This window comes from Camelus ferus, chromosome 2 (genome assembly GCF_009834535.1).
Source record: "Camelus ferus isolate YT-003-E chromosome 2, BCGSAC_Cfer_1.0, whole genome shotgun sequence".
Lineage (NCBI taxonomy): Eukaryota > Metazoa > Chordata > Mammalia > Artiodactyla > Camelidae > Camelus > Camelus ferus.
The window spans coordinates 10,930,483-11,507,198 of record NC_045697.1 but is presented as its reverse complement, the minus strand read 5'-3'; the positions used below and the strand labels follow the sequence as shown (position 1 = coordinate 11,507,198).

General features: G+C 41.7%; 1 protein-coding gene, 1 long non-coding RNA gene and 1 other non-coding gene across 12 annotated transcripts; 2 read left to right on the top strand and 1 right to left on the bottom strand.

Annotated features, from left to right (window-relative positions):
* The first annotated feature begins 152,358 nt into the window (after positions 1–152,358).
* LDB2 (LIM domain binding 2) lies at positions 152,359–502,355 on the top strand. 10 transcript variants are annotated; one of them, XM_032494475.1, is made up of 9 exons: positions 152,359–152,749; positions 277,939–278,041; positions 428,014–428,186; positions 435,606–435,728; positions 438,433–438,516; positions 492,292–492,415; positions 495,341–495,489; positions 497,986–498,128; positions 501,013–501,145. In XM_032494475.1, exons 1-8 carry the CDS (start codon positions 152,618–152,620, stop codon positions 498,088–498,090), a joined length of 993 nt encoding a protein of 330 aa, XP_032350366.1. In that variant the 5' UTR covers positions 152,359–152,617; the 3' UTR covers positions 498,091–498,128; positions 501,013–501,145. The 10 variants fall into 10 exon arrangements, with proteins under 10 accessions (XP_032350366.1, XP_032350360.1, XP_032350372.1 ...); XM_032494469.1 differs by lacking the exon at positions 501,013–501,145 and adding an exon at positions 500,754–501,006 and having other exon boundaries at positions 152,364–152,749; positions 495,338–495,489; XM_032494481.1 differs by having other exon boundaries at positions 152,365–152,749; positions 495,338–495,483.
* Positions 251,188–257,280, top strand: LOC116668059. Its single transcript, XR_004325132.1, has 2 exons — positions 251,188–251,914; positions 252,345–257,280. It is a non-coding gene; the product is annotated as an uncharacterized LOC116668059 (long non-coding RNA).
* Positions 400,299–400,372, bottom strand: TRNAS-AGA. Its single transcript has one exon. It is a non-coding gene; the product is annotated as a tRNA-Ser (tRNA).
* Positions 502,356–576,716: the final 74,361 nt, after the last annotated feature.

The window sequence follows — 576,716 nt, the reverse complement described above, 5'->3', positions numbered from 1 at the left end:
TATACACAAAGGGAAATAAACTACATCTGAAGTTCTATGAGGTGGCGCCATGGGCCATTCATTTCAAATCTAAAGCATGCAAACTGCCTTACGATCTTAAATATATAGCTCCAGAAAAACTTTTAAAATAACAATTATTATCGTGAATTAGAGTTACCGTTATTGAGTCAAAGAAGCCAAAGTTCAATACTGGGACTTTGTGATGGAAGCCAATATAAGTAGATCTCCCATTTCCTGGGCCTTCCTGCAACAAGGCTGAGTAGAACTCTCTCCAGGGCCAGAACACACAGCTTTTTATAGGCCACAGCTAGGAAGTTCATTACTAAATATGTATTAAAGAAGTAAATGGACAGCAACAGGCTTTGAATGTCTGTCTCATCACTTTTAAGTATGGTATGGAAATCTATGAGGCTGATTATAATTCTTAAATCACACTTTATGGTATTGAAACAAATGCAGAAAAATGGAAATATACTGAATTCATCATTTATAGAACTTTAAATAGTTGCCTTCATTGATTTTGTTGCTAGAAGAATAGTTCATATACTGTGTATTAAACAACAAACAACAAAAATTGATGGAAAAAAACCAAATAGATAAAAGTCACAAATTTGATTGGGATTTCCCTATGTGATAAGAACTATTGTCTGTGCAATCCATCAAAGTTTCAAAATGGCTCTCCCTCTTGTTCATTCACTTGATCCCCACGATAACCTGTGGGGCACATAAGACAGGAATCATTAGCTTCAGTGAAGCAAGCAAGTCTCAGAAGGTGCACATTCCCAAGGAAACGTTATGGGCAAGTGATGATGCTGCTAGAGCATACAGGTAACTAGATATGAACAGAGAAAGGGAGACATGGGACAAATGGCAGAAAACCATACATCTTGTGAGCAACGGGGGTCCTTGGACAGACCAAGAGAAACAGGATCTTCCAGACTGATTAAAAAGACCATACAAAAAGTTGACAAGTGTCCTGGAGTCAGAAGGGTGGGACAAGACAGGAATCCCCACATTCCAGATGTAACCTTTCGATCATTATGACCTCCTTCCAAATGTAACCTTTTATTTATGATACCTCCATACAAATGTTAACTTTTTGCTCATTATGACCTTATCCAACTTATTGATCAAGACTAAATAAGGACAAAAAAAATCGGGGGGAAGGTGTAACTCAGGAGGTAGAGTGCATGCTCAGCATGCACAAGGACCTGGGTTCAATCCCCAGGGCCTCCCCTAAAAATAAATAAACCTAATTACCTCCCCCTCAACACACACACACACACACACACACACACACACACACAAACAAAGAAAAAAAAAAAAAAAAGGACAAAAAAATCCCTCCTCCCCACCTGGGAAGAAGATTGGGAAAGATGACCCTAAACCCCTCCCTGCCAATGAATATTCTGCCCATTCATTTTTACACCGATATAACCAGCTTGCCAAGGAAACTCAAAGCAGCTCCCCACCTGGGTCTGCCTAGGTTTTTCCTCAAGAGCATACTATCTATCCCTCAATAAATCCTTGCTTTGCTTTCTTGACCTCCATGTCTTGTTTCTGAATTGTTTCTGCAGCAGAATCTCTCATCCACAAAAACACCAGGATTAAAGCGAGATTATTTCTTGCCAATTTCAGTGTTTTTTTTTTTTTTTTTCCCAATCACAGAACAGGACGTAGGAAATATGGCTATTCAGTAACAAATGCCAGGGTCATCCGTCTTTCCATTTCCTAGGTGTGGTTGAGAAATTAATCAGTTTGATAAGAGAAAATGCATTCCAGCATGAAATAATTAAATCATCTTCCCTCTTTCAAGGGAAAAAGGAAACCAGCAGTTTAGCTACTCAAAGAAACCAACGGAGATGTGGAGGAAAATGAAAGCCAAGGAGCCTGTTGAAGAAGCCCTAAAGAGTAACACTGGTATCAAAATAGATACACATCAGAGAAAAGAGTGCAAGATTCCTGCCAGGCTCTACTTTTGTAAAGTATGCAGCTACATGTGGGTCTTTTGGTTGCAGGATAAATGGAGTCAGATGGAGCAGGTTTGGAATGGGGTGAAGGAGGGAGTGCAAACTATTTGAGTAAAGACTTATAATTGGATGGGTCAGAGGAGCTATGTAGGGGAGTGATGAGTGATTAACTTTAATACAGAAAATAAAGGCCTTGAAAGTCAGGAGGAGGAACCTTATTGAAATAGATTTGTTAGGAAATTGGAGTTAAAAATGGACAATTAAAAAATACTGCTACTGAATATGCAACTTTGTTAACCCAAATCAGTTGATATTATTGGAAAGGTTCACTTTTGGTTTGGATCCAGATTACAGAAGGAATATCAGTGGGAAAGAAACCAAAGTGCTTCAGGTGTCAAACTATTTGGAGATCTGGTGACCAGTTCAGTTGCTTTAATTTCTGAGATTCTGGGAATTCCATTGCCCCAGTACATTTCCTCTATGTAAGATTAAAAAAAAAATTGATATCAAAACATAAGAATGGAGATCAGCCAAGATGGTGGAGTAGAAGGAAGAATGATGATACCTTCAAGGAAATAAGACCCATTAATTTTATACCTAGCTCAGATACAAAAAAAATCAGAAAAACATTTTTGAACATGTAGTTCCTATGAGCCCTTCTTGAAGAAATTACTGGAGTCTGATTTTTAGCCAAGCAGAGACATTAGTCCATAGCAAAGAAATCCATAAAACGAAACTATAGTCGGATAAAGACTAAATAAATACGAGTACAGAGTATTGAGTATAAATGCTATTAATATTAACAATGTAGAAACTATGCAAATTACAATATCTGGGAGAGAGGATGAGAAAAAATGAAGTAAGTGTGACTGTGCCTATGTCCTTATTTTTTATAACCAGGAGTAAAAATATGTCATTTAAAGATGATTAAGTCACATAATCATATAATCATATAATCAACTAAATCATGTAATCAACTAAAATTAGAGAATGGAAAGATGTGGACATGTATCAATTTTGTCACTCTTATAGAAATTCAATTGATGCTATCTAAGGAAAAATAGGCTTGAATCTATTATGTTGTTGTGATTATAAAGAAATTATATACAGAAATATGTAAACCTTCCAAATGATCAAAGGAACACAACACATACTATAGAATGAAAGATTTTTAAAAAGTGAAGAAAATCTATGCAAAGAGAAAGCATGCCATAGTGCCATGATTAAAACTAAACACATCTAACATGTCTATAACTGCAATTGGGACAAATACTATAATTTAAAAAACAAAAAATTGAATTACAAAGCAAAAGCCAATTACATGCTGATAAAACAGACACTTAAAACAAAGAATGGGTGAAAATAAAAGAATTAGAAAAGGCATACTAGGCAAAAAAACAGTAAACAAAAATAAGAGCAGAAAGTAATTAAAAACAATTGGTGAACTAACAAAGTAAAGCTGAGTTTTTAAGGGAGGGGCACAATAAATAGATAAACCACTGGGTAACATAATCAGAAAAAAGAAACACAAATTAAATCATGATGTAAGTTATTACAGACATAAATATTATGAATGTTTGCTAAATAATGTGCAAATAAGTGGAAAAGTTGAATAAAATGAATATAATGAATGATTATCTAGAAAAACATAGATCACTAAAACTGACCCCAGAAGAAATAGAAAATCAAAAAGACAAAATACCATTAGATGTAGATGGACATGTTTACATACACAAACCCACACTCATTAGAACAGAAGTGGATTCTGGTTTTTTAGATCTCAATGCTTAAACAATTTTGTCACCTACTTTATAAAAAAGATACAAGTTCCTGGAACAAACCAAAAATAGCAAAGTGAATGTTTATTTGAAATGAAAAAAAGAAAAAAGGAAAAGTTACAAACACTAAACTCAAATGCAAATAGTATAAAACTCAGGTAAACAATATACTATTTTAATTAATTTATCTATAATACATTTTCTTCTAAAGTTCTTGGCTATGTACTTTGTGATCTCTTCATATAACAATGCTTTTTGAACATCATTCTCTACAGAAGGCAAGGAACCAATTTGTTATTTCCTCTAGCAATCTTTTCCAAAATTTGTTTTTTAGCACTGTCTCTTTCAGTGTCTTTCAGCTTCACAGCTCATTACTGATAATATTAAAACATTTTAGGATTTTTGGCAAATTTGGAAAAACCACTATTAAGTTTCTTTCATACATGATCTTGTGGTAGCTCACAGTGATAAAGAATGCAACAATGAATATATGTATGTTCATGTATGACTGATAAATTGTGCTCTACACTGGAAATTGACACAACATTGTAAACTGACTATAACTCAATTAAAAAAAGTTAAAAAAGTTTCTTTCATATATGAGATATGTATTTGCAGGTATTTTAAATTTTCCTGTGTAATGTTTAATCTTAAATTTTGTTTGAATTAATGTTACTCATTACCTAGAGCAATGTAAGGAATCTCCTTACATCCAAGATAGTCCCTGAAGAAGATGGCAGCTGGAGACTATCTTCTGACTACATTCCCTTCAGTTGAGATTTGAGTCCCCACATGAAGGATGGATTTGAGTGGCACATCTCCAAGGCTACCATGTTGCCCTTAGCTAGATTCCCAAAAAGTTTCTGCAGATGCTCCAACATCACCTGACAAAACCAGAAGAGTGGCATAGAAATTAGCATGGAAAGAGACAGTTGCCTTAGCCAATTATGATTAAAGACATCTTACTTTGCAGATTTCAGAAAAACATATGACCATGTGGACCAATTTCTAGGGCCTTCCTAGGGACTTGTTTGGGTCCCATGCATGAGGACTTAAAAAGGCTTAAGTCTCATTAGCATACATTAAGCATGTGAATGTAGTCAAAGTGTTACATCCCCTAAAAGCAATCTTCTCAGATGATTTCACAGAGTAATTCCACCAAACCTGTAAGAAAGAGGTTAATCCAGTCCAACCTAAACTATTCCAGAACACAGAAGTATACAGCAGTTTTTGAAGTTCTCTTTTTAGGAGCTTAGCATAATATTGAAACCTAAATCTTATAGAAAAAGAGAAAAGTAACTTGCAGAACAAACTAATTTACATATATTAATAATTACCATGAACTGAATTATATCTCCCCCAAATTCATATGTTGACATCTTAGCCCCTGAAGTGGTGGTATTTAGAGGTGGGGCCTTTGGGAGGTGATTAGGTTCAGATGAGGTCATGAGGATGGGGCCTTTGGATGGGATTAGTGCCCTGTAAGAAGAGAAACTAGAAAGAGACTCTCTGTCTCTCTCTCCACCATGTGATGACACAGCAAGAAGGCAGCTGCCTACAAGTCAGGAAGAGGACTGTCCCCAGGAACTGACTCAGCCAGCATGTTGATCTCTTTGGACTTTACAGTCTCCAGAATTGTGAGAAATAAAGTCTGCTGTTTAAGCCACCCAGTCTTTGGAGTTTTGTTACAGCTGCCAAGCTGACTAAGACAATAATGAACAGAATCCAGAAGCACTTGAAAGAATAATGCACTAGAAGTAAGTGGCACTTACTTCCAGAGTGTTGACGGGTTTGGAAATCCATCCATGCAATTCGCCACAGAAACAGGCCAAAAGAGAACCATTGTATGATCGTCTCTAAAGATGCTAAAAAGGCACTGGATAAAATTTAGAAGCTCATCTTAATAAAAACGTTAATAAACAGAAAAGATGAATATTTCTTTACATGGTATATAGCTATATGAATACATATTTTAAATATACTTTACCCTTAAAATCAACACCATGTTTAATGAAGAAGCAATAGAGAAATTCTCATTAAATTTAATTCCAACAGGATTTTTGGTGGAATCCAGATAAATTGAGTATAAAGTTAATACAGAAATTAAACAAACAAGTAAAGTCAAGAAAGTGCTGGAAAAGAGTAACAAGGGGAAATCTAGATTTTCCAAGTATTCCAACATATTATACATCTACACTATTTAAAACAATATGGTACTGCTACATTGCTATTTATAGACAGAATAGTGACATATATCAGGAATCCCAGAATATAAGCCCATATACATATGAGAACTTAAAATATTGAAAAAGAGATTAAAATGTTGTTCAAAAATGGAGTTGGGAAAATTGGGTAGCCATCTGAAAAGAAATAAATAGCTGGCTATCGACCACAACTTATACATAAAAATGAGCTCTGTATTTTTAAAAGATGCAATACAAATTGAAACCATAAAGCACTAGAAGAAAATATGGAAGAATTCTTAAAAATAATCTTGTGTAGAGAAAGCCATTTTTTTTTACCATAACACAAAACCAATACAAAAAACTTACAAATTTGACCACACAAATGTAAAAGTAGAATTGCACAAAGAAAAAAATAAAATCAAAAGACAAACCACAAAGTAGGAGCAAATATTTGCAACTCATATTGCAAATGTAGGGATTCTCTCTTTTTTGGAGAACCTCTACAAATCAATAAGAAAATGACAAAAACCTTAAAAAAAATGGCAGAAGATTTTAATAGACAGTTCACAAAAATCAGAAATACAAATGTAAAAAAGTGTTCAGACGAACAATAAAAGAAACACAAATTAAATCTGCAAGGTACCATTTTCTACCTATCACACTGATAAAGTTAGGAACATTTAGTAACTTTCTGTGCTGGCAGGGAGGAAAGAGGAATAGGAATTCTCTCACACTGGGAGCACAATCGTGCATTCTCCTTGGAGGGCAGTTTGGCAATACTGATTCATTTTACAAATGTCCATTTCCTTTAATCCAGGAATTTCATGCCTAGAAATTTATCCTTTTAAAGCAAATCAGGTTGAATCAAATGACACTGTTGTTCAGGTAGACCAAAAATGGTTCACTATCTGCAGTTTTACCTGTTCCAATTCAAAACCTGAAAATCATCAAAGTAATGAATATGCAAAGAAAACATACAATAGAAACATATCTATCAATAGGGGACTCATTAAGTCAGTTATGGTACATCCTTTCATTGTAAGACCAAGTAAATATTTTTTAAACGAAAAAGTATTTTCATTCATCCTGATATGGAATAATTCCATGTTATATTGTTCAGTTAGCAAAATACTATGCACAATAAGCCAACATTTGTGTAAAATTATAAGACACATATATTCATGTATATGTTCCCATGTATGCAAAAAATGTCCCTCATATGCTACATAAGAAAATCATTATATTGTTTGCTTTTGGAGAGGAAAGCTCCATGAGTCGGGGCAGGGATGCAGGAGTATTGCAGTAACTTTTGCAAAAAAAAAAAATTGCAAAGAAGAAACAACCTAAGATATGAACTTTAGTAACACAGAAATTTATTTATTTTATTAAGTAGGTATTTATCAAGTAGTTACACTCTATGCTAGGCATAGTTTAAATTGTCAAGTGGTAGCCATAAATAAAAAAGACAAATTCCCTGCTTTTCTGGTGATGACCTTCTGGTACAGGGAGAAAAATAGTAAGCAAATAAGCATATATACTTTATAAGCATATACAGAGGTGATAAGCACCATTAAGTAAAATAAAGCAAAGTCGGGAAATAGGACAGTCTGTCTAGTAATGCAACATGTGTGCAAAAGAAGCTGTGAAAATCTAAGGGGCAGATATTTCCAGACAGAAGCAAAAGTGAATACAAAAGCCCTGAGGCATGAGTCGCCTGGTGTATTTGAAGAAGGAGACCAGTGAGGCTGGAAGTGGGAGGTCTGGGGAGGGAGCGAGAGCTGCTGAGGGCAGAACATTGGGGGCAAATCACGTCGGCCTTTAGAACTGACATTGAATCTGGCAGTCACTCACTGCAGCTCCAGCCCTCAATAAGGAAGAGAGTTTGAAGGACAGCAAGATGTAGAGATAAGCCCAGACAGGAGGAGGATGGGGAGTCCCCGGACCGAAGGAAAGGCAGACAGGGAGAGTGGCCGGAGTGCGGTGGGCCTCAGGCTGTCTTTCAGAGACTGATTGAAGCAGCTGAAGGGGTCCGTCTGGCAGAGAGAGCCTGAGGCCCGGACTCAACGCCAGTGCTTACGAGCTGGTCAGGGGAACACACGGGGAATTGCACCTACTTGTTTTCATGTGGAAACCAGTCCCCACATAAACACGAGGTTTCATGTCTTTGTTTTTTAGAAGTTCAATCTTCATCTAACAAAGAGACCCTTGCTGTTCACCTCCTCTGGATATTTACTGTGATTCTGTACAGATCTTGAGCATCTTAGTTGCACAAATGCTGTAAATGCTTCTGTAGATGTTCAGTGTTTTACTGGATAGATTGTGATCTTCTCAAATATGCCATCAGCCTCCTTACAAGTTGCCTTTTTGAAGCTTGCTGACTTAAAAGCTCCAAGTCTCTGCCTTGCTGGGCATTGAAATGTCTCATCTCCCTCACTTTGTGACTTGAGGCTTCTCTTCCCCTACACAAAACAGATGAACATGGGAGAGTTCTTGTATTAAACTCAGGTATGAAAGAAAATTTGTAAAATTTTGCATTAGGGAATCATGCTGCGGAGAGCCTGATCCAAGGGACCACTGGATTCCTTTCTCCTGTGATGTAGTTCTTATAAACAGCAAAGTCTTCTGATTTTAAGCTGGTAGAGTTCATAAGAGGATAGAGGGACTTTTCAGGGCAATGAAAGATGAAACTTTCTAACAAAAGTGTTCAACATTGACACATGGTGCTTTAACAAGTAGAGAGTATCCAAAAAGGATCTAAGTGACCCTTCCCAGACAGGCTGAAAAGAACTCATGAGTAGGTAGAACTTTGTGTTAAATATCTTGAGGGTTCTTTTCCAACTCTGACATGCTATGAAAGCATGCTATGAATGTGTCATTCTAAAATCCTACTTTTGCTTTTGTATTTAATATTTCATTAGATCCATCTGGATCCTACTCATGGGACCAGAACTAAGTAAAAATTTCCCCCCTCACAGACAAAGGAGGATGTAAAGGGTGTCCTAGGCTGAGTTTGCCAGAAATCAAGCCCTGAGATAAGGAAGCATTTCTAGAAGATACTAGCAAGGCAGTGGAGAAGCAGGGAAGGAAGTGGCATGAAATCAAGCAAGGATACTATTCCAGGCATAGTCCCAGCCTCAGTCCGATCCTATGGGGAACTTTGGAGTATAAATTACTTTTAAGAATTTGCCCCAACTTAAGGCACAGGAGCTGGACTTTCCAATTCCCATACCAGCTAGTCATTGGCTAAGATGCATGGGGGAGGATATAAACTCTTTGGCTTTCTGTGCTTGTGGAGAAAGGAGCTTCAGTAACTCAAGGGAGGACCTCTGAAGAGAGTCACAGATCTAGATCATTGGAAGTAAAATCACACAAAATCCGGGGGAAGGACAAATAGCAAAGTTAAAAGGATCCAAGTGGGTATATCTACACACATATACATATGTATATGTACACACACATATATAACATACATATTACATGTATATATATGTACAATATTACACATATATCTATGTATTATGTATATATACATATATAGATATAGATATAGATATTTATTTTAAGGAATTGGCTTCAATGATTGTTGGGGCTGACAAGTCCAAGATTTATAGGGCAGGCTGGCTGGCTGGAAACACAGGCAGGGGCTGATGTTGGTCTTGAGGCAGCATTTCCTCTCCTCTGGAAAACCTTAGTTTTTCTCTTAAGGCCTTCAATCAGTTGGATAAGGCCTACCCACATTATCAAGGGTATCTCCTTTACTTTAGGTCACTCGATTATAGATGTTAACTATCTTTACGAAGTACCTTCGTGGCAAACATCTAGATCAGTGTTTGGTTAAACCACTGGGCACTAGCCTGGCCACGCTGACACAGACAACTGACTATCCTAGGGAGTATTTTGACCATCACTAAGGGTCTTTGCAAAAGTTAAAGGCATTTTGTGAATTTTAGCAATGCATGCTAGAAAATACAGAGAATGAGTATTCTAACCAACTTTTTTAGGTTGCTAGCTACTCATATTCTTGTGCAGAACCAGGATCCAAACTTAGCCATCTGCTAACCCACACTTGGATTAAGAATCTCACCATTGAGCTTGGTTTCGAGAATGGCATCTAATGAACACCTGATGCTATATTTACGTTAAGGAATCAAGAACAAATTCATTACTGAAAGCCCAGCTTATAGTTTTTTGGGGAATGAATAATCATCTATTGGCTAAAGGAAGACTGTGTCTACCTGGGAGTTTTCATGGTGTGAAAGCATTGACTGAGTGAATCTGCTGCCAAACAAGTGAAATCATGGGAACTTCGTGAGCACTGTCATTCTTTTCCTTAATGTCTGGCAGGTATGACTGTAATAATACACAGGAGTCATCCATTTCCAACAAATGATGGTTATATCTGATGAGAGAAACTTAGCCCTGACTTTATCTAGGTTGATGGTTCTCAATTTTTCCCCCTCAACGTACCAGAAGGATATAACTTTCTCTCATTAGCAGGAGAGGCTCTTTACAGAGTTCACAAGGGAACAGTCGCCCAAAGCATCTCAGTGTAGAGGGCAGAGGGAAGTTACATAGCATGGTTCTGCTGCATCTCCCCAGTGTGTATTCCCGTGGAGAATTACTCCTCCAAATAACAAAGTTGTGCTTAGCAAGTTGTCCTACATACAGTAGATATTCAATATATGTACTTTGTGTTAAAGAAACAATTATTCTAACACTTCTTAAAATGGTAGTGCAGACTGCATTCAGGACTATTGTGATAAGTATGGGGACTGCTTCAGCGGGATTTTGCAATAGGGGCAAGAGAGCAGGTTAAATTCCAAATAAAGTAAGAAAATATGGGGATTTATAGCCAAGGAGCAGGATAAAGGTGGGTGGATGGAAAATTACTAAGATAAAACATCAGACATAGGGAGATTCTTGCTAAACCAACTTAAGAGGATTCTTGCTGAAGGCAGGCCAAGGGACTCAGACATCACCTGCAGAATGGTGGGAAATTTGATCAGCTGTTGAGGGTGGAGGATTCTCTCTAAACTGAGTTAGCAGGATTCTTGCTCAAACTGGACTCTACAAGGACAGAGACAGAAGCCCAAGTTCAGGCCTAGGTTAGCAGAGAGCTCAGAGGACCTTGACTAAAGATTGGCTAAAGAGAAAATCTTTGTCACTTGAGTAGAATTGAAAGTGCTGGAACGTCTACTGAAGTTTGAATAAGCAAGCTGGATAAGCTTTAAGATTTCTTCTCTTGACCCTTTCCACGGGCCCTGAGACCTGAACTGCAAATGGTGCTTTCATTAACGAATCTGTTCTTAGAAATCTAGAGTGAAGCAGCAGTTTCTTCAAGGTGCTATATAATTATTCCACAGCCACAATAATGCTGCAAGATGAACAGCCACAAATCCTCTGTGACAAACAGCAATCACTGTATATGTGTGTTGTGAGTCTCCAAGGTTCAGCTGATTCAGATTGGGGTCTGCTGACTTTGGCTGGGTTTGCTCCCATGTCTGCAGTTGTTGCAAGTCAGCTAGGTGGCGGGGCTGGCTTCAAGTCTGAGGGCTGGCTGGCTATTGACTGATCTTGGATGGCTTCATCTGATGACACGAATGCAGCACAGCTCTACTTGGCATGTCTCGTTCTCTAGGGAGCTGGCCCACGCAGGTCCTCACTGCAGTTCATGAGTGCAAGGACAGGCAGAAATGGCCAAAGCCCCCATGGCCCAAGCTCTGAATTGGATTGTAGTCACTTCTACTGCTTTCTATTGGCCTTAGCAAGTCACAAGGCCAACCCACGTTCTATTATGAGGAAATAGACTTCACCTCTTTAGTGAAAAGAACTGCAAAGTCACATGTAAAGGGACTGGGTACATTGAGGATTGAAAAGCAGGCCATTATTACAATTAAACCTACCATGGGCTCCAAATTACTACCATGAGATCAAACTCTGTTTTCTGGTCCACCCACATCAACTGACTATCATCCCCAGTAATAAACTGGGAACAAAGTAGCAGGAACTATTGTCCTTTATCTCTAAGTGAAAGCTCTGACAGTTCAAGGGGCATTGTGTTAGCCGGTGTTGGTCCAAATTCAGGTGACCTTCTGGGGCATTGGGAACAAGGCTGAAATACCCCAACTCCTGCCTTCCCCTCCCCTATATCCTTCAAGTCTAAGTCATTGGTTGTCTTGCCAAGTGTACTATTTTATTCCTTATGTCTTGTTAACATCATACTTTAATTAGCAGGAGACTCTCCAAGCTTTGAAATTGCCCGTCACTCTGTAAGTGCTCAATAAATGGTAGCTATTATCATTACAGTGAAGATATTCAGAATAAGGTGCTCTATTTTGGAACAAATCCAAAGTTCCTCAGTTAGTAAAGCACAAAAAAGGCCTTTTTATAAGCCCGCCTGACCCATCATGAGTGGTCCCCCAGGACTGCCATGTAAGATGCTGGGAGAGGCGCTCCATTGCGAAAGCTGTCTCTTAGGAACATCATCCAGCTTTTAGTTGTGAGAACTATACTCAGACATTTGTGACTGCTCATTTTATTCAACTTTCACACCTCCACAAACTTAATTCAATGTCATTTTCTTATGGGACTCTTGTAAAAGAGGGAAGAGGGTGCATTAAACAAACAAAACTCTTAATTTTTTCCAGCCATTAGGAGTTAATTTATCAGTGCTTTCATACGTAATTAATGGTCTCACACAGTTTGTGACAGCTGGTTTGTTACAGCCAAAACCAAGCCTTACTAAGTTAAGATTTGGAGCTTTGCCACAAGAGGCTAGTTAAACCTGTCAGTAACTCCTCATTTAATATTTTAATAGGCTTTTTTGGCACGGGAGCCATTCGCCTGGACTCACTTTCCTCTCAGTGCAAAAAGGCATAAGCTGAGCTTCATCACGCTGCATATCCTCATCTTGTCACAAACGCTCAGAGAATGGGGGTTTGAAAGGTCAAATCAACAGAGAAGAGAAGTTTATGTAAAATCTCAAATAAAAACATGATGAAAGTACAGATATAGCGTTCAGCACTGGCAGCTCATAAAACAAAAAAACCATGTTAACTTGTCCAAATATCAACAAGTCTTTTTCCCCAAACATACCAAAATAAAAAAGCTTTAGAAATAATGGATAAGTGCACAGTTGTTTGTACGGATGGCAGTGTTAATTTGGTCTCCTTTGAGAAGAGAATTCCAATATATTGAGCCCCTACCATGTTATATATTGTGTCCCTGTCAATGATCTTATTTGTTCCTGGCAAAGGTTTGCCTGCTCTGCAAACTTGTAATTTCTGTCTCCAAAGAAGAAGGAGAAACTGAGGCTCAAGAGGGAAGGTGATTGGCTGGTCTCATGGCTGCTCAAGACAGAGCCAGACTGAACTCAAGTGCCTAATTCCAAGGCATGTGGGGCAGGTCTTCTCCACTTTGTAAGGGTGGATAATTCACTCTACATAAGGAACTTAGAATCCAAGACGTTCTTTATATTTTTGTTGATGGCGACAATTCTGATGCTAGCAGCAATTCCGATGTGTGGGTTTCTTCCCCACATCAGACAATTCCCTGCCACCAGCTACACTGTGCTGTCCTACAGTTCAGCTCAATTTGGGCACTGTTTCACTGGAGATAGCATCAGATTCCACAGGTTAAGGGCTCAGTCCCATAAGACTGCAACCACTTCACATGCCAGTTACAAGTTCAAATTGTTACTTGTGCTTCTGAGCAATTGAATACAAATCAGAGGTATCTCTGACCCCTTCATTGGGTTTGATTAATTCGCTAGGGCAGCTTACAGAACTCAGGAAAACCAGTTATATGAATCAACAGCTGGGTAAAGAGATTCTTAGGGTGAGGTCCCAAAGGTCCCAAATACAGGAATTTCTGTCTCCATGGAGTTTGGGGCCCAGGATGGTGGCACTGGATGTGTTCTGGTTCACTAACCTGGAGGTCTTTGAATTATGTCCTTTTGGGGTTTTTAAGGGGTCTTCATTACTTAGGCATGATTGATTAAGTCATTGGCCATTGGTAATGGAACTCAAGCCTCCAGCCCCTCCTTTCTCCTTGGGGATCTGAAGTTGGGACTGAAAGTTCCAACCCTCTAATCACATGATTGGTACCCCTGGCAACTAGACTGCATTGTTACCTAGGAGCTTTCCATAAGTCACCTTGTTAACTTAACAAAAGACACCTTTATCTCTTTCCTTCCTTTGGAAATTCCAAGGATTTGAAGAGCTCTGTGCCAGGAATGGGATGAAGACCAAATATATATATTCCTTATTACAGATTAGAATATCACAATGGCCAATGATGCTTTAACCACATACAACTGTGTTATTCCTTTATAAGCTAGTGCTGGATGGAAGAGGTCACCAGTGAATTCTCTCTAGTGTCACCTCTCCTGCCACCTGAAAGAAAGCTCTTTTTGGATACGGAAAAAAGCTAAGCAGAGATCATCCTTCCAGTTCCTCCAGGAACATTATTTAATTACTTAATATTTGCCAGGAACTATACTAGGCACTCTTTATAGGGGATCCTACTCTCACCTTTACAACACATTGGTATTTACTGGCACCCTCAAGATTGCGTATTTTGAAATGAAGACTTAGAGATGTGAAATAGCTTGCTCAAGGACACAGAGCTAGTAAGTGGCTATTCTAGCACTGAACTCAATTCTGTTCAACCTCCAAACACATGCTGTTCTGATTTTACTATTTTTTCCACTGATTTCTCAGGCAACTATGATGAAGGTCTTGATCTTCCTATTTGTCTGATAAGAAGACACCTAGAACCAACACCAGAGAGTGAGATTCTTTTATCAGGAGCAAAATTCCTGACATTTGGGATTAGCTGGAAAGGGGTCAGATTTCCTGGATGGGGCTGCAGACATACGGTTTGAGTTCGAGGTGGGGTGAGGAGGAAGCTTTATGAAGATGATCCTGGGAAGCCTCAGGTTCTATGAAGAATTACTGTCTGACTCTTAGCTTCCTAGGGACTGGCTCTATTTCAGGTTTCCAAACTCAGGAAGAGGGAGACAAAGTAAGGCGATAGTTGGTATATTCACATGTATCGCACCCTACTCCCCCATCAACCCAATGATCTCAGATTATTAATATCTGATGGAAAGTTCCATTCCTTCAACTGTATCTAGCTTCCTTGAGCCAGGGGACTAATTCATATATGTATCACTCATTATTAAGCCGATCCTACAGCAAAAGCATGTTGGAACCTCCTAAAATGACATAAGTGCTTCAAGAGGTTAGTAGAGACCATATGAACATAGGTAGGTTTGTGATTTGGGGTGATTAGTCTATTCAGAGCAGGTCAACCAGGAGTCAGGGGACTAGATTAATACCCATGGAAATTTGGAATGGAGGGTCCTGATTGACAAGAAAGGGTAAAACAGGCTGTGGAGATCCTAGTGTCAACTGGACAGCATCCTGGCCAGGGCTTTGGTCTCAACGGGATTTTGAATTTGGGTTGGATCTCAGCCTTTGTGTGAATTAGGAAAAAGGCAACTTTCCTGGGTGGATGAATAGCAAGACATGCTTCTTTTTCTAGGTGGATGTCAGCTTGAGCCAGGTCTCACAGTGATCAATGGGGGATTTTGGTCCTGATTCATTCGTTATCACAGGCATATTTGGGTGATACAAAAACTGAATCACTGTTCATGTCAAACCAGCCTGGAAAGGGATAGAAAATAGAATCAAAATCTTTTTATATTATGGAGACTGTAATAATAATAATAATAATAATAACAACAACAACAACAACAACAACATTTTATGAGGATCAAAAGAGATTGATATAATAAAATATAAATAATATAATATAATAATATGATATATAATGCTAAGCACATACTAAGGACTAGATCAGAATTTGCTAACAAAATAAATCCCAAACTGGGTCAATTTGGCAACTTCCTTCCTTATAGTGCTTATAGGACCACTAAAGATATTTTTCTATTTTTAAGTCTGAAACTACTCAGAGTTCACTCTTGAGAGTTCAAAAGATTTTCTATGTAGTTTAAAAGTTCATCCACTGCAGTAAACTTTTCTTTATTATTTATTGGTCCATCGTCTAATTGTTTTTTTCTTTCTAATGGTCTTATAATTTTATAAATCTGTGGCCATTTAGATTCAAATGTCCATATGCAACACCCATTTAACGAGAGTCTCTTTTTAAGCTTCTCTCTCAGGAGATAAGAAAAGAATATCTCATGGTGTGATGTTGCTAGAAAAGCATTTACCTTTTTGAATGCCTTATGTCTAACTATCTAAGTACCGTTTATCATCACAAGCTGTTAGCAATGATCTTCTTATTCATTGTGTCACCAGCCTCCTAAGTGGTCCTGGCTCCACTTCATGCCAGTAATCTTCATGTATTTTGCACTTTCTACCTCTGCATCTAGGAAGTCTTATCAAATCTTTTCCCTACACTACATCTTCCTTGGTTCTCACCTAAACCATTCGAATGGCCTCCTAAAAGATCTTCTGCCACCAAATTATATTTCTCTAATCCATTTTTCTAACTGCCAGAAGGAGATTTCTTAAATTAAAATCTTATAAAATTATTCCTTGTCTTCCCATTGCCTTAGGGGGAAACAAAACACTCTTTACTTAATAAGGTACTTGAAAGCCTCTGCATGGTCTAGCCCCAGTTTAACTCACAACCTCATCACTAGCTGCTTCCCCCTAGAGAGTCTACACTAAGCCTGGTGAACTATATACAGTTTTCTATACTGTTTCAGACCTCTGTGTCTTTGCTGATGCAAAAAAATTATTGATTCTTCTCTTACCCAAAAGATGATGTATTCATCCTTCAAGGTAAGTGCAAGTGTTTCTCTCCTAGTGATGATTTATTAGTCCTTCCACTGCACTTAATTTCTCCCTCTCTCTCTCTATGAAAGATTATATTCATCCCCTGGGTTGCATTTATGCATTTACATGATTTTTTTGTCCTGTTATACTAAGAGTCTGTGGAGAGCAGAAGAGTGCAGAATACTTCCCATTTATCCCTCCAGATCTACTCTCCCTACTTTTCCACCTTGATCTCCAGGAATGTGTATGGACTGCATCCATGAGATAGATCTCTTGTCCTAGGTATCCAGGTAGTTTCAGCCCATGGGAGACAATGGTGGAAAATCTGAGGGAGGAAGGAGAGTGAGACTGGGGTGTTTTCCCCATAGCTCTTCAACTTCCTCAAGCAGGTTGTACATTGGCTGCATCTGCATATCCCTACCAGAGACCACAGCTCCTGTCCAATAGCTGTATCTCCTGTCTCTGGGATTCAGTGATTACTGGCTCCCCATGTCTGTTGAGGCCTGGGGGAGGTAATAGCTCCCCATTGTTGCTAGCACCAGGGTACTGTACCGTCCCATGTTATTGCTTACACTTTTTAAAATGATTTCTTTGTAAAAACCTCCTTAACTAACAAGTATGTGTGGGCCATCTGTTTCCTACTAGGCCTTTTCATCACCAGAGTGGTAGCTGGTAGCTGCACTATACAGCGTTTAAGAACTCAGACTCCGAGGTCAAGCAGAACTAGTGCTAATTCCAGCTCCACTATTATCTAGTAGTAGGCCAATTACTCTATGCCTTTGTTTCCTCCTTAAGTGATGGGAATAATAATAATAATTACAGATTTATAAGGATTAAATAAGAGAATGAATACAAAATGTACATCACAAGGCCGTGTATAACAAAGACTTTGGCCTTACCCAAAGGGAGGTCTGGTCTTTGTCCTTGGCTCTTGAGACATAACCTCTAAGCCCCTGGAATTTCCTGAGTGATGGGAGTGGCACTTTGTAATGCTAATGAAGTAAATAATGACGGGCCCCTCAAGCCATGTGATATCAGCCCAACCTCCATGGTGGGGGCGGTGGCTAGAGACTGAGTTCAATCATATGAGTACTCAATCAGTCATGTCTGAGAAATGTGGTCCCAATAGAAGTTCTGGACACTAAACCTTGGGTAAGTTTCCCAGGTGGACAAAAAGAATGTGCCTTGTCACACTTTAGTGGTGGAGGGTAATGAATCCTGCAGAAAAAAGGAAGCCTCTTCCCTTGAACCTTCCCAGACTGTACTCTATGAGTCTTTTCTTTTCCCTGTAACAAACTGTAACTATGAGTATAACAGCTTTCAGTGAGTTCTGAGTACTTCTAGCAAATTACAGGCATACCTCGTGTTATGGTTCTTCACTTTATTGTGTTACACAGATACTGCGTTTTTTTACAAACTGATGATTTATGGCAAGCCTCCTTCAAACATGTCTATAGATGCCATTTTTCCAAGTGCATTTACTCACTTCATGTCTCTGTGTCACATTTTGGTAATTTTCACAATACTTCAAACTTTTCATTATTATTATATTTGTTATGGTGATCTGAGTGAGATCAGTGATCTTTGATGCTATTATTGCAAAAAAGATTATGACTTGCTGAAGAATCAAAGTTTAGCATTATTTAGCAATAAAACAATAATTATAGAATTAAGGTAGGTTTTTTGTAGTCATAATGCTATTACACCCTTAATAGACTACAGTATAGTGTAAATATAACTTTTTTTGTATATGTATACTTTTATTGAAGTATAGTCAGTACACAATGATGTGTCAATAAACATAAGTTTTATATGCACTGGGAAACAACCATTTATTATAAAAACTCTTACCAAAGTGGGTATAGAGGAAGCATATCTCAACATAATAAAAGCTATTTATGGCAAACACACAACAAACATAATATTCAATGCTGAAAAGTTGAAAGCCTTCCTGCTAAAATCTGGAAGCAAGACAAGAATGCCTACTCTCATCACTTCTGTTAAACACAATATTGGAAGTCCTAGCCACAGTAATCAGACAAGAAAAAGAAATAAAAGTTTCCCAAATTAGAAAGAAAGAGGAAAAACTGTCACTATATGCTGATGATATGACACTATACACAGAAAATTGTAAGGACTCCACACAAAACTACTAGAATTGATAAACAAATTCAATAAGGTAGCAAAATACAAGATTAACATACAAAAATCTGCTGCATTTCTTTACACTAATAATGAAATATCAGAAAAGGAAAGTAAAAACATTTCTTTTTACAATCACATCAAAAAAACAGAAACAAAACAAACAAACAAAAAAAACAAAATCAAAAACAAAAAAACAACTTAGGAATAAACCTAACCAAGGAGGTGAAAGACTTATATACTGAAAACAATAAAACTCTAATAAAAGAAATTGAAGATGATTAAAGAAATAGGAAGATATCCCACACTCTTAGATTGGAAGAATTAATATTGTTAAAATGGTCATACTATCCAAAGCAATCTACAGATTTAATGTGATCCCTATCAAATTACCCAGGACATTTTTCAGAGAACTAGAATGAATAATCCTAAAATTTATATGGAATCAGAAAAGACCCAGAATTGCCAAAGCAGTACTGAAGAAAAAGAATGAAGCTAAAGGCATAACTCTTCCAGACTTCAAACAATATTACAAAACTACAGTAATCAAAACAGCATGGTATTGACACAAAACCAAACACATGTATCATGGAACCAAACACAGTACCCAGAAATAAACTTACATTCCTATGAAGTCAATTAATCTTCAATAACGGAGGCAAGAATATACAATGGAGAAAGGACAGTCTCTTCAGCAAGTGGTGTTGGGAAAGCTGGACAGCCACACATAAATCAGTGAAGTTAGAACACTTCCCCATACCATACACCGAAATAAACCCCAAATGGCTTAAAGACTTAGGTGTAAGACAGGACACCATAAACCTCCTAAAAAGGAATATAGGCAAAGCATTCTCTGACATAAATCTTAGCAATGGTTCTCCTAGAGCAGTCTACTAAGGTCATAGAAATAAAAGCAAAAATAAACAAATGGGACCTAATCAAACTTACAAGCTTTTGCACAACAGAGGAAAGCATAAACAAAATGAAAAGATAGCCTCCAGACAGGGAGAAAATGTTTGCAAAATGATGCAACTGACAAGAGCTTAATTTCCAAAATATATAAACAGCTTATATAACTTAATAACAAAAGAAAAAGAAACAACCCAATCAAAAAATGGGCAGAAGACCTAAACAGACATTTCTCCAAAGAAGATACACAGATAGTCAACGAGCACATGAAAAGATGCTCAGTATTGCTAATTATCAGAAAAATGCAAGTCAAAACTATAATGAAGTATCTTCTAACACTGGTCAGAATGGCCATCATTAAAAAGTCCACAAATGATAAATGCTAGAGAGGATGTGGAGAGAAGAGAACCCTCTTACACTGTTGGTTGGAATGTAAATTGGTGCAGCCACTATGGAAAACAGTACAGAGGTTCTTTAAAAAATTAAAAATAGAGTTATCATATGATCCAACAATCCCACTCCTGCGCATATATCTGGAGAAAACTCTAGTTTGAAATGATACATACACACCAATGTTCATAGCAGTACTATTTACAGTAACCAAGACATAGAAGCAACCTAAATGTCCATCGACAGATGACTGGATAAAAATGATGTGATATGTTTATACAATGGAATACTACTCAGTCATAAAAAAGAGTGAAATAATGCCAGTTGTAGCAGCATGGATGGACCTGGAGATTTTCATTTTAAAAGAAGTAAGCTAGAAAGAGAAAGAAAAATACCATATGATATCACTTATATGTGGAATCTAAAAATATGAGACAAATGAACTTATTTACAAAACAGAAAGAGACTCATAGACATAGAAAACAAACTTATAGTTACCAGCAGGGAAAGGGGGTGGAGGAGGGATAAATTAGGAGTTTGGGAATAGCAGATACAAACTACTGTATATAAAATAGATAAACAACAGGATCCTATACACACACACACACACACACACACACACACACACACACACACACACATGTATAAAATAGGAAAATATACTCAATAGCTTGTAATAACCTATAAAAAAAAAAGAAGACTTAGGTGGACTTATCCTCCTTCAAATCTCACGGTTTGGCTAACCCTGGTAGCTTAATATGTGGTGATTACCCAATAAATTTTCCTGCTAAATGTTGGTTTAAGGCATGAATGAAAGAATGATAATGGCCATCAGCACACACACAACTTTTCACAGTCTGCAGGACCTTGACTGTGCCTGTGGGTCCCTTATACCATAAATCTGCTTTCAGCCTTTATTAAATTTATCAACCCATTTCCTTTTGAGCCAGAATATCATATTTGATTTGTACCGAAGTGTAGTATTTTGGTCATGAGCTTAGAAAGTTGAAACAGAATAAAAATTTAAAAGATTAAAACTTCCAAATTGCTAGGTCAGAGAGACTTTTGATTTCAGAATATTTCTTTTAATCATTGTTTTAATAGAAATCAGTCAAATCTCCCCCTGCCAATGAATGGTTCTTGAGACAGATAAGCTCTCTGATGTTAGAAAGATTCTGGCAGGCAACTTGACCCTATAAGGGATCCTTAAATATGTGGGTTCTTGATCCTTATTATGTGTGCAGTCATGCCTCAGCCACACCTCCTCAGCAGAAATTCCTGTCTTGGGACCACAGAGGGTGACCAACTGTCGCAGGTTGCCTGGGACTGAGGGGGTTCCCAGGATATGGGACATTTCATTCTAATACCATGGCTGAAGGTTTTCCTGGGATGCAGGACTTTTGATGCCCAAATCAGGAAAGTTACAGGCAAACTATGATGAGTTGGTTAGCATGAGACCGTGTGACTCTAGTCCCCTGGCCCCAGTATTTTGGATTGGGCAGTGATCTCAAGTGTAGACAATCTCTAGGCTAGAGAGTGGCTTGTCAGATGGTTTGGACTGAAAGCTGGGTCCAACAGACTACAATCGCTAATGGGGCTAATCACATTTCTCTCTAGAGCAGTTAGAACTTGAGACAGAGAGAGTCGGCCAACTGGCAGCAAGATAATGTCCAAAGACATTCAGAGAGAAGAGACCAAGAAGGTAAACCAAGTTATAATAATCCATGAGATCTAAGGGGTGAACAGTGAACTCTGCTGACCAGGCATGTTGGAGCCAAAGCATCTTTGGATTCAGAGCAGATACTCATTTTTCCAAACTGTGTTCCTGTGTCCATGAAGCCTTCTGACTTCTCATGGTGCCAGGTTAAGCAGTCAAGGTTCCTGTTTTGTTTTGTTTGTTTTTTAAATCTCTACATGTACCCTTTTATATGCCTTTCTTTTCTCAAGTTGAGCTGAGCAAAACTCTGTCCTTCTAAACCAAAAGGCTAAGTGGAACATCTACACTGGATATTATGGTAAATGGGGGTGGCGGTGGTGGAACTGATTAGGGGAGATGATGGAAAAAGTGGACCTAAAATTGACACCATATGTAAGTCAAACCATTACGCTGTACACTTAGACAGTGCTACATGTCCATTATATGTCAATAAAAAAGAAGAGAGAAAAAAAAAAGAAAAAAAAAGAGTTGACACCAAGTGTGGCATTGTGTTTTTTGAGTGATTTTCTTTGGCCCAGTTGCTTGTGGAACCAAGAACAAGGGGCTTAATATTTATTTAGTGCCTGCTATATGTTGGACACTTTAAATAGTTTATTGCATTTAATTTGGTGTTCTTTTAATTTTTTTCTTTGAGTTTTATTGAGATATAATTGACATACAGCACTGGATAGGTTTAAAATGTACAGCATAATGGTTTGACTTACATACATCATGAAAAGATTAGTATAACAAGTTTAGTAAATAGCCATCATCTTATATGGATACCAAATTAAAGAAATAGAAAAAGTTTGTTTTTGTGATGAGAAGTCAAGATTCACTCTCTTAACAACTTTCATATATGGCACACGGCAGTGTTAATTATATTCATCACATTGTACATTACATCCCTAGTGCTTATTTATCTTATTTATACCCGGAAATTTGTACCTTTTGACTGCCTTCATCTAATTCCTCCTCCTTCCACCCCTGGCCTCTGGTAACCACAAATCTGATCATTTAGTCTTAACAACATTGCCAGGTGAGTGTATCATCTCATACATATGGGGAAACTTCTCAGAGGTTAAGTAACTTGACATTGGCTCTCCATGGTTGGGGTTTCACCTCCAGTTTGCCTGATTGCAAAGGCACTAGACCTTCTCATAGCATTTGAGAATTAATTGAAGTGACTCCGGAGAGTCAGAAGGGTCTGGGGCAATGGCTGAGAGGTCTTTTTGGACCTTTGGAAACGGTTAGTAGACAGAGGATTCCATGGTCCTTCTTCCCGCCGCCAGAGACATTTAGCCTCCAGCCTTCTCAGCCTCTCTCCATACGTTATTGACCCTGGTCCCACTTGCCATGGGGTTACTCTCTTTATGTTTTCCAGAATACTTTTACAAATAGGGTGATTGTTGATCCTTCCACAGTAGGCAAGGAAGTGTAGGCATGGACAAAGAAACAACTTGCCCAAAGTCACACAGCCAGATTCTGCTGGACTCATAACAAGAACACCAGGAAATGGAGGGGCGGGGGGAAGAGAGGTACCCAGAAAAACAAAGAGCTTAACAGACTTGGGAAAGGGTAGGGACACCTCAGCCCACTTGCCCATTAGCTGGCCTTGTGACCATGGGCTGGCCACAGGCTCTCTCTAGGCCCCCGGGGCCCCATCCACCCCCGCGGAACTTGTTTCAGTTAACAAGCCCTTCATGCTGTCCTCACCGTGGGCTTTGTCCTCACTGTGGGCTTTGTCCTCACTGTGATCTGAAGATATAGCTCTCCTTTCTCCACTCCTCCACACCATCCTGCATCTGGCTCGGTCTAACTCATGATTCTGGTGTAATTTGGAAGTCACTTCCACTAGGAAGACTTCCCAATTAATAAATGTTCAATAAATTACTTAATAAAAAACTATGGAGCCCTAAGTAGTGGCCCATATCGAGAGGCTCAGGAGCCAAACAAAGGAATGCTCACAGTGGGCATTGTTTAATAAGTGGCCCATGGGCACCTGCATTCCTTTACATCGTCTATTTTATTTCATTCCCATGATGGTTCTGGGAGGTGAGCATTATCATCCCATTTGAGAGGCTGAAAGTCGGGGAAGTTATATTACCTGCGCAAATCATGCAGCATGAGAGCTGGGATTCAGACTTATTTCTCTGATTGCAAACTCACTCTTAAGATCCAGAAATAGGATAGGGAACCAGAGTAGGACAGAAGTCAGAGGACCCAAAACCCTCCCTGGGAGCAGAGCAGCACACTGGTCGACGAGGCTGGAGCAAGTGGATGCCTAGTTTATCAAAGAGCCACACTGGGGAAGTTGCTGGGGGCAGGGCTGGCTTTTCGTGAGGGCTCCTCCAGCCCACTGCAGAAAACAGATCCCTGAAGCTCGATTTTGTTTGTCAGCATTTCTCATTCTGCCCACGCAACGTTTCTGTAGAGTCTGGAGTGAAACCAGCACTGCTTTCCACAATCGAGTTTCTCCCATTACCCGGGAATAGCCGACCCGACTGGGGTGGTTTCCTCTGGTGTGCTCCCCCCTCGGTGGGCCCCTTTCCCCCTCTGTAAGGTTGAATTCCCTGATGGTAATCATAATCATAAGCACATGTTGTTGCTCTCCGCTGCCATCGGACTTGCAAGCTTTAGTTTTAAAGGCGAAAAATAGAAAGTCATTTTCAGAATGCGTTTTCTGTCAAGGGGCAGTTTCTGTGGACAGAAAAGTGATTGTCAAATGCGTTCTTGGAGCGGATTTGCATACTAAGCACGAGTTCGAACCAGGTAGCCATGTCAGGCAATTACCGCGTCAGCAGAACAACGGTTTATAGCTTCATGTGCTGGTCCCAGGATTTGAAGCTCGGAGACTTGTTGGCTTACAAAATGCTAATGGGGAATTGAAAACTCCAACAAGCCTCCCTACAGTCGTTGCAGATCAGGCCAGGAATTATTTAAAATGTCAGGCATTTTGGTAAACAATGTTGATTTGTTTAACTCATTGAACTCCACTCCCCCCCCCTTTTTTTTTTCAGATTCTCCTCTGCCATCGAGAAACACATGTTCAGAGGCAAGCTGTCCTCTGAACAGAGTTGTGGTTTGCTTGACTCCCAGCATCTGTGCAGGGATGGAGCAGAAGGAAGTGGGTGGAAGATGGGATGGTATCTGGGTCTTTTTAGTGTGTGTGTGTGTTGGATTGTGGTCCCTTCTGAGGTCCCCATCGCATCACAGAGGAGAAGCAGAGACTACATATCCCCAAACCCCTTCCCCCAGTTTGCCAGTGAGAGGCACTTGCAAGTCTGGAGAGAGATTTGGAAAGTTGAAGAGCAGGAGCCAGGACGTTCTGAGGGCAGTTGCAGTAGATGTGCGCCCGGAGGTGAAACTCACAGAGGCTTCCAGACACATTCTTGAGAACCACCTGCTTCAGCGGTTCAGGCCAAAGACTTCAACACTGGCTTCAGAGGTGGCTGCTCTGGGTTTTACTTCCCAGCTCCTCCACTGGTTGTATAACCCCTTAATTCCAATGCCTGGAATACATAGACTAGCCACTGGTTTCCTGAGTGAACCTCGGTTAATCCAGCGTGTTTTTCAGAAAAGCGTAACACTTCATGAGGCAGCAACTTTCTAGTAATTTCTTTTAACAGAGTCCAAAAGAATCCTAGCTCACTGAAGCTGGAAGAGATCTTTGAGATCATGGAGGCTGGGTTTCTCAAAATTTGGATTTCATTGACAAATAAAATCTTTTAAGTTTGTGGAGCTGACATGGAACTTGCTTTTTTTTTTTTTTGCTATGAATACTTTGATGTTTTTCAACTTAACGATCACAACTATTTTTAAAAGAAGAGGTATTATATTGTATAGCACAGAGAACTATACTCAATATCTTGTAATAACCTATAATGGAAAAGAATCTGAAAAAGAATAGATAAAAAATATAAAATAAAAGAAGGGGTATTTATCATCCTTCTCCAACAAAGCAGTCTCAGTAAAAGGAACCAAATTTCAAAGCGAATACATGGAGTTTTATGAAAAGTTTGCTACAACTTTTTTTTTCCACTTTGTTGCAGGCACATCTAAGCCGAAGTTTTCATTTTAGAGATAAGAAAACCGAAGCCCAGATAAGTTAAGGGCCTATTTATCACAGAGCTTATTCAAAGCAAAGACCGGGACCCAGATCTCCTCATCTCTGGTCTAGAGTTTCTCGACCTCAGCGCTATTGACATTTGGGGCTGAATAATTCTTTGCAGAGTGTGTAGGGCGGAGGCTGTCCTGGGATGTAGGGTGCTTAGAAGCATCCTTGGCCTCAACCTACTAGATGCGTAACACCCTCCAGTAGTGACAACCAGCATCTCCAGGCCCAGCGGGATGTCCCCTGGTTAAGAACTGCTGCTCTGATCTAAGACACCGTCTATGCTACTTGTTAATTTATTTTCACTTTTATCACCAATGGCCAAGTGGTTAAAGAAGTCATTTCCGAAAATAGCAATTATTTTGTAACTGACGATAAACAAGGAGAAGACTTTCGGGGGCACATGATGCAGGAAGGTGCATGTAGAACTTCTGGGACTATGGGGGGTCCCTGTACCATACCAATGGCTAGGTATCACTTTGCAATAATCGCCCCTCTTTGTCGAACAGGTAGAGCTATGCACCTTGCAGACACGATCGTATTTCTCCTACTCGACAATTCTGCAAGGTGGGTACTTTGAACCTCCATCTTGTGGTGGTAGAAGCAGGCTCAGCGAGGTCGAAGCCGCCTACCTGGGGCACTGCGAGCGCACCAGATCTGTCCAGCCCTTTCCGCTCAGCTGCCTCACCAGGTGAGCCCAGTGTCCAAGCTCTGGCAGCAGAGGGGTGCCTGCCCCCGGCCTGCTGCCCCGGGGAGCTCAGTGTCGGTCAGTGTGCAGGTTGCCACGTAGGCATGAGATTCCAGGAAGGCTAAGGAGGTTGGGGGCCCACTGATGCCACAGTGTTTAAATCCCAAAGAGGCTACTGGAGTTCCAAATGCCTTTCCAGTCTTTCCTTCCACTTTTCTCCTATTGGGGCCTCTTTTTGGCTGGGCAGTTTTCCCCTGATGCCCCTAGAATCTCTCATAATTTTCTCCCTTTCCGTTTTATTCACCTCATTCCTTCCTCGTAGATGCTCGTCCTTTCACCCACCCCGTCAAACACATGAATCCTATTCTTTGGGATCGAATTCATGTCCCATCTCATCTGTGAGATCCTCCTGGGCCAGACTAGCCTTTCTGAAAAATCCTTTAGGATCACGCTGATCCTATACATCTAAGTACACATTCCATTCATTGTTACTGATCTCTTGATGGAAATAAACATTTATTATACTTTTTCAACTAGAAATACACTCCTAGAGATAAGAACATAGGATGTTTGGTTCCCATCTTGATTCTGTCACTTACTACGCACATGATCATGACTACGTCATTGAGCTTCCAGAAGTCCAGTTTCCTCACATGCAGTATGAGGACAATGGTATTTCCCTCGTTGGTTGTTGTAAGAATCAAATCAGAGGGTGAGTCAAAGTCCTTTATAAATTGCAAAGTTCATCACAAATGTGTTTTTAATAACGATTATTACAATTTTAAAAAATTTACACTGCTAGTATGTAGTATATTGTCAATAAATATTTGCAGATTTATGAACTGGAAGCCTCATCAGTGAATGTGCTGTACAAGGCAGGATTAGATCAGGACCTCTGAGGTCAGGCGATGCCCTCACCAGAGAGCCCTGCACCAGAGTGGTGCTTGGCTGCTAAGGAGTCAGGGGATTCCATGTGGAAGAGGTCATAGGCTGCTGGTGGAGATCACAGGATTCTAAGTTGACACCCAATGAGTCATGCTTTTGTACAGTCCCCTCTCCTTGAGTCTGAGTGGAATCTGTGACTTGCTTCTAGTCAGTAGAATATGGCAAAGGTGATAAGATGTCACTTCCCTGCGCTACATTATAGAAGACTCCATCTTAGTAGACTAGAGCGAGAGATTCTCTTGCTGATTTTGAAGATGTGCCCTGTTGCAAGAGGGCCTGTGGGAGAGTCATGAGTGCATCACTCTGTGTTTGCAAGTCATCGTCTTGGAAAGAACCCACCTTTGGAAGGACCCAGGCTCAGCGTCTTTCTGCTGCTTGGATACAGGGAGTACCCCATCCCCGCTCACTACCCAGTACAGCTGTTGGAAGAATCATATTGGAAATTGGTGTGTGGCTGTGTTCCTCCTCCCAGCATTTCTTCCCACCCACACCTGAGACAGGGGGCCTCTCCAACCCTGTTCTCTTGCTCTTTGTCTTGGCTAGTCACTTCTTGCCTCCAGAGCATTAGGGGAGTGTCTCATCTCAGGAGCTGTGGAGAAAGTGGCTTGGTGGGAACATTGAACAGATGAAGAAACCGAAGCTCAGAGAAGTGAAGAGACTGGCTGAGGGTTGTGCTCAGGGCGTCAGCAGCCAAGTGGGATCCCAGACTTCTTGTGCAGCCTTGTCCTGTTGAGACCTCTCCTCATGGCCAGTCTGCAGAGTGTGTTGGGGACTGACTGATGGTCGACACCCAGCTGGGCTCATTTGGTTTGTTGGTGTCTGTACACAAAGAATAATACTGTAAATATTGTTATCGCCTCACCCAGCTTAGGGTTGGTAATAGGTCTTGATTCAGCATTGAAAGGGGGCTGGGAGAAATACAAAATGATGTTCAAAGACAGTTGTTGGTTCCAGTATGAAAAGCAGATGGTGAAAAATAGCTACAAAGCTGTTTAAAATGTGTATCTGGTCAGAGTGCCTGCTAAAGTCTCAGTGCACAGCTGCAGAGAGAAGACGGACGGAAGCAAGGGGAGGTTCCACACCCCCAAGAGGATGAGAGTCCCATTTTTCTGGGGTTGTGTTGGGAGGTTGGGGGAGTCAGCAAGAGCCCTTTCATTTCAGTTTGCTTGGGGCTAGTAGACAGCAGCTGTGAACAGGCTGATGGGAAATGAATTTAGGAAGAGCAAAATTCTTGCAAAAAAAAAAAAAAAAGAAAAGAGCCGATTACTCCTGAGAACTCTGGGAATGTCTAGGAAACGTGGGAAGGCCTCTCATGAAGGATGCTGCTGACAGCGGCGCGTGGCCTCCAGTTGCCACAGCAGTTTCAACGTCACCAGGCAGACGCCTGAACAGACTGCAGCCCTGTCAGCATGTGGTTCTTATTCTCCCCTTATGGCCTGAAGAGAACACAGGCCCATCCAGCCAAGGGTGTAGGTTTGGAGTTGAGTGAAAACATTTGAAAGCTGCAGAATCATGCAGAAGATCTTAAGAAAGCAGGACTTATTTCCGAGAGGGATGAGATGTCAGGGTTGGAAGAGACTTCGGACGTCATGGAATTCAGGGTCTGCTAACAGGTTGAATCTTGAGTGGGGGTCCTGATGATTTCTGAGAGTATGGTCTTGAAGGTGGGCTTGGGCTCAGTGAGAGACGGTGCTGTGATGGATTAGTTATGTCTGGGGGGCAGGAGTAGGAAATGACTGCACAGAATATGTAGACCATTTGTCCTTTCTAATGGTTCCACCAACACATTTTACAACTGAATGAAATAAGACCTAAGAAGAGAAGTGATAGTTCCAAGGGACAGATCTGAGAGACAGTGGTAGAACAAGTCTTACATTTTGATTAGTTTGCTACTGTCATCCTGGGCTCATTCATTCATTTAACACATATTGTTTGAGCATCTACTTTGTGACAGGTGTTCTTATGTTTCAGAACTTGGCCTTTAATGCAAATGTAGCCTTAGCTCCTCATCTTTTGCAAAGCATCAATGTCCTTGGTTAAGTGCTGAGACAGTGGCATTGGATGCTTGCCATGCAGCAAGAACTTTCTTAAATGCTTGGTGGATAGGAAATAATATAACATACTGGGCAACATCATGGACTCTGGAACCAAACTTCCTTGGCCCTAATCTTGTGTCTGACTTACTCAGATACAAGCTAATCATTGAAGCCCACTTCAATGAAGTGCCTCCATTTTCTCATCTCTAAAGTGAGGATAACAATAATGGTACTTAGCTCATCATATTGTTGCAAGGATTAAATGAGTTAATCCATGCAAAACACTTAAAACAGTGTCTGGCATATAATAAGTGCTTCACAAATATCAATTATTATCATTTTAAAATGTCATCTTCACAAAAACCCTCTAAGGTAAATATGATTAGTGTTTCCACTTTATGGAACACATTGGATTTGGATAGTGCCTCTGCCACTAATTGGCTATGTGATCTTGGGCCTCAGCTTCCCAACCATAAAATAGATTATTAATAAAACATATATTATTATTATAATAATTAAGTAGAATACTGTACCAAAGTGCTTAAAACAGAGTAATTGTCAATGAGTGTTACCTATCACCATTACACCACCAACACCTTCATCAACACCATCACCATCATCATCAAAATCAACATCACCATCAACATCAACAACCACCATCACTGTAATCATCAACTCACTGTCACCATAATCATTATCACCATCATTGTCACCATCATATATAAGGGCTAAGAATGATTTAGAGTGGCTCACAATCTTAAAATTTAAAGAAATTTGCTTGAATCTGTACAGCTAATGGATACTCCTCTCTTATAGCCATACATCCAACCACTTGTTCAACCTCAGCTGATACGTCTCAAACCACTTCATTTTCAATATTATCATAACAAAAATTCTGATTTGTATCCTCTCCTCTTCCTGGCTGAAATCTGTTCCTTCCTGAGGGAGCTTTATTTCAGGGAATGGTACCACCCCAAGGAATGCCATAGCATGATGATTACAAGCCAGGCCCTCTGACATCTCACCCTGGAGGTCTGATTCCTCCCCAAATCTGATCAAGTTTATTTCCTTTTCCTTGAATCCCCCCCACCCCCCCACCATTTCACTGCATTGCCTCCTCTCTAGTCCAAGTCAGCATCACCTCTTGCTGGACAATTGCAGTAGATTTCTAAAGAGCCTCCACATCGCCACTTTTATACTTCTCCCAAAACTCTCTCCACACGTCAGCCAAGGACATGTATGTAAGATGCAAATTTGATTATTTCACACCCCTTTTTTTCTGCTTACCCCATCCTAAACAGATACTTAAAGCCTAAACAATTGAAGCCATTCCAGGGTTGTTATGGGAATGGCCGCATACCTTAACACGCCCTATAGAAGGGAAGGCTCTGTAGTTGCAACCTCCCATTTCCCTCTCCAGTCTTACCCTGAGGCACACTGGCCTTTCCACTAATGTCATGCTCTTTCTCATTCCCTGGGTCTTGACATATGATGCTTTCTTCCAAGAACAGCCCTACCAACCTGACTAATTTACTAAGTTAACTTCCATTCACACTTCAGCTCTCAATAGAGCAGATATGTATCTTATTCAACTATAACACCTGGTATAAAAAATGGCACATGATTTATTAAAAAAAAATAAGATTTTGAGTCCCAGCTCACCAGGGAGACAAGAAATTCCATTTCCATTCTTTAAAAAAATTTTTGGTCAACAGGGCTTAGGCAGTGTCTAGGGCTTCTGGTCTTCATAACATCAAAGTCACTGCTACGATGCTCGTTGTCCAAGCTCAGAAAGTCTTCTCCTCTATGCTATGTTTTACATGAGGATCAGTGCTGAGGCCAGGAGACTTCATGCCTGATGCCAGCCCCTGGGCACACCCCTAAGCTCTTTATCCATGGTTGTCATGGTTGTCAGGTCCCAGCACCTCCTCAGTACTTCCAAGGGAGAGTGCTGCTACCTCTTACGGGCAGCAACCACCCCCACCTCCTGCTTTTCCTAATACTGGAGCATCTCTCCCACTCCCAGGTGAGTTATTTCTGTTTCTGCCTCTCCAAGCCCTTCCTCTGGGCCCCAGCTCTTCTGCAGTGACTCTTATGTGGACCTTTGAAACACAGTGAAGACCCGAGGGATAGTAGTAGGGAAAGGAGATGATGACATTAATTTTTCTTGGTAACTCCCACCATTAACATCACTTAAAAAATGTTCTTAACAATTTTTGTGCCAAAGATCTCTTTAGCAGTCTGATAAAGTCTGTATACCCTCTTCTTAGGACACTGTTTTAACATCCATAAAATATATAGGAATGTACTTCTATTGAAATAGTTTTCAAAATATTTTTAAAAAATTGTTATGTCATAAGATATATATATATATATATATACATATATATATATATATATGCACATACACACACATACACATATGTGTGTGTGTGTCTTTATTAATTCATCAAGTGTCATGAACTTGTGGCAGGTATAATAACTATAATAATTTCAAAGTAGGGGTGAATGTAAACACTATTTCAAGATCTCCACAACTACTGTCATGCTACTATATTTGATGGCCAAAGTTATAAATGGAAGGAAATGCCAAATTTCAGTTAGAAGGCAGTGAGAATAAAAGTGTAATTTTTCCCTGAGTTCAAGACTCCTCCAAATTAAGCCCAGATGGAGGAGCCCTTCCTCCTGACAGTTTTCTCCATCCTCTGGCTCATCTGTCACTGAGAACCCTGTGCTTTTCTGCATTCACCTTTTCAGAGTTTGCAGTTATACCTTGATTTGTATGATTATTTGCTTATACAGTAGACTATAAACTCACTCAGAGCAGAGAACATTTGTTTTACTTGCAATTATATTCCTGTATCAAGCACAGTTCCTGGTACTTAATAAATAGAAGTTTAATAAATATTTGGTGAACAAATGAAAAATGAACATTGAATCATTTCAACATTACATGAATTGGAGAATAAATTGTGGCATTTACTGATCCAAACTCTGCAGTTTTTCCCAGATGTCTGGCAGCTCCCTCAGGAAGGAAGCTGGTTGTCTGGGTTCATGGAGGAGGGGGAGGGATCTGGGGAGAACTATGGAGCTAGAGCCAGAGGGAAAAGAATAAAACGGCGTGAGAGGGCTGTGGAAATGCAAAAGGTCCAGGCAGAGAAGCTCATCCAAATGTGTTGGAGTGAGTTTTGAGCTAGGTCACTTAGGATGCTTTTGGCTGCAAGTAACAGGATATTGAGCAAAATATGGCTACAAGAGCAAGGGCAGTTGCTTACCTGTGTCCAGAGCTAAGGAGCTCTAGAGGCAGTTTAGCAGCTCAGCAATGTCACTAGAGTACATGCTTTTGTCACCGTTCCAGTTGGCCAGCTGAGGTTGGCAGTGCTTATGGAGACATGCAAGATGGCTGTAGCAGCTTCACACACCAAAATCTCCAAACAGGAAGGAGGAGAAAGTTCTCTTTATGTTGCACCAAGGAACTGGGTCACATAGTGATTTTGAAATCAGTCTTTTGGAGAGAGAGTACACTGATTTAGACCAATCATAAGTCATCCCTTGGAATAGATTGTCAACGAGTATCTGAAGTGATGGGAGTTCTCAGAGCAAGGAAGAACGAGGTAGTGGCTGCAGGTAGATAGATAATCAATTGTGTTGACAGGTAGAGAGTCAGCATGGCAGGGATAGGGGAGGGGGACCCAAAGAGCCAGAACTAGTTGAATACCCTTTACCAATGAAGTAGCTCACTTTTTAACTGCTTCCAGCAGGACGTTTGTATTGAAGGGGCAAATCACAGAGCAAAAAACCCAGAGTTGTTATCACCATCGCTTTTAAAATCTGAAGAGTTGTAAGGACTCATCATTTTAATTTTACTTTTTTCCTAATTTTTAAAATGAAGTATTTGTCCTGAAGTCTTCTGTAAATACCTGTGTTTGCACCTAAATCTTCTAGAAACATATACAATGGTTAACAGTAGTCGCCTCTGGGGAGAGCAACTGGGAGATGGAGGCAAGATAGAGGCTCCCTGTTCACGCAAGCCCTTTGGTTTCTTTTCAGCTTTTAGCATATGCATGAAATATTGTTTCAATTAAAAAAGAGATTTACTTTCAAAATATTCAAGTGATTATCTACAATTATACAATTTCCACTAGCCAGACATACTTAACATCAAAAATTTAGATGATATTTTTAAAGTAGCTTTAATTTAATTAGTACCTACTATGTGCTGAATAATTGGTGTTCATTTGTTATTTCCTTTAATCCTCACAGCAACCCTGCTTATAACCCTGTTAGTGTTATTTCTATTTTACAGATCATAAAATTGAAGCCCAGTGTGATGAATGATCTTGCCCCCAAATCACACATATTTAATCTGGATTAAAGTCCAGTTTTGTTTAATTCTGAAGTCCATGTTTTTTCAACAATACTAAGATGCCTCTCAGTATATGGCAATGGAAAGAGAAGGAGGGGAGAGATAAAGTCAATTCTCCTTTGCCATTGTTATGTTCTAAAGTCGCTGTTAACACAGAATTAGTGAATACTGAGCCACTGCTCCTGCGGGAAGCATAGAGTTAGCTTCCTGTAAGCCTCATGCTGTACTGTTTGTTAACTAATCAACGTATAACTTTGTTTTATCTGCATTTTTGTTTAAAGACACCTTGTTTAATGTATATTGTTGATTCTCCAACACCGAACTCAGCCACCAGCAAACGAATGAAGCTTATTCTAACACAGGTATTTTCCCCATAAAGCACATCACAGCCAGCTGAACTTAAGAACACTAAATTAACACCATACTTCAGGAGCCATTTTGAACAACAAATCACCGAGGAAAAGCACAAAAATGCAGAAAACATGGCACTAAGTAGCCTTTAAAAATGACATTTGTTTACAATATGAAAGCTGAAACAAGAAGGCAGAGCACTACCTCCTTGGACCTTAGCTGGAAACGTGCACTCCAGATGACTCAGAATTCTCCACACTCTGCAAAAATCCATGAATTACCAAAAGTAGGCAAATTCACATGTACACTTAGGTCAATTATCTTCCAATATTTTTGAAGTCAAAAACATAACTGAGACTCTTTTGTAACCACTTACATAAAGTACAGTCTCTCCACTTCTTGGAGACCAATGGAATATGGCTTTTAGCCATTTCTTCCCATGATGAATTTTTTTACACAGCACTTTCCACCCTGATCCATTATTTGTATAATGGTCTGTCTCTTCCACTAGAATATAATCTCCATGAAGACCTTATTTTGTTCAAGTCTCTTATTCTCATGGTCTCTGAGATTGCTTGTCTCATAATGGACTCTCAGTAAATATTGTGTTTAATGAGTGATAAACGAATGAGTATTATTTGCTTGACATTTGAATGTAATGAAGCACCATTGCCTTACTGCAAGCACCCAAACATGAGTGATATCTTAAAGGCAGTTGGATGGCGCTGCCAGACTTCTTGGCTTATAACTGTGTGTCTAAAACATTCCCACCCACCGCCGTGAGGAAAATCCAACACAGGCTGTGTTTCTGAAACTCTGGTGAAAATACGTAAAGGTTAAGCTCAGTGCTAAAACCATTGACATTTGAACAGCCTCAATGAGAAAGCAAAGTGGTTGTGAGAAACATTCATTTGAGGTTTTATGATGGAAGTGTGAGCGCCCACGGTAATGACTCTTAAAGAACCATATAGACTTGCTGGGGATTGATATGAAGGTTGGTGGTGGAAATACTCTTCATTAAAATAACAGCACACATATGCTGGGTCCTTTAACTGAAGGTCAGTGAAGCATGGCAAATGGAGGGTCAAGTTTAATTACCAATGTGCCATAAACAATGTTCTTTGTTGGGTAAACTCTCTTTGCACTGACATTCAGTTATAGCTGCTTGTCTTTACTTGGCTTCAAGAACAAACTCAAACCGTACTATTCTACAAGGAGACTTCTCAGACTCCCAGAAACTTTTCCTCCCCATAAGCTGCTGGTGTTACACACGCCGCCCATAGCATGACCATCACTCATCACATCTGCTTGTGCAGGGGCTGCTACCCTGACTACATCATAAGTTTCTACCTACTTTCCAACAACACCTTCCTCTCCAGTATCCCCAGGTTCAGCTTTGCCCCTTTCTAATCCACCTTCTAAGGTCAAAGTGATCTTCATTGAAAAACAAATTTGACCATGCTATTTCTGTGTTTAAAAACTCATCTGGTGCTCCCTGTTGTCCTTTCGGGATAAGTTCCAGCTCCTCACTCTTTGCTCCCCACTCCCGGGTCCACAGAGCAAAACACACTGGACAAGAGATGATGGTATTTAATGTGGTTGATGGGTAGTTGGAAGTTCATTACAGTATTCTTCCTACCTTACCATCTGTTCAAAATTTTCCAAAAGAAAAAGAAAAAAAAAAATGCTTCCAGGAGGGAGATGGATCCTAGCTGAGACATGAGTTTGAATTCCCTGAGTCAGAGGTTGGGAGGAGGTGATAGGGCCTGAGGGGAACAACATTTTCAAATTCCTAAAGGTTACACGGAAACTTTGGACACACTCATACACTTGATGGAGCACTAATCTGAAAGGCACTTTATGGTTCCCCTGCCAGACCTAGCTGTACCAGTGTGTACCATTAATGCCTTCTCAAATTCATCAACTTGATTATCCCAATGTATCAGATTCAGAGGATATCAACATTATATTTTGATACATATTACAGAGACTGAACATTCTACTGAGAGATACCAGTCTGTTGGGGACCATAGATGGTCAGGGTGGCTGGTAATTTTGACATGGTTTGACATGGTAATTCCTGGAGCTAAGTGTAGAGAAGGAAGGGGCGGGGAGGTCCACAACAGTGAGCATTTGATGACTGAGCAAATGAGTATAATGGGTGGGATAAGAAACGCATGAGTTGAAAAGTTACAAGCACCCCAATGGTGATAGCAGCACCTTTTACAATAGCCAAGACATGGAAACAAACTAAATATCCATCAACAGATGAATGGATAAAGAAAAATGTGGTATATATACATAATGGAATACTACTCAGCCATAAAAAATAAATAATGTCATTTGCAGCCACATGGATGGACCTAGAGATTATCACACTAAGCCAAGCAAGTCAGTCAGAGAAAGACAAATATCATATGATATTGCTTATATGTGGAACCTAAAAAAAAAACACAAATGAAATTATTTATGAAACAGATGCACAGACATAGAAAACAAACTTATGGTTACCAGCGGGGAGGAGAGAGAGAGAGAAATTGAGAGTTTTGGATTGGCAGATACAAACTATTATGTACAGAACAGGTAAACAACAAGATCCTACTGTATAGCACAGGGAACTGTATTCAATGGCTTATAGTAACCTGTAATGAAAAAGAATATGTATGTGTATATAAAAATGTGTATATATATATATATATATATATATATATATATAAAAAACTGAATCACCATGCTGTACACCAGAAACTAATACATTGTAAATCAACTATACTTTAATAAAAAAAATGAGGAACAAGAGAAATGCATGAGACACTGAGAGGCTTGAAATAAGAGTTCAGTGAGGTAGAAGATGCTCAAACAGTTAGAAATGGCGATTAGAGTTTATTTGGTGGGAGAGATAAGGACAGTAGTGTTGGGAAAGGTTCACATTTGCTGGTGTCCTATGATGGGCTGGGTACCATCTGGGTCCTTGACTTAAGTCTGTCCTCTCAATTTTAAGCTTTAAAGGGAAGTGCTCAGTAGGTGTCTGCTTAGTAAATAACACATCACGGAGCTTCTGGGAACTCAGATGGTCTTAAAGCACCGACTTGAATGAAAGAACGAATAGGGACAGGCTGTGGAAACACCTGGTCTTCGTTCTCTGATTTGTTTAACACTAACTCAACTGTCTTAAACTGAGTTCCCTCGGCATGTGTGAACTGTCAAGTTGGGGGGATGATTCCTGTTGCTCTGGTAGATCTGTGGATGACTTTTTCAGTTGAAATGTCTGAGGAAGAATTAGATTCCATGGTAAAACATAAATCCAGGGCAGATAAAATTTTCCAGAAGTTTAAAACTTAAGTAGCCCTTGAATCAGAACAGGTAAAATAGAACTCACAGAGCTCCTCATTGTGTTCTTTTCGGGTCAAGTTTTACGAATATAATCCCTGAGAAGAAACTCTATAATAAAGCTATTCTCGTCCTTAGGAGCCCATAAAAGCAGGTTTTTGTTCTCTTATTACAGGAATTCTTCACACAGATGGTCCATACAGAAAACTGTTTTTGCAGTGCTGATCTAGTGAATAGTTATTTAAAAGTTAAAGGTTATACTGTTTATCATGTAAGATTTGTTTTCCAAAGAAAGCATTCGAGGTGGGAGATAAAGATGTTGCCTGCGAGCCATTGAGTTTAGAAACCAATATCAAGAAAGGACGGAAGGAAGAAAGGGAGGGAGGGAGGCAGGGAAGAAGGGAGGGAAAAAGGAAGGAAGAAAAAGCAGAAAATTTAACTGTTTTCCAATAAGAACCTTTGGCTTGTGAGACCACATGACATGTGCACACAGGACACTGGTTTGGTGAAAAGAAGATGGGCTTTGGCATTGAAAAGACCTCGGTTTGCATTCTGGCTCTGTGACTTTTGTCATAAGCCTTGGATGTGTGTGAAGAAAAATAGAGGACAGTTGTGAAGATTAAATGAGATTATAGGCACATAGTATGTGTTCAGCAAATGCTCTCCTTCCACGTATTCTGTCTTCTATTAACAAGACTAACTTCCCTTAACAAAACATATAAATCACTAAAGAAAATTCAGCTGAATTCCTGTCAAATAGTCACTGAATCAAAGAAATATCCCAGGGCTTATAGGAAGAATGGATCTAAGTCCAAAACACTAGAAAGGAGTTTTTAGCAATGCGTATGCTTTTAACGAAATATAGGGAAACCATTCAGTTGTTACCCGGAGCTTCTTAGCATGGAATTTCCCTATGTTTGTAGTATTTATCTAAACATCATGTTTCACTTGATAGTTGTCTTAAAATTTTTCAGCTAACGTTCCTCATATCTGTAGGAAGGTCAGCACTGACTGGTTGTGTTTTAGAAACAGAACATGTTATTGGGGATGCTCTGTGTCCCAAGGACTGAACCCTACCTCCCAGGGCCCTGTGCCCTCTGACCTCTGGTTGGCTTTGGCCAATGGAGGCACTGGGTAGAGGTGGGAGACTGCTGGAGAAAGAGTTGGGGGCATGGATCCCCCATCTCCCTCCCCGCTGCAGTGCCTGAGTTCCAGTCATGGCTGGATTCCTTTACAATATCTCCCGGTGGGTGACCATCCTTGTGGTCTAGGGTTCTCTATTTTCTTCCCTGGCTCCTCCAGGCCTGGGAGTGGTACTGGCTTTGTCTGCCTCTTAGCTCTTGGATTCCTTGACCAGCTCTGTGAGTGGACCCTTCCATCTGCTCCTGCCAGGACCCTGTTGGATGCACTGCATCCCGAATGTCAAGGCCCTGCACATCTTTCTCTAATTATCCCATGATGCTCTCTCCTCCCTCGCCAGAATGCTCTTTGCTCCAGGCTTTGGAAACTACTTGTGGCTGCAAGGCAATCCCATGCCGTCTCTTGCTCTAAGTGAAGTAGCTTTCTCTCCATACGTGACCCCTCCCAGGTCCCTGGTGACTTGTCTGGTCCCTCTTGTCTCAACTCAGGCTGTCCTGTCCTCCAGCACATCTTCTGTGGCATCCGCAGGTGGGGCCAGGTGTCCTCCCTCTCACCCCCACAGCATCTGTCACTCCCGCCTCCCACTGTAACTGTGGCAACCTCTCAGCAGGAGCAAGAACGCTACGTGTCTGCATCCCCAGTGCCGACCATTGGGGCTGGTAATGCCAGGGGTTTAAAACAGGGGTCTCTGTCAAAACAAAATTAATTGTGTTGACCATCTTTTCATTTAATGAGCCCCTTCTAGGCACATCAGGAAAGACAGAAAGAGAAGCCAATTAGAAGGCTTTGATGAATAAACAAACACATCATTCTCTGCCTAAAAGTCTTTGGGCAGAGTCACATTTTCTAGCCATAAAGAACAAGGGCTTGGAGGGCAGTCTTTGCCTCAATCTGAAAAGAGGCAGGTGTCAGCCTCTACTGGCAAATTTCAGCTCTGGTCTTTCTTTAAAGAGATCATAATTAGAAAAGAAAAGTAAAATTCATCCATTACCTTTCTTCACCTATTCTCCTTCTTGCCTTTCAGTGAAAGCAATCTGCCCGTGCAGTATTTTTGCCAGGGAACCTGAAGCCATCCGGATCCATTCGATTGAAAAATATCCGTGTGTGTTTAGGGCGCATGCCCCCTGGGAACCCCCAACACTGCAAAGTGAGTGTTGAAAGAGTGGTGACTATTTGGCAAAAACCAAAATGCAACAACAACAAATGGCTTTAGAATTAATTCTACCCAGAGAGAACAGCCAGAGCTCTTTGTTATAATTTTTGATGGCAAAAAAGAACAAAAAAGAGGCACTTACTGATGTGCTTATATGAAATACAGATTTTTTTCCCGCCGTCCTTTATTTGAACTTAAATTTCATTTTTCCTCTCTTTCTGTTATGACAATGGGGCAGGGGAGCCAGTTAGCCTGATCTGTACCTGGCCAGATGTGGCCCATGCCAAACGCATCAGAAGCGCTGGCCCTCTGGACCCTCCGGCAGTAAAACAGGAAGCATTAGTCTGGACCATTTTCCTGGGATACTGAGGTCATAGGAGATTTTCAAGTCTTTCTCCTAAGGGCTTGTATACAGATGACATAAAGGCTTAGATAAAAAATACTTAAGTTACCTTCCCTTTCTCCGAGAAGTGAGAGAAGCCCATTCCCCAAGCTGACATAAATACCCTCAAGACAACGCTCTCCATACTCCAGGTTAAAGAATTCCATCCCAATGGGTTAAAAATAGAAGCCTCCAACATCTTTAGCCTTCGCAGCTATTTCTTTCTTTGGTTCTAACCTGACCTTCCCTGTGAAGCTTTCTCTGAGCTTGGACCAGTCTCTCCCTCCTCTGCATCCCTTACTGCTTTCCCCTGTAGCCATCGTTTGGTCATTAATCAGCTATTCATCTCCTGGCTGAGGTATAAATCACTGTTTAGATCTGGGCTATCCTTTCCTTTTTAAATTTTTTTTGGCTATTTCTTGGCTATATATGTCCAAGCAATGCAGTCACATCTACCCGAGACACTCTTCTCTCTTCCTCTCTCTGTGAACTTCAGCTCAACCTCCAAAACCTATCCTAAATCTCACCTCTTCCACTGAGCCTTCACCATCTTCCTATCTATAGGGTGACACTGCTCCTGACTTTAGATTAGAAACATTGAGATGTCAGCTCTTTACCCTCTGACCTTATTTACCACAACAGAAATTATAAACCCTATGAGACTAGTGAAAAGGAAGTCTGGAAATGGATGAGGTCTTAGAACTCTAGCCCTCATTAAATTGCACTGAAAGGACTTCACCTCCTCCCTGTGTGTGGTGCACACTGTCACTGTTACTTTGTGTCTCTCTGGACAGAAACTCCTTAAGAGGAAGCATTCTATTTCATCATTTTATTCCCAGAGCATATTATAGTAGCAGGCACATAACAGATGTTCAATAAACGAGAGATTGCTGAGTGAAAGAATGAATGGCTGTGGTTCTGTCTCAGAGAGAATGGTGCTATAGTCCTTTGCAGTTCTTGCATTTTCCTTAAACATAAGTGGAGGATATTTATAGGAGTCAAAAGAAAAGAGAGTAATGAATAATAGATCCTAAAGAACCAGCCAACCATTAGAGGTCTTTTCCTCTATAAGCCTGAGGAGCTGAGCATACACTCCAGTGGATATAAAGCAGGGAGAGGGACCACCCCAAGGATTTATCAGGTAAAGTCATGGTAGTTGCTACCATGAAGAATTAACAAAATCCCTAATGTTGATGGCTTTACCTAGTAGAGGTATTATTTCTTCCTCATTATTTCTTGCTCACATAAATCCCTAAACAAAAGCTCCAGATGTGGACAGACTTCCTTCAATGTGGAATCTTACAGTGACAGGAGCCGACCGGCAGTGGCCGGGAATTAGGGTTGGGAGGAGGGTGTGACGATGAAGGAGGAGCCTGAGGAAGTTTCTTCATGGTGATGGTACAGTTTTGTATGCTGGTCAAAGTTATTACTACATGAATCTGTGTGATAATATTTCATAGAACTCTGCACACATACACAGACACACGAGTACATGCAAAAACTGGTAAAATACACATAGAGATCTGTAGTTAACAGTACAGAACCACCGTCGGTTCTCTGGTTTTGATGATGCACTATATTTATATAAGATGTTGTCACTTGGGGAAGCGGGGCAAAGGATATATAGGATCTCTCAGTACTAGTTTTGCAATTTCCTGACACTCTGACACCATCTCAAAATTAAGAGCTTTGGTTTTTGTGTGTTATATCTACTGACACTTACTATATGAGAAATTGATTCTGAGAATTCTTTACATGTTTATTTATTAATTCATTTTAAAACCATAGTAAACTCATTATATGATGACAGACAAAAGATTTTTGTGAAAGATAACTATATTTTGGAAAACAAAATGATCGTAGGGAGAGTGGCATTATTTTACATTTTGAACATCTCTCTAATGCCTGACTTAACAGAAGACAGCTGGAGCGTTCTAGCTACTTCTGCAATCTGTTGTGACTTTACACGTCATGTTGGCTCTGGAAAACTCTACTGTACACTCATGAGAGAATGAGGGTGAAAACGGCAAATACCACGTTAGTTTCATTATAAGAGTGCTTCGATCTCCTAGACCCACTGAAAGGGTCTTGGGAAGACCCAGGGGTCCCTCACCATACACTGAGAATTGGTGATCTAGGTTAAGGCACATCCCATGATATTTTAGCTATTCGTTTTTGTATCTTTGTCCCCTGTATGGCTGTGAGCTCCAGCAGGGCCAGAACTCTGTCTAATTCACTTTCTTTCCCCAGAGGCTAACACCACGTCAAGTACAGAGTGAGAACTCGATGCATATGGCAAAAAGAACAAAGAAGAAGCAAAGGAAACCATTTGTTTTTCTGGTTTTTTTCTTCTGTCTTTAAAAGTCTGTAGGTGATTACAGTTTTTGAAATTTGAAGAGAAACTTTGAATCTCAAGAGATGTGCTGTCTGTAGGAAGAAATTCAGTTGGTCCTGGGAGCGGTGGACAGTGGTTGGGAGACCCAAGGAGACAAGCCAAGCGATTTGCATTCATACTGTTTTGTTTGACTTCCCCTCCCCTTGTCTCCTGCCATTTCTGATTTTTATGTTCCTTGTCAGGACACAGGAGTACATACAGGATATATAGCATATGTTACAAGGTCCATGAGGGCTTCTTTGTAGGACCAGGCACAGCCAGGATCAATTAAATAACATGGAAGGGAGAAAATAGAGCTGCAGCTGGAACAAATCAGTTAGCCAGGCACACGAGTTGCAACCCATAAAAGATTAGCAGGCAACTGGCCTGAGTAACTATGAGTGAAGGTTTTGGCTCCTCAGAGCTAGAAGGAGCCAGGCGATTGGCCATCCAATCAGGTGATGAAGGTGGTGGATGGTGAAGACATTGCAAACGATGGGTCAGATTGTGCCCCAGGTACGTTTCTCATCTGGCTTCTTCTCAATCGATTTCTCCCCTGCCCCTCCAGCCCCATGTGAGTTATTTTACCTAAGCGATAGGTTGTTTTATGGCTTGGAGGCAGGCCTCCACTACTAAATTTCAATGAGTGAGAGGAGCTGGACTTGTGTATAATTAGGAGACTTCTTGGGAAGAGGGGCAGAGTAGTGTGATGCCTCAAAAAAAAAAAAAAAAAAGGCAAAATCTTACACTTCATCTTACTGCACATACGTTATATCTAGAGATCAGATTTCAGGTTAATTTCCAACAATGGATAACTTGTTGGCAAACTGATTAAGTATCTGCCTTGTTATTCCAGTAATAAGAGATCGTTATTTCTTAGCTTGACTCAGTTCCCCACCCTGTTTTTTTCAGAATAATTAATCCACATACATACATATATTTATACATTTTTGTTGTTGTTGCAAGGCAAAAGTCTAAACAGATGTGTGGGAATGTTTTACAGAGTACTCTGACAAAATTACGCTCACTCTTCCATTTGGATCAGAGCTCAGAACACAGGGAAGGAGACCCCAATTCAAATGCAGGATTTTAACTGAAGAAAAGAGCCGTAAATATGATCCTAATGACCACATGTGCTAAAAGTTCATCCTTTTGTTGAATAAATAATTAGTGAACTGCACAGTGCTAGACTCAGAGAACACAGAAATGAATAAGGAGCCTATGGGTTAGATAGGGTCATTTCAGTGCTGCTTGCTTGGGAAGTAAGATCATGCAGAGTAGGACCACAGGGGAAGGTTGTCACCTCCACCAGGCGACTTCATGGAAGATGGAGTCTTAGAGGAGGCCATTGGCTTACAATTTACTTTCACACACAGTGTGTAATTTTTAGAATCTTAAATACCTTTGAGTTATTATTATCATCTTGATTAGACTCAAAAGATTATAACCTGTGTTCAAGTTAAGTAAGCTAGTAAGAGGTAAATGTGGGGCTCAGATTCAGATCTTTTGATTGCAGAACTTTTCCTAGACTACTACTGAGATGAGAATTTAATGAAATCATACATGCGAAAGCACTTTGGAAAGTTATGTATAAAGATCAGATATTGTCATCATTAAAACATTTTCTGTAAAATCATTGTAATGAAGACTGAAAGAATATAATTCCTCACCTTTTTCTCACTTTCCAGCAACTTTATGCTTAAATTCATTCCCTCTAATTCAGTATTTATGGAATTGGTTCTCATGTGCCCTTCTTTGCGTCCCTGGAGGATTTAGGAAGAGAGGACATAATAAATGATCCCACTTCATTTGTGTTGAGACTGAGCAGAGCATCCACGGTGAAAGAGGAAGACTTTGGAAAAAAAATCTCATAAGGAAGCAAGTAGGCAAGGAAGGGGAATTGATTTCTGAGAGAAGCTGGTTGGTTCCCTTTGGGACATAGGGAATTGGAGGTGCCAGGGTATCCTTTGAAAGGAAACACTCAGGACATGGTTACTGAGAGGGCATTGGAGCTGGGGCAGAGTTTCCACTGGAAGATAAGGGAGGAAGTGTCACCCTTCAAATGAAAGAACAATTCTCTGAATTTGACACAGCACTGGGCAGGTGGACATGTGTGTTCTCAAGAAGGAGGAATGCCAAACATGTTCCACAACACATGACTGAATTTGCTGGGCTATGGAGTCTCCTCTCTGAATGTTTTTTGCTGAAGGAAAGGATGCTTTGTAGGTGGTATGCTACTGAGGCTTCTGTCTACTCCACGTGAGGCTTAATGTTCAGCAAAATAACCAAAAACCTAGAACCAAAGCAATGGCAGCTCTGGCTTAGAAATGAAGGGCAGGAATGCAGGTGAGAGAAGGAGACAGAAAGTAAAGAAGGAAGCCAAAGTTCTGTGATGATCATGGACTGAGCATCCACGTAGTAAAAGAGCGATCTTGCTCTTCACCCGGAAAAGGTTTGACGACAAAAGAACTTGGAAACATTTCAACCTGAGATAAGGAGGTCTTTTCTATCATAATTATTTGGGGTATAAATATGACCCGCCCTAGCGGAAATGCCCACCAGTTTGTAGAAGGATACTTTGTGGAGTCATACATATGAGGCTCAGATAAAGGGCTGAGTTTTATGCTTATGTACCTAGGGTGGAAAAAAGAGTTTTGTTGTTGTGTATGTAAAACTGGGAGCAGATGCACCAGTGAGAAATCCTGCTCTCCCCTGCCTGCCTTTTTCAGAGGAGGCTGAAGAGAAGAAAAGAGCCCCAGTTAGTTCAGGAATGAAGAGGTGGGCTGGAAAGACAGTGTGAGTCAGTGTTGAGTCACTGTTCTTATAAAACAAAGCTCATGCACACCAGGAATGAAGGGAGGGGAGAAAATCAAAGCCTGCTAAAGACAAAAACTTTCTTTAGGCGAGAGTAAGTTATCCAATGGCCTGGGTGTGACCTTGGGTAGTCAGCTGTCCAAGGAGACCATGTGCACCTGTGGATCCAGGAGGTCCAGGGAGGGGGGCACCAAACAGTGGTCACACCATGTCACCTGGGAGTGCATTAAAACTGGTTTCCACCTCAGACCTGCAGAAATCCACTCCCCCATCAGGGGATTCAGGAAGATATTTATTTTGACAAGATCCCCAAGAAGCTTCCATCTACCCAGACATCAGTGGTTACCCAGCAGCCCTCAGGAGCAAGGGACTGTCTTAATTCTTCTTTGAAAAATGCCAAACCTTGGGTCTCTAGTTGGTTCTCACTGAGTGTCGGAACGGATGCACTGAGCAGACAGACTTGGGGTGGTCATGTGGCAGGGACTGTTCTCAATGTGAGAGTCATGGCTGGGGACAGTGTGGGCATCGAGTTGACAGAGAGATTCTAGAGCAGCAGAGACATAGGGGCACCTTCCCTGGGAGAGGGAGGGAGAGAGGGTGCACCCAGGACGAGCTTCCAGGGCTCTATGTTTCTGCAAGGACTGAGGAAGTTGCTTTCTGGAGCTGAGAGGTCAGAGCAACATGGAGGAGAGGCTGTGCGGTGCTGGAAACAGCTGTAAAGGACCCTAGGGTGCTTGTCCGGCTGCCTTGGATCCTGGCTCTGCTGTGTGGGGCTTGAGACATTGGGTCAATGTCACCACCCTCTTCCCCGCACCCCCTCCCCCCACCCCCTGTCCTGGCCTCAGTTCCTCTTCTGCTTGAGGCTGGACACAAGATGGACCACAGCTCCCGGAAACCCTCCTGGTTGACTGCGCCAACATGGGCATGTAGCCACAAGTCCTGAGGCATTCCTGTGGTTCAGGGAAACAGCCCTTGGAAATTGGCCATGCAGGAAGAGGAAGTGGCTGCTCTACCACTTCTCCACAGAAGCTGTGTGATGTTGGATGAAAGGCAGCTGTGCCCCACGAGTGTAAATTTTCCCCTGACTGATCAGGGGGGCCTTGCAAGATGGCTGTTTTAGCCTCAACAGGCTGGATGGGGAAAGATGTCAAAGCAGAGGTGGAGGGGCACTCCCTCCGATGTCCTGCAGACGTGGTCCTGCTTTGTGAGACCTGGTTAATCCTCTCTCGATAGTAAGTTCTTCACTCCAGTCGGTTTTAGTTAGAAAGACAGCAGAGAACATGTGCTAAGCGCATTTGGGGCCAACTACTGAGCCCCACTGTACCTGAATGTCAGCTCTTGCTATTAAACGAGGCGATCACAGCACCCAGCTGAAAGGCAGCAGGTGAGGGGCAGCATTTAAAATAGCAAAAGTGCTTAGAATAGTGCCTGCCAGAACAAGTGCTTATAATCATGAGCTACAACTATTACAAATACAATTTTGTCCAAAGTAATAGACAAAAAGTAGAATTAGGTATTTGGATCACGTGAGCAGTTCTTGTGATGATGCCATAAAATCCTTCCAGAACTTAGTTTCTTTGTGTGCTCTTTCCCTGCCTGTACCACCAGGTGTGAAACAGAACCCCTGGGTGCCCCATTCAAGACAGAGGAGCATCTGAAGATGATTCTCGGCTACTGACCGCCCAGGCCCAGCCTTTCTGTCAGAGAATTTTCAGACTGGAAAATATCTTTAGAGGCGTGGGTATAGCTCAGTGGTAGAGTGCATGCTTAGCGTGTACGAGGTTCTGGGTTCAATCCCCAGTACCTACATTAAAAGAAAGTTAAAAAAAATAAAATGAAAAGATGTTAGCTTAGGCCATTTGACCCCATCATTTTGCAGGTGGTCAGGTTTACCTGACTCCAAACTACAAGAGCTGGAATGACCCATCCTGAGCCCATGAGCCCTTCGCTGTGTCTCAACCAACAGAATCAGCCACGAAGCACGCTAACATTTACCTTCTGGCTTGCTGGCTTTCTAGACTTTAGGGCATATTCACTTCGATACGTTGTACAAATTAATTTTGTTTCTAAAATAGGAGTGGTAAATAAGAATGACTAGGGGCATCCGTGCTTTTAATGTGCTCGACATTTATGGAAGTATGTACAGTCAAGAGTGGCAGGGTTGGGGGGGGGGACATCGTGAGGCGGGGGAGAGTGGATTTGCCATGGCAACCGCAGCCAGCGTGGGACCTGCTTCCTTCTGCTTCTGAGTTACTGGAGCTCTTCATCCAGTGGCTTCTCAGAAGTTGGAGGTGGGTCCCAGCACTTGCAAATCGGGCTCTTTCCTCTCCTCCACATCTTCCACCTTCGGTCTGTGGAGTCGTTTCCCTGTTCCCCACCTCTGCACAGTGGGTCCCTGCACAGTGGAGAGCTCTCTCCTTTGCTTATGTGCCCAAAGCTGCTGGGGCACGCACAGCGCTGGGGTGTGAGTGTCCTGGGCTGTGTAACAAAGTACCACACACAAAGTGGCCTAAACAATGGAAGTTCCATCGCCTCAGAGTTCTGGAGACCAGAAGCTGAAATGAAGGTGTGGGTAGGGCCACGCTCCCTCCCGGGGCTCTGGCAGAAGATGCTTCCCCACCAGTTCTAGCTTCTGCTCGTTGCTGGTGGTCCTCGGCCTTCCTTCCCTTGCAGACCTTTCATCCAGTCTCTCTCTTCATCATCATGTGACCTTCCCTGTGCATCTCTGTACAGCTTTTCCTCTTCTTGTAAAGATACCAGTCCTATCGGGTTTGGGGTGAACCCTTGTCCATCTTCACTGAGCTAATTGCATCTGCAAAGACCGTATTTTCAAACAAGGCCACTTTCTCAGGTTCTGGGTAGACAAGACTTTTAGTGGGGCGCCATTCAACCCAGCACAGCTGGGATTTCAATAATGCTTTGGAGCAGATTCTACAGGCAGGCATCTAGCCCCCCAGGATTAGTGGGGTTTAGCCTCAAAGTCTCCCCAGGTTCTGTTCTTATCCATCACCTCTAAGTCCAGGCGATTTGTGCACTGTGGCAGAGACTGCTGGTCATCCCCCAGCAACTGTTCTCCCCTTCTTCCTTAATATGAGAGCTCCCAACTTTGAGCTGAGCTCATCATTGCCATGACTAAAGAGCTACCCATGCAGCTAGGTGGGGTCCTGTGAGCGAGTTCTGGCAATGGGATGTAAGCAGAAGTGATAGGTACCAATTCTCGGAAGTGTCCTCAAAGGGAAGGAGTGCACCTTCTTCTGCTCCTCCTTATAGCTGCCTGGACTTCAGACGTGACGGCTGAGCTCAAGCAACCATTTTTAGACTATGAGGAAGGAACCAGTGCTCAAGATCATTGTGGAGCTACCATAATGGGCTTGGACTCTTGCTTCTGGGACTCATTTATGTGAGGGGAAAAGCAAGTTCTCTCTTATGGAAGCTCTTTCTGGGGGCAGTTTTCTAAGTCTCACAGCTAAGCTGGGATGACCAGCGTCTCAGCTAGGAGCAAGCCTCCTTGTCTGACTGGTTTTTCTGTGTCTCTCCTGGGGGCTCCTGGTAGGTGATGGTGGAAGGACAGCATCCAAGGACTTGCACTTCCAGGTTCCTGCTGAAAAAGGAAAACTTTTCACTTACCTTTCAGTAATGCCATGCCAGGTCCTGAGTGGATCTAACTCAGCATTTCTCAACCTTTCTCACTACTGACTCTTTAAAGACCTTTTTAAGATATGTGTTTCTTAATCAACTCTTCCCGTGACATTTTAATAGCATAGATATGCTGTATATTTGTTTATGTACTATACATGTATTTATGCTTTACACAAAAAGAATGTAAATTTTTGGTGCCCCCTAATAGGACCAATTTTTGTTTTCTTTTGGGCACTCTCCCACTGTTGAGGATGCCTGACCTAACTACAGACCTTTTGCCAACAAAGGAACAAGGAGAATTGTTCTAAACTAACCCATACAGACCTACAGACTCCTTACATTTGTCTTAGTCTCTTGAGTTCCTATGACAAAATGCCACAGACTGGGTGGCTTAAACGGCAGGAATTTATTTTCTTTTGGTTCTGGAGGCTTGAAGTCCATGGTCAAGGTGCCAGCAGTGCTGGGTTGCAGTGAGGAATCTCTTCTGGGCTCGCAGGTGGCAGCTTTCTCACTGTGTCCTCATGGGGCAGAGAGAGGGAGCTCTGCTCTCTCTCTTTTTTTTTTGTTTTTGATGATTATAAATCTTTTATATTAAACTTTTCATTTTAGATAATTTCAAACATATACCAAAGTAGAGACAATAGCTTATGTAAATTGCTATATTACCTTTCACCCACCTTCATCAATTATCGACTCCTGGTGACTTTTTTTGTTCTTTTATTACATTAGTTTCAGGTTTAGAACATAATGATTCTATTATATGGATATATTATGAAATGATCACCGCCATAAATCTAGTTAATGGTATCTCTTCTTATAAGGGCGCTAACCCATTTGTGAGCGCTCTGACCTCATGCTCCGTCACCTCCCAAAGGCCCCGCCTCCAAATACCATCACGTTGGGGATTAGGTTTCAACGTATGAATTTGGGAGGGAGGGACACACAATCAGTCTCCATCATCCCTCCAAGGTTTTCCCACTTCCAAGCTCTTGCCTTTGCTGTTCCTTCTGCCTGGAACATCTTCCCCCAGATCTTCAGATCGTTTGCTGCTTTCCAGCTTTCAGGACTTAGCACACTGTCACCTTTTAGAGACGCCCTGTTCACACTTCAGGAAAAAAGCCAGTCCCTTGCTCTGCCCTCTCTATCAGGTCACCCCGCTTTATTTTATTCTTGCTACCATTTTCTGAAGGTCTCGTGTTTACACGATTGTTTCCTATGCTGTTTGTCTCCACTTGGTTGAATGTAAAGTTCCATGAAAGGCCTTCTCTGGCTAGTTCACTGCTGTGTCTCAAGTACCTAAAATATAACCTGGCACGTAATAAGCACTCAATGAATGTAGAATAGACAAAGAAACAACCCCCTTTCCCATCAGACGCTGGGCATAAGGAGCAAGCCCCAGGCATTTTCTTACCTTGATCATGCATGGAAGGTCTTATTAATCCCTCACAAGGAGGCACTGCTCTAGAGTTTACAAAAGACTTTCCTGCCCATCTTGTCATTGAAGGCACTCAGCCTTCCAGGAAGGGCAGGTATTATTGGCCCCGTTTTGTCAGGAAGACCTTCTCGGAGTCACATATCTGGCCGATGGAACTGCGGCCTCCTGACCCAAGGCCGGCCTCCCTCCATCAACTTCCCTCCCTGTCCATTACAGAGGCTCCACTTTGTAGCTTTGGACATGCAGAAATGACTCAATGTCTCGGCCAACCAGGCTCCAGGTCAGATATTGATTCAATTGATGGCCACTAAACCTTAAGCTGCACTTAAGAGCAGCTGGAAAGATCTTATCCCTTTCCTCTCTCTTAGCTTTTCCCCAGCCGGCCCCTGGCCTGGGCCCAGCCTCATTCCGGGCTTTGGAAGCTCTCTGCTTCCATTGCACTTGAAAGAATGGTCCAGGCAGCGGCTTGGACAGAGGGAGCTATTCCCACCGATCCTACAGTCAGAAGCAGTTCCGGTGAGAAGCATCAGGGGCACAGGTGATGGCTGTCATGCCACTGGTCATCTGCAACTGTGTCATTTCCACACCGCCTTTGGAAGATCCCCTCCTTAGATTGTTCAGGGGGATGTCTCACAAGGAAACCATCCAAAAATACACAGCAATGCAGAATTTGGTTTTGAAGACCTAGACAGCCTAACTGTCCAACAAGATGGGAATAAAGAGAAGGACAATAGATTCATGGGCTGTTACCCAAGCTCAGGTGTTACATAACTGCTATGAATGTTGGGTAGAAATGTCTAATAATGACCTAGGAAAACACTAACTACCAGCAAAAATATCAAATAATAGCAGAAAATATCCTGGCAAAAACAAGATACAAAGTTCTGTACACACTCTAACAGCGACAACAGTTGCTAGAGAAAGGCAACAAAGAAAACTACCCAGCCGTGCGACATGAGAGTGATGGTACGACAGGGACATGAGTATGAAAGGAGCCTTTCCTCTGGTTTGTCTAATTTTTCACTAATGCAATATTTACTCTTCCTTAAAAAGCTTTAAATGTTATCTTTTAAATTCATGATAATTAATTTAAAAAATAATCATAAAGGAAAACATTTAAAAAGTACTGATATTCCTGCTACTGATAACATATTGAGGGATCGTGTCCCCATAACCTCTACATGCATATAAATCTATATTTTTATAAGCAAAAGTAAAATCAGACCGTACCTGTCATTTACACTCTATGTTTTCTCAATGATATTTTATGAACTACTGAACATGTTTCTGTTCTTCCACAATATTGTTTTGAATTCTGCTTCGTTCGTGTTGTATGGGTGTCTCACTATCTAATTTATCTCCTGGTGTTGGATGTTTAGATTACTTCCAGTTCTTTGATGTTATAAGTTACAACTATGGATGCTTTTTCTAATCAATTTGCGTCACATATTCTTGAGCATTCACGTAAGGTAAAATTTTTAAAGTGGAATATTTGAGTGCTAAGGTATACACATTTTTAAGTCTCTCTCTCTCTATATATATAGTGTGTATGTGTGTATATATACACACACATATATATACAAATATACATATAGATATGCCAGTTGATATTTATGTAAGTTGCGTAGGAGAGATCCTGCCTCCCACACTCTTGCCAAATTTTGATTGTTATTATTTTTACACCTTTGCTCACTTAGTAGCCATGAAGGGATATGCTAGCTAAGTGTCTTCCCTCTGCAGTTTTAAGAACCCAACTCAAATAGCTTTAGAACAAGAAGGCAAAGGGTAGAGAGGGAGACTGATAGCTCCAGGAAATGCAAAGTACCCGGACTAGCGTTACCGCCTCAGTAAGGCTTGATTAAAGTTCAAAAGCACCGCTAGGCCTCATTTCTGGACTTGGCTTCTTTTGCTCTCCGTGTGGTGTCACCTCAACATCAGTGACAGAGGAAGGGAGAGTCCAAGAAAGATGGTGGCCTGGTGAAACCTGAGAGTCCAGTCTTGCTGGAGCTGGCTGGGCCTCCAGAGGACACGTAGGGAAGAGCCAGGGGCGGGGCCTGGACCCTGGCACGGGCGCCTTCCCTTCTGGGCTGTAAAGAGAGAACGAGAGGCAGCTTCCTCAAAGCCAGACCGGGGTGTGGCCACCAGCAGGAGGAGGAAGTGGATGTTTAGTATCAAGCGGATTCATCGTTTGAGGAGGTAACATCAGACCCACATCAAAGGTGGAGGGCATAGCTCAGTGGTAGAGTGCGTGCCTAGCATGCACGAGGTCCTGGGTTCAATCACCAGCACCTCCATTTAAATAAATGAACATAACTACCTCTCCCACCCAACCCCCACCCCCAAGACTTTAAGGAAAAAAGATTACATCTGTATGTTTTTAAACCACATTTACTCTTTCAAATTGTTCATGGGATAAAATCTTTAAAGAGGACTACCCCTCCTCGCCTCCACCCATTCTTTTTTTTTTCAGCCTCACCTGAACAATACTGTTCTTTGATCTGGGACAGGCCTTCCTCTCTCTGGGTGTCAATTCTCTCATCTGTAAAATGGGGTTATGAATCCCTACGTTAATCTGACAGAATAGCAGTAAGCCGTCCTAAGTAAGCCCGTGTGTGATAAAACCTTGAACATCTCACGTCCTAACAGATGTTTCCTACCAACTTCGGGGAGTGGACTCATAGCAGAAGCACTTGCCTGTGATTTTTTGAAATTTTAAAGAAATTTACTGTGTGCCCTTAGGAAAGGAGTCTAGTTATTTGATAACTGTTTTCCCTTTCTCTATTAAAAAATTAAGCTAGAACTCCTGCCCTCAAATGCATAATTTCAATGTAAAGTTTAAAGCCCTGGATGAGCAAAAGGGTAGAGGAAGCCATGCAGGAAATGAGGTCCTCCTGTGTGTGGATGGTCTTGGTGATATTTTATGTCCTTTTTGTAGTGGCTACTGTTCCCCAAGCCCAGGCCTGAACCATGAGGGACACTTCCTTAAGGGTCTCACCAAGTGCTGACCATTGAGGACGAGGTGGCAAAAATGTGTAAACTCCCTTGTATCTGCGGCCCCCGAGGGCTTGATGCGCTCTCACCAGCCTCCATTTGTGGACTGTTCCTCCTGGTGTCCTGCTGCATCTGTCCCAGGCAAGCATCTGTCCCAGGCAAGCAAGTGCTTGTGTTCTGCCTCTCTTTGCAGGTGACTGTCTCGTCTTAGATTTTAGGGTGGTCCTTTCCCCGGGGATCTCAGGTCTTTGGTCAATGAGAAAACTTTCACGGGATTGCAGTTTGCTCTGCTCCTTTGTTGTAAGATCAGGAACAATGCTCTTTCTAACACTCTGCATGTCTGAACAGAAACTGGATGTTCTGTTCCAAGTTTTAACTCGAACCTTTGTGCTGATTAGAGGAGGCTGGCACTATTTTATAAATGAGAGGCTGGCTCAGGGTTAACTTCAAGGTCGCGCACAGCTTGGAAAGAGCAGAGCTGGATCCTGAACCCAAAGCTTTGTAACCCACTATGCAAGCCTACTTCCTAAACCTGTCTTTCAGGAATGGCATTTTCTCTAATGTGTCTAGACTGTAGTTCATGTGCAGAGGAGGCTGAACAGAAAATTTGGGGCTACCCTCATAGAAGGCCAGGTGAGCAAGTGTGAACTTTAGGCTGTAGTTAGTCGAAGATTTCAGACCACAGTGTGACTTAGCACTTAGGAAAAATGATACTTGTCCTTTGGAAAGAATAATCTGGCATCGGTGTGGAGAAGGTACTAGAATGTCTGAGACAACAGGAACTTGAATGGAGGCAGTGGAGATGAAATTTTTGAACCATCTGGAACGGGGGAATCACCAGTACTTGATGTAAGCTAGAGATCAAGTGTGGAGAATCTGATTTATGGTTTTGAGAAGAGGAAAGTGACATGAAATGAATTTATTCAGAATCAAGAGGAGAACCTGGTTTGGTAGGGAAGGTGGATAATGGGCTTGGTTTTAGACAGACTAAGCAGCAGGTGTCCAGCCCACGGAGGGAGGTCTGGCAGGCCTCTGGGAACGGGAGTCCGGAACACTGGAAGCGGGTGATGGTGATGGGCTATCCCAGTGGGCGTCTTTAAGGCATTGCCTCTCTCAACCATGCACCTACACATCTCCAAGCAGCAGTGCCAGCAGTTGGAAAACTTCAGTAAAATCAACAACCCAAATGGGAATTTTCTGGAGTTTTCATGTCACTTGCATGAAAAGCAAGCAGTTTTCTCTTTCTCTCTCAGGCTGGAGCTCATCAGGCTGTGACAATTTGAAATTTATCAGTCAGACAGTTAACATGTTTCAAGGAGAACATCATCATTTGAACACCTGGTAGAGAAAAATGTGTCTGTACTAAGAAGCAACGCTATCTTCCTTATGTAAAGAGACCCCAGTCGTTTACATTTTCACTTTTGCTTCCCATCGTGTGTTAAATAATTCTGACATTTTCTTCAAATACAAATTATATTTCTGAAAATTTCTCAAATGTGAGGTTTTATTTTTCCTAAAAGAAAAAAAAGGTAGGGAGAAAGATAGAAAGAGAGAGAGGGTTCATGTGTTCATGTGACAACTCTGGCCATCTCCTGGGTCTCTAATTCCTACCCGGTTTTGTTTGAAAAAAAAGAAGTACTAATTTCATTTAGTTTTTCTGCCTGGCAATGAAATTTCTATAAGAAAATAGCTCCTTGAATCTTAAGTGGCTGAGGAGCTAGCTGTTCAGATAAACACTCAAAGTATTCAATTTTAACATATGAAACCTTAACCTTGGGGTTGGGAGGACCTTCAAGGTCACCAGATGATAGATACTCCCCTCCATCTTTGAATTTCTATGAAACCTCTCCACACATTGGGTATTCAGCCAGGGCTTACGTGTCTCCAAAAGTATCCTTAAATTAGGATAATCAAATTATATTTCATTTGTATGCAAAAGCTTCCCCCGTTGGCCCTAGTTACCGCTGTGGCCTTATCCTAGGTAAGAGTGAGAGTGAGAGCGTGTCAGGGCTTTGCAGACAGACTTTAGGGTTCAGATCCTTCATCTGATACATGAGTCATATTTTGAGCACCAACTGGATCACCTGGGAAGTTGTCAGAAATGCGGACTATTGGGCTCCACCTCAAGCTTACTGAATCATAATCTCTAGCCTAATAAGATCCCCAGGTGATTCCTACACACATTAAAGTTTGAGAAGTGTAGCTAGAAGAACTCAGTTAATTACCCACATGCTCAGTTTCTTGTCTGAAAGCTGACATGGTTGGACTTGATAAGCTCAAAAAGTTCCCTTCACCTATAAAACATTAAAATAGTAAATACAGAATTCACAAAAATCTATGGGCAGAATATTTTTTAGTAAGGGAAAACTGTTAACAACCTAGATATAAAACATAGGGAAATTTTAAAGTAAACTATTATTTAGCCATGATTTAAAAATGACAGCCAAATAGAAAATTCTGAAGACGATGTCAAGAAAAGATCAGGGTATAAAATTTAATGATTATATTTAATAAACAGGAAAAAAATTAGAAAAATAGCAAAATGTCTACAGTATTTATACCTAGGTGATGTGAGTAGAAATGGTTATTTCCCTGTCATTTAGTTTCCTCCCCATTCCACATTTACTAAGGATATGTAATTTTAATAGTAAGGGGAAAAAAAAATCCAAGCATCTTTATTTTTTGATCAACAACGATCAGATAGAAGACATGAAAATTTCAAGTTTTATAGACAACCACAGAATTCATTTTATAATGAATGTACCAAATTCCTTCTTCATCCCACAGAGTATGTCCTTCAGCTATTGTCTTTCAAGGCTCCACTCAAGTCCCACTTCTCCAAGCCAACTTCTTACATTCTCTGAGGTCAGGGATCTTGTTTGAATCAACTCTGCAACCTCTTTTGACAAAGAAACAAACGCTGATTAGGTACCAAGGAAATGTGAAATGAAGGAAGGAAATGGGGGAGGGAGGGAGGGAGAGAGAAGGAGGGGAAGGGCAGAAGAACAAAAGAATGAAACACACACAAGCCTCACTGCTGATTGAACTCCAGCCCCTTTGGAATCCTGCACAATATTTCTGGCTATTAATAAACGGCCTTGCATTGTTCACTGCAGTGTCATGGTCTTGATTCTCCAAAGAGATTTCAAGTACCATAAAAAGAGGAAAACATCTGCTTAAAAAATATGTGTTTGGATTATTCTTTTCTGAAGCAATTTAGTTTGGGAGACATACTGCTTATTCCTGGTCATGTAGGAGTGGGGATGAGACCTCAGGACTGTCAACAGTGTGTGAGGGTGTGGGGTGGGGCCATGTGATGCTCAACTGGGCTTTTAAAACTTAAAACATACCAGAGCATCTTGAGTGTATGTGCATAATGGCAGTGCATCAAATACATGAGGCAAACACGGATAAACTGCAGGATGAACTAGACAAATCCACAGATAGATTAGGAGATTTCAATACTCCTCTTTTAATAGTTGATAGAGCAACTAGACAAAAAATTAAGACATATAGGAAATTTAAACCACAGTCATGGTTACTTGGCCTAATTGATCTTTATAGAACACTCCACCCACTAATGGCAGAATTAACATTCTTTTCAAGTGCACATGCTATTTATCAGAATAGACCATATTCTGGGTCAAAAAAAGTCTCAATAATTTGTAATAAATTCATAGAAATTATAATCTCTGGATATATTGGTTTTAGGTAAGAAATCAATGATAGAAATAGATCTAAAAAATCCCTAAATAATTGGATACTAAGTAACACATTCAAGGGTCAGAGGGGAAATCAAAAGGGAAATCAGATTGTATTTTGAACTAAACGAAAATGCAAACACCACATATCAAAATTTGTGGGATGCAGCTACATCAGTAATAAGTGAAAATTTATAGCACTAGACACAGATGTTAGAAAACAAGATAGCTTCAAATCCTGCTACCTTAAGAAACTAAAAAGAGAAGAGCAAATGAAACTCAAGGTATAAAGAAAGGAAATAGTAAAGAATTGAAGTGAAAATCAATGAAACAGGAAAACAATTGAAAAATCAATGCATTCAAAGCTTTTCTTCTCTTTCTAGAAGAGAGGTGACTGATCAGAAAAAAAGAAAGAAGCAATCAATTACCAATATTAAGAATGTGAAATATGACACAGACAGATTCTATAGATATTAACATGATAATAAGGAAACAGTATGAAAACTTTATTCCAATTAATCCAATAACATCATTGATAAATTATTTGAAAGACAAACTACCAAAGCTGACTCAAGGAAAAAAAGACAAGATAAATATTTGCTAATGAAACTGAATTTATAGTTAAAAATCTTCCCACAAAAAAAATCCCAGGCCCAGATGGCTTCCCTAATGAATTCTACCAAATATTTCAGGGAGAAGTAATACCAATTCTAATCAATCTCTTTCCAAAAATTGGAAACGTGATCAAATATGTAGAAAATCCAAAAAAATCTATAGAAAAGAACCTAAACTAATAAGTTAGCTTAGGAAGGTTGCAGGATACAAGATCAGTATACAAAAATCAATTGCATTTCTAAATACTAGCAATGACAAGTGGAAATTGAAATTTAAAAATTGGCATCAATAAATATGAAATATTTGGACAGGGCTGGAATGAGGGTAAACTACATGAAGCACTCACCTCAGTCCTAGAACTAAGGGGGGCACCAAAAACTTACTAATCAAGACAAATGGTATTATAGCATAATCTTTAAAAATATCAAAAATTAATGCAAAAAAATCTGTGATGAGTAAAATATCAATTTTTTTTAAAAAAAAGACAGGATGTTTGGTTTGTGATTCTGCAAGAGGAATAATTTTTCTCAATCAGTTGGTGGTTGCAAGATCTGTATCCTGAGAATTACAAAACTGAGAGAAATGAAAAACATCTAAACAAAAATTGGAGAGACATACTGTGTTTATGGAGGACTCTGCATTATTGGAAGTTGATTTTAAAATTCAAATGGAAAGGCAAAAGACATAAGGTAAGAAAAATAATTTTGAAAAAGAAGAACAAAATTGGAGGACTTGTAATACCTGGCTTCAAGATTTCTTGTAAGTCCACCACAGTAATAAAGGCAGTGTAGTACTGACATCAAGAGAGACAAATAGATTAATAAAACAGCATAGGGAATCCAGAAATCAACCTACATGCATGTGATCAATTAATTTTCAACAAAGGTCCAAGACAGCTCAGTGGAGAGAGAATTTTTTTTTTAATAAATAATTAGATACACACACACACACACACACACACACACACATGCATAAACACATGCACAGTTTTTAATTTTGATCATTTCCCAGTAGTTCTCAATAGTTTTGAGTAACATTCCAAACAGTAAAACTCATAGAAGAAAGTCTTATGATCTTGGGTAAGGCAAGGATTTCTTACACATAATATCTAAAATGTAATACATAAAATAAAAATTAAAAATGAGCTTTTATAATATTAAAAACTTTGCTCTGTAAAAGATTCTGTTAAGAAAATGAAAAGCCACAGAATGGGAGAAAATATTAGCAAATCATGTATCTGATTAAAAGCTTGTATCCTAGAATGTATAAAGAACTCTCAAAACTGAATAATAAGAAAACAAATCCTTCTCCCAGACAAGACTAATATTTGAAATAGTCACTTCATCAAAAAAGAGATACATACAATAAATAAACAAATTAAAAGGGGTTCAATATCATCAGTTATCAGAGAAAGGCAAATTAAAATCACAAGGAAATATCACTACACATATATTAAAATTAAAAAGAATAAGCATTTTAAGTTTTGGCGAGGATATGGAGCAACTGGAATTTTCATACACTGCTGGTGGGGATGTAAAATAGTACAACCAATTTGGAAAACAGTTTAGCCATTTCTATGAAAGGCTAACATACACCGATTTTATGTCTAATCACTAACTCATAGAAATTTGTATAAGAACACTTGTTCAAAAACTGACAAGTTGTAAGCCAAGATGCTACACACTCTGCTATGTAACATAAAAGCAGCTGCAGACAAGAAGCAAATAAATACATGCAAGAGTGTGGCTGAGTCTGTGGAAAGTAGAAAATAAGTCATCTTCTCTGGACCTCTGCAGATGTCCACATAAAGACTTAGACAAGAATGCTCTGAGCAGCTGTATTCATGATGGCTCCAAACTGGAAACCACCCAGACTTCTACCAGCAGATGAATGGATAAACCTGCAGTGATCTAGCCATACAATAGAATAATACTCAGGAATGAAAAATATTTAATTAAATTTGTGTCCCTCCAGAGTTGCCAAAAATGAATTATTGATACACACAACATGATAAATCTTCAAATAATTATGTTGTATGAAAGAAGCTAGACCCTCCTTACCCCCAAAAAGAGTACATATAGTATGATTCCATTTGTATGTGAGACTCCAGAAAATGCTAAACAATCTACAGACTAAAAGCAGATCAGGATGACTGGCAGAGGGGAGTGAAAGGGACACTGGAGAGAAGCATTGTAAACGTGCACAAGGAAGCTTTTGATACTGATGGTATGTTCATTATCTGGATTGTGGTGTTGGTTTAATGGATGTACAAATACGTCAAAACTTGTCAAATTGTACACTTTAAATATGTTCAGTTTGTTGTGTGTCAATTATACCTCAACAAAGGTGGTAAAAAAACAAAACGTACAGCTGGTGTAGAGGGCCAGAGAGCAACTGGCCTCAGAGAGCACGGAAGCTGAGGCCCTGGTGCCATCAGGATTTACTTTCTCTCACTTTGACTTCTCTTTACAGATCAGCTTCTCTCTGTGTGGAGGCACAGCGTCTTGCTCTGCTTTCTGGAACAACACAGAGCAAGCCTCTGAGGGTGGCCAAGTGATGTCCTGGGAAAGACATCGGCATAGGAGACAGGCAGATCTACATGAATATAAGATCTGCTACTTACTTGCTTTGTGATTCTGGGGAAGATCAAAACCTCAGTTTTCTAATCAGAAAAATGGGGAAATTGCTTACTTTGCAAGGCTGTTGTAAGGATTAGAGATGAGTGGGAAATCATAAGGCGTGCTTGGCACACCCACAAAACATTAGTTCTCTTTCTTGTTTCTCCTTCGTACACCAACCTTATTAGTCAGGGTTCTCCAGAGAAACAGAGCCAATCAGGTATATATTTGTAGGGGTTTATCTTCAGAAACTGGCTCATGGAGGACAGTAATTCTGAAATCTACAGGGGAGGCCATGGGCTGAACACCCAGGGAATGGTTGATGTTGCAGCCTTGAGTCTGAAGGCTGTCTACTGACAGAATTCCTTTTTCCTCAGAGGAATTCAGTCTTGTCTCTTAAGGACTTCAACTGTTTGGGCGAGGCCCACCCACATTATGATGTGTAATCTGCTTTACTCAGTCTCCCGATTTAAACGGTGATCACATCTACAACATACCTCACAGCAGCATCTAGACTGGTATTTGATCAAATAACTGGGTACCATCCCCCAGCCAAGTTGACACATAAAATTAACACTCACCCCAACACTTCAACTATCTGAAGAGGACAATTTTGATGGTTGGCACACTTCTCCCTCAAAGCTAAATATTTTTAGATTCTCTTTCCCATTCTGTGGCTAGTGACTCTTTTTTTGCTTTCAATACTGAGTTCTCTCATTTCTTTCTTTCCAGAGACAGAAATTCCACACCCCCTTCTCCTGCCCAGTGATATTAGATTCAAACTCCCACATTTATGGACTTCATTTCCTTTGCATCTTGAAGTGGCCTTGCTCTCAGAGTTCAACCGACTGCCCTGTTTAAAGAACTTGAGTTTGTAACAAAGTACCTCCATTTTTTTTTTTTTAAGACGCAGAACTCTTTCCTTCCATTAGGGCTCAACAATTTTATGAGAGGTCGGAAAACACAGGATGAGCCCTTGGGCTTCAGCTCTGGGCCAGATGCCGTAAGCCAGACTGCATCAGAGCAAAAGAATTTTAACTCCTGCACAATAAGGTTTAGTCTTCACTTGTAAGGCTGTGTCTGGGCTGGGAATTTCAATGTGTAAGAAGAGGCAAACAGGTTGCAATTTCACTGCTTCTAAACATGCGACTGCCTCAGGGGCTTCTGATTTATTTATTTTTTTAATGGAGTGCGAGGCCATAAACCCTTCCTGCTGGTAGGCTGGCAGGCTGTGCACATTTTTAGAGGGGCAGGCACCACGTTGCAGCAGAGTGGTCTCGGGAAGTGGAGGGAGGCCCCCATAATTAAAACCACCCTCAGCAAATGTTTCTGATTCCAGGGGTCACATCTGATTTCATCTAAAACATTCTTCTTGGTCCCCTCTTAACCCAGTCTTGACTTTTGAGCATTCACATCATTACCAGAGTTGGGGGAGGGGAGGAAATTGGGGGGTGGTAGAGGGAGGATTGTAAGTTATATATTGAGGGTTCAGAACTGTTTTTTTTTTTTTTTTTTTTTTTTTTGGTGATTTGATTCCAATCGGACATTTGCAATACAGTATTGGTAAGTGGTTACTGTGCTGTGTCTCTATCTCACTAAACCTTTTTTGTTGTTATTTTTTTCTGGGTAAAATGAGCTACTTAATACGGATGGGTACTCCTTATCATTCAAATCACATCTTTAACGTGTACCTTTTTCTAATGGCAAACATATATTTTCATCCTTATTCACTTTAGCCAACACACATTTCCAAATGTCAGCAGATTTTTTTTTTTCAACTCGCAGGTATCATCTGTTGAAATTGGACTTGGCCTTTACCTAAATATTTGTCTGTACAGTTTCACTTCGGATTAATGTTTTGTTTAGCACCGGAGAAATCTGTGTCTTAAATGACATCTTTTACTGTTGAAAATGGGGAGCCTTAGTCCAAAATGGCCTTGCAGGTCTGGGCCACACTTGGGAGATCTGGAAGGGATCATGTCAAGTATCTAATTTGATTAGAAACAAAGGGTACTCAAAGCTTTGCTAGAGAAGAATATGTTAGCAATTTATTTTCTCTGTAACACCCAGTGTTACGTTTTCCAGGGTTTGGTACATATTTCTGCAACTGCATTTTCGTTTAGAAGAACTGCATTACCTTGTACACTTTCATGCACGTTTTATCAACAACTTAGGGTGGAGGCGGATAGAAATCTGAGTGTCCCCATTTTAGCTAGTTATTCAGTATTCATTGAGCACTTACAGCATGCCGAATGGTGTGCTGGCTTATGAAAGACTGAGAATAAACAGCCTTCCTCTCCCGGCCTCAGTTTCCACCTGGAAAATGAGGTCCAGCCATTGCTGTGCTGATGCCCCAGCTCTCCAAAAGGGTTCAGGAAGAAGCCCTGATTGTGGTGTTTGCTCTCTTTAGGGTGGAAAGGACCTCACAGCGGCCAACTTCAAACTAAGAACAAAACAAGACAACATGAAGCTGGAAAGAGAGTTGCACGTTCCCCTGGCAGCAGTCTGAGCCATCTCCAGGGCCCCAGCTCAGTGCTGCCTTCTCTCCAGGGCCATCTCTGAGCCTCGCCTACTTTCTCCCCTCTTCCCCGACATACATCAGAGTGTCTGCCACCCCTAGGGCAACGCATGTCTTTTTGTGGAATAAGTGAATAGTAAGTAGGAAAGAACACCCTGAATTTTGAACATTAGCTCAAGGCTATTTGCAAACACACCCTTATCCCTAAACTCATGGGCTCTGCTATAAAGAGAGTAGCCACTCCCCCTCTTTTCTGGGTCATGTGCTTCAGAAGAAATGGCAGCTCCATGATTGTGTTCTCCTCCGGGAGTTCTCCTCCGGGAGTTCTCCTGGCAATCCACCCACACTTTGCCACTGGTGGAAACATGGCCTGTTGCTTTAAGCCTTGCCTTGTGGTTTCCCTAACTTAAAACCTTAAACCAAGCTCTTGAAAGAAGCTACATGGAAAGTAATGATCCTCAAAAATGAATGCATTGTAAGTGCAAAGAAGACGTTTAATTAGCCACCATAATAGCATCATTTAGGCTTCTTTTTCCTTTTCTTTCTTTTAAAAATAAGTGCAGTGACTAGAAATTGTGGGCACCACTGCCTTAGTCCTTTGAACTCAATGCCTGGGACAGAGTCGGGGTGGGGATGGTGGGGAGTGAAATGAATCTGTTCTCTAAATTCTAATTTTACAAATAGGCTCAACTGATTTATTTTAATGGTAATGATAATAATAATTTTTAAAAAATTCTTCCTCCAGCAGAGAGGGGAGGGTTGTGAAAACATAGTGAAATACTGCAGACCTACAGGAGTTTGGGCCTCAATAACTATATGGGCTACCTATAGCCTACGTTTTAGTACATTTGTCATAGTTTCCACTCTGTGTATAGGGACTTTCAGAGCCATAGCGGGAAGGGGCAGGGGCGTCTGGCCAGTGGTGATGAAGGATTTCCATATTTGAGAGACTCAGAAGTGGTGAAAGGGAGATGTGACCAAGGGTTGCATCTTTTCACTGGAGCTTGAGATTTAGGGTGGTTTGGCGAGGGGATGACGGACATGGATGGAGGTAACCCAGACCCTCAGCACTCCCAGAAGCTGCCATTTTGATCGGCCGCTGTCTGCTTCCGCAGCCCCCTCAGAATTCCCTGCTGTGACCCCTGTTCCCTTTGAGCCCCGTCTGTGATAGGCAGTGTTGCTGACCGGTGTCTGTGAACACACGGTTATTAGCAGTTGTAACCTTGGGTAAGTTTTCTAACCTAATTGGGACCCAGACTCCTTCTCCATTAAGTGAGGGCAAAGTAGTCTTGACCGCAGAGGTTGTTTGGATTATTAAAGGAGATGATGACCGTGACGTGCTTAGCATGGAGGTGGACTCACTCTTGTGGTTCTTCATGGAGAAATAACAAGAAAAGCTGCAGGTAGAAGTTCGGGGCAGGACAGTGAACTCAGCAGGACACTGAGGATCCTATCTGAAGAGTTTACATAAGCAGGTGTGGAGGCGAACATGGGGATCTGGCGAGCAAATGAGAATAGGGAACATTTGTGGGGGATGCAGTGCTGTGCCCTCTGGTCCCCTTCAGGCCTGAAGGATTCATGCCCTCAGCTGTGGGAAGGTGGTCCCAGCTCCCGATTGTTAGCCTTCAGCAGCAGAGAGGCCTCTCACCCATGGTGGTCCCTCTTCCCTGGGGCACCCATACCCTATGACTGACTGGTGCAGGGATACAGAGGCCCAGCTCCATATCCCTGTTTGGGACGACTCTGAAGGGCCAGCTCAGCCTCAGAATTTCGGCTGGCTTAGCCAAGACCTTGTTTGGTCTCTGCCCTCCTTTCCCTGCTTCCTGACACACAGCTCCTGAAACCCTTGAAATCTCTGAAGTGATAACTGTTCTTCTGTATGCTGATGAGATGACTGGTGGCTAGAGCTCCTGCATAATCTCAGGACGGGTGCTGGTGGCCAGGAGAACCAAGCTTCTGAGTAGACAGTTCACCCCACCCCTTGACCTCTAGAGAGGGAAAAGGGACCAGACGTTGCATGAACCACCAATGGCCAATGATTTAATCAATCATGCCTATGTAATGAAACCTCCATAAAAAATCCTAAATGATTGGGTTTGGAGAGCTTCTGAGTTGGTGAACATGTGGAGATGCTGGGAGGGTGGTGTGTCCAAGAGACAACATTTGAAGCTCTGAGTCCTTTCCCACCTATCTAGCTGTGCGCATCAAACTCTATCTGGCTGCTCTTGAACTGTGTCCTTTTATAACAAACCAGTAATCTAATTAGTAAACTGTTTTCCTAAGTTCTGTGAACTGTTTTAGCAAATTATTGAACTGGAGGAGGACTCACAGCTGGTTGGTTGGGAGCGCAGTTGACAACCTGTACTTGCAGCTGGCACCTGGAGTGGGAGGGACGGTCACAAGTCCTATAAAGGACTGAGTCCTCAACCTTGTGCGGTCTGCGCTAGCTCTGTATAGACAGTGTCAGAAATGAATCAAATTGTAGGACCCCTGCTGGTGTTGGAGAATTGTGTGCCTAAATCTCACACATTTGGTGATCAGAAGTGAAGCAGTGAGTGGTAGAGCAGAAGACCTCTTCCCCTAGGAGTGTGGAGACTACGGAGAGAAGTAAGAGTTCTTCCTTTCAGCACCACAGTCCAACCTTCCCCTCTGCCCACTTCTACCAGAGTTCTCCCCCATCAATTTCCTGCTCACTAATCTCATTTCAGAGACTGCGTCCCAGGAAACCCAGGCTGTGATGGCATTCAAGTCACAGGGAGCAACAAGAACAAGCAAGAACAAGGGCAGGGTGAAAGGAATCAGGCAAGGTTTCTAGTGACGACTGATGGTGTTGGGTGTGAGGAAGAATCTTGTAAGAGGTTGGGTCTGCTCTGAAGCTGTGGCCCCCTGGGGAAGCTGATGTGAAAAACAAATGGTGTCTGGTTCTCTACTGGTTCCTCTCCAGAAGCTAGAATTCCAGAATTCAAACTAAAATAATAATGAAAAGTCTCCCTCTTACTCCAGAACTCCCAAACTCACTGCTCAGAAACAATCACAGTGAACATTCATGCGTTTCTTTCCAAAAATTTTCTATGCACAGTCAAGTGCATTAATATATATGAATTTTTAATATGGGTACTACATCACACATCCTTTTCTTGCTCCTTGCTTTTTTTTCACTTAATTTATAGATCATGTTCCACTGCAAGTAACCAAAAACCAGACTCATATTGTCCTCAGTAATAAACAGGATTTGTGGACTTGGATAACTGGAAGTGCAGAGAAAGAGCTTGGTTCAAAGCTGATTTGACTCAGTGGCTTAATTATGTTATCAGAGGTCTGGTTTCCCTTTCTCTGCTCTGCCGTTCATGTGTAATTGCTAAGGCTGCTTCCCATTTTGGCTGCAATGTGACTTGCTAACATTCCCCAGGACTACATAGTTACATGCTCATATGTAGGCAGAGAGTTATCGTTTCCTAAGTGTATGGGCTATGAGTAGTAGGCATGCCTATCCATGCAGAAATATTAAAATACTGTCAACATTACCAACATTTATGTTATGCACTTCCTTCTGCAACCACATAGCTAGATCTATTTTCTTTTAAAAAATTGAATTGTCAACATAAGTTTCAGTTGTGTGGATGCAATATCACTTATTTAACCAACCCCTGTCAATGAGCATTTAGGTTATTTTCAGCTCTTAACATGAAGCAACACTTTGGCGAATGCTCTGCATGCAATTTTTTTGCACACACATGGCTCATAAGTGTATCCATGGTTAAATTCTCAGATAAAGAGCTCAAGAATATAACCCACCTACATTTAGTGGCAGGACATCAAATCCACTGCAGGAAATAAAGACTCCAGCTAGAACTTTCAGAAATAATTCTCAATATTGCATTGTTGTACTGCTCCACCAAAGGAGCTGTTGCCTAACTGAGAAGTTGCCACATAGTTCTCAGATCCTAGAACCACACCGCTATGGAACCATGATCAAAGCACCATGACCAGGAATCAGTAAGGATCAGGAAACCATTGCTGCTATGACTTCAGAACTGCCCTGCACCAGTAAATGATGCTCAATGGCTTTTGACACCCACAAATTTAAAGACCCCAGATAAAGCAGGAACAAAATGTCTACCTTGTTTTTGCCTATTAAATCCCATACAGTGCTTCAGATTGATGGAATCTACTTTACATTAAAAACCCTACCTGCAAGGGAGTCTGGGCAATGCCTAGCTTTCCAGCCCCTGACGTCAGGAAGGCACACTGGAAGGAGGAAGAAACACACACCAGTCTCTCACATGGAAGGGAGTTTGCACTTTTAATTATCCTAGATCCTGACAAAATGCCCCAAAGGAGAATTCTCTTTGCTGCCTTTGTAAAACTAAGATCTCTGTGGCCACAATGGCCCCTGCCCTCAACGTCACTGTGACTGTGTAGACCAAAAGCAGCCCTTCAGAGCCTTCAGAGGTAAGGAAGAGAGGAGCTGATCTTCACCTGCAGCAGAGGCAAGGCTGAGAGAAACCTTATCTTCCTGATTAGAAACACGAAGACAGCATGAGCTGGAAGATGAGCTCTTAACCTGTTTAGCCTTTGCTGAGTATCTCTGTGGGCCAGTTTCTCCACCAGTTAATCCTCACCCCTCCCCCATGAAGTGGGTGTCATCACCTCTAGGGTGGATGTGTAGGTGGTACACATGATACACCTCCCACCCCACCCTCCCCCAGTGGCTGACTTCTGTTTTAATTGCTGGGTGCCTATATGAACCAGTTGTTAAACATTTTGAGTATCACTTCTGATCATCCCCATTTTATGGATGAGAAAACGGAATCTCTAATAAAACAGCAGGGCATTTCCCCAAGGCCAGAGGGGTGGAAAGCAACCAGGATTTGAGCCCAGTGCTGTATGGCTCCAAAAGCTGTTTTTTTCTACCACACCCACTGGCTTTCTGCTGAATCAAATCCTAATGCTAAAACGCTTACATGGTGTGGTGTAGTTTAATAAAGACTCTGCTTTTCAAATACATTAAGACACATTTCTTAGCATTGGTGACCATACCTTCGGGGAACAAAATTGGGACACTGTGATGGCTGGGCCACAGGGTGCCCAGATATTTGGTTAAACACTATTCTGGGTGTGTCTGTGAGGGTGTTTGTGGCTGAGTGAAATAGGTTGTCCTGCCCAGTGTGGGTGGGCCTCTTCTAATCCTCACCAGGAAGGCCTGAATAGAATAAAAGTGCTGAGAAACAGGAATTCACACTCTGAGTGACTTTCTTTGAGCTGAGACATGGTCAGTCTTTTCCTGCCTTCGGACTCAGATTTGGAGTGTAATTTACACTATTGGCTTTTCTGGCCTTTAGACTTGGACTGGACCAATGCCATCGTTCTCCTGGGCCTCCGGCTTGCCCACTGCAGATCTTGGGGCTTCTCAGCCTCCATAAATGTGTAAGCTGATTCCTTACAATAAATTTCTTTATGAATATAACAATGTAAACATAATATAAACATATATAATATAATTATGTACACATTATAATTATGTATATAATATGTGATTACATTTAGAATATATAATTACATGTATATTATTATAATATTATAATATAAGCCCTATTGGCTCTGTTTCTCTCGACAACCCACAGTAACACAACCACCATTTAATACCATAAGGTCTGGCAGAGATGAATTGGAAACTGACATAAAATTACTGGCTAAGAGGCACTCTTCTTGATCCAATGCCAGCCAACCTCTCCAGAGCCTCACCCCTGCTACCAGCCCCAGGCCCCCCATGTCATGCACTTACTGCCAGTGCTGCAGGTGTTTGTCCTTGCCCAGACTTCTACGTCAAGTGCACTTTTCCTGAAGGTCAGCATGCTTTGAAGCCAGCTCAAGAAGATAGTTCTTCAGGGGAGTCTTTCCCGACATCCTTAGAAAGTGTTTTTCACTCCCTTCTAACTGTATATCTGTCCTAACTCCTAAATAAAGGTATAGACTTTTGCTTTTCTTGTCCCCTGTGAAACTGTGAATTCTTAAAAATTACATCGTCATTATGTTTGGCAACGCTGGTGCCTAGCATACAATACATCACTTTAGAAGGGTGTGTATTTATATATGTGTGTGTGGTTGCTTGTTTGTTTTTCCAAATTGAAGGCTAAAATGGTAAGGTTCGCTGTTTTATCTGTTTCCTCCACTGTAACCAAAACCTTACATTATGAAAACCAATATGTTGTCAACTACTCTAGAATCATAAGCAGTTTCTTTCCATGGAGCAGAGAAAACAGGACAGAGTCGTGGGCTAGAGAACAGGCTTTGGAATGAGAAACCACTGGATTTGAATCTGGCCTCCACCACTTACTACTTTCACAACTCTGAATGACTTAACCTCCTTCAACCCTCACTTCTTCCTTGGTAAAATGGGGGTGCTACGGGTGCTTATCTCACAGGCGATTGTGTGGCGTAATGCACATGAAGCACGTAGCCCAGTGCGTGGCATTCGGTGTCATCTGGCAGTGGTAGCAGAAACAGAAGAAGAGCAGAATTCATAGCATCTCAGTTTTGAACACGGCATTTTCACACTTCTTTCCCAGAAAAAGAAAGTGTTAGGATCGCCTTCAGATTTTCAATTATCTTAAAATACCAGAATTTGAGAATTGTGCTTAATGAGTGAAATGTATCGCTCATATGTTTGGAGTAATCACTAGAACTAACCTTGGCAAGGAGCATGCACCACCTTCCATCTGCACAGAGCCAGGGAGACGTAGGTACCAATGCTTTTCCTTATCTCCGGAGCAGCTTGTTCCTGGGGAAAATCATTCTGGGAGGTTAATATCTTGATCTTTGGATAAAATAAAGACGTAATTCATAAGAAACTGGACCACAAATGAAACTACAGCTGGGTAGGGAACAAGGAAGGAAACTTTGAAAAGTAGAGACAATGTACAAAGTTGGGATTGAAAAGTTTAATGGCACTGTGTAACCTCTGAGTCAGGGACCTGGGATTGTGCCAGTAACCCTCCTAACTCCCTGTGTGACCTTAGAGAAACCATTTTTTCCCTTCCAAGCCCATTTCCCTCATGGTCAGAATGGGCATTAAAATTCCCATGTCTTGCATCTCACAGGGGTTTACAAAGCACCACTCAGATGTGGGGAATCTGATATGAGTGAGGGTGAGGGGCACCAACTAACCCCTCCCTGCCCCTTTCTGGAATCTTGACCTAAGTGTCACCATCCTGGAGGTAGAACCAGACAGATGATATCTCAGCTTCCTGTCCAGGGATAGGAAGTCAGTGATTGAAAATTAAATAGAAAAACTCGTATCTTGTGTTTTCTTCAACCTCTGTCCATTTATTCTGAAGTTTAAAAAAAAATTGGTTTCTAAAATATTCCCTAAACCTCAAATTTAAAAATGAGTATATATTATTGTATATATACTTTTAATTGAAAAGCCTATTTTATTAAATCTTTAGTATTCTTTTTTTAAATTCCTTTTTAAAATATTTTAATGTGTGGTTGTATGTGGGCAGCGGGGCAGGTATACCACTGCAAATTTTTTATGGAACGAGGCAGAATATACTTATATATATTTAAATATCTCATTTTATCGTCACCACAAATTTATTAGATGAGATGTTTTTTATAAATGAATTAACCAAGATGCAAAGAGTTGAGTGAGCTGTCTGACTCTCAAAGCCAGGATTCAAACCCAAATCTGACTCTATGACTCAAATTCAGGAAGGAGAAGGAACTTAACTCAGCACAAGCCTTCTCCTACAATCTCACTGTGCCTCCAGGCTGAGCTAGGACAGGCAAGTGAACTGGACATATTTACCATTTGACCCTTTTAGTTGTGAAAAGAGCAGATAGAGCTGGATATAGTGATTGGATACAGATAACTATCAACCAGGAAGGAAAGTGATGAGTCGAGGGAAGGAATCCAGGATGCTTGACGAGAAATTCTGGAAGGAGACAAGCCCGCTTAACTGGTTATCTCTTATCTTTAAGAATCTTGGACTTGAACTGCTAAATTCCTGCTCTATCTGAAAACAGCTGGACCTCACAATTGGTTAAGGACACCTGGGCCAGCGGAAGGGCAAATTTGCGCATCAGTTGGGGAGAAGTGTGGAAAACCCTTTTATCTTTGGCTTTAATTCATGGAATTTTCTAATTCCTTCCTTTCCCCCCAAAACACCAGGAAGTGGGGACACATTCCTTGGGGCAGGTGTTAGTGACATTGTGTTCAGGGCAAACAAACTCTACCGGCGCTTCTTTGAGTTCTGAGCAGCTGTCAATATCACAGGTCTTTTTGGAAGGAATCTTAGATTTCTGCATTTCAAGGCTGACTATTGAAATGCAAGCTGTTATTTTTGGAGGGCCACTCCTGAGGGGCTTCACTCTTCCTTTTGATCTTTGCTTTCTTCTCTCCCAGCCTCCTTCTCAAAATGTCCACTCTTCTTAGGAAGTGAGGATCCTTTCCAGCCAATTGCCTACAAACTATTTTCCTTCCTCATTTTCAGTAAGTCTGGGAATTAGGTGTTGGGGTGTCAGGGTTTCCTGACATCCTTTGTTTGGCTCTGTTGGGGGTATTTATGGAGGATTTAGTAAACATTGCTGTCAGCACTGCCAAGTTTTCAGAAAAGTCTTCCCTCATCACTACACATCCACTCACTAAGAAGCCAGGCAGAACATTTCCTATTTTCCCAAATGTGAGAATATGCCATTAGATGAGGCTAAGAAGAAGAAAAACAAGTCCCTAAGGTCACTGCAAATGGCTGTGACCAGAAAGCACACTGTTTCACTTAACGATTTTTAAACAAAACGTATTCATAGAACATTTAAAAATATTCTTGATGCTTAATCTGAAAAGGGCAACTGCACTTACGAATTTTGCTTTTAAACCAGTGAAACCAAAGTACTCTTGGCAAAATAAATTATTTCTCTCCAAACTGACATAGGTGATCCTTTTTAAGCTGGCTGCTTCCAAACAATACCTGAAGCAGACGGTCTTAATTTGGGTTTCAGACAGAGCTCTGAAAAATCATGCAAATGTCTGCAGCGTGTGCTGCATGCACTTAACATTTCCCTGGGAACAAGTTCCAAACCTTGCACCTGATTTTTATAAGGGACTATGGATCTAGATGTTTTACATTAAATCACCTAATGCAGCATTGAAAAGAACTTTCTGGAATGAAGTTGGCCTGTGCCTTTCGATGAGACCCGAAGAAGGGGGAGAGCAGAGGAAGGGCCTTATTTGATGCCATCAGTTGGACTCAGTCAGTCAGTCAACAAACATGCAGCCAGGACTTGCTCAGTGAAAGGCAAGAGACGTGATTGTCTCTCTTTTAGGAAGCGCAATCATAAACGCAATTGTTAACCACAAATTGCCAACCCCTTTCAAGTCTTGCTGCAGAATTGAAGCCTAGAGCCTTCCAAATCCCCAGGAGAGACCGCGCGCTGTGCGATGAAATGTTCATTAGTTGATTTGCGTAAAGTGCCTTGAAGACGTGGAGCGCCAAAGTGCTAGAAAGCGTCACCAACCTCCTTTAACTGTCTCTGTGTCTCTTTTACCTAAAGGCAACTGACAGTCCCCAAAATACAGGCCTGGCCCCAAAGTCCTCATTATCAGTAAGTGGTCCGATAAGTGGTCCAACTGAATAGGGGTGTTCCTTTTTTCCTGAAGAGGGGAGGATTTGCCTCCCATAAGAGGCTAGTCCAGAAAGAATGCTTCCCTGTTGAGCACAATGGCAGCTTTACACAAAGATGCTTAAAACAGGTTATAGCCTAGAGGGTTAGTAATAAATTAAATCAGAGGATCTGCAGGCTAGATGCCCCCAGTGCGTTTGGGAGGCCAGCTACCCGCAGCGTGATCTGCACAAAGCCCGGGGAGCCTCCACAGGAGATAAAAGGATCAGAATTTACAATCTAGTTGGGGCGATAAGATAAAGAAGTCCACAGATAACTACAACATAAATCAGGATGCATTCCGAGCTATAGGAGAGACTCAACAAGACGGGGCGGGGGTAGTGGAAATTGGGACTATCATCCTTCATGGATTGAATGGAGAAGCTTCAAGAGGAAAGTAGCTTTGGAAAGAGTAATAAATTACGAACAACGTTTACTGAGTCCTTCCTGTGTGTTCCTTGAGCTAAATCCTTTCCACACATCATCTCATGAATGGACCTTGACTGACAGGCAGGCTGTGCCCAGTAGTGGTCAGGCTGGGGGCAGCACTGCTCAAGGGAGAAACCAAGGTGAGAGTCAGAGCATCTCAAGCACTTCTCTACAAAAGCTTCTGCCTGCCTTTCATCATGCTTCTCTTGATTTCTTGTATACAAATAATGATTTTTTTTTTTGCATTAAGTGAACTTTGACTTATCCTGCTATGTGCCAAGACCACCAAAATTATTATCTCAGTGTTTACCCAGATTTATTTCTTGACTATAAGGATCTCATGGGGTATAATGGCAGCTCTAGAGTGTACATGTAACACGGGGAAGAAGCACCCATCTGTTTACAGGGCTGTTGGGGACTTGTCTAGAAGAGGCATCACATCATATTTAATGTATTTGAATTTGCTGGGCTTAGATCCCTGACCAGAAAAAGGACAGTGACGGAACAATTGGTGAAATGTGAATTAGCGAAGGGGCTTGGATTAATGTTGATGATCTGATTTGAATTATTGTGGTATGGTTATGTAAGACATGAATGTTTGGAGAAACTAAATGAAGAGCATAAGACAACTCAAGACTATTTATTGCAATTTGTTTATGAGTCTGAAATTACTTCAAAGAGAAGAATTAAAAATAACAGTAAATGAAAATATTTATATGGATTCAAAATGACTAGGGTGAGAGTGTGTGTTGGTGACGGAAGGGGAAATTGAGACAGAGCCCCAGTCCCTTGTTTTGGTTTTGTCGCTGCTGGAGTGCATTGGAAGCACAGTCCCAGGCCCCAGAAGCTTCAGGAAAGGGGCCTGGGAATCTGTATTTGGACAGGCTGCTCAACATGGTCCTTCTCAAGAGGTGAGTTTGGGAAACAGCATTATCTCATCTCTTCCTCTAATGTCCCTCGCAAGTGAGAAGCTGTTTTGCAAGTTGTCCGGAGGCAGTGAGGCTTGGGGAGGTTACCTTGCCTGAATCACAGGTCTGGCAAGTGGTAAAGTTGGAATTCACAGTTTCTCCCTCTTTCGAACTCTCTAGTAAAGCTCTTTTTAGGACCCGCATCTACCCTCACTCTATTTGTACTCTATTGTATTTTCCAAAACTCCTGGCAGGCCCTCCATCCTCCTCCCCATCTTCCCAGCCCCCAACTCCATCTTAACATCTATGGGTCTGAACTTCATAACCCCACTGGCTTCCAGTTACCAAGAAGTGTTGTTGTTTTTTAAATCTCATTTGTTGTTCTGGATGTGTGTCCCACCTACCAGATACAAACTGAATACCTATTTTTGATCTGGAAAACTCTTGGATTTATATAGCCTTTACATTTTGAATAAGGTTTCTGTTGCTTTCCATTTAATTTGAGGTACATAAAACACACAAGCATTAAACTACTTCATCTAATGTCAAATATTAATGAAAAGGTTAGGAAGACAACTTTGATTAAGTGATTTAGAAGCCAGGGGCAGGCTTTCCTTTACAATTATTTCCAATCCCAGAGCCATTTCTGGGGGTTTTCTCTGTCCGGTTGTAGCAGCCCCAGGACTGATCTCGCGGGTCTCTGGGAAGCAGTCAGGCGCTGTGCTGGCCGCATTATTGAGATGTTTATCACAGGGACGATCAAGCAGGACCTAACATTCTGGGCCTTTAGACCCCCAGGCACTACTGCTTGGTCTCCCCATCTCTCCATAAAAGGAACAGGAGAGGAAGGAGATGCTGTGAGACTCAACTGAAGGGAGCAAGGTGAGAAAGAATCCATTCCATCACTTAAAATTATGCTTTCTAATGAACTACCATTTTTTTTTCTGCCCAAGAGTGCCATGCTATCCTTTCCAAAATATTTCAGAATCTATTCATAGGCATCATTTTGAAGTCTGAGATGCCAAGGAGGTTAAAATGATAAAAGCGTAGGGTTTAGAAACAGACAAGCATGAGTTGAGAGCTAAGCTCCATCACTTACTGGCTGTGGGACGGGAGCAAGTCACATACGATCTGTCTCGTTTCCTCACTTGGAAAGCAGGGTTGAAAGCACTGGACAGGGATCTAACGAGAGTCACCCACCTCCACTTGGCGCAGTCAGCCATAAGGCTCTCCACCACGTCCCATAGTCCTTCTCCTCACCTCCAGCATCTCAACTGCAAACACCCAGCATTCTCCCTGTGTTCTCTGGCTAATTGGGGTAACCTCGTTCCTTCTGTTCGCAGCAGCCCAGGAGATTCTCCTACATCTTTCAGCCCATCACATCAAAATTTACTACTCCCATGTCCCCTTCCCGTGGGACATGACCCTCTGCTCACCCCTAGCTCTAAACAAAGAGTCCTGTGCTACAGCATCCGTGGTTAATGATGACTCAGTGGGTCATCTCTGTGATGAGACTTGTCCAAAGTCATGCAGTAACGTCGTCACAGAGCAAGGGCTAGAGCTCAGGCCTCCTCATTTCTAAAGCCAGGACGGGTAGTAATATACTCTCTTTCCCATTCCATCTGGGGCTTCAGCCCCCGAATTCTGTTGGGGCTGCAGTGGCTGGACCCCAGGACACTATTTACAGTTTTGAATACACTCTGAGTGTGGGTGTCAGCTCAGAGACTTCTGGGGCCAGTAGTGGACTCCATCTGGGGACCTCAGGATTTTTGTTTGTTTTTTACTTTTTAATTTTTCCCTTTCCTTAAACCAGTAAAATGCTTTGAAAGGGACAGCATAGTCAGCAGCAGCCTGGACCTCATACTTTTATTTTCTCTTAGCTAGGCTTTGAGGAATTGGAAAAAATGCCAATTTCTGCACTGCAATGCAACATATTGTGATAGATGCTTCTTCTGAGATCCCATATGCTTCATATTGCCATGGAAAAAGCACTGGCATAGCAAGATTTTTTTTTTTTCTATAAATTTCCCCAGAGATTGAATCGAATTTCTGTTGGTTGCTTTTACAGCAACATTGTCTCAGCAAGGGGAGAGAGAGAGATTGCACATTAACAAATGGAGTGGATTTTATGTACACGGGCTTTAAGACAGCAGCTTGGAGGACATGGCCCCATAATGTTCCTGGTTCTGATTGAGCTAATATTCAAAGAGACTAGTCTAGGAATCATAGAGAAATGGTGAATTTCGGAGAAGGAAGCCACAATTCTTGACTTGGCCACTCATCAGCTCTGGATCTAGGTCAAGTGGATCAATTAGGCTTTGCTGAAATGATTCAGTGATTCAAGCACATTTTTGTATTTCTCACATCCTGGTCGGGGCTGGCTCTGATAAGGCTGGATGGTCTAAGGTGACCTCCTCACTCATGTGTCTGGTGGTTGGAGTGATGTCAGTTGGGGTGACAGGGTGATCTGGGCCATGTGTCACTCATCTTCCAGCAGGCAACCCCAGCTTGCCCCCATGGCAATGGTCATGGTCTTGGCAACATGACTTTCTAAGCTGCCACTTTTGTCATATTTGCTAATACTTGACTTGGACAAAGCAAGTCACACATCTCAGCCCACGTGCAAAGGGTATAGAAATAGACTCCCTCTCTGGATGGAAGTGTCTCAATGTCACATTGCAAGTGAGGAGGCATAGACAATCTACTGCAGCAAGTAAATTATGCTCTAGGAGCCTGAATGTCCTTAAAGTTAACAGAGGTGACCACTACACACGTAACAGCTCACATATGAGCTCTTGATGCGGTGTGCACATCACCCCACTTGCTATCCCCCATTCTTCCCCATCTGTCTGAGCGGCACCATCGTTCACAGGTTAGCTGAAAGCAGAAGCCTGTGAGTCAGCCTTTATTCTTCCTTCCCTTGTCCCTGCTCTCCCTCGCATCTAATCCATTCTCAAGAAAGATCCGTGGACTCTAACTCTGAAAATGATCTTGAACCTGTCCACTCTCTCCCTGCTGCTGCCCTTGCTCCCTCAGCAGGGATGAGACCATTTTCCTGTATATATTCACCTGGTTCCTTCTGGTCTTGGCTCAAGGTCACACTCTGAGTGAGGTCCTCCTGATCACTTGATATCATTGTCAACCCCACTGTTTGCAGATTTCATATTCTCTCTCACCTTATTTTTATCCTGTGTATTTCTCACCACATTATTTATTTATCAATTGTCTGTCTGCCCCACCAGAATTTCAGTGCCATGAGTGAAGGGGGATATCTGATTGTTTGGTTCCCCATTGAATCCCCCGTGCCTATAGCAGCACAGGAAACATGATCAGCTATCAATTTTTTGAATAACTGATAAGGGAAGATTTTAAGAAGTGTGTTTAACTCTGTTGTCTAAATCAGTATATTGACAAGTGGGCTCACCCTGGATTGTAATGGCCCATTTTCTGGTGCAAAGGCCCTGAGGCACCTAACTCAGTCCTAAAGAGTCAGGGAAACTCATCAGAGCAGTAAGATCCAAGACCTAAGTGATAAGTAATTAAAAAAAACCAGGGTAGGTGAGAAACAGAGCACGGTAGTGAAGTGGGCACATGGATGCCCCACTGGGTACAGATAGACCCCCCATTTATGTTTATTCTTTTTAAGAATAAAATAAGATTTACTCAGTTTTAATCCACTGATTAGTACTGAAGTCCTTTTAAGTCCCCAAGTGAGACAGGCAGGGGCTCTGTCACTGACATGTGGAGAGGCGTCCAATGGGGAGATCCAGGGCCCCGCAGCATGCAGAACTTGCCAAGGCCCTCTTTGTTTGTTTGTTTTAACCCTATTACGGCCCACTGAGGGTTTCCTGTGCCTTGTTGTATCATGGCAGTTTTAACTCATTGTGACTATATTAACCTTCACAAAATGGACAAGCCACTTAGAAGGATTCCTACAAAGAAACCAAACTGTATTAAAGATAATACTATCAAAGTGAGCGTAAAAGAAGACCAAGAAGGCAGAGGTGATATTTCCTCTCCTCCTAAAACAATGACCATCTAACCAGATCAGACAAGAAGGTTGAGGGTGCGGATGGTGGAGATAAAATTGCAATTGTTGAGTAAATTTGAGAAATAAATTTTCATCACTTTTTGTTAATTATTCTGAGCAGATTATGCTTAAGCTATTAGCAAACCAGCAATATGAAACACCATGTTGAAGAAGATATACACAATATTATTCATTGAAATGTTAATCTTAGTTTAGCTTCTTTTTATTTGAGGTTTTATTTACAGACAAAAAATTACACAGATCTTAAGTATTTGGTTCAATTAGTTTTGAATAATTTTGTAATATAATTTTGTAAAATCGTAAATAACCACCTCAAACAAAATATGGGATATTTTGATCAATCTGGAAAATTTCCACTTTAACTTAATCCTCCCGCTACAACTCAATGATTTTCTGTCACCATAGATTACTTTTGCCTTCTCGTACTTTGTATAATGTAGGTGTGTGTGTGTGTAGATTTTTTTGCTTAATATAATGTCTATAAATTTCATCTGTGCTGTTTCCATCAGTAGTTTGTCCTTTTTTATTGCTAAATTGTATTTCACTGCATAAGTTTACCACAAATTTAGAATTCATTCTCCTATTGATGGACATTTGAATTGTTTCAAGATCGCAGCAATTATGAATAAAGTTGCTATGAATATTCCTCTGCAAGTTTCAGTGGACATTTGATTTTATTTCTTTTGTATGAACACCTAGAAGAGAAGCTGCTGGATCAACAGGGAGGTGAAGTGTTTACTTTGTAAATGGTGGTGTGGAGTTACTCTTTATCCTCGCCAACATTTCATGTTAGCAACTGTAATTTTGGTCATTCTTGTGTGGTGGTATCTCATTATAATTTTGAGTTTTTTTCCACATGCAGAGTGGTCATTTCTGTATCTTTTTTTAGCCCAGTGTTCATGCCTTTTGCCCATTTAAATTTTTTATCATTGAGTTTATATATTCTGAAAGGACTCATTTATCATATATATGCAAATACTTTCCCACTGAGTCTTGACTGTTTTTTTTACGATGTTTTCTGATGAATAGAAGATTTTAATTTTGACTAAGTCTAATTTATATTTTTTTCTCTTTGATGATTCATGGTTTCTGTATCCTCTCAAACAAATCTTTGCTTATCAAAAGATTATGAAGATTTTCTCTTATAGTTTCTTCTAGGAGATTTACCTTTCTGGCTTTTGTGTTTAGATTTACAATCTATTTCAAATTAATTTTGTGTATACTAATAAGAGGTAAGGATGCAGGCATTTTTCTTCTATATGGATATCTGTTAGCTCCAGTGCCATTTGTTGAATGAACTTTCCTTCTCCATTGAATTGCTTTACATCTTTGACAAAAACCAATTGATTATATAAAAGGATTTATTTCTGAATTTCATTCTGTTCCGTTAATTGATTTGTTTATCCTTAAGCAAATACCATACTCTCCTGATGACTAACACATTACAGTAGAGCTTAAATTACATAGTATAAGTCCTCTGGTTGCATTCTTCTTGAAAGTTGATTTGGTTATTCTAGGTTGTTTACATTTTCATGTAAATTTTAGAGATAGTTTTTAAATTTTTACTTTAAAAACTGCTGTAATTATGATTTGGATTGTGTTGAATTATTAGTGAATTATTGTTAACATCTTAAGAATATTAAGTATTTTAAACTGTAGACAGAGCACATCTTCTCATCTATTTAGGTCATTTAAAATTTCTCTCTGAGAAGAGAGTAATCATTGCTTAAATTTATTCCTGAACGTCTGAAGTATTTAAAATACTATTGTAACTGGACTTAAAAAAAAATTTTTTTTTTTTTTTTTTTGCTTTCCAATTGTTTGCTGATAGTACATAGAAAAAAATAATGGTTGGATGTTGACTTTGCTTGCTGTATTGTGAGACCTTGCCAAACTCACTTATTAGTTGTCATAGTTTTTTTTGAGAGGGATAGAGGTTGATGACTTGTGATTTCCTATATAAAAAATTACATTGCTTGCAGATAAGGAAATGTTACTTCTTAATTTCTTATGCATTTTATTTTTTTCTTGCCTTATTGAATTGGCTAGGGTCTCCAGTACAGTATTAAATGTAAGTGATAAGAATGAGTAACCTGAATTTGCTTTTTAACTTATGGTAAAATCGTTTAATATTTCACTATTAAGTATGAAGTTAGCTCTAGATTTTTCATAGTTGCGTTTTATCATATTGAGAAATTTTCTTCTGATTTTAATTTTCTAAGAGCTATTATTATGAATGAATATAGAATTCTATGCCTTTATTGACTTTACCATATAACTGTTCTTCTTTATTCTGTAAATATGGTGAGTTACTTTGATTGATTTTTAGATGTTAAATCAAACTTGATTAAACCCCACTTAGTCATAATATATTATCCTTTTAATGTATTGCTACATTATATTTTCTAAGTATGTTTCCATCTATGTTCTTGAAGGATATTGGTGTATATATTTTTTTGGTAAAGTTTTTGTGAGGTTTTGATATAAGAATAATGCTTTTATCATAAAATAGGTAGGTAGTGTCCCACCCTCTTCTTTTTGCTTGAAGGAATTTGTGTAGAATTGCTATTATTACTTCTTTAAAGAAGAGCGCTTTATCTTGTTTGATAGAAATAACCTGCCCCTAGATATTTTTATGTCAAAAGTTTTTTTCATAATGAATTCAATTATTTTAATAAATATAAATCTATTCAGATTTTGTAGTTTATCTTTTTTCAGTTTTGTTAAGTTGTATTTTTAAGATATTCATTTCATCTATGTTGCTGCATTTATTAGCATCATTCTATTCAAAATGTTCTCTTATTATCCTTTTCCTGTGTATAGGATTTTCAGTGACATCTTCTCTTTCAGAACATTGGTTGCTTACATTTTTTCTTTGTCATTGATCAGTGTGACAATAAGTCTTCATTTCTATGGGATAAATATCCAGAAATGCAATTGCTGGGTTGTTTGGTGGTTGCATATTTAACTTTTTAAGAAACTGCCATTTTTTATCAGTGACTGTATAGTTTTACATTCACACCAGAAAAATATCAGTAATTCTGTTTCTCTGCATCCTCCCTCATATATGATGTTGTCACTAATTTTTATTTTAACTTGAGAAATTTCACCTTGGTTTTAATTTGCATTCCCTTATTCACACACTTATTTACCATCAGTATATCTCCTTTAATGAGTGTTTCTCCATATATTTTGGCCATTTTAAAATTGGGCTGTATGCCCTTTTTAGTGTTGAATTTTGAGAATCCTGTTTATATTCTAAATGCTAGTCTCTCTGTAGCTGTATGGTTTGTAAATATTTTCTGAAGCTGAACTTTTCATTCTTTAAACAGTCTTTCACACAGCAAAAGTTTTTAATATTGATGAAGTCTAATTAATCAATTTTTGATTAATCAGTCAATTTTCCCTTTTACAGATTGTGCTTTTGGTGTCAAATCTAGCCCTAGATCCCAAAGATTTTCTTTTAATTTTTTTTCTAAAAGTTTTACAGTTTTACAAGTAATTCCATAATCAACTTTGAGTTAATTTTTTGTATAAGGTCTGAAATTTAGGTAAATGTTCATTTTTATGCCTGTACATTTCCAACTGCTCCAGCATCATTTATCAGAAAGGCTCTCTTTCCTTTATTGATTCATTTTTTCCCCTAAAATCCACTGAACATATTTGTGTGGTCTATTTCTGGGCTTTCTATTCTGTCCTAGTTGATCTAGATGTCTATCATCATGTTCATCCTTATCACACAGTCTTGATTACTGTAGCTAGATAGTTAAGTCTTGAAATCAAGTAGGTGGATTTCTTTTATTTTTCAAAATTGTTTTAGTGATTCTAATTCCTTTGCTTTTTTAGGTATATTTTAGAATAATCTATATCTATATCAACAAAGTATCTTGCTTTGATTTTTTATAGGAATTGTATTAAACTTGTATGTGTTTGGGAAGAACTGACATCATTGGTATATTGAGTTTTCCAATCTATATCCCTCCATTTACTTAGTTTTTTTATTTCTTTCATCAGCATGGGGTAATTTGCATCATACAAATTCTACCCATGCTTTGTTAGATTTACATCTAAGTATTTCTTTATTCTTCTATTTAATATAAATGGAATTGCATTTTTTATTTTGGCATCCACATATTCATCGATATTATATAGATATACAATTTTTTTTTGTTTTTTTTCTTTGTTTTTGTTTGTTTCCTGTGATCTGGCTGAAGTCACCTATAGGTTCTAGGAATTTTTTGATAGGTTCCCTTGGGATTTTCTATGTAGAAAATCATGTTATTTTCAAATAGGAACAGTTTTATTGCTTCCTTTATAACGTGTGTGCCTTTTATTTCACTTTCTTTTCTTGTGATACTGGCTAACTTCTAACATTTTGTTGAATAAGGGTAGTGAGAGCAAGCATCTTTGTCTTTCTGATCTTAAGGGGAAGGCATTTTCTTTCACCTTTAAGTATAATGTTAACAGCTTCATTTTTCTAAGATGCTCTTTATTAAGTTGAAGAAGTTCTCATCTATCCTAACTTTCTGAGTGTATTATCATGAAAAGATGTTGTCTAATACTTTTCCTGCATCAATTGATAGGATTGTGTGATTTTTCTTCTTTATCCTCTTAATATAGTAGATTACACTGATTGATTTTCAAATATTGAGACAGCCTTGTATCACTGGAATAAATCCCACTTGTTCATGGTGTGTAATTATTCTTATATATTGCCCAATTCTCTTTGCTAATATTTTGTTAAAATTTTTTGTGTTTGTATTCATGAGGAATATAGATTGTAGTTTTCTGTTTTGCACTTTGGTTTGGTAATACTAGCTTTATAAAATAAATTGAGAATTATTTCTCCCTCTTTTATGTCTGAAAAAAATTGTGTAGAATTGGTATTCATTCTTCTTTAAACACTTAGAAGAATTCTGCAGTAAAACTATCTGGGATTGGTGATCTCTTTTTGGATAGTTTTTAAATTAAAAATTCAATTTTCTTAATAGTTATAGGGATATTCAAATTATTTCATATTGGATGAGTTATGGTAATTTGTATTTTTTCAAGGAATTGGTTCATTTTATCTGTCAAATGTGTATGTGTAGAATTGTCGGTGGTATTCCCTCATTATCCTTGTGATGTATGTGAAGTCTGTAATATCTTGTTTCAGTCCTGATATTACTAATTTGCATCTTCTCTTTTTCTTTGTCAGTCTTTCTGGAGTTTTGTTGATTTTATTAATCTTTTTCAGGGAACTATTTCTTTGTTTTATTGATTTTCTCTATCATTTTTCTGTTTTTAATTTCTGCTCTTATCTGTTTTATTCTTCCCTTTTGCTTGCTTTGGGTTTATTTTGCCCTTCTCTTTCTAGTTTCTTGATGTTGGAGCTTAGATTGTTGCCTTGAGACTTTATCTTTTCTATTGTCTACATTTAGTGCTATAAATTTCCCCCTCAGCTCTGCTTTAGCTGTGTCTCACAAAGTTTGATGTCCTTTCACTTTTATTCAGCTTTGTATATTAAAATAATTTCTGTTAAGACTTCGGATTGACCTATAGATTATTTAGAAGGGTGTTGTTTATCTTCCAACTATTCAGAGTTTTTTCTCTTTTCTTCCTGTTACTGATTTTTAGTTTGATTACATTGTGCTTGGAGGATACAGTGTATGATTTCAATTCTTTTAAGTTTATTGAGGTTTCTTTTATGGCCTAGGATACAGTCTATCTTGGTATATATTCTCTGGGCACCTGAGCAGAATGAATATTCTGCTATTGTCCTATAAATGTTGATTAGGTCTTATTGTTTGATAGCATTGTTTAGTTCTAAATCTTTGCTGATTTTCTGTCTAGTTGTTTTATCAGTTATTGAGAAATGGGTGCTGAAGTCTCCAAATATAACAGTGGATTTGTCTATTTCAAAAATAGTTTCTTTTGCTTCTCTATATTGGAGCCACTCACATAACATCTCATATATTTTACTTTGATTTCTATTTTAGTATATCTCTTATAATAAAACAATGTATTGATATACTAGTATATAGATAGATATACATTAGGAGTGCATGTTCAAAAATATTTTCTGATAAGGATGAATGATCAAAAGTTTGGAAAAACCACCTGAATCTAGAGACAGTGGCAGAGATTATACACTAGGAGCCTTGTTAGTCATGTTAAAGAGTTTATACTTTATCTTGATGGCCCTGGGGAGTATTAGAAGACCTTAGGTAGAATGCTAAAGTGATGACATAGATTATTTAGATAGATTACTTTTGCTACAGAGTGGAAGATTAGAGTCAAGGAGACCATTTGGAGGCTGGTAAAATTCTGATCCCATATGCTTTTTCTCATAAGTTTGTGCTGGTGTAGGTCATATAAGTGTTCACACATGACATATGAAAATTACTCATAGTAAAGCACTTAATTGCTAACTGACTTCTACCATTTCTTTTCTATTATTATTCCTGTCCCATACTGAGTGACTTTACTATCCCCATGAATCATGCTTCTATTGGTCTCTTGGTTTCTCAGATTTCTTACCTCCATGATCTTTTTAGTTCCTCCCACTGTCATAGTCACACCCTAGACCTTGTCATAGCCTTGACTTCAAACACCTATCTTTGTCTGTCTCCTGTCTTTCCAACGTACCTACTTCCATACTCTCAATTTAGCAATTTGATTTCGTTAAGACCCCAAGTCCATTGACTGAATCATTATCTCACTATTAATGACCTCTCTTTCTGCTTCCACCCATCTCCCACATGATTCAGGACATCCTAAGTCAATCATGACAATTTATTTATTTCTTCTGCCAGTGATTTGTTGAGGGGTAGGCATGTGACCCAGAACTGATCCATGAGGCATCATGGAAGTTCTGCACGGCATTTCTTCAGATTTAAAAGAGAGATCTTGGGAAGAAAAAAATGGTTTCTATTTGTCTCTATATATGTGTATATATATGCATACTATATATAATATTGCATATAATGTCTGAATCTGTGGCAGCCAGTTTGAGACCATAAACAGAGTCATTTTGTAGGAAACCTGATGGAAGAGCTGAGTTATGAAAAGAAGTTCACTCTTAGATGGCATTGTTAAGTCACTGCTGAATAAACCACCCTTGATCCCTGTTCCACCTTTGAACTTTGTGTGACAAAGAAAACATTTCCTGCTGTTTAATTCAGTTCAGTCAGAATTTTCTCTCTCTCGCTCACTCTTTTTGTGTGTGTGTGACTGAACATATCCAAACTGACACTCTCCTCTTCTTCATGAAACTTCTGAATGTGCCCATGTGTCCATCACTTATCTACCTTCTTGTATTTATTAGAGCTATTCTCCACCTAACCTTGGAATCCACTCTCTTCTCCCCTTACCCATCTCCCCTGCCTGACTGCCCATGGTTGATTCTACTTTCTAAAGATGATTGCAACAATATTCTTATTCCATATACTCTTCTAAAATCTTGCTACTCTCCCTTCAGTGTATATCTCTTCTTGAAATCTTTTGACTGATTGATGAATAGAGCATGGTGAAAGTAACACTGTGACTTCTACAATTAGGTCATAAAAAACATTCAGCTTCTGTCTTTCTCATTGGAATATTTACTTCCTGAAGACTTCAGTCACCATGGAAGCTGTCCAACTGTCCTGACACTGCCATGCTGTAAGGAAGCCCAAAGTAAGTTTTTCCAGAGATACCACATGAAGAATCCCTGAGACTTTATTAAGAAAGAGAATCCCTGGCCACTTCCTGCTGTTCCAGATTGAGTCAAGACTAACTTCAACTCCATGAGAGACCCTGGCCCAGAACCACTCAGCCAGTACTTTCCTGAATTCCTGACCCAAACAAATCACAAGAGATAATAAAGTTATTGTTGTTTAAACCACTAGATTTTGGGGTGACTTGTTACACAGCCAGTAGATAACCAATAAAACTATTGGTATAGTAATTAAAAACAATGTCATGTGAAAATATAAATTTTCTTTAAATATTTGTACTGCTCTGTAAATGAGTGAAATTAACATTCTATATTTTAGGACAGAATTTGAGTGGAAGGGGAAGGGGAATTTAGATAGGCAGCAATCAAACAGTTGTCTCTTTTGGAAAGCTCTTCTCTATCTCTTTGCCTGGCTAGCTTTCTTTCATGCCTAGGTCACCTCCTCACAGAGAGCTTCCCTAAAGCAGTTAAATAGCCTCTTCATGCTGTTCTTTATCACTACACCTGGACTAATAATTGCCCTCATTGCATTCATCACAGTCTGACAGTCAATCTTTTTCTGCTTTCTTGTTCCTTGCCTCTCTCCTTGCTGTAAATCAAGGAGGGAAGAATGGTGCCATTTTTCTTTACCATCACCTGCCCAACACCTATTCCAAGCACTCAGTCTGTGCTCAAGAAAGATTTCTGAATAAATAAATGAAAGGATTAATGAAACTTGCTTGGGGTCCTTAACCTGGATTCATTCATATACGCCCACTTCCCTGACCCAGTGTGAAAAGGTCTGTAGCTTTTATCAGATTCTAAGAAATAATCCATGGAGCCAAAAATATTATGGTCCACTGATTTGAGGAACAGGGGGTGAGAGGGGATCCAAAAATGGACAGAAAGGAAAATTCTGAGGAAATGAAGATGTGCTATATCTTGATCAGTATAGAGTTACAAGGGTATAGACAGACATTTGTAAAACCCATAAAACTGCACTTAAAAATTGTTATTCTGAGTGAAGTAAGCCAGAAAGAGAAATAAAAATACCATATGATATCTCTCATATGTGGAATCAAAAAAAAAAAAAAAAAAAAAGAAAGAAAGAAAAAAAAGAGGACGCTAATGAATTCATCAACAAAACAGAAACAGACTTGCAGACATAGTAAACAATCTTATGGTTACCAGGGGAAGGGGTTAGGAAGGGATAAATTTGGGAGTTTGAGATTTGCAAATGTTAGTCAACATATATAAAAACAAATTTAAAAATTTTTTCTGTATAGCACAGGAAACTATATTCAATATCTTTAATAATCTTTAAGGAAAAAGAATATGAAAATGAATATATGTATGTATATGCATGACTGGGATATTGTAACTGACTATACTTCAATAAAAAATCTGTGCTTTTTATTAAACTAATATTAATATATGTTATTAATTACAACATACATAATTCTAACAATGTGTTAATATAATATATTAATGTAACATTATAATGTTAATAGGAAAATCCATTGAACTTGCTTCATCCCATTCTTTTTTAAGCTAAAACAAAGAAAAGGGCACTGCGCAAATTATATATTCATTTTAAAAACTGAATCTGCTCTGGTCTTTAGTGTGTAGCATTTAAAGCCAGTTTAAACTCTGAATTCCTTTTAAAGAACTTTCTTATTCTTTTCTTACTCACTTTCTTCCCCCAAATTCTCCTGCCTTTTTTTCCTTTGCACACAGAAGAGAAGCCAGCTTATAACTCTTAGAGTCTTCACGAACACATGGAAAACTAAATAATTTCTGCTATAAAATTATAATTGATGACAGGAAGCAATAAAAAACCAAAAACTGTGGCAAGGAATTGTGGTTTTTGACATCAATTAGGAGTTAGGGCTCTAGTCTTTCTTTCTGTAAAAGGAAGACACGAAGAAACCAATATATATTTCATGAGACTCTTCTTGGATAATTTTACATCATCAAGAGCCTGCAAAGACCTGCCCTGGTGAGGTAAATTGTAAATGCGTCTGGAAATTGAAGACTTCAAATCCAAAGTGCCATGTGAGCTGGTGCCATATAAGAACGACATAGTGTGGGAGAGATTTTTTATAACAGTTATGAGAATGCCACCTTCATTTTCTGAGTTAGTTAGGGCTAGAGCTTTTGATGACATTTATTCATTCATTTTACAAATATTTATAAAGACCTCCTCTGTATAAGAGACCATCTCAAGTCTGTGGGTTCATGAGTGAATATGGGTTGGTACCTGCCATTGAGGACTTTCTAATCAAGTAACGGACAGGGACTTAAAAATGAAAATAGGACATGTTAAGGGCTGCACTGGTGGTGTGTGCTGTATGTAATAGGGGTCTGCAGGTGGAGGACCACGCATGGCTGGAGAAGTCAGGGAAGGTTTTACTTTGGTGGTTAAGTTTCAGCTAGGTTTTCAGAATCAAATTTGATTGACATATAGTCTCTGTTCTAGGCTTTTGTATACATATTCTCTTGGTCATTCCTGTAAGTTAACATCTTAGGAAGTAGTCATGTTCTCCTGAAAGAGAAATCTGAGGTTTGGAAAGGTAGGAAGAACATTTTGTCTAAGTAACACAGGTAGTCGGTGGCAGAACCAGGATTTAAATTCAGGATTTTGATTGCAAATGTAGCCTTTCTTTCTTCTTTTTTAATTGACATATAGTCAGTTTACAATGTTGTGTTAATTTCTGGTGTACAGCACTGTGATTCAGTTTTACAGATAGATAGATAGATAAATAGATAGATAGATAGATAGATAGATAGATAGATAGATAGATAGATAGATAGATAAATCTATCAATATATATCCCTTTTCATATTATTTTTCATTATAGGCTATTACAAATTATTGAATATAGTTCCCTGTGCTATACAGTATTTTTGATTCCTTATTTTTATTACATTTGTGATCTGTGATGTGATATATCACAAATTTGGAAAGAGGGGAAATAAAATTGCCCTCTGAGGGTTCAAATGTGAAATTAACAGCTTAAAAAAAAAAGCACAGCAGAGATGTTTAAAGTCTCTTTAAGAAAAGAGGAGTTCTACATTGTAAGCCATGTCTGTGACTTGAACGAATGGACAGGCAAATGGGACAATTCACGGTGAGGCATGGAGGAGTCCCAGAGTAACCTGGATAGTGCTTGTCTCAGAAGAGTCCAAGGGAGCCCACATTCATTGTTTTCAGATCTTGATGGGAAGATGATCCTTTTGGTATAATGTCTTCACTGGAATCAATCAGTTAGACACTACTATTTTAGCAAACTCATTTTGTTCCAATCCATGCTCACTCAGTGCATTCTATGTGGGGTATGACTCCCTTAGCAGGTTGACCTGCAGCAAAGAGAGCGCTGTGGCCCAATGGACAACATCCTCAATGTGAATGAATACATTAGCGTCTGTATTAGAAATGACCTGGCTTGGGGGGAAGTTTCCTATTGGTCTGAGACCCTGAAACATTACCATGGGATGACTCTTTCTGCCCATAGGTGGGAATTGGGTTTTGCAGGCTCTGACATTGTTAAAAGAAAGTTGGTATTCCCCTTTCCATAAGTAGGCCATGTCAAAATGAAGAGAAATACCACTCCAGAAAAATCTTTTGTCCAAAGCCTCTTTGTTTACTATTTCTGCTCACTTTCTATGCTTCAGTTACAGAAATGCAAGAAACTTGGCCTTCTGTGTTTGGGGAAGTAAAGAGAGTTGGGACTGTATGTCATTACAGGCCCATCCATTGTCAGTTGCTTCTCTAAAGGAGGGCAGAGTGGAGGATCAAAAACGTGGACAAAGATTGCCTACCTGGCCTGGGAGATTTGCTACAAAGCATGGTTCCCCCTTTGCTCATGGGCCCTCAGATCATTAAGGCGTTACCTGTCAGCTCAGGAGGTGGTGTCATTTGCACAATTAAAGAATCCCACTTGGACAGAGGGCTGGAAGCTGGGCCAGTGACATCCCAATTCAGCATGGCATTGCTTTTGTCAGAGAATAAATAATGTACTTAGATAAAGCATAACCTTTTTCGTCCCTTTGTTTGGTTCCTTGTTTCCCCCAAATTTCCATCTCTTTGGGATTTTAAAAAAATAATAAGAGGGAAGAGTGCTCTATAATTTTTGAGGACGCTAAGAGAGTTTTGTGCCTCAGTCATGTGAACTGGGTTAGGAGGAGTTGAGATAAGGAACTATTCTACACTTATCAAAATCAAATTTTTGAACCTAAAGTGCCAACATAAATTCATCAGGACAAAGCCTTCTGGTGAGGCTCTTTGGAAGGGAGTCAAGGTGCCTTTTCAGTCATCACCTTTGATCACACCTTTTTCTTATAGGGAATTATTAAAACTAGTCTGTGCAAGTTAGGGTAGTGAATGTTCTCAACGATAAAGACATGAATGGGTAGGACTAGCCTTCTAAATCCCAAGAAGGATCCAGTGGCCAAAACAGTCTTAAAGACAATTCATTTCCACACAGAACAGAATGATATCAATGCCAAATAGCTGTATGTGCTGGGAGCACTGAGTAAGGGGTAATTCCTTTTGTCTAAGGGGCCAGGACTGCTTCACAGAAGAGGTGGCATTTGAGCTGTAAAAATCTGCTGTGATTGGTGGGCAAAAGTCAAAGTGGTGATGCTGGACACAGAAGAATGCTCATTAGATGTTGACTGGCATCTCCTGCTTCTTGACTGTTCCCTCCCTAAACTCTTGCCACGCATATGGGTCAGCATCACAAAAATGACACTGCTCCGCCGCACACATTTTTGGCTTACTTATTCTTCCCTTAAGGCCCCATATTGTGTGTCCTCGAATCTTTGCAGCTAGTGCAGTGCCTAGTACACATCAGGTATTCCAATGGTCTTGATTCTGTAGTTAGGTTATTTAGAGGTGCATTTGCAACATCTATAATACACCTCTCGGGTACCACTCAATATTTGATGTAGAGTTGCTTCATACAGTTGGCACATAATACATGTTGCTGACTATGCCACTGATGGATTGAGAAAAAGAAACCCACGTTTCTTGAGATTCTGAGGCTGTGTCTCTCTGGGCTAAGGTAATGACACAGATAATTAAGATTGAAAGAAACTTGCTGCTTTCATTTGCACTGAACTACCAGGAGTCTAGGCCTACACGATCAAATTTTCTAGTTGATGATTTAACTCTCTGTCTCCCCAGCTTTTACAGACTCAGCCAGCACACTAAGCCATCCTAGAAAGCCCAAAAAAGCCAGAGTTAAAATAATGGATAAGCAGCAGCTTTAAGAGAGGGAGAGAAAGAGAGAATAGAGATGTCATTTTTATCTTCAGAAAAATGATCAGCCCACTTACTGCATTTTGGTAAATGATGGGTAGATGCCTATTAAGATAATGATCGAAAAGCTGAATGAAATTGCAGAGCGAGGTCAAGAGCAGGCTGTGGGAGACAGGTATTTGGTATTTGGTGAGATAAAAGATGGCGCCTGCTCCCATCTCCCCATCACTTTCCCCATTTATCTCTTAGGATGAGGTCTTTTCCTGTTGTCCTTGTTAGGGAACCCCTATCTACTAGACACTTGGAGGAAAATTGAAACCTGAGAAGGAAATGATGATGCTAGTTTCTGCCAGGCACACCAAAAGGAAAGCCTGCTTCGGGTCCACAAAAGTGTGAGGAACAGAAAATGAGAGATGAGCTGGTGATAAGGCTTCCTGTGGTCCAGGCCTCTCCCTGGAGCTTCTGGTTGGTCCTGAGGAGCCACCACAATGGAAACCTTCTGTCCCCTCCAGGGGCTTCGGCACTGGTCCCACAAAACCACCAAACAGGGCAGGCCCTGGCCTACACTTCTCTTCTCTTCCATCCTCAACTAAAACATCTAGTAAATATTTTTATGACATGTCTACACCTGCATAGTTTAAGTGCATGTGTATATATAAATACTATCCTACTAAATTTTAAATTACAATTGACTTAGTCAAGATTGCATTGAAAAATGTCAAATAACTGCTACAAAATTAGTTATATCATTCTTCCTTAATGCAATTGGTCTTAATATTAATTCACATGTTTAAAATAAGCACCACTGCCAAAAAAAAAAAAAAAACAACCCTCTGCTACTATTACTATTTAATTACTCATGCATTACCAATAAATGCTGCTGAACATAATAGGGGTTATGTTTTTAATCTTGGTTCTTCTCAGATTTATAGGGGAATTATTTTTGCACAGTAAACTACATGCATCTAAAGTGTACAATTCAATGAGTTTTGACAGTGGCGTGTGCCCATGAAACCACCACCACAGTCCTGATTCAGAACCTGTCCATCATCCCAGAAGGACTCTTCAAATCCCATTAGAATTCTTCTTTCCGTCCATCTTTTTGTCATCATGCTTTTATGCTTTTTGTCATAATGTATTTGTTTACATATAAAAGTGGAATCATACATGTATCATCCTCTTTCATGTAGGACAATGCCTTTAAGATTCACTCACATTGTTGTGTGTGTCTGTACTAAGTTCCTTTTTATCCCTGAGCCCTGAGTTCTGTTCCACTGAATGGGTTACACTCTAGCTGGTTTAGCCATTCATCTGTTGATGAACACTTTTTTTTTTTTTTGAGTTTTTGGCTATTGTGAAGGAAGCTGCTATAAATATTTACATATAAGTTATTGTGTGGACATGTGTTTTCGTAATACTTAGGAACAGAATAGCTGTGAGGTCCTTTTGGAAGGTGAGAAAACCATGACTCAGAGAGATTATGTAACCAGCCCATGGTCAAAAATAAGTGACAGGGCTGGGGTTTAAACTCAACTTGATTTAACTCTCAACTCAGGCTCTTCTGGAATTGGATGTGGAATACTGTTACTGATTGAAAGTGCAGGCTTTTTAGAAACCAAGAGAGGGTATAAATCCATGTCAATCAGTTAACTGTTGGCTTTCTCAGTTTAATTTATTTCTAGAAACACTTGGGTTTTAGCCTGTGCTCAGCACTGGGCAGCATGCTGGTGTCCCCACCTGGGGTGGGGCATGGCATTACTCTCCAGTGAGGTCTGTAGACAAAGTACATCTTCCATGTGTCAAGAATGATCAAAGCTCTTATTACTGGGCCCAAGCATTGTACTTCTCACCACACAAGAGGCCAATAAATTGAAGGACGAAGAATAGTGAATGTATTTGGAAAGTCAGCAGACTGAGAAGATGGTAGGACTGGTGTCCCAAAGAACCATCTTGCCTGAGTTAGAATTCATGCTTCTTTTATACTAAAATGGGGAGGGAGTAAAGTCAAACATTTCCTGGTTCCCATCAGCCTCTGGGGGGAATCTATTAATTTCTTCCTTCTCATAGTCATTCACAGGTGGGCCTGGTCAGGATGTTTCCTGTGAGTTAAACAAAGGTATTTTAGGTTAACACTCATTACCTGGGAGGCAGGGTTCCCAGAGATGGTCCATTAATTTAAGCTTATAGGCAACATCCCTTTGGTGATCAACTTGCAGCAAAAGCAATAGAATACAAAGATTAAAGTAAAAGAAACAGATCCAAAATAGAGTCAGGTTTGTTCTTCCCTCTTACACTCAGATTCAGGCTGAAAAAGCACATGGAGGAAACCCAAGCTGTTTAGTGTTGTTCAAAAATGTGAGGCAGGAAGTAGAGAGAATGGAGACTAGGGACAGGTGGGGACTCAAACAGGAGACAAACTCAAACACCTCCAGGAGCCAGCCAGGTAGCTGGAAGGAGGGGTGCAGCAGGGAGAGGTGCAGACTGGGGAGCTCTCCTGCCCCTCCCGGGGTGTGCACGGTGGCTCAGCGCCAACCAGCAAGGGCCACGCCAGCATCTGTAGTCATAACTAAGAATGACATGCACTGGCCATGCACTGTTTCATTTATTTTGTATTATTACTGAGAAAATTTATTTTACTGAGGAAAAAAACTAAGGAATGAGGAGTAACTTCAAACCTTTTCTCAAGAGAAGCTAGAAATTTATGTCTCTAAATTGAAATCCTGAAATTATTAGGGATTATGGGCTGAACAGATTCATCTCCAAGCTGGATTCTGCTGAGCTCACAGTTTGAGATCTTCACCCTGGTTCCTGGACAGGCTTATACACTGAGCAAAGGAATTTGGAGTCCATCCTGGGGCAAAAGGGAGATGCGATGGGGTTTAAGTAGGGGCAGTGATCTAAATTCTGGAAAGATGATTCCAACTACAGAATGGAGAATAGGGTTTAAAGGCAAGAAGCTGTGACAACAAGGCCAGGACTTGAGGAGGCTAGTGAGGCCTCGATGACAAAAATTCAAGGAGGTGCTCACTTTCAGGGTCGTGCAAGCACCAACAGCAAAAGACCTAAACCAGCTACAAGAAAAGATGCAAGAAGCGGGGAGGGTACAGCTCAGTGGTAGAGTGCCTGCTTAGCATGCTTGAGGTCTTAGGTTCAATCCCTAGTACCTCCATCAAAAAAGTAAATAAATAAAAGTAAACCTAATTCTCCACCACCACCAATAGACAATGTTAAATAAATAAATATAAAGATCCAGCAAGAGAGTGGGATCTCAGGGCAGGAGAGGACGGGGGATAATATTCAGAAATGGGGATGCTCCTGGTCTCAGATCACATAGCGACTTCAGCCTGGGGTTTAGAGTGAGTTTCTCCGCAGTTGACATCTGGTCCCTTCACACATCCTCCCAGAGCCCAGGGGCAGGTCTCTTGAGCTCCCTGACCCCCAGGCTCTCCTGTAAGCAAAGACAGAATTTGCTCTGAAGTCAGTGCAGGTATCTAAGGAAACAGAGTCCTGTAACCTGGAGGGAGAGGGTATTTCTACCTCTTCACTGGGGGAGGGCGATACCCCTTCTAGGAAGCCGAATCTGGAGATGCTCAAACCCTGAAAGACCTGGGCTGAGTCAGGATACCAGGTCTTGGCCCAACCCTTGGCCCTGGGGAAGTCACTTTACCTCTCTGGGCTTACTTCCTACTGCAAAACACAATGCCTAGTTTAAATTTATAAGTTCCTTCCAACTTTGAAAGAAAGAAAAAAAAAAAACCTATATCTGAGACTTTCATGAACACAGAGGCAAAAATGGACCTAGACTAGAAGACTGAAACTTAAAAAGAGCCTCCTAGTCTGAGCTTATCGCACTGTATGTGCAAGAGGAGTGTTCCTTGTTGGCCATCGATGTACCCTTGTCTTTGCCAATCTTGATTGTGCTCCACTGTAAGAAGCTGGTCTGGGTCTGGTTTTAAGTCCTGGTTGAGCCCTTCAGCTAAAGGCCTAGGCTAAAGATGTTGCCCCTCATCTTTGCTGTCCATTGTTTCGTGGGAAGGAAGGGTCCCTTGGAAGCCCTAGTAAAATGCAACCTTCCAGCTGAAGTTTTCCCCGGGGCAGGTCCTCCTTTGCCACCTCACCCCGGGGCACTGCCACTGTACCTCACTTCCTCTTTCCCTGTCACCACCCCTGATGCTGGATGGGCTTCTAGATTCAGCCATAACCCAGGCTTCTCTGCATTTCCAGAAGAGGAGGGAGTGATTCAAATCAGATCCTCAAGATGTAAAGGTTTTATCGTTCTTCTGAGAGTTAAAGCTGAAGCCATACCTCACGTAGCAAAGCCAATACGCTTATACCAAAACAATAGCAGTTATAAATATGCTTGTGAAGCAGGGTGGACACAAGGGCTATGAAGAGCTGGCGTTAGGGTTTGTCTTAGGGGAGACTTGATTTATTTAGGAACAGCCTTTGATTAACCTTTGGGGATGAAGCCCTGAGTACATGGATTAGCAGATGAAAATGAAAAAGAATGGTCTGCCTTCAAAAATGGGAGGAGAATTTGGAAGATGGTTAATGGAGAGCAAAATTAATATGGTAGGAGTTTGGGGGCCAAACTCAGGTAGCTGAAAGCCATATTAAACAATTAACAGTAGTGACAGTTGAAGCCCGTATCTCCTGAGACACTGGTTAACAGCCAACTGTCACACCCCATGGAAGCAGAATGCTTTCTGCCTTCACTTGGCTCGTGTTTGAAGACCACGCTCCCCCAGTGGAGGCAGTTACTTTCCTCTGGATTTTGTGATGCCCAGTTTGCTGCTTGCTAGTTCCTTTGTTTGTTTATTGTTCATTCAGAAGAGCTTCTTTTAAGCCCTGCTATTTGCCCTGTGTTATATATTTCACTTTGCACTTTTCTGCCCCCTTGCAGTAGAGAGGCGGTGGCAGAGAAAGGTCTGGACGACAGACAGCGTGGTGCTGGCATCGCCACCATGTCGCACAGTGCAGGTGCTATCCTGCAGTTCATGCTCAAGAGCCCGTTGTCCGGGGTTCAAATGCCAGCTCTCCCCAGATCCTGCTGTGTGACCTTGGGCAAGCCATTTCACCTCCCAGAGACTCAGTTTTTCTGTAAAATGAGGATAACTCAAGTGTTTGCCTTCCCAGACTGCTGCAGCAGCAGGCGCAGGGTTAATGGAGTAGAGGAGCTTAGCTGTATTTTGTTTCTTCCCTGCCTGCCCCCAGGCAGGAAAGCCAGAGGTAACAAAATCATCCCCAGTTCTCAGATGTGGTACCTGAGGCTTCCCGGGCAGCTGCTGATCCCAGTGCAGGGGTCTGGAGCTGTGCGGGTGGAGCAGGGACCCACATCATTCTGACAGCTTTTTTAAGTAGTTCATGCTGTGCTTGTAGGCTTAAATGGTGACTCAAGTTTATGTATCTTTGATGTAAATGAAGATCCGAAATCAGACATTGTATAGAACCAAAAATTCCAGCAGGAGTTATTTTTAGGGGGGAATATCCTCTTTCAGAAAGTTATCCTTTTCCAGTAGGCACCCACAGGGTTAGGGCCTGGGGCAGTGATGATAGGGAATGCAGAGTGAGCTGGATACATTGGCAGGTGCTGTGTAGGAAATGAGCTTGATGCCACGGTGGCCTCAAGGACAATGCCAGGTAGGCTGTCCCAGAGGTCACAGAACGAGGAGGCTAAGAGACCAAATTAAGGTAAGGTAGCCCTTGATTTTCTGAAGTCTGCTTTATGCCACTTGGCTTTTATGAAAGACCTGCGTTAGCGTCTGTTTTCGCTAACCGAAAGGAATCCAAAGAGGATTTCACTTTTTCCATAAAAGGCAAGAAGCAAAAATAGGGTTCAGAGTCTGTTTTGCAGGGAGCCGTTACAGAGGCAGTGCACACCCCCAAGCAGCGAGGGTGGCACCGCCAAGCTCCTTCCCCCGGAACTGCGCTCGGCGTCTCAGCATCAATCCGCCATGGCTTTGAATTGTGTCTGTGAGCGCCTGTGCTCCGTCGCGATGTATTTTGTGCATCCACTAGCAAGGTGTGTCCTAAGGTAATTTCTTCTTTCAGCTTAGGAAAGTTCTCACAGGAACGCTCTGCTTTCAGATAGCGAGGGAAACCTGTGCTTGAATTCATGTATTTGATCAAATTAAAAAATTCAGTGAGATGCAATGGAAAAGAGATGGTATAGGTTAGCACACTTAGGACAGGGTGCATGCACGTGGAGGTAGAAGGGCCACTTCCCCAGATTCTGGGTTAATCAGTTTTCATATTTTCTCCCTTTCCCCACTGACGGTCATTCCACCATTTGTTCCATTCATTTTAGTTGCATTTAATACACATATATTCTACTTACTCTGTCTGTGCATAGTATGTCTCATGAGCTACATGCTTCTACACTTGGTTTCCATTTTTATAACGGAATTGATTTGTTTATTGAAGTATAGTTGATTTAAGACTATGTTAGTTTCAGGTGTACAGCAAAGCGATTTGGTTATACACACACACACACGTATATTCTTTTTTAGATTCTTTTCCATTGTAGTTTATTAAAAGATACTGAATATAGTTCCCTGTGCTAATCAGTAAGTCCTTGTTGTTTATCTATTTTATATATAGTAATACCTGTTAATCCCAAACTCCTAACTTATCTCTCCACTCCCCTTCCCCCTTTGGCAACCATAAATTTGTTTTCTATGTTTATGGGTCTGTTTCTGTTTTGCAGACAAGTTCATTTGTATCACTGTTTTGGATTCCACATATGAGTGATGTCATATGATATTTGTCTTTCTCTGTCTGACTTAGTTCACGTAGTATAATAATCTCTAGGTCCATCCATGTTGCTGCAAGTGGCATTATTTCATTCTTTTTATGGCTGAGTAATAGCCCATTATGTATGTGTATATATATACACACACCCCTCACATCTTCTTTATCCAGTCGTCTGTTGATGGACACTTATGTTGCTTCCATGGCTTGGCTATTGTGAATAGTGCTGCTATGAACATTGGGGTGCATGTATCCTTTTGAAATAGAGTTTCCTTTGGATATATGCCCAGGAGTGGGATTGCTGGATCACATGGTACGTCTATTTTTAGTTTTTTATGGAACCTCCATGTTGTCCTCCATAGTGGCTGCACCATTTACATTCCCACCAACAGTGCAAGAGGGTTCCCTTTTCTCCACAGCCTCTCCAGTATTTATTAATGTAGACTTTTTGATGATGGCCACAAAATTGATTTTTTTTAAGTTAAAAAAAGCAAGAGTACTTTACACTGAGCAAGGCACTTAGGTTTTCTGAATCACAGAACTGAGAGAGGGGCCAGTGAGATAGACCTAAAGTATATGAAGAGGAAAGTGCTGTATAAATACTGATTTTGTAGACATGCAACTCTGGACATGATTTGGGACATCAAAGAAGTCACTAAAACTCTCTGAGCCTCAGTTTCACCACCTGGGAAATGTGGCTTTTCATACCTGTCTTACAGATTGTCGTGAGGATGAAATTAAATAATTTTCAGAAAGTGGCACAGGGGGCTGATTAGTAAATGTGAGTTTCCATCCCCTCCTATTTTCCTTTTTTTGGTCACCTGCAATCAAATCACGGAGTTAAAATCAGACGAAACTTTTTCACCTTTTAAAAGAAGCCAAGTATCCCATCTGACCCTTGGAAATGAGTTAATGTGAATCAACAAATTCACATATATTTATTGAGCACTGCCTGCGTGCCACTTAATAAGCGAGCAGCCTGCCAGGACTCCACGGTGGGTGTGGGATAAGGATGCATATCTATACCCACTCATCTCTGTCTGTCTGCTTCTCTGTCTCTCTCATCTATCTAGATATATCTCAGTTACAATAATGCAAACATTATTCACTGATTTACTCAACAAACACAGCTGAGCAGAGACTGAGTTTGCTAGGGCTGCCATGACAAAGTACCACAGGACAACAGAAATGTATTTCCTCCCAGTTCTGGAGGCTAGAAGTCCAAGTTCAAAGTGTTGGGAGGGCGGCTTCCTTCTGAAGTCTCTCTCCTAGGCTTTCTTCTCCCTGTGTCTTCACGTGGTCTCCCCCTGTGCGTGTCTGTGTCCTAATCTCCTCTTCTTTTGAGAACACCAGTCAGACTGTTTTAAGATCTGTCTTGATGAGATTATTTTTCCTTAATTACCTCTTTTAAAATTCTATCTCCAAATACAGTCACCTTCTGAGATACTAGGGGATTAGAACTTCAACGTGTGAGTTTGGGGCAAGGTTGGGGGAGACACAGTTCAGCCATAACAAGCATCTACTATGTGCCAGGCACTGTTCTAAGTGCTAGAGATATGGCAGTGAAGGAAAAATGGGGGAGAGGTGGTTATTCATATTAATAAGGGAGAGAGAAAACAGGTGGCATTCTCGGGAGTCTCCTTGACTGAGAGGAGAGACTTTCGGCAAGTCATGCCTCTCTGAGCCACGCCATCAGTTCTGTCCTGAAGCTTTCTTATTGCTGCTCCCCCATCCTCTTGATTTCCATCCTCTGTAGCCCTCTCCCCTCTGCTTCCTGACGAACTTCTATCATTGCATCTTCTGCATTGTATTGTAATTTTTTTTTAATATGTCTGACTCTCGTCCATGCTGTGAGTTCTCTGGGAATGGAAATGTTGCCTTATTCACGGCTGGTGCAGAGCCTAGCAAGGTGCCTGGCATATAGAAGATGCTCAATAAATGTTTGATGAATAAATGAATAAAACCAGAGCAGGCTTGGCTCTGCAGGCTTTGCAGTCAGGGACCTGTGGGATCAGGTGATGGGTGAGATAGAATTTTAATCAGCAGCAGAAAATTCAAGAACCTGAGACATCTAAAGGTGGCTCGTCTGACTTTCCTGCCATCAGCTGCAGGGTTTCTGAAAGGCAGAGATGGATAAAAAATTTTGTGGGTTGGTTAAAATAAAATCTGAAGTGTGAACGTTTTATTTTAGTTTTTAATTGTGAGGCTTTCTGTGAGAATTGTGGGAAGATAGCGCTGCTCACCCACAAATGTAAGCCTGAGACTCAGATTTGTCATTTCTTTAATCTTGAATGTGGAAGGCAGGAGGTGCAGGTAAGGGGTGGGGGTTGGTAAGATTGGGATATTAGGGGGAAATATTAAAACTACAATTTACTGAGTTCTTACTTCCATGCCTGGCACGTTGCTCAACTTGTTACGTACATGATCCTGTGTAATCCTCACATCAACAGGCAATGAATGGTTTCATTTCAAACGTGAGAAAACAGTTCGGAGGGCATGAATAACCAGCTCCAGGACACACAGCCTTCAGGTCCCTGAGCCAGCATTCATCCTGGACCCTTATGATTCCTATGGCCTTGCTCTTACCTTCTCTTCTTAGAAACTCTTTCTCCGAAGGTGTCTCAGTTGCCTTCTCCTGTCCCTTGAATTCTTTCCTCCCCATGATTCCGCTCCTGCACAGTGGCACTTGAGCTATGCACTGAGACTCTGCATTTAAACCAAGTTCAGGGCTCACAGGTTCTAAATCAAAAGAAAACTAACCAATCTGGAGACCTGTTGGTGGAGCTTAGAGGTAATTTTCAGTCTTTTGCTTGTTTTCCAGTTTTTAGATTTTCAGAGTTTGGTATGAAGTATCAAACAAAAAACCAAAGCAGTTGACTCTCAAGAAATCATATTACCAGATTTTGCCCAATGAAAGGTCTGTGTATGAATCCTTTTCTGAAGGTGGAGACCCTGTCTCAGTCACCCTGGACTTTTTCCACAAAATGCCATGGCCTGGGTGGCTTAAACAGTAGATGTTCCTTTCTCATAGTTCCGGAGCCTGGAAAGTCCAAGATCAAGGGACCAGCTGACTTGGTTCCTAGTGAGAGGCCTCTTGCCAAAGGCCACCTTTTTGCTGTGTCCTCACATGATGGAAGGAGAGGGCTCTGGTCTCTCTTCCTCTTCTTATAAGGGCACTAATTCAATGATGGGAGCCCCACCTTCATTACCTCATCTAAACCTATTTACCCCCCAGAGGCTCAGCCTCCAAATAGCATCACAGTGAGGGTTAGGATTTCAAAGTGTGAAAATTTGAGGGAGGCATAGACATTCAGCCCATAAGGGTCGCCTTGGCTGATTTTAATAATTTAAACTAGATCTCTGCTCACCACAAGAAGAAATCAAGACTGACTCACCGACAGCAGGAAGCCAGTCCTGGCTGGATCTGTGCCTGGGACCAAATATTATTTTGATGGGTTTGTAATCTGAAAGGATGAAATGCCCAAGAATTTGGTAGCTCAATTTCATTAAAGTTTTCAACCACGAGGTGAATGCCTACTTCTCCTTGAACAGCGTGTCCTGTACTGATGCCACCTCAGAAACATCTTTCTTCTCCTGCATTATTTGTGTTGCAAGGTGAAAAAATAAATATTTGATCAAAGAGACTCATTTACCCAAGTTAGGAGGCTAAAGTGATTTCTCTTCTTGATATGTGTTCTGGCATCTTAGTGGATGTAATCACCTGGAATGTTTATGAAGGTTAGAGCACCTATCTATAAAAATATGCCCGATTCTGTCATCCTCTATTTGAATCGTCTCCTTGTGCAATATTACCAATCAAAGAAAAGCGTATTTAAAATAAGAACATGCGAGGGCAGTTCTGATTTGAAATGCAGGGCTATTTCCTGTGCAAAGATAGAAAAAAAGTGGTTCGTTCATTTGATGATTATTTTTCACTTGTCTTAAAATGATACTTTATTCACAAAGGTTCTCTCCCTAGTTCCAACCTCCCAAGATTGTACATCACTTTCCTTCGACAAGTCAAGTAAGATGCATGTCATGAGAGATAGATAACCTTAGCTGGGAAATCAAAAGAGGGAATTGCAGGTACACAATGGAGCTATGTCCCCTTGTAAGATTTAAATAGCATTGAATTTTTGAGTTGGGTATGGGTCTCTAAGCCCTCAGCCAGGACTTGAAGATCAGAGTAGTCTAGAATTCAGAATCACAGAAATTTTAGAAGATCACTCAGTGTACACATTGGGTATATTACATGACACCTAGAGCAGACGTGATGGGGAGTTACCCAATACCCTGACCTTCCTATTTCTGCAGGAAAATATACTAATGACCACACTAAGTGCAATAAAGACCATCAGGAATGGTTAGATATGCAGCCAAATAAGTTTTGAAGAAAGTTTTCAAATTTCAGAGTACTTTGGATTTCAGAATTCCAAACAAAGAATTGTGAAGCTGTGGGGTATAATTAAAAGAAGGTAGACTCTATAATCTCATTCTCAGACCATCAGCTGCCCTGGAGAAAAATCCTGGGGAGAAAAGAAATCTCTGCAAGGCTTTCTCTCCCCATCATAATACTGCTCAATTAGATGCATTAGGAATTTGTGTGATTTAGATTAAATCTCAGGGAAATCTCTTCCCCATTCCCCACTCTGCATCATGCGTTTCCTTCCTCAATTTGAAATGACAGGAATTTTGGAAGAAGGCAAAAAAAGCTTTTTTGTTGGCTTGGTTTTAATTTTTTTTTAATTTATTGTTCTTTATGCTTCTTTTAAGAAAAGTCATACAAATTCATGGGAAAATCAGATGCAACAACAACAAAAAAAACAAACAAAAAGAGTTTCGAGCTTCTGGCCTCCCAAAGAAAATGTCAGTAATTTGCTATATGTCTTTCTGGAATTTTATTTTTCTAAGTGTTAAAAAAAAATTTTTTTTTAGCAAATGAACAAATGCTACACACGAGTCTGTAAAGGAAGACAGGTAGAAAGAGTTAGATTTTACAAATATGGTATATGGAAATTCACAGGCAGAAATTAAGAAGAAAACCATCTGTAATCTCACCTTCAATATTTTCAAGCCGGTGTTGGGCATCCTTTTTTTGTTTTTCTGGTTTTTTTTTGTTTTTTTTTTTTGGTGGGGGGAGGTAATTAGGTTTATTTATTTAGTTAGTTATTTTAATGGAGGTACTGGGGATTGAACCCAGGACCTCATGGGTGCTAAGCATGTGCTCTAACCACGGAGCTATACTCTCCCCCTAGGTATTCTTTTTAATTCTGCATTTTGCTTGGGATTTGTGTTAACTTCTTGTGCTTGAGAATATGTGTATAAAACCTCTGAGAACCCTACTGCAGACCCTCAGTGTGGCGCTGCTTTCCTCAAAGCGTAACAAGGTCTTCGGCTTCCTCTTTAAAATTTGACTTAAAACTAGAGAAACAGAAACTTTCATAAACTATTTGAGCTGGAAGGAAATGTAGAAGTGAGGTTAAATGGTCAAACGTCTGTCTCATTTCACAGACAGTCGCTGGGCTGGTGGGTGGTCCTTTCCAAGCCAGCAACATTGGTCTCGATGCCTGGATTCAAGTCCCAGCTACTCCCCTGGGCAAAGTATTTAACTTCTCTGAGCCTCAGTTTCCGGGTCGGAAATGGGTTTGAACCAGTACCCTCTTCATCAAGCATCCTAGGAATGAAATGAGCTGAGTCACTTGAGGACCAAGCACTGTTCACAGCTGCTAGTGTTGGTGGCAGAACTGGATGCGGGACGCAGGGCTCTTTCCTCCCAGTGCAGGGCTCTTCCCCCGACATCATCCAGGGAGAACTGGGGCAGCAGGTGACGGATGGGCCTCTGGAATGGTGATGTGGTAGGAGGGGTGAGCAGCCATAGGGACAATCTTCCTTGTAAGTGAAGCTCAAACTGTAAGCAGAAGGTCCTGTTCTGCGATGACCCTTTCAACAGAAGAATGGGGAGGGGCAGGGTTGGGAACGTAAGTCCAAGGGAACGGAGTCCAAATGATTCTGGAAAGGAATCATTGCGGAGGGTTGTGAGAACATCCATGAAGTAGGCACTGGCCCTGAGAAAACATGACTAAACGTGGCTAATTTTTCTGAAATCAAGATAAAATGTAAGAATTGTAGTCATCGTGCTGGGCAGTAATGTATAGCTTCCTCGATAGTTTGTGAACGCTGGAGTTTAATACCAACTTGCTACTTGAAAGATAGAGAAAACACAGTAAAATTTGGCTTAAACCTGACTAGTGAAGAAATAAACATAGAAACAGTAATACGGATGGGTCTGGCTGGAGGCAATATTAACTGCTTTTGGGTGGCTTGAAGCATCCACGCCCACACAAACAACACACCTGTGCACACATACAAATGCACACACACACACACACACACACACACACACTAGCATATTCTCCTAAATTTCCTGGTGATCTGATGGATTAGAGAATTGGTGATGTGTTCTTGATGTATGATTTTCTAACTATATGATCCCTTTTCTTTGCTGAAATTCCTTCATTTGTAAGATCCATCATCTCATTTCTAATATTTTTTTTTAAAGCAGGGCTGTCACAAAGGGAAGCTATGTTTGTAACAATCAGCCCTGTCTTCTAATCATATTTACTATTCGATTTCAGGAAATCTCCAAGGTTCTTTTAATTTGGAGGATTTGAAGCACCCACACCTCTTGGAAGACTGTGATATATAACCTTAATTTACTTAAAAGAACCCCTAATAGGCTCCAATAATTTGTGACCTGATACTAATTTTTATGCAACACTGAGATGGCCATTCATCCTTTTTCCCAGGGGAGTCCTGGCGGGGAGGGAGGTGCCAAGCCCCTCTGAATCACAAACAGAGTAAGTGTACAGGCTGGAGTGGTATTTTTGAAAGAAAAAAACCGTAATTCCACACCATTTCTCTTCATTGCCTTCCTTGTTGTTCAGAGGAGGCTGCTTGATGATCCCTGGGGAACAGAGAAAAGAATTTAGTGTTTAAATATAGTTTGGGATCCATAAAAAGAGGAAAAGGAATCTAAGACGCAACTCCTGTTTATTAAAGAACTGGGGAGAGGCTGAAAACAGAGGGGGAAAGGGAGGGACTAAGCCTGTCTCTTTGAAGAAATGCCATCCACATTTGAACGATTAAACCTATCATCTGCTCTCTGCAAGAATTAATCCATTAGGGTCTTCAGAATTTCCCTTCTTGGGTGTGTTTTCATGACACATTTGAAGGAAGTGGTATTGAAAGTGGAGAACTGAAAAAAAAACACCTCAAAATGGAAAAATTAAAAAAAAAATGCAGCATTAACCATGTTTCAAACTTTCGTGAATCAAATCTGAAATGAATATAGGAAAATATTCTCTTTCCTTTCTGCCAGAATAGACAGGCAGATACACCCAGTTCCTCCTCTACTGGAAGGGAGGGAAGCCCATTACCACCACATTTCAGGTCTCTTCGAAAGAGTGTTGGAAACCCAGCCCTACGCGTGTGTGCTTCTGAGCGGTTGTTTTAAATGCCCCCCGGAGCCCCGACGGCTGGGTTCATGCCTGCCTGTCCGAGCCGTGCGCTCACATCTAATCCCGCAGTACAAAGCTGCCGAGCCGAACCCCCAGGAGGCTCTGAGCTCCTGGCAGAATCTTAGCTTCTCTGAATAAGATGGAAATTTATTAGGAGGAAATCATTCTGGTGTCTTCAGAAATACAACATTCCTGATAAAAATCTTGCTCCTGACAGCAGACTAACAAGATACATTTGTTAGTGGTTTCTGTTCCTGGGGATCCGCGGTGAACGCGCTGCCCTTTTACTGCACCGTTTGAGGGAGATGCATGCAGTGACAAGCATGATTCAAGTTTTTCACTTCGCAAACATTTGAGTTGGATATTGTGTGCCGTGCACTCTCCTGAATGAGCTCTGTGTGCGCTGCGCTCTGCGAAGACCGGGAGCAGTGAGGCACGTTCATCTCAACACCATTTATTGAGCACCTACTATGTGCCATGAGCTGTATCATCCACGGAGAATACAAGGTGGTCTAGTGCCTACAACAAGGTCAGTTCCTTATCAGTTCTGGACACGTCACTCCAGCTCTTGGTCTCAGTTTCCATTTCTGTAAGATGAGAAATAGAATAACTACCTACCGTGTGTGTGTCGGGTGTATGTGTGTGTGTGTGTGTGTGTGTGCACGCGTACAATTAGATTTCTAAACATTTTACACTGCCTAATACATACTAGGTGCACATTAAATAATTACTACTTTAAGATACAACTCTTGCCTTCAGAGAGCTCATAGCCTGGCAAATGGATCATTTCAGATACCGGCAATCAGCCCACTGGACTTTTGCAGAAACAACACATAGATCAATTCAGACAGTGCACTACTGCACTTTTACTCACAAGATAGGATCTTAGAAAGCTGAGCTCCTATTTATTTCGGAAAATATTGTTGCAAGCTTAGTTTTCTGATTTCCTATTTAGTCGCACATTAGAAATAGCAACCCAGAAAAGCTAGAGCTAGCTAAAAGTAGGACAGAAGCTGCAATATGGAGGTATACCAGACATCTCGAGAGCCAGGGAGAAGGCAACATTTGTAATTCTCTGGCCAAAGAATTCAGACACCGTAGAAGTTCTGGGGGATTCTGAAACAGAACTTAAGAGCCCTGTATTACATCTCAATGCCTTAAGGACATTTCAGCACATAGATCCTAGTTTATACAATCCCATCTATGACCCACAGTTACAAACAAAATGAAGACTCAAATCTGTCCAGGGTGGTGTACTGAAGAAGACTGGGAATATATGATTCTTTCAAGGAAAACTTAGAGCAGAACATTGCAATGTTCAACTTTGGGAACTTTAAAAGGAAATTTCCATATCTGGACAATTCACTGGTAAACTTTTCCCATTTTCCACTCTGTCAGGTAAATAAGATCTAATTGTATTGGAGACAGCAGTTGATCACTGCTTCAAGCAGAGTTTAGCACAAGGCATATTTGTAAGAGAGAGAAGGGATGTGGGTTACTTTCTGCTAAATTACAGTTAACAGAACCCTCTGAGTACTCTTTGTAAACATGCAAACATAGCTACTGAATTCTTCAGGAACATGTATTAGATTCCTGTTGCTGCTGTAACAGATTAACACAAACTTAGTGACTTAAAGCAACACAAATTTATTGCCTTAAGTTTGGGAATTCAGAATTCTGAAATTTATTTCACTGGGCAAAAGTCAAGATGTCGGCAGGGCTGGTTCCTTCTAAAGGCTCTGTGGGGAGCATCCGTTTCCTCATCTTTTCCAGCTTCTAGTGGCCACTGCATTCCTTGGTCCCTGGCCTCTTCCCCTGTCCTTAAAGCCAGCAGCACAGCATCCTGAACTCTCACTCCTTTCCCGCTGTTTCCAGTATTTTTTCTCTTCTGAATCAAATCTCCCTCTGCCTCCCTCTTACAAAGACACTTGTGATTACATTTAGAGCACATTTAGGATATTCCAAAACAATCTCCCCGTCTGAAGATCCATTACTTAATCATATCTGAGAAGTCCTTTTTGCCGTATAAGGTAATATTCACAGGTTCCAGGAATTAAGATTTGGATACACTTGGAGACACTTATTCTGCCCCCCAAAGCTCTTAAGTAAGTAATTGTGGGTAGGGGGAACTCTTCTTCCCCACCCGACCTTACCTCCCCATACCACCTTGACCTCACTCTGCTCCCTCGCTCTTTCTAGCCCAGCTGACGGGGGAAAAGTGACTTAATCTGATCAGTAAGTACGAAAAGACAAGGAGGCACTCTTGTCTCAGCTCCTTCCATGCAGTAATCTTAGCCTTAAAGACCAAGGTTAAGGGGTGGGGAAGCCTAGGATATCTGCTATGAGCTCTGTAGTAATGATGATGTCATTTTCAGCCCTATTTTCATGACTGTTTTGTCATATTTCACAACTGGTGTAGGACTCAGTGGAGGAGAGGAGTGTTTTCCAGGACAATCTCCAAAGTATCACATGTTAATTATTTAAACTAAAATAAGATACATTTCATAAAGTAGACTTCATAACCTTTCCCCTTAGAGATAATTACTGTGAATATTTTGAAGTACATAACTGAAATGCTTATGTATATTTAAACAATTATATATATACAATATCTGTATCCTTTTATCACTCAATAATGTATCATGGTTATTGCTTCATGTCAAGATATAGAGATCTACTTCATTCTTTTCAGTAGTGACATCCCATTGTGTAAATACATCTCTTTTTTTTTTTTTTTTTTTTTTTTTGATTAAACTAACCACCTAATCTGTTAGGTTGTGCCCAGGTTTCTGCTGTTATAAAAAAATGGTACAATGAGTTTTCGTTCATAGTCTCCAAGGAAATTTGTTAAATTTCTTAACTTCTTTAAGAAACAGTTTTCTCAACTGTAAAATGGAGATAATAACAGTTATCTATCTCAGATTTTGGGGGAAGTAAAACAGTTAATGAATGGAAATTGGATATCAAAGTGACTGGTAGACAGTTTAATAAGTGTTAGCTACTGTTTCATTACTCTTTTCTCTGTGACTACCAAGCACCTTTCACATAATCCTTATTGATTCTTTTGGACGACTCCTTAGAAGTAAAGCTACTGGATCAAACAGTATGCACATTTAAACAACATGATACATATTGCCAAATCCCTCAGGCATGTGAGATTGTGTTTCCATGCCCCTTTATCAATATGGGGCCATTTTCAATCTTTGAAAATCTGATTTGATAAAAAATACATCTTGTTTTATTTTCTGTTTAGCTGACTAATACTGAAAGGGCATTCTTTTTATGGCCAAGGCCTTTTTTTATTTCTTCATTTATGATTTTCATGCTTTTTAGAAAAAAAATCTTTTTCTTCATATTGACTTATAGAAGCTCTTTGTGTCTTAAAATTTTCTTGTCTTTCTAGTTCATCCATTTTATAAATATTTTCTCACAATTTTCTTTAGTCAGCAAGCCTTATTTATATTGTATTTTCAACACCTCTAAGGCTTCAAAACTTTATAATGACATATTTAGAAATTCTATAGTAATAGCAATAGTCTGAATGATATTTTAACAACCAGTAAGTAATTCAAGTAAATGTTTAATTACTAAACCTACAACATTGAATGAATACAGTCTTTTCTCATTCATAAAGGATAAGAAATAAGTTAGTGGATAGATTTTCTTAATTTTTAGTTATTTTCCTTTAGCTCACTAACTTATTGGCTAGTGAGAACTAGCAAACAACAAAACAAATGAAGAATAAGAAACACATCCCAAAGAGAGAATTCAGAAACCGTCAAGCTTAGTTAGATGGTTATGCATTTTCACGGATATATGTGCTTCTTGGAGTGTTTTTATTTTGGCTGTTTATCTTGGAGTTTGCATATATAGTGTATATATTCTTATAGCTTATATCCTTCTTAATATTCATTTATTAATTTATTCGATTAGTGTTCATTGAACACCTATAATGAACTAGGCTTGTATCTGTAGTATACGTTTTTCACAGTGTAGTAGGTTGAGCTCCAGACTTCTGAATGTTTCCAGTCACGATTAGCAGTGGGGAGAGTGTAGCTCAGTGGTTAGAGTACATGCTTAGCATGCATGAGGTCTTGGGTTCAATCCCCAGTACCTCCATTAAACAAATAAGTAAACCTAATTACCGAACCCCCCCAAAAACAAACAAGCAACGACAAGAAAACCACAATTAGTTTCTTTTCCTCTGTTCTCTCACTATACGTCAGTTTTTCCCTGTATTGCATGATTTTGTTCCCTTCTGCCATGCATCAAAGACACACTCTGAGTACATTGTAAACTTCCCAGGACAGATAAATACCCTATTCATCGAAGTAGCTCCACAAGGCCTAGGACAGGGATTTGCTCTTGCAAAGGGCTTAATGAAAGCATTTTCATTGGGTGAACTAAAGATTTGGTGTCAGTTCTGTCGTTCGCTGTGTGACTCTTCACAAGTCACTTACCTACCTGGTATTTCAGCTTCCTCATCTTCGAACATCCATTACTGACTTCTGTTACAGGAACTCAGAGAGCAGGAACAGCCATGGTTTCCCTCCAGTGGGCTAGAGCAACCCTCAGTTTCTTTCTGGCTAGACAGGTCTACATTTTCATGTGATCTGTTTATTAATCTCTCTTTCCCTTCCCTTGTATTTGACACATACTGAGCATAGAGCATTATTCAAATTTTGAAGTAGCTTTTTTTTTTTTTTTTGTCTCCTTACTATTCTGAAACTCAAAGGGGTTTACAGCCTGTGGAAACTTGCCCATTTAAAGTCAGTGACACCAGATGGTCCCCCAACCAAATATATAATTACTTCTGACTTGAGCTAACAAACCAGGCAGTGAACTCATGAAAAGGTAACTGTGAGACATTTGTGTTTGGATAATTTTGAAAATGACTTTTTTTTTGTAGCAAATAAATAACTGGCATTTTTGTCAATACCATAGAAATACATTTTTATTTTAGATTTTTTAAAAGTACATGCTGTTTAAAAGAATATTGGAAAAAAACACCCATCATTCTACCACTCCAAGATAACTGCTATTAAATGTTCATGCTGCCATTTCAGACTTTTGTTCTATTGTTATATGTCACCTACAAGTAACTGTGTATATTTTAAACGAAACCAGAATCTCAGCATACATAATATTTCATAATCTTTTTTCTCCTAATAGCATATAACAAACATCATTCTATCATTCTATGTCAATAAACATGTATCTGTTAAATTATTTTAAATTTGTAGAATGATACTCCATGGTATGATGTTGGAGCTTTGAGAACACCTGCAGAAGAGCCACCATCTTTCCTACCTGAGTCGTGAGCTATTCAAGCCATAAGTATCACCTTTATTCCTAACGAGGCTGATATTGGACAGGGCAGCCAGCAGCTGAAGATGGGGAGACTTCCTAATATTGAACCCTAGAATAATCCAGCATCTTCTAGCCAACCCCAAGCAGTGCTGGACAGGCAGGTCCTACACCGATGGGGATGGACTCCTGTGGGCATCTCATTCCTAAGAGAGAGGAGAGGGGTACTAGCTAAGCCTGCCCAATTTATTCTTCCCAAACTCACTAGTTAGAGAGGTCACCCCTCCTTTCCTATAGAAGGGTGCAAAGGGGGTCAGAAGGGGTGGAGATTATTCTAGTAGAGCTCTGTCTGCATCAGAGGAGACATTAGGAATAGGGAAGAAGCTCCCAGGTACGAATGGGCCATAATTCATATAACCAGCCTTTGTGGGACAGCTGGCTTTTTTCCAATCATTCCATTATATCACAAATTATTTTATCTGCCCATGATTATTGCCCCCTACAGGTAAAGAAAGGGATGCTCAGTGAGTTTCCACATCTTATCCAGGATCACATGGTTAGTGTTGGACCTGCACTTGGAATTCAAGTTCTCCATAGTCTGAAATCCTACATCTACAGGGCAATTCAGAGGTCTCCCAGGCTGCTGCTTCAGGCAGCTATGCAAAAGTCTAGGTGGCAGAGGTGGGTCTTGCTGGGTCCTAACAACAGAACAATGAGAAAATTACCCAAGTATATGATAGTCTGGTACAGACTAGCAAGCAAACATGGTGGGTGAACAATTGCTGTAGAGTGGAGTTAGGTAGGCAAGGTTCTGTGCTGCCAGCCAGCCTATAAACAGTGATGTCTGTCCTTGAAGCATCTCTGGAAAAGGACTGCCCTGCTTCAATGTAACTGACAGTGACCACACCTCATCTTCACTTCCCGTGAGATGACAAGAGAAATTACAGACATGTGTCTTCAGAGCCCAAGTCCCGGAGGCTTTTTATTGGAGACTTTGTCATAAACTATAAAGTAGGAAAAGCAGCACCCAGGTGTCAGTGATGAGACTCAGATGGCAGGGGTTGGCAGCCCGCCTCATACACCTGCCAGGCTGATCTGAAGATGGATGTTTCATTGACAGCAGGCACTTCTGGGGTGTCACATCCCACATGAATGGATCACTCTCGTTTCCTAGCTTCTGGCCTAATGGTCTGCAGCGTGTAAGTAGTATTTCTCCTCATCTTCATATCTCAAAGCTCTGCTTTTCACTCTCACTTGAGATAGAGACACAATGTTGCTTTTTTGTCAAAAGTATGATATGCTTTATTTAGCTGGGATCTGCTAAAATGCTGGGGATAATTCTTTGCCCAAGCCGAGGCTTGGCTGGATTGTTTTGTAGCAAGTCTTGATTCAATGCTGGTGGTTTGATACAGGGAGAAAAACAAAACTGCCTGATAAAAGATGGAAGCAGATGGTTATGGAAAAGCAGAAGGGAGGTCTGGTTCAGAAGAGACCACAGGAAGACACAAGAGACATGGAGCAGGGCCATAGGAGTGGAAATGCCATAGGACTCGTGTGTTCATTTATTTATTCCTTCTTCTAGCTTGTAGACAATAGGTGCGTAGCATATGGGAGGCTCTGTGTTAAGAGCAGCTTTATGTAATGTGCTTGGATGATACAAAAGGGAACAAAACATATTCCCTGTTCTCAAAGGGCTTAAAAATAAGACATGTATACAGCTATAAAGCGAAACAATGTGTGATCCGCTGAATATAATGGGACAGCTTGTTGAGATGTTAATTTGTATCTTGTTTTCACTCTATTTTCCCCTTCCTCCCAGGGAAGGGTTCTGTGGAGGAGAGGGAAGTAACCTGCTGGCCAACCTCGCCTTAGATCGTATGGGTTCTAGGAGATGAGATTCAACATAGTGAACTCATTAATATAATCAATTCAATGTTCAATTTCAATAATATTTATCGAACCAGGTATTTCATTTCTGTAGCCTCATTATTATTGCAGTAGTTGTCATTAGCGTTGCCCCCATTTCAAGAGACAAGTAAACTGAGGCCCAGAGTTTAAGAAACTTGTCCCAATTCTCATTGCTAAATTAGTGGCAGAGATGGGATTTAAATCTATAGTTGTCTTCATCCCAGCCACTTTCCATGGATTCAGGTTTTGGGTGTTGGGACTGCAAGCAGTTCTTTGCATTGTATCAAGAATCAGTCAAGCTATTGTTCTAAGGATGTGGACTCTACAACCTAAGGATTTGAGTAGCTCATTGAGGGCTCAGAATTGAGCAAAAGGAAGGCCAGGCTGATGTGGTGAAAATAAGGTGGTTGATTGGACTTGAGTTTGATCTCACCTCCGTCTTTAACTGCTCTGTCATTTTGGATCTGGTATTTCCCCTTCTGTGTCTCACTCTTCTCTTTTACAGTGAGGACACTGAACTGACAAACTCTTAGATCTCTGCCCAGTGGAAAGTGCATTGGGAAAAGGGTTCAAATTATATTAAAAAAAATTGCAATTCTTGAATGTGGAATTCAGAAGGATGAGTGAACATAAGACATCAGTGTTAGAAAGGACACATTTCTTTTGGACACATGCTGATATATGCATCTTCAGAAGCCTGGTAAGCAGACCAGTGCCCAGCACAAAGTTATCAATAAATACTTATTGACTGATAGTTTACATTGTAGGAGCTGAAATTTGTCACATTTAAAAAAAAATGTGGATGCTATTAAAGTTATAGATATGAGAAATGAGAATTAGAAATATAGAAATGAGATATTGAAGGAAACTCAGGAATCTCCAAGACTATCGATTCTCAAAATTAGGTGAATGTTCACAAATTTCTGTTTGTGAACAAAATGATTGTTTCCCAAAATATGTTTTACAATATGCATGTCTTCAGGATCTTATGTGATGAAAGGATTTTATGATCAAATAAATTTGTGGATATTCATTCAGCCATAGTTCCTCTTAGAGATTCAGTATATATGTTAATGTATCAAAGGCCCTGAGAAGTTCTGCGTAAGTAAATCTATTTAACTTCATTTACAATTCCTACCATCACCTCCTCTTATCTAAAAATATAATATTTATTTACACATACAGAGTAAACTTTGTGAAGTACTGAATTAAATATAGCTTATCAAGAAAAAAGGGAAATGAATTAAGTAATTCCAAAGTCCTCTTTATTGTTATGATAACGTTTAGGTACTATAAATGTAAATTCACACCCCCTCCTCTTTAAATATTTGGAGATAAATCTGTTACTTTACTTGATTTCTATCTAGTCAATATTTTAAAAACAATATTTGGAATTTCATTTTTAGGTTCAAAATTTTGTTTAGTCTCTTCTGCCGTTACTTTTTTGCTTTCATATAGGACTTTATAATCTAACAATGTCAAGATATTTTTGAATATATATTGTTCCCTTTCTCTGGAAAAATACTATTAAACAATGCTAAAGACAGAAGACATAAATTCACAAATTCTCATAGGCTTCTGCTTTCTAAGGAGGGTGATCCTGGAGCTGAGGAAAAATGGCATATATATGGTCATATTCTACAAACTACAGTATTACCCAAACATTGAGTCCCCATTATATTACTCTAGAAAGTTGGCGATCCTAAATGCATATAAGGTGATCTTCTTTCATGTGTATAATTTCTAAGCACTTGGAATACAAAGCTTATCATTCCAAATTTCATGCTTTTTCAAATCTGCCAAAACATTTCACTTCTTTGTCATCTCAAACTTTGTCGCTTAGTGTTTACTGCTGAAGCTGTACCTTCTAGAAATCCAGTCTTCCCCAAATCTCAAATTCTACTCTGAGAGTTGGCCCTAAAGGGTTTTGAGACTACAGGTGGTATCTCCGGCAGCCTAAAACTGAGCACATCATCTGTCCCTTGAAATTTACTCTTGTCCCAAGTTCCTTTTTACTTGACTTGCACCACTGCTCACCAGGTATTCACTCGTCACCCACTGTTTGCCCTCGTCAGCATTCTGAACCACAGCTTTGATTCCTTGTACTCCTTGCCATCCCCAATGAATCAATACCTGGCCATGTCGCCCAAGTTCAATTTTTTGGTTCCATGCTTTTGTGGATTGAATCTTGTCTCCCATACATATGCATTTAGGTCCTAAACCCCAGTACCTGTGGATGTGACCTTATATAGAAATAGGGCCTCTGCAGATGTAATCAAATTAAAATGAGGTCATATGGGATTAAGGTGGGCCATAATCCAATGACTGGTGTCCTTATAAAAAGAGAGAAATTTGGACCCAGAAACAGAGACATGCAGGAAGAATGCCATGTCACTATGGAGCCAGAGATCAGAGTCTATAAGCCAAGGAACCCCAAGGACGGTGGCCATCCACCAGAAGCTAGGAAGAGATAAAGATTCTCCCCTAGAACATTCAAGGGGAGAATGGCTCTGCCAATCTCTTGATTTTGTACTCCTAGCCTCCAGGACTGTGAGAGAATACATTCCTGTTGTTTTAAGCTAGCCAGTTTGTGATGCTTTGTTACGGCAGGCTAGGGAACCAACATACTTGTCCCCTGCTGTTCTCCTAGTTCAGGCTTCCAACACCTCTTGCCTGGATGGCCAGCTGTAAACGCCGCCTCCGAGATCTACCTGCTCCTGCCTTGCCTCTCTGCTTTCCAGCAACTTCCACTTTGCACATTGCCACCTGAATAATCTAACGAGGATACACATAGATCATGGTCTTTCTCAGACTAAAACTCGTTGCTCTTAAGATAAAGCCTCCACACTTTTTAACATAGCTTCTCGGCTCTCTGCCTCTTTCCTCCAACTCAGCTCACCCTCTGTTCTCAGCACATTCCCAATCTTCTAGTTGAGGGCAGTTATCATCCTTGTGGACTTCCAGAACACTGTTTACCGGCCACACATTCTACACGATATTGGAATTGCCAGTTTGTTTTTCTTCACTAGACAAGAAACAGCATGAAGAGAAGCCCTGGGCCAATCTTCATCACTGCTGTTTCCCTAGGCACAGCACTGTGCTTGGCACCCAGACATGGAAACGCTTGTTATGTTAATTAATGCATTATCCCCTGAGTAGAGATGTGGAGACTGAGGCTCAGTGTTTGCATGAAATCCCAGATGAAATGCTGTGGGATTGCTAACATCATAGCCATTCATAGCCTCAACGTATTTAATGGCATATCTTCACAACTCTGAGACGGGTTCTTTTTATTATCTGCCTTTGAGGATGGAAGAACTAAAGCACAGGAGCTTTCAAGAGATTTGCCTAAGGTGACACCACTGGTTAGCGGTGGAGCAGGAGTTTTGAACCCAGGGAGTCTGACTTCAGACTTCACAGTTTGAGCATAACTCCATTTTCCCAGGATACTTTGGGTTAAACATTCAGATCTGGTTTTGGACCAGGTTATCAGAAGGTCATGCCTTTAATTTTGTTTCCTGAGTAGATAGTCACTATGCGGTGTAAAGAAATGGGCGTTATTCATATACCGTCTGCACAATACTTCACTGAAGCCTAGATAGCAAAGTTCAAGTTCTGACCTCTCTTCATTCAATGTCACTTAATGAGTACCTACTGCGTATGTGCCACGTGCTGCAATAGATGCTGGCCATACAGAGATGATCAAAACCAGGCGCTGACCTCCAGAGCTTGCATTCTGAGAAGACAGCCAAGCCAATAAAAATGCTGTAATTCAAAGTGATTAATACAACCATGGATTCATCTCCAACGTGAAGAGGTGGTTTCTGGGAGGACTGGACTCATTCAATCTGGGAAAAGGGAGACAGGAAAAAAGCTTCTGGCTGTTGAGTTGTGAAAGATAAAAGCGTTTACCAGTAGGGAAGGGCAAGGATTTGTGAAATAATACAGTGTTTTCTCTTTCTTTTGTTATTTAATTCTAAGCAGTTTAGTAATATCAAAACAAAACAAAGAGGGCAGAGAACAGATGGAGGAAAAACCTGGAGCCAGAAAATAATGGGGTATCTGTATCATTCTACGAAACTTGAATTTTGCCATGGCGGTGATACAGTTACTGAAGGATTTAATGAAGAAGAGAGACACAAAGACTTTTGCTTTAAACAGATCACATGGATGGCCTGCTGGCATGATAAAAAGTGTATTGTGTTTATATTACACATATGTATGTCTATTTTTTGTGTGTATGCATTTTCATGTGGGTTATTTATATGTACAGGCTACACAGACACTTCTAATATTATTCAGCTGAACTGTATGATAGTGCCATTTTTATATAAAAGGTCAAAAGTGGTCAAATATCACAATTTCAAATAGTTTGATCTGCAGTTTATAGTGTGGTAGAACTGATTTTGAAGTAAAATATTTAGGTTTGAAGCTCAGTGTCTTAGTCTGAGTTCCCTAGAACCAGACTCTGATACTGGAACTCAAGGTCAAGGAGTTTCCTGAGCAGGTAAAGGACACGCTAGCTGGGGAGGTGACACAGAGAAGGGAAGGCAGCCACTAAAGGGTACATTATCAAGCCAGCCCCTACAGAGGGCAACAAAGGCTTACCTTCACTGAGCAAATGAGAAGGATGAGGGGGCTGGGGTATTTATACACCTATTCCCATCAGTAGTTGTTTGAGGGCTGCTCCTTGGGGTTGCTAATGGGGAAACTCTTGCTGAGAGGCAGGCAAAGTGGCCTTCCAGGCTTCAGAGAAAGCCCCCTGTGGATGAGGATCAGATACGGGCAGTTTGAAGTCAGCCAGCCTGTATTCAAACGGTAAGGCCCAAGGGGCAGGGTCCACCACACCACTTACGAGCTTAATTTTTTGAGGCTTATTTTTCTTATGAGCAGAATAGAACAAATGCCTACTTTACCTGGTTTTATAGGCTGAATTTTGTCCACCCTGCCCCAATTCATGTGTTGAATTCCTACCCATCAGTGCCTCAAAATGTGACTGTATGTAGAGATAAGGTTTAAAGAGCTAAACAAGTCAAAATTAGGTAATATGGGTGGGCTTCAATCCAAGATACATGGTGTCCTTATCAGAGGAGGAGATTAGGGTAAAAATACACACAGAGGGGAGACCACATGAACACCCATGGAGAAGACAGCCATCTACAAGCCAAGCAGAAAGGCCTTGGAAGAAATCAAACCTGCTAACACCTTGATTTTGAAATTCCAGCCACCAGAATTGTGAGAAAATAAATTTCTGTTGTTTAAGCCCCCAGATTGTGGCACCTTGTTATGGCAGCCCTAGCAAACTAATGTATCTGGGGAGGATTCACACACTTTACTGTGCTCTAAACAAATATTACTAATGTACTATATTTCTAGTGCATAAACATCAAAATAAAGAGCCATCCTCAAAATTTTAAGAAACACTCTCACTTTTCATCTTGCCCTTCTTGTCACTAAGCTTTCATTCCTAGCCCCAGAGAAGTCCCACAGGTACGAAATGTGAAGTGAGAATCTTGAACTTATGGGATAAGCTCTTAGAATTGAGAAGTAACATATGCCTACCCACTGTATTCCTTGCAGTCAAATACAGCCCACTTACAGCTAATAATATTTCTTTTCTTCATCCAAGGAGGATGCCAGAGGCAGGGTCACTTGTGTGCCCTGTAGAGAAAGCTAGCTCTGTTTCCATGGTGTCACCCTAGGAATTCTGGATTGTGACTGCGGCAGGAGGAGTTCAGATATCAGGGGTGGCCAGCTGCTCTGCACCGATGCCTAAGCAAAGGGGAACTCAGATTTCCCCTGGGGATCACAGAGTCCTCCACCACAGGTGCACTCCTGGCAGAAAGACCCCAAAAGTGTGTCCTTCCACCGTGAAATACTTCTCTTGCTAATGTCTGAAATTCTGCTACTAGCAACACATTCCTTAGTGGTAGGTAATGTTTTCCCTCTCTTTCTTTACATTGAAGTATAGTTATATAGGGTAAAACATGTAGATTGTAAGTGTAGAATTTGATGAGTTTTGACAGATGTATACACACCTGTGTAACCAATAGCCCACTCAAATTAATAAAACGATTCTGTCACCCTAGAAATTTCCCTCCTACCCTCTTCCCTTCATCTTCCCCTGACAACCATTGTTTTCACTCTGTACCTACAGGTTAATTTTGCCTGATCTTGAAATATTTAACAGAATCATACAATATACATTCTTTTGTGTAGGGCTTCTTTCATTCAACACAGTGTTTTTAAGATTCATTTATGTTGTTGCATATCACAGTGGCTTGTTCTTTTTTAATGCTGAGTAATATTCTACTACATAACATGCCACCATTTCTTTATCTGTTTTCCTGTTGGTGGACATTGAGTTGTTTATCTTATTTTATTTATTTTATTTTATTTTATTTTATTTTATTTTATTTATTTATTTTTTACTGTTGTGAATGAAGCTGCCTTGAATCTTCTTGCACAAGTCCTTTCGTGAACAGTTGCTTCCATTTCCTTTGGGAAAATGCTTTAGAGCGTCACTTTACAAAAGAATATATGCAAATGCCCAGTAAGCACATATAAAGATGTTCAACATCATTAATCATATAAAACAGATGCAAATTAAAATCACTGTGAGATACCACTACATCTTACTAGAATGTCTGTATTTTACGAATATTCTCTTTGAGCAGGCAAATGAATCTGGAAAGAGTGTTTTAAAAACATTTTTTTAATGTTCTTGTTAGGAAAGTTTTGAAATACAAAAAAGTAGAAAGAAAAGTGTAATGAACTCCCATGTACCCATCCCACAAATACAACCATTATCAGCATTTTACCATAATTACCCTGTGTTGTTTTTCAACAACAACCAATTCTTCAACACCAACTGGGTGTCCTACAATTTAATTCAGTTCTGACACTAACTACTGGGAATTAGCACAGACCTCACAAGTCTGGGGCTCGGTCCCATGGGACGGCCCCACTTCAGATGGATCCCCAGTTTACTTGAACTTCTGCCTAGCTGACTGCAGATTCAGGGGTTCCCATGCTTGCCCTGTTTAGGTTTGACAGTCCACTGAAATGCCAAATAGAACTCAGGAAAGTGCCTTACTTACAATTGCCGTTTTATTATAATGAATACAACCCAGTAACAGGTAAATGGAGAGAGATATAGGATAAAGTGTGTGGGAGAGATGGCACAGAGCTCCACCCCTGCCCAGGCGTGCCATCCTCGCAGCACATCAGTGTGTTGACCAAGCTGGAAACTTTCTGAAACCTGATGTTTGGGGTTTTTACATGGGATTTCCTTATTTGAACATGATTGACCAAATCACTGGCCATTGGTAATTGAACTCAATTTCTAATCCTTTCCCATCCCCAAAGATTGAGGATGGGGCTGAAAGTTCTAACACTCTAATGACAGGGTTGATTCCTCGAGTGACTAGCCTCCATCCGGAAGCCATCTAGGGGCACCACCATGAATCACCTCATTAACGTAAACTCAGATGTGGTCAAGAGAGGCTTTTTATGAAAACAAGAAACAGTCCCATCACTTAGGAAATTCCAAGAGTTTAGGAGCTCTGTACCAGGAACAGGGGACAAAGACCAAATACATACTTCTTCTTATACCACAAAACCCAACTATGCCTTGTTTGTATGTTTATTTTGTTGTAGTATTTTAAAGAAAATCTTTTTACATCACATTATTCTACCCTCAATTAAGGACATTTCATACACAACCAAAATACTATTTTCATCCCTAAGAACAGTAATAACATAATGTTATCTAATACGCTCTCCAAACTCAGATTTCCCTAATCATCTCAAAAATAACTTTGTAACAGGTTTACACACTGCATTTGGTTGTAATATATTTTTAAGTCTCTTTTGTCCTACCCTCTCCCTTCTTTCCCATGTCACTGACTTACTAAAGAAACCAGGTCAGTTGCCCAAAGAACCAACAATATCATTGATATCATTTTGCTTGCTTCTCTAGCTCTGTCTTTTCTTTAAACAAGAAGTTCAATCTAAAAGACTAGAGTTCGTGCTCAACATTTTTTAAAGCAAGAACACTTCATAGGTGGTGTCATTTATTTTGAAAAGCTTTTAAAAATTTTTTTATTTATTTAATTTATTTTTTTAGTGTCTACATATTTTCAGTTCTGGGAACCACAAAGGTAAATACCATATGTCATGGTCCTGCCATTAACGATCTTACAGCCTCATAGGAGACAAAGGCATGTGAACCAATCAATGAAACAGTATAAGGGCCACGGAGGATTTGGGTGGGGATATAAATTCTGATGGGGCACCAAGGCTCCACGAGGACGTGAGAAATGAGCTGGCTCTGGAGGCAAGAGCAGGGTCTACCCACCAAAGGAGAGAGAGTGGGGCGGGGCACGCTGAGCTTGGGACCCGCAACTCTAAAGGAGGAGACACAGGGATTCACTGGAGCAGGTTGTGCAGGACCTCAGATGCCAAATCAAGGAATTTGGACTTTATCTTTTGAGCATTGGCAAGTCTGGGAAGGACTTTAATCGAGAGTGATTTTCAGCCTTGTGTGTAGTTCTTAGTATCTTAGTGTGAAAAGATGTTCCAGAAGTTGCCCTCCCAGCCTAAAGTGGACTCCATAAGTCCTGTTTTGACTCCTCAGCATGTGGTCCCAGACAAAAGCTTGACATTTGGCATTTTAGATGTTCCGATGCCATGTTTACTCTGCCCTTTGCCCCATTAAGGGGCCTTCGTAACCATGGCAACAGTTTAGGCTCTCGATCCAGCACAATATAAAGAACAGAGATCTATTGTTCTGTGGACTATGTAGATAATAGTGTCTTCCTTTTCCTGGACTGCTCAGCGATGCTAATCAAGTTGTAGTGGCAGCAGACAACCCCACAGACCCAGCTGCCTATCCTTCAGGCCCTTTTTGCTCATTAATGATCGCAGGAGTAATCGTGCCACAAGCTCAGAGGAACCGATACACAAATGGCAGGCCCCCCCAGCTCAGGAAAACTGTGAAGGTGACTCAAAGAGAGAAACTGATTGACAATGCTGGAGCAGAGACAGGCAGTCATATGCTGCTTCACTCTTCTTGGCTGCACATAGAAGTCAGAGGCCAGGGGCAAGACCTTTACAAGATACAGCTTTCCAGCCCCTACCCATGCACATTTCCATCAAAGTGGGACTTAGGCACTAACTTTTCAAAATTCCCAGGTGACCCTAATGCAACTGAGTTTGCAAATATAGGAGAGGGAAAAACAAACAAACAAACAAACTTTCCTCTACCATATTAGGTTCAGTATCTGAGGTCTGTGAATTAAACTGACAAAGAACAGTGGTGGATTTTTTTTTTTTTTTTTGAGGCTTCAAAGAAAAGAAGTGAAAACCCCAAAGAGATGGTTGGACCCAGGGGCCTATATACCATTTTAACAAAAAGTGATAAAGAGTGAAGAGGAGACTAGACAAAGAAAAGGGGAGTTTGGATCTTCTGGAGAGATGGTGAGTTGTGGGGAGAGGACTAGGCTAAATGAGTTGTTTGGTAAGGCTCGTTATGTGGACTCAAGTCTCTCTGGTGATAAGTTGTCTCTTGAGACTATTTCCTCTTTCAGGACAAGAGAGGAAACTTTTACAAGTGTAAATTTTCTTCACAAAAGGGAATTCTATGCCCTACTTTTAGGCAGAAAGGCCAGAGAACTCCTCCTGTGTTCCCTGTTTCTAATTGACCTTCAGCTCAAGATAATCCCAATGCCAAAGTGGCATGTTCTAGAACAGCATATTCTGATCGCTTTCACAAGCAACTGAGCAGAGGAAAGTCAACTTAGACAGCCATGGAGGGAGGGGACAGGCTAAACGTAAGATCAAGCACTAAACTTCTCAGCAGCCTGAGAAGAGTTGGGAGAGGAGTCCCCTAAGTGGGTTACAGAGATACACCTGTTATGAGAACAAAGAGTTCCTCCAAAGCAAGGGCTGCTGGGAGAGAGTCCGACAGACTTCACGGTTTCGCTAGGCATTGGTCAATAGGCTGCTTCAGGCACAGCACACTGAGCTCCCGCCAGCACCTAGCAGCAGAGGGGCGGCATGGAATCCACCGCTCTGAGCCCCCGGCATCAACAGTCCTGGTGCTCCTTAGTGGAGAGATCTGGCCGTACGTTGAGCTTGTTTGGAACGTTTGGAAGGCAACAGAGAATGTGTGCTCTGGATGAAAGCAACTCATTAAATAACAAAACAACCTGAGCTGCAACCCACCAGGAGTTTAGGGCGCCCTGTGAGAAAAAATGTACCAAGTGTAATATGGGCCTACAGGGTTCTGTTGGACTCCATTGAAACAACAGGGGTGTCGCTTTGCCAAAAGACCGAGGACACCACGTGTTAGTATTATGAACTCCAACTCTGGGTGGTTTTCCCTACAACATAAACTCTTACCGACTCTTAATCACTCAGGGCTCTAGAGAAGGGACTCGAAGTGAAGCTCTTACCATAATAGGAGTTTGGTTTCTTTTGCTCCAAACCCCCATCAACACCCCAATCTCTTTTTCTAAAACTCCTAGCATACATTGGGGTCCATGCTTCTTTGCTTATTGATAAACTGAGTGGGTGTGAGCAGAAACAATCATTTGGGAAGCCTCAGGAGGCGTAGACAACTATTTACAGAGGCCAGTAAAAATAAAAAAAATCAATCAGCAAATATTACTAAACACTTTGTTTATATTTCTCTGCTCTTTAATTTTTCCCCAGGGCACCTTTCACCATCTAATATAATTCATTCGTTTATTAAGCATCTTGTTTAGTGTCTGTCTGCTCTTGCTACAATGTAAGCTCCTTTGTGTCTGTGTTTTGTGATTGTCCCAAGACTTGGCTCAGTGCCTTGCACGCAGTAGGCACTCGGAACTACTTATTAAATGAAATTCATCAATGAAAAGTTAGTGGGTACTTGGTTCCTGGGAATCCGGTCACATTAACAAAATGTGATGCAAGGGCCTGATTTACAAATCCAAGTTGCATTTTATGAATTAATACAGCCTCTTCCGGATTATTAGGAAGCAGCAGAAGTTTGTTGACGCAGGTCCGTTCAGAGGGCAGATCCGCGTGAGCCGTCAGCACGGTGGGCTAGGAAGAGCGCAGAGAGCTCCAGTGTTCTTTAAAGCTGTTTTCATCTAACTGGGTGCTGCAAACAAAATTTTTTCCCACTTTGGGGACTTCTCTGTTTGGATCATTGGAACCTGCTTCACTTCATTTGCAAACTAACTCAGTGAATGTATTATGATCTGTGATGATTGGAATAGCACTTTTAGAAGTGAAGAAACAGTGTTCCTTTAGATTCTAGATTGTTACCTCCCCGAGAGCAGTGACCCAGTTTTTCAGGGCTGGCATACAGAAGGTGCTTTCGTTTATATTTGTATACATATATAAATTTGCAAATTTATATACATATATAACTTAGCAAATATATACATATATTTGCTAAATGGAACCAAATAACTTGTCCCCAGTTCATAGATGTAAAAGTCCAGGTTTGAACTGGATCCATTCTCTTCCCGCTTCCCAGGCTGATGATAGCCATGATTCCTGAAGTCTTCTGAGTGTTGTCTGTGTGCCAGGAACTATTCTAAATACTTTGTGTTTTATAATTCAAACTTGTGGTGAGAAGGAATTTAAGTCCAAGCTGTCTCCTTGCAGGGCATAGCTTGTCTGTGTATTTTCTTGTCCATGAGATGGGCTTTTGTGCATATAAAACACTACTCAGGAGTTGTATTTTGCCTTAAATAATTGTATTCACACAAGATTTTGTATATATTTCCCTGTGCTATACTGTATAATCTTCTTTATCTCTTCTACATTTTGAAATCCAATTTATTAAAGTTATGGATTCACAAAACTTAGTTCTTTTTTAGGCTTTTAGTTTCATCTGATAAATTTATGCTATAAATCTAGCAAATTTTAGCAATTATTGCATTTATTTCTATAAAGTATTGTTGAATTTTTTCTTTTTTGGAAAATTTTAAATATACACAAAAATTGAATAGATAAAATAACAAATTCACAGGTACTCATTACTCAGTTTCAATGATTATCAACTAATGGCCAATTTATTTCATCTATACTTTCACCCAGTTCCTCCTCTCTTCCTGCTGTGAGTCAATCCCCATTGTCATAGCATTTTCTCCATAAATATAGCAATATATATGTTAAACAGGTAAAAACTTAAAAGCACTTAGAATTTGAAATGTATTAAATATTGTAGACATTATGGATAAGAAATCATACATTGTTTTCATTTTTAATCTCTAATTAGTCAAAAATTTAGGCATATTTTCATATGTTTATCCACTGGTAGGTATCCTTTACATTCATAGTTAGTTTATGTCTCTTATTTATATATTGTTATTAATATTTGTATTGATTTTAAAGTTCTTCCTAAGTTTTGTTAATGTTTCAGTTCCTATTGCTCTATAATAAACCATTCTAAATCTCAAAAACAGATAAAAACTCTTTTAAAAACATAACCCCATTTCATTGCTATGCAGAAACACAATAGCAATAAATTATCAATATTAAGTATCCTGTCATTCGAATTTCCAACTGTCTCATAAATGTCATCTTTAAAAAACATTTTGTTTGTCTGAATCAGAATTTAATAAGGTCCATATATTGTGATAATTTGATAAGTATTTTAAGTTTATTTTAATCTATAGATTGTTTTTCTCTTTTTCTTTTTCCTATTATTTATTTTGAAGAAAATGGGTCATTTGTTTCATAGTCCTTTCATCACATTTATGATAAAATTTATAATTCACATGATTACTCAACTGTGTTATTTCTCAAAGCAAATACAACAGCATCAAAAATAACATTGCCATAGTCAATATTATTACTTTTAAAAGTTTACACATATTTGGGGTGGTGGGCTGTTTTTTTTTCCCTTAAAGTTTATTCCACTAGGGATAGAAAGTCAAATTACTATGTCTTACAATCACTTGGAATTCTTTTTCTCTTGCGGATTTGATGCAGACTAAATACACAGTGAAGTTCATCTGTTTCATTTTACTTTCTGTTGTTAATTATAAATTTTTAGAAGTTAAGTTTTGTTTTAAATTGTATAAATTATTTGCATGCTTTGAAAGTCAAGTTCACAAAACCAACCCCTCATAGGTACCCTTTTAAAAATGTTTTATAATTCTCCTTCCATCATTTACTTTTTATTAATAAAAAGAGCTATATACATCTCTCCCTGTACTTAAAAATAGCACACTATTCACACTTTGCTTACTTTTTTTTTTTCATGTAATATATCTTGGGTCTCACTCTATAATGGTATATAGATAGAGCTATTCTTTATTAGTCTATAAAGTTGCATGGTACTGCATTGTATGAATATATCAGAATTTATTCGGACCAATTCCCTATTGATGGACATTTGGATCATTTTTCCTGTAATTGGGTCATTTTGCTGTAATTAATTCTGCAATAAATAACATTGAAATTATAAGGTCTTGACCTTCCTTCCTCTATTTTGTATCCAGTGTTTTTGGTATACATTCCTAGGGGTGTGATTGTTAAGTCAAAGTTTAAATACCCATATAATTTTGTAAGATATTGCCAAATTTCCTTCTGTAAGAATTGTACCACTTTGTCTATTCATAAGCAACATATGAAAGTGCCTATTTGCCTAAAAAGCTTTGGCTATAGGATTTTTACCAAACTCAGAAGAAAGTTTGGATTTGCTGCCTAATATTTAAGAAATGACATCTCAATTTATCTGAAGCAGATTTCTTTTATTATGAGTGAAATCTAGCAAGCATTTATTGATTTAGTCATTTAAATTTATTTTTCAGTGAATCATTTATCTATTCCCTAGTTCATTTTCTATAAAATTGTAAGCTTTTAAAAATATTGAAACTCTGTAGATGTTAGCAATATTTACAAATATTTATTTATTGTTATATAAGGAGCTAAGTTTTCCCAGTTTGACTTTTCCCTCTTTGATTTAGTATCTTTTCTTCATGCAAAAGTTTTTTTTCCTTTTAATAGTTTAATTTATCTTTATAGTTCTTTTGGATTTTGTGGGGATTTTCTTCTAACGCTAAATTCTAGTGGAATCACTCACGCTTTTATCTAGTGCTTGTGTTTTAATTTTTTCACACATAAATCTCTTATTCATTTGGAATCTATCCTGCTGTGTTGTAAGAAATATATACATTTTAATCCTTTTCATATGGCATCATGAGATGTCTTCTCAAATCAGTGAAGACCAGCTTTTTGATAAGTAACATTGGGATAATTGATGAATATTTTATTATGCAATCAATATAAAAATTGCATATACAACTTTAGCAACAAAGTCAGAGACTTTTTCGCTAAAATCAGGGATAAACAGAGTGAAGTCTATGGCTATGTAACATTATGTTGGAAGTGCTGGTCATTGTGAATGTTACAGAGCCATGGGTTTCATGAGCATCTTTGAAAATGATGGACATCACTCTTCCTACAACTAATTTTAGTGAAAAGTCTCTGGCTTTGTTACTAAGGGTATATGTGTCATTTTTATAAATGACAAGGAAATATTAAACAGTTCTTTCTTCCTTCCTTCCTTCCTCTCTTTCTTTCTCTCTTTCTTTCTTTCTTACAGAAGTATGTAAAACTCATAAATGGATTTTGGCAATGGTCTTTCTGCATCTCTGAAAGTAATCATGATCTTTTCCCTTTAAGTGTGTTAATTTGGTGACATATAAATACAACTCTTAATATCAAACCACTTCTACATTCTTTAAAAAATGAACATATGCTTTTAATGAATATTTTTTAGTAGGCTGTCCGCTAATATTTTATTGAATATTTTTAGTGTGAATTGTTTGTAGTGTTCTCTTTTTTTTTTTTTTTTGGTGCAATTTTCACCAACTTTCAGGATCAATGTCATACTCACTTTATAAAATGTATTTGGGACTTTTCCTCATTTTTGTATATTTAAACATTTTAGTTAGCTGAGTTTGCCTATCCATTAAGGAAAGCAGAAACATCCCAGTTAACTGCGTAAGAGGCTTTGGCTATGAATGAAGCTTAAAGCTTCAGACAGCTACATGTCAGACTCTCATAGCTACGCTTTCTCATTTCAGAAGATTGGATACGGGTCAGGGTAAAGCTCAGTGGTAGAGCGCGTGCTTGGCATGCACGAAGTCCTGGGTTCAATTCTCAGTGCCTCTATTAAGGGAAAAAAAAAAAAAAAAAAAAAAAAAGGAAGATTGGAGAGCACAAAGTAAGTGCTCAAAACTGTTAGGTGTTGTGGTAAGATGACCAAAGGAACAAGAGCCTAATGAAAATCATGAATATCAAATCAAAATTAGTACACGCAGTCCAGATGAAGTATTTGAAACTGGGGACATCCTGGGAACTCCTGGGTGGACCGCTATGGCTTTTAGAGACTCTAATGTTTAATTGACTATAACATTTTCCGTATAAGGAGAGAAGAAAAGAAATAAATGGACTAACACTGAGAGTATTTACTAAGCGTGAAGCTCTGTGTTAAGGGCTTTACTTATTTGATATTGTTGAATTCTAACCAAGAACCTTTGGGGTAATTATTATTTACTATCACTATTTTCAGGTGAAGAAGCTAAGGCTTAGAGTAGCTAAGTGACTTTTAAAAAAACTTCATAATTCATAAATCTAGGAAGTGATAGAGAAAGAATTGAAAGAAAACTGAATGCCTGGTGATAGAGCCCACTTTCAACAATTACATATGGGATTTCTTTTCATTTCTGAGATTATTGGGGCATTTTATATTAATAGCAGAAAACTTGGAAAACAAAAAGAAGAAAAAGTAAATGAATGGGGTACAGTATTAACATATACAATCTATGTCATGTATGAAATACATGAATACCATGTATGAAATAGATAAACAAGAAGGATGTACAGTGTAGCACCAGGAATTGTAACCATTATCTTGTAATAACCTGCAAAAGAGTATGATCTGCAAAAATAGTGAATCACCATGCTGTACACCTGAAACTAATATAATATTGTAAATCGACTATACTTCAATTTAAAAAAAGAAATGAAAGCAACCTGAAATGCCACCATTTAAGAAAATTAATTTTGGGTATATCCTTCCAGATCTTTTCCTGTGCAAATTCATTCATATAAATATGCATATATAAATATTCATAAGTATGTAGAAAAGTGTGTATATATAATTTTAACAAAAGTGGGAACATTACACACATAGCATTTGTTAACTTTTATTTTTCTAATTTAATTCATGGAGAATTTTTAAGTCTTTGAGATTCTGCTTTTAAAATTTTAATAACAGAATTTTCCTCCTGGCTCAGATGTGACTGTGTGCAAACTTGGGCACCTTTCCTGTGGACCTTGCTGGCTGGCCTTGATCCTTCTTCCATTGCTCCTCAAGGAGTTGTACATATTTTATAAGTAAGAGCAAAAGGGTAGAGGACTGATGGCTACAGCAGTACCTGGCAAATGTAGGTAGTCGATATGTGTTTTCTAACTGAATTAAAAAATGCATGATGAATTACATTCTTTCAAATGTGGAAGCGATCATTCTGTCCTCTTAGCAAGTTATGAGGGATGCAAGTCCCTGGGATGGGGTCACTGCTAAGAAACAATTGTAATTATATTATTGTTTCAGTACAGCTGGCTCCACTACTGAGAGTGAAAAGATAAAGGAGTTCAATAGTCTTTGTGTGGAGAAGTAAATTTTTGTGCCCTTTCTGTGTTTCTCTGCATCTGTAAATGTTATTCAAACAATCTAATGGTAGAGAGGCAGGCAACGGCCATAAGCTGGCAAGTTCAGAATACAAAAATATAGGTGAGCAACTAACATGAAAAGTATTTAATCTCAGTTGTATTCAATGTAATGTCAATTATTATAAGCATGTGAGTATGAAATTATTGTATAAATGCAGTGTACATTTTCGTAGGTACTGACAAATTACCTTTCAAAGGACAGTGCACGTTTATACTCTTTCCCATGAAAACAGTGGCCATTTCTCCACATCCAGCTTTGGATCTTTTTTGTCTCATTAATTTAACAGGAAAAAAAAATTCTATGGTGATTTTCATTTTCTTGAGTATAAGTAATGTTCAGTGCCTTTTTTCATTGTCATTGGCCCTCTGTACCATGTGAATTATTTGTGACTAATGCTTATTTTCTATATCATTGGTTTCTTTGTCGTATTGATTTGTGGATTTTTTTTTAAATTAAGGTTATTAATTCTTCATCAAATGTTTCACCTTGGTTTACTGTCATACAAATATGTAAAATTTTTATTGCCAGATTTGTCAGTCCTTTCTCTATTGGCTTCTGAGTCTTGTGCTTGATTTTGGAATAGCTTTTTCACTGGAATTTTTTTTCCCATTGCAAGGTTATAAGAACATTCACTTTTAAATATCATCTGTATAGTTCTTTACATGTAGCTCTTTATCTGGATTTACTTTTGCAAGTGGAGTGATCTCAGGCTCTCTAGTAAATTGTCGTCTCGATGCTGCAATATGCATTGGAAAGAATACTACAGTTGATTAACCCTCTGCTGTGGATGTTGGACGGGAGAGTGGCAGGGTTAATAAATGCATACTGAGCCCCTCTCTACTCTGTGCCAGGCACTCCTATAAGTGCTGGGAATGCAGAGCTGAAAAAAACACTGTTCTTGTATGAAGCTTCCATTTAAGTTGCAAAAGAAGTAAACACAAAGATGAAAAAGAAAATCTCAAGCAGCGATGAGTAAGTACCCTGGAGAGCTTAATAAATATGGCCACGTGATGAAGAAAGAGGGTGTCTGCAGATTGGGTCACTGGTTAGGGAAGACTCCTCTGACTGAAGAGGTTGTGTCTAAGCTGAGACCTGAGTGATGAGCAGAAGCTAAGCTTAAAGAGTCTGGGTGAAAGAACCCCAGAGAGAAAAAAGCAACTAGTACAAAGATTCTAAGGGTGGTACTAGTTTGGAATATTTGAAGTCAGGATGAAGGCGGAAGTGTTGAGAGGAAGAAAGAGATGGAAGTGGTCATTGAGGGTGCTCAACGCGGTCCAGACAGAGCTTTGGTCTTGTAGAGCCTGGTAAATAGCTGTATTTTATTCTAAGTGATGGGGAGACAAAGATTTTAAACAAGTCTTGTGTTACGAATTACAATTTACATTTGTGCTCCTGCCATTCCTGAAGCTGCCACTAGAGGGAGGCAGACAGAGCTGGGGCAGTCACACCACAAGCTGCCCTGTTCACAACCTTTCCCATGAAAAATCACCTCCATTTAGGACATAATCTGCTTACAGAGGGGCTAATGTCCAGAAAGGGAACAGACTGTGTCTGATTAAAGAAAGAGCCAGACATGTTGCCTAATTTTAAAAAGGTAGGTCTTAAAAGGATTTTTCATAGATAACTTTCTGAGATTGTTTCCAGTAGCAACTGAAGAAAGTTGTGTCCACAGGACTGGGTGGCCCTGCAAACCTCACAAGGTGGCAGGGACTTTGCAGGCAGGGACTCTGATGACTTCTTCAAGAGCCTGGCTCGTAGCCCAGCAAGTCCGGGCTCTTGGTGCTTTGTCAGTGCTCCCAAGGCGATGCGGTGAGAGAGGCAGACTGCTTCAGCCACTCAGGAGAGACCAGCACCTAATGCCAGGATAGAGAGACCAGATTACAGTCAGAATCCCACCTGCCACGCAGGCTCGCCCTGGCGCATCCTTCTCCTAACAAAACACAACTGGAAGTCAGGTCTTTGCCAGCCACATGCTTGGTGAGCAGCACGTAGGTCAAAGGGAGGTGAGTGAAGAATATAGAAAATGTTTCAGGTGTCAGGCTCTGGTGTTCATGGCTGAGATATCTGCCAGGTCAGTGAATTTAGGGGCCCCGTCCCTGCTGACAGGTCTTGAAAGAGCACAACCAGGGTTTGCCTCAGTGACTCTCTTGACTTCAGGTAGCACTTAGCATGCTGCTTAAGAGAGCAGGTGAGCTCCACCTGCCGCTCAATCACCCACTAACTCCGTGATCTTGGGCAAGTGACTCAACCTGGATTGAGTCTTACATCTCTCAGTCTCTAAAAGGGGCTGATGGGGTGACCATGCCCGCTTCCTAAGACTGTTGTAGGACTAGAGGTGACACAGGCAGTGACTGACACAGCGCCGGGACATGGCGAACACTGTCAGATGGGAGCTTTCATCCTGCGGTTAATGTCCGTTCTTGATCGACAGTCTTTCCTTATATAGGCTCGAAGGATCTGTTGGATTGTGTTTGTTTCTTTTCATCATGTGATTCTAAATGGACCATGATGTTCCAGATATGGGGGCGGGTGGATCACTTTTTGTTTACTACACACCAACCTACAAAGCCATTATCTCCTCCCCCGCCCCCCTTGAGTCATTAGTTCCCAAAGGGAGGACCCCCCATGCCACTACCACCACCACCTTTCCAAACCCCACAACTTTGATCCTGGGTAGTTATTCAACTTCACCATTACCTTAAGCAGAATCCTATAGAGAGCAAAAATGTATGGCTCCAATCCCCTTAGAAGCACCACGCTGGCAAGGAAAAGGTGCAATCAAATTACATTCCAGTAGAGGACAAGCTTATTTTTAAAACTAGTGAAACTGATGCATCAGAATTCTCCTAGAGCAAAATAATTGGGATTATTTCTTAGATTGTAATGTAGCAGAAGCTGAAACAAAGAAGCTGGTTTGAAGACCTTAATGGCAAAAGAGAAATGTCTCCAAGATTTTAGGCTCTGAAGAATACATTCCTCTCAAGGGAATGTGAGCTAAGATCTGGGTCACTGATCAACGTTGACTGCTGAAGCTTGATGCTATGGGGAATTCTAAGACAACAATCCATTGACATGGAGGCTAAAAGGGATGTCGAAATTTTTAGATTGTCTTAGGAAATAACACTGCTGTAATAAATACACCAAAGGCAAAATTAAAGTTACTCGGTGACTGGGAGAGAGGATGGAACCCTATACCCAACCCGGAAGTGGGAAAGTGAGGGACGACTCACATTTTCCTTCTAAGTAAAGCAAAGGCATGAGTGTATTTCTGTGAAACACTGCTAGCCACAAGTGGGTGTACACCTCTACATGTCTAGTGGACCAAGCGGGGTTTGTATTTAAAGCGCTTCAGTCAATATTCCAGCCATTTCACTGCATGTTGAAATCTATTTTGCATTTTCAAGTAGAAGCTTCAAAGTTAACCAGTAGAATGTGTACTAGAATTGTGAGGTAATTATAATTCGACTTGCAAATACCCCACCTACGCTGCCCTTTGGCCTGTCCCCCAAGTGACTGTGGTGAACAAAAGACAAATTGTGAGAGACCCCGCTTATGTCTAGAGCACACAGAGTGACGGTATTAGTCAGGGTCCTCCAGAGAACCAGCGGGAGATACAGATGTAGATGTAGAAATAGATCATGCTCAGGCAGGAAGAGATGATGTTGCAGATGTGGTCCAAAGACAGCAGTCTGCTGGAGAATCCTCTCTTCCCTGGGGGAGGTCAATCTTTTGTTCTTTTGAGGCCTTCAGCTGATTGGAGGGGGCCCACTCACATGACGGAGGGCAATCTGCTTTACCCAAAGTCCACAAATTTAAATGTTAATCTCATCCAAAAACACACAAAAACACTGAGAACTTAAAGTCTAGGCAAGTTGAGACATAAAATTAACCATCACAACAACCTCCTTGTAGAGAGCATCCTTGGGTAAGAACAGAGTCAGCCACATCTTCTCCACAGACTTCAGCACTGGTGCCGAGATGGCTTGGGCACCATGATGAATTCATCAAAGAAAAATGCTCTGTATCTCCTAAATTTAGGGAAGTGGCTGAAGAGAAGAGCAAGAGCCAATGTTCCTTTATTCTGCAGTAGGCAAGCCTGAGTCCATTCACTCGAAAGCATGCAAGTTATTTGACTTCTTGGAATTTATTTCTTCAACTGTAAAAGAAATGTAAGAATCTAGGATCTGTTCTTCATCTATGGGTGTTTGGCAAGATCAGTTAGGGCTCATGATACATCTGAGAGAGCATTTTAGAAGGATGTTCAGCCACCTATAATGAGAGGTAGGTTGGTAACGATAGCATTCAGTTCAACCATTGCAGACATCAGTTACCTTTACACACAGGAGGCCCTCAGATAACCTGGAGTGAATTTCTGATGGTGAGAATTACTTATGCAAAAGCATAGGAACAGGGAAGCAACAGTTTGGAGCAGACGTTTGAGGGCTCCACAGAGCAGTGTCTCTAACAAAAAGATCCACCAGGCATCGGAAGGTAATGGTTCAAATTCTTTTAATGTATTTCTTTCTTTTTAATTTTGAAAAAAAAATTAAGACTTACAGAAAAGTTGCAAAAGTAGTACAGAGAGTTCTCATATACCCTTCACCCAGCTTCCCCAAAGGTTAACGTCTTACATAATCATATTGCAGTGATCTAAACCAGGAAATTAACACTGATATAATACCATCGTCTAATCTATGGGTCTAGTTCAAATTTTGCCAGTTTCCCCACTAATGTATATATTTTTCTGGTTCTGGATCCAACTTAGGATCCCACGTTAATTTAGTTATGTTTCCTGAGTCTCCTCCAATCTGTAATGTTCCCCAGGCTTTGTTTTTCTTTGAAGACTTAGTGGTCACTTACTTTGTAGAATGCCCCTCCGCTTGAGTTTGTCTGATGTTTTCTCAAGGTCTGACTGAGATCATATGTTTTTTGGCAAGAACTTGGCAGAAGTGATGAGCCCTCCCCAGTGCATCGCAGCAGCTGGCCCATGATGCTGTTGTCCTAATTACTGTCAATGCTAACTTTGATCACCTGGCTAAGACGGCACCTGCCAGGTCCACTATAAACTTAACAATTTTTCTTCAGTAATTAAAAAGTTTATGATGGAGAGAGAATTTGAAACTATGTGTATAGCCTGTTCTGATTCTACATTTGCCACTAAATATATATTCTACCACTGGCCCTTTCCTGCAACATATTTGCTGTGGTCTCTGCCTAGTGGTGACTTTCTAATTTTACCCCCAAGTAGAAAAGAAGCTTAAGTTAGGTAATATTTAATTGGATTTACACTGTTGCCTCCATTGGATAAATCAAGGTAAATATATAGAGTTTTAAAATAATAAAACTACTCACTTGGCCAACTCCAAATTTGACGTTATCAAGAATACTATTTAAAATATGAATTTGTATATCCATTATCAATAACCATAAACATCTTCCCAAGTACATATTGCTGATGTGGGCTTTCCCAAAGTAATTTTTCAGTCTTGACAACTATGATAATCAAATATTGAAATAAATTGAACTTGGAACCTGGTTTTCAAGTCCTGTATCTCTGTTAAACTGGGATTCACTAAAATAGTAAAGAATGATCAAACTCCTTATTAATACTAAACGTTTATCTATAATAATTTTAGAAAGATTTCTCCAAAGTTATTAAGAAATAAATAAAATAATATTATTTGGTTTATCTTTAATACTTTCAAACTCCTATTTTGGGAATAGTTAATGTTAAGTATAAATTAAACTCATAAAATAATTTTTGTAGGCACCTACTCAATTTGTTTTCCTAATAAGGACATATAAGCAAAAGATTTTGGAGTTCATTTTTTTTGAATAAGTAGAATTTCAAAAATGTTTCCAAGAGTTGCCAGCTTTTCTTTCTTCCTTAAAAAAAAAAAAACAAAACCAAAAAACCCTGTATCATCTACTCTCCCTCTCATTTACTAAAACGAAGAATGTTGTTCCATACTAAAAGGATAGAAAGATGTAATCTTAGAATAAGGTGCAATACTTTAAATGGAATACATTTAGCTGTACTTAAAACCGACGTGATTATCTTTCTTATCTTGCTGTTCATTGAGGGAACTCTCCACAGTATCCCAATGCTATGTTGAACTGTGTCATCCCTCCCGCCCCTGCCCCCCAAACTGAAATCCTGAACCCCAGTACCTCAGAATGTGAACTTGGAAATATATTATTGCAGATGTAATTAGCTAAATTTAGATGAGGTTTTACTGAAGTAAGGGGGGGGCCCTAATCCAATGTGACCACGTCCTTGTAACAAGGAGCCAGCGGCACAGAGGGAGCTGGTCGTGAGAAGACACAGATAGGAATGAGGCATCTGTAAGCCAGGGACACCTGGGGCCACCAGGGACTAGAGAAAGGCAGGGAACAAAGACTTCCTCAGAGCCCTCGGAAGGAGCCAGCCCTGCCAACAGCTCGATTTTAGACTTCTAGTCTCCAGAACTGTGAGAAAATCAATGTCTGTTGTTTTCACCCACCTAGTTTGTGGCACTTTGTTATGACAACCTGTTTTCTATTCTTTTATGAGACAGGCAGTCAGGTGGGGCCACAAGAGGAGACAGAGGACAGGCTCAGGAAGCAAAGTTCATTGTAAACTCCCAGGTCCTAAAGCCAGGAGGTGGGGCACGCCACGGAAAGACACCAAGGTGGTCCGGAGGCCGACGACAGGAGGGGTGAGAGCTTAGAGCTTAGGTCAGAGCCTTTTGAGGGAAAGACAAGGCAGGGCAGGGTAAGCAATGTAGGACTGGCCGATTCGAGTAATTCTTGGGGGGCTCTGAGCTGTAGGGATGGTCTCCAGTTACCTGGTACGCAACCCGGCCCTGGGGTGGTTCAGGCAGAGGAATACTTTTTCCTGGGTTGTACTGGCCAGAGCGAGGAGGCAGGACTCTACGCTGGTTAGTTCCCATATCAAAGTCGTGCTCCAGGCTGAGTCCTTTGCTCTCTCTAAAAACTGGTTAGCCCAGGGAGGGGCAGTCTTTCCCCAGCCAGAAAGGTTTCTTAATATCAAAATATCATAATATAAAATACACATATATAAATAATTCATATACCTAATTAATTATTATATATCTTAGCTAATAAATATACATAAATCATATATATGTGTGTGTGTGTGTGTGTGTCTGTATATATATCCACACATCCACACGCTACACATCCCTAGGAAACCAATGCATTCAAATCCAATAATTAGCAATGTTTTGGGGAATCTGGGTTAGTACTAGATTGTGAAAATTCTGTACTGAGTTTGTATTTTCACCCCTGGAATACTTCTGAGCAGAGATGTGGTGAGTCAGAACTGAGCCTTAGTAAAATCATTCTGGCGGTGGAGTATGGAAAAGATTATTAAATGGAAGTCCTAGAACAGCAGAAGATGAAGGCAAAGGTTTTGCTAAGAGGCACCAAGAACCCAACCATCAAGGGAGTCTCTGAGAAGGAAAAAATGGTCCTAAAATTAGAGTGACCGTAGAGATCTTTTTTATTCACATTTTTTTTTTGTAATCATAATTGTCAGAATTTTTATCAACTAGGAAAGGAATTTTTAATACTATGCAAAAGGCTTAAAGTTGGGTCTGCCTTTAGAAAGTGGAATCCTAGTGGTGGGACTGTCCCCCATGGTGGTCATGAATATGCTCCTCTCAGGCCTCTGACCCCCGGGAGCAGAAGTGATTGACAGCCCCAGCTGCCACCCTCTGAAATCCACCACTGCTGCCCAGCTGAGGCCACCCCTGCCCTGAGCTGCTCCAGCCAATGGCTGATGCAGCAGAGATACTGAGGCAGGATATTCACGCAAAGAGATGCAGGACTCCTCCTGACGGGCAACTTTGGCTTGAGGAAGCACCATTGAACTTCTGGAATTTTCTTGGAACTGCACTTCAGACTAAGACTCTTCCACTCAAACTTCCTCCCTTCCTCACTCCCCTGCAGGGGTTACACCTGCATCTTTATGGCGCAGCTCTTCCCAGCCTCCCCCAGCTCCCTCATTTTCCCTCAGGCACTTCCCCTAATAAATCTCCTGCATTTCTAATCCTGTCTTGTGCCTGCATCACAGAGGACCTGGCCTGAGGGAAACAATAAGAAATAAGGCGAAAGATTTACAATGATCAGTATTATTCAAAAAGAGCAAAAAATTAGAAATTTCCTAAAAAATCCAATAATAAGGAAATGTTTCAATCAACAATGATACCCCCATAAACTGGAGTAATACAGTTATTTAAAATTATGTTTTGGAACTATATTCAGTATCTCATAGTAGCCTATAATGAAAAAGAATATGAAAACTGATATATGTATGTATATATATGACTGAAACATGATGCTGTACATCAGAAACTGACACATTGTAACTGACTATACTTCAATAAATTAAAAAAAATTAAATGTAAAAAATAAAGTTGTTTTAAGATTAATGATATAAGAAAATGATAACACATACAAAAAGTGAAAAGATATAAAATTGTATGTATATTGTATGCATAAACAATCCCTAGGGAAAAATATGTCAAAATGCTAATGATTATATCTCTGGGTGATAGAATTACTAGTTTTCAATTTCCTCTTTATTATCTTTTAATTTTCTTGATATTTAAAATAGATAAACAACAAAGATTTACTGTATAGCACAGGGAACAATATTCAGTACCTTGTAACACCCTGCAATGGAAAAGAATCTGGAAAAGTATATATATGTATATGTAATATATAACTGAATCACTATATTGTACCCCTGAAACTACCACAACATTGTAAATCAACTATACTTCAATTTAAAAAAAACAAACAGTGTAATAGAAGAGGAGGGTATAGCTCTGTGGTAAAGCCCATGCCTAGCATGCATGAGGTCCTGGGTTCAATTTCTAGTACCGCTAATAAATAAATAAACCTAATTACCTCCCCCCATTAAAAAAATAAAAATAAACAGTATAACACAGAAAAGAATATATAACCTTTAAAAAAGTTCTATAATAATCTTTATTATAATTATAATTGAAAAACTACTATACAACTTAAAAAAAAAGATTGATCCTTCAGCCTTAATTAAATATAATAGAATGCAAGATCTGTCTTTGAGATTTCTGTCTACATTTTCAGCTGATCTGTCACTGGATTCCTTGTTTGCAAGTCTTGACTAGTGCTGGTGCAGGTCTCAAGGAAAGGGACCTGGCGTTTCAGTAGAAGAAACGAGTCACTAGGAGTGTGGTACCGACAGCCCCAGCAGGACGTGACCCAGACAGTCATGCTCACTGCACGCGAAGACATCCAGGGATGAGACGGAGTTACTCTGTACTCCCAACGCCCTCATTCAGCAGTTCGCACTGTGATTCCCGTTACAGGCTCACAGACTCTTGTAAGCTCCTTGACGGCATTCATTTTGTGTCCCTCTCGATACTTACTGCTCCACTCTAACCATCGCGGGCATTCACCTACAGCCCAGACCATTGAACTGACTCATCTATCACCAACAAAGGCAGCCTAAATGTTTTTCTTTTTTTCAATCAATGGGACCAAAAAATTGCATAGAATGTAAAATATTATTTTCATACCATTTCTATTATTTTATGCCAGCAACTATATGTGAATAATCTTGTCTCCTCTGCCTCCTCTGGGTTTTTTGTTTTATTTTGTTTTGGTTTTGGTGTTTTGTTATTTGTTTTTTGTTGTTGCTGTTTGGTTGGATTTTTTGTGTTTTTTCGCTTAGATAATTCTTCAGGCATTTGAAGTTTCTAACTGCAAAATGCTGATTTTTTTCTTCTATGGCTTTGTGTGTGCCATTCTCTCAGGCTTGAGTCTTACTTATGCAATTTTCAACTTTCATTTGATGACAGAACACTGCTGTGCATGCCCAGCTTCATGGCTTGGTGAGTTAGATTAACATCCAGTTGACAATTGGCAGCCCTGATCACATGGTAACTTGGATTCAGTCCCTACTGTGGCCCAGGAGCAGGCCAAGAGCTGTTCCTCAGGAGAGTCGTTACCCACCGAGAATGGCAGGATTTTGCTCCCTAATCCTAAGGTCTAGTGCTGCAGTTCCCCTGTAAAGCTCGTCAAAGACTCCAAACAACATCACTCTCTGGAACTGATGCTTCCAGCACCATTGGATCTGCTGAATTATATGGTCCAAGGGGAAGAGCAGCTTGTTGGATCCATTGTAGAGCCTTCTTTTGTTCTCGGTCTCACTCAAGACTAGCAGTTTTTTGAGTCCCTTGGTACATGGACCAGAATAACACACCCCAAATGAGGAATACGCTGCCTCTAAAATTCAAGACCCCACCAGGCACTGTCTCTTTTTGATCATAGCAGATGCAACAATTTAGTCTTCTCTTCAGAAGGGATCTCCTAGAAATCTCACTGAGATAGAAGACCCCTAAATGTAAGTTGTGTTTATATCTCATCATCTTACATGCAGATATCTTAACAATAAGTCCAGAGTAGTTGCTACACCTTGTTCACTGGAATCAGTCATCATAATGTCACCAGTGTAATGGACCAGTGTAATACCTCAGAGTAGGGAAAGATGATGGATCGCCCTGTGAACTGAATTACGACACAGGGTTGGAGAGTTGATATCTCCTAAGTTAGGACAGTGAAGGTGCATTGCTGACCTTGCCAGCTGGAAGCAAACTGATTCTGGTGGTCTTTATTGACTGGTACAGAGAAAAAAGCATTTGCCAGATCAATAGTGCAAACCAGGTACTAGGGGATGTGTTCATTTGCTCAAGTGATGAAACTATAGCTGGTACAGCAGCTGCAATTGGAGTCACCACCCGATTAATTTTACAATAACCCACTACTATTCTCCAAGATCCATCTCTCTTCTGCACAGGCCAACAAGCAAGTCAAATGGTAATGTGGTGGGAATCACCATCCCTGCATCTTTCTAGACCTTGATGGTGGCACTAATCTCTGCCATCCCTCCAAGAACCCAGTATTTCCTTTGTTTTTACTAGTTTCCTAGGTAAAGACTATTTTAGTGACTTCCACTTGGTCTTTCCCATCACAATAGCCCTCTGATCACAGGTCAGGGAAACAATGTGGGAATTTTGCTGGTACCTAAGTCTATTCCAATTATGCATTCCAGAACTGAGGAAATAACCACAGTATGGGTCCAGCGACCCACTGGCTCCACTATGAGATGGACCTGAGCGAAAATTTCATTGGTCATTTGACTGCGATAAGACTCTACTCAACAGGTGAACCCAAGTGATGTTTTGAGTTCCTTGAAATCAGTAATCCCTGAAAGCTCTGATTATTTCCTGTTCCTCAGTGCAGAGTCACCACGAAAAGAAAAGATCTTTTTGGGGAAGGCTGGGAGAAAGATCAACAATATCAATTTTAGCAGAGTCGTGGGATCCTTCCTTAAAGAGACCCAGCCTCCTCTTCATTCCAGGGGCCTGAGTTTGTAAACTGCTCAAGTCTTGGAACTGATAAAGGGGCCATGACACTCTGTTTTTATGATTCAAGTTAGACTTTTGTTCACTTAACTTAGAACACTTCTGTTTATTCAGGTCAAGTACGAACTTAGTAGGTTTCCTTTCTATTTCACTTCCAGGAATGCCAATGCTGTAAGTCTATGTGAGTTAAACTATATTCTGATTGCTGCTTTGACTCCTCTGCCATTATGGTACCGAGACCCACCTCGCCTTTGGCATTTGAATGCTTCTGTTTGGCCCTTAACTGGGGTCCAGTTACTCCCACTGCACTTAGGTTTCCCAACTCAGTGACCACAGTTCCCATTGTGAGATCTTGGCCTACATAGAAGAGTGATCACAGAGCTCTTTAAGGGTGGTAGGATCCCCTTACAAATTTACTTCTCACAGTAATTGTGAAAAATGTCTCTCTTGCACCCTCCCCATGTGAATGAGTAAGGCTTGAAATGACAAATCTACTCTAATGTGCTAATCTCCCTAAGCCTTTGAATCCCTTCAGCTACATTACACCAAGAAAGGTGCAGCATTTCTAATTTTCATGCTCATGTTGCAACCAACCAACCAAACTCTTGGAGTCCTTCCTAAGTAACTCCCTGAGCTGCAGTGCTAAGTGTAGAATCTCTGCTTAGTGAGCACCCATCACCCCACCCACCACTCTCTGTTTGTAGCCCTGGATCTAGACTCAAGGCCCAGCAGGCCCCTAAAGGTGAGGCACAAAGTGTGACCCACAAGGAGGTGCATTAAACTGCAAAAGAACTACTCGAGTCTTTTAACTTACCTGTGGGATAAGGATGGGTATGGATAGAAGGATGTTGGATAATAATGGAAAGATCAGAAAGTTAGATCAGGCTGAACTTATTGATGTTAGGCTTTCAACTGATTAGATGAGGCCCACCTATGTTGAGGAGGGCAATCTGCTTTTCTCACTCTACCAATTCAAATGTTCATCTCATCCAGAAATAGCCTTACAGACACACCCAGAATGATGTTTGACCAAATATCTAGGCACTCCCTGGCCCAGCTAAGTTGACATGTGAAGTTAACCACCCTGATCCCTAATGCTTGACTAGTACTTAAAGAACTGTGATGCCAAAAAAATATTTGTTCAGTTGAGCTGAGCATTCAGGTCATTGTGGATATAAAATTTCGACTCATTTTGAAATTAGGCTGCAACTGATAACACATCTCACAACATGTTGCATGTTTTGAAAAATTTACTACATATCAGTCAGTCATCAGGCATCAATCATTGCATCTGGACCTAGTTTGTCATTAAGTGCTAAGTACGAGATACCATGTGGGTGGTAGTTTCTATGCAGAGGGCTCAGGGCCTCTTAGTCCAGTTAATGAGTCAAAGAAAAAGTTGAAATAAAGATTGGGGAGTTGAGGAAGGTCCTCTCAGGGAATGATATTTACATCCAGACCTGAAGGATGCTTGCCGGATAACCATTGTTCTGTTTTTTCATAAACGTGAAAAATTAGAAGAGAGTCAGGGATTTGTCAGCCACCTACCTGTACATCCAGGCAGTGGATGGTCCTCTACCAGCATCCAGTTGGGGCATGGCAGCTAGGGGGCTGACATGGGCATGACCTGCTTGGTCCTTCTACAGAGTGTACACAATGGAGAAAATCAAGTGCGTTTCACATTTTTCTTCATACTTTGAAGTACTCTGTGAATTTCCTTCACAAGGATATATCATGTTTACCAACATAAAAACTAAGAAGTAGAAACTGCTGGTGGGACTGCCTCCACCTAACTCATTTATGCAGCAATTTAGTAACATGCAACTAAAGGTTTATACAGTATACACCCTTTGCCTTAAAACGATTTTATTTTTAGAATTTTGTTGTAAATAAGTGTGGGTGTAGAAGAACCTCTGAGATCACCACACCCACAAAACAGTGATAAATGTGTTAATTAACTTGATGTGGGAGTCTTTTCACAAGGTATACACATATCAAGTCCTCACATTGTACACCTTTGAGAGGTACTAGTTTTCTTGGTCAATTACACCTCAATAAAGCTGGGGTGGGGGGGAGAATATTCATGGAAAGATTGTTGCATTAGAGAAAAATGAGAAATAATGCTAATACCAACTCTAGGGAGCCAGTGAGATCATTTAAGGACCATTCATGTAAGGAAATCCTCCATGGCCCTTAAAAACGATATGTGGGGAACTAGGTAATGACCATTCACTTGGGAAACAAAGCAGATAAAAGCAAGAAGTGGGCTGATAAAAGCAGAGGTAAATGGTAAGTCCCTGGCAAGCAGAAGAGACACTAAGTGCCATTTTCAGGAGCAGGGTAGCCTCCCCGAGCTACCTCAGCTATTAACTACTTCAAAGGCGATGGCAAATGACAGGGGGAGACCTGGCCGGTTCTGGAAAATGTACCATTATGTACAGTTATTTTCCGAAATAAATTGTTTGATCTTGGATTAGGGTAGGGCCTTTGTGAAAGAAAAGCACACTCACGCTTCAGATGTCAGTCCCAATAATAGAGGAACTCAGGAGTCAATTCCGAGCAAATTCAGCCATCAGGGGTGCCTTTGTTCGAGAATGATTCTCTAGGCCCAAGTTTGCAGGTAGAAGTTTGTCCTTGGCAGGCTTTGGGGGACGGGGCAGCTGTCTTTCCTTCAGACTTCAGGGTGTCTGTCGGAGTCCTGGTGTCGGCAGCCAACTTGCAAGTCCCTCTCTGAAGCCCGAGAGAGGGAAAGGGAGGCAGGGGGTCCATGGCTGAGACCTGGAGGAGTAAAGGGAGTTCTGGAGGACTGGGGCGGGGATGGAGGCATGCAGTGGGGGGCAGGGAGGCAGCACTAAAAGCAAGGTCTGGGAAAATAGAGGACAAACTTGAGATCATGGATAGCAATTCTTAGTGTGTTAGAAAAGAGTTTGTGTAACAGAGATTTCGCTAGTGCAGACTCATTAGTGCATTTGTGAAATATTCGCCACCCAATTTATTTGTGCAAGCGCAGTTAAGAGGTGTGGCACGGAGTGCGTGCATGCGTGTGTGTGTGTGTGTGTGTATGTGTGTGTATGTATGTGTGTGTATGTATGTGAGACTTGGGAGGAGGGTGTCAAGTAAAACATAAAACCTGCCTTCTTAAATGGTGGGTGGATGGATCTTATCCATCATTTAAGGAGGAGGACCATATTCTGTGTACAGTGCCTCCTTCATGCCTGGAGATAAAGGTACCTCCCTCAGCAGGTGGTGTGAAAGCTATCATGTTATGTAAAGCACCCGGCTTTACATTGCCTGGCAGTTATTAGGCAATTGGTAAATGATGCTATTGTGGTTATTACGACCCTTATTAAAACAAGAAGACCCACGCAGGATGTCCTTTCCTCCCCTCCCAATTCATCGTGTTTAGCTAAGCTAGCCTCTTTGTGGTTGGATGTGGGGGGCTGGCCGCCCTTCTCTGTTAGGTCCTGAGGGCTGCTGTAACCAAGTGCCACAAACTGGGTTGTTTAAACTACAGAAATGTGTTTTCCTGCAGTTCTAGAAGCTCCAAGTCTGAGATCAAGGTATCAGCAGAGCCATGTTCCCTCTGAAGGCTTCAGCAAAGAATCCTTTCTTGGCCCTTTCCAGCTTCTGGCATTTTCTGCATCCTCAGTGTTCCTGGTATGTAACAGCACCACTTCGGTTTCTGTGTGTATGCGTGTGTGTGTGTGTGTCTCTCCTTCGAAGTACACCAGGCATTGGATTTAGGCTCACTCTAATTCAGTAAGACCTCATTTTAACTTGACTACATCCATCTATCTACAAATAAGGTCATATTCACTGCTACTCAGAGTTAGGACTTGAACATATATTTTGGGGGGACCTAGTTCAAGCCACCACACCCACCTTCTGGTAATAGGACCCTGCGATTTCAAGTGAACCTGTGACCCAAGACTGGCTACCCTGTTGGCCATATTGATTGGTTTGGATGTGGACATTTATGTCCAAACCAGGCAGTGAGATTCAATGCCAGCATTTTTCTTTTTTGGAACTTCTGCAGAGGAAATCTCTCTTGCTGCTGGACTAAGTTGGGCAGATATAAGCCCAGCTTCTGACTGTGGTCACCCATGGACAAGCTTGTCTGTGAATGAGGCAAGCCTACAAGAAGCAGCGACAGGGTCCAGGTCCTGATGACGTAATTTAGGCCCCTGGATCCTACTGTACCTGAATTGAGATACTCCTGATGTTTCCAATGACATAAACCAATATATCCACTTCTTTTCTTTTTTGATTCTGACATTTGGAGTTTTTTTTTTCACTTGCAAAAAAGGGTCCCAAATGATACATTGTATTCATCTTCATATTTATGTTTTTCTTCTTTCATGATGAAGTGTGTTACATGTCTATGCCACCATATTCTGGAAAAGGTTTATTCTCTGTTTTCAAGCAGCTCACAACCTAGTGTGCAGATGGACAAAGGCTGTCAACGATACTGGTTGAGAGTATCAACAGAGAAGACCCCAAAGCCTGGGTTCAGCTCCCACCCCACCAATCACCTGGGTAACCCTGGACAGGTTACTCCGCCTCTCTGTGCCTGTGATTCCTCATCAATAAAATAGGAGTAATAATAGCCTGTATCTTATGAGATTGTTGCAAGGATTAAATGAGTTAATATTTATAAAGTACGTGAAACCAGGCCTGATGCTTCGTAACAGCTGCGTAAAGGTTAGTTATTAAGTAGGAAATATTCTTCCTAAATTCCCATAACACTCTTATTTCCACTTAACACATGAAGGCACTAAAGCTAACTTCAGTGCTTCAATAATTGTGTGAAATCTAGTTCACACAGTGAGGAAGCAACAAAACTGAATCCAGAGTGCAGTATCTCTGATACGTGGCCACACGGTCTGGCATGAGTCAGAGGTGGCTTACAGAAGTCTGAACAGCAGCTCTGACAGCTTTTGGATATTGAACAATCCATGATGACAAAGGGCCTTACTGGGTAATGGCTCCTGGAAATGGACTTTCTCGAGTTATCAGATTTGCCCATTTTTGTTTGGGCAAGACCTAGCCTAGTGCCTGACTCATAGTAAGTACCCAATAAATACTTTAAGAGTGAGTAAATGAATGCCTGAATAATAGCTTTTACACAGCCCTATCTAATAGCTTTTTATCTATATATTATGGATAGACTGATCTAGAATTGGGGGATGTAAATTGCTAGGAGAGTGCCTGGAATTTATTCTGTTAAGTTTTTATCCATTTATTTTACAGAAGTATGCCCAGCACCCAAATGTGCCAGGCAGCATGTTAAATTCTGAGTGTACGCGGGTGGATAAAACCAATGCATCACCAGCACTCGTGGAATTTACAAATCTCAGAATGCATTCAAGCAATATACGAGTAAGTGACAGATACAGGTACGATTACAAATAACGACCAGAGACCTACCAAACAGAACTCAGTGACAGAAAGTGATGGAGCCTGGGTGGGGTATTTAGATGTGTAGTTATGGATGGCCGCTCTGAAGAGGTACCATCGTGAGCTGAGACTGAAAGTTCAGGAGGAGCTAGCCAGGCCAGGGGCAAATCGAGGAGGGTTCTAGAATCTAGAGGGAAGAGTCTGGCGTGTCCAGGGAATGAAGCGGGAGGAGTGTCCTGGGAGGAAAGAGGTGCAGATGTGGTTGGAGTGGGTAGAAGGGAGCCAGCTCACTCAGAGTCCGAGGGAGGAGGGTCCTGTGCATGGAGGGCGCTCCATGAACACTTGTGGAATGATTAAGTGAATATTGGATGGTCCATGTTGTGGGGCTGGATTTTGCTGTTGTTACTCAAGAAATGAGGTCTTGTTGGTGGCTGTGGCCTTCTCAGTCATTACAATTAATTATTAGATTTGGTTTAGTTAAGAGGACATTAGACAATGACAGTAAACACCACAAACAATGAAATCCGAGATGCCTCTAAAATCGCAGGGGGAAGACGGGCTGCCACACTCTCTGGACAGGCAGCAGTGCCTTCCTCAGCCGCGAACTAACTCTGTTTGTAAAATTTAAATGCCAGAACCACGACCACTCGTACTGATGAGAAGATGGCCTTTAGGAAATCCACAAAGTCATCAATCATTTTAATTCCAGGTGATAGCCATGAGCAACAAGAGAACTTTTCCAGCCTCTGTTCTGAGTCTTGTTCTGTGTGTTTCAGAGAGAAGTTACTGAGCAATTGAATGCTAGCGACTCCTTGGACTGAATTCAACTTCCCAAAGCATTGTTCACTTCTTGGGTCTGTCTGAGTCCAATCCACCCTCCTTGTATCTGGAAGTCCTCTTGCTCAAACAAAGCACTTACCTTGTCATTTACTGGCTCCCCAGGGCCCATGCAATAAACTACAAATTCCTTAAAATGTTACTTAAGGCCTTCGAGAGTTGGGCTTCAACATGGTTTTACAGCTTCTACTTTTGCAAAGTTTCTTGACTTTGCTTGACATCAAGTGTGTTCATTTCTGCAGTGTCCCCTCTGCTTGGCAAGACCTTCCTCAGAGTCTCATCTTTGTCTCTCTGACAGATCCTTTGAGGATTACACAGCAGTCAACGCCTCTGTGAAGCCTTCCTTGATTTAACTAGTTTGAATAAATTGCTACTTCCTTGAAGGCTCTTTGTAAATTAGCATTTCATTTAAAAGTTTGAAGATGCTTTCCATATTACGCCTGAGATTTTTTCTGCCCTAGCTCTACTAGTAATGCCTACTTTCCATCCTAGCCTGACCTCCACACTTCGCAACGTCATTTTACATTTATTTCTGAGACTGGGTAGGCCTTGCTACTTTTTCTAATAATAACAGTAACAACTATGAACACCTACCAAATGCCAAGCACCGTTCTAGTCAATTTCCGTGCATTCACTTATTTAATTCTCAGATAAACCATAGGATTGCTATTAGCCCCATTTTATAGATTAGAAAACTGAGGCAGGGAGAAGTTACGTGCCCAGGGTCACACAGCTAAATGCGGGATTCAAGCCAAATCAGTGAAGTGCCAAAGCTCATCCTCTAAAGGTTTATCCCAGATTGCCTCTGTACTGTGAAGACCTGGCAGTCGGGGATTATTTCCGTTCCTGGGGCTACACCGCCAGCACCTGGCACAGTGCTTACGACACAGTAAAGGCTCAATATATTCTCATGAATGGAGTAAGCATATTTTTGCATATCTGTCAATCACGAAAACAGAGAGCATGCCCTATATGTCTTTGTTTATCTTTATCCTCCTGCCTCATCTCGGCTGTATCTTGCACACGTATGTTAGCTAAATGCTTATTGAATAAAGAGTCATAAAGAAAAAATATAAGATACAGAAATAGGCAAGGAAGGGGCAGAGAAGGGCAAGCAGAGTGGTAAGAAAACTAGTTATCCGAAGCAAACAAAGCTTGGTGGAAGGGATTGGAGATGCTGCAATTGGATAGATTAAGAAAAGCAACAATGACTTAACTAACACCTAGATGGACCCAGCGGGTAAATGGAATATCAGAGACACTGGCTGGTGAAGGCCATGGCGTGCTGGAAACCCTGGTGGATGGACAAGAACTAACAGGTCTCACTGTACAATGCCATGCAGGCAGGGATGGGGCCGCAGGCAGGGATGGGGCCGAGGGTTGCCAGAGCTTAGGATTTTTCAAGAGAGGATGAATATCTAAATTTTATGTGAAATTCTTTATTTTTTTAAACTGTTGGCAAGTATTTCAAATTAAAGGAAAAATAAACACTCTGTGGGTTAAATCTAGGGTGAATATAGCAAGATGAGGTCCCAAGCTTAAAGGTCAGGCCAGGTTTTAGGGCATTTTGAGTGTTTGTGAGATTTCTTTGGGGCTTATTCAATACTTACCAGGCAAAATTATATGTAAACTAGCATGGTTTGCCCTTTGGGGTAATAGAACTGTTGCATCGGGGTTAGGCTTGTTCACTCCTTTACAGTATAGAAGCTTTGCTTATCGAATTTCCTTATGGTTTCCCAAAGGAGCTGATTTGCAAGCTTAAAATGAGCACTTCATTTCCTCCACTTCTCAGGCTCAGCCCTGGGCCAGAATATGAGTCATAGCTGGTTCCTCAAGAAGCAGGGAAGTGGCAAAACCAACAAGGTAACCTGATGGCGCAAAGGATTAGACATCTACCAGTGCAGCTTTGGGAGTACGGGCTGCAAGATTTTAGACAATGAGAAGAATGGGAGTAGTTTGGTGGGCTTCAGGGAGAATGGGTAGAAGTGGGGTCAGGGTGACAATGGACGTCTGAAATTGAGCAAGACAAAGAGTAAAATGCAGGTGACAAGAAGCACTTCATCCTCTTGTCTTTTCTTCCATTTAATTATGTGCATATGGCTTGGGTACCTACTGTGGACTCAGCACCACGCTGGCCACTGGGAACAAAGAACAGAGATGCCCTAAAGATGAGGATTGGCTTGAGTATCAAACAGCAAAATGCTTAAGATCCAAGCAGACTGCTGTGAATCTTGTTCCTATTGTTAATTAGCTGTTTGACCTTGAACAAATTTCTTAGCATCTCAAAGTCCTAGTCTCCATATCTGTGGAATGGGGAGAGTAGTTCCATCAATGACACAGAGTTATTGTGAGATTAACAAAGAATACTTGTGTAAGCCACTCAGCACCATGCCTGTCACTTAGTAAGGACTTAATAAACAATAGTAGTGATCATATTTACATATAAATTCTCCAGTAGAAGAATATAGAAGATACAATAAGAAGAATATTGACCCAAAGGAGGAAATTATTTTCTATGTCTTCCTTTTATCTCTTCCCTTCATAGCACACACTACAATTTGAAATTATGTTCCAAAAGGCTTATTAGTTCTATGCTATCTGCAACTTCCCTCACCCCCACCCCCACTGCAAGGGGCAGGAAGGCAGAGTCCGTCTGCTATGTTCACCCTGGCCTCCCAATGTTCCCTAGCGCCTAAGCATATGTTAGGTACCTAGTAATAATAACACTTTTTGGGCATTCGATGTGTAGGTTCTAATACATTCTAGTTCATACTCTCATCTAATCCATTGCAGCCATCTTGAGGATTGTTACTCGTATTCTCCCAGTTTAAAACTGAGGTGACTGAGGCACACAGACATCAAGTCACTTGCTCAAGTTCAGGACTGAAATGTGCTCTGGTTGCTGTTAGAGCCGGTGCCCACATCCACCGTGAATGGAGTATCTGTGGAATTGATGTATTAATGAATCTGTAATGGAAAAAGTTTCACAGTGGAGGGGGCAATTTAATTGGCTAGGAGGATGAGTAGGAGTTTGCAGGTAAATAGGGGACAGAAGTACAAAGGTGTGCATGCATGAAATGAGGTGATAACTTCAGGAAGCTCAAGTATAGCAAATAAACAAATGTGTGTGTGTGTGTGTGTGTGTGTGTGTGTTTGATAGAGACAGAGATAGAAAGAAATAGAGAGAACAGGTCTTAATGAGCTTGGACTTTTCCTACTGGTAGCAGGGAGGGCACTAAAGAGAAAACATGGGACGTGATCAGTTCCTTTTCTATAATCAACATTTTGATTATAATAAGGATGAATCACAGTTATAAGAAAAGGAATGAAGAAATTCCTTATGAAAAGGAATATGTGCATGTACATGTATGACTGAAACACTATGCTGTACACCAGAAACTGACACAACATTATAAATTGACTATACTTCAATAAATAAAAAAAAAAAGCTTAGAACTGTGGATCTGTGAGCAGTTTCAGATATTTCTGAATTTGGAATCTTTAGATATTAACAGGAAGAAATATTTCCAATTCTAGTTTGGAATAGTCCACAGGAATTAATGAGAGCCAAATTTAACCTTATTCAGAAAGGGGTTCCCTAAATGGATTTTTGAGCTTTTCCTGTTTTGATCAATACGGAGCTGCATGCCCCCTGCTAAGTATTACTTTGATTCTTGCGCTGAAACGGCCAGGTAAACACAAACTCAGGCCGGCACTAGACTCCTGGAACGTCTTTAGTTTGGGAATTTAAACACAAAGAACGTTTAGATTTTGCAGTGGCCGTCATTTCAAAACATAAATCACGCCAAATTTGTTTGAAATTCTGTCTTTAGAAGGTTGTGTGTTTTGACAAACCTTGCAGCAAATTTGGTCCAGCTTTTGGATTTGTAATGAAACCTGAAACCCAGCATGCTGGCTGGCCTTGGGGTCCTCTCAAGGAAAGAGTTCCAAGCAGCCTTAGTGTAATGCTTCCTCTAATCTCATCCTGGCAAGAGACCTCAGTGTGTTGGGCTGCACTGGAAGTTTGGGGTAGGCTGCAAACATTTCATGCAGTTATGGAAAAGGACTGATCAAGACAGCAATTCGAGGGCATTTCTATGCCTGAGTATTCTTAAGAGTGTAAATTGCAGAATTAGCAGTACGTTATCCCCTGTTGGCTAGTGACTTGGAGATACCCCAAGCCATGATTGGGGCAGAAAGTTAATTAATCTGCTTATTAAAAAAGAAGAAATGTCTCATTTGCATCCATTTACATTCAAGTCTTGCACGCATCATGCTTTTTGGTGGTCTTTGCTGTCTTAACACCAGTGACCTAGCTACACACGTTAGCTCAAAACATTTACATTTTCTGCATCTGGGCTTTGTTTAAGGGGTAGATGTCTGGTTATCATTGGTTCCAGCAGAATTTGATTGTCACATAGATCATTTAATTGCTATAGACAAACTTTCCCCTCCCATGGACTGTTCAGGGTTTCTTCTAATTATCATATACCACGTTTGGGTAAAAATTCCTGTACTTGGCCAATCTTGGAAAATAAAGACCATGTCTCCATTAGAGTTGGACATGTTATTTGGGGAGGAGCCATTCAATTATTTGCAATTTCCCACTCAACTGAATTTTCCATGGTCATTTTTGCAAGAGTTTTCTCTTTCTTGCTTTTCCTGTCTCACTTGGAGATCTGCTTTGGGAGTTGTTTTTGCTTTTTTCTCTACTTGGGAAAGAAGATCATTGCATCATGGGTGTATCTTAGGCATTCCATATTGCAAATGATTGTTTTTTACCTGAAAATGCTTCAGTGACCTGAATCCAGGCCCTCTTAAACCATCTTGAATGAGCTTTGGGAGGGAGGCGGCTGGGAAGAAGGGTGACTGGGGGAGGGCAGGGAGTGAGGAGGGGTTGACATGCAAAGACTAGAACAAGCTCTTGGAACAACCTTAAGTAGAGGGGGAGGAGTGCAGAGGGAAATCTTTGCACGTGAGGCTTGCGGGGAGGGACACGATGCCCCATGTCTCTGTATTTTGTAGTCATCACATTTCTGATCCATTACACCGGTGTGGCTGTCAGGGGTGAGTGGCTCAGGCAGCAGTTAAACCACCTATATGCTAACAAGCTTAGCAATCAGGTTGTGAAGGGTCCTGGCTGGAGAGGGGAAAAAAAAAAAGAAAGAAAGAAAACCAAACCTTAGACCTCTGTCAGACTGTGAGGAGAATTATATTTTTGAACTAGTCTACAGTGTGGACAGGAAGTGACCTCTCCACAAACTGCTTCTTTAAAAACAAGCGTTGGTGCCTAAAGCTATCCAGCGCCTCTCTCCCTCCCTCCCTCCCTCCCTCCTTCCCTCCCTTCCTCCCTACCAGCCTCCCGCCCTCTCTGAAGCTCCCCCCCTCCCTCCTCTCCGGAGCTCTCCCTCCCTCCCACTCCCCCCTCCTCCCTCCCTCCCTCCCTCCAGCTCGCTCTCCCTCTCCTCTCTAGCTATAGAGGGCTCCAACAGCAGTTCCCAGCCAGTGTGTTCAGCCTGCCTGCCTGCCTCTGTGTGTGTGTGTGTGAGCGCGTGTGTGTGAGCGTGTGCGTGCGTCTACTTTGTACCGCGAAGAACACAGCCCATGTGCTCTGCATGGACGTTCCTGATACTCTGTTTAGCTTGATTTTCGACAAGCAGGCAAGATGTCCAGCACACCACATGACCCCTTCTATTCTTCTCCTTTCGGTCCATTTTATAGGAGACATACACCCTACATGGTACAACCAGAGTACCGAATCTATGAGATGAACAAGAGACTGCAGTCGCGCACAGAGGTAAGTACTTCAACCTGGGGTGTGTGTTGGTGGCTTTTTTTTTTTTTTTTTTTTTTTTTTTTTGCAAACTGTGCATGAGCTTTTCCTGGGTGGCTGGCTGAATTCCGGGGGAAGTGTCCCACCAAATACTACCACGTCCGTGGAAATGAGCACCAGAATGGATCCACGAGTTTGAACGCTGGGTTTCTAGGCACAGCAACTCTTGGAGCTGGGGACAGTTTCTGCTGGAATCTTGAAATAGACAACCCATCACTTGATCCGCCTGCCGGCTCTCCAGAAATGCTGCTCTCTCAAAACTCTGGCGTTTGCAGGCTCTGAGTCAGTCCCGTTAGTGTTTCTTGAGATATAATTCCAAGGGATTTGGTGATCTTTTGCATCCAGCAAAATAATTTTTTTAAAAAAACAAATCCCAGAGGAAGTCTGCTTTGACCTGCATTTGCTTGTCAAAGTCATCAAAATAGAGGTGAAGGGGACAGAAGAGTCACCCCGCGGACTTTTCAGAACTAGCCCTGGAGGGACGCATGTTTCTCTATTTCCATGTTAAAGTCAGAACCCAGTTGGGGCGAGGGGTTCTTGACTTTCTCCCATCGAGGACGGGAGTGTCTCGGCTTCCTCAGAGCTCTCCCTTCCACAGGAGCTGGCCGAGGATTCAAGTCATCTTGAGTTTTTGCATATTTGTGATCTTGTGCGGGAGAGAGGAGCCTCACCTCCTCCTCTCCTGCAACTCTGGGAGCAGAGAAGAGACAGGACTTTCAGAACTTTGTAAATGCAAAACTCCAGACCGCCTCCTGCAATTTAAATATTTAATGCCAGTTGACTTTTCCTCTGTGCTGGCTCAGCTGGCAGGACCTGCTGCTGGGCTGTCCCATTGCCTGTAAGTTGGGGCTTTGTGTTGAGGTGTTCTGAGAAGGAGTTTGTTACAGGTACACCAAAGTTACTTTAGGAAGTAGAAATCACTGGGAATTCTGTAGTCTCTGCAAAGTACAAGTATCTGGAGGGTTGATGGCAAAGAGCTTTGAGGGAATAGCTTTGATGAAATTTCAGTTAGAAGATTGACTCTCAGTTCTGGAAAGGGACTCAGTTAAAGACAGAATAAAACATGTTTGCTTGAATTGTCAACAGAGCCATGGAGAAATTCATGACGTTTAATGTATTGAGTATAGCTAACAAAATGTGACCTGCTTTCTGATTGGCTAACTGCTGGACAAGGGCTGATTAAAAAAAAAAACTGAGCTGTCTTTATTACTGCTATTATCTTTATATGTTAATGCATCATAGATGTTAAATATACCTGCTGATGCCATGGCTCTCCCCAGAAGCCAGTAGTTTTTACACAAGTGTAAACTCTGTTTTGCTCAGGATGGTGACTTGTTGGCAGGAAATGATATTTGTGTGGTGTTGTGTGTGTTACAGTTTGTATATTTCATTCAGCTCTTTGCAACTGTGTGCTGGCATCTTACATTCTTGCACAAACTTGGTAGTTGCAGCCTGCTTTCAGAATTAGGAAGACAGAAAGTGTCTTATAGTTCAGGCACACATTAATTGCCACACAGATTTGAGGTAAAAAAAAAAGTCTTAAATAGGATTAGTTTTAAAAAAGAGACTGTGGGTCTTTATGGATCAATTCTTGAACAGCAGCAGGGTGTAAAAATGAGCAGTGTCCATCTTACATTTTAGAAAGTTTTTGAGGAGTTGAAGAAGGAGGTTTTTCTCCCATCCTTCCTGGTTAGGAGAGCAGGCAGATTTCTCTGAGGTCTGAGTCCTCCAGTGCCCCTAAGTTAATCACTCGGTCAGTTCTGGGCTAGGACACTTCTCTGGGAGACTTCTCTACCCTGGTCCTCATAAAAATCAGCAGGATGCAGTAAGGTCCCCACATTTGTTTCACATTTGTGAGAAAACCTTCGAAAGTCCCCCATCATAGTATGTTTCTTAAAAATGGCACATTATCTTTTGTGAGAGCTAAGCTCAGGAATTCCTAACTTTTGGATTGTAGGGTACTACTTTTAAGTAGGGAAAAGAACTGCTTCATAGCTCAAGAAACTGGAGAAGAAAGCTTGCTATGACAAATCTTAAAGGTCCTTTTAAACCTCTCTGACTGACCAAAAAGTGCCGAGAACTGTTTTCTGGTATGTTCTGGGCCAATCCGAACATTTCTTCCCTTAATTAGATCTTTTTAATAATTATCCAAATAATTGTCCTGACACTTCCTTTTTCTTTGCCAAGCAGTAAATGATGTCATAAACCCAAGGCCATAAATTTGTTTTCATTTCATATGAAATAAAGAAGAGAACCCAATCATTGTTCATAAGATATATAAATATTAGCATTAAATATTAAATTTTGATCAAAGTGGGTCATTGAAAAAATACTTAGAAAAAAAATAGCTTGGTGAAAAAGTTATATTGTGCCTTTACCAGTGATGATGATGATGATTTATGACACAGTTGTTCTGAGCCCTAGAGAGGGACTGGGTGGAATGAAGTTCAGTACCCAGCAGAAATGATCAGTATTTACGTACAAAATCAAATAGATTGTTAAGTGATTACTTTTAGAATTTAGCCAACATATCCAACTGTTTTGGACAAGAGAGGTCCTCTTTCTTCTCTCTCTCTTCTGGTTCTTACTCCTATACGTCACGGTATTATTTCATCGACTCCTAATATCACACACACACACACGTGCCTGGGTAATACTCTTGACTCTCCATTCCTTTTTGAACATAGACTTGTCCTTGCCTGGAAAGAAATGGTAGGAAATCAGTTTATAATGAATAAACTGCATTCAAGTTGAAGAACCTCCTTCTTTATGGCAAGGAAAGTAAGACGTAACGAGCATGGTGATTCCCCGGCCCCCTTCCATAGCTGACCCCCAGAACCTTCTCCCCTGCGTATTGATGGCTTTCTTCCTATTAAATCCAACCATAGCCCTTCAGAAGGTGGGTAGTTTTAGTTGAAAGAACACTGCATGGGGAGTTAATCCTGTTTCGAACTTGTTTCTGTCACTTACTAACTAGTTGGCATGGATCTGGGTTCCTCATCAGCAAATTCCCTGCAATAAATTAAATTTAAAAATTCAGATGCTACAAAAGTCTGGGCTTTGGTTTTCTGTTTAGTATGAGAAAGCGTTGGGAACTAAAGAGCCCAGACGTTATTTCTTTGCTCCCTGTATTTAGTTTAAAATCACAAATGGTACTGAAGTAAGAAGGTAATTAATAGTACAGGAAATATTGAAAGGAGAGACCCTGCCAGCCCTGTTTAATGCCGGTGCTGGGAGCAAGCAGTTCCTGGGACAAAGTAGGTACTCAGTAAACATTTGCGAACTAGCGCATCCATGAGTCAGTGGCTGAAGGAGGAGTTTGACAACTCTGTCGTTGAAATTGGCACCTTTCCTGAGAAACCTATTCTAATGCCTTTGGTGGGCCTGGCACCTCCTGATGCTGCGTTGAGGATCTGCTTCCCATTCCCCTAAGAGTGCTGTCCCCCCATTCTCTACATTTATTTCACCACGAGGAAATTTAGACCCCTAATCTTTGTGGCAAAGGAAAGCAAGTGTCTAAGAGGTTATAGGACCTCATCTCCTTTTAAAGGAATCGGACGGCATTACAAAGCAAACAGAAACAACAAAAATCTGTTTTAAATGCTGTTGGCTATTCAGGGAAATAATATTCCTTTGCAACATCAGAATCTCAGTGGAATTCCACAAAGAAATGTATGAGTGTCTCCCCCTCTTTTTAATTGAAATTAAGAGAAACTCTTGGAGCTGTGCGTCACTGTTGGCCACTGTCATTCCAGGCAGTAGGAAGAGGGCTACATTTTCCGTTGTGTATGCTGCTATGAATTGACCCAATGTCTGTCCAAATTCATTTACTGTGTGAATGGTCTTGCTGCTCCAAATGTATTTTGGAAGAAGGCAACTGCACAATTATATAGTTTAACCCTCCACACAGTACAGTCAGATAGGAACACAAAAATATGTTCTAAAGATTTCAGAATTTGTTCTGCAAGAAGCTTCCAGAATAACAAAAACAGTAATTTTTTTTTCATTTCCTGAGGTCTGTGCTATGAGATTAAAAATATGTATAGGTAAGATATGAGATCATCGCAGTGACCTTCATTTTTAGTGAAGGATTTCAATAATGTTGTATTATTATAGAATTTAAGAAAGTTTATCAAGTCATACACATGTCCGTTACTGTAGATAACTTTTCTATACCTGGTTTCCTTATTCAAAAACGTCTCCACTCCAATGAAGATGTTTTTAAGTATATAGATTTTTTTTCATGTTGGCAGTATGCTAATTTTAATACAATATAACAAATACCAGGAAAGTGTGGGTTCCAGGATGTATTGCCTCTGTTTTGCGGGTTTTTTTTTCCTTTTATCAATATTACACATCCCACTCCCAAAGAGAAAACTGTGATTACAATTGGAAGCCACGCACACGAGGATTTTATTAGAATTATGGGTTTTAGTTTTACTGGATTTAATATGAACGTTGAAAATATTTAAAGACCTTGAAATTGAAATCTGCTGCTTTCACCCCGCCTCAGCTCAACTCTCCGACTCCCCGGGGAGGGGGTGGGAGGGGGTGGGAGCGGGCGGAGGGCTCTTGGTCTTTTCTTTCAGCTACATTTTTATATACTTCAGTCACAGGGTTTCATGTTGAAACATCATGTTTATTCATGGGATAGCTTAGTATCTCTGATGTTCAGATGGAGTCTAGTTAAAATGAGATTAGGTATTTTGGATAGGTGGAAAAAAATGAAAACTGCTTGGTGAGAACTCGGATTTTTTTTTTTTTCCTAGAAATTTAGAAAGAAAAATGGTGCTGTTACTCTGAGGCATATGAATGATTTTCGGTGTTAAACACAGAACTCTCCGAGTTGCTCGAAGTGGGTGGGGGAGGATGGGGGGAGGGGGGAATTAGTAGTGGTATGGAAAGCTATTTTGAAAATGTTAAATGAAACCAAAAGTGAAGTTTTAAAAATGAGAACTTCCAAACTCTCTTATTTTTCAAGATCTCTACGTGGCTTCAGAAAACACACTGCAGGACTCTACTGATTTTATTTTCCTAAGGTCTTCCCCTCCCCATTTTCTTACTATGGGAACTGTTTTTAATTAAAAATTGCTGCAAACTAACAATTCGTTAGAGGCCAAGAAGGGGAAAAAAAATCTCTCAACTCACATTCAACACAGATTCTTATCAGCCTGAAATCAATGCACATTTAAACCTCTCCCCTTTTGGTGTGTAAATTATGATATAGGATTCAAACAGTATGCATTTTTTAAGCATTTAGCTTTTTGTTTGGATTTCGGAAAGAAATTAATTTAAATTGTATGGAGACAGGGCTATAAATCTCCTTTTATTACTTTTGTCCACATTAACTCATTTTCATGAGGAACACAGAACACCCCCTTTCTGAGCAAGCAAAGAACACAAAAAACAACCCCCAAGATTGTCAAGAGCAAGATTCATAAAGTTACTTATTTGGATTTGGTCGGTGGGTCTCGGAATATAAGTGATCTGGGAAAACAATCTCTTTTTGAAAGTAGCAGAAATCAGAGCTTTGAAAACGTGTTCAGCTGATGTAGATATTTACATGTACCTTTGTCATTTTCTGACCAAGATATTTTCTTCCACTCTTTTTTCCTTTCTTTTTTCTTTTTCTTCCTTTCTCTCTCTCTTCCTTTCTCTCTTTTTCTTTCTTACTTTCTCTTCCTTTCCTTTTTTCTTTTCTTTCTTTTCTTTTCTTTTCTTTTCTTTTCTTTCTTTTCTTTCTTTCTTTCTTTCTTTCTTTCTTCTTTCTTTCTTTCTTTCTTTCTTCTTTCTTTCTTTCTTCCTTCCTTCCTTCCTTCCTTCCTTCCTTCCTTCCTTCCTTCCTCCCTCCCTTTCTTTCTTTCTTTCTTTCTTTCTTTCTTTCTTTCTTTCTTTCTTTCTTTCTCTCTTTCTTTCTCTGAACTTAAGCTTAGAAGCTTAGATTTTTTTGTATATGTTTAAATGCTGGCTGCTTGCATCTGAACATAAGCAACTATTAATAGTTGAGGCAAACTTCAGCCATTCTTTCAAGAATTTCTGTACTTTAGGCAATGATAATATCAGAGTCTGGAAATACAGAGACGATGGAAGATATGGTCTGTTTAGAAGCTTACAATTTGGTAACAAAGGGAGACATACAAACCAACTCTTACAGTGTGGTGCCGTGTTAGGTTATTACACCGTGCATTTGTGTATTGAAAGATGTACACCTTTCTGAAAGGTAGTCATGATGACAGCAATGAGCATCTATGCAGTGTTCACTGTCTGTAGGGCCAAGGTGCTAAGTGTTTTCTGTAGGTCAACTCATGTAACCCTCATAATCACCTCCTGAGATAGGTACCACTAATATCTACTGTCTTACTGATGAGGAAATAAAGGGTTAAGTAAATTGTCTAAGGTCACACAGATGGTAGTTTTAGAGGTTATGCTGTTGACTGCTTTGCTGTTGCACTTCTCTGAGATAAGAAATATAGCTAGGAGTCTGGTTTCACCTGTGCAAATTTATTAGGTGAATACATTCACTTTTTCCTTGGGTACGTTGACTTTGGCAGTGGCTGGAAAGTTGACCCCATCCACCCAAACTGGTTGGATTATTTGCCTCTGAAATGCCTGACTGATTTATAAAGGGACCACGTGAAATTCCGAAGGATGGAGTTAGAGATGAAAAATATATCTAGTTTTTGAAAAGAACTGAAATCACACTCCCTATTGAAGGATGAATATTTCCAGTATTCACTGAAGTGGCCTTATCTGAAGAGCCACTGGAATTGTTGTGGAATACTATGCATACTTATCTAAGAGTTTAACTTTTTAACTGAAAAATATTTAGATTTCCATTCAGTGCTTGATTCTTCTTAGCCATGCTCTGTGGAAGATGGTGTTTTAGTTATTTTAAACAGTAATGGGGGGAGCATAAAAGCTATCCCATTTTTGGTGGTGCCACCCGCCTCCTCCAAATGTAAGATTAAGAGAGTAAAGCAGAATTAGAATTTGGTATGAGATTAGCTTCCTTTGCAGGTAATCAATTAGGAATCTTAGAGACAATAAAGACAGGGAGGGAAAAGACCTCCCCTCATGTTTTGGCTTCTGATTCTTCTAGTTTGATCCTCTCTTAAGAGCCAATCTCTCCACATTGTGTGTTTCTGCATTTCCTTGTGGAAGATGATATTTCCTTCCTACCTTGGCAGCCAACTTTAGCTACCTGTGAAGCCATGGTCTTTATGGTAAATGCCTGCCAATTCTCAGAGATAAGATAGATCTTTTCATGTGATCCACTCCCAAGCCCAAGATGCATGTGTTCTGGTTTTCCATTAACAGATAAGGAAACTGAGGCTCAGAGAGGTGAAGACCAAGTCCAAAAAGACCAAGACCAAAAATACATTCATCTAAGAAAAATAAGATCTGGAGCGATACCCTGTTAGAATGTGTTTATCAGTTTGGCATAGGTAAGCAGAACATCGGCCAGGCAAGTTTTGACGGGGAGAATGGGCATGCATGACCAGTGGGGGTCCTACATGATCAATGGTCCCCAGGAGCTGGCTCTTCTAACTCCCTCCTTCCATGTTCTCTCCCGAACGTGCTGGCCAAGACCAGCCACTCCGGGCTGGCAACCCTGACGGCTGCACTTTGCCCTCACTTTATACCACTTTTAACTAGCCAACTTTGAAATTCAAGTCTTCCAATTAAAAACAGAAGGCTTAGCATTAAAGATTCGGAGGAACCCTCTAAAGAAGAGGAACCAGTCCTGTTCTGAGGACATCACAAGCCCCCAGCTTTTCTTTCCCCCTAAATGTACTTCCTGCTCCCTCTTTGCACCTTATAATCTGTTTTCCCACAAGCAGCCAAGGGGATATTTCTGAAGCAGAAATCAGATCGTATCACTCTCCAGCCTCCCCTCACATGTAGAACAAATTTCAAGCTCCTTACTCTGGCTTTAAGGTTCTGTTGATCTATTGCTTCCTGATGGTCCAGGCTTACCCCATGTTCAAAAAACTCCAGCCACAAGGGACTCTGTTGGACCCATTCACTTACCAAGCTTGTTCGTATCTCAACACTCTTGTCTTCAGTGATAGAATGGATATATGGATTTCTTCAGAATAACCCATATAAGTACTGGGAGATCTAATTTGAATTAGAATTTGGCATGGTGTTGGCTTTATTTGCAGGTAATTGATTAAATTTCTCAAAGAAAATAACGACCTTGAAGGATAAGAGCCCCAGCACTTAGTACGTCTACTGATCAACCACATGCCCCCTTCACAGAAAGGCCTTCCTTGATCACCTCAATTAAAATGACCACCCACCCCCACCAGCCCCACTCACTTTCTGTCACATGCCCTGATCAGTTTCTTTAGAGGAATTATCGAGGGTGGATATTTTCTTGCTTCTAGTTTATTTCTTAAGTGTCTCCCTGTCCTCAATAGAATATGAGCCGTGTGAGGACAAGGGCCCAGTTGTCGAGTTCCCGGCTTTCTGTCCAAGGCCCCATGGCATACAGTTGATAAGCAACATATATCTGTTGAATAAAGGAAATTAAGTTGTACCAACACAAATCCAGACTGACACTGGAATTTGCCTTGAATCGTCCCAATAATCACCTACAGTTACAGTTGGAAAAGAATCTGTGAGCCTAACAGCCCCGTGAGCGTTCACAGAGAGAATGTTCAGCAGGCCTGCAGGAAAAGGAATGTTGAAAAGGAGAATTTGTTCTGTGATGGACGTGTTGAGCTGAGAACTTCGCCCTCTGGGTGGTGGGAATCTGTTGGGAATCTCCTGACTTCTGATTAAAAATATTTATACTTGTCCCAGTGCTTTTTTCTCATTTGATATTCTCACCACCTCTCTCTTTGGATCTACCTGAGGGCCCAGAGCCCTGAATTATGACATGAATCATGATGATACCTTGCAGTTCCTAGAGTACTTTGTGTCTTGGGAAAGGGCTTTCAGGACCATTAATTAGCTATTTCAAAGTGATTTTGCACACATAGAAGATAAGGGAATTTTTATTAGTATATAATGCTGTGGTTTATAATAGCTTTTTTGCAAATTGTATGATGTGTGCATGTGTATAAAAGAGACAGAGAGACAAATGAGAGAGATATGCTCTCTCCAATCAGATTGTGTTTGTGTATGTGTGAAACTTCTGGTTATGAAAACACACATAGTTTTTTTCTGCCAGTGTTTTTCGCTTGGGAGAGAAAAGAGTGGCATACCTGGAATGATCTGAACTGAAATATGACTTATAACGAGTCAGTTGTGGACCCAAACCCTGCCTCTGCCTCTTGCTTGCTGTGTCATCTTAGGGAAGTCACTTAACTTTTCTAAACATTTGTTTTCTTAACCTGAGTTTTAGGTTGGCAGGTGAATGGCTAATGCATGTAAAATGTCTGGTATATAGTAAGTGCTTAATAAATGGGAACTATGATGATGATGATGGTGGTGATGATGGTGATGATGATGGTGGTGGTGATAGTGATGATGATGGTGGTGGTGATAGTGATGATGATGATGATGGTGGTGATGATGGTGGTGATGATGATGGTGATGATGGTGATGGTGGTGATGCCCTTATTCTCTGTCCTCTCTGCAATTTGCCATGTAAGTCATGCAAAACTTTGCTTGATTTCCTAAAAGTGTCTTTATGTATGTATTTATTTTTTATTGAAGTATAGTTGATTTACAATGTGGTAGTTTCAGATGTACAGCAAATTTATTCAATTATACATATATACATATATATATATATATATACTCTTTTTCAGATTCTTTTCCATTATAAGTTATTACAAGATATTGAATATAGTTCCATGTGCTATACATTAACATTCGTTGCTTATCTATTTTATACATAGTAGTGTGTGTCTGTTAAGCCCATACTCCTAATTTATCCCTCCCTGCCCTTTGGTAACCATGAAAGTATTTTTAAAAATACGTCTTACATGGCTTGCAATAACATATTTCAGCGTAATGAAGGGAACTTGCAGTGACACGTTGTAGGACTTGTGGGTTTGGGGTTCTCATAATATGTGATGGTGCTTTTCGTAACTGTGCCTTACCACGGAGAAAACACCCAAACTGCTGTCACTTTGCATTTCTATTCTTTTTCATTTGCAACCTATTTTTAATAAACTTTGTGTATATAAAAAGGTGTTCCACCATCATAGAGTAGTGATGACATATTACTCCTACTCCTTCTGGGCCATGATCTCCCCAAACTCAGTGGAGACAACAGCACGTTGACGTGTTCCCCTTCACCATTGCCATTGTAGGGCCACCTAAACAGGGGCCTGGGGCAGGCTGGAGAACGCACCGGCTGGCCTTGACTGGCCGTTTTCCTTAAAGAATCACACTTCTCAACATGCAGCCTGGCACAGACTTCTCCAAGGGAGCTGTGTCAGCAGCAGGTGGAGGCATATAGCACCCCCGTGTGTCCGGACTGATAAGAGCCCTGCCAAACTGATCCACTGTGACACCTTGCGGCTTTCTCCTTAACACACTGAACAAGTGCACGGGTGGATGATGTGCTGGCCGGCACCGTGCGGTATCTTTCTGGCCCGAGGGAACAGGTTGATGGGTAATAAAGCTACCTGCCTCTGCGGTCCTTATGGATGCAGCTGGGCGTTACGACGTACTGATCTGTCCCACCAGGTTCAGTGTAGAGCCTCCCTGATTTTTCATATTGAATTTTTGACTTACCCATACCTTCCTACACTTCATTTCACTGACAAGGTCACCTGTGATTTTTATTTAGAGTTCCACATTAGTAATAATTTTTAATCAACCTTTCTAGAGAAATAGTTTGCATAGCCCAAACATTAAATTGTTTCCATACACACACACACACACATACACACACACCACACACACATTTTTTTGAGAGGGTAGTGCTTGCTAAATTTTACTTCCCAGTATGAGTCATTTCTTAGGACTTCTGAGGATTTGATCTTGAAATTGAAAATCTGTGTGGGCAAGCAAAAGTTGCACTAATAAACAAGGCTAACCATTTGGCCATACACACAAAAAAAGTCTTCTTATGCCTTAATGTTAGCCGTGACTACCCTGCAGTTGGCTGAAATTTCTTCCTTGAAGTTGAAATTAAGTAGTTGCTGCATCTCACCTGCCTTTGAAAGGTTCTGATACAGAACATTTGATGGAGTCTGTGACTCCCCAGTTAGCTGAATCCCAGAATTTCAGGGCTGGAATAGCACAAGTGATCATCTGGCCTAAACTTCTTGATTTTGAAAGTGCAGAAACCAGACACGAGTGGCACTCCCCTGGACTACATGCTGCAGATGCAGAAGGGGCCTCAGGTTTTCTAAATCACAACAATAGTTGCCTGGGTAACGACCCGGAAGTGGCCAAATCACTCTTCCCGATCACTCATTTCATCCTTAACCCTACAAAAACTTTTCCGTTTTACACCGTTTCTCCTTCTCCAATTCTCCAGTTTGCCTTAAAATGGTATCGATCTTTAGCATCATGCTATTGATGTTGAAAAACACATCACTAAGCTTTATTGCTTTAGAATTTATGACTGTTTTCCTTGCCAATCTATTTAAAATAAAGTTGCGTATGTTTCAAAATATATGTCTCCTTTTTTTTATTTTAAAAACTTGGTGCAGTATCAATAATAAAATAGTTGTAAAATGCAACAAAGTACAAAGAGGTAAATGCAAATGATTTTTAGTTCTACTGTGCAAAAAATTGCTGTTAACATTTTAGCATATCAATCTAATGCACACAGACATACGCATCTGCCTTTATGTGCGTAAGAACATTCTGTGAACCCTTTTGAATCCAGTTTTTTAACCTAAAGTGATGAGTATTTCACTGTATTCTTAGATCTCCTTAAAATATAATTTTGAGTTGTCTGGATTATTTACACTAGTGTTTAAGTTTTTCAAATTAGCGTGATGTAGGTATTTAAAAAATTATCTGGCTCCTTTGTATCATGATTTGAACTCAAGGGAATAGCATTCTAAGTAATCAGTCTTTTCCCAAGTGAGGCAGAGAGCTGCTGATATAAAGGGTCAGCTATGGTGACTACTGTGATTATTACCATGAGCATTTAATACTAGTCAGAAATCATGCACCCAGGACTCTCTGTCTCCTTTTAAGAAAGCTTTTTCCCTCCCACTTGAGGGCAGATCCTTTCTCCCCCTGTTTTTATTTCTCTTGTATTATTTCGGACTCAAGAGGCAGCCAGCCCACAACCTTGTGAAATGTCGGTAAATCAAAAGATTTTTGCACAATTCCTACTGGAAAGAGGGAGATTGAATCAACGTTAAGAGTTAGTGTTGATCTAGAACCAGTAGGTCGGGACACAGCCAGTTAATTTATGAGGCCACTTGAAGGACATATCTTCAAGTCAAGGAGAAAAGTGGTATTTGGTAAAAAGCGGGCTATGTCATGAGCTGTATGCAATGTTATCTCATTTTCTTCACTGGATCGAAGAGATCCTTGAGGTCAGGTTCTATCTTATTCATGTTTTATCCATCATGACAATCGACATTCTCGGTGGCCAACAGCAGTCTTTTTTAAAAGCCACATTTCGCAGAGGCAGCCATTTTGTGACTAGATTCTAAGTTATCACTGTTTTCGTGTGGGTAATGTGCATCTTATAGATCAGATACACAGATCCACGCACACATACTGTAGGCAGAGCAGTCACGGTATTCAATAAGACTGTTTCCTACTGTAGTGTGAGCATGAAATGATTAATTTCTGCAGACTTGTTCCTCTACTATTTGTGTGACTTTTTTTTTTTTTGATTGAAGTATAGTCAGTTACAATGTGTCAATCTCTGGTGTACAGCATAATGTCCAGTCATACATATACATACATATATTCATGTTTATTTTCTTTTTCATTAAAGGTTATTGTAAGATTTGAATATAGTTCCCTGTGCTATACAGAAAAAATTTGGTTTTTATCTGTTTTCATATATAGTAGTTAATATCTGCAAATCTCAAATTCCCAGTTCATCCCTTCCCACCCCCTTTCCCCTCGGTAACCATAAGATTGTTTACTACGTCTGCGAGTCTATTTCTGTTTTGTAGATGAGTTCATTAGTGCCTTCTTTTTTCTTTTTTTTAGATTCCACATATGAGTGATATCATACAGTATTTTTCTTTCTGTTTCTGGCTTACTTCACTTAGAATGATGATTTCCAGGTCCATTCATGTTGCTGCAAATGACATTATTTTATTCTTTTTTATGGTTGAGTAGTATTCCATTATATAAATATACCACAACTTTAATCCAGTCATCTGTTGATGGACATTTAAGGTGTTTCCATGTCTTGGCTATTGTAAACAGTGCTGCTATGAACACTGGGGTGCATGTATCTTTTTGAATTAAAGTTTCCTCCAGATATATGCCCAGGACTGGGCTTGCTGGATCATATGGTAAGTCTATTTTTAGTTTTTGAGGAATCTCCATACTGTTTTCCATAATGGTTGCACCAAACTATGTGACCTTCAGTGAGTTAATTTATCCCTCTGTGCTCATGGGGAATGTGGGGATGGTGATAGAATCTATGTCTTTGGATTTTTATGAGCATCAGTGAGATAATTCCTGTACAGTGATGAGCATGGGGCCTCCACCCTCTAAGTGGGAATGGCCGTGATCATGCTTCATTGTATTACTGGCCTGGAGATGCAGAGGGCAACATGCCTGACTTGAAAGGGCTCAGGGAGAGTAAGGATTTGCAGGGAAGGAGGACCTTGAGGGATGAACAGGAATTTGCCAATTTGAGAATGGGGCTGGAAAGGATGTTTTTGGCAGAAGGAAAGGCACAGGCAAAGAAACTGAATCTTGAAAAGTGATGCTCTGTTTAAGGAAGGGTGAGGATCTTGGCATGGCTGGGGCTTAGGAACCAGGGTGTACATCAGAGCAAGTATATACATGTGTGGGGTAGATTGGTGAGGGTGGTTGGAGGTAAATCAGGAGAGGACATGGGGGTTGATTGCGAAGGCTTTATGTCCAGTGAGGCTGTGGTCTCTATCCTTGAGAGGCTATCTATTGGCCGTTAGCATGGTATGAACAGGGCCCTGACATGATTATTTAATTTCTCAGTGCCTTGGTTGCCTCATCTGGAAAGAGACACAAGAGAAGCCCTCAGCTCATAGGTTTTGCTTTAGGGAATTTGGTGAGATAAGGCCTATAAGCCTGTAGACCAGCTGGTCCTTGCATGCAGTAGTAAGGATTCCATCAACACTGGCTTCTTCTATCAGGCAAAGAGAACTGATTAAGTTTTGTGTGTTTTTTTGCCTGACAAGTGAAACCACTTGAGGTGCCTTTGAGCAAGATCCCTCTGGTTACTTTACGGAGGGTGGACTGGCGGTCTTTCTCAGAGCATATTTGTCTGCTGAGAGGAAGGAATCAGTGGATGGGGTGATGCACAAAGGAAAAATTACACACACTTACTGGCTGACTGTGCTATTTTTAGCCTAGTATGTCTGAAGCAAAGGAAGGATTTTCATGGCATTTTGTTTAAGATGCAAAATTACCGTAAGCCAAGGTTATGTCACTTGTCTAGGGACACTTTATTTGTCCACCAGTGAGGCCACGGTGTGGGCTGCAGAACTGTTAGCAGCCCTTTTAGAGGGTGGGTCTGCAGGATCACCCACCCAGGCTTTCCCTCCTGCCTGCACAGCATTGGGAACCCGGAAGTGATGTGCTGTGGCTTCTGGGAAGATGCCCTCCTTTGGCAGCCAGCCTGGCACCAAGACCCTGGAGCGAGGTGGCAGTGCGTCAGGTGAAGAGGCTGGGTGTGGAAAGGGAGGAGAGAAGACAGTGAGGCTTGAAATCCTACCCCACCCAGGACAGGTTGCATGAGGCTCTGAACCGCAGCTTCTCTGGTGGCAGGATGGGCAGGACAGGAGATCACAGGAACACCTTGGCCACTCAGTGAGACCCGGAGGGACGTTGCTCAGCCCGGGGGGTGTCGGGGCGTGGCTCTGCCCCTCCCTACCTGGTGCTTCAGGTCATGTTGAAGGCCAAAGATCCTTGTTCATTTCAAGAGAGTTTCCTGAACTCTTCTCATAGCTTCTCTCCTTCCTAACCTGGAGCCTGCAGCCTTAGATAAAGCTTTCCCTTTCCTTAGCCTGTTTCCTCTTCTGACAGCTCTGGACCCGACAAGACAGGTCCCCGGGTCTGATTCCCGTTAGGTGGACGGCGTGCTTCTGTTTTGAATCTCCCACATTAAAAATCAAATCAAGGTAAATAACGTGTTCTTGACGCTCTCCGCTGAGCCTCCCGCCCTTTTCCCCCCACCTCCCTTGCTGAGTCACAGCAAGATTTTTCTTGCTTTTCTGCACACAGGCTGGAGCTGCAGCGCCCCTCCGCCTCCTCACACTCGGGCACCATTGTCTTAAAACCTGCACATGAAAGAGAAGGCCTGGGGTTTGTTTTTTCCGGTCTTTATAAAAGAACCTCAAAATGCAAATGCAGGATGTACTAAAATTACAGAGTTCAGTAAGCGCCCTGTACCGTGAGTTAGTTTTTTTTTTTTTTTTAGAAAGGTTAAAAATCATCTGAACCAAGACTCGAAAATAAGCTTAAGGTGTTAGGTTATTCCAAAAAGACTGTTAATGCCTGTTGGCTGAGTGCATTAAACTGCTTTGAAATGATTACTTGTGTGTACTATTTTAAAAACTGCTTGCTAGGATGGTGATTTAAACCTATTTTTTTCCCAGGCTCAAAACTTCTCATTTGTTGAAAAAAAAATACTGTATTTGAAACAAATAAACATTAAAATATAGTTCTTATGTTTCCAGCTGTTTGTCTGAAAGGAAAAGATGTCAAGACATTTATAGTTAGAAACTGAAAACTCTGCCTTCATTCACTCCATTGTATTTCCAAGGAGCCCAACCATATATAATATTACCGGGTCTCTGGAGGCCTCCTTGAAGAGATACCAGATACTCTTGGTATAAGGTGAGATTGGGGGAGGTGGGGAGAGAATGGACGCGGAATGGTTTCCAGTCCTAATTCTGTATTTCCTGTGATTTTTTTCTAAATGGAGGCAGAGGAAAAAGAGAGAAGAAAGAACTCTGCTGTTACTTTATTATGGCTTTGATTTTAAAACCATTTAAAAAGTAACATTCATGGTGGCACCCTGCGGTGTCTGGGATGGGATTGCCTTCATTCATCCCTCAATAACCTGTTGCGTTTTTTTTATTATGTGCCCAGTGATGGAGAACTACCAGAGAGCCCTGCCCTCAGGATGCTCAGAGCCTAGGCGGGGAAGATGGATAGCTAACATCTATTCATTATGGGCAAGACTGAGCTGTTGAGAGCAGTGAGGATGGAGGTTATCCCAGCAGGGACTAGGGTATTGGGACACACGCACACATGCACCTGCTCACGCTCTAAGTTGTTTCCATCATGTGGTAAAATGTGACCCAAATATTCATATTTTTAATCTAGGGCACTGCTAACTTTTTGATGACACTGCATATCCAGTGATCTTTAGAGGAATTAAGCTGCTTAAACATCCCAAAACAGAGAGATAAAGCCATGCAGCATTAATGCCTTCATGATGGCTACAACCAGGTCCCCAAATTTATTGTAATCTAAACCTTGGGTGAGGAAGGAAGAAAAGGGGAACTCCTCTAAGCCTACTTAAAAAGCCGAGATAGGGCAAAAATAATCCTTTTTTTCTCCCCAAGACCATGAGAAATTATCTGTGTATAGGGTAGAAAATTTCATCCTTACCAAAGAGGATTTTTTTTTTTTGTTTTTTCTTGCAGGGGGTGGGGGATTCAGTTTTTTAATTTATTTATTTTAATGAAGATACCAGGGATTGAACCCAGGACCTCGTGCACAATACCACTGAGTTATACCCTCCCCCTCTTTTTGGGGGGGGTGGGGGTGGGGATGGGATGGGAGTGATTACTTAATTACATTATTTATTTATTTATTTATTTATTTATTTATTCATTCATTCATTCATTCATTCATTCATTCATTCATTCATTCAATGGAAGTACTGGGCATTGAACCCAGGACCTCACTGCATGCTAGGCATGTGCTCCACCACTGAACTATACCCTCCCCTTCCAAAGAGTTAATCATAGTAATTTTTATGAAACTTCCAAGTTTTCACTTGATGAATCTTTAAAAAAAAAAAAAACCCTCCTCCAACTATGGTATATAGCTAGAAAGTATTGAGAGGAGTTTAGGAAGAAAACAGATCATGCAAAGCCTTGAGTAGTTAGGGACCCATAAAACTGAGGGCAGGGGACTGGATGAAAAAAAGAAAGTAGTATCTCAAAAATTCAAGATAAGGAAAGATGAGAATCACACTGTCCACTTAGTGGGTGTTAGCCGCATGTCAGTCTCACAGTTGAATGCTTTATTTTACTGTCTCCATAAGGCTGCAGAGCAGTACAGGAAGTAGGATTATTATGTCCATTTTTCAGATGAGGAAACTGAGGCTGAGAGACGCTTAGTCATTAGCCCTGAGTTTCACAGCAGTGAAGAGTCCCATGATGGCTTCATCCTGGGTGCACCCAAGTCCAGAGCTGATTTTCACCCCTCAATTCTACACATTCTCCAGACAGTGCCCCACTTTACAGATGGAGAAACTGAGGCCCAGGAAAGTTCAAGCAGCCCTTGGATCATAACATGAGGCACAACTGAAGCCCTGTCATTGGTGATGACTTTGGTTCCTAGGTGGGACCCAGTATGTGTACACAGAGCATCCACTGTGAGTTCACGTCACCATGGCCTTCTGGGGTCAGGGACCATGGCTGGCTCATCTTTGTATCCAGCAACACAATTCCCAGGGCTCACTGCAAAAGAGATGCTCCAGACCTTTCTTGGCTGAATAGGGTATGAGAAAAGAAGCAGGCCCCGGGGTTTAAATACACAGACAAGCACAGTGTCTGTCTGTCTTTCTAGGCACAGCGGCCTATAGGACATGCTTCTGTGAATTAGTAAAAGGTGTGCCCTCTGGGTGGGCCTACAGCCTTTTTGTGCAAAGAGAAAGCTTTCTGGTCTTCCTGGCGGACCCTAGCCCCAAAGGGCTTGGCAAAGTGTTTTGGGTTTCAGCTCTCTCCTCCTTATTTCCTCGGCCAACAGCCTTTTTGCAGAGCAGAAACCGCCCAACTGTACAAATAGGACGATTTTTGTTTAATTTAGTCACCCAGGGTTTAACATAGGACCTAGAATCTGATTGATACTCACGATATATCAACTGAACACATGAAGAATTTAAAGGCAGGGCTAAATTGTCCTTAGAATACAATGAATACAGTAGAATGTTTCTGCCATGTGGTATGGAGAAGGTTGGAATTGGATTGGTCCCATTAGGGATTATTATTAGGATTTGTTGAAACAGAAAAAGGGCATCCCAGTAGGAGGGAACAAAGGGTCGAGAGGCTGATCCGGGGCAGGAATAAGATGGGGTTGGCTGACCTCTGCTCGGGGAAGTCTCTACAGGTCTGAAGACAGCTGCATATTTCCTGAAGGAGGCGGTATTCTACCTGCACTGCTTTCCATGCTTGGGTCCCCTGTCCACAGAATATAATCATTTTAATGGTATTTTGAAAACATCACTCAGGCTGCTGAATGGAGAATGATTTGGAAGGCTTTAATAGCAGCAGCAAAAAGACAAGTTAGAGAAGGATATTACAGTTTTCCAGGTAAAAAGTCATAATGAATTGGATCAATGTCCATACTGGGAGGGGGCACAGATGAGTGTGCATGGAGCAGTACTTGATGATGGATTGGCGATGGAGGGCCTTGGGTAAGAGAGGTCTCCAGCCTAACTCTAGGGTTACCGGAATAACAGTAGGGACGCTCTACCCAGATTTCCCCTCTACCCATTCCTGCCAACAGCATGTACTTGTGTCCTCAAGCCCAAAATCAGTGTTCAGTTTAATGATGTTCACTCTACCTGCTTCCCAGAATCCACTTGAAACAGCTGTAACAGCATCCTTCCGGTCCATCAGTTCCATTAAATTCCTTCATAGCCCTCTCTGCCTCCGCCAAGCTGTGCGTTCTGAGCTGTGCATTTCCCAAGCCCCTTCCCTCTGCCTACTTTTGATTAGCTTCTACTTTCACAGCATCTTCAGCGCTCACCAGTTTGTTCAACATTCTTTTTATTTTTTTAAAGCAAAGATTGATTAAGAGTTTATTCTCTTTCCCCGTTTTTGAGTCTCATTATTTCCCTGTTTCTTCTTGGTTATTAGTGGTCGGTTTTCTCTCAAGTGCCTCTTGTCTTTGAAAAGCTCTTGTGATTCTCTTAAGCCCATTTGCCATTTTGCTGGCCTGTCTTCCTCCTCCCGGTAAGCCTGAAGCATGGCATTACAGCTTGCTTTCATCCCTTCTTCCCTTCTCCAGCACAACTCTATACCCTTCACCACTCTAATTTTGCTGAGCAGTGTCCGACTCAACATAGAAGCTCAATAAATGTTGGTTAAATTTGTTCCCTTTGTTGAATGTGCAGACTTTGGTGGAACCACTTAAAGTGCTTTGCCTACATGCTCTCTTTTATATTTATATACATATGGGTACGGCTACCTGAATCCAGGCTCTCCCTGGGGACACTCACAGAATAATTTATTTTGCAGTGACTCTGTGACAGGGAGGTAGATTTTCACCCATGCCGGTGGGAATACCTCAAAAGTATTGGGTGCTCATCATACATGAACGTCAGTTCATTCAATTCCTATAGGTGCACTTACTTTTTGAATTAGTTGCTGGGTGACTTTGGATGTTTTTGCATTGTGATTACAGGTCTCAGTTTCTATATTTGTCAAGTGGCAATACTCAGGGAATAAAAAAAAAAATGTAGGGACATTTAGAGAGCATGCATTTATTCCACGTATGGAAACCATGAGAGATTCCAAAGATGCAAAGATGACTAAGACTGGGAATAAAAAGGAAAATAAGATGGTTTGTCAGCAATGATCCCCTTGAAGATCCAGTTGAAAGTCAAAGGGTTGTTTGCCCTGGATTGGAAACGGTCCCTAAAGTGAGGTCATTTCTTTCTTTAAACCACATCTGGCCTGTCTCTCCTCAGGTTAATGTTAAAGGTAAAATGAGATAATATGGGGAAATGTTTTGAATAAATAAAATGACTTTACAAATTTCACACTGGGAAATTATCACTGAATCAGTGGTGAGAAGACTTATACAATGGATGGGGTGTTTGGTTAGTGAAAGGAGATTTTTGAGGATCGATGGAAATATTTATTTCTGGAAATAGCTTGTTGTTTAATGATTACTCTTAGTTGGCATCAGTTTAACGCCTTTTCCCTTGAGACGTGTGATGGAATGACCTATGCAAATTGAACACTTAAAAAAACCCTCTGCAAACCTGTATGTTATATTTATAAACTTTACATTGTACTAAAGTCAGCAAATGTCACAGAATTAAAATCAGTAAATGCGAAAGTGAAGGTTTCCATAGCAACAGTAACTAACCCATATTGCATGTAAAACGGAATGTACATCAGGATTTACATTTAATCGTCTATTAGTAGAGAAAAATCCTATATAGAGCAGGTGCAATACAGATCCGTTCAGTGACCCTCACAGCTCTTTCTCTTTTAAACTTCAGCTTTAGGTGCTGTAACTCTTTTGTATATACCAAGTTTTGACTCCTTTAAGGAAAATGAGGTAGGAAAAATCAGAGGTGATGTTAGGGCAGAGGTATGCACCCCTAGATTTAAATGTTACAGAACATCATCCTTGCATAAATTATCAATCAACTTGATAGGTGTTTCAGAGAAAGAAATAGATTCAGAATACTAAATGTTTACGAACTTGTTGCATGAAGGATACTTAAGAATTTCTGTCTCCATAGTCAGTTTATCCAAACCTGCAGTGCCTCTAAAACAAGGTGATTTTGTGGTTTTGAATTGGTTGTGGAAAGGCCCATTAGGAGGGTGGTGGGACTGGAGGTAAAGATGTGGGTCAGAGCCCCAGCCCACTACTTCTATGCACCTGGCCTCCCTCCTTGAACTTCATTGTCCTCCTATGATGCATCCCTTACCTGCTACTAAGGGTTTTTGATGTCTCAAATTGGAGTGGGAGGAGGAGGATGTGGGGTTCTTCATGGATGCTAAAGCTCTTTATATGGATTGCTATAGATGAGTTGCTTTCATAAGGAAGCACCCCCCCTCCCCAAATTAGACTCCACTTCGGCTGTCTTCCCTGGAGACGGCCTGTCTTTGGCTGTGGGCTTACATAACAGGATGTCTCCTTGCTCTGAGCCCTTCCCAGCCCTTCTGGTGGAGAGCTCTGAGTCATCACCGAGAAACAGGGAGGCCTCCTCCGTATCGGTATAGATCAGGAGATGGCTCTAGATAGAGACTCTTTTATTGAACAAAATTTTCTTTTATAAAATTGGAAGAGATGTTGGTACTGACTAAATGTATGATTCATTCTAAAATGCAGTTGATTTTGAAAAATAACTTTTGGTGAAATTAATCATAAGTTTTTCCCCCATAAACTTGAACGATCTTTAGTATTCCTTGGCTTTGATCTCCGACTCTTTGATACGGAGGGTCTGGAGGAGGGCATAGGGCTGCTTTTTATCAAGTAACCATGGTAATCTCTCAGAATTTCTTTTGAAATCAGTTAATTTTGTATAGCTGAAGGTGGTAGAATGAGATATTTTGGCTACAACAGAGATCAGAATTTTGCCACCAGCCCAGAAACCCTGTCCTAGTCACAACTCCCTTCCATGGATAGTTATTAATGGACTTTATGGTTAATAACTTTCTGGCATTTTCCCTACCAGTTTCAGCTGCTATTTTCAAACTGGCCTGCCTCACTTTCCAGCAAAAACCTATTGGTTATTTTTGGTTCACGTATTTTTGGGGCCGTCAGATAGCCCATAGCTTCCTTCCGTTGCTTCCTGGATGGACCCTATTAACGTATATCTTGTGGCTCTCGATGGCCTATCCTGCCTGCCTGTGTCTTGAAGTTCATGTCACTTTTTCTTATCACATAGGATTTTTATTATATACTTATTGAAAAAGTTCTTTCAGACTTTGCCTTTTTAAATCCAATCTCACTCTTGTGCATATATCAACAGGAGTACAAATTAAATAAAAATAAAAATAAAAACCATCGTAGGGGAGGGTATACCTCAAGTGGCAGAGCACATGCTTAGCATGCACAAGGTCCTGGGTTCAACCCCCAGTACCTCCTCTAAAAATAAATAAATAAACCTAGTCACCCCCACCTAAAAAAACCACTAAATAAAAATAAATGGAGACATAAAGATTATTAAAAAAAAAAAAACCATCGGTGCTGAGCTCTGAACAGACTTTGCATTACATAGAGCTTGCCGAAGTTTAAATTCGGGTTTCAGGAATGTAGCTAATCTCGTTGGATGCACAGTCTCCTTGACTCTTACCTTGAACCATCCGATTCCGAGAGGTGAGAGAGTGATCCATTTGTTTTTCATTTTCTTCCAAGTCATTCACACCTAATCTGCAAATTATGATGCTTCTGTTTTTAACATTGGCGCATGTGCAATGACAGTGATGGCCTGACAAAGACAGTGAATTAAAGTCCTCTTGTAAAGCATGCATTGAGACTTCCCAGCCACTGATACTGGAAAAGATGTGCACCTTAGAATTATGTAATCATGTATAGATATAAATATTTGGGATTTCACTGCACTTATTATTTTGTAACCTGCTTTCTAACTTTAAAAATATGTTCTAAATATTTTTTCATTAAATACGATATAAAACTGGACTTTGCTGTTTTCCAATCCATGCTTATATATATATATCAATAATGAAAGTGTTTTTGGTCTTGCTACCTAACTTTGTTGTAAATGTTTTCCATGGGTTTTTGGTATTGTGCAACTCTGTCTGGCTTATGTGGGGAGTTGGAGGTATTTAAAAATGTTGCTGTCATTGTTTGTAACAGTCAGAAAAAATAACTCAAACAGAAATAACTCAAATGTCCATTAACTGGTGAATGGATAAACAAAATGTGGCATACCTATGCAATGCAATACTTCGAAGCCATAAAAAAAAAGATAATACATGCTACAGCAAGGATGAACTTCAAAAATATGCTAAATGAAGGAAATCTGCTACAAAGGCTATGTATTATATGACTATGTGGGTGGGATGAGGTAGGAACAGGGGTCCCTACCCTCCAATAGTCAGAAGGGAAATGAGCTGAAAAGGGTTGTGGCGATGACTGTACAACTTGGTAAATGTACTAAAAATGAAAACGTGTGCTTTTTATGGCTTGTAGATTATACCTGAATCAAATCATTTAAAAAAACTTGTTCAACCACCACTGCTGTTTTCCCAGAATATCAAGTTTTAAGACTAAACAGGCTAAACAATATGATATAAAATAATATTAAACTATTATTTTTTAGAAAACATTTTTAGAATTCAAGAAATTTTTGTTTGTTTAGTTTTTTTAAGGAATAAAGCCGAGTGTTGAAAGCATAAAGACAAAGACCTTGTTTTGTCATAAAATCTCCAGTTGAATAGAAACCATTACCACAGCCAAGGTTAACCACAGGCTGGATGTCAGATTCTCTTTTCGGTCCTCCCTCACCCTCCCTCACCCTCCCTCTGTTCTAGTGTCTTCAACACTTGGGCATCCTTTTGATGCAATCCATCCTATTGTCTGAGGTTCGAATTGTTAAAAGGAATATGAAAGATTAAACTTAATTCTTTTAGTCGCTTTCAATCAGAAGTCATTTTCTAAGCTTGTACAGACCAAGTTCATTCTATCTTTTGTCAGCTTGCCCTCCACTCTCCAAATATTGGGAGATAATTAATGCACGCCTCTAGGTCTTCCCATTGTTGGGCTAAATATACCCGAGGGGCTCAGCTGTTCAAGTGCCCCAGAAACACACGTGCCAGTCTCCTTCATGACATTTTTACCAACTGACCTCTTGGCTTATCTGGCTCCCCGTTGGACAGCAAGCATCTCCCTGGCCTGACTGCCTTCCCTGGCCACTGGGTTGTCAACGGAACTCTTAGAATGTGGCCTTTGAAACAGGAAAGTTACCCCACAAGTGATCTGGGCAGTCTTGGTTCAAATTCAATGGGTCTTTTGCCTTCCCTCCCTTTTTATAGAAGTCATAAGAAACATCATTGTAGATCTTGTCATCTTTTGCTGAACAATATTGAAAGTGAAATAATAGTAAGAAGCTAGTTACACAACAGTGATCAGAAGCTATAAGATCTTTTTTCTTTTCTTTCCCTTGTACTGATTTCTAGACTACTTGCAAATGTTCCTCTTGATTGTAACACTAGGAGAGGGGTTTGGAGTGCTGCCTGCATTTATTTACAACAAAAGATGCCATGAATTTACCTAAGAATCTGAGAAGACCTTTTGCACTCATTCATTTTTTCAAAAATATTTCAGTGCTCGCTGTATACCAGGCATCTATTCTCAGCGCAGGGGAAAAGGAGCCATGCCCCCCAGATAAAGTGTGTTCTGTTTTGTTTGCCATTTTAGAACTCACAGTTCAGTACAGGAGCCAGATGACAGATAAACAGACACATATATGATACAGTGATAGATCGTGAGAAAATACTATGACGACAAAGTGGAGTCAAGGGAGGGAGAGCTGCAGTGAACCCCACTAATGTGACTTGTGAAGACTTCTCCAAGGAGATAGAATTTGAGCAAAGACCCAGACAAAGTGTCGGGGTGACACCACTGGGGTGTGGGTAGCTATTTAACAACTGGCTCTCTAAAAATAAAATAAAAACAAATAAATCAGGAACCATGTATATACGTATGTTTGTGATAAATTTAACTGATAGAAAGATTTATAGTTCACAGTTTATGAATAAGAATTAAATATACAATGCTGTTTGTTATAAATTCCACGGAGCCAATTCATTCTCCCAAAATGCTTTCGTTGATTTGTGCTGAACTCTTGTATCCCTAGCCGAACTGTAATTTTAATTGATAGGAGGAGTTCTGCTATGAAAGCTGGCTGATGCTTTCTTTCACATTAATGAGTAAAAAGAAAGTGAAACAGCAGAGATGAATATCTGAATTTTTCTCATTCACCAATGGCATGAGTTACTTCTCTTCTGAATAAGATAGTGGTTTTTAAATATTGGAAGAATATTTCCACCAATGTGCCATTCACAGTGTAATGGTTACCGACAAGACACACTTTTATGCTTAATCTGCCTTATCCGTGTTTTTGTCCATCACTTTTGTGAGCCCAGACAGTCATCAAAACAAAACATCAAGCCCTGATTTGTAGCATTTTCCAGTTTATCGGGTGTGAATACTCCCCCTGTGGCCACCTTCAAGCTGTTAACGAGAAGTCACTGAACGCGGCATCTGGGAAGAGATGCCCACGGCATGGATGGTTCCACCATGGAGGTACCATAGGATAAGTAACCTCAAGAACTCAGGTAACAGTGAAGTGGAGCAAAATAATTTGGAAGTTTTGAGCATTTACTGCCTTTGTTTTTAATATAATGTATTTAACTGTAAATGAACAACTGTCTCACAAAATTCCTGAAAATGTAGCACTAGGTGAGCTGATCGGGGCTGGCTCCAGCGCCCTGCAGAGTGAGACGTGTGGACACTGAAGGACGGCAGAGCCAGAGGGTGTGAGGAGGACCGTCAGGCGGGAAAGCCTGGGGTACAGGGTTGTGGGTCGGGAGTGGACATGAGGAGGGAGGTGGGCAGCGGAGACATTGAGGCCAGATCAGAAAGGGTCTTTGTGCCTGGTAGACGGGTCATTTTTAAGGGGAGGGGGAGTGACTACAGAGAACTATGCCCTCCAGTGAGGCCACCCTCGACCGCACACACCACCCCCAACAAAGATGCCCACCCCAATCAGCTACACGACTTTGGAGGGGCCACTTGTCCCCGGCTGTCTCTTTTCTCATCTAAGATTAGGCAGTTGGACTAATGTGATACTCAGGCTTCCTTCCAATTCTAACCATCTCTGAATCTGGATGAGACTTCACATCTTTTTCTTACAGTGATTGTGGCAGGTCTTGTTGCCTAGTTGACCATCTGTCTGGGGACTCCCAGGCTTTTTCAGCATGTCCGCCATATTGATATGTATGTGGTTAGTTTTCCAAACCCTGTGAACCCACGGCATCTTCTGCACCTCCTACTTGCTTCTGAATTTAGGGTCCTGCAGCCGTCTTGTAAAAAACCCAGTGACTTGCTTTTTCCAGTTAAGCATTTGGGGATAGTAAGGAGCAGCCCCCTTCATTTCCAGGTTTGTTACTGGCTGGCAGTCCATCTTGAACACTGGCTCATATCACCTCATGTCACTGTCACTCTGAATAAACAAGTCCTCAAAGACTGAGATGCCTGGTTGAGAAAAGTTTGCAGGGGGAAACAGACTCAAGGGACGGCCCGAGAACTGCTCTTGAGTCTCCACATTAACCACTGAGACCACTTCCAGGTTTGGAACCAAAAAGCTGGGCACTCCTTAGATTATTAAGATGGAGGATGATGGAAGGTATCCTGGGGAGAGTGAACATCTATGGGTCAGTTATTACCAGCTCCAAACTCAAGGGATGAAGAAGCTGAACTGTTCCCTTGTGACTTAGGAACTTCCTGCTCAATAATAATAAGTTTTAGAAACACTCACAGTGTAGTTGTTACAATTTCAAGCCCTAGGAGCAGACTGTCTGCATTTAAACTCCAGGCCAACCATTCCTTGGCCAAGTTATCCAACTGATTATGAGTCCATGCCCTCACTTTGAAATGCAGGGTGATTGTGATAGTAACTACCTTACCAGGATGTTATTAGACTTAGATGAGTTAATACTGTTATGTAGTGTTCATACAACATTACTGTGTTTTAGAAGCCCCATCATACCTATGAGTTCACTTTCTCTTTAGAACCGCCCCTGTCTTAGTCAGTTTGGGTTTCTATCACAAAAATATAAAAGAGAAGGTGGCTTAAACAACAAATATTCATTTCTCTTGGTTCTGGAGGCTGGGAAGTCCAAGATCAAGGCACTGGCAGACCTGGGGCCTGAGGAGACACACTTCCTGGCTTGTAGAGAGCTGCCTTCTCATTTACCTTCACATAGGTGAGAGAGCAGCCTCTAGTTTAGTGTCTTTCTTCTGGTGAGAACACTAATCCCATCACGGGGGCTCCACCCTCTTGAACTTGTCACCTTCCCAGAGGCTCCATCTCCAAGTACCATCACATTGTGAGATTAAGATTTCAATGGATGAGTTTTGGGGGGACACAAACATGAAGTCCATAGCAGCCTCTCTCTTGGAACAGGGTCGGTTGATAACACCACCTCCATTTGATATATTTCTTTTCAGATTCTTTCCCATTTTAGTTTTTTTTTTTTTTAATTGAAGTATAGTCAGTTTACAATCTTGTATCAATTTCTGGTGTACAGCACAATAATTCAGTCATATAAGAACATACATATATTCATTTTCATATTCTTTTTCACCATAAGTTACTACAAGATATTGAATATAGTTCCCTGTGCTATACAGTATAAACTTGTTGCTTATCTATTATATATATATATTAATTATTATCTGCAAATCTCAAACTTAATTTCTCTCTCCCTACCCTTTCCCCTGATAACCATGGTTTGTTTTCGGTACCTGTAAATTTACCATTATCTTTTATTTATTAGATCTAGTTGATTTATATACTTATGTATTTATTTTATTTATTAAATGTGTTCTAAAGATTCATAAAGTGATATAAAGTAGTGTACAGAATTTTGAAAAGCAAAGGAAAACTATTCCTTATTATTGTATCACCTAAATTTCTTATTTGTTTGTTTTATCCTAATCCTTTCCTGTGTCATTGTCAAGTGTGCTGTTTGGAACCTACGTTTTCATTAACCTTGTATCAAGTGTATTTTCCATATTGATGCCTTTTTGTGTATTGATTGTTTTTAAATGGCACTTAGGAAAAAAAAATTCTGCACAATCACCGTTCCTTTCCTCCAGCTCTTATCACCCAGTCCCCTGGAGATATCCTGTTGGGCTAGAACAACAATTATACTTCCATGTGATGATAAGGCCTTTGAGTGAAAATAAAATGGGACGAGAGGTTGGAGGGTGGCTGGGATGGGGGTGGGCACTTAGAGAGAGGGGTAAAGGGAAGTCTCTCCCAGGGAACAGTGGAGCGGGCACCACCCCGCGAAAGCGGAGACGCTCACCAGGTGAAGGGTTGGGGGAAGTTTGCTTGCACGCAAACAGAGCCACAAGCACAAAGGTGCGCATGCGTTTGGAAATTTCCTGGGACAGCAGTGGGACGGCCAGTGTGGCTGGACTCATGCGCAGAAGATCCCATCCGGGAGCTCTCTCGATGAACGCCCCTGCCCTTCCCGTTTCCAAAGTCCAGTTGGATCATTCCCGGCATGACTGCAGACAGCCACGTGGTGGAATGCTGAGTCTTATATTCTCGGTCACCTGCTCTTTTGGTGTGAGGCTGATTCGGCTGGAAGACAAAGAGGGGAGTTGGAGATGTTTCCCCTCCCTCTGAAGGGTTGGCTTCACGGGCGGGGACACATTTTCCAGATGGAAAATGGCCCTTCCCTTGGAGGCTGCGGCCTCTCCGCCATCCCTGGGGTTGGCTCTGGAGACCCCTTGGGTGCTTCTCCGGCGGGCCTGCAGCCGGGCCAGTCCCGAGTCCCTGGGCGTCACAAACACCCGCCGAGTCGCAGAGAGTTCCTTCCTGTGCAAAATGCAGACTTCCTGCCACAGGGCCGAGGGCAGCAGATTCTGAGTACCGGTCCGTGGGCCGGAGGGGTTCCCAGGATGGCCAAGTGAATCCTCGGCGTGGGCCATTTTTAAAGAGAGGCTTATGGTTCCCCAGTTTCTGTCTTTGTGACAGATTTCTTTGTTTTCTTTGTATTCTTTGTGTGCCCTGAGAGGGCCCTTTAACATTCTATGGATAATTACCTACCCTAACCTTTGCTCTTTTTATTTTGCTAACATTGACTGTATTAATTTGGTACCAACGTGAGTAGAGATCTCAGGCATAATCTTGGATGTGGAAAGAAAGTCCAAGAGGCCTCTTACCTTTTTAGGAGTTTCCGTTCTCCTATCTGAGTGTAGGATTGGATTTTGATGCAGTGAATCACTCTTTGGCTTTCTTCTGGGTTTATTTACCAGTTTTTCCCGTAAAACACTTGCCTTGGATCTTTAGAACGAAGATCTAATAAAATTATAGGATAGAAAAGAATAATGCCTATTCATCGGGTTAGACTAGCTACTGTCAGAAAAACTTCAGAATTTCAATGCCTTCATAAAATAACGTTGGTCTTTCCCCTCTCTCCAGTGTGGGATGCTGCCCCACTTAATCACTACAGGATCTTCTGGAGTAACGGTCATGCTGCCTCCCTTGCCCAGGGCTTCCCTTGGGTCCTTTGCGTCCAAACAGCTGATGATCACAGAGTGTGAGGATGGTCTGAGAGCCAGGCCTGGAAGTGGTGCTTTGATCCCCACTGGACAGAACTCGGTCATGTGGTTCCAGGTCCACACAAACGCAATGGGAGATGTGGTCCAGGAGCAGTTGTCAAGGAAGAGGACGCAACTCAGGCACACGGTGTTTCTCTGAGTGGTTTTCTGCCAACCTGCAACACTGTCACTGGGTGTGGCAGGTGATGAGTAAAAATAAACCTTCTCTGGTCCAAACCACGACCTCACGAGGAAGAATAGCTCAATATGGGGTCCAAGGATCTGCATTTGAATATGCCACCCAGCCTAGGTTTTCAACACCCTGATGTTTAAGATTCTGAGCTAGGAAAGTAGGGGCTGAAGTTATATGGAAGTAAACGTGATAAATGCTCCTCTTGTCCTGCTTTCTCTACCTCTGGCACCCTTTCAAAGAGGAATTAAATTAATAACTTGTTGATTTGTGACTCTTGCCCTTTAAACATGTAAGCTCGCAGCACGCTGGATGTCAGGATCTTTGGTAAGTACCTCAGTACTCTTAAGGAGTCTGTTCAGTTAACAAATAGAGCAAAACCAAGGTTGTTTTTTCCCTCTGTCCTTGGCCGGCTGGAGCTGGTGCCCTCTGTGACTGGAAGCTTGCAGGCTGCCTGGGCAGGGCTGGTGATGGATGGCTCTCTGCGTAGCTGCCTGTGACCCTCGGTATCCTCTTCCCTTTCCTCATCCTCTTCCTTTTCCTGGTGACCAGCCTCTGTGGGGCTTGGCATCCTTATGAGTGTTAGACTTAAAGAACTTCAAGTTTGCTGCACTTCAGGGGTGGGGGACTGTGGCATTGTTCCTGCTTCTCTTGTTATCGTTTGCGTTAATAATTCCAATTTCCTTATATTCCCGTGGGAAACGGGAAGCCTTTAAAAAAAAATACTGTTGGTGGCGAACAGTGTGGGTTGCAGATAGCACTGTTTGGAGAAAACTCACCCAGAGCCAGAGCTGGAGGGCTCTTTGATTCACCCAAGATAGGGCTGTTTCTATAGTTACACTGGTATCAAACTTGTATTCCGGGCTCTAAATATTTAAGGGAAGAATCTAATAGCCAAAAAAGGGGAAATGGAATATTCCTCAAAAGAAAGAGATGAAGGTTTTGAGGTCTATTTCAGTATATTAAACGTGTGAAAATCAGAGAGCCCAGACAGTGAGCACATTCTTGTAAAACAATTTTCATAAATTGGTAAGAACAGCAGAATAAAAGAACTTTTCATTGAGATTTTTGTTACGTGAGAGCCACTTGGTGTCCTTTTTCTTGTAACATCCATGTGAGGAAGGTATCAATGGGCCCATCTTACAGATGAGAAAACAGGTGTCAGGTGATTGAGTAGTTTAATGGAGTCAGGTCCTGGGGCAACTGAGCAAGGAGGCGATTCAATTCAATTGAACTCAACACTAACAGTTCTTCAGCTCCTGTGGTGTGCTCACAGCAGGTGTATGGGTTTGGGAGGATGAGATCATGCAGTCTCTGTCTGGGAGGACAGGAACAGCTTTGCAGGCAGAGGGAACATTATGTGCAAAGGAGGAGTGCCAGTGCATAGTGTGTCTGGGAGAGGTCTGCTGCTACCATGTGGCTGGTGTATCAGGGCTGAAGCTGAAATCATGTCTGGAGGCCACACAAGGCCATCTGCAATTCTGTAGCCAATAAGAAGACTTAAGAGTTTTAAAGCAGGGTTCAGCATGTTAATACCCGTGGTCAGAAGGAGGGCTGGTATTGGAAAGAAAGTCAGATGTGAATGGAGTCATCTGGGCTCAGCTCAACCTCAGCCCTCAGAGAAGCTGAGGAGCCATCACCCACCCGGTATGCTTTGAACAACTGTAGCGCTGGCTTTCACTCGGGGGCAGGTTTGCCCCACAGAGAACATTTGTCAATGTCTAGAGACATTTTTCAGCTGTCACAACTAGACGGGAGAGCTACTGACATCTAATGATGCTGCTAAACATCAGACGAGGCACCAGCCTGTCCCCCACAATGGAATTACCGAGCCCCGGGTATCAGTGGTGCCAAGGTTGAGAAACCCTGACCAACAGTGATTTGGGGTAAAACTGGCTGAGTGTTGACTGAAACTCACAATCCCCACATTTTTTTCTCACTTCTTTTGATCCAACTTAGTGAGTCTGTGCTTGAACTTTCTTATCTGCAAAGTAGACATATGATAATAGAAAGAATCCAGTTGTAGGACAAATAATTTTATGAACTGTGCCATGATTAGTTTGAATATATGTGTTCTTTGTAGTCAAGCAAGGAAGAAACCCTCCTTACCCTAATGGAGTACTGTTTTGCTAGGGGCTGTTCTTTTCAGTTAACTTGTCTATTACATTTAAGCTACAACATTCTTGTTTCAGGACTGGTACCTGCCCTTTTGGCAAATTCTTTTAGATTGATTTTTTTTTGTAGCTGTCGTTATGCCCCTGGGGTATCCAGTTTTTTCACTGGGCAGATGCAGATCCATGTGGTAAAGAACAATGGTCTTGCCAAGGTCAGTATACTGCTCGATATGAAATAAGTTCACCAACTCAGCCCACAAATGTGGATCACGTCCAATATGGCTTCAGCATTATAGAGTCTCTTATTGAATAGGCTGGTCATGAAAGTAGTGCTCTCTGAATGAGATGGTTTTCAGATACTCTGTCAAGGAAACATCAAGCATTTGGATGGAAGGGAGCACTGATTTTGTTCGGTCTACCTGTACTCTTACAAACTAGGGATCAGAGATGTTGAGTGATTTCCTGAGGTCACACAGCTGAGGGGGTGGCAGCCTTGAGGCCCTGTTTATAAGGGCATAGTCATTTAAAAACCACTCACGCCATGCTGGGATTCTGTATTCATAGATGAGCAGGTGTCATTTTCTTCCAGTTTGAACAAGGGTGGATCAGTGAGACTGAGAGTTTGGGGTCTCTGTCTAATAGAGTGGTACTCATTGAACTGGGAAAATTGCATATCTGCTCATGTGAGAGGAATGCTTTGTTTTCTTTGTGCCAGGGGTCTCCTTGTACTTAAAGGATCAACACTTTAAAATGGGCTGGAAAGGCTTTTATGACCCTCTTTAAATAAGTCCCATAAGGATTTAAATGGTATAGGAAAGTTCAGGTAAAGGAAAGTGCCCATGGGGCTGGCGGAAAATGCTTCTTTTCAGACACCCAAACCCCCTCTGTCTTTCGCAGTGTTTGTCTCCGCAGTAGTTAGGAAGATCCTTTCTGGCTAAGTTAAGGCTTTGGAGAGTGTCATGCTGTGTTCATTTCCCCCATGTTTACAGGAAAGCCAGGGCAATGTTGCCAGACAGGCCTGAGTCTTTGAATCTCATCTCTGTGATGGACTGACCTCTCTGAGAGGTTTTTTCATCTGTCAAATGGAGATAGTTATCGTCCTTGTCTCTAAATTGGAGAGGATTAACTTGTTTAAAAAATTTTTCGTTAAGCATTCTGCACAGCGCCTGACAAATTTTAACAGCTCGATATATATGAGCTATTACTATTATTTGTAGTATTGCTATTACTACGTTATTTCATTATAAAATGTGTCTGGCACATAGCAGGTTTTCAACAAAGATTACTTCTCTTTTTCTTTTCGAGTAACTCTTCTGCCATTAAGTGACTGTGTGGCCCCAAAAAAGGCCCCCTCCTCCCTGGGCCTCAGCCTCCTATTTTGCATGAAATGAAGACAGCCCCTCGCAGCTTTGCACGTTCTCCACAATGAGCCTCTCTACCTGCGATTCTGGTCACACCACAGCTCAAGATTCCAAAGTGATGGCAGTAAGGAAGAGGGCTGTGAAGGGGCTGAGGATGCAAAGAGTATTTCCCACCATGCAGATTTGGTTGTGAAGGCTCACTCGTAATGAAATAGAAGTAATCAAGAGGGAAAAGAGAAATGAGGCACTGTTGTCGCTTCAGTGTTGCCACAGAGCTTACGGCTTTCAAAATGCAGTTCGGCATCCAGTTAAGTGACTCTTACTAAGTGGTACCGGGGTGAATCACCCACACCCGTATCAGTCTTGACAGCAATTGCTCTTTGTAGTCAGTCCTCCTGGAACTCCGATGATCTCAAGTTAAAGTGGCAGAATGTTTCAAGGACAAGTCATTTCTCTTACCGATAGCACAGAGATCCCTTCACACCACTTTTCGTAGCTCAGTTTCCTCATCTGTAAAATGGGGACAATTCACAGCCCTGGGGTGAGATAGTACTTTCCTAAGATGATGCACAGGATGATGCCTGACATATTGGAATCTCCAGAAATGCTATTTTGTTGTTATTTTTTTTTTTAAAGTAGTAGTTTAGTGGTTTTGTAAGGCTCTATCTGAGGCCTCTTTTTGTTTAAAAAAATTGTGATTTCAAGTTTGAAGGGTTGGTTGATCCCAGGGCAATTAGCAAGATCTTTTAATGGATTTTTTTTTTAAACGATACCCTTAAGAAACATGGGCAATGATACAGAAAGAATTGTGTATTGACGCAGTTTGTATAGTTCAATAAATATTGTATCCAGTCCAGGATGGAAAAAGGATGTTGCCGAAATCATTGTGATGCGATAGTCTAAAAAAATAAACCCAACAATAGGCCAGTGTGCCGGCCAGCAGGAAGCCCCGACAATACCCCCACCTTTTTCCTGTACCTTACCCGGAGTTCCTTCCAGGCCACGCAGATAACCCAAGGGTGATAAAGTCTCGGACAGGGTTTGTGTCAGCTGAGAGTGGAAGAATTAGTGTCAAATTGTTATCTGATCAGAAAACGGACTTGGCAAATACCCTTCTCAAGCTGTGTTTAAGAAAGTCCCTTGCAGGGGGGGAAAAGTCCTTTTTTCACCTGAGTAGTTCCTCTGAGTCACGGTGACGCACTGAGACTCGGCTCACCCGGCGTAGGGGCACCTCCGTCTCCGGGCTGTTATCGCATCCTGCAGGGAGCCCTCGTTGCGAGCGGTGATGTACATAGTCATTTCTCGCATTAAAGAAGCCCTGTGCTTTCAGCGTGCTTGCCCATCCCTTACTGCGTTTAGCTCCGGAGGCAACTCCAGGCTTTGACTATTCCCTCCATGATTTATGCAGACCTGTGAGCCGGGGAAACGACTCATGCCCTCTGAGCCTCAGTTTCCTCCTCTGCAAAGCGGGAGATGACGATCCTATCAATATCCTTGGGTTGCTGTTGGGATTACGTGAGATAATGCAGGCAGGGTGTTGGGCTGCGTGCTTGGCATCACTTGCTACATTTTAAAAGTGAGAAAAATAGTAATATTATTACTAACAATTCTGAAAGGCACAGTATTATCTCCATTTTAGAAGTGAGAAAACTGACACTCATTCCTTCTGGGTAGGAACCACGTCCCACACACGATTTTAGGTTGGGCTTGGGTGAGGGAGGTTGTAAGTAAGTAAATATATTAATATAAGATATACTGGGTTCTGTTTACGTGATGTGTAAAAGGCAAAGCAGAGGATGGGAGGAGAGGATAAGGGAGCTGGTGGAGGTGGACTCCTTGTTGAGGAAGGACTGTCAGGGATAGTCTCTGATGAGGGGACACTTTAGAGGAGACCTCCATGGGAAAGAGCCTTGCAGCCATCTGGGGGAGGAGCATTCAGGCAGAGGGAACAGCCTGTGCAAAGGCTCTGTGGCAGGAGTTCCTCAGTCTGTCTGGTGGATGGCGAGGACCCCTGGGTGCCCTGAGCAGAGTGAGCCAGGACCTCAGTAGGAGATGAGGTCAGGAGAAGTGAAGTAAGTCAGGCTTTGAAGACCATAGTTAAGATTTGCCATTCTATCCAGTGACAAGCCCCTGAGAGCTTCTGGGCAGAAGTTTTGATCGAATTTAAACTTTGTATAAAGCTCACCCTGGATCCTGTGGAGGGAAGGGATTGCATATAGGTAAGATGGGAGAGGGTACATCAATATGGAGACTTTTTCGGTTTAGACAAGCCAGGATGGTGGCTTGGACAGGAATGGTAGCGGTAGATTTGATGGAGATAGTGATGGATTGTAAGAAATAAAAGGGAGCCTAAGAGCCACTCATTCTTAATCCCTCCAGAACTGCTGGTCTACCAGGGCATAGACACTCTGTTCAAGAAATGTTAAGCTCCATACACTCCAGGGGTAATGTTTTATGGAAATTAAGAACAGGGATTATCATGGGCTGAAGGAGAACATGGGACTTCAAATGTCCCTCAAAAAATTTGAATAGGCCAAGAAATGAAGGCAGAAAACTACTTAATTTTGAGAGATCCATAAAAGGGAAGACACCAGCCAGAACAAACAATGTTTAAAGTCTCTAAATATTTAGGTTATTTCTAGGCAGAATAATAGTGCAATAAACATCCATGTCTTAGCTGTGTGGCCTTAGGTGTTGCTTAACCATGCTGGGTCTCAGTTTCCTCATCTATAAAATGGAGAGACTAACAGTATTCACTGCATAGAACTATTGTGAGAGTTAAACGAGTTAATATATGGAAAGTGATTGGAGTGGTGTCCAGCACATTGGTGTATTTCTTCAGTATAGGTACTTAAGGGCAGAGTTACTGAAACACAGAGTATATACATTTTAAATATAAATAATCCTTTAAACCTAAATAAGGCTTTCTGCCCCTTCTTCTGGTCTTCATAGAAAGTTTGCCAACATCTGTAATTGACACAGTCTGTCTTTCAAAATAACTGTATCAATTTATGACCCCTTAAGCAATCAGAATATGAGAATACCCACTTCCTGTACTCTTACTGAGGCTTAATATTATTAATTTTGACAATTTTAGCTAAGCTGATGAATCAAAAGTGGTATCAAAATTTGACCTTCATTTTCTTGACCAGAGTTTCTCAAAATTTTTGTTCTCAGGACCTCCTGACACTCTTAATTTTTTTTGAAACCCCCTAGGAACTTCCTGTTTCTGTGGGTAACAGCTATCAAGATTTACCATGTTAGAAATTAAAGCTGAGAAATTTAAAAAATTATTATTATTCATTTAAAAATGGCAATAGTGAACTTATTACGTTAGTACAGATGACACTGTTTTGAATAGAAAAATTATGTTTTCTCAAGCAAATTAGAAGTTAAGTGAGAAGATAGGCATTGCTTTGCATGTTTGCAAATCTTTTAAATGTTTGCTTAACAGAAGAGAGATGGATTCTCACATCAGCTTCTGCGTTCAATCGTTGATACGTTGTTTTAGTTGAAGGAAATATGAAAAAAATCAGCGTCACGTAAAACTGTGGTTGGAAAAAGGAGAAATCTCCTAATAGCCTTTTGAAATAATTCTTTGTTCCTAGAGCAAAACTTTGCAAGTGGTAGTTTCTCAAAGGTAGGTTTCAATGTGGGATCTGAAACCGTATCATTGAACTTCTCATGCTGTAATATTAAAATTGATTATCTTGCATTGTGAATGGATCTTTAGCCGTTCATGAATTTGTAATATCGTGCATTGGTCTTTTGGAAAATATTGGTTCACTGAATTTTGCAAATCTTCCAAATTTGACACTTTTCATTATGCAAGAGCAAAAAAAAAAAAATCCCTGTTAATATCACCATCAATCTCATCAGAAAAGTCTTAAAGTATTCGGAAGCTGTCAAGCTCACAGAGGCAGATATAAGTTTACCATAATTTAATTTTTGCTCAAAAGTTCCAAGTTTGTCATTGGTGACAGAAACCGTCAGTTGTTTTCTTTGAAGTCATCGGCCCATTTTGTTAAGTTTTGAGAAAATGTTTGCCAAATTTACCTCTGAATAACTAGAGTTTTCAGTTGTTCTTTCAACTAAAATGGTATTGAATGAAATAAGCCACTAGTTGAGCTTACAACAATCACACAAGTGTTTTTTCTAAAGATAGCATTCACACGTCTCATTTTGTCACACAGAATAATAAAAAGGCAAGTGCTCAATGGTAGAGATATAATACAATCTGTAGTTTTTACTCCTTTGTCAGGAAATGCTTTTTTAGCTCCAAGTACGTAGTGGTGAAGAATACAATTACTCCTGTATAGTTTAGTACCACTGCTTTGATTTTGTGCTAAGGCTCCCAGCTCCCTCCACCATTGCTGTGCACAATCATTGAAAATGTCAACACAAAGAAAAAAGCAAATAAGACAAACTATGATGAAAATAGTTTTGATCTCACGTGTCCCCTGAAATGATCTTGGGGACCCTTTCAGGACTGCCACACTAGATAATACTGACCTCTGCAAACTGGCTATCCATTTCCTTTGCCAATTTGTCTATTAAGTTGTCTTTTTCTTATTGACTTTTAGAAGTCATATGTATATATTAGGAACAGTGATCTTTTATAAATATATTGCAAATATATCTTCGGCAATAGGGCAAAGCCTAAGTAACTATGTGCCTCTGTACATAGTAAAACACAATATTACATAGAATAATATAGAATGTCCTGACAGAAATGTCCTAAAAGATATTGTTTACTGTGGAAAATGGCAAGTTTCAGAAAATGCAGAGTATATTACTTATAAATTACTTTCTCCTACCCAAGATGGTATTTTATAGAAACATATACATATAATTGTATAACAGCTATATACATATTTATATACACAACTGTTATGGATATAAAACATATGTGTAGATGTATGTATTTCAATGTGCAAGAAAACAAACAATATCTTGAATGCTAAATACCCAAATTATATCATAAAATGACAATAATCATTTTAGAGGAAGGCAGAAGACTCACAACAGAAATTCATTTCAGTTGTGACCTTTGATGTATTTGGCCTTTAAATTTTTTCCAAGGAGAATATAGTTATGAATTTATTGACAAAGTGATAATTTTTAAAAAATTGTAGAAATATGGCTTCTTAAACCTTACAGCATGATAGCACACGAGGAAACATTTTTATTCTATACGCAACAGGAAGAAAAACAGTGCACACATAGCTGGAAAATGAGAGAGTTTTCTGGAAGCTAAGGCACTTTCTTTTGGTTGCTCCCTACTGAGAAGTGATGCCTACCTATCTGTGTTACGGATATGCGGGCCAAAGTTTTCACTAAACTTAAAGTGACCTTTTCTTTCTCCATTTTCCAAATTCTGACCAACTAATATAAATAAGACATTCCATATGTATATGAAATCCAGGGTACAATAACCACTGTTCCTTAAAATACTTAGATCAGTTTGTTTGTTTGTTTTAAATATTAGTGACCGACTTTTACACTTTGGTAACTGCCTAAATTTCTTATATTTACCATATGGAAATAAATAAAGTTAAGTTCTCGGCCCCAAAGGGACCATTTAAGGGATTTAAAACAAATATTACTCTTGTATTGAGTTCATATAAGAAATGAGATCATGAAATCCTAAAAATAGCTAATGTCAAATTAAGAAAAGCTGGAGCAACTTAACTTCCTAGGTATTATCTTCTGAAGCTTTACATACTCCATAGCTTCCCATGACTCAGACTGATAAAACATGTAGTTGGTGATGACCACAGATAGTCATGTAACATCTTTGGTCCAGATGATCCTCCAACGTGCTTTATAAATGGATTTCCCTCCATGGGCAGTACCTAGCCCAGCCCATGTGTATAAAAGCTTGCCACTTCCTTGTACTGTAGATGCGTGTGACGGGCAGGAAAGGTCCATCCTGTTTATCCCCTCATGCTCTGGGAGCTGCATGATTTACCCCAGCAGAAGGAACGCTTCCTTCCTCCTCAATCATGGGTAGAGCACAGGATAGCTTTGTAATTTTAGTTTAAATGCCCTAATGCCCTTGTAAGGGATGAAGTAAAGACACTAAATCGTACCCAGGGTCTGTCCTATTCCAGGCACTTTGATTGGTCCTTTATGAGTTTTAGATAATTGCATCTTCGTAAAAACCCAGTGAGGTGAGATTATCTCCATCCTGCAGCTGTGGAAATGAGCCTTGCCTGAGATCACAAATCGAGAATATGATAGAATCAGGATTGCTCCTGAGTGATATCTCTTGTGTTAATTTACTGGACCTTTCTGTTCTGATTGCCACAGTCCCTACTAAGAAACACAAGACCCTTGACTTTCATGGATCTGTTGTCTCAGTTTGTGTTTCTACTTCCCTGATCATTTTATTGTTCAGTCCTTTTTCTCCTCCCACATCTGCCAGGTGTGGCTCAGACTTGCTTGTGAAAGCCAATCGTTAATTTTTCAGGAACTTTGTGAGCCTGTTGGTGTCATATGCGTAGCTTGAAATTGACTATGGTAGAGTATTTACACCATGGAAATTGGCAAATGTTAAAAATCAGCTTTCCTTGAACCCCAAGAGCATTCAACACTCACCAGCACCCCCACTTCTTCTACTCCCACAGAAATGTGGGGACTTCTTAGGGTAGCCATTCTGAACAAGTTTTCTCCTCACCTGACACATTCTCTCTGGATGATATCTCCCTCTCTGTGCACATATGCATGTGTGCGCACAGACACACATGGTTTTAACTCTCACCTGTACCATTACACCTAAGCACCTATCTGCAAACCTGCAGACTCCCTCCAGAGTCTGAGGCTGTATCTCCAACTGCTTCCTAAAAACATGCTCATGAGTGTTGAACAGACACCCTGAGTTCACCAAGTCCCAGTCTGAACTCACCATCTTGCTCTTTTCCTGAATCCCTTACTTCAGTTAACGGCTCCACCATCTTTCTTCTGCTTATTCCAGAAATTTGGTGTGACCTTTATCTCCTCTCTTCAGTCACACGGAGCCCAAGAAGACATTGCTAAAAGGGATTCTCATTCCAGGACCTCGTTCTTCAGGTGTTCACATGAGGGAAATGGTGATTTTGGATGGTGATGTGGTTTTCATTTTGATTCCTAGACTGCTCCACTTTCTGCAGTGTGGGAAATTTGACGTCTGAAATTTCTGTGGTGGAAGCAGCATCCTTCTGTGTGCTCCGGAAAGGGGAGGAACAAGCTCATGTAAATTAAGTATCTACATGATGCCAAGACTTTTAGAAGCTTTTCCATATATACATTCACTTAATCTTCTCAATATTTCTATGATGTAGATATTACCGTAATAGTTTTGCCCAGAGGAGAACTGAAGCTCAGCTAAAATAAATAGCTTGTCCACAGAGCTCTGCTAGTAGGTGGTAGAGCCTTGATTTGGGTGGGCCAATTGGACTTCAAAGTTTGATATCTTTCCATTACCCCATGCAGTGCCTCTTGGTGGGTGTCTTTCTGGGCAGAGAACTGGTCACTGGCAGCTGGAAAGACCTCTTACCCTCACCCCGTGCAGAGCTCCCAAGACCCTCATTCTTTCTAGTGCTGCCTTCATGTTGTCCCTCATCCAGAATCTTTGCCTGCCCTCCCAAGGACCTATGCTGCCTGGCACTTGGAAGGATGGATGCAAAGTTCTTTAATATTTTTTGGAGTATTTAGGCTGAAAAGTCCTCACTTTCTTGGAGAGCATAGTTGAAAGCATGGTTTTCACACTATTTTTTGTCACTCCCCAGTATGCAGATGCCCACTGTGTGACTAGCTTGTGCATTAGGCGGGGTCAAATGTAACAGGGACCAGAGGGGTGGGGGGGGTATAGCTTAGTGATAGAGCCCATGCTTGGTGTGCATAAGGTCCTGTATTCAATCCTCAGTGCCTCTGTTAAGGGGAAAATAATTTTTTAAATAAGTTTTTTTAAATGTAAAGAAAAAAAAAAAGACCACAAAAAATTAAAAAGAAAAAAATGTAACAGGGACCAGATGTGAGGCTAAGAGCTGGCTCCTGCCTTCACGGTGCTGATGCTCCAGTAGGAGACAGGACCTCTACCCATGCAATGGTCAGAGAGTAACAGGAAGGAAAGTAGGGGCCAGTGTCCCCTGCATTCTTGATAGCTATGTTTCAATAGGTACACTTCAAAGAATGTGTTACTTTTGAGAATCAGGAAACAGCCATGTCATCAAGTGTCACTTAAGACTCCGTTAGTGACTGTGTTGTTAAATGGCTCCCAAAGAGTTAATGCAGCCATTGGACCAGAGGGATCTGAAGGAAGTCACACCACTCTCTGACAAGGTTTCTCAGTGAGCCACCAGACCCCTTAGATCGTGTCTCTGTGTTCTCTGGTGTGGGATTTGGTCATGGTAAAGCATATCTGACATTCATTCTGTCTTTATTAATTAAATACCTGCTTATACCAACCATTCGAATGAAGCAGTGAATGAGATTGATAAGGTCCTTCTCTCACAGAGCTTGTATTGACTGAAATTAATGGAAGAAAAATAAGAAAGCAAGTAGTGCTCTAAGGACTAAGAAGAAAGAAAAGAAGGCGATGGGAGAGAATATATTTGCGGCTACTTTAGATGAGGTAGTCAGGGAAATCCTCCCTGAGGAGCTGATCTTGTAAGAAAGATGTGCATGCAAGAGTAAGCCAGCCCTGTGAACACCTAGAGGGGAATATTCTAGATGGGAGCCAATGGCAAATACAGAAGGAGAGGGGAAGAGAGAGAGTGAGCCAGCCAATATGGCTGCAGCAAATGGCCTGAGATTAGGTTGAAGAGATTGCTAGGGGTCAGACTTTATTGGTCCTTGTAGACCAGGGAAGGGAGAGCTTTGGGAAGGAAGTCTCTGGAAGGCTGCAAGTAGGGAAGTGGTATAACCTGCTTTATGCTGTAGATACAGCATTCTGGCAGCAGCACAGAGAGTGAATTTCAGTGGAAAGAGCGTGGACCCCTTCAGCGCTCTGCTGGAAACAAGGTGCTGGCTTGGATTGGAATGGCAGCAGTGGAGTTGGGGAGAAGTGGATGGATTTGAGTGTATTTTGCTGACGGACTGGATGTGATTGGTAAAGGAAAGAGAAGAATATTTATCTTCAGCAGCTCTGTGGACATTGGTGCTATTTACTGGGATGGAGATTGCTTAAATGGAGGAGGGAGAAAGTTTAGGAAGGAAATGATTTCTCCTACATTTGAGCACATGGTCCTGCAGTCTCTGCTGAAATCCTGTCCTAGCTGAGGAGGGTTGGCTGCCCACTCCTTTGTGGGATGACTTTAAAGATGAAAAATTCTTTCACAGGCTAATCTGGACTCTGCCTTCTTGCAACTTCCATCCATGTGTACATTTTTGTCTCTCTGGAAACACATGGAACACATCTGCTCTCTTCTCAGAAAGTTTTGCCAAATATTTGAATACCAAGATTTTTGACATTGTTTTAACATATTAAAATTTCAAATTAGCTGGGTGAAAAAGCCATTAATTCATTCGTAGTGTGTAACATGGGCTTCTCCAAAATGACTGTGTAATCTCCGTTTAGAACTCTGTTCTGTAGCCTTAGTTTTGAATGAAGTGCTAAGCCTTTAGTGATGACTTGTCACTAAGACCCTTTACATAATTCTTTTTTGTTTTTTTCCCCTACTTTTTATAATGCACTTTGTAGCTGGTGTTAATGTCGTGTCTTATTGTAGAGTATCAGAAAAATAAAGACACATACATAGATTTAAAAGAGAAATATCAGCAAGCATCTCACCACTCAGAGAACTTCATAGTTGAGTATCTGTTTTTTTTTTTTTTCCAATATTTTTCTTTCACTTTTTTCACTAGGGATGGTGTTGGTACTATAGATTTATATTTTGCTTTTGTTCATTTGCCGGATAATAAATGCTTAAACTATAACTTTTAGGCGATTTCTCAAAGAATAATATCTCACACTTGCCGAGTATTTGTTTCAGTCAGTAAGATGATTTAATTTATTGCTAGAGTTTTAATAATTGCTGTTGTTTTAATGCCATTACGGTGAGCAGCTTTGGTTAAAAGGATTTTTCCGTAATTTGGATGACAGCCTTAAGAGGGTTGCAGAGTCAGGGAGTGGGGACTCTTCTGAGACTCTTCATACACTGTGACAACAGCGTGTTTCCAATAGGGAGATGCAATCAATATCCTGTCAGTATAGATGTGCTTGGCTATTTGACCACACCCGGACCTCTGCTGAGTATCATTAGAAGGAGCATTTGCTGATTTGATAGATAAAACTTGTTTGGTGTTGATAGTCTTGTTTGCATTCTGTGACTTACTGGTGAGGGTGAATATTTTTCTATATGTTTACTAGTCATTAAATTTTCTTGCTTCCAAATTTTCTGTTTTTGCTTTTGCCCACTTATCAGTTAAATTTCTGTTATTTTGGAGACACTTCCCTGCCCTTCATATCATTATTCTGTCCCTTATCTTGTTAGAAAAACATCTATAAGAGATTTTTCATGAACTGGAGTCCAACTAACTAGAACATTAACTATTCAAATTTGGGGTGACAGGCAAATTGAAAAAAAAAAGGAGAGATATGACACATACTCCACAAGCAGAGAAATTCAAATAGAGCAGTCTTTCTCCAGCTCTCAGAGTAAAAACTCATCAAAGCAAAAACTGTTTTATTTAGACATCTGGGAAATGTACTTCGACAAACATCCGCTTGATGACTGTCAGTGTCATAAAGAGACTTTGATATCAAAAATCCACAGGAACTGCTGAAATAAATGCTATATTTTTATGACAAAGTGCTCTTTGCTGACTCATTTGCATTGTCCATGTGATGTGGCTTTAGCATCTTCACACAAAGGAGGGCTCCATTTTCATGGAAATGACATGAAGAAATTAACAAAGCGCTCTGGGGAGTCTCCCCACTGCAAAAGGAGGGTCGCCTTTTACCTGCGTGGAGCAAAGCTTACACATGGTTGCGCTTCAGTATTTTTAACTTATAAGTGTTTCTTAAATTTACATATTCAGTGCTTTTACAGCTCTAGAAATACTCTCTCAAACTACCACCGAAGGTAACAAAACATCTTTCAAATGTCTGATTCCTATGCATGTAGGTCATCAAAAATAGATCGATAGAATCTTTAGCCCTGCTTCCAATAAGTTAAACCAGTTCTGTTACTGAGTTTGATCTTTTGCTTATCAGTAGCACAAGGAGGCCTTCTATGTATAAAACCTGCAACCGCTGGGCTGTTAGTTATTTGAAATGATTACAACTGATTAGCCATCTTGATGGGTTCACATGTTGCAGGTAGGGTTTCTCATCTCACTAACAACTGCCTGGCAAACCGAGTGTCTTAGGCGGCGGAAGAATGTGAGGGATGGACCAAAGTCTTAAGAGACAGTATAGTGTGTAGAAAAAGTATGAGAGTTGATGTCAGGAAAGACTTGGCCTTAAAATCTAGCCTTGCTACTTAGTACTAGTTCATCTTTTCTTGGGCAAACTATTTGACTTCTCTGGTCCTCAGCTTCCTCCTAAGTGATCTCATAGACTAGAATTAATAATAATTACCTGGCCGGGAAGTCGAGGACTGAAAGAGATCGTATGTGCAAGCCACCTGGCTGAACACCTGGCAGTAGTCGGGGTCCGTAAGTCCTTATGCTGTTAGTACTGGCAAGCTTATTATTACCCCTGACTGTCGCTGTCATCAGGTGTCGCTGGAAGAAGAAACAGAGAATGTGGGATCATAGTTAAGCTTGTATTTTGCAAATAGCCTGTGTGATATCTAGTATTCACAACCATAACAAACATCTCTTGAGCGCCTAACACATGCCATGTCCTTGTGCCCATTAAAAGCAGGTCAGAGAGAAGAGTGACCCCCTACTCCCTGTTGGCTGGGTTCCCCTGATAGGGAAAGCTGCTGCTGAGAAGGTTACACAGCATCGATGCTCAAAGGAAGCAGGTGTGGCCATAGAATCTTCCCGTGATGGAGTTAGAAGAGAGCTCAGGGGCCCCCCGTATGTTGTGGCTGTGGTCACCAGCGCTGCTCTTCAGTGTGGAGGCTCAGCGCACCAATTTGAGAGCTTCAGGAACCACACAACCGAGGCCACTGACCTGGTACGACCCCAACCCCTCAGTGTTAGCGTGGTGAAATTGAGACCCCCCCCCCCCCCCGCAAATCTGAGCACGTCACCTTTAAGATGGGGCTGGGCTAAAACATTCACTCAATATGTCTACTCTGTACAGTCTTTTTTTTTTTTTTTTTAATTGAAGTATAGTCGATTTACAATGTGTTAATTTTTGGTGTGCAGCGTAGTGATTCATTTATACGTATATATATTCCTTTTCATATTCTTTTTCATTATAGGCTATTACAAGGTATTGAATATAGTTCTCTGTGCTGAACAGCAGGACCTTGCTGTTTATCTAGTCTATGTCTAGTAGTTAGTATCTACAAATTCCAAGCTCCCAATTTATCCCTCCTCATCCCCTTTTCCCCCTGGTAACCATATGTTTGTTTTCTATGTCTGTGAGTTTGTCTGTATTCTGTAAATAAGTTCATTTGTGTCTTTTTTTTTTTTTAAAGATTCCACAAAGAAGTGGTATCATATGGTATTTTTCTTTATTTTTCTGGCTTACTTCACTTAGTATGACAATCTCCAGGTACATCCATGTTGCTGCAAATGGCATTATTTTATTCTTTTTTTATGGCTGAGTAGTATTCCATTGTACATATACACCACAACTTCTTTATCCAGTCACCTGTTGATGAACATTTAGGTTGCTTCCATGTCTTAGCAATTGTAAATAGTGCCACTGTGAACATTGGGGTGTACGTATCTTAAAGAGCCAGTGTGGACTTGCCTCCAGTGGTCAATAGATTCCCCTGCATCTGCTTAGGGATGTTTACTCCTAACCTACCATTAACAGTAACGTGACATGATGCAGTTTTCTCCCTTGGACCTTTAAACCACAGACCACATTCCAGTTGCTTTGAACATTTAACACAACATCAAGTCTGAAGTTAAAGGAATACAGGTGGAGAAAACATTAGGCTCACAGGTCAGGTAAAGGAGATGTTTTCAGGGGTTCTGAAGAGTATGCTAACGTCGTGAAGAAACTCAGATCAGGGAAGGAGCACTTTGAACCACTGTCTTAAGAAGTCATTGCCAAAAAGATTCAAGGTGAGGAAAGGCAGGAGGAATATTTTCTTGAATGCAAGGAGTCGATCTGTTTGATTTCTTAAAAATGAAAAACTTCTGTGCCTCGAGGACATATCCCAATTACACCATAAAAAAGCAGAACTAGAAAGAAAATACTTATGAGAAAAGTAAAAGAGAAATTCTTAATATCTTTACTGTAGAAAGAGCCATGTGGGAGCCACAAGAGTTTTGTGAAGTAAACTTTTAAGTCTCTTTCCCAAATGTGGAACTGCAGAAATAGAAATAAAGCTTGAGTAAAAGAATGTCCTTTTGGTGAAAGAATGTCGTTGGCCAAAGAATTGGAAATGAGGCACCCAGGGAAATGGAGGAGTGAGGGATTTAGTTTTAAACTCTACTCCTGTTGCTAGCTGACCCACAATGAATTGCTCCTAATAGGGGAGGCAAACACTTTGGGTTTTGAAGAAATAAAAAAAGTTTTTTTTTTTAATTTTTGGTAGGAAAGTTTATGCTATTTGATAATGCCTTCTATAATGTATAGGATGAGAGTGTCCTATAGTTTTTAGTACTTGGCATTCACTTTTTAACTAGTGATATATATATGTTTAACATATGAGAATCTGTTGAAGGGATCCATTCATTCATTCACTCATTTGTCAACTGTTTCGTGAACCAGACTCTCTGCTAGTCTCTGAGGACTCAACAACAAAGAAGGAAGACATGCTTCCTGCCCTTAAGAAGCATACATATAAAAAATTCATTCTTAGGGAATAATCCAGTGTGTGGAAAATGCTAAATTCAGGAAGATACTTATTACAGCTTTTTTTTTTTTAAATTGATTTTTAATTGAGTTAATTTCTAAATTTAAGTGTAGTCAATTTGCAATGTTGTGTTAGTTTCTCGTGTACGGCATAGTGATTCAAATATACATAGAATATATATTACTTTTCATATTCTTTTTCATCACAGGCCATTACAAGGTATTGAATATAGTTCCTTGTGCTATACAGTAGGACCTTGTTTATCTATTTTATATATAGTAGTTAGTATCTGCAAATCCCAGTCTCCCAATTTATCCCTCCCTGTCCCTTTTTCCCCCGGTAACCATAAGTTTGTTTTCTATGCCTGTGAGTCTCTTTCTATTACAGCATTATTTTTAGTGCTAAAATTGCAAATAACGTTGCTGTTTAAAAACTAAGGAAATGATTACTTATAATAAATTTACTGGCTGTAGATATTGAACATGGTGTTTGTGAGAAAAGTGTTTATGCTATATTAAGTGAACTCTGCAGAGTACAGATTTGTATATACTGAACAGTTGCCAATATGCTAACAATGAGGAAAGGGAAAAGCACAGCAAGGGAAAAAAATAATAATGGTTGTGTGATGAGATGATAGTGGACTTTCTTTTTCGATTTGCAATATTTCCTTTCTGTTGAAGTATGATGATTAACAGTTTCCCTTTGCAATAAGCCTACTCTGCTAGGTCTTCATAAGCTTTCTATACACTCACTCATTTAATCCTCACAATAGCTACATTACTGGTGAGGGAACTGGGGCTCTGAGAGTTGAGAACTTATATTCCAACCCGGGAACTCCAGTTGCAGACCCTGACCTCTTAACTCTATGCCCAGCTGTTCTTTCAGAAAGAGAAACTGGTCGGGCTTTAAAAATAGGAATCCAAGCAGTGGTCTCCGGAGCTCAAGCTCTGTCTACATCTACATTGATAAGATGGAGATCTTAACAATATCTGCTGTCCAAAGGCTGCTGTGGGAAGTATCAAACACGATGATGTTTGTGAACATTTAAAAAATAATTTAATTTCCATTCCAAAGTCTGTTATGGTGCATGTTCAAAATATTTTGGGTGCCTTATTCAGTGTGTGTATTAAATAATTTTAAGCATGCTTTTGTTGAGGGATACCAATGTAAGTCAGCTAGTTTATATATTTTAAATAACATTAGAACATTTTTTTTTAACTGATGAAAAATTGTACTGGATAAGGTCTATTTTGAAAATAAGTTTCTTCTGCTGGGTTGAGCTCCTCTTTGCTCTTTCTCTCGTTCTCTCTCTGATTTTCTTGCTTTCACCCACTGTGTGATTTTCTTGACTTTTTCCCTTCAATGAACAAGTCCCTCCAAGGTCAAGAAACCACTATAATTTGCACTTTGGAGGTATTTGGCAGCCAAAGGTTTAAATTCCCAACCAGCAATTGGGATTCTGGGCTTAGATGGCTTTATTATGCTTTATATCTGTTGACTATGAGTTAAAAATAATACATGGAGTAGAATTACAAAGGTGACTCTTAAAAAGTGTGTGGAAGGATTATAACCTTAAAATGTGTGCACCAAAGTCATGAAAATAGATGAGTTCCCCAAGAAGTACACACCAACACCCCCTTTATAGGCTTCTGGAATGAATAGATGAATTCCATTGGGTCTTGATGGCCTCTTGGAGAAAATGGGGGAAGAGCTTTGTGCTAAGAGTTGATGGTGTTTTAGGTTGCACCGTCATATGCAGCTGACATTTAATTTGAAAGTGGTCCGTTGGAAATGTCATCTGGTTTTCATTTGTCGGGGCCCACTTGAAAGCAGGAGGTTGGACTCTGTGACCTCCCACCTCTGAAGTTTTTGAGGTTGTTTGATTCTGAGATCAATGTAAAGCTGATTTTTCCAACATAACAACAGATATTTGTGTAGGGCTTCAGAGTCAGCACTACATTTTTCACACACTCCAACTTGTCTTCAGGAAGCGTAAAGGGAGAAAAAAAAAAAGCCCTCATTCAATCTAGGGGAGAATACATGATACACAAACTGGCTGGTATTTTTCTAGGTGCTGTTTGCAGTCAGAATGGAAAGTAACATTCTTGCTCAAAGGTAACTCCTTGAGAATTAGAATCTTACTCACAGGCAATGTCTTCTAAAGGATTATCAAACACCTGTTAAGTAGGTGCACACAGGATGCAAAATGCCATTGAAATAGTCATTTTACCAGGTGGGAGAATGTGAGTAAATCATGTCATCATCTAATTTAAATATTTGGTTTACCTGCCTCATATTTCAGGAAAAATACTGATTTTTCTGGGATATTGTGAATCCACTCACATTTCCGACGTTCTAAAATAGACCTCAGTAGGCTGGTTGTGTTAGATGTGCTTTCCCTGGAAATGCAGGCCTGTTCAGAAATGTCAAGACCAGCTATGGTTATGCCTGCCCTGAATTTTAAAAATGTAATAACGGAATCTTTTTCTCTGGGGGCTAAGAAAAAAAAGTGGTATTCTGTAATTTTCCTTAGGGACTTAGGTAGATAAGACCAAGCATATGTAGTGTATCCAATCAAGACACAGTTTCACAGGTTATGAGTTTGCATGACTTGCCATCTATCTCATGGAACCTGGGTTGGAGTGTGCATGCAGACATGGGGGACACTGCTGAGCCCAAGCAAATACCCCTGAGTACTCTTCACTGAGGACTGTATTACTGGCAGTGAGTCCTTCCTTGTCAGGTCTTCTAGGGGTCAGGTTAGGGAGCCGAGAGCTGAAACTGGGGCATCCCCCACTTGCTTCTGGTTGAAGAGAAGGAGACCTCTTGATCCATTCTCAGACAAGAAGAATGGACATATTAAAAGCTCTTATTTTCTTCTGTGTGTGTTCTGTCTGTATCAAGTGCTATAGCACATTTGATAGTCTTTGTGAGCTGGGCATCTTTGCCTGAGACCGAGGTCAGAGTTCATGTTCTAACCACCGTTCTGTCCTCTCACTAACATAATCCCAAACCACCTCCATGCTGTAGGTGTGCTACTAAAGTCCCAGGACAGTTGGGGGCCTTCCCTCTGTGAGTTTTCCTCTCTTATAGTTTCCTAGATGAATATTCAGTGGCTGGGAAAGATGAAATAGAAAGTACATTTTTGCATCAATTTGTAATCAGGCTCCTTCATAAAAGAGTGTGAGGTGTATATATATTTACATAGCTGTGATCATAGTACATATATGAACTTAGGCTACATTTTGTCACTGAAAGTCATTGGACCTAATGGGTATGGTACTTGACTGACTTCACCATTATTGGCTGATGAGTGATGAGCTTGGAGCAAGTACTCAGCTTTTTAAATCCTTAACTCCTCAACTGTGAAGTGATTATAATATTTCTTTTCTGATAGGATTGTTGGAAGGATAAAAAGAGATGATGATTTTGCAAGTGCTTTATAAACTGAAGAGGCTATAGAAACAGAAGATATATTGCAAATACACTACTACTGTATATAAAATAAACAACAAGGTCCTACTATATAGCACAGGAAACTATATTCAATATCTTGTAGTAACCTATAATGAAAAAGAATATGAAAACGAATATATGTATGACTGAAACATTATGCTGTACATCAGAAATTGACACAACATTGTACATTGACTATACTTCAATTAAAAAAAAAAAAGAAAGAAACAGAAAGTATTTAATACACCAGGATTTGGAAGACCATTGAGGTCCCTTTCAACCCAAAGAGTTAGTGAGCTCCATGCAAAGGTTGGCCACTTTCAAAAGTGTGTGTATGTGTGTGTGTGCATCTACTATTAATGGACCTGTTCATATAGAGCTGGATTCAGACAGAGAGTTTTCCTCATCTACAAATCAAGGGTGGTTATTTTCTTCATAGTTTAAGAAAGTGGATGTAAAATTCACAGCACAGAGTCTGGAGCATAGTTAACTATCAAAAATAGTATATTTTTCAGTTCAAAGTTTCTTATAAAGAACGTAGGCTGGATTCATTTCAAAGGGAAAATCACTTAATCTTCTCAGCCTTACTTTCTTTTCATATGTGATGGAGATCATTCCCAACATGTGAAGGTGTAGTTAGGTTCCATGTAAGCGTGTCTATCAAGTGTCTGGAACAGAAGAAGCTCAGGAAAACTTGTGGTTCTCCTCTCCGTCCTTCCACACCCCTTGTTAGTCCAGTGTTTTTGAGCCCTGCCTGCAGGACGCACTTGGGAAAGCTCCTCTATGGTCTTGTGGGTCTTTCTCACTGACACAGTGCAATTCCAACTCCTCACTGATCCCAGGGAAGGAGGCTCAAAACACAAAGGCAAATGGAGCCTTCTGGGACTAAGTCACCGATATGGCCATGCCTGTCAGACAGTTAGGGTAAGTTCTTCCAAAATGCACGAACTACATTTTTGCTTTTTCCTCTTCACTCAGTGCATGGACGACTGAATCATTTCTTGGCATTAATAGCAAACAGATGACTGTCCTCAACACTGGAAGTCACTAGCTTTGCCAGGCAGGGGAAGGGTTGAGGCGAGTTGGTGACCTCAGTGTGTTCTCTAGAGGGTGACAGTCCGCTCTGGGTGTCCTATAAATCCTTGCCCAGAAGCGCGCTAACATCCCAACAGTACTTCCTAAATCATGGTGCAGAGCTCAGAGCTCAGAGCTGTAGGTTTCACAGATGGGTCTCTTGTGTCTTTATAGGCCAAAAGGGAACCACAGAAGTGCTTGTGAAATCAAGTTTAGAAGTTGCTTTTCCAGATGCGGAGCCACAGAAATGTCAATACAGCTGTGGTCACAGGCCAAGGGATTCAAGGCTGTGGTCACAGGCCAAGGGATTCAAGGCAGGGGCTTGGATGAAGGAAAGGCAGCTTAATCTGATTCTCTGTTGCTTGCTGATTTCCATTCCTAATTCCCCCTTGTTAGGGAGGAGGTCACCCTTTTCCAGCACAGGAGCTGGAATGTGCCTTTCAATGAAAAGTTTAATTCCTATATTTTATGTCAGAAAAAGTCCATGTTGTGTGAGAGACTCAAGAAGGTGCCTAGAAACCTGAACTATTTCTATAAACAAGGCTTTGATTTTCCTTAAATGCAAATAGACTCAAGCTTCCTTTACTGCACAAAGTCTTATTTTGTATCTTCTCTGTGTCCAAGCATAAAGTCTCATCTCTGCCTTGAGAGATTGCTCAGTCCCCTGCACAAGTCTTCTGCTTTATAGAATTCACTGAATGTGCATCACATGCCTTCCATGTATGAGCTAGATTGCTATGTGCTGGGAGGTTTGAATGTGAAGGACTCATTCCTGCCTAACACACCATTCCAAAGCTTAGTGGCTTGAAACAACTGCCATTTTATTTGTTCAGAATCCTGTGCCTTGATGACTTGGATTGCACAGAGCTGGGTGGTCCTTTTGCTGTTCTCTCCTGGGATCACTGATGTGACTGCAGTCTTCTGGCAACTCCTCTGGGGCTAGATGGTCACAGGTGGCCTCATGTACACATCTGGCAGTTGGTATTGTGTGTTGGCAGGGCCACATGCTTTCAGCTGGCTAACCCGTGCTTTTTCATAGGGAGGCGGCATTCCAAGAAAGCAATCTCAGTGTCCAATTGATTGTCCAGTCTGTACTCTCATCCTGTTTACTAATGTTCTATGGACCAAAGCATGCCATGGAGTCAAGCCTGGGTTCAACATGGGAGGAGACTATGCAAGACATGGATCCAGGAAGCGTTATTCATTGGGGGCCATCACTTACCAACAAACCACAGGCCCTGACCTCCTGTGTGCTCAGTATAGGGCTTGATGCTTCACATATGCTATTTATCAAACCTGTATGATATTTCTTGGATGTAGATATTATGATTCCAAATTTTCTGAGGTTAGTTACATTACCTAAATTCATGCAGAATTTAAGTGGCCAGATTTTAACACTGAATTGAATAATTCCACAGAACTAGGATTGACACAGGCTTGGACTAGCAATGATTTCAGAAACAAAAGATGGTATGTGTCAGGCAGGTAATGGTTGTTTAGCAGCTTAATGTGTGTAAAAGGTTAATCAACCGTAAGAGCTAATAATTCAGGAATGTCTACAGTGAGTTCTAGAGATTTTAATTGGGACCTTCCTAGAAAATAGAAAGCATCAAACTTTGGTGATGAGCTAAGTTCAGAATCTGATAATCCCATGTCTAGTATGTGATTATTTAAATTTTAGGAGCCTTGGTCATCTTTTTCACAAAATTCTGTTCTAAGGATTAAATGAGCCCATTTATGTAAAATTCTGAGCACAGGATTGGTACCTAGATGGAACACAGTAAATGGGAGGCATGGATGGTTTGAGTGGGAAATGGCAGAGAAGAAAGGAGAGGGTATTGTAGGCAAGGAGAGCCATGCTGGGAGGGGGAGGAGCTCTGATGGCAGGGATGACTTTGGCCTCTGTGTGAGTGATGAGAACTGCCCGTTTCTAGAAGTGAGCAACAGAAAGTAACAGTAGGTAGGTAAGACAGAGCTCAAGTTTGGGGGGGTCTTCATGTCCGGGCAGAGGAGGTAAATTTGCCAAGTTGGGAAACAGGGACCTGTGGATAGCCTGGAGACCTGGGAGTAACTAAGGCATGCATGTGATTTCAAACTCAGCCATGCTCAGAGTTGGAGGGCCCCCTCCTGTACAAGTTCATCCTCCCAGGCAAGCTTTTTAATAAGTTCAGATGAGTTTTTGATTTGAGTCCCATAAACACAATAATTTGAATTTCTTCAGATGTTGAGAGCAAGACCAATAGCAGAAAGAGAATCCATTGCTCTCTTTGTTAATGACCTTGGTTCCCACCATGGGCACAATGATTCATATAGTCACTGTCATTGCAAAACACAGGTTCTTTTCTATTGACTGGGTCTCACTGTGATGCATTGGAACAGACTCACAAGAGCCTACTGTACACATTTCTTCCTTTTCTGTGTTCAGTGTTGTTAGTTCAAATCATCCTTAGTGGGAATATTTACACCACAGAAATTGGCAAATACTACAAGTCAGGGCCCTCTACTCCACCATCCCAAAGTTCTGGTTGTTAAATGTTACCCCCACATCACTATGCACAGCTAATTTAAGCATGAAGTTGAGGAGGACCGATACCTGTAGCTGTGAGGAGAATCCTACCTCTGAAAAATGGGTGTATCTTTGAGTCACCTAGGAACAAACTTACACAGACAGCTGAAATGACGGAGACTGACAGAATCAAATGTTGTTGAGAATGTAGACTAATTAGAACTTTCATATATTGATGATGGGAGTATAAAATGGTACAACCACTTTGGAAAACTCTTTGGCAGCTCCTTATAAAGTGAAACTTACACCAACCCCTGTGATCTGGCAATTTGATTCTTAGGTATTTACCCAAGAGAAATAAAAACTTATATCCACAGAAGGACTTGTACACAGATGTTTATAGCAGCTTTAGAAAAAAATAATGGCCAGAAAGCATGGCAGGAAGAGGGTTGAACAATTTGGGTTTGTCCATATAATGGAACACTACTCAGCAATAAAAAAGAGGGAACCATGATATGTGTAACAGCATTAAAGGATCTTAAAATGTTATGTTATGTGAAAGAAGCCAGAACAAAACTGTATATAGTGATAATCCCATTTATATGAACTTCAAGAATACAGGAGCCTATCTATGGAAATTGACCAGAACACTGGCTACTTTTGGGGTGGGAGTAGGATTGGCTAATAAGGAGTCTAAGGAAATTTTCTAGGGCGATATAAGGGTCCACATTTTGATAAGGATGGTGGTTACATAGGTATCAATAATTTTTAAATCTCAGATTGTAAACTTGAGATCTACATATTTCATGGTATATAAATGTGAGCTTGATTGTGAAAAATCAGGGCCCATGTTCTTGAATGTAGGCGATGCCTGAAATGAACTCTTCCTTCATTGCTTTGGTGGTATGGGAACCAAGCCACCGGAGTGAAGGTTTAAATTCCATCTTCCCTGTGTACCATCTCTGTGGTTTTGGGAGTTACTTAGCCTCTCTGAATTTCAGCTTCCTTTTCTGAAATACAGGGAGGGTATATTTGTTTATTCCTTCAATCAATGATCCCAAGTGCCACTCACCATGTAGATGTTGGGAATAGGCTAGTAGACAAGACAGACCTTTCCTTCCCTCAGGGATCCTACCATCTAAAGCTGGTGCCTGTAGGGGTTAAGACAACAGTGAGCTGATGGAATTCTGTCACCAACTGCAGAACATATGCCCTGTGTAAAGGGAGCAACCCCTGCTCTTCTCTGATTAAACCATGTCATGTCGGCTTGATGGCCCAGTTGTGCCAACTCTGATTTTTCAAGAGAATCTGGAAATCTTGGTTGTGAAAGTTTGCCATTTCATTAACTTTTTCCCAGAATACATTACAGGCTAAACACTTAGGTTGGTGACCTCTTGCAAAGTTTACTCATTCAAGCAAGATTTATTTATAAGTCCCAATGTGGGATTTATAAACCAATTGGGGTTTATCTGATCTGGTCTTTTATCACCTTTTCAGTTTTCTTATCAGGAAAACAGGAATATTCAAATCAAGTTGTGCAGTTGCTCAGTAGATAAGTTTTCCTCACCCCCTCAACTTACAGGATTTTTCTGAACTCCTTCAATGGTCTTGCAATTTTGTTTTCTTGGGATGTGAGCGGTTCTCAACTTCACTCCCACCCAACTCCTATGTCATTTATGTCCCTTTTTGTCAGTAGTGCTGGTGGCACTTACAGAGGTCCCTCATGGATATATCATGAAGATTGAAGTAGGCTGGGTTTCATTTCTGTCCTCCCACACACAACTCATTTGGCACCACACCTGTTGTATGATATTACACATTATCCATTACTTAACGTAAAATAAAATGTCTTGTATAGTATTGAAGAGTAAGTGCAATAATATGAAACAGCCTGTACACTTAAAAAATATTATCACCAAGTTATGTAAATTCACATCTCTATAAACAACCTTTTTAAAGTAATTTTGAAAAAATAAATACTCTGGTTTACTGAAAAAAAAAAAACCAAACCTCAATCTGGGCAATAACTTTTCTGAGAGCATGATAGGTAGATTGTTAAAAATACTGCTCAAAAATTAAAAACCAGCTACTTATTTCTATTTTAATCAATTTCAAGATATAGGGTACATGCTCTTGTTTCACTATGAGTTTTGAGGTTACACAGTAAAAGTAGGGTTAGTGCCAATATGCTTAGCAAAAACCCCAAATCATAAACATTTTCTTTAAAGAAAGTTATAGCTTAAAAACTAGTTTTCAATCTAGTTAAAGGAATGCAACCTGAGTTCCTTTACATTTCAGCGTCAATATAAGATGTCAGAATGCAATGCTGTCGGATAAGAATAACTAAGATATTCTTTTTCCCTATAATTTCATAAGTATTACCCTTCCCCTTTTCCCCTATTAGTCAAATTCCAGCTACCCTGGCTCTCCTAATTATAAGTGATCTCACACAAGTTATTCAACCTCTCACTGTACTAGCTTTCTTTCTGTAAAATGGTGGTAATAGTGATACCTCTGTCTTGGGGTCATGAAGAATTTCCACCTTACCTGGAACACACCAAGCATTTAATAAAGTATTAATAGCTGTCATTATCTTTATTCTCCTTTGATCAGTTAGGATTAGGTCAACTGTGAGTGACAGAATAATACCCCAAATCATAGTGCTTTAAACAAGTTGGAAGTTTAGTTATTGTTCACATGAATGGAGGCAATCCAGGGCTGGTTTAGATGCAGCAGGACCAGTGAGGACAAAGGCTTCTTCCCGAGTGCTGGCAGCCTCAACACGTGGGCCCACTCCATCCAAGATGGCAGCTCTGGTCCTGCCTGTAGGAGCTTGCAGAAAGGAAGGCGAAAGGGAAGGCGTGCCCTCTTCCTCCAATGCCATCTCCTAGTAGTGCGCATGGTAACTTAACTGACATCCCATTGGCTACATGGTCACACTAAGTTGCAGATGAGACTAGAACATATAGAATAATTTTTTTCTCCAGGCAGTCATGTGTTTACTGAAAATCAAGGGTCCAGTTACTAAGAAAGAAGCGACAATTAGCACCTTTGCTCTGTCACGTTCTTTATAGCATAAACCACATTCTTTCGTAAAGTTGTCCTCAGCTACTTGGATTCCTCAGTTGTTTCTTTCATCTTAGAACCTCAGGAATGCACCGTCCTGAATCTGACTTTATCACCATCACCATCACTGTCCCAGGATTCTTGGAGCAGCCACCAGTGGGGCTTCTGCTTCTGCTTCCACTAATTTCCCCACACAATAGCCAGAGTGAGTTTTTTGAAAATGTAGGTCAGATCATGTCTCTTTTCTCTTCAGTAACTTCCAGTGGCTTCTTATAGTACTGAGAAGAAAAATCACAAATCTTCACTGTGCTCTGAGGTCTGTATGACCTGGCGCCCCTCTTTCTCTGACTCTATTTCCCTCCCTCTCACTGTATGCCAGCCACACCAGCCTCCTCCCTGCTCTTTCTACACCAAAGGAAGGTGCAGTCTTTCCTTATGGTTTGTGCGCTCAAAATAGAAAAACAGGCTCAGAGAGGCTAAGCTGCCCAAAGTCATGCAGCTTAGAAGTAATGGAGCCAGGATCCAAAACCAGGTCAGTCTGCCTACAAGTTCTGCGTCTTTTGATTCAACTCCATTGCATAAATGCTTAACGACTGCTTGACTGCTCAGTAATAGATTCCTTGGAGGCCGTCAGTCCACTGAGAAAAGACTGCTCAGCATGGTGGAGAGCCACAGGTCCTTTTGCAGGAGAAAACAAGGTCTTTTAGGATCTATCTCTGCCAGAAATATTAGGAGCCCCTAGTCTAGGGGCTAAAAATGGTAAGCATCGAGCATCACCAGGCCGGAGGTCAGCACAGGCTAACCGGATCAGCCATCTTCCTCTCATGGACCAAATGGGAATATGCCTCCTCGGGTCAGTGGACTCTTCTGTTCTTCATGCAGAATCATTTCCATTTGGCGTAGGCAAAATTAGTACAGTTCTTACCCCATTCACTGAGTTGCCTCCTTTGCAGAGCATCGAAATTGATTTAAAAGAAATGAAAAGGAACATCCTTGCCCTTAAGGACTTCTTCATTTAGATCTGTTATTTAACCTGGGCATGAGGGCAGTTTTTTGAGGCTTTATAAAGTCTGAGATTCCTTTGAAATTATATGTAGACTCTTGTCTGTGTAGATACATGTATTTGTTTTTCTACTGAGAGGATACAGAGCTCTTATCAAGTTCTCTGAGGGGTTTACCACTCCAAAAACGATGAGAAGTACTGGAAATAAAAACTTCTCTAGATGCCTATCATTTATTTAGCATGGAGTATACACACTACGTTATATTGCTCCTTTTAATCCTCAAAACTACCCCATGAGTTAGTGTAATTTAATTACTGTAAAATACCACAGTAATTTCAAAGATGCAAAAACTCAGGTCAGAGAGACTCAGTTCCTTTTTAATACCAAACAGATTTTAAGCATGGGCATCACATCTCAGACCCAAATCTGTTATACTCTCAAGAATGTGCTCTACTTTTATCTTGACGTATATTTTATTAAAGTGGCCCATAGACTCATGGATTTAAAATTAAATGGTACTTTCAAAAAAGTTTTCTTCTGCTTCCTGCATTGTCTCTTTCCTTTGGGTTTTTCCCTCATTTTTGTGGGGGCTCATTTTTCCATTCTGTGTTGGAAACTTTGCTTAAATCTGTGAAATCCTTGGCTACCTTCTGATATTAGTCATGTGCTGCAGAAAAGCTAATTACAAGCTCTGAGCACAGGTACAGCTTTGTGCCTGGTGGGTCTCACTACTGGGGGACTGGGTACCAGCTGGCGTTTTCACTGGAGTGACCCATATGAGTTTCTGGAGTTTGTTTTCTGGACCCTTTATATTTCTCCAGGCAAGAACTTTCCAATTCCCTGCTAGGGTATGTGAGACCTGCTGCTGTTAGGAGGCAGTTAGCAGGTCTGGGGAGGGAGGAGGGTGGGGCAGGGGGCCTGATCCTGTAAATGCTCAGGAAACAGAACCTGCACTTACAACTGTGTGTTTCACTCACCTTCTCCAGGCACACGTCCGACCTCTGAGCCTTTCTGGGTTCTGTAGGATGAACTGGCTCGCTCCTCTTAGGTACCCCTCTTTGCAGGCTGCCATCTTCTAGGTGTCTCCCTTTCAGTGAAGATATTCCTGCATCTCTATTCAACTTCCATCTTCCAAAAATGTATCGAATCATTGCATCCATTTCACCTCTTCCATTTCCTTTGACCCCTGAAGTCACACATTTTCTATTCCTTCTCTGTCTTCCAGATGGCAGTTTTAAAGAATGCATGTGGCCCTGCCACAATTTTAAAATGGAAGTTTCTTTCTACTATCATTATGCCGTCTCTCGATATCTATCAATATCTTGATATCCATCCAAACTCTGAGAGACGCAAGAAAACTTTCGAGGGGTTCTGCCCTTAAACGTCGTAATCCTCCCCTGATGAACTCATGCCCATAGATCATGCACCTCTAACACCAGCACACGAGTGTACATCCAAGAGGGAGTTTACAGATTAAGGGCTGGAAGTCTAGACTTTGCCTACCCAGAGGGATCCAGAAAGGTTCACTCAACAAGATGGAGATATGTGTATCTGAGACTAAAGGAAAACTATGAGCCAAATCCTAAAGGCAGACAAGTTCAGGGGCAGAGAAAAAACAGTGAGTCCATCAGCTTGGCTTCAGGAAAGGAATCCAGGGAAGGAAGTATTGATGCACGGATCCTGACAGATGCCAGGTGGAGGCAGGTCTTAAATGTTTGATTAGAAGTTTGAGTATGATTTTGTCTGAAGATGATGGCTTGTCCCTGACATCCTACAAGCAGATGGTATAGAGTGTCTGTAAGAACTGAGGGGAGGTTTCCTCGAAGGGACGTATTGGGAGCAGAGAGAGAGATGGAAACATTTAGAAACAGAGGAGAAAATTACACATTGGGAAGGGAAGAAAAGGAAATGGTTTGGCAGAAGTAGGGGATGAGCAAGAGAAAGATTCCAGGAAGAGACTGAAAGTTAGAGGAAAGGAGAGAAAACCAAGTATGCCTGTCTGCCATGATGGGAGGAATGTGTCTGTTAGGACCCAAGAGGACAGAAAATCGCTAAAGAGTCTTCAGGTTTGGACTAACCAGGGCATGCCACGTGGGCAGGGTGACGTCCTAGGTGCCAACAACCTTGAGCTTTTCTGTGAGTCTTTGTGATTTTTGCTTAGATTCCTGCTCCCTCCCCCTCCAGTTACCAAAGTGTGGACATATGTGCAACATCTTAGAAAAAGAAAAACAAGATAATGTTGATTTTGTGGTTCCGGCAAAACATGAACTTTGAACTGTATGCAGACATGAGAACTTTCACAATCTATTCACATTCCAGATTACTTTTTTTTTTTTTCCATTTTCAAAAATGAAGACTCTTTCACATTAATCTGCTTAGTAAATCTTAGGAACTAAATTCAAAGCCTTACATACCTATTGCCAAGCGTAGGAGGACTGTAGACTTTTCTTACTCAATGTGCTCATCCCATTTGTTTTTTGTTTTTGTTTTCCTTTCCAAGTAGGGTCAGAAAATTCTGAATATGTTGAAGAGGAAAGAATGAAGGCATCTTTTAGATGCATCTTGGTACTTATTTTCTTACAGTTTTCATAATTCCAAATTCCCTTTGAGAACACCAGCCCGCCCCCAGCCACTGCACATTGTCCCTCGTTCCCAGGCTGGCCGCCAGCTGTCTGGGTAGCGCTGCCCTGGGCGGAGCTGCCTTCTGTGCTCACCAGGAGATTCCAGAAAGCACACTCCTGATCTGGATTCCTGTCTCCTGGTGGCGGTGGGGGCTCTGTTTTTATTTTATGAGCGCTTCTTTTAAGTATGGCAGGATATAAAGATGAATATCACATGAGAATTCTCCAAATGCCTTTTCTGTGAAACTGGGTTGTGCTCTCTTGGGCTCTCCTGGGAATCTTCCTCTATGTCCCATCTCCGAATCACGATCATGATTGAACCACTACACCAATCAAGCCTTGTTCAGTATTTAATCAATCTCGAATTACCCGCCAAGTTGTTGCCGTTCAAATGTCAGTCTCCTGAAGCTCTTTCCATTTGCATTTTACATACCTTTTCTATTCTTTTTTCCCCTTTTCCTCTTTTTTTTTCTTATTGTCATTACTCTTTCCAAAATGTTTACGCTTGTTGAAAACAGCAGATTTTCTCAAGTATTTGCTGTCAAATGAACAAGCTAATAAATCATACATGGGTTTAGAAGGAGGATTTCCCCCCTTCCACGGCGTGCAGGTTAAGCAGTTGTTGAAAACGCTCGTTGAAGAGCTCTGTCTGTCTGTGGAACCCTCTGCAGGAGGAGCCCTGCTCACCAGAGGGAGGCAAAGGGACTTGCTATGCACTGGAGAGGCACTGTCTTTTGCATAACAATTTCATCCATCCATTTGCTGGTGCATAGTCATATTCTAGGGGCAGAATTTCAGCATTTACAAATTTGTGGAAGTAGGAAATGTAGATCAGCTTCGGATAAATGTAATATTTACCTCTTTGTTTTAAATGGCCAGGATCCCCGAAACTGAGGTTCATTTCTATCCTTTTGCTTTTGTTTACACTGAAATTAATCCCAGAAGGTTACAAATACTGAGCTATTGGTAATAGATGTGCTCCGGTAACTCTCGTTTTGTGATAAATGCGGTTTGAAATCAGTCTGCTCAATTATGATCTGATTATTGTTTTTGTCTTAATGTTTAGCTAGCTCCTCCTATCTACTTATCTGTCTGTCTTCTATCTACATATTTCTCAATTAATCCATAATCCACAAATTGATTAAGTAGAGCATTAGAGCTGAACCAGTCTTATAGATGTTACTGGTTTATATACACATAATAATTACAGATAGTGAATATATATATGTGCTTTGTACACATACATACCTAAAATTAGTTTCATGGGTTATTAAGAAATAAACTAAATTTGGGGTGTTTTAATTATATTAAGGCTTTCTAGAGAAAATGAAAAGAAAATTGCTACGGATTAATCTCTGTGGGAAAGAATTTGACTATATATCATCCCACATATTGTTTAATTCTCATAACAACTCCCTGATGCGGATGTGAGAAAAACCAAATCGCAGAAGGTGACGTCCATTGCCCAGAACTGTGGAGCTGGGTTCAGGGCGTTCTTCTATTTCACTAGAGGCCAATCAGCTTCATCTCAGTAAGCCCGCAGTTTGGCTGCTGGAAACATCTTAACCCTGGGCTCAATTGGAAAAAAAAAAGAATACTGATCAATTCATTTACCTACTATGTGCTTAATGTTCTAGGAGCTGGGCAAACACCAGTGAAGAAACAGACAAGTTCCCTGTCCCTAAGAACTTACATTCCAGGGGACAACAACGGATCAGGAAGGGACGTCTGCCGTGGAGATGAGGAGGGGCCAGCCCACTTACAGTGATGAGTTGTGGTGCCTCCATCTCACCACTGGAATAGAATTAGAGCTAAATCATGTGCCATCCTCATCTCCTTTAGGAAGGAACACTTTTCTTCTTTATCTCAAGGACTTGCGTTGGATAACGTTGCATTACCCTCAAGGTCTTGCACTGGTCTTGTTTTGGATATCATGTGGTCACCCAGAGACCTACATGGATCACAGACTGGACACAACCAATAGTTGTCTAAGGTACCATATTTGCCTTGGGGATTGTAAGTCTCAGGAAAGATCAGAATCTTCGAGCTCTCCTCACACTTTGCGTCACTAATCTGGAGAACCCTAGCTCCTGTATCAGAGGTATCATTTTCACTACTTTTTTTTTCTTTTTCTGGCTTATCTCTTCACTCGATTAATGGCCACATCTTGGATTCATATTTCAAAAAAATTACTGGAGCTGTGTACTCCAAGTCCTTAAGTCTCATTATGCCATCGAAACAGGTCTTGTCTTTTTGCCTGGCGTGTCTTTCTTACATCATCTGCCTAGCAAACTAATCATCCTTCAAGGGCTTTCTCTGTAGCCACCTCCTCCAGGAAGCCTGCCTTCTCTGAACTTCCTAGACATAGCTCCTAATGCATTGAAAACACTTCTCTGTCAACTCACATGTATTTACTCAGCACCTACCATGTCAGTTACCATTGAGTCTCCACTAGCCTATACTACTCTGAAGTGAAACACTTTCTTTCCTGTCTCCCTCACATGGCTCTAAGGCTGAGATGCCCACTGTTTTATTCACTTTTATATCCCCAGCACCCAGGTTTATACTGGGACATGGTGCGCATTCAACAACTATGTGTTGAGTTAAGGAAATCTGCCTCGGCCTTGAAAGATGCTCTGGAATGCTTCCGAAATTGGATGGATTAAAGGTGCCAAAACTTTCGCCTGTGAGGTTGTGGGAAGAGTCAAAGGAGGGAGTTAGACTTTGGGGTTCAGGCAAAGTTGAGATCGCACAGGTTTAACTTCACATTCCATGTAGCCTCTTGGACAGAGAAGCGCTTAGCATTCCTCAAGTTTAAAAAAAAAGATGATGACCATACTTTGCACATAAAGTGGGCTCAATAAAACGATACTGTATGGGTTAGCTAAGACAGTTTTTAGAACAGGCACTCATCCCAGCCACCCGTGAGGTGACTTGGTCATGACATGTGAGCGGCTTGTGGCGCCATCAACGTTCTAACTCGTCTTCAATGTCCACAGTCGAGTGGTGATTAACGGGTGCCATTCTGCTTCGTCAGAAAGCACGTGTGCTCACGAGATTAATTCCCATTAATCTTTCATTTATGTCTAAAACCCAAAAGATAGTGGTCAGTCTTTCAAATGGATATCCTACGGCAGCAAATGACAACGTCATACTTTTACATGATGGGCAATACTTTCATTTCTAAGTTGGCCCGCCCCTGTGGAACTCAAGTGCAGTCTCACTTTGCAGAGCCACACAGTGACTGGTGTTGTGATGCGGTGTTTAAATATAGATGTAAATAGTTAACACTCCTTTGAAAAGGAATCAAATCCTCACTTATAGCCTTTATCAACCAGCTGGTTCTTGTAAGCGTCTTCCCGATCTGTGTGCAAACATTACTTTTAAGCGATCAGCTGGCATAATTAGGTAAGATTGTACACTAGAAGCACAATTCAGTTTGCTCTTCATCTCGGCTGGAGGAAGAAGCAAGCATCAGGGCTGATGATACGACGGTAAGTTAGATGGGGGAGATGTTTCCAGCAGCTGCAGTACCTTGCTAATCAGCAGGGCTAGTTATTTATTTATTTGTTTTTCTTTCTTAGTTCAAAGGTGTGGCTTTGCAGAACCTCAGCCAGGGAAGTAATTATGCAGCCCGGTACTAGGGGTGCAGGCATCATTGTTGGCACAGAGAGCGGCTCCGCTGGGTCGAGGTCTCTGTGTTTGATTTTCTATCTGGATGTTTTAGTATCTAATGCCTCTTTACAATTTTTTTTTTCTCTTAAAATTCTTATTGCATCCTAGATTTAAATCAGATTCAGGGACACTGAATTTAAGACCTGGCTGGGGATGGGATTGGGAACGACTTCAGAGGCAAAATGTTGCCAAATAAGTAGGAAGATGTTGAGCAGGGGAATCAGCACAAGTAGCAGCTCGATGACGGAAGTGGCCGCGGAGTGAGAGACCCGCATTCTAATGCCAGCTGTGCCCACTGGGCAGGTCACTAACCCTCCCTTGACCTTATTCTGTGATCCGTAAAAATGGGAGTTTGGAAATCATCCCCAAATGGATTGAGTGCCAGTTATGCATCAGACTCGGGGGTGAGTCTCACCCCGTGGGGCTCAGCTGCCCAGGAAGACAGACAAGCTGGGTGAAGATCAGTGCGAGAAGGGTCCCGATAGGGAGAGTGTGGGGCATTGTGGGTTAGCAGGACCTACCCGGGGCCTGGAGCTAGACCGGCCAGTGTCATAACCATCACTGAGATCACTAGCTGCATGGTCTTGAAGAAAACACCAACACCTAATGCACTGGACTGTCAAGAAATATGTAGAATATCGCCTGACGTATAGTATGTGCCCCAAAAGTCTAGTTGTTAATAAAGGGACATAGAACAGAGCAAAGCACAATTAAGTAGAGGGTATGGGAAGGCCAGACCTCTGAGAGGAAATAGTAAATTGAGACCTGATAAAAAAATCCAGGGGAAGATCTTAAGGCATCTCCCACTTAACAAGCTCCCGAGGTTAGCTGACATCCTCCCCTCTGTAAAACGTATTGTTGAAGACCAAAGCTCGTGGCCAGCTGGCCATGCTGCCTTGGCTTTAACCAACGTTCCGTTAACCTACCAACTCCCAGGTCTTCTTCTACCAGATAAAAGAGCTCCTAATGCCAGAGAATATAGCTAGTATTTTATAACAACTTTAAATGAAGTATAACATTTAAAAGTGGAGAATCACTATGTTGTATACCTGAGACTTCTGCAATATTGTACATTCACTATACCTCAATATAGAAATAGAATTCTTTTTTGAAAAGAGCATCTACTATAAAAATAATTGTTCCTATTCAGGGGGCAGGTCCTGGGCACAAATGACAGCTCAGGTGTGCACGGACAGGTACAGCTCAGGTGTGCATGGACAGGTATACCCAGGTGATCTCATTTAACCTTTTTTTTTTTTTTTGCAATCTTAATAAGTCTTCTTTTTATGCTCATTTGACAAATGAGCCCCTAACATGGTAAGTAGGAGAGCTGTTTTTTGAGTCTAGATCTCTTTGAGGCCAAAGCCACCTCGTCTAAAAGGTCTTTAGAGGTTTGTCAGGTGAAAAAAGTGACTCAGAGCCTTCCAGGGAGAGGGAACAGCATGTCCAAAGCCTCAGAGCAGAGCTGAGTTCGTTCTAGGATTCCTTTCTTCCAGTTCTGATATCGTATTATTTAATAACGGCAGCCTTGTAGAAAACGAGTCTTGGAGAACTCAGGGGATTTGCCCAGTGATTTTTACACATAATACCTTTATCATGCTTGCTTGTTTGTTTGCTTTTATTTGTTTGTTTTTATCATTCTCAGGTGCCAAAAATAAAATTCTTTCAAATATTCCATACGAAAGGGCAGTGGTTTTAAAGACTGGTCTATTTTCAGCATTTTTGAAAAGCAAAATCAAAGCAGTGCTCTTGATATTGAAACACTGCACGAAAGCCCTCAGGACAACTAAATCATTGCCTTCTTAAAGACGGGTCCCGGGAGCCCCTCTCCAGCTGCTTCCAATCCTTTGCTGTCCCTGGTGAGTGGGAGTGGTGACATGGTGACAAAGGAAAAGAAGGTGGGAGGTGCCAAATGGGTAAGATATTTTGGAGAAAATCAACTCCAGCTTTGCACACACTCTGTTGACAAAACTAGTATTTTTTTTTTCTTCTGCAGCTGTGACGCATTTGGTGATTAGTCAACCCATTTTTAAATGATCAAATAATGATTAAGAAGTAAAAAACTGTAAATATTTAGAACATGACAAGACCATTGCTAATGGAAACTTGGCATTTAGAGAAATCAGGCTCAAGGGAAAGAAAAAAACTCCCTTATCCAGTTGAACATTATCAGTCTGATCATTGTCCTTAAGTGACTTTAAAAATCAGATTTGAAACTATCAGGCTGTTTTGAGTAGGTATTGTGCAGAAAAATTTTACTATGTTTTCCCTCAATTCTCTCTTTCCCTCCCTCCCCTGCCAAAATATGCGACAAATAGGGGTTGGAGTTAGAAGGATTCAAAAAGAGATCTTTAAATACAGAATAGCCACGTGGGAAGAAAGTGCTGGATATGTGAGATCTCTGCCTCCCCGTTTCTCCTGGAGAACACACTGGGCCCATTTCCTCCAGAGGAGCTTTGTCCCAGCAAGTTCACTGCCAGGAAAACTCTGCCCTCAGGTTTGCAGGGGGCTGACTTCTTCCTGCCATTCAGCTCTCAGCTCAAATGTCACTTCCTGAGAGGTTCCCTTGACCTGTACGTGTGAAGTCATCACTGATCTTCACAGGCTGTTTTTTTTTTTTTTTTTTCCCCTCATCACACTTATCACTATCTGCAATGATCTGGTTCCTTTATTTGTTTTCTTGTCAACCCTCTCCCCTAAGCTGTAAACTCCAGGGGACCTCGTCTGGTTTGCCACTGCCTAGAGCAATGTCTGGCACAAAGCAGGCATCCATTAAATTTTTTTTTTAGTAAGCGAAAGAAAATAAGTGCCTTTTAAAAAAAGTAAAGTGCCCCATAAATATATTATTACGTGAAAACTGAAATCAGAAAATATTTTTTAATCCAAAATATTTATAATGTCATTTCTAAGTTTTTGGAGCCAACCATATCCTATATTTTACTTTAAAGCCTGTTTTAACTTTACTCCTCATGCACTACTTACCTGAATGCCAATTTCTAGATGTTTAGGAATATAATATTGGAATTCATTTCCAACAATAATAAAGTGACTTTGCATTTAGAGTAAAAATATATCTTGCTTGTTGGCTGAGTATACAGGGAGGAGTCTGCACTGGTTTATATTTGAGAGAAGAAAAATGACAAAGTCCCGTATTCCAGCCAACAGAATCCAACAGATCGGAGAAACAAGGTCATGAACAATTCATGTGGACGCAGTACCTGTCAACATCTGCGGAACAGTTCAATCGTACAATTTCAGCATAAAAGGAAACTTACAGCTCATTCACTTAACCCAGTCCCTAAATTCGACACTTGTATCGCTAAATCACGTGTTTAATTTTGCAGATTGTATCCTCTAAATTAATTTAGCATTGATATGATACTGCTCACATGTGTGTTTTAAAATATTCTCTTGAGGTTTAATTTCTAGACATCATTACATTTAATAGAAATTGAATTGTCCATGCTATGTCCCAAATTGGGAGGGTGGTCCTAAAGCTTTTGAGATAGTAAAATTTGATTAAAAATATTGTTTGAGATGAATACAGGATGTATGAGCTGAGGCTTGGGAACATTTGCTGTCCAGAGACTTTTGTCCTGGATGCAGGAAGATAGGGTGCAGGAATAGTGTTTTTTTTTTTTTTTCTTTTCTTTTACCAAAATTTGACCTAAAGTAGAGTATATTTTTTGAGTTTGAATAATAAGATATGACCTGATAAATATGTCAAGTATATTAGAACAAATAGTCATTTCATTCAGGGTCTTGTTCAAAGTAAATTAGGTACAGCCTCTGTTTTATACAAAATTATGGTTGAAATGATCATTCCCAGAATTCTATCTTTTTGATCTGGAAGGAATCAAAAAAGGTCACCTAGCCCAGTGGCTTTCAGACTTTTCTATTATCTACAGTAAGAAATACATTTTGTGGGCTCCAGCACACACACACACACACGCAAATAGGCAACCACAACTGAAATAAAAGATTCATAAACAGTGCTCCCCCTCCCTGCATAAGATACCCCCTGTTTTTCTATTTTATACCACTTCATTTAAAAAAATGTTGGTTGTGCCTTTATAAATTGATTTGAAGAACACATTAGTGTGGAGGACCCTAATCTGGCCCAAATCCTTCACTTTACAAGTGGGAAGACAGAGATGCAGACGTGGGAAGCTGCCTTCCCGAGTTCACACCAGATTCAAGTAGCCCTGTTGCTATGCTGTGTGTCTTGACATATTGTGTCTTCTCTCTCATTCCAATCAATGAGCCTATAAAACCATAAGAAGAAGCTACAGTTGAGTTAAAAAGAAAGAAATCACACATTTCTTGGGTTTAAGCCCAAGGCCTCAGTGGCAAGCTTCCTAACCTCTCTGAGCCTTGGTGTGCTCGTCTCTTACACGGGGACTTAAACGCTCAAAGTAACGAGCCAACGTAGCTCTGTTGGATGGTTATCAAGACGACATGGATGAAAATGCCTGCTACAGTTCCTAGGTCCTGTTCTTCTACCTTACTTCCCCTGCTCCCGCAAAATAATACTAATTTTTAAAGAAAAAAGCAAAAAAAAAAAAAAAACCCAAACAACAAAATACACAATAATGTATTTTGGTTCAACTGCCTTAAAGTCAACCTTCTCTAAAATACTGGTTGTGCGGCCTAAGATGGCCACACACTTGCTGACGGTCCTCCTATCAAGAGACAGTCTTTCTACCTAATAAAACTGAAAAGGAGGAAAAAAAACAGAGAGAGACACAGTCTATTTCCCCTCTCCTTGAAATCAGGTAGGGCTGCAGAGGTGGGTTCAGTGATGGAGAGTTTTCGCCGCGGTCCCTGAGCGCTGAGCCTGTGGGAAGAGTGACTACCCTGCTAAGGGACCCTGTGGAGATGCCCTGGACCTACAGGAGAAAAACAGGGGCTCAGCAGAGACCAGCCTTCCAGTTGTCCCATCTAGGGGCCAGGGAGGTGATGAAGTTTCAAGGACCCTCTGGAACAGCCTGCTCCCCAGCTAAATATCACCCTGTTTGACGCATTTGATCCTACGTGGAGCACAGAATCACCCAACTTAGCCACTGACCTATAAAATCATGAGATTTAGTAAAATAGTTGTTGTTTTAAGCCACCAAAGTTTGGGGGTAATTTTGTAATTAGGTTTATTTATTTTAATGGAGATACTCGGGACTGAACTCAGGACCTTACGCATGCTAAGCATGTGCTCTACCACTGAGCTATGCCCTCCCTTCTGGGGTAATTTTGTAATGCAACAATGGATAAGCAGAACACCTGTGTTGCTGCAAATAAAGTGAGTAGTTTCCTAGAGACAACAGAGCATGGTACAAATTCTGGAGCAAGACTGCCTCCACTGAATTTCTATGTGCCTCAGTTTCCTCATCTGTAAAATGGATATAATAATTCTACACCCTCATACAATTATTTTAAAGATTAAAAAAATTTAGTACTGTATATATGAAGTTCTCAGAACAGGGCCTTGCACACAGAAAGTGCTATGTAAATATGTGTTAGTATTCTAGAATAAGAACATATACTTTTCAACATTGATTTGGATAAGAACTCAGAGGATCAGTCTTTACTCCTTTTAGACTGTGAACAAGTCTTTGTTCTGGGTCTTTAGGTCTCTTGACATCTGACCCGCAAAAATAATTCAAATTGGGTTTAGCAATGAATATCCCCGTGGGCCCTAAAGGAGATGAAGAATTGTAAACAAGGGGCAGAGAGACATGACATTTGCTGGAGTGGCATTTGGCAACAGGCCCACTGTTGTTATTAGCAATGTGAGCAAGAGGGTGAACAGCACATTAATCGCATCTGTGACATCAAATCATGTAGAAGACCTGAGAAAACAGGGATTACATCACTGCATCAGGAGAGAGCAGGAAGGTGAGCCGGGAGAAAATGAAACAGTAAGATTAAATGCTGTCAAGTTCAAGATTTTGAATGGAATCTGTTGATATGCCAGTCCTTTCCCTCCCAAAACGATATGAAGCATTTCAGTTGAACAAGTATTTACAGACCGTGTGCCAGGTGCTGTGCCCAAAAATGGAAATTCCTAGGTTGATAAGGCCTGTCCCTCCCTGTAAGGAGCTCACAGCAGTGTTGTAGGCAATGCAGATGGAAACCCATAAAAATAATACACAATGATGGGTGCCAGAAAAAAATGGATGTACAGGGTGCAAGTATCATACAGATGAGGAGGTGTCTTTTTCTACTTGGGATGATGTGTACAACAATGGACATGGAAATAAAAGATTTAAAAACTAGATATAGAAATAGGAAATAGAGACTATGTATATAAAGAGAAAGAAAATAGGAACCTACCAGAGTTTCTAAACTTGAGAATCAGCTTTGGCTGTGCCCTTATTTCTGTGAAGGACATAAAAAGAAAACAGGATGGTTACAAGCTATCATCAGAGAGAATGAGAGTTAAAAATCAAGAAATTATTGAAGAAAAGTGATCTTTTAAAAAGACATTTTTGAACTTGGGAAAAATCATTGAGTAAAGGGAAACTGACTTCATTAATATCCACATGTAGAACATCTGCATCGTCTTTGGAAGTGATAGGATTTCAAGACAAATATATTAGAACTCTGTGTTGATTAATCCATTCATTCAGCAAAGCTGACACAGTGAAAACAGCACATAGTCACTGCTCCTCCAAAACCTACATTCCATCTGGGGAGACTCATTAATGAAATAATTATGGCAGTATACAATCATAACTTTGTCACCTTACAAGGGTTGTGAGAGGGGCAACTGGGGTCCAATATTGAGGGGCTGCCTAAAGGGGTTCTTTAAAAGGATGATGCTTGACTTGAGTCTTGAAGAATGGGTTACATAAGTAGGAAGACAAAGGGAGGGTGAGGGCAATTTAGACAGGAACTACAGCCTGTGCAAAGGCCCTGTGGCAAGATCATCTTACAAAACAGGCTTTGGGAAAAATAGAGGATTTTCTGAAAGGGATACTAGGTTTCAATAAATACCATATGACCTTAGATAGGAATGCTTTGGATTTTAAAAATTTAACCTCAACAAAAATTCAGGGCTACTTAAGACCTGAAGGAAATATTTTGGATAATATAAACCCCTTTAATCAAGGAGAAACGTCTAAAGGAGGCTATCCTATGCCTCTTCACCCCGAATAATGTCGCTAGTGTCAGGGATAGTTTCGATGTGATTTTCTAATCTGAAGTATTCATTCCACTTAGGATACTGACCAATATCATCAATTACTATCCCTTTCAGTTGGAAATCTGGTTCTAAATCCAGCAGGGTTTTATACTGTCATCCAGTGATAAATATGATGAATTCAACGAAAAACACAATACTTTGCTCCAGACTTACAATTAAAAATGTTTATTAAAGTTCATGTTTTCCTTCTCCGTGATAATTTTCAGGCTTGATCTGAACAAATGCCAAATAACACATTTGAATGAGCTGAATATATAGAATCATATTTCTCCAAATGCTCTGCTTTCCCATAAATCAGTCATTACTTCTTAGAAAGAAAATGAATTTGGTTTCGAAAGGAGCACCAATGTTTTTTACTTCTTAGCATTAGAAACTCTGCATATTTGAATGGGTTGCCAATCTTGCTTATTTTTCAGGACACAGATGAAGCCCCGTTTTCTACAGGAAGCCTTTATTCTCTCTCTATGTAGCTTGATCTGCATATTTTCTGATGCCCATCACTTTGTAGTCCTGATTGTGACACTGCATCCTATCTTATTTTTTTATGTCTATAACTCTTAGGTGATTGCCAGTTTTTTTCATCCTGATTATATTCCAAACCATAATTCCTTTCATGGCAGCTGGCATTTAATGAATTCTCAATGTGTCTGTTGATGGGCTGGATGAGAGAAAGAAAAGGATGGTAGTGTTGCATTAGTTCAGGCTCTTAAGCTGCAGAAAAATGAATGTGACTCTTGTTAATTTAAGTAAGAAGACAATGTATTGGAGTATTAGAGGGGTTGCTCAGAGGATGGGCAAGGAGGCTAAGAAACCAGGCTTGGGAGAGTTGGGAACCGGTAGACACCGCAGCATATTGGCAGCAGAAATAACTTCACGGTCATTGCTGGTTGCGATCACTGGGTTGAAATCATCCTTTCTTCCATCTTTGCATCTTGTGGTTTAAGATTCAAAGTCATAGGAGAGAGCATCCAACTGTCTGAATCTAGGTTTCCCTACTGACATATGGTGGCACTGGGTCAGGAAGAGAAAAGACTTGGAAGAACAGCCTGCAGGATTCTCTCTGCTTCCATAGGTGGGGTGGTTTACCATCCAAACAGGTCTATGCACACCGAGCGAAAGCTCATTTTCTGGAAGAAAATCAAAGTGCTGTTAGGAAGATCAGTATGGGTAGGAAAAAAAATAAAAACAAAAAGCCCACAGAGATATCTATTGCAGGTTGAAAGAACTCTCCAGTAATGAAATAGGTTTTGAATGTGTCTTGACTCCTAACCGGCTGGTGACCTTGGGTGTGTCATTTATCCTCTCTGAGCCTTTTCTTTCTCACTTACTAAGTGTAATAACCTTGACTTCTCTAGCTCCCTGGGTGGTTGTAAGGGTCACAGAAGATAACATATCTAAAAATGCTTTGCAAATGAAAAGTGCTATATAAATGCAGAATACTCTTTTTATAGGGTTTTGGTGTATTCTGCAGCACTGTTATTCAGAGGGTGCTTGCTGAACAGAATTGAGAGGTTTATCCCCTTCTTCAGTGTGACGGCTCCAGAGGAATTGTGAAGGTGACTTTCTCTTACTTGCATCATGCATTCTTATAGTAATAAGAATATCACATTTACTGAGTGTTCACTGTATGTTGGGATCTCATCTAAGCTCCTTTCTGTGTCCTAACTCATTTAATCCTTACAATATCTCTGTGTGTTAAATACTATGAATATTCTTATCTTACAAATGAGGAAACTGAGGCACATCAAAGCGTCACAAGTATCATGCTGACATCCCCCTCCATGCTCTATGTCTCCTTGGATAAAGTTTGAATACTAATTTTTGCTTCTTAACCATCTTGCAAGATTATAAAGAAGATTAATGAGGAAATGTTGGCATAACATTTTGTGTTCCTTGGAAGAAAGCTTCTGGTGAAGGCAATTATTGTTGTGCATTTTCATAATAATGAAATATGAAATATTGTAGTATTTTTATGCTCCTCTTCTCTTCAATCAATCTTTCCAATTTTAGCTTACCATCAACGTAGCTTCCAAAGCCAAAGACTTCCGAATAGTTACCCTTTCTTAAGTTTTTTTTTCCCCTGGTTTTTATACACACACACACACACACACACACACACACACACACACACAAAATTCACTGGTCTCAGTCTCAGGTTGTTTATCATTTTTGCTCTTGTTTTTCCCTTGAGGGTCAGAATGGTTTTTCCTTGAGTGTCACAGCTGTAGGGCTACAACGGATTAAACCATGGGTCAAAAAAGCCTTGTAGCTCCTCCGGTGGACAGACGAACAGATCTGGATTTGGAAGGGGAGGGTGTAGCTCAGTGGTAGAGTGCATGCCTAGCATGCATTAAGGTCCTGAGTTCAATTCCCAGTACTTCCATTAAATAAATAAACAAATAAACCTAATTACTTCCCCCCATTAAAACACACACACACACAGATTTGGATTTGGAGAGACACGACAAGCAATCCTATGTTAAAACTTTAACTGCTTCTGTAGAGTTAGTGCCCATGCTTCTTCGATCATAATGAGCCCTTCCTGCGTTATGAGAAAAGAGAAAGGAGAGAGGGAGAGAATGTGATCTGGAAAAAATTTCCCCTGATATCTTGTCACTCACCCAGATGGTTGGTGATAATTGGACATGGGAGACATTTGTAAGATCAAACAGGATATCACGTCCTTAAGAAGCCACATCTCTGACAGTGGAGTGTCAGTCATTGTCTCCAGACACAGGGCTCTATGCCTTGCTAATGTCAATGTGCTAAACCTCAATTATCAGAAGATAGGTGAGAAATTATAAAAGATGGGACAGGAGACTTCATCCAGGTGATAAAGTTTAAGACCATTTGTGATAATCCCAATTTCCCCATTAGCAAAATAAAGAAAAAGGCATGCTGCTGGCACAGGGTCAGGGGCCTAGAAGAGAAATAATTGATAAAAATAAATGGAAAAATTTCCATAAGCCTATGAATAAGTTCCTATAATTTTGTTAACTAGAAAAATATAATATTCTTTGTGTTCATTAGTTAGTCTTCCAAGTTTAAAAAAAGCACCTTTACAGATCAAATATACACGTGCATATACAAGCTTTACTCTTTTTCACCTGCTCTCACTATTTGCATTTTTATAGCGTTCTTCCCCAGTGGAGAACAAAATGTTTTACAGCATAGACGCAAGTTGATACACAGGTCTGTATTGTAATATAAATGAAATGTTTACTCTGTTAAATTTGACTTACATGTTAAAGGGGGGACAAGTGTACATTTAGGGACAGATTAACTATATTTAAAATATGATACAACTTTATAGAAACAGCAGATTGGAAGATGATTGTAACAACTATGGTCTGATAAATGCCCTTACTCTAAAAGACTTTTTCAAGTTGAATGACTGTGTAATAGAGGCTTATAATAGAGTCCAGTTTAGTCAATAACAATATTTGAATGCTTGATTAAAAAATAATATAATAGAATGAGCTGAAGTTTGTTCTGTCCAGTGGTAAGGATCCTTATGAACCTATTAAAACATTAATTGAGCAACTATTGTAAGCAAGGGACTCTGCTTGGTTTGGATGGCTCAGCCATGGGATGTAGTCGTGGGGCCACACCTGGCTCCTGACTGCTGTTCAGTTAATGTTTGCAGCATGAAGGAAGAAACAAACTCAGAAACCTTGAACAATACCGAGGGTTTTTTGGAGTCAATACCATGTGCAAAGCATATCCCTTAATCCCTACAACAAACCCGCCCTGTAACTGATTATTCTTGTATTAAGAATGACAGGTTGAGAAACTCTTTGAGGCCAGACATCTGGATGGTAATAGAGCTGGAATCTGAACTGGGGTTTAATTGCATCTGTTTGGGAGGTTCATGGACCTTCTATGAATTCCCTGAAAACCTTTTTCAAATTGGACTGCAAGCTTTTTCAAAGAGACCGTTAGTACCTTTCACCACCTTCTCAATGAGATCCTGTATCTTCCTCCCAAATTTAAAAGCTCATATACAATTGAAAAACAAAGATTTAGTCATAACACAATAGAAAAATTCAACATACATAGTTAAATAAATTTCAACATAGATAATTAATTGTGTGATTAATTGCCTGGGAATGCCATAGGGTTGAAGCGGTAGCAGCCCCATGGGGGTGTGATTGGGGAAGGTTTCTCCCAGGAAAAGGCATTTGAGGTGGGCTTTGGAGGATACTGAGGTGCACGTGTCGTGTAACTGGGTTCCAGCCTTGTGCGCTATGACCAGACTCACCCTCCCTCCTCTCTCCCTTTAGAGGGACACTTGACAGCAAGGCAGAATTAAGTACCACACGTTTCCCTCTGCCTAGAGCCGATTACCTGCAAGGCTGCTCCATGAACATTAGGTTGAGAATAGCAAGGAAAACGCCATTTGGAAATGTTCCACTCAGAGCGGATGTCCAGCTGCTCATTTAGATCATGAACTGTTTGTCAATACTGACAATTAGCGGGCTAAAGATTGCATTGACCACATGACAAGAATCAATGTGTGCAATACTTGTTAGTTATTTACCGCCGAGTGTATTAAAGCCTGTAGATTTCTTATAAATCCTTCAAAGCCATCCTGCTATGATCATCTCGACAATACACGCTGACACATCAATAAATCCTTTTGACAAGGGTGATCTGTGAAAATCAATACTGGTGTATCAGCGATTCCCATGTAGTGGTTTTCTTTTCTATTTTTTTTTTTTTTTTTTTTTCTGACAGGCCAGCAGAGGTTTAAGAGCCTTTCCCAAAGCTGGGGAACTGACCTGGTTTAGGTACAAGGTTTGTTGTCACTGTGCGTGCAGGCACTGACCTTGATTACCGTCCTTGCTCAAAGAATCTTTGTAAATCCCCTATGAGGGAAAAAGATCCGCTCACTGAGGGTGGTGACAGCCACTTTCAGAAGTAGGGAGTTAGAGGTCTCAGTGCAGAGTAATCCGTGCCTGATCAATCTGCAGCTCCTCTCTGTTGCGCAGAAATCCTGAGACCTCCCCAGCACTTCCTCACCCTTATTCTTCGACAGCCTTTGGCACTGAAGCTCAGTATCTGAGCTTGTTCAATTGGTTTGCTTTGCATTTTTTATTATATGAGCTGAATTAAGCCTCTTGCTAAACAAAAATCCTCACAATTCAAGTTCACATGCAATTAGTTAGGGTAAGGATAGCTGCTGTAACAAACCTCAGAATGTCAATATCTGCCCTATACCACATGGTTCAATGTAGCTGTTTCTGGGCAGTGGGTGATTTTCCTCCACATAGTGATTCAGGGACCCGAGCTCCTTTCCTCTGTGGCTCTGCTGTCCTCTGGTATCTGAGTGATCCTAGACTTTTATCCCAAGGAAGCAGAACCAGAAGAGAGAAAAAGAAACCAACCCCTTGAAAAAAAATCCTGATCTGGAAAAGCCAGGTTTCTTGGGCTTATATCCCATTGGTAAAGAACTTAAAACGGGGCCACATAGTGCAAAAAGGGAGTTTTCAATTTAGTCCTAAACCCACCTCCCACAGTGACAATCCCTTTCTGCAAAGATTTTCCGGGGAGAGCTCATCAGAAATGTATACTGGGACCTGCTATGTGCGGTGCCATAATGTTCCTTGGCCACAGATACGGGAAAGGCTCTATTCAGACACTTAGCAAAGTTTACTAGCAAATGGGGCAGATGGTCTCTCTGCCCTAAGCTAGCAGAAATTTTTGAAAAGTTTCCTTCCATCCTTACTAATCTCCATGATCAAACCCTCTCAATGCTGATAACCTGTATTTCTCTGGGCTTCCATGGACCTCTGCTTTTGGTATAAAATTTGTTCCATCAAAACTGTCTCTTAAGTCTGAAAAGTTCTGTTAGCAACAGCAGTTAAGCAGTTTTAAAAGGTACGGAAAGATAAAGAGTTCATAATCATCTCAAGTCCTCTCTCTCTCTCTTTCCCTACCTGCTCCCCGCTCCTCTCTTTCTCCCCTTCCCTCTCTCTCTGGAATATAATCTCAAAAGAGGCAACTGCACTAAACTTTCAGGCTCCCATGTTCCACTGATCGTTAATAAAATCTGCCCCCAGTTCTATTTTTCTCAGGGCTTTACTGCTATCTACCTTCTCTCCGCCTCTTATAAAAGTCTATGCTGAATGGCCACGTCTGTGTCTTGCTGAAACTAACAAAATTATATCCATCACTCTTGGGGAGCCCTATCCAGAGTTACACCGGAGACCCAAAGACAAAGAGAAGTTTCTGCTTGCACTTTGCTGTAAGTAAAGATCTTGGAATTTTCCAGAGGGGTGTATCTGAGCAAAGACTTCAGGATTTTGAGTTTTCCTTTTCTTTTTTCCCTTTTTTCTTTTCTTTCCCCCTCTTCCTCCTCCTTTTCATTTTCCTCAGCTCCTCCTCTTATTCCTCTTAATTTGCCTTTTTAAATGATTACAAACTACATTGAGCCTTTAAAGTTATTTGCTCTCTCACAATGTTTTTAAAGCATACGATGCTCCTTTGACATATGGAATTGGGAGAAGAACAAATGCTTTGGAGAAAACTTACCTTCCTTTTTTGTAGATTAACTTAAATATTTTAAATTCTGGAGGAAAATTCTCCATTGCTAAGGCATATGCTTCCTAAGTAGTCTTTAGTTTTTTTCTCTGTCTTGAAGTCGTTGGCAATTTCCTGTGTGCTGGGGTGACAGGTATATGAATATTGGGAAAGGCACAGGTAAACCAAGATTGGATGTGGGGGAAGAGAGAGCTAATCTTGGTGTCTTATTTTTTAGCCATCGTAGCTTCTCTAAATACAACATTTAGAGAGTACAGCAGTTGGAGAGGGTTGTGTTTCTCTATAGCTCAGTCGTCCATGAGAATCAGAATGAAAGATCTGGTGGGTTTTCTGCAGTGTAGCAAATGAAATAGCTCGTTAGCTGTAAGCAGCCAATGATTTTCCGTGATTCACCCATCACTACTATCCCTCAGGGAAATTTATGCTAGGCAAGGCAGGAATAGTAAGAAAGCAAGGAGAAAGGGACGGGGAAGACAAGGAAAGAATGACTGAAAGCAGGCGTCTCGTCTTTGCAGAAGACACCGTTTTGTTTCTGACATCCTGAGAGATTTTTCACTGTATTTCATCTCAGTTTAGAGGTTATTTTTAGCATCCAGCATTATTCCTGGTTAGCAGGATAACTTTGGATATTATCCATGGTTAATTAAGACCATATGGCTCTTGAAATATTCTACCTGTGAACATAATAAGACCATAACTGTTTACAGTTTTCAAGGCATGGTCATAATAACATTTTAAATTTGTGAGATAGACAGGTGGGAATTTCCCCCTGTTCTACTGATGGGATGATGAGATGACACATATATTTTAGGCTTATATTTCAGGGGTGAAAATTTAAAACAAGGCTACAGCCACATGTAAGAGGAACTCATCAGTGTAGTTCCAAGATGGGACTGATTCAGTTTTTTTCAGATGGGACTGAAAAAAACAGTTTTCTCAGCTCCCAATCCGGGGTTCATTCTATCAATGAGGTTTGAAATAGAAACATACTAATAATAGCTAAGATGTATAGAGCGTTTTGTTAATTGCTTTTTGTATATTAACTCTTTTCATCTTCAAGGCAATGCTATGGGATAGGTTCTGTTATTAGCACTGTTTTATAGATGAGAAACTGAGGACAAGGAGGGAGTGACACAGATTATCCTTAGACACAACTGGCAGGGGTAGGAGTTGGGAATCTAAGCCAGGATGTTTGTCTGCAGACCCCGTGTTCTTAACTTCCATGCAACACCTCTTCTTCAATACCAAACAGCTGTAAGTTTCAACATGTTTGCAAGATTCTTGAAGGCATCTGATGTCTTTGAGGATCAAGAGTTCAGATTCAAGACTTATCATTCTCCTAATGTACACCTGCAGAAAGAGGTTTCGTATAATTGGAAACAAAATTGCCCATAAAGTAGTTCCTCTGATACAGTCCCCTCCCTTTAAGGACAGATTGCCAGTGTCTTGTTGTCTTCCTTGGTGCACAGAACTCAGACCAGCCTGATGGGCGTTATTCATACCTTTATCTGCCGTGTACTGATTGCCCACCGCGGGCACGAAGACGGAGAAGCCCTGGTCCTGGTCCCCAAGGAGATCACAATCTCAAGGGGAGAGAGAGATGTGGAATCAGGTAATTATCATTTGCAGTAAGTGTTACAGCAGAGGTAGGAGCAAGTTTCTCCTTGAGCCAGAGAGGGGAGGGACCAATTTGGGCTAAAAAAATAGGGGTCAAGGCAGTAGGGATTAACTTGCTGCTCAGGGACTGAAGTCAGAAAGCTCTGGGTTCAAGTCATGGCTAAGTCCATTTGTACCTGGGAAATGTTAGGAACATGTTTCTATGCTGTGACTCAGTTTCTTATCCTGACATCAAGATGAGAATCCCGCCTCCGTCCTGGGTTACAGTTCCCACGCCAGAAATCAGCGTGTGCGAAGCCACAGAATGATTTCTCCCCATAGTCCAGTCCTAAGGGGACTGCCGGGCACAAGGCTCTACCTGCCTCTTCTCTCCGCAGGCTTTCCTGTCCTAGCTGATTCTATACGTAGTCGGGGGAATCATCGTCCGTTGCTGTAATTGCTAGCAGAGCAGTTTCCCTCCTGAGAACTAGGCTGTGGTTCCCCATTGCCTCTTGAATCAGCTTAAATCAAAGCGATCACAGGCTTCCAGCCCTCCCTCACACCATCCCTCGTCTCATCTCTTGCCTCATCCTGGATTTTCTCTCCGCTCCAATCAAGGAAGCCGGCTGGTCATGAGTCATTTTCCATCCCACCCTCCCCAGGAGAGGGCGGACTCCCTGCACATCCAATTGACAGAATTTCTAAAGTAAGTGTGTGTGTGTGTGTGTGTGTGTGTGTGTGTGTGTGTGTGTGTGTTGTGATTCTAAAGTGATAAAACACGGGGAAGCTTGATCAGTAGAATTTACCTGGTCATAAACCAGTGGCTTTGAGCCAGATAAGCACTTGCTGATGTCGAGTGAATTTTGTTGGCCTACCCAGCATTTTAAAATATTTAAATACAATGTTATGAACTAAATGTGTCTCCCCCTTCCCCAGATTGGTATGTTGAAGCCTTAACCCCAGAGTAGTGGTATTCAGGGATGGGGCCAAGAAGATGGGTCCTGCATTATGGGATTAGTGTTCTTACAGAAGGGACACCAGGGGACTCACCTCCTCTCTCCACCATGTGAAGGCACTGTGAGCAGGCAGCCACCTACAAGCCAGGAGGAGAACCCTCACCAGAACTGGACCGTGCTGGCACCGTGATCTGGGGCTTCCAGCCTCCAGAATTATGACAAAATTAATTTCTCTTAAGCTACTCCATCTAGGGTATTTTTGATACAGTAGCCTGAGCTGTCTGATACATCCAGTTTTATAGCTTCTCACAAAGGGAAAAAAGAATAAACTATGTAAACAACAAATAAACAAAACAAAATAAAACCAACAAAAAGACTCAGCGAAGATCTGGCTCTTCTCCCACATGGCAACAATGGCCTGGAGCTGACTGGGAGCTGCCCTCCTCCCACTGCGACCTCCAGTCTGCCCCGGTCCTCTGTAACTCCTCGTACCTCCCTCTGCTGTCCTTGGTGGGCTGCGCCTGTACGTACCTGCAAAACAAGTGTCGTCATTTGAGCTTTCTAGTCCTGCTTTAGAATCACCCTTTCTTTGCTGGGAACACACCTCATTGAAGACCAACCACTGCTTTTATTGCATAAAGGGGACAATCAGGTAGCATGTGTGTATCCGTAATCAACCTCAATCAATCCATGTCAGCAGGGAGGTGCAGAGGGCAACTTGGGGAACTCAGTTCTTCTGTACTTGTTATTTTGCATCCTGTTCACCCCTGGGTGGGCCTTTCCAAATGTCTGTTCATCTCTGTCTCTTTCCCTTTGATTCACCCTCTCCTTCTGTGTGTCTTTGTTTACGTACACATACATATCTACATGTATGTATTGATGTAGGTATATTATACAATATGTAACATACATAAAATCTAATTGGGTAAAAATATGCATCCATGTATCTTCTCAATTTACATATTTATATGGATCAGTTAAAACATTGTCAATTTTCTCCAAAATGCAATTTATATTATATTCTAAATGTACTGAATCAAGTGATGAGATCAATTCAGTCTTTGGGAATCTGTTCCAGTCCCCGCGGTATCCTCAATGATTCTTAAAGGTAGAAGACTGTCGATTCTTTATTCCCAACACCTGACTAATTTGGAAACTTGCAGACCCATCTTAATAAGAAAAATCAAACCAACAGCAAATGTTGTTACTTAACAACTAAATGTACTTAAGTGATTACCCTGTGCTCAGCCCTGTGCTAAATTAACTGCCCTCTTCATCTCATTTAGTACGTGGACAAACCGAAAATAAGCAGGATTATTTCCGTTTTACAGATGAGGGAGTCACAATGCAGCCATATTAAGCAACAGTGAGACATAAGCATAAAGGCGTAACCCAGATTTTCTTACTTCAGCCTAATTCTTCCATTTTTGCCCAATTGCACATGATTATGTGGTTGAAAAATTATTGGTTATATGTGAGAGCTTCATAACCATTACAATTTGGTAGGTTCACACATCTAACAAAGTGTGTGCTGCTTTCATTTAATTTTAAAATAAGAAGGAACTTTGCCCTGAGGTCAAACCGTCCTTTGTAATTTGAACTCTGAAACACTTTTTCTTAAATGATACAAATTTACAGTTGCTCTCACTCCCAAACAAATACGCTTTTCTTGGGAAGTCAGTATTCTTCTAAGTTATTAAGAACAGTGATGTTTTTTCTCTCTGATTCCCAAGAAATTGATAAATTTAGTGATTTGAGTCAATGACTTGATGTGGATCTGGGGACTTTTAAACTGAAAAGGGGATCGGAGATGAGTAATGAGTGAAAGGGACCCACAGACTGGGGTCAGTGGTTTTTGAATTAAGACTAGGTGATACGTCTCAGTGCACAGAAACTTTTGTACTCCCTGGTGTGTCCCAACAGGGAGGGTCCTTATAGTGGGACAGAGCTGCTTCAAACCATCTCCCTAGGAAGCCAGCTCTGTCCAGTCTTTCCTTTAAGCAACAAAATGCAAAATGTATTTGTTTCCAGAGCCAGTGGTGGAGGGGACCTCTGAATCCAATGACTTCCCCCTGAATGTCCTATGACTCAGCTCCAATCTCAGGAAAGCGTACAATGATCAGTTCTATTTCAGGCTCCTTCAGCTCAAAGGATTTTTCCCTTAAAACCCTGGCCTGAGATAAATGCTCCTGGTGCTCAGGAGCTAATGTCAGCACGCTGAGCCTCTTGTGTGAATTTGGAGTTCCTGTCCCCTCGTCCCCGGCCATGCCCACTGCACTCCCATTGGCAGCTGGCCAAGAGCAAATCCCTCTTCAAAGCTGCCCCATCATATTCTAAGCCTGTGGCCTGGGACAAGTTCCTTACATCCCTTTGGCTTTGCGAGGGAATCATATATGTCAGAGTATATGGGGAGATAAATGAGACGGCAGAAATAAAAACCCTAGCACCGTATGTCCAAATAGCACATCCCATTGTTAGGCGTTTGGGTCTGTCATTTGATTTGATTGAATACTGTTGCTGCCACCATCTTGTTATAAGACCTCGGGGAGGCTTCAAAACCTCTTCGAGTCATTTTCTTCATTTTTCAAATAAGAATAGAAATAGTTACTGCCACATAAGCCTGGCGAGGAAGAGATAAGAGGATGCACTTAGTGTGGTGCTTGGCATGCGGCAGACCCTCAGTATATTTTAGCTCTTGTTCATTTCTAGAATTCTTTTTATACCTGTGTGTCTCTCAGACAGATCTCAATTTTTTTCTAAAGGGTGGACATTAGAGTCACAATGGGATGCAGCTCTCTGGGGAGAAGCATCAGCGGGCACACGCACCCAGCCCCATCCTCGGCACACACCCTCTGCCTCAGGCTGTCCTGCAGCAGGGCACCATTCAGACGTCTCCCTCAAGAAGGGCCAAACCCACAGCCTGACTCCTGCCTGGCAGTTGCCTATTTTGGGGGGATTTCTTTTGCCAAGAGGATTTGTTCGTTTCCATGAGGAGCCGGAAGTAGTAGCTATTGAATGACTAACGAATAGGCATTCAGTAGTGGCTGCTGTCCCTCTGAGGTTGGCTAGGACTTGTCAAAGGAGAAATACAGGCAGGATGGAGGCAGGATGGAGTCAGGTCTCAGCTCAGTTGCTCCAGAGGAGGGAATCAGCTTGTACCCGCGGTGAAGACAGAACGGTTGGCGTTGGGGGCCAGTGAGAGGCAGGGAAGCCCCACCCTTAATGCTTGCTGAGACTCAGATCTCTGCAGTGAACACCATTGAGCTAATTCACCTGTGTGAGGCCATAAAGGGAAGGATTTTCACAAATGGAAACCACAGCTCCCAGAGTGGGTGTACTTTGGAAAGAGAGGGCTGGCAATCAGGTTGTCTCTGAGGAATTGCGAGGCGTTACAGGATCCTGAAGTTCTGTGGGAGCTTCTAGCTGGTAATTGAAGGTAGAGATGGGACCACACATTAGAAAGGATTTGGGAATTTGCACTCTTCCTGGAAGCACCTTTTCTAAATGGATTGGCTTTTTTCCAGATCGTGGCTGGTTGAGATGCGAAAAGATATTTTTTTTCTTTCTTCCTCTTAAATAGGGAACTTCTTTTTTTTCCTTTTTTTAAGAAAGACTGTAAAACACTGAGATTTTAGGTGGACCTGTCCAATTTTATAATTCAATTTCTTATGAAGAGTCATAAAACTTATTATGCTGCGATCTTGAATAATGTAATAATTAGTTCTGTGTCATTAGATGGAAGGAAATCATTGCATGAGGATGAATCAGTGCCTGGGGGAGGCAGGTGACTGAGTGCCTTGTCCCCCAAAGTGTTTTTCTAAGAAAAATCTGGCCAGCGTGAGGCTGCTTGTCTCCCTCCTGCATTTCCCTTTCCCTTAGCTTCCCTCTCCGATGTGTGTAAGTGATCCCAGTATGCATCCAGGTCCAGTTATTCATTCAACTTTTTTTTTGAGTCTCACTGTGAGCCAGCCCCTCCGCTTGCAACTGGGAATGCACACGTAAACAAACCAAAGTGGTTCTGGTTCCTGCCCTCACAGGGTGCAATCTAATGCAGGCCACAGACAATTAAGCAGTAATTGCTACGCGATGAGAAAAGCGCAATGGCCGTGAAGCCCGAGGGGCTCCTGGGGGCTCACAGGATGGGCATGCATCTAAACTAGACTGAGAGTGGGCAGGGCAGCTGGAGGGAGCCCCATGAAGTGGGGTGGGAGGGTGTCCTGCAACGCGCAAAGCCTGAGGGGAGGGGGGGACCGGAGCACCGCCCCCAAGGTGGGGAGTTTTGACTTCATCCTCAGGGTCGCGTCTCCGAAGTCAGGAGAGGGTTTTCCATGGGGAATACCACGATCAGATTTACAGTTTAGACACATGTCCTCCTCTGTTCCTCTTTATCTAGTCCGTTGCATCTCACAACCGTCTAGTAGCCCTGCCGTCGCTTAGTCCCAGCCTCCTTTCAGACTTCCTTCCAGGCTCGCTGTCCAGAGAAAAATGACACATGGCCAAAGGATAATTTTTTATAAAAGGTAAAATGATGAATCTTATAAATATGAAATACTTACGTCCAGTATTAATGTCAAAGATTAATTTAACTCATTAGTTAATGAGGGAACCAGTAAGACGTTGCAACCAGTTCAAAGGAGAATTCAAAGAACCATATGTTTATATGCCCTAAAGGAATGCTGAAATAAGTTTATAAATAGCTGCAGAAACAGGTCTGTCCATAGCAGGATAATGAACCTCACACAACTAACACACATTTATGGGTAAAAATACTTTACATGCTTATCAGTTCTCCATGACTTACAGAGCTGTAGATAGCTCAAAGGTGGAGATAACCCAACTGGACAGGCAACTCATGAATCTTTTTAGCCCATTTCAAAGTTTTTCGTAATTTTTCCTGACACTAAACTCCACAAACATATGTCTTGGGTTCTGGAAGCCTGCATTTATTTCTGAGCTCTGTCATTCCAGTTTGAACCCTGAAGAGCCCAGCTCTTTCCCCTTCTGGACCTCAGTCTCCCCATTTTAATTGCTTCATATACTAAGCATCTGTGTATGATACCACCCGAACAAAGCAAACTACTGAAATAATAATTTGTACTATATGCGGGGTTGCCAGATTTCACAAATAAAAACACAGGATGCCCCGTTAAAATTGAATTTCACATAAACATCAAAGACTTTTTAGTAAATGCATGTCTCAAGCATTGCATGGGATATACTTATACTAAAAAAATAGTCTTTTTGCCTGAAATTCCAGTTTACCTCAGCATCCCGTGTTTTATCTGATAGTCCTATGGATATGTTGAGCATGAAGCGAAGGGTGTAGACTGCAGTCTTAAAGGATGTAGACTTAAAAGTGTAGATTTAAAAGTGTAGTGTTTAAGGGTGCAGATTGTAATCTTCCACAAGAGAAGATGGTCAATTCAAAAAGACTTGGAAAGTCTGAGACTCCATTTCCTAAGTTATTAATTTTCTTTTGTTTTTTCGTTTGTCTTGTCTTGTTTAATCACGCATCCTTGGTAGATGTAAGCAGAGAGATCACATTCAGTACCAAACTGGGGTATCGGCTACAGGCTGGCAGGAACTTGCATTTCTGAAGGAAAGAGAGGAGGAAGCAGCCAGTGGAGAGGATGTTTCCCTTCCATTCTCTCCCTCCCATCCTTCGGGTTCTGACAGGTATTTGTCATGGGACAGGAAACTGGGCACGCGAGTCACGTCACAAGGGTGGCTCTCGGCTGGCCTTAGAGAAGAACTCCATCCCTAATTAGCACCCAGCTCACCTCGGGACCTTAGTTACAACGTGTCTGCACGAGACTAGCAGGTGCGTCAGGCACAGTGTCGAGTGTTTGGGGAGGCACAGAACACAAGTGAGTTGGGGAGACACATTTCTGGTCTTCCAGATTTTAGAGGATTTTATCATTCCCATTGGATAGTGGTGCATTTTCTTTTTTTCCTAATTGTGCAGTTGGCTGAAGGATGGAAACTCCAATCTTAGGATGAGTAAGGTTGGAAATGGACCATATCAGCCTCGCTCGCTGTTCAGTCTCATTGCCTGGCCCTTGTCCATGGTGCTCAGTATTCTGCAGATGAGTAAGTGAATACATGAATGTATGAGGCGTCCTGGAAGGCTTCTAGGAGCAGGTGATGCTTGAGTTAAATTGAGAGAAGAAAAGATGAGTTTTCGGTAAGGCTAAGAATCTTGATAGTTAAGTTAAATATTTAGTAATAGGTTCAACCATATGCAATTATAATTTCTCCAAAAGTCAGAAATGGTTGAATACTCAGAAGGGTCAACCTAATCATAGCTAACACTGTTGAACATTTAGTATGTGTTTTAAGCTCTTTGCATGTATTGACCCATTATTGATGTTGTTAACCCTATTAGGTAAATACTCCTATTATTTACATTTGACCAAAGAAGCAACTGAGAAGTTAAGTAGCAGACCCAAGGTCACACAGCCCAGTAGGAAATCTAGGGCTCTCCCAGGATGTCTGTGGCAGGACCCTGAATGCTTAGCAAATATCTTGAAAGCAAAGAGGGTGAGGCATGTGGAGGGGCATACAGAGGGTATAAGATGGGATGTGCACTTCCCATAAAATAGGAAATCTGTTGGGTAGATTGAAGATAAAGTGTCAGCTTAGGAGGAGCTACAGCTACCCTGAGATGGTCATCCAGAACTTAGCAGTTTCTTTTCACCTCTTCCTTTAACCAGGGCACGTCCTGGCCCCCTCTTTCTGCCAACCCAGGTGCCTTCGGCAGTACAGACTCCAGCCTGGCATTTCAAGGGGTTTAAAGCTAAACCATGTCAGCTCTGCCCAGGGTGTCAGCTCCCCCCGCCTAACCCACTGGACACCACATACCTGTGTGGCTTGCCAAGGGCTTTAAGGTTTTCAGTGGGTTCCAAAAGGGCCCTTTTTCTGGCAAGAGAGAGAAGGGCTTGTCCCTTTTGCTATGGCCCTTCCCCTGGACATTTGCCAACAGATTCTGGGTATGGTCAGATTTAATAGAGGCAGCTGTGTTCATGGTCTTTGGCTGTTCCATCTAAGACTTTGTTAATTTTATTTAGTGAGAGTAAGGAAAGGAGACTTAGGTCCCAGACAAGTGCTTTCATTGCTCTAATGATCCTATGTAGCTTTCAAAGGCCTCAGTGAGCTTCCACGTCTGTAAAATGGGAACATGGTCTGCCTGCTCCACTGAGTTTCGGCTCCTCGGAATCCCCAGTCCACAGGACGATGCTCACCACACTGGTTCAGATCTGTACTCCACACAGCCTGGCTCCGAACACATGGTGCATCCTGTCTGCCTCAGCAGAGTGACTGGGACAGCAAAGAGAGGCTACAACTAGGAACCATCACAAATCCCTTTGTAATAATCGGTGAATTATTTACATGAAGGATTTAGATTTATTTAGGTGTTTTTATTTCCGTGAACAAAACTCTGCTTTTTGTGTATATGAATGACTGCTTACAAGACAAAAATCCCTTTAACTTGCGTAAAAACACATCTTGGGTAAAGACCCAAGTGATTAGAAATAAGAAGCTTGCAATGACAAGCTGATGGCTTGATGGCTTGGGCTTGAAATAGAATTCCACCAACCGAAACTTTAAGTATAATTAAGAGCAAAACACGACCTGAAAGAACATTGAGGATTTGATGTAAACCCACAGAAGCCCAAAGACTCAGAGTTGAAGCTCTGAAGTCACCAGGCTCTCTGCTGCCCTGGGTAGAGGGCACTCTGATAGCTGTTTTTGCTCCTGGGGGCAGGAGCTGCATGTCATCTCCTGAACTGTGAGGACCAGGAAAAGGGGCACAAAAGCTTGAGTTAAAGGCAACATGTATGTCAATTTCCAGCTGCTTCCGTTTTTCAGCTGAAGGAAACTTACACATTCTATCGAGCACATTAAAAATGAAGTTTCCTGGTTTGGAAAATCAAATGCTTGACCTGTGCAAAGAAAAAAGCCACCTCCACCCTCTACTTAGATAACCTGAACTCCTGTTACAATGGACTTCAACCAAGGGGACGCTGTTCCTTTGGGGCCCATCTCCTTCCCTTTGGGGTGAGCAAGGTTTGTCATCCAAGACCTCTCGGACTGGTGCTTCCCTCCTGCACTTGTGGGAAATATTTTCCTCCCTTGCAGATATGAAAAAAAAAAAAATGTTAGCACCCTTCAGAGGCAGCAAAATGGGACAGAATGGGTGTCCTGGTTAGGAAAATCAGCCCAGCCTGGCAAATCTGTAAAATAATAACTGTATATCCCTCCTAGGACTTGGGGGTAGGGAGGGTCTTTCTTCTTTTTAAACATTCTCCTGTTATTTATTATGTGGCATTTACTGCAACAGGTTGCCCCAGAAAGACAAAATAGGTTGATATACATGGAAGGAGGAGGAAGTGGGGACGACCCGATATTTATGAAGTGACTGTAGTGGACCATCATACTTATATTGTATCATATAATTTAACTTTACCTCATTTTCATAAAAATCTATAAAGTCGATTTTCTATAGGTAAGGCGACAGCTCAGAGGAGTTAAGTAACTTGCTCCAAGTCACACAGCAAGTATGAGGCAGAGCTGAGATTTAAGCCCCCAAAGCCCTGTTTATTTCTACCATGGTATGTGGAAAATACTTTCAAAATGCAGTCATAGAATATGCCATAACTTTCTCTCTTTCCTCCTATTAAAGCTTCTAGCAAGAATTTTCATAAATCTTGCCCACAAGTCCTGAGAGCTGTTTCATTGCAGAGACGACAAGAGTAAAGGGAAGGGAAGAGGGACAGGAGAACAAGGAGAGATGCCAGGTTTCCCTATTTCTCTGCCCAGACTGGCAGGGCGATGTCTGGGGGCTCGGTGCTTTCACCGTAATCATGATGCATCTTTTGAAAGGAAATGAGAAGTTGCTCAGAAAGAGTAATTAGATAATTGGTTCCCAGGAAGGGGACTTGCTGGATCAGGAGCAGTTTTCAACTCCATGACGCTTTTCATCTGCTTCAGAATGTGAAATATGTCTGAAAAATTCATCCTGTGGGAGGCAGTGAATATTTCTTTCCTACAGGATAGAGAGAAATAGAATCTCATGGCAGGGACTCAAGTCAGGTCTGATCTAAAGAAAAAAAAATAAGGGGGCATATCAGTACCTATCTCATAGGGCTATTATGAGGATTAAACATTTATAAAGCACTTAGACCACAGCCCGGCACATGGTAGGCATATAAGTACTTGCTAAGTAAAAGCCAGTGAATTGCCCTGTTGTCCTTACTGGGACATGAGTTCCAAGGGTAGCACATGTCCCCGTCATAGTGTAAACGCTCAAAAAAAGTTTAGTGGATGAAAAACACAAGGTGACTATAGTGACCTCAAAGTATATGACATTCTCAAATTCACGCCCATCTTGTTTCTCACTGAGAGTGTATGTGTTTCTCATTAAGTGTGCATATGGGAGTGTAAGTAATTGCAAAATCAAGACAGAGATTATTCAAATCCTCTTCTCCAAAATTGGGAATTCCTCTACAACGGTTTCTTAAAAAATTAGTAAGTTTCAGAGAGAATTATTGCACGTGAAAAATGTTTGGCGCTTCAAGTTTTAACCAGGCCAGTGTGTGCCATTCCACGTGTCTCCCTGAAATGCTCAGGTTGGTAGGTGAAATGGATGCATAGAAGTTATTACAGGTAAGCATGTCCCGATACCTGAAGGGTCCGCTTGTGATCTTCAATAAAGTCTCGGCACATTTGTACGCAGCTCCCAGCCCCCTTCGCAACAGCAAGAACGAGAGAGGTGCTACAGCAAATTACTTGATTAGCTATCTTTCAAAATTAAATTGGTTCTGATCTGGATGCTGTCAAAAAAAAAAAAAAAATCTAAGGCCTGGGGAAGATTACAGTGTTTATAAATCAAAAGCAGATGCTTCTATTTGTAATGGCATTTTGTTAAAAAAAAAAAAATCTTGATTTGACAATCCTTCCAGGTTTGAGTTCACTACAAAAGTGAAAAACAGGCAAGATGTGAAAGCACAAAGAACAGGATTTATCACGGAAATTCTAAAATGCCCTTAACTGTTGCCGTGGTGTGAGATACCGGCTTGAGTATCCGTCAGAGGAGGCTAACCCAGCCGCTGACAGTGACAGGTGGTTATGCAAATAGATTTCAGGAGCCAGGCAGCTGGGCTTCTGTAAAGGCTAGAAGCCCACTGAGTGGAAAGGAGGCTACGAAAAGGCTGATGTGAAGGTGTACCCAGCGCTCACCTACACGTGGTGCTGGGTCCTGGGTTGCCTGTTTATGTCTCCGCTGAAGACGCCACAATTTAACGAGAGGTCCTTTCATAGCTGCCACGTTGCTTTGGGTTCTAGGCATGTTTCTGCTTCTGGTTCATTCACCGAAGTAACTGTGCCAGAGTGCTGAGCTTCGCTCCGGGTGAGCTGGGACAACTAGACAGCTCAGAGGCCCAACATTTCCCGCATTCCTCTCCCAGGGAGCCTGTGGACGGTGACTCCAGGCCGTTCTCACATCTGAAACTTCCCTCCTGGTTATCAAGGAAAACAATTTCTGTTCCATCAGATTGCTTTGTATTATGTGCTGGGGCAGCCCTAAAATTGCAGGGTCACCCAGACCTGAGTCTGAATCCTGCCTTCACCCCTTCCTAGCACCTGCTTGCTTCCTAGCCAGCACAAGGGTTAAGCTAATCCCACTCTCCGAGTCTCAGTTTGGAGAATGTGACCAGTAAGTGCTGACACGAAAGACGTGTGGCAAGGATTGTGTGTCTGCTTTACTCATTTCTGTTATTGACCGTAGACCTTTGAAAAGGACATAAGGCGACAGCGTTGCATTTGAGGTCACCTGCTGTGTGTCCTTGAGCAGATAACTAAAACTCTCTGAGCCTTGGTTTCCTCATCTGTAGAATGGATAACTATATCCATCTCATTGAGTTTTGTGGAAATTAAATGAAATGTTTGGTGAGTCTCTAGAATCCATGTCCTAAGTACATGAATTAATGGTGGTTGTGTTAACTTTGTTATTGCTGTTTGAGGCCACTACTACAGATAAGAACGAAATAATAAACTTCCTTATCACTTTACCCTGTCACATTGATTTCACAGCATCAGAACGTTTTGCTTAACTCTTTGCTTGCTTCTTGTCTCACTCCCCTTCTGGAATGTAAGTTTATGAGGTCAGGGAGGCTTTATCTTCCGGGTTCACTGCAGTGTCCTCCACCTCCTAGGTCAATGTCTGATTCATTGTGGGCACTCAATAAATATCTGTAGTGTGAATGAATGAAGGAAGGAATGTGCAGAAGCTGCAGGCAGAGCACCACTTCACTTCCTCCATCCCTTTGGGAGCCCTGAGCTGCTGTGCAGTGACTCTGTCTGCCTGATGCCTGACTGACTGTTCTGCTTTGTGCATCCTCCGCTGAGAAGATCCTCTCCACCTCTTGGCATCTTCTCCGGCCACCTCCTTCCCCTGCCTGCTGCCCCACCCCCAACCAGTGTGTGCTCAGGGAATGCAAACTAATTTAACCAAAGCCAAACATAATTAGGAGAGTAAATCTCTGCTACTGCTGTGGCTGCTGCCGCTGGAGCAGCAGCAAAAAAAAAAAAAAAAAAAAAAAAAAAAGTCATAGACCGCATTCCAAAATGAAATCTGGTCCAGTGGCTTTCTGGACCCCCTGCTGTTGGTGTAATGGCTGTGCCTGTGCGGGCTGCCCCCTGCCTCCCCAGCCTGGGAGGGGAAGAGTTAATTGCACAGGGGCGCCCCTTTACTGTCAGCGGCGTCAAGAGAAAGTCCGCCCAACACATGTGCTAGTGCATAAAGCTTCCCTGCTAATGCCATTTGACGCCAGATCCTGCTTCTTTCCTTTGTCCATTTGCTCCTTAGTTTCTTTGTTCATTCTTTCATTCATTTATTCACTCGTTCATCCATCTACCAATGCTTGCCCAGCTCTGCTGGCGTGCCAGGCACTGTGCAGGGTGTTTGAATTACCGCAGAGAGCAGAAGTGTGGGTGTGAGATGACTTGGGGGTTCTGCAATTTGGGGAGGACTAGTTTAGGATCTAAGGTGCCCCCTGGGTTCTCCTGTTTCTGATGAGACACTCGGATACAGCCCGTCCCAGGACAGGAAGGCTCAGCCTGTGAAGAGCTGGCACGGCAAGCACTTTCCTCTGACTTTAGTTTTACATTCACTCAGGTTGCTGGAGGTGGGTGAATCTGGTGTAGATTACACAGAGCACCCCCTTCCCATAACCACCCCCGAAGTCCCTCGTCAGCCATCCTTTGGCATCTCCTCCCCACGGAGATCATAGTCTCGTGTTAATAGATACCCAGCTCCTTGGGCGCTCTTGCCATAGAGGAAAGGCTATGGAAAAAGCTCTTGGGACCCTCTTGAAGCCAGATATCACACATCTGCCTGGGTCTTGATGCCTGACTCCTATCCCAGTGCCTAAACTTCAATACTGTACGGCGAACGCCATCAGCAGCAGAGGAGGGAAGCCCCCTGCAGCCAGGAAAGGGGGTGATGGAACATAGCCGAACTTAGTGACATTCAAACCTAAGTGGTGGGAAGCAATCTGAATTCAGTCCTTTTCCAGACAATACTCACAGAGCAGGGAGTGCCGGCAGTGCCCACGGAGATGTGCTGACGCTACGGCAGTCCTGCAAGGCGGTAAAAGGAGTCCCTCTTTGAGTAACAAAATCCAGGCTCAACCCACAAGAGGTGACCTGCCAGTGCCACGTGCCTGCTAAGTGGTAGAAATAGGGTTTTGATGAAGGTTTGCCCTTCTGTTGCTTCTGCGGTATCCTATACTTTCCTTGTAAGAAATTGTGTCCCACCCTGTCTTTATTACCTGTTGATTATTGGGCGATCTTTCTGTTTGGCTGTCTGCTTGGGCTGCGTTTTTAGATTCCCTCTACGTCCCCAGCCCTGAGCACAATCCCTGATGTGGCGTAGCTCTTTGGTACATATTTATGGACTAAAAGGAAACAAATGAATAAATGCCTCTTCAGTACCTGGTACTTCTTCTGTCCTCCATAGCAGCCTTAAAAAAAAAATTGGAGCTTTCTTGCAGAGAAGATGTTCCCTTTTGTTTTCTGATTTGCTTTATTTAAATATCAACAATGGGCCCCTCCCCTTCAGGGCCTGTGAGACAACTGTGCTTCTGGGGCAAGACAGATGAGAGAAGGAGGGTGGGCTGGGTCATCACTCTGCTGGTGCCAGGGATGCGGGAGGAGATCCTGCAGGACTCGGGGTGCAGGTTGGTGTGGGGTGGAGAGGCAGGAGTCTTTTCCAAGGACGGGAAGGCTCGGCCATTTGGGGAGCTCCCAGTTGTTCTAAGTCTTGTATCAATACGGAGAGGGAGGGGAGGGGGCAGCTGGAGAACGTAGATCCTGATCGTGCGGCTCTTTGCCTTGTCTTAGCCCTTAACGTCCCCGCCATGTCCCCGCCATGGACCTTAGAACATGCTCCTTGATTTCTCTGTTTGCCAGGATGCTCTTGTGCGTGTGTCGCCAGCCAGCAGGGAGACTAAAAATGCACTCGTGGCGGTAAGACCTGTTTGCATCTCCAGGCTCAGCTTCTCTGCACATGAGAGAGTCACAGTGTAGGCGAGGCATCAGTCATTTTCCTCTCCCACTCTCTTAGGTTGTCTGGCTGGGGCCCTGCAAATTAGACTGATTCACAAGAGATTTACATGAGAAACACAAACAGGAGTTTATTAGCACACACATACGAGTGGGAGCATTCCGTGATGAGTGACTCACCGAGGCGGTTAGAACTTGGGCTTACATAGCTTCTCAACGTAAGACCGATACATCTGTAGAGAAGTGACAAGACAAAGGAAAAGGACTTTGAGTTACTGTGAGAAGGCAACGATGTGGGGAAGTCACAGAAGACAAGGGCTAGTTGATAAAGTTTGTTATGTAGGTTCCTCTGGTGTTAAAAAGGGTCTAGAGTTGTCTCTGGTGGTTAACGTCTGTCCCTGGTAGAGATGGGGGGGTGGGTATCTTGACAAATTCATGTCCAGCTTTTAAGCAAATACAGGGGAAGGCAGAGGTCTTCCTTGTATCTGCTTTCTCTCAGTTGCCTTCAGTGCTAAATAATCCTTATGCCAAAGTGGTGAATTTTGAGGTGGCGTATTCTGGTCCCCAGTAGTCAGCTGATGTGCACTGGGCACCCACAAGTGCCAGCAGCTCAGGGCTGCAGCAGGGCGCGCACAGTGGACAAAACTCTCTGCTTTACTGAGCTCACATTCTCATTGGGGTAAGACAGGCAATAAACAAATAAACATACAGGAGAGCAGATGCTCAAAACTTTTGTGGTGGCTAATGATGCCGGCCGCAGCGTTCGCCAGCTCCGCTAATGAGTCTCCCTGGAAACCTGAGTGGTTGATAAGGGTACTAAGAACCTAGAAAAGTCCTACTAGCAGATTGGCTGGCTTATGAGTTAAGGAGCCTGTGGCTCATGATGGATGCAGGATTCCATCAATTATGTTCTGGCCAGGAAGAAATTCAATTAAAATGTATATGTTTAAACTTTCTTCTCAAGGTATTTGTTCCAGAAATCAGAGCTCCGTTTTAGCAGTTGTTAATATCAGGAAATGAATATCTGATTACATTTTTCGAAGGCGAGTCCCTTAGCAGCAGGTGGACTCGCATCTTATCATATCTTCTGCATAATTCATTTTGGGGGAAGTCCCCTGAGTTTTGCTTTCAAAAGTTGAGGAGAAAAATGAAGCTGGTTTGGGGGTCATAAGGGTTTTTAACCTTTCAGGATAAGCAAAAACACTGCATGTGATTCCAGGAACAGACCCTGAAATGTGGAGAAATGACAGAGGAGCCAGGTCATTCTCTCTTGTCTGGGGTGAGTGCGGAGAGCAAGGTGGAGGGAGTGTCAGCCTGCAGAAAGCCAGCGAGCAAGGCACTCTCCATGCTGCCTTGTTTATCCATCATGCATTTCTCAGGAGCCACTTTGCTTACTTGGCTAGAAATTATTCTCATCCCAGGAACATTCCAGAACATTGTTTTCTCTGCTTTTGCTTTTTGCCTGGTGCAGCAGCTGTCCTGCCATAGAAGCTACAATAAGCGATGCTTGCATGTTGCATTTTGGGCTGTTTGTTGAGCTAGAAATGGGTACCTGCCACTGTGCGTGACACATCCGTCCTCTGCACAGAGCCCTTCTGTGTCTTAGCCAAGCACAAGGGATTCTCCTGTGAGCTGGCCCTGTCCTCTTCTGTACTGGAACTAAGACCCAGGAAAAGACTAGGTGATGGTTGGAACTGGTTTGAACTTTCTTTGGTCCCGGCTGTTTCTGAGGACCCGGGTAACTGTGGCCTGGCCTGGGGTCATCGGGACTCTTGGATGGGGCCATGTTTTCATGCCAACATTTTCTTCATGTCCCCTTTAATTGAACCACCCAGAGAATTTCTTCCAGGCTTTTAAAAAATAAATACATTTGTGCAAAATTGAGGTTATGAAATATACATCTACATGTATATGTATAGCTTTGCATAGTGCTTACTTCATTCAGTATTGATGTATGCTCTTCCTGTGATAGTAGCAATTGGAAAATAACTCTTTTCCTCAATTATAAACAACACCCATTGCCTTAGTCCACTTGGGCAGCTGGAACAAAATACCATAAGCTGAGTTGCTTAAAAACAATGGAAATGTACTTTTCACTGTTCTGGAGGCTGGACGTCCACGATCAGGGTGCCAGTGTGGTCAGGTCCTGGTGAGGGTTCTTGTCCAGTTTCAGAGAGCTATCTTCTCATTCTAACCCCATGTAGCAGAAGGAAGGAAGCGGCTAGGGAGCTCTGTGGGTCCTCTTGTAAAAGGGCATTAATCTGGTATATGAGGGCTCCACCCTCATGCCCTAGGCACCTCCCAAAGGCCCCATCATCTAATTCCATCACACTGGGCATAAGTTTTAACATATGAATTTGAGGGCACAAACATTCAAACCCATTTATTGGAGGAAATTAGACAGGGTGGGGGATTGGAAGGCACTGAAGGGAGGCAGAGCCAAGGGGTGTGGCCATCTACACCCAGGGTACCAAGGCTTCCACACTCCTCCAGTAATGAAGTAAACAAAGTCTTGTAGTGAAGAAAAAAAAATGGATGTTTCCGTCACTACTTTAGGGAGACTAAAAACAAGTGCAGAAGCACACGGGGTATATGACAGGCTGAGGATGGAGTGGATGGGAGAAATCAGAAGGAAGAGGTAGATGAGTTACCATGGCAGGTTGGGACGAGACCTCGGAGATCCTCAAACGGTGTACTGAGGAACTGAAACTTTATTTTCTGAGTAGGGCATTTTGTTCAAGGCTTTGACCAGTGGAGAGAAGGACCAGGTGTGGGCTTCAGGAGGTACATAGCGTTCCTGTTGCACACAGCCTGTGGCCACCTCTGCCTCTGTGGTGGTTGCCGGGTCCTGAGCCTCTCCTCATGACAGAAAGGAAGAAGGAAAGGATCTGAGGTTGTGGCTGGAGACCTGAAGGCTTGGGACCAGCATCTGACACCCTAGAAAGAGATGTGCATCTTATCTTTCCCTGGAGACCAGGCACCGGCCTGGAGGTCTGGAATGCCGTCATCATGTGCTCCTTTGGAGATCACTTCAGCTAGTGCATAACCCCAGATTCGGCAGGTCCAAACCCTGAGATCCAGGGAGTGGAGCAAATTAGAGAGACATGGCAATGGTCGTCAGAGCACATCTCTGTGGGTGAGCTAGTTGCTTGTCTCTTCAATCCTCAGTGTCTTCATCTGTAAAATGGGACAATAGACTATGAACCACACAATGTTGCAGATGGGGTTAAATGACCCAAAGCACATAAAATATTTAGGACTGGTGCTCAGCACGGCAAACAGCAACAGTAACTACAATCCCTGTCCTCCTCCCCCTCAGTGTTATTATTCCTGGGGTGGAGGTGGTAGAGTATCAGCGGCATAGATGAAAATGAATGTCCAGTGGCCAGTAAAAGGCAGATCTGAAATCATCACTGCCATGAGCACTGGCCCAGGAACAGGGGCTTAAGAATATCTCCTTGCCTGCTGACCACTTGCCTAATGTAACATTTTTAATCACAATGAAGACACATTTTTAAAAAATAATTCAGTTTCTTACCGATGAGAGTGAGGACCATGGACATTCCGGGATTGGGTTCTGATGGAGTATTTGTTCCCACCCCGACCTCTTTGGTCTTGTACTGGATTTAACGTATTGATTTCTTTCATCCAGGTAGAGACACCTAGGACGCTCTTTGCCTGTGGCCGTGTCTCAAGTGGAATTGGGACGTGGGTGTGTTTAGAGGCTTCATGTCCTGCTCTGACTCTGAGCAGATCAGTAACTTCCCCTGTCCTCCTAGCTGGTCATCACTGGGGTGAGAACGCTTCCCGTGCAGCAGTTACCTGTAAGCCAGGCCCCGGGGCCCTGTATTTCCAGGAACCTGGCCCTCCCCATGAGCCCTTCTGGGTCTGTGATTTACACACAATAGCCCAGGTGCAAGGCTCTCCCTCACGTCCTGCCTGGATCAGAGGGGACGGAAGGGGCAGACACTGGGCCAGGGGAGGAAAGAGAAATGAGATCCAACACAGTCAGTGATGTGCCCTGTCCTTTACAGACGTTCACTCATTCACCGTGAGGCTGGGTTCTCGATACGGGTTGGGGGTAGGGGGTGGGTTTAAGCCTTGCAGGAAGGGCCTTCAGGTCTCCACGCCACGTGTTTATGGGACAGCACTGCGGGTCCCCCAGGGCTGGGCTCCTTCCTCTCTGGCCAGGCCTGCCCACTTGGCCTCTGTGTGCAGGAAAGGACATGTGCCTGATGGACAAGGAGAAGACACAGGGTCCCTTTATGAAACTCAGGCCCAGAGAGCCACTATACAAACGTGTGTCCCTGGAGACCTCATGGTTTAGGGGCTTTGGAATCTGAATCCGTGCTGTTAACCTTGCGAATAGATTCAGGGGGACGTGGGGAGCGGGAAGACTTCTGCATCCAGCCAGGTCTGATCTGAGTCCCAGATGCGCTTTAATGTTCTCCACCTCAGTTCCCTTATCTGGAAAACGGGACAACTGATCCTTCATCTTGAAACTTGGCGAGGACTGGATGTGAGCTGCGCAGAGTGCCGGGACCTGTTATCAGCTCGGCAGACTGGCAGCTCATAACTATTCAAGACATTGCATTTGTTTTCTTTCTTTCTTGTCTACGTGGGGGGCTTAAGTTCTGTGAGTTTGGTGATGTCATTACCTCCAGTCTACAGAGGAGGAAGTTAAAACACAGACGTTAAGTCGCTTGCCAATTTCACACACTAAGTAAGCAGCAGAGCCGGGATTCAGACCCGGAGGTTGGACCCCAGAGCCCATGTTCCTAATCGTCATGCGATGCTGCCTTTTACAGGAAGGCTGCCAGTTCAGAGGTACTGAGATGGCCTGTAATTCATGTGTTCAAGACATAATGAGGTCTGGCTGGAGCAGAGAGCAGGAGGGAGCAGAAGGAGGTGAGGACATAGACGTGAAGGCAGCCAGCTGATTGCTGCTGGCCTGGGAGCTGTTCTAAATACTGCCCTTTCTTCTGCGTTGATTGGGAAACTGTAGGGGGTGTTTCATCAGAGACAAGACATGACCTGTGTTTTGAGCCCCTATATTTTAACTTCCCTCTCTTCCTCTTAATAATCTCTGGCATTTATTGACTGTTTACTGCATGCATTATTATGCTAAGGGCTTTATGTGCACTTAATTATTTAAATCTTATGCCAAATTTGCAAGGTTGGAATTACCAGACCCAATCTACAGATGTGGAAACTGAGGCTTAGAATTTCAGTAACTGGTCAAGGTCCTGTAGCTTGTAAGTGGTCTCATCAAGTTTGGATTAAAACAAGGTCTGTTTGGCTCTGAAGTCAGTGCTCTTTTTCTCTCTCACCTCCGAAGGGTTTCTTATCTGCTGTGCCATCCTGACCCACAGACGTAGTTCCAAACGGTCTACGTCTCATTTAAGCAGAGGCCCCCGGACCTGAGGAAGTGTCCCATTGCACGCTCATCAACACCGAGGCGGCGAGGGGATTTCTCTTACGGCAACTGCCATTCTGTCTCACCAAGCGCCCTTGTGGTACAGGCGAGGAAGGCGGGATGGGGATGTAGCACTTGTGAAAATGAAGAATCTCTGAGCTGGTTGACTTGAATTTTCGTATCAGATCTACAAGCAACGAAATGTGGGATCTTAAGTACCAGCGCTTAGCCAGCTGTAATCAAGAGTGTCTGTGAATTTGTGTTTTAATGTCTGTCTTCCCAGAAGGCTTCAGGAGGGTAAGATCAGTGTTTGTCTCATCTCTTGCCACACCCTCATTGCTTGGAGCAGTGTCTGACATGTAGCAGAGGCCAATTGCTATTTGAATGAAAAATAATCATAGCCAGCTATTACGGAGTGCTTTCTCCCCACGGGGCACGCTACGTACATTTTTCCTGTGTAATCTAATCATGACAGCTATTTACGGATGGATAATATTCTCCTCATCTCCATTTCACAGATTGGGAAACTGAGGCCAGCGAGTCTTGGCAACTCATTCGAGATCACATCAATAAATACATAATGAAGGTGGCCTAAATTTCAATGACCTTGGATAGAAAATTAGAGACTTGAATTAGCTTGTGTCTGAGGGTCCTTCCAGTTCTAAAATTAGACATAAAGAACCTGATTCCCAGGCTAATACGTTTTCATCCCAGTCTCATTGTCTCCCTATAACTCAGAGGAGGGAAGTTTTAGGACTAATGCGTGGTTTTCGCAAAGCTCATTTTATATCTTTCTTTGTGCTCCCCCTTTCAGGGAAATGCAACAGGACAAATGAGTTAGCCCTGGCCATCTAGCTGTAGGGGGTTGTGAGCTGGAGAGGAGTCTCTTTACAGAACTTGGCTTAGGTGGCCCAGGGATTTGAACTTGCGCCCCTGCTGGCAGGACTTCTCACCGCTGCTCAGATGAGCCACGGTTATGCAATTTGCTTTCCCTCCCAAAGTGCACCACGGGATGCCTGGTCTTCTTGAAATCGCTCTCATTTAAGAATCTGTCTTTTTTGAAGCAAATGTGTCATCTCAAACCTTTTATGGCTTTATGGAAATCTAAATGCACTTTCTAAGCAAGGATGGCCCGGGTTTATCTGCCTGTCTTTTTCACTCGCACTGTTACCCGCATAGAAAGGTGACTGGGGGGCAAGTTAAATATCTCTTTGACTTTCCCCTCGCCACCTTGGATGATGAGAGGACATGAAAACTTGTCCTTTGAGAAAGAGTTAAAAGATCCAGGGATGATTCGCCTGAAGAAGGGGAGGGCCGTGGGGGCCATGGCTGTGTCCTCAAATGTTTGAAGGCCATTTAAAAAAAGAGAGACTAATATTGAGGGCCTTCAGGTGGTGAACCAGCCCGAATGCTGAATAGCCAAGGAAAACGGGTGAATGGGGTAAACTGATTTCCCCTTCAGCCCCTGTCTTTCCTTCAGTTCAGTGGACTGGACATAACAGACAGCAATGTCCAAGAATTTCAGGCATCAATTGGCTGCTTATTCTAGATTATATACAAAGTTCCTACCATTCCTAACTTGCTATAATGATCCAGCTAGTAGAAATTAAATGTGAAATTATTTTAACTTCTTTCACTTACTTCTTCCAATTGTGCAATCCCCTTCCATTTTAAAAAAATGATGAAAATATGGCAGCATCTCCATTTGGGGTACAGAGCTTATTTTTCACTCGTCATTCTTTTGACAAGTTTTACTGAAGACATTGCCCTATGCCAGGCCCTGGGATTAGAGAAGGATAAACTTAGATAAAATCAGTACCCTCACGCAGCCCAGAGAGCGAGAGGCAGACAATCAACACATGAACATAAAACAAACAAAAATATCATTATTTGTGTAAGGGTTATGAAGAAAATGGACTGAGACTAAATAAGGAGAAATGTTCCCTTTTAGATCAAGCTGGTTTGACAAGGCCTCCCGAAGGAGGTGACATTGAGGTTACCTGAAGAACCAGGAGGTACAAGCTATGGAGGAAAAACTGTATTTGCACATCAATGAAAATATAGGTATTTCTTTCCAGGCCTCAATTCAGTGCATTTTCTCTTTCTCTTGTAACTTTGTTAGCTCTGTGTCAGGTATTTCAATTTTCTTAGTGCAATTCCAAAACCAGTTAGTAAGTGTATCCCATGTGTCTTGAACTGCGCCGTATGTGTTATTATTTTTGACAATTAATGTATGTTTCACCCTAGATGGTGGGAATTGACATCTGTGAGGCCATGGTGGCTGAGAGGGTTGAGCTATTGATCCACACAGAGATGCCTAATAAAGATCAGAGCTTAGATGTGGGCTCTGGGCTGTTTGACTCCCATGTTTGCCACCTCTCCACTGATCCCCACTTTGGGGGTGTTTCTGGGCATATCTGGGGTCTAGGTGGACTGGAGGGGCTGAGATCCTCTCCGGGGAGGGGAACCAGGTAGCTGTCTCCATACTCCGGCCCTCTCTTTGGGTGTCAAGGACCTCAATTTCCATCATGGAGTAGAGCTAAGATTATGACTCGGAAGGCAAATGGAACAGGAAGAAGGAAGCTACAGCTCAGGAGCCAGGCTAAATTTAGAACCAGAACGGACAGCGGAGAGGCAAGGCTGGGATTTCACGGGCTACACAGAGGAGCTATGATTTGTGGATTTGTGGCCCTGTCTTGTCTTCCCTGAGCACTGCAGAAGGAATCTTCCTAGAGCGTCTTCAAGATGGAGCTCATCACTGGGCTTGTGCCCCCCCGTTGGTTGAACACAGACCAGACTGTGGAGTTGGAGGTAAGGCAGAAGCAGAGGAGATGGAGCCCCCAGCTGAGTTTGGCGGGAAGGAAAAAGGCAGGGCAGTGAGGAGTCGCCTGGCAGCCCTGACCTACTTCGCTCCTCTTCCCCTCTGGTAGCCGGAATACATCAGGGGGAGAAGAGGTGTGTGGGTCACTTTGGCATACCCATGTGTTCAGTAGAGAATAAAATTCTGTCATGCTGAATCCATCAGACAACTGGTGCTCGTGAAAGTAAATCTGTTTTCCAGAATCAAAGACAATGGCATGACCAACTGTACTGGGTTGGAGAGTATATCCCCCTCGCAAACTCCCTCCCCACCCAGATCCTGGAATCTCAGAATGTGGCCTTATTTGGAAATAGGGTCTCTGAAGGTGCACCTACTTAACATAAAGTCATACTGGATTAGGGTGGGTTCAAATCCAATGTGCAGTGTCCTTATGAAAGACACAGACACAGAGACAGACACAGAGACAGACACGGTAGAGAGAAGAACATATGAAGATGGAGGCAGAGGCTGAGGGATGCAGCCACAAGCCAAGGGATGCCAAGGACCTCCAGCCACTCCCAGAATCGAGGAGAGAAGCATGAAACAGATTCTTCCTGCTAGCCCTCAGAAGGAACCAAGTCTTCTGGCACCTTGATTTAAGACTTCTAGACTCCAGAACTGTGAAAGCATGCATTTCTATGGTTTTAAGTCACCCACATGTGGCCATTACAGCAGTGACAAGAAATTAATACACCCACTGACTTAACAATAAGGACCTCTATAGCTCCTCTTCTTTCTCTCCATCCCCATTTCAAACTCCTTGTAAGCAAAGACCCAGATTTAACTCCTAGCTGTCTCCCCAGCTCCTGGAACATCCTTGGTACTCAACAGGTTTTGAAAGAATGAACAAATAATATAGATACTTCTTGGCCAAAGCAGTCTTTCCAAAAATTCAGAAACATCAAGCAGCTCACCATGTTTTGTGTTCATTCTCTTGATGTTATTAAGTGCCTATCGTGTGCCAGGAACTTTGCTCGGAGTGGGGTACAGGGTGGAAAACAAATAAAAGCTTTCTCATGGCTTATTATTAGGAGAGGATGGGCGAGGGGGCAGGTTAAACCAGCAAATACACAGATGTATTAACAATGCAGGTAGTTTTGGACGGTGATAAGTGCTCAAAAAAGAAAAAAGAAAAATCAAAAGTGATAACGGATAGAGTGACTGGAGTTTCCTCAGTTCAGCAGTGCCACGGAAGGTCTCTCTCTGGCATTTGAGCTGAGATCTAAATCATAAGGAGGAATCAAGCCTTTGAAGATCTGGAGGACAAGCGCTACAGGCAGAGGAACAGCAAGTGCCAAGACCTGGAAGCGGAAGTCGGCCTGCAGTGTGCGGAACACAGAGGAAGAGCTGGCGAGCCAGGTCCAGGGGTCCCGGGGTAGGGGATGATGTCAGTAAGACAAATTTGTCTCCATTTTCATCATCTGAATCCAGAAAATTTCCGATTCACAGGAGAGTGACTTACGTATGTTTCTATGGTGAGGAATGTTGCTTAAAATCAAACTCCCTTGGGATGTTTGTGGCTGGCCAAGGGGAGCTCCAGGGATGATGGAATCTGCCTAAGGAATGGGGTTAGGTTTTCACCAGGGCCAAAGAGAGGACAAGCCAGACCTCGTATGCATTTTCTTCTCCTGAGATCACTGGTCTGATCGGCCACCCGGGGAGGCCTGGAGCGGTGAAGCCTGGTCTTTGTTTTGTTTAAAGCGCTGTTTTCTTTGTGTTCCAGCAAAAGGCAAGGCAGGCTGGACTTTGGGGATCATGCCTCTGGCTGATGTGAGCCGTGTATCAATGGTACAAGCTTTTCAGCTGTTCTGTGTCCTGCAGTTTGGTGGCAGGGATTTGAGAAGTGGCCTCTTGTTACAAAGTTGTTTTGTTTGTCCTTGGTTTTTGCATTTTCATTAAACCATAGATGTCTTTAATTGCTTCCATGTGGCCAAAATGCTCCTTGATTGGAATTCTATGGAAAATAGAGTTTGCTTTATTAAATAGTGTTTCTTGAGGGATTTGAGTGGTCTTTGGTTTCCTTCCTCTCCCTCCCCCCGTTTTTCTTTGAGTTTTTAATTTGTTTCAATGTCTAATCGCTTGCTTCTGTGCTGGAATTGCTCTCCAAGCGTCTACAGCAGAGTATTATAATTCCCTTTATTACTGCAGAATCATTTTTAGCCTTCAGTTAAGATGACTGGACAAGAATCAGATTAAATGGAATTAGTATCTATTTTTCATGGTGCATTGCTCCTGAAGCCGGCAGTCCCCCTTGCTGGCAAACTTTCTTGTGGTTTTGGAAACAATGAAATTAGAAATAATCAATACCTGACCTCATTTAAGCCTCGCGGCACCCAGGGGGACACAGGTGTAAGTCATCCACACTGTACCTCCTCAGAGAGGTACTATGACTTGTCCAAGGTCACCCTTGCAGACTGTATGAGAGCTATAATGCCAGCCAGGCTCCTGCAAGTCCAAAGCCATCTCTCAGATCCCTTCTAGGGAACGATTCCCTAAAATACAAGCGAGCGGGGGAAAAAAGCTGCTCCTGAGATGTTGGAACAAAACAAATTACATCTAGTGAAATGTTTTGTTGCATACTTGCTGCATACTATTGATAATTAATGCTTCTTCTCCACCTGGAATAAGAGGAATTCTATTTTTACTTAATACACAGAATGGAAGCACACTAGGGCGGGTACCACTGTGTTAGGGTTCTCCAGGGGAACAGAACCACGAGGATGTGTGTGTGTGTGTATATATGTGTGTGTGTGTGTATAAAGAGATTTATTACAAAGAATTGGCTCATGTGGTTAGGGAGGCTGACAAGCCCCAAGACCCGAGTGGTGAGTTGGTGAGCTGAAGACACAGGGCAGCTGCGAGTCAAGAGACCCGGCAATTTAAATCAGAACCCAAGGGCAGGAGAGGACTGATGGTCTGGCTCAGGCGGGTGGGGATTGCTCTTAGCCTTTCTGTTCTGCTCAGGTCTTCAACTGATTGGAGGGGACCCACCCATGGGGAGGGCAGTCTGCTGTCCTCAGTCTCCTCCAGAAACACCCTGAATAAAGTTGGCCTAAACATCTGGGAACCTGGTGTCCCAGCCAAACTGACACAGAAAATTAACCATCACAACTGCCTGGATTCGAATTTTGCTTTTGTCATTTGCTAGTTAAGTGACCTTGGTCAAAAGGCTTACTTTCTTCATTTGTAAATTGGAAACAGTAACTATCTATCTCATAGGAATGTGGCAGGAATTTAGTGAGAGAGTTTTGTAAAGCGCTTAGCAGGGGGCCTGGCCCCCAGAAAATATGCAATAATTGTGAGTTATTTATCTTGACACTGGTATGCTTTATGGTTGATACCAATTCCAGGGGACAGACAGGCAAAGCCATTGTGTGCATATTTAGGTTGCATATTTTGAATCTAAACTCTTTTTTTTTTTTAGGTTTTGGCAAATGGCAATTTTCTACATAGAAATTTAACCACTAGAAGTTAGAAGATTCGTAGGTAGCTTCTGACTTCAGTATTTGCTTCCTGGGAAACCGTGAGCAAACTGTCCAGCCTCTCTGACCCTTGGCTTGCTCATATACAAAACACTTGTGCTGCTAATCTCAAGCTCTTGGTATAAGGATCATATCAGACTCAGTATGTGACGTCCCCAAGCATGCATCCATCCCCCACAGGACCCTGACTGGGGTGGAGACGGGGCGCTGCTTAGCGTCAGGCCCTGCCCAGGGGCTGGCATCCCAAGTTAAGCGGGATGGAATTACTCCTAAAGAAGGTGGGGGAAGGGGTCAGGTGCGGCAGCAAGGGCTGGGAAGGGCAGCTCCTGCAGGTGTTGACTGGCAGAAATTCTCTGGACCATGAGTTGGAGAGAAAAGGCTTTACAGGTAGAAGAATCATGTAGGCATTATGTGGCTTATAAGAAAGTAGTATATTGTCATTAGGTGGGGGGGGTGGTTAATGACTCTTCAAGGTGACAGTTGATTGTTTCAGAACCAATTCTCAGGACAGGACTGGGAGCTATACAAACACGGGGGCTCACAGTGTTTAAGAAAGAAGGAGCCTCTTCGACATTCACTTTCAAGTGGACATATTTGCCTGCAGTGAGGACTATGGATAGAAAACATACAGTCAGGTGTGCAGAGAAGCTGACAAGCAGGTGGTGTAACAGACGCAGAAGAGCAGGGCCCCGGGAGCAGGGGCACGAGCTGGACTAGGGGCGCGATGGGTGCCCGGCCAGGGCAGGACGAGGAGGGCGGATATAAAGGTGAAACCTGCGATACCTTCCCCTGGGCATTGGTGAGCTTCCAAGGGACAGGGAAGCAAAGAAGATGGACATGAGTTTAAGCAGAGTGCGATTCATCAAGCCTGAGAGTCACAGCTGAGTGCGCTCTGGGTTCCAACACAGTTCTGAATGCTTCGCACATTTGATAACGCCTCATAACAAACCCACAAAGCAAGAGAAAACCGAGGCCTGGTGTAGTGAAGGAATTCGGCCAGGGCCACACAGCTATTCAGGGGTAGAGGTGGTCTTGTCATAGAAGGTCCTTGGAACCTAAATTGATCCCAGCACTTCCCTGCTTAAAACCCTTCTAGGAGGTCCCATTGATTGGAGGAGGAGATCCCGTGTCCCAATCCGGCTCATCTGCACCTCGCTCCTGGCTCCCAATACTTGGCTCCAACGCCCTCCCCACTCCTTAAATGCATAGTGATCTCTTGACCTCCACGCTGGGGCGCCATCTGTTTCCTCACCTCTGCTAACCAAACCGTCTCTTAAAGACAAATGTACTGAGTGGGGAGGGTAGAGCTCAGCGGTAGAGCGTGTGCTTAGCATGCACAAGGTCCTGGGTTCAATCCCCAGTACCTCTGTGTTTTTTTTTTTTAACATACATAAACAAATAAATAAAACCTAATTACCTCTCCTCCATCCCCCCAAAACCCTCCAAAGAATGAATATACTTGAGAAAATGTTTATTTGATGTAAGTTGGCTGTGACGGGGAGAGTCAGGAGATTGGGGCCAACCTCATTCACCCCTCTACTGCCAGTGTCTGCCCAAGATCCTTCTGCATCTCTGGGTGGCTCCTCCTCTCTCTTCAGTTTGTTACTCTAAACCAGTGGTGTTTAACCTGCAGGACATCTAGCAATGTCTAGAGACATTTTTGGTTGTCACAATGGGGGGAAGTGCTACTCACAAGTTTTGAGTAGAGGCCAGGGATGCTTTCAAACATCCTACCCTGCACAGGACAGCCTCCTCCCACAACAAAGAGTGATCCAGCCCCAATGTCAGTGACGCTGAGGTTGAGAAACCTGCTCTAAAGAGACCTTCCAGCAAGGCCGTGGCCCATGGTCACCCTGTCTAAAACCTCCCTTCTCCTTCCTCAGCCCCGATACTTTATGTCCCCATTTCCTGCTTTATTGTTTTTCTCCTGTACACCAGTCACTCTCTAATGAATGATATATTTCACTCACTTATTCTGTTTATTTTTGTCATCCACTATTGTATATGCTCTACAAGGACAACCTGTGTCCTTTTTGTTCACTGCTTTATCCTTCATGCCAAGAATATTGTCCAGCACATAGTAAGTGCTCAATAAATATTTGGTGCATGAATGAATTCAGAGTCCTAGTTAAATTACCAGTTTGTCAGAGAGGCCACTTGGGTTCAAATCCATTTACCTTCTCTATGATCCTGTTCTTGGACTCTGGAAGGTGATGGAAATCTTCCTTTTTACATCCTTTTATGGTGATGTTGCCTTACTTTAGCCCTGACCAGGATCCCCCAAAAACATTTTCCCTGAACGCAAGAATAGGGAAGGGGGGCAGGTTCCTTTAGGAACAATAAATTCCTGAAGAAGCAAGTGTTCTGGCAGGATGCCTTTGGAAGGACCCTTAGAATCGTCCTTCTACTTGACAAACGAAGAAACTGAGGCCCAAGCACATCCTCTAAGAACATTTTGAACACTTTGGATTCTTTGATATGTATTGCTTAAGGTCGCCCTGCAAAGAATGACCAGGATCAGAATTGGAACCCAGTTTTCTGCCTTCCATGGAGATGGAAGGAGGAAGTGAAAAATCCTGCAGGACCAAATATGGGTGCTGGCAGGCAAGCCACAATTCTCAAGAGCGCTCTTTGCCGTGCAAGATGTGATATCTAGCTGACAAGGAAGCAAACTGACTAGCTGAATGCAGAGCTTTCTGAGATGCTGAGATGCAAATTAGCCCAAACCACATGCAACTGTGGATTTGAGGCTGGCGTGCAAAACAGAGGCCTGGCTTCTTTCAGGCTGCATTGAAAACTCACTTCGATGGATGGAGTACCCTCGTTCTTTCCAGGGCAGGCACTATGCAAGGCACAGGGGAGACAGTGAAAAACAGAACCCTGATCCCGCCCTTAGGGAGTTTGCAGTCTCCAAAGGGAGACGGAGCAAGGAGGGCATCCTTGTTCGTACCCACTGTCAGTGGCAACACTGGGAAAACAGGCTAATTGGATTATATGTCTTCTAAGGATAGAGATCTCTGTCTTGTCTTTAATGCCACCTAACACTGATACCCGGATCAATAATGATGGGTAGAAATTAACAAGGGCTTCTTGTGTGCCAGGCATTGTGCTAAGCACTTTAATGTATCTGTTCATTTAATCCTCGCAACAGTCCTACGAGCTACCCTCGTGGCTCCCATTTTCCCAGCAAAGGCAACTCAGATGGAATAACTTGCCCAGAATCACAGAGCAAAGAAGTGATTCACGGGCATCCAGCCCCAGGCCATCGGGTTGTAAAGTGTGGGGGCTGTCCTATAAGAGGCATTACTGATATGTATTATTTAATATCCATGGCAACTCTGGCCTTCGGACTTTCTCCACCACTTAATAATCATGCCTTTTACTGGGTATTCACTCTGTCCCAGTCTCTGGTCCATGTATTACGTAGTGTCATCTTCACAATGAAAGGTGAAGATTTTGCACTTGATGAAACAGAGGCACAGAGAGCTTATGTAATTTGCCTGAGATCACACAGCTAGTAAAGTGGTCAAGCCAGGATCAGGCTATTTCATATAAATGGAGTCAAACAATATGTGGCATTTTGTGTACAGCTTCTTTCGCTTAGCGCCATGTTTTTGAGGAACATGTGAAAGCGTTTGTCAGTATTTCGCCCCTTCCATTGCTAACTGTATTCCATTATATGGAGGTACCACTTTGTGTATCCGCTCATCAGTTGATGGACATTTGGATTATTTCCATTTCTTGCCTATTGTGAATAATGAAGCAAGTCTTCTACGAACGCACCAGTCTTATATGTGACCTCTTATTACCAATGTTTTCTCTCTCATGTCAATTAAAAGGGATGAGTTCTGGAGCCAGGACATGGCCTTGAACACTGATTCCAGCAGGTACCAGCTGTGTGACTGGAAAAATTAAGCAACCTTTCTGTGGTTTGGGTTTTTTCTTCATTTGTAAAATGAGGATAATAACAATAATGCTCGAAAGGCTGAAATAGAAAATGCACAGTGTCTGGTTCATAAGTAAACACAGTAAATGTGTGCCAGGTAAGCCATGGGAAGCAAAGACCAGCCCAAAGAATATGGTGTCTTGACCCATGGGGTTTAGAGTTGTTGAGACATGAAAATGTAATAACGAGACACAATGTAAAATTAAATTAAATTAAATATAGTACTACAGGAGTCGTCAGCATGAGGCTCATAGTAATTGAAAAAATTTTTTAAAGGTTTCTCAGTCTAGATAATGGAGGCTTTTCTGTAGTTTGGAAGTCCTGGGAGGCTTCGGGATGGAGGCAAGACTTGGGTGGAGGTCTTGAATAAGCAAACGATATTTGGGAAACAGTGGAAGACTGGGGGGGGGGGAGAATATTGCAAGTGAATAATTATTAGAGAAATGCAAATCAAAACTACAGTGAAGTATCCCCTCACACCAGTCAGAATCCCCATCATTAAAAAGTCTACAAACAATAAATGCTGGAGAGGGTATGGAGAAGAAGGAACCCTCCTACACTGTTGGTGGGAATGCAAATTGGTGCAGCCACTATGGAGGGAAGTATGGAGATTCCTTAAAAAACTAAAAATAGATGTATCATATGATCTAGCAGTCTCACTCCTGGGCATATATCCGGAGAAAAATATAATTCAAAAAAGACACACACACCACCCCCAATGTTCATAGCAGCACTATTTACAATAGCCAAGACATGGAAACAACATAAATGTCCACTGACAGATGACTAGATAAAGAAGTTGTAGTGTATATATACAGTGGAATACTACTCAGCCATAAAAAGAATAAAATAATGCCATTTGCAGCAACATGGACGGACCTGGAGATTGTCAGTCTACATGAAGTAAATCAGAAAGAGAAAGAAAAATACCATTTTATCACTTATATGTGGAATCTAAAAAGGGTACAAATGAACTTATCTACAAAACAGAAAGAGACTCACAGGCATAGAGAACAAACTTATGGTTACCAGGGGGTAAAGGAGGTGGGAAGGGATAAAGTGGGAATTCAAAACTTGCACCTCTTGAGGGGTGATGGAAATGTTAGCTGTCTTAATTGTGGTGGTGGTTTCATAGGTGTACACATCTACCAAAATTCATCAAATTGTACATCTGAAATATGTTTAGTTTACAGTACAAGAACCATACCATCTGTGTTTATAATAATAAACAATAAAAGTGTTTAAAAAATTAAAAATTAAAAAAAGAAGAATATTGCAAATGAAGGGGTGGAGAGGATAGAGGGAAAGTCCATCAGGCTGCGATGACGTCCAGGACAGTGGTCGGCGCTGAGTGGGAGGGTGGGCTGGCATCCGCCCACTCTGGGCTCCGGGGCTTTCAGACTATGAGGAGAAGTCACCATGATGTACGTGAGCTCCCATTTCCTCAGCTCTCCACAGCACGTGGTATCATTCAATTTTTTTGATTTTTCACATGGATGTTCAAGGGCTTAGATTTAATTTACCTTTTCTTGACTACAACTGAAATAGAACATCTTTTCATTGCTTTATTGACCACTTTCTGGGAATGATACTTTCACATTTTTCGCTCTTTAATACTTTTATTGATTTTTGATTTGTAACAGTTTGTTATACATTCTAGTTACTAATCCTCTCCCAGCTTGTCACTTATATTGTAACATGTTTATAATGTCTTTTGTCATAAGAAATATTTACCTCTTGATGGATTCAAACAGATCACTTATTTCTCATACAATTTGTCCTTGTAGTGTTTGTTTACAAATGTTTCCCCTGTTCTGAGGTCATCTAAAATATTCTATATTTTCTTCTAATAGTTTGAAAATTTTGCTTTTCTTCATGTATCTAGTTAATCCATCTGGAATTTATCTTTGGTTATGTGAGGCAGAATCAAATGTTATTTTTCCCACGTGAAAAGCCAGTGGTCCCAGCACTACTTGTCCAGTAGTCCACCTTCTCCCCACTCCCCAGCAAGGCCACCTCTTTCATAGACTCAGGTCCCGTGCATGCTCCTGTCTGTTTCTCAGCCCCCCCATCTGGGCTGCTGCTCTGTTTGCCACCTCACTTTCTTCATTTTACACTATAACTTAAGCTTGCTTTGGTTATTGTAGACTACGGGTAAACATCATGTTTAAAGATTCCTATTTTTTTTCTAGTGGACAGATCATAGTTTCTGGAATTTTTCCTCCCTTGTAGGGCAGCATATTGTTCCTAGGGTTTTTTTTTTTTTTTTTTTTTTTTTTTTTTTGCTATTATGAACTCTCCTGTGGTGGATATTTTGCATATAAAGCATTTACATATTTTTGGATTATGTCCTTTGGATGGATTCCCAGAAATAGAATTACTGAGTCAAAGGGCATGAATATTTTTAATGCTTTTAATTCATGGCATATATTTATTTTAAAAATTAAAGGGAATAAAGATTCGATAAGTTCCTGGTACTTTATTATGTAGTTGTGGCCAATCAGGCTGTGACAAGCCTGGGTCTGGGGAATGCTGCCCTGTGGAAGTTCAAGAGAGAGATTAAGCTGGTCTCCTGAATAGATTTCTCTTCTTTTTCTCTTGTTTGATACAGTTTTGGTACACTCATTTATTTAAGCAGTCACTTATTAAGCACCTACTGTGTACCAGTTTCCACAGCAAAGCAGGCAGCAGGCTCCTGTGCTCGTAGCAAGCTTCTGTTTTCTGGTAGGTCAGAAGACAGGAAACACATCACATAGACAAAATCAGGTGCTAAGTGCATCCCAAAGGAAAAACATTGACTGATTTGGTAGAAAACTTGGCTCCTGTAGATTGAGTGGTGACCAGTGACACAGAATTTGAGGTCTGAATGACAAGGAAGAGAGAGCCCTGCCAAGTAGAGGAAAGGCATCTGCTCACGGATGGGACAGCATGTGTGAAGGACTTGTGGTGGAGCAGAGTGGCCCTGGGCAGAAAGAAGGTGTTTGTAGCAAGAGCCCAGGCCCGCGAGCTACACTGAGCGAGGTGAACTGAGGTGAACCAAGAAGAAGGACCAAGTCCCAGCCATGTAGGGCAGTGGGCTCCATGGCGATGAGCACCGAGGGGGATCCATGGGAGGGTTTCAACAGGGAGTGATGCAGTCCAGTGGGCGCTGTTAAAAGATCAGGTGGGCTTTTCTGCAGAGCACAAGTGCAGGAGAATGGGTTGCGGGCAGAGAGAAGGATTAGGAAGCAGCCAGTGTTGTCCAGGGTGGAATTACTGGAGGCCCAGACAAAGAGGGTGGCAGCGGGAGAGAAACATTGGTGGGCTCCATTATAGGTGGGAAGTAGATGCCGGGCCATGGCTGATAGATGGGAGGTGTGGGCTTAGGAAAAGAGGGAAATCAGGAATATGTCCTGAAAGTTTGGGCTAAGAGACTGAGAACCTGGAATTACATTATTGAGATGGAAAAGAGTGGAGAGATCTCCTGGCCATTTGCCCAGAGAAAACTAATTTAAAAAGACACATGCACCCCGATATTCATAACAGCACCATTTACAATAGCCAAGACATGAAAACAACCTAAATGTCCACTGACAGATGACTGGATAAAGAAGTTGTGGTTTATATGTACAATGGAATATTACTCAGCCATAAAAAAGAATAAATAATGCCATTTGCAGCAACATGGATGGATTTAGAGATTATCATACTAAGTGAAGTAAATAAAACAGAGTAAGACAAAATATCATATGGTATCACTTCTACGTGGAATATTAAAAAAGTGATACAGGTGAACTTATTTATAAAACAGAAAGAGACTCACAGACATAAAAAACAAACCTGTGGGAGGAAAGGGGGTGGGGAGGGATAAATTAGGAGTTTGAAATTAGCAGATACAAACTGCTATATATAAAACAGATAAACAACAAGGTCCTACTATATAGCAAAGGGAACTATATTCAATACCTTGTAATAACCCATAGTGAAAAAGAATATGAAAAAGAGTATATCTATGTGTGTAACTGAATCACTATGCTGTACACTAGAAACTAACACTACGTTGTAAATTAACTACAATTTATTTGAAAAAATAGAAAAGAGTCCTGAGAATAGGCTCAGGGTGTGGTGAAAATAGGGGTGGGTCTGGCTTTGGCCGTGTGCTGTCTGCGAGGCCTCTTCGGTTCACAGGTGGGGAAGTCGGTGAGGCAGCAGGAGCTCCCGAAGAGAAGCTGGGAACTGTCACAGAGGCCTCGGTGCCACTGGCATCTTAGAATCTTAAGTCCCCAGTGAACAGTTGTGTAAAATGAGAAGAGCATGGAGTCCTTCAACCACCGTCAACAGAAACCTACTATTTTCCTTCTGAGTTTTGAGCATATGCTGGGTTTCTTATGTTTATCTTTTGTGAACAAAAATCTTTTCCCTTTTCCCAAGTAAAAAGAAGGGAAAATTCAGCCCTGCTACCGTCTTCCCGAGTTTTAGTGGTGACTCTAAGAATTACTCCTGTCATTTGATGCAGATGCAGTTAGGCAGGTCACAAACCCGAGCTTTTGCATCTTGCGAGCTTTTCCAGAAATGTTGTCTCGTCTGAGGTGTTTATGTTGCAACAGAAAATTTGTGCCTGATTTGATGGTGAGCTCCTCTCAAGATATACGAGTTGCTACCCTCATCACATTAGCCCGCCTCTCAGGACCTCTCCCACTCAGAGGCTGTGATGTAACATGAGGTATGGCGCTCGCCGCCCAGAACTGTCACCCGCGAGCCCAGTGCTGCCAGAGTAATGTCCTGCCACGTCATTTTCAAAGTGGGTCTGCGCAGGATCCCTACTCTATTATTCTTGATACGTCAGAGTGCATGTCTCCAGGATGGAGTAGAAAAGCGAACATTTAATTATGAAGAAACTACTACTCCTCTTTCACATCAGAATAATCTAGACGAGAACAGGCAGTGACACGTTGTAGAAACAGACGTTCAGAAACCAGAATCTTCAGGAGTCAAATCCCCCTGTTGCCTCGTATTTGGTCTGTGACCTTGGGTCTAATCTTGACCTCCTGGGGCCTCAGTTTCCCCATTTAAATTGGGATAATAAAGGCACCAGCATGATAGGAATGCTGTGAGGACTAGAAAGCGATTCACTGTGAAACTCTTACGTGCTTTCTCTCCAGTCGTTCAGGAAGTATTTAACACCCCAGCCTAGCAGACAGGTGGACAGGAAAGAGAGCAGAAGTGTCCAACCATCATGAAAACAAAACGGTTGTTTTTCTTCAGGGGTTTGTCCCTATGCTTGTTTTAATTAAACAAGTATTTATTTGCTCAATTCAGTAATTTAAATAATCAAGTAATCGAGGACTTACTTGTTGCGAACCTGCCAGGTGTTTGGTTTCGGCTGAGAGAGCGGGCAGGCACCGGCAGAGATTCCGCCTTCATAAAGCTGATAGAGATTTAAACTTTTAGACAACTGTCATTTTAGGACAGTTGTGCTAAGTCCAGTGGTGAAATGCTCAGTTTTGGGCACCTCAACCTGTATCCATTTTAGTCGTTGTTTTCAGATGATCGTTGGTAGCATTTCTCTTTGGAATCCTCACAATTAAGAGATGATTTCAAAAGGCAAGAATGGAGACTGAAATACACAGATGGCCCAGGTGTTTGGGGGAAAAGGCCCTGATGTATCCATGGCTGCAGAGCTGTAACTGGAAGATGCCACGTCCTGCTTTCTGCCTCTTTTAATACGTGTCTGTCCCAAGGCAGCAGCACAAGGGAGTGAAATGTAGGAGGCACTTTCTAAAAGGGAAGCCTTGAACTGTGAGTGCAACCCTGAGATGTTCTATCAAGACACATAATTTACTCTCCTAGTAACATGCCATTTGAGATTTCCCTGTTAGAAAGTTAACTAACGTTTACTGTTAAATGAAACGCACCTTAGTTGAGGATAAACGCCATGAGAGAAAAGAAAAAAAAAAAACTACAACCCCTAGGACGTGATTTTTTTTTAAATGGCATAACATTCAAGAAAAAGGGGGCATGTAAAATTCTCTCCCTGTGTCCTTACAAGCTCGTGCAATTACCAGCTGGTGACAGCGGATGATCCAACCTAATGACTTTTATTTCTGTGTCTCGAAGTAGAATACCTTCCGTAGACGTGGTGGAAAGCCTTGCTGTGGGCTGTCTGTTCAGGAGAGGGAGCCCCAACCATTCAGTGCGCTTGGCATTAATTGGATGTTGAAACAACTAAGAAGACCGTAGGTGTTTCGAAGAACGTTGTTCTGGACAAAGTAACAGATATGACCCCAGACTCAAGAGCCAGAGTCCCTGTGTTTAAATTCTCTCTGCTACTTGTTAGCTTTGTAATCTTAAGTACATATTTAACTTCTCTGTGCCTCAGTTTTCTCACCTATAAAATGGCATAAATCATGGAACTTCTATATTCAATATCTCGTAGTAACTTACAATGAAAAGGAATATATGTATGTGCACGTACAACTGAAGCATTGTGCTGTACACCAGAAATTGACACAACATTGTACACCGATTATACTTCAGTAACATTAAAAAAAATTTAAAAAAAGAAATAAAAAGAACTAGAACAACATTGGCATTTAAAAACAATAACAATCATAGAACTTATTCCCTAGGGTCATTGTGAGGTTTCCAGGGGTTTATATTATTCAGCGAGTTCAGATTGGTGGCCAACACATAGTAAGTGCCAGGTAACTGTTGACTATTATTATTAAATGCGGCTAATTTGGACTAGACATGGTATGATACGAGACTCCCAGGTTTGGAGAAATGAAGGAAGCGAAAAGACTTTTGTAGTTAGGGAAAATAAGGGGTCTGTATCGCCTTGAGTGCGAGGGGGCTTCTATGAAGGGACAAGTATGAGATTTGGGGGTTTTACTGCTTCCGTCTTAACCTGTGGATATGACAGGCAAAGAAATTTAGGGAAAGCAAGTATGGCCAAGTGTGCGTCGGCCTCAGTCGTGGGGACACTTCTATTCCGTCTTCAGTGTCTTCTGAGAGAGGTTGGCTGACATATGTGAAATGGGAGTGACCGAAATGCAAAGACACAGGCGAACAGAGTGCTATCCACGTGGGCGGGTGTACAGGAAGGTGGGGTTGTAGGACGCGATGTCATTATTTTCCAGAACCTCAAGGTGCTGAAGAAAGTCAATGCCCTTCTCATCATCCTGTTTCCACGTCCCTTCATATACCCCACTTTGACCTGTTTGAGTTTATTTTCATTAAAAAACCACATTTTTCAAGGAATAGATGCTTTATGTATGGTTCATTCTTTGGAGGGGGTGTATGTGGGCCACGTGACAAGTGGTTGCCATGGTAATTTCTCATTATTGTTGAATTGAAAAATAATTACTCTGGCAAAAATCCCACATAACCTGTCAATGCTTAAGTTAAAGATGCCGGGGGGCAGCCCTGGCACCAGGATCCCGTTTTTGGTGGAGAGGGACAGAGATGGGGACAGAAGAGAATCTGGGATGGAAGCAAAATGCTTCTGTGGATGTTTAAATATAATTAAGACTTTCTGCTGCTATTTGACCGAGTGCATCTCTCATCCCAATATCTGATTTGGCTGCCAGGGCAACTTGGGCTCACCTGTGAGATGGGACAAAAGGACCAAGGGTTTTCGTTGCAGAAATGCATAGAGGGGCTTATTTAGAGTGGAGAAGCTTTCATGGTATTTTTAGTTAATTAAAATATACAGGAATTGTCCTCACCGCTCCCCCCACCGCCTGTGTTCAGGCTGAGTTAATTTCATCTTTATTTACCTGGAGGTGGCTCTCTGCTGTTGTTACTTTGCAGCTTTGGGAAAAGAATCCACTTTTGACTTATTAATATTCACTAAACACTAAATAGGCACTGTTCAGATACTAAACAACAGGAAGGATTGAAAGGAAAAAGCAGGCATGACCTCCCCAAGGAGACTGGTGGCAGGGGATACGGAGTTGGATGCCCCCGCCTCCCCTCCTCTGCGCCCACACACTGGGCCGTTTTGTAACCCACCATTCTGTCCCGTGAGCCATTCTGGAGGACCAGGAATCACCTCTGCTTTCTTTCTTTTGTCAGTCTCAAGAAAGAATCCTCCTTTTGGTAAATGAAGCCCCTAAGATATACTCTGCCTTTAAGAGAATGATAGACAAACTTTATAAGTAGTGGTCTTCTGTCATTTCATCTTCTCTGGACTTTCCCATGATCATCCTTCTCTGGAAGAGCTGGACTCTGCTTTGTAATTATGTAGACTCTGTCATTAGAACTCACTTGGAAATATATCACTTACAAATGCCTTCTGTTTCACCTCTACCCGTGCATGTTCAGACCAGAAGTCTTCAGTCTGGAAGCACAGCGACCCTCTAATGGAAGAACCAAAAATACAGACAAGCACACGCTCGATGCCTAGGCGTGCCTCCTTCAGATAGATGCCCCAAAGAAATTCTTACATGTTCGCACAGAGGGACACCGCAAAGATACTTACTGCAGCATTGTGATAATGACAAAAAATCAGAAACTGTTTAGCGATCATTAGTAGCAAAATGCTTACATAAAATATATTACATTCATTCAACGTACTACCAGGTGGCAGGTATAAGGAAAGAAGAAGACCTAGTATATAAAACGGCTCCAAAACACAATGTTGAATAATAATAATTAAAAAAAAGCAAATTTAAAGAAGGGAACATAGTGTAAATCACTTTAATAAAATAGTAAAAACTTAAACCAGAACTGCATATGAGTAGAGTCATGTATGTAATAAATATAAAAGATGGGTTAGGAAGAGCCATGCGATTCCCATGAGACGGTTGTTTCTGGGAGCCTGGAGGGAGGGAGAGAAAAACAGAGCCGGATAGGGAGACCCAGGACACTTATTTTTATTTATAATTTTTAATTCCTTTTAAAAAGGAAAAATGAGATATTTTAATAATTGTCGATTCTGGATAATGGGCCCACGGGTCTACATCATATTATCTTTTATTCTCTATTTTTAAAAATTAATAAAGGAAAACCTCCCTAATTTCAGTTACAGTCAGTGAAGTATAGTCACTTAACCAACATTTCACTGTAAAGAACAAGAAAGTACCCCACGGTGGTTCAACTGATGGCAAGGTAGGTGGGAAGTAGTTTCTGCATCAATATGAACGTGCCACATGGGTGGCTTGTGCAGCCACTGATGGAAAGTGAGGCACCAGTGATGTGACAGAGAGAAGACTTGCTTGTTCACTGTCCTGACCCCTTGACCACTGGGTTTAGACTTGCGATTCCAGTAACCTTTGAGGAAGACTCTTACTGTATGAGTACAACCTCTCCATCTGGTCTACTCCTTGTTGGGTAGCTAATAGGTGGGAGATCTGTTGAGGACAGAGAGATGCCTGCCACCCAGTCCCATCCTTGAGCCTCTCACAGTCTACTACAGCAGTCAGAGGTTTAGATAAATGCAGTGTTTCAATTGTAATTTGACCCACACTCTAACCAGGGTAGAGTTGTCAAGCTTTCCTAGCACAGGTGACAGGGAAAGAAGAAATCCAAACAATGGGACTTGGTATTTGCTGGGAGTGCCAGGCCAGCAGAACAACTGTATGCAAAGACCAGGAGGCAGGAAATGGTTAACCAGGGACCCGTGGTACATTGTTGGATCCTTTGGCTCCACACAGACAAACTCCTGACTATGCTGGTCCTCAGTGTGGTAAGGATGGCTTTTCCCTGGATGGAATGTCTTTCACCATGTATACACCGAATGCTGTGTCTGTTCTGTCTGGCAGTAGCCGGTGTGCACAGCCACCCCACACACCTGGGAATGAGGCCTCAGGCTCTTGGTTTTTTGTTAAGGGCATTTATTGTAACCTTTACCTCGGAGTCCTGAAAGGTCGATCTTGACCTACAGGTCGGTCTCAAGGCCCTTCCTGGTTCATATCCTTGTTGCTTCGACCTGAGGGTGTTGTCTGCATGGAGAGTGGTCAGCAGCATCCTACTCACCCCTCACACCTTAGGGGAAATCAGACTTAGCTTCTCTTCGGAATCTTTGCTGCAAAACAGCCTTGGAAACTTTGCCCATGCTGCCTCCTAATGGTCAGTTTGCCGGCCTTGACCATGCAGCCCACTCCCCAGGGAATCTCCTGGTTCTTCCATTTTTCCAGTGAGGGAAACACCAAGCTTGCAATCAGAAAGCAGAAGAGCTAGCCTGTAGACAGGACTGCACAACTGTGACCAGTCATTTTCTGTTCTATTTCCTTGGGCTCTTTCTCTTCCTCACATGTTACCACCACAGAGCGCACGTGCCTTTGTCTGCAACGCTCAGACCATTCTAGGTGACCGACATCTAGAAGATGAATGATGGAGGCACTGAGTTTCATCGTTGTCCACAATGCGTGAGGTTGTTAGCTTGGCTGTGTGGCTGAGAACCGAGCTCCTCCCAGTCCCCTCGTTAGACCTTCTGCCGTGGGTTCCGTATCTGGTTCGGCCCAGGTATTTTTAGCTGCGCTGCCGCCACTGCCTGGACGCCTGGCCTCGTTATTTCACAAATTTCTCCCCTAAAATGGCCTAACTGATCCCAGGAACTAGATCAGACTGTGATCTAGTTTTTTTTTCCACTGCAAAGTGGAAAGAAGAGGTGTTCAAAGAGGAGCTTTATTTTCAGAAAAACCACATGTAAGTGGGGAAAGGGGGCAAAATCTGGAGGAACTGGAGGAGGAGATCCGCTGCTTTTGTGAATCGTTTTCACCCCGAGGTGAAAAATCATTTTTCAAGCAGGATTATTTGGTAAAAACATGGGCTGGTCAGTTAGTTCATCAACTGTAACAAACCTCCTGCTGAGGTGAGGGATACCGATCACGGGGGAGGCAACGCACGTGTGTGGCCGGGGGTGTGTGGGAACCTTCTGTACTTGCCTTTCAATTTTGTCATGAACCTAAAACTGCTCTAAAAAAATTAAATCTATTTTTGAAAATGGACTGGAACTAGGCAGACTTCTATGTGAATTTTAGCTTCGCCACTTTCTAGCTGTCTGAGCTTTACTGAGGCGTTTAGTTTTATTGAAATTCGGAGTCTCCATTTATAATCTTGGGGCAAAGGAGACCATAATAAATAATTAACAGCTGCCCTTTATTGAGCAGCTATTATGCGCTGCGCAGTTAATCCTTGGTCCTCACCATCTACTGAAATGATTGTTTTCACTTTGCCAATGAGCAAATCGATGTAAAGTTAGAGGGCTTGACCAAGGTCGTCCAGCATACAAGAGGCAGAACTCAGGTGTTGAAGTTGGTGTAACACAGAGATGAAGGGTATAATTTCTCTCTGAGGCAGCCTGCTTTGCCCCTCGGCAGCAATGAGGGCAGTTGTGAATATCAGATGGTTCAATTCATGGGAAAAACTTAAAAAATACTGAGTTATAGGTACTGCTATTAACCCAGGCCCCCAAACATGTGTTTTTTCCATGATCTGCTTCCTTCAGAAAAAAGCCAATTGAGACTGGCCTGTACTTGGCATTTAGTCATTTTTTTTTCTTAAAACACTACTTTTTTTTGGTGGTTGTTGAAGTGTCAGTTTACAATATTGTGTAAATTCTGGTGTACAAAATAGTGTCTCAGTCATCCATACACATACATACATTCATTTTCAGAATCTTTTTCATTATAGGTTACTACAAGATACTGAATATAGTTCCCTGTGCTGTACAGTAGAAACTTGTTGTTTATTTTATATATATTAGTATCTGCAAATCTCGAACTCCTTTTTAATTCCCTTTTGCCATCATCATTTTTCTCTCATCATTAAAGACTAATTCAAAGGCTTTATATATGTGTTTAGGGGTCAGTTGACAATGATAGCTTGAAAATATATCCCCCCAATTTTTATGTCAGTTTAAAAATATTGGCCAACAGACAAAGTGGGGTCAACCATCTAGGTCTCACAAAAACTTTGTGCAGTGATTTTCTTGAGTTGGGTTTTTGATGGAACAAAAAGGAATTTCTCTCATTCATTCATTCTTTCATTCATTCATTCTATCAGACAAAACACAGAGATAACTATTTTATGTACCTATGATGCGTCTGACACAGTGAAAGCACATAGTCGATTTTTATTTTTGGAATGTCCTAAGATTTGTGGCCAAAGCCAATTGATTTTATGTGTATGTGTATAGTTACCTAATGTGACCTTCTCCTATCACACCTGTCCTGACATTTCCTGAGATGCTGACTCATCTCATGTTCCATTACAGTTAGTTTGAATCAAATGATATTCCTCTTCTTGGATCATTACTCCTCCCCTGACTTCTGCCAACACTCATTTGTCTGGCCCCATGGAACCATCTGGCTACTCATGGACAATTCTTTCACCTCTTTGGTAGCCTGAATCCTTTCTCTTCTCCTAGTGACCAGATCAGCGTGGGTTCTTGCGGGACTTTTATCTTCCACTGGTCCATTTTCTAGCAGAAGTGCTAAAAACCACGAGTTAATTACAGGAAAATGGAGGTAGAGGAACTGATCTAGTCACTGGGCCTCTGAATGATTAGCAGGGCAAAAGAGAGTTGATACATTTCCATCCAGAGTTGTACCGGTGTGATAGACAGGTGTGTCACTGCCAAGTACACAGGTTACAAACAGCTGAAGTGATTTGGAAACATGCGTGATTTATGAACATTTTTGATGTAGCATTCCTTAGAACATGGAATGTTTCATCCCTTAGAAATGATACTAAAGATGGTGGGTAAAGGCAGGAAAAGGGCATTGGCTTGGTCTCCACTGTGTTCCAGGCACTCTGCTGGGCACCGCTCTGCCCACTAACTTACTGAATTGTCACAGCTACCTTGCAGGATAGTTATTAATATTACTATTGTTGCATCTACTGCACAAGATATTTGTTACTGTTGTTATTATCATTATCTTTATCCTTCATTTCCAAGACAGAAAACAGGCTCAGGGAGGTAAAATAATTTGTCCAAGTGCACAGAGCTGGAAAGAGCTAGTGTTAGGGTCAGGATGAGTGGGCTCTGAGGACTGCCCACAGGACAAGTTCCACCAGCAATGTAAGATGACCTGCCATACTACACGGTGCCGGTGTCCTTCTGGGCATGAGTCCTGGCAACCAGGCAGTGCATAGAGCAAGTAATTGGCAGGCAAACCCAACCTGAGACTCAATATGCCCTTTTCCCTCTCCCTTCCTTCTCTCTGAATCCCAGTCCTTGCCTTCCCAAAGACGCCAGAGAGGTGAGTTGAACAGAGGCTGGGGCAGGTCTTAGATGTCTGATGATCCAGGTTGAAACCCCAGCCACCCTATTTAATGGCTGCGTGTACTGGGGCAAGTTACTTTCACCATCTGATCTGATTCTGCAGTTGTAAAGCTGGGATACTGATGTGAGCAGTGTGATCCACTCACCAAATGGCTTTGGTTGGATTGTACCATGGGCCCAGTGCCATTCTAGGGACTGGGAGAGGGAGCAGCAGGCAAAATAGAGCCCCTACTTACAAGAAACTTATACTGCACTGAAGAGGGAAGAAAGCCAAGAATCAGGGTGGTAGTGAGGAGTGAGAGAGTGTCCAGAAAGTACTTGGAACAGTGCGTGGCGTGTGGTAAGCGCTCGGTGAATGTTAACTATTATTCTTTTTCCATCTGAATAGTGATTTGAAATACAATAAACCCATGTATCCAAGCTCCCAAACAGGGTTTCTTGCTCCAGCTACGTCTCCACTCCTAAACCCACAGATTTTTCTAGAAGCTCTGACAGTTTCCACAGCAGCCAGGCCTTGTGCCACGGTCTCAGGTGTGGAGCAAGGCTGCCTGTTAGGTGACACTTGACTGTCTCTTGCCAGTGGTTTTGAGCCCTGGGACGTTGCGGACCAATCTTGCACCCTTCCTTGTATTCCCAGGTCCTGCACATAACAGGTGCTCGATAAATATTTGTTTGTGAAAGGAGGTGAGGGCAGGAGTAGTTTGTATACAGAGCCACGAAATACCCCTGCATGATTTTGTATTTACTGTGTTTTACTAAGAAACGAGCTGGCTTTTGTTGTGGTGTTTGGGAAGAGGCCAGCGGAAAAGAGACAAAAATATTCATTCGTCTGAGCTTCTTATCTGAAAAGAGGAACAGTGTCCATGTTCAGTGGCCCCCAAATTATTCCTGCCAGAACTGAACGCTTGCTCCTGAGGCCTGCCAGTGAGGACAATTTAATGTTGTCATAAGCAGAACAATTTAATGGGAAGAAGAGAGGCTGGTGAGATCTTGGCCAGGGCCCCAGGGTGGGGGCAGTTGAGTAGGGAGCAGCGGGCCTCTTCTGTCTGCCTCCCCACTTCCATCCAACAGGCATCTGTGAACCACCTCGTCCTGAAACCTGGAGAAAGATTATGCTTAAGATTTTGGGGATAAATTGAGCATAACACAGAGAATGAGGCCTGGGATGATTCCCCTTTTAAATATAACCCTTTGCATAACCTTCCTCGTGCATTGTTAGCAGAGACCCTTCCCTTCCCTTCAAGGTTAGCGATGATTTGAACTGCCCTCAACTGGGCCAGTTTCAAAGTGTTTTCTGGATGAGCAGGGGAAACATTCAACCTGAAACAAACAAACAGAGTTCCTGGGATGGTTTGCATTCCACCGAACTGCTCTATTTTTTAATATCTGTTTTAATAACAAGCTGGTGATTGCCTGTAATCTAAAACCAGTTCTCAAGAACAAGCAACGTGTGTGTGATGGTTGGGTGTACACAAACTCATCCATCTACGTGTATCCACACAGCGATACTTGTATCTTTCAAGGGGATATTTGCATAGAGTAATTACAAGCCACATAACTTATTTTTTTGAATAAATTATCTTAAAAAAATGTACTCTCCTTAACCTGGTGGTAATATTGTGGTTTCTGTTTGTACAATCGGACTCTTCAAAGAGCAAAGAGAAAGAGAGAGAAAAAAAGCTGAATGCATTTTACATTAAATGTAAACCCTTTTCTTAAAAAAAGTCACATTGTGTTCCAGAATATGTTTATTAAATCTCCCCAAATATGTCCTCGAGAATTAATTTTCATTCGCTTTGCATTAACTCATTTATTGAATTGGAATTCGGTCCCCATTTGAGGCAATTAATTTGAAGAGTGGCCACATGCCTGCCTACACCCTTTCTAGAACACCCACGCACATATGCTAAGTACCCAGCCAGCAGTGACTTGGGTTTTTCTGCCTTTTTTCTTTTTCTTTTCCACTTTGGGATATTTTCTGTGCTTGCCTGTTAAATGAATGATCTGTCTCTTTGCAGGACAGCGACAACCTCTGGTGGGACGCATTTGCCACTGAGTTTTTTGAAGATGATGCCACATTAACCCTTTCGTTTTGTTTGGAAGATGGACCAAAGCGATACAGTAAGAAAGAAGTTTATTTTCTCTAATAGTCTCTCTCTCTCTCTCTTTTTTTTTTTTTTTTTTTTTTTTTGCGCCTGTAAGAAAACCACAGAGTCTTCAGAGAATAGCTCAGTGCTGACAGGCTGACAATAATCCCTGTGCTCTTGCCTCCAATCAAGCCACTGTCACCGGGTGGCAGCCTGACTCGGCTGTGGGAGATTTCCTTCGAGGCTGAGAATGTTTGGGCACTTGCCTGGTTAGTGAGCGAGGCAAATATGAACCAAGTCACCCAGCGATAAGCGGGAGCTGAGTTGTACAGACTTGCTATCCATTTCTTCCCTGAGATCCTTCTTTATCCTTGACAACTCACACTTCTCACCCAATGTTCTGCTTCTGAAGTTCCCTTAAAAAAAATAATCCTCCCAGTCACTGTATCAGCTGCATCCTTCTAATTCCCTCTTATCAATTATCTCAGGTATTTATTTGACAAGTGCTATCTTTTCTTGGGGGTGGGGGAGCCCACAGCTGCTTGGAACACACAGTTTTGGATTAGTGTTGACAGAATTTATAGTTCCTTGTCTTTCTGGCGAGTGATAACTCTGTAAAGATCGTCAAATTACAGCCTGTGGCACCTTGGGTAACAGCTGATCTGTCCTGATTAGGTTCAGCCAACTTGTCAGAGATCAGATTTGCTAGTTGTGCTGTAAGACCAAGAGGCATAGATACATCAGCACAAAAGCAATTAATGTCCAGTTAGATCAGAGAGAGATGCGTTTTCAGAAATCAGCCTTGTGCGTAGGAAAGGATCTGTCTATTGTAAAACAGCCCAAATGTCACAAGCACGGAGCTGATGATGGAACCAGCCACAGTATGTATGAACAGGTTGGTCCAGAGCATTGGGTAAATGATAGGTAATCGGGCCTTGATAAACACAATTAAAAGATCTGATTGTTGCTGAATGTATTTCAAAGCCCCTAGAGTATAACAAGTGTTTGGGCTTTTTTTTCCCCTTAATTTTACAGGACTTTAGACTACTTAGTATATTTGGATCTATTGCATGATGAGTTGATTAATTATGCTAATACATACATGGTAATTTTGCAAAAGTGGCAAACTGGGGAGAGCAGGACCACTTGGATTTGCTGCCGGATTGAAACTCATTGCAAGGAGTCTCTCTTTAGATTTGTATATTGTGGGCTTTTGGAGGCTGGGGCATTTTCAATAAATATTTGGGTTGAGAGGGGCAGCCAGCATGCCAGGCCAGGGGCTGTTCTAGGAGATCTTTACATTCAGTGAAATGACGCCTGTTGCAAGCATCGGCCAGCCCCCCTCATCCAGATCCTGATGAGTCCGCTCGCTTTTCTGTCTGTGGGCGCCCCCAGGCAGCCTCACACCCTAGAGAGTGGGAGAGTCGGGCGCAGAAGCTACCGTTTCAGAATTCCCTGTGAGATAAATGAACTCGGCAATCCAACAATTACTCTGTCCCCAAAAGCCAGCCTGATCAATGGTGAATAATTTCGAACCAAGCAGTCATCCATCCTCCCATCCTCCCAGCCTTCTGATTTTTTTTCTGAGGCATAAGCTCAGATAACTTCACGTTATCGTTGTTTTATGTTCCCGTGCTTTTTTTTTGGTGGGGGGGTGAGGAAAGAGGGGTTGTGAATCCAGCAGGGTCTGCTCAGGGAACCAGAAGTACAGTTTGAAAGCCTGTACTATGAAAACAGATTCTCCATCTCCCCTCTGTCCACCCCAGACCCCGACATCATTTGGAGGTGAGGCGTGATCAGTGCTTGTTTAAGATCTTACATTCACGTACAGGAGTAAATGCCTGACTACGAGCCATTGTTGCCCAGGTTTCTTTGTTTCTCTGAGCCAAAATATTTCCCGAGCGTAGAAGAGAAACAAAGATGATTGACAGCCTGGAGCCGAGACTCATCAGCTGCCTTGCTGACAGCCTGGTGATGTGCACACACTGCTGATGTGCAGGCAAGTGACAGCTGATTGACAGCCTAGGGCCGGGAGATAGGGAAGATGAAAGATGCTTAGAACGCCTGACGCGCTGTTTATGCAACGCTGCGAGCTTCGGCTTGGCCACCTTAACCCATTCGCGGTCTGGGCACACTGTGCCGGGCAGAGAAAACACCCAACTGGCCCTGGGCTGGGGGCTGCAGCTCTTCCTTGAGACCTCACAGGTGGCTGAGAGCTTTGTATTTCCAAGGAAGAAAGCAGGACTTGGCTATTACATTTATATATGTAAAACATTTCCCCCAATTCCTTTCATTCTAGGTACAATGAAACATTCCAGGTTTATTTAGCCCTTACCAGAAAAAACTTTTCCTTCTTCCTTCCCCCAAGTTTTCAGAGGGTCCCTCTGGCTCTCAGGTATCTTATCTCTAAGCTACTATCAATCCCTAAATATGTGTTTCCTTGTTTATTTGCTGTCTGTCATCCTCTATTAGAATAGCTCCTTCGTGTGCACAGGGGCTTTGTTTTATTTATTGCTGAAATTCTCAGATTAAGACAGAAATTTGCACATGATAGGTGCTCAGTAAATATTGATTGAATGAATGATTGAATGGATGAATGGACATTTGGTGAAAAATTTATAGCCCGAAACAGAATGTGGGCAAAACAATCCCTTTACTGAGATCTTTGGACTTTTTTAAACAGGAAGAACTTAATCCACCATGATTTGCTGGTGTTTTCCAATAAGCTCTAGGATACGGTTGTATTTATTTTAAGTTGGAGGGGGGCACCCAGCAGTATAATAATTCAGGAAATAGTTATGTTTGGGGAGACATTCTTCCTTTCGGAAAGCAGCTCTGTATTGGTCCTGTTGTCCCACCCACCCAGTCCCTACTCTCCTGATGGGAGTGGGACCCCATCCCCAGGTGAGGTATGATCTGGACGGCCGGATGGAGACACTGATGTCTCTCTAGACGACAGGGGTGGGGTTGATGTGCAGAGGGGCCCAACGGACAAGGTCACTGGACCGTGTTAGCAGCTGGACTGTGCGTCTGTGAGGCCACATGCCTGCCCTTGCCTTACGGAGCATCAGGAAGGTGTTTCCCCAGCAGCTGGAGAGCCGGGCAGCTCCAGGGAGGCGGTTTCTCTGGGGGTGAGCTGCAACCTCAAGTGAGGAAGAGGGGCAGGGGCAAGAGACTCCCTCTTCCTCAGCAGGTCCGTGGCTAAAGACCTTTAGAGCTGAAAAGTGTCTTTTCTGAAAAATAGACCCTTGGCCCCCAGAGCCCCAGCTGGGAAGTCATTAGGCCTCAAGTCAGCCAACCCCAAAGTCAGAGTCAGGGCGTTCACCTCCCTCCCTCCCATCCTATCCCGACACCTCCCATAGCCAAGGGGAAAGCAGCGGAGTTGTCAGTTCACACATTTCCAGGAACAAAAGTCACAAATAATTACGGCGTCTTATTTGACAGAGAAGACCAGGCAAGCAGAGGAATGGGGTTCTCAGAGCCCTCTGTGCACTTATTTTACAAGTTCAGCGAGGTATATGATTTTCATCTTGGACAGAAGCAACTGTCATAGGTCGCTTGCTCACTGCTAACTTTGAGCAAGAACTGATTTTCCTCTACCCCCTTTTTGAGCATGGACCAGCACAGACACCCTGGGGTAAAGATCCCGGTAACCCCCTAGGAGACCTAGGCCGTGTCCAGGGCCACACTGGTCATTTGTCTTCATCTCTAGGAAGTATCTGGTCCCCAATTCGTTCAGGAAACATTTCTCTGCTGGAAGAGATGCATAGAGAAAATTCTCCTGAGTCCCATGTCATTGGAGAGGCTGGGAGGCTGCGTGGTGTGGTAGAAAGGGCACAAGTGTTCAAGGTGAACACTCTTGGGTCTTGCTCTGTGATTGGGTTGGTAAACAGAGCCTCCATTTCCTTATCTGTTAAGTGGGCACAATACGACCATCGCCGGCTTGCAGTGAAAATTTAATGAGATAATATAATCAAGGCACCTCAGAGGACTTACAGACTACGGCAGTCAGCACTGACCAGTATTGTGGACACCGATGCACACCTTGGCATCTCCGTAGCTTGTGTGCGTTGGACACCCTTGATATTGGCAGGTGCTTATGAGGTATGCACAGCTTTCTGCACAGGCTTGCTGGGCAGCAGGGAGCCTACAGACCCCTCTGAAGGGCAGCTCCTGCTGAAATGCGGCATTGAAGACATTACCTCCTCCTGGGGTTTTGGCTGAGAAGCCCACTGGTCATCGCAGGTAAGTGATGTGTGGGAGGAAGAGGAGTGTGACTGAGTACTTGCCGGCTCTGCGCTTTGAGAGCTAAAGACTCCAAACACTAAACTATGTCTAGGTTGGCCCTGCTTTGGAGGTTAGGGGAGCAGGGATGCTACAAATACTAACACGCCATCTTGTTTTGGAGCGCTTCCTGTTGGCTTGCGTTTTAGGGAAAGGTGTGTGGTTCAGGCAGGGGTTCCGGGTCTGACACCTGGGTTCAAGCCCAGCTTTGTCTCCCACTACCTTTGTGACTTGGCAGAGGTCACTTTCTAAGCATCAGGGGATGCATCGCCAAAGTGAAGGTTGATGAGATGACACATGTAAATTTCTCAGCGGAGTTTCCAGTGCCTGGAAGATGCTCCATAAAGAGCTGTTCTTACTGCACTGAATTCCAGTGAGCACACTTCAACATCTAGACTGAGATCCAGGACATTGTAGCTTGAGGGTTGATGGGTCCCAGCAATTTTCTGTCCTGCACTGTTATTTCATCTTGACTTCCACATTTGTTCTGGAGGGAGGATTTCTGGCAGGACTGCACACCTTCCTAGTCACCCGAGCCAAAGACAATTCCTGTTGACTCTGTAGCTGCCGGGGGTTCATTTCACTCTCCAAAAGCAGAGAGTTATTTTGGGGACATGTCATCGTTCTCCATGCCTTTCTCTTCTGTTTTCCTCAGTCATCAGGTCCCATGAGACACCTGCACGTCGGCCCCTCTGTGGAGTCATTTCGGCACACGCTGCTTCTCTTTTACATTTTCTTCCCTACCTCCCTTTTCCCTGAAAGCTCTGACAGTACTGCAGTGTTGATGAAGTTCTTCCACTTTGTCTTCTGGTATCTGTGAATTTGGATGTGTCCTCCTAAGGCAGAGAAATTCTACAAAGCCCAAGTAGCTTGGCTATCTCTGGTTACATTTTACCCCCTGTTTTTTATTGGTCCACCTTGTCCAGCTGGGTTTTTATTGCACTTGCTGTATAAGAATTCTGCAAGCATTTCCCCCCACTTTCTCTTTCTCTCTAATATCATATTCCATGATTAAAAAATATATTTCTGGGAAAAATCATCCCTTGAATATGCACCTAGGTGTTCTGGCACCACGTTTAATAACTACAGGGGCATGAATGTGGGTATTTTAAGAAGTTACACATGAAGAGCGTGCATGCAGCACACAGGGAGGAGGGATTTACAAGACCAGAATCTGTGCCTGGATCTTTTCTATAAATAACACCTCTAAAGAGTCCACCTGAGTTCTGGAAAAGTACAGGTTCAGTGCGGCCAGTGCCTAAAGATCCTTAGCTTCCTCAAGAGACACGTGCCAAGCAGTCCAGGCGCTCTTCCTCTGAAAAGTAACTTTGTTCCTCTGAAAATTCTTCATTCTTTTCTTTCTTTTTTAATTTATGGAGATAGAGATCAAAAGCACTGGACTCTGGATTATTTTGAGTCTTGGCCGCACCATAGTTGGGTGATGTTGGGCAGGTGACGGGACGCTGGGCCCACTGCCTGAATGATCTTGACTTCAGTTTCTTCATGATCTTCATACGTCATATCAGGTGACAATAATGCCAACATCATAAGATACTTGTGAAGATTAAATAAGATGAAGTAATATGAAACCTTAGCTTAGTGCTGCCCTTGAAAAATATACAATAAATACTTATTACAGGAATAAATGAATGGATGAATAAATGAGTAAGAGAATGAATTAAGCCTTTGATATGCCAGTCACTTGGAATTAAACGAGAGGATAGTTCCCTTTATTCATTCTGTCATTTAGTACAGAGCCGGAAAATCTCTGGCTCTGGGCAAAGCCAGATCAGACTTGTCTTCTTTCTATATGAGAACCTTAAGAATTTAATGACCTACTGGGAGAAAAGCTAATATTAAAGGAAGATGGTGACTTAAATAAACAAGTCCCAAACTACTACAACTATGACACCTGTCCAACAGAGGGCAAAGTTTCCATCTTCTATTTTGCCCAGAGAACTAGGAGCTGTTGGACACTTACTGAGTGCCAGCCCCTGTGCTAGGCTCCTTCAGGCTCTATGACTTGTTTACTGAGGACCAGATAAAGGGAAATGAACTGTGACTGCATTCAAAAATTAATCTAAGAGAAACGAGTAGCCCTTCAGAGTAGCCCTTGATGGTGAGTCACTGGATGATTGTGGCGTTTTTGTTACATGATGACTGAGGTGTCTTTGTCTCAGATGACTCTGGAAAATGCTTTCCTTTGCTTAGAGCTGCACTAAATGGTTTCTGGAAAGCTCTAGTCCTTGAAATTGTAATTTTAGTGAGTGGTCTTTTTCAACAGAAGTTTTCATTAGGCTGGTAAGATTTGGAGTAAATTAAGTTCGGACTAAAGCAGATGTTCATCTGAAATTCATTTGTCCCTTCACTCATTCATTGATTCATTCATTCAGAATGCCCTGAATTCTTGCTTTTTGCCAGACATTGTTGTTGTGGGGTAGACAGATCTTGAGAAGTGGCAGTTCATCACAAATTTCTTCATTTACTTTTGACTTCAGTGTATTAAAAACTCTTACCTTCAATTTACATAATCAACTCAGTAGCTCAAAAAGAAAATAGTCTTGTAATAGTCATGCAAAATCTGGGACTAGTTATAAGAGAGACTGGAGAGAAAGCCTCTGACTGATAGATGAACTAACAGACTTCTGAAGGGAAAGAGGAGACTGAACCTCTTCCCATTTGTGGTTTCAAATTGATGATATCAAGAATTGTAAATTGGTCATAACAAGAGATTGAGCAGACATCCCATTCTCTCATCTGCTGATAAATACCACACCGATGATCCCAAGAGAAAATGGACAGAAGAGTGCTTTGAATAAATTTAAAGTGCTATACAGGTTGAAGGTATAATTATCATCATATTTATAATTGAGCTTTAAGATTTGGTGACTTTTTATTTTGCATTTAAAAGTCAAGCTGTTAAGAAATCTGGGAGGATTCTTGGCTCTTTTCTCACGGGGGTAAAATTCATTGCAAAGATACAGGCTTGAGCAAGTCAGACATATGACTGCTCCCAAGAGCTTGGCTAGGAGGTCTGAATGAGGTGCTGGTCAGGAAATGGACATTATGCTTCATTTTTGAGACTCTGTGACTATGATATCCATGGGGTCCCGGCATGTGCATTTCCTGACTCTTGGCTTTGTGGAGTATATTCCTACTCGTATTAGCCTCCCTATGGTTCTCAAACCAAGATGGCACCACCTCATGGTGGGTAACAGGATAAATGTGGCCAGCTTCTCATTATCATAATGATGGGTGGTGCTACTGGCATTTATTGTCTGGGGGCTGGAGAAGGTAAATGTTCTGCTCAACAAAAAAATTATTGAGAAACAGCTTACCTGGTCCTCTTTGCATCCAATTTACTCATCATCTTGAAGGTAGGGTTCTTAGATAAAATGTAAGTATACAAATGCAATACTGGGGACATACTTATACTACAAAATTATTTGTCCTTTATCTAAAATTCAAAGTTAACAGGACGTGCTGGTTTTTCTTTCTTAAAGCTGGCAGTTCTACTTGAAGGACCCCAGTTATGCTCAGTTATGAAATCTTGGCAATTCCAGAGCAGTTACGATGGAGTGTGAACATGATACATTATATGGAAAAAATTATAAGAGATTCACCTGGTCCCGTTTTGCGCAGGAGTCTTGCCTCTGCTTATGTTCGACAACTGTACTCATGACTCCCCCACTAAGGAATAAAACACATCACCAGAGAGTGGGAGTTGGGATGGAGGCTAAAACCTGCCTGAATTTAAATCCAAAGTCCATATTGCAGGCCCTCCAGTTGACTATGCTGCATTTGGGCAGGTGCTGAGCACTCATGAGTGTGTAATATCACCTGCCTTAAAGGAGCATACAGTTTCACAAGGGAGATAGACATAATTAACTCGAACGCAGTAGCATCCACAGTGGAAGAGCAGGGCAAACCAAGCACTGTAGAGCACTCAGAAGCAGGTGATCAAATCCGCTTCCAGTGGGAAAAGGCTCAGGCTGGCAAAGACTTTTCTAATCGTCTAAAACCCTTTGGTTCCTAAAGCCATGACAGAAAAGGCTCTACCACGATACCTTGTAAATACAAGGTTTTCAATAAATATTTGTGAACTGAACGAATGATGTAGCACTGGTAAATAGTATAAATATGACCCAAGGGGACTGACTATTTAGCTCACAGGCACATTATTACACACATGGTTTTTCCCACATTTTAATAAGTTTCCATCATCACAGTCTCCAGTTGTAGCAGCTTATTTTGTGTTAGAAAGTAACAGAAACGTCACAGAGCAATTTAGAAATTAGTCCACAAATAGATCCAAGACTTGAGACTTAGATTTTTAAAGACCAAATTAAAACCACATCTACCCAACCTAAAATACTAGAACTGATTTTTTTTTTCTTTAATGCTTTGAGCCACAGGTTAGTAGAGTATTTCACTACATAGTCTGCTAACCTTCCTGGTTAGTCCAATTGTGTCATCAAATGTCATAGAATAAGTAGTCCTCAACAACCATACACACATCTTCTTATTGAACAGATCTTATTGGGCATAATTTCAGTTGAAATGCCTATTTATTTATGTAACCTTCCTCAAGGACGTTCCATGTCATCTTTCTGTGCCCTGGTGATAAGAAGATGAATGAGCAAAATCTCTTGCCTTTGAGGAGCTAAAGGTCTAGTGAGCTCTTGTTTCTAGGACTTGACTATTAGCAGGTTGTAGCCAGATCTTTTATTGATGCTCTGTTTATAAACCTGTTCTTAATAATGCTCACCACATTTTTAGACAATATATCCAAATGTAACATTAATATCATTTTTTAACATAAAACATTTTGAAAAATCAGTGTTAAGCTGAGATATAGGCAATATTCCCTTTGCATAATACTGGTTTGTGAAGTTCTTGTTTAGTGCTGTGAACTGATTTGAAGCAACCTCCCCAAAAGCCCCTGTATAGTTTAATCTTCACTTTGTGTCATGTTTTTTGGCTGTGAATGCACCTTATTTATGCAAATGGGATAAAATAAAGCATTTGTTGAAGTCAGGTTAAGTTAACATTCTTCTACAACTATATTAAACAAGGTTCATGTGGATTTCATTAAGAATATAGAGGCTCTGTGACAAAATCACCCATTAGGGTGTGTTTCATTATTTACTGTTTAATCAAGGTAGTCGTGTTGGAGTATTTGAATTCCAGAGCTTACAGAACTTGGTGCTTTCATGTATTTGGCTTTTATTATTCATTCCAGGAGAATCAGCTTCATACAGCCATTATAATACGCTTATTTATTTTTATGAAGTTGGTCCTTTCCCAAGTGGTGCTACCTTTAATATATTCTTTGATGAGAACTTCCCTGATGCAACATTATCTTTGGCTTTTCAATAAGTCAGGAGGACTTGAAATTGACAACAATTGACACTAATAATCATTTTGAAGATCTGTAGAAGGAGGAAGTAAGGTCACCTGGGAGCATAGTAATAAAGCCACTCCCTTTGTACAAGACAAATTCTCCATATTGTCTGGAGCAAACAGAGCATTACATTATCTTTACAGGCTTTTCTAAAAATACATGTGTCTTACTTAGTCCTGCCTTTGAATAATCTGATTTGCCGTTTGATTATTTATTTGTTTGTTTTTCACTTTGAAAAATACCTCATTTGCTCTGCCAGAATGGGCTAGTCACACTGAGAACAATGAAAAAACAAAAGTTCTCCCATAATCTAATTATGAGGTAAGCATCATCAGTAATGCTTGGAGGGCATTTCCTCACAGACACTCATGGTGTCTCCGTATTACTCTCATATTCCAGGTAAAAATCAACCACTTGGGATGGCTCTCAGTAGAAGGCTGACTATTTGTGTGTTGTTTCAGAATCAGTGCAAGCTTTGAATATATTCCAAAAATTGAAGTTAGTTACCCAAGGGAGGTATTTGTCCAGGTAAAATCTCCCCTGGATATGTGTGTCATGTCAAATATATGAAGCAGTGCTAGCATTTGATTAAGTCAACTACGCTTTATTCAGATTTCAACAGAGGCATTTAGTACAATTCAACTTTCAATATTAAAAAAAAAATTAATGATAACTTTTTCAGGGTTGCCTGCATAAAATAACTTGATGTTCCCATGCTGATTTGTTTCTTTTCAATAGGACCATAACAGAAATGATAAACAGTGTTTGACTGATTACGTAAATAAACTGCTAATTGTATCCTTAGTAGTTCTCCGCACTTCTAGACATGGTACCTGAACGTATTTCCTATGAAATGCTTTAGTACTTAAAGGTCTATTTTTTTTTTAAAGATGGGCCCAAAATCAGCAATTATGAGCATTATTATTCAGGTTCACGGCAGTGCGGTAGCTATTTTTCACTTGATAATTACTATATTAAACTAATGTCAGACCAGCGCCATGCCTTATTTAAGAAAATGATCCACCAGCTTCATGCAAGCAGGCCCAGCTGTGGAAATATTAAAAGACTGATTCAATCCAGGTTTCTCTTCGGCACATTGCCTCATTGACATTAGCTACAGAAGTTCTAAGAACTTGTGTATTTCTCATTAGATGTTCGTAATATCTTTCCTGAGGTCCCATTGCATCTCTTGGCAGGTGGTGTTTCTAGTGTGTTCTTCCCATTCTCAGCTCTGGGCTTTGTAGCCAACCAGGGCATTGTTTAATTGGCACCATCTCCATTCAGAGCCTTCAGGAAGCAAATTGTAGATGACCAATCCCTAAGGGAAGGAAAAATGTATATGAGATAATTTTTCTTCCCATTTTCCCTGGTTCTGAGTCCCAGTTTTACCTATTACTTCTTTCCCTTTGGAAAGGAAAAAAAAAAAAAAATTCAAGGCCCTCCAATATTAGCAGTGGTTTTGCCTAAAAAGAGACACAGTTACAGATTCCAATTTTTAGACCAAAAGAAGTCATCCTTGCTATGATATTCTAATTTGCGAGAAAAAAAAAATAGTCAGATACTCATTGGATTCTTGTCTTGGTATTTTTCAAATGTGTCCAACAGTAACCTCCTGGATTGGTGAATGAGTTAAAATGACAAGCATTCTGACAATGCTTTGCAGTTGATAAAATCCTTTCATAAATCAGAACCATCTGGAAACTCATGGAGGGAGAGGATTGTGCCTTATTCTTTTCTGGAGCCTTGGTGCCTGTGCTGGAAGGGACAGCTAGGAGACCTGTGGCTCACATTCGCTAGGTGGGATTGGATGGCAGTATCTCATTTCATTTTTGCCGCAAGCCCAGAACTAGATATATCGACCATTTGTAAGTAGAGATGAAGGAAGAGAGGCCCGCAGAGACTCAGAGCCCAACTCTTCCGCGGTAGATGCCCCTTTTGTGGTCCAACCATTCACCATCCCAGTTTCCGGCATCTTTTTCAAACAGTAGAGAATCTTTGAATCTTACCTGTTTGGTTTAAAAAAATAACTCTACTCTCTTGCTCTGAACTCTGGAGACTTCTCCCCTCCTCTCCTCATCGACTCCTCCAGGAAACAGCACAGGTTAAGAATAATTAGTTCTTAATGGCAAATGTGAACCCCCGGCATCTTTTTCTCATTGGAGTTAAGTGTGGATTGCTTTAAATCATTCCAACGTTGCAGCTACAAAGCTGACATTTATAAATTTTCTTTTTCAGTGCAGTATGGGATCCTCCAAATGTCTTCCACAATAACTATCTATGTTTTCAGGGAATCTAAAGATTTATTTCCTTCCAAGTCCTTGTTGCTGGCATTTTCTCCAAGCCTTCCAAACTGCCAAGAGATGAACTTCAATTTAGAGGAACTGTTACATTTGTCATTGTGAATTTGCTAAACTTTGGATAAATGTGAAGATTTATGCTTATTCCCAAACGGGCCCTGAGAATATCTCTGAAGCTCAGAAAGTTCACGCCTGACTTCCTTTCCGCTGTTCCAAGTAAACAAGTTCTTAAATCTGTGCAGCTCCGTGCCTGGGCTGTGGGTCTCCGTCGTCGTCTAAACCTGGATCCATTTGTACCGCCAGGAACTCAGATGTGACTCACTTCGGAGGTGCGGGGAGGAGTCTTCCCCTGGCCTTGTGCTGCGGAAATCACACACTCCAGTCTGTGTCTCTGGGGTGATCCAATTAGAGAGGACCCTGCAGTAACCCCTCACTTTAACAGCGCAGGCCCACGAGACAGACAACCTTCAAACTATGACCTCGTCCTGCAGTCACTGCATGACCTTGGTTATTATACTCTATCTCTCTAAGCCTCACTATTATCATCTGTAAAATGAGCATGATGTCTGTCTGGCTGTGGGAGAAGGGTATTTGTAGGTAATATATATGCAGTCTCTGATACATGAGAGTTTATCAACAAGTACTAGCTATTTTAGTAATGAACTTGTAGATAACATACCAAGAAATTGCCTTGACATTGACTTGTTCAAGGCCATCAGCAAGTTCGTGATAGAGCCAGGATCGAATTCATGTCTCTCGACTCTTTATAAAACACAGGATTCCACTTAGGAACCAGCTAACAGTTCTATACTCCTTTTTTATGGGATAGAGTCTAGAAGTAACATGGTTTAAAGGGACCATATATTAGTTTTGTTCTTTGGATCATCTTCAAAATCCTTTAGAGCCAGGAGCAATAGGAAATGTCACTAAATTCTTTGAATTCAGTGTTGTGCAAAAAATTGGAGATGATCTATTTAGTAGGTGTTTTAGTTTTCTGTTGCAGCATATCAAATTACCACACTTAGTAGCTTAAAACAACACACATTTACTATTTCACATTTTTTGTGGGTCAGGAATCGAGGCAATGGCTAACCTGACTTCTGCCTGGGGTCTCACAGGGCTGAAATTGACATTCATTGAGGACTGTGACCCCATCTGAGACTCGGAGCTGTTGGCAGAATTCCGTTTCTTGCAGATGTAGGACTGAAGTTTCCACTTTCTTGCTTACAATTAACTAGACTGTTTGCAGGACTCAGAGGCCTCCTGCTGTTTCCTGGCATGTGGTCCTCTGCACAACATGGAAGCTTGATCTTTCTAGATCAGCAGGAGAATCTCTCCCTTAATGTCTCTCTGACATTAAGGACTCACCTGATTAGGTCAGACCCACCCAGGATAATCTCGCTCTTGACGAACTTGATCTGTTTAAGGACTGCATTTACATCTGCACAATCCCTCTGCCCTCTTACGTGACATCATCATGCAGTAATAGCCCATCACAGTCACAAGTACTCACACACAAGGGGAGGGGATAGTGCAGGCTGCATAAACCCGGGGGGAGGGTGAGAATCTTGGTGGACATTCTAGAATTCTGCTTACTAGGGACACGAGACAAGTATATTATGATGCAGGACTTCCTGGCAGATGTCATCGAGTGAGGGTTAAATGCCCCATGAAGCCCAAGAAGGGGAGGTGATTTTCTGCTGGGGGGCTTGAGAGAGATGGCAGGGACGATGAATGGAGTTCAGGTAGGCAGACGTCAAGTGAGTGGGGACAGTGAGAAAGGAATAGAGTGGAAGAAGCACATCCCAAGGGAGGAAAAGAAGTTATTTAGGGAAAACGATTAATTGTTTGGTGGCTGGAGCTTGGCTTTAAGGAACTGCTCTGTGGTTTTTAAGACATTATTGGGTTTTCAGGCACATGATGAGGGCTGTCTGATTCCATGAGTGTCCTTTGCTTCTTAATGTACTGACTAGCCTAGAAGGAAAGATCTGGGTCTGGCCACATGTCCTTTATTTGCGGGGCTCTGAATCCTCCCTCTCTGGTGACCCTTCAGGACCTTAGAAAAGTGGTTTTTCCATCACCCTTTCTGACCAGGAAATCCAAGTCTAGGGGCTTCTGTGGTTTATAAAATGCTTTTCCTGGCCTTCCTTTCCCCTACATCTAGAAGTAGAGTGGACTAGTCTGGAAACATGGGTTCAATCCTGTAAGCTATAGGTTAAACCAGCTGGAGCTCTTTGTAGCTAAAAGGACCCAAAACCATGAGGTGTAATGCCTTTGTTCACTCATGTGTTTGTTCAACAAACGTGTGCCCTTTACTCTGCTTTTGCTCTGGGGATGCAGTAATGAGACAGCCTTGGCTCTTGTCCTCATGAGGTTCAGAATGGACTCTAGACGCTGGGTGATTCTAGCTAATTTAGGCTTTAGATTCTTGAGGGATAGAGAGCTAATAAAGACACACTCATTGTGAATTAATTTCAGTTGTAATAAGTTTGATGCACAAAACACATGGGATGCCAGAAGAGCAATCCCAGACTTAACCAATCTCTACAGCAGTGCTGTGGAGGTGGCAGGGGTGGGGGAGTCAAGCTCAACCTCTCTGAGGAAGTTATAAAGGGTAAAAACATCTCGGAAAATAAATGTACCTGGGAGAAAAGACAAATTAAAGTGAACACAGAGTTGTCATGTATCTGTCGGGCAAACAGGGTAAAGACGTTTTAGATTTGGGATAGGGTGAATCATCGTGGATGCTTTTTTTGTCTTTTCTACCTGGTACTCATTCTTCATAGCTCACCTCTCTCCCTAGTTCTCTCAGGAGGTTGGATGGTGCCCTTCTCCATGTGCCCGTGACACGTACCACAATGCTGTGGTTCTTATAGTTCACGGTTGTCTGTTTACATGATGCTCAGCTGGAACCTCACTGCAGATGTCCTCAGTCACTGATTCTAGCCTCTTCATCTTTTTCGTCTCCGATACCAAATACTTCACCTTGCGCCACAGTTGGCATAGGTATAAACCAGAACTAGTTGGACGCAATGAAAGTAACGTGTTGGTAGCGTGCCATGCTTCAAAAGGAAGAGCTTTCAAAAAATCAGTTCTCCAAAGTGAAAGGGTCTGCCTCAGAATGAGACGCAGAGCTCACCGTCACTGGAGGCTTCAAAATCCCCATAATTCTGTGGCTTTGAATCAGACCTAAAATAGAATTTGAAAACTTGATTATAACTACTATCAATTATCAAATTATGTTTTTGATCCTGATTACTTGAGGAAGTTAATGCATTTTTTAAAGGGCTTGATTTAGGTCCACAAGTAGTGTTTCTGATTGAGAGAGTCTTTCCAAGCCGTGTATTTCTGAGATGTGCTGTGCATTTTAGACTCGTTACTTGAAATGCTATACTTATGATATGGAGGCTAAGATTGTTTTTCAAGTATAAATAAGGTACATAGATTACATTAAAGAGATATTCCAAGTAGTCATTAGGACTGAAAAGCCTGCTGAACTATGAATAAAAATGTGCCTTAGGACGGACAGACAGAGTAATCTGCATAGGAGAAAAATGTGCATTTGCTCACAAGTCCGCCAGAATGCAGTTTTCCAATGGCAGAGGCAAAGCCTCGGGAGTGGGTACGCCCCAGAAGGCCGTGAGTTACATTAGACAAGTACCACATTAGCATGAGGCAAAAATCAAACTGATGCAAAAGTTCATGAGTTAGAACCTGGCATGCTGATTTTAGCAGCAGGAAGGGCAAGCGATATGGAAGGACAATCAAAAGAACAGCTCACACGATTGAAGGCCTGGTGGGACTGATCCACAGGCAAAGAACAAAAGACTCGCAATGTAGCTAAGCAACTGATGGCATCGGGAGAGACACCTACAATCCTCCAAGGCTCACAAGTGGCCTGCGTAGGGCCATGTGAGTGGGAATAGAACCAAACGCAACAAGATGAAAGAAGAATTTAAACAGTTGGGTGTCTGCCAGGAGAAGAAATGATGAAAACTCTCTTTCAGAGACTCAAAAACAAAGCTGATTTCTTTCAAATGGGAGATGGTCTAGTTTAGTGCTCATACAACAAAACCAAGAAATATTTACTGAGGTCTCGCCATGACATCTCTAGTAGCTCTTTCCCATCTCCGAGTCCAAATTTAAAACTTTTCATTTTTTGTTTCTCCTGATTCATACGTGTTAAACCACGTTATCCCATGACTCCTTTATTTCATGTTCAAGGAGCCTCCCTCATTTAACCCAACAAATGAACACATCCTATTATAGTGCCTTTTAATTTCAATTTTTAAAAATATGAAAATTTGAATTCAGATGTAAAATGCAATCTACCTCATTAAAAAAATAAGTTGCTTCTGTTTGTTTGTTTTTATTGAAGAATAGTTGGCATACACTATTATGTTAGTTTCAGGTGTACAACTTAGTGACTTGACATTTACATACTTTACCAGTTGATCACCACAGTAAGTATAGTAACCATCTGCCATCATACAAAGTTATAACAAGATTATTAACCATATTCTTTGTGCTGTATATTACATCCCCAAGACTTATTTATTTTATAACTGGAAGTTGGTGCTTCTTAATCCCCTTCACCTATTTCACCCAACCACCTATTTCCCTCTCTGCTGGCGACCACCAGCTTGTTCTCTGTAACCAGGAGTCTGTTTCGGTTTTGTTGGGTCATTTGTTTTGGTTTTTAGAAGCCACACATAAGTGATATCATACAGTATTTGTCGTTCTCTGTCTGAGTTATTTCACCTAGCATAATACCCTCTATGTGCACCCATGTTGCCACAATTGGCAAGATGGAAATGTGCCATTTTTTGTGGCTGAATAATATTCCTCTGTGTGTGTGTGTGTGTGTGTGTGTGTGTGTGTACACTACATTTTGCTTATTTGTTCATCCACTAATAGACACTTAGGTGGCTTGCATATCTTGGCTATTGTGTGTTTTAAAACGATAACAACTTAACCCTTCTTTCATTTCTGCTGTGTACTTGTTCTTCATGCCTTCTTCAAATAATTGTCTGCAAAAGAAAATTTAAAATATTTATACCATCAAAGGAGTTTCAGAAACTGATAGAGGGGTCAAGATCCAATATTCTGAAGGAAGATTATTTTGGTGGTGCCTTAGATTAATTTCATTAAAGAGACCCCATTTGAAAGTTTCCCCATTTGAAAAACTGGAAGGCCCCCTTTCTTTCAATCTCTCTCTATTTCTATCTTGTTCTATCTCGCTCTCCTCTCTATTTCTATCTTGTTCTATCTCGCTCTCTTTTTTAAAATTAAATTTAATTTCTTCTAACACAAAATTTTGGGACAGATATTCCAAAATGATAGAGATTTTCTAATTTATAAAAATCCAGTCCAGAATATTTAACTGCCCCCTTCATCAAAGAACCCCAAATTACTAGAACTATCCCAGCATGCACTGAGAAGATTTGCATATTCTATGGGTAAACAATCCATGGTAAGAATGTATTCAATATGGGACCGCAAATGTTATTTCATCTATTCGCATATTCATTCATTCTACACTTAACACTCCTAACATTTGTTCATTAATTTGCCAAATGTTCTGTGTCTCCTTATACTTAATACACACAAACCAGATTTTCACTTTCCTCTGACACCTCCTTAAAAGTCTCCATAGACAGTGTGAAAACGGAGTGTATCTTTCCGTTTGACATGAGTCAATGTGGATTTTGTATAGCAAAATACAAGTTAATTTCATGTCCTGTAGAAATAAACATCAAAGGTCATAAAGGCTGGATGAGAGCTTCTGGTCTTGGGCAATGTAGCATATGAAGGCCGAAAAAAAAAGATTTCCAGTGTTCACAGCTCCTCATGTGTCTTATTCTTAAGTGCTACCCCCTCACCTCTCCTTCCTCCTCTTTCTCCTCCTCTTATTCCTCTTCTTTCTCCCTCTTCTTCATTATAAAAATCATAATAATTGCCACTATTTTGGTCTCAGGATGAGGAAAGTTGTACATTCCTTCTTGATGGTGGGAAGACAGGTTAGGGGCAGTGGTGTATCCAACGACAGAGCTTGTGAAATCCCTAAACTTTGTTTTCCTGATGCTTTGAGTGACAGGTCTCGTCTATAGACCCCTCCCAAACAGTTCACTGCATTGGGTATTGCTACCCCCCATTGGGGATTCTAAAGGGAGCCCCTGAATCCTATGCTTTTGACTTCATATCTCTCACCTTGACTATTAAACTCAACTACCTTAACTATTAAACTGAATTGAGTGTGATCTGGGGTTAAAACAAACTCATTTAAATGACTACAGGAACTAGCTATCTATAAGTGCTATGGACTCACCATAAAAGGTATATTCTTAGTCTAAAACCTCTTCCTTGAGTAGTATAAATTGTTTAAAAAAATCACAAGCAATAAATGCTCATTGAAGACAATTTTTTAAGTACAGAAAAGAAAAAAGAAGAAAAAGTAAAAATAGAAATTATCTATAGTTCAGAGACAAATCACTTAGTATTAGTTTATGTATTTCCAATCTTTGTTTTCTATGTTTAAATGTTCTTTCTTTACAAAATTAGAGCTATATAATCTGCACTTTTCCTAAGTTGTTCTTTCCTTCACTCAATATATAATCAGCATCTTCTTCACATAAAGTTGTCTTCTATGATATCCTTTTTAATGCCTGTGTAATATTCTATTTTATAAATGAGATTCATATAATTAACTGATCTCCTGCCACCGAATATTTAGTGCGTTTCAATTTTTTAATTAAAATTGTTCTTTTAATCTTTGTTGTTCATTGTGTCATAATGTACAATCTCATCACTAAATCTTTGTGAATAAACCTAGTTTATTCCTTAGAATAAATTCACAAAAGAAAACTGCTGGATAGAAGTGATCTAGACTTTATAAATATATTTCTATTTAGAGTCTTTTAATAGATATGGCCAAATTTTGATACTTAAAATTTGTACCAATTTAAACTCCTATTAGCAAAAGATAAAGAAGAAGTCCATTTCCCTGTACTCCTAGCAGCACTGGTCATTATTACAAAAAACACATTTTAAATTTCTATTTTCACTCACTTTCTTTACATATATAAAAATACCTATATTACCAATATTTATATTTAAAACTAAATCCAAGCATAAATTGGTTAACATAAATATTTTTCATTATTCTGGTTTTAGGGGATTAAATTGAAATTAAGACCCCAAAGAAACACCCCACAATTTTTGTGTTTTTGGTTTAGGTTTTAAAAAATTTAAATATCTGACAACAAATCTTTTTGTGTAAATGTCTCTGCTGATACGAGTTTTGCCACATTTTATGTTACTTCCTAAAGAGAAAAGGCTACAAATTCTAGACTTCTTTTTTTTCAGTAAACTGAAGAACAGATTGTCAACACTTCAGAATTGGAGGGTATGATATAGATTAAGTTCCTAAACCTTCAGCTGGATACCTTGCCTCCAGGAAGATTCTGGGTCTTGTCTAGGCTCCCCTATACTTACTTCAATACATTTCTTTTGTTTGTTTGTTTTCTGCTAAAGTATTAACCTCCTCTCCTGTTCAGTGCCCTATTTTTTTTTTTGATTCAGTGCTACAGAAATATTACATGAGATGAGATGTAGATAAAAGAGTAAATCAAAGCTGAGGGTAGAGAGAGCCTTTAAAAAATGTAGGCAAATAGACAGTGTAAAGATTAGATGCACTTAGGAATACTGTATGGGGAGAACTAATTTTTCTATTTGGAAGAATTTTATTCCATCACCTTTGTTTTTCATAGTCCTCTGAGAGGGACGGAAGATTGGAGAACAATGTGTGCAGGTGAATGAGGCTGTGAGTTGGCGTCTGTGAAATGTGTGTGCCTGAGAGCCAAGGGGGCAGGCGGGTGGAGGGGATCACTCCTGCTCAGAGCCGAGGCTCAGGGAGGAGAGTGGGAGGGGGACACGGGAGGGGGGGGCTGGCCTCCCACTGCACAGGCCGCTGTTGCTGGCCATACTGGCTGCTGCCCAGAGGCTCTGGAACTGTGCCTGCACCCGCCTACCCGTCAGCTCCGTGGACAATTGCTCTTCTCTTAGAGTGAAGATAGATAGATACAGGGGAGGGAAGGGCAGCCACTTCCCCTGGTGAGTCGGTTTGAGATTATCTTCTTGCAGATCCTCCAGGACCCCTGAGACCTCCCGCTCCCCATCTCCCGCCATGTCAGGGGAGACGAGGGTGACCTGGAATGCAAATGCAGGAGGCTTAGATGTGAAGAGGCATCATAGTTTGACATCCCGTCTAGGCACACGATCAACCCAAATTTGAGGGATGATGACTTTTCTCTTTGTTTTGTACCCAGTTTACAGACTTTCACTTCATAGCTGAGTCCATAGAAGATGGGGACCAGTTCTCCCTCGTCTTCGATGCAAAATGAGAAGTCGGGGCATCCCACATGTGGGCAACAGCTGGAAGGGAGGCATGGAGTGGAGGGGGGAGATGTGGTGGCAGAGGGAGGGAAGGGGGTGGTCAGGGGAGGGCTGGACGTGGATGAACATTTCCATGCAGGATGAGGTGAGGGCAAAAGCCCAGGACGTGGTGCCCATCAGTGCAAAAATGTTCACTTGGGAATGTCTTAAAATAAGTTGTTTCATTCCCTACCACAAATTCTGAGCACTAGACCCTGATTTAGGGACTGGAGTTTCAACTTCTGAAATTGTTAGTGATTAGTAATCTTGGTATGTTCCTTAAAGCATCTTCTTTCTTGCATTCATTCATCCATTCTCTCGTTCACTCATTTACTTAATCAACCTGATTAACTCTATCATTGCTGGATGAGTCATCTCAGTGCATGAGTTTTCAAACATCTTACTCCAAAGACCTGACTGAACTAGGCATTTTTATTAGCCATCATCATCCTCATCATTACAGCCACTTAAAGAGAACCCATGGGCCATGAACTAGGTTAAGAATCTCATAAAACATCTCATCTCTCCAATCCATCCAATGAGTCTAAACAGGTCAGCAGCATCATTTATCAGGTGAGAAAACAAAGGCCAAATCCAAATTTTAACTCAGATTGTATGTTCGTTTGTTTCTCCTGAATCCAAATCCTGTTCTCTCTTCTCCGTGCCAGGCTGCCTCCCTAACATAATCTATTGTCTTCTACCTCTTTGTCTCTCCCAAGCATCAAGGTTTTATTTGTTTTATCTGTTACCATGAATAACAATATTTTTTAAAATATTGCCAATATGTGACAAGAGTGTGAAAAGTAAACATGGTAATTAGGCAACATCAAAATGGAGTTAATTATTGCCTTGATGACGAGGGTGGTTTGTGTACAACAGTTAGACAGCGGAACGCGTCGTATCAGAAGGCAGTGCTTGTATGTGCCTCTCAAACCACGAGGCAACGTTCGTCCTGTTAGCAGATCATTGGAAAATGAGCAAATCCTGGATTCACTGGAGCCACACAAATAACTTTTACCCAGCGCTGCTCTTTCCACGGGGCTTTCTTTTCCGTTAGATCATTATAGCCCATCGCTTCCCTTCGAGGCAGATATATTAAACCTCGAGTTGTCAATGTTTGGTTTTATAGCTCAGATTCTTTGCCAGATCCGTCACAGACAGATTCCTGATTCCAAGAACAATTCCCAGCTGGCATATGGGCACCCTGTATTTGTCACAGGCTTCCAGAGTGCTCAGGAATCAGGTGCCAAGTATTCCTGTACAATAATCAGGATATTTGTTAAAGTTCATCTGAATTAGGCTGCTCACAGCATCTTCTCCAGGTTTAAGTTTAAACTAAATCCCCACTCCAATGCATCCTATAAGCAGGAGTGACTAGATTAGACCCCCTTTTCTTCCTACCTTGTGTTATTATTAAATGTAGGGAAATGTGATGTCTCAAGGTAACAAGTGGCCTCATTGAATTTTGGACCATCTCTTGTTGTGCTGTTACATTTCATCTGAACGCTCCATCTAAGAAAGGGCCTGAGTTTGATGCCTGTCCTGATTCACAGTGTCATTCTTTTTGTTCTGGTGGATTTTAAAAATGTGTGTCCGGTTCCAGTCAAGGCTACTTTCCCTGACTATGATTTGTGTAACCTCAGCAGCTAACCCAGAGCATTACGAACATCCCCGCTGCCTTTCCCCCCAACCTGAAAAAGTCTGCCATTGCAGAGAAACCAGGTAGAAAGGGATGGATTTGCATAATTCAGTTTCCTAAGTGCAGAGTGTTCATGTCCAACTTGCATTGGTTTTGCTTTGTTGCCAAACTCCTTTGCAGGGAATAATGCATCCCACTTTCCCCCGCCCCCGTCCTGGTCTCTAACAGCTGATACTTCAGATGTACGTATTTGTTTATACAGACAGATGAGAAACCATCCCAGCTTTCTCCTATCAAAATATGCCTTTCTGTATTAGGCAGTGTCTCACATTTTCCAATTTGACTTCTGTATAGAACTGTAGCTGGAGATGCTAATGAGTTTGCCAAAGCAGTTTCAGGCTTCTGTACTGTATAAATCCCATTCTGTCCATGCACAATAATTAAGGTTATTAATGAGGGCCTGAATTAGTAGAAAAACAGTATACTGAGCCACTGTGATTTGCTTGATGTCGGTTAATAATCATACATTATGTAGCATTTGCAGCCTCCTTGGGTTCTAGAATAGACGTGATGGTGGCAAAGAGCATTGTGATCAAATCGCGCTAATGAAGTAACATTTGGAGCTCGGCGGGGGGTAAAAAGAAAGGCATTGTTATTGTGAGTGCCATAGTATTGTCCTTTACCATTTTAGGATGTATTGAAATGCATAAGTAATAATTGTATTTGCATTTATATGAGAAAGCTCCGACCAAGTCCCGGGCGTCTTTGAAAAGGCAAGACTGGGAGGTGAAAATCATAAATCCGGGTGTCTTGAAACAGCATTCTTTGAGGAAGGAGACTTTTTTTCTCTGTGCAGCAGGTTCGAATCTATAATGAGACAGATTAGAATCTGAGCAGCTCCAGATTGATAGGCTAAATTGTTTATACTAAATTGCCTTGAAGAAACAGATCTGCCGTTCAAGGCAAGGCCTCTGAATTCCTGTTGGGACATTCTCAAAATCTTCCTCACAGTCTGAAAGGCCGACTGGGTGAGTTTTAAAAAAGGAGTCTGGATTTGCCTCAGATAGCTTTGGATTTGTATCGGTTTGCTTTCCTAAAGTGACTGCTTTAGAATGGAGGCGGGCAGACCCAGATGGCCAAAAGAAAAATTCTCCAAGAATGTTACAAGCTGAAGACAGCCTCAGCCAGAACAAGGGGTTTGGAATTTGAAGCAGGCAGAGGAGGCCCCCAAAGACTTTAAGGAAAGTCTGAGTATATTAGGCAACTTGGGCTGCCCTAACTAAATACTCTGGACTGGGTGCCTTGGGTAGCAGGAATTAATTTTCTCATGCTTCTGGAGGCTGAAAAGTTCAAGATCAAGGTTCTGGCTGATTTGATTCCTGGTGAGAGCTCTCTTCCTGGCTGCTGTCTTGCTGGGTGCTCACATGACCCCTTCTTTGTGAGCACACAGTAGGAGAGGCGGAGCCTTCCAGCACCTCTTCTTATAAAGGCACTAATCCCATTATAAGGACCTCATCCTCATAACCTCTTCTAATCCTAAGTACCTCCCAAAGGTCCCAGCCTCAAATATCGTCACACTGATGATGATGCAGCCCTGGTGAGGAGTTCAGCATATGAATTTGGGGAGTTCGGGGACACAATTAAGTTCATAGCAATGAGTAAACCTAGATGCCAGTGGTTGCAATAAGTCTGTGCCAAATGCAAAGCTGGCCACGTGTTTTAATTCTGTTTCAACCCAGTCTGTTCCATTTCATTCTATTTCAACCCATCCTATTCCACTCCCATCCACTCTGTTCCATTCCTCTGCACTCTACTTCAACAAAGGCCTCCCTGAAGCCCACCTATGAGCCCAGAACACTGTTTTATTTGACTCTCTCTTTTTTCCTTTTTCTTCTGTCCTTTCCCTTCCTACTGATTCCTTTCGGTGACCAAGAGCAATGTGCTTATTTGTTTTCTCCCTTCCTTCCCTCTGTCTCTCCAATTCCAACTCCTTTGGGGAAGCACTGGGAAAGCTTTGTCCAGCAAACAGGAATTTAAACTAAACTCTGCTTCTTACATTCCATAAGGCTTCCAAGAAGTCACTTGAACTCCAAGTTGCCGTGTTCCTGACAATCAGTGGGGACAGAAACAATGATAATACTCAACAGAACAGGGTTGTAGTATGTATTAGGAATGTCTCAGAATGAGGAGCTTAGTACCTGGTGTCAGGCATTGCAATGATGAATGAGACATGACCGTCTTATCCTGGGGATTTCTTGGCCCCGCATGGGTAGCAGCGATGAGAGAAGATGAGTGTACTGGGTCAGCCCTGGTGCTCTGAAGTCAGCCTGTGTGAATTTAAATGCCAATTCTATCCCATGCTTTCATATCTGGGCAAATGACTTAGCCCCTCTAAGCCTCCATTTCTCATCTGAAAAATAAGCTGATATTCATAGCCACCTTATAGAGTTTGAGGGAGGAATAAATGAGATTAATGTAGGTGAAGTGCTTGGTTTGGAGTACCTACTCTGTAAATATTAGCTAATACTATTATTAGGAAAAAAAACCTATAATGTGGTAAGTGGTACAGTTATTGTGTTTTCATCACGCCCAGTTCACTAGGCTGGGCGTAAAATATTCAGAGATGAATAACAGTCTCTGCTCTCCTGGAATCCAGTGTCACAGAGGAGACAGGCATTAATCAAAGATTAGACAATGTACACTTGTCACTGTGATAACGGCTGAAGCAGAGATTTCTGGCACTCTGGGGCTGTGTAGAGGGGGCCTTGAGATTTGGGTGGGAGGCCCCAGAATTAAAGCAGAGTTACAAAAGACATGGACTCTGGACATCTTAGGATCCTCCCTATAATGCCAGTAATCAGGGGAAAGCTAGGGCCAAAAAAAAAAAAACCCAAGAAGGAACTGTCTCTTTCTGAGGTTGCCGGCCAGAATCTAGAATTCATTATCAACAAAACAAAAAGTAGAACAAAATGAGACAGCATAGACTTCAAGTACCTGGTTGATCACTTGCCAGCATTGTTTTCAGCCCAAGAAGAATGTGTTTCTTCAGGAAAAAACTCCGTCATGAGTGCAAATATTAGGAGGTGGTCTTGGTGATGCCCTGATATTAAACAGTTGCGTTACCACTGTTAGCTTCCCTCCCAAGGTGTTAAAAATCGATGCTAATGATGAAACACTTTGTGCCGTAGTGATTTTAGAATATCCCTATTGAAAACAAATGCAGGGGCGAAGTGTGCTCAGTGCCAGAGTCGTGTGTGCTCCTAAGAAAGATGATCTATTCCCCGCAGAGAAAGGAAAGAATTAGAAATGATAACCACTTTTTAAATACATCAGCTTGCTCATGTGTTGGTAGTAGTGTATTTTTTTTTTATCAGCTTTTCAGCCAAAGCTTCATTTGATTTGTGCAGGGAGGTGTATAATAGGGGAAGCCAGTGAGCTGATTTTTATGAAGTCCGTTTGTAGCTTAAACAAAGATGGGGGATTTGGAGGATAAAGGTGGCCCGAAATATAGCAGATTATGCAGCTTTATTTTTCAGAGACTTGCGAATTCCCCTCCTCCTCCTCCTGCTCTCTGGCTGAGCTAGTGGTTTTGTATTTTTTCTTTCAGTTGCCATTCAAAGAGAAAATGATAAGTTTTAAACTTGAATTTGGGGCTGAATTTCATGTAATCCAGCACCGTTACCTTGACCGATCCTCTGTAAACAAATATATGTTACCTTTCAACAGTGTTGCCTTATGATAAATAATAAGACACATCAAGGCTGAACTTACAAGGCCTCTTTTATTACGAGAAACAGAATTCGCAGCACGAGAAGAGAGGGCTAGCAGGTTTGTGTTTGTGTTTTTAACGTGAAAGATGATGCTTGCTTTGAAATCTGAAATCATTTGAAATACAATAAGAAAGGAGAAGCACTTGAATTTTCTGGGAGGCAAAGACTCTGGCTTTTTCCGTGTTAATTCCAGGGCTTTTCTGTATTTTTAGGATCTGGTTAATGATGACTGGACCAGTTTTCACATATTAGCAGACCATAGATCGATATCCAAGTCCTCCCAATAAAAAAAAATCTCATTTGATTTTTAAATGTGGCTTTAATTTCTTGATGGGGTTTAGCACTTTATTTGCAAGCAGTCTGCTGGGGCAAAAAGTCTTGAGGAGCCTTGAGGATGCTTATCCCCTCCTTTACTTGTCATCGATCGTCACTGTCTCTCATTTAACAAATATTTGTTGTGCTCTCATCTTGCACAAAGCCTTGGCTGTACCTGTTAAGGGACACAGGGATGCATATGATCATGTGATGCGACCCTGTCCTCAAAAGGAAACCATTCTAGTGGTAACCTTCGGAGACTGACAGACCGGGATATTTTTACATTGCATCAGCCAAAAATTACATCAGTATGAAGGACAGACATATTATATTGGTTATTGTGCTGTGTGATCATGATATTTGCATTGTAAATACATCATTGACTATTAATCATATAGTCAATGGATATATAGTCTGTGTATAGACTATATATATATATATATATAATTGACAGTCATGAGGTATCCATTTAAACAAAAAAAAATTATACTTTTTCCCTTTTTGACTTGCAGGTTTTTGAACGCTTTCCTTTTTTTTTTTGTTGAAGCATAGTCAGTTTACAATATTGCATCAATTTCTGGTGTACAGGAACATACATACAGGAACATACATATATTCGTTTTCATATTCTTTTTCACCGTAAGTTACTATAAGATGTTGAATATAGTTTCCTGTGCTATACAGTGTAAACTTGTTATCTATTTTATATATATTAGTATCTGCAGATCTCTAATTCCCAATTTATCCTTTCCCACCCTCTTCCCCACCAGTAACCATAAGTTTGTTTTCTATGTCTGTGAGTCTGTTTCTGTTTTGTAAATAGGTTCATTTGTCTTTTTTTTTTTTTTTTTTGGATTCCATATATAAGTGGTATCATATGGTATTTTTCATTCTCTTTCTGGCTTACTTCACTTAGATGGAAAATCCAGGTCCAACTATGTTGCTGCAAATGGCATTATTTTATTCTTTTTTATGGCTGAGTAGTATTCCATTGCATAAATATACCACAACTTCTTTATCCAGTCATCTGTCAATGGACATTTAGGCTGTTTCCATGTCTTGGCCATTGTAAATAGTGCTGCTATGAACATTGGAATGCATGTATCTTTCTGAATTAAAGTTCCCTCTGGATATATGCCCAGGAATGGGATTGCTGGATCATATGGTAAGTCTATTTTTAGTATTTTGAGGAATCTCCATACTGTTTTCCATAATGGCTGCACCAAACTACATCCCCACCAAGAGTGTTGGAGGGTTCCCTTTTCTCCACAGCCTCTCCATCATTTATTGTTTATGGACCTCTGAATGATGGCCATTCTGACTGGTGTGAGGTGATACCTCATTGTAATTTTGATTTGCATTTCTCTGATAATTAGCAATATTGAATATTTTTGCATGTGCCCATTTGCCATTTGTATTTCTTCACTGGAGAATTGCTTGTTTAGGTCTTCTGCCCATTTTTTGGATTGGCTTGTTTGCTTTTATTCTTATTAAGTTTTATGAGCTGTTTGTATATTCTGGAAATCAAGCCCTTGTCAGTCTCACCTTTTACAAATATTTTCTCCCATTCTGCAGGATGTCTTTTTGTTTTGCTTATGGTTTCCCTGACTGTGCAAAAGTTTATAAATTTAATTAGGCCCCATTTGTTTAGTTTTGCTTCTATTTCTATTGCTTGGGTAGAGTGCTGTAGGTGAACATTGCTGAGATTTATGTTGGATAACGTTTTGCCTATGTTTTCTTCTAAGACATTTATAGTGTCTTGTTTTATATTTAAGTCTTTAAACCATTTTGAGTTTATTTTTGTGTATGGTGTGAGGGAGTATTCTAACTTCATTGATTTTAGTTTTTGAGTGGTTAAACATATTTCGTGTTGATATTACGCTTTGCCTAATACTGTACTGAATTGTTTAATTCTCTCTCTTTTTGTATACTAAAAGGCAAGTTTCTGGGTGAGCTGATTTCTTTAAGCCTCTTGAGGGAAGACTCTATTTCTCACATGTCTTCCTGCACGAAGAATTTGCCCTGCCTCAGCTGCCAAGTTTTCCCGTGCTTTTCTATTCAGTTTTCATGTTCATTCCTTTCCCCTCCACATTATGCCCATATTATGCTTCTTTTCCTCTCCCCAACACCCATCCCATTTCCTTATTCTTTTAATTAAGCCCTTTCATCCTCATGTGCAAAATTAAGCAACAAACACAACTTGCAGAAATCTGGAGAGCACTGGATCCCCGGGGAAAATCTTTGCTTGCTCTCCAGCAGACGTAGTTAAGAGGAGGACAGTCCATCAGTGGCCGATCTTATGGCCTTGGGAATATTTATAAGTAAACCTTCCTGAGTTTCCATTTACCTGTAAAACTTGGGCTGGATAATATCTGGGGCTCCTTGTCACATTAACGTTCTATTATTACATGTCCATCTATTTTACTAAAGAGGATCTGCCTCCACTTTGAAAAGCAAAACAAAGAAATGAAAAGCGAAGACTTACCCAAACTTGGGAAATTAGGGTGTTTAATGTTAGGGTAGGAAGAGTGAGCTATTAGATTAAAATTAGCTTGAGGGAGATATAAGGAAAGAGACTCTGGGAATTAGTAGGGCAAAATAAGTATTTCATAGATGCTGAAAGGTCTCTCTCTTTAAAAGCAAAATGTTGTCTGTTGTGTTTGAAGAATAATTCAGAATGCAAGAAGGGTAAAGCTCAGTGAGGAGTGCCTTGGACAAAGGGATTCTGAGCCACGTTTCCACTGCTTTTCCCACACCCTGGTCTTCCCAGTTCACAAAGAGTGATGTAAATTGTACCTCGACCTGCAGGCAGGCTCCATGGACAGAGACATCTGGCCTGGCTTTTCATCACCCCAATACACCAACTTTTTCATTTGGAAATTGCCAAGGTGGTTTCTTTCTCTGTGCAGAAACTCCACTGTGCCTCCCCTGGGGGCATCATCTGGGTAACATTGCCCTTTTCGTTCCAGTTTCTTTTGGCTGCATTCTGCATCCTCTTAGAGTCAGGGAATTAGGAATCTGTTCCTCTGGGAGCATCTACCTGACTTACTGGTTCTGCTTCTATGTTACACCAAGAGGAAACAGCACCTTTGCCCATCATTTCAGCGTGTTTCAGTGGATGTATCAGTCTATACGGTTACTTATGAAATAACCTGCCATCAAACCACCATAATTATGCCAATTTTCTAAAGCAACCTGACCCACATTATTGTGAACATTGTTAAAAAATAATTATACACATACACCTAGAATGTACATATACAATTTCCGTGTTCCAGATTTCTTACTGTTAGGGGCTATTTAAAGCTTTTGAAAGAGATCCAGTCTTTTCTGGAAAATGTGCAAAGATGGATTCGGGATGGTTTTGTCATCTGCTGAAGATTTTTCTCTTTCTTTGCTTTAATTCTGACCATCATCCAAAGACACCCTAAACAGCCATTGGACACACATTATTGGTAAAGACTGTCAGGTTGTAAACAACTGCAGGCTGGTCTTCCTTCCCCTTAAAGCCTTCCTTGTAGATAAGATCTTGTGATTCCGCTAAGGTGGTGTAAATAGCTTTTCACTGTCAGCACTTTACTTAATTCAAATGAACATTTCCTGCCTGTTGTGCAGTTGACCAATGATAGACTCTAGATACTAATTTGGATTTGAACAAACTCAAGGAACTTCATTCTGGTGCTGCAGTTTTTCACCATCCTTCCTGCCTCCTGTTATTTTGCATTTGTCAAAATATAAATGTATTCGTTGAGCACCTGCCTGTACCTGGTACATTCATAGGTACCAGTGAGTGTCATCTTCACCATAACTCTCCTAGTTTGGAATTACAGGTATTCATCAAGTGAGGACCCAAGACTCAGAAGTTAGATCACTTGCCCTGGGACACTGAGTGAGTGGTAAAACTGAGTTCGAACCCAAGTTTTTTTATTCCTAAGTTCAGTCTTTGCTTCACTAAGCCACCCACACAAATACTGATAGTATGTGACATGTTTTCATGTGGTAACTGAATGAATAGATTGAATTTAACAGATATTTAGTTTAATGTATATTAGAAAATGACTAGTGTATCACTCTTTAAGATAGAAGTGTGAAAATTTATTTTTAAATAAAATTTTAAAAATTTTCTAAAGAATATATTTAAAGAAAATATTAAATGAACAATAATTCATTGGTTAAATGGGATATACAACCATATATATAAAATATATGTGTATACAGATTGGATATATATATCTATAAATATATATACCAACACCAACCAAATAAGGAAAGTAAAGGTTGTTTATTCAGAGCCTACTCCAGTGAGAAAGTCAGCCACCATCACTTCGTTTTGGCAGGACTGGGAAAGCTTTTAGTGGGAACCAGGAAGGTTTCAGATGTGCCCTGATTAGAGGCTCTTGCCACGGGGAAGCGGGAGGAGGGCTAACTAGATGTGGGGCATCCCATGTAACGGATTAGGGGTGCAAATTTGGCTTTCTCTGGTTGGCCTTAAGTTGGAATTGGGGACAAAACCTAAGGAATAATCAAGTAATCAGTTATTAATCAAGTTCTGGCCAATTAAACTGATTGTTACAGAAGTTGTTGTCTAGCTTTTTGGGTTGTCGCTAGAGAGAGTGATCAGGCTTCCTGCAAGTCTGGTTCCAGCAGGCTGGCTTCCTGGGCCATTTGTTGTAGGTAAGTGTTGGGTCCCTGGGCAGGTTGGGGCAGGCTGTGGGTCAAAGTTCTATTTTTATATGTAGTCTGGCCATTGTCTTTTTGTATATTTTTTCTCTCCCTCCCTCTGTCTTTCCCTCCCCGCTTCTCTGCCTACCTTCCATCCAGATAGATAGACATTTAAATATTTTATGTAGCAATTTCTTGCCATTACTAGTAACTCAAGTGTATGCCTGTGAATAGGTGTCGGTAGCCTTGAATTCTCCAAGAAGCTGTTCTGCTTCTCCTGTGGACATGCAGTAGCAAAAGACAGAACCAGACAACTCCTTATTAAAATCGAACTTTTTTATTTCTCTGGCCGAGTAAACAGACCTCAGACTATGATTCCACCAATGATGGGCGGTGTCACTATCTGCAAATCATTTTATATCTCTGGATTTCCCTTCCTATGTCTCTAAAATAAAGATTTGAATACCTCTCAGTGAACTAGGTGACAAGAACAATACATACAGACATTGGTCAGTACCTCCTAAGTGCTCACCCACCTCTTGGGAAAGATTCTCTATGAATTCTTTAATTTTTCATTATGCAACATTTTTGAGTCTCAAAGGCCAAATCTGAGGAGGAAATGGACTCAGATTTGTATACAGTCTCTCCCTCCCTGTAATTTGGGTTTGCTTTATGCTGGGCTGGGAGTATCTAAAAAGTCTTGACATGGCTCAGAAGGTACAGATTGTAAACGCAGTTCTGGGAGGGGCGTCTCCCGGGGGGCTGACTTGGATTTCTTACTTTGCTGTGGCCCAGGTGAGGGAGCATCGCAGGCAGAAGAAACTTGAAATGGGACTAGAAAGAAGCTTCTGAATGTAGTGCTGGCTTCATTCACTCAGCAAGCAGACAAAGTGCTCCTTCAGCCTGTCTGGCCCCATCACTGCAGGCTCAGGTGAATGAGACAGGATTCATGACTTTGAGAGAAACCCCGAGAGGCAAGCCTTCAATCACACAACTACCCAGCTGCCAGCACGAGGGGAATTTCCCTTCCACCCGTGTGCCCACAATTTCCCCTGCATCCAATGAACCCCTATTGCTCAGACCACTTCTTCTTAGTGTTGGAGCATAGGTACCAAATGTCATGGCAAAAAAAAAAAAAAAAAAACTTCACATCCTATTGGTAGTTTTCTTCACATTTAAAGAACATTCATGTTTAGAACAAGCCATAGGCCAGAAAACCGACCAGAGGTGGACTTTGGATTATCAACCTACAGTTGCACATAAATTTATCGCTATTATAACAAGCCCCTTAAAAAAGATGTTTAATATTTGTATGATGAGAAGTATTGTATCCGTCCATTTATTTACCTACAGTCTTTGACTACAATGCGCGAGGCACCACTGTAGGCACTGAGGATACATGACAGGTTCTAACTTTGTGGCTCCTTCATCTGAGTGGAGGAAAAGCAGGCTACCTCAGAATATGCTGTGCGCCTTTCAGGTCAGAGAAAATGCCATGCACAGGAAGAGGTAGCCAGCGGGGAGGGCGCTGGGAGTGACGGCATTGCTCCCGGCTGGAGGTGGTCCGTGAAGGACTCTCACTGACATCTTAGCAGAGATAGACAGTGAGTCATGAGGACCTGAGTAAAGGCTCTTTCAAGCAAGAGAACAGGAAATTCAAGGTCCTGAGGTTAGGGCCAAAGAAGTCAGTCTGATGGTGTAAGAGGAGGTGACTTCATGGGTGGCGGGGAAACGGGGCCAGGTTCCTATAATGCCTTATTCTCAAATATCCTTTCTGCCCCAAATTTTGTCACCATCAGGAAGTGTCAACACTTGTACAGCTTATATGCTATTAAATAAGTACCTATGGATAAATACAGTATTTATTGAGCACCTATTATGTTACAGCTTCTCAGGTCACACAAAAATGAACAAGTAAGTCATGGTCTAAACCTAGAAGAGTTAGCCACCAAGTAGGTAAAGAAGGCAAGTGAATGACAGTACCATATGTTGTGATGAGGGCCAAAGCCAGGACTGAAAACACTGCCCATCTCACGCAGGAGACACAGGCTCACCTGCATATATACAGACACAGGGCATATATGCATATGTATATACATATACATTCATATACATTATACAGGGTATAGAGGGGACAACATTTGATCTGGGTCTTGAAGGATAAATACTTCTTGAAATGGGCATCCCTTCTGAGGCTTTAAAATTGTTTATTTAACAGATATTTTGCGATATTGTAGAATCGCAGAATAAGCACTAAAGGATGCTGAGAGAACGTATCATTCAACCCTCACACTTCCTAGCAGTGAGTCAGTATAGTGTGATGACTGAGAGTGTGAGTTGGAATCTTATTTGCCTCCACTCTAGACCCTGCTTTGGCACATTGCTTTCAATGCCTTACTTTTGTCATCTGTAAAATGGAGTTGCTAATTATACCTAGTTTATTAGGTTGTTGAGAGGATCCTGTGAGATAAATTGCAAAAGTGCTTGAAGAGAAGTAACCAAGACATAGTAAGAAAGCTTTCAACGAGTAGTAGCTGTTGCTAGGATACGGAAACTGAGAAACAGAGATGTTAAATAATTTGCCTACCGCCTCATAGGTAATTGTTGACAGACTCGGATTAGAACCCAAGTCTTGTACTTTTCTAGTCCAGAGGTCTCTCCCAGACATGGCATTTTGTTCTGTCTTGAATTAGTTTTGTTGTTTTAATTTTTTATTTAAACAAAATAGAAATGAAGTTAAGCTTTTTCTTACTCTGCTGAGCCCTGGTTCATGATTTAAGAAATTCATACTTTATCTCCAGTTCCCTAAAATTCTTTGAAGCTACCTCCAAAGGGCACTGTCCCTTCCCTCTCTAGCCTTTTGGCTTATACCATCTAGAATCTGTCCTGCAGCCCAACCCTATCAAGAGAGCAAATGCAGAGCTTCAGGAATGAGATACGGCAAGGAGCCTCCCCGTGTCGGGAGGTGTGATGCGAGCTGTCTTTATGACGCAAAGCACTCTTGTCTATGAAAAGGTAATGAGCTTCACAATTTAGGTTTGCTAACCCATATACTATGGCAGCTTTTGTGTGCAATAATTTTGCCCTTTTCTGCCTCAGATTTTCATTTAGATGGTCTGAACTTCAGCGAGTCCAGAGGAAAATTAAAAATATATATTGATGCTAATTCCTATTAATAGTTTAATCGATTCTAATTAATTTAATATAGAGATTTTTTTTTAAATAGGAGAACCAGAATTCTGTCAAGGAAGTGGATATTTTTTTCAGCAAAAGTCACCTCTTAATCATGGAGCAAGCGGAGCACAAGATTTAACGGCCACATGTGAACATTTTTGGCCCTTACCTGCTGTTTTGGATGATCTGTCCATTTGCTCCAGCTATCAGTGTGGGTAATTGAGAACTGACTCCGATTTAACTTGCATTTTTTATGAGCCTGTTTATGGATCTTTGTAGTCACCCTTGAGGAAGGAGGCCACAAAAGAAAAGGCTCATTGATTTACTTCTAATTTTGCAAAAAGTCCAAGCCTGCATGTACTCAGTCATTTGAGGACAGTTTTATCAGCAGTTTAAAAATGATATTATGCAGACTAAGTATGTAAACGGCCAGAATACAGAGTTTTGGAATAAGGGAGCTTAGAGTTTGTCATCTTTAACCACCATTCACTGCCAAAGTACCCACTGCCCCTAACTTCCCTGCAAAATGCCTTGAATTTGGGCTGCCAGGCCCTGACAGAGGGAGTGCTTCCCATCTCTTGAATCAGCCCGGGTGACCTTTAGATTGCTTTTATGCTTAAGAAATTCTTCCCTGTATTGAGAAGAATCCTGCCTCTTTATAATTTATGCCCATTGGATAAGGTTATTAATTCAAAGATGTTGTTCCTTTGCTGGAATGTGGTAATTCCTTAGTAAATGCTTGTTACTATTAGCATGACTATTTTTGTCTTACAGCTAGTACATGAAAGGTAGTGTTACGTAAATTAAAGAACATTTGTATTGTTTATTCCTGGTGGATATGGTTAAAGCTGCTTGACTAAGTCCATGGGGATCCGATAAAGGCAAGACCTATTTAACCTCAATGAGTTGAGTTTTGATGGTTACCATGATGCTAGCCGTTCAGAGCTGAACTCTGTGTCTGGACACAGAGAGTTTATTTATTATATTTATATATATGTATATATATTTAAAGTATACTTTTTTTGCATCAATCTATTTCCTTTTTCAAACCACTTCATTGAAGAACAGTTAACATACAAAAAGCTGTACACAATTGCTGTATATGACTTGATGAGTTTGGAGAAAAGGATACATCCATGAAACCATCACCGCAATCTAGGCCATAAACATACCTGCTGTCTCCAAAAGTTTCCTCCCGCCCTCTTTATTTTTTATTATTGTTATTCATTTCAGGGGCTAAGAGCACTTAACATAAGATCTACCTTCCTAGCAAACTTGTAAGTGTACCATTTGTTACCAGTAACTGCAGGCCCTGTGCAGTACAGTAGATCTCTAGGACTTTCTTATGTTGAATGGCTGAAACCTAGTACCCCCTGAGAAGGAGGGTTATTTTTAAGTGATTTTTTTATGCTGCAAAAGAGCAAAGGGCGAAAGGGATACCCATCCTCTGCAGAACTAACACACTGGAAATAAAATTATTTTGACTCACCTTACTGATCTTATGAATATACTCTGTCAAGCTGAGGACCTCCCCATGGCTCTCTGTAGGCATTTTCTCTGTCACTGAAAACATGACCATGTCTTCTGCTTTCTCTGAAGGAGTAATCCCCAACTTGAAGCTAACAAAGTGATCATGTAAGAATTGGCTAAAACAATTGAATCATGTGTATGTCAAGAAGAAAAAAAAAAAAAAAGAAAAACCAAGCAGTTCCTAAAGGGTATTTAACAACAGGATTGGCTGCTCTGTATAAAATCGTTTTTTTTTCTCTTACATTTTACTCATAACCTTTCATCTCACAGGTTGTTCCGTCTTACATACCTACTTATTTTGAATTTCAATTTGCACAGTTTTCTTCACTATGTAAACATCAGGTTCTGGAAATGTGCCCAGCAGGGTATAGCAGTTTAATCCCTGTAAAGTGTCACTCGGGTCAACAGCACAAGTGGTCTATGGATATTCTTTTAAAAGCGGTACATATATATTTGTTGTCTATTACTGCAGTATTTCCAGGAGAATGTTGTAGGGAACACTGATTCCAAAGGGTGCCAATAAATAGGTGCTACGCAAAAAAAAATTCTATCCATGATCAAGTAAGTTTGGGAAAGACTGGTTTTCATACTATACTAGGTTCTTTGATGCAATACCTCAGCTAGCTTTTCATACGAGAAGGTGTGTCATGAATCTCTAAGATGGAGAGAAGGTATTCAGTTAAGTTGATCACGGCCCCTTCCCCCCTCTTTTTTTTTTTTTTCCCCCTCCAGGGATGATTATCTGCAGGATATTTTCGGAGAAATGATAGAGCAGCCATTAGATCAGTGACGACATGCATCCCGATTGGCTGCCTGGAATATGCAGATCTCGAGTTTTGCCCATGTGTCTTACATCTAAAGATAGCAGTGAGAGTAAAATTGTCAGAATAGCATTTGGTTTCAAGCCATTTAAAACTCGTAGACTCAATTTTATCTTGAAAATTCTTTTAAACACTCTTCATTTTTCCTTTTCATTGCATTAGACTCAGCTTATGAAATCAATTGACGAATATCCACACCGACATGCATATATGTGAATTCATACCTGTTACATAAATAATTACTTATTGAAACACTTTTCCCTTCTAGACTGGCAACTCCTTGAAGACAGGATCCATGTCTATGTTCCTCCATTTCTTCTAATTTTCCTGGTAGCTGATATAACTCTCAGCACCCAAAAGAAGCTGAATAAATGATTCTCCAGTGGGTATATGAATAGTTACCAGTATCAACCCTCCCCCCTCAATAAAACCCACCTTTATCAGTTTTTTTCAGAGGGAAAATGCATCTTATTTATTCGCATTTTTAAGCTTACATGGGTATCTTTATTAATTCCCTACCCTAGGTTTTCACATTTTAGAAGATTTTTGTCTACAAACTGCATTTATGACATGACAATGAACTTGTTTTCCCTTTGTTTGCTGTTGAAAGATAGAGCTTCTGATTATAGGAGATAAGCACTGTTATCATACAGAGTTTCTAAATTCCTGCTTAAAGCAAAGAAACTTGATATTTTAGTTAATCTTGGCAGCCATATTTTGAGGGAAAATATGTGTTTTATATGCTTTGAGCCTTGGGAGGCCCCCATTACCACTTTCAGGAATACTTAAAGGGGACAAATGTACATGGGGCATCACTGACGTGATAATTTGGGCAAAATACTAAGTAACATAATCATTCATTAACGGGTGGTGGGGTGGAGTGTTTATCAAATAAGACGTTTGGATATAATAGAAACATCATAGTGAATGAATGTAAGATGATCATATGGATTCACAGTTCACTTGCAGGGCTATGGAGTAGCTAAACGCCCAGGCATTGAGAAATACAGAAGGCTTTTTGATATGATTATTAAGATTCTTAAAGTATGAGTTTTAATCATAGTTTGGGATCATTTTTCTTCCCCTGGGAAAACTTCTCTGCCAGAGTAAGCAAGTCAATGAATAATGACTCAATATGCAGCTATTTGCATTACCCACAACAGCTCCAGAATGCATCTAATGTGCACAGGGGGGTCAGAGTTTGCTTTGTATTCAAGATAACAATCCAGTTTTCTCCAGCAACACCCAATTAGCCAGGCATGCATTTTCTGGCTTGTAGAATAACCAGAGCTCTTGTTTCTCGTGCTGAGTCATTGCCGGCTCCCCTAATCCTGGTCCCAGCAGAAAGGGACTGGGACAGGGAGAGCAGTGCATTTAATCATCGTCACTATTGTCCTCACTATTGTTTACCACCAGCTTTGTCAAAAAATGAAGAAACTAAAGTTATTAACTCTGCTTTGGTCTTATGTTTAGCCTTTCATTTCTCCACACTTAGCTAACCATCCATTATTTTGAATAATTTGAATAATTAAGAAACATTTAGTATATAGTTTTAGGCACATGGGGAAGGGCAGAGAACTGTGCTTAGGTCTGCTTCTTCTCACTTGCCTTCAGCTTGAAATAGTCCTTATGTGTAAGTGGCAGATTTTGGGGTGGCATATTCTATTACCCTTCAAATGTAACTTCTAAGGAATTAAAAGGACCCAGCCATTAACTCTGTCTTCCATGAATCAAGGGAGTTATAACTAGATGTCATACTGATACAGGAAAAATGGGGTGAGAGAGGATAGCCATGTCCCAGGTCCCAGACGAGTCCCGGTGATGCACCCCAAGTGAGGGTCCATAGGTAAGAATTCATGAACAAGCCATAGCTGAGCAAAGGCAGATTTATTCAGAGAGATGCATGCTCCATAGACCAAGTGTAGGCCGTCTCAGAAGGCCGAAAGGCCATGAGGCGCGGGAGTGGGTGTTTAGCTTACCGTAAAAGTAGATACACATTGCAAAGACAGGGTGCGGTCCATCTCCAAAGGCAAGGGAGCAGGAGGCTGCAAGGTGCTTTGTTACTAGTTTTTATGGGCTTGGCAACTTCATATGCTAACAAGTATTGGGAAGAGGATTGGGAAGAGGCTGGGATTCCTAGGAACTGGGCCACTGCTCACTTTTTGACCTTTCAAGGTCAGCCTCAGAACTGTCATGGTGCCTGTGGGAGTGCCATTTGGCATGCTAATATATTACAATGAACGTATAATGAAGCTCAAGATCTACTGGAAGTCAAATCTCCTACCATCTTGGGCCTCAGGATCTACTGGGAATTGACTTCCACCATCTTGGTGCTAATTGCTGTGTCATTCCTATAATGGCTGTGCCCTGTCCCCTTCCCTCCTGTCTTAATACCCACAAGAAGTTGCCAACAGGTCTAAAACAACCCCCACCCCATTGCCATGCCCCTATGTTCTTTGTGGAGACTCCTGCTTGTGAAACTTGGTCATTGCTGCCATCCCACAAAGAAAATAAAGTTGAGGACATCCTCCTAATATGAGAGAGAAAGAAAGCAAAAGACTGTGAATAAAAGAAAGAGAGAGAGACTTCACAAACCTGTGGGTTAAGAAGCAACAGTCAGATGATGTTTTTTGATACTGACTTCATTTTATTAAGAGAAGGAAGAATGGGCAGGAGAACACCCTCTGTCTGGCCACACATCTCTGGCTCTTAAAATCTTGAATTTTTGCCTTATTGCTAGTTTTAATCCAACTCCAAATTAGGCCTAGATAGGAAAGAGCCATTACTTTTTTTTTTCTCTTTTTTAATTTAATTTTTATTGAAGTTTAATTGCTGTACAATATTATATGTTACAGGTGTACAATATAGAGAGTCACAATTTTTAAAGGTAATACTCCATTTATGGTTATTATAAAATATTGGCTGTATTCCTCTTGTTGTGCAATACATCCCTGTAGCTTATTTTATACCTAAATATTTATGCCTCCTACTCCTCTACCCCTATATTGCTTCTGTCCCCTTCCCTCTCCCCACTGGTGACCACAGTTTGTTTTCTATCTCTGTGAGTTTGCTTCTTTTTTGTTATACTAACTAGTTTGTTGTATTTTTTAGATTCCACATACAAGTATATCTATCATACAGTATTTGTCTTTATCTGACGTATTTCAAATTTAGCATAATGCACTACACATCCATCCATGTTGCTGCAAATGGCAAGATTTCATTCTTTTTTTACGGCTGGAGAACTGGTTTTGGCCAGGTCTTATTACAATCTTGTTGATATCTGTACCCCAGGGTCCATTACAAAGCCTGTGGAATTGCAGGCATTTATTTAATCAGTAACTTTGTTTTGAGTGCCTACTGTGTCATTTGTGAGTGAAGGAATGAATGAATGAGTGAAACCTGTTGTCACCCATAATCTGCATGAAGTTGGCACTTTGACTGGTATTGCCTATATGGGAGGCACTATGGTGTCCTTGTACAAACGTGCTCTCTAGAAACATTCTGCCTGCCTGGCTTCCTAGCTGATGTAGATGAGGAAAACTTTTTCTTTCTATCCTTCTAGGTTCTTTGGCTGGTCTAATAACTCAATTGACTTAAGGCAATTTAACAGGAGAAAAATTAATTTAATTTGTTACGTACAGGAGTCCCACAAAGACATGAGCGGCTCCCAGCAGTTAGGAGATTGAGGCTTATATATCATACTGAGCTAAGGAGAGGCGGGTAGGAGTCTGGGGACTCAGGAGTACTAGGGAAGAGAAATCACAGGAAGATGAGAAGAGGTGTTTGCTTAACCAGTGGTTTCCATGTCATGCAGATAAATCTTTCTGATATAAAAATTTATCTTTGGTATTAGCTCTCTTCCTGGTACAGGCCCTCTGTCTTAATTCTTTTAGGCAGTTAAGGCAGCAGTTAAAAAAAAAATTTTTTTTCCTGAGTCTGTGAGGTGTTAATTCCCTCTAGGTCAAAACAGTCCACATGCCGAAGTGGCACATTTTGGGGTGGTGTATTCTGCTCCCCCTCACTGAGTAACATGGGCCCATTAGTCAATCTATTGGTTTTCCTCATAAGATGTGTACGAGTTTTTACCACATAGTTTTGTTGCATGAGTTAAATATGATAATACATCTGAAGCTCTTAGAGACACACAACGTAGATATTAAATCTCACTAAATGTTAGCAGGTGGATTCTGTCCCCCCAAAAGATATACCCAAGTCCTAACCCCTAGAACTCTACATGTGATTTTATTTGGAAACAAGGTCTTTGCTGATGTCATTAAATTAAAGATCTCAAGAAGGACTCCTTCTGGATTTAGGATGGGTCCTAAATCCAATGACTGATGTTCCTCTAAGAGAAAGGAGAAGGAAATTTGAGGCAGAGTGGAAGACTATGGGAAAACCACGTGAAGACAGAGGTAGAGGTTCAAGTGATGTGTTTATAAGCCAAGGAGCACCAAGGATTGCCAGCAGCCTCCAGAAGCTAGGAGAAAGGCATGGAATGGATTTGCTCCCGGAGTCTCCAGAAGGAACCAACACTGACAAAGTCATGGTTTTGGATTTCTGGCCTCTACAACTGTGAGTGAATAAATTCATTTTGTTTCAAATCACCCAGTTGGTGGTAGTATGTTACAGCATCCACAGAAACCAATACGCTATTCTAATGATAAGGGGAAATTTTATTAATTTTTAAATTTACGTTAATTTTTGCCTTCTCTACAGCACGTAGTAGACTCCCCAGTTAATAGGCTGGATGGTTTCACAGGACTAAAATAGGGAAAGAGCTTTCAAGCTGGGAGAGACCTTGCTGCCCATCCACTCCAGTCTTCTCATGTTCTGCCCGGGGAGGTGGTAGGGCTCGCCCAAAGGCACACAGCAAGATGACCCGGCAGTAGAAGGGCCCAAAGGGGATAGAAGGCCTCTGGGGAGTCAGCTGGTCTCTTCTGGGTGCTGCCCACAGCACGCCGCTCTCGCTGGGAGAGGTGCGCCCGGTCAGCATAGCAGAGCCCGGCTGCGGGCCTGTCTCACACCTGCCTGTGGTGAGCAGGGGTGCAGCGCTCACTTATTTGTCCCTTGAACAAGGAAAATTCCTGCTGAAGAAACACGTGTTTATTCCTTTCCAATGTCATCTTCCAACAGCACAGGACCCAAGTTTGAATAGTGATCAAAGAAACCAGTTTCTCAAGACGAAACTTCTTCGCATGAAACAGATATTAGACGGCTTTCTGATTCCTGCCCACAGGAAGCAGTTTTCCACCCTGTGACTTTTCTGTGGTTATTTCTCACTGCTTGTCAGAAGGAAGCTGTTAATTGCCTGCTAAATATCTTCTCACTAGTGAGTGAGCCCTAACTGCTCTTAATTTCTCTCTGGCTATTGCCCTTGACCTACCGTTGGGCATTTCTGATGATCTCAGACAGAAGTCATCAGTCTATAAATAGACATCCCTACAGAAGGCAATGGCAAAGCTGGGATCAGCTGGCTGTGACCAGAATCTACAGCTAGAGAAGAAGAGATGTGGCTGTTCTCTGCCACGTGGCTCAAGATCACTGTGTGGATGTCAGGAAGCAGAGGACCATCGAACATTATAATGAATTCCCAGGGCAGCCCGTGAAACTGACCCCTCCTCTTGTCCTGTTAGTTCCACAAATAGCTTCTCCAGATCACCACTTACTAACTGTGTGGCCTGCAGAAAATTTCTTAGCCTCTCTGTTCCTTGGCAGGGTTTTCTCATATATAAAACATGGATGATAAAATCCCAACCTAGTAAGGTTTCTCTGAAAACCTTACAGTGATTCACATTAGACACATAACAGTGTCTGGCACATAATAGTTGTTTAGTTAAAATTAGCCGTTGGTATCATCCTTGTTTTTAATCCTAGAAATTTTTTTGCCACCCACTCTCATATCCTTTTGGTTCCCAAGTTCAAGTTCTGCTGATGCTATTATTTTTTATTGTTGGTTCGCAGTACATCCTTCCACACCTTATCTGTGTTTTTTAAGTGGCTTTACTATTTATTTTATGTGTACCATAAAATTCACCTATCGTAAGTATACAATTCAATATTTTAAAAATTATGCTTACAGAGTTGTGTAGCGAGCATCACAATCCAGTGTTAGAACATTTTCATCACCCCAGGTAAGACCGCTAATGCCCATTGGTACGCTCCGCTTTGCTGTCTCGAGCCCCAGGCAACCACTAATCTACTTTCTGTCTTTATGGATTTATTTTTTTCTGGACATTTCCCATGAATGGAATCATACAATATGTGGTCTTTTGTGTCTGGCTTCTTAGCATAATATTTTTTGAGGTTCATTCACCTTGTAGATTCTGTCAGTACTTCACTCCTTTCTGTTCCCTGGTATGAGTCTATTGTTTGGCTATACCATCATTTGTTTATTCATTTACCAGTTACGGACATTTGGATCATTTCTGCTTTTTGACTATTATAACTAATGCTGTTCTGACAATTTGTGTATAAGTCTTTATGTAAAAATATTTTTCTTTAATAAGCTGCTTAAGAGTAGAATTGCTGGGTCATATGGTAATTTCATATTTAACATTTTGGGAAACTGCCCAACTGTTATCCAAAGTGACTGCACCATTTTTTATTTCCACTAGCAAAATGTAAGGGTTCGCATTTCTCCATATTCTTTTCAACATTTGTTTCTTTTTGACTACTGTCACCCTGGTGGGTATGATTTGTATTTCCCTGGTGACTAATGATGTTGAGCATTATTTTTCATGTGCTTATTGGCTAGTCACATATCTTCTTTGGAGAAGTGTGTACCCAAACTTGTGACTATTTTCAAATTGTGTTACTTACTCTTTTTATTGTTGAGTTGTAAGAGTTATTTATATATTCGGACTACACGTCCTTTATTGGACATATGATTTTAAAACATTTTCTTTGTGTCTGTGGGTTGCCTTTTCACATTTTCAATGCTGTCTTTTGAAGCCCCCAAATTTTTAATCTTGATGAGCTGTAAATTATTGATAACTTTTTCTTTTATGGACTGTCATATCTAAGAAATCTTTACTTAACCCACAGTCTGTGTTACCTTCTAAAAGTTTCATTATTTTAGCCTTTATATTTAGGTCTATGATTCATTTTGAGTTCATTGTTGTGTTTGGTCTGATATAAGTGTTCAAATTCATTATTGTGTGTGTGGATATCCAGTTTCCCCAGCACCATTTGTTGAAAAGACTTTCTTTTCCTATTGAATTGTCTTGAAATCTTCATTTAAAATCTATTGACAGTAAATGTAAAGACATTTCAATTTTAGTCCATTGATCTATATGTCTATGCTTATGTTGAAACCATACTGTCTTTTAAAAAAAGTTTTTGTTTGTTTTTTTGGTGGGGGAGGTCATTAGGTTTATTTTATTTATTTGTTTGTTTTATTTTAAAGGAGGTACTGGGGACTGAACCCAGGACCTCGTGCATGCTAAGCATGTGCTCCACCATTGAGCTACATCCTCCCCTGAAACCATACTGTTTTTGTTACTGTAGCTTTGTATTAATTTTTGAAATCAGGTCCTTTTCTGTTCTTACCTGAATACTAGGCTATTCTCTTGATTGGTCTCCTACCCCCACTCTTTGCCTTTTGCAGTCTATTCTCTGTACAACACTCAGAGAGTTCTTTCTAAAAGCCAGATCTGGCTTGACATCTCTGTGTATAGTATTTCATTTGCCCCACCCTTAATAAAAAGTTATTTATTAAGGCAATGTTCCCCCTGCCTCTGTTCATCTTCGTCTCCTCCCACCCTCACGCACACTTCTTCATTTCAGCATGACTGGGCTCTTTAAATTACCCAGGGAAACCATTTGTTTTTAACACCTTCAAGCACCGGAGGCCAGCACACTGGCGAGCACAGTGCCTGGCAAAATAGATACCCATTATATGAAACGAACAAGCAGGAATACTGGTGGTCATTGCCTGGGCACCATTTTGCCTTTCTTATTTAACTCATTAACTATTACCAGGAGTTTTTCCCTGACCAGATCTTCCCCTGTTGCCATGTACTTTAGGTGCCCTAGAAGTACTTCTACCATAACCTTTATCATATTACTCTGTAATTATTGACTTCCATGTATATACCTCCTTCTAGACTGTCAGATCTTCAGTATTGGTCTTTATGGTGCCTGATACCAAATAACACTGTCGAAGGAATGCATGGGTAAACGTATATACTGAAGTTTTATTCTTTTTAAAGCTTTTCAGAAAAAGCCTACTTAGCCAAGGATACGTCATAAGAGTCCTGGAGTCTGGAAAGTTTGCAGTGAAATTGTTTTCCAGCCTTAGGCAATACGGGCAGAGCCAGAAGCCTTTGGCCCTTTCTTGAGCCCATCACTCTCCACCCTCAACATTGCATCTTTCCTTGTTGACTCAACATAATATTTTGAGATGGCTCTGGGCCAATAAACAGTGGATGAGAAATGAGAAGAGGGAAAACATTAAACAAGAACAATTTGTGGCATAATGATAAAGTTCAGTTTGAATATTGCTTAAGGATAGGTTGCTGAGTCTTACGTCCCAGTACAAATCCAATATATATCCTTGGAGACACGTTTTTCCCCATATTTTCTTAAATAGAGTCCTCAGGAAAACCCTCCTGTCAGCTACCAGGGAATAGCTTTCTAAGCTTGATTTCTCCTTTTGGTGTCTATTTTATTCCATCTGGATAGCTGTTATTTATCTTCCATGTCACCTTCTAGGGTTCTACCCATACGTAAATGACTCGAGACATCTCAGGAAGCCTAGATTCTCCATAGACTCTCAATAATTTTCACTTCATTATGTTACTGACAAGGCTGACCCGAGGAAGGATGATTTGACTGTCAGACGCCAGACTTTGAGTGAAACCACTGCACTTTTTAAAGGTGTCAGTTGATCTTACTGTCAAACAAGGCACTCTTCTAGCGTTTTCTAGGCTGTGTGGGGCTGTGGTCATCCCTTTCTCTCTCCCAGGCCAACAGAGAGCATGTGGAGAGCAAGTTAAACAACCTCACCCTGTTGTTTTCAGCTCATTTGGCTGGTTTGGGTGTATTTTGGGTTTTATTTGTAAAGGCAGAAATATTTTTTAAAGTGGTTTTTCTTCCCATCCCACCACTCTTCACTTAAAATACCCTGTTTAAAAAATAGGCAAAAGATTTAAACTACAAATTATTAAGAATTTAAGAGAGCCTTAGGGCCCTCAAATCTCATATAATCTCTCTTGCTTCTCCCTTAACATGCTTGATTAGATCAGGGTCACAAAACCAAATACACTGGGGTGTATGGGTGCATGAAACCAGCCAGGTGGGGACTGTGCTGAGATGAAGAGTTGACACCCCATCCAAACAAGAGAGCCCACCAAAGCTCTAAATGAATTCCTGCTGGCCTTATTCCCATTTACATTATTTCTAGATCCTCAACTATTTCCAAAAAATATGAAGGTCAAATTTAAAATGTCAAATGTTTTCACATTAAAATTCTTTATGTTGGTAAACAATTCAAAATTTAGAAAAACAAAAGTGCAGATCAAACAAAACACTTCTGCAGACCACTAACTTTAACATGAAAATGTCTTAGGAGTCAAAAGTTTATTTTAGCTTATTTATTTAATGTGTTCAACAAATATTATGAGCACCTTTTTTGTGCTAAACTGTGTGCTAAGTAATAGAGACTCAGTATTGGATAGGATAGACCCCCATATGCTCAGGGAACTGGCTTTTTAACTCAGGTGTTTGGAATTTGAGGCTCCTTTGTGATGGTTAGTTGATTCACAACTGATAGACTGAGGCCTTGAAACAGACTGATGATAATTTTGAACTTCTTTATGTTGTTATACACTGCAAAATAATTTTGTGTGGCCACAACTTTCTACTCAAACATTATCCACCATATTGGAATATATCATAATTTTAGGAAGAGTTTATTAATTGAACACATGTTTATTCATTGAACTTATTCAAGAAATATTTACTGGGCATCTATTATGAATGAGGCACTGGGAAAATAAATGAGAATTCAGTGATGGATTGAATAGATAGCTTAATTATCATGGAAAGCCTTTCATACCAGGGCCTGGACCCTAAGGGTACGGGACCAGAAAGAGCTGCAGTTGAATCCAAACCCATAGCTTAGGAGCGAAGAAGGAATTGGTCAGCTCTTACCTCCAAGGTGTTCCAGGCACCAGGGCAGGAGGAGGTGGCTTGCAGAGTGAGGATCTGGAAAGTGAGCAGCACATTGTTGGTGTTGCTTTTTGCCTTCCCATGGAGACCAAGATAATGCCTGTCTCGCCCTCCCGTACAGGAGAAAAGCAGGTGTGGCAAACAGAGGTAGCTTCCAGAGAGAACACAGGAAACTTGAGGATGGAGAAGAGGTCCTCCCCTATTCTTACAGGTCCCTGTACTCTCGCAGATGTAGGAAGTCTATGGCTTTGTTGTAATTACTGTCTTTTCTGTTGACTCTAATCTTTGTGAGGCAAAGATCATTTCTACCTGGTCCAAGAATGGATCCATCCATCCCCAGCACCAGGCCCAAAGTCAGGCACATAATAGGTACACAATAAGTGCTGCTGACTGAGAAAAGAGAGAGTTTCTCTAGGGTCACATTTACAGAGAAAAAAAAATGGTAGGTAGTTAACGGTAGGTGAATTCCCACAAGAGGGAGATAGTGAGGAAGAAGAGCAGGTGGGTCTGTGATAGGAAGCGTGGGCGGGGTGATGTAAGTGGAGAGGGGGCTGAGTAGTGTGGTCCTGGAAGGCCATAAGGTTGGTAGGAAGTAGGTCTTGGGGTGGGCTGACCATCCTGAGACTTTAAAGCGGAGTGTAAGTCCAGGGGTCCTGTGCTGAGTTTCTCAGTGAAAGATGTTACCACCAATGATGCAAGGTTAAAGGAACTGAGTTTCTAAATTAGATAAAACTCACTTTGGTAAGCACAAATGTCCTCGCAGCTGTCCAAGGTCACTGTGTGTCAGTCTGACCACGGGAAATCGCTCATTTGAGGCGCACACTTGAATCTTTCTCATTCTGCATTGGCTAAGTTCGCATGTCGAGTTCCTTGCTTTCCAGCCGTGAGTCATGTGGGCCTTGGTGAAGGTCAGTGTATAATGATACAACATCTTGCATGATGACATTTTTCACGATGTGTTTTTCTACCCAAGATTTCTGAAAATCAATCACTCAGTTTTTAAGCTTTTTTTTTGAGCTGAAGCTGAGCAGCTAGATGTTGGAATTTGCCATCCAACCATTCACCCATCCCTAACCTTTAAATGTTTGGAGAGGAAAATGAAAAAAGACTGGTGTAAAATAATTCAGTAACCCACAGAATTCATTTAGTTTAATTTATGCTAATTACGGCATATTGGTGTACTGGCAGATAAAAATAAAGCTGGTGGAGAAGATTGCATTGAATAAACTGAGACAATTAACCCTCGAAATTATCACGTGAAATGATTTGATCTTGCTACTGAAAATAACAAGCCCAACCAATTGTCTTAACTAGTGATGATTAAAAAGCTTATTAAATTCCGAGATTTATTTTACATTACCCCGTGTCCACTGGTCATTTTGTATAATATTTTAATTATAGGGGTTTTTCCTTTCTCTAAATGGTTAGTGCACAAAATTAGAATTTTATTTTATTATTATGTTCAGTTACTTAGCAAAATATATGTAATAGAAAGATAGCAGTCGTGTTATATGTCACAAATGTTAAGGTGAAATTCTCAGTGACATAAAGTGACCCAAAACATTGTCCTTTGAGTTGTGAGATAATTTGAATTATCAGATTTTATCTCGTCAAATTAGCTCCTAGACTTCCATTTGCAGCTACTGTCCCCTATATTAGGTACAAAAGGATTATTATTAATTTTATTATGGAGGTCAAATAAATGGCAATTGTGAATATTTTATCTAAAAGTATTGCAGACTTTGCTTCATCCTGGATTATTTGCCAAAGTAAAAAAAAATAATCATTTCCCCAGAGGACTGGGGGATATGGAAAAGACAGAATCGTGACCAGTAAAGGCAGGCGGAACAAACACTGAGCCCCAGCAGTGAACTTTCCAGGAACAAGCTGCTTCCTAATGGAGCGATCCTTGTTACCCCATCAGCCACGATGTCTCTGAGAAGAGTTGCTGTAGATTTTATTTTATTTTTTTCAATTGAATTATTCACCTAACTATCTCCTCATCATTTTAAATACAGCCAGATCTACCTGCTTAAAGAGGTCTCCCCTGATTTTTCCCACGTCTGAGTTAGGTACTTCTTTTAAGCTCCTATAGAAGACCCCTCCTTCTATCTATTCAAACATAAACTTCTGATGTCCATGGAATTGCGTCTCCCACTACAGCTTAAGTGACTTAAGGCCAAGAACCACAAGCTTGTTCTTTCTACCTTAAAGATCTAATACGGGGCTTAATACAGAGTAAGTTCTCCATCAAAAGGCTTGTTGCATGAATAAAGGAATCCACAAATTCAGAATGATTTTTACTGGCATTGTTGGAGCCGCTACCATTCAAGAAAAAACCAGTGAATATTTTCTCCAACAGTTTTTAAAGTGACATCTGAGCTGTTGTCCACAAGATATGCCTGTTTATTTTGTTCATTTAAAAAGCAAATTGATTTTGCAGTTAGTAGAATAAGTGAAAGATAATCCCATATGTCTTTTATGACTGTCATTTTTAAAGTAGGATTGCTGATTTCTCTTTAACTCACATCTGATTGGCGAGAGGGGACTAAACTAATCAAAGAAGCTCATGCAACAGACTTATAGACCATTAACTATTATGTGTTACAAACTGTCCTACAGAGTCAGGGAAACAGCAATGGGCCAGATCGACACTGACACTGACTTTGCAGAATTTACAATCGTTCAAGGAACCATATAGTGTATGGTGAGGGCTAACACATTGCTCAGCTATCATCACAATATTGTTGCATAGCACCAAACTGAGTGTCTTAAAACAGCAACCATTTATTTTTGCTTCATGGGTCTATGCTAGGCTTGGGCAGCTCGGTGTCAGGCTCAGGTTGGCCAGGCTTGGCTCAGGCCATGAGTGGGTTCAATGAGCTTCATTCTCCTTAGAAGAGCCACTTTCATCGTCTTGTTCTCATTTTTCTCAATTGCCAGAGGAGAAGGAGAGAGAGGAGATGCGCTCTGCCTCCTGAGACTTCAGCCCACTTTCCTTTGGTCAAGGATGTCACATGGTCATGCCCAACCTCCAAGTGTGGAAAAAATACACCCCACCCACTCCATCAGATCTGACAGAGTCAGATCCCACACGGCTGAACGTGTGATTCTAATACAGGGAGGGCATGAACAAGTGTGGACACAGATTCAATCTACCGTGGCGGGGTTGGTGGGGGCGGGGCAGGGAAGGCTCCAGACTGGCTCTAGTCTTTACAACTTTGTAAATTATACCTGATGGTGTTTAAATAAACTGTGAAAGGAGCTTATGCAATTATTTCACAACTAGCAACAGCATTCATGATACTTTTATTATATAGGTGGGAAACTTGAGTAAGTTAAAGATTATCATGTAGGTAGGTAAAATTTCCTCTTAAACCAATGATCCTTATGCACACACACATACACAAATAAAAGTCAATAAAATCGTAGGTAGAATCACAGCGTCCCAGACCTAGAGGAACACATGAGACCCCTCTAGGTCCTCTGGAATGTTACCTCTTCATCTTTATCTTCCATCTGCCTGTCTTAGTGTTTCATTAGAGTCATTGTTAAGAGGGCTGTCTGTGGCTTCCCCGTGTAGGGGAGATTTGAATCTACGTCCTTGTCCTCCCCACAAAGTGCCCAGCCTTGCAGGCATCATTTTCTACTCATATTTGATCAAAGGTATTCTTTATGGGACTGCATCTCTGACCTTGAGACTAGACATTAAACCAGAGGCCCAATCCATCATTTGAAAACTTTCCTTTACTTTGAACTTCAGCCAAGATTTAGCCTTTAACTACAAATCATACAAGCTATGTGAACAGATGTGTATAAAGAGCAGGTGGGGACATAGGGGTGAAGACAAGCAGAGACGTGTGCAGCGTGCTTTTGATTTTATTATCTACTCCCCAGTTAGGCAGGGCATTTGTGGGTAGCTTAGTTCATCAAAAATAATCATAAACAATAATAATGTTAGTTAAACCCCCTTTTCTAACAATCACAATAACAACAATCGTCATCATCATCATCATACGGCTATAGAGATGGATGATAATTTGGAGTTGCAAGCAAAAGAAAATAGCCCTGCTTAATTTAAACAAACGGCAATGTATCAGAAGACTATAAGGAAACTCTGGAATTGATAGAAAAAGAACAGACCTTACCGGAGACTGGAGGAAGCAGAAGTCACAGCGATGCTCTCACACAGGAAGACTTGCTTACGCGCCATTGCTGGAATGAACGAATGCCATGTTTTTCCGTCTTGTTGACTATGCTCATGATTCAGATTTCAGGGAAGAGGTATCTGCTTGGCTTTGTGTGGGGCACTTGGCTGGGGAGATAAAGGGCACCCAATTAACAGTCCCACCAAATACATCCAACTGGAAGAAGTCCCCCCCTCAAGGAAATAATGATTCTAGTAGATGGAGAAACGTTTGCTGGGAAAACACAAACTAAGGACTGTCCACTACACTAACACGGTAAATTCCTACTATGTTTTGGGTGCTGTACGTAATTTGTATTTCTTTTTCAAAAGATCTGCGAATTGCTGGTATTATTCCTTCCACACAAATGAGTGACAGCAGCAAGGATAATGTGCACAATATATTGACTGTATCCTGAATGTCAGGCTTATGTGGGTGACAAACTTGGCATAGAAGACAAAGGAGTGTCAGATGAGTTAAACATTTTGCTACCCCACTCTCAAAATAGCAGCAGTCTGACAAACTCTAAGGTCTACTTTTAATCATGTGCTGAGGAAGCTGAGGATCAGAGGAGTTGAGTAACTTGCCCAAGGCTGCACAGCCAGTAAGTGGTAGCGATGACTATCTTGTTCTAAACCTCTTCTCATATGTCCAAGTGCTCAATGTCCATCAAATGACAGTGAATGTAAACTGGCCGTGACAATGGTTTTACTGACACACCAACAGACCACTAGTACTGCCCCCCAGGGAGCTCCCTGTCCCTCCCACACACCACACCCATTCCGGCCCCAGCATGTGTACATAGCTCCTTCCCCCTGGAATATTCTATTCCAGATCCTTCTATGGTTGATTTCTCAGCCTCCAAGATTCTGCTTAAATATTAGCTCCCCCTTTAGAAGGCTCATCTCCGGTTTCCCAATTTCATGCAGCCTCCTGCACTTACTCTTGACCACAGCATCCTCCTGTAGCTGATGCTGCCCTCATTCCTCCCTAAAATGACCCTTCCTCCATTGCTTAGAGCAGGGCTCAGCACATAAGAAGATGCTGAATAAATGCGGGTTAGCTGACACTCGGAATAGAGGGACACATAGGCAGGACAAGGAGCCCAGGCTCTGTGATCTGGAATGACTGCCTGGAAGATGCCACGTTTACACCTCACCATTCAGAATGAGTAGAAGGAAGGAGGTGGGGAAGGGAGTTTTCCATACAGAAGAACTGTTTGCATCAGACATGAATGAAGGGAGAGAGAGCACAGTGGGCATTCAAGGACTCGGAGCAATTCAACATGGGAGAGTGGGAGTGACAGGGCGCGACAGGTCAAGAGCAGTCATTAGTAGCCTCTTAAGTCACAGTAAGGAGCGAGGCGCTGGCCAAGTTACCAGTGTCCGTGTGTGGACGTGTGTCCGTGCAAACTCTGCCAGCACGTGGCCTCCATCAGTCCCCACACAGTCCAAGAAGGCACCTGACCTCAGCAGCCATCATTTCCTCTCCTGATGAATGAAGTAGACACGAGGAGTAGGATGCTAACCCACCCACAGGCTGTGCGGGGGGAGAGGCACTTGACCAGGAGAATAAAGTCCAGCAAAGCCTAGAACACAATAGAAGCTTCTTTCATCTTCATTTTGTCCTTATTTACCTCTTAAAACTACCCTGGGAGAGAGAAGACATTGAATAAGAGGGGCAGGTGGAAACTTTAGTGTTGCCTTTTGAAACACTGCCCGTGGGCACGTTCAGGTGATTGAGGCGGAGGGCGAGCAGAGTTGAGGGGACGGCAGGGGATGGGAGCATTCAGGGCATTTTCAGTTTGGATTCCTTTATTGCGTGGATCCTTCTTAAGAAATACATTGATAACCAAGGAGAGAACTTTCCAAGTTCACGCCAAGTTTGGGACTTGAATATCGCAAACCAAATGGGAATAAAATATTTGAAACTCAAAGGGTTGGATATTTCAGATCTTTTCTCCTTTTGATCTTTTCCCAGCAGCCCTCCATAAAGACTTCTTTCTCTTGAAGAAACTTTGGTCTTTGTTTTCTTTTTTCCCTTCTCACTTCCAGATTTCTAGAATTTCAAGAATTACAGACCTTCTGAGCTGTCAATTCTTCCTTTTATAAGACAGAGACAGGATGCTGAAATAGGAGAGGCACAAATAGCAGTGGTGAGAACAATAGTAATAACGATGGTAATAATAATAGTACTAGTAATCGCAATGGTAACAGTAACAGAAATAGCAATAACAACAGCATTAATAACAGCAATAGTAATGGCAATGGTAGTAGTAATGGTAATAGTAACAGTAATTGCAGCAGTAATAGCCAGGTTGTGTTGATGACTATATTCTAGGCAATTTACATATATTATCTTCTGTAGTTGTCACTGAAAGTCTGCAATTTCCCCTGGCTTATAGATGAAGTAAACAAGACACAGAAATGTTAAATAACGTATCACACAGCCAGAAATAAGTGTAAGACCAGGACCAGCTCCCTGGCGGCATGAGCACCACAACCGTGCAGCCCACAGGCTATAGCTGCTTCCGGGAAGTGAGGCAGGCATGAGGAACTCCTGGCTCTGCCCCTTGTTGGATGTGTGACTTCTGGAAGGTGACTTTGTTCCTCTGTGATGCAATCACCTCATCTACAAAGTGGGGGCAGCCATGGGAGTTAGGAGCCCAGCCTTCTAGGTGCCGTACACTTGGAGGAGGGACTCACTCTAGGCTGGCTGCCACGACCACCTTATCGTTTTCTGTTCTGATGAGGAAACCACGACAGGGGTGAGCCCATGACTGGTCCAAAGTCCCGGGGCTGCCAGGCAGGTCTCAGGCATTCAGTCCACTCTACTGTTTCGTCACCCACTTTGCTTCACTTCTGGGAGCAGAATGGGTGACGGGGCTGTCCATAGACAGTTGTGATGCTTGTCAGTGGAAAGGGGGTCTGCTGGGTATTTAGGTATGTGTTGTGGAGGCTGTGGCTGCCCAGTGTGGATTCTGGTAGAATCAGTATAAACCCTCTGGAGAGGCCATTCAATTTGCTCCACATGGTTATTGAGAAGATTTTATTTTGCTTTTTGCTTACCAGCTAATCTGAGGAAAAAGTAGGCATTGTGGAAAGGAAACATTGTACTCCCTGCCTTGGTTCAAATTCCATCTTGGCGACTTCCTAGTGGTGTAACCTTGGGTCATTCATTAGCTCCCCTGCGAGTCAGGCTTCTCAGCAGTAAAATGGAACTAATAAGAGTTCCTCCCTCACAGGACTGTTCTGAGTAACAAATGAGTTAATATATATAAAACACACTTAACGCAAAATGAGAGCTGTTTATATTCGTCGTGCTCGATATTGGCTGAGATTTGCTCTCTCATTTGTCCCTTTACTTGTGGAAGCTGATGAGGACATTTATTCTTATCTATTCAGCAGGGGGCTTTAACTTTCTTTATGAAGGCATTACCTAGACTGTTTTTGTATTCAGACCGGTCCAGAAGATGTCAGAAGTGATTACTTTCACTTATGAGCCAATGAGATATTGTTTTCCCCTCAAGTCCTCCCACTTTGTGTATTTATACAAGACCCTGGGAAGAAAGCGTGTCTCCTTCCAGTTCAAGACCATCTTTGCAGGTATGACGTGATCGAATATGAACTGCCATTTGAAATGGAACAAACACCATGATCTTTTTTAACTCGCTGGGAGTTTCCAGTGGGAAAGCATGTAGTAGTTGTTCCTCAGGTCAGAGTATGTTTAGGGGCAGATGAGATGTGTGGTTGGGTTTTTCCCTAAGATGTTAGGAACATCTCAGGATGAGGATGGCTTCTGACATGGCAACCAAGAGTTTTTAACACATAGTAGAAGGAGCTCGTACGTTTGGGGTTACCCCAAGTGTCATCTTCATGGAATTTAACATTTCCAGAGGGACAATAAGAAGTTGACCATTCATTAGTGTTGCCAGACAGAAATCAAGGCACCGATGCAATATTTGAGACATATTTACACTAAAATTAATCATTGTTTACCTGAAATTCTAATTTAGCTGAGTGTTCTGCATTTTTTCTTCTTTTTGTGAAATCTGGCAACCCTACCATTCATGTGTCCTCAGTGGAGGCAGCATCAGCCATCTTGGGAACAGAGAGCATCATGGGAATTCTAGTCTCCCAGGTACTTCTCTTGATTTTCCCCCCAGAGAAGAGAGAAGTGAGCAATAAAATTCTGCAGCTTTTCTTTGGAGTAATGATCATTTCAAGCTATAAATCTCTCTCTGGCCTTTTCCTCCCTTGCTCCTCTTCTCTGTAGTTTTTATTTCTGAAGGTTGGAATTATTGCCTTATTTCTCACACGGTTCTTAGTGCAGTGCCTTTCTGTTTCTAGGTGTTCTATAAACCACTCCATCTCCAACACCTTCCATGGGAACATAGCTCTATTTGCATAACGGATGTTGGTACAAGACCATCATATACCTAATTACATAATAAAAGTCAGTGGGAAATTGCATTGATATACAGAACTTGTCTTACAGGCAAACTCACAGAAGTACATCCTATGAACTGGAAGGAAATACTTATTACTTGATAACATCACCAGAGAATAAAATCTGTGCCAGAATTTACTATACAATTAGTTAGTGATGATCCTTATCATGAAGTGTTGGTTTGATTTTGGATCGAAAAGATTGGCAGAATCTCTTATTTCAAATGTGCTCACTTTATTACCAAGTCACGAGGAAACACCAGGAGACAGTGTTTGGCTCTGTATTAGGAGGAACTAACTCACACTAAAGATGAAGAGTGTGCAGACCTGGAAGGCGCCATCATTTCTGGCCCTTGACCCCTGTGCATGCTGTACCCACAGTTCCTTTTGAATAGATGAATAAAAAGTTGTTTAGCAATATAAAAGATTGCCTCTTCAAAGTAGGAACCTCAACTCCTGTGGAGGCTGAGGGAGAATCTGGCTGATCTTCTGTCAGAGATATCAATGAAGAGATTCTGTCATTCACTGGAAAGTTTTCCTTGACTTTCTATAAGGGCCCTCTTAATGCCAAGATTCTAGGAATTTTGACTTTCACTTGACTACTATAGACTGAATGTTTATGCCCCTCCAAATTCACATGTGAAAAGCTAATCCCCAGTGCCATGGTATTAGGAGGTGGGAAGCCTGTGGGAGGTGATTAGGTCATGAGGGTGGAGCCCTCCTGAATTGGATTAGTGCCTTTATAAAGGGGATAAAAGAGAGCTCCCTTACCCCTTCCACCAAGTGAGGACACAGAAAGCTTCTGTCTGTGAATTAGGAAGAGGGCCCTCACCAGACACTGAATCTGCTGGTGCCTTGATCTTGGACTTCCCAGCTTCCAGAACTGGCAGAAATAAATCTCTGTTTAAAGCCACCCAGTCTGTGGCATTTTGTTTTAGCAGTCCAAATGGACTAAGGCAATAACTTTGTTCATGATGAGAACACTAAGATGTTTATTATATGAAAAATAAATCATTGCCTAGGAACCACAAAAAGAAAATAATACATTTGCATTTATACAACTCAAAAACCTCTGTATAGCAGATAAAAATACACTAATAAATAAATGTAAAATAAATAAGTGAAAAAAAATGACAAACCAGGAAGAAATATTTGCAATGTGAATCATAAAGCAAATTTCCTTAATTTACAAAGAACCCATGGAGAAGAATAAGAAAAAAGATGAATAACTCAAGAGAATAAAGGGCAAAGGATGTGAAAAGACAGTTCAGAAAGGAATGCAAATAGCCAATAAACATAAGAAAAGATGCGCCACATCATTCATAGTTAAAGAAATGCAAATCAAACAGAACAAGGAGAAATCTATCAGATTGACAAACTAAAAGTCTGGTAATACAGGGGACCTATGAGGTATAATGGAAAAAGCATTATTATTATTACCCACTGGGAGCATAAAGGAGTTCAAATGGCAGCATCGTTTTTGAGGATAATTTGGCAACATCTATCAAAATTATATTGCTTGTATTATTTTATTTTATTTTTTTAACATTTTTATTGATTTATAATCATTTTACAATGTTGTGTCAAATTCCAGTGTTCAGCACAATTTTTCAGTTATTCATGGGCATATACACACTCATTGTCACATTTTTTTCTCTGTGAGTTATCATAACATTTTGTGTATATTTCCCTGTGCTATACAGTGTAGTCTATTCTACAATTTTGAAATCCCAGTCTATCCCTTCCCACCCTCCACCCCTCAGTAACCACAAGTCTGTATTCTCTGTCTGTGAGTCTATTTCTGTCCTTTATTTACACTTTGTTTTTGTTTGTTTGTTTGTTTTTGTTTTTGTTTTTTAGATTCCACATATGAGCGATCTCATATGGTATTTTTCTTTCTCTTTCTGGCTTACTTCACTTAGAATGACATTCTCCAGGAGCATCCATGTTGCTGCAAATGGCATTATGTTGTCGGTTTTTATGGCTGAGTAGTATTCCATTGTATAAATATACCACCTCTTCTTTATCCAGTCACCTGTTGATGGACATTTAGGCTGTTTCCATGTTTTGGCTATTGTAAATAGTGCTGCTATGAACATTGGGGTGCAGGTGTCATCCTGAAGTAGATTTCCTTCTGGATACAAGCCCAGGAGTGGGATTCCTGGGTCATATGGTAAGTCTATTCCTAGTCTTTTGAGGAATCTCCACACTGTTTTCCATAGTGGCTGCACCAAACTGCATTCCCACCAGCAGTGTAGGAGGGTTCCCCTTTCTCCACAGCCTCTCCAGCATTTGTCATTTGTGGATTTTTGAATGACGGCCATTCTGACTGGTGTGAGGTGATACCTCATTGTAGTTTTGATTTGCATTTCTCTGATAATTAGTGATATTGAGCATTTTTTCATGTGCTTTTTGATCATTTGTATGTCTTCCTTGGAGAATTGCTTGTTTAGGTCTTCTGCCCATTTTTGGATTGGGTTGTTTATTTTTTTCTTATTGAGTCGTATGAGCTGCTTATATATTCTGGAGATCGAGCCTTTGTCAGGTTTCACTTGCAAAAATTTTCTCCCATTCTGTAGGTTTTCTTCTTGTTTTATTTCTGGTTTCCTTTGCTGTGCAGAAGCTTGTAAGTTTCATTAGGTCCCATTTGTTTATTCTTGCTTTTATTTCTTCTAGGAGAAAATTTTTGACATGTATGTCAGATAATGTTTTGCCTATGTTTTCCTCTAGAAGGTTTATTGTATCTTGTCTTATGTTTAAGTCTTTAATCCATTTTGAGTTGATTTTTGTATATGGTGTAAGGGAGTGTTCTAGCTTCATTGTTTTACATGCTGCTGTCCAGTTTTCCCAACACCATTTGCTGAAGAGACTGTCTTTATTCCAATATATATTCTTGCCTCCTTTGTCGAAGATGAGTTGACCAAAAGTTTGTGGGTTCATTTCTGGGCTCTCTATTCTGTTCCATTGGTCTATATGTCTGTTTTGGTACTAATACCATGCTGTCTTGATGACTGTAGCTCTATAGTATTGTCTGAAGTCTGGGAGAGTTATTCCTCCAGCCTCTTTCTTTCTCTTCAGTAATGCTTTGGCAATTCTAGGTCTTTGATGGTTCCATATGAATTTTATTATGATTTTTTCTAGTTCTGTGAAATATGTCCTGGGTAATTGGATAGGGATTGCATTAAATCTGTAGATTGCCTTGGGCAGTGTGACCATTTTAACAATATTGATTCTTCCAATCCAAGAGCATGGAATATCTTTCCATTTTTTAAAGTCTTCTTTAATTTCCTTCATCAATGGTTTATAGTTTTCTGTGTATAATTCTTTCACCTCCTTGGTTAGATTTATTCCCAGATATTTTATTACTTTGGGTACTATTTTAAAGGGGATTGTTTCTTTACTTTCTTCTTCTGTTGATTTATCGTTAGTGTAAAGAAATGTAACTGATTTTTGAACGTTAATTTTGTAACCTGCTACCTTGCTGAATTCTTCAATCAGCTCTAGTAGCTTTTGTGTGGACCTTTTAGGGTTTTCTATATATAGTAACATGTCATCTGCATGTAGTGACACTTTTACCTCTTCTTTTCCAATTTGGATCCCTTTTATTTCTTTCTCTTGCCTGACTGCTGTGGCTAGGACTTCCAGGACTATGTTGAATAGGAGTGGTGATAGTGGGCATCCTTGTCTTGTCCCAGATTTTAGTGGGAAGCTTTTGAGTTTTTCACCGTTGAGTACTATGCTGGCTGTAGGTTTGTCATATATAGCTTTTATTATGTTGAGATATGTTCCCTCTATACCCACTTTGGCGAGAGTTTTTATCATAAATGGGTGTTGAATTTTATCAAATGCTTTTTCTGCATCGATTGAGATGATCATGTGGTTTTTGTCCTTTCTCTTGTTGATGTGATGTATTACAGTGATTGATTTGCGTATGTTGAACCAGCCTTGTGTCCCTGGGATGAACCCCACTTGGTCATGATGTATAATCTTTTTTATGTGTTGTTGGATTCTATTTGCTAAAATTTTGGTGAGGATTTTGGCAGTCTATGTTCATCAGTGATATTGGCCTATAATTCTCTTTTTTTGTAGTGTCTTTGCCTGGTTTTGGTATCAGGGTGATGGTGGCTTCATAGAATGAGTTTGGGAGTATTCCCTCCTTTTCAATCGTCTGGAAGAGTTTGAGAAGGACTGGTATGAGTTCTTCTTTGTATGTTTGGTAGAATTCCCCGGTGAAGCCATCCGGTCCTGGACTTTTATTTGTAGGGAGGTTTTTAATTGCTATTTCTATTTCCTTTCTAGTGATCGGACTGTTCAAGTGTTCAGATTCTTCTTGATTCAGTTTTGGTGGACAGTATGTTTCCAGAAACTTGTCCATCTCCTCTAGGTTATCCAGTTTGGTTCCATATAGTTTTTCATAATATTCTCATATGATATTCTGTATTTCTATTTTGTTTGTTGTAATTTCTCCATTTTCCTTTCTTATTTTGCTAATTTGTGCTCTCTCTTTTTTCTTCTTTGTGAGTTTGGCCAGAGGTTTGTCGATTTTATTTACTTTTTCAAAAAACCAGCTTTTGGTTTGGTTGATTTTTTCTATGGTCTTGTTAATCTCTATTGTATTTAATTCTTCTCTGATCTTTATTATTTCCTTCCTTCTGCTGCTTTTTGGGGCTTTTTGTTCTTCTTTTTCTAATTCATTCAGGTGGTGGGTTAAATTGTTTATTTGAGATTGTTCTTCTTTTTTAAGGAAGGCCTGTATCGCTATAAACTTCCCTCTTAGCACTGCCTTTGCTGTGTTCCATAGGTTTTGAGTGGTTGTGCTTTCATTATCATTTGTCTCAAGGTATTTTTAATTTCAGCTTTGATTTCCTCATTGATCCATTGTTTTTTCAATAACATATTGTTTAATCTCCATGCTTTCCTTTTTTTCTCCTTTGTTTCTCTGTTGTTGATTTCCAGTTTCATGGCATTGTGGTCAGTAAAGATGCTTGAGATAATTTCTATCTTCTTAAAATTGTTGAGGTTTCTTTTGTGCCCAAGTACATGATTGATCCTGGAAAATGTTCCATGTGCACTTGAAAAGAATGTATATCCTATTTTTGGGGGTGTAATGCTCTGAAAATATCCACCAAATCTAGTTTTTCTATTGTAGTATTTAATTTCTCTGTTGCCTTGTTTATTTTCTGTCTGGAAGATCTGTCTAGTGATGTTAATGCAGTGTTAAAATCTCCAACTATGATTGTAGTCCCATCAATATCCCCCTTTATCTCTGTTAGTAATTCTTGTATGTACTTAGGTGCTCCTATATTGGGTGCATATATATTAACGAGTGTAATATCCTCATCTTTTATCACTCCTTTAATCATTATAAAATGTCCTTCTTTATCTTTCTTTATGGCCTTTGTTTTAAAGTCTATTTTGTCTGAAATCAGTACTGCAACACCTGCTTTTTTGGCTTTTCCATTTGCATGGAATATCCTTTTCCATCCTTTCACTCTCAATCTATATGTGTCCTTCTCCCTAAAGTGGGTCTCTTGTATGCAGCATATTGAAGGTTCTTGCTTTATTATCCAGTCTGCCACTCTGTGTCTTTTGACTGGAGTATTTAGTCCATTAACATTTACAGTAATTAATGATAGATGTGTGTTTATTGCCATTTTGAACTTATCTTTGCAGTTGATTTGGTATTTCCTCTTTGTTCCTTTCTTCTTCCTTTTGTGGTTTGGTAATTTTCCTTTGTATTATCATGGATTTTATTTAATTTTTGTGACTCCTTTGTAAATTTTTGGCTTGTGGTTACCCTTTTTTGTAAATCTATCAACCCATTACTATAACTGTTTTTATTAAACTGATAGTAACATGATCTCAAACCCATCCTACTGTTAAAAAAATTTAAAAAAGAAAGAAAAAAATATTCTATATTTCCCTGCCTCCCTCTCCCACTCTCAGTGATTTGTATGTCTTCTTTTATAATTTCATGTTTACTTTATTTGTAATTCATGAGTTATCACCTTTCCAGTTGTGTGTTTCTCATTTCTGTAGCATCCTGCTGCTTTTCTATTTAGAATAGCCCTTTCAATATTTCTTTTAGCATGGGTTTAGTGTTGCTAAACTCCTGCAGCTTTTTTTGTCTGTGAAACTCTTTATTTCTCCTTCTATCCTCAAGGATAGCCTTGCTGGATAAAGGATCCTAGGCTGCATCTTTTTTTCATTCAGGGCTTTGAATATATCTTGCCACTCCCTTCTGGCCTGTAGTGTTTGTGTAGAGAAATCAGCTGAGAGCCTTATGGGGGTTCCCTTGTAACTTACTCTTTGCTTTTCTCTTGCTGCCTTTAGAATCATTTCTTTATCCTTGACTCTGGCCATCTTGATTACGATATGTCTTGGTGTGGGTCTATTTGGGTTCTTCCTGTTTGGGACCCTCTGAGCTTCCTGTAGTTGGATATCTGATTCCTTCTTTAAGTTTGGGAAGTTTTCAGTCATGATTTCTTCAAAAACCTTTTCAATCCCCTTTGATCTTTCTTCTCCTTCTGGGACCCCTATTATGCGATGATTGGGACGCTTTATATTATCCCATAGGTCCCTTATGCTATTTTCATTATTTTTTTATTTGCTTCTCTTGTAGTTCTTCTGAATGGGTGCTTTCTATTGCCCTGTCTTCTAGATCACTAATTCGTTCCTCTGCATTATCTAGTCGGCTTTGCACAGTTATTAGATCATTCCTCATCTCTGTCAATGAGTTTACCCAGTCTACTTGGCTCTTCTTTATAGCTTCAATTTCATTTTTGACATATTTTATATCTCTAAACACTATCTCTTTTAATTCCTTCAGCAATTTGATCACTCCTTTTTTGAAATCTTGATCTAGTAGGCTATCGATGTCTATTTCGTTGATCTTTCTTTCAGGGGATTTCTCTTGTTCTTTTAATTGGGAAAGGTTTTTCTGCTTCTTCATCTTGCTCATACCTCTTTGGCACTGTGGTTTATGGAGTATCAGTTGTTTATTTTGGTCCTTAAGGATTTTATCTATCTGATGCCTATTTAGGAATAGAACTTAGGAAAAAAAGAAAAAAAAAATAAGAGAGAGAGAGAAAGAATTTTAAAAGAAGGGAGAAAGAGGGTTTGAAAACAGTGTATAATGAATAATAGAACAGTGAGTTGAAGCAGAGTATTAATCGGGTTGAGACGTCCTTTTAAAACCTTTACAAAAAAAGGGGGGAGATGAATAGATGTATTTGAAACCTGTGTCTAATCAATAGCAGGACATCAAAACCCAAGAGAAATAGAAATGAATTAAGAAGTAAAGATTAAGAGAGTAATAGAAAATAGAACAGGTAAAAACAGATTTAAAAAAAAAAGGGGGGGGGGTTGTCGGTGTTCTCCTGGAGTCTGTGTGCTTTTAATGTGAAGTCTTTCTGTCTTCGTCCTGTTTTGGAAGCTCAGCTTGCTGTTTTCAGAGGCCCTCGGTTGGCGCCCTCTTCTGTGCTGCTCCCAGCACCTGTTGGCAAGCAGATCGCACCTCCTCCCAACACTGGGTCAGGTGCAGCTCTCCTCTGCTGTGGGCGGGCGGGTCGCTGCCCCTCCGGATGCCTGTCAGATGTTGCAGACTGGCTGGGTAGGAGGGCGGGTCATGCCCCCTCCCAGCACCTGGATCAGGGGCTGTGTTCCTGCCCGAAAGGCGGGGGGCCGCTCTCGCTCTACCTGCGCCGCCGGTAGTTCCGCTCTCTGTGCGGCTGCGCGCTCCGCCCTGGTCGGCGCTCAGCGGGTGGGCTCAGGGAAGACCGAGGGACAGCCCTGTCCCTGCTCTGAGCCAAAACCCAGCTCCTTGTTTGTCTTTGTGGAGCAAGTTCTCTGAGGGACCAGGATGGAAGGATCCTATCTGCCCCGGGCTGCAGGCCAGTCTCAGTCTGGCCTTTGAGGCTGCTAAGCCCTTCGGTGCGGATGCAGGTTTCGCCCGCGCCCCCACCTGGGTGCTCAGAGCGGAGGATATGGCGGCTGTGCCTGAGCCCCGCCTCTCTTCCCCCGAAAACTTTCCGCGGGTTTTCAGAGATGGGGGTGTGCACCCTTCCCCCGAGAGCACATCAACCTTGCTGTTTTATGGAGGGCCCAGGTTGTTCTGCCCTGTGCACCCACAGCCACGGCGCGCAGCCCCTTGCGTTCCCCCGGGGCTGCCTCCGTGCAGCCACTTCCGTCCTCCGCCCGGCTTGTGCAGCCTGGCCCTGCCCACCGCTGCCGGCCCGCGTCTCAGGCTGGGTGTCGGGGGGACGCTCTGTGCCCGTTTAACTTAGTTCTGTTAGTCAAGGGCTGCTCTGTACAGATCCGAGCCTCGGAGGCTCCCCCTCCGTCCCGCTGGCCTCTCAGTTGGAGAGGGGAGACCCAGCGAGCGCCAGTCCTCCTTTGCCGCTCCCTCCCCGCAGGGACCCGTCCCACGCTGCTTTGCCTTTTGTTCCTTCTTTTCTCCTTTTCTCCTACCAGATTTTTGGCGTCTTTATCTTTTGAAGAGGGCGATGTTCTGTCGGAGTTCCACAGGTGCTCTGGTTGGCTGAGTGGGTCTGTAGATGGGGGTCTTGGTGTATTTGTGGGAAAGGGTGACCTGTGAGCGTCCTTCTACTCCGCCATCTTGGAGACTATCTCTGCTTGTATTATTTTAATCCAATCACTTCATCCCCAGGAATTTTCTTCACTAATATGGTGCCCAGTGTATCAAGATACATATTTATGATGTTCGGTATAGTGATGTTTCGAATTACTGAAAAATAAAGAAAAACAAAACAAAAATGATCTGTCACCAGGAAACTGGGTAAATAAAAGTAAACTCTGTGCAATTCAATTGGATGAAAACAATAAATAACAGGGTAGGTCTGCATGTGCTTATGTGAAAAACTATCCAAGATATATTAACAGAAAAATGTAGAACATAGGACAGTACATAAATTATGATCCATTTTGTTTTAATATGAAAAAAGAATGTGCATACGCAAAAGGGAACTCATTTTTTAACTACTATTTACTCAATGCCAACAGCATTCCAAGTGCTGTTGTAGGTGCCAGCACTGTGATGGGGAACAAATTTCTATCACATCATTTTGTTTTATTTTCTTTACATTACTTACCACTGCTTGAGTCAACCTTATTAATGTAGATCTGGCTTTCTGTCTGCTCCTAATAGAATGTCAAATTGAGAGCAGGGACTTTATCTTGCCCGCCAGTCTATCCCCAACACTGTGCTGAGGGCTCAAGGAAGCCTCCCTGTGGAGGGAGGTAGGGGTGGGGACAGGAATGGAAACAGTGCCCACCGTGTGCTCAGGGAAATGAGGGTTCAGGCGGAGGGAGGCAAGCACAAAACCCCTAAGGCAGGAGCGCGGCTGGTAGATTTGAGAAGAGCAAGGAGGCCAGTGAGGGTGGAGGAGGAGAAGGGAAGGAGACACAGGTGGCGTCAGACAGGTGACCAGAGGCCAGGTCCCATCTGGGGAGTCTCAGAGGCCATGGCGGGGAGTTGGCTACACCTTTCAAGTTTCATAGGGAGTCATAGGAAAGTTTTAAGTGGAGGAGTGACTTGATTTGATTTATATTTTTCAAAAGTCCTTCCACTGCTGTGTGAAGGATGCAAAAGGGGGCCAGAGGGGCAGCAAAGAGAGCAGTCAGGGGTGACTGCTGTGGTCCAGGGGAGAAACTCTGGCAGGCCAGGGAGAGCCTCCCAGAGCACGCAGTAGTTTGGCTGATTTGGAGAGAGAGATAGTGGTTAGTTATTTGCAGGTGGAGGAAGAGGTAATCAATCCAAGCAGACGGAGCTGCATGTCTCTAGCCTTGAGGCGAAAAGCATCCCGGCGATGTAATAAGGAGCTTTGGCTTGGCAGCGTGAGATTACGCATGTGGAGAAAAGCACCTGCCGCAGGCAGAGGCCACAGGTAGCTGTCAGTTGTGCGTATAGTTTGTGCTCAACAAATGTTTTCTGATGGTTGAATTGAAAGTGATGTATTTGGGGGAAAAAAAAGTGAATAACTGAATGTATTGGGGGAGGGTATAGTTCTACTGGGGCAGACACAGGGTGTGGTGTAAAGCCGAAATTGTGTAAAAACTTGTAATTCTATGTTACTCAGGATGGAAATAGAATGCTTGGCAGTCCCCGAGGCTCACGCCGAGCTTGGCCACAGCGATTTCTGTGGAGACTGTCAGCGACCGTTTCCACACTCCTTCACTGCTGTGAAGACTGGCCTGGCTGGTTAACTAGAGAAGTGAGCTCAAACCCGACTAATATTAGAATGACCTGGGTGACTTTTTTTTTTTTTTCCAAATACACATCCATTGACTGAATCAGAAACAGTCTGGGTGGACCTTAAGAATCTGTATTTTTTTTTTAAAGCTCTGCATGTGAGTCTAATACAGTTGTCTGGGCCGAGGGGAGCACCTGATGGCAGCATAGTGGCCAAGGTCATGTAGACCCATCCTGGAAGGGGCTTGACAGCTTCTCTTAAAAGGACTTTTTCACAACCAGAGATGGCACAAAATGACACCCTGATTGGCTGACACAGGTAATGGACCGCTTCCACGACCAAGCTACAATAGATAAAGGCCTTTGACGAATGGGTCTGTGGTCATGCTGGGGGATTCCAGTGCCTTCGGCCACTCCCCCTTCATCAGCTCTGCCTCACCCTGGAATCATAGCCCTGGTTCCTACAGGGCCAAAACCAGGCTGTGGAGAGACAACCCAACCTGATTCTTGGAGCAGACTTTATTTTTTCATCTATAGTAATGCCTTCAAAGAAAAATGTCTTAACGTAAATGGTGACTTGGATTGTTTTTGTTTCATTTTGTCAGAGTAACATTAGTTCATTACTGAAATGTCAGCCTCTTGCAGGGTTTGAGCTGCCCCAGTGAAAAGGACAGCGGAGAAACCAGCTTCTAGGCTCCACAACATCCCACCGTGTGCGGCAAAAAATGTTTGCTTTCTGCCTCGGGGCCTGTGAAGGTTCACAAACACCGTCAAGTGCCCTCAGCCACGCAGAAGGGCTGAGAAGGCCGTCTGTCCTATGGCTGGGCCTGCTGTCCTTTCCATCCCTTCTCTCCCCAAGGGCTTTGTTTCCCAGAGTCACCCTATAACTGCCTGAGAGTCACGTCAGGGGTCCCATTGCTCAGATGTCACCATATTAGTGACCCAATCCAGGGAGGACCAACTACAGCCCTGGGCCCTTCAGACCCACCCTGTCTTTGTGAATGGCTGTCAAGCTAAGAATGGTTTTTACATTTTTAGATGCTTGGGGGGAAAAATTAAAAGAAGAATACGATTTGACAGCACATGAAAGTTACATGAAACGGGAACTTCAGCGTCCATACATGGAGTCCTACTGGCCCACAGCCGGGCCCAGGCCTGTGCACGCCATCTCTGGCTGCTTTCCCGCCGCTAGGGCGGACTGGAGAGACCTCCCGGGCCGCCACGCCTGAGATGCTTCTGCTTGGCCCTTGATAGGAAACATTTGCCAGCCTCTGGTTTAGCTGATTCTGATTAGGTGGTGCACAGGCTTCAGCTATCCAGCTGTATTTTAAAGCATTATGATTTTTCCTATAATTTCTTTTTGCAACATTTTGTAAGGCTTTCCATTCTTTTAAAAGCTTCATTAACTTTTTCTTGCTAAAGATGTCGCCTTTTGTGATGTGTCTCTGGTTCTATGATGATCCCGCATCAGCATAGAGAGGCTGGGGATGGACACTGGCGATGCTGAGGCTGAGGGCCACTGTCTGGGTGCACGTCCCCGTGGAGTGTGAATGCAGCACTTCCCACGCACACGTACTGGCTTGCTTTCTGCTGAGGTGCACGTGCCCGCACTGACACGAACCAGGGCAAGGTACCTGGTTAGCGGCCTGATACACCAGTCTTTTCAGATCTTCTTCCCAAGGGGCAGCCTGGGATGCAAATCTGTGGGGATAACCTGCAGCCCACTTCAGTACTTGCACAGGATGAATCATTCGGACTTTGAATAGTTTAAGTTGCCTCGTGGCTGGTCACATCATGCCACTGAGTCAGAGCTAAAGCCGAAAACCACAGCTCCATGGACCACTTCCAGGGCTGCCAGTCCAACCTGTGATGGGTTTTATTTTGTTCGACCCAAAGCTGCGGAGCTTAGCTAAATGCCCACACTGTGAGGAAGCTTCTTTGGCCAGGATTTGGTCTGCACGTTTGGGAACAGTTACCGGAAAGATTTTAATTGATTCCTGACCCCGGTAGTTGCTTGTGAATTGGCATTTTACAAACATGTCACCATATATACTTGTGCATTCACACTTTCCTCCAATTTTCAGAAGAAATGCCGAAGAGGCTTTCTCTACAGCCTTCGCCCCCTTCTTTCCACCCTTCCTTCCTCTCTGTTTTAAGAACACTGATCCATCACAGCTGGTATGTGACTGACAGAATCCTCACTGCATACAAGAGGAGTATCATCATAGTTCATTGGTCATTTTAATGAAGGGTGTTTCTGTGCAAGAAGCAAAACACTCCATTAGGCATTCGAGCTGTTCACATCTGGGTTTGATCTACCACGTTGGCTTATACACCACCTCCCGCAAGGCGTTTCCCCCTCTAGCCTTCCTAAATCTTTGCAGGGCATACCCGGATTGAAACTTGAGTTGGGATGTGTGTTGCAGGCTCTGGTGTGAGGACAAAATCTGGCATGAACACCAGTTGCGCCTTATTCATCCTGGAGGCTCTAGCATCATATGGCTGAGATTCATAGCTTTATTCCCTCTGGCCCACGGTGTGCTCATCCGTTCATGTGCACAAAGTACCTGCCTTCCAGAGCTGTGCAGATTTAAAGTCCTGATACAGCTAACGCTTAGGACAATGGCAGGCAAGTGATCATCATTTAACAAACTCCAGAGAGTTATGATCATAACTCTTATTTTTTATCAGTGCAAGAAGTTAATGGCTTTTTGGTACCACTTTGGATAGGGGAACAAAAACTCCTTGTTCAGGAATCTCTGTACTTCCCTTTCTTTCTAGTCATCTTCCTTTTCCCAACTCCTTATTATTGTTATTATTATTACTATTATTATTATTACTACTGTTATTATTATTATTTTACAAGTTGTGGCTAGTAGTGCACTTTGATTATTTCGTAGGTTCCTCTAGCATGGATCCATAACTCAGGGTCCAAGGGGCCCCAAGAGCGGGCTTCCGGGCCTGTCAGTGCCCTGAAAACATAATACAAATGTTTGAATATTTGTATGTCTGTGAATTCTTCCAGCAACAGGGACTATAGACTTTTGTCACAGTGTCAAACGGATGCAGGCTACAGAAAGTGTAAAAGTCATCCCCGGGGGGAGTAAGTGCCCCGTTGTGCCAGGGCGCAATCATGCCAGAAGTTTCTTGGGCCAGACAGGTGCCTGTTCTCTCTAAAGTCTCTTAGGTCCCCAAATGGGTGAGACTCAAGTTAAATCTGGAATCATAAATAGACAGATGTTTGATTCTCTTTCTCTGGGACTCACTCCCTGCCTGCCCTGTGATGTGGTGTCCTCACTACCTGTCTCCTCCACTAAGCCCAGCCAAGGCCCCCAAAACTTGTTTTATTTGCTCTCTTTCTTCTAGAATTACAGGGGTCCTGGCCCAGAGAATTACCTAATTCTCAAGTCTAAAAATAAGTGGGGCTTGGAGGTGGGGGGAGGAAATTTGGGGAGCAATACTTTTATACTCATTTCTACCCCCAAGGGAGACAGGAATTAAAGCAAATGTTCACAGCAAGGGGCAAACCGCCTTGGGTTTCCAGAGCAGACAGCCATCTCACGCTTTCTGTGTCTGCATAGGAGCCACTCTGCGTATCCAGAGAGAATGCAGAAGTGAATCAGGCATAATCACCCACTTAACACAGGTTAACCATCAGCCTTGAGGACCCTGAAGCATTTCTGAAATTCACCAGGACAAATCATCATTCCTGCATTCCTTTCTGGCTCTGTGTCTCCCGCTATGTTTGCCCAACTAGACTGATGGAGGCAGTGGAAAATTCCAAATGGAAGAGGTTCTCTTTTTTTCTTTCCCTCTGCAGTGCTGAGCTTTATCAAAAGCAGAGGAAAAAAAAAAAAAAAAAAGAAGTAGTCTTTCTTTCCCCAGCAAAGAAGAAAAAATTAAAGTTGTATGACTGTGATAAATATTACATGCTCAGGGCACCAGGGCCCATATATATCCACGTTCCGAGTCTCAGGTTGGAAGTAACCTCCTTCCTGCTGCTGTTGGATTTTAGACTTGATATTTCCCTAAGGACGAGATTGCACCTAACTTTTTATTTGTTTGTATATCAGCGAGAGACTTGATAGGAAGACATCAACTGTGCTTAATTTGAAGGTCTCCGCAATTAATGGAAGATTGTTTTCTGCTCTATATCCTCCAGGCATGAGTCATATATTTACATTTAACTTCCAGTTGATCAAATTAGGATGTGTAACCACACAAGTTTATATGCGGCTACATATTTTGATGTTTTGATACTCCTAGGATGCTGCTTTTCCTGTAGGATTTCTCCCTCCAGATACACATTTTTGCCTCTCATGATGAAGCCAGAGGCACCGTGGTCACACAATATTTATACTACTTCAATCCTGTGCTTTTCAGGATGTCTCCAAGGCCACAAAGAAGTTGTTGGAATATCAAAAAGGAAAGGTCAGGAACTCAACTCTGTAACCATAAGCAGTGTTGGCAATTAGCAGGTAGAGAAAGGATGTAAATCAAGTTCAGGACCAGAAGAAGCTTCTCAAAGGATCGTTCATGTAAGCAGAGCGGGGGTCCCTAACAGAAGGAATGGAAACCTGAATTTTTCAGACACCCAAACTCTTTCTGATGATCATCACCCCAGGAAGAAAGTGGGCTAATTTCTCCCTTTTATTCTAGAATGAGAATGGGAGAATAAGAGTATAGAAGATGTGAACTGTCTGTTTCCCAAAGAAAGCCTGAAACAAAAGCTGACAACTGACTGGCCAAGCTAAGACTGAGCTCCGATGTGAGAACCACGGTGTTCGTTCTTATACTTCTGATTCTGATACAGGCAAAAGGGGCACAAGAAGACGGCCGTATCCTGGGTCTTGGACGAGTCCCTGGGACTCGCCCCTTGAAGTGAGGGTCCTTGGCTTTGTGCGGAAAAGAATTCGAGAGTGAGCCATAACTGAGTAAAAGTAGATTTATTCAGAGGTGCACTCTCCATAGACAACCAAGTGTAGGCCGTCTCAGAAGGCCGGAGAGGCCATGAGGTGTTGGGGTGGGTGTTTAGTTTACAGTAGAAGCAGATACACATTCCATAGGCAGAGTGTGATCTATCTCACTCAGAGGGGAGAGTGACCACAAGGTCTTGGGGGTTGTTGGTTTTATGGGTTCGGTAGCTTCATATGCTAACAAGTGGGAGGATTATTCCAAGGGGCTGGGATTCCCAGGAATTGGGCTACCAACCTTTTTTTTGACCTTTCAAGGTCAGCCTCAGAACCGTCATGGCACCTGGGGGAGTGCCATTTATCATGCTAATATATTACAATGAGCATATAATGAAGCTCAAGGTCCATTGGAAGCCAAATCTCCTGCCATCTAGGGCCTCAAGGTCTACTGGGAGTTGACTTTTCCACTGTCTTGGTGCTAATTGCTGTGTTATTCCTTTAATGTCTGTGCCCTGCCTCCTTCCTTCCTGTCTCAATTCCATCTCCTTCATTCTATCCTGTGGTTAATAAGTCTCCTCTGCTACCTAATGGGTAGCATCACATAAATGCCTGTAATGGCACATGCAGTCCTTGTTTACAGAATAGCCTGTTTCCTTTCAGGACGGAGAAACTTCGAGTTACTGTGAATATTCTGCGTTTGCAAAGCTGCTCGGTATCGTGCTTATTCTTGCAGTTTCTGAGGCTAGTACAGTTCCAGGTACACAGTTAGCCTTCATTGACTATTTTTTTAATGAATAAATGAATGAGTAATAGTTTCTCACAGAAGAGACAGAGTGGTCTAGCGGAAAGAAGAAAGACCTTACAGCCTTAGAGGCGAGCAGCCCTGGATTGGAATCACACTTCTGTTCCCTTGACCTAGGGTGCCCCACCTGACTTCTCTCATCTTGGTTTTCTCATCTCTAAGATTTAGGTAAATCTAATGATGCATGCCTTGCAGGCGTGCAGCGAGACTTAGAAATCCTCAGTGGAAATGATTTGCCTGGTATATAACAGATGATTAATAAACAGTGGTGGAGAGGCTTATTTTTCAGGGGCATGGGAGGAAATCTGAGATGGCTTCTTTGCAACCTGGGCGAAACTGTCCATCTCCAACTTGCTCCTTTCTGATCAATTACACAGTGGTTTTAAACTATATTTAAAACATTTCTAGAATCCTATTATTTAAAGCTTTAGGAAGTTTACTCCAATATAACTTAAGTTACTGAAGTCTAACTCTCTCTCTCTCCCTTGTAAGTTTCTCCTGTGTCAACTCTCAAGTTCAAGTTTCGAATCAGACTTAGTTGACAGTATTTATAATTGTTTGCCTTCTTTCCCCAGAGCCTAGCAGCAGTCCCTCACTTAAAAGGACCGATCCCAGCTCCCAAGAGGATATCATAGCAGGTGTTAAAAACCATAGATCTTCCAAGTACGAGTTGGTACTTGACCAGGACGTCTTGGCAGTAGCTGGTGTGGTGTTGTTTATAGCACACATCCTTGTGATAAATTTCCCCATGAGTTAGAGAGTGGGGACAGTGTGTTCTCTTTTTAAGAGCACTTGGCCAGTGGAGATTAGCCCAACATCTTTGTTTATTTGATCGGATAGCTGAGGTTGATAAAGTGCACGTGGGATTCACCCAATTTGGGCTGACCCTTTGTGCAGCCTCCTTCTGAAGCTGCTTTCATTGTGATTTTCTCCTTAGAGATGGCGCTAAGGAAGGTGGAGCTCTGCAAAGAGATGCTCATATTTACAACTGCAAGGCCTCACTGTTCTTAGAACTTTCCAACCAGATACAGTCAATTCCATTAGGTCGCACTGTATACAGTAAGTGATTTAGAGAGATGAACAAATAGAAGCCATTAGCTCTCCAACTGCATCGTAACTCATTGGCAACCCAGGCAAGACGGCAGGACAATAGGAAGCTACTCATTTCCTGAGCTCAGGCGGGCTTAGGTCATGTTTCAATTTTTCATTTCATCTTCCAGAATGAGAGTCAGAAGTCTTGTAAGTGGAAGAACCAGGATTTGAACCCAGGTCGATCAGACTTGTATCTGTTACATCTAAGGCCTGGGAAACCACCAAGACTCCTCGCTGGCGCTGTCCTTTGGGGCGCTCACAGGCTGTTCTATGTATGAACCCATGTCTGGCCAATGTGGAGGCTGTCTCCAGCAGAGGCTGAATGTCCTCCATGATCCAGCTCTTCTGGGACAGCCCTTCCCTCCACATCCCAGCTCCTGAGTGGTTCCAGCTCTCACCAAGTGGTCTTGGATCCTAAACTCCTGTCTCCAGCGCCGGCTGTCCGGCTCATGGGCGCTTCCTGCTGTGGGTCGTTTCTAGATCGCTCACTGTCCCCAGTTTGTGGTTGCAGCTCCTCCACCCTCTGTGAAAACAATGCCCTGTGTTACAGTCCCTCTGCTTGTAATATCTAAAGTGGTTTTTGCTTCTTCGACTGAACCTTATCTTACGTAGAATCCAAAACTAGAAATCTGATATATTGTTCTATATTTTTAAAAACCATATTGAAAATAACATATCAAGACCTGAACATATATATTAAGAGAGGAGGATTTCCAGGGGCAAGAACAGAAGGCAGAGACGGAATTTAGGCTCTGAGATGCTCTTTGTTCTAACGCTGAGCCTACGGACTGGGAGTGGGAAAATCTACGTAGTGCGACTACCTCATTGAAATGCAGCCCATTCTCTGTTTTGAACGCAACTGAATTGAAAAAGCCCCGAACTACGTCTCCTGGACAAATCATTCAAGATGCTGAGAGAAGGGAAGCTACGTTATAATTTTTAAAAATTATTATCAGATCCCATATTATAATCGAATGCTGTAACAGTAATTATAGCCGCAGAGCAAAGTGCTGTTCTGTGCTTTTTTAAGAAAATGGAATAAAAGGAAAAGCAAGAACCTGTAATTTCATATCCGTCCAGTGTGTGGGCAGTGGCGGCAGCTCCTGGGGCCTCTGTCACTCTCTGGGTTTAAGCCTTAAACTCTCATGTGTCCCTTTCAGTCTGAGCAGGGTCTCCTCACTGGCACCCATGTTATGACTCCTTCCCAGCCTCCCTGCTGGTGACGGGGAGGCACCTCTTCACCCCTGCTCAGAAGGGAGGAGAATTTCCTTGATTTCTTCTTTTGGACCTGAAGACAGGGTTTCTCCTTTCTTCCTAACTTCCTCAGAAGCTCCTAACCTGTCATCCTTACATTGCCTCCATCCTCTGTCTGCCTCTTCTCCTCTTACCAAAAAAAAAACACCCACACATCAGGATAATCCAGACTCCGGTCGATGAAGTCGATAGTGAGTGACCTGTGCAGTTTGGAAAAGGCCCCACGTGGACTCAATTGTGCCCCCATCAAACAAGCCAGTGGGCTGTTCATGCTTGCTTTTCCTGGCCGTGGTAAACATGCCCGCACCTGCTGGCTGGTCCGCCCCAGCTCACGCATCACGTCCATCTCCTTATCAACGTCTGAATGGGTTCTTCCACCTTAGAACTTTATAGACACAAAAAGACTGGAAAAGAGGGATCGTATCTATATCTCAGTGCAGTGCGTGTGTGTGTGTGTGAGCAGTATATAGAGAAAGTCACAATAATATTCCACAAAAGTAGCCTGTGCATTAACTCTAATCCTTTCCTACAAATTCTGGTGGTACCTCTTCTGGTTCTGTCTGGACCATCTGTGGCACCTGCCTTTTCTGTTCTCTGTGGGTTCTGTTCTGCACCCTATCCCAGCTCACTTCCCACAGCAAGTCCTTCTCCTTGAACTCTCACATATCACTTGCGAGCATCTGGGCTGATGTGTGAATTGCATGGAGTTAACAGGTTTCAGTATACATAACTATTTGATGAATGGAGAGATTAAAGATTCAGAGCACAGATTTTGGTAGGAGGCAAAGCCAGGTTCGAATCCTAGTTCTGCTATCAACTAGATTGTGGGCCTTGAAAAGCAAACTCGTAAGCAACCGTTTCCTCATGATTAACAATAAATTCAAAAATGAGAATAGTAGCACCTCCTCCCAAGGGTTAGGCAGGTGAAATGAAACCAAGGATGCAAAGTGCTTAGCAAAGCTCACCAAGACTGGTCCGTGGTAAACACTTAGTAAGTGGGAGCTGCTGCTACTAATATGCAGGGATGGCAGGCGGTGTGCTAACCCTTGGGCCAGTTGCGTGATTCCTCGCTGCGCCAGGATCCCGCGAGCACCGCAGTGATGCAGGACTTCTCAGTGTCGCAGGAAGACTCAGGCAGCTGTGGTGCAGAGGTGGGGTGCCCCAACCTGGTGGGATGAGGGATCTCTAAGCCAACACCCACTTTATTCACAAGACATTTGTATGATGGCCATTTCCTTTGTCCTCTTACCGAGTTCCCGCATCCAGCTACTGGCAAACTGCTCTTTTCCTGCTGGGTGGTGGCCACGCATGTATGCAGTGTGGTTGCAGAAGCCAGGGGGCTTCAGGGTCCAACAGACTGGAGTTCAAATCCCTGTTCTTGCATTTCCACACCTTGTAACTTGGAATAGTTCACTTAAGTCTTTATGACTCATTTTTAAAAACCTGACTCAGAAAGTAGATCTGAGGCTAAAATTTAACATAAAAAACTCTAGCCCAACGCCTGACACTTACTAGATGCTGCACAAGCATGGTACTATTTCCCAGCAACGCGTGTTGAATTGGAGAAGGGCCCCTGTCAACCAGTTATCCCCACATTTTTGTTTACAATGAACAAAATCAATTCCATGCTCAGCTTCCCGATTCTGAAAAACTCCTGAGTCACATATTCTCACACTGACTTTTTCCCTCGGCTCCCTTTTAATCCAGGTCTAGCACAGCACCCTGCATAGAAGAAATACTGGGGAAAAAATTCCTTGGATGAATAAATGCACGTTAGCTGGTATGGGTAGATATATTTCCCAGTAGGGTCTGGTATTGTTTGGTTTCTAAAGAAATCCAGGCTTAGTTTATGGATTTCTTAAATCACCCTCTTCCTGATTATTATTATTCCCATGATTGAAAATAGGATGCTTAACAAGAAGCATGTGGTGTTAACATGAATGAACTCAAATGAGTGCTTTTTTTTTTAGTTTATAGAGTCAAGTCATATGATCTCAATGTATATAAAAACAAAAAGTCCTCCCTCTCACCCCATATTCTACTGGTGAAAAAAAGGAGAAAAAGTAATTTGTTCTGAAAGCATTTGGAATGAAGATGGAGAGCAGGAGGCAGAACAAGGGAAGAGGAGTTTGAGGCCAAAGAAAATAGGAGATCAGGCTTCCAGAGGGTGAGAGTTGGATGAACAAAGACAAAAAAAAAATGTGATTTGTAGCAAGAGCTAGGACATGCACTAAAAACAAAAACAAAAAAGTCAGAAGACTAATAATTGTATCCATGCCTCAGTAGGGTACTGGCAACCTAAATATAAACCAATCCTTCACTGATTCATTCATTCATTCAAAAACATGTTGAGTTCGCCTGCAACGTGCAAGGCTCTATTCCAATGTCAAGAACAATCCGGTACTCCTGACTTAGATTCTGACGGTCTCCCCATCTGAGAACCCTGTGGTTTGGGGGAGCAGTCTCTGATTTTCAGGTTCACCAGGAAGTTTGATTTCCGATTCCCTGCCTCAGCTTGTCACATCCCCCCAAAGATTCTTATCTTCTCTTGAGATTCATGCTCAAGCGTGAGAGCACCACCCGTGGAATTAAACAGTCCTCCCTGCATGTTTTGTTTTTGGTAAGTTATTTAAGCCCGTGGCGCCTCAGCCTCCACATCCGTGAGGAGGAGAATTGCAATGCTAACTGCAGAGCAAGGCTGTAAAGTTACCGCAAGAGGAAATGTCCTCAGATGCCAGCACGATAGCTGGAATGTTGGAGGTGATAACCTTCCATCCTCATTGTGACTTCTGCAGCCCTCTCTTAGAATGTGGGTTATTAGCTTAGGCTGCGATAAAGGAACAGCCACCAGGAAGGGAAGAGTTGGACTATGAGCATCAGTGAAGGGGTAGGGGGAATCCCCATTCATGGTCACTCCTTGGATAGAACTTTCTGCTCCTGGGAACTACATCCTTGAGACCTTGTGATTAGCCTTGATCTGCCACATTTATGTTTTTTGATTTACTTTTACTTGGCTTTGATGATCACTTGCTAGAGACTGCTTCCTGATTCTGAGATGATAGGGGCAACTCTGATGGTAGTGGTATTAACTGAAGTGAAGAAAGATTCCTTAAGTTAGTCATGGAATCCACAATTGGATTTGACTCACAGGAGAACATCAGATCTGCTTGTGGCCCCTGCCACTTACTTTCACAAGCATTATTTCACTTAATCCCGCCAGGTAGGGCGTGGTAGGTTCATTGAACAGTTAAGGAAATTGATGCTTAGAGAGTTTAACTCATTCAAAATGGCATACTTAGCATGTTCCCTCTGGATCCAAGTCTAAAGTTTTCTCCAGCACAGTTAGCTTTCTAGACTCAAAAGAACTTGAGGGATGTAAAGGATATTTGAGGTAATCTCACCCAACTCCCTCATTTCAGGCAAGCAGAAACAAAGGCCTGTTGAAGTTAAATGAGGCAAGAGAGATCACACCCTCCGTACTGACAGAACCAAATTAGAACTTGATCTCCTGGGTCTCAAACTTTGTTCATTAGCAGCTGGTAAATATCATTCCCCTTCATCACCTTTTTACTATAGAAACATTATCTACTATTTTATTTTTTAATTAACGTATAGTTGCTGTACAATATTATATGTTACATATATACAATATAGTGATTCACAATTTTTAAAGGTTATACTCTGTTTATAGTTATTATAAAATATTCACTATATTCCCTTTTTGTACATTTTATTTTATACATAAAAGCTTATATCTCTTACTCTTCTATCCTATGTTGCCCCTCCCCCCTCCCCTCTTCCCACTGGTAACCACTAGTTTGTTTTCTATATCTGTGAGTCTACTTCTTTTGTGTTATAATCACTGGTTTGTTGTATTTTTTAGGTTCCACATATAAGTGTTATCATACAGTATTTGTCTTTCTCTGTTTCACTCATTTCACTTAGCATAATGTCTTCCAAGTTCATCCATGTTGCTGCAAATGGCAAATTTTCATTCTTTTTCATAACTGAGTAATATTCCAGTGTGTGTGTGTGTGTGTGTGTGTGTGTGTGTGTGTGTGTGTGTGTGTAAAATCATATCTTTATCCATTCATCTGTTGTTGGACAAGCATCTATTTTATACAGGAAGTTCCAAACAAACCTGGAAGATCTAACTCCAAAATGGAAGAGGAAAACTGAGGCCCTATCCTAACTTCGGGCAAGGAAGTTTTCCATTTTATGTTTTCTGCCATCTTGTGTCTAGTTTAGGGATCAGTAAACTATAGCCTGGAGGTCAGATCCAGTTTGCCATCCAGTTTTTGTAAATAAAGTTTTATTGGAACACAGTTGTGTCCATTTATTTATATAACTATGGCTGGTTTCTGCTTTCCTGCTATAAAGGCAAAGTTGAGGAGTTGGGACAGAAACTACATGGCCCATAAAACCTAAAATATTTACTGCTTGGTCCTTTATAGAAAAAGTTTCCCAACCTTTGCTAGAGTTAATACACATTGTTGGCCTACAGGTCAGAAATTATATTTTTAATAAGCTTTTTTCCTATGATAGATGATAATGTGTGGTGGAGATGTTACCAAATCCAAAACCCAAAGGTCCAAATGTTTCTCCTGAGTGCAAGCCTGCATTTACTCAGTTTACACTTTTCTTTGCCTTAGAAAGCAAATTTAAAACAAGGTTCAGCTACCTCAGATAATAACATGACAGTTTTTCAAAGTGCTGTTTTTTTCCCCATAAAATAAGAAATATAACGCTGTCAGCAGCTCAATAAGCCAAAATATGATGAATGGGCAATCAAGGAATATATACATATTTTGTAGAACATTCTTGATGAGTTGAATTCTACCTGGATCCAGCCATTCTTCATGTGTCATTCTTATTACAGTTGCACAGAAATAACTACAGTCATGTTTTCTCTTCTTAGTCATCTGGCTTGGATTTCTGCTTGCATGCATTGAAAACAAAAAGGTACACAGAGCAATTTCATCACTAAATTTCAGCTGAGTTTAGCTTGATTTTAGTCCTGAATAGTGCTGTTTTATTTGGCACACTTGTGTCACATAATTAAAGCCAGATAAAGCAAAAATCATTTGCTAATGGGGAGGTTGCCATAGAAAATACAAGATTTATGTCTGTGAAGAGCACATCACATTAACTGTGAAAGGTGGGGCAATTGTTCTCCAAAGATTGATTCTCATTTCCCATAGAAGAATGTTATTGCTGCTAAGAGGATGCCCCTCCAAGAACTCACAGCTTCCTTGTTCTTTCATATCTAGGCAAGGTCTTATGATGACCCATTACTGCCGATAGAATGTGAGAGATGTCGAGTTGAGTGGTTAAGAAGCTAGTGTGCTTTCTTCACTCTTTTGGTATGGGGTGTAAGTGAAGGACTAGTGGCCCTGAGGGTGATGGGGCCACAGGACTGGAGCTGGGGTCCTCAAGTCCCTGCTGAACCTGCCCATCAGAAAGTCAGTGAACAAGAAACAAATTTCTGTTGAGCTAGACCACTGAAATTTGGGGGTTTTATCTATTACAGCAGCTAACATGGACTAATACGCTCATCCATAACCCGACTCTTTTCTACCACGGCACATCCCCAACGTGAACAATTTCTGATAGTAGTGATTCTCCCCTTCTTCGGGAGGGATACTTCTCACCTTTCTGATTAATTCTACCCCTGTGTTCTTTGTTAACGGGCCCTTAGAAGGACACGATTTTAGAGCTGGAAGGAATTTTGGAGATTATAGTCCAAACAACTCCTTTTGCAGATTAGTTAACTGAAGTTTGTAACGACATCAAGCCATTCATTTAGGGTCCCACTGCTCATCAGTAGCAGAACCAGGTCTAGTGCTCGTGTCACAGTTCCCAACAAATTCAGCTTGAGTTTTTTTGTTTGTCTGTTTGTTTTTAACATCACCATGGTATACCATTTTAGTCCATGTTAGTTTATACTTGAAACTGTATTAGCTCTTGGGGATGGGGAAAACATAATATTAGTATTAAGGCAGGAAGTAGGCCTATGTGACATCTTCCAGCTGTACAGTTATCTCCAAGTGGAATTTTCCAAAGCAGAAATATATTTGGAGATAAATATGTTGTTGGTTTTGTAATGGATTATTTAAAGTGACATATTATTATCTTCTGAACCCTGTAAACATTTATTTAAGTTTCCTTCTCATTCATCTCTGGGATAGAGAGCTTCCAGGTTGGGTGAGCTTGTCAGGCAGGAAAAAAAAAAAACTGCTTAATGTAATTTATTAGAGAGATTTGTAAATAAGAAGGGGCATCCACTAAAGGATATGGCCTAGAATCACAGGGTCTGCATTTAGTCGCTCAGTCATGTACCTCAAAATAAAACAGAGATGAGTTATAATGTTGGGGAGATGTTTTGGGAGTTCAGAATAGAAATCCCAGTAACAAGTACCCCATTTCCCATCTTGGTTCCAAACAAGTGGAGAAATAAAATAGAGCATTTAGGATTAGGATGAAATATCACCTTTCCAGTTGAGACAACAGATTGGAGAACTTAGCATGCAGTTATGTTTTCCCAGCAAGCTCCTCATTCTGAGCCCCAGAGCTGGGTGCAGCAAAGCCAGATTTCCGCAAGCCTCCTCCTACAGAAGCTGAGTGGGCAGCTGACATCTTGAAGGAGGAAGGGAGGAGGTAAACTGAGCATGCCCAAGGGTTTCATTGAGTTGCTGTGGCAGGAAAGAAACATCAGGAGTGGGGAAGTAGCACCTCCAGTTGGTTCACTGGTGGGTAGTTTGGAGGGGAAAGAATGCACACTTATTGAATAACTACTAATAGTCATCATTATTCTAAGTGATTTACAAAATGACACGGGTTGTCCTGAGCACCTGCCATCTTGGGATGAGGCTCAGTGGTCAGTGAGGAGGCAGAGCTTCGATTGGTCAGTGAAGAAGGAGCCAGCTGGCAGAGCTCCGTCCTTCCCCTCTTATTTCTGCAGACATTGTTGTACTCAGTTCCCCATCTCTTATTCCCATCCTCAGAGAGATGAAATAGCCTGCTTTTCAGGGCTGGCAGAATCTCAACTGGGATTTTTCATTTGTCTAGTTAACTTTTTGATTTATTTCTAAGGCTTTTCCTTTTCCCTGAGAGATTAAAAACATTACAATGTGAGAACATACAATTTTTACCTATTTTAGACTAAAATCCCATCAACTATCTTACACATTTGTCTTCTCTCCTTCTCTATAAAATAAACATGTTGATGAGCAATGTTCAAAATGACATTGAAACTTTTTTTAAAAGATAACATGCTGGCTTGGAAAACCAGTCAGTCTGCATATGACTGTAAATCTTCATTTATAAATAGGCATCTGTCTACTGTCTCTGGATCATGAACCTTATTTCCACTAAAAGTAGAATAAATTTCCCCAGTTCTCAAGTCTGCAGATCTGGGATGTATGCCTTTTATTAAGATGAAGAGTAGAGTCCATTTCAATAATTCACATTATTACAGTGAAATTTTTAATATTTGTTTTTGTTGCTGTGTAACAAATTACAACAAACAACGGGTTAATATAACACTCACAGATCGTGTCTTGGTTTCATGAGTCAGACATCCAGATGGGCTCAGCTTAGGGTTGCACGAGGCCTGAGTCAAGGTATCAGCTGGGTTGGGCTCCAAGCTCTTTCACGTTGTTAGAAGAATTCGGTTTCTTGTAGTTTGAGGACTAAGATCTCCGTTTTCTTGCTCACTGCTGGCCAAGAACAGCTCTCAGCTTCTCCCTCTCCCATGAGCAGCCAGAGAAGATTTTCTGCTTCTAAAGGGCTCATGTGATTGGGTCAAGCCCACCTGGACATTCTCCATATCTTAGGCTGATTAATTGGAAACTTCATCCTTTTATCTGCAAAATTTCTTTGCAGCAGCACCTAGATTAGGATTATATCGAATAACCAGGGGCCAGCATCTGAGAATTCTGCTCACCCGAGTTCTGTGTTCTTGTGACTTTTCATCTTAATGGTAAGTTCCCAAGTTTACCATTTAGTTGAATTGTGTGAGGATGTTTCTGCTCTTTGTTGGTTGTGTAATAGTCAGGGACCATTGACGAGTAAGACAGGAGATTGCAGACCTGTTGGATTATATGAGGGTCTTTGTTTTTGTTTTCACTTGTTTTGTCTTGTGTTTGTTTTCATGTGCAATTCTGTATCTTCTGCCACTTGTTGAAAAAGTGGAGAAAGGTTAAGTGTTCAACAGCATGGCTTTGGAGAAGGAGAGACCAGGATTCAAATCCACGCTTCTAAGCTTACTTGCTGTGTGGCACGGGGCATGCTACGTAGCCTTTCTGAGCCTTGTTTCCTACCTTTAAACTAGAGACGGTGCTTCCCCAGGTGATCTTTGTATGCAGCACATGAGATACATCCTGGGTGCAATTCCCTGAATGTTGTACGGATCCTGTAAATCATGATTATTTTAATTGCTTACACAGTAACGTTTTAAGAAGGCAAGTAATAGTATTCACTCCCAGAGATGACTTTTAAGTGCAGTTGGTCAAAAAAAAGAAGCCAGGAGCATGTTTCCCTGCTTCCCTTTCACCAAGCCTAGAGGAAGATGAAAGTTAAAATTAGCTTTGATTGAGGAAAAGGGACAAGAAAGAAAAAGACATTCCAAGTAGAAAAGGGATGGTCTGTATCCTCTGTCCCTGCACAGAACTTCCACTCTGGGCAGGCTGGTTGGCGGGCGTCCCAGGGAAGGTTCTATGGCTGCCCCACCTCTGGCCCTTCACTTGCGTCAGCTCCTCCTTCTGGAACATTCTCATGCCCCTCCTCCATCTCCCATTTCCTTCCCTGACCACCCACTCTCAGCTGCCGCAGAGTGGAGAGGTTAGGACCACATGGCTGGAGGCAGCCCAGGGATGTTCACATCCTGCTCCTGGCAGGTCCTGTGATCACAAACCAGTCACAACTTCTGTTCACCTTGCCTCACTGTTGAAATGGATGTGAAAAGCAGTAGTATGGACCGTGTAGTGCTGTAAGGACTAAATGCGTTAATAAAGGCAGAAGATGAGGGCCCGGCCAGAGCCAATGCTGGACGTTAGCAATTGTCTCTCAATCTAGAAGTTCCCCTCCCTCCTCCTTCCTTCCTTCCTTCCCTCCCTCTCTGTGTTATTCCCTTTCTTTACTACACAATGTCATAATGTCAACAGTTAAAAGGATCATTCATCCACAGTCACTCCACTAAAATTATTTCACTTTTCACTTTGTTTTAAAGTTCTTGACCATATGAATGAAAGAGGAGAAAATTGGAGGTTAAAAAAAAATAACCTTAGTACCTTTTACATTACTACAAGGCATTGAAAAGGTGAAAAGTTTTATTTCATATCTTTTCAATTTTCTTAATTTGCATGTATGAGTATGTGTGTGTACATATGTGTGTATGTGTATATGTGTGTGTATATATGTGTGTGTTTATGTGTTGTGGGTATATATGCATATGTGTATAGTATGTGTGTAAATGTGTGTGTATATGTTGTGTGTATATATGCATGTGTGTGTGTGTTGTGTGTATATATGTGTATATGGTGTATGTGTTGTGTGTATACATGCATGTGTGTATGTGTGTGTGTGTGAGTGTGTGTGTGTGTGTGTGTTTTACCTCCACAACCTGCTGATGAAGCTAGAGACTGTTTTGTATTTCTGTCCCTTAGATTTCCTACCACTGAGATTTGGGAAAGCCTAATAAACAACACACTTACTCCCCACACTTGTTTGAAAATAAAAAGCGAACTCAAGCAGGTGGAAATCAAAAATCACCTTTACAAAGATAAAGGCTAGATTAGAAAATGGGACTTGAGGCCCGTGAATCACATGGGCTTTCCTTTGTGGGACCCCAGAGAAGACATGCTCACCATCCCACGTGGGCAGCACCAACATTCCCTAATCCTCGCATCCGTCTCCCTTCCTGCCCCAAAATGTGTACTGCGCCGGGGAGCTGAGAATGGGCCCTTTCTGCAGTCCTACTCCACAGAAGAGAGGTTGAGGCCAAGCAGGATTTTCTCTGCATCTCCTCCAGAATTTACCGAAAGGCTCATTCCACATTTCCTGAGTCAGAGTGAGAAGGGGGTCCAAGAGGGACCCAGGGTGTTACTCTAGTGAAATTTCCTCCACTTGGAAACCTGCTACCCAGGGCAGGGTGCCCCCCAGGCCCCTGAGACCCCACCAGTGCCCAAATGACACTCCACACACACCATATATTTGAGACACCTATAAATTGGACACCTGATGACCAAATGGGAATAAGAATACCCTCAAATCAATAATATGTTCAGTTTGTTGTTTGTCAACTCTATTTCAGTACAGCTGTTACAAAAGAAAAGAATTTGCCAGCAGGCCTGGCACAAAATAATTGCTCAACAAATGTTAACTCCTGAGCTGACCTTTACTGTGTTCCTGTGGAGGAGCCAAATGGCACAGCGGTTCATCTTTAAGTACACCCCACTGAGCTATAGAATCTCTAGACTCGGGAAGGGCTCCCCCGACTTCCTGTGTCATTGTTTGGCCAGCTTGACCATCCTGCCTGGGACTTCTGATTTGGGGCTGAGCTCTGAAATCGCTGTTTGCTTTCTCTGTCCACTGCTGGTCCGAATACAATGGCCCATCTCTCCCGTGTGGAAGTTCCCAGGACCCCTCATAATTGTTTCAGATGCTGTGGGGAATGCCTGGCTTTACCTCTGAGGCATTTCTCAGTCCCCTCTCTGTAAATGTTGCAGAGACCCATATTCTTATTCACACAGTCCCAAATATACCAACCAAACCTGGTGAAAATATATCCAGCCATTTCCCAGTGTTTCTCTAATAGAATAATAAAGTGAAATTTAATATGATTTATTAAATTATTTACACAGGTTGTATGAAATCCGAGCACATGTTCTGGTTTGGCTGGACAGTTCCAGTTTCTCTCCATTTTCCTGGCATCCCGTATGGTTGAGCATTAGAACAAAAGCCTGTCAAGTCTGGAGAATAAACTATGTGTGCACTCTAATTACACGGAACGGGATCTTTGATCTAAAACCAAAACATGTGCTGGAGCTACATGGAGTCAACCAGAACCTCAGATTAGTAAACTCAGACCTTCTCCCAGGGAAGGTCTTGTCTACTAGGGACCAGCATGCCAGGCTGCTAAGTGGATGCTCTGAATTTGGGGATGTGAATTGCAATCCTGTTCTCTCCCCAGCGAGTACCACTCAGCTTTGGTCACCTTTCCTGCCCCATCCAGGCATCCCTCCTTCCACTTAACCTTTGCAGTTCTTACCCCTACACGTTAGTCCTTTTCTCCATTCTGTTTTGTTTGCTGTGAATCATTTTTAATTTGCTGCCATGTTTTGTGAACATGCACTTACTTGTTTCGATTTGGTTGACTGAGCTCAGGAGACCCTTCGCAGCGTGGGAAAGAAGTTCAATTCCATAGCCCCACTTCCGGTCCCCCCTGACCACTGCCCATCCTTCTGTTACTCATGCGTCCTGTTCCTCTCCTCTTCCTCAGCCCCCACGTCCCAGCAGTCGCCTTCCTCCAGAGCTTACTGAAGACGTGAGTGTGTCACAGGTATTAACATGTGCAGACCTCAGCACAATCCCATCACATGCGGAATAACCTGTCCCCGTTCCCAGATGAAACTGAGTCTCCCAGACGTTAAGAAACTTTCTCGCTCACTGCTAATAAGTGAGTGGCCAAGAAACAAATTATAGCTGATCTGATTCGAAGACCAAAGGCAGATTCCTGTTCTGGCCTCTCCATCTGACACCTGGCTCCCCTGCCACCTTCAACACTAAATGCACACTCCACCATATCCAGGAACCCCTTCTTAACTTGGCTCTCAGGCCCTTCCTCTCTTTGTCTTTTCCTTGCAGTGTTTACAGCTTAGATCTTATGCTGTTATAAAATCAGGCATTACATCATTCTTACATCACTCTTGAAATGCTTCTAATTCCTGGCTTCTTATTTAGACTGCATACTTCTCAAAGGTAGAGATGATTTCTTGGAGCTGTTTGTACCTCTGGAACTTAGCACTGTGCCCTGTAGGTTGCAGGTGATGAAGAACGCTCACTGGTTGATAGAGTTTCCTCTTCTGTGAAGTCCCCCACAGCACCTGCGACGGTGCCTTGTACACCACAGGGACGCGGCGGCGCCGGCTCTGATCTGGGCTAGGTCCCCATTGGGCACCGTGCCCCTGGGCTAGAGGCTTTGCCTTCCTGCACTTCAATACCTTCCCAGGGGAAACACAACTGAATTCGCTCCCCATGCTCTAGCAATACGGGTATGGAGTCAAGAAAAGACAAAATACTCCACAGTCCTGTCTTATCCCCCTGCCAGGATTTTCACATGGTTCTCAGAGGCTGAGTAAGGGACACACTCCAGGAAAGAGTGGGCTAGATTTAGCAACAATGGGAAAAATGCCTTTAGATTCATTTGTAGATAGGGCTATTTAACACACAAACATACACCCGGTTAAGCACACCCTTCCCCTCAGTGGGAGACTGAGTGTGTCTTGTATGTGGATGTGGTGCTACTCAGTTATGAAGCACCGTTCCTCTGGCTTCTCTCAACTGAGGCGCTCATGTGGGTATGAAATAGTGTTCTTCTTCTTATTTCTAAAAGCTTAACGAGCACCTGTCAATATGCCAAATAGTCCCTTCTCATCTGACAAGCATCTTTCTTTAATCAAGCACAGGCAGATATATGTATTTTATGGAATTCTAAATAATCTTATAATAAAGAAATGGGGAAATCAATGCATGAATAAATTAAGTCTGGCATTGATTTATTTTTATGTTTTAACATATTGAATTAAATCGTGGCAATGGGAAAAGATACACAGACACCATCTTGATAGATCATTAGAGCTAATATTTTTAAATGTTAAACATCTGTTGCATGAGCATTACTAATATGTTAAGATAGATATGGTGTTAAGGGTTTAAGTGACTTTGGGATCAAAGCCAATAGAGTAACTGCCAAAATATATCATTTTATTCATCTTGATTATTTTTGCAACTACAGTTGACCCTTGAACAACACGAGATTGAACTGCATGGGTTCACTTAAAGGCAGATTTTTTTTTTCAATAAACACATACTACAGTACTACACGATCCAAGATTGGTTGAATCCACCAATGCAGAATTGCATATACAGAGGGCGATCTGTCAAGTTACAGGCTGATTTTCGACTGCACTGGGGGGCCAGCATCCCTAACCCCTGTGTTGTTCAAGGGTCAACTGTGATTGAAAGGCTTCTTTCATTCTGCACTCACTGAGTCCTTTAATTATCTAGACTCCTGCCTTTCCCACGAGACCACAGGTGCCAGGATGGCAGGAGCCATGCTTTTTTTCCCTTCCTGTCTAATATATTTTATGTTCTAGAAGTGCCTGGTACAGAGAAGGTCTTCAGTGAAACACTTCAGCTACTCTATCTGCATTAGAAATGTGCCTCGTCACTGTTTTGGACCCTAGACTTTTACTGAAGTTACACAGAGTGCTTATCATACCACAGAATAAAAAAGTGCACGTGGTAAAACTGCATGAAGCTAGACATACACATATGCATGTGTGTCCGGGTGGCGAACTCTGGATAAGGTGGGGCTGCATATCAACACCAACACCATGTCCCTGGTTGTCATAGTTACTGTGCTTGAGCTCTGCCAGATGGTACCACTGGGGAATGCCAAGGGAAGAGTATTCAAGGTTTCTCTGTATCATTTCCTACAACAGCGTGTGAACTTACAATTATTTCAAAATTAAAAAAATTTTAATGAGTACATCCAAAGAAGAAAAGTGACAAAATTTAGAATGTGGACACAAGTTAGTAATTTGAGTATGCTATTGTTTGTGGAGCTTCCATATACATAAGCATGAAAGTAAATGAGGACTTCATTTTTGGATTGCTAGTTAATAACTCAGATATTTTGCTATCATAGTGCTGAATAAGAATAAAAGCCATATATGACTCCTTTACCGCTGACAAAGAGCAAGAAGGTGAGTGTGTGTGTGTGCACACACGTGCGTGTGTGCATGTGTGCTGTCAATAGATGAGATTTTTATTTCTTCATTAATTTTCTCCAGGAAAAAGATGTTACCAAACTCAGGCTTGGCTGCTCACTGCTCAAAAGCCAGTCATTGAAAGGCAAGTGTCAATAGAAAGGAAAGGTGCTTTAATTAGACAAGCCAGCAATCTGGGGAGAAGGTGGACTCATGTCCAGAGACCAACTCCAAAGATTCTTCTCAGTCATGACAGATTTTAAAGGAAAAATGGGGGGAAGAATCTGAGTGAATCACTGAAGCAGAAGGTTGGGTTTTGCCTCATTCTCTGTTGCAGGCAGACTGGCTGCCCCTTCAGATGTTATCTTGCCCCATGGTCTGCCTGTAGGCTTGCTGGGGGGCTGCTGGGGTAGTGGGCTAATCATTCTTTAGCTGTTTCATTCTTCCTTCTTCCTTCTGTTTATCTAGGAAAAGAATCAACAGGCTAGACAAGGCATGGTGTGCATTCAGGAGAGCATAAGTCAGGAGCTAGTTTCAATTGCTTAGTGATTTCATTCCTATAATTGGTTTCCCTTAAGGTTAAAGGGGGACAGAAACGGACAAACAGGAAAGGGGCAAAAGAGCTGCTTTCAATGACAATAACAAATGCTGATTCAGTATCTGCTGTGTAGCAGGGACCAAGCATTTACAGATCCCAAATGATGTCATCATCTGTTACAGAAAAGGAGGGGGTGGGGGGCGGACAGACCAGGGTTCAAATCCTGGCTCACCAGTTGTTCTTACTTGTGTGCCTGTGTTGCTTACCTGTGTGAGACAGTTGTACAACTTCTCAGTTTCCTTATCCATCAGATAAGAGTGAGTGACAATCCCTACCTTGCAAAAATATGCCCCAGAAATAATATGAGAATGTTCCCAAGTCCCAGTCCAACTCAATAGACGGGAACTCAACCAAAAGCGAGGTGCTTCTAAATATCACTGGGGACACCTGGGTCTCCTCTCCCATCACCTCCTCCACAGCAATGGCTCTTATCTTTGGTGTTTCAAAGATGAAGGGCGATCTTTGTGTCATGCATCCGAGGCAGATGCCAGCAGAAACTACAACCAGCACTGGGATTCAGAAGCAGGTGCCTGTGATGGATTATTACAATTTCCTATCACGTAATTGCTTTTCTGTTTGACCAAAGGTACTTCGTTTAATCTATTTCTAATTTGTTTTAAACCGTTAAATCTGGAAATGCATAAATTGGGAAATATTCTTAGGGAAATCTTTCCAACTTCCTTCCCCAGCACAGCCACGGTTGAGTTAATGTATGGGAGCGCACTTGGTAAACAGTAAAACAATATACAAATGTGAGTCATTATTGTTATTACTGTTATTGATCTTTGCTCTAATTTTCCTATGTGCTCTCTCTGCGCTCCGGGCACAGAGACTCAATGGAATTTAATGGGCCTTGTCAAAGTAGGGAAGAAATGCGTAAGAGGAAGAAATGTTCTCATTTTGATATTCGTGGTTCTACCCCTTTTCAACCAGAACCTCTTGTTGTGTAACCCAGTTTCTCATCTGGGCACTGTTGGCATTCTGGGTTGGACAGTTCTGTGCTGCAGGGTGAAGGGAGGGGGTGGTCCCATGCACTGCAGGATGTTTGGCGGCATCCTTGGCCTCTACCCGCTAGATGCCACTCACACCCCATCACTTAATGGCAACCCAAAGTGTGTCCAGACATGGCCAGATGTTCCCATATAGTAAGTGACCCAAGCCAGGACTGACTTATTACAATAACAGCAAAGAGAAATAGCACATTCAGCAGCATAAGGAACCCCAACCTCCCTGCAAACACCTGATGCTTCCAAAAAAGCTATTGGAACACATTTCAGAGCTAGCTAACATTTATTTTTAAACAGAGGGCATGTGTGATGAGAGGGCATGTTCCGGAAAGACCCAAGTTTTTCTTCTTGCTGCCTATTTTAAGAGTAACGCACAACCCCAGCTCCAAGATCCAACATGGGGGCTGCAGGAATAACCTGAACTCTAAAGTCCTCCTACTTCTGACATTCATCTAGTCACCCAGCAATTATTTATTCAGTATCCACAAGTGTCCTCAACACAGTCTCTTAGTAGAATACATGCATGCCGATGCTTGGGGGAGCTAGAAACCCCTAAAGGTAAGAAGTCGGACTGGTGCTATTAGGCAGAGCACGTCAGATAAAAACTTGGTCTTTATAGATTTTAAGCCAAGATAGCAACTGTGAAACAGATCATGCCTTTTTCCCTGAAAAGGAAAATTGTGGTAATTACCACCTTTCTTCAGAATCACAACCCCCTTAGTCACAAACCAGAATTTTCAGTGATGACTTGAGAAAAGGGGGTGGGGGGAGAAAGGGGGAAGGATGGAAGGAAGGAAGGAAGGAAGGAAGGAAGGAAGGAAGGAAGGAAGGAAGGAAGGAAGGAAGGGAGGAAGGAAGGAAAGAAGGAAAGAAGGTTGGTTCTTTTCTTCCCTTGAAGGACACAGTCTCTCCTTGCTACTGTCGGGAATGAGAATCGCCATTGTGTCTTATTTTCCTGACCCTGCGAGAGGCAGGGTGTTTAATCTCTAATTAAACACCCTGTTGACAGGCTGATGCCAAGCCCCGCCTCCGCTGATGCTGGCCGGCCTGTAGTTTGGCTCGTTTTCGCCCATAATAGATCTATCTGTCTTTGTGCCGTAGCTGCTGCCTAAACAGATTTTCGGTTTTTAATAAGGAGTGGGAAAGTCTTGTAGCCCTTCCCAGCTGTATAGTTGAAAAAAGAAACTAGAACACACGTAAACAAGGGCACAGTTTCCATCCTGTTAACTCTTGCCTCTCCGGTAGTGAGCCTGGGGGCAGTCCCAGGGCCTCACCAACTCTCAGACATCACTGAACTCTCAGCAGCGCCCCCCAGGCTTCCTTCCCATTTTGTTCTTCTCCTGCTCTGACGTGGCCCCAAGACAGTGTTGGGATGGGGGATACCTTTATCCACTAGACTTAGCAGTTAGGATTGCAGGTTCTGAACTCAAATGGAATTGGCTTCTAATTGGGGTTTGTCACTCACAGGCTGTGTGATTGCAAGTCAGTTGGTTAACATCTCTGAGCCTTGGTTTTCTCAGCTGTGAAAATGGCATGGTAATGGTACCCTCCTTGCAGGGGGCTGCTCTAATCACGAATGAAGAACACCTTTAAGGCACCTGGTAAAAGTGCTCAGTAAATGGTCATGACTGCTGCTGTTGTCACTGTCACTGGAGTCTTGTTCTCCTCCATGTACCCGGCCAAGGAGCAGGAGGCAGCTCTGGAAATGGCATCCCACTGCACACCAGGCAGCATTTTCCTGCTAAATGATGAGAATGTTGACTCATTAAAACAGCAGCAAGCCGGCCGCCGACCGCTTTCATCCTGTGCGGAAAGCGACTATTACTGCTTGAACCTGGCCTGTGCACCCTAATGGCATCCCAGTCACCCAACTGCTTGTGAAGGAGCTTCATGCGGACGGCTTATGGGACATGGTAGCATCTTTGTGTGCGCTGTGTCCCCTGAGCTCTCGCACAGTTCCCAGTGGCGTGGACCCCACATGCCACTGGGGAGGGGCGTGGCTCCGTGATTCACCCACCAGGCCCTTCTGACGATGAAGAGTATGGGATTCTAGCCATTCGAGCTCCCAGACAGTGTCGGCATGGAATGCTCATCCGTTTGCACACCTTCAGCCCAAGGTTCTAATTGTAGGTTTGTTTCCTTCTCTGGGGCACTGGCTGAGGCCTGCACCAGCGGGTGCTTGGGTTCTGGCTGCCGAGGGAGCCCAGACTTGATGGGACAGTGGCAGGTGAGCTGAGGGTTCTGGTGGTGACAGTGGGTCCATCCTGCTGCGTGTAGCAGGTTTTCCGCGAAGTAGCTCGTTTCTCTCTCACAACGAACCTGGGAGCCTGGCTCTGTACAGAGGAGGAAACTCATGACAGACTGAAAGGGAAATGTGATTCTACGTAAGAATAGAGATTTGCCAGACTTTTTTCTTCCAAGGTACACTTGACAGATGATGCTCGTCCAGTTGACCTACGTTCAAGGATAGATCTATGATTTTAATAAGCCCTCCTCTAAATGTTTCAGAAGAAATTAAGAAAATGGAGTTCAAATTCTAAGCTCTTATTTCTACGTGTGCTACTTTAAAAAGTTGCTTTCCCACCACTTGAGCAATGATATCATCCAGTCAAAGATCTATTTCTGAATATCACAGATAACACAAGCTTTGGGTTCTCCACCCTTTCCCAAACACCAGATGTGACTAATTCCTCCTTTCTCGAAAGGAGGCTACCATAAATCAGGTGACAGCTTCAGGGTTACAGGTTCAAGATGACCCAGGCAAAGCTCTTAGAAGACTCCTGCATATTTTAGACGCTCAGTAAGTGACAATAGCTAGTCTGCACATAGTCTACCTGTCAAGCATCCTCCTACTGAGTGACACATTTTTTAAAGAATTTAAGCTCCACAAAAAATCTTTTTTCCAGATAAGTACTATTAGTACCCCCATTTTACAGATGAGGACATCGTGGCTCAGGGTGATTTGCCCCAAACTTTGCAGGTAAAAAGCCGTGAAACTGGGATTTAAACCGAGGCAGTCTTGATTCAATCAGGGTCTGCCATCTTTAACTGTTTCCACGCCCCAGGGCAGGTTTCCACGGTTTACTGAAAACAGGAATTGGGTCTGGTTTTTTATTTAATAGTCAGTTAGCCCTAAGCTTCAGGATGTGAACTACTGTTATTAGCAAGTGATTGTGGCTGCTTCCCAGATCCCAGTGAGGCCACTGCGCTGTGACCTCACCTTAACTACCCTGGAGGGTGCCCAGCAGAGAGCACAGCAGAGGGGGCTTCCTACTTGTTGGGTGAAGACGTGTGGCAGTCAGCCTCTGAAATAAGAGATTTGCAGAAATAAGTAAAGAGATGTCTTCCAAAGTAAAGGAGGTGATAGACATTTGGAAATGCCGTTCAGGGTCATTTGGCTTATGTTAGTGGAGAATGAACTACTGAACGGACTAACAGTGCTGCCATTTGGCTCGGACTGGTTTATATCAGTAATTCTTTGCATCCTGGCTCTGGACAAGCACTGACTATAAGGAGTGGTGATCACGGACCACTTGGCAAAGGTTTCCAGTGGTGGCCGCAGAGCAGATCGTGGGCTAGGTTCCATTCAGCTTCTTCATCTATGATGTAGAGCAAAGGGTGGCATAAATTTTCTGTAAAGAATCACACAGAAAATATTTTAGGCTTTGCAGACCATTAGGTCTCTGTCACACCCACTCAAGTCTGGCATGGTAACAAATAAGCAAGTACAGAAGACACTCAAATGAATGTGCATGGCTATGTTCCAATAAAACTTTATTTATAAGAACAAGTGAAGGGCCATTATAATGAGACGGACCTCAGGCCAAAGTTTACTGACCTCAGATCAGGACACAGAGGCAGAGTTATTACACCAGTATTGACAAGAACTCTGCCACTGCCCCCTCCTCCTCATCATGGGGCAGAAGTGTCAGGTGCCACAGAAAGGACACCAAATGGGGAATTGGGAGATCCCAAGCCAAACTGTTCCTCCTCTCCAGACCCCAGGGCCCTCAGTCCTAAAATGAGAATGATGCCTGCATGTTGCCTTGTGGGTTTTTCAAGAGCACAGAGCAGACAAAAAAAAAGCACAGAGCAGAAACATCCAGGTAAAGCTTGCAGCCCTGGGCTCACGCACTGCAAGGGCTCGGGAAACACTTCCCTCCCGCTGGTCAGCAACAGTGGGGAGCCACCCTGATGGGACAGAAATGCCTTCTTAGCTCTGTCAGATACTAGACGAAGTCACCCTGAGAACATTAGGACCAGGCCTAGAGATGGAAGAGTTCTGGGCTGTGACACAAGTCCTGTCACTCCCTGTCTCTGTGTGTCATTTGGCAAATCACTCACCCACTCTGTGCTTCACTTTACTCCTCTACAAACAAAATTAAAATGGGACTGAGTCATCTCTGACATTCCCAGATACCCTGGAGTAATGCTCTTAATCTAAAGGTAAACCCAGCAGTCAGGGCTCTCACTAACCAGCTTGTGCGCATGTCCACCCCTCCAGACCCCCTCCCCCATCAAAGGGAAAACCCCAAGCCAACCCATGTGGATGGAACAAGGTCCTTTTCTTTGCCTTTCCCTGCCATTTTTAAAAACACAGTGAGGCTCTGTGAAAAAACAGCTGCAACCTGTCCTGTCAAAGCAGAGTCAAGGGGGCGGGATGGCAGAGTGTCTTTTGGACCAGCACGTGTATAATTTGCTGCTCTTTGAAACCCCTCCCTCCCTGGGTCTTTCCATGTCTTAGCTTTTGCAAGATACTGTGGATTTTCTCTCCGAGAATCTGTCTCCATAAAACTGCCCCCTAACGATAGGGAACTGGGGTAAAGCCCCAGCGAGCAGAAACCCAAGCATGGGCAGACATTTCCACGGTAGCAGATAGCAGTGAAGCAGGACCCACCCAGAGAAGCAGCGGAGAAGTGACTCGCTCTGAGGGCAGGAAGCCGCCTTCATCTGTGTGGGTTTGAGCTGCAGCCGCTGAGGCGTGGTTTCTCCTCGAGCGTGAGGGAGGAGGGGAGCCCTCCTGAGGCTGCAGCCAGCCGGGGCGGGGTTGGGGAGACATCTCCAGGCATGTGAGGCCTTCTTTCCTTCTCAGCGATGCCCCGGGTCTTCTGATCCCGCCTTGGGCAGCATTCTGGTGCCACAACTGGGCGGTGGGGCTTTCTCTTTTAATTATGGCCTCAGGTGAGCCAGAGGAGGGAAGTAAAGACCCCTGGCTCGAGCTTGCCGTGTGGATTATGAAAACACACCACCTTATTTTGTTTCCTCATCATCTCTTCAAACTTACTTCGAGTTGTGTGTGTTTCTTGTGGATGCTACACCGAGGTGTTGCCAACCCGGTTGCTTAAAACAATGGAAATTTACTCTCTCACAATTCTGGAGGGAGGCCAGGAGTCAAAATTCAGGTGTCTGCAGGGCTAAGGCTCTGTTCCCTGCCTCTCTCCCAGCTCCAGTGACTTCCAGCAATCCTGGGTTTGTAGACACAGCCCTCCTATTTCTGCCTCTGTCTTCACCTGGACCCCTTCCCTGTGTCTCTGTGTCTGTTTTCCCTTCTCATCTCTTTAAAGGACTTATTGGCTTTACGACCCACTCTACTCCACAATGATCTCATGTCCTTACCTTGAGTGCCGCTACAACCCTCCCACCCCTTTGTCCATAAAAGTTCACTTTTCTAGATTCCAGGTGGACATATCTTTTGGGGGGACTACTATTCAACCCACTACAGGGGATTTTCTCCCTCCATCCCTGGGGGATGCTAGCCACATCTTTTCTGCTCCTTCTTAGGTACAATCCAGCTACTTTGAGCTTCAAACATGGTCTCAATTTAGCTACTGGCATATCAAACGCTGAGTCTCAGCCAAAACTTGGGCTCTGATAGGTCTTCTCTCCTGTGCAGCTCAGACTTGGTTCAAACTGAAAGATGCAGGGGGAAAGGAAAGCATTTCTCTTCTTCTTGCTTTTCTTCTCACCTTCGTCCTTCCCTCACCTGCAGCCTCTGGTTTACTGTCTTTCAGGGTCTAAGGTGGGTGAAGGGTTGTGCTAGGATGGTTCACATTTGGCTGGAGGGAGGGTTTCATGTTCCAGGCATGGCAAATATTCAAAAGGGAGACCCTGGATAGGCTGAGGCCAACCAATAGGAAAGGAGATGTGTTCCCTCATGGTCCCCTCCCTCCTGCAGTTCCCTGGCCCAGGTTGATGTGTCTGGTCCTAAGCCCTGGCTTTCAGCCAACACCTGCTGAACAACTTTATTGGGCCTGCCCTCCCTCTCCCTTGGCTTATCTGGCTCCTAGGACATGCACATGGCACTTGTCCTCACGGCCTCTAGGGTGCAGGCTCAGGCCAGCCGAGCAGTCCTCTCCCAGCTGGCCCCCCAGCAGGCATTCAGCCCCCTCAGCCCCTTCTCAGAGCTCACACTCAGATACCCCATCCTCTCCAACTTTCTGAATCCGGGCCAGCCTCCAGACCTCTACACCTTCCATCTGCCAGAAATAGACTTCAAAAATCTCCACATCCCTGAAGCACCCACTGGCCAGGGTGTCGGAGGTGGAAGTGGCCCACATGCTGGGGCAAGGATGGAGCTCCCCCAGAAATCCCTTCACCAGCGCTCTGCGCCCACACTCCTGGTCACTTTGTGATCTCATTCTGCTCGCTCCGTCCGTCTGCACACCGCAGCCTCCTGCCTCTCCCAGGCACACGGCTGTGTGTGCCTTGCCTGTCGTCACGGCAGGAAAGGAAGCGCCTAGTCCAGTTATGTGGATTATCTTAGCGCGTTCTTTTCGCGAAGGCGTTCCCACTGTTTGAACTTTCACTACTGAAAACAAGGCGGGGTGCCTAGCGCAGTGGATGGGGAATCTCTGTGGAGAAGCCAGTCTGGAGTCTCTGGAATCATGCAGAGAGTACACGTGTGCCTCTGGGCAACATCGATTATTACGCAGGCCCTGGCAGGGTGGGGAAAGGGTATGAGAGATTTGAATATGGGCCACTGTTTTATGCCTCGCAGACAGGACTTTCACCACGGGAATGCAAATGTGAGTAACAGGGATTTTTAAAAATCTCTTATCTGAAGGTGATGAGATATTGGGTGGTCTTTCTTGATTAAAAAAAAAAAAACTCATTGGTAACAGATGAAATGGAAACTCAAGAACTTACGAACTCGTTTCTAGTTCAGATCAGCCAGGTCTTTGTTCCCAGCCGGCCCTTCATTTGCATGTTCCTGACTCCTTCAAATGTCCCAAATGCCCCACCGCTGTCCTGCCCTTGCCCCAATGTTATGTTCCACATCTTTTCCAATTCTCATTTTTTTTCTTGCTTTATCTAAACTTAAACCCACTTTGCCCCTCCAACCCCAACATGTCTTCCCAGGAAGCGGGGAAGAAATTGTTAATAACTCATATTGATCTGTGTTAATATGGTGGTCACTGCTTAGACCGGCTTTCCCAGGGGGATAACTGCCACTCTGCCACTCAGGGAAATTGTGTAGACCTTAAGGAAAGATTTACTCCTTGGAACTGCCTGAGAATTGACTCTTGCCAGCCCGACAGTCTGGGAGGTTTAGATCGTATATCTAGACAAAATCAGGTACCTCCAAACTTATCTGAGCAGGCATGATAGTGAGAACATATTTTTTCTGGCATGACAAGTGTCATTTTAAAGCATCTCAAGTTACAAATTTATCTGTATATTCCTTGGAAGCCGCTGGTTATTGATGCTCCACTGTGCCAGCCGGAGACACGAGGCTGCCATGTTGCCTTCAGGGAGCTTCATGGAAGATGCACTGTGCTTTGAAATATAACAGCTTCAAGAACTGGACTTGTGCATGTCCTGAAGGTGGTATGGAAGAGGTGGGAGCCTCCGCCCTCTGACGTCTATGAGGATGATGAGGTGCTGGCTTGTGCTGGGGCCAGTCGTCAACAGTCCACCACAGTCCTCTGTAAGCCTCTCTTCCCAACTCTGTTCTGAGGTACATCTGGCTCGTACCTTGAAACCTGCCACAGTGGGAGTGTTTACACCCCAGGAATTGGTGAGCACTGCAAATCAGGGCTTGCTTGTTTCCAGAGAGGTGACTGTTCAACATTTACCAGCCAATCAGCAAAGTCAAGGAGAGTGCTTCTCCCTCTGACTTTCATTTTGACTTGGAATTCACTTTACAGCAAACCATTTAGCATGCCTGTTCCTTGGCAAGAATCACTCAGGCTTTTAAGGGAAACTGTGAGAACCAAGGAAAGCATACAAAAGGAAGTGCTTTAGGCTCCCTGGAAGAAAATCTTCCTTTTCTTTATCCTTTGACTCTAGGAAACAAATGCTCAGAGTAGTTCAGTTTCTCTTCCAGGGTCCAGCAAGTCAGTAGCGGATCTTGGCAGGAGGGGCCCTCTTTTCTGTTTGTTATTATAATGTTCCAAATCATCCTCTCATTCAAGGAAAATAAAACTCTGTAACATGAAGTATACTTTTGAACTATCCCTCACTGCTTGTTATGATTGGATGCGGTATTTTCACCACATGTTAATTGATGCGAGGCACTGTGTGCGGGAAGATGGAGGTGGGCTCATAAACATCAGGAATGGGAGGGCAGGGAGGTCAGCAGTTTATGGCCAGTGCTTACTACTGAGCTGCCATCCACATTGAGTGTTGTTTGGGTTATTTTCATCGTTTGATAAACGATTGTTGAGCATTTTCTGCGCTGGATTTGGGGCAAAGATCAATAAGAATCTAACTCCCAGGACGAGGTGGGATGTGATGAATGTTCAGAGTCAATGTGCTTACTGAATGGATGGGCACAGCGGTGAGGCATGGCCTGAGTGGGGTGTCAACCAAACTCTTCCTGGGTGACATGGAAACAGAAAGATATTTACAAAGAGAATGTGCCTAGAATGAATCCAGAGTTTTCTCACAGTCAGTTACCTTCTCTTCTACCTCTGTCTTCTAGAAAGGAGAAATAAATAATTGAAAGGCTGGAAGGGGACCAAGAGTTCATCAAAGGCTTCCTTTGGCTCCAGGCTAGAATCCGCGTGGAAACTTTCCAAGAATGAACGTTACCTGCCCCATTAATTAAAGGTCCCAGAGAAGAAGCTTCCGTGAGCCCTTCTGCCAATGTCCTTCAGGGTCAGCCTTCTTACTGCCAAGGGATCTCCCTGTCTCATTCTTTCTTGACTCAGTTTCTATCTGTGACATGTGGTCTTCATTTCATTCAATCCTTCATTTATTCTTCTGTTACTGGAGAGCCAACTGCGTGCTAAGTCAATGATTTTCAAACTTGCAGAGCTTTTGAAATAAACACTGATGCTTGGGCCCTCATTCCTTGAAACAGATGGAATGCTACTGGGCTGGGGCCCAGGGCCTCTTGTGATGGTAATGATGATGATGCTAACAATAAAAATAGTGGCAGCGCTAGTAATAGTGGCCACAGCAAACACTTACTGGGCCACACACACTGTTCTAGTTTGCATAAATTACCTCGTTTAATATTCACAACAACCCTATGGACAGGTAAGCGGAAGCTGGCATTTGACTCCAGTCCATATCCTGACCACTGTGCTTTGCAGCCTCCAAATTTCTGTAAAGCTTTCAAAAAGGTTCTGATGCATTTCTGAAGTTGAAAACCATCGACATGGTGATGTACTTGGCACAAGGAGGCTGTTTGTCCAGAACTGTCTACTTCTTTTCTTCTGTTCCTTGGTTCACTGTGTAGCAGTGGGGACAGATACATTCAATATGTAACTGTACATGCACAAGTCTGCACCATGTACAGCATGAGGAGTCATGGTCAAAGCACTGTCACGGGGACCGTGAGTGTCGGAGGTCGAGCAGAGTCATTCTTCCTGGGTGTTGGAAGGAAGGTTGGAAAGGATGTGGGTAAACAGTCTTTAAATTCAGAAGTCAAGCCACAGATCCTCACAAGGATTAAATGAGTGTGGCCGGAAGCTCTGCTCTCACGTGGAAGTATTCTCCACAATCCTGTGTAGGACAATGGCTGTCTTCCTGGTGCTTCTGGAAAAAAGAGTGAGCCTGTGAGTGGATCTGCAAATAATTTATGCAGCCTGTTTCCTAACTCAGCCCAATACACGTCCAGCCATTCCTAGTCTCACCTGTGTCCTTCTCTGAGGGTCACTGGTTATGAAAGGGACTACGGGATGAGGAATCCAGGACTTGTCTACATCGTCCACACCCATATTCGTTTTTCTTATTCGGCACAGCAATTATGAGAAGACAGTGGTGGGGGGCAGGGTATAGCTCCAATGGTAGAGCGCATGCTTAGCAAGCACCGGGTCCTGGGTTCAATCCCCAGTACCTCCACTAAATATAAATAAATAAACCTAATTATCTCCCCCCAAAAAAGAAAACAATGGAAAGTAGGAATTGACACACGAAGGGAATAAGGTATCGATGTCTTGCTCATATTTGTAACCCCTAAACCTAGCAGGACGCACAGTAAATGCTTGCTGAATAAATTAATGAAAGAAAAAAAAAGAATGAATGAGAAAGGATACTGTGTTACTTTAACATGGACATTTGTGATTCTCCTGAATGACGATGATAACGATGGTAGTGGTAGCGACATCTGATAAGGCCTGACAGGCATGATCTCATTTAATTTTCTCAATGTCTTGTGAGATCAATGGGCAGGTATCGTTATCCTCAGCCCCATTTATAAGTCAAGACGTTGAGCTTAAAGGCCTTGCCTAAGACCACTCAGTGGTCTGTGCAAAATCTGGGTCTTGTGCTCAGCCTTCCTGAATTTCATGCCTTCTCTACAATGGTGGGAGCATCGCCAATATCCAGCTGCCAGATAAAATTTCTGCACCAGAGAAACTGGGAAAATATGTACCTTCTTTTCCCTCTGAGATGAAAAATGGCTGCATAATCTCTTTATCTTCAGGGCGAACTCTCCTGTCACACTTTTCTGTTTTGTAGTTTGCATCTACCTACTAGATGCCAGTAGCAACTTCCCCAAATCATGACAACCAAAGATGCCTTCAGGACACTGCTAATTGTCCCCTGGGGAGCAAAATCATTGTTTGCCGAGATCCACTGGTCTAACGATTTTGTCCATACAGTAGATTTCCAATTAGTTGAGCTCTGATAATATTAGTTCCTTTTTTTTTTTTTTTCTTTAAATGGGCTACATGGTTAGTTAAAGTCTGGTAAGGATTACAAAGCAAGAGGTCAGGACTTAGGAGACAAAGTAGTTGAATATCATCACCAGAGTCACATGACTCAGAGTCACAGTAAAATGATTCTATTTTTCTATATTAAACATTAAACTTCTGTCTGCTTACTTTTCTCAGAAGGCTGATTGTATTGTAGTTTGCTATATACATGTATGTGTCTCTGTATATTTATATTACATATAATATACATATGATTTTTTTCCTCCAGAAGTGTTCATAACTCTCTCTCCTGCCTACTTAAAATTAGAATTAGCTAAATGAATTAATTAATAATAAATTAGGGTTCAAAAACATTCATCTTTTAGGCTCGAGTAGCATTTATTTTCTACCCAACAGATGAACATTGAAATTCAGGAAAAATATGGAATTAAAGCCTAATAAAATGTTATATAAACTCTTAAGTCATGTTGACTTAAGTGGTGAGATCATGCCAAGAAAATTAATGGAGCTGGCTCTGGGGACGCCAATGCAGTGATTTATCCAGCTCTGCGCATTTCTAAGCAAAAGCACATGTCTGCAAAATGAACTTTGCAAACCAGAGAGAGAAAGAGCCAACTGCCAAATGCATCTCAGACCTTTTTCATACATACAACTTTCGCACTGAAAAGCAGTTTTGGTCTTTACCCGCTTGAAGAAAGTACAACAAAACCTTGACATATGTAAGAACAAGTTCTTCTTTGGCCACCATTGCCCAAGCGGTGCTTCTGTTCAAGTTTAAAATATGACCCCATCCTAAAATTCAGGCCCATTTGCTGGGCCTCTTAGAAAGAGATTTTTTTTTCTCTGTTTCTGTTTAAGAATTAGCCTGGTGTCCATAATTAGAAGGTAGCCCAATATATTGGAAAGATCAGTAGCTTTGATTTTCAGCCCCTGCCAAGCCAACTTACTGCTTAAGTGACCTTGAGCGCATCACTTAACCCTTCTGTGCCCTATGTTCTCTGCTGTGAATGGAGCTAACGATATGCATTCCTCAGGGAGGCCGGGAGGCACCAGGAGATACGTACAGCAAGGTCCTAGTGCAACACTTGCTACATGGATAGATGCTTAACAAGGGTGGACTCCTTTCCCCTTTGCTTAACACCAAAATCACAATCTGACCACCCATTGAGCCCAAAGTGGCCTGCCCATGTGTTCGTTTGCAAAGTGCTTTCAAACACTTCTGAAATAATTGCCAATATTCCTGTAAAAATCTAAATTGGATCTTTTGAAAGAAACAAAAAGATCAGAAGATCTGGCAACGCTAGGCCCCAATAGATGGGGCCCCATGTCCCCAGTCTCCCAATCTCCATCACTGATGTCTCACATCTGGCTTGCTTCACACATTATGTCATGTGCCTGATACGTTTAAGACTTGAGCTTTTAGGCACAATGCACAGAAACAATTATGGAGACTCTGGGTACATAGGAGGCCTCAAGGATGCAGAGACTTACCATCAGGGACCCTGCCTTCAAGGAATTCACAGTCCTATTAAGGACTTATTGTAAGTGATGATTTCAATTTAGCAGGAATTTGCTGAATTCCTACCACAGAGCTGGCACTGAGGATACAAAACTTAATAAGATATGGCCCCTGCCCAGGAGGAACCTGTTCCGCTGATCTCTTGCATCCCGTTGATTGGACTGGAGTTTCTGTTTTCTGTTTCCAACCCAGGCTGAGACTCCTAACATCATTAACTTTTTATATTCTGCTTAGGAGCCCTAGTTTTTGTTTCGTTTTTAGTTTGTTTTGTTTGTTTGTTTGTTTGTTTGTTTGTTTCCAATATACTGATAACATAAAATCATGGCAATGACTTAGCTATAGATAAATTTAGTCTTCCTAAAATTTGGGAAAGCAGAAAACAGCAACAGAAGCCATTTTCCCTTCTATTTCCTATAGAGAGAAGGTTTTTTAAAAAAAAAAAAAAAAAAATCTGGCTTCCCAACTCCTAACTAGTACCTGGCAAATTGCAGGAACTAAGTTATGTTTGTTCGTTGGAATAAACGGATGAGTGTCTATGACACTGAATGGATGAATGCAATTCTGCCTAATCCGATTCACTCCTCCCCCACCTCCACTTATTTGTTTAATCCACGATACATGCAGAGCTGGGGAACGAATGCTTCAGACAAAGGGGACAGTGGATCCAAAGGCCTTGAGATGGGAACAAGCTGGATACCTTCCAAGAGGCAGAAGGAAGGCTGGGGTGGTGGGGGAAGTGGGGAGAAAAGCAGTTAGAACCGACATGAGCTGTTTATACAGGTCCTGTCAGCCTTGTTGCAGGTCTGGTGTGTTTTCTAAGTGTGGTGGGAATGAGAAATCTGATTTAAAAGATTTCATTGGTCACTAAGCAGACAATGGGCTGCAAGGAGGCAAGCGTGAAGCCAGAAGACCAGCTAGGTAGGGATCTCCTTAGAGCAAGTGAGCAGCGATAGGTGACACCTATGGGGTGACAGTGGTGATGGGAGGAGATTCAGGACAGATTGAAGACTGAGCACCTACTGGCACCATGACTGATAATCATGCCAACTCTAAGTGTAATTTTAATTTTTCTAGGAATCAACTTTTCTAGTAGCAATGCTTTTGGAGTATTGAGGGGATAAACTCTTTTCAAATCTACTGGTATTTGATGAAAATGTCTCTTTATATTGCCTACTTTATTAGCTTTAACTTTTCTTTTGCACAAAAGACAGCTTTGTACTGTTCTGCTGCAGTAACTTGCGGTCGGTCAGCATTCCTCCTGGAAGTTGTGATATTCCTTTTTCTGATCTCTCTCTTATTTTCTTTTTAACCTGTCTGGTTGTAGAACTGGTTTGTCATTTCCCCCTAGATTTTGCATCAGTACTATTAGTTTACATTTTAAAACCTATCTGTACTTATTTGTTTTAACTAGAAACTAATGTTATAATTTATACTTAGTACAATTATTTTAATTGAATTCCCAATTAAAATTTGCCTACATTTCCCTGTAACTTGTGCTGTCTGCATAAGATATTGAAGTAAACATATTACAGTGCTATCTGGTGCAAAGAAAAAAATCATTCAAGCTGAATCAATCTGTTGACAGGAACCAACACACCTTGCACGATGTGTTTATGTATAATAGCAGAAACAACAGATATACCCGACACTCTCACTGCAAAATGATGATATTATCTTATGAGATGCAATAGTTACATGGAAATGTACTCCTACCAACATCATAACTGTATTTGATGGACAAGGATTTTGGACTGCTTTTATTTTTAAATTTAACTTTACATCAATTAAAATTAAATAAAATTTCCAGTTCCCCAGTCTCAATGGCCACATCTCAGGTGCTCAATGGCCGCCAGCAACTGGTGGCCATATTGGACAGTGCAGCTCCAGTGAAATTCTAAGCTAAGTAGCCTTGCCCTCACCTCTCCTGGCCTGTCCCTGTCTGAGCAGGGAAGAGGGTAGGTGACAGGAGCTCAAAATGCCATGCTCTCTGCTTTTCCATCCTGTGATGCTCAACACAGAAATATTAAGGCTTGCGTAGGGTATTCAGTTAACCAACAAGTCAAGCCCATATGATGTCAAGCCCTTAAGAACCAGATTCCATTTTTCAAAGATGTTTTACTCACAGAACAATAAACATTTTCTGTAAGAGAAGGAAATGATCCATTTGATACAGAAAAATTGACTTCTGCACACAAACATGATTTTTTTTTCACCTGTTACATTTTAAATATACATGTTCATAAACCCGGCAGCCCTGTCTACACCGGGACTGGCTACCAGCCACTGTGGCTGATGTCCGCATCACAGCTTTGAGGCGTCGCTGCTGCAAGCTGGCTGAATATGTGCATTTTTGTGAAATGCCAAATATGGGGCTGTTCGAAGGCTGTCATTCTCCATCAAACAAATCATGCCAATAAATGCCATCGGTATTCAGTAGACTGTAACGTTTCTGATGTCTGTTGAGCAAATTATACTCATTTTAAAATTTGTGTAGCTGCGGATTGACACTTATTCATGTATTTGTGTGCTAGGCGGAGTCATTGCTGCCTGTCACACACACGTGTGCACACACACACACAGACTTGCACTCATCTACATCCCTGAGCATTTTTGTTCTCGAGAAGCACTATCCTGCTTAAACTTTGATCCCACCTAAGCCCCCCTAACGGGTCTCTAGACCTGCCATCAGTGTGCCTTGTCTTTGGGTAGTACTTTGAAGCAAGAACAAATCCCTTAATATCTGTGAGAATCTGGATTTCAAGAAGGATCAACTTTGACTTCCTGCGGCTGATGCCAGACCCGCTTTGTCCCCCTGGCCCCTGTGGCTAGTGTCACAAATATTAATGCCACACTTCTCCCTGCTGGGCTCAGAATGGCCCCTTTTAATTAAAATATGGATCTATTTTTCAAATGCATTTTCCGATTTCTGCATGGGGAGAAGTGCTTCTCCCGCAGAGTGTAATTTCAGATTGGGCAAAATAGGTGCAGATTTCATTCGAATTTCTTTGAAGTTTCAGAACGTCCTTACACCCTAGGATGATTTTTTTGCTGCTTTTATATTCTCAATGGTCTCCTGGACATTAGGGGATAGCTTTCATGTATTCACTTCTTTGGGATTCTGAAACATTATTGGATAAATATTAAAGAGAACCAAATTGAATCAAAGTTAAAGTGAATCAAATAGGCCCTAAATAAAATTTAAAAAGCAACACTTAAAATATATTGTTATTAACCAAGACTTTTGGGGAAGTTATAGGCTAAATGTGATTCTCATACCAATGAATCAAGGGTTTCTTATGTGGAAAAAATACCATCTACTTTTACATACCAATGTGTCCACATGGAAATAAAGCTCAGAATTTCTCTCTTTAGATAGCAAGGAATAGATACCTGGAAAGGAACTTTCTCTGTGCTAAAGTTCTCTAACTTTCTGAATGGATCATGGCTTCCTTTGGGTCCCACAATACATTTATATCATACTTTAAATATATCTATATATTTTTATGAACACACCTGCCTCTCCTACTAAATCATTAATCTCCATGAGAACCAGCATGATGCTGGGTGTTAATATCTCACTGCCCCACCCCCACCCCCATCATTGTCCCCATAGACTCTTCACCATTTTGTCCCTTGACTTACTCTCAATTTCTTGTAATTTGGGTGGGGTAGGGCAACTTAAAATGGACTATTCTGCAAATAAGTAGATAAAGCAGGGATTTGGAGGGTAGGAATCAGGTTGTGAGTCAACTCAATCTCTTTTTCACTGACGTACAGTCTCAAGAGAGATTTCTAGGTTCCCATTCCTTCTAATGTCTGTAATGTTCATATACTGGTCAATGTTCTCACACAGAAATGCTTGTCTGCATTAAATTTTCATTCAAGTACTGATATTTGGACCTTGGGAGTATAACTTGATTGTAGACTTTTCGTCTTTTTATCTATAATTCATTTAGAATCATCAACACAGGCGGAATACCGTCACCCCAAACAGAAGCGTGAATGGCATTGCACGGCTTGTCTGAGGCTTCCCAGAATTTATACTGTGAAGTTCAGAGAAGAGCTCTGAAGTTCATCTCTTCTTATCAATTTAGTTACTCCAGTAAGAGAAATCTTACAAGCAATCGCCTCTGGGCTCACTGAGAACAGAGACCAGGTCTGAGAAGGAGGAGTCACGGTGTATTTCAGACTCCTAAATCATGGTGGGCCAGCTAGATTACAGAGCTGTCTTGCTCCCTTCCACCAAGACTAAGCCATGACAATGAGCCCAGGTGCCCGGATGTCCATTGGCACTGCCACCCTGACTTAATTTTCTTGCTGAGTGTGTTTGTGTTTCCTGCCTAATTGTACTGTGTTTGCAAAGTCTACACAGTCTCTTTTCTCTCTGTCTCTTCCTTTTTTATTCCTCAGCTGCTCACCTGGATGTCCCATCCTTTTCTCCAGATTTTAAGCACTTTGAGAAGAATGGGGTGTGGTCTTAGTGAGGGTGGCTGTGTTTCAAAGTCGGGTGATGACTCCACATGGATCCCCCTTTACTCGGATCATTAACACTTTACTTTGGCCATTTCACATCTTCAAAGCTTTGTTCACAGGTCATAACTCCCCGGTTAGGTTTGGTTTGATTTTTCCATCACCAAACACCGGCTGTCAGTCAATATCACCACAGGTAAGACTCACCAGGGTGGCTGCGGCAACCCACCTGGGTGTACCTGGTGGCTTTTGCTCAGTTTGGGGGGTGGTGAGAGGGGGTCCTCCACAATGATCAGCAGAAACCTAAGAAGGAAAAAGAAGGTGTGGGGCAGGAAGGGTGATAGGGCAGCTGCAGGGTGTGGTTTTCAAGAAGCAGAGCAGCCTTTCGAGAGGGGCGTTTTCCATACTGCTGCAGGGCCCCGGTAACCGGCAGCTGGAGCTGGGCTTCACCGCCGCTCACATCGGTTAACTTCGAGCACATTTTCACACTGTTTGGCTCAAGCTCCTGGCAGCGTTCCTAAACACTCTGAGGAAATAATTCCACAAAGTGGCATAAATTAATGTGACTAATTAACATGATGTTAATTATTTGTAAATTGTATGTTTGGATACACATTACTTGAGAGGCATATGTTACATTCAATGTTTACTGAAACAAGTGGCTGCTAATAGCGCCTCCTGAGTGTTCCCTTCACGACAGTCAGCAAATGGAGGCTCCTCTAAAAATAAAAACCATGTCCTCGGGGGAGCTGTGGGAACGCCTGCGTATAATCCAGTGCCAACACAGTAGCCCGTTCCCTTGAAAAGTGGGCGTTCCTGAGACTTCCTGCTCCACACCTGGTGAATTTGGGATACGGCTTCATTAAAACTGTTTCTTTGTTCCCAAAGCCCACTGACAGCAGAGCTTTGGGGATGCTCCCGAGTGGCACCTGGGTCTGGCTGGGGTGACCTCAGCATCTCCTCCAGGTGTTTGTCTGTCAGCTCAGCCCCACCCTCAGCCCCTGGACAAGTAGCAGTCTCCAGTGACGACAGGGGTGGGGGCTGCGGGTACAAAGCTACCAGCCTGGCTATTGTATATTTAGGATTGTTCACAGCTTCTCACTCAGTAACAAAGGATACTCTTTGGGCTCAAACTTGATGTTCTAGTTTCTGGTCCTGGAATAAACCAGTCTGTTTAGGGCTTTTAAGTTCTAAAGAGGGTATTTTGTTTCTTCAAGGTTCATTAGTTTCAAATGCTTTGGGTGTGCATTGCTAATGTGAAGAATAAATTACTCTTTTTACTTGAAAAAAGGAAGTAGAGCCTTCCTAGCATTCTTTGGATACAGGGGCTGATGAGGTTTCTGGAGGGAAAGGCGTCTTAGTGACACATTTTTGCCTATGGCATGCCATCACCTCGTGAAGTAAAACCATGTATTTTGCTGATGTTCTTTGGCCAGGATTGAGTGACCAGGTCCATGGGGCTTTTGACGTGGATCCTGCGGCCAAGAGGAGAAAACAGGCCATGGTTAGATCTGGTCGTGGGAAAGCCAAGGAGAGACTGCATAAATCCCATTATTGGGGGAAATAGCTCCAGCTTTTGTATTTTATGATAGGCCTGGACGTTTCAAAAATAAAGGAGGATGACAGCAACCCAGGCTCCAAAGGACCAACCGAGGGGGCGAGGCAGCTCCACCTGGGTGCCCAGTTTTAACCCTGGGAACAGCTGCAGCTCTTCCCCGGACTGTCATTCACAGGGACGGAACACTGATGGAGTTTGTTTCCCGGAGGGGCTTGTGAAGGGAGTTATGGGAAGCCTAAAACACTTTAATTTATTCATGGGAGCTAATGACTTAAGTAAAAGCAAAGAATTGTGTTTAAAATACACACCTGATTAACGCCCACACTGGAGTCGCAACAAAGTCCTAGTGAGGCTGGCGACCGTCTTAGGAGCTGTTGCATCTAACATAATCTTACCTTACCCATCTCGACCGCCATAAGCAAGCACCTGGCCCGTAGTGGACATTAGAGTCCTGTGAGTGAATGAACGGCTGGCTCCTGGTGGGGAATTAAAAGGGAAGTGTGTCTCCTTCTCAGATCTAGATAACAGAGTCCCTCTGTGACAACACAGATATAAAAATCCTCCCAAAGTCTCCAGATAAAATGTGAGTTTATTTCAATCGAGTTGACAAAATGAATTTACATCCCTTAGAAGATATGGGACATAGGAAAAAAGTGGGAGGGAAGTTGATAAAAACTGGGTTGCCCATGAATGTGGTGAACCATAAATGCTAGGAACGGAGAAACGAGAATTTCCAGAAAGGTTTTTAATTTCAGTTTGGGGAGCAGAACTTTGAATGGAGAGGGATGTCCTGTCTTCTAGGAGAGAGTGAACATTTACATGACAATATTATAGGAACATATGAATTAAAATATCAGGAGGAGCCACATTTTTTTTCTTTTTTTAATTGAAGTATAGTTGATTCACAACATTGTGTTAGTTTCTGGTGTACGGTATAGTCTGGTGTACATAGCCATGTGTGTGTATGTGTATGTGTGTGTGTGTGTATGTGTATATATATATATAAATATATATGTATATATAATATGTATATCTTTTTCATATTCTTTTCCATTATAGGTTATTACATGCTATTGAGTATAGTTCCCTGTGCTCTACAGTAGCACCTTGCTGTTTATCTATTTTATATACAGTAGTGTGTATCTGCAAATCCCAAACTCGTAATTCATCCCTCTACCCCTCTTTTCCCTTTACTAACCATAAGTTTGTTTTCTATGTCTGTGAGTCTGTTTCTGTTTTGTAAATAAGTTCATTTGTCTCATTTTTTTAGATTTCACATGTAAGTGACATCATGTGATATTTGCCTTTCTCTGTCTGACTTACTTCACTTAGTGTGATAGTCTCTAGGTCCATCCATGTTGCTGCAGATGGCATTATTTCATTCTTTTTATCGCTGAGTAATATTCCATTGTGTATATATACCACATCTTCTTTATCCAGTCATCTGTCGATGGACATTTAGGTTGCTTCCATGTCTTGATTATTGTAAATAGCATTGATATGAACATTGGGGTGTGCATATCTTTTTGAATTGGAGTATTCTAGGGAGCTGCATCTGAGATGTCTCTGATAACCTTGGGGCTGTCTTTCAATGTATCCACTTACAAAAAGATAGCACAACCCAATGCTGTCAGGAAGATACCAACAGTTGCTAGACACTGCAGGTTTGGTATTTTAAAAGATAAACATAAATTTGTTCACAATTACTAAATGTTACAAGTATAGTTCTAGAAAATATTGTTTTTAAATTGTATAAATGACTACTCAAAAGAATAGGAAAAAATTTTCACCTTCTGAACATAATCTTAGAGAAATTGTTCTGAATTTAGATTCTTTGCAACCCCAACATACAGCATGAACCCCAACATATAGTTAGCCCTTGGTGAATGTTTACTGGATGAATGCAAGAATTCCACTAAGCAAACTGACAAGACGTGGAGAAGATACATAATAATAACAGCAAATATGCTATTGAGAATCTACTAGACTGCAGGCCCAGTTCCGAATATTTGGTGTGTATTAACTCATTAAGCTCTCACAAAGCTCCATCAGGTACATTCTACCATTATCCCCATTTTACAGATGGGGAAACCTGGCATAGAGAGGTCAACAAACTTGCTCGGGGTCACACAGCTTGTTAGTGGTGGTACCAGGATTAGAAATGAGGCATGTTGGTTCTAGAGATTGTGCTTCTAAAACACTCCTTCACCTGATTAAATAGCAGAAAAAACCTCCTCTGGAGGGAAGCATACTTTCTCCTCTGTCAACAAGCAATCTCAGAAAGAACCAGGACACGGGCCACCCTTGGGGGCAGAACTGGGGGCAAAGTGAACCGACACCCCCAACCAGCCATCCACAGGGTAAAGGGAAAAGATAAATATTCTTTAAAACATATATTTTCTCTGTTACAGCCACCAGCTTTATAAATTCCTTAAAATACTGTCCCTAAGAGCTCTTACGTCCAAGGCACTTTGCTACCATGGCATTTGTTATTAGTTTAATTTTCAGTATTTTATGCCAGTCTCTAAGTTCTGGTAATAATGATAAGAAAAAGAAGAGTTAATAATGATTCAATGTTTTCTCTATGCTAAGCCCTGTTCAAAGTCCTTTGCACAGACTTGTGCAGTAGGCACAATCATTGTTATCCCCATTTTACAGATGAGGAAACCGAGGCTCAGGGGTTAAGAACTGGTGAGTGGTAGAGCTGAGACCCAGGCAGTCGGGGTCTACGGCTGCTCCCATGATTGCTGGTGGGTCTTAACGCACACATCGTGAAGAAAGATGCGCCCTTTAGACTGGCTTTCTCTGCCAAAAGTAGAAGGTATGTTATGGTTTTGCTGCTCTTTGTCTAAGACAAACCTGTTAAACACTTTTTAAAATCTATGCCAGCCTGTCTGTGTGTTCAGAAACCCACGGAAAGTGAGAAGTTTATAACACGTTAGAGCAATTAGTCTTTGGTCGTATATTTTCCAAGGAACATTTTGGGTGAACTTATACTTCATCATGAGGGATGGAAGCATTTCATTCCCACTATAAACCCAGCTGAACCTGCAGTTCTTACCCCAGCTCACCCTGAGGCCAAGTCCCACAGTCATCTCTTGACAGCAGAGGATTCTGGGTAACATTCCCACTATGCCAAAGGAAGATACAAAGAAAGAAACTTTGAAGCTGAGATTTGGCTTCTTGCCACTGTCTAGTTAACATAGGATTAATATTTTCCTTCTCTACATAAAATAGTAGTTTTCTAAGGGATCATAAATTTTTAAACCAGAGACTGTGTGATTTCTGATATTTTTTAATAAATTCAAATTTTTGGCTTCAGCTACCATTTTTAAACTCTGCCCTGCTTTGTACTTACTGAGAACATTCAAAACTTCAGAGCCCTTCATCTGTGAATTAATCATGTATGGCATATATGCAGTTGGAATTTAGCTATAAATATAAATGAAATTGCTCCAGCCATGGCAGGGTTCAAAAAAAAACTAAAGCAATTTTGGAGTTTTCAGTTTAAAAAAAAAAAGAGAGAAATTTTAAGGGAGAAAAAGAGGAGTCAAGTTGAGAGGAGTGATTAAGTATATTACAGTTTTTTACATTAAAATGTTGGGCTTGTGTGGTAGATGTACTTTATTCCTGAGGTTCTGCAAATCAGCTTATAAGCTCTACTGTCAAGGTGAAAGGAATTGAATAGTGTTTACCAGACTCCGGAGTATCTTTCTCACTTGACCTGCAGACTCATGAGAGGAAACTGCGGACATTAATCACCTCGAAGGGTGATCACATGAGGGGTTATATAGTTTTTCCCGGGTACCAGTTGGCAAGAGGGCTCACCAAGCTGGGGGACTGAGATGGATGAGACAGCAAGTGACAAAGATGGATCAACAGTGCCTGCTCTCCTAAGGGTGCACAACTTCGAAGCCGTTTTCCTCCCAGATAAGTCTCAGGCATAAATAGCTGGAAAGTGCTTTCATCTACTGTGGAGTTTCTCATCTGATCTAGTTGAAATGTCTTCACGGCTGGTGAGGGAGGGGCAGGAGCTGGCATTTGAGGCTGCGTCTCTGAGTTTCAGTCCCAGCTGTAATACTTGCTATGGGGCTCTAGCAAGTTCCCTAACCCGCTGGGAGACAACTTCATGTATAAAGCAAGAACGTCTGCCTTCTGAGTTTGCTTTGTCTGCACAGTTGAGATCAGCTGCTTTAATTACAGACTTATATTGAATGTCTGTTGGATGCTATGATGCTGTGTGAAGGGCTAAGGATACCAGAAACAGAGACTTCTCTCAAGGATTTTATCTCTAAGGAAGACAGACTAGTGAGCAATAATCAGAGTACACTGTGAGACATAGAACAATAGAAATCAGTGGAGAGTTATCGGGTTAGCGCAGGAGAAGGCTGAGAAAGTCTGTAACGTGTACTCACTCTGATTGCAAATGCACAAAAAAGTGGACGCAGTTTCCCCCCTCTCAGGGGAAGATGCAGAGAGGACCTGAGGACACTATTGGTACTCGAAAGGGAAGTCCCCAGCTGGGTGTCAGAAAGATGGCGTGGCACCAGCAGAGACACGGGCAGTCAGAATGCAGTGACTGGGGTTGCAGGGCTAAAGCAGAGTCTGATCGAGGGAAGCTTGACTGCCTTTCCTGGAGGCTGAGCTCCATCCTGAGGATCCTGAGCAGGAGAGGTGCAGGGTCAGATGTGATACAGGCACCGGGGCCATCCCAGCACGGAGCCTGGGACCCACTGCTTCGCCAAAGTGATCACTTACCGGCGACTGTTCATCTCCTTCCTGTGCACACTATTCAGCAATGATTTTTCCCCTTTCTTTCCGTTTATCTTACCTACCAGCCGTACTGAGACCCAATCCACATATCAGACAATTCACCTATTTAAAATACACAATTCATGAGACAAGTAAACTTATTTATAAAACAGAAACAGACTCACAGACATAGAAAACAAACTTATGGTTACCAGGGGAAATAGGGGAGGAGGGATAAATCGGGAGTTCAAGCTTTGCAGATACTAACTGCAATATATAAAATAGATAAACAAGGTCCTACTGTATAGCAGGGGAAACTATTCAATATCTTGTAATAACCTATAATGAAAAAGAATATGAAAAGGAATATATATATAACTGAATCGCTGTGCTATACACCAGAAACTAACACAACACTGTAAATTGACTCTACTTCAATTAAAAAAGTACACAATTCAGTGGTTAATACTATATTCATTGAGCTGTGCAGCCATCACCACAATCAATTTTAGGACATTTTCTTCACTCCCACAGAAAACTCCAAAGCCAGTCACCATCATGTTCCTTACTGCCTTCCCCCAGCCCCTGGCAACCACTAACCTACTTTCTGTCTCCATAGATTCTGGACATTTTGTAAATGGAAACCTACAGCAGGTGATCTTTTGTGACTGACTTCTTTCCCTTAGCATGTCTTCGAGGTTCACCCATGTTACAGTGTGTATCAGTAATTCACTCCTCTTTATGATCAAATATTGTGCCCCTGGGTGGACCACCACATTTGATTTATCCAGGCCTCAATGGATGGATATTTGGGCTGTCTTCCCCCTGGGGCTGTTATGAATAATGCTGCTAGGAGCACTCATGTACAAGTTTGTGTGAGGACATATGCTTTCCTTTCTCTTGTGTAGATACCTTGTAGTGGTTTTGCGGAATCATATGCTAACTCTATGTTTAACCTTTTGAGGGAACTCGCAGACTCTTTTCCAAAGCGACTGCACCATTTTTCCCTTTTTTTTTTCCTCTTAATGCCTGATATATTGTCTGTTGTTGTAAAGTGTGAACTGGGGAAGAGAACCAGGGCAAGGAGACACAACTCAGTGTAGTCTGTTTTCATTTAATAGTCCAGGGAAGGGTTAGCTATTATTATAATAATGCTGCATACAAACCCCAGATCTCAGTGGCTTAGAATCACAGATATTTAGTTCTTGCTCTTAGGTCTACAAGTTGGCTGTAACTCTGCTGGCTCTGCTGGGATAGGTGGGGTTTGCCTGTAGTCTGTAGGTCAGGTTCATTCAGGGGCCAGTGTACCCAGGCCACATTCTTCCTATGATGGGTGACAGATATATACGAGGCCATGACAAACCCCTAATATTCTTTTAGCCAAAGCAAGTCACACAGCTACGCCCCAAAGTCAGCGGTGTGGGAAAGTTTGTTCTACTGATTTTTCAGGAAGGTTCTGCAGTGGTGCATGGCAAAGTGTGTGTTTGTAGGATCCTATTATAAAAATGGAGTAGAGGTGTTGGACGGAAGGAGCTAATATCACACGGTCAATATGGAATTTACAGCACTCTAAACCAAGATGGCCAGCAGGGAAATAGACCGAAAGAGAGAAAGGGTAGAGAGATTTCCAAATTATAGCACATTTTTTTAAAAAATGAAGATGTGAGAAAGTCATAGTAATTTAGAAGCCAGTCTTTGGAGATTTGCTTTAAAGAAAAGGTGAAGGTATTTTGTAATTAACCTATTGATTTTACATATTCTATTTCAATGCACAGAGTCCTTGAATGCTTGGTTACTTCACAGGATAAAGAAATTCAAGGATGGAAACAGCCTTCAGAGACATCTCATTCTATCCATAGAATCACTGAAAAATGTTGAAAGATTGAGGCCCTGGCTCCAGACTGGGTGGTGTCCCCTTCCCAAGGCCACTTGGTTCTATGCAAGTCACCCTGGGTGCTTCTCATAATAATGACTTATATTCTACTGATTTTCAAGACAGCCCTTGAAGGAGATGCTATCATCACCCTACTGCACAAACAAGGAGGCTGGGACTTGGGAAGGTCCAGGCCAGAGTCACAGCTACCAAGTGTCGGGTCTGAGATTGGAGCTCGGAGCCCTCCAACTCCAAAGCCCACCCACAATCCTGGATGTTTCTGGGCAGAAAATCCCTGCTTCCATTAATTATGAATCCGCCTCTCTTAACCAGAACCAGCCTTCTTTTAGCCATTCCTCCTAGTTTATCTTTTTTAAGTGGGTAAAACATTCTTCTTTGCAGCCTTGCTTATTCTTTGAATCTAGCTAGCTTCTCTTTTCTTTTTTATCACAGCTATTATAAGAGGAAAGCTTGACTTCCATATGAATTAGCTTAGGTTCTGAATCAGTGGGGTCTGAATCATTGGGGTTTAATCTAGTGCCTAGAAGACTGGGGTCCTTTATCAGTGGGCTTCAGTTGTCCATGCTTCTCCCTTTGGCCACACACAGCCTACACTGAACGCAGCAGATACACAGAGCAGAAAGTTGTTTTTATTTCATCACCAGATTTTTTTCTCAAATTAAGTGTTCATGTCTTCATATCAGGTGGACCACCGGAAGCAAATAATATTATCAGAGGTACTCGGAATGGTAATAGAGTATAGTGAGAATGGAAGAAGGAAAAAACAAGGGTGTCCAGAAGGTTAATTGGCCTGAATATCTGATATGGAAGGTGAATGGAAAAGACAGAGTTTATCAAGAGAGGACAGTGGGGCTCTAAAATGTGGAATTATGAAAGAGAGAAACTTTATCAGAAAACATAAGACAAAAGCCGGCTCACGGGAAAGACCTAATGATGAGATTGGTGGTGAAAAATGGGTACCTTGCTGGAGGTAGAAGCTAATGGCATTAGAGCAACCCTTCCTTAAGGAAACACCTGGAGCTCAGGATGAAATATTGAAGGACAGGTTCTGCTCATTTGTGTCTCTACACTGGTCGGCATTCTGTATTCAAAAAATTCTGTCAAAATCAGAATTTGCCCAAGTGGCGGTAATAAATCTCCCATGTATGCACTCTCTACTGTCTTAGCCATAAACAGGACTCAGTCAAACAGGGCTGCCATATTCTGCAGCATTCCAAAGGGATGAGTTCCTCCGTCAGAGCGTAGACAGCTGTGCTATGAGAACATTCATACGCTGGGTGTGAGCAATTGACAAGTTGACAAAACATTGACAAAAAACAATTACTCAAGAAGCAGCACTCGGAAAGGTTGTTTGTTGTTTAGGAAATACCAAAGAAACAGAGAGAACAAGGGAAGGTGCTATTTTGGCCAACGCGCTAAAACATTATTTCTCAGGTTGCATCTCAGGACACTTTCTGCAAGGAAAACATCAGTAAGTAAAATAATATACTATAATACAATAAATGAATCCTTTACATTTTATTTTTAAGATGCACGTAATTACTGGGCAGGATTGTTAAAAAAAATCACTAATTGCATTCCACCAAAGATCAAAATATGGAAGTTATTTTAAGATATCTATATGCAAATACTTGAAATAGACAAAATACTTTGAAGTGCTCAAACTATAAAACATATTTTATCAGTTTGAAATAATTAATATATTTTTAAGCATAATCTGCGTATGCTACTTATTTTGAGAATGATTTGCCTTCTTGGATTGGAAACGACAAAAGAATCAGGGTTTCAGCAGCATTTAACAATGATAATAATTATATAATATTGTGATTACTATAATGATATAAAATAACATCTAGGTCTTATTTTGTGCCATTAGCCATGCTAAATGTTTTACTTGTATTGTCTCAATGACTCCTTGATACTACCCTATGAGAAAAGAAGTTAAGCTTTTTTATAGGTAAGGAGTCTGAACCTTGAAGCAGTTTTATTACTTTTCCAAGATCGTACAGTGAGTAATCAGTGGAATTAGGGTCTGAACATAGGTATGTCTGAATCCACGCCTGGGCACTGCAGTTAGCGCATATGGAGTCTCCATGGGAATTAGGAAAAAGTGCCTCCCTCTCAAGATACTTTTATCTCCATCTGTTAGAAAATTGTTGTAATAAACTGATTGTGTAGACCAAGACAGCTTACTGCCATCTACCGGAAAATTGTTGGAATGAATACACTACACATGTATGATGTGCAGGATGTGAAAGGTTCTCCCTTACTGGTGGCTCTGCCAGGCTCTTTAATGATTCTCCAATTCAGACAGGAGAACCTTCTTATTTTCTAGAGAAAAAAAAAAAAAAGAGAGAGAGAGAGAGAGAAAGTTCTCCTGCCCGCCCCCCTTCAATTTGTCCATTTTATTCAAACTTAATCCTTAATGAAACACTGCACTGATCTTGATACCAATTAGCTGTCTGTTTATCTAATATTTATTCACTGACCATCTACTAAGTGTTTGTACTCATCCAAGGGCATGTGAAGAGTAGCAAGAGAGAATGGCCGCTTTCCAGGGGCTCACATTCTAGGTGGGGGAATAATTAAACCTATGATTACAATATGGAATAAAGGTCCCTGGGTTTCCTTGCAAGAACCACCTCCAAGTGGTTGGTCACGGCCACCTGTGGGGCAGCCACTGGCATGGAGGCGAAAATGGCCCCTGATTCTGGGTTCACAGAAAAGAAGCCTCAATGGACGATTCTTAGTTTGGCGAAAATGTTACTTTATTCCTTAATGTGTTTTGTTAAATTCTCCTTTTCTTTTTAATTTTTAATTTATCCTCTTCTTATATTTTTTCCTCGTTTCTGAGCTTTCAGTTTACTGAATTCATGTTCTTATCAAGTTGTTCTGTATCACGAAGCTTTGATGGGACAGTCTCTCTTTTTTGTTTATTTTTTCTTAGAAGTAGGTTTTTGTGCTGTCTTTTATCTTCTATGTTCCCTTTTCTTCTCTTCGTTTTAAAATATTCTTTCCCTGTATTATATCCCCATGGTTACCATGTAGTTCATTGTCATACTAATCTTGTCAGGAGGCTCAGACTTTCCAGGTGTCCTGATATGGTAAGGATGACCCCTTTGCTCTCTCCTGGACTATCTGAGACTCTCTTTTTTCTAAGCAACCTCTTTTCGGAGACAATTTGACGTCTGGGGCTGAGCCCAGCCTTGGCGGTCATGCTATGTTTCAACTCTCTGTTCCACTTCAGAAGGGTGTGTTTCTTTCCCTGGCCGCCATTTCTTAAATTTCATGACATTACGTCACGTGCCTTCACTGTATAGTTACTCTTAGTAATTGGTTTTTTGCTGCTGTTTACTTTTCTTTGTTAAAGAGATTTCAAATTTAGGCAACTCCACCCCCTTCCTGGCCCCACTCTTTGTAATCTGTTAACCATGTGAAGAGTCTCTGTTACTCCACTTACCTGGCCCCGTTACTGTTCTCTTCTTATCTGTCTCTTTCTTCATGAGTCTATTATTTCATCTATTTGTTTATTCTGCATTTTTTTTTTTGGCAGACCCACAAGATAGACTACTTGCCCTCATATTCCTTACAGAAAAAAAGGGATAATAAGACACTAAACAGGTGATTTTACTAGTAAGTAGTGTCGACTGAAAAAATGCACAACATAAAAGTTGGGAGGTATGTTTTATTCAGTGGACTTTCTGAAGACTTCAAGCCTGGGAGGCGGTCTCTCTGATCGCTCTAAAAGACTGCTTTGAAGAGAGAGGGGAGGATCTTGGATACATAGGAGTTTTTGCAACAAAGACCAAGTAGTTGGAACATTAAAAAATGACTGTTAATTAAAGAAAACCAGACATCTCAAGATAAGGAATTCAGTGCTTTTCTATGTATGAGAAGATGCGAAAGTCTGGGCTCACTGCAGTCATTCCTTTGACGTGCACCTAGCTCTCTGGAGCCAGTATCCTGTGTTTCCCATCCTGAGTCTCCTCAGAGGGCCCCGCTGGGGGCGGCTGCAGCGGCTGAGGGCTTGGCAGGGGGCAGCCTGCTTGTCTCCATCCTGAGTTCCCTCCTCACCATCAGGGGCGGTAGTGGCTGATGACTTGATGACCACAGACCACAGTGTCCTTTGTTTATTGATATGGCAGGCAATATTTTTCATTCACATTAGTACATTCCAATTGAGATAAGTTCTATAAAGGAGAAGTTTGGGGTGCTACAAAAATATATAAGGTAGAGTGGCACAGAGTAGATGTTTAACAAATAATTAGTGGATAGATGGATGGTTGGATGGATGGATGGGTGGGTGGATGGATGGATAGATGAAAACCAACTCCACAAAGTGAGACTGCCATGAAGTCCTCTGGAGGCAGATGGATAATGGATGCTCTCAGATATCTTTGTCTCCTGATGTTCTGCACAGCTAAGTCTCTGGTTACATAGTCATTGAAGGAATGAATTTAATGTAAAATGTGAGCTACATTCAATATTTGAAAAGAAAAGTAATTTTTTGGTTCCAGCTTCTTCTATATTTATTTTCTTGCATCATAATGGCTATCTTTTTCTCATTTTTTTTTTTTTTTTTGGCGAGGGCCGTATTTAGAATGCTTCACCTACCCTTGGGTTTTGTTTTATAGCTCTCTCTGAAGCCAAGTCATGCCTGTGCCAAATTTCTATAGACCCGATTTAGTACAATTAGCTTTTTACCCTTTAAATTATTTCATGTGGTGACAGAAATTTGGGAGGTGTTTGCTGCTGTTATTGTTGTTTGGTTGGTTTTGCTAGACAGGGTAGGGACACTTCGCTTAGAACTAATTCTGCCTATAATTATTCAAGGGGAGAAATGTGGAACTAAGTAAGGATTATAGTTATTTCGTTTATTTTCTTCCTCTGTAAACCTTATCATTTTTTTCAAAGCTCTCAAACCCCTCTCTGAAATATTATTCCAAATTGAAGAATTCAAGTCTGAGTTTGCTGTTCTCCTTTGCACCAGCAGGATATAAGGCATTTAAACAGTATCTTACAAATTCCAAATTGTGCTGACTTCTCTCACATAACATGCGTTCTTGTCTTCTTGTAATAACCTTCCCTTGTTTGTGTTGAGCGCCGGATGACAAACTCATGTGCAGGAAACGTAAGGTGCCTGCTTTTATGCCCTAATACCATGCATGGTGCTTGGCAGGTAGAAGTAATTGACTGGATAAATGTTTGCTGAATGAATGAATAAAATGAAGGAAGATGCAAACTTTCAAAGTGCAGTGTGGACAGGATTGGTAAAACACCAAAGCATTAAAAGTTAATTTGAAAATCAAGGGAAAGGCTGACACATTGGCTATCATTAAAATTGTGCGCATTTCCTTTTCATTTAGGAAGTTCTTTTAAGTTTTGTTTAAAATATGAGTTCCTCCTTCTCGGGGATTCTCTGCACTCTGAAGCCGGAGCTGGCTTTGGCTGAGCTGGGAGGGGTGACTTCCTGAGCTCTCCGGCTGTCTTCCTTCAACAAAGATTTAGGGAGTATTTCCTCCAGGCCACCTTGTGTTGCTGCATAGGGAACCCTCCTCTGGTAACGAGCATCAGCTACAGCAACCGAGGAGGAAGGAAGTCATGCCCATTACACAGATGAGGAAAATGAAGAGATGCTAAATCAAAGAACAGAGCACTCTTTGCATGCATGGTATAGTGTATTTCTTTCAGGCAACACTGAGCCTTTTTAAGGTACATTTTCTAGCAGAATTCACTGTTCCTTTCTTTGCACCCACATGATGCTTCATTTGTGAAGACTTTCCCCTGTTAGTGTTTTATGTAACTATCCCCATCCCACCCCACGCCCACCCCAGGTTGCAAACTCCATATACGTTTGCAAACACAAAGCCCTTCTTATGTGCCAAAGACTGTTTCTAAGCACTTTATATATATTAATTTAATCCTTCTAACCCTATAACCCATGAGGTGAGGGCTGTTAACATACAACTTTTAAAAAGAGGAAATGAAGCAGAGATGGATGAAGTCACTTGTCCAAGCTGTTCAGCTGGGAAGCAGCAGGGTCTGGATTCGAACCCTGGGACCTGGCTCTGGACTTTAATATGCTCAGCTCCCTCATTCTTGGACGGAGGGTGTGTCTTGTTCAGTCTTTACCTTACGCATCTGCTGTGGCTGCTACCTCTTGGCCAGCTCTCAGTAGAAGAAAGCTCCGCAGTTAGAATGTGGAAGAATGACTCAGCCTCACCGTCTTATTCCCAGACTTCCTTCCATGGCCTGTCCCGACACCCCCTGTCTTAATGAAGGTGCCCCATTATTCCCTCACTGAGCAGCCAGGCTTCCTTTGGTAGTTTTATCACAATGAATTACTCTCCATTCATGAATGCAATCATGTGCTTATTGTTGAGTAGATTTTAAGCTCCAGGAGGAGAGATGGGGACCCCTGGTTGATCATGTCACCAGCCCTGCACCCGACTCAGAGGAGGCAAGTCATAAATACTTGTGGGATTGAAGAATAAGGCATAGTTAACTTTGTAGAGTAGTCACATTGTATCGTTTAAGCGCCCACATCTTTGCTTAGAAGAGTGGCATGGTGTGGCAGCCTGATTTCTATCAAAAAAACCACCCTCTCTGTAACCTAGAGGGATGCTGGAAAAAATATCTGCCCAGGACAGGACTTCTACAGGGCATTCAGACCTTTCTCACAGACAACTGGGCTTCTTTAGGAGAGGCTGAGAAAACAACCTAGGTTTTGTGACTAAAACCTCATTCATTTAACTCCACAAATGGAGAACCTTGTGAGTATTTTCCCCAGGTTGGGCAGGGCTGGGCTGCGACCATGTTTCCAAAGCCAGTTATTTACAGCAACAAGACAGGAGGAGCTTTTGTTTATCCTCAAGCAAAATGGTTTTGAGGCATCTCAGCACCTAAATTGCTTGTGATCAGTTAGGGGTTTCCGATTTCAATTAAAGCAGATCCAACCGGACTCCTATCTGGAAATTCTTGGTTATCAGGGAGTGCAAATTGCAGAGTAAACTTTAATGCAGCACAGATAATGCTTCCTAAAGTTTAGGGCAATTATATTGCCTCTTCTCCTAGACGGATGGTTTCTCAGCTCTCCTTTGCGCAGATCCTATGTGAACGGCTGTGACGTACGTGAGCTGTGATTCTCCAGGCTGCTTCAGAGGCTTCTGTTCTTGTTTTAGCTGGCAGATAACTTACGAATTTAAAAAAACATGCCATCGCTCTAAAATCATTACATGGTCTAGATTTCTCAGCAATTCAAACTGCCCCGCTTGTCCGCTCCCCCCACACCCACCTTGTCCAAATGTAAGAGGATTTAGCGCAATAAAATGATTCCTCTTACTAATTTCAAAGAATAAATATGCAGAGTTGAAAACAAAATACGTAAATAGAAGTTTTCATACAGCTGGAAGGATCTTCAGGTAAATTACGGCGTCTTATTGTCTGGGGATCAGCTTCTCTCCTAGATAATCAGAGCCCCGTCGCAAATACAACACTCCCAGGGGCTGCTCCCGTGGGCTGGCGTCAGGGTACACTACCTGGGACCTCTTTGCTGCTGAGTGTGATCTCTGCATCTCTCCACCACCAGTTTCTTTGGTCTGATGACTTTGGGAGAAGAGGAGCAAGGACAGGCTGGTGGGGACAGCAGGGAAAGATACAGGACTTTCCACATTGCCATGGCACTCCCCAGGGACCCAGGTGGACTGGAATCTCAGCTCTGTCTCTGCTGTAGTAGTGTGGTCCTGAATAGGCCACTCCAGCTTCCTGAGCCGCAGTGTCCTCATCTGTGAAATTGGAAGAACATAACCATGACTTTCAGGAATTGACCCTCAGTGTAACTCAGTTGGGACTTTTTAGTCATTTGTGATGGGGCTTTATGCTGTATATGCCCTCCTGTAAGGCAATTCTAAACCCTGCAAAAATTCTGAACAGCTGACCACCTGAGTGACCATTCTTCCACTCTTTAGGGACCACTTATTTATTTATTTATGGAGGTACTGGGGATTGAACCCAGGACCTCATGCATTCTGAGCATGTGCTCTACCACCTGAGCTATCCTCTCCCTCCAGGGACCACTTCTTAGTGAGAGCTTCTGCTTGTCTGCTTCTCTGGAAGACATCTGAGAAACTAGGACATGACAAATGAAGACCAGAGACCCCCAGGTAGGGGCGCTAAATCCCAGACAGCAAATCTCTTGTATTTCACTCACACCAGCGCCCATGAGGCTTGACCTGGAATCATATTGACTCTTCTGACACATTTCTGAAGGGTTTGGTTACTTGGTTTTCTAACTGATGGGAAATTAAAAGGAACAAATAAAAGAGTGGGGCTGCTCCCAAGGGTGAACCAACAGAGAGGAGTCAGGTGGTGACATAACAAAGGTGAGATGTGGAATCCATTTCTTGCCCTTCCTTCTCACCCAACATAAACATTGGAAAGCGCAGACTCAATGACGGTTGATGTAGATATAAACATCCCCACACACTGTCAGTAGCATTCAAGGACACAACTGCATTCCCAGCACTAACCAAGGGCAGCATATATATGGTTCCCACGGCTCCCTTCTCCTGTGCCCAAAGCAGACCTCAAAAGTCACTCTTGGTGGGAGGGTAGCATACATTCCTCGCATACACAAGATCCTGGGTTCAATCCCTAGTACCTCCTCCAAAAATAAGTAAACTTCATTACCTCCCCCTCAAAATTAATAAATTAAATTAAAAAAATTTTAAGTCAATCTTGACACTCTTTAACTGATGCTAGTACAAGACATCCTTGTACTGACTCCAGACTCTTTCCTCAGTCTTACTCAGGCACCACCTACCAAGCCTTCGAACTTAATCCAGGAGCCGACATTCATTTTCACTCTCTGTGTAATGATGACTATTTAAAAGGATAGGAACACCAGTAGCCATATTTGAGAGAGGTTTTCTGTAATGTTGGGGGAGAGGGTAAAAAAGATTTGATTCATTGAAGGATGCGTAGGATTTTGTCAAGCGAGAAAGTTGGGAAGGGCCTTTGCCTGAAGTTATTTTTCTCGTCTTAAAATTACTAAGAAGATGAAGCATGGCAAATCGATCTGAGGCAAACTCACTGGCTGTTAATCTGCAGTGGAATCAATTACTTTGGTCCAGGGCTTCCATTGTAGCTAAGGGCGTGGCAAACCGCCCCGGAGACATTTTAAGGCGGATGACATCCTCCCGTGTTGGGAGGACCTGGTTTGGAGCTTCTGGGGCCTGAGATACAGGCATGCCATTTTTTAAGGGTCCCTGGAATTCACATAATCCTTACAAACAACATTTTGATGAACTGAGTCAAAGGAATGCAACCCGCCTGTTTCTGGTTCACGTCAAGTTTAAGGGCTCAGAAGTTAGAGGAAGAGGTGCTGGGCAAGGGGTATCGTCCAATGTTACGAAACCCCAAACATTTGAAACAGAGCCTACTTTCCTTTTCCTTGTGTTTAACCCAAAGCTCAAGGGCTTTCTGGCCTATTCCTGAACCTTTCTAATCTCCTCCAGGCTTTTATGACCCACACAAGGATCAGGATGTGTTTCTCTCCTGGTGTGTGCACAGACAGAAGGGGCAGAATCCAAGTCATAAGTTGCCGCTTTGTGTCAGTTGCTTGGGCCTCCAGTGTCTGCAGGGTCTGGGTGATCGGGCCCGTCCTCAGAAGTCAGTTCTCCCACCCCTCAACAGAATAGGCAGTAATTCACTGAAAGGGCCAGAGCATCGCGCCTCAGTGTGCAGGCACGTTTCAGGGGCAAGGCGTGTGGTCTCCTTACATGGAGTTGCTCTGCCCCATGTAGGTTTACATATTCATTTCAAGAATATTTTTGACCCCGACAGTGCGCATTTGAGATACAGAAATGCATGCTATAGGCTATAACTCTCAATTAATAGGAAAGAAAGACATAGATACATTATAATATAGTGTGATGCACGTTATGTGAGAGGGGATACTTGCTGCTAGGGGAGGACACAGGTGGCTCCTCTGACATAGCCTGGGTACTGGGGTGGGGTCAGGTCACTGGACGTCAGCAGTGATTTCCCACAAGAGAAGGTCTGTGAATTGGATTTAGAAGTATGTGTAGGTGTTCACTAGAAAGATGATAATTGTGGGAAGGATAAAAGGGAGATGGGAGAGAGAGCAGTCCTGGTAGGAGGAGCAGCGTATGAAAAACGCTGAGGCCTAAGGAAGCGTGCGATGCTTGGTGGCATTACTAGGCAGGTAATTCTGGCCAGATCAGGCAGCACCTTTCATGTGCCACCCTGGGGCAGCGAAATGAAGACCCTTGACTTCCAAGTGGCTGGTAAGGCCCATTATGTGAAGGACCCCCAAAGGCTCAGAGCTAAAGTGAGACTTGAATGTAGATTCAGGATGTAGAATGAAGAGGTTGGGCGGAGGATATAGGGGCATCCAGATACCCAACACTTTTCAATCTACCTGGGTCCACCCACTGCCCCTGTAGATTCCTCAGGCCCTGGGACTGGCCTACCTACTTCCCTTTACGCTGCCCACACACACAACACAACAGGCCCCACATCCCAAGCCAGTGTACCGCAGAAACAGTCTCCCACATTTCCCCGCACCCAGGATCCTCTCTGCCCCTGAGGGAAATAAGCCATCACCCCATTTTAGAAGAATACAGAGTTGGCATGGTTCTGGCACTGGAAGAGGGAACTCCAGGTGCGGAAAAGAAATTGTGTAGGGGGTTCTGAAAGCCAGTGGCTCCCTTTCTGTCTGTCATCTTCTCTCAATGGGTGTCTCCCATGATTGCCACCCAAGGCTGTTATTAGGCTACCAGTAGAACACTGCTCAGTTCACCCTTTAATGCTGTATGCCAATTAAAGATTTTAAAACACCAACAACAACAACCAAAAAGTCACCTCTGTCTTGGTTCTAGTTAAGTCATTAACATCTTTGACATTGCCTGGGATTTTCACAAAAATTTTACCTATCGACAAGGAAGTGCAAATGAGAAAATGAACAAAGAGAAACCCAGTTGAGTGACACGGTGCAGCTTCCTGGTGCTATTATAATTGGGGCTATTCCTAGGCTTCACAAGGCCTGTCCTCCTCTGTTTTTACAAGACATGGTAATGACCACAGCCACGTCCATGAGTTAGAAGTTGCCCCCTTTGGATGGGTATAGCCAATTTCAGTTCACTTCTGCCCATCGCATCCCGGTACCTCTGTGCAGTGCCCAAACCCTACGACTGTACATGATGCCCTGGGTACAATCTAGGCCCAGAGGGCTGCTACAATACTTATTAGACTCGTCACATCTCAGTTCTTGACGTGTGCACGCTTAGGCTCCGCCTTAGAGCCCTGCGGTGGTGGGGAGTGAAAAGGTCATTCATTGGAATTTCTTAACCAACTTCCTTCCACTCTTTCTTCTCTCCTTCTCAGCCCCCAGCCATATTGCATTATGCTTCATTGTGGGTCATTGTTGAGATGAGTTCCTCAGATCACTGACTTGTAGGCTGACAAAGACAAGTGTTCCAAGGTCACCGTGGCACGGAGAAAGAGTCCAATGCCCAGGCTACGGGGTCAACCAAACTAAGCTGGTGTGTTAGTAAAATATTGCTATGTAACACACTAGCCCAAATCGTAGCAGTTTAAAGACCAAAGATTTATTATCCCGCAGTCTCTGTGGTTTAGGAATCCGAGTGTGTCTTTGCTGGGTACCTCTGCATCAGCGTCTTTCACAAAGCTATAACCAAGACGTCAGCTGGGATGCATTCCCCTCAACACTCAGCTCGGGAGATTAGCTCCCAAGCTCACTCTCATGACTGTTAGCAGATTTAGGTCCTTGTTGTCTGCACACCAGAAACATCCTTCCATAGTACATCTTACACATGGCAACTGGCTGCCCTCAAGGTGAGCAAGGGATGCAGGGCAGCCACAACGGAGGCCACAGTCTTTGTGTAACCTAATCTCAGACGTGCTATCCCATCACCTCTGACACATTCTGTTTTATCGCCAGAAACAAGTCCCTAAATCCAGCCCACGCTCAAGGGAAGAGGATTACGCAAAAGTATAAATACCAGGAGGCAAGGGTAGTTGGGGGTCATCTTGCAGGCTGCCTTCCACACTAGGAATCCTGACTCTTTGTCATTTAGTATCTTTGTGGACCTGAGCACACAGCCTCATCTTTCTGAGCCTTGATTTCTCCATCAATAAAATGGAGATAGTTAATGAAAAGGACTTGATATAGGATAAATAATAGCTAAAAATAATCATGATGAAGGTAACAGTGATGGTGATGACTGATGATAATAATGATGAATGTTAGTTTCTCTTTCCTTCTTTCCAGAAGGTAGAGGAAGCTCCCGGGGAGCACCTAGCAGAGTAGACATCTGTGTGGAAGGGTCGATTGGGTGGGTGAGTCTAACGCTTCTGGCATGCACCACCCACTTTCTGCCAAGCGGGGGGGAGTGGAAGCACCCCACCCCTGTAACATGACCCACACCAGTAACTGCCGCGTTCGTTTCTGGTACTCTCTATGCGTGTTTATTTTCCAGAAGCTTTAAAAACATAAAGTAGCAAATGGAAAGTGGAATTATGGTGGGATGGGCATGGCCCCAAAGGGAATAATCCCTTAGTCACTGGCCTCCCAACATGACTCATGGAGTTCGTCTCACTGCCAAGAAGCCCTGACTATGAATATGCAGCCATCACGGAGGGAGACGTTGAGGAGAGTGGGTATTTTTTGCATAGCATCCCCAGGAGAGTTTCTTTAAATAGCAGAAGCAGCCTTTAATACAGCGAAGACACAACCCTCTGTGATCAGCCTCCTTGCAGTTCTTGGAGAATCTTGTCTATAATCCAGCTCTCCTTTTATGGCCATCTCAACAGATGTGTTTTCTGCAGTATTTTTTATCCAGGTGTTGGCATCCTTTCAGAGCAGACAACAGGAGAGGTCTTCTACTCAGCCTCATGGGTGTCAAATGCATGGTTAACTGACCTTCACCAGGGGTCACTCTTCTGAGGACATTACATCTAAAACTCAGTACATGTGAGACAGGGACTATTACCATTCCCATTTTATAGATGAGGATCTAAAACTCACTACATTTGAGATAGGGACAGTTACCATTCCCATTTTATAGATGAGGAAACCGAGGCACAGTGAGGAAAAGCAGCTTGCCCAAGGTCACACAGCTAGTACAGGAAAAGATGTTTGTGATGATTTGCAATAAAATGATGTTTTGCCCAGAGAGTTGGCCACTGAAAAGGGTACATACAGTGCTTTATTTTTCCCTGAGAATCTGGCTCAGTTTCAAGAACTGGATTGGAGTGTAGAACTAGTAAGATTTGGGAATGACACCTTTTCAAAGTTGTCGACATGTGCTGGCCACTCCTGACCAATTTCATACTTTAGGCTTTATGATGACATGTCTCCCAAGGCAGCACATTGAGAGTGAGCTCAGTGACATCTGACATTGTACTGCTGCAAAACAGTGAGAGAAAGAATAAGATGCAGGCAAATGAAACCCAGGGGCTTAGATTGGTAGCGAAGGTTAAATCTCACGTTCTCTAGGTGGTCCAGTAACCGATGTGTGTTCTGATTGGAATGTGGTGGTTTGGAGTAGTGGGCAGGGAGAGGGCACTAGGTGTGGGACTTTGGGCCAGCCCCTTATCATTTGTACAAATGAGTTAATAACAGCTCCCACCCTATAAGGCTGTGCTGTCAGTAATTTAGGATAGGGCACAAAATCTTGGTTCATATATGCAGGGTGCTGCCCCTACCTGGCAGCCTTTCAGGATTTCTGTTCCCTGTCCTATATCAACAAAATGAGAGTGTTGGGCAAGGCCGTGTCCACAGACCCTTCCTGCTGGGCTGTTCTGTGATTCTGGGACAGAGCAGAAGGGAATGAGGCTTCTAGGTAGACGCTGCGGGAGGGACTTGCCTTCCTAAGAAGCTTTCAGACATTCTTTACAACAGAGGATGCTATCCCGGGCCAGACAGCACACCCAGGTCAAGACGTGCTCCCTGTTGCTAAGAGATGCCACAGAAACGAGTAGGCTTTGGGACTGTGGTTAAGCTTCTGTGAGCTTTCAGGGCAGCTCAAACTTTCCCTTGTGAAAATTATTCTCAGCATTCAGAAGACTGCACTGTACAAAGGCTTTATTGCTTTTGTTTTTCTTTTTCCCAGTTGATGAGCTGATATATTCATGGACAAGTCCACTCAGCTGGGCCTAACTCATTCATTCATTAACGTACATTCAGTCTGCTCTGTCCCTGGTACCACAGGGATACAATAATGACACAGGTGTAGCCCCTGCCTTCAGAGAGCTTATGATCTCATGGGGATCAAGTAAGCTGTTCAGTCAAATGCAAGATGTCCTCTATTACTGGAGAGCAGAAGGAACAGCAGAAGCAGTCCTAAGAGATGCTTTCTCCAAATGTCCTGGAGGTGGTTTTTAAAGAATAAATTAACCAGAGGAAGGTAATGGCCTTCCAAGCAAATAGAATCTCATGAACTAAAATGCAGAAGCAAAGGAGAGTTGTCAGATTTAGAGGAGCTGTAAAAAATTGTGTGCTGTTAGATCCAAGGCTGTGTGTCTCTCTGTGACTGGGGGAGGGTGGTGGGGACACAGAGAGAGGCAGGAGAGAATGAGGAGAAACAGAGATGCAGGGAAGTAGTAGAAATGAGGTCAGAGGGATAAGCAGGGCTGGGTCATGAAAGATCCTCGAAAGTCTGGGCTTCGTCTTGAAGGCAATGAGGGGAGCCACTGAAAGGTTTCAAAGACATTTATTGAACTTGACCAGATACTTTTGGCAGATGGTTAGATTAGGTGATCTTTAAGGTCCCTGTATATTTAAACCATCCCCAAAAGATACAATTGTATACCCTTTGAGATACTATCCAAAGAAATACATTCTTTTAATACTTAAAAACTAGCCAGTTGCACTTTTGTAACCCTCATTCACACAAGGGCATCAATCCAGCAAAACTTTCATTGTTCATCTATTATGTGGACGACACCATACTGGGTGTGGTGGGAGATTCATTTGTACATAAAGTTAAATAAAGATGTGGGGGGACACATAACTGTCCTACCCAATAAAAGAGGTGGCACACGATACATTATTGATTGATTTTGGAGTCCGATGTTCTAGATACAGGAACTTTTATGTACGTCTAGCTGAGCCTCCGTCCTTTCATCTATAATGCTGGGATAGCAGTAGTGTCTATGGTGTAAAGTCACTGAGAGTATTGGAGGAGACGGTACAGGTAAAGAATAAAAAACTTAATCCAATAACAGGTGCATGATAAGCATTGAAATGTAATTAGCTATGAGCATCGTTAGTGTCAGTACCATTGTGAAGCTAAAACTGGCAGAAAGGGTCTGGATTACGCCAGTGAAGGGCTGTGACTACCCTGACATTACCAGTTTTACATATAATCTCTTACATTTGAACACCTCAAAATCAGAATCATGGTCATTTGATTTAGTATGAAATTCTTTTCTCCATGGGACCAAAACCAGTTTGCTTTACAAATGTACAAAGGAAAGTCTGGTGATGGTAGAGGAGATGCGGATGTTAAACTCTTTAAAAATATGTATATATATATATATATATATATATATATATATATATATACTTTATACACACTTAGCCACTCTCTAGGCATAGATGCCATGTAAATGCACCATATTGATTTATTCAGGTATTTCTAAGTATCACTTAAGTTGGTGGCATTTGATAGTCATTGATTTTAAAAAGCATTTTTAAAAGCAATAAAATGGCATTTCTTTGCAGAACATTTTGTCCTTTTTATTTATTTGGTATGTTCTTTTTTCCCCTTGCTTTCCTCCAGTTACCCTTCATAAGTGCTATTTTGCTAAATTCATAACAGTCATCGTTTATTTATTTTTTTGGCAAATATTTATTGAGTTCCTGCTCTGTGCCAGGAAATAGTCTGGGTGCTGGTGATACAAGAATGAACAAAAAGACAAAGTTCCTCTCTCTTAAAACTTAACATCCTGGTCATAGGTTTGGCTTTGAAATGGAACGGTGATAATCTCTGGGAGGTCATTAAATGTCTCGAGGTAGGTACAGAAAAATAAACATGGTAAAGTGGGACAATAATATAATGACTAGTTCACCAGAATTTAGACCATCCCACAGGATCACAGACCTAGGACAACAGATTTTTTTATGGCATTGTTTTTGTAGAGGTTTTGATTGAGTCTCAAAAAATTATACAAATGACATCTAAGTGATTCCCCCATTAACTGACACATGCTTTCACTCTACACCAGATTCATAAAATTCCTTTATAATTCCTGTGTGATTTGATATGGATATTAACCGAGAAAATTAAGCACTACTAGGCTGTTACCAAAAACAGTTATAGAAGTTTAAAGTTGGGAAATATTTAAATCCAGATCTGCTCCAAGTCTCAAAACCCTTAATAACTTCTGTCTGTAGAGTAAAATCTGAACTCTGAAGTTTTCATTCAAAACTGCTATCGGAAGTTAGCCAATAGCTGTTCTTTTTGGTATCTTGTCTTCAATCCCCAAGGCCTCTTGAGGACTCAAGGAACTTTGGATGAGAAGGGAGAATTATACCAAGGCTATTGCCTGTAACTTGAAGCACTGCCTCATCACAGTGATTTGTGCTTTGTACCCATCTGGGCTTTCTTGTTTCAAGCATGTGTCTACTTCATTTATGTCATTCAACCGATAGGTATTGAAGGCCTCCTCTGTGTCAGACATTTATAGTTTTTGTTTTTCTCTTTATTTGTTCCCCTTGAAATATATAATCCAATCTGTGGTTTCTCTGAATTTAAATGAGCATTTGCAGTTTGTTCTCCAACTGGTACCTGGCTCAGTCATTTAGGAAATCCAAGTAGCCGTCCCTATCAAAAGGCAAGTATCGCCGTTCCACTGATTACTTCCTGACTGCATGACCCAAGGAAGAGACTTATGGAAGGAAGAGGCAGGAGCTCTTTGAATAGATTTGTTATCCACCTACCTAACAGCCATCATCTTTATTTCAAAGCATCTTCATCTATACTGGTGAAACATGGTTCTTTATCTAGGAAAAAATCCCCACTATAGTATTTTTGAAAATGTCTTCTAAATTTACATGATATTTTGGAGTGTAATTGTTAGGAAAGCTCAAACTCTCTCTGACCTGCCACTGTGATCACTTGAAGTGGAGTGACATGTACCTTCTTCTCAGCACACATCTTTGGATATCCAGTAGGACTCACCCACCCATCTATCTAGACAAACATCCCATTAAGATGCTCTATGCTAAGATGTGTTCTAGACACTGGAACCAAGACTAAGGCTAAGGCAGAGTTCTTGTTTGCAAGTTCATGTTACAAGATGCATTTGAGGCTGCAGAATTCCAAGTCAACTAAAGTGTTTGGATATCTAAACCTGGACACCAGTCAATGGCTTTTGTCATTAAATCAGGTGTCATGTCATCAGAGACCTGCTCCTCTATCTTGAGTCTAGAATGTTACATAGTCCCCTGTCCTGAAATCTTGTCTTGGTTAGTGCTGTAATCACTCTGAAATGTAACATGAGGCTGTATACATAGTAGATGTGTGAAAAGCATTTGTGAAATTGAGTTGGGTTGAAATTTTTTTTACCTGCCAACTGTTTGTCATTGAATTGAGATTCCAATAAACAACACATTTTTTAACCCTTAAAGTTCTAAACCAGTTGAGAAATAAGGCAGAGGGGATGGCAGATGAAAAAGACACTATTTATAATTCTGGTATAAACACTCTTTGGAGAATATGGCTTATAGCCACAAGTAAATGGCTTTTCTGGTATTCAATCCAAGAACAAGTAGACTTAACCACCAGTCACCAGCACTGCATTGGTCTGCCCCTGGAGAAGCTGAGCAGAACACACACTCCCTGTAGAGCTTGTATCCAAGAAAAGGAAGAGGAAGGAACTGAGCTACACATGCTCAATTTCTCTTTCTAAACTTTCAATTCTCATAAGTTTTCTCAACTGCCTGCTTCCCCCAGGTGGAGTGAACGAAGAGGCAGAGAGTGGTGAGGAGTATCACCTCAGTGGGGATTCCTCCACAGGACTCAGCAGTCTAGAACATTCCCTGGCAACACCAATTCTCCTTTGTTTTGGCACATGCGCCTTACCTATTCCCTGCCTGTGTTTTTTGTATTTGTCCTAGCCTGCCATTGGCTCCCCCTTGCAATTCACCTGAGTCTTTTGATTCCAACTCAGAACTTACTTCCTTCTTGCTTGATTTCTCTCACCTGCACCTTCAACGTAGGCTTATCCTTTTTCCTGGGTCATACCTGCCTGGTTTGGCTCCTAATCCCAGTCTTGATCCGCTCCTATCTTCCATCTATTAGATATCCAATGTGATGAATAAATTTATCAATTATTTAGCAACTGTGCCAGGCACTGTTTTAGACATTCAAGAGGTAAAGGTGATTGAGATAGATATGGTCCTTTCCCTTATAGAACTTTGAGAAACTCAGGGGCTAGAGAGATGTAGCAGATAATTACATCCCAACTCTGATAAATCTTTAGGCAGAGGAAGCAGTGCACTTGATGTATGCAAGATCCTCCTCACATTGGCTAAAGATCTTAAAATATGCATTTAAAATGTTTTTAATGGTGTTTAAAGGGCTGATGAAATGGTTGTTCATAATGTTTTATCTGCTAGCTTCACCATTTTTTTTTCTTTTTAAAATTTCTCTATTATTAACTTCTCTGGTAAAAGAAGGGGAAAAAAAAGAATAAAACGTTTCCAAAGTCTTATGCAACCAGGAAAAAAAAATCGAAGATATTCACCAGCAGCTTGCAAAAACAAGAGGGAGTTCTGGGGGTTATAAAACATATGCTTGACAACTGATATTACCCACCAGCGAGATATTGTTTGTATCTCCACAGCCTGAAATTGCACGAATGATCACTATGGTTATCAATTCATACATGCTCACAATGGCCTGTTGGCTCTGGGAGTTATCTTCTTGGATTACTGCAAATCCCTCATCTCCAACAAATTCATCATGCAAAGTCCCCACTATAATGAACCTTGGGCAAAGCTCAGCACTCAATTGTACTTTAACATGTTAAGTAGAATGTGGGTAATCTCAGAAATATAACAATGTGGGAATGTTCAAAAAGAGAGTTCACCTTTCAAACCTATTTCCCAGAATTATCTAGACACATGGCCCCACCACAGTCTCAGTTGTTTGACATTGAAGTATTTATCCTCTCAGCAGAAGTGTCACAAGGGGGGCTCCTGCTTGGTGGTCCCGAGTTCCCTTGATCAGGGTCTGCACCCTGGAGTCATCAGCTGGGTAAGCCCAGTGGAGATTCTGGCAGGATAGAGGTGGCGGGCATGTTACCCAGGTGTCAGTAAGTGGAAGTTTTTGCTTTTGTTTTTGTTTTCTGGGAACCCCGTCCATTCACAGAAGAAATCAGTGATGAGAACCAGGGGTGATGAGATACGGCACCCCAGTACTCCATGCCATGGTTCTCATTTCTGTTGAGCAGGGCAGACTCTAACCTACCAAACACATCTCCATGTCACTTCCACTCAATGACTACATGTGTGTGTACATGTGCACATATACATGTATAATATACACACATATATTCACAGCCATCCACATGCCTACATACATACATATATATAGACAGTGACTGTTACTGGGTGTTGAGTGCTTGGCTCAGTCCTATGAATACAACTGTGAAAGTAGGCAGCTATGGTTTCTGTGCTCATGACACCTACATACTAAGAAAACACAGAGACAATCCAAATAAAGCAAAGAGTCTCTGAATATGATCTAGGGATTATCTGTACCCAAAGCACCTGGGAGACTTGTTAAAAATGACAGACCCTGGCTTCATCTCTGTCCCACAGGAAGAGATGCTTTTGGGAGTGAGGTTGAAACTCATTATCTCAGCATGCTTCCCAAGTTGTAGTTCTGTTTGAGAACCACTGTGATGTGATCAACCCTATGACAGAGAAGTGTTGGTTGTCAAAGGAATCTGCAGGAGATATACCTAACCAGCCTGCCTGTGGAAATCAGAGAAGACACCCCAGAGAAAGTGGTTCCCATGTTGGGAGCTAAAGAAGAAGAGTTATCCAGAAAAAAAATGAAGGAAAGAGGAAGGGTCAGCAAGAGGAAAGCCAGAGACTATGAAGAGATGTTCTGAAACATAGCACCCTTAGTGTCTGAGGGACTCCCATGAGTAGAGATCAGTGTGGTGCTTCCTCCATTTGTAATGGTTCCAGTGTGATGGAACATAGGCTTTGCTTGGCATCCTGATAAGCTGCATTCGTTAGCTTCATATTCTCTTCCTGTGATTTCTTCTTTCCAACAGTGACAGCACCATAGAAACCTGACTTGGTCACACCAGAAATTAATACAACATTATAAATTGACTATACTTCAATAAAAAAAATTAAATAAAAGATATTAAATGCAAAAAAAAAAAAAAAGAAAGAAAAAGAAAGAGAGAAAGAAATCTGACTTGGGGTTTGGACATATTGCAGGAGCCAGACCTGAGATCTAGAACTTTCCATGTGGTACTCTCAGAAACACTGAATCCCTGACCTCTGCCGGGTTCTGTGGCCACCACCAGTGAACTGAATGATTTCATGTTTCCTACACAGAATCAAGAAAGTCCTGTGAAAGTGAAACTTCAAACACCTACACTTATGGATGGTCCATTTCTACCCACTTCTTAATGTTATGTTTGTTCAGGATCCAGCTTACTGAGGTCAATTAAAGTCAGGAAGAGATGTCAGTTTGATTTAGTAAAATTGGATTCTTTGACTGCCCTGGGTTTATCTCCTTGGGCTGGGCTGTCATTTGAATTTTATGTTTTTGTCCTTATTTCTTCGGACCATTTTTTTTCCCCAAGAAGGATTTTTCAGTGTTGGGCTCACTCTATCTGTTTGCAAGGAAGGTGTTTGTTTCTATAAAGTGCCTGTCCTGTCTGATCTCCATCATCTTTATGGTCCTGCATTCTGTCACTGTGGCTCATGTCTGGCTGTGGTTTGTTATGTTTTGACAGGAGTTTGTTATAAAACTGGGGATCACGTCTCTGGCTTTGCCTTTCAAACTTTCTGCTTTACGGTAGCCATAAACCCATGCTGCTAAAATGTTCCCTCTGTGGGGGTGGGGAATTCTGATAACAAAAGCTTTGGGAGAAAAGAAAAAATAGAGAGGGAGGAAGGGAGGGAGGGAAAGAGAGATGGAGGAAGGACCAGTTTTGTAGAGATGTTATTAAAGTAGCCATTTACATATTAGCCATCATTCAAATGTAAACTACAAAAAGAATTAAAAAAAAAAAAAGAATACCCAGAGTTTCCAAAGGTTTGAGAAAATAATGACAGACAGGCAAGAGAAATGTACCCAGATTACCATGCCCTGCTCTTTTTAATCTGGAATCTTGGACAACTTGGGAAGCAGACCAGGGGAGGAAATTAACCCCACTTTTGCTGGAAAGAGAGAAAGCAGAGCATGGGGAGAGCCACTGAGCCCTCTCTTCCTCGAAAGCTGTCATCTTGCAAGTTCCTTTGGGAAAACTCTTAGAATCATTTTGTTTTTCATGCAAATGGTGGAAGATCTGTATGATCCTTGATGTGGTGTCTGTAACTCAGCCTTTGTTCTCACCTTTGGGAAGCAGGTATTGAGGACTTGATGTAGGTGGTGGGGTCTCTTGAGCCCTGTTGCATCCTGGGAGCTTGGCTAGACACAGTGTCCTTGTTCTATTTCAGTTCATCGTCAAGGTCATCTGGGAAGAAAGTAGCATTTTTCCCCGTGTAACTGGCTTATGACCAGCCACCTAGGTACATGACAACTGTGCATTGTCATGGGGAGGACGGGGGACATCTACAGAGAAAAAGCACAAGTAGATTCATACCCGTTAACTGTCCTAAACCATGGCTCCTTGTAGGGGCAGGTGTGGGTTTGGCCCTGTGCTGTCTGAATTCACAGCCGCTGTCTCTTGGGTATTCCCAGGCTGATTCTTCTTTAAGCACCTAGTGAGTGAGAGAGGGGACCAAGAGCAGCACCAGCTCACTTTACAGGAAGGGCCGGGAACTTTTTGCTGCATCCCTGATTCCCAGCCTGGGAAATAGCAGAAGATGCCAACCACCTCTGGCTCAGGAGATGCTTCCAGATCCCAGATGCAGCCGTCACGCAGCCCCAGTGCAGCCCTGAGTAACTCCCACCAAACGCGAACTCTCCTGGTGTCTTGTCTCCCTGACCCACAAGCTGCAGTCACAGGGGTGCTTGGCCAAGGATTTGGGTGGCGCCGTCCCTTCTCCCCACACTCCTCACAGTGACGACGCTTCCCCTTCGCTGCCTCCCACACAGAAGCTGATTCTCCTCCCGCGCCTCTGTCTGGGAGCATGTCTGTTCTTCTCTCCTTCTTTCCATTCGTCTTCCATCCTCCTTCCTTCTTTTTCTCCCTTTCTAGCTTTTATTCACTGTATTGAGCACATAGCCAATACTCAAGTATGTTCCACGTTATTTGATCCATGTGGCAAGCTACCACTGATAATAATGATTAATAAAATAACTGCTATTGAGGTCTGAATGTGCACAAAGTGCAGCCATTCAATACATAGTCCTTAAGTGCCTACCCTACGTTCCACATTGCTCTCAGTGCTGACAGTACAGCCAGGAGCAAACAGACACAGATCCTCCCATCTTAGAGCTTGTATTCTAGTGAAGAAGTCGCTAATATACAAATATAGTGATCGACGTTATGAAGAACAATTAATTAGGGTCTGATTAATAATTAATAGCCTAATTACTAGCCAGAGGGGAGAGCATTCCGTGGTTGATTTTATGTGCTCAGGACAATGCCCACATGAGACCGGCCTTGTTCTCACCCTCATTTGACAGATGAGACACCTGAAGTCAGAGTGATTAAGTAACTTGCCCAGAGTCACACAGCGGCAGAGCTGGGATTCAAGTCCAGGCCGGGTGGCCCCAGGTCCACTCCTGGGAAGAAGTCAGGGCTCTTGGGGCCTGGGAGGGTCCGTGGGCCTTTTTGTCAATTTTTAATAGGGGCAGAGGAGAAGGAGGGCAGTTGGAGAGAGAGTCCAGAGCCGTGCCGGTCAGGATGCAGTGGCCCTGCTCCAGTTCCTGGGGTCCAGGGGACGTCTGGCACCCTCATCTCCCAACAAGGTGGCCCCTCTCTCCCTGGAGGCAATGGAGAGCAGCAGACAGAGGCCAGAAGTGTAATTTCATTGTGAGGGATGGAGCCACAGTCCCCTCACTGAAAGGAGACAGGCAGCTTCAAGGAAGAGGCTGTTGGATACTGGTGGAGAGTGATGGGGGTTCTTGAACTGATGAGGGATTTTAGCTGGGGTCCTAGCAAATTCTGGGAACCAGGTACCAAGGCTCAGGCAAACCAGACCCCTTACAGAACCCACAGAATGCCCAAAAGCTGCCTTCTTTTGCTAAAGTCCTCAAGTTTTCCTGAAAATCCTCACACAGCATGTCAGACTCCAACAGCTGGTGCCCACGTGGTTTTACCAGACTTGGGTGGGTGCAGCTGGCTGTTAAGTCCTGCTTCCAGAAAGCCTATGCAACATTTAATTCACTGTCAGAACTGCTGCTCCTTTCCTGGTAGATGCAATCTAAGGGTCAGAAGCATAGCCCCCAGTGGGCTTCTGTGGAATGTGAGGCTGACCCTCCTTTATTGCTTCTCATTTCCCAGCATTTTTACTTCCCTGTAAAATGCCCTGGAATGCTGACTTGGCTTGCAAATGGCGTCTTTCTTTCCTTCTCAGTTTCTTTTTTTCTCTCTTTCTCTTTCTTCCTTCCTTCCTTTCCTTTCCTTTCCTTTTTCTTTTTTTCAAAGAAGTTTGCCTTTGTTTGTAGAGTTTGGACATTTAAGAACCATGCACACAGATACAGTATGGGACAAGCCCCTTCAGACTAAGTAGTCTCACATGGGATACTTTTTCACTTGTAAAACTCAAAATTAACTTTCATCCCGAGATGAATCTTTCAAAATGATTTGTCTCCAATCCTTAATTATCTGGACTAGACTATTCAGATATGAAAATTCCAGATATGGGACCCTAAAGCCTTATTTTCTTCTTCTTCTTCTTATGGTTTTGGTTTTCCAGCCCTGAGCTCTGAAAGTGGCTTTACCTCTGCGTTAGAAACCTGCATGTATGCATAACCAGTCTGGGTTTGGCAGCCTGTCTAAACAGACATGCCAAGTCCACCCTCATCCACTTGCCAAACGTCTCTTAAGTAGTCATTTCCATCATGAATGTACTATGATACTGAGATGATGGAGAAATGTTTCCTGCCTTCAGGGATCCACAATCACTGAAGGAAAGACAATAAAATGGACAATTCCAGTCCTGCAGGGTCAGGCACACAGTCTGTGCATACAGTGTTATGGGAGTAATGACATGCATTAAATGCTTAGCAGAGTCAGGCTCTGTGCTAAGCTCTTTCCATGCAAGATCTCGGTGATATTTGTAACTGCTCCCTGAATGAATGCCTATTCTATTCCCATTTGACAGATGAAGAAGCTGGGGCGTAAAGGGCAAAACCATTTGTTCAAAGGCACAAGATGAGTTAGTGAATCCAGAACTTTCACTGCAGCAGCCAAGTTTAAAATTGCTTTCAGGGTACAGAGGAGCAAAGTGGAAAACTCGAAGGAAAGGAGGGACGTTTACTACAGAGGACATGGTGCTGTAGTTTGGACGTGGTGCTGAGATTTGAGGCTGCCTAAGACTTGGGATGGAACAGAAGAGGGGCAACTGGACCACCCCAGGCAGAGGATGCGGCATTAGCAAGAGTTTTGAGGTGCGCTGTGCATGGAAGCACTAAGAGAGAGGGTGAGGTCAAAATGGAGTTGGGAGAAGGATGGGGAGTGGACAGCCAGTTTATTATTTTAATTCTACAAACCTTTCCTGTGACTTCAAAACCCACTTTAAAGGGTCATGTTTTATTAGCTTCTATTTCAGTGACCACTAAACACCTCAGAGGGGTCGTCTTGTATAATATCCAGCCTGGGGGGAGCCCAGTTTTACCCATGTCTGCCTCTCTCGACAGAGACAAATCATCTCTTTCGCCACCCTTGGCATTACTGAAGTTTGCTGAGTTCTGGTTTTGATTAAGTTTGAAATCACCCACATATGTCTGTTTCTTTGGCAACATTTCTCTAACCCAGCTGAACTGTGCTGATATTAAAACACGAAGTTGAATGACTTGTAGTGTCCCCATGGGTTTGAGTTCAAGAAGACCTGGTAAATCATATTAAAATAATTTCATAAGAATTCTTGGTGTTTGGTACCTTTGAAAAATCAATCAATTTTTCATTTCTCTAGTCTGGAGTAGTTTTGGTTTTCCCCCCACTCCCTCTCTTTAGTCAAGTGAAGGGATTTGGAGTAAAATAAAATTCCAAAAAATGGCAAACCATCTGAAAATGTCAGATGTGGGTGATTCATTATAGAGCAATAACCCCATGAGCTGGAAGTCTGGAATAAATCACTTAATTTCATCATCTAGGTGTAGGTAAAACTTTGAGTACTCCAGGGCTGCCACTTTGTAAGGGACATTTGTGAGCTAAATGGCAAAAAAAAAAAGTAAAAAATAACAGTATTCAGTGCTGGTGATGTTGTGGGTAAAACATGTACTATCAGGGCTGGTGGGGGAGTAAATTGGTCACAACAATTAGAATGATTACTGGTACTTAGTTAAACAAAATATTTTTTTTCCCTTTTCAGTGATAATCCTTTTGGAAAAAGTTGAAAAACAATGTCTATGTCCCTCAACAAGGGAATGTCTAAATAATGTGTGAAACAGCTGGACTCTGGAATACAGTACAGTGATTAAAGTCAATGAATTAGCCTTAGAACTCAAAAATGTACTACAAGTGAAAAAAAGAGTTCCCTATAGATACATTTATTGTAGTAAATTTTATGTAAAACAAACAGAACAAAACAAAAAGCACTCACACAAAATGATGTGTGTTTTCTCTGGGGACATATACATGAAGATAAATGTATAATTAAAAAAATTAGAAGGCCACATAGCATACTGATAACAAAGGTGACTTAAGGAGAGGTGAAGGCACTGACATTGGTGGGTACAGGATGGTCAAGGAAATTTAGACTTCTTAGGAATTGCATTATTCAACCCTAGCTACTTAAACAAATAAACCATGATATTTCAGTGGCTTGAACACAATAGAAAGATATTTTTTGTTCCAAGGTCCAAGTAGGTTTTCCGGATATGTGACAGATCTCCTGGTGGTATCCAGGCTCCTCCCATGTCCTGGCTACTTCATCCACGGCGGGTGGGGGACCATGGAATCCCGTCTCAAGTCTTCAACATCTGGCTCACCAAGGTGGGGAAGAGCTTGCCAGTTACACATTGAACGATTTTACTCATCATGTCTGAAAGCTGAATGTTCCTTCTTGATGTCTACTTGGTTGAAAACATGAGAACAATGGAAGCATCCCTTGGATGTTGGTTACAACTGGATCACAATGTGGCACCAAACCGAGAGGTAGTGTAGGAAGTGAGTACTACTCTGTGCCTAGAAAAAGAAATCAGATCTGGTGAACAGTTAGTGAGTCTCTGCAATGTACTTTATTAATTTTTCACATGTGTATGTCTTATATAGTTAAAAAATTAACAACAATTCAGGCATAGAAATAAATGAGGGATGGTTGATTAAAACACATACATTTTTAATAAATTTTATTTATGAAAGAATTTATGAGAAAAATTTTATTTATTACTCATTCTACTCTATCTCAGCCTGGCTCAAAGTAGCAATGCAGTTTTCTTCTCTTGGTCATCAGATTCTTCTGCTGTAGAATTAGGTCATGGAATATAATCATGGATAACCTCATTACATTTATTAAATAATTGTTAGTATTTTGTATTATATGTTTCCCACATATGTTAAGTGTTATTCATAATCACTAATCAAGAGCTAATCAGTTTCACCATGAGTTGAGTTTATTCCTACTCGAATCAGAGAAACATGCTAAACATATTCTTTTTTTAATGGCATTTTGAAAAATGGAACTAGCCAGGGATATATTTTAAGATTTTCAGAACTCCATTGGGATTAGAAAATGCCACTGGGAATCACCAGACTAAACTTGAGGTCTTCTCTGCCTCTTTAATAAATAAAATTTATTAAAAATATATGTGCACGATAGAGTAAGGTTTATTCTGAGTACAAAAATAATTCAATAATTGAAAGTTCATTAATAGATAGCTTTCTAAAGGAAATTAGACAATCAATTCAATAGTAAATGAGAAGACATGATCAAATTAAACATCCATAATGATTAAAAAGGAAAAAAATCATAAAACCAAGAATTAGAAGAATGTTTTTTTCTTTCCATAATAGGTAACCTGATCTGATCTCAAACCAACATATAGTACTTCCCTTAATCCTTGAGGCAATTCCCCCAAAAAATTAGGGAGGAGGAAGAAAGCCTACTATTTCCCTCATGATTTAACACTTTGTTTTCTAGAAAAGCCATTCTAACTATTGTAATAAAATAGATATAAACATATTGGAAAGAAGGAAGGGACTGCATAGATTTCTTCACCTAGAGAACTCAAAACAACCTTTCAAAAAACTATTAAAACAGTGAGAGCATTCAAGTAAGTGTCTGTGTTCCAAATAGAACTATCATGAAAAAATTACATTAACTAACTATTCAGCGTAACTAAAATATTCGAGAATTATATTAACAAGAACTGTTAGCTATCTACAGTTAGAAAACTACAGAATTATTTTGAGGTAGAAATAAAGATTTAAACAAATGGACAAAGATTTTACTGGTGCTTGTGCAGGAAGATTGGATATTTTAAATATGCTGACTCTTTCTTAGCAAATTTAATTTAATTTTAAATCAAACTCTTTCCAATTTTTCTTTGGGTGTGATGGGACTTGACAGAATTATCTTAAGGTTCATCTTGAGGAATAAACAGAGTAATTATGAATATGTTGAAATAAAAATAATACAAAGGGCAGAAGTGAATCTACCTTACATTATAAAGTAAACTTTATAAAGTCTGGATAACTAAAAGAACATCATACTGTCACAAGGAAAGAGTGAGGGAACATTATATAAGAGTAGTTAGTTCATCCAGACAAGGTACAAATAGCTAAGATTTGGTGATGGCAGCAGCACAAATCATGGGTAGTGCACTTGCTCCTTAACACATGCTGTTTCCTTAGCCAGGACTACTCCCCCTGGTCCCCTGTGCCTGACTCATGTCTATTCATCCTTCAGCTTAGGTCTTCCCTACATCTCACTCTCTCCCCACTGACCCTGCATTGTGACCACAAGATATCAGTAACTAGACCATGGACTTATTCTGGAGTCAAGGATTCAAGGATTTCAATTTCCCACTCTAAAGGGCATTCAGTTACGGTAAGAGGTCCAGCCATGGCTGTGGACCTCACCTGTACCATATTATCAATACTTTGGACAAAGGGATAAAGAAATTTTACCCATCATGAAAGGCACACAAGTGAGAGAAACACCCTGTGGTATAACTGGAAAATTCAGGATCCAAAATTATCCGATTACACCAAAGCACTGGTTGAATTAAATGAGAAATGAGGCAAGGCTTCCATGAAAGTTCTTACAACTTGGAACCTGTAAAGCCATTCATTGACTGCATCGACTCATTCAGCAAGTACATATTGGGACCCAATTGAGTGCCAGGCAATGGATAAACAGTGGAGAACAAGAGAGACCCATGACAAGCACCCTGTTTGTCCTTAATTAAATAATTAATAGCTCTAAGAATTGGTTGATTGGAAGCTCCCTAAGAGCAGGAAGGGGTTGATCATATTCACCATTGTTTCTCCAGCACCTATGCAAGGTGGTGTGGCTGAAGTCTTAGTTAAGACATTTTTTTTTTAATGGAAGAAAAATGCCTATTAGGTTTCTGGGAGGATCCAAAATTTGGGGACCATGTTGACAGATGGATATATTTAAAAACAGGACTTTTCATCAGATCATAATACATTTAAAAACAGAGTAGATCCATCTGATCACATCATTGGCTAACGCCTTCCAGTGCTATTTCATTGCCCTAAGGATGACGTGCAAGTCCTTGGCCATGGCCTAGAAGGTTCACATAATCTGGCCCTGACTCTTTCTCTGAGCTCATCTCACTCCCCTCTCTGGGGCTCCTGCCTTCTTTCTGATACTGGGACACACGAAGCTCATTCAGTTCCAACTCATTCCTGTCTTAGGGCCTTTGCGCTCGCTGGTCCCTGGGCTTGGACCTCTCCACTTCCAGTTCCTCCTGTTCAGTCAGGACTCAGCTCCATCAACACCTCTGCACCACAGCCTTCCAGACCCACCCGTCTAAACTAGCTGCCTTCTTCCACCATCAGCTGTATTCTCTGTCTTCCCACGTGTCTGCTACTTATCCCCAGGACCTAGAACAATGTCAGGCCCAGAGCAAGTATTTAATAAACAGATTAAATCAAAGAGTCTTTGACATCACAAGAAAGATGTGTAAGTCAGATTGCTTTGTTTGAGGGAAGAAGTAGAAGATACGTTAGAATGAAAATGATGTCAGTTTGTGAAAATAGAGTGAGTCTGGCTTGCTTTCCCTTCATTAGGACAAAGGAATCTGCCTTGAACCCATATCACCCCATCAAAGTTTGAGTGTTTCATTCCCATTGTTTTGGCTATTTATAATGGTTATTTACCACAAATAAAAACATCCATGTTGTTTATTTCCCTGCTAAGAGTATCTCCATTTACATGTTAGCATAATGCATTTACTTATTTTCTGCATCCAGGTAAGTCTAGAGTTTAATGAATCTTTGTGTTTACGATGTAGTAGAATTTTGTGTTTATTAGGTAGTGGTGTCTCAGTGGTAGGATTTTTATTTGGATTTCCGAGGTACTACTGATTTAAAACAACTGTATCAAACTACTCAGATTTAGACAACAGTTTAGCCATTATTATGTTTACAAAAAATGTTTAAAAATCATAATTATCTATTGTTTTATTATAATTAACTTCACCTAATTAAAAACACAAATGTGTGGTGTGGTTATATGGTTTTCTTTTTCCAATGAAGTAGAAAACCATTAGCTAAATAATTGTGAACGGTTAAGTGGTATTAATATATTGTTAGTTACAAACATTCCTCTTGTTCTGTGTTTTAATTGGGGTCCTCAACTTCTTTCCTTGTTTTTGAAGTGGATTTTCTTTGAAAAATGAAATTACAGGCATTTAGAATATAAGTAATGGCCCCAAATTAAAAGTTCTTAACATTGGACAATGGCTTCTCAAAAGACTTGGAGTACTTCAGCACATTCAAGATCTGAACATTAAAACTGCAGTTTGGCAAGTGTTTTTATTTATGAAGCGCTTAGAGTCCCATGTAACAAACTATCAGAGAATTAGAGATTCTTAAGATAAGGAACAGTTGTTGCACTGATTTCACTAGAAGTATTTGAGGATGCCTGTTTCACCAGAACCTCATCAGGTTTGTGTTTTAATCTTTTTATTACTATTTTGATTACTAGTTTCAACATTTTCCCATATGATTATTTACTTCTTGCAATTTCTTTCATGTGAATGCCCTTGTAAACATCCTTGAGTTTGAGAAAAACATTTGAGAATTATTAATAGAGACGAAATGCTCCAAAAGGCAGATGCATGTTAGTTTGTATCTTCTCAGTGATTAAGAGTTTCCAACTTGTACCATTTGGTTTCTCAATGGGGGAAAAAATCAGCTAATATCTACAAGTATACTGTAGATGTCCTAACATCTCTGAATAATGCCTCAAGAAGAGATAGAAGCTAGACCCTACCTCTACACCCCCATCAGCCTACCAATGCCCATAGGAAGAACTTCTGTGGAGTGAGGGCCAATGCTTGGGAACAAAACAGAACAACAATGGAAAACTTTCCAAGGAACTGGAGTTCAGAGCTCAACATCCAAATTAGCTATGGATAAACTATTAGCTATTTCCAGACTAATCATGTTTACCTACAAGGTAGAACATTATTTAAAGGTTCTTTATACATATTTCAGGCTCCTGAATAATTTAATCTGTGATTTTCCTTTCTGTTTCATGAATACATGGATAAATAATATATACTGTATTCCACTCTGCTAACATCACAGAAAATCTGCCCCTTGCTTACTGTACTTTCTCTTTTCAATTTTTGGAGCTTTGACCTAAATGTATTAGAAAACTGGAATCTCTTTTGTAATCTACTAGAATCTTAATCTCTCTTCAAGTCTATGTGAAAGATACAATCCTCTTCATGGAAGCACAATGTAAGTTTATGCATATCAATATTTAAATTGGTTTTAATTCCAAGGATTAAAGCACAAATGTAAAGCATAAGTGTAGCTTATCAGTGTGACAGTGTAAAACTTAAGTAGATTTAGAACTGATGTGGCTGGTAAGTTAGGGAACCACTGAATCTAAATCTGAAATGTCTACTGATTTAAAGTCATTTATATTAGGCTGTGCAGTGTGGTTGCACGATTTATTAAATTAAAAGGACATTTTAATCTTCTCAGTGCTTTAAAAATAATATAATGGTACACTGAATCCAGCATTCAGAAGAAAAGGGCAGAGTTCAAAATCACAAATCTGTTTTTTTTTAACTTTAACCATTTTCACATTGTGTTGTACTTAGATATTTGTTATTAGAAATGAGGTGGAAAGACAGGGACAAAAATCGATCTTTGTGCTTCTAGCACCTGCCAAGGAGCTTTACGTCTACTCTGGGTTCAGTGAATGTTTACAGAAGAAACCAGTGAATGAGTTATAGGGAGATTTCCTCAAGCACATGCAATTTTTTTTTCTGGTTATTTGTCCCATTTGCTGCAAGTTACCTATATGTTGCACCATGCGTGTGTGTGTGTGTGTGTGTTATATTTTTGACTATACTCCCTTGCAGAACAGAAGCTCTTTGATAAAGATAATCTTTGGGATGGATAGGATAATGACTCCCCAGAGATGTCCAGTCCCAATCCCTGGTACCTACGAATATGTTACCTTACCTGGCAAAAGGAATGTTGTAGACCTGATTAAATTAAGGACCTTGAGATGAGAGGTGATCTTGGATTATTTGGATGGGCCCAGTGCAATCACAAGGGTCCTTAAAAGTGGAAGAGGGAGGCAGAAGAGGAAGTGAGAGTGAGATCATTAGGAATCCATCCACTATTGCTGCCTGAAGGTGGAAAAAGAGGCCACAGCCAAGGAGCAGCCTATACATGCTGGGAAAAACAAGAAAACAAATCATCCCCTAGAGCCTCTAGACAGGTATGCAGCTCTGCTAACACCTTGCATTTGGCCCAGCAAGATCTATGACAGATTGTCAGAACTATAAGATAAATAAACAGATAGATAGATACATAGATAGATACATAGATAGATAGATAGATAAATACAGATAGATAGGTAGATAGATAGATACATAGATAGATAGATAGATAGATAGATGCATACATACATACATACATAGATACATAGATAGATACATAGATACATAGATAGATACATAGATACATAGATAGATACATAGATAGATACATAGATAGATAGATAGATAGATTTTAAGCCACTAAGTTTGTAGTAATTTGTTACAGCAACAATAAAAAACTGATACAGTCTCTGACAACATCTTTTTCTCATCACTTTTTTTTGTTTTACACGTGTTCATGCCCCTATTCCACGCTGGAACAAGACAGCATTAATCAGGATTCCCCTGTTTGTAAAATCACAGAAAGCTAACATACACTCACTTAAGCCAGAAGAAGAGGGGGTACATCTCATGTAATTGAGAAGTCCAAGGGACGGAGCTGGTTCATTCCCAGCTAAGCTGAGGGCCCACGTCAGTCTACAAAGACTGTCTCTCTAGTCTGCTTTTCCTTGTATGCAAGCTTCAGGACTTCTATGAGTCACAGGCTTTTAGTGGCAACACTGCCCTCTTTCTTTCAGTGGAGGATTCTAATCTCATCTGCCCGTATTTGTAACCTAAGAGGTTGAAAGAGTGCTATGATTATCCATTGCTACACTTAAAAATGCCCCAAGACTTACTGGCTTAAAATACAAACATGTCTATTATTTACTCATGATTCTGCAATCTGGGGCACAAAATCTATGAGAGGCAGTTCATCTCTGGTCCTTGTGCAACCAGCTTGAGGCAGCTCATCCAGGGCTCAGGGAATCCACTTCCAAAATGGCCTCACCCGCACAAGCTGGTGCTGGCTGTCGTCTGGAAGACACGGTTCCCCTTCATGGGACTGTTCCCCATGGCTGGGTTGGGCTTCCCATGGGATGGCAGCCTTAGGGTAGCTGGACTTTTTACACAGCAACTGATTGTCCTGCAAGCACAAAGTAGAAACTTCTAGGCCTTTTTAGGTTTGGCCCCAAGGGACACAGGTCACTTGTGCCACATTCTATTAAGTAAAACAGATGACAGGGCCCAGCCTAGATTTGAGAAGAAGGCAACGGCAGGAATTCCATTGTTGTGGTTCATTGGGGCAGTCAGGCTAACAGCCTACCACCGTGGATAATGGAGCTTTGTGAGTTATGGTCCATGCAAGACCACAGAAAAAATGGTAGAGGCCATCCCACAAAGGAAACAGGGCTGAAAACAAAGCTCAGGTATCTACACCAATCATTTCCTTCGGGGCTAGAAAGTATTTAAGGAAGCAAACCTGAATTTCCCTCTAAATCTATTTTTTGTGTAGTCTGTACATTACCTGGAGTTTTCAATTGATACTTAAAGTTAAGAAATTTCAAATATTTTTCCCATTTGACTTTCCTTAAACTATGAATGAAAATAATGATAATAGATAGCAAACCCTACTATGAAGAAATTAAATTGTGCAGGATTCATGAATAAACGATAACGTGACTAATCCAGTGATGTTTATTTGCAGTAACCTTTTTAATGTGACAATTCCTTGGATATTATAGTGAAATATTTTCACCCTACATCTATTTTTTTTTTATAGTTAGTATTTATTTGCCACAGTACAGATCCCAAAATGTCAAATTACTAGAGTTGATATATGGTAATTAGTTTTAGGTTAGAAGATTTGAAATGCATTTGATTAGTTTTCGCTGTTTAGCAAAGTACAATAAGGTTTTTCGCATTAACAAAGTTTTCGTCATAATAGATCAGCTATGCATATGTTTTAGGATCTGGTGAGCTCAAATTACTCTTCTTTGAATTTAATATTTAGCAAATAAATCTGCACATTTGGGGATTAGGCAGTATTTAGGAAATGTATGTGTAAGGATTGTTTAGGATGAAATTGCCAAAGATCCTGGAATATTTAGCGCACACTTGTTGATTGGTTTCACTGCAGTAAATATGAAGCAATAACAACTGTATAAATTATTCAGAGACCAGTCATCCACATTGGGCTTCTTTAGAGATCACTTCAGAAAGAAGTTTGGCAGGGTCTTTTTGTAGTTATTATTTTTTCCAAATCCATGTACAAAAGAGATAAAGATCCATATGAAATGGATTAATACCAATTCTTTTAAAATGAAATTAAACATTTTAAAACATTCAAGTGAAGATTGCATGATCTTTCCTACTAAAGCTCTCTTTGGTAATTTATTTATCTTAAATACTATTTTTGTCTTTGAGGAAGCTGTATATAGTGAAGGTTAAGAGATTTATTAAAAAACCTTGGATCACTTGAGAGGGCTTTAGTACTTTGCCTCAAAATCTGCACATAGGCAAAATTCCTGATATTATGAGTTGGGATTTTCGGTGTAAGAGGATTTAAAGTCTCTGCTAAAGCCAGGGCTTGTTAGCTGTTTCTAAGCGTCATATATCAGAGAGACCCAGCTACTTACCAATCTCAAACTAAAATGGGGCAGGACAGGACACACGGAATGAAAGAGACCGATTTAGACCAAGTGGAAGGTATCAAGTTCTCTTAAAATGGGCCTTTTATTCTAAAAAGATATTTTATTCAACTCCAGAAGCAGATAGAATAATCAGCATTCACGTAGGCATGGGTTTCTTTGTACATGCAGATACGCATCACGTTTTAAAGACTTCCTTTCATTAAATCAGTTGGAGACAGTGTTGGAAAGTGTTTTTGTCTTGGTTGTTTGCAGATTTGAAGTTAGAGACCCCAATTATCTTACTAATGAGTCATGTGACTTTGAAACCATTCCTAATAACTTTTTCTTTCATAATAACCTTCTGGGATCTCAGTTCCCTGCTCTCTTGGGGTTGTTCTGAAAATCCAATGAGTGAATTCCAAAATACTTCACACTCCACAAAGCATTACATTATCAAAATTTATATTATTAGGACTACTGCTTCTACTACTAATAAAACATGATTCAGTAACTGGTCTGTAAACGATCCATTGAAAAATCCAGGTCAATTGGATACTTTATTTTTTGAAAATATGTTCATTTAGAGGTCCAAAGTAGTCAGTACATTTGTCCCCCTTATGTTTAAAATACTAACACTCACACTATTGACTTTCAGTGAACACAAGGTCTGGAAAGATGACTTTCTCCTGAATACTTAGGGATTTTATTGTATTAAATGTAACCTAGAAGGGACGTGGCGGTTGAGAAAGAGAAATTTGCCTTCTGGTCTGATTTGTATCCAGTCGGAGATCTGGCAATGGTGTGGGGTGTATGGGACTGTCTGGATATTTCTGCTAACAGTTTGTTTCTCTGTTTCTCCCCCAGCCATCGGCAGGACCCTCATCCCCCGTTACTTTAGCACTGTGTTTGAAGGAGGGGTGACTGACCTGTATTACATTCTCAAACACTCGAAAGAGTCCTACCACAACTCATCCATCACGGTGGACTGCGACCAGTGCGCCATGGTCACCCAACACGGGAAGCCCATGTTCACCAAGGTACAGGGCGGGCTCAACGACAGGGCTTCCTAACTGGGTGTGTTGAAAGATAATCAGGACTGTTTTCTTCTGAAACTTTGAGCTGATTTCTCACATCTCAGACACTTTCAGCACTGTGAGATGATGTTTTTGCTGGTAACATGGCAAGACTCTTTGGGCGGATCCTGTTGTAAACATGTGCACGTGGTACAGAGTACGCCAAAGCCAAATGTGATAGACCCTCAAGAAGAGAGTTTGGGCTGCCTATTAAGACTTAGGCTGCTAAATAGAATTTTGTTGTCTTTTTTCAACTGAGATATAATTGACATATAACAATGTATTAGTTTTAAGTGTACAACATAATGATTTGCTCTATGTATAAATTGTAAAATGATGACCACAGTAAGTTTAGTTAACATCCATCACTACACATAGTGACACTTTTTTTCTTGTGATGAAGACTTTTAAAATCTACTCTGCTAGCATCTGTCAAATATATAATACAGTATTGCTCACTATAGTCCATGATGCTGTATGTTACATAGAATTGTGGTTTTTACACAAAGGGTCTTCTCCACTTAAAAGAACATTCTCCTATTATTGTGTGGTCAGTATGTGTGTTTCATTACTAAAATTAAACAATTTTTAAAGCTAAATTCAAGCAGGGGAAAAAACTGACTAACTACAACTCAACTAGCCATAATCTTTAAGGGACACAAAAAATGTAAAAATATAAATGAAATTAGGGGATTCATAGTGTGAAAAGTTGTTTCCCCAGATTTTAAGAAGTTCTGTGATTTTGGTCAGCGTATTAAGCAAGGAACTCAGCAGATGAGCGACCTCATCTTCTATACATTCTACCTCTATCATCCTCCCCAGACACACAAAAAATGGACACACTGAGTGTTTCCCCTGGGCAAAGACCTTTCGGGAACACTATACATAATCCCTTTATATTTACCCACAAGAAGAAAAATTAGTAAGAACAAATACTTAGTCAAAGAATCTGGGAAAGGGAGCTTTATTTTAATGAACACTAGTCCGTTGCATTTTGACTAAGACTCAGTGTGAAACTAATTTGTAATATCAATGTATATCTCTTTAGTGGAAAACACAAATGACAACTCTCTCTTTACAGTTAAGAGAAGCTAAATTATCAGGGTTAATTGCAAAGGCCCAAATTATAAAACCGAAGATGGGTTTGTTACTTATGCACAATTTGGCTGAAAGAACAAATATAAAATGTTCATTATTTAAAGTATTCTTTGATCTTCTTGGTGCAGTTTAATCCTTTGGGTGCCCATGACAGTGTTAAAAAAAAAAGAGGGGGGGAAAGGAAATGGTTATAAAATGCAAAAGCAAATCATCAAATGCCATTGATTTGATAGCATCTTGATTTTGTCAATAGACATTTTAAACGTGGAACAGGAGATGGGTTTTTTCCTTTCCTCCTTTTTAGCAGTTGAGCAGAGAGGAAAGCTGTCAATCAGGGACCAGGAAGATCCCCACTGCCTGCAGAAGTCCGTGCTGGGAAGAGAGCTTTGCTCTGTAGAAAGGAATGATCACCTGGATGACAGTTTACTCTGTCCGCTGGCTCACTTGTTATGGAAGATACAAAACATTTATATCACCTTGTGGGTAGACAGTCATTTCTAGCCTTCCAAAGCCCAAGCATTACAAAGAAAGCCTTTTTCTGTTGCTTTATTATTGTTTGTGTAGGCTTAGGGCTCCTCTTAGGTAATTCAAGAAAAACACACCAATTCCTTATTGAGATTGGGAAAAAAAGAAATCCATGATAATTAAATAAAACTTTGCCATAATGAAGGAGCTACTTCCAAAGCCTGTAGCCACTAAAAATGAAAATGCCCGTAGTAGTGGTAGCCTTTTCATATATTTCCCCAATTTCTCTTTTTCTCAGACCAAAACTTTTTCATACCTAAGCATAATCAGTTGCTCTGAAGATATAGTATTGTATGTTCCGGACTAGTTTTAAATCAAAAAGAATCCCATTCTTCTGATGAATTTGAAAAGTGCTTTTTAAAATTCAAATTAAGATGGCACTTGCCACAAAGATCTGGTCACCCCCCTGAACTCAGTTCTCTGGGACTCAAGCCTCTGACTACTCATGGCGACACGTTTGCCAACTCTTGTCATGAATAATTCCATACTGTAATGAAAGAAAGATATCACTTTCTGGGAAATGTAGCTTAGCTATGTGGACTTAGTCCAGATGCTAATTATGCACATTTATTTTTAGAAAATTCCAAAGCATTCCTCTTTTTTTTTTTTTGCTCCTTGGCCATCATTATACTACCCAAAGAATCCAATTTTTCTTTTGTTCTTATATTAATTAAGAATAACTCATCTTTGTGTAATAAAAAAGAATGGCTTTTATGTACAAACCAGTGGGCTAATGACCTTTCAGTATCACCAAGAAAAATAATTTGGAAGCTGATGCTTTATTTTTAAAGGGGATTGTGCTGTTAGTACAGGGCATTACTTAGCACATTATGTGTAGGTAGTACCACATTGTTCTAATTTAGAATATCAACAGACTCTAATTCCCCAAATAGCATTTGACCCAGTGTTTCTGGGTTGCTTTTCAGAAAATCTGGTCAACTGGTAAATCCAAAATCAGCCACAGCCCTAATCAACAGTAATACTTAATATTCCTCAGGACCATAGTGAACATTTTGCAATTTCCTGATTCTGGGAACTTTATAGATTATGGATAAATATGTAATTAGAGTGTGAAAACATACATTATGAAATCTTTCTTTTCTGTATTTAATTTCGATTCAAATTGGAAACAGGGCTCAATAATCAAGGAGCGATCACTGAGGTTTTCAGAATCAAAGAGCCTTGAATTGTATTTGAGGGTGTGAATACTGGCAGATACTGAAAGGACCCCTCTCTGGGGAACCTGTTGGGTTATTTGGGGGTTTCTCACAAACTAGGACAATAAATATGGCCTTGACTGGACACCCTTATCACTCCTGTAAGCACAGGCTTATGTTTTTTCTCTTGATCTCAATTACTTAATGAGAATTATTTGCTACTGCAGAGAAGTACCAAGGAAATGCCAACCAGTTTTCCAATACAAATCCTCATTCATGCCTTTGTCACTCAGTTCATCATTCTTACCTGAGGTTGTAGACCACGTTATACTCCAGGATTTATACGTTTATGCTCTTATCTTGACTCTAACCAAATTATTATAATACCAGTGATTATATTCTCTAATAAATGTACATATATGTATTTGCATATTCATTTATACATGCAGCATCTCCAAGTAAAATACAATGAGCTTTATGTAACTGTTCATCTAAAAGCACTAGTCCATGCCTGCTGTTCCAAGCACACAGACCAAAAAAATTAAATAAACACTCCCACCTATAAAGCACATTTTATTTCATAAAAGCTACATGAGAATCATTTTATTACACAATGACAGACATGGTCAATATTGCTTTCCAATTAGTCAAAGAAAGAAAAGGGTTAAAAAGCTACCGGTTAGTTTGAGAAATGTTCTTTTTTAGTTCTCTTGCTCCTGGCCTAGTCTCAAGCTGGCACGTGATCCGCTGAATGCCTGCCAGCCTCTTTCGTGTTGATCCTCCGGAGACCATCTGTGCTGGGGGCATTGATTAGAGTGTGTCTGCTGGGATTACATCTTTTCTGTTGCCATGCCAACTAATCAGCTGATTTTGGTTACCACAGAAACAAAATGTCAGAGCTCACAGTATGGTAACATGAATTCAGCACAACAGAAAATGTTTTCTTAATTGGGGACCCTTTTGATTTTGGATCTCAACTGAAAGGCAGTTTTTTTTTTTTTTTTTAAGGCCAACTTTAGATAAAAGCTACATTAATTGTATTGATTAAGAGGAATGCACAGAATTTTTCTGAAAAGAGAAAACATTAATTCCCCTTCATAAGCTATGACCGGTTTTTTGTTTTTTTTTTCCCCACCATTTCCAAACAAGGAATGTATATATTTTTTCTTAAGTGCCTCTATTCCACTTGCTGATTGTTGCATATGAATTAAATCACAAAGCTTTCAGTTTCCTTTAACCTCCATGATGGGGGCAGGGAATGGAGAGGCTTCGTAGGGCTTGTGAGCAGGCTGTAGGTATCATTACTTGGGGAAGATCAGCGGTGACCAAATTCTCCTCCATCCTTTCATTCAAGAAAGTCAGTCATTTAGTTTTCCTTAAAGAAAACTCTCAACACAGCCAAATGAGATTCAATTCTCAGGATTCCTCTCTCACACATGATCCGCCCTGGATAAAGCTGATCCCTAGGTTTGGACTGAGAAAGGAGGAGCCCAAGGCTGTTGCAATGTTCCCTTTTGTAGACCTGTAGCAGTTTGACTGTAAGAAGAGACTTCAGCGGGTTTGCTATGTCACAGTAAACAAAGAACACAATTTGACTTCACCTTAGAGATGCTCCAGTGGACTAATTCATCAGAAGAACTACATCCATGCCTTCCCATTATGAAATTCTGTTCCAATCAAAGTAAACCAGAACCTCTATCTGCCTTAGGTTTGTGGTTCATAAACACAAAACAAATAGATTAGATAATTTTTAAAAGCCTGACATTTAACTGGGCTGGTATTTGTTTAAACAGCCAATAATCCCCTCTCTTTAAAAGAACAGGATTATAGCATCCAAATATCCCTGTCCTGTATTGTCAAGACATTTCTCTGTCCCTGGCCGGCTGTAGTTACCTCCCTTCTGTGTAAGCCTTCACTGCAGGTGGCTTCTGCCATGTCAACACCCCAGTGCGAACTGTGTGGCTTAATCTCCATGCAACTCTTTTGAAAACCTTGGTAAATTAATTGGGATGCTGATGCTGATGGGATTCTAGAGGAGTGGCGTGGGGACACTGAAGTCTTCCCCCATCTCATTACACTCAACTCTCGTGGCGAAGATGCCAGAAACAAGGCCCTGAAGACCACTAAACTGAAGAGTTTCGGGGCAAGCAGCCCAAATGCCTGAAATTACCCACAGTTCTGCTAATTGGATCTGAGTTAGATAGAGGTCTTCACCCAGATTATCAATAATTATCTTACAATGTTTTTGAGACTTTGGATAAAATGAAAATGGTAGACATTATTAGCATCTTTCTTAAGCAGTGCACTATCAACATGTTACTAATTCTCCTGCACGGACTTATTTAAAGAAAATATTACCTTAAACTAGAGAGAATAGAAAGTCCCTAACCCACAGCCTAGTACATAGTTGGAATTCAATAAATGGGGACTTTTTGTATTAAATTTCCAAAGAGGGAAGTGATTAGTAATATTTCATAAAAGGTTGATATAAATTGTGAATTATCTTTATGAATTATAGTTTTAGAAATATTCCCTATTCATTTGATTGTTATTTTTTTAATGTATAGTTCCATCATTTCCAAAGTTTTGCATTTTTTTTTTAGTCTAAGAAATCCTTCTCCAAAAAACCTTGATCAGAAGTCCAATATTTAAAACAGATAAAACTGAAGATGTTCCAGTTGAATCTAGAAAGTGAGTGGAAATCTCAGCATTCAGGTGGCGGCTAGGCTCTTCTTCCCAGCAAAGCCCCTGAGATACTGTTCATAAATCCTAGGTCTCTGTTGGGCCATCACGACAACCACTGGTTGGGAGATCTCTTTTCTCTGGTTCCATGTCTCTTATCTTTAGAGCCATCATTTACTGTCATTTCACTATGTGCCAGGTACGATACTAGGCAATCTACATTCACAATTTCATTTAATATACTTTCCCAACAACCCTACCTAAGGATATTATTATCCTCATTTTACAGACATGGAAATTGAAACTTAGGGAATTTATTTGATTTTTCCCAAAGATCTAAAATTATTGGAAAGTAGAATCAGGATTCGAATCTAGTACCTTCTGATGCCAAAGCCCCCATCCACTATTCTGTACTGCTTCTTTGAGGCAGACCTGGACTGAATAATGAACTTTAATTATTTAAACTGGACCAATATGCTGCCACCACTTCCTATCTTAGAGTTGAGATAGGATGAATAGTGTGAGATTGCGCAGCATTTTCTTTCATTTCAAAGTCATGAACAGTGAAAACAAAGGTAAATAAAACAGGAACTACATGCCAAAACTCCTCTGACTTTTGAAAGGAGATAAAAATGCTACCCCGTTATTTATATAAAGGAATACTACCCAGCCATGAAAAAGAATAAAATAATGCCATTTGCAGCAACATGGATGGGCCTAAATATTGTCATTCTAAGTGAAATAAGCCAGAAAGAGAAAAGAAAATACCATATGATATCACCCATATGTGGAATCTAAAAAAAGAAAAAAGAGGACACTAATGAACTCATCAGCAAAACAGAAACAGACTCACAGACTTAGTAAACAATCTTATGGTTACTGGGGGAAACTAGGTGGGAAGGGATAAATTTGGGAGTCTGAGGTTTGTAAATGTTAGCTACTATATATAAAAATAGATATTAAAAAAATTTCTTCTGTATAGCACAGGGAAATATATTCAATATCTTGTAATAACTTTTAATGGAAAACAATATAAAAACAAATACATGTATGTGTACGCATGATTGGGACATTGTGCTGTACATAGAAGTTGACACATTGTACCTGACTATACCTGAATTAAAATAATTTTTAAAATGCTACCCTGTCACTCATCACTCTATCAAGGAGTTTCTGAGCCTCAGAAACTCTGCTATGTTTCATTAATAATACATATTTTTCTTAGAAAGAATTACTTGGGTTCCCCAAGACCTGACCCTTTATGCAAGCAGGATTTGTCATTGCTGATAAGATGGGATTCAAGGGATATACTCTGCACTTGCCTCTATCTTCCACATGTCAGTAACCGATACTTGTGCCCTTGGGTTAAGCATTGCCCCCTGACATTTCTCTTTGGAAATGAAATTTTCCTCTGATTGTGCAACCTTGTAGTAATGCATACTTAAACAGGAATACTTTCACTAGATACCTTCGCCCAGAGTAGGATCAGCAAGATTAGAACAGAGCTCTAACTCCGATGGTAGAAGGGCGATGAAAGAGGAGGGAAAAGGAGGTGAAAGGGCACCAGTTTTGTGGGGGACACTCTGTGCCAGGAGTCTTAGACACAGCATCGCTATGAGATAGGTTTTGTCTCATATTTACAAGAAACAGGCTCATGAAGTTTCAGTAGTAACTAGTCAAGTTACAACAGCTCACGGCTGGTGAGCAGCTGTGCTGTCTTTTGCCCTGCCCTCAACCCAGATCCAGAGCTCATACCTGTCTCAGTTCTCCGCGAATACATCATTTGTGTCACACCTTTGTCGAGCTCCAGCGCCACCCCTGGGTGGTCAGGGAGACCGCGCTGAGTGGCTGACATGTGAGTTATAAAAATGTGGTGATCACAAAGTCCGTAACAACTGAGCCTGTTTTTTGTCACTTCCAGGTGTGTACAGAAGGCAGGCTGATCTTGGAGTTCACCTTTGATGATCTCATGAGAATAAAAACCTGGCACTTTACCATTAGACAATACAGAGAGTTAGTCCCAAGAAGCATTCTAGCCATGCATGTAAGTAACAATTTCTATTTAACTTTTTTTCCTTTTAGCCCCTCATTTTACTCAAAAAGAACAAACCCTGTTCCCTGGCTGTGAAAGAACTCCTGTAGTCTTTACATTTTAGGTAATTAACTCTAAATTTTGAGTTTTTCCCTCAATTGTTTGTATTCACATGCCCTTTCTTTTCTCCTTTGTTTCTGAGTTTGGTGCATTGTGAGACTTTTTTTTTTAATACTTTATTATTTTAAACTCCAAATTGAGGTTACCTCAATAAACAGTTTGTACTTTTCTTAAATTCCATTCAGTCATTATCAAGTACTGCTCTGCCTGGGCTAATAAAGCTGTTATGTATAAGTGGGGGAAAGAAATAAAACACGAAGTAAGAAAAACAGTTTCCAGTTTTGATTAGAACCATCTGACAAGACGTGGGGCACATGGACCTCAGATCTCTGTCCATTCCTTTCCTAACTACTGCATTGGAAACAAATGGAATATCTGGGGTCCTCTTGGCTTCATTTGGCCATAAATCACATCGAATTTATTGATCCCCAGCTGAGTGCAAAGGTGGAGTTGATGCCAATCTAGAGAGATGTTTTAAAGGTAGGACTTGATAGGAACTCGTCAGGTCAGTCCCTTAAGGAGTTAAAAGGTATCGACTTAAATAAATCCCTCTTCCAGAATGCACGATGCCACAGTTTCTACAAAAACACTTTGGAGCAAAATCAGACTTAATGAGCCTGATTTTTAAGACCCTGTGCAACACATAGAGAGCACAGTCCCAGCAGCACGCGTTTACTGGGTGTTTGCAACGCCAGGCCGCGTGCTACGCATTTTGTGCACGTGATCGTTAATACCAACAGTAACTCAAAGAGGTGACTTATTATGATTCCTATCTTAAAAGTGAGGAAACGGAGGCTCAGAGAGGTTTAGTAAGTTGCCCAATGTTTTTCAGCCCAAAAGTGATAAATCAAGATTTCAGTTCAACTGGTTCTGACTCCAAAACACAGGCTGGGAAGCTGTCTGTCTCCCCACTGTCCAGCACCAGGCTGTCTTCCCAGGCTTTTGTCCTCAACACCCTCCTCCCAACTGGTTAATATGATCCCTACCCTCTCCAATGGCCTTGTGTTTCTGCTGTGGCACCCACACCCTCCCACTCCATTCTTTCTGCCTATCCATGCCCCAAGTCCTTCGCACTTTTCAAAGCCCAGTTCGCATCCTCCACTCTCTGTGAAGCAGTCTCAGGTAGCCACTCTGATTAGTCTCAAAACAGACCAAGAGGCAGCTGAGGATAGTGGGCGGGAGCCTAGGGCCCTGGAATGAGGCCGCATGAGTTTGAATCCTTGTTCCTGTGTGGTCTTGGGCGACTGACATGACATCTTGTGCTATCAGTCCCTCATCCATAAAATGAGGACTAGTAACAGAGCCTGCCTCAGAGGGTTGGTTTGAAGGATTAAGAGTTAATGTACGTAAGCACTTAGGATAGTGCCTGGCACATAGCAGGACCTCTGCAAGTACTGGCGACTGGCTCTCAGCCCCCGCGGCAGCAACAGCAGCAAAAACATCCTTCCGTGCACTTCTGATTATCCTGTCTTCCGACTACAGTGTAAGCTCCTTGAGGTCGGCCACAACTACTACTGCATCTCTATAGAACCAGCTCTTCCTGGAACCTGCAAAGGGCTCAGTTAACACCAGCTCCATGTCCCCAGAGGACCCCCTTTCCAGAAATTGACATAAAAAGTGATAAGCTCTGTTTTCTCCTACATTTTGTGTTTTTTTAACTGTATATACGCAAAGCTAACTGGTTTTACCACTGTGAGGAAAATTATGTACAGGAAAAGAATAAATGAAAGTGTTGGTGTAACCTACATAGTCTCGTGGATGCAGACATGGAGACAAAGGGATGTTTACTGAAGACTCCCTCTGTTTAGCAGTAATTTTCTTATACCAATTAAGAAAGAAGGAAAGACAAGTGAAAAAAGAGCATCAACCAAGAGATCACCATAAAGTGGAACCCAGAAAGAATTTTCTTTCTTTTTCTGGTCAAACAGAATATTTGGGATGCCCAAACATTGAACATTACATCTTTTTTTTTTTTTTTTAATGTGGCTGATATTTTGGAAAATATGGTGCTTACCCTTATAGTCCTGCAGGATGAAATGTTGAGGACATTTATTTCGAGCCTCAGCTTATAGGGAGGAGAGTTAGAATTCATAAACATCTGCATGTATATTTCATGACAATTGCAACATTTTCAAATATAGCCCTTGACTCCAAGCTGTTAAGACAACACCATCACAACAGGAAACAAAAGCCAGGCCTAAAGCAGGGTTCTGCCAAATCCAGAGGCCCCGCCTTCCTTGGGGACACCAGGGGTCCTGGAGGAGTCCTGGCCGGGCTAAATGACCCTCCTCCTGAAGACACAGGGCCTCTCATCAAGGAAGTAAAGCCGTTTCTCCCCAGCACTGAAAGCGCATCTGACTCAGTTTGGTTCTCCTTGGCAACGAATCTTGCTCCATTGATCCAAAAATGTCCTTGACCTTTATATTGCAAGTGTCTCTGAAATGTAAATTATCTCCAGCAACCTACCCCTCCGAGAAAAATCGACAATGTGAAGATTGCATGTCTTTGCAGCTGTAGCACACTTGAAGACTCTCTTGGTACCATCTTGCAGGGATAAAATATATGATTTTTTTTTTTTTTTTTTTTTCCTGTTTAGGCACAAGATCCTCAGGTCCTGGATCAGCTTTCCAAAAACATCACCAGGATGGGGCTAACAAATTTCACCCTCAACTACCTCAGGGTAAGACCAACAGGTTGATTATATTTCCTGCTGAGTTTGAAAAGTATTTTAGAGGTTTATATGCATCTTCAGCCAAGGAATTAAAATGAGAAAATAGAGCATGATATATATGTCCTGTACCACGTGTGTGTGTGTGTGTGTGTGTTCAACGGATGATTGGGTTTAATTAACAAAGCATCAAACCTAGTCTTTGTCAAGGTTGAGCTTCTTCTCTGTGTTTGAATGACTCTTGGAAGAAATTATTCGAAGGCTAGCAATACTTCTCTCATAAAATGCTTTGCGCTGTGTCTGTGCTGGCCGTCTCAAGTTTCTAATGTGCTGCTGTTGAGTTCATGGCCTCTGCGTCTCCATCAAGGCACTGATCACCCCCAAGGAGGCTCAGTGTGCCCTCCAGAGAGAGTTCCCTGAAGAAATTCACCTCCGTGCTGTAACACAGACATTTTATTTCTAAGGTTTCTTGGGGACTCTGCGTAACATGTAACAGATTTTCTGGTTTGGATAGAAAGTCAATTTTTATTTAAAAAAATGAAGTGTTAGGCAAAACTCTGTGCCCATGTGATACTTATAGCCTCCGTCTTTGGTCTAACAAGGTAACAGATATCACACCGGTTCTTAGTGTGGATTTGCAGTCATCATGTCGTAAGTGAAGGATATGGTTTCCTTCACAAAGCAACCATTGTCCTCCGGGATCAACACAAAGCTAATGGCCACATCCCCCTTCTCTTTGCCTCTGAGTTGCTGGCATCCTTCACTGTCATGATATAGCAGCTCCCTTCACCAGTGCTCCACCCCATCACTGTTTATGTTATCATTTCTTTACCCTTAAGCGCAGATTTGTGAATTTGTTTTGTATTCACCATACTCTGAGTATAATCAAGTTTGCATATGTTGAAATGCTGACATGCTTTGGCCAGACTTTCTCTTCTGTGAGTGAAGAATGATTCGGACAAAGGTTTCCAAGTCACGGCTTCATTGCGATGTGCCGGGCGCAGCTCTAAACGCTGAAAATTCACAGACAGCACTCATGACACCTGTTATCAAGAAACTCTCTCTTATGAGGGCCAGACCCACAAAGAGAGGACATTATATACAAAATGGTAAACACCATGATAGACATTTCCAGATGGAATTATGGGAGTACGAGACAGAAGAATCAGTCAAAGAAGGCTTCATGGAGGAGGTGATGCCTGAGTAGAGTATAAAAGAATGAATAAAGAAGGGGGCGGAAAGGACACTTCCATCAGAGGGAGAAGAAGGAGCACAGGTTAGGGGATGGAATTCCAAGCAGTCTGGTATTGCAGGGACATGAAGGGAGAAGCCAGGAGAAGTGGGAGAGAGAGTTGGTTGGGAGCTAGGTCTTAGAGCAACTGTCTGGCCAGGCTACTGGGCTAGGAGCCTTGGAAAGGATTCAACGTGAAGACAGCAGGGTTCCCTTCCTGGGTGGAGGGAGAAGTGTCTTTTTCCATCCAGTTTAGATACTCCAGATCCAAATCTAGGGGTGGCAAGAGCCAGCATCAGCTTTGCTCGCCACCAGCTGACCCCAACATGCTCACTATTTTGGCGGCCCTGAGCCAGGTGGTTCTCCACTAAATAGCCCCCCAGTCCCTGCTCAGGGGAAAACCAGAGTCTTCCCAGGAGGGTAGGTCAACAGGGGAGTGCTCCCAGCCAGGGTGGCTGAGGCTCCGTTCTCCTAAACCTCCAGGCTCTGTATCCGGAATCGGGCCCCCTGCAGGGCTGCTGGCACAGTGGGGTGGGCAGCAAGGCCTGGGAAAGTGGGGGTCTGCAGGGCTGTTCTTTCCACGGAAATTCAGAAGGCTGCACACACTGCTGGGCATTCCGTCTGTCAGAGACCGGAAGAGGTTTAGTTTAACCATCTGAAGATGCCTCTCCTTAGGCAGATAGAAGTTCCACACTGTGTGTCCTCAGCTGACCCCACGTAGGAATATGGGACTTTGAAATCTATCCTAGACTTGGTTGCTAACTCTCTGCTGAGATCTTGGACCGATTCTCTTTTGTGTGTGTGTATATATATGTATATATATTTGAAGTATAGTCAGTTTACAATGTTGTGTTAATTTCTGGTGTACAGTATAATGCTTCAGTCATACACATACATACATGTATTCAGTTTCATATTCTTTTTCACCATAAATTATTACAAGATATTGAATATAGTTCCCTGCACTATACAGTACGAACTTGTTTATCTATTTTATATATATATATTAGCTAGTATCTACAAATCTCGAACTCCCAATTTATCCCTTCCCACGCCCTTCCCCACCCCAGCCCATAACCATAAGTTTGTTTTCTATGTCTGTGAGTCTATTTCTGTTTTGTAAATAAGTTCACTAGTCTTTTTCTTTTCAGATTCCACAAAAAGTGATACCCTATGGTAGTTTCTTTCTGGCTCACTTCACTTAGAGTGACAATCTCCAGGTCCATCCACGTTGCTGCAAATGGCACTATTTTATTATTGTTTATGGCTGAGTAGTATTCCATTGTAAAAATATACCACAACTTCCTTATCCAGTCATCTGTCGATGGACATTTACGTTGTTTCCATGTCTTGGCTATTGTAAATAGTGCTTCTTTGAACATTAGGGTGCATTTATCTTTCCAAATTAAATTCCCCTCTGGGTATATGCCCAGGAGTGGGATTGCTGGATCAAATGGTAAGTCTATTTTTAGTCTTTTGAGGAATCTCCATACTGCTTTCCATAACGGCTGTACCAAACTGCATTCCCACCAACAGTGTAGAAGGCTTCCCTTTTCTCCACCCCCTCTCCAGCATTCGTCATTTGTGAACTTCATAATGATGGCCATTCTGACTGGTGTGAAGTGATACCTAATTGTAGTTTTGATTTGCATTTCTCTGATAATTAGTGATATTGGGCATTTTTTCATGTGTCTGTTGGCTATTTGTATGTTTTTATTGGAGAATTGTTTGTTTAGGTCTTCTGCCCTTTTTTGGGTTGGGTTGCTTATTTTTCCTTATTAAGTTGTGTGAACTGTTTATATATTTGAGAAATTAAGCCCCTGTCAGTCTCATCTTTTGCAAATATTTTCTCCCATTCCATAGGTTGTCTTTTTGTTTTGCTTATGGTTTCCTTTGCTGTGCGAAAGCTTGTAAGCTTAATTAGGTTCATCTGTTTATTTTTGCCTTTATTTCTATTGCCTGGGTAGACTACCCCAGGAGAACATTGCTAAGATTTATGTCAGATAATGTTTTGCCTATGTTTTCTTCTAAGAAGTTGATAGTGTCTTGTCTTATGTTTAAGTCTTTAAGCCATTTTGAGTTTATTTTTGGGTATGGTGTATGGTTTACTTTGTGTATGGTGTGAGAGAGTGTTCTAACTTTTTAAATTTACATGGATCTGTCCAGTTTTCCCAACACCATTTGCTGAAGAGACTGTCTTTACTCCATTGTATTGGACAGATTCTTGATGACATCTTTTAGCTGCATTTAGCACAGATTAATATATGCTAAATTTCCTTCTTCCCTACCACACTCTCACCCTCCCCCTCAACCCCCTAGCTCCTCTCACTGTCATCAGTAACATGGTGACCTCCACCCTGGAGTCAACACAGCCCAAGGATCCCCCAGTTCTCTGATTCCATCCCAGAAAGGCTGAGGACATCATACCTGCAGAGGGGGAACAATACCAACCCCTCTGCTGACAATGACACAGGAAACCATTTATGGTTTTGGACAACACAGAAGAGCGTCTCAGAGGCCACCATTTCAGGCAGTACCGGCTGCATGCTGGGCCAGGTGCACATGTCCCAGGGTAGCTAGACTTCACGATGGCCCATGTGCACCAGTGCCTTCCCTATCAGAAAGCCCTGCACAGAGGGTGTAAGCAAGGTCTGTCACCCTGCTTTACACTCCCAAGGGGCAGAACCAGGACTTGAACTCTAGAATCTATTTACTTCATGGCAAAACTGCTGCCTTTCTAGTTAAGAATGTAGAATGGTGATTTTTCTTTCAATTTTTTAATTGAAATATAGTCGACTTACAATGCTGTGTTAGTTTCAGGTGTACAACAAAGTGATTCAGTTATACATATATATTCTTTTTCAGATTCTTTTCCCTTATAGTTTGTTACAAGATATTGAATATAGTTCCCTGTACTATACAGTAGGACCTTGCTGTTTATCTATTTTATATACAGTAACGTGTATCTGTTAGTCCCAAACTTTAATTTATCCCCCTCCTTTTCCTTTGGTAACCATAAGTTTGTTTTCTGTGTCTGTAAGCCTGTTTCTGTTTTGGAAGTAAGTTCATGTGTATCTTTTTTTCAGATTGAATGTATAATTGATATCATATGCTACTTGTCTTCCTCTGATTTACTTCACTTAGTATGGTAATCTCTAGGTCCATCCATGTTGTTGCAAATGGCATTACTGCATAGAATGGTGATGCAGTTAGGAGCTGCACAGTGTCTTTCCTGCCTCGACAGGGGAGGCAGCACCTCTCACTGAGGCCTTAATCTACTTTGCCAAAAGTAGTATCAGCTTCTTGTAGGATTTGCTGAGTATTAAGTGAGACAGGCCATGTAGAGGGCTTAGCCCAGGGTCTGGGGCAGAAGTGCCCACTTAGTGTCTGTTCTCATAGTTTATTGAGCACCTACTATGTGCCCATCATTGGCCTTCAGACTGGAGCCACTTGAGCAGCGTGGCGTGCGGCTCTCTGCTCCCACTCTGCGTCCACTGACCACGCCTTGACTTCCTGGCTCGTGCATCTGGGTTCAGCGGCCGCTCGCCTTTCCTGCCTCCCCTCCCTCAATCCTTTTCCCATCTGTTGATTGGGTCAGGACACATATTGAGCCCACTTGCCTTCCTAGCACTGTGCCAGGCCCTCGTTATGGAGATGTGGCCTCCTTCTGGGGTTGCTGCTCACAGGCTGGTGGGCAAGGCTGGCGGGGTGAGGTTTATGGCAGCTCCAGTGAGGCGGGCTGACACGGAAGAAGGGACAGGGCCTGTGAGCGCCCAGGGAAGGACCCATGGGCCTCGGGAAGGCGGTCAAGATCGAAGCCAACCTCCCATCAACAGCTGTGGGACCCTGGGCTGGTCATGACTGAGCAGAATCTCAAACTCAGGGCCCAAAACCAGGGCACACAGGCTTCTGTGATGAGACCTGCTAAGAATGAGAAACAAAGTTTATTTCTTCAGTTTAGAACCAGAATCTAAGATTCGCCTAGTATTCTCATCACCTAATATTTGTAAGACAGCTGAGCAGTCAAAAATACATTTATGAAACGACTTTAAAACCTGGAGCTTCCCCATCCTGGAGCTGGGCCTTTGCCTTAAGCCTCAGGTCATGTGAAGTGTTGTTTAAATCTAGTGAACAAGGAACTTCAATAATCAGGCCCAGTATCAGAAAAAGAGTTTAGACGGTTATGTTGGCCAATATTTATCCAAGGCCTTCTAAATCAGGAGGAGAATTTTACAAATCAGTGTACCCTGCTTTGGAAAGGAGGGATAAAGATGTTAAATAACCCAGACATCTGAAATTTCAATAAGCTTTGTCCTTCATGAAACAAAGTTAAGCAATATAGAAGGTAAGCAGTTATAATCACCCAGGTTTTCCAAAACAAGCTCATTTGTTCCCATGCAATTCCCAGCATTCGCAGGGAGGCCTGCCATCAGGGAATAAGTCAGTGGGACCAGGCAGCTCCCCTCGTTGGAGGAAGGAGCCAGAGAAGCACCACAGCACAGCTTGGGTGCAGTGCGAACACAGGTGACGGCTGCACTCCTGGCAGCACCCTTTGGGGGACGCTGGCAGCCTGATGCTTTGGAAGTGACAACAGAACAGCTGTTGGCATTTGATTTGAGTGTCAGATTGCTTGTCTTCCCTCTGTTGCCTCCCAGCCTACCAAGTCCTGGGCTTGAGAGTCAGAAAGACAGGAGTATGTGTCTGAGGACAGCTATTTGCTAGCTGTGTGACCCTGGGCAAGTTACTTGACCTCTCTCAGCCTGTTTCCTTTTTTGGGAAATAGGGCATAAGACCCGCCTCACTGGATTCTAGTGAGATAAATTCACGAGGATCTCCCTTCTCTTTGCCAAGTGTGCTCTTATAAGGGTGTCTGGTCCTTTCTCCTGGGTAGAATCAAGTTGTTCATTGGATTCTCCTGTATTCAGAGCTTACGAGAAGAGCTCTCATGGGCCAGCACCCCCAGGAGTCTGATTATTCTTCCTTAATTCTCCCCTTGCCTTTCGTCAGAGTGAAAGCCCTCTCTAACTCAGGGTTTGAAATTGCCATCATTTCAACATTTCTTATATGCAGTTCTTACGTGTGAATGTTTACTGTGTGGAGGAACCATTAAATAGCTGTAAAGAATAAGACTTTAAAATTGAAGGAGAAGTAATTGATGTCTATGTCACTTCTTGTCCCATAAAGAGAATGTGGGTTGGTCATGCAGGAACCATGTCCATAAACCTTTAAAGAAAACCCACACAAGCTTCCATGATGGCCAGGAGTGCAGTGTACCGTTTCACTCGTCTCTCATCAGTGATAGAGCAGACGGTCCTTGTTCACTGTCCGTGCTGCAGGGACAACACTGGTTTATACAGTTGAAAACCTTCTTGAAGATTTGGAGTAGTTTGGTTTGGTTTATAAATTTTAAGTCAGTTGTCTAACCAAGGGACATTTTGGGTGGCATCTACCATGTGCCAGCCACAAAAGGGATGGTGTGGGGGTGTGTTTCCAGGAATGGATAAAGCACCTACACCTTTGCAGGAAGTTGAAGATACTGTTGTGAATAAATCTGTTTCTAGTTCACATCATCCACCCTCAGCTGGGGACCTCGGGTCCTCCCAGAATATTCCTCCTCTCCTAATATCCTGAGGATACCCCATCCTTGTCGGCCTCAGCAGATGACTTAAGTTGGACTTGTTTACAGTTTCTAGTGCACCAGTCAGTTGCTCTGCTTCTGACTTTGGCATTCAAGGCCCTCCATGAGTGGGTCTCTGCTGCTTCCCAGGCCCGCCCATTCTCCTGCCCCATCTCTCATGTCATGTCAGCCACACAAACCACCAGCAGTTCCCTGAGCTGGTCCTGCTCTGTGGCCTCCACACCTTTGCAGTCTGACTCACTGCCTGGACCACTGCTGCTGCCCCTCCCTTCCCATCCTATTTTTCCAGCCTGGCTACTCCTCATCCTTCAGGACTCATCGTCCACCACCTCCTCTGAGAATCTCTCATTGACTCTTAGCGGGGGCAGCTGCTCCTCCAGTTCCCCCTGCCTCCCTCTTCGTAGGTGCTGCATAAGAATTGTCACTCCACTAGACTCAGAGCCACCTGAAGACAGATTGATTATCTTGTATTTCTAAGGCCTCACAAGGTCTCGATCACAATGAACACCCAGTAAATGTTTCTTGAATGGGTGGTTGGTGGATGGAAGTTTGGTAAATAGAAGACCAGATTTTGAACGACACACACACACACACACAAAGTAATAGAACTCAGATAAATTCAGTTGCCCAACAGCAGCTAGAAAAAAGTGTGTGATTCATTTTCAAAGTCACTACCTAGAACATCGCCATGAAATCTAAAAAGGAGAAGAGTTGAATGCATTGAGGAAGTGAAAGAAACATGGCAGGCAGCTTCCAGATTGCTCGAGTGTGCAAAAGTTCCACTTAAAATACTCCAAGTTCCCAATGTCAGGTTGTTATTCTGATACCACTACTTCTCCTTGCTCCGCATCAGTATTTAATTTTTACTCTAAGTGTTGTTATGCCCTGCTCATTATTTTGGAAATGTAATCTTTCAAATCTTGAGGACATATTTCTTCATGAGTGGTTATTTTTGTCTATTTCCTTTGGCCAGTTTTTTCCTGATGCTTGGATACATAAACTTTTTTTAAGTATTATGTTTAACGCAAACTTTAAAATGTCTTCTTATCCTGTATCTCAGCCAAAAGACACTTTCTTTGTGTTTCCTCTTACTCTTTACCCATCTACCTGCATAATTTCTGCATAAATGTAATCAGTATACATACAATCTCTTAATGTTATTTGGTAAACACTTTTTCATGTTTCTACAGAGTCATCCTATTAACCATTTATAGAAGCCGCAAATATTCCAGTGTGAGGCTAATTTAATCATTTCTCCAAATGTCAAACACTGGTGCTGCTGTCCTTAACACCACTCTCTGAATACCTTTGCCACGTCCTGCTCCCGATGGTGTTCTCTGAAAGTGGAGGCTGAGCTGTGGAGACCACGTGTTAAGAAAAATAAACGTGCTTCAGATTCAGAGAGATCCTAACCCCCTTATTGCCTATAATGGCCTTGAACAGGTTGTTTAAATTCTCCGAACCCCACTTTCCTCGTCTGAAAATCAGAAAGAATGATGTCTCACAGGTTGGCACAGATTGTCATTTATAAGATTAGATGAGTTACAAATTATAAGGGCCTGGCACACAGAAGCGGCAGAATCAATACTCCTGCGCTGTCGAGAGCAGCGGATAGGGCTCAAATTCCACTTTTGCCTCTTACTTCTTATATGATACTGATGAGCTGCCTCAATTTCTCAGAGCCCCGGTTTTCTCATGTGTGGATGATCATGTACCTTGTGAATCACAGTAACTGCATCACAGGTGAGGGTTAAAATGATAACGCATGTTGAAAATCATGTGTAACTTGAAATTACTCCACCCGGAAGCCAAAGAAGTCTCACTCAATGTATTATCTCCTACACATCGGTCATTGCCTTGAATGCTACACTGAGATTCTAAAGCCACATGAGAGATCGGAAAAAAGAAAAGTAATTAATGATTGACATCTGCCAAGAAGGGTGGCAGGAGGGATTCTGAGGCATGTACTATATATTTGGAACCCCGTTTCCAATACAAATGTTATTTCAGATGTATAATCATTGTCATTGAGTGTTTTCAGTGCTCTTTATCACCTTTCGTTGTTATCATTAAATAAGTCTATTCATTCAAATAAGCAGGATCACTATATATAAAATAGATAAACAGCAAGGTCCTACTGTATAGCACAGGGAACTATATTCTATACCTTGAAATAGCCCATAATGAAAAAGAATCTGAAAAGGAATATATATATCTATCTATCTATCTATATATATATATATATATATATATATATATATATATATATCTGAATCACTATGCTGTACACCAGAAACTAACACAACATTGTAAATCAACTATACATCAATAAAACAAATTTAAATAAAAATTTTTAAATGATTCAAATGAACTTAAAAAAATAAGTGGTGTCTTCAACTGGGTGTGAAAGCATTGAGGTTTCGCAGCAATGTTTTTTGATCCTGTACCTTTAATTTCCCAAGTTAATGAAGATTTTTGTTGCTATTATTGTTACACTATGAACAGCATTGGTCCCTGCATGTAGCTTCTACTGATAGGGAAGGAGTATCATCCAATGAGTAGAAGAATTAGGCAATTAACTTTGGAAAATGACCCTCAACAGAATGACACGGAGTAGCCTCTGGGAGAGTGACTGTGGCTGGAGTCAGCATTTGGAATTCTGCTGAGGTTTTTTGTTTGTTTTTTGGATTTTGGGTTTTTTCTAAGGCTTGACTGCCAACCAGGATATTTTCCTTAGTTTTATGACACGAGAAAGGATTACAATCCAACCCGCTTTCCCATCTAAATGCCAAGCCAAGCCTGAGGATAGAACAGGAGCCTTGCTCAGAGGTTGAGATGAACCATAGTTATTGGTCAGAGTGGGCTGGCCCCTGGGCAGACCTTTCCCCATTCATGCAGAAAGACCAGCATCACACTCTTCCTAAGCACTGAAGTCTGGAGGGGCAGGAACCAACCCAGAAGATCTCCTGTGCTTCCCAATGTGCCTGCACAGTATAAACCCTCAAAAGCCTCACAGTCTAAAGTATGCTATTCACGGTGCAGTCCATGGGTCACTGCAAGTTTGTAAACTCTTTGTCACCAGTTTGTGATGAGAGAAATCCAGAAAATGAGAAGTTAAAACTACTATAGCAGTTGGACATTGTCAGGACATGCAAGTTCATCCAGTGGACTCAGCCCACTGACCAGGATCCAGAGCAGGTCAGATGCTATCCAACTCACATGGTGTGTATCCACTAGACAAAGGTTGGGAGCACGTGTCACTGGCAGTTGGAAAAGCACTGGCTTAGAGCACCATGACGTGAATCTAATTTAGGGACCACCCAGAATCACCATGATCATCATAATGCCATTAGCTCACTGGGAACTTCTATGTGTCCTCAGTAAAAGGATGAGATAGGAATGATTATCCCTGTTTTACAGATAAAAATCTGTACAGAGAAAATGGTGCATTAAGAGTGAAGGATTTGTTTGGGTTTTTTTATTATTATTATTATTTTTATTGAAGTATAGTCGACTTACAATGTTAGTTTCAGGTGTGCAGCAAAGTGATTCAGTTATACATACACATACATACATATATATTTTTTCAGTTTCTTTCCCATTATGGCTCATTACAAGAAACTGAATATAGTTCCCTGTGCTGTACAGTAGGTCCTTGTTGTTTATCGCTTTTATATACAGTAATGTTAAAAAAAAAAAAAAGAGTGAGGGATCTGGTCCCTGAAACAAAGTTATCATCTGTCATACCTCATTCTGACTTTCCCACTCCCCTCTTCTGCCTCCTCCTCCTCCCCCTCCCCCTCCTCGGAGAAGGGGCTGTATCTGAAAGGAGGCAGAGAGAGGCCTTCTGAGCCATGGGAACACTCCCCACACAGAATGATTAAAATCTGGAACACCCAAAGGGCACTTTTAATTGTGTTTGGAGATGGAAAAGTAGTACATATGACCAGGACCACATAATAAGGGAATTAAAGCAGTTGACTCTTAAAGAAGTAAAGTAACCATAACATAGAGACATCCCAGTGTCCAGAAAACAGTGATTTCTAAAGTCAAGCCAAAGGGAATGGCTACCAGAACATTAAAAGAAGAAACTAACACAACATTGTAAATCAACTATACTTCAATAAAAATAAATAAATAAATAAATAAATAAATAAATAAATCCATGTATATATATATACATGCACACAAACAAACAAAAATAGTATTTTAACAGAGCAATCGTAACTGAAAACAATTTCAGAGCCACATGTGCTTCTAAAATTCTTGGCCTTAAAGGTACAAATAGGGCTGGGATTAAAAAAAGTAATTTCCCAGTCTCAGGCAGTAGAGAAAGAGAAAGAAATTGTTGTTGAACAAGACACTGAGTATCAAGGGAGATGGTTAGGTGGGAAATTGGCAGCCTGCGGAGGAAAGACTGAGTTTGCAAAGTTAAGTGCAAGATGGAGCCCAGAGTTCATCGTTCTGAGAAATAGCCTTCCTAATTGTGTTGAATGGGTTAAAAAGTATGTCAAGAAAATGCAGGACATGGGGCAAAGGGAGAGCTGTTTGAATTTATTTTAATTTAAGAGCACAGGCAGGGAAGTGGCCTGAAATGTGCAAAGGGGCTAGTAAGTTTCACTGCTTAGCTCTGAGGCTTGAGACCTTGCCCTGTGCCGGGTCTCTGATGATCTTGCTTCACACCACTTACTGCCCACAGAAAACTCACGTCCTTCAGAGTTAGCCACTGTAATCAGACCATATGACCTGATCATCTGTCCCTAGCAGAGTTCAAGGCTCAGAGTAGGTAGATAATAAACAAATATGTAAATGGGGAGAAGGCAGATAAGGGTAAACTCCCCAGTCCTGATCTTCATAACGAGCTTGGACATGGCTGTAAATGTGTACCATAAAGAAGAGAAAACAAATCAAGTTTAAAATATCCACCACACACATTCCAAAGGAGAAGAGAGGGCAGTGAACTGGTATTGTTGAATATCTACTGTGGGCAAGACACAATCTTGGGTTTATTTAAGCCTTACAACCAGGTTGGGAAGTAGGTGTTAGTGGCCCCATTTTACAGAAGAAGGTGGAACTCATCTAAGGTCATTCAGCCGGTAATCCACCAGGCTGGGATGGGATCGATTCCATGCTGGCCTGGTGCCGTCCGTACTGTCAGCTGCAGGAATGTCACCTCCTAACAAGAGCCAGGTTGAAGACCTGAATGAGGCCAGTCATTTCCACTGAGATGACCAGGCTGTTTTGCCAGGTTATCATCATACAATTGTCAACAATGGAGAACACTGAACACGTAAGCTCAGGGAGGACAAAACCCTAACAGGAATTGTCCCATGACCTCTTCCATCCTCAGACTTCTCCCAAATCCCAGGCCTCAGGGTCACTGCTCATCTCCCAAACTTTCATGCCTGTCACTACACCCAGACTACTATCCCTCGTGCCTGAACACATTTTAAAAACATAGATCGAGTCATGTCATTCCTCTGAGGTGCACCTTAAAACTGTCTGCTTAAAACCATCAGGTGAAAATCCAGAATCTTTAGCTTGGTCTGCACGGCCTTAAGGGATCGACCTCCCCAACTTCATCTCATAGCAGGCACCGGTCCCCTGGCCTGATTTTTGCTTTTCCAGTATATTGAGTTCCTCCCCATGGCAAAGCCTCTGTCCTTGCTGTATCAAACTATTTATCTAGCAATAGAACCTTAGCCAGTCTCTATCTTGTCTGTGCCTCAGTTTCCTCATCAATATAATCAGGATAGTGATAGTCCCTTATATCAGTGATTCAGTGAGAGAGTTAAATGAAATGGTACTGGTGCTTAGAGTAACTCCTAGCACATAGTAAGTCCTCAATAAATATTTGCTGTTTTATCATCACCATCATCATCACCATCACCATCATCATCATTGTAATTCCCACTGCCTGGGATATTCTGGCCAGATTTTTGCATGGCTGGCTCCCTCTTATTCAGACCTCAGGACATATCACCTACTCCAAGAAGTCCTTCCTGGTCAGCCTGTCTGGCATGGCGTCCTCACCCCAGTTATTTTCTATCGCCTCCTTACCTGGCTTATCTTCCTTATAGCATTTTTCATCAGTTGAATTTCCTTGAAGTATCAGTTTTACCCTTCTATTGTTTCCCTGCCTCTTATGCCTGTCATTGGAATGTGTTTTGAAAGTGGGAATCTTCTCTCCTCTTCCCTGAATTGAGAGCCAATAATTTTAAGTCTACTCAACTTGAGAAAGTTTTTAACATAAATGGATGTTGACTTTTATCAAAAGCTTTTTCTGCATCTATTGAGAGGAGCATATGGTTTTTATTCTTCAATTCGTTAATGTGGTGTATCAGACTGATTGATTTGTGGATATGGAAAAATCCTTGCATCTCTGGGATAAATCCCACTTGATCGTGGTGTATGATCCTTTTAATGTATCATTAGTCGATCTGCTAGTATTCTGTTGAGAATTTTTGCATCATAAGTGAATCCTCTTCCCTGAATGGAAACATATGTTTATAAGTGAATCTTCTTCCTTGTATAGGTGTTTTGAAAGCAGGACTCTTGTTTCTTCTTTCTTGAATAGAGAACCAGTAATTTTAAGTCTGCTGAACTTAAGATGTGCTCCTTTATGAGTTGGAAGTTTTAAAGAGCAAACCACTTATAAAATCCCAAATCCAAGTGTTGCCTTGGAATACTTGAGTACACTTATGTGAAGGCTGTTAACCATCCTTGACATCAGAGACTGAACACCTGTAGCACTTTTCTCTGAGGACTTAATGTTCTTATTTGCAATTCATAAACAATCTTGCCTGTGAGAGTAGGTGAGGGATGTCATTAACTTTATTTGATAAATGTTCCACATCTATAAAACAAGGGAGATAAGCATGACTTCTAAGGACTTCTACTCAAACATTCTAAAAAGAGGGAATACAAAATAGAAATACTAGCAAATACCACAAATAAAACAATTAATTAATCCTATGCTAGAAATGAGGAAACAAAACCCAAGAGGTTTGAGGCTGACCCACGTCTACCCTCCTGTTATTATAAGATGGTTTCTGGTTTTGGTCTTCATTTGCAAGATTCATTCATATCTATTCAAGTCACAAATGTTTACTGAGCCCGTACTGTATGCCAAGATTCTGCTCTGGTCTCTAGCCAGCAGACTGTCTTATTTAATACTAAATTTTTCTAGGCTCATGAGAAGCTCATACATGTTGCTTCTGATTTCCATAAAACTTTTCTTAGTTCATTCATATCATGAGCCTGGCAGTCTACCTGAGAAGTCAGCTAATTTATTCCGCTTCTCTTCTTGTCTGTTTCCCAAGCTTTGTGAAATAAGGTAGCGATGAAGTGACCCCTTTTTGGTTCAAGGTTGCCATAGATCATCATGGAAGCTTTTGGCATAAGAACAGAACTCAACTCCAGGAACTTCACAATATGGCTTTTATAGGAAAAAAGAATCTGGAGCCTTAAGAATTGATCAAAGGAATTGTTTTTCTTCCTTCCTTTTCTAATGTCCCTCTTGGATTCTACCTTTGCTTTACCTACAGAAGACATTTGTGGTCATCTACCATATTCTTGCATAACTTTACCATGAGGAGGAGACTCAAGTGGAAAAATGCAAGTTTTCTTGATATTGATTAACAGGATTTACAAACATATGCAAAATGGTAGCAACCTTGCCATTTACACAACTTCTGAGCTTTAGGACTCTGAGTATTGTACTAACAGATGGGAGGCAGGAAGGACAAATGTTTGCTTTGGAGAGAAAGTGAAATTAGTCTTACCATTGGGCAGGGGTCATGCCCTGGCTGTGGGTCTTGTCCTTTGTCAATTCCCTCAACACTAATTGTGTTGGGTAGGTTAGCACTGGCTTGCAATTAAAAGCAGAAACAGTTTCCCTTTTGTAAAATGGGGAGGGAGGAGGGATAACACCTTAAAAGATTAAAGAATACATGAGGCCACTTATACGAAAATGTTTTGTAAGCTGTAAGGTTTTGTGTGTGTGTTTTGTGGTTTTTTGCAAAAACTGGTACCCCCTTACTCACTATCCCATCCCTCAGTGTTCAGACTCTTGTTATCCTAATTCAGGAATCAATGAATTCAGGGAAAATGTTTAAATAAACTCTTCCTTATCCAATTCAAGCTACTCACTATCTAAAACTGGGGAACCGAATTGGTTCAAGTAGTTCAGTATCCCCATTATTCCAACTCACTCTCTGAATTTTCACTCACCAAATTTGGAAACCAGATGGGTTTGGATGGCGAGGAATAATTGAACTGATGGCCACTGTTATTGTCACTATCACCTACAGTCTAATATACACAGAAGAAAGTAATTTGGGGCTGAATTGTATGAAATCTCTCTTTTTGCAGATCAAACATTGTTAAATATTGGCTATTTCATATGGTTCATCTTTATATTGAGGGACAGGGACCCCCATATCCAAGAAAAACAACCATTTGACTCCATGATTTTTCCATTTTCCACCATCATCATCCAATTCCTATTTAACATTATGATAGCAAATATAACAGCCATTTATTGCCTGGCAATCCTGTGCCATGTACTGCAAGTCACTTACTTAACACTCATTATCTCATTAAAAACTTAATTATTTACATTTTGAATAGATAACTTGTCCATATACTACAAAATTCAAAAAATGTAAAAACCTTTAAAAATACATACTTTTCACATCTAGCTTCAACCTCTCAATTCCCCTCCCTGGAGGTAACCAACATTGCCAGTTTCCTGCATTTTCTTTCTGGGATATTCTATGCATATATTATAAGCATATATTGCTTTAAACACACACATATACACACACACACACATACACGTGCATGCAAATAGTAATATACTGTGCATACGATTCTAAGTGTTGAGCAGTGACATTCCTTGTAAAATCAGCAGAGATACATCCTAAAGACATATGTCACTCTAGAGATATAGCATAATTTACTTTACAAGTGCTTTATTCATGGACATTTAAGTTATTTCTAATCTTTTTCTATCATTAGCAATGATGTGCAAATATCTTCTCTGACTTTACACAGGAGCAACTAAAAGACTAAATTTGTAGGAGAAATTCCTGGAAGAGAAATTGTCAGGTCCAAAAGCACATACATTGTAATTTTGATAGATATTGTCAAGTTGTTCAACATAAGGGCTGTACCAAGTTTCAGTTTCCCCAGCAGCCCATGAAATGACTGTTTTCCACAGTTTTCAACTACTAAAGTTTATCAAATTTTTATATTTTTCAATATTATATATGAAAAATGGTATCTCATTTTCGTTGCAATATGCATTCTCTTATTACAAGAGAGATTTATTATCTTCTCATATACTTGAGTCATTTGTATTTCCTTTCTTGTGAATTATTTGTTCATATAATTTACCCATTTTTCTTTTGGCTTGTTCTTTTCTTATATTTTAAGAAAGCACACACTTTGTTGTGATATAATTGAAATTACATTACAAGCTTGTAGGGGTTTCTTAAATTTTCTGCAAGGTTGTTTTATCCTTGATTTGGGGGGAGGGTGTTAAATGAACCAGTGCTTGCTGTATGTCTTCTGTTTGCATTTCTTATTTAGTATTAGCCCCCTTTGAGCTAATAATATTGAAAATACATTCTTCTATGCTTTCTAAGGCCACTTTTAAAATTAAGGACTTTTTTATATTTAATTAATTGATCCACATGGAATTTGGGGGGTATAAAATGTGAGGAATTTATTTAATTATGCAGTTGTCCAAACACCAGTAGTTGATTAATGCATATTATTCCCACTGATTTGAAATACTGATCTAGCATATTTTACCTTGCCTTAAATATTTGATTCCTTTTCTGGACCCCAATTTCTGTTCTGTTAACTCATCTTTATAATTTTTATCCAATACCAAACTTTAAACATTACTGTTGCTTTATAATACCCTTTGGTATCTAGTAGAATTAATATCACATCATTATGCTTTTATGTGGAATTCTTAAATCTTTATTTTTTAATCTAAACTTTAGAATTAGATTACCTAATTTAAAAATAAATTTACTGGTTTTCTCCTGGAATCCTGTTAAATTTACTAATTATCATTAGGAGAATTGCTAGCATTATGATGTTCGGTCTTTCTAATCATTGGATAGCTTTTCCAATATTAAGGTCCTTTTTGTGTCCTTTGGTAATATTTTAAGATTTTTCTTTGCATGTATATATTGTATGTGCATGTGTATCTGTGTTTTGGATATGAATATAGATATGTATATTTTTTCCATTTCTTAATAACCTTGCACCTACATCCTCTGTTCTTAGTTCATTATCATTAATATGAATACTTGATTACCTGGTAATTAAAACCTTGAGGATCATCGTGGAGGATGAAGCCCAGGAAGAAAGGGAGAGGAGAGAGCCTGGGGCCCAGCCATAGCACTGCAAGAGTGTTAATTCTTAGACAATTCCATCAGTTGAGCATTTGGTCTATTTTGTTACCCATTGAAATTCCTTGTCAGGACTTTGAATTCTAAGAGGAAGCATATGGAGAGCCTCCAGAACAACATCCCTGACTTGGGACCTTCAGGGAATCCGTGGGTATTTCTCCTTCAGGAATATTTGGTGTCTAGAATCAAATCTAAAGTAATATGACTGCCTTCGAGTCTTTCTGTTGTGCTGTTTTAGAATCTCTGAGCAGATGATTTTAAATGTTTTCAATAGCACTGTGCTTTGCAATTTGGTACATGCACCCAAAGAGCCTCTTGAAACATGGCGTATAGGTTTTTAATACAAAAAAATGTTCTCATGTTCAGAGGTACACATAGAAGCCAATGCCGGAATCCTGAGGGAGATTTGTCTGCTTATGAAAATTCTGTAAATTCTTTATGAAAAGGAACTGTTTACACAGTTTTAACATGACTCTCTGGAATAATCTCTGGATATGATAATATTAACACAGAGTTACTTTTTAAAAATTTAATTAATGAAGTTTAACTTAGGTTTTCTGGACATAGAGTTTTCTAGAAAACTCTAGAATCTGCCTTCCCCCACATTTGAGTCTAAGTAATGTTCTTATGCTATTTCCCCTTTCTTAAAAATATTTATTTTTAGACTGACCTTATTAAGTATAACTACAAATTGGTAAGGAGACTGCCTCATTTAAAAAAAAGTATTTATAACCATGTTTTCTCCAACTATATTTACATGTAGTTGATTCAACTTCTAACTACATATGTTCACTTAGGTTTTCTCTCATTAGAGATCTTTCATCTCTCTGAAAACCATCATTTCCTTATTAATTTCCCAGTGGCTTTAGGCAATTTCTAGCTGTGGCAATGACTATGTGAACAAAGTCTTTATTGTCTATGGTTTTATGATAGAGAAAAATACCTTTGATATACTTAAAATGCTGATTATTAGATGAAGCCAAAGGACTAGTCATTAGCTTTGATAATACACGAAACAATCTCTTATTGAATGCTCCAAAGCCTTGGGATTACGAAAATGAAGATATGTTGCTGCTCTCACCAGGCTTAGCAGAAATGACCAAAATACGCTGAGCACTTACTATGTGCTGGGCATTCACTGACTCTTGTAGCCAATGTTTTAGGTCACCTGCTGGGTGCCAGGTGTGGTGCTGGATTTACAGGGGCGAGCAGGGGTAGTTGCATTCATGTTCTTACAGCTTATTGTGGGAAAGAGAGACATTTACTAAATAGTCTCACACAAATGTGTGTGTATTTCTAATTAACTAAATTCCACCTTGGAAAGGAATAAAATTTTATAAGTGAATATAATCAAGTAAACTCACCCATCTAGGGGAGATCTCAGAAGGCTTTCCTGAGAAGGTGATGCTTGGACTGAGTTTTAAGGATGAGTTGATTTGAACTGGGGGGAGCAGAGGAAGAGCTTTAGAAACTCAGGGACCAGTCCTGCCTAAGACTCCGTGGCAGGACGAGGAAGAAGGGCAATGGCTGGTGAGTGGAGTGAGAGGGAGGGTGATGTGAGATTACACACTGGGGATGTGGGGGACTGGGGGACAGGAAGTGGTTGGTGGCCTATGACAGAGAGCCTGTAGGCCATGTCTCTAAAGGCTCGATGGTGAAGAAGGAGACAGAAATCTAAGCGACACTTACACATCACGAGTGTTGTAGTGAAACTATACCCCCACTGTCCTGTGAGCTCTGAGGGGAGAACCATTCTGTTGGAGGATCAGAGGAAGCTTCCTGGTAGAGGGACATTGAAGGAGGTGTTTGAAAATGAACAGAAGCTTGGCAGTCAGGAAAGGAGAGATTGGCCATTCCAGGCAGAGGGAACAGAATGTGCCCAGGGGGGAGCTATGGTCTGAATACATGTGTCCCCCACAAATTTGTTTGTTGACTCCCCCAGAGATCATGGTATTAGGAGGTGGGGACTTTGGAGGTGTTTAAGTCATGAGGGTTCCACTAATCCCCGTGAAGGAGATTAATACTCTCATAAAAGAGGCTTCAGAGAGATTCCCTAGCCCCTCCAGCCACGTGAGACCCTGCAAGAAGAGTCAGCAGTCTGCAGTCCAGAAGAGGACCCTCACCAGACCACGCAGGTGCCCTGAGCCTGGACCTCGACCTCCAGACTAAGAAATAAGTGTCTGTCATTTACAAGCCACCCGATCTGTGGTGTCTTGTTTACAGCAGCCCAGGTGAACTAAAACATCTGGAAACATGAAAGAACATGGTGTATTCTGAAGGCAGGAAATGGTACAGTTATGGTTAGAGTAGAGGCAGTGTGTGTTTGTGAGTGTGTGTGTGCGTACACGGTGTACCCGTGTATGCACACATACCCAGGTGCTGGGGGATCAGGGTGGAAAGTCTTAAATGATGTATTTAAAAATTCAGGTTGGGGCATTAGCAAAGCATCACCATCTGCCACACTAAGGAATCTGGACCATCCCATAGTCACTGAGATCTTTTAATAGGTGAGGGACTTCTTATAAACTCGTATTTGTGAGTTTAGAACATTTCTCTAAACTCCACTGAATATTATAGTAATCACTTGGGGAGGGTGCTGTTAAAACTCTAGATCCTTAGACTGTCCCAGATCAATTGACTCAGAACCTTTGGGGGTACATCCAGACATCAGTATAATATTTAAGCTTCCAAAGCAATTTCAATGTATAGCCAAGCTTAAGAGCTATTGGTTTAGTGAGACTCCCTGGTTGCTTGGCAGAGACTAGAGGCCAGGAAAGAGGTTAGGAGGCTTCCATAGTGGGGAAGGCTGAGATCCTAAAGAAGGCAACACCCAGTGGGAACAGAAAGGAGGGGATGGGTTTCGAAGATATTCAGGCCATTGAATGGAGCGGGTCCATTTTGGAACTTGTTCAATGGAATCTATATACTCAATAAACTTGTGAAGAGTGTTTCCCACAGTACCTTGAAAATAATTAGCTGATATGCAATTTCCACAGTTAAGATTAAATTTTTTCTTAACTCTTTTTAAAAAATGTTATGAAATATTTTAAGATGAATATAATTATCACACACCTACAACCCAACTTTTAAAAAATCCTAGAGTTCTGGTATATTTTCTTGCAGTCTTTTTATTTGGGAAATAACCACATTACCATTGCATTTGAAGACCTCTCTTCAACTCCATTTCCCTCTTTCCATTCCCCACCATCCAAAATTTGATACTTACCATTATTTGCATAATTTGATATTTTATTATATATGTTTGTGTCCAGAAATAATATATGGCTTTATTTTCTATTATTAAACCATATAAATGGAGTTCTGTACAGTACACATCCTTTTACAACTTTTTTCCTCAGTCTTTTGATTTTGAGACTTATTTATGTGAATACAGGTAGTTCTTATTTATTTAAACAGCTGTCAGGAGTTGCCTTGCAGAAATATGCCACAACTTATATGTCTGTTCTGCTATTGATGAACATTTAGAGAGTTTCCAATTTTACTGCCATGCTGTGCTACTGTGAATAGCTTTGTGCACAATTTTTCAAGGGCATATACCCAGGAGTAGAATTGTTGGTAAAATGCCGTGTGCCTCTAAAACTTGATATTTCAAAAGGGTTGTACCAGTTTACTCTCCCACTAAGAGCGCACGAGAGTCCCCACTACGTTCATCCTTGTCAACAGTCCGTACTGGGATTTTTCTCCAATCTTACTAATAGGAGATGGTTTCTCATTAGTATTTTCCTTCTCTTGTGAAACTACAGCAGTTCCTTTTCTTCTAGCACACTGATACCATTTACCAAGGTAATCAAGGAAAGTCTCTTGGAAATACAAAATCATAACTAATTTTCATACAGGAAGTATACCCTCCATTCCGCCTGAGAGCTCATTCACACATTTATTCAATAAACGTTACCAGTTTGAGAATACAGAGATGAATAAGACATGCTCCTTGCTCCCCAGGAACTCATGGTCTTGAGAAGGCAGACATGCAAAACAAATAAGAAAGGATGATAAACACATTGGTAATTTATTATGAGTAGAGAAAGAGATTGCAGAAGAGAGGGAGATTGATTCTGTTAGAAGCTTAAGCAGGCTTCTGGCAGAAAGTGATAAATAGGATTGAGTGAATATGAGCCTCCAAAGTAAGCATTATTATCCCATCTCACATTCGGGGAGAGTGAGGTCAAGGGAATTTATCCTAACTTACTTGGGTAAGTAAATAGTGAAGGAAAAAATTGAACTTAGATCTTTGGCTCTAAAGCTTGTACACACCAAAGGATACCATCTTGTTTAAGAAACCTTGTTGTCTCCATTGGTACCAAAGTCCTGCAGATACAGGTTGGATAAGCTCTGAAAAGAGCAAAGAGAACACCCCCCGGACGAGGTGACTAGCCCGGACGTTTGGTATGACTTGTGCATCATTTGAATTTTCAGCTGGTTTCAGCCCTTCTGCCATTTGTGCTGTGTGCTGCCTGTCTGCAAAATATTTTGTGACTGTTTTAGAAAGGAACTACCATGTCAGTCAGAGTCTGCCATATCCCTACTTTAGCTATGAGCTTAATGGCATTGAGGCCACGTGCAGGTGATTTTTCTAACCCTTTCCAGGGGCAGGGCTTCCAGGGCACAGCTTCCAGGACAGGGTAGACCCCTGAGACAATGGGGGTTTCCACTCTAGGTGACATTGCAGGACTTCAGCAGGGAAGGGCCACAGTCTGACTGAGTCTGAGCCGGAAGATGGGCTGTGGTGTTGAGACCAGATGGGAGGTTGATGAGGTGGGAATAGGAGCCCAGTCAGGAGGCTGTTGCAAAAATCCACATGAAAGATGACAGGACTTGGACCAGAGCCATAACAGTGGAGATGATCTCCAGATTTATTTGAAGGGCTGCATCAGCAGGACTCCCTGGTGGACTGCAGACTGCATGGGGACTTCTAAGAGAAAGAGGGGAAGCCCTTCTTGTTTTCCTCCTCATGCGTCAGAAAATTGCTCAAAGGACAAGTGGATGTGGACTTGTTAAGAGTCAATGCCTGAGACACTTACAAGTCCTCTCCTGTGCAGGACACTTGCTTTGCCTCCATCATGAATTAGTCTTCAACACTAAACCCCTGAGCTCCCCGAAAAGCTGGTGACTGGGCATTTAGGTGAAACTAGAAAAAAGTTTGCAAAGACCCTAAGGCTGCAAGATACTCTTAGGAATTGTTTTCTTGTTGGCTCCATGGTATCTAGACACTGCTCCAAATCAGAAGAACAGTGGGCATCAAGCTCCTAGATCAGTTTTGGGCACAACTGAATAAAATTCGTTATAGAACCCATAAAGGTTTTGACACTCTAATACCTCTTAATCAAATAGGATGCCATGTTTCTATTTTCTTCATTTGCTTCCAGACACAAGTTTTGGGGTCTCACTCTATGCCTTTAATCTTCTAAAAATCCTAGTCCTTGCTCTTAATCTCCAGGGCATCACATCTCTGCCCCTGGCCCACTTTGCTGTGCTCTTTGTGAGGAATAGGGTGCTCCTGCTTTCAAAGAGCTGACAGTCAAATAAAAGAGACAGATTAGTAAACAGATCATTACACCTCAGCCCATGGGATCAGTGGAGAGTGTCTGGGAGAGGTTGTACCAAAGCTGAGTCTGACTCAAGGAGAAAGGTGGGAGGATGGAAAGAACAGAGGGGAAAAAGAAGAGTATTTTGGGTGAGGGAAAGAGCCTTGGAACCATCTGGAAGAAGAGGGGTTAATCATAGTCTGAGGGTCAACCGTGGAAGGTGGGTTCCTGGCGTGCTGAACAGATGGGCACAGAGATACTCTTCCAAGCCATCAATGCCCGTCTTTTCTTCCCTGGGTGAGGATGAGACCCTGCTGACCTTTGGGTCAAGAACCAGGAAAAGTTAGTTGTTTGTAAAATTTGTATTTATTTAAAAATAAACAAATAACACTTTCTATGTGCTGGCAAGTCTTCTAAGCCCTTTACAAATAGCAGTTAATTTAATCCTCATAATACTCACTGGGTGAGTATTATTGTTATTCTGTGTTACAGATGAGAAAACTGAAGTCATAAAGTGGAAAACTTACCCAAGTTGAAACAATCAGAACAAAGTGCCCGAGCGAGGCTTCGAGCCCAAGCTTTCAGGTTCTAGAGTCCCTGTTCTTAGCTCCTGCATCATGCTGCTGCCTCTCCAATTAGGGTGCAGTTTGGTTGTGTAGATAGTTCTTGACTAATGATGTGAATTCCAAGCTTCAGCAGCAGAATCAACAAGGAGCCGGCCAGACCCCGAGGCTGGGTGTGTATCTTGAGAGGGAGCTGCCTGGAAGACATCCCAGACAGGTGCTGAGGTCCAGAGAGTCTGGGCTGCAGCTGTGGAATTGGGTCATTAGCTTAAAGTGCCCCTTAATGTCTCATTGGGGTGAATGTATTCATTCCTAAGGCCGCTGTAACAAATGACCACAGACTTGAAGGCTTAAACCAACAGAAATGTATTGTCTCAAAATTCTGGAAGCGAAAAGGAGATAATCAAAGAGTTGGCAGAGCCATGCTCCCTGTGAAGTTTCTAGGGAATCATCCTTCCTTGTCTCTTCCAGCTGCTGATGGCCGCAGGTGTTCCCTAGCTTGCGTCAGCATCACTCCAGCCTCTGCCTCCATCTTTACATGGCCATCCTCCCCTTGTGTGTCTCTGTGTCCTCTCCTTCTCTCATAAGAACATCTGCCATTAGATGTAAGATCCACCCTCAGTGCCGTATGATAGAGTCTCCTTCACTTAATTATATCTGCCAAGACTCTGTTTTCAAATATTTTGCTCACGCAGGTCGCATGGATCAGAACTAAGATCTAACCGTTTTGGTGGACATTGGTAAAACCATCACAGTGGATGAGCTTATTCTGGGAAGGTCTGGAGCAAGGATGCAAGCAGGCCTGAGACAGAAGAGTAGGGGGACGACCAACATTTGGAGGAGAGAACCCAAGAAGAGACCCAGGAGAAGCCATCAGAGATTGAAGGAGACAGTCAGGAGAAAGATCTAGAAACCTAGGGAGAGTGTATTATAATTAAACAGGATGACGTGGGCAACAGTGTCAAATACCTGAGAAGTGGGGAACATATACAGTGGGTTAGCAGAGAGGGTTTTGGTGACCTTGACAAGACAGTGTTTTGGATTTGGATATTTTTTTTTCAGCTTGGCAGTGCTGATGGGAAAGGGAGCAGCCTGGAGCTGGAATTCCTGGTAGCCAGTGCTGTCACACCATTTGCAAGCTGTTAAATGGCATGCTACACATTAACAGCCTAGGAAAACCCAAATGAGGACCCTCTCAAATTCTAACACTCCCACATCACTTATGCATACACAAGACTGTGTTTTACATGAACACCCTCTGATACAATATAGTGAAGTGCACATAAATGGGTGACTTTGTCTATATAAGGTAATTATTTGAGATGATAATATTTGGACTCTCCATTTCCTTTAAATCAGTTTTACATGGTAGGGGGCCAATCCACATTTTAGAATTTCTTCCGAAGCTGTTTTAATTGTGCCTTCAAATGTAGATACCCACGCTCCTGAAATGTCAAAACTTGGCTGCGTTTTTGAGAGCAATAAATGACATTTCTTATGCTTTGAATTCCACGAGTAGGATTACACTGGTGCCAGTTGTGAAAGAGTGATGCACAGGGCTGACCCCCAGTGGAGTCTGGATGCTTAAAAAATTACCTTCTTTTATCTGCTAGTCTAAAATAAGAATGTAACTTTTCTTACAGTTACCAGAGTTCATTTCAATTAAATCTTAATGAGGAAAAATGTGACAGATGGGTCCATGAGCATTACCTCTCAGACCTTTTAATTTTTATAAATTCACTTGCAGATTTAGACTTCCCTGTTACAATGATTTCATTTGGCGTTTGGAAATTTCACACAAATTCCATACGGTGGGTGCCAGAGGCAATCATCTGCTTCAGGGCCTAACTCTGGTGGTCATGTTATCCATCTAAATCTATAATCGGAGAAGGGGCATGTTAGAAAGGTGAAAAGTATCATTTGTCACAGCATTCTTGCGTAAAGTTGGCTGGGGATTTGGGAATAAGGTGGTAGGGGCAGTTTTTCTTCTCATTAGCTGCTTTATTTGTAACGGCAGGGGCTGTCAGAAGCCTGGACTTAATAACCTTCAGGTTTTTCTGCATTAATACAAAAAAGGTTGCATGAATTTTGGCAAATCATGGTCCCCGTGAGGGTTATCGGAAATACTTTTGCTGGTGAATACAGAATAACCCTTCTTTGGGGAGCTCTCAGCTGAATTAAATATATAATTGAAGTGGATTCATCTAGAGTGAGACGTTTATGCTGACCGTGTACACATTTTGATGATTCTGAACCTTCACTTGGAGTGCCTTTTCAATTCTCCCCGGGGTAAAAGTTGGAAGGAAAGTACCAGTTGTGCTATTATTATTGTAACAGAGTGCAAGAGATGCATTTTGTACTTAGATATGATTTTATCTATTTTGTACTGAGATATCTTTATCCACTCTGTCTTTGCATGCTTTGGGAGATATCAGGAGAAAACCTAGAGTCCTCGATTCTGGGAAGAGAACCAGAGAATACCCAGCCTGCTAGGTCTCAGTCTAACTGGGGGAGAGAGGGAGGGAGGGAGGAAGGAAGGGAAAGGGGGAGGGAGGGATGGAGGAAGGGAGAAAGGAAGGAAGGATGGAAGGATGGAAGGAAGGAAGGAAGGGAGGGAGGGAGGGAGGAAAGAGGGGAGAGAGGAGAAAGAAAGAAATAAAATCCAGTTATCCGTTCCTTTGACAGCTCATATTGCTTCTTGAAACCTTTTTTCTCTTGATTTATGCTCTCTTGGTTTTCTTCCTCCCACACTGTTGCCCTTTCTTAACCTCCTTCCCAAGACTCAGTGCATAGTTTTCTTCTTGTCTCTTTTTACACCTTTTTCCTAGATCTCCTTTAGTCCCATACCTTTCAATGCAATCTCTAAGCTAACTCCTCCATCTCTATTTCCTATCCGCACCACCCTTTAAATTCCAGCTCCAAATATCCAACTGCCTACTCAACACTGCCACTTGGAGGTCTACCAGATACACCCAGTTCCTCTTATTCGCAACTGAATTAATTCCTCAACTCTTGTCCACGCTTGTCTTTCCCACATGCCCTCAGCCCAGGCTCCTTGACTCGTTCTCCTGCTCCCTTCTTCATCTCACAGCCCCTGCACATCCTGGTGGGAAATCCTGCTGGTTCCCCTTCAAACTATGTCTTAAATGTGATGACCTCTCCTGCGGCCAAACCAATCCAAATACTTTCCCTGTTTCCAGTCTGTTCTCTCCCCAACAGCCAGGTTATCATTTTAAGGTTGAATTGGATAATGTTGCACCACCTCTGCTCAAAACTCTCCAATGTTTTACAATCTCAGAATGAAATCCAAAGTTCTTAACTGGGCCATGAGGTCCTCTATGGTCTGGACTCCAGCCATCCCCACAATCCTTCCCCATCAGTCCCCTTCATCCCTCCAGCCACCTGCTCTTCAGCATCACGGATGCTCCCTGACACTGGTGTTTGAACTTGCAGCCCCCGCTTCCTCAACTGCTTTTCCCCTCAGTGTTCACAGGGTTCTCTCCTTTTCCATCAATTAACCCATTAAAGAAGTCCTCCCTGATCCCTTTTCAAAACAGTTGGCATGTCCCTACAGGTTTGCATGGAACTCTACCTCCTGACGATCTTCTGTTTTTCCTTCATAAAACTTAACGTCTCCTAAGCTGTTATATATATGTTTGTTTGTTTATTGTGTATCTTTGTCCACTGGATTATAAGACGCGTGAGAGCAGAAATTTAATTTCTGTGGGCTGTTGTGTCTCTGAGGTCTAGCACCATATCTGGTATAGACTGGCTGCTGAGTCATTAATAGGAGAGAAAGAGAGAGAATGATTGAAAAAGAAAAGAGAACAAGATATTTCTTGCAAATTGCTTAAACTTTGGTAACAAGGGTAGCCAAGGGAAAAGCTACTCTTTGTAGACTTCAACCCTTGGTTGTAATGGCGAAAAGCTACCCTCCACTGGCTTCCCTTTTCACTTACAGTGAGACCCTAACATCTTAGACTGGATTATCAGGTTACTTTCATGCGGTCCCTGCCCCTCTCCCCCTTTCTCATTCTGCCACAGTCACTCCAGCCTTCATCAAATAAACCAAACCCTTTCCTTCCTCCAGCCTGGGAAGAATCTTCTCCCAAACCATGACATAATTGGGCCCTTCTCAAATGTCACTCTCTGAAAGACCTTCACTGAGCCTGCTTTTCCATTTTCTATCATGTAACTGTGTTGTATTATCTTCATGGCATTTATTTGTATCCAAAATGTCTTGTTCATTTCTTTACTTTTCTGTCTTCCCCTTTTAGATTGTGAGCTTTACTGGGCAGAGATTCTCTCTCCCTCCCTCCCTCTCTCTCTCCACCCTCTCTCTCTCACTGCTCTATGCCAAGTGCCTACATCTCCAGCGGGTACACGATAGGTGTTGTATCATTATGAGCTTAGTGAAGGAGCAAACAAGGCTGCCTATCAGGATGATGACCTTCCTTGTGTTCTTTTGCCTTCCCCTGATGTCATCACAAACGACAAATATTTACAGATTTGCTGCTACATGCATGGCCGTGAGCTGGGCACCTGGGAAACAGAAGACTGCAGAGTCTTTACCAGAAAGTACTCCAGGGAGCAGAAACACTGAAGAATAAAATAGTTTGGAAAGGAAACACCCACAGAAAACCTGATGAGGTGACTCTTCATTCCTTTGGAGCAAAGGAATGAAGCAATTATTACTCCCACACAGTTCCTGAAGCAGCAATTCTCAGCTCCTACACATCACTGGCAGTTGTGAGTGGACCACGTGTGGCAGCCAAATTCCCCAATTCAGTGTTGTTTACTTTTTATGTTACAGATCAGATGAGATTTAAGGTCATCCATGTAGCGTCCTTCTCTTGCATAGGGTTCGGATAAGCTTTCTTCTGGAGCTGGAGGTGAAGTGATAACTGTCATGCTAGGTGTTGTAAATATGGCAGAGACTTTCTTGTTTGCCATCCCGTCCTCACCTGGGATGCCCCAGGCAGGGTGACACACACTTGACTGTCATCTATCATGTCTGTCTCAGAAAAGGAAGCAGAGATTCAGGAACCCCACTCATGGTGATCACCTGGAGGTCACCAGCTCCCTGCCCTGCACGTAACTGTGCAAATACTCAGGTTCTCCTGTGCAGTGGGCACAGTTCTAATGTTTAACAGTTCATCGTACTTTTAATCAATCCTCATGCTGCCGATTTGGGAGGCAGCACTAATTTTTTTGTTCTGTAGCTTACTCAGCCTCTCAGGTAAAGCATAGAGCTCTTGTCGAACAAAGATAAGGCACTTCTCTGTAAACTTTTGTATTTTCTTGATTTTGTATTGTCTTAATTACTTGTAATAGATATAAAAATTGTCCAAGACTGAAAAACCTAGTCAGGGAATCATCTGACATTAAATGGTATCATTTCTAAAATCAGTTAACCTGCCTTGAGAGTTTCAAAGTTCGCAAGAAAAACGGTCCTTCCTCACAGATCCATTTCTCAGTGACATTCCATCCCATGCACATTTCTCTCATGCCAGGCTTTTCCTGTGAAGAATTTCTTTTTTCCAAATGATTGCCACAGCTTTCTAGGAACTTACAATCGAGTAGGAGAGGAGGAGACTGTAAATAATTCTTGAAGGACATGTGCAGGGACTCCAAGTGGTCCACTGAGGCAGGAAAGTAAATTGGGGAGGAAATACTAGTGGGAAATAAAATACACTAAATGTCTTACTTGCCAGGCTCAGTATTTCAGACAACTGTTGAAACAGTGGAAAATCTTTGAAGACTTTTGAGCAAGAAAGAGAAATGATCTCAGCCAGTCCTAACATGGGATTAGCAATAGCATGTTTTCTGCAGTGTTTTCTGGAATATTTACATGTGTCTCTGTTCTCCAGAAAGCATGTGTTGATCTGAGGTAAAGACTGAAAGAAGGGAAGGAATAAAGGCCGACATTCTGAAAACTATAGTAGGTAGGAGAGGAGAGGCCATCCTGGAGTAAAGATAAAACCCAAAACTGCAGTTGGCTTAACCCAGTAAAGACTTATTTCTCACTTTGAAAGTCCAGCTTGACCACCCTCTTCCATCTTGAAACTGCACCATCTAGAAGACACGATGTTCAAGGTTGCTGAGTCAGGGGGAAAGCATTTAAGAGAAAGCAAGTAACTAGTTTAGCCTGAAGGGACACCGTACTTCCAGCCCCAGACCATTGAGCAGAACTGGTCACGTGACCTTGGCTCAACTGCACAGAATCCTGGGAGGTTCAGGGGCACACATGGCTATTTGGTGAACACTAACTCTGCCAGAGTAAAGGTGAGCTTTTAGTGAATCTGATTGCTTATATTTCTTACTGGATAAGAGCAATAGCAATAGACTCCTGGATTCCAAATGAAAAAAAAACAAAAACAAAAACATGGTTTGACCACTGCCTTTCGGGGTGGCTGAGTAACTTTGGCACAAATTCATGTCAGCAATTGGAAGTTAAACTATTTTTGTGTAACATGGGGATAAAAATACTCCCAGCCTTGCCTTCTTCACAGAACCAAATGATATACTGTAATGTCTGTGATTGTGTTTCATAAACTGCTAGGTGTTGTGCAAATCTAATCTATTATCATCATCACCACTATCATCACCATGGTTACCAACATGGAGGCAGGCAGAGGCTGCCCTGCTGTGTGTATGTGACCGGAGAGAATTGAAGCTTCTGCTTATCCTTCTAGCTTTGTTTCTATCCTCTTTTTTCTAAGTTTCCTGCTCTCCAGCCTTGCTAAACTCCTGACCAACTCCCAAACATGCCAGATCTTTCCTACGCCTTGGTACCCCTTCCTCCTTCTGCTTGAAATGGCTCCCATTGCCTTCCCTCCCCTTCTTCACTTAGAATATACCGTGTGTCCCTCAAGGCTTTGCTTGAAATCCCCCAATCTGTAAAGCTTCCCTTGACCCCCAACCCTAAGACAACTTGGGGTTCCTCTCTTTGTCACAGCTCTCTTGTGAAATGATGCCCACATACCACTTAGTCATTGTCACGCCTGTCTCCCCTACTGGGCTGTGGGCACCTTCAGATCAGGGATGGAGGCTTCTGCGTCATTCACCAAGGCAGGCTCAGGACTGAAACCGCATGAATTCCAATCCCAGCTCAACTGCTGACTGTTAGTGTGACCCCGAATGAGTTACTTCAACCATCTTTGCCTCTGTTTTCTCGTCTGTAATGTGAGGATAGCAAAAGAGACTTCCTCCGCCGAGTTGTCATGATAATTAAATAAAAAATACATACAGAGGGCTTAACAATAATGCCTGGCACGTGGCAGGTGCTCAGTAAATGTTTGGTGAGTGAAGGAATAAGTGAATGAGTGGGTGACTGATGGGCTCAGTCTCATAAGGTGGTATTTCTCAGATGAGAAAACTGAGGCTTCAGGGAGATTTCATGCTTAAGGTCCCACAGCTGGTTTGAGCTCTGGCTGGCTCTAGGAACTCCTCTTTTGATGCTGTAGGTGAGTGGGATAAATGCCAGAGTCATCAGAATCGATGAACCAGGATGAGGGGAGCGTGGTGGGAAGGGAAAGGGCACGTTGAATGAAGCTTCAGGAGAGCGCTCCTCGTCCCCTGATGAGTCTTTCCTATTGTGATAGTTTTTGCTTGCTGGACTCTTCTGGTTTCCTTACAGTGGATAGAAAAAATAAACAACCCTTGCAGCAGGATTGGAAGCCTCTGGGCCCAGAGCAGGAATTTTTCATTTCACAGGTCATATGCAACACTCAGCAGCCCGGCTCGCAAAGTCAGTCTTTATTCTTAATGCCTTCTTGATGCCAGGAGAAAGCAGAAGAGAGTTTGCTGTTTGGAAATGTGGTCCAGGCCTATCAGGGACTGATCATGCTTTCCTCTTTTGCTGCAGTAAGAAGGGAGCTAAGGAATCCCAGGACAGGAGCCCAGTGAGTGCGAGGTTTGGGTGTGACTCGCAGGGACAGAGAGACCCTGAGCATCACTGCCGCGTCCAGGGGTGGGGGTGGGAATCCTCTGAGCTGTGTTCACAGCCCAGCTCCTCGGTCACCAAAATGCCAGATCACTTGTGCCCAAGTCCCTTGTCCCAAGCTCTGGCATTTAAAGGAAACAAGTGGCATGATATAAATTCAAGAGAGTTTCTACCCTTGACAGTTTGGCTCACTTTATCCTTAGAGGTGACCCCTGTAAGTCATAAGTGACCTCCTGGTCCTATACCGCAGGCAACTAAGTGGAACGGGGGCTTCAGAAACTGGGAGCGGACTGGGGACTGACAGCAGAGGACCCAGATGCTAATCCCACTGCTGCCCTGACCAGCTGTGCTCTGGGCGTTGCACCCAACATCGGCACCTGGTTTGAGTGCCTGTAGGAGGAGGGGGCCCTCGCTGACCCTCCCCCTCCCCAGGATTGTCAGGAGGACTTTAGGAGCAAGAATCCATACTCCACAGGGGCCGTTTGCAAACTGCTGTGACCTGTAACCACGTAAAACTGTAGGAGGGGCCGGCACTGACCTCGCTCTGTTACCCCGATTCCCAACACCTCCAGCGCCGTCAGTCACAGACTAAGGTCTCTCAGTAAAGAAGTAAAGAAGAGAAGACAGACCAGGCTCTTGTGGATTTAAAGAGTTTTTGTTCGGAATATGTTTCACACAATCATTGTTTTGACCTGAATTATCCCTTCCCAGGAGGCAGCATATCTATACCTAGGTCTTCATGCAGGAGGAAGAAACTAAAGTAATTTACACATTTCCTTCTGAAAGAAGGGAGATCAAGGGAAACTGGTTGTTACCTAATGAAAAGTAAGTCGTATTTCCCCTGTCAAATTCTCCCATAGTTTTCTTGCATTGTCACTCAGGGGGAAAAAAAAAAACCAACCTGATGATGTTTCTAAGAATCTAAAGGGAAAAAGTCTCTCTCTCTCACACAAACAAGCAAACAAACAACATCAACAAAACACACACACACAATCATGCAAACATGTATATGACAATCAAAAAAACAGAAACTTTCTAAAATTATAAATAATAAATGTTAGCGAGGATGTGGAAAAAAGGAAACCCTCATACACTGTTGGTAGGAATGTTAATTGGTGCAGCCACTGTGGAAAACAGTATAGAGTTCTCTCAAAAAACTAAAAAAAGAACTACCATATGACCCAGCAATTCTACTCCTGGATATACATCAAAAAAAAAAAAAAAAAAAAAAACCACTAATTCAAAAAGATACATAAACCCCAATGTTCACAGCCCCATTATGTACAATGGCCAAGATATGGAACCAAACTCAGTGTCCATCAGCAGATGACTGGATAAAGAAGACATGGTATATATATACAATGTAATACTACTCAGCGGTAAGAAAGAATGAAATCTGCAGCAACATGGATAGACTTGGAGGGCATTCTGCACAGTGAAATAAGTCAGACAAAGACAAATACTGTATAGATATCACTTACATGTGGAATCTAAAAAATACAACTAGTGGGTATCAGTGGGAAGAGACTAGAGGGAGGGGCAATGCAGGGGTAGGGGAGTGAGAGGTACAAACTGTCAGGTATAAAAGAAGCTACAAGGATATATTGTGCAAGACGGGGACTGTAGCCAATATTTTATAATAACTATAAATGGAGCATAACCTTTAAAAAATTAAAAAACCTAAACAAATATTTAAAATATATATTAATTTTTTAAAAAACTTCTAAAATATAAATATGACTTCAGGGGAAAAAAAAAACCTGAAGTGAGTAATATTGTGATTGATGACAGAGCCCTGGCTAAGTGCCAGCTCAGTACCAGACCTGGGGCTCGTTTACTTTTCAGAGCAACCCCTGAGAAAGATGCTTTATTTTGAGCACAGAGAGTCTGAGTAACTGGCCTAATGCCACACAGTATGTAAATGGGGAGTAGGATTAAAATTAGGCATGCCTGACTTCTGACCTGTGCTCGCCCCTCTCGGCCTCACTCCCCATCCCCTCAAACCCTCAGGAAGGTTATCAGCTGCCTCCTTCTCTAGCCATTCTCTGACTGAGCCATCAGTGCATACCACGTGATTCCCGAGGATGGCGTAACCAGGATTCCCTCTACCCTAGGATAACTTCCTGTTAAGTGAGAACACATCTCCAGGATAACTTCTGTTAGGTGAGAACACATCTCTGCATTACATAAGCCATCTGGAGTTAACACAGAATCCCATGCCTCATGCTGCTGGCTCCTTCTCGCCCAGGTGGCAGGGTTTTTTTGTGTCACCCGAGGCAAAAGCATCTTAAAGAGGTACCAATTTCTCTGGGCAGGGATGGAAGGCCACCTGGGCATTTGAGAAGTCCAGAAGAAAATTTGTTTAATTTTAATTCATTTAATATATTACTCCAAACTTCTTCCACCTGGGATTTTTTTATTCTTTTACCTAATACTAATATCTGCAAAATGTACAATCGGAAATATTGACAATACACATGTTATGGGCTCCCAGCTTTATTTCCTGCCAATCCTCCCCGCCCCTCCATAGTTATCAGACACTCCCCGAATAGACCGTCCCTGCCTGATGCTTCTATACATCTGCATGTGCCTTTCCCTCCTTTCTGCCTGGCAAATTCTTTTTCACATTCAAAAGCAAGTTCATTACTCCCACTCCTCTTCAGGGACTCCTATCTGACCCTCAACCAAAAAAGAGAGCAACTCCCTTCCCTGAGCCAAAAGACCCCTGCCACGCCCGTCCTGAGTGTTAAGAAGGACCAGAGCGCTGGGGGTCAAGCCTCCCTGGGGTTTCATGCAGTTAGTAAGACCCCAGCCAAGAAGCTCCTCTTTATGCTGGATCAGATCATTAAGTTACAATGGAGGGGCGCTGCTGTTTTCTCAACATGCCCGTAGGTTGTAAGGCAGGGGTGGAGGGGATAGAATAAGCACTTGATGACTTCTACAGAGATCTTATTTGTGTTTTTGTTTTTTGCACGGCATTATAATTTCATTTTCCCTTGTCCGTATTCCTCACTGGGCTTAGAGCTCCTCTGGGTTAGGGAGCAGGTCTTATTTATTTCGGCATCTCCAAAAGTTAGCCCAGTGTCCATCTAATATCAAATAGATCTTTGAAAAACAGGCTTTTTAAAATGATTGTTTTTTTTTTAATTTAACATAAAGAATAAGAGAACCGTAAGTTGCTAGATTGTGGTGGAGGAGTGTGGGTTATGGGTGTTCTGAGCAGAGAGATCTCAAGGTAAATGACAGCATTGGGAAGGCCTCTATGAGGGAGACGGGGCAGCGCTGGGACAGGTGGGGAGCAAGGGGAATCCCACCCCGGCCCCAGAAGCATCATCTGAATCTGTCCTTATCCGTTCTGGGTCTAACATCCTGCTCCTTGTTGGGATCTCAGCTGAGCGGTGCTCTTCATGCTGAAAAATGAAAATCAAAATCTCCTATCATTTTGCATCCCTCCAATTGGCAACCTTATTTTTTAAATGATAAGACCTGGTGTTTGTGAAAATGCACAAAAATGAGTGAGCTTTTAAGCTGCATGAGGAATATAAATCAGCACAATTCTGTTTCAATATTTTGTTTCCTTCCTCGGGCCCAGCACAGGCTTTTAGCCAAACCAGTGATGATAAAACATGCATTTCCCTGGTCTGAGTGCTTCCAGGACTAGAGGCGAGAACGAATGTTGAAGGAGGTCAGTGTCGATTGTGGGGCAAGCCCGTTGGGGTGAGGCGTGATTTCTAAGACCCTAAGTAAGACATCTGGCTCATCCACATACAAGCATCCCACGACGGCTCGTGGGTGTAAAGACGCAGAGTGAGACAGAATAAACACTACTAAGACATTAATCATATTTTGCCACATACAAAATTTGGGAGTGCAGCCAAGTTCACTCAAGCTCGGTCTTTGAAACATACGTCATCCCCAAAGGCGCCGTGGACAGAGCGTTCGTTATTACTTAGTGATCACCAGAGAAACGTGAGCTGTACGTGGGGCATCCTTCTCTGCGAAGCTGCCCTGGGTTTAAGATCATTTACCTTGAAAGCTAAAATTAAAGCACGGTGCTCATCATGAAGGCTCTGTTGGTGTAATTAATAATGCAGAGCCCTCCCGTCCTGTCGGAGAGGACTTGTGTTGCTAATTATATTGTTATGAATGTGGTTTAGACTATTATTAATGCAGGAAATATCAATACTTAAAAGCTTTGCTGGCAGTGAGGTTTTTGCTTCGGCAGGCACGAGCCAGCCGGTAAGCATTAAATACTTTCTTGCTTAGAGGCATTAATCTGTACTCTCTTTGAATACATTTAATTAAAAATTTTGACTTCCCGGTAATTGTTGTTTTTATGTAACCCCAAAATGGAATTTCAGTGAAGGGCACGGTCTTTAACAGAAGAACCGTTGTCCAGCCAGGAGACAGTGAAGGAGACGGACTTCTCTGTTGAAGTCTTGCTTTCCTGGGAAGACTATGTGCAGCCTTAGGGACAACCATCAAGGATATGATTTGCTTGTGTCATTTGCCAACACTTCTTTAGAACCCACTTCTGAGAGTCCATCGCAAACCACTTCGGAGCCCACCGACCCAGGCTTTAAAGTCCATGATTTCCTGTGTGGGCAGATTCTTCCACCTGCAAGAATTTGCCTTGTCTCATCTGATTTGTGAGGTCACTCTTACTATTTTTATCTTTGCTCACGTGACGATTTTGTAACTTCAGAAATGAGTGTGGTGGTGGGGATGGAGCAGGGGACTGTGTTCTACAACTTAAATGTCTTATCTTATTTAAACCTCATAATGACCTAAGACTCGGCATTTCACCCTGTTTTGATAACACTGAGGCTTGAGGAGGTTAAAGCCTCACCATGGTCACGTAGCTGATCGGTCCCAGATGAGCTTTGAACCTGGGTCTGACTCTGAAGCCCAGGCTCCTTCCTGGCTTCCACCTCTCAACTTGGTGTCTCTTCCATCAGGAGCAACCAACTGAGCAGTTTCCTGTGATGTGGGGCTTCTGGTTTTAAAATCTGGGGCTGTCCCAGGTAAACAAGTTGATCGCCGTAGTTCCATCCCATAATTCTTCACTTTACACCCTCTTCCCAGATGACTAACATCATCACTTTATCCCAGAGGCAGGAATGGAGACAGCTGACCAACTCCCTCCCTAGGAAGTGGTTGACCTTCGGAGAATATCAGAGTGACCCACAGAAGGAGCAGATGCCCCGGGGAGGGACAGAACTTCCCTGAACAAGCATGGCCCAGGAAGTCACACTAACTGGCATGGGTCAGTTACCACCAGATGCTAATCCCTCCGTCAGGAAAGATTTCTCCCAGTGTTGAGTTTGGGAAAACGTAATGGTGATTCAATGCCAGCTGTCGTGGAGACAAATAAACAGACATGGTCTATCAGGGTGACAGAGAAAAACCAATGATGATCAAACATTCACCTCTCCAAATAATTTGCCACAGATTTAAGAAGCCCTCCATGAACACACCAAAGCGTCCCAGGCTGCGAGACTTTATTGCTAATAAAGTTGAAAATATGCTAGTATTAATACAGCTGGCACTAAAGAATAGGAAATAAATGCCTGGAAGTTTGTCAGCTTATTAATCATTCTTTTGTAAGTGGTGTTCTTACTTCCATTGCTGCAACATCGAAGCACAGTGCATTGGCTAAAGGCCAAGCTAGCTTTTGCGTTGGCGTGTTACCACGTGCTGTGGTTCTGTGCTTCTCGCCCATTTATTAAAGCTGCAGAGTTCCCACAATTTAGTCTAAAAATAACATCAGTTCTGTGAAAAACACTGCATTTGTGCTTTAGCCATGGTATAGAAATATGAAAGCGTGTGTGTGTATGTGTGTACCTGGAAAAAATATTATGATGCCTGAAATCTGTAATTTGTTATGCTCCTGAAAAACCTTATTTTGGGCATACTGAAAATTAAAAGAAAAAAATTCAAAGGGAAAGTGGGGAGAGGAGGATAAAAAGGGAGGAAATTGTTTATTATTTTTAGTGCACAAGCGGATTGTGCTAAGCTAAAATGAAATCTTAGAAACAGCCTTCTTTTTTTTTTTTTTAGAACCTTTGATTTCTAAATGAAAATTGTGCCGTGCTCACCTTAGGTCCGATTCTGCTTTCCTTCATCAGTTGGAACTGCAAAGTGTTCGTGGAAAAACAATCAGTTGGCATATTTCCTCCATGACGTAAAACTGCATCCCTTTGGGGTGCTTTTGGACAGAGGCTTCCTAAATGAAAACAATGCCAGTAATAAGGTTTTCCTAAACCACATGCCTGGTTTGAATATATCTGTCTGTCCACTCCGCCGTGCCAGCGTGGCTTGCGGCAGAATGGGTGACACCATGGTGATTTATTTTGGACCCCAAAGGACTTGAACAAGACATATAGTGTTTGAGAAGCCACGTGAACCTGAGGGAGCTGCCAGGGACACAGGTGAAGAGCGACAGGGGATGCGTTTCATGAGGGGAACCAAGAGCAGTAGGAGCGATCAGTTCTCTCAGCTGCACAAATAGAAAAAGCGGACGGCTTGCCTATCGGACGCATCAGGTGTCAGGATTTGACGCAGAACTCCTGAATAATGTGTTGTTTGCCTTTTGGAGATATTAAGAGGAAGGAAATGTCGTTCTGCAACTTCACACAAGGTAGCGAAGACAGGCAGAGCGCTGGGAAGTTGTCATTTCCTCGGCTGCTTCCGAAAGATACCGTTGGGAGGTACAGAGGGACCGGGAGGCCCAGCACTGGCCCCGGGAAAGAGCACTTGGCAGGATGCTTTTTCATCAGCCGTGATTTCAAAACTATGAGCCAAAGGAAGAGAGAGCTTTGCAATAGCAGAGGGTAGTGGGGACAATGTAAACTTTGGAAGAATCCATTGCTTTAATAGCTGTTTACTGAGCACCTGCTGTTTGCTGAGATCCTCTCTGGGTATAGGCTTAAAAGGAGTTCTGCTCAAACCTGGTTCCAGGACTTTCTAGCTGTGGAACAGGGGCAAGGCACCAAAGGTCTCTAAAAATCTGGTGGTCGTCTCTGAAAATGAAAATTACTAGTCCTAATCTGTAACATCTTTGTGAAGATAAAATGAGTTGACTTACGGATGGTGAGTCACTTGAAGCTCTCGCACTCATCTGTAAAATGAGCATCATGATACTTAGGTCCTAGGGCTGTTGGCCTGTTGGGCTCTTGTGAAGTTTAGAAAAGGCAACAGAGCAGCTAGCTGTGTGCCAACCCCCCAGAATAGTAGGTGGCATTTTTAGGATTTGTTGTGTTGGCTCCAGCGAATACAATTCAAGAACAGACTTCAAGAGCATCTCCTTGAGTATAAGTGGGAACTTATAATTTTAGGAAGTTTCTCTAGACCTTCAAGACAAGCTTTTATGATGCAAAAAATTCCAGAAGAATGGAGGTGTATGATGACCCTCGTTTCATCTATGTTTATATCAAAGGAATTGTGTGTTTGAAGCCAGGAATGAACTGGCTCTTCTTTGGGACTTGGGGCACTACGTTCCACCTCAGGTCATGAGGGACAGAGAGCTGGACCCCACCTGCAGTGTGCCCTTGGGAACTTACCTTCTATCAATGGCTGAACTGAGATTTGCCCATATAGATTGCAATTTTTTTTTTTTTAGCTTACTCAACAGAAATTGACTTTCTGGAGGCTAGAAGTTCAAGATCAAGGCATCAGCAGGGTTGGTCCATTGGAGGCCTGTCTCCTCAATGCGGAGATGTCTGTTTTCCCCCTGTGTCCTCACATGCTCTTCCCTTTGCATGTGTCATTCTGGGGCTCAGAAGTCCACACCAGTCTCACCAGACTAAGGTCAAGGTGTAGCAGAGCCCATTGCTTCTGGAGGTTCTAGGGGAGAATCAGTGTCCTTGCCTTTCCCAGCCTCTGGAGGAGGGTTATATTTTATGTTTTGTGGCCCCTTTCTTTATCTTCAAAGCCAGCAATGCATTTCAAGTCCTTCTTACATCACATCACTCAACAAAACAGGAAGTACTGAATGCCCTGGGAGGGTTACAGGCTGTGAAAATTTTCCGAGAGCCAGCTAAGAGGACCAAGACCAGACCCAACTGAGAGCAGATGTCCCATTTGGGAAGGAGGACACCTTACCAAGTGTCACAATGTGGTAGAAACAACAGCCCCTGAGTGAGGAGAGAGAAGACCTCAGCTCAGCAGTGTGAGACCAGGCAGTCCCTTACATCCTGAGGCCCCATTGCTGTAAAGATGTCCAAAAGTAATTTAGATTTCAAAATTCTATGATTTTAGGAGTCTGTCTGGTGACTTATAAATAATTTGAGAATCTCAGACTCCACCTGAATTTAGTTGCCTAGAGTGAACTTACCGTCGTGTTTTCTTGGCTATCTTTGCTAGAAGGCCCCCAGGCTAGTTCTGCCTTTTGGATCTGCCACCTCCAATGAAGATGCACCCCTCCCAGGCTCCTCACATTTCTCAGAGGGCCCCAGGAACCCATTCTTCCTCACATCTAGTGATTCAGTGTCAGAAGAGGATAAGGTCAGGCAAATCTCAACCCTAAACTCTCTTGTATACACACGCATACACACCGAAAAAGGGTGGAGGCTGAAGCCCCAGTATATTGGATCAATTTCATGGCTTAGAACAAGAGCAGGTCTTCAATCACTGTATACAGATCTTCTGTCAAGGGCTCAAGGACCAGCGATGCTCTCAAAGCACAGAAAACAAAAGGAAAACCATGAGATAAATACATGGAGGAAGATAAGGAAGGGAAGCTTCCAATGTGAGTAACTGTAGATAGATGAAGAAAAACACACGGAAAACAATCATAATCTGTGATCTCTCTGGAGACTTTTAATACTCTCTGTGGGAAAATAAGCAGAATGAAATTAGAAGCGATGTATATTTACATTTTCCTGTAACTCCAGAGAAAAAGCAGCAAAGTGGCAGGACCCTCAGTGCCTAACTTGATTTTGCTGAGGATAAAGGAGCAACAGGGCCCTGCCCTCCCTGTGGCCTGGCCTCACCTGTTTCTTTACACCGAAATGTCTGCGTTTGAGACTCGGAGACAGCATTTCATTTATTCGTTCAACATTAACTTGTTTTTCTTCTTGCCTACTACGTGCCAAATTCTGATGATATAAAGGTGGACAACTCTCCTTGACACAGGACCCCGATTTCACTAGGGAAGCAGACGTACATTCAGTTCATGATAAGGCAGGGTGACAAAGCTGTGTTCACATGCATGGGCATAAAAATTAGAAGGGAGTAGCAGACCTGATCTGGGGGCTAAGTTCAAGGTGGCTGAGATGCTAAGGAGGCCCCCATAGCTGTGTGACCTTGGACCTGTTACGCACTCTCTCTGGTCTCCCTTTCCTCCTCTGTGTACCTGTATGGTTAACAGTGCTGGGAGGGTGAGAAAATCCACAAAAGGCACTGAGCCCAGGCAACCCCGAATGCTTGTCATATTTGGAAGTGATGAGGGATTCATTACCAGGCTGCTAATAGAGTTTTATAATCATGGTTTTCTTCCCTCCTGCAACTTTTCGAGGAAACTTTGTAATGTGTTTGAAGAGTTGACATATGATGGATCCTTGGATCTTGGTCAAGACTCTGCTGCTCTGAATAAACTGGAGGAGACAGTAGACAGGACACGCTCTTCCCCGAGTTCCCAGACACTTGAGTTCCAAAATGAAATTTGGCTTTGTACATAATGTCATTACCGCTGTGAGGTCCCCAGGCATCTGTCCTCTCCCCTGTCACTTATAGATCACCTTGCAGCCTGCAGGTTTTGCTTCATGAACTTTTTTCTCTTAAAATCCTCTCATCTCCCAGCTCGCATCTCCCCGCACCTTTCTGTTTTTGACGATGGATGCACGGCAGTGAGCTCTATCCAGCAGGCCTGCTGCCCTCCCAGCGCTTTGTGCCTGAATCCTCCACGCCAGGTCCAGGCAGTGAAAAAATAGATTAGACCCTGTCACCAAGTTGCACAAATCAGCATCTCTTCATTCTCAGGAGACCCCAAAAATCATTATTCCTCTACCCTGCACCCTCCAGTGTCTTCCCATCCCACTCAAACCAAAGGCCAGCATGATCCAGCCCCTCACTACCTCTCTGAACTCATCCTTTCCCGCTGGTCTCCTCATTGTCTCCACTCCAGCCAGGCTTCTCTCCTACATGCTCCTCAAAGCCCCTAGGACTTTGCCCTTGCTGTTCCCTCTGCCCAGAACGTTTTCCCCCCAAATATCCCACTTCCTAACTTCTTCTGAGATTAGGATTGCTGGATAAAATACAGTTAAATTTAAATACCAAATAACTAATGGATGAGTTATTTATTTATTACTGTAATAAATTATAATTTATTCTCTGAAATGCAAATGTACCTGGGCATCCTGTATTTTTATTTGTTAAATATGGTAACCTTACCAGAGGGCTTTACTTAGATATCGCTTTGGGTGACTGTATTAGTTTTCTATTGCTGCTAAAACAAATTACCACCAATTTAGTGTCTTAAAATGCCACAAATGTATTAGTTCCAGTAGATCAGAAGTCTTAATATGTTTATCACCGTGCTGAAATCAAGGTGTTGTCAGGACTGTGCTCCTTTCTAGAGAGGGGCTCTAGAGGAGAATGGGTTTCCTTGCTTTTTCCAACTTCTTGGCGGCCACTACGTTCCCTGGCTCAGGACCCCCTCCCATCTTCAAAGCTCTCAAAGCCAGGCCAAGTTCCTCTCATGCTGCCATCTTTCTAACTCTCCTTTCTGACTCCCTCTTCCACTTTTTAATACCCTTGTAATTCAATTGGACCTGCCTGGATAATCCAGACTAATCTCTCCATCTCAAGGTCAGCTGATTAGCAACTTTAATTCCCTTTGCCATGTAAGCTGACATACTCACACATTCAAGGGATCAGGGCATGGACATGTCTGCAGAGCCATGATTCTTCCAACACAGTGACTGCAGCCAAAGCACCCAAATTTTCAGCGCCCCCCAACTCCAACATTTCACGTAGCCTTTCCCTGCTCCCTTTTTTCCGCTTGGTAGTCATCACTAACATATATCTTGTGCTTTTGAAATATATCTATCTCCTTCACTAGAGTGTAGCTCTGTAAGAGGAGTGACTTCCTTTATTTCTATTTACAGCATCCCCAGCACTTAGAACAAACACAGGGCACATAGTGTGTATTCAATAAATACGTGTTGAATGACTGAGTGAGTGAATGAATGAACTCCAGCTTCCACCAATTCCGTGTTCATACAGCATCGCCATGTCAACATGAGTCCCTCTTTCCACCAATCTCACTTCTGTTCCTGGGAGGGGAAGTGGCTGCTGATGTAAGGCTCCCCAGGTGATGGAGGGGTCCAGGGGGCAGGCAGGCAGCTGAGCTCTCCATTACTGAGAAGTCACTTGTTCCCTGTGTGCCCGAGTGGAGTGGCAGGGCTGTCGCTTGGCAGAAGCTCCCAGGATGGCAGGCAGGCAGCAGGCAGGCAGGCACTCCAAAGGCAGCCACGCTCGGGGTGCCCAGAACTGAGAAGGAGCTGTCTGTATCCCCACACTCCCCGTAGCCCAGAAATCCTCCCAGAGAGCGGCCGGGGGATGCTGTCCCAAACCCCAGAACAAAATGCTGTCTTTTATAGCCTTGTGGGTGTTTACACCAGCGCAGGAGGAAGGTGACAGCACGCAGGCAATGTTCAGGAGGGACTCTAACTGCACCAACAAGACAGCCATGTTCCTTGGCAACTGCCACTGACAGCTCCCAAGAACCACATCCAAATTCCCTTCCTCGCAATACTGAGATTATAAGGCCCCATTCATAAATGCTAGTGCTTAAATGTTACCTCCGGGCAACTACACCATTTCTTAATTCCCAGGGAAAAATTACCAACATGTTACAAAAACTACCTGTTTCCAGTGAGAAACAGCGGGGACCAGTGTAAACGCTCCCAGCTCTGTGATCAGCTCTCGTCGGCTCTCAGGGGCGTCTCCACTGCTTGGACACTGAGCAGCCCGTGTTTGCCTTGGGGGATATCTGGCACGTTTGTGTCACAAAACACATCAAAATGTCGATGAGGCTCTCTTCCTCCTGCTGGGGAAACGTGGTTGAAGGAACCCCAGCATGCTCACCACACCGCCGTCCCGTGTTCAGCCTAGCGGTGCTTGTGGACGGCCCAGCTCACACGGATGCTTTGCCCACATCAGTGGCATCGCTCAGCTGTTCTGTGGGGCAAAAATTGAGGCCTTGAGGAGTCCAGATCTGACCCATTTTCTGAGGTCTGATCACCTGTTGGTTTTTGGTTTTCATTCGATCACATTCACGGATTCAAGGAGTCATTTAATCCACAAATATTAGACACATTGCTTGGCACTGGGGAATATTTTGAAAAAATAAAACAATTCGACCCAGCCCAGGTCTCAGTCTTCACAGCCTGGTGGGGGCGCTGTGTAGCTCTCTACGTCCACCGACGGAGGCCGTTGTCCTGGTCGGCCAGGCTGTCTTAACAAAACACCGAGCACTGGGCGGTTTAAACAACAGAAGTCTATTTCCTAACAGTTCTGCAGGCGGGAAGACCGAGATCAAGGTCCAGCAGGGCTTGCTGTCCAGCGTGGGGCCTCTTGCCTGCCTGCGGATGGCTGGCCCCTTGCTGTGCTCTCACACGGCCTCTCCTGAGTGCGTGCACACGGAGAGAGAGAGAGAGAGGCCTCTGATGACTCCTCCTCCTCTTAGAAGACCACCAGTCTATCAGATTAGGACCCCACCGTTATGCTTGCATTTAGCCTTAATTACCTCCTGAAGCTCTGTCTCCAAATACAGTCACACTGGGGGTTAGGGATCCACCACAGGAATTGGGGAGGGAGTGGCCACACTGCAGTTCACAGCAGCCATAGTACCAGCTACTTAATCAAAGGCGGATCCAGGTTTGGCTGTGAAGGTATTTTGGAGATGTGGTTATCCTCTACCCCAAAGTTGACTTTAAGTGAAATAGATGACTGTTGGGTGAGTCTCATCCAATCAGTTGAAGGTCTTAAGAACAAAACTGAGGTTTCCTGGAGAAGAGGGAGTTTTGGCTCAAGACTGAAGCATTAACTCCTGCCTCATTTCCAGCCTATAGAAACACTATGGATTTCAGACTTGCTAACCATTAATCATGAGAGCCAGTTCCTTAAAATACCTACCCGCCTACATCCATCCATCTTGTTGGTTCTATTGTCTAGAGAACCCTAACTAATACAGTGGCAGACAACAGACAGTGTCTGACAGAGGCCAGTTAGGGTAATTCTGGGCCACTGGCCTTCATTTTCAGTGCGTGACTCACCTGTGAGCTCTGCAAGTGGTCACTTAGAATTTTTTTTAATTACCTGAAATTTGCTTGTAACCCTCTGTGTAACAGACAGCAGTCCTTAAGTATTAGTGATTGTGGGGTATTTCCAGGCAGATGTTTCCTTTCTCCTCTAGAAACATTCCAGCTACTATGCCCTAGAATTTGAGATGCTGGTAGAAAACATGAATAGGGTACTTGTGGCAATGGCTCAGTAGTCAAGACAACTTATTTACAGGAAATAAATGTTGACTAAACATTTTAAACATCCATTGTATCACCAAAATCTAACTATTAAGCTGTGTGAATGTATATGTGTATATACCTTGGGCAGGCACCATCTGTAAAATTTTAAAAGGTGTGTCCTGACAAGTTTCAGAATGTCTTCCACGAAGCCCCACACCCCTACCCTTCTTGGTTATACGCTCATCATAATAAACATGCATAGAGCACTTCCCATACTAAAACCTAGTACATAGTTTCAGTGGATTTTCTTGTTTCTCCTAACAACCTAATTAGTTAGGTACTGTTATCCTAACTTTTCTGATGGAGAAACTGAGACATGAAGGGCTTGAGTAATCAATCACTCAAGGTCACCTAGTTATGAAGTAGCTGGAATTTGAACCCAAGCCAAATTTGCATGCTTAACGCCTACATACGATGCCCACACACACCTTTTAGATATTGCCTAATGTTTTAACAAACCATGAATGTCAATCAGAATCCATCCAGGAAAACAAAACTCACACCAGGTAATTTAATAGAGGAAATTTAATATGGCAAATTATTTATAAAAGAGTTGGAGCTAAAAAAGCCACCGGGGGAAGATGAGGCAGCCCTAAGATTAGCAACTGCCACTCTGGGGGAGAATGGCAGGAGGTGTTACTATTAGGCTACCTGGCAGGACCTGGGACCATAGTGGACCTTGGTGACAGCTGTTGGAGAGGCCATGTTGGGACTAGAGTAGACCTTGGTGACATCTGTTGGAGAGGCCATCTGAACCACAGAGAGGATGAGAAATACCCTTACTTCTTTCTCTACTCTTGTAGTAAGATGAATAATGTCCCTCACATATCCATGTTCACCTGGATCCTCAGGATGTGACCTTATTTGGAAATCCAATGACTGAGGTCCTTGTAAGAAGAGGAGAGGACTCAGAGACCCAGAGGAAGAGACCATGTGAAAATGCAAGCAGAGGTTCGTGTGATTCAGACACAAACCAAAGAACAGCAAAGACAGCCAGAGCCAACAGAAGTTGGCAGAGGCAAGGAAGCAGTCTTCCCTAGAGCGTTCGGAAGGAGGGCGACCCTGCCAACACCTTGAGTTCAGATTTCTAGTCTCCAGAGCTGAGCAAGAGTAAGTTTCTGTTGTTTTCTGCCACCCAGTTGGTGGCACTTTGCTATGGCACCCCTAGCAAAATAACCCACCTTCCTCCAGTCTCCCCTGGTGCCTCCAACTGGCCCAGCCTCACCCATAGCCACTTGGCCAAAATAACTGGGAAATAGTGCACAAGGGGTCTGTCCCATGCAACACAGAGCTGGGAGGAAGGGTGGGGTCTAAGGGCAAGAAGACAATTAACAGGAGCACGTGGAAGGGGCACTGGCACCAAACGGCACCGCAGAGAAATCAAGTCCGTGGGTGGGAAGGAAAGAGAATGAACATCAGAGGCCTGACTGGTGCATCAGAAACCGTGAGCTTGCTCTGCAGCTCAGGAAGATAGCCCAGCGCTTCTCTCCTGAGGGTAGGTCAGAAGAGCAGCCAGCGTCCTCAGTGGTCCTGCACACGCGCTCTTCCTGGCAGCCTTAAAATTGAAAGCAAGTCATAGATGCTGAAATGCGCATGCGTGACTCTTGCTTTGGAAGAGGATGGTCCCACCAAGACCCAAGTGACAGCTGCTGCACACTCTCCTCTCCCAGAACTTGGAGCGAGCTGCCTGTCTCCAGGGCCGGATGTGATAACTTCCCCACGCAATCAATTTGCAAAACAATTGAGAAAAGGCAAAGGCTCCCCTGGTTGAATCTTCAGATAAAAGAGAGGACGTTTTGAATTTGACAATCAGTCTACCTTTAATCCTATCAGGAAATAAACTCAAGTCATAATCTGATGTTTTGGAATTGCATAGCTTCTAAGGGAAAGCGTTTCCTCTCTCCCTTGTTTTTCATCCTCTAAGGCAGAGTGGGTTTTACTCATGTGGATGCCTGTTATTCATTCTTATCTGTTTCTACATGGGATTATCTGCTTGTTTTGTTTTGTTTTCCTTTTAGATTCTGTATGTTATATTTTTCTATTGTTTTAAATTAAAATCTTTTGATGATGTGTTTCTTAATTAGGAGAGACCCCTTCCCCCTTAGATAAGAGTTTGCTTCTGAATCATCCCCCATCCTCTTTCTAACTTGGATTTAGCCAGAGGAGTAAAAAGAAAAAGAAAAAAAAGCGGAGAGGAAAGAAAAGAAAAAGGACTATGGTTTGTGGATTTGTATTTATCACTGAATTCTGCAAATGGACTATTATCAGAGACATTAGCTACTAAAAGGCCAGGTACCACTGACCTGATTACCATCCTTCAAACATTATACCTAGTGGCTCCCTAAGTCTCAGAGAGACTGAGTGATTTACTTCCTAGACGAGCCAACCAGTCACTTCACACACTGATCTGCTGGCTCAGTGGAGATGGGCCACTGGTGCAACCAGTATTTATCATAATCCCAATTTCCATCTTTTGAGCACTGACCTCAGTCCAGGCATTGCATTAAGGAGTTATGTATATTGTTTCAAACCTCCAGAGATAAGGATCATTATCTGCATTTTAAAGGTGAGGAAATTAAGATTCAGAGAGGCTGAAATTCTTGGCCAAGAACACACAGCTAGTAAACGGCAGACTTGGGGGTTTGAATCCAGAGGAATCTGGCTCTAAAGTCTGCACCTTTCTGTATCACGCACCTGTCTGTGCGTAGATCAATGCCATGTGCAAGGAACAACATGAGAGATAGTGAGAGCCTTTGAACCTGGTCTCTTAGCAGAGATTTAGGTCATTCATACTCAGAGAGGTATACAACAGAGCAGTGAGGAGTGAAGAGCATAGGGCCGGAGCCAGGCAGACCCGACTGTGAACCTCTCCTCTGCCTTTCAAATGGCTATGTAGCCTTGGGTATATTATAAGAATCACACTTTTTGATATCAGCACTGGGTGACTTAATGGCTTCGAGTCTGAGTTTTCTTACCCGTTAAAGGTAACAGGAGGCGGTGCGGGTTAATGATATAATATATGTCAGGTACACACCCCAGGGACAGACATAGGTTGGGTGCTCTGCAGAGATTATTAAGTTTTGACTCAACAAATATTTGAGTATGCCTCATACCATGTTAAATAAAAGGCAGAGCAAAGTAAAACAGGGCTTGCTGTAGGTAAGGAGCTGAAGCAGGAAAATTCCCAATGCAAGCAGAAGCACTGAGATGTACATAGGTTGGGAGTAAGCGCTTAGAGACGCAAGAGTTCCTTGTGGGAGGGGATGTTCACAGACGGATGTGAGATCTGAGCCTGACCTTGGAGGACCTGAAGGCTCATCCCGGTGTGACTCAAACGTGGTTCGCAGACCAGGGCCAGACTGCAAACTCTTAGTGATCCACACCAAAATAAGGAGCTTGCTCAGGAATATAAATCAACTACCTTGTTGAACACATTGTTCAGTTCATCTGACTAATTTTTTGACACAAGACTTTCTCAAGGAAGGAAGCAATGAACTGAGTTCTCTCTGCCTGAAGCTCCTTATCCTGTCATGGAAACTTAGCAAACAGTGAAGACCACCTTCTTTGAACAGCACTGGTTTGGAACCGAGGTCAGCAACCTTTCTGTGAATGGCCAGATGGTAAGTATCTGGGGAGTTTGTGAGTCAGATAGACTCTGTCATAGCTGTTCAACTCTAGCGTTGTAACAAAGAAGCAACTCTGGACAATACGTGAGAAGGTCTTTGAAGCAAGAGCAACCTGATCTGCTATGGATCTAGGAACCCTAGACAAACTTATATGCAAAGAATAGATGGTTCAAGCTCAGAGGATGTCATCCATCGTCTGGACAAGACTGAATTAAAATCTCAGTGGTCAAGACCCAGCTGTGGGAGCTAGCCAGATGCCAGCCCCAAGGCATCAGCTTTTTAGGCCAGAGCCAAGTCTGCCAGGCATCACTCTCCCCAGGCTCAGGCCAGGAGGTGAGCAAGAAGAACCAGCGTGAGTGTGTAGCTAAGGAGAATCAAGTTTCTCCAGAAGTGTCAGATGAAAACAAAACAAAGCCAAACAGCATGCCATCTAGATTTGCTAGGCTCTTTGTTGCTATGAAAAGGCAGGAGTCCTGGGACTGAGGTAAGATCTCCTGGCCCAGCCAGGCCATGCAGTAATTGGGTAGATACATGTGCATGTGTGCAAAGCATTCTGCACAGAGGAGGCAGTCAGTTATTTATCAAATGGACAAATTCATCACCTCTAAGCCCAGAGGACAATGCCTAATCTGTCTGCCACTAGCAAATGACTCCTTGCTATAAATCTGGCCAAGATCTCTGTTAATCATTCATCCATCCATCCTTCCACTTACTCCTTCATTCACACAGCAAGTTAACGGGGTGGTTGTAGGTTTTGGTTTCACACCAAAGGGTCAGTGCTGCAGCAGAATCGCAGAAAATGAAATCAGAAGCCTAAGAGAAGCAATTCCAGTCTCAAACTTTCAGGAAATCTATAAAAGGCATCCTGAGAGCCTTGCTGGGATAGGCAGGGACTTTCTTCAGGATCCTAACTGGACCTGGCAGGGACTACACATTTAGGGAGTATTCAAAGAGAGGTCTCAGGCCTTGCTGGCCCCTGCCCCCTGCCCGTGCCCTGGGATTCCTCCTGGTATCCTCAGGCAACCTAAATAAAGAGGTAAACTAAGGCAAAGTAAGCTCAATTGACCAGAAATGGAGTTTATTCAGGAATAGTGGAGAGCCTGCAGTTAGGGAAACGAATGCTGTAGTCAGCTCCTAGAAGTCTGTTGAGGGTTTGGGGTGAGCTGTATTTATGGACAAGGAGTGCAAAGAGGGAGAAGTCCAGCCAGAGCCCCAGCAGCAAGTTTATTGGCTTGAGGATGGGGAGGGATTCTTGGCGGCGTTCATTGGTCTGGAAGTAAGCTTCCATCATCTCTGAATCAAGTCCTTACATGAATCCGGTCTCTTGGTTCTTAAGTTCCCGTCTTCTGAGGGCAGGGCAGGAGTCTCCATTTCTTTGTCCTCCGGTTCCATTTTAGATTGAGACTCTTTCCCATCTCCAGCACCAGCGCGGGTGGAGACCAAACTCCTTCGCAGCCTGGCACACAGGCTGCTGCGGGGTTGCAGATATCACTGTCTGTGGCCTTTCTTTTCTGGCAAAGGGACTAGTCCACTGGGAACTTTGTAGCAGTCACAACTTTGCAGATAAAATCATTCTTTAAAATCACAGGGCCCTGTGCTATTATGCTCAGTGCCATTAACATGCCCTTGAGGATGGAGTGGTGTGTGGGTGTGTGTGGGTATGCATGCGTGTGTGTTCACGCGTGCATGTGTGTGTATCTAGTGTCGGGGCAAAGGCATCTATATTGTTGCCTGGATCATGTATATTACCAACAGGGGACTTTTACCTAGAGTCAATGGATGCACCTGTAAGAGGGTTCATAAACCTCCCTCCAGATATCTTGTACAAAATTTGGAAGACAAACTGCAGAGCCTTCACCAGATTCTCAAGGGGGTCTGAGACCTCAAGGAGAGCAGGAATCCTGGCTCCAGAAGGATTTGGCTAGTGACTGCGGGAACCTACTCCCCGAACCGTCTTCCTGATCTCATTTCATAAGGGCCCCAGGCCTTTGCTGTTGCCAAGATGCACTGGCTTGCTGCCCGAGAAGGCAGGCGCTTGTCTGAGTTAGTTCTGCCACCTACAGCACACAGCCCGGCAAAGGCTTCTGCTCCACGTCGCAGAGCAAGAGGGAGGCTTATTTGCATATATGAATAAGGGGCGGGCTGCCTCTCCACCCTGTTCCCCTGCACTGGAAGAGAAATGGCTTTGGGGACACCTGATTAGTATTCAGAGATGCAAATTCCTTTGGGGTGGGTTATAGCGATGGTAAGATATTTTTACAGGGGGAAGGGATAAATCCTGAGGATTAGCACCTGGTAAAAAGTGTTGCCCAAAACCCGGAGAGGAAAGGCGGTGGGAAAAAAAAAAAAGATAATGAGCTCATGGATTCTTGCAATAAACACAACTCTCCCATTTTCCTAGCACGTTCAGTGCTGATAACCCTTTCGAGGTCCAAATAGGTCTAACTTGTCATATAATAAAAATACTTGCCATCTAACTTGTCATATAATGAAAATATTTGCTTCAGTAAGATGTGATTTTCTAAGCTGCTTGAAGTGTAAACACAAGGTTGTTTTCCTAATGTGCTAAAGTCAGAGGGGCTGAATACTCGCTGAGGACTGAGACCGTGTTACGCTCATAGTTATGTTCCCAACACCTAAGCAAAGTGCTTGACATTTAGGAGGAAACTCAATAAATGCTCGCTGATTTAAAGTAATAGAAATGTGGTTTGCTTTGTGATCTGTGCTGTGGTTGCTAATATATAATCCTGATAGCTACTGTTGGTTGAACTTATGTGCCAAGACAAAGTACCTCAAATTTTCCAAATAATATACAAGATGGGTATGGTTCTACAGATGAAACCGAGACCCAGCATGATTGAGCAGCTCACTTGGGGATATGCTCATGGTGACAGAATTAAAATCTATACGTAGATCTCTCAGCTTCTGAATCCATGCTTGTTCCATGCCATCCATGTATTTTATATCCATTGTAAGTCAGTTTCTCAAGAATGGGAATGGACCAAAAGGAGATGGTTTGCAAACCTTGATATTGTTTTTTAATTAAAAGAAAAAGTTTTCCCAGTCCTTAGAATTTCTCTGAAAGCTTTTCTTACTGTCCTAGCTTAATAAGAGATGCAAACATCTTCTGACCCTGGCTGAATCTAGCAGTGGTTCTTCTTTGATGGTTAATCCATTCTTATCTCTATGTGTAGAGAGTTTGGTGGAATCCTTCACTTTGTTTGGTGTGAGTGGCAGGGGAAGATGAGGTTGTCTGTAGTTGGCACATACTTTGATTTCCAGCGAGGAATTCTTAGTAGAGGAATACACATTTGCAGGGTTGGAATATGAACTTAATTGCCTAGTAACCCTCCCTCTTTCACAGGTTTTTTCTTATTAACATTTTAGGTTTCAAAAATGACTCCAAAGTAAACAAGGAGATAAACAAGACTGAAGATGCATCATAACTAACCCGTGTCTCATTACTTGACAGCTCTATGCACCAGGGTTGAGTGGCTTTGTCTCTTTGGCTCACATTGTGCTTGTGTTGTTCAGGCTTTGAAATCTTTGTCCCTTCTTCCAAAGAAGCTGCAGATGGAAGGAGATTACAGTTTGCCTTGAAATGGGGATAGTGGTTTTGGCAAAGTTTAGATTATCAATAGGTGGTGCATTAGCCAGGAAGAGTAGGGGGAAGAATTCCAAGTAGAGGGAACCCAGAGGACAAAGAGGAGTGTGACAGATGACTGGATACAGAAGCTGTGGTATGTGTCTGTGTATACATATATATATATATACACACACACTATGGAATACTACTACTCAGCCATAAGAAAGAATGGCATAATGCCATTTGCAGCAACATAGATGAACCTGGAGATTATCATACTAAATGAATTAAGTCAGACAGAGAAAGACAATTGTCATATACTATCACTTATATGCAGAATCTAAAAAAAGATACAAATGAACTTATGTACAAAACAGAAACAGATGAACAGACATAGAAAACAAATTTACGGTTACCAAAGGGGAAAGGAGGATGGAGGGATAAATTAGGAATCTGGGATCAGCAGGTACAAACTACTACATGTGAAATAGATAAACAACAAGGTCTTACTGTATAGCACAGGGAACTATATTTGATATCTTGTAATAACCTATGATGAAAAAGAATATGAAAAAAGAATGTATGTGTATGTATAACTGAATCACTAGATTGTACACCAGAAACTAACACAGCATTTGGAAAAAAAAAAAAAAAAAGGAGTGTGACCTCTAGGGAATGACTCATGTAAGAAATGACAGAATGGAAGGGGTAGTAGAAAAGATGGGCTGATGAAGGTGGGGCTTGCACACCTGCCTTTCATAATAAAATGACGTTTTTCCAAATGGGAAAGGAATTGCCAGCTTTCATACTGCTGTGATTGCAAGGGCGATGGATGCATCATTCCCAGTTGCGGTCCTTGCCCTCTTAGATACAGTCCCCTCAATGCAGCAGTATTCTCATGGGTTTCCAGCCAAGAAGGAATTCAGGAAAGTCCACAGGAATCCTTTCTTATTTCATTCATTAATCTTTGTCGTCAGATGTCTTGGACCAAAGTAAAGCTGAAAGATCTAACCAAAGGAGAGAAGAAGGCGGCCGTGTGCAGAACCACAGTACAGGCTCCCACTCTGAATGAGACTCAGCATATGTTATCAACAACCTCATCTTCTGTAAAATACAAACAAGAACATGAATAAAAATAAAATAGTATGCATCGTGGCCCTTTATGAGAGTTAGGATCAAAAACGTACCTGTAGTTGTCACTTTGTTCTCCAAAGTTTAAAGGATGGCTTTCAACGCCACATAATCTACATAAACTAGCATTATAACTCACAGTGTGTGGTTATACAAACAGAACAACAGCAAAAACCAGAGTAGAAATCAGAGCATGCTGTGCTCCATGGAAGAGAGCTTTTTCTCCTTTAACCAGGGAGAATTGTTTGAATTCAGGATAGAGCTACATATACCCACCCGACAGCCTGTACAGAATGTGTGGGTATGTATGTGTGTGCATGTATGTGTGTGTATAAATCACACTCGACTATGATATTATAAATGATGGTGAATTCAGTGAACATTATTAAGTGTTGGTAATATTTCTTTTCCTCTAAACATATATAGAGAAAATGAAAACAGGGGGTGGGAGGGGAGAAGAAAATTACCTTTAAGTTTCCTAATGGATTCCAACTGTTAACATTATTTATTGCAAATAATATCATCAAGGAGTGAAACACCAATGTCTTTGAACTCCTTGCAGTTGTGTGTAATCCTGGAGCCAATGCAGGAACTGATGTCCAGACATAAAACTTACAACCTCAGTCCCCGAGACTGCCTGAAGACCTGCTTGTTTCAGAAGTGGCAGCGGATGGTGGCACCGCCAGGTACGACCTCGCTCTTCACTTTCGTTCGACGTGCTTTTTCAGAGGCTTCTTCGGAGGATGACCTTATGTGAAAAGGAAGTGATCATAAATGTAGCAGGAAAAGTGGCTGTTTATGAGTCATATTCTAACCATGATGTTGGACCCAGAGACATTGAATTTGTGAATAGCGAGTGTCCTTCTTAAATGTAGTGACCATCCTCCACAGTCTCCTCACTTGCTAAATTAGGACCTGAAACCCACAGAAGAAAATTGATTTATTTAGTGTTACCAAGAAGATATTGGCAAAGCCAAAATCAGAACCAAGGTTTCCTGTCTCCCAGGCTAGTGGTTATTCCACTGGACTAGAGCAGTGGCTGCTCATGGCTAATTGTGATTTTGTGTGTTCTTTTAAGAATGATAGAAATCATGAAAAGAAAAGGAGGGAGGGAGAGAGGGAGGGAGGAAGGAAAGAAGAAAGAAGGGGAGAATAGGAAGGCAGCAGAGAAAAGAGAAGGAAGGAAAATAAACAGCGTTCTATTTTTTAAGACATATATTATCAAAGGGTACGCTGATCATGAAAAGAACACATAAAAGACTCCATTTTTCTCACTTCCCTAGAATGCAGTTTGAGATGCTATAGTCTCCTGCTGGGATTCTAAAATTACTGCTTCAATTCATCATTAATTGTCTTTCTAGCTAATACATTTTCACTCCTAGGCATGTGTCGAGCCTTGCTGATCATAAAAGCAAAATGTATCCATTCGCTAAAAATTATTTTTATAAAGAGTAGTTATTAACACGAGACACATAGCTTTCTGAATCACAAAACATAATGGTCACCTTCCTCTGGGAATTGGCCAGGGGTTTTATATACAATGAAAAGAGCAGATGTAACCAAGTACATATTTAGAAAGCTGAGAAAAATGAGCATTATTTTACACCGAATATTTGCATCCCCACCTTAGGGGAATTTTAGACATTTAGAACATTATTTTTCAAATATATTAAATGTGCTAAAATTGGCCTTATTTTTTCTTTCAATATCAATACGTCTCTACGGGAAAAACAATTCCACCCACTAAATGCTTTGAGCACTTATATTTCCCAAACATGCATATTGAATTCATATACTATTGATTAATTCATTCATTTATTCAACAATTACTTATTGAACCCCTACTTGGTGCCAGGCACTCCTCTAGCCACAATGGGCACCACTCCATATGAAACAGTCACAAGTCCCAGCCCTCACGGACCTTCAATTCTCTTATTGAATCCTCACAATAATGTCATGAGGTATTTCTTGTTATTCCCATTTTCTTAATAGGCCTGAGATTTAAAGTAGTAATTTGCCCAAGTTAGCTTGAAGCTAATCAATGGAAGCCTATGTTACAGCAGGTTTTTGTGTCTTCAGTTCATGACTTTATTACCACAGCTACCTACTGCCAGTGGGAGTCATCCAGAACATATGATTTAAGTATATTTTTCCCAAATTCCATGAAAAAAGTACAGATACTTTTTTTTAAAAGCAGCAGATTTCCAATTCAAGTCAAGGGAAGGCAATGCCTGTCAGGGGAAACCTGGGTTTTCTTGACTTTGGAATGTACAGCTCAACTTTTCTCCAGCCTGTTGGATAGGCCCTTTGGTGAAAATCTTTAAACATAAGAGACACAATATTTATGAAAGAAAAAAATAAGGTATGAATAGAAACATAATCTCATTCATCATTAAAAGTCAGGAATGACATGGTGGAATAAGTCATCTTTGAAATGCGCCTTAAAGGAGATCTTCCACATTGTGCATCAGAAGCAGCATTGGTGTGCTAAGAAAATGCTACAAAGACCCCTCACTTAGTTCCAGTGTGGCCCTGGCTTACCTTCTCCCCGTCAGAGTTGGATCTAGAATAGGGTTACTGAAAAGGATGCTCTTACATTCCATTTCCAACTCAATTAGTAACTGCCTCTAACAGGCTTCTGAAGATTTATCATTTCCCCAAACAAAGATTATAATAGTACCTAATTAATAGAGTTGCAATGAATATAAAATAACAGAAAACATTAAGATGAAAACATTGAGTAATGCTCCCAATACACAATAAATAAATAAGCTAATTATTAATTAATTAATTAATTAAAATTCTTCTTACCACACATTTCCATGGGTCCCTATGCTTCCATTAAGATTTTGCCCCATCCTTTAGGTCCAAAATATTTTTCTTTATTTCTAAACAGGCCTTTCTGGAAGACATCTAGCTTCTTTTCATTAATATGTTAGCTGTAGCATACAAAGACATTTTTCCCCCAGGAATTTTGAAATTAATAGCATCCTTTAAACACCAGGGTCCAAACCATGGGTATTTCTACTGAGCTCAGGAATCCCTAAGTTACATATTGATGGCTGATAGAATGGACATGCCTCTTCTTTTTACCTCAGCATTTCAAGGCGTAATAGAGCTGGGCTGCACTGTGACACTTAGCCAGCAGATGTCACAGTTATTCGCTAGTTCACAAATTTAACTAAGTTACTATTGCATTCCTTAGAGGTTCCCAAGGGATCCCAGAGCCCTCCTTTTGTTATAAAAAGAAAGTAAACCAGAGAAAAAAAAATCCTCCCCAAATTCATACCGGTAATAATATTTTAAATTCAAATTATGATAGTGTTGTAACTCACCCCTAAGATATATTAATAGATTCCAGACATATAGATGAAATCAGAAAGAGCAATGAAATACAAATCATTTTATCAAGATACTAAAGAAAAGAGTTTCACACATTTTGTGCTGAAAATAAATCATCGGCTTCTCCTTTTATTTTTCAGGAAGTTAGAAGAAATAGGAAAAGTGTAAATAGTCTGCTCTTTAATTTACAAAAACAGAGTCACTGGAGGGACAGTGTTCCGATGGTAGCCCTGGAACTGATCCTCCTTCCATTTTCCATATTGCAGCAGAACCCACAAGGCAACCGACAACTAAACGGAGGAAAAGGAAAAACTCCACCAGCAGCACTTCCAACAGCAGCGCTGGGGCCAATGCCAACAGCACGGGCAGCAAGAAGAAGACGCCGGCCGCCAACCTGAGTCTGTCCAGTCAGGTACCTGTAAGTCTCGCTTTCCTTTCAGGCCTGAAATCTCGCCTTTGCCTGTCTCCCAGTTCCAGAGGCCCACAAAGACCTTCCGGGCAGATCGAGGGTGGGAGAGGAGAGTGGGGGCCGGGCTTTGGAGGGAGAAGGAGAATTCTGTCATGGAAACCTTCCCCTGCAAACTGGGAATTGTAAAGGAATATAAAGACTCTGTGCTGCAGTGGGACCTGAATTAAAAAGCCGTCAGAGTCACAGACAGGAGATATGTCACTTAAGGCTTAATTAAAATATCACTTAGCAGGGTTCCTGGTGGCATCAAAGGGGCTCTTGGCACCATCACGGGCCCCTGTGCTCCACTGGAAACTAGCTCCCGGCACTCAGGCTCCAGACTGTCATTTGACTGCCCCCACCTCTCCCCCAATGGGCGTCCCCTTTTAGTTTAAAACTCAGGCAATTAACTCAAGGCCACTAAAAATGCAGCTCAGTGGATTTTGCTTTCCTGTTTCATTAGCTTAAGGGGAGGGTGAGCTCCTGGTTTGGTCTCAACTCTCTTGACCTCTTGACCTCTTTCATTCATTTCTGGGTCTTAACAAACGAAATGGGCCACTTAGAAGGGGGCTTCTTTGAACTCCAAAGCTGACAGCTGAGGGCATCCCCACAGAGTGTAAACTGTGCAGGAATTTTCTTCCCCTCCTATGATTTCTTCCCCAGTTTGCTTCCTTCTGTCTAATTCTTTCCTGATTCCGAATTCCTCATCCCAGTATTAGACCACTTTCCACTTTTAAATTCTCATGTTTCTTTAAGCATCTCTGACCCCTTCTCTCCACCACCATGACTTATGGGATCTCCTTCTCTGCTTCTCTTGTCTCATCACCCTTCCCCAGGCTTTGTCCTTCCAGCCCTGACATTTCTGTGGTGTTTCATAGATCCCTCTAGACAGTCTGGCTTCAAAAGTGCGCCCTTCCTTATGACTTCCCTCAACCAATGCAGTTTCGCCTCGCCTCCCTTCCTCCCTCTCCTTCTGGTTCTGATCTTGCTCCAACTCCACATGAGAGCGGACCTTCCTTTCAGGGCGATTTTCCTCTGACTTCTAAATGTGTCTTTCAAATCTGTCCCCTACCACTCCCCCAGTTTCCATTGGTCAGTTCTCTTTGACTAAAACCAACCCCATCAGGACCTGAGAATTACCTGGCCTCTCCTCCCATCCTCCATAGACAGAGGGTATGATTTTCATTCCCATTGCATTAGAAAGAAAGGGTCATGAGACAATGGCCAACCTTGTAGGGGAGACGCCCTTTTAGCTTTAAGACCACTAGGAATTGTAGTCCTTAAATAATACCAGAGTTGCCTCTGCTGTTTGAACTGGGCTGTCACCCCTGAAGAGTCAGGGGGAAAAAAGTCAAAGGAGAAAAGCAGAGCCTTTTAATTAAGTTGCCAATAAATTTTACCCACTCCTGGCTAAATTAGAAAATGCATAGAAAGAATGGCCAGATGTAAATAAATCAACCCAGAAAGTGCACACAAGTAGCCTCTTTATTCATCTAATTCTGGAGTTTTAGAAACTAACATTTGTTAGTTTTCACTAACAAATGAAAGTAAATTCCAGAGAATTCTGGAACTCTGACATAGCTACTTAAAGGCACAGTGGCTGCAAGAATTCGGATCAGTTCACCAAATGTTTTCTGAGCTCCTACTATGGGCTCCACACTACTGGTAATACCAACATCTGAAAAACAAACAAGAGAAGACCCAGGCTCTGTCACTGAAGAGCTCACTGTCTAATAGAAGGATGATAAGAGGTTCCTGTCTCCTGCCCATTCAGTCTCCTGGTGTCAGCTCACAGGACACAGTGTTGAGAAGGATCCTGAGGCCTAGATTGGATTTGGTGGGCCATCCATTGGTGATGTCTGCCATGGGTGCAGAATAGTAGCGTAGTTGTCTGTATTTTGACATACCTAGTCAAAATCATTTCAATTTTTCTAAAGAGCACCTAGTTTTTCTTACTTCATTACGCTCTTCAAACCAACAACTGCGTTTTGGTGGAAGATACTTATGTCAAGGGGGTTTTTAATGAGTTGAGACCCTTTGGATTTGGTGAGAATCAGTCACCATTAGAAAGCTGCGAGTAGAATTTCAGCACTGCCCCTGCACCATGCAATTAAAGATGCTTTCATCAAGTAAAACTTAGAGACGGCTGGGAGAAACAGGGAAGTCATCCAGGAAAATATGTAAATTTCTCTGTGCACTCTGGCCAAATGGATGTCAAATGATAAAGCCTGGCTGGCTTGTAATGACCACATCTTTTAACCCCATCTACTGAATGACCCACACCACCTTCCAGTTTAAATAAAACTGCAGTCTGCAGGCTTTAGCTGCCTCATTCAAAGGCACAAACAGACTGGATGTGCTACCCCGACCACAGCTGTGGTCTGCCCAGCTGCCATGGCAGCAACGTGTGTGTCTGGTGAGGGCTAGGGTTTAATCCTTGGATTCTGCTTCTCACTCCATGAGCAGGGGCTAGGAGCCATCCCGAACTGCAGCCTCAACCCTGGGAGGGATGGAGACCTGTGTCATTCAACAGCAGTGACCCCTTCTGGCCAATTTAAGGAGAAGCATTGAGGGGCCCTGAAAGGAGTCACTTCCAGTCCTCCTCAGAGGTTGGTGGTCCTTGCACGGGGGATTAGTGAGAAGGTGTGACACGGGCAAGAGCTGGTGGCGCCTCCCGGCCTCCGGCGAGGAGCAGAGGTCTGCCTCGTGGGGAGTCGAGGCCATGTGGGTTACTCTCAGATGGACCAGTATTGCCTCCTGTGGGACACACGAGACAGCAGATGGGAAGGAAATGCACCTCTCACTGTTGAATGTTGGGGGGGATTTTAAAGATGTGGGGGTGGGGGGAAAATGGTGCCAACATTCCCTAGTCAGAGGGAGCCCAGAATGTGTATTATTCTCCATTCCTTTTGTGTGAGGATAACAAATCAAGCCCACCTGAGTGGAGAACCCCTACCCAAGTCTAGAGGTTTAGAAGAGCCAGGTAGAGACGTGTACACAACTGTGTAAGTGGCCTCAGGTGTCTATGTGCGTATGAAGTCCGTAGCACACGTCTCTTTTATAACCTACCATCTATTAATCACTCACACGTGTGCTCACTTGTGTACACACACATACGTGCATGATAATGTATTCAGCTAAGGCTATTTTTTATAATCAGTAAGGCAAATGTGGCATCTCCCTGGAATTTAGGATGCTCAAAGATATGTCTGCCTGGACATCTTTTCCAGCTGTTCCTGGAACAAACATACAGCAAACATACTATGAGCCTGTATGAGCCCCATTTGAAGTGATTCAAATCACTATTTTCTTAGTACTTTTCTGGAATGACTGTTATTTTCTGATACAGTGAAGGCATCTGGAGTGTTGGGAACTTCTCTAATATCACGCTTAAGTTGGCTGCTTCTTTTTCCCAGTGATACTTACCTCCTCACATTCTCCTAGCCTCTGTCGATGATCCTGAGCTCACAGTACTAACGCAGACCCATGTGTGGGTCCTAACGTGCTTCTCCTGCCCTGTGACACCTTATGCATGTGTTTTACCCTCCCTTCAGAGAGGGCTACACACAAGTCGTGGAATGAGATAAGCCCCCATGTCGTCCTCTGCCCAGCTTAACCTGGTCCCTGGTCTTTCCACTTGCCTTCGTTCCTGATCATAAGCGCGGTCTCCTAATTTCCTCTAACAAATGGTGCATTCCTCTCCTGAACACCCCAGCGGGTCAGGTAGAGGCCATGTTCCACATAAAATCCTACTGGCATTCTCGCCACTCAGAGTCTGGGTCCAGTTTGCATCTCACCTGAAGAGTCCTCCTCCCAAGTCTCCTCACTGGTCAGTGTCACATCCGGTTCTTTGTTGTGTCACACGTACGTTCTTGGAAGCACACAACAGAATATCCTGCCAGTACCCAGACTGCTGAGTCTGTCCAGGTTATGTTTTAGGCATTTACTTCATCTGGGGCATTTCTCTTTAAAATCATTGTCATCAGATTCCCTAGACTGATTGGTCCAAAAACACAGAGTGAAACCTATTGATTCTCTCCCCTAATTCAAGGGGAATCAATCAGTCAAACAAACAAGGTTCCATTCCAAAACAAACCAGGTAGTCATTAAGGATTTGTTCAGCTGGTGGGGTCTCTGGACCCTCGCTTGCCCACAGGCATATACCACCAACATAGTGCCCCCAGAAAGCCTCTCTTGCCCGTGAAAAGAATGCTTGCCCTGTTGTCTAGGTGTTTCATCAAATTAGCCACCCTCTCGGGAAATGCACACTTAGAACTCCACACGCGTCTGGTCCAGCCTGGCTTTCCAGCCTCGGCGGAGGCTGACGGCAGCTGGGTAGGCTCCTGGGTCATGGCACTCTCAAGCAGATGATTACACAGAGCCTACCCATCAATATTCACCTGACAGGGGGCCTGTCCCAGTGCTAGGTCACTCGTCAACCCCGTAAGGTCCACTTTGAACAGAGAGGCCAGCATCGTGTCCTTCTCCCTGGTCCCGGTGCCTCTCCAGCAGTGGCCTCCACGATGCCCCCGGCCACAGTAGGTGGCCTCCTGGTTCGCACGGAAGGACAGTTTGTACTTACAGGAGAGATTAGATGGGTTCTTCTCGCACGCTTCCGTTTCCGATGACTACCCGCTTCATCAGTATAATTATAATTAGCACTCTTCATCTTCCCTTTATGGCACCAGCTGGACAGACTGGTTCTCTTTACTGCCCAGATTGGTGGCAGGGTTGCCTGTGTGGGGATAGGTGACAGGAACCATGGAATAACAGATGGTAAATTCAGGGCTTGTTGGCAATCAGCAGGTTTTTGCTAATGACTTAATTAGCTATGCAAATTGTCAAATCAGTGTGAACATTGTTTTTATCGAAAACTTTACCTAAATTAATTACCATAATTAAGTAGCAGAATGTCAAGGATATTGGCTGCATAAAAGGGGCTGGCTGAGTAGAGCAAAGAGAGATCTGTCTTCAATTAAAATGCATACCGTCCTCGGGACAGAGAAAATGCCATTTGGAACAAGTTGCGTGACTATTGCAGGAATGCATCATCCCTGTGTTGGCTGCTAGTTTCCAAAGCCCCTTAGAGGCCCTACACAAAACTGGTGGATTTTTGGAGGTATTGAAAAGCACCCAGCAGAAGGTTCCATAGCCCTCTCAAGAGTCCCCAGTGTCAGCAAGTTAAAAGCGTGGATTTTTTTAATTTTGAAAAATCCATTTTTTTATTTCTGCAGATTGCTAGCATTGCTCGCTCTCCGGTGTCAGGCTGCGCACTAAGGACATAAACTCGCGTGGTTGTTACACGTCAGGAGGCGATGTTTATTTCCTGTAGAAAGCAAATATGCGTCTTGGCCCCCCGACATTGAGACTTGACCCCGGTGTGCAGTACACGAGCGTGTCTGTCCTAGAGCCCCCAGCTCCTCCCACTAGTGTTTTAAGCTGAGCTTCTCTCTCCCAAGGTTTCCCTGTAATAATGTCAGCTGCTGTTCACAGGATGTGATGGTGGTAGGAGAGCCAACTCTGATGGGAGGTGAGTTTGGGGACGAGGACGAAAGGCTAATCACTAGATTAGAAAACACGCAATATGATGCGGCCAACGGCATGGACGACGAGGAAGACTTCACCAATTCACCCGCCCTGGGGAACAGCAGCCCATGGAACAGTAAACCTCCCGCCACTCAAGAGACCAAATCAGAAAACCCCCCGCCCCAGGCCTCCCAGTAAGATTGACCGGCACCAGAATCCACTGTCAATAGCCCTGTGGGTTACACTCTCTATTTCAGAACCTTACTTACAGGAGAGGAAGGAGGAGAAATTAAAACTTTTCCACGCAAATACCGATTTCTAAACCACAATGATCTGAGCTTCTTTCTTTCTTCCTTTCTTTTTTTTAACTGAGAGGATCATTCCAAATAAACTTCCATGACCCTTTCCTGGAGGCCTTCACAGGTAACACAGATACTGGCACTGATCGTAATTAAAACAAGAGCAAACGCTAGCGCTTCTCCTGGCTCAATTTTAACCACGTTTGTTAATTTCCTTTTCCCGCATCCAACGAAGGCCATATTGTCCATAAACCCTCAGTGCTCAGGATCTCATTATATGCCGAACCCAACTACCGATGACTTTTTAATATTGTAAAATATTTTCTGCTTTTTGACTTGCATCTGAGAGTTTCTTGTTTCAGTAAAAAAAGAAAAGGAAAAAAAATCCGTTTTGGAAAGTAATTTAAATGTACCTTTATTTGTTTTTTTCCTTCACCTTTTCTTTCATTGGGTAACAGCTAAGAGGGCCCAGCAGGGTAATTTGTGGCCGAGCTGATGTCAATTGGTCCTTGAGCCCGAATTGTTTCAGTCGAGCCCGAGTGCTGAAACAAGAAATGTCTTTTTGTTATCAGAAACACCAAGGCAGGTTTTTATGTAAAGAGAGACACTTGGCCCCTTGAGAATGTATGAGTTTGTAAAATTGCTGTTAATCCAAATTATTTCTAAGCCATGTAATCCATTATTTTTGTGGGCAGTTTAATAAATCTGAAACTCTTTTGTGTGTGTGTGTTTTTTTTTATTGTATCTGAGTTGACTGTTTCTTTTCATGGTATATTTCCTGTATAATATTTTGTAAAGCCCTCACCTGGTTCTTTTATGGGACTTTTCTTTGGGGGCAATTCCAGTGTATTTATGTGAAACTTTATGAAAGAACTAATTTTTTCCATTTGCATATTAATATGTTCCTCCACACATGTAAAGACACAGTGGCTCCGTGTGTTATAAAGCAGCTGTATTTTATGTATGCTTCACTGATAAGTGTGCCAATAATAAACCGTGTTAACAACCAAAGCATGTGAGTCTGGATGCTTGTGAGAGCTGGCGGAGAAATCTGCCCACAAGGAAAAGTCCGGAGCCGGGATCCAGGCCCCCGACTCCACATGGCGGGGAATTGACAATCGTGCCATCTTTAACAAGTGTGGCTTCTTCCTCTGCTCATCGCAGTTTACTTGCACAGACCCAGGAGTGCCTTCTTTGCGCCGGGAGGGCCCTGCACTGGCCAAGGATACGAGGATGGGAAAAGAAGGACTGGCCTGTGTTCCCAGGGCTGGCCAAATGCAGAGGCAGTGGCTTCCACTCGCTGGCTGCTTCCTTTGCACCAAACATTTCTATTCAAGGTCCACAGACATTATTTCAGTCAATCCTCACATCTCCACCAAATAGGCATCAATCTCCCCATTAAAAAAAGAAAAATCAGTGCCTCAGCTTACCTATTTTTCTAAAAGATTTGTCTACAGAGATTATGGAAAAGTCACTTGAGGACTTTCTGTTTAAAAAACTTTCATTATATTTTCCCACTTTGTACCAGGGAGGAAGATGAGAGAGGCCATCTGTTAGTATTCACTGCGTGTGTATGAAGCTCCAGGCAATAGTAAGACAGCGTCACAGCCTGTTCTGGAAAAGAGGGGCTTGAAAAGGGAAGCTAAGTGAGGGTACATGTCTTTGGTTGAGATTTCCAGAAGTGGAGACTGAGACCAGGATTCGGGGGCAGGGGGCACAGATTTTTTTAAGGGAATGTTCTTCAGTTTAAAAAAATTCTTTAACAGAGTGAAAGGGGTAAGGATAAGGAAGAGGGAAAACCTAGAAAAGCTGTGGACTCAGGTAGCCTGCTTCTTGAACTTGGCTCATGGAGCAGGGGAAGGCTCAGAGCACAGATCTTACTGTAGACTTATCCCCGCTGAGCTAAGCTCCCAGACTTCTGTGCACCTGTCCCAGCCAGGCATTGCCTGGCGCCATCCCCAGGGTGTGTGGGAGCTGGTAACCTTTAAGAAACATGGCTCCCATCAGCCAAGAGCTGTTCTGCAGAGAAGAGGCAACAGTGGCAGCATCTCGGCAGGGGTGTGCCAGTCTCAGAAAGAGCGTCCGAGTAGGGCCAGACAGTCTGCCTCATTAAGTGACTTGCCCCATCTCAGAGCTCCCAGGTGATACAGCTGGGATTTGGTTCTGCACCTCCCTTGACTACAAAGCCTGAGTTCTTTCTAGAGCATCACATTGCATCCCTGGAACATTGGCATTTTGAGGAAACTTTGTTGCAGTGTGATAGCAACAAAGCCAAAGGAAATACAGGAAAACGGCTACTTCGTTGCTTCCCCACGAGTGTACTGCTAAGGGAACTGCCCGTTTATCCCCCACCCCCCTCACCACTGTAGGTTTTCTTCCATTGATTCTTTAAAGACACGAATAGCAATCATTACAGGCAATGCCTGGGACAATGTATTTGACGTCTGTTCTAGTTCTCTGTTGCTGGATAGAAAATCAACCCAAAACTCAGAGGCTCAAGAGATAATTTATTATTATCTGTCACCCTGCTGAGAGCTCATTGGTCTCTGCCAGGCGGTCTGCACTCAGGGGCAGAGATGCTGGCTGGGGCTGGAGTCATCAGAGGTTTGGCTGGGCTGTACATTCAAGATGGTGCAGTCGCGTGGCTGGCTATGAGGCAGGAGCTGAAGCAGAGCTGTTGACTGGAGTGTCTTCACGTCACCCCTCTATGGGGTTGTCGCAAAATGATGCTTGGATTCCATGAGCCAGCATCCCAGGAGAGGAGAAACATAACTGCCAGTGCCTAGAACAGAAACACAGCACTTCTCGATGCTACCCATCAAGGCAGCCCAGATTCAAAGCCTGGAGGCACAGACTCCACCCTTGATGGGTAAGTAGCCTGTGCCTCCAAGGAGGGGAGGAACTGATGGTGACCGTCTTTGGAAACAAACATCCGCAACATCCCACGCGGTTCACAACCTGGTCGTCGCTCACCTCTCATTCGTATCTTTAGCTCTTCCCGCCTGTACCTGATTCACCATCTACCGAGACTCCTCTGAATACACCAAATGCTTATGTCACATGTGTCTTTTTCCTCTTACAGTGCTGTCCCCCACCTGCTTATGTAGCCAACGCTATTCATTCTTAAAGGGCCGGTTTGATTCTCGCCTCCCCTGAGATGACTCCCCATCTCTGGCCAGGGTCTGCTGTCCCCTCTGGGGTCCAAGAGCACTTGGTTCTCGCTTCTACCTTAGCGCGTTCTTTACAAGTTAATATTGTTAAATACTCATCACTGTCCCACTAGACTCTTCGAGGTCTGATTAGTTTCCCGTCTGGATCCTTAATATCTAAACTCTATCACACATGTTGGTGGAATAGATACAGTTAAAAACTCCTAAACAAGAAATCATGAAATCACTGCGTACCACGTAGTTTTCTGTGAAGTTTCAAACAGCCTGCAGTTCTACAGGACAATGTAAAGTGACGTTTATCCCTGTAGGTACATGTGAGGGTGTGAGGTAGCAGAGATGAGTGTGTGAAGGTTCTCAGAGGTCAGATCAGCACAAAACAAACATTTTATGAAACCCTGGCTCAAGCCTAACTTCTATTACAGAACCCTCTTGAGATTTGTCAGGCCCAGAATAATCCTAAGGGCTACAGTTTATTAAGTCCACACTCTGTGTCAGGCACTTGCTGGGGCTTTACCTGGGTTATCTCAAACTGGGAACGCAAGGGTGGTGCATGAGTTGGGTTTTGCTTTGTCATGATCTCCAAATCTCAGCAGCTTATGACCACAGGCATTTTATTGTTCTCACTCATGGGACTGTGAGTCATCTAGGACAACTCTATTTATTTCAGGTCTGCCCCACAGGTCCCTTTCTGGGACAGTGGATCCCCAAGGCATGCTCCTCTCTTGGAAGATTCTGGAGGAAGTGAAAGGAGATAGGCCAGATCACACACACACACACACAAACATCTGCTCATGTTGCATCCATTGGCCAAAGCAAGTCATGAGGACACCCCGGCGTCAGTAGGGTGGGGCGACACACTCTACCTCTGCAGGCTCCAATGGCCACGGACATGCATGAACAACTGGGAATCCAATCTGCCACTGTCAACTGGTGTCTGGAAAAGTTTTAATTATTTGCCAACATTTAAAAACTGATACACTTCCTATAAAAATTAAAGTTGCTTGCTTCTCTTAGCAAATCTGATCTAACAACCATGGGATCACACTTCTGAATCCCTGGATGGTAACAGTTGGCTGGCGCCAAGTCATGGCCACCCTGCTGGGATGCTCTCCAGCTTGCCATACCCAAACCATTTTGCTCACTCGCGCTACCAACCGGGCTTCTGTCGGCTACTCTTATCAGTTATACCAATGCTCTCTACTCCTTAAAGCTGTGTTTGGAAGTTGGCATTAGGGGCCCATTTTACAGATGTGAAGACTAATGGTCAATTAACCTGCTTAATCCATCTCAAGGGCATCTGACAAGGGATTTATAAATAGGTGGCCCAGTACGTGTTGGAAATTGCTTCTCTCTCCTTCTTTCTTTAACCTTGTGGTGAGAATTTAATGCAACAGGATAACACAACCCATACTGGAACTACTTGGGGTGGAGTACAGTGGGAGCAAGACCAACAAGGTCAATTTCCCTAAAGCAGGATTGGCGGCATCCTTGGGAAATTCATTTTATCATAGGCTACCCTCTCCATCTTCCATTAAAAAAAATAGGCTTTTTTTTCTGATTGTTAGGCAATATATGCTCATTGTAGATCATTTGAACAAACAGAAACAAGAAGAAAAGAAAGTAAGTCCCCTACTTTGATATAACTATTGCTAATATTCTGATACATACCCTTCCAGTTTCTTTCTTCTTGGAGCATATACATTGCAATATTGATAATATACAGAATAGACAATTGTGGACCTGCCCTTTTTGTATAAGGTTGTGTCATGAGCTACCTCATTAACTATTCTTCAAAAACATGATTTTAATTTCAATATAATGGCCCACTAATGGAATATACCATAATGCATTTAGCCATTTATTTATGGCTGGTCAACTCCCTTTTTACATCCGGTTAGAATTTCATAATCATGAATAAACTGGTTGAAAGCTGATGAGTGTATTAAATTCGAAATTCACCTGTTGGCTATTTTCCCTGTGCCCAGCACCATGCTGAGCATTGACGAGGATTCCTGTATCTGGTCCTACCTTCAAGGTGCTTACAGTTGAAATAGAAGACAAGTACGTAAAATGCTACCCAAGCCTATGGGGCTGACTATACTCAACAGAGCATTGGGAATACAAGCTCTGGGAGCGTATAGATAAGGAACTCACATTCACTGTGTGCTACTGTGTCGTGCCCTGCATCTTACTGGGCCTTCACTACAACCAGAGATGCAGGAGTTTTGTATCTGAAGCTCAGAGAGGTTGACTAAGTGGCCCCAGGTGATACAAACAGAAAATAGCAAGGTCAAGTTTGAATCAGCACATGACTGCAAGGCCTGTTCTCTCTGTGGGGAGCTGCAGGAAATCCCTGGGGAGGCAGCAAATGCTGTGATTTCGTGTTGGCAGGAATGACTTCACAACAGAGGGGACGACACTCTGATGCTTGTACACACATCTGAGTGTCTGGTTGGGTCTCTGAATTGGCTCCCTGGTTTCACCTCCTTTGATCCATCACTAGTGTCAAGATGGTGTCTCTGATCATTGAGGACATTGAGGAGTTTGCATTTTGAACAAAACCTAATGCATCAGCATTGCTGGTGTTTATATAAAGGTGTTTTTTAAACTGGAAGCCACTGAGCTAGAAAAGGCACTTGGAAGGTTATTAAAACTATAAATTAAGAAAACTGGTGAAGCAGTTGCTGTGGTCCCACTCATCCCTGTTTTATTTTCAATACCTCTTCATTCCAGAACTTTACCATCGTGGACAAAGAAAAGTTTCTTTATTTTCTAATGACCTTCAACGAATCTCTAGAAAACACAGTTAGCCCTCATAGCAGGTGATTGGTTCCAGGACAGTGCCCCCCTTTACCCTCCCACCCCCAACCCTCCAATCTTCCCATACACACACCTGGGATGCTCACATCCCTTATACTAAATGGCATAGTATTTCCATATAAGCTTCGCACATCTTCCTTTATACTTTAAATCATTTCCAGATTCCTTATACTGTCTTATACAATGTAAATGCTATGCTAAATAATAGTTGCCAGTGGACAAATTCAAGTTTTGCCTTTTGGAACTTTCTGGAATTTATTTTTCAAATGCTTTTGATACACCGTTAGTTGAATTTGCAGGTGTGGAACCTGCGGATATGGAGAAATGACTGTATTTATTCCTGAGTTAGGCAAACAGGTTTGGGAGGAAGTTTTTGTCTGTATCTCTTCCAGAGCTGACTATCTGTGTCTTGAGCCCTTTTCCAGTAATAAGTCATTCTCTCTCTTTTTATTCTTAATTGCTAAAAGTGTTAAATTCAGTCTTCTGGGGTTTGCAAATTCTTCTGTCATGTTTTAATGAAAGTGTTAATGCTCTTAGAGAAATCTGCAAAAATTCACGAATGAGTGTGAAATGGATTTAACTCCTGAGGCCTAGCTATAGCAAAAATGAGATCAAAAAAAAAAAAGGAAATTTACATTTTGTAGGAAGAGGGAATTTTGGAAAACCTAGGCACCATCTAAGGGATCAAACACAGTTTGTTGATTGTGGCAACCTGGGACCTTGTGCTGGGAAAGCTTGTGAGGAGCAGCTCACCGGGAGAAGAGGAGCGTGAACTGTTAGCAATGCCTGCCACTGTGCAGGAGCAGGGGGCTCAGACTGGCCATCTCCGCCCTAAACCACAAGCATTTCAAAGGCAGAATCCTATGGAATTCATCACAATTGTTTCCCTATTACAGGGTGACTAACCCCATTTTCCTGAATCTGTCCCAGTTTTCACACTGAACATCCCTCTTCCTGGGAAAGTCCTCGAGCCCAGGCCAACCTATCCATCCATGTAACAAAACAGACTTCTTCATAATCGTACAGCTACAACTTAGTGTGCGTATTTGCCTTCTAGGCACTTTGCACATGTTGATTACAATCCTCATACCCACTCGGCATAGGGAGGTGCTAATGTCATCACTTTACAGGTAGGAAAACTGAACTGAAGAAACATTAAGGAAGATGCCCAAGGACCTCCAGCTAATAAGTGAGAGAGCTGACATCCAGTCCCAGGGGTGACTGACCTCCCAGATTGTGCTTTTTTTTTTTTTTTTGCTATTCCCATAGCTTTGAACTTTTATGCTAAATAAGACCAAGGTAAGTGCAAGATATAAAATTAACTCAGAGAAACAATCAAGCATCAGAGACCTTGAAAGCCCCTCAAAATTCCCAAGGAACCAGAGTCCTGGTTGTGCAAGCCAGCTACACACCTGCCTCCAACACCATCACTCCTGCAGTTACAGGAGAACGCTGCTGGCTCACCTGAAAAAGCCACCAAGCACTATTTAACTTGGCCAATTAGAAAGTATTCAGGACAAATGACATCAGCAACAAACAGTGGGCAGAACAAGGATTATTTCATTTGGCCCAGTGGAAGCCTCCCTGTGTAATGGAGGTAAATCCAGCCTGTCTTAACTGACTCGCCCTTCGTTTTGCTCAAGGCAAGAGGGCAATTAGGAACTTGAGATGTGCAAATATTAACCACTACATATAAAAATAGATTAAAGAAACAAATTTCTTCTGTATACTACAGAGAACTATATTCAATATCTTGTAATAAACTTTAATGAAAAAGAATATGAAAACGAATATATGTATATACATGTTTGACTGGGACATTATGCTGTACACCAGAAATTGACACATTGTAACTGACTATACTTCAGTTAAAAAAAGAAAGAAAGAAAGAAAAACATCTGGGGCTAATTTGTCCTTCTGTCCAGTTACCTCTGCAGAAGGGTTTTGGGAGTTTGTATTTGCCAAGGGTACCGTGTTAGATTCTTTACAAATAATTAAAGTTGTTGTCTGGAGTGAGGAGAGGAATCTCTGGGGTGGGCACTTTAACTCAATCTAAGGGTCTGCCCTTCTACTAGCACCCAAGAGCATCAGAGTGTTGCTTACCTCTCACTGCAGAACTTGGATAAGGAGGTTACAGAATCCCCAGGCTGTACTGTATTTTTTCATGGCAGGACACAGTAGTTCCTAAAAGAGAGCACATTGCCTACATTAGCATGTTTTATCTTGATAGTCACTGAGTCCAGAAATCCTTCATTTCCTCCTTTCTTTCAAATATGTGCATAAAGTTGACCCCCCATTTTAAACATCCAGGTGAAATACTGTTTCATATTCTTAGGAAAGAGGTTAAAAGATAACTTCTGATTTAAAATGACTCCGAGTTTAAAATAGCTTCTAGCTGCTGCCCTTAAAACAGGACAACAGATGTTACTGCCATCAAAAAACAAATCCTGGGAGTCACAGCCCAGGACATTTTTTGGAAATGAAGAATCATGAGTGGAACCTGATCCCAAGAGACAGCAAAGCAGAGTGTGAAATGGTGTGGCACTGGCCCGGGGGCAGACAAACCAGGGGGAAGTGTCAGAAACACACTGAAACATATATCCCATTTACGATATTGTATATCCATGAGGAAAGGATGAAATTAAATAATATTTAAACAATTGGCTATAATTTTTCACGATTGTCTCACATCTTTACCTTAGCCTGCATATAAAATTTTCAGAAGAATTCAAGATCTTAAACTAAAAAGCAAAAGCACTAGAAGAAAAGAGAATACATTACTAAAATTGGGAGCTAGAAAAACCACCTCTCTTCTCTAAACACCAAAACTTGAAATGATTTTTTTAGTAGACATATTTGGAATGGAACATGTACTTTTGGGAAGCATCTGAACTCTGGAGAGTCAGATGCAGGTGCACACACTCTGACTTTGACACCTACTGGTTGGGTGACCTCAGCAAGATCCTTAACTCCTCTGATTTCCTGTTGTCTTATCTGTAAAACGAACATGTAGGTAGTGCCTACTTGAAAGGTTGTGTTGCAAATTAAAGTCAATATTATATGTAAAACATCTGTCACATGGTAAGACATCAATTAACATTAAGAATAATTTGTATTAATATTTTTTGTAGTAAAGACAAAGTAAGACTCAAGAACATATAAAAATTAGAAACTACAATATAATAGAAATAAGGTCAAAGTAAGAGCTACAGTAATAAGCTTAACTGGTTTAAACTCTCCTGTTAAAAAGTGAAACACATACCAAACATACAAAGAAGAACTCATACCAGTCGTTCTCAAACTCTTCCAGAAGATTGAAAAGGAGGGAATACTTCCAAACTCATTCTATGAAGCCACCATCACCCTGATACCAAAACTAGGCAAAGACACTACCAAAAAAGAGAATTACAGACCAATATCACTGATGAACATAGGATGCAAAAATCCTCACCAAAATACTAGCAAATAGAATCCAACAGCATATAAAAAAGATTATATACATCATGATCAAGTGGGGTTCATCCCAGGGACACAAGGGTGGTTCAACATACTCAAATCAATCAATGTAATACATCACATCAACAAGAGAAAGGACAAAACCACATGATCGACTCAATAGATGCAGAAAAGCATATGATAAAATTCAACACCCATTTATGATTAAAAACTCTTACCAAAGTGGGTATAGAGGGAACATATCTCAACATGATAAAATCTATATATGACAAACCTACAGCCAGCATAGTACTCAACAGTGAAAAACTCAAAAGCTGGGACAAGACAAGGCTGCCCACTCTCACCACTCCCATTCAACATAGTCTTGGAAGTCCTAGCCACAGCAATCAGGCAAGAGAGAGAAATAAAAGGGATCTAAACTGGAAAAGAAGAGGTAAAAGTGTCACTATATGCAGATGACATGATACTATATATAGAAAACCCTAAAAGGTCCACACAAAAACTACCAGAACTAATCAAAGAATTCAGCAAGGTAGCAGGTTACAAGATTAACGTTCAAAAAATCAGTTGCATTTCTTTACACTAATGATGAATCAACAGAAAAAGAAAGTAAAGAAACAATCTCCTTTAAAATAGCACCCAAAGTAATAAAATACCTAGGAATAAATCTAACCAAGGAGGTGAAAGACTTATACATGGGAAACTATAAACCACTGATGAAGGAAATTAAAGAAGACTTTAAAAAATGGAAAGATATCCCAGGCTCCTTGATTGGAAGAATCAGTATTGTTAAAAATGGTCACACTGCCCAAGGCAATCTACAGATTTAGTGCAATCCCTATCCAATTACCCAGGACATATTTCACAGAACTAGAACAAATCATAATAAAATTTATATGGAACCACAAAAGACCTAGAATTGCCAAAGCATTACTGAAGAGAAAGAAAGAGGCTGGAGGAATAACTCTCCCAGACTTCAGACAATACTATAGAGCTACAGTCATCAAGACAGCATGGTATTGGTACAAAAACAGACATATAGGTCAATGGAACAGAATAGAGAGCCCAGAAATGAACCCACAAACTTTTGGTCAACTAAATCTTCGACAAAGGAGGCAAGAATATACAATGGAATAAAGACAGTCTCTTCAGCAAATGCTCTTGGGAAAACTGGACAGCAGCATGTAAATCAATGAAGCTAGAACACTCCCTTATACCATACACAAAAATAAACTCAAAATAGATCAAAGACTTAAACATAAGACAAGATACAATAAACCTCCTAGAAGAAAATATAGGCAAAACATTATCTCACATACATCTCAAAAATGTTCTCCTAGGGCAGTCTACCGAAGCAATAGAAATAAAAGCAAGAATAAACAAATGGGACCTAATGAAATGTACAAGCTTCTGCACAGCAAAGGAAACCATAAGTAAAACAAATCGACAACCTACGGAATGGGAGAAAATTTTTGCAAACGATGAAATCGACAAAGGCTTGATCTCCAGAATATATAAGCAGCTCATATGACTTCATAAGGAAAAAACAAACAACCCCATCCAAAAATGGGCACAAGACCGAAACAAGCAATTCTCCAAGGAAAAAATACAAATGATCAGTAGGCACATGAAAAAATGCTCAATATCACTAATTATCAGAGAAATGCAAATCAAAACTATGATGAGGTATCACCAGTCAGAATGGCCATCATTCAAAAGTCCACAAATGACAAACGCTGGAGAGGCTGTGGAGAAAAGAGAACCCTCTTACACTGCTGGTGGGAATGCAGTTTGTTTTGGTGCAGCCACTGTGGAAAACAGTATGGAGATTCCTCAAAAGACTAGGAATAGACTTACCATATGACCCAGGAATCCCACTCCTGGGCATATATCCAGAAGGAACCCTACTTCAGAAAGACACCTGCACCCCAATGTTCATAGCAGCACTATCTACAATAGCCAAGACATGGAAACAGCCTAAATGTCCATCAACAGATGACTGGATAAAGAAGTAGTGGTATATTTATACACTGGAATACTATTCAGCCATAAAAACCGACAACATAATGCCATTTGCAGCAACATGGATGTCCCTGGAGAATGTCATTCTAAGTGAAGTAAGCCAGAAAGAGAAAGAAAAATACCATATGAGATTGCTCATATGTGGAATCTTAAAAAAAAAAAGAAAAAAATAAAGAACATAAATACAAAACAGAAACAGACTCATAGACATAGAATACAACTCGTGATTGCCAAGGGAGCAGGGTGGGTGGAAAGGGACAGACTGGGATTTCAAAATTTGTGGATACTGACAAGCATATGCAGAACAGATAAACAAGATTATACTGTATAGCACAGGGAAATATATATAAGATCTTGTGGTAGCTCATAGTGAAAAAAATGTGACAATGAATATATGTATGTTCACGTATAACTGAAAAATTGTGCTCTACACTGGAATTTGACACAACAATGTAAAATGACTATAACTCAATAAAAAAAATGTAAAAAAAAGAAAAAAAAATAAACAAACCTAATTACCACCTCCCCCCAAAAAAACCCCAGAAATTAGAAAGAAAAACTATATATTAAAAAAGAAAAAAAAAAGAACCATAAAAAAGGCAGTTCAGATTACAGTACTGAGAATGCAAGTCTTAGGACCAGGGAAATCGGCTTTTGTAAAAATACTGGGTTTAAAAAATAATTAATCTTTGGATCCTAACTTTGGAGTGGGGGGGTAATGGATTTATGCTTCCCATTCCTTGTGGAAGGAAATCCACTTGCTTGATGCCCTTCAACTCCCTCAACCCTCCCGCCTGGGCAGTGAGGAATCTTACTGGAAGGATGACTTTAAGAATGAAAACCAGATGCAGCTCTTTCGCTCTCTTCTTGCTCTTGTGGAGAAAGTGCACATTCTGCTGGCTCGTGGGGCCCGGCTAAGCTTACTGTCACGTGGGGAAGCAGGTCTTCCCAGGAGGTCTTCAGGGCTGCAGGGCCACCTCTGACTGTATGGCTATGTCTCCCTGATTCAGTCTGGGAAGGCTGCTTGCCTGCAGATAAAAGCCACATTCTCCATCTCAGCATTGTTCATAATAAGGTATTCTGTTGATGTCCATATAATGTAACTCATATCCCACTCTAAACTGATTCAAAATTTGGTCAGGAAAGCGCTTCCTTTTACTGCCTGGGACTCCTCAGACTCCAAGATACAAGAATCACCAAGTTTTTCTTGGCCTTAACCATCAGGCTATTCAGACCCAAAATGGTAAGGTGGCCACCTTAAATGTAACAATACACAGCAAAATGTAAACTAAATGCAAAGAGATTTTGATATGACTTTTCTACTTTTTTAATGTAAAGGACTGGTGAAATTATCAGGCCAGTTGTGAATAAAAGTTGTCTCTATTTGTTCTGGTTCCGGTTTCTCTCTACTCAGATTCTCCTGGTTCTCACCAGTTTGTCTCTCTTGCAACTTTGTCTTAGGTCAGTTGCCAGGGTGTGTGCTTTCCCTTGATTCCTGACATAATGTGAGATTTGCAGGCCAAAATCTTGGATTCTGCATACTGTTGTTCAAAAATAAAGTGTATAGAGGCACTTAATGGAAAATACTTCTGAAAGGGCACTGTCCCAGGAAGGGGTGCCCTATGTTTCACCTGGCCCTGCCCATCCCTGTTTCTGCGAGGGTCTACATCTGCCTTTCTTCCTTTGGCATCTGGTTGGCAGTGGGTTTCGATTCCAACCCTCGGATTGGAGTGTGATCTGAACATGGATTCCTCCTTCAAGCAGAAAGGCAGGTGCTATTCCATCGGCCGTAAAAATGATTAAACACGTTTCCCTCTTTCCCAAACACAGCAGCTGGAGTTTTACTGTTTAACCAATTCGTGCCCACCTTAGTGGGGTTCATAGCTTCACCTCCCTGAGCCTCAGATCTTTCATCCATGAAGAACCAAATATAGGTTCTCTGGCTTCTGAATCCCTTATTCCCCTCTGCTTCATTTCCAAGAGAGTCAGGTAGCCATGGAAACAACTGAAGATTAATACTCAAAATAGACCATCATTCATTTCTCTCTGAACAATACAACAGAAATAAAGATTGTGGTGGGTACAATCTGAATTCTTACAACAAATTATGAGAGCCAGGTGCAGAATAGAGTTGGAAAAGAAGAGGCCACACCAGGAAAGATTTTCTTGAGCCTTTGAATGTAAAACTCATGGAAGGCCAGAGATAATACATTGATCATTTAAGGGTGCACCGACTTTCACGAGCACTGGACTTTGTCACTTACTGAATACCTCCTAGGATTGGGTCCTGTTGGACTTCAAGTGAACTGTGATGTCATTCACATGTTTATGCTAGAGGTCACCCCAAGCCTGTCCTACCATGACCTTGGCCCCCAACCTGGGGCAGCCGAAGGTAGGTTATAGCCCACTCTCTTGTTTTGTGTTCTTCGTGACTCCACCACTGTCGAAGATTTCCTTTCTCCCTCAATGCGATTCACTGGGAGCAATATTCTGAATGATCTCCTTGGATCACAAGCCACATCCTTGGCTGTCGGTGAGCAAACAGAACACCTTGACTTGCAGTCCTACCAATATTTTACCCAATTAAGATGAAGTAAAAGAAATAGACCACCCTTACTAGAAGAAAGGGGGATGCATACAGCAAAACCCGAAAACAACTCAAGGCAGGTGTGGGTAAGAGAGAACAACACAGATGCAGAAAGACTGCAATGTGCTGTGACATGGGGAGGGTTTTGGCTCATGGAAGTGGTGGCGATGGGGCCACTGGGGTTCCTCAGGCTGTAAAACTGGGAGTTTGATTCCAGTGGGGTGATTGCACCTGACAGCTAAGATACAGATAGATGGCTGTTGTTAGAATTTATATTTCTTTGATTACCAGTAGGTTGAACATTTGTCATATGTTTATTAATGATTCATAGTTTGATAAACTTCATCATATTCTTTGCCTATTTTTCTCTTAGAGTTTTATCCTCTCTCCAAGTCTCAAATGCTTTTATTACAACAGCAATGGTAACTATTTGCCTAGTAGATTTATGATACTTAATTCTCCCAGTTATGATTTCCTTTTGATTTTTATGTTATGAAGAAGTTTGAAAGTTTTAGAATATAAAATCATATGATAGTCTTCATAAAATTTTCTCTATTGTTTTTATACTTGGAAAGTCAGTCTATAGTATCAGATTAGACAGGCAATACAGCTGTATTTTCTTCTTATTTTATGCTTTTGTTTTACACATTTGGCTTCTTGTTCCATTTGGGAATTTAATTTTTTTCTCTTGGGAGTGCTGAGTATATACAATTATGTCCTTCTCCCATTGTTAGCTAATGGTGTAAATATCATTCATCAAATAATTTTTCCCTGCCTATGGATTTGTGATGTCATTTATGTCATTAATGAAATCCTTAAATATACTAGAACTTATTTCTAAGCTGTCTATTCTGGTTTAACAATCTGTCAATTGTCATAATTATAATGTTTTATGAATTATTGATGCAATATAAAGCAATTAAATAGGAAAAAATTTCTCCTCACCAATTTCTCTTATTTCTCAAAAAAATTTTGAGCAATTGTGCCTGATTGTATTTCTTAAAGAAATTTAGAATGATGTTTATCACGAAAAGTTATTTTGGGATTTTGATTGAATAGTTATGTTAATTTGAGATGAACTTACATCTTTGTAGATACACAATCATAATAGTACTTGGGGTTTAATGAATACTATCTATGTTCCAAAAGTCTTACATATGTATTATCTCACTTAATTTTCAAAATAGCCTTATGGGATAAGTACTATTATGGGACTCACTTGAGAAATGAGACCCAGAGAAATTATATGTCTTTCTAAAAATCACATAGCTTATTAGAGGCAGATACAGGACTTAAACTCAGTTCTGTCTCTAGTCTTTGCATATAAGAACTCCCTCCAATTGGTCTGCGTTCTTTTTCTCTGTCTTAGAGGAGTTTCATTGTTTTTTCCATAAATATTTTGTACTTTAAAAATTAAGTTTATTCCTAGGTAATTTATATGTATTTTCACTTCTATTCATTCTATTTCTCTATTTTTTTTACATATATGAAAGGTGCTAATTTTTATATTTATAGTGTACCTATAGTGATCTGTTAAACATGTTGGCAGTTGATTGTCCTGGATTTTCACCAGCAAAAGAATGATAATATTGTTAACAGGGCAATCCTTCCAAGTTGATCTATAGATTCAATGCAATCCCCATCATTTATAGGAAATGTCTAGAAAGGGCAAGTCTGTAGAGATAGAAAGTGGATTAGTGATGGCCTGTGGCTGGTAGGAGGGTGGTTGGGGGAAAAGGAGAGTGATTGCTGACGGACATGGGGTTTTGGGGGAGTGTGATGAAAATGTTCTAAAACTGATCATAGTTATGTGAATGTCCGTGAATGTACTAAAACCCAGTTAACCCATATACTTTAAATAGGTGTATTGTATGCTATGTGAATTATATCTCAGCAAAGCTGTTGTATAAAAATGATCCTTCTATATTTTTCCTACTAAGTACACGTATTATTTTCTGTTTCACTATGATAGGCCATATGCACAGTGTCTATCACGCATGGAAACATATGCTTTGACAAATAACTGGATCTAATCACATTAAAAATAGCTTTTGGGGTTGGATCCTGCTGAATTTCATTGGAACTGAGGTGTTGTCTTGTTTGATTAGCCAAAACTTTAATAATGGCTAAATTTGTTGTATTCTTATTATGTGCCTGATGCCTTTCCAAGAATTTTCTTCTACTTGTATTGATTCATTTAATTTCCAAACAATTATATTCATTTTAATATATATGCAAATTTTAAAATGTTGGCTAAAAATGGCGGGAAGAATAATGGTGAGAGTGTAAATCCTCTTGTAAATCCTCTTAAAAATTTTAAGAAACTTCAAACACTGTAACTAGAGAGAAATTCTTAGTTTCAGATTGTAACTGCAAAGAGTGAAAATTAAAAAGTCAAGCTTCAATTTAATAAATCCCAAAAGCACAGTTAAACAAAGATAAGAAAAACAGGATAGAAAATACTAAAAATCACAAACAGAAATTAATTTTTATATCAACTTGAAAGAAACCTACATTCTGAAGAGAAATCATAGCAGTGCTTTCAGAAGCACCATGGGCCATAGGGTTACATTGAAACTATATGAGCTATTACTGAGCCCAGAAAGGACAGGGCACCTTCAAGTTTATTCTACACAGGTAGCATAATTCTGATAGCATAATAGACTAAAACAGAACAAAAAAGGAAACCAGTATCCCAGTTCCACTCAACACAGATAACTTCAGCATAAATGAAATAATAACAAATACAATGTAGCAGCATATCAAGAGTATAGCATGACCAAGTAGGGGTAACCTAACAAAGTTAGGAAATACATCAACAAAACATATCTAACAGCACAAAAAGAAAAGTACACTTGATGATTTTTTTAGCTGACAAAATGGCATTTGCTAAAATTTAACTTCCATCAGTGATTAAATAAAAAATAACAGAAAATCTTAAAAGACTGTTTCCTTTATGTATTACAGAGTTGACTGCATCATATTAAATGAGGAAACACACTAGAAACACGTTCACTGAAACAAGGAGTAACACAAAAATGCCTGTTGTCACCGTCACTATTTAATATAGGTTAAATTTTATCCAGTGCATTAATCAAAGTAATTAAAACAAAAGATACATCTATTAGAAAGGAGGAAAGAAAATTTATCAATATTTACCAGAAAATTGATTCTGTACCTTAAAAAGCACAAAAGAATGGAATGAAGAACTACTAGAATTAGTGAGAAAATTCAAAGTTGTCAAATTAAGAGACTAGGATGAAAACAAAAATCCATTAGTTTTATGAGCAATGGCTTCAATTTCCTTATTTCAAAATAGAATGTACATAATAATTACATTTTTTCTTTGACCTAATACTTATTTAGGAGAATTTTCAAAAATTTTAAGTGATAAGGAATATTTGTCTACATTTCTGTTAAATATTTTTGTATTATTATATTGTGATCAAAGCATCCAACCTGTGCAATTACTACCTTGGTGAATGCCTTTTTGTGGACCTGTTATTTGGAATGTTTTTGTATACATTACATTAAAATGTGATACTTAATTAATTTGTCTAAAAATAAATATGTAGCCATTATTTCATTCTAATTACATTTTTTAATTTTCTTCTATGTTCTCATTTTCTTCTTATTTAATCTGTGAAAAACTAATGTAATATATTACCATTATGCTCTAGTCAAATTCCTGAGTTCTAACAGTCTTTTGTTTGTATTCTGATGCTTTGTTTCTTGGAACACAAAGTACTTTTGTCAATATAAAATTTAGTATTCTTTACCACACATTTTAACTTGCCTAAAAATTAAAATGTATCTTGATTCCCTTTTGTTTATGTGTAACTGATAATTTCCCATCCTTTTAATTATAATCATTCCAAGTCATTTTTATCTGACAAATGTTTTCTTAATTGCTGAATATTGATTTCCTTTTGTATCTGTCTCTCTTTTCTGTTTCACCTTTTTTTTTTTTTAACATTTTTTATAGAGTTGTAATCATTTTACAATGTTGTGTCAATTTCCAGTGTAGAGCACAATTTTTCAGTTTTACATGAACATACATATATTCATTGTCACATTTTTTTTCACTGTGAGCTACCACAAGATCTTATATATATTTCCCTGTGCTATACAGTATAATCTTGTTTATCTATTCTGAATATGCCTGTCAGTATCCACAAATTTTGAATCCCAGTCTGTCCCTTCCCACCTCCCTCCCCCTTGGCAACCACAAGTTTGTATTCTATGTCTGTGAGTCTATTTCTGTTTTGTATTTATGCTTTGTTTGTTTGTTTGTTTGTTTGTTTTTAGATTCCACATATGAGCAATCTCATGTGGTATTTTTCTTTCTCTTTCTGGCTTACTTCACTTAGAATGACATTCTCCAGGGACATCTATGTTGCTGCAAATGGCATTATGTTGTCGGTTTTTATGGCTGAATAGTATTCCAGTGTATAAATATACCACTACTTCTTCATCCAGTCATCTGTTGATGGACATTTAGGCTGTTTCCATGTCTTGGCTATTGTAAACAGTGCTGCTATGAACATTGGGGTGCAGCTGTCTTTTTGAAGTAGGGTTCCTTCTGGATATATGCCCAGGAGTGGGATTCCTGGGTCATATGGTAAGTCTATTCCTAGTCTTTTGAGGAATCTCCATACTGTTTTCCACAGTGGCTGCACCAAAACAAACTGCATTCCCACCAGCAGTGTAAGAGGGTTCTCTTTTCTCCACAGCCTCTCCAGCGTTTGTCATTTGTGGACTTTTGAATGATGGCCATTCTGACTGGTGTGAGGTGATACCTCATCATAGTTTTGATTTGCATTTCTCTGATAATTAGTGATATTGGGCATTTTTTCATGTGCCTATTGACCATTTGTATTTCTTCCTTGGAGAATTGCTTGTTTAGGTCTTCTGCCCATTTTTGGATTGGGTTGTTTGTTTTTTTCTTATGAAGTCATATGAGCTGCTTATATATTCTGGAGATCAAGCCTTTGTCGGTTTCATTGTTTGTAAAAATTTTCTCCCATTCCGTAGGTTGTCGATTTGTTTTACTTATGGTTTCCTTTGCTGTGCAGAAGCTTGTACATTTCATTAGGTCCCATTTGTTTATTCTTGCTTTTATTTCTATTGCTTCGGTAGACTGCCCTAGGAGAACATTTTTGAGATGTATGTGGGATAATGTTTTGCCTATATTTTCTTCTAGGAGGTTTATTGTGTCTTGTCTTATGTTTAAGTCTTTGATCCATTTTGAGTTTATTTTTGTGTATGGTGTAAGGGAGTGTTTCAGCTTCATTGATTTGCATGCTGCTGTCCAGTTTTCCCAAGAGCATTTGCTGAAGAGACTGTCTTTATTCCATTGTATATTCTTGCCTCCTTTGTCGAAGATTTGTTGACCAAAAGTTTGTTTATTTACTAATGGAGATACTGGGGATTGAACCCAGGACCTAGTGCATGCTAAGCATGCACTCTACCACTAAGATATACCCTCCCCCTTGAACTGCCTTTTCAAAGCAGTGCACCCCTTCTATGTCCTTCAAGACCAATGCCCTCATGCTGATAACAACAACCAAAATGATTTTGAGATTCCTTCACAGGATTGGATGGTTACTCCCCACAGAAGTGGGAATCTGTCTTTTAATACAGGACTGCACTGGTTACAAAGGAATTAACTACTAATGGTGAAGTTTGGAAGGTCATGTTTTGGGGGAAGGATAGAAAAGGAGAGAATCCAAAAACCATGTCATAGCTGCCATTCGAGTTCGCCTGTGAGGTTCCAGTTCTTCAGATTTGTGAGATAAGAGTAAGAACTAAACTGCCATTTGCTGAGTGCAGACTCCTCTCCAGGCTCCACTGTAAGAGCCCTTGCTCTCTTCCTATGAAAGTCTCCTAAGACATCGACACAGGAAAGTAGCCCTTGTGATAGCATCACAGCAGGAAACAGGTCCCAGAATGGACAAAGTTTAATTTTCCAAAATCTAGATTCTTTGTAACAGGTGTTTTGGGGACAAAGTGTGTTGAACCCTTAAAAGTTCAAATTATGTCCAATATTTTCTTCCTCTGTGGATCCCTTCCTAACCAAATACCAGGAGGCATGAAAACCTCTCCTAAGCTAAATAATCTGTCAAGAAGATGATGACGGTGTTTTAAGTCAAATCCAACTCATCATTTCAAATATTATTTTTGAAATTCTTATTATGTGAAAATCCTTGGAAAAAATAGGTCTTGCCTTCCAGGAGTGCTCTATCTTCTCAGGGTTTCAGATGCATTTGTAAGCCACCCCCACTTACCCCTCAACAGAAGGCAGGTGAAGGTTATGATTTTTGAGAATGGAGAAGGTGTGCTATGGAAATACAAGAGGAAAGAGGTATTTATTCTACCTGGAGAAGATGTGGGTTTTGAATTAAGCCTTGATGTAAGAGCAGGAATTGAATAGAATTGAGATTGTGGTTCATCTTGGACCAAAGTGCATTGTTGGTGAAGACAAAGTTAATTTGGAAAGAGAGCATTAAACTTCTGGGGACATGCCACTTTCCTTTCTTTACTCTAGGATCTGGTCCTGCCCAGAACTTTTAGGCACACAGGGCAGTTAGGAGCCCAGGTGACCCACTGTCTTTCTCTGACTTCTCCAAGGTGACTGCCCAGGGATGCTCACATCTAACACATGGGCTGGAAGTAGGGTGGGAAAACTAGGGTTTCTCTAGGTCAAGGATTTATTTCCTAAGGCCACTAGGCTCCAAACTCTGAACTGGTCCATAAGGGCAAAATTCCTTAGAGACCCAAGATCATGCACAAGAGACCTTAGGAAATAGAGGTTTCCAGAAACTTGGAGTATCATAGAGTCCTGCCTTCACACCCCTAACTAATATATATTGATTAGTTCTTGGTTTACATCACGCTTTGTCCAGAAGCTTCCCTGACACCTCCAGACCAGTTTTGTTGCCCTTTCTCTGTGCTTCCACATCACTCAGCGCTCACCTCCATCCCAGAACGTAAGTCTCCTCTGTAGTTGTCTCTACCTCTCCCTCCCCGTCTGGTAGGGTGTGTGCTCTGTGGTGGTAAAGACCATTTCATGGTTGGTCACATGCTCAGGGTCTAGCAAAGTGATTGTCCACATTAGACATTTTAATGAACACATGAATGAAAGAATGAGTCAACCATACAACTGAGTTCTAGCAAGATTAACACTGGAGTCTGCAACAGAGTCAACAGGAAACCAAACAAGAAACTCATCATTGCTTCAGAAAGAAATTTTGAATGAGGTACCTTCTCTTATTCATTTTGAATTTATATTTCTACCAACTTAGGAATCACTGGTTGACATTGCCTCCATTCAGCATGGAGAACCCTGTTAGCTAGAGTTCACCCCAGGTCACCCAGGAGGCAGCTGGCGAGCCCACAGCCAATCTGTAGGGTCAGTCACCTTTTGCTTATGTGTTCACGCATTGTCCGTAGTTGGAGCTCAGGCAATGGACTGGCCTCCACGTCCAAATCACGAGCCTTGGCAGTTTATTCCAAAGAGAAATGTTCAGAAGCACTTTTCTGAGAATGGTCAAGGGGATGCAGAATCTTTACAGCGTCTACCATCAGCTTATCCCAACCAGACGAGAATGGAGCTGCCAGCTGGCTGGACAGACAAAGCAGACAAACTAAATCACACACAGAAGTGTGACAAGGTCCAAGCCTTTAGGGGCTGCAGAGCCTTCAGTGGGAGATGGCTGGACTGAACAACCAGGAAAGTTAGGCTCCTGCAAGATACGGGAACCCAAACCAGGAGTGAGTGGATCCTAAAGTGGAACTCTGCAACAGTTCCCTCCTGTGCATCGTTTTCCCTTAGGGAAAGACTTGGCCTGGACAACACTGCCATCCAGGCTGTAATTTTCAGAATTTTAAAATGCTAATTATCATTCTGTATTAGATTTGCATAAGCACACTTAGAGGGTCTTCTTTATTAAACTTTTAAGATGAGCATTAGCATTTTAATTTCTGAAAGATTTATTATTCCTCCCTTATCAGTAAACAAACAGTTGGAAATGGAAACATTACTATATTTGAGATTCACCCTTATTGATAGGAACAACACAAAAATCTCAATAGGGAAGAGCCACAATTTCTAAGCCGTTTCAAGATGCACTCCGCCCCCCCCAACACCGCCTCCGCTTCCCCTTCTGAAACTCATTACTAGGCTCTGAGGCATTCTGGGAAAAGTTGTCTGCGGACCCTCTTGTTTGGGCCCTGATCAAGAGTTCAGCTCGTGGGCCAGGTACATCTCACCCTCTGGTACAAACAATGCTGGGGTCAGTGTTTGCTGTTCCACAGGGACAAGCAGATGAAAAAGCTACAGATAATTAACCAAGGACATGGTGGGAGGGGCTTTTCACAAGAAAGGCTGTCCAAGGCCTCAGTCTAGCCCTCCACTCCCCCAGGAAGTCTTTCTGGACCACAACCCACAGTGGTCTCTCTCCAGGGAACTTTGATTATTTTTACTACACACAGTTAAATGCTCACTGAACCACAGACTGTCAGAGCTGGCAAGTGTCTCAGGACATCTAAACCGTGGTCCCCAGATCATTGCCCAACTCAATGTGACCTGGAGATAGACTTTGTTTGGATGCGTTATGTTTGGGAAAATCTTTCATCGGTCAACAGCATTAAGAACTAGGAAATTTTTTTATTAAAATAAATCTAGAGTTCTTGCTTCTCTTGAAAAATAAGAGGTTCTTACAATGCCAGGTGTGCTGGTTATTAACGAGAGCGCTCCACTCCAAGCCCATCCTGTCACAGTCTGGTCCATGATGCTGGCACTGGGACTCTGCAAACATTTGTCTTTTGCCAGCTGGTTCCCTGTTAGGCTCTGCCAGTAACAGATGTTAGAGAAAGAGAGTCCAGAAGGCTGGACACATACCTTCCTGGGTCTTTCCTCTTCCTGTCATTGTCTCCTCAGCAACAGTTTTTAACCCTGGCTGGGCAGATGGGTCCAACTTGTGTTTTCCCCCCCAACCCCACAACCAGGGTAGTTATACCCCTCACTGAGATTCAAGCACCAGCCAGCCCATATCCCTTGGAGGTCTGGGTCCCAACTCCATGGGGCCCCTGCTCCTAGCTTCCAGGTGTGTGCTGCCCAACCGAAGGATGATGAGAGCCACAGATGCAAGTCACACGTGTCACTGAAAATTTTTCTAGTCACTAATTTTAAAATGATCAAAAGAAACAGGAGAAATTAATGTTAGTCATCAGTTTTCCTCATATCAGCTTATCCAAAGTATTATCCCAATAATCAATATTAAAAGCAGTGTTAATGAGATGATTTATATCCTTTTCCACGTACCAAGTCTTTGAAATTCAGTGTGTATTTCACATGTAGAGCATTTCACAGTTCAGGTGGGCTACACTCCAAGTGCTCAACAGCCCACTAGAGCCAGTGGCCATCATGTTGGATGCTGCAGCCCGAGGCCCTAAGAACCCCGCTGTCCCAGGGCTACAGTGGGAAGGCCTCCTGCAGCTGCTAGCTCAGCATTGTTCTCCTTTGGCTTTTTCAGTCCCCTAGGCTCTGTTTCAGCCTTTCTTATAATTCTCTACATTAAAATGATGATGTGTTTCCATTTTCCTGAGAGATCCTGACCAATCCGGTACTTGAACCAATGATTGCTGAGTAGCAGGTGCCCTTCTGGTGGGTCCAGGACTCGTCCTTTCACCCCAGGTCCCACCTCTCCCCAGTTCTGAGGCTGAATTGCAAGTGGGTATTATTTATCACTCCACTATAGGTAGAATTATGAAGAAAACGATGTTTCCAATACTCTCTCTTCCAAAAGTTGGAAAACAAATGAAAGAACTAATAGCTATGTTCCTTCCCCAGCATCTTCATGCAGTCACACTGTTCCCCTGGGCCCTCTGGGTGGGCATCTGGGCCTGCAGTCCCAGTTCCAGACTGTTCAGGTAATGAGCTCTCAGAGGCTGGGTTATGCATCCCAGGGACAGCCAGGGACTTCCTGACTGATGACCAGCCTGGTGGCTGATCACACCATAAGTGAGACTGCAGATGAGGAACGGTAGCTATGGTTACACTTTAGACTTTACACAGTACCTGTGCGCGCATTATCTCATTAGCCAGACAGGTGCATGTCGCTTTCCTGTGGGAACTACCCCACAGCCTTGCTTCTCACTCCCAGCCCAGCCTACAAGACTCCTGGCCTTTGTAAAATAAGTCACCCCTCTGCAGTAGTTCCGAGTGAAGACTCTGAAACCAGAGTGCCTGGGTTGGAGTTCTGGTCTACCACTTGCTAGCAGTAGAACGAGTCCCTTAATTTCTTCTCTGTGCCTTGGCAGTCACATCTAAACATCGGGGAAAGTAATGGTGCCAACCTCATTGGGGTGGTGTGAGAATTAAATGTGCTGGAGCATGCACACAACAGGACACTGTGCTTGGCATATAGTCAATGCTCAATTAACAATTAGTGGTACTCGCAGCAGCAACATCACTTTCTGGCCTGATTTGACCAGGAGGTAGAGATTAAGAATATGAATTTGAATTGAAGCAGTGCTCAAATCTTGGCTCCTCCACTCACCAGCTGTTTTGCCTTAGGCAAATTACTTAGCCTCTCTAAGTCTCAGTTTCCTCATCTATAAAATTGCAATTTATGCCTCAAAGGGTTTTGTGGAGAAGACAGTACATGATGTATAGTATTAAGTATGAGATAAGAGCTAAAAAGTGCATATTATTAGCATCATCTTTACCACCACCATCATTATCATCATTATCTTCCCTCGTGGTAAAATACAAGTGTGGGAAAATATTTTATCTGTTTAGCTTCACTATATTGAAGGACAAGGGGACCTATACAAATTAACGAGGTGCTCCCACTAAACTATGAAGCATCACCCACGTTACTCAACACCTCTTCATAAGTAAATTAAGAGATGTGAACTAAAATCCTCAAGATCTTTCCAGATTTAAAATGTCTTATTGTCTAAGTCTATAAACTTTTCCATGAACAGGTTTATCTGATAAATTTCAGATGTCCAGGGGGCCTTGGGGACAGAATAGAGAGAGAGTAATTTTGGGGTGGTAGAATAAGGAAAGGAGAAATGGTCAAAATATGGATGGATGCATGGATGGAAGGATGGCTGGCTGAATGAGCAGATAGATGGATGGTGATAGATAGATAGAAAGATAGATAGATAATAGATAGGTAGATAGACAGATAGATAGAGAGAGAGAGAGAGAGACCAAATAGATGTAGCAGGTTCAAAGTTCTATCTGGTGCAGCAGAATCCTGGGAGGAAGACACAATAAATGGAAAGGAAAGGGGACCTAAAATTTACTGGACACCTACTCCACAGGTCAACTTGAACTTGCTATTTTATTTTATTGCCCACATCTTACAGTTGAATCCCAGAGATGAAGTACCAAAAGTCAAAACACTTCTAAGTGGTGGAACCTGGACTTGAACCAAGGACGTTGAACTCCAAATCCCAACTTCTATTTCCAAAGAGTCGAGTCTGCCAGTTCAGAGTGAACCTGGCTGAAAGGGCAGCCACAAACTTGTATCCTTAATTAGAAAAGCAAAGGCAGAATAAGAACTGGTGCTCAGTTAATTTCATAGGAAAACTTCTCCCTTTCCAAGCATGGGTGAAATGGACTAAAATGAAACTCTCATCTTGGAAGTAAAATCCATTCCGTGCAGTCAGTTGAGTCTATGTGTAATATACTTTGCGATTGTCTCTTTGGAAATTTGCACTGGGTCAGTCTGTGCTGACCTCCTTAACCAATTTAAAATCCAGGCAATATTTAAAATATTTTACTTTGGGGAAAAAAATTTTAATAAAGCAATTAAAGAAGCTGAACAAGAAGTAAGATGCCTCTTTCTGGGAATAATGGATGGAATTGCTTGTCCTGTGTTTTCATCTCTTGTTTACTCAAAATTTTTCCCACAACAGAGTTCACGCTGCTCCAAATCCCCCAGCATCCAAGTTAATCAACTGCTGTGCTCCACAGAAACCTACTCAGCTCAAGCTAATCCTCTCATCAGCTAGATAAATAATATCTCAGACCTTTCTAAGAGTGGTCTAATTGGCTTTATTATTGTTATAAGCTTGTTACTTTCATTACCACCGTTGCACTCTTTAATACTCAGATGTGGTACACAGAGCCCATCTGGGAAAGGTCATGGCTTAAGGGTCATAAAGCCCTGGGGCAGGAAATGTTTCAATGCAAGTTTCAAGGGTGGGCTCAGAACATCCAACAACATCAAAAAGCTAGGCAGAGAAGGACCAGTTGAGATTGTTTATTTTATTATACGGTCATGGAAAGTGAGATGAAAGCAAGGAAGTGGCTCACCCAGACACAGGCTAGTATGTGACAGCATCTTGGCTCATAGCCCAGTGCTCCTCCTTTGTTATTTTGCTTCCTTAAGCTGTTGTGTTTCCTTCTACTTTTGTACCAGCACACATGCCTTGCAATTCTTCCCACAGCCCCTGGTTTTCCAATCTACACCAATGCATGACATGTGATAGAACAATTCTAAGAGAAGGCATTGTGATGGATTGAATTGTGTCCTCCAAAAGAACGTTGAAGACCGGAACCCTAGTACCTGTAAACGTGACTTCATTTGGAAAAAGCATTTTTGCAGATTATCCAGTTAAGATGAGGTCAAGGATGGACTCCAATCCAATATGACTGCGTCCTTACAAAAAGGGGAAATTTGGACACAGAGACAGACACATACAGAAGGAAGATGATGTGAAGACACAGGGAGAACACCACCTACAAGCCAAGGAAGGCCTGGGGCTGCCAGAAGCTGGGAGAGAGGGCTAGAGCAATGTCTCCCTCACAGCTCTCGGAAGGAAGAAACCTGGCCAATACCTTGATCTCGGACTTGTAGCTTCCAGACTGTGAGACAATGAATTTCCATTGCCTTAGCCCTTCAGTTTGCTGTTTTCTTATACGGCAGCCTCAGGAATTTATATGGACATCTGTGGCATTTTACAGTGAAACAAAATGAAGTCCAGAACTATTGTGATTTTCTCATCTCATGGTTAATGTAATCAGGTCCAGAAATAAGATCATTTGGCTCTTGTATGAGATCCATGTCAGTGAGAAAAGGGCTAAACATATTCCCGGTGGTCAAACTAGAAACCCAGAGGAGTGGAAGTGGGCACCAAACCCTAAAAGCTGTGGCTTTCAGGCTGTTCCACTCTACCACCAGTAGAATAAAACCCACTTGTCTGCCCACTTTGCAAGATGCTAAGTGATGTGGCCCTTGTCTGCCACCATCTCTGCCCTCTCAGCCTGTAACAGCTCTAGCCCAGGTTTTCCACAACATATATATCAATTGGGTTGTGTTTGGCTGCATCTGACAAACACTCATCTATAACAGCTTAATTGAAGACAGAGCTGGTTTAGCTTAGCTGCTAAAGAAAAGCAATGAAGACCAGGCTCCTTCCAGCTTCCAGATCTGCAATCCTTAGCGTATGTCTTTCATCCTCATAGGCTCACAGTGGCTGCTATGGTTCCAGGCACTGAATTTATGCTCCAAAAAAGAAGAAGGGGGAATGGAGAAGGGTAATAGAAAGCAAAAGGCACTTGCTGGCTTAATCTGTCTTTTTTCATCAGGAAAACAATAGGCTTCCCCAAACTACCACCCAGTGGATTTACATTTCATTGGTCAAAACTGGTCATGTGGGCACCCAGGGAATGTCTGCAAAGGACTGTGGAAAGAAGAGCATTTTTAGTTGGCCCAGTGTTGCCTCAAACAAATTGGTGTTCGTTAGTAATTAAGCAGGGGAGAAGGGCTATTTCACAGGATACTAGCAGTGTCAGATACAGTACACAGCACACATCAATGGTAGTATATGGAAAACTATATTTTTAACTTTTAATAGTTAAGCATTTATTTTACTATGAATTAGAAGAAATGACTAGTAAATCAAACTTAAGATTTTATACATATTTTTATTTTTAATGATACTAAGGGAGGTAGCAAAGAAAGAAAGTAAATTGATTTAAACAAAAATGCTAAATAAAATTGTGCTAGCAGTTGCCACTAGCTATAGTGGGTGATACTTAAATTACTGCAATTTGGGAAATGTTGGAGTGAACCCATTCAACTTCCCCAAATAGCCTTGATCACTTCACTTCTCTGTATCTTTGCCAATAGATAGATATTTCACCCAAAAATAAACTTCCCTAAGCTTTTCTTCTGGAGAAATCCAAAATACCTCCAAAACTCTTCACAAATTTCATCTCCTTTGTTATGCTTTCCCTAGAGTCTCCAGTTTTTTATTCCCCACTGTGGGTTTCCTCTAGCACTTAGTATGTACCTCTATCTTCCTTTATCTCCTTGTATCAGTCAGCTTTGTCTACAATAATGCTACATAACAAATAATCTCCAAATCTCAAAGGCTTGCAAACACAGAAATTTATTTCTTGCTCATGTTGCATTTTTGCAGCAGTGGGTCAAATGCTGTGGCTCTGCCAGGTTGTGATCGAGTCCGGATCTGATCCTTGTATTTTCTCATTTAAGTACCCAGGCTGAGGAGCTAACCCCAATCAGGACCATTAAGTGCTCACAGTAAAGGAATAGAACACAAAAGAAAAGTTAGAGAAAATTTACAATACTTCTTAAAACCTCTGCTTAGATATGGCAAACCATCACTCCCTCCCACAATTCCGTAGACAAAAGTAAGCCCAAATGACTAGGTCTAACATCAAGCAGACTAATCACCTTGGGGAGTGAGGGAGTATTTTTTGATAATAATACAACCTTCCGTGCTCCTGATGTTGTAATAATGTATTTATATCTCTGACATAGACACAAGACTGAGCTCTTGGAAGTCAGAGACTAGATCTAATGGATGTTTGTCACAGCTTTTTGAAGAAGTTAAAATACAGAAACTCATATTACCAGATTCCCTTGCAGCAAGGGCAGCTAAGCATGTGACCAAGTCTCCTCCAATCAGAAATCACTGGAGATCTCAGTTCAGATGCAGTATTCTGAGGAAGGTGGGGCCATGTGGAAGGCATTTCAGCAAGATGGACATTTGGCTTTCAGCACTGGTTGCAGTCTAAGAAGCTTCTCCCAGTTGACATGAGCACAGCAGAGGGTCTGCTGGAGAAGTCCTATGGAAAAAATAAGCGCTGTGGCTGCCAATGTTGGCCAATAGCTGGCCCTCCCAAAAGATTCTAGGAGTTATCAAATATCCTTTGACAAATTTCTTTTCTGCCTCAATTAGCTAGAATAGATTCTCAGTTGGGTTTTTTTGTTTGTTATTTGTTTTTGTTTTTTGCAGCTATGAGCCTAACTGATAAACATTATACCTTACCACTGTGTCCAGCACATGGTGGGTGCAGCAGGTTTAATGGGAAAAAGCCATTAATAAATTAAGAATAGCTAGTTTATTGAGCAGTTACTGTATACCAGGCACTGTTCTAAGACATGTGAATCAATTTTCACATTTAATCTTTATAATCACCCTTTGAGATGAATACTATTACTGCTCCCCTTGTAGAGACCAGGACCCAGAGGGTAAGAACGAGTCACTATCATGTCATCAAATGACCAGCAACAGCTCCTCTGCAGAGTGATTTCCCTTGCACTCCTTTAATTTAAAAACACAGTTTCCAAAACTTTGCAGGAATCTGATCTCGTCGGGAGCCCTGCTCCTGAATGGCTCTGTGGAGTCAGTCTTCTGGCGTCTCTTTTGTCAACACATTTAGAAGACATTTAGCAAACACTCGATTTGAAGCAGTCATTTAACTCTTCTTATCATCTTTTCCTCAATTCTCATTTCATCACATAAAGTTTTATTCTTCTCCTTAAATGATCTCTGGGGGGGTTGAAGGACTGGAAAAGCTTTTAAAAATGGTTATTTCAGTAGCTCCACCAGCCTCTTTAGGAAAATGGCTCTGAAGTAACTCAAGTGTTATTTTTAAATCTTTACTTAGTGAATTAACTCTTCAGCTGCTATCAGAGATGAGATACATTTTCCAAGTTCCACTTCGCTAATTTTCTGCTCCAACATCCAATACCCAGAATAAAGTTAGACTGAATTCTGCACTATTTTGGAAAATTGTCACTGAGGGCAGCCTTTGTAGCTGCATCTTAAAACAACTTCTCTCGGCTGATTCTATTGATGGGGGTAGCTTTGGGCAGGAGAAAAGAAAATGAGAGACAAAGCCATTTACAATCTGTATACTTTAAGTTGATAGATCTCTGTGCAGAACTCTTCCTCCCAAAAACCATCCAGATAAAGAAAATTGGCTTTCACATCAACTGTCAGCTCCTTCTCTCTCCTGTCTGTCCTGGTCTTGGGTCTCATTCTATTTTTCCTTTTGTTCATTAAGAAGGTAGGAAGCTAACCCTGGCAAGGGCCAGGTGAGTGGATGCTGAGTAGAAAACACATCATCTCATTCAATTTTCACAACCACCATTTGGACCCAAGTGAGAAGGAATGAAGCAGAGGTCTGGGGTAGTAAAAGGACCGATTAACGAGCAGCAGACTTGAACTTCTAGTGCAGTATTCATTATATTAGGTCAAGTGGGCAGAAGCCCAAATATATCAACCTGAGAGATATTTGCATTTTTAAATCTAAGGGTGAAAATTCTTGACAGCACAAAAAAGTGAAGCAAAAGGTTGGACCAGAAACAGAAGGGCTTCCACCAAGCATGTTGACCTGCAGGCAAGGTGGAAGAAGATTGCTACTTAGGTCACATTTAAACCAGCCCAACCTGCTTTGTGAATCTTTCTCAGGTACTCTTTAGATATCAGGGTGTTTCACCCAAGAGAACAATTTATCCAGAGTCTGACCAAGCCTAGGGAACACTGACTTCAGTGCCTGTTGCAGGAGTACTTTCCTGTAAGATCGGAAATCTTACCTGATCTTCAAGCTCCTGCATAAAAGGCCTCTCCCTCAAGCCTTCTTACTAAGAAAGAAAGAATGATCTCTGAAAATCAGGCAAGACTGTTCTCAATGCTTGGTGAATCCATGTGTCTATTCTGAATGGGTCCACGGAACCAGTCCACCAGTGACACAGTGAAATAGCCTGATGGCCACCACATCATGGACTAGCGTGGTGTAGACTAAGGGAAAGGGCTCTGGAGCTGAATCCTGCCTCTGCCACCTCTGTGTGTTCTTCAGATCTTCAATATCCTTATTGATTTTCTGTCTGCTTGTTCTATCAATCATTGAATGAGAAGTGTTTAAATCTCCAGCCGTAACTGTTGCTTGTCTTCATCTTTGGCAGCTCTATCCATTGATGCTTTGTGTATTTGGATGTTTTGTTATCAGTGACATAAAAATTTCAAATTGTCATGTTCTCCTGATGAATTTATGCCTTAACCATTATCATATGGCTTCTTCAACCCTAGGAATATTCTTTGCTCCAAAATCTGCTTCGTCTGATGTTGATACAGACATTGCAGCTTTCTCTTGTATAATGTTACCTTTCTAGATATTTGCCCATTTTTTTCTTTCAAACTATTTGTGCTTTATATTTAAATGGGCTTATTGTACTAAGAATATTGATGGCTCTTACTTTTTTATCCAATCTGACCATCTCTGCTAAAATGATTCTTAATATGATCAGTTCTAAATTTATGACCGTTCTGTTTTCTCTGTGCCTCTCTTTCTATTTGTCTGCTCTATTTTTCCTCTTTCTTTTTATCCATTTTAGGAGTAAGAATTTTTACTATTCCATTGTATCTCCTCTTTGGCTTAGAAATTAATCCTCTTTGTTATGTTAATACAGTGGTTGCTTTAGGGTTTATATCTTTAACTTATCACAGTCTACCCTCAAGTGATATTTTACAATTTCATGTGTTGTATAAGAAATTCTCAGTCATACACTGCTATGTTTCCCCTTCTACCTTGGTGCCATTATTTTAAGACGTGTTACTTTTACATAATGTTACGAATCACACATTACTTTGTTACTACTTTTGTTTAAACAGTAAATTATCTTTTCTTAATTAAACTCATTATTTTGAGATAACTGTATATTGTAAGAAATAATAAAGAAATTCCATATATTCTTTGTCCAGTTTCCTCCAATGATGATATCCTGCAAAACTACAGTACAGTATCACAATCAGGATATAGACATTTATACACACAACCAATCTTATTCAAATTTCCCCAGTTTTCTTTGTACTCATAAGTGTGTGTGTATTTAGTTCTGTACAATTTTATTCAATGCGTAGATTCATGTTTCTACCACCATAATCAATTATCTTTAAAGAGATTGCTGCGGACTGAATTGTGTCCACCCTAAATTCATAAGCTGGATCCCTAGCCCCAATGTGATGGTATTTGGAAACGGGGGTCTTTGGGAGATAATTAGGTTTAGATGAGGTTATGAGGGTGGGGACCAAACACCAGAGAGTTCTCTTGCTAGCTATCTCTCTCTCTCCCTCTCTCTCTCTCTCTTTCTTGTGCTCTCTGCCATATGAGGACCCAGTGAGAAGGCAGCCATCTGCAAGATATGCTACAGACTGAGTTATAGTCCTTCCTCCTCCCACTCCCAATCCATATGTTGAAATTCTAACCTCCAATTCCTCACAACATGACTGTATTTGGAGATGAGGTCTTTAAAGAGGTAATTGAGTTAAAATGAGATCATTAGAGTGAGCTCTAATCCCATATGACTCATGTCCTTAAAGAAAAGGAGATTAGGACACAGACAGAGGGAACACCACATGAAGACATAGGGAGAAGACGAGAAGAGAGGGCTCAGAAGACACTCATCCCCCTAATATCTTGATCGTACTTCGAGCCTCCAGAATCACCAGAAAGTAAATCACTGATGTGTCAACCATCTAGTCTCCGATGCTTTGTTGTTGCAGCTCTGGCAAACTAATACACTCATCACTGGGGAGGCTAAGGTTGACTCCCACCTATTTCATTGTACTGTTGTTATTTTTCACTTACATCCAGAAAGTAACCTGTTAGCTATTTCTTTGTCACTATCAAATGCCCAGTTCTCCATCAGACATTCATCTAACGATTTTACTACCAATAGAAAATCTTTCCTTCAATCAGTGTTTCCCAGAGGGTTTGTAAAATGAGATATTTTAATTTTATTACTCCTTTCCTATTTGTTAGATAATGTTCTCTTATAAAATAGAGGTTTCTGCCATCAACCAGGGCTATTTGGTAACACCAAAACATAAGTTCTATTGGAAAGGTAGAGAGTTTAATACTGTCCAATAATTACCAATTTTCAGAGGAATCAGTTATTTTTTAAAACTGCCTCAAATGATAACAAATGAGATTTTTCTTCATCTTTTCTTTACTATCATTACAGACTCATGGATTTTTATTGATTAAATATTTTAATCTATTAGAATAATTACTGTTTTATGTTCAAATTCTCATAACATTTTATAACACATTTTAAGCTGACTCTTGTGTCTTTTTTTACGTTACGCTGTTAAACTTTGAAGGGTTCTTTGCTTTTTGGCACAAGATGTTCCTAGTTCATTTTAGCCCCAGACCCAGAATTCCCGATTTTTCTGAGAATCTCCAGTTTCTTTTAGTGGATAATTGAATCAGAGGCCATAGTCTGGATGCCAGAGTGTGCTCTTTGGTGCCATTTGTATGGATAGAACTAGGGAAAACAGTGTGTGTGTGTGTGTGTGTGTGTGTGTGTGTGTGTGTGTGTGTGTGTGTGTGTGGTGTGTGTAAAATCATGTGTTCTTATTGATATTTCAATCCAGTAACATTTTCTTTAACTTTATAATTGTGTCTTACACTGAAAATGATAACTTCTGAGAACATTAACATGATTATCCATTTGCTCTAACCAACATTATAAAACAAAAAGTTTCAGAGAATCAGGGCTGAAGTTACTATGAACAATAAAAATATTTATGGACGTTTAAAATTTCTTTCACCTCTTCTCATCCTTTGAATAGCTCCCATTAAGGATTATGGTATTCTAAAGCCCACGAAATAAATTTGTTCTCGTGCCTGTGCTGCCGACTTGACATATGGTTAGGTTCTTTCGTTTATTATTTTCAATTTAAGAGATTTATTTTAATAGCAGTGTATTTGCATGATTTAAAGGCCAAAACTATCCAGAATGTTCCACCCAGAGAAGTCTTGCTTTTACCCCTTATCCCTTCCGTCCTCTCCTCTTCATCCTAGCTAATCATTTTGTATTAGTTTTTATATTTTCAGTATGTTTGCCAGTTTTTATGGTGTAAATATACTTAACATGGCCAATTTCAAGCTCCCATGGGGATGCCCAATTGGCTGGAAAAATTCCTGAAAGTTTAACAAGCTGCCTCTAGCATGCCTCTACCTGTCTCCTCCTCCTCCTCCCACTTATGCAAGAGGTAGTAAGCTGCCCTGAGCCTTGGGTTTGTTGTTTTGTTTTGTTTTGTTTCCCCCAATTAATAACACTTGGTTAAAGTCCAGTGAAGTGGTTGTCATACACATCATTAGAACCTCGTCTTTCCCTGTCTCAATTCATGTAGTGGCCTACCACTCTTTCCCTAAGTATGGACTAGGAAAAATTTAAATTTAGAGTCCAAAACATTTAGATTCTGACTTTGAATGAAACCTTTTAATATGTGTTATCTTTGGCTGGTTTCTTTACCTCTCTGAACCTCAATTTCCTAATTTATGAAATTAGAACCATAATAAAAGTTTATGGTTTAATAACTTGAAATAAAATGTTCAAATATAATATTCATGATCGTTTTAATACCCAGCATTTATTGAGTGTTCAGTTTTTTTCTAGACGGTTCCTAGCACTTAACCTAGATTAATTCACTTCATCAGATACATGGTGTGCACTATTCACAACATCAACATGGGGTGTATATTATTATTGTTGCCATTTCACAGATGGAGAAAGTGAGGCACACAGAGGCTCAGCAATTTTCCCAAGCTCATATAGCTAGTAAGTGATGGAGCCTGGCTTACTCTCAGGCCATACCTCCAGGAACTGCCCTCTGTTTAACCAGTGCCTGCCAACAAGTGCCTGGCACAGAGTGGCCACTCTGCAGAGTTAGTTTCCATACCTCCCTCTGGTTCTTTGATTTCAACTGCAACTCCCTCTTAGTTACTCAAGGAAAGCTCTTCTCAACACGTGGGTCTCCTGGGCTTCTCTCACCAACTGTCCATCGTCTTTTTCCTGTTCCATCCTCCAAATCACTCCCCACCCAAATTCACAGCCATAGTCCATTTGTGGGGAAACTGAAAAATGGAGAAGAAAGGCTTGTTCACAGACCCTCTGAACTGCCTCCTCCAGTTACCCAGTACCGCAAGGTATCTGTCTCCATAGATTGATGTCTTTGTTGGACCAGTTGTAAATATTTTAAATATTTAACAAGAAATGTCCATTGTGTATACCCCATTGTTTAAATGGGCAAATTGGCTCAGAGAAACAAAATAATTTCCCTGAATTCCAGGGGAATCAACAAGATTCAAGCCCAAGCCAATGTGACTATCAAACTCTTAAACTTTGCAGTTGGCACAGCACTTTGGGAAGGAGATGGAAACCATCATTTCCAAGAGTATTTGGAGGAGAGTCTGATTTCACTCAGCAAAGGCTTGACTGTCCAATTAGAAACTGCTGCCCTCAATGCTGCCCCATGTCAGAGGTATGATCTCAGTCACTAGCATTTGGCTTGGGCCTCCGGTCCTAGGGCTGGCAGTTAGACTTAATACTTTACCACATACTCAGTGCTGATTTAACAGGGACTTCGGTGCTTTAAAAGTGGATAAAATCAGATGATGAGACCGGGATTCAGCCCTAGCCTTATTGCAAGGATTAAATGAGATGCTGCAAGCAAAGAGGTTAGTGTGATGTCTGGCACACAGCAGTCAGGAAATGCTGTCAATTTTATTACCACTGCAGGAAAGAATACACGAGAGAAGATCGGGAAGCAGATCTGGACTTGGTTTGGAGTCCATGACGTTTAAGATAGTCAGCAGGCTTTGTGCCCATCTTACAGATGAGGAGGCTAAGACTCAGAATGCCAGGGGCTCAGAATTTTAGGGTCATAAGGATCCTTAGAGAGTGTCTTGCCCAGCGACCCTTGGCCTCTCAAGTCCCTTTAGCCACAACCCCTTCTTCAGACCTTCTCCCTCTTGACAGGGACTGGGTTGGGGTGGGGTGCAGACTGGGGGTTGTTCCTGGTTGGTGGCATTAAGAGGCTGGCAGAGAAAGTCAAGGGCCAGCTGTCGTGGTGGATGGTGACCCAGAAGACCCTCTGCATCACACACAGATGAAAGTGTTGTGAGAAACAGGACAGGACAGCTGGAAGGATTCAGGAGCTCTCGGTTCAGTCACTGTAGACACAGCCCCCCAGTGGGAGGTACAAGTTCACGGGCTCAGTAAGGCCATTTATCCATCACCTAGTCTTCCTACAGATTAGGTTAATCTCTGTCATCAGCCCAACGTACTTTCAGATTCCATCCTAGTCCTTCTTGCTGTGGCTTTAGGAATCCCAAATTATATAATTTCCTTTGTCTGATTCTATTAATTGTCTACATTCTATTTCAGACACAGAATCTCTCTGTATTACAGAATGTAACATACAGGGCTACATATAAAACTCCCTACTTGGTATAGGCTGCACATAGAAATTCATCTCTAATTTCATACGAAAGTGTTCACCATCTTTTTGGAAATTCCACAAATATGTTTGGTAACCTGGCCAAAAGGACTCCCAGCCTCAGAGGTGGTTGTACTTGTGTCTGTGCTCTTACAGGGGAGGAAACGCAGCCAGGTCAGGGTGGGAGACACATTCATCAGGGGCGCATCTGCAGGAGTCCAGATGCAGGCTTCATATGTTCTCCCTCCCAGGGGGGCTGTCATGTAGCAAGTGCTCCTTCCCACAACAGTGAAATACAGCACCGCGTGCACCACGTTTCTGCTGAGGAGGCACATGTGAGACTCAGCGTCCAAGGCTGTCATTGTGGGCTGTTCACCTAGACATCTGGTCACCCCCAGAAGGGAAGCAGGTGTTCACCATCCACATTGTTTGCCCAAATAGTCTAGGCAGGTTGGTACAGCAGGTTTCAGCACCCTGGGCATCCAAAACAGCCTTATCTGTTACTAATGGAGAGAAGACTCCAAAGCCAGGTCCCCAGGTGCCAGCCAAGGGTCACCTCAAAAGCCGGCCCATCTAATGAGCAACATCAAGTCTGCTGTGTGACACATCATCATTCCTGCCTCCTTGGAACCGAAAGAAAAATTCCACACGCACATTGAATTTTTGAAATTTCACAGGGGAGTAAACCTTGGGACTAGGTTGACAGCAAGTTTGATGTCTGCTCATGAGCATTTATATCATGTTACAACACGCTCTTCCATTTGGAGAATCTCTGGTTTGATCCACTGAGCATCCCCCTTCAATTCCACGTGGAGCTTGAACCCAGGCCTTCTAACCTCCCTAGAGTTAGTTCTCAAATTTATCGGCACTCTGTAATCACTTAGGGAGCTTTAAAACTACTGAACCTCAGTTCCACCTCCAGAGATTCCGATTACATTGGCCAAGGATGCAGTCTGGGATTTGGAACTGTTTGAGTTCCTCTAGCGTGCAGCCAACGTGAAGAGCCACTCCCGAAGTCCAGCGGTTTTCACACTGTGGTTCCCAGACCGGCAGTGTCAGCCTCATCCAGGAACTTCCTAGAAATGCAAACCCTCAGGTCCCACCCCAGGTTTATCAAATCAGAAATTCTGGATGGGAGGCCCAGAAATCTGTTTTGATAAGCCTTACAGGTGACCCTGACACACATTCAAATTTAAGAACCATTGCCCTAGACCAAGACACAAATCTTTTGCCAACCCCGTGGCTCTTGGTCAGGGCTACTGTTAGTGGCAGGAAGCCCCAAGGACCCCACCTGTGTGCTTCCAAGAGCCTCTACTTCCACAGCTGTGCTTAGCATCCCTTTGCCCCACAAATTTCCCAATGATGGCTTTGGATGTGGGGATGTGGGACCCAGCTTGTTAAACTCAAGGCCAGGTACAGGAAGACGGATACGTGAACAACACTTGCATATTGCGGAGTAGGACAAGGGAGAGAGCGTGGACACCACATCATCACACAACCATGTAGGGACCACTGCAGAGGCAGCAGTTGACTGGGACCTGGATTCTACTTTCTGCAGCCACTCTTCTCGAACCCAAACAGGCTGCATCTCAGTGTCATCATCTGCAGAATGGAGCTAATAATTCCTCCCAATCTAATCCTGGAAGCTTCTTTGAGGTTTATAGAAAATATACATAGAGAGAGAAATGTGTAAAAGCGTGATGAAGATCAGGTGCGGCGCTCTCGTCTGCAGGGTGCAAGGCAGGCTGGGAGCATGGTGGTGTCTGTCTGCTGGAGAGCTCACTGACCCCAGCCTTCCTTGAAGATTGATGTTCACTCAATACGCTAACCATCCTCTGGAAAGTAAAAATTCTCCCCAGTTCATGGCTCTTAACCATTTTGTTAACTTCAATCTATTTATTTTCTCCAATTCAGTGAAATTCCTGATACACGTACAAGCAGACTCTGGTCTGACTGCATTGGTGCTTTCAGGGAACCCTTGTAGGAGCAGGGGAAGAAGGAAGGGAAGGAAACTAACATTTTTCTGGTACTTGTCATGCACCATTTGGCTTCCGTGTCTTATGTTTAATCCTTACTATGAACCACAGAATGTTATGAAGGTTACAATTATTTGTATATAATAGATAAAGAAACAGAAGGTCAGAGAGATTGAGGAACTTGACCAGAACCACATAGACAGGTAGGGACAGAGCGGCATCATATCCAGGTCCATGAAGTTCACGTGCTTCCCGCCAGCCCTGTGTCTGTCACCTACAGACTCACCCCTGACTATAGGGGTGAGGTTGGGGGGACCCGGTAACTAGAAAGATTGGGATTCCCAGCCACGTACGGTTTGTCTGTGACTACGAGCCCACCCTGCAGCGCCCCTGCCAAGTGAACGAGACGCAGCTTCACCCGGAGCAGACATCTCCTCTGAAGATCTGCCCATGACGCCTTCCAAATTGAAACACGAAACTTCCCACAGGCACGTGTGGAAATCAGACTCTCGCATGTGAAGAAAGACCAGTGTAAATCCCTGGCAGCTGTGAGTCACCCAGCCCAGGGAAAGGCACTCTGGAGCGCAAACAGCCTTCCTCGGGAAGGCGGGGGACTAACCTGTCTTCAAAGAAAACACTCTCCTGCGATGTTTGGATGTCTGCCTGCACCTCCGTGGCAGACCGTCATCAGGACGCAAGGCACCAGGTGTGGCTGGAACCCCTGGATGCCCTCCTCCTGCTCCAAGACAGCAGGCACGTGCCTGCGGGTGCCTGTCCCTCTGAGTCATCCCTTCTCTGAAGCTCTAGGCGGTGTTGGCAGCTCCCCCCAAACTGGCTTCCACACGCCTCCTCAAGCTTTTGCTTTCAGTTGTCAGGATGTCTTCGTAATGGTTCTTCATTCTTCCCAGGTGGTCTCATTTTATAGTCCTTCCTACTCATTTCAGTTTTAGGGTTAAAAATAACATTATGTTCTCCTTACCCACAGAATGTAACTGACATGGCTGCGCTTCCGGAACAATGTCATGTTCCACTTACTCAGGACATCACACAGAACTACGCTTTGTTTTGAAGATAAAGCAACAGGACATCGGGACCCACCTTCAGCTTACAGAACCTATGGGGGAGCAACCTACCTGAGTGAATCTCTGCAAAGCAGCTTGTTAGTGGTACCATTTAGAGGTGCCCCATCTGGCTCTGGGCCCCCTCCTCACCCCCTACAGCATCCTCCACCTGCACTTGGCACGTTGTTCTGGTGCTGATGGGTTATTCACCCGTGCACCCGACCACACTCAGCTTTTTGAGGACTAAAAGAGATATCTCAGTCACCGCTGTATTCCCAGCATCTATTACCTAATAAGCCTTCATTAAAAAAAAAAGTCTGTGGGCAGAATGAATGGTACAAGGAGCTGCTTCTGAGTTAAACATTTATCCACTGAAATCTATTTCAAGTGTATTAACTGGGCCTTTTTGAACTAACTTAAGGCAAACTGATTTTTAAAGCAGTTCCTTCGGACTGTGTTAATAGGTGAGCGAGTGAGTAGGGTGAGGAAAGAGGAAGGACTCGGCCCTGAGGAAGAAGGGATAGTCACGGGCCGTGGGGGGCTGAGTCAGAAAGGGGTCCTGGGGTCACAGACAGAGCACATGGGCAGGCCCAAGGCCAAAGCAGAATTCAGCCCTATTGTCTGGGCCAACACAGAAGTTGGTCCTTCCATGACTCCCCATTAGGATAAAGATTCCCCAAACTGATTAGCAGCTAAGGGGACCCATGGAGAGCACATGGGGACCCCAGTGTGGTTTTCAAGGTAGGATGCCCGCAGCTCCCTGCATCCATTGGCCCAGCAGTGGGAGGTGAGGGTGGGAGCTGCGCGACTGAGGCGGGCAGGTCGTAAGGATTCCACAGTTGTGAGCTATGCACATACGTGCAGGACCACGGCAGAGTCCCAAGCAGGATTCTTCCCTGAGGAGGAAGCTCCGGGCTAGCTCTGCAAGAAGATGCGAAGAAGGTGGTGCAGGAAGGGAGTGTGCGAGTGAGAGCCGAGGGCACCATGCCCAGGGGCCCAGGCTGGAGGCCTTGCAGGATTCAGACAATGGTAAAGACTGTCTCCAAGATGTTCTGGCCAATCCACACGTCTTTAATGTCACCACTGCGAGTCCATTTCTAATACGCATCATTCGGGTTAATTCATCAGTTTCACCAGTTAAAAAAAAACCATTTCAGACATTCACTGAGTTACTCAGCAAAGCCCAAGTTATCGATCCGATATGGATGGCAGACATTTGTGTCGGTCTGTCTCCACCAGAATGTGCCCTCCTGATTAGGAAGCAAGCAGCGTGTGAGTGATAGACATGACACACACACACGCACACGCACACGCACACGCACACACGAAGTCACAATTTGCATGCTGATGTATGTTCAAGTGCAATGCACATGTCCTAACAAAGAGTGGCCAAACCTCAAGCTGGCTTGAGATCTTGTCCTTATTCCCGGATCTTTGGGAGCCGAGGCAATCAGCTCTGTAGCTCAGTGTGTTTAAGGAAGTGGACACTCAGCAGAGCTCAGCATCATGTGTTCTCACTTCAAAGTGAGATATTCTTTCATTCAACTCTGGTGTATACTGGTTAAGTCAGATTTGATTTGGTTTAGAAACAAAAATGTCAAGAAACATTCCTGACACCTTGATTAGGATGGAGAATAGCACATTCATTACATATCCATTACCTAATGGAATTCCAAAGCCAAACGAGGGACTTGGGATTCAGTCTCCCTGTGCAAAAGAGGAGAAAACTGAGACTGAGTGGTTGAGAGATCGGCTTAAGGCCACACAGCTGAGAAGCCAGGATTCCAACCCAGGCAGCTCTGCCTGATTCTAACATGCGTGTCTTTTTTTCTGTGTCACAGGCTGATCTTTATGTCAAGTGGCAAAAAAACTGTTTAACAGAAAGAGATCCACAGACATAGAAAACAAATTTATGATCACCAAAGGGGATGGGGGGTGGGGGATAAATTAGGAGTTTAGGACCAACAGAGACATACTACTGTATATAAAATAGATAAACAACAAGGCCTGACTGTACAGCACAGGGAGCTACATTCAATATCTTATAATAACCTATAATGAAAAAGAATATATATATGTGTGTATGTATAACTGAATCACTAAGCTGTACAGCAGAAACTAACACAACATTGGAAATCAATTATACTTCAGTTTTAAAAAGTTGTTTAATGTGAGGTTAGACATACACTTAGACCATGAAGAGTTAAAAAGACACAGAAAAGAGTCATGGGAACATATTTCCATTTTATTGCCATTTCTGTCTATTTAAGATCTCTTTTCTTTTACCTTCTAGGCTTTTGACCCTTAGCTTTGCTGAAGTAATGATTGGTGAGACTTGATTGTTTAATTAGAAATACGGCACCATTCTTCAAAGAGTTGTCATTACCTAAGCTGTATTGGTCAGAGAACAGTCTAAAGACATGGGGGGAAAAATGCTTGACACTTCTCTTTAATTTAATTATATTTATTTTCACATTTCTAAAAATAATCTCTCTGCAAACAGCTTCTGGGCACAAATTCAAAACCATAAATCGGCCAGGCTGACAGCACTCTCCTCAGCTTCCTCACGTAGGAAATACCCAAAAGGTCATTTGTAGCTTCTATTGTGTTTTTCAAATACTGTGCACAGAATGATGTCTCCCTCCTCTTCCACCCAAAACTCCCAGCTCTCACCTGGCCTGGCCAATGTTTGAGGAGCACCTGCTATTAAGGGTCACAAGCAGAGGCGAGTCTGGGATGCACAGATGCCTCAGACACAACCCCTGCTCCCAGAGTGTCGTGTCCAGGGCTGGGGTCCCCACACGGTGACCACCTCAGATTCACCCACCATCGATGGCTCTGACACCGGGAACCATCTGGCTATGTTTTCAGAAACCCTATCTAGATAAAGAGAAAGAGAACTTCAAGACCACCCATCGGGAAGTTGAAATGGTTGCAAAAATAACAGTTAACACTTAAGAAACACTTCTGTGTCAGATACTGCTCCATGAACTTAACTCACTTATTCTTTACAACGTTTCTATTCAATCCATTTCACAAGTGAGGATACTGAGGCACAGAGTTACTAAGGAAACAGGAAAAAGGATCCCTGAGATGGGTATCTAGGTCAGGAAAGCGTTCCAGAGAGGATTCCTGAGCTGAGTCTTAAGGAAGAAGTGAGCGTTGCCAGGCAACCAGGGGGTGAGAGGGGTTACAGGCAGAAGCAAGAGACGTATAAGGAGAAAAAACCACATGCTGATAAATCTCCTGGAAGTCCCTCTTACTAATCCAGAGTGTGAGGGATGAAAGCCCAGAACAGGGCAAGTGCAGTAAAAAAAAAAAAAAAAAAAGGAGAGGAGAGACAGAGATAAGGAATATTCTAAAAGAAAAAAAAAAATCAGCAGTACTTGATTGATAAGACACAGAAGGATAAGACCAAGAGGCATTCGAATGTCTGCAGGGCATTCAATGGATGGACCATGGCTCCATCCAGGACAGGAGACACACAGGACGTGGGCAGCAGTGGGAGAGAGGATGAGGGGTTAAGTAGGGCGCACTGAGTTGGCCAAGCCCATGGACATCTTGGAAATGGTCCCCAGGCAGCTGCCCACACGAGTGGGAAGCTGGTGTAAGGCTGGACTCTGGAGCTAAGAGGGGAATGGGTGGCCAGCAGGCAGTGGGGCTGACAGCCGTAGAACACGCTTCCTGTACTTCCGTGGGCACGCAGGTCACCTGGGGGGGTGGGGCCAGTGCCGCTGGTCTCCAGACACATTCTCAGTAGCCGGGTAGTACAGTGCTTGAAACCCCAAGGAAGGATATTCAGAGAAAAAAAGCAGTGGGTTGATAATATATACCCATAGGAACATCAGCATTTAAAGGTGTTCTTTGTCTCAGAAGCCAAGGATGTAGTTTTGACAAAAGCTATTGTCCTCGTGGCCAGAAGGAGCCGAGGGGAGAAGTCAGATTACTCCGCTCCGCCTTCCAGCAGCTTCTCTCACCAGCTGGCTGAAACCGAGGCCCCAGAGGCAGTAAGTGGGTCTGCGCTACATTAGACCCTGGGTGCTGACACAGCCCCTGACACAAAGTAGGCACGAGGGGCCGAACCTGGCCCCTCACACTCACATGTTGAAGTCCTAACCGTCAGCACCTCAGAATGTGGCTGTATTTGAAGACCGATCCTTTAAAGAGGTGACCAAGATAAAATGAAGTCATTAAGGCGAGCCCAATCCTGTATGACTGGTGTCCTTGTAAGAAGAGGAAATTTGAACGCGGCTATGCAGACACGCAGAGGAAAGACTCCGCAAGCGCACGGCGAGAAGGCGGCCGTCTGCAAGTCGAGGAAAGAGACTCAGAAGAAGCCAGCCCTAGCCCCCTGGATCTCAGGCTTCCAGCCTCCAGAAATGTGAACAAATGCACCTCTCTGTGTGAGCCCCTCCCCCGTCTGTGGTACTTTGTGATGGCAGCCCAGCTACCGCAGCAGGGGGTCCAGAATGGCCCGCTGGAGCGGCATGAAGCAGTGTGCCGGACCTGGCACCCTTAAAGACTCGGCCGTCCCACACCTCGCTCCCCTGGCCTCCTCTGGGTCTGGTGCAGCAGGAATTCTTAGGTCTCCCCTCCACACGTGACCACCTGTCCCATGCTCCCGTGACCCGGCCATGAGAGAGAGTTGGCCATGGCACAGAAACACAGGTAGCTGGAAACAGAGCCGCAGGGGCTGCAAGGAGAGGGAGGGGAAGGCAGTCTGAGGGACCACTCTTCAGACGGTGTTTCGTCCCCAGGAGCCAAGTGTCTGAGACGTCTCAAGGCAGGGGAACACTGGGCCTTTGCCTTGTTGTCCAGGGTGACTGGCTTATTTATTCAGGACCAATATGTTTTCTGCAATGACTATCAGACCTCTGTGACTCAATGACCATCAGACCTCTGTGGCTTACTCGTATGTTGCAGTCAGGGATAAGAGGTCATGCCAGGGGGACTAACCAAGTCACACACTCCAGAGTCACGACCAACAGAAGTTATTTATTTGTTTTTTTAATTGAAGTGTAGTCAGTGTACAGTGTTGTTTCAGTTTCTGGTGTACGGCATCATGTTTCAGTCATATATATACATACATGTATTCCTTTTCATTATAGGTTACTATAAGATATTGAATATGGTTCCCTGTGCTCTGCAGTAGCAACCTGTTGTTTATCTATTTTGTACAGTTAGTATCTGCAAATCTCAAACTCTCAATTTACCCCTTCCCACCCCCTTTCCTCCCTACTTCAAACACTGCATCATCCCTGCTCAGCCAATATTTCTAAAACTGACCATCAATAATTAGATGGTTCCATTGTGTGGCAGTACCCCCTAGGACCTACCAAAGGCTCAAGCACTTTAATTGAAACCAATGGGATTCTTGCATATGAATGTTCAAACAAGTCCTATCGGAATACAATTCAAAATATCACTTTAAAACAATTTCTTCGGGACAATCAAGTATTCTATTATGGTGACAGTTTCATGCTGTGAAAACATCACAGAGCTCCCTCCGGGTAGTGTAGGGGGACAGCCGGAGGATTTCCAGTCCTTCTTAGGACACCTAAGCATTTTCTTTTTTCCCCAAATGTCTGGCACCTAGCATGTCTCCTTTCTCAAAAGCCACACAATTAAACCCTGAAAAGAGCCATTGAAGTATTTATGTCCCCTTTGTACAGATGAAAATACTTAGATGTAGAAAGATTTAATCAACTAGCCCCCAGAACTTCATATAATAAATGGAGGGGCAAGAATTTTATCTCAGGCTCTCCTGACTCCAAAGCCTGCAAGCTTTCTACCATTAGCACCTTCTTTTTGAGGAGTTCTTCTTTTTTCCAGGTTCCCAGCATTCTTTATTTCTATTCCTATTTGTCTGAACACCATTTACCTTACAGAAGGGTCCACATAGGATCTGGAAGTCTAACCCCAGAGGACTGAGCCAGTGACCTCTGGATGCACCTTCCCTGGGGACTAAAGCCACCTTTTTTCATCCACCCAGTCCCCTGTGCTATGTTAATCAATAGCCCCTAAATCCGGTTCAAAGGAGATCATTGTCTGGGGTCTGAATTGCTCATTGTATAATCATTTCAAATGATCCTTCTGTTTACCTGCAAATATCAAGAAGAGACCAGGCTCTTTTATGAACTGTTGTCTCTGTGATCAAAGCAAATCATTCAGCCTTGTGATCAAAGAGATGCTAAGTCCCAGCTGGCCTCCTTTCTCAACCTGCACAACTCCCACTACCTAAGCCATAATTAAAAAATGATTCAGCTCAAGAATTCTGATTGCAATATATAAATGACCTTGTCGCCGGCAAGCTTTGAACAAAGCCGCAGAGAGGGCCAGTAAAAGCTTCCATATTATGAGAAGTTATGGTGACAGTAAATGCTGTGATTGTGAGGGCAATCTACTTTGACAGTTTCTAACCTGCTAACTGGCCTTAGGAATCTTGGGGGCACCCAGCACAGCCCATGGAGAAAGGGGAAGGAGGGGGCGAGATGGAGGAAGACCTGGGGTGAGGAACACCCCCCAGCCTTTGAAATCCCCCCAGCTTCTTCTCAGCACCATTTGCCAATAGGAGCACTGAGAGATTATAAATAGATGCATTGCTTGGTGACATCCCAGCTGACACAATACGTGAAACAAACATCTTGTTTCCCAGGCTGATACCATTCAGTGCCTTGAGAGATCCAGATCACCCACGGGGAGGGGAGGGGGGAGGGCGGCCTTTCTGAAATGGGACTTATTATAAAAGGTTGGAGCAGAGGGCAAGGACATGAGACAACTTAGCTAAGCTTCTCCGAAGGTGGGGAGGTCAGAACAATAAGTCACTTTTTGCAAAATGCGATAAATCATCTCAATCACCAGGAAAATAACAGCCAGCCAACCTTGGCGGTACTGATGGAGCATGGTCAATGCAGAGGGCACTTGTTTAAAGGCAGTCAAGGCCAAGACCCCTGAAACTCAGCTTGTGCAAGGGGACATCAGGACAGCTTTGGAGAAAGTGCAGCCGTCTGAGCATTCTGAGTCTTTTCTGAAGCTGAGGCTACTGACATGCTTGAAAAAGCCAGGTGAGAGCTTTCACTTGGAAGTAAGTGTTCAGGGTACTGCCCTGCCATTACATTTAACAGAAAGGAAGTATAGTCATGTCAACTACCTGGACCAAGACATCACCAGGTATCACGGTGCAGGTGACCTGGCCCTCAGGCTTAGATTTCTCTGATAATCTTCAAAATGGTCTAGTTCTTAACCAGCAAACTTGACATAGGGGATAAGAAGGGTGGGCGATGGCGAGTGTATGTACAGATTTGAGGAACAGGAAGCGAAAAAGACTCTAATTATGCGAATTGGCAAAGTGGAGGCCAGGGAAGGCCCAGGTGATCAGCAGTTAGCACATAACCTCTGCCGCCCAGCTTGGAGCCCAGACCCCCTCATCTTTGTCTCCAGGATGTAATGAGAGCATCCTAAGAACGTGTACTGAGGATTGCATGTGCAGACACTGTTAAAAGCTTTACAAGCACTATTTTCATAAGTACCCTCAACTAGGTGCTATTTATTATGCCTGTTTTGCAAATGAGGAAACTTGAGGCTTCTCAGAGCTAGGTAACTTACCCAAGTTCACATCCTAGTAAATTACAGCCAGGATGTGAATTCGAGTCTTCCTGGCAGCAGAGACTGAGCTTGGAAATTCTACTCCTGCCCAGCCCTGGAACTGCTCAGAAAATATTTATAGATTTACGACAAATGGATAAATGAGTGCCCAAACTGATAAATAAATAAGAGAATAACATCTTCACCTTGGAGAAGCCCCCAAGTTCTTTTTACCAGACTGAGTCATAAAATTCTTTCTTTTATATAAGGTAAGGTCTATGTGACAAAAAATAAACAGTTGCTGCTGTTCTATTAGTAATTAATGATAAACAGACCCACTGTTAATAATTAATAAAAAGAAATATTAAGCATAATTCAACTCTATTTTTTTAAGTCCACCAGGACTGTACATGATATAACATAGGATTTCAATAATAGTTTGTAAATAATAAGCTATTATTACTGTATGTTAACAGCATTAGGTCAAAGGAAACAAAGTTTATCATTTAAAAAAATGGTGTAAAGGCATTTTATAAAATTTGTGACCAATTTCTATTTTAAAAATTCATGTAGTAATATAAAGAAAAGCTACTTACCATGAAAATATATATATATATTTCACAGTAATACTTGATAGTCACTTAAAGGTAAAATATCAAAATCAAGAACCAAAAAAAGCAAGCTTCTTATCATTATATTTGTACATTTGAGAAATTCTGACCAAAGGAAAAAATTTAAAACAAAGATAAATATTGAAAAGAAAGAAAAATTTTTCTTTACAGCTCATGTACTTATATATCTAGAAAAGCCAAAGGAATGTGGTAGAAACTATCAAAATTTAATAAAAGTTAGGAGTTTGAATCCATAATAAGCTAATAAAGATTACCAAAAATAATGTATAAAATAATTTTTTAAATCCTATTTCCTGTAGCAACAAAAATGATACATCATAAATAATTCTGATAGAAACTGTGTGACCTATATAAAGAAAGCTACAAGACTTGAAGGAGAGATGTAAGAGAAACCTCGCATATAAGGAGAGAGGCAGTCCACGTGGTGATGCTGAGTGGCTTGCTACAATTTTAATAAAAATCCCAACTTTGACAAAATGATTCTAAAGTTAACCTATAAAAATAAACAGGATAGTCAGGAAATTTTTAAACGGGATGTACACTGTATTTTATAAAGCTATGAAAATTTAAATAATGTGACACTGGTGTAAAAGCAGCATTAAGGACAAAAACTCAGAAAAGTAATTCTATTATGTATCATATTGTACTATATGACAGGTACTTCATCACAAGTCAATTACCAGAAAGGCTAGGATTTTTTAATAAACAGATCGGAGCCAATCAGCTAACACTTTGGAACACAGTCTCTGTAAATTATTACATCATTCCCCATACCAAAAGATATTTCTGAGTAATTAGAGAATATAACACATATAAATACAAATTAAAAGAGGATTCAGTTTAATTCCCTTGTTTTGGAGGGAGAAAGTTTTCTATTCTCAGGAGTGATGAAATAATTCCACAGGAAAGATGAACAGACAAACCCTGGTACAGTACACAGGCAGCATTCAACCTGATGGATTTGTGCTTGCATTATACCTGGTGTTTACATTTTGAAAATCACTCTTGTAGACAAATATGTTTCAATGAAAAATGTTGTGGGGTAAAACCAAAAATATGATGATATGACTACGAAAAATTATTCAACAAATGTGAAAAACAGGTAAGAAAAGCATGAAGACTCCCATAGGTAAGTTAGTGAAGGAAAGAAAGAGAAAATTCACGAAAAGGGAAAGGTAAATAGCAAATAAAATATAAGAAGATGTCAAACCTCAATGCACATAATAAGATACTATTTTTTGCTGATCAGTCATTTTATATACGTCCTTAAAATAATTATTTTCAAAACCATATAATGGCAAGAGTGAGGTTAAAACAAACACCCTCATAAATTATGTGTGGCAATTTAAATGATAGTTCGGAAAAGGAACATAGCAATTTGTAGAATTTTAAATGTTCATTTGCATACTTTGACTGAGGAATTCCACTTCTGAGCGTCTAGCTTAAGTAAATAATTCTGGATGTGGAAAACACGCTATGAATGAAGATCTTAAATGCTTTTGTATATATAATAGTGAAAAGTAGTAACAGCTCTTTGACCTCAGAAGAATGGTATAATGGGGCTGAATTCTATCTCCCCAAAACAGTATGTTCGAGTACCTCTGACACCTGCGAATGGTACTCTGTTTTAAAGTAGGGTCTTTGCAGATGCAATCAAGTTAAGAAGAGTTAAAAATGAATTAGAGTGGGCCCTAATCCAATATGACTCGTATCCCTATGAGAAGAGGAGATACAGACACACCAGAAGCCCACATGAAGACAGAGGCAGAGATTGGAGTAACGCATCTACAAGCCAAGGAATGCCAAGTATCACTGGCATAACCAGAAGCCAGGAGAGAGTCATGGAACAGATTCTCCCTGAGAGCATTCAGAGAGAACTGACACCTTGGTTTTGGACTTTGAGCCTCCAGAACTGTGAGACCATGCATTTCTCTTGTTTTAAGCCACCCAGTTTGTGGTAATTTGTTACTGCAACCCTAAGGAACTGATACAAATCATTACACCTTTGTGTTAGTTAAGAAACTACTTCTCAGTGGAATATGCAGATACTAAAAATAAATTAAAACAATGTAATTATTTAGAAAAAGGGTTATAATATAAGTAAACAGACAAGATACAAAGTATATAAAATTATGAATGCTATGAATGGAAACAATCCACTGATGCACAGAAAAAAGACGGGGAAGGAATTTCAACAAAATATTCAGAGTGTTTGCATTTGCACAGTGAAACATCAGCATGATTTCTACTTTTCTAGATTTTTCAATTTTCTTTAGCAAAAATGCATCCATAATTAATTATCATAGTTGGTTAAGACTAATCAAGACACCCTAGGACTGGGGCTTGAGCTGCCTTTTATAAGGTCTTTGATTCTGCAATTAAAAGACCTGAACAAAGTTGGGATCCTATTAATAAGAAAGAGGATAGAATGTTCAGTAGGCAACTAAAAAGATCTGCTACCATATCCCTGGTGATACTCCAAATTTTGTTGAAAGCTGTGAAGAGAGGGATGATAAAGGTATAATTAGTGTGAAGAAAGAGTATTTCCTGGAGAGTATGTGACACCACTGAAGTGTCCATTTAAGTCACTGGAAAAGATCAACATTAATATGATACACACTGATCACTAACAACCAATCTTAAAGTCACAGACAACCTAATTTTCCTATTCTTGGTAAGCCAAATACTAGAACCAGCTCTTCCTTTTAGGGTTATGTAGGATTTACTCAATTGATCACAAAAGTTGATTTCACAAAGTCCAGTGGTATATGTTCGCAATTCAGTTGGGTAAACCCTTGTATACCTGTTACTTAAACTTGCATTCCTTCATATTTCTTGCTCAATACTGGGTTGGGAGTTCATGTGAAAGCCCTGAACAAAAATATCACAATTCCAACCTTTAAATATCCTGTAGTCACATTAAAGAAACAGACATTTAACAAAACATAGCACATAATATGTAATTATGATTGTGATTAAGTAGCACAAAGCAGAGGCAACAGATACCGTAAGAGAATGTAAGGAGGAAAGCTGGTCTAGCCTGGGGAGGCTGGGGCATGCTGTTTAAGCCAACATATTTAAGATGAGGTTAAACTGATTCCTCGAGAGAAAGGAAGAAATTACCAAGCAAATTGAATGGCAGTGACGTGAGTGTACTGAACAGAAGGAGCAGCTTATGCAGTTTCCAAGTCTAGAACAATTTTGATTGATCTGAGGAAGGAAGAAGAGTCTAGTGTAATTGACATGCAACAAGCAATGTGGAGTGTGGTGAGAGAGGAGGCTGGGGGTCCATACAAAGTCCTGTAGACAATGTCCCTGATATGGGACTTAATCCTGAGTGCAAGAAGAAGCCACTGAAGGACTCTAAAAAAAAGAGTGATGTATGCTTTACGTAGATAAGGACAGGGCAGGAGTAGATGAGGGGAGACCAGGAAACAAGTGATGGTAGGAGTCTTGGTCAAAGACAATGGTGGTTTGCACTAAGAAGTGAGGGTGTAGAACAGATCTGAGATATTTATATATAACTAAGTAAATTTGGTCACACTGGAACTCTGACAAATGTCAAACACCTGGAAATTTTAGGCTACATGATCTAATCAGGGTCTCCTGTGATCACCTCAGGCATGCATTCATCCAACATTAACTTAACTCTGTGCAAAAACTATACTCAAACTCACCAATTCATTATTCTGCTGTATCCGTCCGTCAGTTGAGTGCATTTATTGAGTTTTCTATTCTAACAGTTATGTATTTTTTTTATTTTTAAAATCTCTGGTGATGTCTGTTACCTGCTTGGTCTTTCCATGTGATATCCATTTTAGATTTATTATTGCATTCTTCTCCCTTACCTTTCAAATAATATTGAATGTGCTTTAAAAGTTTTATTCTGCCTATTCTGGATGATTTACTCTATTTCCTCATCTAAATACTGTTACAATTTTCAGGTTTGTGGTCTACTTCATAATCTAGGCCCTGCTCAGATATTTACTGAGTACTCAGCTCTCCCTTATGTGAACTGGGCTGGGTATCAACCTTCATTAACAGCTATGATGTCCTTTGGTATTACATCTTGTTCAGCAAAAATTCACTTCCTTATGCCCAGCCTCCATGGTATGAATACACACCCTCAAACCTTTGATGTTAGGCTTGGCCATGTGACTCTCCCTGGCCAATGAGATGTCATCAAACCTAATACCAGTAGTGACTTGCTTGCATGGTTAATCTTGCTTGCTGAAATTTTTGCCTTCCCCATGAGAAACACATGCTCTGAATACCTGCTGGTCCCAGAAAAATGAGAAAATGGGAGGAAAGATCTAAATTAAACCTGTGTCCCACAGCCAAGAAAAACTGAATCCAGCTTAGATCAGCTATATGCCAGCCAACTCCCATCCCATCACTTGAAAAAATACTATCCAGCTGATTCCTCTCAGGCTCATGAGTGAGAAGTAAATGTTTATTACTGTATGTCATTGATGTTTTTGTGATGGTTTGTTATACAGCAATAGCTGACTGACACATCTTATCTCTTCTACTAAAAATTTTCCACAGCTTCTGGTCCATGAAGGGTTTTCTCAGACCACCATCATGAAATTAGAAATATGAGCATGATATTGAATCAGTTATAGTATTATTCTAACTGGTTTAATCAGAAAAGCTCTAGGAATTTGGAAAAGGTCCAGAGAATAGCACTTGGAGGCTACTACCTATCCAGTAATAACTTCCACATTATAGCAAAGGGCTGCTGTCCTGGTGACACTAGTGCCACCACTTCTGGGCTCAGATACCGTGATGACATCTCTGGGGCTGGATGGCACCATTAAAACTGCTACATCTGACACCTCTGCACACAGCACACTCCTGTCACTGGTCTCACCAGGACAGACCCTGCCCAGCCTCTGCATCTTCACTTGGCTGGCTTCTGAACTGGAATCTCACACAGTTGTATCTGATCCAGATCCTCAGTCACATTCCAGCAAGGAAAGCTGAGAAGGTGAATTTTTGGCTTGATCTTGGGGAGAAGAGAACCTATACTGTAGGAAAGTCCTCAAACATAAAAAGGCAGTTTAAAAGGTTGATGGACATGCCTTACAATCACTGCTTGGTTATTTTAGAAATAAGAAAGACAACATGTTTGTACACCTAAGAATTTCAAAGACTACAACTCTCAATTAAATTAACTGATGTAATATTCACAGGCGCCCTTGGTGGAGTACCTATCAAGTAGCAGGTACTCAACAAATGAGAAATCAGTCAACTCACAAATAAGACTACTAACTACTTCTATAATATGAAACACAAAACCCTTTTATTCTAGATTTTTAGTCTTTAATTCTCCAGTGAGTTGCCTTTTTTTTTCCTATTCAAATCTCCATCCTTTATTTTCATTTATCACTCTTAATCTTCTCGTGGGATGATTCTATTTTGCAGCACATGTTTGTCAGAACCTTGCCAGCCAAACTGCTTATGACTTACCATCTGCTAGTCCACCAGCTAACAGTCTCTCCCCAAAAAACGTTCATTCTAAGTTGCTGGTCTGGATTAAGAATTTAAAGAGACAGAAATATCAGTGGACCAGTGATCCTCAAAATTGTAATTTGAGAGGAAAGGGGAAAAAAAGGTTCTGGCATGCCAAAACTGATATATAATAAAATGCTTCCCCCATTTTCTGTCTTCTTGAACTATTGAAATTCCACATGTGAAGTAAGACCCGGAAAGCAGCAAATGTAAATTAATAGAGAAAAAAGGAAACATAACTTTTGAACTTTGTTAATGTAAAAATATACTTTACACTTTAGCCTTCTGGAAGATTAGGCAATGTGGGTTAACCCACACTTTTGAAAAAAGGAAATAAACATTTATTGATCACTAGTCATGTGTCAGACCATTGGGCTCTGGGATTCAAAAGTAAGCAACACCAGCAGGGTGCCCGCTCCACATCTGCTGCATTCGAACTTGGGCTTCCAACTAGATGACTCCAATAAAATGAAAATATTCCTTTATCCATGAAAATAAATCAGTATCACTCTGAAAAGAAGGTAAGAATCAGGAAGGGAAGATGGGAGGGAAAGAGAATCTCAGCCTGGGTTCTCCTGAAAGCAGAGTCTGAGACAATGGCTTATGTGGGAGAAGTTTATTTGGAAGTGTGAGCTCAGGGAGTAGAAATGAGGGAAGAGGAAGTGAAATAGGAAAGGAGAGAGCACCATCCTCCCACCTGCCTGCCTTCCATGTGCCATCTTCCGTGGGCTGCCACAGGTGACTGCATACTTGATCCCGCTGAGAAGCATTTTACGATGTGGAAGGAAAGAAGGGAAAAAGGAAGAAAGGAAGGGGGGAAGGAAGGAAGGAAAGAACACAAGTTTTGGCAGTGTGACTTTTTAATCAGAAGCACTGACAGAAGCCCCACTCAAATACTTGAAATTCTCCTATGTTTGATTTTTGTAACTGAAGTGTTGTTGATTTACAATATTGTGTTAGTTTCAGGTATTCAGCAAACTGATTCAGTTATACATACTTTTTTTTCAGATTCTTCTCCATTATAGGTTTCTACAAGATATTGACTATAGCTGTATTAAATGGTTATAGCTTACCCTTACCAGCCATTCCATTCCATCCTCAGAAGAACCCTGAGGAGTAGGTAATATTCGTCATATAGCAGTGGGCTTAAAAGTGTGGGCTCTGGAGTTCAGACAGATTGGAAGGAAACACTGGCTCCATCACGTATCAGTTATGTGACCTTGGGCAAATTGCTTATCATTTTGTCATCTGTAAAGACGGAGAAAATAAATTCACAATCCTCAAAGGACTGTTTGTTGTGAGGATTAAATGAGTTAACATTTTTCCAGTTCTCAGAATGGGTCTGGCAAAGACTAACTTAGCTATTACAGACGCCGGTTTTTTCTCGGATGCTCTTAACCATGCTAAAGGACAGATTTCAAATGTTTTCTGCTCCATAAAAGAGGAGTCGCTCCTGCATTAGCAGAATTACTTTGAAACTCTTCAAAATGAAATCCTCTAGAAACTGTCCGCAACAAGGCTACGGAGCAGCCAAATGAGCAGGATCCAGCCGAGAAGGTCTGGAACGGAGAGGGTAGGACTCAGCTGGGAAAGTGCTATTTGAGCAAATGTGCGTTTCACTGATCGACGGCTTCCTGCGGGATGTCCTCCCAACATCGTTTCTCAAACACGTAAAATCTTCATTGGAGGCTGCGTGCCAGGTTTCTCTCCTCTGTATCCGATGAGCCAGTGTTCCCTTCTCCCTGGCCATTTGGAGAGAAAGTGAAGCCAAGATCCTGTTTTCATCCAAATACTTAACATTTATGGAAATGTGTTTGGACGGTTTACAAAGGATCACCCTCCTCTTCCACTCCAGTGGAACGATTTTAGCAATTCCGGGGCTTCTCACTGCCTCCAACCCCAATTCTCTGCAGACGGGCAGAGAAGTTTCCTCACCCTCCCTTCTCAGCACCCCATGGATTCGACAATATCTGTGAGGCCATCAACATTTAAACAAACAAACAAACAAACAAACAAACAAATTGTCTCTATCTGAAGCCTCGGAGGCGATACTTAGCACAATCGCGAATAGGGAGTTATTTAGAGAGCAGTACACATGTTGATAATGCAGGAAGCGTGTCTCTGCTGACTAGGAAGCCTTCAGCCTTGAAGGAGGAGAGGGGCTGGGGAGGAAGCATGGAGCAGGCAAGATGGTGAAAGAATATAAGTCATTTTCCCAACTTGGGAGGTACATTAAATTTTGGCAGAAAGCAACCATTGCAAAATGTGTATTTATTTATTTATTGGAATGGATGTACTCAGCCCTTGCTTCTTCCCTCTGGGGGCAGCTGGAAGAGTCACAGAAAATGAGACTGACTCATATCTTGCTTTTACAGCTTAAACTACTCAGATCAGATCCCATAAACGCAAATCATGTACTAAATCCTCACAAGTTCTCACACCCACCCTCGGATGGCAATCCAAATTCCATTTATATTCTAGAATCCCCAAACCAAAATGGACTCATGTGTTTCCTAGCAGTTGGAGTGAGACCAGAGGCTCAATTTCTGACTCATTCCTTCTTATCAATTTTGCCCATCTACTCTCACAAAGACACACACACACACTTGTGTGTATCCTGTCCACACTTCTGAGTCAAATAACTTCACTCTTTACTGAAAAACCATTTAAGCTTTCCGAGAATTGTGCAGAATCTTCTAGATAAAGTCCTCGACAACCACAGGTCTCTCATGATTCCCCCGCCCATGCTGGTCCCCTCTTCCTCCCCACCCACATGACTACTTAAGGCTCCTCTTCTGTCAAACTCCAGTTGTTCTCCTCTTCCCATCTTTATTTTTACTGATCCAAACCAGCTTTTATTTCCCCCAATGGAACATCTCTGCCTTTTGTGTTCCATTGACTGTTGGAGCCAGGAGGTCACCCTTCAGAGTTCAACCATCTTCTTTTTTTTTTTTTCTATTCCGTTGTTTTTTTGTTTTTTTTTTTTTTTTGTATTATTTAATTATTTTATTTTGGAGGAGGAGGGGAGGGTAATAAGGTTTATCTAGTTTTTTAGAGGAGGTTCTGGGGATTGAACCCATGACCTCATGCAAGCTAAACACTAGCATGCTTAGCTTACCATGTGCTCTACCACTTGAGCTATACCCTCCCCACAACTTGAGCTATACCCTCCCCACCGTCTTCTTTTTCAGACAAGAGATTGAAGCTTGGGGAGAAAAAGTGACATGTCTGCTCCCAGGCAAATGTCCAAGTATTTATCGGATTTTGACTCAGTATAGCACACTACTAAAGAGGGCAGAGTTACGTCTTAAACTCAATTTGCAAGTCTCACCACCTTCTTGAAAGAAAATGGCAGTTGACAGCATTCAAATGAACACATCCAGCATGTTTGTGCCGATTGTATGATATAATTTGGTAATAGTCATAGTTACCTGTGTGAATTAGTGGAATCAGTCACTGGCCTGGAGACCTGCATTCAAAAATCTATCTCAGCCTCTTTGTGGCCACAGGCAATTCACTCATGCTCACCAAGCCTCCATTGCCTTGGTCTCCTCATCTATAAAATGGGGATATTGATAACACACTCATAAAGTTGTCATAGGATTAAATGAGATCTAGAGTGAAAATAATAATGAAAACAGTCGCTATTGGTTAAGCATTGGGCCAGGGGTTTTAAAATCCATTCTCCAAGGGATCAATAGTAGCCAGAGGTTAGGAATGAAGGGGGTAAGCGTGGGAGTTGTGACTACAAAGGGGTAGCCCCAGAGAGACCTTTGTGGTGATGGAATAGGTCTGTATCTTGATTGTGGTGGTAGCTTCGACAGATCTATACATGTGATAAAATGGCACAGATTTATACACACACACTGTACAAAGTCAATTTCTTTGTTTGATACTGTATTATAGTTACATAAGATAGAACCACTGGGGGGAACCGAGGTAAGAATACACGAGACCTTATACTATCTTTGCAATTGCTGTGAATATATAGTTACTTAAAAAAATTTTTTTTAAACAAAAAAATAAAATAAAACCCATTTTTGAGTGGAAAATCACTGAACCTTAGAAAGGTTAAATAACTTGCCCAAGGTAACACAAACATTACATGACAAAGGCAGGATTCAAACCCCATCTGTTGACAGCAACGACCATGCTTTCCCACTCCTCTGTGGCACTCAACGTGGCACCAGGCATTGTCCCCCTGCCCCATGCCCCCAGGCCACAACAGATAAGGAACTTGTCATCTGCTTCTTGAGTGTCCGAGCAACGTGTAAGTAACCACCTGCTCTTCCATCTGGTTCCTTTAGACATTTACGATCTTGCAAACAAAACCTTTAGATTTTACAAAAGCCACAGAGGAGTGAAAACTGTCGTCACCAATGATCCTAGTTCAGATGATTAAGGGCATGTCAACATCTGAACATAGGGGGTAGTTTGATGTGTCTTTGGAGCCCCTTTAACTTGCCCCAGAATAATCAGCACATTCAGTCGTGATCCTGCAGCAGTCAGGCAAACCTTAAATCTAGAACAGCCAAATTCACTTTGGGATTTCCCTACACACTCAGCCAGCAGTAATCGGCTACCCAGTGCTCCCTAAATGTCACCTGGGATCTAGCTGGACATATTCATCTCCAGGCCAGTTTCTGTGACCGCATGGCCTGTCTTGTTGGTTGAGTACCATCTCTGCCCTTGTCATCAATTCCATTTCCATTTTTTCTGATTTGCTATTCTTCCCAAAGCAATGAGTCGGACTTTGTGCAGAGTGCAATGAGAAGCATGAAGTAGATTGGACCAAAACTCGGTTAGCAGTGTGCTTACCTGAAGAGTTGTCCAGATAGAGAGATGCAGGAGAGCAAAGAACAGAGAGAAGGGTAAGATGCCATTAGGAAAGACGTCGTGGAGGTGGTAATATTGAGATAGGCTTAAGAGTTCGTTGATCCAACTCTTTTCCCCCAAACGCATAACCTTGGGAGAGGAGAGCTTCTAGCATCAGCTATCTGCTGGGCCCCAGATCTGACCGCTTGAACAAATGCATTCCACACTCCTGTCTGTTATTTCTCGAGCACTAAGGACAAGTTCCACGGCCAAGCCAAAATAAGCAGAGCAGTCCTCTGCATGTTTTGTTTTGTTTTGTTTTCGCTTATTTATTTTTATTGAAGTATAGTTGATTTACGATGCTGCATTAGTTATACATATATTCTTTTTCAACTTCTTTCTTATTATCGGTTATTATAAGATATTAAATAGAGTTCCCTGTGCTCTACAGTAGAATTTTGTTCTTTATCTATTTTATACATAGTAGTGTGTATCTGCATTGTACATTTTTTAAAGTCTAAATGATTTAGTATCAAATAGCAACATGGGGAGGATACCAAATTTCAGGTTAATTCACTCTTTAACAAAAATACTTCTCCTTTTCTTCAAAGACACAGTCTAGATAAAGCTACGGCAAGTACACTCATAAACAGAACACTGTGTACTGCAGCTGGAAGCTGATTGACAGCTCGCTCAACACTTCTCTTCTTCCTGTGCCCCTTGCTACCTCTTCCCCTGTGTGCAGGAAGCACTGGCCTCCCCAAGGTCAGCCCCCACACCCTCCTCCCCAGACTCGGACACACCCCGGGCCCATCCAGGCTTGCTCTAGAGCCCTTGTATGTTCTTCTGCTTCTCCAGGGTACAAGCAGCTCTTCCACAAATTTGAGTGGTCAGATCCGAGTCTTGCTTTACGTGGACAAGCAGGGGAAACAGGCTCTTGAACTTGCTTTGAGAACAGCATATCAGGCTGATCAAACATAAGGAAAAGCAATGCTCGCTCTTCTAATGCCCAGCCTCTCCACTGACACACACTGCACTCCCGTGGGTACCTCTCTTCCTCATGAGCAGAAGCTGGATGTCCACCTGCTGAGAATACAGTCGCTGTTAGGGAATGCCATTTCAGACCTTGATAGAATTAGCTCCCAAACAGTTTATGCTTTTTGCTATATGCATTTCCTATCTTTACCATCATTTTCTTGACATATTTTAATTGACCAGAAATATGTGCACCTTAAAGCTTAGCCTAGACCTAAGCAATAATATCTAAGTAATCACAGCTTGGTGCTCCAATTCTGGGTTTCCATACTCATTAAAATGAACACAGGACTATCACTTATGATTATCTGGTTTACCATCAAGGATGTGCAGAACCACTTTGGGAATTGCCTTCCGATGCTACAGTTCTGATTATCATGGAAGAGGTTTGAATCTGCAAGAAGTAAGGGAGATGTGGTACAAGCTCAATAAGGAAAGCACAGGGTAGCAAGATATGTTCAATTAAAACATGTAAGGGAACAGCAGGAAACCTAAATTCGAAGATTTTTAAAGAACTAAGCTGATCCCTGGAGAGGCAAATGTGTCCACTCTTAGCTTATTTTTTCCTGAGCCAATGAGTAAATTTCTGTTTGTATTTGAAGAGAAATATTGGTTTTTCTCTCACTTGAAAAAAGAAGATAAAAGGATTCTATGTGTCTCTTCTGTTTCAACTGAATGGAGAGGCTATTCTCCTGTCATTTCCATCAACATGTTTTCTTTCATTCAACCCGTTTCACTGGGTTGTCAACTGAGGGAATTGATGGCGTTTCATTGTATACAAGTGATATAGGTATAATGTGACCTGAATCAACCCATAAAGAAAAAGTCATAGGATACTAGTAATTTATAAAATTCCAAACTCAATGTTCTGTGTTGGGGAACCCACATTTTAACTAAAGTTTTCAAAATATGCTTAGCATAGCCATTAAAGTTATAAATGGTATTTTCTCAAAGTATTGCATCAGGACACTGACCTTTTCCCAAAAGAGCACCTAGGTCATAGGTCTTGATATTTTCTACACCATCAAGGGGACATTTGCTCTGGGGAAAGTGATCAACGTTGGAATTATTTGTTTGCAGTGATCCAGCTGTGCTTTTGGACACCTTTTTGAAATATTGTCTCCAACCTTCATGATTCATATCCACCTCTCAAGGTTGTAGGAAAACTTCTTTATCATCTTTACAAAGATATTCACAGGAAAGGCTTTGACATCTCTTATCCCTTATAAGAGAGTGTGCTGGCATTCCTCCTCCCAGGCATGATTGCAGACTCCTCCCCCTCAGAAAGGATGGAGTGAGAAGACCAGGGTATGGCACGTTGGAAAGACTGTTATCTTTGGAGTAAAGAGAGCTGGGTTCAAATCCCAAGTCATACACTATGAGCTTTATGTCTTAGGGGAAGCCAACATGCCTTCCCAACAGAGCCAACTTGCCTGGTATGCTCTGGTAGTCATGGATAGACTTTGTATTTATTATAAACAGTAGCTGCCTCAAGCTTCCTGGGGGCACCCCCACCACAGCTGTAGCCATCCTAACCCTTTCTGGGACCGGCTCTTCTAAATGGTCGTTGCCCATCCTTTTCTGGTTGTTCTTAAATATTTTGAATATCCTTCTTGCTCTCAAAATTCTGTGTCCCAATCTATATAATGGGATAACAATGCCAACCACAAGGCTTATGATAATGATTAAAAGAAAAACAGAACATGTCCAACACTTAGTTACCCATCAACAAATGTTAATTGCCTTTGCTCTTCACGTCAATAGGATTTAGGCTTAAACCGGAGAGACCTTTCTTCCCCACCGATTTGATTAAGTGTTTCCAAGCCCAGGACTCAAAAGACACCCCCCTACATACGCATACGCACACGCACGCATGCACACATACACACACACACTGTAGGGTTTTTATCACAGCTACTTTGTAGCGCAAATATCAGAGGGCCCTGCTCACGTCCCAGTCCAAACACAGTGATATTCTTGAAAATACAGAATTCCATGTTCCCGGAGTCCTAGCCCTCCCTGGTATTTCCCTCCCAGCCTCCAAACTCCCTTTCATGGGCTGTCAGATCTATTTTGCAGCCTGTTTGAGTGAGTTGATTAGGGCCTGAGGGAGCAGCCCTGGCTCTGCAAAGGAGGGGGCCAGGCTGCTGAATGCTGGGAAAGCCACCTCCTCTTTCTTCTTCAAGATATGCACTGGAAAAAACAAGACAATTTTTGCTCAGTTTTGTAGTTTTCTAGTGTCTCCCAGCCATTTCAACCCCAGAGTAGAAATCCAAGCTTATGCCTGTCACGGATTTTTTTCAATCAGTCTATTTTAATTGCATAAATGTTCTTCTTTGTCTTGAAGGAGAAATATGATGCAGAGTTCATTGTAAAAGGATGTCGCCTTGATTGGTATAATAAGACTTTCTTTTCAAATGCACTGTATAAAGACCAGAAGCCAGATAGGGCTTCTACTTTCAAATCACCTCCAGAAATTAAAGAGTTCTCACCCTAAGCTGTATTTTCATTTTAATTTTTTAAATTAAAAAATAGAGCATAAATAAAGGCAAAATAAACGAATAAATAAACTATATTTTCTCTCGAATATTCTTTTCAAAGTCTAAGGTGAGTCTTTGTGTGGTTTTCGCATGTACTGAAACACTGTAATATCAGGAAGGAGATTTGGTGGGGTGGCATGGTGGAGGTCTCTTGTCTTGAGAAAGGACCAGATTTGTCATGTTACTGGAAGTGACTTTGAGCTCTCTTGCACATCCAAAGTTGCCATTGAGTTATAAAGGGTTTAATTTATTTTAAGAAAAAAATGGCTTAGCGTTCATCCATTGGAAATATTGTTTAGACCATGTTGTGTGTTGAATTGTGTCCCTAACAAAGATATATTTGAGTTCTAATCTCCAATATCTGTGAACGTGACCTTATTTGGAAATCGAGTTTTTGCAGCAGTAATTCAGTTAAGATGCAATCCTACTTGATTATGGTGAGCTGTAATCTAATGACTGGCCATGCAGAGATACCGAGATGGGGAGACCAGACACACGGGGAAGAAGGCCATGTGAAGACAGAAGCACAGATCAGAGTTATGCTGCCACAAGCCAAGGGATGTCAAGTGTTGCTGGCACCACCAAAAACTAGAAGAGGCAAGGAAGGATTCCTTCCTAGAGTCTACTGAGGAAGCACAGCCTGGCTGACACCTTGATTTCAGACTCCTGGCCTCCAGAATTGTGACAGAACAAATTTCTTTTCTTTTAAGTCATCAAGTTTGTAGTGATTTGTTACAATCGCCCTAGGAATCTAAAACAGACCCCAATCCCTAGGATCCAGCAAGGAAGAAAGAGGATGAGGCTGCCCACCATTTTGTGGGAACAAGACAAGAAGGCTGAGGTTCCTGAACAGTTGAAGTAATAGCTGCCTTTGTAAGTCCAGCCTGAGGTGAGAATGTGACTCTGCACTGGAGCCTCCCTGTCCTCCTGTGTCTGCATCTTGTTCCCTACATCAGTCTCTCCTGATTTTCTCCAGACCATTTGAGCTCCTCAGATATCCTCTGAGAATTCTCTACTTCCAAGCTCTCTCAGATTCTCTCTTTCCAACTTACAGGACTGGGAGATGCCAAATTTGAACTCAAGCACAATCCCTACCCTCTCACTGATTAACTCTGCTTCTATGAGGATGTTGCGAGATATTCCTAAGTGCATTGGCCCATTTGCAAATCAGGAACAGGAATATCAACCCCACACAGTTTTGGAGAGTTTTATATGAAGTGACATATTAAAATCTTGACAGCTAATAGTTCCTTGATAAAATGTAATTTCCCTCATTTCCCTTCCCAAGAGACATTCATACTGTGAATCAAAGGTGGCAAGAAGACAAGTCTAGAGAAGTCAGGCAGAGAAGAAGATTAAGAATCCCTGAGGACCGAGGTTGTCTGGAACCTAATGTGGGCTAGGCATTCTGCTAAGTCCTTTGCAAGAGCTATCCATTGAATCCTCATCCATGCTCCATGAAGCAGATACTGCTGTCTCCTCAGTTTTCTGAAAAGAAAAGAAAAACCTAAAGCTTAGAGCAGGGCTCATCAACCCAGCACTACTGACATTTTGGACCAGATAATTCTTGACAGCGCAGTGCTAACCTGTGCATTGTGGCATGTTTAGCATGATCCCGGACCTCTACCCACTAGATGTCAGTAGTACCCCCTCCCCAAGTTGCGTCAACCAAGAATGTCTCAGATATTGCCTAGTGTCTCCTTGAGGGGCAAAATTACCCCAGTCGAGAACTGTAGTTTGAAAGAGATTCAGTTACTGGTCCAACATCACAAAAACAGTACAACCTAGGGTTTCAAAACCCAGGTGGCTATTATTAACAAAGAATGAGAGAGAGAGTTAGTGTTTACCCTAAGACAGAGACAACTGACCTTTTCCCTGTTCCAGTATTGCCCCAGTAACACTGACTTTTGATGAAAACCCCAAGGGGTGCTCTTTATATTCAAACCACACCACGGAACATAAGGGTAGAGGGCTTGAATCAGGAAGATTTCTGACAAGTGTCATGTTAGGTGATGAAGATAAACTAATCTCTCCTTCCACAGTAATTGAATTTTTAGATGATCTCATAGTCAACTACAATAAAGACATCTATGCCCAGCCTTCTATGTAGCTAGATGTGGCAATGTGACTCATATCTGGCAGTGGATGTAAGTGCAAGTGATATAAGCATCTTCTGGGACATGTGCTTAAAAGGCATGCATATGCTTCCCCCTTAGTCTCTCCTCCTTCATGATGCTTGGCAGCTGGATACATGGTGAGCCATCTGAGACCATGAAGAGAAGGACAGGGCCCTACAGATGGCAGCACAATGAGAAGCTGCCTGGACCCTGACAACTTTGCAGAGCAGAGCTACCTGACCACCTTGGACTTTACATGAGAGAGAACTAAGCTTTGATGTTTCTTTAAGCCAACTTCCATTTGGGGTCTCTCCCATAGGCAACTGAAGCAATAGCCATATCTCTCTATACAAAGTATAAACACTTTTGGAATGATACATTAGACCTTCTGATATTAGCATTTAATACAGTCCATACCTTAAGCCAAGCTATTATTCAATGGTTAAATCCTGGCCACCAATGCAAAGGACTGCCACCTGCACTGGTGGAGCAGCATTGTGGAGTAATGTGAAGACACTGGCTTTGCTGTTAAGTTGGCCAAGTTCAAATTTCTGCCTTCTGTTCAAACCTGTGTGATTTTAGGCAAATTACTTGACTTTTTATGCTTCAGTTTCTTTTGTTACAAGATGAGGATTCTAATTGTGCCTATTTTAGGAATTTCTTATGCGGATTAAATAAGTTAGTATTTATGAAGCACTTAACAACAATTCATGGCATGTATAGTAACCATTCAACAAATATTGCCCACCACTATTTCTCATATACTGTCTTTTAGAGAGAACAGGAAGGCCTCTTTTACATACGAAAGTAGAACCTGAGACAAGGATTTAGGCATAGGCAGTTTATCTGAGAGATAGTCACATGAAGCCCAAGTGAGGAAGAGGGGAAACTGCGACAGGGAAGGGCAAAAAGCCAGCAGGGATGCTTTAGAATATAGATAACCACTTTGGGCAACTGGCTAAACCCCAGTGGGGAAGCTCTGAAGAACAATATAGAATAGCCCTCAAGATTGCCCCACTGGCGGTAAGAGCCCTTGGGTAATTAATTATCCACTCTCTTTACCTTCACTGGTCCCTTACCTCCAGGTTGTATCTGACTTCTGGGAGCAAGCACCTGAGATTCAGAGAAAATCATCAGGTAGAGAAGATGAAAGATGCAGCTACTTGAGCTAGGAAGGTATCAGTGCTGTGGCAAGTCTTCCAGGACTGCCAGTTTACTCAGGTGGGGCAAGAAGCCATGTGGGCAAAACATCAACAGTGTCTGCTCCTCAAAGACAGTTCCTGGATGCCAAGGCCAGGAGGCAAAACTAGTCTTTCTATTTCTAAGGAAAGAGAGCCTAATTAGACATCATCCCAGTTTGTCCAATGGTTTGTCTTCTGAATTCATAAGGTCCATCATCTTATATCAAGGTTTCTCGTGAAAATAAAAAGGTTGTAGAAAAGCTTGTGCTTAGTTGTGTTTTAGTAGCATTTAATCAAGATCATTGGCAGCCATGTGGCTAACAAGCCATTTAGGGCCTTTCAGCTCCCTGGGTGCTCCCTGAAACAAGTTTGCACAAGTCACCTCTAGCTTTAATACATGCAGAGAAGGGCTTGTGGATTGGGGAATAGTTAGACAAGAACAAAATTAACATAAACAGACATGGAAATGTAACGCTCAAGGCAAAATGAAGAAAATCTGCCTGGTGTGCTTTCCAAGACACTGGATTCTCCTCTGGAGGAAAGGACGCGAACATTAACCCAGTGTCTAGTATGTGCAGGCATGGTGCTAGGCATTTTACAGCCATTATCTCATCTGGTCCTCAAACTAGCCCTGTGCGGGAAGAATTGCTGTTTCCATTTTACAGATGAGATAACCAAGGTTTCATGGAGTGATCTGCCCAAGGTCACACAGTAAGACCAAGTCACTGTTCACAGCCTGCTCGTTCCATCTCCAACCTCCACATGCTTTCCTGGTGTTTTCCATGTGCTTCTTCCTCCTGTCTGTGCACCAGAATCACTTATATTAAAGTAAGTTTCCCAAGCCCTATCCAGATCTATTGGCTCACAGTCTCTGGGAATAGGCCTAGAAAATTTCTATTGTAAAGGTCCCCCAGGTAATTCCAGTCAATCCCATTTGGAAACATCTGTGCATGATACATTTTTTGCCTCTGGAATGTTTCTGTATTCAGGGAGGTAAAATTGAAAAAAGACTTCAGGAAGAGCTGATTTTTAAATCAGTCAGCATCCAAGGTGCACCCAGATCCTAAAACAAAAAAGCACGCTCTGATGCAAGGAATGGTAAGCATCTTCTGCAAAGGGCCAGATGATAAATATTTTAGTCTCTGTCACAACTACTCAACTTTGCCATTTGTGAAAGCAGTCACAGGTAAAAGAATGAGAGTGCTTGTGCTCCAATAAAGCTTTATTTATAAAGATAGGCCATGGGTTGAATTTGGCCCATGGGTCATAGTTTGCTGACTCCTGACCCCTGCTCTAAGAGCAGATACTTCTTGGAGGTGTCCTGGGCAACTCTGATGATAGAACACCACTTCAAAAGGAAAATTGTCTTTGCTCATGTTTATGTCCACAAGATTAAACTTACATTCATGTACATAAGAGAACAGACTACCACACTGATACCCTGGTTTTGCTGGCTAGACTTAGTATTTGATGTGAATCATGTACAGTCAAATAGGCCATCGTACCAACCATGGTGAGACTGGATTGAATAAATCAGCTATGATTGAATTAATTGGGGTCAAAGAGTGTCCTCAGATTCTAGTTTCAGAAGCACCAGAGCTTCTTGGTAAAGATCTACTTATTTCAAATCATAAGACGCTTCACAATTTGGAGGATTGAGCAGAGAGACAATAGACTTTGCTCTTGTCAGCGCTGAATGACTGAGAACGAACATTATCTTTCTATATCTTATACCTTCTTTTTCTCATTGGTAAACAAAGTATTAGGTTAAATTCACTCAATTCTCTTCTTTTGGAGGTGGGGATAGAGGAGTAAGTTTACTTATTTATTTATTTATTTATTCATTCATTCATTCATTCATTTATTTACTTTAATGGAGGCACTGGGGATTGAAACCAGGACCTCATGCCTGCTAAGCACACACTCTACCACTGAGCCGTACCCTCCCCCTTCAGTCCTCTTCTTGATGCCCTCACATGGCTGATGCTAAACAGGAACCTTTAAGAAGACAGGTCAGGACGTGACAAAGGGCAGTGCACATGAAGCGTGATGGGAATCTAGACCGTCTGTTTCATAGGCTGTGGTTTGCTCACCTTCAGCCTTCTCTCCATTACAGAAGCCTTTCCCTTCATCACAGCCATTCTCCAGAAGAGTCTTCATAAACACCCAGATGCCTGAAGTCTAGAGAAGATGAGAGAAGAGGATGTCAGAGTGAAGCTACCAAAGACCCACAGGTCCTTCGACAACTAGAGCTAACTCTCCAGATGATGGGGCCATTCTTGCCCCAAAGAGTTCCAGTGGGAGACACTTATGGTATAATAATGTTTTATACAGACAGAGTATACATATACACATATTGTGTGCATAAAAAGTAATCAGATTGGTGCTAAATGGGGCTACTAACTAACCCACCTGAGATTGGTCAGACTAGGAAGGAGACTCTAAGAGCTCTTCTGACTCAAAGTCTGTGATTCTGGAGCCCACAGTGGGCAATACTATTTCCAACTCTGACATTGGCAACATGGGCTGATTTGTTGGAATTCCTGGCTTCCCCTTGGCTGATTAATTCATAGAGAGGAGCACACCCTGAAAGTTCACTTTTATGAATCTATCTTGCGGAAGGGTGTTCGAAGCATCTTCAATTTCTTCTCAAAATATTCATCTATAGATGAGTCAAATATATGGATTCCCATTCAATCCACATTTTTAGCCCACATAGTACCCTCTGCTAAAAGTAAACCTGTTTTCTACCAGGCAGGGCAGGAGAGAAAAGATCTAGGCTCTTACTGCTTCCATGAAAACTTTTCGATGACACATCCCACTCTCAGCTTCTCAGACACCCTGCCTTCAGTGTTACCTGGTGTCCAGAACCCCTTTTCAGGTTCTGTACCATGCATCTGTTTTCTCCTTAACTTCACCCCCGCGGGCACTGCAGGTCCATAACCCAGGTACCAACAGTAAATCTTTTCAGCTTTTAAAAATGTATTGATATCTCCTGCCTGCTTTAGTTGTCTCTCTTACCTTAGATTCCATGGTTCTGTGCTTTTTTACCCCTTTATTGTCACTTGAGTTAGATTTGGAGAAGACATGATGTCAATACATGTGTCTGATTTGTCACATTAAAGTTGAAACTTGCAGAAACGTCAGTTTTAACAGTTCCACAATGCTTATTGGTAGATGCGTTATGTTCACATAACCATTATCCAGCTGTTGGACAGTTAGGTTGGTGCCCGTTTTTTCACCATCACTGAAAACAACACAATGGTGAATCTCTTTATGCATAAAGTTCCTTCTACTTTTGAAATGATTATTTTTAAGATAGATTTCTGGAAATACAATTAATAACCAAGTTCAAAGGTTCCCACAATTCCTTTGCAAAATAGTTTCATCAGGGAACATACCCGCCAGCACAGCAGGAGAGCATCTGTCTCTCCCAACTCACTACATGACCCTTGCAAATTGTTCCTCTTCTTTTACGTCAAGGCTGCATTAGAATAGAGAGGTTTTCTTCGTATCTTTAAAAGCAAGACTTCCCAGCATGGAAGGAATCAAAGTGGAATCCGGAAGGGGAACAACAGGAAGAATTATCTGAGCAGAAGCCAGGAGGCCTTAGGGCAGAGCTATGAAATCAACAACGTTCAGAAAACAAACGCCGTTCTGGAAAGAAGATTGAGCAGAGAGCTGGTCTGACTTGACTTCTTTACGTCCTACTCAAGGTGAGATGCTGTTTAGGAAGGTGGTTGCACTGTTTGAAGAGCTTGATCCAGTGATCTTTTTCCCCAGTTTTTAAAAATCCCAAACTATATTAAGCTAATATCTGAAAGAGTTTGTGTTTTCTTTCTTTTCCCCTGCTAGGAGCGCGGCTCCTACACTCTACCTACAAACTCAAGATTTGCCTCCAGGTTAAGACACTCTCAGCTTATGATGTGTCAATGAATTTATTAGTTGGCTACCCCAGTCTGGTTTTGGTTTTGTATCATTTTGATATATAGAGTGAATAAAGCAACAAGGCGCAGCACGCTGGCAAGTCGGTGCGTCCTCTCCCCAGAAAACCCCAAGGTCGGTGATGGGCCCAGAGTGTTGGCAAAACTAGAACTTACAAGGCTTCAATCAGATGTGGCCTTAAAACCTCCTATTAAATTTCAAGTGAGTTAGTTAAAAAGTAAACTAGAAGTCTACTATCGCAGAGAAGGCAGTATTTTATCGGGAAGCTTCTGGTAGATGCCCAGATCACTCAGGTACAGCGAGGAAAGCCTGAAACATATACAGCCAGATTAGATACTAACATGGCCATAAAGATAATGGTGCATTTCCAAGACCAGCAGCACTCCATGGGCACCCAGGGGTTAACACAGCTGGATGTGATGGGGGAGATGGATAAAGACAGGTTATATGAGAGTACAAGACACTGCATGACTCCTGGCAGGTAGGCTTGCTGGAAGATTTATCTGAGTAATCGTGAGCTAAGGTGTGTCATTCAAAGGCTTTGCCGACTACAGGCTACTCAACGGGAAATGTTTTTGCAAAATTAAGATAAAATATTTATGTATATTTCATATACATACTAATTTCTCTGGTATTGTATCTTGTATAGTGGCTTCTTACCCAAAATTAACAGAAAATTCAGGCGGATTTGTCTCATTAAAGCAATAAATAGTTTCCTAGCTGCTGCTTTTCCAAACTCCGCCTCCTCTTGGTGGGTAAAACTCCCTGGAAGGGGTTTTGTAAAATTTTTCTCAGCCTACCCATAGCTTTACATGTAGATTCTTGTTTATGGGTGTTAAGATGAGAGAAGTAACAAGGGAGATAGGGAGAGAGGAGGGAGGGAGTGAAGAAAAGACGGAAGGAAGGAGAAAGGGAGGAAAAAAAGAAGCAAAGAAAGACTTATCCGATAACGTGTAACCAGAAATGTCTGCTGGTGTCTCCCAGACCCTTGAAATCTTGATAACACTGGAACGTTTATTTTTATAGCCTATAAAAGTCTCAAAATTTCTGCCCTTATTTCCAAAAATGGGGTGGTGTGGGACAATTCCATTCTTGTGAGCTTCTCTGCTTCTAAGATCTTGCTTCTGCTGAAACAGTGTTCTGCGTCTTAATCCAGAAGTGAGATTCAAACCTGGGCTCCATTGCAACAGTGCTGACGACTGAAAGCTCACACAAGATACCTGCGTGCACATGAGTAGTGTATTTTAGTGAGTGTCTGAAGGGGAGCCCGGGGGGGCTGGGGAATGTGTTTGCATCATGGAAAAACAAACAATTTTAAAGTGAACGTTAGAACAATTTTCTTTTGTAAATATCCTTTGGCCGTCTCAGCGTCATAGAATTGTCACTGCTCTCCACGCCCCTGCCAGGCGGCCCACTGACTTCTCTCCTGCTTTTTTCCCCTCTCACCCTCCCCCTTCCCACACTTAGATTTGCACTGTTGTGTATGGCAACCCTGTCCTCTCCATCCCCGACTTCCAAAAGTGACCCCAGGCAAGGCTTACACATCCAAACCTATCATATCAGACACAATCCTTGCTTCCCTGAAGGCCAGTGCCCCACAAAATATTACACTCTTCCCAGTCTGGTGAGAGGTCTGGCCCGGCTGGCTGACATCTCATCTCAGCAAGCCAGCAAGCCGTACATAAAAGACCCACTCCAACCCAAAAAGCTGGCGGCGGCGGCAGGCTCCACCCCTTGGCTTCTCTGTTCCTAGGGCTTCCTCATCCTGCCTCGCTCCTCAGCCCCAGGGCAGCCGTCTCCTCCTTCACACTCACGGACCATCTTTCGCCTTCTGTGACAGACAGACCCGTGACCCCTCACAGTGCACCTAGTCTCGGTGTCACACGTGAACACCTTCTGGCGGCAAAAGCAACGAGGCTAACTTGGAACTGTGCAGCTCTTACAGAACTTTAAAGATGATCAAGTTCACAGTCTTTTCCCATGCTTCTTTCAGTATTTTTCCCCCTTTTGTCTCCTCTCCATGTGTCTCCTACCCTACTTCACCTGTATCTGTGTCTAAAACCCTGAAGGTCAGCTCTCTGTAGCCTCCATAGCCCTTTTCTTCACTTCATTCCCTCCCTCCTCTCAAACATCTTTCTTTCTAGCTGGCTTTCCATCTCTACCACACAAAATGCCAGCAACTCAGAAGGCAGCAAGAACTCTTCCAAAAGGGGGGGTGGGGTGGTAGGGTGGTTGCCTGATCCCCACTGGGGTTTCCCTTGCACCTCGCTTATCTGTCACTTGGGGTTTTGCTTGCACCCTCTTTAGCTCCCAGTCTCAGAGCCTTGGCCTCTCCTCTTAGCCCGACACCCACGCTCTATACCATTCACCACGCTGTTAAACTCGGGTTCACATCATTAGCAAAGTAACACTTACCTTTCATTTTCTGAATTTAGATAAGACTGGTTATTTTGAAATACAGTGCCCCATCTCATCGTGCAGAAGGGGATTGAGAAAGAAAGCAAGTCGCTTGTTTATCTGCTTTTCCAGTGACCCTCACATTTGGCAGAAGATGCAGACCTTCCATAGATGCTCTGAATCCTCGAGCAAGAGCTTCCTGACAACTGCAAATTGCTCTGCTGGGTGTGTCCATGGTGGGCCCAGAAATTAAGAGCAGGCTACGGAAGCTCAGCACTGGGATGAGGAAGTCTTCCCAGGGTGGTAAAGAGAGTGAGACAAAAAAGACATCCTAGAAGAAAGCACGACCGAGCTGGTTCTTGAAGGCTGAGATTACCAGGTAAAAAAGCCTTGGGATCAGGTTACAGCACTGAAAGGTAATTTGGGGGGAGGGGAGCTGTTTGGGGACAACAGATCCCGCAGGGTGGCTCACGGTCCCATGAGGGCCACCTGGACTAGTGATTGGCTTTGGGGAGCTTAGTGTTTCCCTGGACATTTGTCTACTTTCCACCCTTGGGGAAGGCAGCTCAGGAGTCAGCCTTCTCTGGTCTCTCATGCATTCTCTGGTTCTCTCTGCCTGTTTTTAGCAAAAGTGTGCCCATTTGATGACAATATGGAGAACTTTGAGGCGCGAGTGTGTCAATGGAATGTGGTCCATCAGGTTTGATTCTGTAAATCATATTAGAATCAGCAGTGCTGGTTTCAGAACTGGAAGAGGAATCAGCATGTATCTGGCCCTACTCCCTTGTCCTAATCTGGCTTTGAAGATGGACGGACCTTGTCTGGAACCCTACACTCCCGCCTCTAGCCATGAGACCACAGTGAAGTCATCACCTCCCTGAGCCTCAGTTTCTTTATCTGTAAAATGAGAACAATAACACAGAATCCACAGAGTACAATGAAGACTCAATTAGATAAAGGATGTCAATAGCCTAGCACAGTGCCCGGCACAAAAAACAGGCACTCAGAAAACACGGCGCATGTGACCATGATGCTATGGCCTTCTAAAAGGTGAAATAACCGAGTCCCCATATAAAAGTAATTCATCTGCCTTCCAGGGAGTACCCATCTAATCCATTCTTCCTAAAAAATTCTGTTTAAAGATGTGCTCTTTAAAGGAAGCGCTGATACAGTGGAAATGAGCTCTCTGTGATCAGACTCTTCATATCAGAAGCGTATCAGCTTCGCTCCTCCAGCAACCGTAAGCAATGAAGTCCTGGGCTCCAGGACTCTTCCTCCAGCTCCGGTGCTGTGGTGATGTTGAGGACGTCACAAAGCAAGCTGGAATGTTCAAGGATTTTTATTACAGTCTAAAAAGGTATCCTGGTCTGCCTGCAAAACCTTTATTGTTGCTTGCAGATAAGGACAAGGGTAAAGTTAGACCCAAGTCTTCATGAAACTCCACCGAGAAATACAATCCTTTTCTCCTAGAATTTCTCATGCAGAAAAGCACAGTGAGCCCCTGAGGAGTGGGAAAGTGGGGAGGAAACCGAAGCTGTAACGGGATCTTGCCAGGACTTGAACCTGATCCTGTGTCTTTCAACATCCCTCCAGATCTACCAAGGGCTCTCTCACGACCTTTCACCTGGAGGCTGGTCTGTATTTTGTTAAGTGAAATGCATCCATCCTCCCACAAGCCCCCTGGCCATACGCCGCTGGGTGCTGTGTGAGCGACGGAGTCCCTGCCTCCGCCTTCTCCCCGGGGAGACCCTCCATGAGGCAACACTAAAGAGGACAACACAGGAATCACTGTGATTTGTGTTTTATTTGGTTGTTTGCACCCTGCCTCATTTCACAAGGGATTTAAAACAAACGGCAGCAAAAATAGTAATAAATAAGAAAATAGGACTAAAATCATTTCTATAGAAATAAGAATTGAAAGTTGAGACCAGCAAAAATGTAAATCAGAAGAATCAAGATGGGGAAAGGGAAAGGTCGTCACTGGCCATCAACGCAGTCACTCCAGAAGCATCTTCAAAAGTCAGGGCATGTGGTTCCCCCTCCTTCCAGGGGGCACCCCGTTTCCTCTCCAACTCTGCCTGCTGCTTTCTCTTGCGTTTGGGAGGTGGCCACAGACACTGGTGTGCACAGGGGCCCTGGAGCTTCTGCCCTCCTGTAACATACTGTGTGGCTTGAGGTAGGTCGTTTGCCCTCTCTGGGCTGCAGCCGCCTCATCTGTAAAATGAGAGAGAAGATTAAGAATCAAAGAGGCCAAGACATTTGCTCACGAGTTAGTAACCCTTTTCCCTTCCTGACATGGGAGAAAAAAAGATGAAAGGATCTCCATCCTCCTCCTCCACCCCTCGCAGGAGGCCAGGGCAGCAGGTGCCTGTGTATGAAGCACTGGGCTTCCCGGGAAAGGCAGGGCAGGAACAAGGGTGGGCTGGCCGAGTTAACAGCCCACTTGTGCTTGAGGCCTGGCTTTTGGTTCTAAGAAGAAGGGAAAGGAGCAGCACCGTCCACTAGGAATAATGTGGGCCATGTAGGAATTTTAACTTTTCTCATAAACATTTTAAAGAGTAAAAAGAAACTGGTAAAATTGTTTACTTAGCCCCATATATCTAAAATATTATTTCATCATGGGACCAACATTAAAATTATTATTGGTATAGTTTACAGTTCTTTGATACCAAGCCTTCAAAATATGGTGTCTGTCTTACACTTAGAGATTGCACGTCGCAGTTTGGACTGCCTGCATCTCAGGGGCCCAGTAGAGCAGCCACGTGGGGCTGGTGGCCACCATTCTGGGCCAAGGCTTTTGTGCTCTGAGGGGAAAGGGAGGAGCGGCGTCTCATTACTGGGGACCTGGAGTGCCCAGGACAGGGGAGGACACGGGGTGTGAGGATGCACCAGGGGTGGAGGCTGGGGTCCACGCTCAGACATGACTCCAGAACCAGCAGGATTGGGGGCGTGAGGTGGCTCATACGGGGAGTCCAGACACCATGAACAGTGACTCCAGGGGACCAAAGGAGGGTCCCCAAAGCATGGCGTTGTCCGAGTTGAGGCGTACTGGAGGTCCACCGGGAACAGATGCCCCAAACGACATGGAAGGAGCAGCTTCCTACCCAAGCCCTGCCTCATGAAGCAGAAGGAGCGTGAGCAGACGGGCTGGTGCCTTAAAGCCCTCCCGCCCCGCAGCGCTCCAGTGCGCACGACACCCAGCACGAGCCCCGTCCAGCGGCTCTTACACGGCTTCTCACGGGCCTTGGTGTGCAGCGACTCTGAGCCAGAGCTGATTCAGTTTGCACAAATTGAGAAGTGTGACATTTTGTCCGCTTCAAAAATTATAGAGTAACGGATACTTGTTGCATGGGTCCTAAAACCCCATCTCATAGCTTGGTTTTATTTTTTTTTTTCTTTTCATCCACAAAACAGAAAGCTTGATATTGAAACAGATCCAGGAATTATATTCACAGAGGCTCACTTGCCACTGACACGGACATCTATCTAGTCCTGCCCTGCCTCCCGGCCTCCATAGGAAATCTTCACTTTGCCCAGATACTAAAAGCATCACGACACTTCCCACTCAGATGTCTTCCCTCCACTGGCTCCACATTCTTCCTGCTGCTTTTATCCCATAAAAGATGAGAGCAGAACCAGCCCCAGAGCAAGTGGTCCTCAAAGACAGAAAAACAGCTGATACAGGAAGAACATCGAATGCGAGAAGATGGCTGTGTCCCGGGTCTCAGTTAAGTTCCTGGGACACACCACACCAAGTGAGGGTCACTGGCTTCGCACAGGAAAGAATTCAAGGGTGAGCCACACTTGAGCAAAGGTAGGTTTATACAGAGAGGTGCACACTCCATAGACAGTGGGCCATCTCAAAAGGCAAGAGAAGAACCAGCCTAGGATGTACACGTTCCATAGACAGAACGTGGGCCACCTCACTCAGAGGGGAGAGCAGCGGCCTCAGAGTATGGG

Excerpts from the sequence above, each read along its gene's own strand:
- LDB2 (XM_032494433.1), top strand. The coding sequence starts at position 152,618 with ATGTCCAGCACACCACATGACCCCTTCTATTCTTCTCCTTTCGGTCCA. Across the intron at positions 435,729-438,432 it reads GAAGCATTCTAGCCATGCAT|GCACAAGATCCTCAGGTCCT; the intron begins GTAAGTAACAAT and ends TTTCCTGTTTAG. Across the intron at positions 438,517-492,291 it reads TCACCCTCAACTACCTCAGG|TTGTGTGTAATCCTGGAGCC; the intron begins GTAAGACCAACA and ends AACTCCTTGCAG.